Source organism: Tetrahymena thermophila (assembly GCF_000189635.1).
Source record: "Tetrahymena thermophila SB210 genomic scaffold scf_8253811, whole genome shotgun sequence".
Taxonomy (NCBI): Eukaryota; Ciliophora; class Oligohymenophorea; order Hymenostomatida; family Tetrahymenidae; genus Tetrahymena; species Tetrahymena thermophila.
This window is the reverse complement of record NW_002475923.1, coordinates 1-494,993: the sequence shown is the minus strand read 5'-3', so window position 1 is coordinate 494,993 and position 494,993 is coordinate 1. Positions and strand designations below refer to the sequence as shown.

At 22.5% G+C, this 494,993-nt stretch overlaps 129 protein-coding genes across 129 annotated transcripts; 72 read left to right on the top strand and 57 right to left on the bottom strand. All coding sequences in view use genetic code 6, as the record gives it.

Annotated features, from left to right (window-relative positions):
• Positions 1 to 376: 376 nt before the first annotated feature.
• Positions 377 to 677, top strand: TTHERM_000528460 (Tim10/DDP family zinc finger protein; the record flags this gene model as incomplete). Its single annotated transcript, XM_012801099.1, has 2 exons — positions 377 to 512; positions 595 to 677. The coding sequence occupies 2 exons, from the start codon at positions 377 to 379 to the stop codon at positions 675 to 677; spliced, it is 219 nt and encodes a 72-aa protein (XP_012656553.1).
• A 1,490-nt stretch (positions 678 to 2,167) lies between these two features.
• TTHERM_00528460 (hypothetical protein) lies at positions 2,168 to 4,297 on the top strand (the record flags this gene model as incomplete). Its single annotated transcript, XM_001028152.2, has 1 exon — positions 2,168 to 4,297. The coding sequence occupies one exon, from the start codon at positions 2,168 to 2,170 to the stop codon at positions 4,295 to 4,297; it is 2,130 nt and encodes a 709-aa protein (XP_001028152.2).
• Positions 4,298 to 4,429: 132 nt separating this feature from the next.
• On the bottom strand, positions 4,430 to 7,080 carry TTHERM_00528450 (hypothetical protein). Its single transcript, XM_001028151.2, has 8 exons — positions 6,808 to 7,080; positions 6,611 to 6,726; positions 6,306 to 6,524; positions 6,124 to 6,255; positions 6,002 to 6,065; positions 5,705 to 5,909; positions 5,275 to 5,649; positions 4,430 to 5,226 (listed from the first exon to the last, which is right to left on the bottom strand). The coding sequence occupies exons 1-8, from the start codon at positions 6,962 to 6,964 to the stop codon at positions 4,596 to 4,598; spliced, it is 1,899 nt and encodes a 632-aa protein (XP_001028151.2). The 5' UTR covers positions 6,965 to 7,080; the 3' UTR covers positions 4,430 to 4,595.
• Positions 7,081 to 7,463: 383 nt separating this feature from the next.
• TTHERM_00527447 (transmembrane protein, putative) lies at positions 7,464 to 8,340 on the bottom strand (the record flags this gene model as incomplete). The annotated part of the gene is made up of 4 exons (XM_001471025.2): positions 7,464 to 7,622; positions 7,731 to 7,904; positions 8,019 to 8,126; positions 8,182 to 8,340. The coding sequence occupies 4 exons, from the start codon at positions 8,338 to 8,340 to the stop codon at positions 7,464 to 7,466; spliced, it is 600 nt and encodes a 199-aa protein (XP_001471075.1).
• Positions 8,341 to 12,353: 4,013 nt separating this feature from the next.
• On the top strand, positions 12,354 to 12,988 carry TTHERM_00527430 (transmembrane protein, putative). The gene has a single exon (XM_001028148.2). It carries the CDS (start codon positions 12,388 to 12,390, stop codon positions 12,964 to 12,966), a length of 579 nt encoding a protein of 192 aa, XP_001028148.2. The 5' UTR covers positions 12,354 to 12,387; the 3' UTR covers positions 12,967 to 12,988.
• Positions 12,989 to 13,399: 411 nt separating this feature from the next.
• Positions 13,400 to 14,787, top strand: TTHERM_00527420 (hypothetical protein; the record flags this gene model as incomplete). Its single annotated transcript, XM_001028147.2, has 7 exons — positions 13,400 to 13,424; positions 13,477 to 13,789; positions 13,849 to 14,111; positions 14,163 to 14,207; positions 14,261 to 14,575; positions 14,653 to 14,734; position 14,787. Coding segments are annotated over 7 exons (1,044 nt in total).
• A 641-nt stretch (positions 14,788 to 15,428) lies between these two features.
• On the bottom strand, positions 15,429 to 16,656 carry TTHERM_00527410 (hypothetical protein). The gene has a single exon (XM_001028146.3). The coding sequence runs from the start codon at positions 16,637 to 16,639 to the stop codon at positions 15,629 to 15,631; it is 1,011 nt and encodes a 336-aa protein (XP_001028146.2). The 5' UTR covers positions 16,640 to 16,656; the 3' UTR covers positions 15,429 to 15,628.
• Positions 16,657 to 18,043: 1,387 nt separating this feature from the next.
• On the bottom strand, positions 18,044 to 19,057 carry TTHERM_00527400 (class I chitinase; the record flags this gene model as incomplete). The annotated part of the gene is made up of 1 exon (XM_001028145.3): positions 18,044 to 19,057. One exon carries the CDS (start codon positions 19,055 to 19,057, stop codon positions 18,044 to 18,046), a length of 1,014 nt encoding a protein of 337 aa, XP_001028145.1.
• A 714-nt stretch (positions 19,058 to 19,771) lies between these two features.
• On the bottom strand, positions 19,772 to 20,674 carry TTHERM_00527390 (hypothetical protein; the record flags this gene model as incomplete). The annotated part of the gene is made up of 1 exon (XM_001028144.2): positions 19,772 to 20,674. The coding sequence occupies one exon, from the start codon at positions 20,672 to 20,674 to the stop codon at positions 19,772 to 19,774; it is 903 nt and encodes a 300-aa protein (XP_001028144.2).
• Positions 20,675 to 21,462: 788 nt separating this feature from the next.
• Positions 21,463 to 22,123, bottom strand: TTHERM_000527389 (hypothetical protein; the record flags this gene model as incomplete). The annotated part of the gene is made up of 2 exons (XM_012801098.1): positions 21,463 to 21,656; positions 21,718 to 22,123. The coding sequence occupies 2 exons, from the start codon at positions 22,121 to 22,123 to the stop codon at positions 21,463 to 21,465; spliced, it is 600 nt and encodes a 199-aa protein (XP_012656552.1).
• Positions 22,124 to 22,724: 601 nt separating this feature from the next.
• On the top strand, positions 22,725 to 34,445 carry TTHERM_00527380 (transmembrane protein, putative; the record flags this gene model as incomplete). Its single annotated transcript, XM_001028143.2, has 7 exons — positions 22,725 to 23,465; positions 23,901 to 26,640; positions 26,803 to 26,836; positions 26,864 to 29,990; positions 30,156 to 31,430; positions 31,598 to 32,156; positions 32,215 to 34,445. 7 exons carry the CDS (start codon positions 22,725 to 22,727, stop codon positions 34,443 to 34,445), a joined length of 10,707 nt encoding a protein of 3,568 aa, XP_001028143.2.
• Positions 34,446 to 36,388: 1,943 nt separating this feature from the next.
• TTHERM_00527360 (transmembrane protein, putative) lies at positions 36,389 to 48,079 on the top strand (the record flags this gene model as incomplete). Its single annotated transcript, XM_001028141.2, has 13 exons — positions 36,389 to 36,997; positions 37,084 to 37,251; positions 37,409 to 37,565; positions 37,646 to 40,601; positions 40,716 to 41,210; positions 41,289 to 41,809; positions 42,062 to 42,364; positions 42,458 to 42,830; positions 42,979 to 43,056; positions 43,181 to 43,204; positions 43,260 to 43,293; positions 43,363 to 44,832; positions 45,026 to 48,079. 13 exons carry the CDS (start codon positions 36,389 to 36,391, stop codon positions 48,077 to 48,079), a joined length of 10,242 nt encoding a protein of 3,413 aa, XP_001028141.2.
• A 1,150-nt stretch (positions 48,080 to 49,229) lies between these two features.
• Positions 49,230 to 50,249, top strand: TTHERM_00527340 (transmembrane protein, putative; the record flags this gene model as incomplete). Its single annotated transcript, XM_001028139.1, has 1 exon — positions 49,230 to 50,249. The coding sequence occupies one exon, from the start codon at positions 49,230 to 49,232 to the stop codon at positions 50,247 to 50,249; it is 1,020 nt and encodes a 339-aa protein (XP_001028139.1).
• Positions 50,250 to 51,509: 1,260 nt separating this feature from the next.
• On the top strand, positions 51,510 to 56,196 carry TTHERM_00527330 (zinc carboxypeptidase family protein; the record flags this gene model as incomplete). Its single annotated transcript, XM_001028138.2, has 2 exons — positions 51,510 to 53,404; positions 53,895 to 56,196. 2 exons carry the CDS (start codon positions 51,510 to 51,512, stop codon positions 56,194 to 56,196), a joined length of 4,197 nt encoding a protein of 1,398 aa, XP_001028138.2.
• Positions 56,197 to 57,543: 1,347 nt separating this feature from the next.
• On the bottom strand, positions 57,544 to 58,601 carry TTHERM_00527320 (hypothetical protein; the record flags this gene model as incomplete). The annotated part of the gene is made up of 3 exons (XM_001028137.3): positions 57,544 to 57,714; positions 57,767 to 58,051; positions 58,104 to 58,601. 3 exons carry the CDS (start codon positions 58,599 to 58,601, stop codon positions 57,544 to 57,546), a joined length of 954 nt encoding a protein of 317 aa, XP_001028137.1.
• Positions 58,602 to 59,269: 668 nt separating this feature from the next.
• Positions 59,270 to 63,007, top strand: TTHERM_00527310 (hypothetical protein; the record flags this gene model as incomplete). The annotated part of the gene is made up of 1 exon (XM_001028136.2): positions 59,270 to 63,007. The coding sequence occupies one exon, from the start codon at positions 59,270 to 59,272 to the stop codon at positions 63,005 to 63,007; it is 3,738 nt and encodes a 1,245-aa protein (XP_001028136.2).
• Positions 63,008 to 63,762: 755 nt separating this feature from the next.
• Positions 63,763 to 64,452, bottom strand: TTHERM_00527300 (pyroglutamyl-peptidase I; the record flags this gene model as incomplete). Its single annotated transcript, XM_001028135.1, has 1 exon — positions 63,763 to 64,452. One exon carries the CDS (start codon positions 64,450 to 64,452, stop codon positions 63,763 to 63,765), a length of 690 nt encoding a protein of 229 aa, XP_001028135.1.
• A 375-nt stretch (positions 64,453 to 64,827) lies between these two features.
• TTHERM_00527290 (3-beta hydroxysteroid dehydrogenase/isomerase family protein) lies at positions 64,828 to 66,142 on the top strand (the record flags this gene model as incomplete). Its single annotated transcript, XM_001028134.1, has 4 exons — positions 64,828 to 64,932; positions 64,986 to 65,472; positions 65,529 to 65,676; positions 65,731 to 66,142. 4 exons carry the CDS (start codon positions 64,828 to 64,830, stop codon positions 66,140 to 66,142), a joined length of 1,152 nt encoding a protein of 383 aa, XP_001028134.1.
• A 1,353-nt stretch (positions 66,143 to 67,495) lies between these two features.
• On the bottom strand, positions 67,496 to 70,813 carry TTHERM_00527280 (hypothetical protein; the record flags this gene model as incomplete). Its single annotated transcript, XM_001028133.2, has 9 exons — positions 67,496 to 67,737; positions 67,792 to 68,208; positions 68,425 to 68,765; positions 68,826 to 69,239; positions 69,330 to 69,976; positions 70,039 to 70,185; positions 70,243 to 70,359; positions 70,416 to 70,575; positions 70,644 to 70,813. 9 exons carry the CDS (start codon positions 70,811 to 70,813, stop codon positions 67,496 to 67,498), a joined length of 2,655 nt encoding a protein of 884 aa, XP_001028133.2.
• Positions 70,814 to 72,352: 1,539 nt separating this feature from the next.
• On the bottom strand, positions 72,353 to 74,246 carry TTHERM_00527260 (hypothetical protein; the record flags this gene model as incomplete). Its single annotated transcript, XM_001028131.3, has 4 exons — positions 74,058 to 74,246; positions 73,390 to 73,973; positions 72,866 to 73,287; positions 72,353 to 72,810 (listed from the first exon to the last, which is right to left on the bottom strand). Exons 1-4 carry the CDS (start codon positions 74,145 to 74,147, stop codon positions 72,353 to 72,355), a joined length of 1,554 nt encoding a protein of 517 aa, XP_001028131.2. The 5' UTR covers positions 74,148 to 74,246.
• A 1,124-nt stretch (positions 74,247 to 75,370) lies between these two features.
• Positions 75,371 to 77,701, top strand: TTHERM_00527240 (AMP-binding enzyme family protein; the record flags this gene model as incomplete). Its single annotated transcript, XM_001028129.2, has 3 exons — positions 75,371 to 77,214; positions 77,290 to 77,534; positions 77,652 to 77,701. 3 exons carry the CDS (start codon positions 75,371 to 75,373, stop codon positions 77,699 to 77,701), a joined length of 2,139 nt encoding a protein of 712 aa, XP_001028129.2.
• Positions 77,702 to 78,538: 837 nt separating this feature from the next.
• On the top strand, positions 78,539 to 80,941 carry TTHERM_00527230 (AMP-binding enzyme family protein; the record flags this gene model as incomplete). Its single annotated transcript, XM_001028128.2, has 3 exons — positions 78,539 to 80,382; positions 80,459 to 80,703; positions 80,760 to 80,941. The coding sequence occupies 3 exons, from the start codon at positions 78,539 to 78,541 to the stop codon at positions 80,939 to 80,941; spliced, it is 2,271 nt and encodes a 756-aa protein (XP_001028128.2).
• Positions 80,942 to 83,148: 2,207 nt separating this feature from the next.
• Positions 83,149 to 89,275, top strand: TTHERM_00527220 (transmembrane protein, putative; the record flags this gene model as incomplete). The annotated part of the gene is made up of 5 exons (XM_001028127.2): positions 83,149 to 85,028; positions 85,102 to 85,346; positions 85,433 to 85,502; positions 87,162 to 88,844; positions 88,930 to 89,275. 5 exons carry the CDS (start codon positions 83,149 to 83,151, stop codon positions 89,273 to 89,275), a joined length of 4,224 nt encoding a protein of 1,407 aa, XP_001028127.2.
• A 989-nt stretch (positions 89,276 to 90,264) lies between these two features.
• Positions 90,265 to 93,761, top strand: TTHERM_00527200 (peptidase S45 penicillin amidase; the record flags this gene model as incomplete). Its single annotated transcript, XM_001028125.2, has 7 exons — positions 90,265 to 90,469; positions 90,528 to 91,012; positions 91,307 to 91,589; positions 91,644 to 92,171; positions 92,234 to 92,471; positions 92,532 to 92,877; positions 93,237 to 93,761. 7 exons carry the CDS (start codon positions 90,265 to 90,267, stop codon positions 93,759 to 93,761), a joined length of 2,610 nt encoding a protein of 869 aa, XP_001028125.2.
• Positions 93,762 to 95,054: 1,293 nt separating this feature from the next.
• On the top strand, positions 95,055 to 96,882 carry TTHERM_00527190 (transmembrane protein, putative; the record flags this gene model as incomplete). Its single annotated transcript, XM_001028124.2, has 2 exons — positions 95,055 to 95,559; positions 95,957 to 96,882. 2 exons carry the CDS (start codon positions 95,055 to 95,057, stop codon positions 96,880 to 96,882), a joined length of 1,431 nt encoding a protein of 476 aa, XP_001028124.2.
• Positions 96,883 to 98,246: 1,364 nt separating this feature from the next.
• TTHERM_00527180 (hypothetical protein) lies at positions 98,247 to 100,125 on the bottom strand (the record flags this gene model as incomplete). Its single annotated transcript, XM_001028123.4, has 2 exons — positions 99,375 to 100,125; positions 98,247 to 98,830 (listed from the first exon to the last, which is right to left on the bottom strand). Exons 1-2 carry the CDS (start codon positions 99,997 to 99,999, stop codon positions 98,247 to 98,249), a joined length of 1,209 nt encoding a protein of 402 aa, XP_001028123.3. The 5' UTR covers positions 100,000 to 100,125.
• A 940-nt stretch (positions 100,126 to 101,065) lies between these two features.
• Positions 101,066 to 102,099, top strand: TTHERM_000527179 (transmembrane protein, putative; the record flags this gene model as incomplete). Its single annotated transcript, XM_012801097.1, has 2 exons — positions 101,066 to 101,700; positions 102,069 to 102,099. The coding sequence occupies 2 exons, from the start codon at positions 101,066 to 101,068 to the stop codon at positions 102,097 to 102,099; spliced, it is 666 nt and encodes a 221-aa protein (XP_012656551.1).
• A 54-nt stretch (positions 102,100 to 102,153) lies between these two features.
• On the top strand, positions 102,154 to 102,651 carry TTHERM_000527178 (transmembrane protein, putative; the record flags this gene model as incomplete). The annotated part of the gene is made up of 2 exons (XM_012801096.1): positions 102,154 to 102,193; positions 102,260 to 102,651. The coding sequence occupies 2 exons, from the start codon at positions 102,154 to 102,156 to the stop codon at positions 102,649 to 102,651; spliced, it is 432 nt and encodes a 143-aa protein (XP_012656550.1).
• A 1,164-nt stretch (positions 102,652 to 103,815) lies between these two features.
• On the bottom strand, positions 103,816 to 106,188 carry TTHERM_00527160 (rab-GTPase-TBC domain protein; the record flags this gene model as incomplete). The annotated part of the gene is made up of 7 exons (XM_001028121.3): positions 103,816 to 104,103; positions 104,165 to 104,248; positions 104,464 to 104,543; positions 104,615 to 104,737; positions 104,898 to 105,809; positions 105,899 to 106,035; positions 106,187 to 106,188. Coding segments are annotated over 7 exons (1,626 nt in total).
• Positions 106,189 to 109,024: 2,836 nt separating this feature from the next.
• Positions 109,025 to 112,295, top strand: TTHERM_00527150 (NLI interacting factor-like phosphatase; the record flags this gene model as incomplete). Its single annotated transcript, XM_001028120.1, has 7 exons — positions 109,025 to 109,109; positions 109,231 to 109,694; positions 109,753 to 109,863; positions 109,924 to 109,974; positions 110,788 to 110,971; positions 111,161 to 111,675; positions 111,834 to 112,295. The coding sequence occupies 7 exons, from the start codon at positions 109,025 to 109,027 to the stop codon at positions 112,293 to 112,295; spliced, it is 1,872 nt and encodes a 623-aa protein (XP_001028120.1).
• A 1,845-nt stretch (positions 112,296 to 114,140) lies between these two features.
• On the bottom strand, positions 114,141 to 115,744 carry TTHERM_00527140 (hypothetical protein; the record flags this gene model as incomplete). The annotated part of the gene is made up of 4 exons (XM_001028119.2): positions 114,141 to 114,784; positions 114,903 to 115,253; positions 115,313 to 115,625; positions 115,685 to 115,744. 4 exons carry the CDS (start codon positions 115,742 to 115,744, stop codon positions 114,141 to 114,143), a joined length of 1,368 nt encoding a protein of 455 aa, XP_001028119.2.
• A 570-nt stretch (positions 115,745 to 116,314) lies between these two features.
• Positions 116,315 to 118,337, bottom strand: TTHERM_00527120 (hypothetical protein; the record flags this gene model as incomplete). The annotated part of the gene is made up of 5 exons (XM_001028117.3): positions 116,315 to 116,417; positions 116,522 to 116,692; positions 116,913 to 117,138; positions 117,420 to 117,770; positions 117,926 to 118,337. The coding sequence occupies 5 exons, from the start codon at positions 118,335 to 118,337 to the stop codon at positions 116,315 to 116,317; spliced, it is 1,263 nt and encodes a 420-aa protein (XP_001028117.2).
• Positions 118,338 to 119,931: 1,594 nt separating this feature from the next.
• On the bottom strand, positions 119,932 to 123,340 carry TTHERM_00527110 (importin-beta amine-terminal domain protein; the record flags this gene model as incomplete). Its single annotated transcript, XM_001028116.2, has 9 exons — positions 119,932 to 120,166; positions 120,224 to 120,378; positions 120,430 to 120,714; positions 120,771 to 121,036; positions 121,091 to 121,280; positions 121,334 to 121,676; positions 121,745 to 122,068; positions 122,134 to 122,866; positions 123,142 to 123,340. The coding sequence occupies 9 exons, from the start codon at positions 123,338 to 123,340 to the stop codon at positions 119,932 to 119,934; spliced, it is 2,730 nt and encodes a 909-aa protein (XP_001028116.2).
• Positions 123,341 to 124,854: 1,514 nt separating this feature from the next.
• TTHERM_00527100 (cytochrome P450 family monooxygenase) lies at positions 124,855 to 127,010 on the top strand. The gene is made up of 5 exons (XM_001028115.3): positions 124,855 to 125,209; positions 125,270 to 126,049; positions 126,151 to 126,197; positions 126,297 to 126,449; positions 126,508 to 127,010. The coding sequence occupies exons 1-5, from the start codon at positions 124,960 to 124,962 to the stop codon at positions 126,871 to 126,873; spliced, it is 1,596 nt and encodes a 531-aa protein (XP_001028115.3). The 5' UTR covers positions 124,855 to 124,959; the 3' UTR covers positions 126,874 to 127,010.
• A 649-nt stretch (positions 127,011 to 127,659) lies between these two features.
• Positions 127,660 to 132,123, top strand: TTHERM_00527090 (PBS lyase HEAT domain protein; the record flags this gene model as incomplete). Its single annotated transcript, XM_001028114.2, has 9 exons — positions 127,660 to 129,040; positions 129,321 to 129,650; positions 129,708 to 129,817; positions 129,876 to 130,337; positions 130,389 to 130,670; positions 130,910 to 131,121; positions 131,178 to 131,331; positions 131,387 to 131,568; positions 131,628 to 132,123. The coding sequence occupies exons 1-9, from the start codon at positions 127,717 to 127,719 to the stop codon at positions 132,121 to 132,123; spliced, it is 3,552 nt and encodes a 1,183-aa protein (XP_001028114.1). The 5' UTR covers positions 127,660 to 127,716.
• Positions 132,124 to 133,132: 1,009 nt separating this feature from the next.
• Positions 133,133 to 135,301, bottom strand: TTHERM_00527080 (PAP2 superfamily protein; the record flags this gene model as incomplete). Its single annotated transcript, XM_001028113.3, has 1 exon — positions 133,133 to 135,301. One exon carries the CDS (start codon positions 135,299 to 135,301, stop codon positions 133,133 to 133,135), a length of 2,169 nt encoding a protein of 722 aa, XP_001028113.1.
• A 4,222-nt stretch (positions 135,302 to 139,523) lies between these two features.
• Positions 139,524 to 144,914, top strand: TTHERM_000527079 (H-type lectin domain protein; the record flags this gene model as incomplete). The annotated part of the gene is made up of 10 exons (XM_012801095.1): positions 139,524 to 140,870; positions 141,007 to 141,097; positions 141,160 to 142,134; positions 142,195 to 142,700; positions 142,764 to 142,803; positions 142,993 to 143,412; positions 143,466 to 144,053; positions 144,114 to 144,386; positions 144,435 to 144,536; positions 144,592 to 144,914. The coding sequence occupies 10 exons, from the start codon at positions 139,524 to 139,526 to the stop codon at positions 144,912 to 144,914; spliced, it is 4,665 nt and encodes a 1,554-aa protein (XP_012656549.1).
• Positions 144,915 to 146,418: 1,504 nt separating this feature from the next.
• TTHERM_000527078 (H-type lectin domain protein) lies at positions 146,419 to 152,688 on the top strand (the record flags this gene model as incomplete). The annotated part of the gene is made up of 9 exons (XM_012801094.1): positions 146,419 to 148,082; positions 148,220 to 148,310; positions 148,373 to 149,347; positions 149,407 to 149,912; positions 149,976 to 150,015; positions 150,136 to 150,555; positions 150,611 to 151,198; positions 151,267 to 151,539; positions 151,589 to 152,688. The coding sequence occupies exons 1-9, from the start codon at positions 146,571 to 146,573 to the stop codon at positions 152,686 to 152,688; spliced, it is 5,505 nt and encodes a 1,834-aa protein (XP_012656548.1). The 5' UTR covers positions 146,419 to 146,570.
• A 977-nt stretch (positions 152,689 to 153,665) lies between these two features.
• On the top strand, positions 153,666 to 155,140 carry TTHERM_00526990 (SIR2 family histone deacetylase, putative; the record flags this gene model as incomplete). The annotated part of the gene is made up of 2 exons (XM_001028110.3): positions 153,666 to 154,845; positions 154,905 to 155,140. The coding sequence occupies 2 exons, from the start codon at positions 153,666 to 153,668 to the stop codon at positions 155,138 to 155,140; spliced, it is 1,416 nt and encodes a 471-aa protein (XP_001028110.1).
• A 1,257-nt stretch (positions 155,141 to 156,397) lies between these two features.
• Positions 156,398 to 160,270, bottom strand: TTHERM_00526980 (Serine/Threonine kinase domain protein; the record flags this gene model as incomplete). Its single annotated transcript, XM_001028109.3, has 8 exons — positions 156,398 to 156,769; positions 156,825 to 157,219; positions 157,378 to 157,975; positions 158,029 to 158,128; positions 158,191 to 158,669; positions 159,486 to 159,575; positions 159,717 to 159,992; positions 160,139 to 160,270. 8 exons carry the CDS (start codon positions 160,268 to 160,270, stop codon positions 156,398 to 156,400), a joined length of 2,442 nt encoding a protein of 813 aa, XP_001028109.2.
• A 1,115-nt stretch (positions 160,271 to 161,385) lies between these two features.
• Positions 161,386 to 167,923, bottom strand: TTHERM_00526960 (hypothetical protein; the record flags this gene model as incomplete). Its single annotated transcript, XM_001028107.2, has 16 exons — positions 161,386 to 161,550; positions 161,617 to 161,907; positions 162,101 to 162,757; positions 163,060 to 163,263; positions 163,330 to 163,519; positions 163,758 to 164,000; positions 164,060 to 164,441; positions 164,567 to 164,866; positions 164,925 to 165,071; positions 165,454 to 166,107; positions 166,443 to 166,755; positions 166,803 to 166,994; positions 167,048 to 167,326; positions 167,441 to 167,659; positions 167,726 to 167,841; positions 167,908 to 167,923. The coding sequence occupies 16 exons, from the start codon at positions 167,921 to 167,923 to the stop codon at positions 161,386 to 161,388; spliced, it is 4,368 nt and encodes a 1,455-aa protein (XP_001028107.2).
• A 398-nt stretch (positions 167,924 to 168,321) lies between these two features.
• Positions 168,322 to 169,005, top strand: TTHERM_000526959 (hypothetical protein; the record flags this gene model as incomplete). Its single annotated transcript, XM_012801093.1, has 1 exon — positions 168,322 to 169,005. One exon carries the CDS (start codon positions 168,322 to 168,324, stop codon positions 169,003 to 169,005), a length of 684 nt encoding a protein of 227 aa, XP_012656547.1.
• A 444-nt stretch (positions 169,006 to 169,449) lies between these two features.
• Positions 169,450 to 176,075, bottom strand: TTHERM_00526940 (SNF2 family amine-terminal protein; the record flags this gene model as incomplete). The annotated part of the gene is made up of 6 exons (XM_001028105.2): positions 169,450 to 170,481; positions 170,538 to 170,962; positions 171,312 to 172,285; positions 172,341 to 172,944; positions 173,154 to 174,229; positions 174,340 to 176,075. The coding sequence occupies 6 exons, from the start codon at positions 176,073 to 176,075 to the stop codon at positions 169,450 to 169,452; spliced, it is 5,847 nt and encodes a 1,948-aa protein (XP_001028105.2).
• Positions 176,076 to 177,126: 1,051 nt separating this feature from the next.
• Positions 177,127 to 178,346, top strand: TTHERM_00526930 (ETC complex I subunit motif protein; the record flags this gene model as incomplete). The annotated part of the gene is made up of 7 exons (XM_001028104.3): positions 177,127 to 177,202; positions 177,358 to 177,453; positions 177,740 to 177,853; positions 177,918 to 177,996; positions 178,053 to 178,135; positions 178,190 to 178,240; positions 178,288 to 178,346. The coding sequence occupies 7 exons, from the start codon at positions 177,127 to 177,129 to the stop codon at positions 178,344 to 178,346; spliced, it is 558 nt and encodes a 185-aa protein (XP_001028104.3).
• A 1,025-nt stretch (positions 178,347 to 179,371) lies between these two features.
• On the bottom strand, positions 179,372 to 181,045 carry TTHERM_00526920 (chromate ion transporter (CHR) family chromate transporter; the record flags this gene model as incomplete). Its single annotated transcript, XM_001028103.3, has 2 exons — positions 179,372 to 180,447; positions 180,730 to 181,045. 2 exons carry the CDS (start codon positions 181,043 to 181,045, stop codon positions 179,372 to 179,374), a joined length of 1,392 nt encoding a protein of 463 aa, XP_001028103.1.
• Positions 181,046 to 181,566: 521 nt separating this feature from the next.
• Positions 181,567 to 183,392, bottom strand: TTHERM_00526910 (hypothetical protein; the record flags this gene model as incomplete). Its single annotated transcript, XM_001028102.1, has 4 exons — positions 181,567 to 182,252; positions 182,321 to 182,740; positions 182,874 to 183,185; positions 183,260 to 183,392. The coding sequence occupies 4 exons, from the start codon at positions 183,390 to 183,392 to the stop codon at positions 181,567 to 181,569; spliced, it is 1,551 nt and encodes a 516-aa protein (XP_001028102.1).
• An 8,782-nt stretch (positions 183,393 to 192,174) lies between these two features.
• Positions 192,175 to 192,744, top strand: TTHERM_000526909 (transmembrane protein, putative; the record flags this gene model as incomplete). Its single annotated transcript, XM_012801092.1, has 1 exon — positions 192,175 to 192,744. The coding sequence occupies one exon, from the start codon at positions 192,175 to 192,177 to the stop codon at positions 192,742 to 192,744; it is 570 nt and encodes a 189-aa protein (XP_012656546.1).
• A 1,943-nt stretch (positions 192,745 to 194,687) lies between these two features.
• On the bottom strand, positions 194,688 to 195,518 carry TTHERM_000526908 (transmembrane protein, putative; the record flags this gene model as incomplete). Its single annotated transcript, XM_012801091.1, has 1 exon — positions 194,688 to 195,518. One exon carries the CDS (start codon positions 195,516 to 195,518, stop codon positions 194,688 to 194,690), a length of 831 nt encoding a protein of 276 aa, XP_012656545.1.
• Positions 195,519 to 195,786: 268 nt separating this feature from the next.
• TTHERM_000526907 (transmembrane protein, putative) lies at positions 195,787 to 196,104 on the top strand (the record flags this gene model as incomplete). Its single annotated transcript, XM_012801090.1, has 1 exon — positions 195,787 to 196,104. The coding sequence occupies one exon, from the start codon at positions 195,787 to 195,789 to the stop codon at positions 196,102 to 196,104; it is 318 nt and encodes a 105-aa protein (XP_012656544.1).
• A 5,864-nt stretch (positions 196,105 to 201,968) lies between these two features.
• Positions 201,969 to 202,895, top strand: TTHERM_00526870 (hypothetical protein; the record flags this gene model as incomplete). The annotated part of the gene is made up of 1 exon (XM_001028098.4): positions 201,969 to 202,895. Exon 1 carries the CDS (start codon positions 202,155 to 202,157, stop codon positions 202,893 to 202,895), a length of 741 nt encoding a protein of 246 aa, XP_001028098.3. The 5' UTR covers positions 201,969 to 202,154.
• Positions 202,896 to 208,052: 5,157 nt separating this feature from the next.
• On the bottom strand, positions 208,053 to 208,586 carry TTHERM_000526869 (transmembrane protein, putative; the record flags this gene model as incomplete). Its single annotated transcript, XM_012801089.1, has 1 exon — positions 208,053 to 208,586. The coding sequence occupies one exon, from the start codon at positions 208,584 to 208,586 to the stop codon at positions 208,053 to 208,055; it is 534 nt and encodes a 177-aa protein (XP_012656543.1).
• Positions 208,587 to 212,314: 3,728 nt separating this feature from the next.
• On the top strand, positions 212,315 to 213,192 carry TTHERM_00526830 (hypothetical protein; the record flags this gene model as incomplete). The annotated part of the gene is made up of 4 exons (XM_001028094.3): positions 212,315 to 212,345; positions 212,420 to 212,575; positions 212,780 to 213,006; positions 213,130 to 213,192. 4 exons carry the CDS (start codon positions 212,315 to 212,317, stop codon positions 213,190 to 213,192), a joined length of 477 nt encoding a protein of 158 aa, XP_001028094.2.
• Positions 213,193 to 216,819: 3,627 nt separating this feature from the next.
• TTHERM_00526800 (DHHC zinc finger protein) lies at positions 216,820 to 221,172 on the bottom strand. The gene is made up of 8 exons (XM_001028091.3): positions 220,939 to 221,172; positions 220,693 to 220,802; positions 220,135 to 220,422; positions 219,701 to 219,788; positions 217,993 to 218,072; positions 217,902 to 217,919; positions 217,576 to 217,686; positions 216,820 to 217,072 (listed from the first exon to the last, which is right to left on the bottom strand). The coding sequence occupies exons 1-8, from the start codon at positions 221,162 to 221,164 to the stop codon at positions 217,046 to 217,048; spliced, it is 948 nt and encodes a 315-aa protein (XP_001028091.3). The 5' UTR covers positions 221,165 to 221,172; the 3' UTR covers positions 216,820 to 217,045.
• A 584-nt stretch (positions 221,173 to 221,756) lies between these two features.
• TTHERM_000526799 (hypothetical protein) lies at positions 221,757 to 227,814 on the top strand (the record flags this gene model as incomplete). The annotated part of the gene is made up of 19 exons (XM_012801088.1): positions 221,757 to 221,795; positions 221,853 to 221,902; positions 222,382 to 222,471; positions 222,725 to 222,814; positions 223,074 to 223,163; positions 223,335 to 223,424; positions 223,700 to 223,789; positions 224,065 to 224,151; positions 224,390 to 224,479; positions 224,721 to 224,810; positions 225,129 to 225,218; positions 225,467 to 225,556; positions 225,807 to 225,896; positions 226,151 to 226,240; positions 226,433 to 226,522; positions 226,820 to 226,909; positions 227,128 to 227,217; positions 227,474 to 227,563; positions 227,724 to 227,814. 19 exons carry the CDS (start codon positions 221,757 to 221,759, stop codon positions 227,812 to 227,814), a joined length of 1,617 nt encoding a protein of 538 aa, XP_012656542.1.
• A 1,826-nt stretch (positions 227,815 to 229,640) lies between these two features.
• On the top strand, positions 229,641 to 229,937 carry TTHERM_00526780 (hypothetical protein; the record flags this gene model as incomplete). Its single annotated transcript, XM_001028089.1, has 1 exon — positions 229,641 to 229,937. The coding sequence occupies one exon, from the start codon at positions 229,641 to 229,643 to the stop codon at positions 229,935 to 229,937; it is 297 nt and encodes a 98-aa protein (XP_001028089.1).
• Positions 229,938 to 230,685: 748 nt separating this feature from the next.
• On the top strand, positions 230,686 to 236,186 carry TTHERM_00526770 (myosin heavy chain; the record flags this gene model as incomplete). Its single annotated transcript, XM_001028088.3, has 4 exons — positions 230,686 to 231,864; positions 232,667 to 235,012; positions 235,072 to 235,203; positions 235,773 to 236,186. 4 exons carry the CDS (start codon positions 230,686 to 230,688, stop codon positions 236,184 to 236,186), a joined length of 4,071 nt encoding a protein of 1,356 aa, XP_001028088.3.
• A 1,088-nt stretch (positions 236,187 to 237,274) lies between these two features.
• Positions 237,275 to 238,826, bottom strand: TTHERM_00526760 (Serine/Threonine kinase domain protein; the record flags this gene model as incomplete). The annotated part of the gene is made up of 3 exons (XM_001028087.3): positions 237,275 to 237,300; positions 237,391 to 237,965; positions 238,318 to 238,826. 3 exons carry the CDS (start codon positions 238,824 to 238,826, stop codon positions 237,275 to 237,277), a joined length of 1,110 nt encoding a protein of 369 aa, XP_001028087.1.
• Positions 238,827 to 240,839: 2,013 nt separating this feature from the next.
• Positions 240,840 to 243,231, bottom strand: TTHERM_00526750 (cyclic nucleotide-binding domain protein; the record flags this gene model as incomplete). The annotated part of the gene is made up of 5 exons (XM_001028086.2): positions 240,840 to 241,941; positions 242,183 to 242,240; positions 242,329 to 242,945; positions 242,998 to 243,169; positions 243,222 to 243,231. 5 exons carry the CDS (start codon positions 243,229 to 243,231, stop codon positions 240,840 to 240,842), a joined length of 1,959 nt encoding a protein of 652 aa, XP_001028086.2.
• A 1,607-nt stretch (positions 243,232 to 244,838) lies between these two features.
• TTHERM_00526740 (hypothetical protein) lies at positions 244,839 to 245,282 on the bottom strand (the record flags this gene model as incomplete). Its single annotated transcript, XM_001028085.1, has 1 exon — positions 244,839 to 245,282. The coding sequence occupies one exon, from the start codon at positions 245,280 to 245,282 to the stop codon at positions 244,839 to 244,841; it is 444 nt and encodes a 147-aa protein (XP_001028085.1).
• Positions 245,283 to 246,084: 802 nt separating this feature from the next.
• On the bottom strand, positions 246,085 to 247,889 carry TTHERM_00526730 (transmembrane amino acid transporter protein; the record flags this gene model as incomplete). The annotated part of the gene is made up of 3 exons (XM_001028084.3): positions 246,085 to 246,817; positions 246,885 to 247,662; positions 247,754 to 247,889. 3 exons carry the CDS (start codon positions 247,887 to 247,889, stop codon positions 246,085 to 246,087), a joined length of 1,647 nt encoding a protein of 548 aa, XP_001028084.1.
• Positions 247,890 to 248,871: 982 nt separating this feature from the next.
• TTHERM_00526720 (transmembrane protein, putative) lies at positions 248,872 to 249,518 on the top strand (the record flags this gene model as incomplete). The annotated part of the gene is made up of 4 exons (XM_001028083.2): positions 248,872 to 248,878; positions 248,943 to 248,989; positions 249,097 to 249,198; positions 249,339 to 249,518. 4 exons carry the CDS (start codon positions 248,872 to 248,874, stop codon positions 249,516 to 249,518), a joined length of 336 nt encoding a protein of 111 aa, XP_001028083.2.
• Positions 249,519 to 251,076: 1,558 nt separating this feature from the next.
• Positions 251,077 to 254,091, top strand: TTHERM_00526710 (cyclic nucleotide-binding domain protein; the record flags this gene model as incomplete). Its single annotated transcript, XM_001028082.3, has 7 exons — positions 251,077 to 251,091; positions 251,145 to 251,334; positions 251,400 to 251,643; positions 252,330 to 252,403; positions 252,452 to 252,648; positions 252,725 to 253,591; positions 253,642 to 254,091. The coding sequence occupies 7 exons, from the start codon at positions 251,077 to 251,079 to the stop codon at positions 254,089 to 254,091; spliced, it is 2,037 nt and encodes a 678-aa protein (XP_001028082.2).
• Positions 254,092 to 255,520: 1,429 nt separating this feature from the next.
• Positions 255,521 to 256,447, top strand: TTHERM_00526690 (anaphase-promoting complex, subunit 10; the record flags this gene model as incomplete). Its single annotated transcript, XM_001028080.3, has 7 exons — positions 255,521 to 255,536; positions 255,602 to 255,743; positions 255,796 to 255,856; positions 255,914 to 256,006; positions 256,070 to 256,152; positions 256,226 to 256,327; positions 256,375 to 256,447. The coding sequence occupies 7 exons, from the start codon at positions 255,521 to 255,523 to the stop codon at positions 256,445 to 256,447; spliced, it is 570 nt and encodes a 189-aa protein (XP_001028080.2).
• Positions 256,448 to 257,866: 1,419 nt separating this feature from the next.
• TTHERM_00526680 (ATP synthase subunit H) lies at positions 257,867 to 258,575 on the bottom strand (the record flags this gene model as incomplete). Its single annotated transcript, XM_001028079.2, has 2 exons — positions 257,867 to 257,978; positions 258,253 to 258,575. 2 exons carry the CDS (start codon positions 258,573 to 258,575, stop codon positions 257,867 to 257,869), a joined length of 435 nt encoding a protein of 144 aa, XP_001028079.2.
• A 1,512-nt stretch (positions 258,576 to 260,087) lies between these two features.
• Positions 260,088 to 262,570, top strand: TTHERM_000526679 (Dpy-30 motif protein; the record flags this gene model as incomplete). Its single annotated transcript, XM_012801087.1, has 11 exons — positions 260,088 to 260,210; positions 260,306 to 260,378; positions 260,443 to 260,494; positions 260,550 to 260,636; positions 260,720 to 260,855; positions 260,913 to 261,169; positions 261,233 to 261,524; positions 261,586 to 261,722; positions 261,974 to 262,142; positions 262,188 to 262,316; positions 262,370 to 262,570. 11 exons carry the CDS (start codon positions 260,088 to 260,090, stop codon positions 262,568 to 262,570), a joined length of 1,656 nt encoding a protein of 551 aa, XP_012656541.1.
• Positions 262,571 to 262,956: 386 nt separating this feature from the next.
• Positions 262,957 to 270,257, top strand: TTHERM_00526670 (Dpy-30 motif protein). The gene is made up of 15 exons (XM_001028078.2): positions 262,957 to 263,410; positions 263,512 to 263,601; positions 263,794 to 263,900; positions 263,960 to 264,293; positions 264,345 to 264,449; positions 264,529 to 264,687; positions 264,740 to 264,953; positions 265,043 to 265,554; positions 265,618 to 266,121; positions 266,300 to 266,788; positions 267,768 to 268,572; positions 268,768 to 268,924; positions 269,141 to 269,239; positions 269,702 to 269,783; positions 269,966 to 270,257. Exons 1-15 carry the CDS (start codon positions 263,087 to 263,089, stop codon positions 270,176 to 270,178), a joined length of 4,194 nt encoding a protein of 1,397 aa, XP_001028078.2. The 5' UTR covers positions 262,957 to 263,086; the 3' UTR covers positions 270,179 to 270,257.
• Positions 270,258 to 273,570: 3,313 nt separating this feature from the next.
• On the bottom strand, positions 273,571 to 274,191 carry TTHERM_000526669 (hypothetical protein; the record flags this gene model as incomplete). Its single annotated transcript, XM_012801086.1, has 1 exon — positions 273,571 to 274,191. One exon carries the CDS (start codon positions 274,189 to 274,191, stop codon positions 273,571 to 273,573), a length of 621 nt encoding a protein of 206 aa, XP_012656540.1.
• Positions 274,192 to 276,069: 1,878 nt separating this feature from the next.
• Positions 276,070 to 276,743, bottom strand: TTHERM_00526630 (hypothetical protein; the record flags this gene model as incomplete). Its single annotated transcript, XM_001028074.2, has 3 exons — positions 276,070 to 276,256; positions 276,315 to 276,546; positions 276,608 to 276,743. The coding sequence occupies 3 exons, from the start codon at positions 276,741 to 276,743 to the stop codon at positions 276,070 to 276,072; spliced, it is 555 nt and encodes a 184-aa protein (XP_001028074.2).
• Positions 276,744 to 277,263: 520 nt separating this feature from the next.
• On the top strand, positions 277,264 to 277,597 carry TTHERM_000526629 (hypothetical protein; the record flags this gene model as incomplete). The annotated part of the gene is made up of 2 exons (XM_012801085.1): positions 277,264 to 277,491; positions 277,538 to 277,597. The coding sequence occupies 2 exons, from the start codon at positions 277,264 to 277,266 to the stop codon at positions 277,595 to 277,597; spliced, it is 288 nt and encodes a 95-aa protein (XP_012656539.1).
• A 3,013-nt stretch (positions 277,598 to 280,610) lies between these two features.
• On the top strand, positions 280,611 to 282,347 carry TTHERM_00526610 (eukaryotic translation initiation factor eIF2A; the record flags this gene model as incomplete). The annotated part of the gene is made up of 1 exon (XM_001028072.3): positions 280,611 to 282,347. The coding sequence occupies one exon, from the start codon at positions 280,611 to 280,613 to the stop codon at positions 282,345 to 282,347; it is 1,737 nt and encodes a 578-aa protein (XP_001028072.1).
• Positions 282,348 to 282,367: 20 nt separating this feature from the next.
• TTHERM_000526609 (transmembrane protein, putative) lies at positions 282,368 to 283,205 on the top strand (the record flags this gene model as incomplete). The annotated part of the gene is made up of 2 exons (XM_012801084.1): positions 282,368 to 282,743; positions 282,799 to 283,205. 2 exons carry the CDS (start codon positions 282,368 to 282,370, stop codon positions 283,203 to 283,205), a joined length of 783 nt encoding a protein of 260 aa, XP_012656538.1.
• Positions 283,206 to 283,638: 433 nt separating this feature from the next.
• On the bottom strand, positions 283,639 to 283,944 carry TTHERM_000526608 (transmembrane protein, putative; the record flags this gene model as incomplete). The annotated part of the gene is made up of 1 exon (XM_012801083.1): positions 283,639 to 283,944. The coding sequence occupies one exon, from the start codon at positions 283,942 to 283,944 to the stop codon at positions 283,639 to 283,641; it is 306 nt and encodes a 101-aa protein (XP_012656537.1).
• A 3,180-nt stretch (positions 283,945 to 287,124) lies between these two features.
• On the bottom strand, positions 287,125 to 287,700 carry TTHERM_00526590 (DJ-1/PfpI family protein; the record flags this gene model as incomplete). The annotated part of the gene is made up of 1 exon (XM_001028070.3): positions 287,125 to 287,700. One exon carries the CDS (start codon positions 287,698 to 287,700, stop codon positions 287,125 to 287,127), a length of 576 nt encoding a protein of 191 aa, XP_001028070.1.
• Positions 287,701 to 288,712: 1,012 nt separating this feature from the next.
• Positions 288,713 to 289,288, bottom strand: TTHERM_00526580 (DJ-1/PfpI family protein; the record flags this gene model as incomplete). Its single annotated transcript, XM_001028069.3, has 1 exon — positions 288,713 to 289,288. The coding sequence occupies one exon, from the start codon at positions 289,286 to 289,288 to the stop codon at positions 288,713 to 288,715; it is 576 nt and encodes a 191-aa protein (XP_001028069.1).
• Positions 289,289 to 292,218: 2,930 nt separating this feature from the next.
• TTHERM_00526570 (hypothetical protein) lies at positions 292,219 to 296,122 on the bottom strand (the record flags this gene model as incomplete). The annotated part of the gene is made up of 7 exons (XM_001028068.2): positions 292,219 to 292,630; positions 293,205 to 293,736; positions 294,307 to 294,438; positions 294,758 to 294,888; positions 295,171 to 295,325; positions 295,533 to 295,726; positions 295,831 to 296,122. 7 exons carry the CDS (start codon positions 296,120 to 296,122, stop codon positions 292,219 to 292,221), a joined length of 1,848 nt encoding a protein of 615 aa, XP_001028068.2.
• A 1,539-nt stretch (positions 296,123 to 297,661) lies between these two features.
• Positions 297,662 to 298,842, bottom strand: TTHERM_00526550 (hypothetical protein; the record flags this gene model as incomplete). The annotated part of the gene is made up of 2 exons (XM_001028066.2): positions 297,662 to 298,381; positions 298,693 to 298,842. The coding sequence occupies 2 exons, from the start codon at positions 298,840 to 298,842 to the stop codon at positions 297,662 to 297,664; spliced, it is 870 nt and encodes a 289-aa protein (XP_001028066.2).
• Positions 298,843 to 302,144: 3,302 nt separating this feature from the next.
• TTHERM_000526549 (hypothetical protein) lies at positions 302,145 to 302,564 on the top strand (the record flags this gene model as incomplete). The annotated part of the gene is made up of 1 exon (XM_012801082.1): positions 302,145 to 302,564. The coding sequence occupies one exon, from the start codon at positions 302,145 to 302,147 to the stop codon at positions 302,562 to 302,564; it is 420 nt and encodes a 139-aa protein (XP_012656536.1).
• An 827-nt stretch (positions 302,565 to 303,391) lies between these two features.
• TTHERM_000526548 (transmembrane protein, putative) lies at positions 303,392 to 303,986 on the top strand (the record flags this gene model as incomplete). The annotated part of the gene is made up of 3 exons (XM_012801081.1): positions 303,392 to 303,424; positions 303,483 to 303,665; positions 303,774 to 303,986. The coding sequence occupies 3 exons, from the start codon at positions 303,392 to 303,394 to the stop codon at positions 303,984 to 303,986; spliced, it is 429 nt and encodes a 142-aa protein (XP_012656535.1).
• Positions 303,987 to 307,704: 3,718 nt separating this feature from the next.
• TTHERM_00526530 (hypothetical protein) lies at positions 307,705 to 311,512 on the bottom strand (the record flags this gene model as incomplete). The annotated part of the gene is made up of 2 exons (XM_001028064.2): positions 309,075 to 311,512; positions 307,705 to 308,329 (listed from the first exon to the last, which is right to left on the bottom strand). Exons 1-2 carry the CDS (start codon positions 311,462 to 311,464, stop codon positions 307,705 to 307,707), a joined length of 3,015 nt encoding a protein of 1,004 aa, XP_001028064.2. The 5' UTR covers positions 311,465 to 311,512.
• Positions 311,513 to 315,660: 4,148 nt separating this feature from the next.
• On the top strand, positions 315,661 to 320,566 carry TTHERM_00526520 (response regulator receiver domain protein; the record flags this gene model as incomplete). The annotated part of the gene is made up of 4 exons (XM_001028063.2): positions 315,661 to 316,736; positions 316,917 to 317,319; positions 317,922 to 318,750; positions 318,828 to 320,566. The coding sequence occupies 4 exons, from the start codon at positions 315,661 to 315,663 to the stop codon at positions 320,564 to 320,566; spliced, it is 4,047 nt and encodes a 1,348-aa protein (XP_001028063.2).
• Positions 320,567 to 321,515: 949 nt separating this feature from the next.
• Positions 321,516 to 323,550, top strand: TTHERM_00526510 (hypothetical protein; the record flags this gene model as incomplete). The annotated part of the gene is made up of 7 exons (XM_001028062.2): positions 321,516 to 321,992; positions 322,090 to 322,151; positions 322,205 to 322,459; positions 322,526 to 322,707; positions 322,757 to 323,008; positions 323,077 to 323,249; positions 323,308 to 323,550. The coding sequence occupies 7 exons, from the start codon at positions 321,516 to 321,518 to the stop codon at positions 323,548 to 323,550; spliced, it is 1,644 nt and encodes a 547-aa protein (XP_001028062.2).
• A 1,496-nt stretch (positions 323,551 to 325,046) lies between these two features.
• TTHERM_000526509 (hypothetical protein) lies at positions 325,047 to 325,486 on the top strand (the record flags this gene model as incomplete). The annotated part of the gene is made up of 2 exons (XM_012801080.1): positions 325,047 to 325,338; positions 325,413 to 325,486. The coding sequence occupies 2 exons, from the start codon at positions 325,047 to 325,049 to the stop codon at positions 325,484 to 325,486; spliced, it is 366 nt and encodes a 121-aa protein (XP_012656534.1).
• A 180-nt stretch (positions 325,487 to 325,666) lies between these two features.
• TTHERM_00526500 (hypothetical protein) lies at positions 325,667 to 326,428 on the top strand (the record flags this gene model as incomplete). Its single annotated transcript, XM_001028061.2, has 1 exon — positions 325,667 to 326,428. One exon carries the CDS (start codon positions 325,667 to 325,669, stop codon positions 326,426 to 326,428), a length of 762 nt encoding a protein of 253 aa, XP_001028061.2.
• A 6,983-nt stretch (positions 326,429 to 333,411) lies between these two features.
• On the top strand, positions 333,412 to 334,205 carry TTHERM_00526450 (40S ribosomal protein S30; the record flags this gene model as incomplete). The annotated part of the gene is made up of 3 exons (XM_001028056.3): positions 333,412 to 333,415; positions 333,511 to 333,545; positions 334,002 to 334,205. The coding sequence occupies 3 exons, from the start codon at positions 333,412 to 333,414 to the stop codon at positions 334,203 to 334,205; spliced, it is 243 nt and encodes an 80-aa protein (XP_001028056.2).
• Positions 334,206 to 335,490: 1,285 nt separating this feature from the next.
• TTHERM_00526449 (aldo/keto reductase family oxidoreductase) lies at positions 335,491 to 336,537 on the bottom strand (the record flags this gene model as incomplete). Its single annotated transcript, XM_001471023.1, has 1 exon — positions 335,491 to 336,537. The coding sequence occupies one exon, from the start codon at positions 336,535 to 336,537 to the stop codon at positions 335,491 to 335,493; it is 1,047 nt and encodes a 348-aa protein (XP_001471073.1).
• Positions 336,538 to 338,267: 1,730 nt separating this feature from the next.
• Positions 338,268 to 339,706, bottom strand: TTHERM_00526440 (aldo/keto reductase family oxidoreductase; the record flags this gene model as incomplete). Its single annotated transcript, XM_001028055.3, has 2 exons — positions 338,268 to 339,477; positions 339,534 to 339,706. 2 exons carry the CDS (start codon positions 339,704 to 339,706, stop codon positions 338,268 to 338,270), a joined length of 1,383 nt encoding a protein of 460 aa, XP_001028055.3.
• A 307-nt stretch (positions 339,707 to 340,013) lies between these two features.
• Positions 340,014 to 347,736, top strand: TTHERM_00526430 (hypothetical protein; the record flags this gene model as incomplete). Its single annotated transcript, XM_001028054.2, has 12 exons — positions 340,014 to 340,310; positions 340,377 to 341,431; positions 341,615 to 341,901; positions 341,957 to 344,507; positions 344,580 to 345,585; positions 345,662 to 345,828; positions 345,885 to 345,983; positions 346,551 to 346,809; positions 346,861 to 347,202; positions 347,409 to 347,460; positions 347,532 to 347,600; positions 347,663 to 347,736. Exons 1-12 carry the CDS (start codon positions 340,197 to 340,199, stop codon positions 347,734 to 347,736), a joined length of 6,075 nt encoding a protein of 2,024 aa, XP_001028054.2. The 5' UTR covers positions 340,014 to 340,196.
• A 767-nt stretch (positions 347,737 to 348,503) lies between these two features.
• On the top strand, positions 348,504 to 352,202 carry TTHERM_000526429 (phage head-tail family protein, putative; the record flags this gene model as incomplete). Its single annotated transcript, XM_012801079.1, has 10 exons — positions 348,504 to 348,537; positions 348,615 to 349,497; positions 349,575 to 349,706; positions 349,740 to 349,926; positions 350,914 to 351,234; positions 351,287 to 351,434; positions 351,492 to 351,590; positions 351,664 to 351,864; positions 351,930 to 352,060; positions 352,127 to 352,202. The coding sequence occupies exons 2-10, from the start codon at positions 348,945 to 348,947 to the stop codon at positions 352,200 to 352,202; spliced, it is 1,848 nt and encodes a 615-aa protein (XP_012656533.1). The 5' UTR covers positions 348,504 to 348,537; positions 348,615 to 348,944.
• Positions 352,203 to 353,487: 1,285 nt separating this feature from the next.
• TTHERM_00526420 (hypothetical protein) lies at positions 353,488 to 354,878 on the top strand (the record flags this gene model as incomplete). Its single annotated transcript, XM_001028053.2, has 4 exons — positions 353,488 to 353,737; positions 353,806 to 353,870; positions 353,957 to 354,220; positions 354,384 to 354,878. 4 exons carry the CDS (start codon positions 353,488 to 353,490, stop codon positions 354,876 to 354,878), a joined length of 1,074 nt encoding a protein of 357 aa, XP_001028053.2.
• A 130-nt stretch (positions 354,879 to 355,008) lies between these two features.
• On the top strand, positions 355,009 to 356,670 carry TTHERM_00526410 (hypothetical protein; the record flags this gene model as incomplete). The annotated part of the gene is made up of 3 exons (XM_001028052.3): positions 355,009 to 355,731; positions 355,817 to 356,147; positions 356,207 to 356,670. The coding sequence occupies 3 exons, from the start codon at positions 355,009 to 355,011 to the stop codon at positions 356,668 to 356,670; spliced, it is 1,518 nt and encodes a 505-aa protein (XP_001028052.2).
• Positions 356,671 to 358,285: 1,615 nt separating this feature from the next.
• On the bottom strand, positions 358,286 to 359,199 carry TTHERM_00526400 (60S ribosomal protein L39; the record flags this gene model as incomplete). The annotated part of the gene is made up of 3 exons (XM_001028051.3): positions 358,286 to 358,337; positions 358,813 to 358,916; positions 358,990 to 359,199. The coding sequence occupies 3 exons, from the start codon at positions 359,197 to 359,199 to the stop codon at positions 358,286 to 358,288; spliced, it is 366 nt and encodes a 121-aa protein (XP_001028051.2).
• Positions 359,200 to 360,208: 1,009 nt separating this feature from the next.
• On the top strand, positions 360,209 to 361,034 carry TTHERM_00526380 (DHHC zinc finger protein; the record flags this gene model as incomplete). Its single annotated transcript, XM_001028049.2, has 3 exons — positions 360,209 to 360,470; positions 360,528 to 360,744; positions 360,830 to 361,034. The coding sequence occupies 3 exons, from the start codon at positions 360,209 to 360,211 to the stop codon at positions 361,032 to 361,034; spliced, it is 684 nt and encodes a 227-aa protein (XP_001028049.2).
• Positions 361,035 to 362,035: 1,001 nt separating this feature from the next.
• On the top strand, positions 362,036 to 367,138 carry TTHERM_00526370 (hypothetical protein; the record flags this gene model as incomplete). Its single annotated transcript, XM_001028048.2, has 13 exons — positions 362,036 to 362,057; positions 362,113 to 362,162; positions 362,219 to 362,237; positions 362,294 to 362,395; positions 362,446 to 362,848; positions 362,899 to 363,136; positions 363,193 to 363,552; positions 363,714 to 364,109; positions 364,166 to 364,951; positions 365,003 to 365,178; positions 365,823 to 366,126; positions 366,188 to 366,511; positions 366,596 to 367,138. 13 exons carry the CDS (start codon positions 362,036 to 362,038, stop codon positions 367,136 to 367,138), a joined length of 3,723 nt encoding a protein of 1,240 aa, XP_001028048.2.
• A 1,007-nt stretch (positions 367,139 to 368,145) lies between these two features.
• TTHERM_00526360 (autophagy protein Atg8 ubiquitin-like protein) lies at positions 368,146 to 368,841 on the top strand (the record flags this gene model as incomplete). Its single annotated transcript, XM_001028047.3, has 1 exon — positions 368,146 to 368,841. One exon carries the CDS (start codon positions 368,146 to 368,148, stop codon positions 368,839 to 368,841), a length of 696 nt encoding a protein of 231 aa, XP_001028047.1.
• A 1,138-nt stretch (positions 368,842 to 369,979) lies between these two features.
• On the bottom strand, positions 369,980 to 371,483 carry TTHERM_00526350 (protein kinase; the record flags this gene model as incomplete). The annotated part of the gene is made up of 2 exons (XM_001028046.1): positions 369,980 to 370,280; positions 370,558 to 371,483. 2 exons carry the CDS (start codon positions 371,481 to 371,483, stop codon positions 369,980 to 369,982), a joined length of 1,227 nt encoding a protein of 408 aa, XP_001028046.1.
• Positions 371,484 to 372,858: 1,375 nt separating this feature from the next.
• Positions 372,859 to 373,758, bottom strand: TTHERM_00526340 (aldo/keto reductase family oxidoreductase; the record flags this gene model as incomplete). The annotated part of the gene is made up of 1 exon (XM_001028045.1): positions 372,859 to 373,758. The coding sequence occupies one exon, from the start codon at positions 373,756 to 373,758 to the stop codon at positions 372,859 to 372,861; it is 900 nt and encodes a 299-aa protein (XP_001028045.1).
• Positions 373,759 to 374,653: 895 nt separating this feature from the next.
• TTHERM_00526330 (aldo/keto reductase family oxidoreductase) lies at positions 374,654 to 375,541 on the bottom strand (the record flags this gene model as incomplete). The annotated part of the gene is made up of 1 exon (XM_001028044.2): positions 374,654 to 375,541. The coding sequence occupies one exon, from the start codon at positions 375,539 to 375,541 to the stop codon at positions 374,654 to 374,656; it is 888 nt and encodes a 295-aa protein (XP_001028044.2).
• Positions 375,542 to 377,196: 1,655 nt separating this feature from the next.
• TTHERM_00526310 (aldo/keto reductase family oxidoreductase) lies at positions 377,197 to 378,096 on the bottom strand (the record flags this gene model as incomplete). The annotated part of the gene is made up of 1 exon (XM_001028042.3): positions 377,197 to 378,096. The coding sequence occupies one exon, from the start codon at positions 378,094 to 378,096 to the stop codon at positions 377,197 to 377,199; it is 900 nt and encodes a 299-aa protein (XP_001028042.1).
• A 792-nt stretch (positions 378,097 to 378,888) lies between these two features.
• Positions 378,889 to 379,785, bottom strand: TTHERM_00526300 (aldo/keto reductase family oxidoreductase; the record flags this gene model as incomplete). The annotated part of the gene is made up of 1 exon (XM_001028041.1): positions 378,889 to 379,785. The coding sequence occupies one exon, from the start codon at positions 379,783 to 379,785 to the stop codon at positions 378,889 to 378,891; it is 897 nt and encodes a 298-aa protein (XP_001028041.1).
• Positions 379,786 to 380,374: 589 nt separating this feature from the next.
• TTHERM_00526290 (aldo/keto reductase family oxidoreductase) lies at positions 380,375 to 381,271 on the bottom strand (the record flags this gene model as incomplete). The annotated part of the gene is made up of 1 exon (XM_001028040.1): positions 380,375 to 381,271. The coding sequence occupies one exon, from the start codon at positions 381,269 to 381,271 to the stop codon at positions 380,375 to 380,377; it is 897 nt and encodes a 298-aa protein (XP_001028040.1).
• Positions 381,272 to 388,684: 7,413 nt separating this feature from the next.
• On the top strand, positions 388,685 to 389,629 carry TTHERM_00526280 (hypothetical protein; the record flags this gene model as incomplete). Its single annotated transcript, XM_001028039.3, has 1 exon — positions 388,685 to 389,629. One exon carries the CDS (start codon positions 388,685 to 388,687, stop codon positions 389,627 to 389,629), a length of 945 nt encoding a protein of 314 aa, XP_001028039.1.
• A 634-nt stretch (positions 389,630 to 390,263) lies between these two features.
• On the bottom strand, positions 390,264 to 390,821 carry TTHERM_000526279 (hypothetical protein; the record flags this gene model as incomplete). The annotated part of the gene is made up of 1 exon (XM_012801078.1): positions 390,264 to 390,821. One exon carries the CDS (start codon positions 390,819 to 390,821, stop codon positions 390,264 to 390,266), a length of 558 nt encoding a protein of 185 aa, XP_012656532.1.
• Positions 390,822 to 392,258: 1,437 nt separating this feature from the next.
• On the top strand, positions 392,259 to 395,160 carry TTHERM_00526270 (peptidase family C54 protein; the record flags this gene model as incomplete). The annotated part of the gene is made up of 8 exons (XM_001028038.2): positions 392,259 to 392,293; positions 392,346 to 392,519; positions 392,612 to 392,686; positions 392,785 to 393,341; positions 393,405 to 393,771; positions 393,897 to 393,935; positions 393,995 to 394,188; positions 394,406 to 395,160. The coding sequence occupies 8 exons, from the start codon at positions 392,259 to 392,261 to the stop codon at positions 395,158 to 395,160; spliced, it is 2,196 nt and encodes a 731-aa protein (XP_001028038.2).
• A 1,065-nt stretch (positions 395,161 to 396,225) lies between these two features.
• On the top strand, positions 396,226 to 397,892 carry TTHERM_000526269 (peptidase family C54 containing protein; the record flags this gene model as incomplete). The annotated part of the gene is made up of 2 exons (XM_012801077.1): positions 396,226 to 397,671; positions 397,728 to 397,892. Exons 1-2 carry the CDS (start codon positions 396,394 to 396,396, stop codon positions 397,890 to 397,892), a joined length of 1,443 nt encoding a protein of 480 aa, XP_012656531.1. The 5' UTR covers positions 396,226 to 396,393.
• A 1,554-nt stretch (positions 397,893 to 399,446) lies between these two features.
• TTHERM_00526260 (hypothetical protein) lies at positions 399,447 to 400,853 on the top strand (the record flags this gene model as incomplete). The annotated part of the gene is made up of 1 exon (XM_001028037.3): positions 399,447 to 400,853. One exon carries the CDS (start codon positions 399,447 to 399,449, stop codon positions 400,851 to 400,853), a length of 1,407 nt encoding a protein of 468 aa, XP_001028037.1.
• A 2,251-nt stretch (positions 400,854 to 403,104) lies between these two features.
• On the top strand, positions 403,105 to 405,676 carry TTHERM_00526250 (amine-terminal domain cyclin; the record flags this gene model as incomplete). Its single annotated transcript, XM_001028036.2, has 4 exons — positions 403,105 to 404,571; positions 404,920 to 405,015; positions 405,073 to 405,537; positions 405,602 to 405,676. The coding sequence occupies 4 exons, from the start codon at positions 403,105 to 403,107 to the stop codon at positions 405,674 to 405,676; spliced, it is 2,103 nt and encodes a 700-aa protein (XP_001028036.2).
• Positions 405,677 to 406,679: 1,003 nt separating this feature from the next.
• TTHERM_00526240 (cyclic nucleotide-binding domain protein) lies at positions 406,680 to 410,979 on the top strand (the record flags this gene model as incomplete). Its single annotated transcript, XM_001028035.2, has 8 exons — positions 406,680 to 407,099; positions 407,547 to 407,733; positions 407,786 to 407,821; positions 408,059 to 408,433; positions 408,502 to 408,760; positions 408,810 to 409,350; positions 409,418 to 410,158; positions 410,215 to 410,979. 8 exons carry the CDS (start codon positions 406,680 to 406,682, stop codon positions 410,977 to 410,979), a joined length of 3,324 nt encoding a protein of 1,107 aa, XP_001028035.2.
• Positions 410,980 to 411,896: 917 nt separating this feature from the next.
• TTHERM_00526230 (ankyrin repeat protein) lies at positions 411,897 to 414,582 on the top strand (the record flags this gene model as incomplete). Its single annotated transcript, XM_001028034.2, has 7 exons — positions 411,897 to 412,404; positions 412,542 to 413,003; positions 413,061 to 413,596; positions 413,650 to 413,793; positions 413,848 to 413,961; positions 414,011 to 414,160; positions 414,388 to 414,582. 7 exons carry the CDS (start codon positions 411,897 to 411,899, stop codon positions 414,580 to 414,582), a joined length of 2,109 nt encoding a protein of 702 aa, XP_001028034.2.
• A 387-nt stretch (positions 414,583 to 414,969) lies between these two features.
• On the bottom strand, positions 414,970 to 415,471 carry TTHERM_00526220 (chromatin-remodeling complex protein, putative; the record flags this gene model as incomplete). The annotated part of the gene is made up of 3 exons (XM_001028033.3): positions 414,970 to 415,101; positions 415,198 to 415,265; positions 415,324 to 415,471. The coding sequence occupies 3 exons, from the start codon at positions 415,469 to 415,471 to the stop codon at positions 414,970 to 414,972; spliced, it is 348 nt and encodes a 115-aa protein (XP_001028033.3).
• Positions 415,472 to 416,050: 579 nt separating this feature from the next.
• TTHERM_00526210 (Myb-like DNA-binding domain protein) lies at positions 416,051 to 417,781 on the bottom strand (the record flags this gene model as incomplete). The annotated part of the gene is made up of 3 exons (XM_001028032.2): positions 417,579 to 417,781; positions 417,451 to 417,523; positions 416,051 to 417,385 (listed from the first exon to the last, which is right to left on the bottom strand). The coding sequence occupies exons 1-3, from the start codon at positions 417,695 to 417,697 to the stop codon at positions 416,051 to 416,053; spliced, it is 1,527 nt and encodes a 508-aa protein (XP_001028032.2). The 5' UTR covers positions 417,698 to 417,781.
• A 2,145-nt stretch (positions 417,782 to 419,926) lies between these two features.
• TTHERM_00526200 (elongation factor Tu GTP-binding domain protein) lies at positions 419,927 to 423,414 on the top strand (the record flags this gene model as incomplete). Its single annotated transcript, XM_001028031.1, has 6 exons — positions 419,927 to 421,300; positions 421,369 to 421,782; positions 421,878 to 422,270; positions 422,396 to 422,929; positions 422,983 to 423,240; positions 423,304 to 423,414. The coding sequence occupies 6 exons, from the start codon at positions 419,927 to 419,929 to the stop codon at positions 423,412 to 423,414; spliced, it is 3,084 nt and encodes a 1,027-aa protein (XP_001028031.1).
• A 985-nt stretch (positions 423,415 to 424,399) lies between these two features.
• On the top strand, positions 424,400 to 435,896 carry TTHERM_00526190 (transmembrane protein, putative; the record flags this gene model as incomplete). The annotated part of the gene is made up of 10 exons (XM_001028030.2): positions 424,400 to 424,693; positions 424,813 to 425,962; positions 426,022 to 426,103; positions 426,170 to 431,172; positions 431,231 to 431,608; positions 431,660 to 432,059; positions 432,455 to 433,606; positions 433,659 to 433,789; positions 433,855 to 433,930; positions 433,985 to 435,896. 10 exons carry the CDS (start codon positions 424,400 to 424,402, stop codon positions 435,894 to 435,896), a joined length of 10,578 nt encoding a protein of 3,525 aa, XP_001028030.2.
• Positions 435,897 to 436,043: 147 nt separating this feature from the next.
• TTHERM_00526180 (ABC transporter family protein) lies at positions 436,044 to 440,480 on the bottom strand (the record flags this gene model as incomplete). Its single annotated transcript, XM_001028029.3, has 7 exons — positions 436,044 to 436,398; positions 436,458 to 437,438; positions 437,500 to 438,023; positions 438,090 to 438,844; positions 438,900 to 439,133; positions 439,182 to 439,593; positions 439,650 to 440,480. 7 exons carry the CDS (start codon positions 440,478 to 440,480, stop codon positions 436,044 to 436,046), a joined length of 4,092 nt encoding a protein of 1,363 aa, XP_001028029.3.
• A 170-nt stretch (positions 440,481 to 440,650) lies between these two features.
• On the top strand, positions 440,651 to 441,712 carry TTHERM_000525180 (MFS transporter; the record flags this gene model as incomplete). The annotated part of the gene is made up of 6 exons (XM_012801076.1): positions 440,651 to 440,679; positions 440,737 to 440,780; positions 440,868 to 440,891; positions 441,027 to 441,163; positions 441,281 to 441,416; positions 441,519 to 441,712. 6 exons carry the CDS (start codon positions 440,651 to 440,653, stop codon positions 441,710 to 441,712), a joined length of 564 nt encoding a protein of 187 aa, XP_012656530.1.
• A 642-nt stretch (positions 441,713 to 442,354) lies between these two features.
• Positions 442,355 to 447,056, top strand: TTHERM_00525170 (hypothetical protein; the record flags this gene model as incomplete). The annotated part of the gene is made up of 4 exons (XM_001028027.2): positions 442,355 to 442,817; positions 442,898 to 444,014; positions 444,071 to 446,986; positions 447,040 to 447,056. Exons 1-4 carry the CDS (start codon positions 442,395 to 442,397, stop codon positions 447,054 to 447,056), a joined length of 4,473 nt encoding a protein of 1,490 aa, XP_001028027.2. The 5' UTR covers positions 442,355 to 442,394.
• Positions 447,057 to 448,215: 1,159 nt separating this feature from the next.
• TTHERM_000525169 (transmembrane protein, putative) lies at positions 448,216 to 453,418 on the top strand. The gene is made up of 4 exons (XM_012801075.1): positions 448,216 to 449,686; positions 450,088 to 451,665; positions 451,730 to 452,123; positions 452,396 to 453,418. The coding sequence occupies exons 1-4, from the start codon at positions 448,480 to 448,482 to the stop codon at positions 453,279 to 453,281; spliced, it is 4,065 nt and encodes a 1,354-aa protein (XP_012656529.1). The 5' UTR covers positions 448,216 to 448,479; the 3' UTR covers positions 453,282 to 453,418.
• Positions 453,419 to 453,948: 530 nt separating this feature from the next.
• Positions 453,949 to 455,458, bottom strand: TTHERM_00525160 (hypothetical protein; the record flags this gene model as incomplete). The annotated part of the gene is made up of 4 exons (XM_001028026.3): positions 453,949 to 454,303; positions 454,513 to 454,756; positions 454,992 to 455,070; positions 455,378 to 455,458. 4 exons carry the CDS (start codon positions 455,456 to 455,458, stop codon positions 453,949 to 453,951), a joined length of 759 nt encoding a protein of 252 aa, XP_001028026.2.
• Positions 455,459 to 456,409: 951 nt separating this feature from the next.
• On the top strand, positions 456,410 to 458,325 carry TTHERM_00525150 (U2 snRNP auxilliary splicing factor; the record flags this gene model as incomplete). Its single annotated transcript, XM_001028025.1, has 4 exons — positions 456,410 to 457,012; positions 457,319 to 457,747; positions 457,799 to 458,079; positions 458,196 to 458,325. The coding sequence occupies 4 exons, from the start codon at positions 456,410 to 456,412 to the stop codon at positions 458,323 to 458,325; spliced, it is 1,443 nt and encodes a 480-aa protein (XP_001028025.1).
• Positions 458,326 to 459,531: 1,206 nt separating this feature from the next.
• On the top strand, positions 459,532 to 462,751 carry TTHERM_00525140 (transmembrane protein, putative; the record flags this gene model as incomplete). The annotated part of the gene is made up of 2 exons (XM_001028024.2): positions 459,532 to 462,654; positions 462,704 to 462,751. 2 exons carry the CDS (start codon positions 459,532 to 459,534, stop codon positions 462,749 to 462,751), a joined length of 3,171 nt encoding a protein of 1,056 aa, XP_001028024.2.
• An 826-nt stretch (positions 462,752 to 463,577) lies between these two features.
• Positions 463,578 to 464,684, bottom strand: TTHERM_00525130 (hypothetical protein; the record flags this gene model as incomplete). Its single annotated transcript, XM_001028023.3, has 5 exons — positions 463,578 to 463,788; positions 463,843 to 464,000; positions 464,154 to 464,280; positions 464,395 to 464,448; positions 464,506 to 464,684. 5 exons carry the CDS (start codon positions 464,682 to 464,684, stop codon positions 463,578 to 463,580), a joined length of 729 nt encoding a protein of 242 aa, XP_001028023.2.
• Positions 464,685 to 465,429: 745 nt separating this feature from the next.
• Positions 465,430 to 466,266, bottom strand: TTHERM_00525120 (hypothetical protein; the record flags this gene model as incomplete). The annotated part of the gene is made up of 2 exons (XM_001028022.1): positions 465,430 to 465,974; positions 466,035 to 466,266. 2 exons carry the CDS (start codon positions 466,264 to 466,266, stop codon positions 465,430 to 465,432), a joined length of 777 nt encoding a protein of 258 aa, XP_001028022.1.
• Positions 466,267 to 467,006: 740 nt separating this feature from the next.
• TTHERM_00525110 (calcium-activated chloride channel protein) lies at positions 467,007 to 472,052 on the top strand (the record flags this gene model as incomplete). Its single annotated transcript, XM_001028021.2, has 7 exons — positions 467,007 to 467,721; positions 468,013 to 468,975; positions 469,428 to 469,687; positions 469,741 to 470,050; positions 470,128 to 470,701; positions 470,778 to 471,433; positions 471,490 to 472,052. 7 exons carry the CDS (start codon positions 467,007 to 467,009, stop codon positions 472,050 to 472,052), a joined length of 4,041 nt encoding a protein of 1,346 aa, XP_001028021.2.
• A 1,033-nt stretch (positions 472,053 to 473,085) lies between these two features.
• On the top strand, positions 473,086 to 476,250 carry TTHERM_000525101 (plant dual-specificity MAP kinase kinase family domain protein; the record flags this gene model as incomplete). The annotated part of the gene is made up of 10 exons (XM_012801074.1): positions 473,086 to 473,119; positions 473,190 to 473,394; positions 473,479 to 473,587; positions 473,757 to 473,813; positions 473,981 to 474,096; positions 474,186 to 474,421; positions 474,574 to 474,930; positions 474,984 to 475,481; positions 475,539 to 475,614; positions 475,671 to 476,250. The coding sequence occupies 10 exons, from the start codon at positions 473,086 to 473,088 to the stop codon at positions 476,248 to 476,250; spliced, it is 2,268 nt and encodes a 755-aa protein (XP_012656528.1).
• A 3,169-nt stretch (positions 476,251 to 479,419) lies between these two features.
• TTHERM_00525100 (Serine/Threonine kinase domain protein) lies at positions 479,420 to 481,801 on the bottom strand (the record flags this gene model as incomplete). The annotated part of the gene is made up of 1 exon (XM_001028020.1): positions 479,420 to 481,801. The coding sequence occupies one exon, from the start codon at positions 481,799 to 481,801 to the stop codon at positions 479,420 to 479,422; it is 2,382 nt and encodes a 793-aa protein (XP_001028020.1).
• Positions 481,802 to 482,122: 321 nt separating this feature from the next.
• TTHERM_00525090 (protein kinase) lies at positions 482,123 to 484,897 on the bottom strand (the record flags this gene model as incomplete). Its single annotated transcript, XM_001028019.2, has 5 exons — positions 482,123 to 482,671; positions 482,725 to 483,305; positions 483,354 to 484,217; positions 484,390 to 484,614; positions 484,675 to 484,897. 5 exons carry the CDS (start codon positions 484,895 to 484,897, stop codon positions 482,123 to 482,125), a joined length of 2,442 nt encoding a protein of 813 aa, XP_001028019.2.
• A 1,699-nt stretch (positions 484,898 to 486,596) lies between these two features.
• TTHERM_00525080 (hydrolase (HAD superfamily)) lies at positions 486,597 to 487,256 on the top strand (the record flags this gene model as incomplete). Its single annotated transcript, XM_001028018.1, has 1 exon — positions 486,597 to 487,256. The coding sequence occupies one exon, from the start codon at positions 486,597 to 486,599 to the stop codon at positions 487,254 to 487,256; it is 660 nt and encodes a 219-aa protein (XP_001028018.1).
• A 507-nt stretch (positions 487,257 to 487,763) lies between these two features.
• On the bottom strand, positions 487,764 to 488,807 carry TTHERM_00525070 (papain family cysteine protease; the record flags this gene model as incomplete). The annotated part of the gene is made up of 1 exon (XM_001028017.2): positions 487,764 to 488,807. Exon 1 carries the CDS (start codon positions 488,763 to 488,765, stop codon positions 487,764 to 487,766), a length of 1,002 nt encoding a protein of 333 aa, XP_001028017.1. The 5' UTR covers positions 488,766 to 488,807.
• A 1,784-nt stretch (positions 488,808 to 490,591) lies between these two features.
• On the top strand, positions 490,592 to 492,823 carry TTHERM_00525060 (hypothetical protein; the record flags this gene model as incomplete). The annotated part of the gene is made up of 5 exons (XM_001028016.2): positions 490,592 to 491,000; positions 491,062 to 491,460; positions 491,551 to 491,602; positions 491,661 to 491,793; positions 491,840 to 492,823. The coding sequence occupies exons 1-5, from the start codon at positions 490,685 to 490,687 to the stop codon at positions 492,821 to 492,823; spliced, it is 1,884 nt and encodes a 627-aa protein (XP_001028016.2). The 5' UTR covers positions 490,592 to 490,684.
• Positions 492,824 to 493,412: 589 nt separating this feature from the next.
• Positions 493,413 to 494,522, bottom strand: TTHERM_000525059 (scavenger mRNA decapping enzyme, putative; the record flags this gene model as incomplete). The annotated part of the gene is made up of 5 exons (XM_012801073.1): positions 493,413 to 493,685; positions 493,740 to 494,009; positions 494,065 to 494,220; positions 494,273 to 494,385; positions 494,435 to 494,522. 5 exons carry the CDS (start codon positions 494,520 to 494,522, stop codon positions 493,413 to 493,415), a joined length of 900 nt encoding a protein of 299 aa, XP_012656527.1.
• Between the last annotated feature and the right edge of the window lie 471 nt (positions 494,523 to 494,993).

Sequence of the window (494,993 nt, the reverse complement as noted above, 5' to 3'; positions counted from 1 at the left end):
ACCCCAACCCCAACCCCAACCCCAAACCCCAATTTTATTATTTACTAGATTTTATATTTTAAGTTGAATTATTAAAAAATAAATTATATTATTTGATTAGGAGTTTGTTGCATTGAAGCACAAACAATTTAATCTAAATTATTGATTTTTCTAAATTATTAACAAATGATTATGCATGTTTATTTATTTATAATTTATAAGATATTTAGAGGCAAAGATAATCAAATGACAGAATGAGTTGACGAATATCTAAATAAATAAATAAAGAAAGAGGTTCTTTCAAATAAAAAGATAAATAAATCAATTAATTATTTTAGATAGAAAAGAAAAGAAAGAAAAAAGTAATTAGCAACAAGTAAATAAATAGAGAAGTAAAATGGATACTGAAGTTTCAAACCACAACTACACTCAAGCCGTTGCTTACTTGAACAGAGCTACTTCTTCCTGCGTCAAGAAGTGCGACTCTCTCAATAATAACGGAAGTCTTTCTTCCAAGCAAGAAAGCTGCCTTAGTAAATGATTGATTATTTTGAGAATTCATATAAAACATATTTAGTCATCAAAAATAATAATTATTATTTTATTTTATCTTAGAAACTTGCGCTGAAAATCACGCTATTGCAACTAAAATTCACGCTGAATATATTAGAAAGCTTGCTGAATCTAAGTACTTGTGAAATCCAAGATTATTTTAGCACACAATTCAAAATATAGTTAAAGTGTAAGCGCTTAGCGTAAAAATAAAGTAGCAATAATGGGAATAAGGAAAAGAAGCATCGATTCATTTATGAATGCACAAAAACTGGTTGATTAGAAAAGTTTTAAAATCTAGTTATAAGAAGATATAATTCTTATTATTCATATTGGATGTGATTATGCATTTTTTTCTGTTTTTTCAATAATGAATATTCCTTTTTGCGTCTTATCAATCTTACTTTAGAAGTCAAAAGGCTCTCTTCAAAAAAAATCTAATTTGATGATTTTTCTCTCATTCATTCATTATCCTTGAATATTTTAAAAGAATATTTCTGTTTATTTTTTTATAAAATAAAAATATGTAATAGAATTTAGCTAATCTATTAATGATATTAAAGCATTTATCATACAACTACATCAAAAGTACAGTTATATCAAGCAGTTTATCATATTACAACAGGAATCATAATCAAAAGAATCAATTTGTTAGAGTTAAACCCATTTTATTAGTTAAAATTTGTACAATATAAGAAGCATATCTATCCCTCATTTGGTCAGATATCTTTTTTAAGATTCACTAGCAAGAAAGGATATTTATTGCTAGTATTCAATAAATAGAGGCAAATAAATCCATAAATAAATACATTGAATAGATAAAATTATAAATTAATAATTAGAATTATTTTAAAATGATACAGCTAAATAAATTTAATTAAATTCAAGGTTTTATTTTTAAAACTTCTTTCAATTTTCAAATTAATATTTTTTGTATTAAAAGATTACCAAAAAAACACATCAAAATAAAATAAAATAATTTTCTGTCAAAAACAATTAAAAAAATATTTTTTATTTAAAAATTAAATAATTTAATGAGATATGAAATTTAATGAACAAATTTTATTTAAAAAGAATTTCATAATTTAAATTTATTTTTATTGGTTCTAAAATGAATTTTAATTTTTTAATTTTGCTGCATTTTTTTTTGGATTTCGTTTGAAAATTTTAATTTGAAATATTTTGAATGAATTAAATTGTATAAGTTAAAATAAATCTTATAACTATATATTATGAGATTAAGTAAGCTTTAATAATTCAGTAGAGAACAAATTAAATTAGCAAATAAATAAAATTATAACTTTAAAAAATATTAGCATAGACTGAATATTTTTAATATTGAAAAAAGTAGTCACCTTTTTGTTTTGAAATGTAAATAAATTAACAAAGAAAATTATTGTTTAATTTGAATACTTCCTATTAACCCTTCATATTGAAAACTTTAATCTACCATAATAAAGACTTAAATCTATTGAATGATTTTATCATAAAAATAATAAGTTTAAAATTTATTAAAAATAGAGTGTAAGCAGTAAAATTATAAAAATTCAATAGCAATTAAAATTTGTTTAATTGATTTTTTTATTAATTAGTATAGTAATTGTGTAATATTAATTTTGCAGAAATTATTTCTTAAATGATTCCGACAGATTAAGAAAGGTAGAATATGTTTCCTTAAAATTACTTGATTAACTATTCTTCTCTTGATCGAGACTAGGATAAAATTATTTAATAAGGGAGCTTTGTCCAGTGGCAAGCATAAGAGGACGATGATACTGAAAGTCCTCATTTTTTTGGTGGGAAAATAGCTGGATACAGTAATTTTAACGATAGTTCATTCGAGTTTTAGCAAGAAGAAGCAAACTAAAATAAACTTATAAAACCTATTTAAGTTAAAGATGGAAGGTAGTATACTGAAAACTATAACTTTAAAAGTGAATCAGCTGAGAGGCTTTAAAATTATGCTTAAACAAACACTTTAAAGAAACTTGGAAACCTTCTTGATAGTATTGAAAATATGAATAACAGTATGAATACTTCCAAAAGAGGTAGTAAACTATTAAGTAGAGTCACAAATAGGAGTGCTAAGTCTTAGGAAAAAGACCTTCAACTGAAGAGAGAGAGATCAAGTTATTGCGAAACAAAAAATTCTTTTTGCTAATCCGAAACTATTAAAGTTTAAGATGTGATAAATTCTTAAAAAGATGATAATTCGTTTATTAATTTCAATCATAAGTAAAAAAAAGATAATTAAAATTCACTAATAATCTCTAACATATTGTAACCTAGTAATGAAAATAATCCTACTTAAATCCAAACAGGAAAAGTTAATAAGCTTCTTAAATTACTGAGAAATGAGAAATTTAACAAAAGCAATGGAAAATAAAATATTGAAAATAAAATGAGTGACTTATAACTAGGAAATTCTGAGCTCAACTCAAAGAAAAACCATTCGTAGAAATACTTAAATAAAACCTCTTTGAAGCATATTGAATACCCTATACACTTAAATTCTGTTAATGAATAAGTTAATTAAAATACTTTAAATAACTCATAGTAAAAACTGTAAGAGTCAATGATAAGCAACGGAAGTCAAGTTAACAATTAAACATTTCAAACTAGATACCAGCTCTACAGGAATGAAATTATGGAGAAAAACCAAATGAAAAATAATATTCTTTCAAGCAAAACAGCATTTAACATATGTGAGCAATATCTAAAGAAAAGGCAGAGCTTACTATAATAAAAGATGCCTTCGGTTTCATAATGCAACAACTCAAGTGCAAATAATAATACTTAGCATGTCAGGAATAGAACTAATAGCTATTTTGAAGAAAAAATTTACAATTTTATATAAAATTATTAGAAAAAAAACAATAATAGATATTTCGAAATAATGTCATTTTTATTTGATAAATACACTTCAGAAACGAACTACAATTAAAAGCTTAAGCACAAGCAGAGCTTAATGTAATATTACAATATTCTTAAGTAGTAGAGAGATTTTGTTCCATAAATAACCAATAAGTTAACTCCTGGAGAAAGAGAACTTTCAAATCAAAATCAAATGAATGAGCATTTACAAAAAATACTTTAATAAGAAAAGTTGAAAGTTGATCTAATTAAAAAAGTGCAAAGCTAACAAATTGTTAAATTAAACATTTCAAACTAGCTTCCATCATTAACTTACCACATAAAAAGCAATCTGAACAATAGTGCAATTGTTGCTAAACCTAAAAAAAAGATTTTAATTGCTTCACAATCTTCACCAGAAAAAAAGTTTAGAAGCATAAGCCAGTATTTACAATCAAGCGAGAGTGAATAAACATTTGATACAAATCTTGCTTTAGATGCCTCTTAACATCATTATTTTCCTAAAAATATCTTGTCTAAAATACCTTCTAAGAATAATTTTGAACTAATTTATAAAACACCAAAGTCATAATCTGTTGAAAAGCTTCAGCAGATTCAATAAAACAGTCAAAACCTGATTTAAAATTCATATAAAAACCATCTTGACCAAAGAAAAATTATTTAAACTGTAAAACTTCCAGTCAATTTCTTTAAAACTAAGCAAATTATGTCTTCAAGTGATATCAAAAGCTAAAAAAATGAATATCCTAAAGATTTAATTAAGCTTTCTAGCCATGTGTTTAAGTAAATTTAATCAAAAGTCCATTAAGATTAATAAAAAACTTTATAAAATATATAACCTATAAATTAAAACTCTGCATTTATTTTGAATAATAATAATAATTATAATTGAATTATCTAATGTAAATAAACTATTTGATTTTTTCAAATTTAAAATAAAACATTTAAGCAACAAAATATACTTAAATTATGACTATAATTAATTAAAATAATTAAATTTTTATCAATACTTTTTTATCAAATATTATTGCAAAGAGACATTGAAAAATGATAAAATAAGTTATTTATGTCATTAAGATAGATAGAATGATGAATTTTATTTTTTTAAGGTTTGACTTAAAAATGTAACTTATAGCTGTTTATTTATTTATTTATTAATTTTAATTTGTTTAAAGAGGTCAACAAATATCTCATTTTTTATTTTTTTTTTCATGGAATATCATTGAGATATCAAGTTCTCTGAAGAAACTATTATTATGTACTAGTTGAGTACTAGGTCTCTTTCTATTTTTTTCATCGTTTCTATTCATAGAGTTGCAAATATCTCCATCTTCTTCACCACCTCCAGAATTTTCTGGAGAGAATAAAAATGGATCTTATTAAAAGAAGTGAGATACTTTTCTTTTTTCTAAAGACCAAAGTACACATTTTTCATTTTGCTAGGTATCTAAAACGCAATCTGAAAGACTGCGAGCTATTTTAATTTATTGTTTTGGTATTAAATTGGTATTAACATAATTAGGATCCTAAGGCATTATATTTAAAGAGAAATGATACTATTTCTTTAGCTAACCTAGCTATTACTTTATTTTGTACAAATGAGAGATGCTTTGCTTTTTTCTCTGCATTGGAGGGAAAGGTTTTTTATCATAATATTCATCATAATAAAAATCCCCATTGTTAAATTAGGAGAGTTTCTTTTAAAGTTCATTATTTTTTTAACCAATAGATTAATACTAACTAAGTGTTCTTCTTTGGCTTATATCTTCATCTATTTCTTCTTCTTCCACACTAATTAAGTCCTTCTCTTCATTCTTTTTGCTTCAATTAAAATTTAATTTAACAACTATTAATTTTCAATAATCTTACACTAATTCTTCGAATCCTACTTACTTAACTTGTGATTTTGGCGAAAGAAAATCACTTTGGCCAATAGAATTCTAATTGGAATAGGCAGTCTACTATGTATTAGTTGAGTTCATCAAAGAAGATATATTAGAGTTATGATTTCTCATCTTTTTTCGATTCATAATCTAGTAGTATGAGTCCTTATATTATTTTAAATTTTAAGTCATAGAGCTTATTTTCTATTGTAATTTATGATAGTTTTCTATAAGTTATTCATTAGATTTTTCTAATGTCTGGTTATATCTTTAAAGCTTTTTTAGTTAGCTCACCTTCCTTTTGTTTTAATCAAGCCATATCTGTGTTAAATTTTTATACTTCTCAATATCTGTTTCCATCCTAATTTGTATGTTTAGCATTTAAATAATAATTTCATTTGAAGAAATATTTTTACTGAGAAATCTTTTGATTTCTTTGAGTTCCTAGTCCATATTGAATATTTTCATTTTTCATTTTATTTTATTTTATAAAATTAGCTTTTTCAGCAAGTAATTTCATTTTCAGTTTCTCATTTTCGAATTATGATACTTTTTTTGAAAGGTGTGCACAGTTGTAATCTTCGTCATCACTGAATATATTTTACTATTCTGTAATACACTCTATTTATTATATTTAATTATTTAGGCTGAATTAAAATGATATCCTTAACAATAACTAAAACTAAAAAAATATATTTTAATTAATTAATTACTTTTTTTCTTTATATTTGACGATAGAAGAGCGTTTTTAAGCTGCTCTATTTAAAATCTTATAAGCTAATTTATAAAAATAAATAGTAAAATATCTCATTTTTTTTTAGTTTTATTAATTTACTTTTGTGTTTTATCTGCATTTTTTATTTTTTTGGTTCAAAGTTTCAATTTGTTGTACACTCTTAACTATTTCTTTCTTCAACTATTCCGTTTCTTCGTGTATGCGAAACAAAGGAACGCTTGCAGTCAGTACCTTTTTAATAAAAAATTGTTAAATTTCAATATATTTTTTTGATTATTTACATCTTTATGCACTGACATTTAATTTGTGTCATTTAATTAGGGATCACTTTCCTTTTATCCTGCATTTTAAAGACTATTTTTATCTATTTCTATTTACTAAATGACAGATTCTTTTTCAACTAAAATTTTGCGGATTTCTTTAATCCTCTCTTCTAACTCATATCTCATCATTTTTTTAAAATTCTCATTCTCCTCTGTTTGTTGCTCTATCAAAATCGACTTTATTTACATTAATAATAAAATGTATTAGCTAAATCCTTAATTAAAAATATTTTTCAAGCTATGATTTAAATTATTATACTCACCTTTGATTAAGCAACATTACGATCTTAAGTCATTTTTTCAATTAATTGTTTTAGCTATTAATTTTCTTTGCTAAAATTTTGAATAAGTGCCTCCTTCTGCTCATCTGATAGCTATTCTATTTAGCCAAATATAATAAAATACATGAATTTTGAATACTTGATAATTTCATTTTATCATTTTAAAATATTTAAATTACTGATTGATCCTTGCTAAAACATGGCCAGATTTTAAACATCTAAATTCAATGATAAATTTTTATATAAATCTTTATTTTCTTCCTAATATTCTTTGAGTTCTCTTTGAAGATCAACTATTGAAAATTTCTTCATTTGTTATTAGGTATCAGATATCATTATTATTGAACCTACAAATAAGTGCTTAATTATTTTGTCAATTTACTTAAAAAATTGTATAAAAGTAAAAAGTAAAACAAATTAAACAAACAAATTTTATATAGTATAAATAATATTTCATCTAAAATCTATCAATTTAATATATTAATAAATAAACTAAATAAACAACTAACATTTTTAAAAATCTATTATTTCAACATGACAAAAATCTTCAAACAGTTAATGCACTAACAATATTATAATCATATTGCTTAACTACTATGATACTATTTTAACCATTCAAATATTTTCATACATACATCTCATTAGCAAATTTATCAACATAAAATTATTAATTTATAAATTTGAAAATATTAAAAAATAAATATATTTTAAAAATATAAAAATCATTTCAATTTAAATTTTTATCAAAAAAAACGAAAAATAAATTCTAAACTTAATTCTCTTAAATGCAAATTCTTCAAATTATTACAAATATATAGGAAAAATAAACAAGACTTCAAAAACCAAAGTTTTATTAGGGTGGATAAGTGTTAGGGTTGGCACTAGGATTGAAAAGTTAGCCACCAACTGCTCCAGGATTAGCAGGATTGAATTAAGGATTAACCTTGGGTTATGTTGCAGAGAAAGCTTTGTATTAAAATAAGGCTAAAGCAATCTGTTGATTTAACAAAATAATATTAAAATTAATAACTAACAAAATGAATGAATACATTTTTTAACATTCAAATTTAATTTTGTGTGAATTATATATTTATTAAATTACCTTCAAAAGGATGATAATAGCACTGATTGTTAAAGTAAAAATACGGTAGAGTCTGAAACTTAACCAAACAGGGTACAAATGTTTTTCGTCTTCATATCCGCTTCCCCATGAGTTTACGTTAATTAAAAACCATAAAATGTCAAGACCAATAAAGACAGCGTTAGCTAATAAGAACTTATTATTATAGAAAAATGAATGAGATATTGTTCATTAATATGAAATATCTGCTATCTAGTGAATTATTATATTTCATTCACAACTATTATAAATTATTTAAGAAAATCTTACAGCTTTATAGTGATTTGTGCTAGTTCTTGTTACCCAAATATAGTATAAGAATAAATAAATAGCTACATTGTAGTCCATTTTCATGACGCAGTTAAAAATACTGACCCACTAATAATTTTTATAAACAAATTAATCAATTTTATCATGATAAATAAACTCATACAGTTATAACGAGAAGAAGTTTCTCAACTTTAGCTTCATCAGGAGTGTTGACTTTTTAAGTTACTCCATATTGCAAAGGAGAGTATGCGATATTCTAATGCTAATTATTATTGTTAAAACCAGCGTCGTAGGGATAATTATCTTAAGGATAATTCATCATATTATTGGTTGAATACTTATTAATTTATTTATTTACTTGATTGTCTTTTGTAAATATCTTTTTCAATATATTTATTTGTTTATTTCTTTATTATTATTCTAATTATATTTTCTATCTATCTATTAAATTAATTATTCAATTCATTGATTTCTTTTTTATTTATTTATTCAATTAATTATTGCCCTTTTTATTTTCAAATTTTTTCAAATGATTATTTTGTTGCAATTTGCAGAATAATTTTTGCTTGTATTAAAGAAAGTTTTAACTAATTTGTGTTAACAGAAGATAAAGATAAATTAATAACCAATATCAACTAAGAAATATTTAACTTTTTTTAAAAAGTATTTTTCCCTCAAGCGGCTTTAGATAGCAAAACTAGATTAAAAAACGATTAAAATAAAAAATCTTTAATAAGTAATTCTATTTAATATTATATTTATAAATTTTAAAAAATGTATTTTTTTGAATTCTTAAAATTGATTATTCTATCGTTAATATAAATGCTATTTTGAATTCATAAACAACTGATAAAAAATTAAAAGATATAAATTATGTAAAATCTAATGGATATCATTGAATTATTTAATTTTATTTTTCAATATTTAATTTAAATAAAATTATTTTTTCCTGTTTAGATCAAAATAAAATATATCAAATAAATAGCTAATACCTAACCATATCAAAATCTACCATATATGTTTCTTATTTCATAAAATTAAAATTTTGATGCATCTAAAATAATAATATTAAAAAAAAGTGGAAAAGTAAATGATGCCTTAGGCTCCTCAACTTGGGTATGTCCAAGGAATTATGGTAGTATTTTTTTTATTTAAGTTTGCACAAATTAAATTTTAAAAAATAAAATAAATAAAATATAAAAATATTATTTTATTAGGTTTGCTAAATTTAATAATAATTGTATATTAAATTTAACACTTTTCCAAATATTAAAATATTAATCCTAATTGATCGTTTGTTATCAATCAATAAGTTAAAATGAATATATTTATATCAAAATCAAATCGTAATTTTTTTTGAGATATAAAATTTTAATGTAAAATAAGATATCAATCAAATTTATATTATTTAATTCAAAAAATAAAAAGCAATAAAACAACTAAAATGGAAAACTTAAATTTAAGGTAATAAATTAATTGCAAAAGACATAATCTTGCAATTAGTTATATTAAAACTTCTTCTTATAATGATCCAGATAACTTTTTGAAATGTGGTGAATGTATAATTAAGGATAAATCTTCAGAAGATTGTCTATTTATTGAAGCGCTTATAAATAGTTAAGATAATTATATTTTTAGCTACTTGCCACCTCTGGTTGATAAAAAAATTATTGATGAGATTGAGGCTGCTTTATAAAATAAAATAGATCCTATATAACAAATAGAATAATCATTTAAAAATTTTTAAGATGAAATTATTTAAAAGATATAGGAAATTAAAAAATTAGCAATCTCATATGCCCTCAGCTAGAAAATCAATTAGGAAGATATTTTTAAAACTTATACATAAATTTCAAAAATATAAGAATTAAAATCAATTTTAACTTTCAAAGAAAGCAAAGAAGAATCAATTAATTAGCTAATAGAATTTTTTAAAAAATAATATGAATAAAAAGAAGTGAATACTATCATTATTTTAGATATTTTTGGTAGATTAAAAAAATATTAGCAATTACCTAAATAATAACTTGATCTTAGTAACATAGAAAAAAGTTTTTTACAAAAATTAGATGAGTATGATGCTCAAATTAAGATACTTAGTAATGAAAATGAAGAATATAGAAATAAAAAGCAATAAATTCATAATTTGATTGAAAAATAAGGAGAATCAAATTTTTTTTAATTTCATGATGAATTTATGAAATAATTTAAATATTTTAAAAGCAAATATAATTAAGAAGATATTTTTAATAATTGTTTGTCTTCTTGGTATAATTAAATTTGTTTAAAAAATAACAAAATATAAAACCTCTTTGGTAAATATTCATTTCAAAATCGTGAATAATCTAACTTAATAGTAGTTTAAGATGATACCATCCAAAATAAAATAAATATTTTAAAAAAAGATATTGTTATTAGAGGCTGCGTTTATTTTAAATATGAACTAAATTAAAATAAGAAGTATATTGTTAGATTTAAATTTAATGATTATGGTGGTAGCCGGATTATTTTAGGATTGATAGATGATAAAAATGTAGAAAATACTCTTAATAAAACGCATTATGGCAAAGCTTTTGGTTAAAATTTTAATACGTATGCAGGATAAGTAGTTGAGGGATTTAATTTTTATTAAATTTAAAAAAATATGATTATTGAAATGAGAATAAATATATAAGAAAAATAAATACAATATTTTAGTTTTCTTGATTTTCCAGAATTAAAATATATAAATCAATTAAATGAGGATTATCTCTTAAATCCAAATAGTTCATACTATTTAGCTATTGATTTTGGTAGTTCTAACAATATTTAATTTAATTCAAATTTAGATATAATATATTTTTAAGAAGTTGATGATTTTTGAATATAAAGATTTTTTGAGTTTCCTTAAAGGTATTAAAACTCACTCAAACAAAATGTTAGTCTGTTCATTAGATATAAAAATAATATTTATTTGTTTTTAAATATTTGTAAAAAAATATTAAGATTGAATTTTTATTTCTAATTTAAAATTATTTTTAGTTTATTAAATTGTTAAAATATAGCAAGATTCCATTCAAAAATTCCGTCGTTTGGAATTAACTTATAATGAAATAGATTTTTTAATTATTTATTAAAAAATCAGATTTTTATATTTTATAATAGAATTAAAATTAATATTTTAATTGATTATAATTTCAAAAATACATAATTTTTTTTTGATATTTACAGAATGAAGAATATTAGCCAAGAATTATTTTTAAAATTTCAGGATATAGAATATACTAAAAAAAATTTTTGATTTTTAGAAATAGAGAATATAATATAAAAAAAATATTCTTGCGACACTAAATGCAAATATAAACTTACAGACTTTAATTTAAAAAAAATTATTTTGCTAATGAAAAAATGAATACCATATTACTTACTTGTCATCACTTAATAATAGTTTTCGGAAAATAAAAATAAGCTGATTTAGATTAAATAAAATTCTTATTTTATTAAAATCTATGATTTTTTCTGTTTAGAAATTTATAATTTTGTTTTCTATTTTTTTATATATTTTATTAAAATTATGTAATTGAAAGAATGTGATCAAGAGTTTAATTACTAATATTTCAAATTATTTTGTTTGCACCTAAGTTATTTATTTTTTTACTACGATTAAAAAATTATTAGCTTTCACAACTTTTACTCTCATTAAAATGAAAATTAAATGTTAATATTATCTAAACTATTTTATTTTTTTAATAAAAATGAATGTTTAGAAATAATGGAATATATAAATTTAGGAGAGAATATCATTAATAATTGGAAAATAAAATTCATTATTACTTAATATTAGTATAAGCATATTTTTTAACTAAAATAATTATCATACTATGAATTTTTTATAATTTTTAAGCTTTTAAAAATAATACCTATTTTGATTTTATTATATATATCACTTTTATTATTTAGCTTAAAATATTGTAATTATATTTTCACTAGTTTCTAGCTTTGTTTTATTATTAGTTAGAAATAATGACTTTGATACATTTTTACATAGATTTTACTAATACTCACTTGAAAATATAAACCTATTAATTTTTGTAACAAATTTACTATAGTTAAATTTTTCTGCAAAATGTGTACTTGAACTTTAACAAATATAATTAAAATTAGCAATTCTTACTCTTAGTAACATTAAAAAAGTATCCTATTTATTTATGTAATATACTTTATTCAACTATTTTTAAAAATTTTATATTGAACTTTAAAATATTTTAAAATAAAAATTAATTTTTGATTTTATAATGTAATTTGCAAACAATAATTTCATTTTTTATCTTTGATAAAGTCATAAAATTTTTAAACGTCTTTATTAATTTAAGCAAAATGAGATAAAATCATGAAATCAATTTTTTTTTACTTAATTTTAAAAGCAAATTATAGCTGTGCCTTAAATTTTTTGATAATAAATAATTCAATACTAAAATAAAAAAATTAAAAAAACAAATTTAAAAAAATAATGAAAATAATTCTCTTCGCTATAATTGCTTTTTCTTGTGTTAAGGCATAAGATTATGATTAAAAATTTATTGATTGTCTTGAAAAAAACATTTGTTCTATGTCACCTAAATGCGATTAAAATGATTAGGAATGCTAAAAAGAAAATTAAAGAATAGAAATTTGTTCAAAAAGCTGTATTAGAAGTATAAATTCTTATAAGGATATAGCTGATTGTATTTAATCTAAGTGTAAATCTAAAGTAACTACTGAATAACTTGTAGATCTCAGAGTAAAATGCTTGTAGGAAGCTTTCACTCGTGATGAAACAGATCAAACTACTAATAAACCTTCTGATCCTTAAAATCCTTCTAAGCCATTAAATCCCTCAGATAATATTAAATAATCATAAAATAGCAGCTCAAAATTTATTACTTTAGCTATGTATCTCTTACATATTGCTTTATTTATTATGTTTTGATACATTATTATTTTTTGTTAACTACTATATTTTCAAAAAATTTTAAAGCAACCAAAAAAATTAATAAAATAAATCATAAGAACAAAAATAGTAAATTCATTCAAAATTCTAATTTTTTATCCAATAGGCCAACAGATTTTTTTTTTCATATGAAATTTAAAAAAAATTTTATTTTAAAATATTATACCAATTCCAGGTATTAAATTTTTATGGATGTGGAGAATTAAGAATTTGATTCCTGGATTTGCTATAAAATAGATTTATAAATTTAATAATTTTATTTTGCTTTTTATTAAAAAATATTTATTTTATAATACCGTGGTTTCTCATATTTTAAGGACTTTTTTCAATAAATTTTGAAAAAATTTGAATTAAGGATTCGTTGAATAAGATCATTTTTTTAAAAATAATATTTTATCTCAAATAAGATATTATGGTATATATTATTTGTTTTTAATGTCAGTTTAATATTAAAACTCTTATTTAATAGAATAAAAAAGATAGGTTGAGATTATCTCAAAAAATTCATAAATTAAACTAATCAATCTTTTACTTTTGATAATCAACATATAATTCTAATAAAGAATATCTTTTTGAAAATTAATAAAAATTTGACTTACTTGTTATTAAAGTTAATAAATAAAATGTGTATGATAAATCGATTAACTAGTCTTAGCTAGTAGTTAAAGAAATAAAATCCTGCTAAAAATTCTATATTAGAGCATCTTTATTTAAATTAGCTGTTAACTAATGATGAAGAATCAATTAGAAAAAAGATAGTAGAATTAATGGTTTAGGCAACTTAATCATCATAATTTGATATGTATTATTTAGCTAAATAATTTGAAATTAAATTGATTTCTTTTTGAATAAAATTCATAGAAATGTTTAATATGACTAAAAAGTTTAGCAGTAGTAAGAAGAAGTATTTTAAGATAAATTTAAACTTTAACTGCAAAATATTAATAATTATTCTGTTTCTTTGAAAGGATCCATATTTATGGAAATTGCAAGATATAGGTTAGAGATATCAGTTAAGCTCTATGAAAAAATTGCTCTAGGGTACACAAGTATAAATATGGTTGGTAACATTGATCAATAAAAGCAGTTTTTGCAGCAAATTTTATAAAACTAATTCAAAATTGGTAAATTATTTATTGAATATATTGTATTTAAGTAGTTTATTTTGCAAAAAGCTTATGCATTCGCAGATAGAAATAGCTATTTCGAAAACCAATAAGGTAAAAAAATTAGCTAAATTTTAGGAATAATGTAAAAATTTTAAAAATACTAGATAAATAATATTCAATATCAGGCCATATTTAAGTATATTCCATATAATAAGCTTCTCACTTAATGATTTGGTTCAGAAACAAATAAAATCTAACACAAATTAATGGATTTATTATACCGATTTCTGAAATCCCATAATAATGCATTCAATCAGTTGAAGATGATCTTATTAGCAATTAAATAATTATTTATAACATATAATTTAGTAACTTTATAATTCATAAAGAATACAAATTATATTTTTTAGAAACTGAAAGAGACTATTTTGATTACATATTTAAGTAATCCTTTTTGCTATTTTCATGGTTATTTATGGGTAAAATTATTATTATTTCTAAAATCTTTTTAAAAAAGTTTTTTTCTGATTTCAAAAAAAATTATTTTAATATAAAGGGCATATTTTAAACTATTATGAGAAAATTGATTCTTTGTTGGAGAATTAAGCAGATAAACAAAATTTAAATTAAATTAAATGGTCTCTCACTGAAATTCTTAATTTACTTTTCAGACTTAGCTTATTATCTGAGAAAAACGATGTTTAATCTAGGCAAATGATTGAATTCTCATCATACTTTAGTGATAGGATAGATTAAATTCTTTCATAAATAAAGGGAATATTGATTAGCATAAAATATCAGGGTCTAAAAGAATATGAAAACAAAACTAACTTTCTCTCTATTTTAAAAAAGTAATATTTTCCTATTTGAGAAAATAAAAATACAAATTAAATGTCACAATTAAGTTAATTTATATTTTATTTATGTAGTTTTCAAAATAACATTTTATACACTTTAAAGTTAATTTTGATTCTATCAAATTATCATCGTTGTATTCACTAATAACTAATTTAATGAATTTTAATTATTAAAAACTAATCTAAAGTTTCTTTTATCTAAAAAAAATTTTACTTTTTAATAAAGAAAAAATGTTATTATTTTTAATTGTAGGATTTGCTATTTAATTACTTTATATTCTTTTATTATTTTATTAATTAACACTATAATGTTAATTATATTAAAATAATAAACATTTATTGTTCTTTTTGTTTAATTAGCTTTAATGTTTGTATTTGAATTAATAATTTCATTGATTTTTGCTCTTAAAAATTAATTTATTGTTGATTTTATCTAAAAAGAATTTAAAAAATAATTTACTATTTTTTTGGTTTCTATTGTTACAATTTAACTTGTTTTAAATGTATTAATTATAATAAAAATTAGGAGTTCTTTTTAGTTTTAAAAATTTAATAAAAAGTAAATACATTTTTTATAAATGATTTTTTAATATAAAGTTAAAATAAATTTTATATTTATAAACAAATTTCTTTTTATTATTTCTTGTTTTTATGTGTTTTATAATTAATTATTTTTCAATTTAACACTTCTACGATTTTTGATTCAGCTATCTCTTAGAAGTAGGATATAGAAAGCATTATTTAATCACAAGCTTCAGTTATGTACTTCATTTCTTATGGGTAAAAGGCTGAGATAGATTTTTGGTGGTTAGTAATTTAGGTAATTTATTCTATTGCTGCTTTAGTCTAATTCTGAATAACCTATTTTACTCCGTTAGGGTTGTTTGTTTGTTAGCCAAAAGCTTGAAGAATAGCTCTGAATTAATTTTCAATATTACCTGATAAGTTGTTGATTTAATTAGCAGGGTTCTTTACTTTTTCTATAGTTTAGTAAGTACATATAGCATTTTAAATGCTATGGGCTTTGTTGCAAGTGCTTTTAGCAGTCTCTACTAAGTTCTCAAGGTTAAGATTCTCTAAACTTTTGGCTAAACTAAGATCGAGATTATAGTTGAGCTATTTGTAAAGTTGATTATCCTTGAATTAATCAGCAATTATTTAGGCATCTTCTATGCCTTAGTCAAGATAGCTGTTAAATACTGCATTAAGCTATTTATCAAGATTTTTTACAATCTTTTGCTGCAATTCAATATTTTCAATTATCTAGTTTAGCAACTGTTTAGACATAAGACTGTATCCTAGTTCTTTAGTATCTAGTTTAAGGTTACGCAAGAAGAAATTATTTGCCCTATAAATCGATCTTAAAATATTCTTTCCAGTTTCGGGTTTGAGTAAATTAGCAGGATTCAAGCTGATTTATACAAATTATCTAGATTAGTTTTCAACTTAGGCAGCTAATGTATCAATAGCAATAAGTTCTGGTAAATCATTTTTCTTAGTCATAGCAAAGAAATTTCTAAGCTCATGAGCTCCGTTTCCCATGATAATTGCTTGCTCACGAATAATCTAAATATCCAAAAAATCTTCCATTATTAATTATTTTATTTTTGCTACTGTGTATTTTTTGTATTTTATTAGTATTTAAGGTGTCAATTTATTAATTATTTTTGATATTATTAATTTCATTTAAAAATCAGAAAAACTAGCAATTAAATTACATTACTACTCAATAAGATAGAATAATAGATTGTGATTTACATATTCAGAAAATTTTTCAAATCAATCATACAAAATTACCATAAAAATTGTTTTTATAAAAATCAGATAGAAAAAAACATTTTTGTATTAATCTGAACAAGAAAATAAGTTAAAATAAAGATTTTACTAGTAAAAAATTATTTTATTGGATTATTTGATTAATTTTATTTCAACTTTACAGCATAAATTACAAAATAATCCTTAATAAATAATCTTAAATGTAAAATAAATTCAGGTAATAATTAATTGTTATACTTAATGGTTAGGTTTCTCTGATCTGAACAGAAAAAAAAATTTACTGAAAATCAATCATTTTAAATTAATTTCCATTAGAATTTAATAGTATTGATTTATTTTTTTACTATGATTTAAAAAAACTCAATGTATTTAAGAAATTTATAGATAAGTATTTTTTCCCCCTCTTACTTACTTTTAAATATTTATTTACAAAATATATCTCTCTAATAGCTATTTTTCCCTATCAAATAAAGTATACTATATTATGTATTTTCAAAAATAATTTTATTTAGTCCTTAAAAGAATCTTATCTAATTGTATTTTTAAAGGATTTATACCTCTTTAAAAACTACTTCTGGTGTAAATTTTTTTTTTTGTGATGAAAACTACTGTTTTTTGTTATAGTTAATTGAGAACCAATATGTTATAAAGATTTTTAATAACAATAAATAAGACAAACTAATAAAGATTTATGCTATGAATTCCGAAATAAAATTATTTATTATAGTTTCGTTGTGAGAATATTAACAATTAAAAATAATTATTATAACTTGAATTACTTATTATTGCTATGAAAAACTGTTTTATTTAAAAAATTTTAAGCTTTATTGATCATAAATATCTAGATAATTTAATTTTTAATTCAGATTTAATATTAATAAAAAGAAGGAGACGAATTACTTTAGCTTTAAAATAATTTTAATCTAAGATTTATTCTTCTTTTTATATACTTTTAAAAATTGTATGAATTCAGTAATAAAGTTGATTAATATTATTAATCATTTAAATCTCTAGCATTATTATTTGTACAATAATAATTTAATAGTACTTTAAGGTTCAATCTAATGATATGAAAGTAATTAAATATTTTTTTAAGTTTGAAATTTTATATGAAGAAATATTCTATTAAAGATATTTTAATTGAGTGATAATAAATAAAAATAAAAATTAAAACTAATTATTAACATTAAATGATTATTAATTTTTTGTGAAGAAAAAATGATTTATTTAGCAATTTTTAACAAATTATAAATATTTAATTAAAAAAATTAAAAATAATACAATTTTAATTTAATTATTAATTTGAATCATATCTCACATAGCTCTGCATGACCCAGTTTATTCAATATTTTAGCAGTTTACGTGATTAAGAGCTATAGGGCAATCATAGATAGGAGCAGGATTTAATACCTTAAATGGAATAGGCTCATTCCAATTTTCAAGAATTTAAACAAAAGATGATATTCTGTCTATTGTGTGTCCTCCTTAAGCAAAGTAAGTACTTGAGGGACAACAATCATAAAGTCCATTAATAATATTAATTACTTAGCCTATTCCATTACCTGTATGAATAGCATCATGACAACTAGCGTTTTAAAGTTCCATCCAATGATTTGAAGTACATTAGCTATTCTTACAACTAGAGGGTCCGTTAGGGCAATCTAAATCGCATTAATTTTTGCCTGGCCATGCAACTTAAGGCATACACCAACCTCCATAATTTTATTTTGTCATCCAAAACCAAATAGCACTAGCCCAGCAATAGGTTTAATTTGTTGTCAAGATATTTGGATTACTTAACAATCTATCATCTTGAAAGTAATATTGTGAGAATGGTCCATAGTTATAATTCCAAGAAAGCTGCAAAGGACCTCTGCCAAAGTATTACTTAAGGTCATCTTCTAAACACTCTTTTCCGAGTGAATTATAAGAACAAACATCACAATTAGGACAACCATTTTCAATTGTGCATGGAAAACCATTAGCAGAGTTAAATGAAGTTTCATAACCAATAATTGTTAAGAATGCTGAGAATTCTTATTTATCTTTAGCTTCATCTCCACTATTGCAAAAATCTGGGAAAGATTTTGCTGCTTCAGTAATGCTCTCAAGCCAAGAATCTTGCTATTAAACAGTAACAACACCATTAAGATTTCTAATTAATGCTCTTAAACTTGTGTCTCCCCAAGGATTAGGAGGAATTGTAGAAAGCCATGCCTTAAAATCTCTTGAAGTCTTATTTGGATGATTTGATGAAATTATAATATAAGAACCTAACAAAAGTAGGATTAGTGAAATGAAAATAAGATAAATTTAATGAGTTTTCATTTTGTTGCTTTTTGGTAATCTTTCTTTGCTTTATTTCTGATAAATAGGAAATTAAACACAAATATATTCCTCGTTAAATATATTATTTCCAATCTGAGTAAAAGAATTAAAAAAAAACCACTCAATAAAATAGAGTTACAAAGTACTGAATACATCATAATCAACCTTTAGGCTTAAGATACTTCACTAAAACATTAAGAAAGGTTAACATAAATAAGTTTATTTTTATTTTTCAGAAATAAATAGAGAAAATATTTTAAATAATTAAATTTTATGCATTAAAACTTCACTGTTTTTGTCAACTCTAACAATTTTAAAAAGTATTTTATGTTCTTTTGAATACCAACAATATGATTATAAAATAAAAAGAAAAACAATCATATTTAATTTTGATACTTTAAAAACAATTTTAAGCACTAATATTACATATTTCTATTAAAAATATAATATATAAAGTGACAGGATATTATTTTATTTTCTTTATTTGTTTCTTGAATAAAATAAAAACTTTTTACTAAAATATTTAAAAATAATATTCAATAAATCTTTTAAAATGTAAAACTGAAAGATATTCTAAATAAAAAATATTTTATGTAAATTAACTTTAAAAATAACTTATTTAACAAGATTTAAATTAATTTTATGTTTTATCAGATAAACATTTTTGTAAGTTAAATTTAAATATGAATTATTTTGAGATTTGTATAGTTATTTTCAATGCACACTTATATTTTCTAATTATTGCACCTCTGAAAAAAAGATGACAGATACTATTATTTAGTCGCAGAGGTTTTGTATCAATTGCATGTCATTTTAATATTAAACTTAAAGCTTCTTCGATAAGTTTATTATTTTTTATGATTAGTTGGAACATTTTTAAATTTCTTTTTTAATAACATCTTTTATTTTCTTTATGTCATCTTTTTCTTGTCCAAAGGAATTTAAAATACTTCTAAACGAATTTTCAAGCTTTCCTGCTAGTTAATTGATTTCTTATGCATCTTCTTTCACAGAGTTTTCTTCTAAATAAAAACAGATTGTGTTTTATATATTATGTGCTTTATTGCACGTTTATTTAGCTGCATTTATTAAGTTTGATATGCAAGGATTGGTATAGCATTGCTCGATATTAATTTATAGAGTGTAATCTAAGTTTTTGTATATTTACATTTGTTTAAAATCATCTCCTGGCTACCTTAGTTATAACACTCCTCCTATTTTTTACCTAAAAGCTTACTCAATAAAAAAATCCACAAACTCTATGATTTTTTTTTAAAGTTGAATGTTTTGTAGGATTTACTATTTGATATCATTTGGTAGAATTTTGTATCCAATTTAGCTTGCGTCTTAATCAAGACACCTTTAGAAAAAGCTTATCTGCCTTGAAATATTATTTAAATACTCTTTTCCTTTTGCATATTTTACAGGTCCAATAGGATTACTTATTTTTGCAGCATATTTGCGAAGACCTCCTTCTATTTAACCACTAATTAAGTCAATCGCAAGAAGTTCTGGAATAGATTACAATTTTTATTAAGCAAATATATTCCTCAATTCATGAAACGAGTTTCCTAGCATTATGAGCTAAGCTTTTATATCATTAATATTTTACATCATTGTTCTTTATTTTTTAATTGTATATAGCTAATTAATAATATTTATTTACTTTTTCAAATTAAAAATCGTTCCTTAGAAAAGAATTCAGGATAAAATTTAATTGTTTTAATCTGATAAAAATTTAAATATTTTTTCTATACCTGATAAGCAAAATTTTTCTGCTGAAAAAATTCTAACTTGATTAGTTTGTTTATCACCGAGTCTCTATTCTATTCTTTGTTTATTAATTTTTAATTTTGTTTGGTATTATATTTTTATAATATTTTCTTCTTAAGGTTTTAACAAAATATTTTTAATAGTTCATAGAATCTAAAAAAAGAAATAATTAAAATTGAAGTAAACTTTTAATTTTTTTTCTAAATCTTTATTATTATTATTTGTTTTACTTTATCCTTATATTTAAAATATTTTAAATAGTAAAATATAAATAATATGTCAAAGATAAAATAAAAGAATTAAAAATATTTATCAATATTATATACTCTATAAATATTTATTTTTATTATTTTTGTAATTAAATTGGCACTTTTTCAAAAATATTTTTAGAAGAATTATTATTTTTTTTAAATTACTTTTTAAAAAATAATTTTTATTTTATAATTATTTTTTTCATTAAGTATTCCCTATTTATTTATAAAACAATTATTCTTTCCTTTGTTCTATTGAAAAGACCTCATTTAGTTTATTTTAAAATAAAATTAAAATAAAAAAATTTTAATATTTTGAGTTAGTGAAGTTGTAACTATTTTAGATTACATATAAAAATAAAATAGTTATTTTTAATTTTGTCAATACAAGTAGTCTTTTTAGATTAACAGATTTTTGTATCCTTAGTAAATTTTAAGGAATTCTTCAGCATAGTGCCTATCATTATTTGTTGATTGATGATAAAACCTTGTTATATATTGATCTGCTATTGTAATTATTTATTTTATATTTATTCTAGTATCAATATCATCTTCATTGTATTTTTTATATATTTCTTTTTATTTATAATATTAAAATTTTATTTTAGAATAAAATATTAATTAATACTATTTTACCAATGAACTTTTCGACTTTCCAATTTTCTTAGGCATAAATACCTTCGATTGACGTGTAGAATTCAATATTAATATTATCAGCGCTGTAATAGCTAAGAATATAAACAGAATAATTGTTAGAAGGATTAATAAGCTAAAACATAACAGAAAATTTATCGCTTTTCTAATTCTACTCTGCATAAAACATTGTAAAATTTATAATTTAGAAATCATAATACTTATTTGTTATGTATTTCTTATAATTATCCCAATTTGTTTCAATATTTTAGTTATAATTTCTTATTCCTACTATAGACTCAGGAAATTATGGATAGTTAGGGGATTTAATGTTATCCTTGTAATTATAACAACAAAAACAATCATCTTTTAGCTCATATTCAATATATGATATGCTTACCGAACTCATTTTATGCTACCTTTTTACAAAAATAGTTATTCCTACCAAATTAAAAATAAATATTCATATATTTTTAATCAATTTATGGTGTTAATCATAAATTAGGATATAATATAAAAAAATAATTTGAGATGAATTTAATATCAATTAAAAACTTCTTAATTTCTTTAAGAAAAAAGCTTTTATGTAGAAAGTAGTATTTATTTATTAAATAAAAAATTTTAATTTTTAGATTATTAATCAATGAGTGTATTCTTCATGATTTCATGATTGAAGTAGATATTTGCTAAATATCATAAAACATTTGTGGCTTTAATAACTAAATTACTTTATTATTTGAATTATTTTCATTTAAATACTTGAATCTAGATTATTTTAGTAATTTTTGGAAAATTTAGTGTAATAATCAGATTAAAGATACTTATAATTTACATTTTAATTACTGATTTATTTAATTAAAAAAACTTTCTTAGCCTTTTAGAAATTAAAAGTTTATAAAAATTACACAACACTATCTATTGCTATGATCAGAACAATTTTATTGATATAGTTTTTATAGTATTTTCTAAAATCATTTTCAGCAGCTGGTAATATTTAATGCGAATTGTAAATGTATTAAAATATCTAAGGAGAGTGTAAGGCTTGTCCATCGAATTGCGAAATTTGCTATGGGGCACTACAAGAAATTTCTCATGATTAAAATAATGATTTATATATGTAAGGCTATTAAGTAGAATAAGTGTATTGTGTGAAGTGCAAAAACAATTTTTTCTATGATTACTTAAATTAAAAATGTGTAGGATAATGTAAAGAAGGGATGAGGCTAAATAAAATAGCAAAGATTTGTGAATTATGCAAAATTGAACATTGTTCTAATTGTAATTCTGACGTTAATTAATGTGATTTATGCAATTAATCCTACATCAAGTAAGGATCTTAATGTATACCAAATCAGGAACAACTTATCATATAAGAAAGATAGATTTTAAATTATTATGAAAACAGTCAGGAGTGCTAAGAATTTTAAGGCTAAAATTCAAATGGTAATTGCTTTTCAGAAGTTCAAAATTGTCCAATACTTTAGAACTCGCTATACAATCAAGATTAAAAATATTAAATGTACTTTTTAGATCAGGAAGGAAACTCCATTTATATATTCACAACTAATTCTGTGTAAAAATACAGCTTTCCAGAATTAGTCTTGATTAAAGAAAAATAATTTTAAAGAAGGGAAATTATTCCTTCCTGCGGAGCATTACTAGAAATCAATTAATTTTTATTCTGTACAATGAATCAAAGTAGCATTATTTAAATTGACAGAGAAACACTAGCTATAAATTTAGTTTACAAAGTATATTAATCAATTTTTATTTTTAACTATTAACATATTTTAATAATTTTCAGTAAGTAATTTTAACAAATATTTTGGTATTATACTGAACTAATTAATGCTTTAAGATATCTACACTAATTAATATTTACTTTTATGCTATTAGCTTGATAGAAAACTTTAAAGAAAATTTAAATTATGATTAGTAAACGATTTTTGAGTTTTTTCTTTTTTTAAAAAAGCTAACATTAAACTAAATAATACTTTGATAGCAAGTATTTCTTGACAAAAATATTAAAATTGCTTAACTAAAATCATTATGCCTTATTATGAATAAACTATTTCCTTATTTTAAAAAATAAAACATTTTCAATTAAAAATGAATTGTTTTATTTAAAAACAAATAAAATGATAGTAGTAAATTAAATAACAAAATTTTTTGTTTTAAAATAAAAGTTTGAAGATTCGTTTTTTTCAGGAGACTATATGTAGGATTGGGAATAAGGTAAAATTTGTGCCATTTTAGGTTCTAATAATGGAATTAGTCTATTTGACTTAAAAACTAATACAACTTTCAGTATTGTTAGGGATAATTTTATGAATGCATTTATAGGTAGAGGTAGCTATTTATTTTTATATACTGGTAGTATAGCTGTAAATAGACTTTTTATTTTCAATTACGAAGATAAAAATTAAAAGGAGGATGTACTTCTTGTTTCTTAAAATTATACGATTCAAACTTGTGGATATATTTAGAATATCTTACATGTTTAAAACGAAAAGTATATTTTAGCAGGATATTTGAAATTTTAGCTTTGTATTTGGAACTTTTAAAATATTACTTCGATATAAATTAATAGTTGTTAAGATTTGAATATACCTACTTTCTAGCAATATTCCTTTTTTTCATAGCTATTTTAATGGTAAAACTAAGCTGATTTGTATATTTTATAATCTCGCTAATCGTAGAAAATTATGATATTTAGTTTATTGGATAATTTTTAGATTGTTTATGAGTTCCCAGGAAATATTTCTGGCATACAAATATATGATAACTATCTGATTATTTTACAAAGTAATGGAGTAATATAAAAATACTAAGTTTGCAAAGTTTTCTCATCATATAATTTAAAATTAATAGAGGAATCCTACAGTATAGGTATATCTGGTTTAAATACCTAATTTTTAGGTATTAATTTTGTTGATAGAACAAATCTTTAAACATGTGTTTTAAATCCTTAAGATAAATTACACTGCAGTAGTTTAATATTAATAGTAAATGTTTAAGAAATAATCTTAATAAATATGACAAATCAAGCCTATTACATTGAAAATACAAGTTTAAATGATAACTCGATAAATAGACATGACTAAGATATTTCAAGGTTTATAAAATCTAATTTTTTTTTCATTGAAAAGTAAATTGGGTTAACAGATTATACAACTTTGGATTCCCCTTTATTTGAATATACTTTATAAAAGGAAAAAGAAACTAAGCTTGTCATTCAAAAATATTTGATACGAGCTTAATATAAATACAATATTCAAAAATAAATAATGATTAGCAGATTAGATCAATCAGGAGGTTTTGTTATTGATTGTGAGTATATTTAAGAACAAGATATGCTATTTCTGTTTCATTAAACTGGCTTAATTGCTATAGAACTTGTTTAATACATAACTATATTTAAATATGATATCCGTGATCTATATCCAAACTATACTTTTACTAAAACAAAGAAATAAAAAATAAGATAAGATACTTATGCTGTAACACTTTATGATAAGACTTAAAAGTATGCTTTCACTTTGCTATTATAAATAGACTAAAGTAGTGTTTAATAAATAGGTTTCTACAAAGATAAAGATTACATTGATTTTGTGCTGAACGAAGAAGAATTCACTATGATAAAGATGAATATTGATAATGAATACTCATACAGATGGTTAAATTTTGTTGATTTTAAAATTAAAAAAGGAATTTTCAAAGAAAAGAAACAAAGTATCAAATATGTTTAAATTGTGCCTGAATAAAAGGTGATAGCTTACACCAAATAAAATACTGTATTCTTATTTTCTTATTAAAATTAAACTTTGTTTAAAAGAGAATTAAATTACAACATTTAAGACCAAAGTATTTAATTTAGTTCTTATAGAGGTTAGCAAAATAAAGTACTTTTGTATTTATACTTTCAAGATTATGTTTTTGTCCATGATTTACTAAAGGAATAACAAAATATTCCTAAAAAATTTGCATGCGAAGGAGAAAAAAAATTAGATTCAAGCAAAAATAAAAATTAGAATTATGATTTTTTGATAACAAATCAGTAACAAATATGCATATTTGATAAATCATCAGATGCTGTCAAATTATAAAAAATATCCTTAAAATTGAATGTGTAAAACATAGATTTTTTTTATTTTAAGAAAGACTAAAATGCTTAAGGCATTGCTGTAAATCAAGACATAGATGTTATTGCAGTTATCTGTAATTTAGGAACTTATTTGTTTGAAAATATTAATAATATGTACTAACAGTTCTTTTTTACATAATATATTTGTGATAAAGTAAAGTATTTGAGTGATAGAGAACTTGTTTGCTAATAGTTTAATGGAAAAGCATATAAGTTTCCTCTCTAGAAATAAATTTTAAAGAATGAATTGAAATTTGAATAAATAATTAATGATGTAGTTCATTTGCCTGAAAATAATTTGCTGATATTTAAATTGAATGAAAAAGTAATAGTGAGAAAAGTAAATATTAATAACTAACATGATGAAATAAACTATACAAATAGTGATATAGAAAAATATTAGATAGATGTTGGTATAATTGATGATTCAGATTTACAGCATAGTGAAAGTGAATCTGAAGAAGAGGAAGAAGAAGAAGCCAAAAAGAGAGATATGAATATTCCAGATGATCAATAGAAAACTTAAAATTTTAATAGAGGTGCTTTCAATAAGAATGAAGACCATAAAATTGATTTAATCAAACAAGATAGCTTCAATGGATACTATTATGATCAAAATTTGAATAAACTCATTCTTGTAGGTAAAGACAATATCAAATTGATAATTTAATTTGATATAAATGGTGAGCCTATAGAGATTTTAGGTTTATTTAATGATAATTATAACTTAATATCAGTTTTTTAAGATCAAAATGGTATTCTATTTCATAATCCGAATAATGGTATACTTAGATATTTCGATTATAATAAATGCAAATTTGTATTTACCACTAAATTTTTTCATAAAAATGCATTGTTAAAGGAGAGTTCCTTAATTCATTAAAATAGTTAGCATTTTTACATATAGATTGGGTGGTTTGTATATAAATTTAACTATAAAACAGGGTTAGAAAATCAAATTGAATTCACACCTTCACAGTATAATCAAAATTTATTTTTTTACAGCATTTTTGTTAGAGATAATGACAAATAAATTATTCTCTTTAATCAAATGGATATAATAATACTTAATACAGATATGATTTTTTTCGATTATGTTAGATTTTAAGAATACATGGATACATTCTAAGTGTTCTTTCTGGAGTAGTATTCTACCTTTATTTTATCTCCATTGAGCTAAAGTAGCTTATATATTCTAAAATTTTGTGCTGGAGTTGATAAAATGTGGGAAACAGACAATTACACAATTTCAGTTGTAAATTTACAATATAATATTTATAACATAAAAGTAGATTACTCATTACTGAAAATTGCAGTAGTTACTCAAAATAGCATGCTGCAAATAATAAATTTTGACTTTGTGGCATCATATTGTAGTAATTAGCAATAGTATTATCAAAAGAATCTAATTTTAAGGAGTTAACAAAAACCTCCCATCAATAGTCCTCTTGAAAGACGTAATGAAAATCAAAACGACATCAACCTTGATGATGATAAAAAATAGACATTATTTTATTTACATGAAGAACATACACAAGATTAGTTTAACTTAACTGAACTTCTTGAAGATATTGTCAAGGCTCCAGAAGAAGATGATGAATAAACCCTTAGGAGCGATAAGATTATTTTAGAAATGGTTTATTCATAAGATATAATAATTATAGCTTTTTCTAATAACCTGTATGTTTATTCAATATCTAAGAAAAGATGCATATATATAGCTCGAAATTCTCCATCAAAATTAAAAAAAATAATGATTGTCAATTAATAGTTAATTGTGGGATATAATTAGCAGACTTTCTATTTTTGGAGTTTAGAAAATATCATTAAATACTGCTATCTTCAAACACGAATTGCAAGTAGAGTTATTTCAAATAACTTTATTGCATATATTAATGAAAAATAAGGAAAGGATAGCACATTTTCTTATTTTGATTACCAATCTAATTAGCTTTTTTTAGTCAACAGCTATAGTGGAGATGTGTTAAAGAGGATACAGTTAAAGCTAGATGTTTTGTTTGTAAATTATTTTTATGACACAAAATATACAAGGTAAAGATATGAAAACCCTAGTCGAAGAATTTAATTCCCTTCTTTCAATTGCAAAGGGGAACAATAAAGTTAAACATGCACATAAGGAGAGCAATTTTTATTTGTAAAACAAGGATATAGCTTACTAGTTTTTAACAGAAATCTTGAATTGATTAAAACAATTGAAGTTCCAAGTATTCTTACCCAAATGATTGCATAATATAATTAAACAGCTTACTTTCTAACTCATTTATACTCTTTTGTTTCAATCAGTATAGGATCTTCTCAATTCAAGCTAATAATTAAATTCAATCCCTAGGTTCTTCTATTAAGTAATATAAATCAAGAATACTATGAATCACATCCATTTATCAATTTTTTAGATTTTGAAAATAATAGCATTTAAACATTTGATATGATGACAAAGAAAATCTATTCAATTCCTTTAAATAACAAGATTTAGAAAGATTCTCTAATGCTTATCACTTAGAACTATTAAATAGCTCCAAATATTTATACCATTATAACAAATAAAAATGAAATTATATTTTTAAAGCAAAGCCAGTAAAATCAGACTGATTTTTTGATAAAAGTATTCTATTTAGATTTTAATTTAAAATTTGATACTTTTTATTATGATGACTATTACTAAAGAATATTCATACTCTCTTTTAGTAGCTCTTCATTTTATTTGGCTTCATATGCAAACTTAACAGAAGCATCTGCTTTTTCTATTACCTTTCCTTAATATTCTTTGCCATCTTATGTTAATAATCAATTTTATATAACTCAAGACTCATAATACTATATAGTTTTCTCAGATTGGGCAATAGATGTTTATATTGCTAAAAATATGCAGCTAAGAACAAAGATTAGATAGGTTTTAGGTTATAGTCTTATAAAGTAAGTTGATATGATAGGAAATGATCTTTTAATGATAGCCTCAGATACTGAAGTTATTATTTCAGTAATTCATCTATCATAATCGTTTGTTTTATTTAGACTTCCTTTTTCAATGCCATAAATAGTATTCTCTGAGTAAAGCTATTTATAGTAATATCCAAGAAAAATAATATCAATTAAACTTCACATCCTCTCTGGTAAAGGATATACGATTGCTCAGTTTGAAGTTGACCCCTCGAAAATAGATTGCCAAACTTTTAAAACTGGAGTTTTTAATGAAAAAAATAAGCAAAATTCTGATTGTATTCTATAGTTTGACTTATTTTATACTGCACAAAATAAGCAAATAATATAAAAATTGGTTTCATCAATTAACTTTTTCAATCAGTTAAGCTCGCTTAATTACTAAATTACCCATTTGAAAATAAACTTACCATCTGATGATCCTAATTATATAAACAAACTAAATTCTTCAAAAAAGGATGCAAATTTAATAAATTATGAGTCTGTTGTTATATCATCTAAGAATAAACAAAAAGGACAATTATTAATTGATAACAAAACAGCTCTGGGTAATTTAAATGGAATGTGCATCAGAGTACTGAATGTAACTTTTATATTTGAAGATTAGAACAACTAATCTTAATAATAACAATCAGATGATATTCTAATCTCCAACTAAATCCTTTTTGTGTATGATAAAACAACATTGTCTTTTAATGAAATACAATTTATAGGAAGTACAGAAGGATTCAGTATAGTTTATTTTAACATAACTGAAATTTTTTATGTAAACTAAGCTTAATTTATAAACTTTCATGCTCTATCTAGTAACTAGACTGAATAGCAATCAGATTAAGAATCACCTCAAACGAATTCTTTTATCTATATTAAAAAAGCTTAATTCGTATAGATTAATAACATTTCTTTCTAAAATGTAACTTGTGAAAATGATAAAATCAACTTAATAACTATTGAAGAATCTAAAGAGGCTGAAATTAAAAACTTGTAAATCAGAGAAATATATGGTTCTTATTTGCAGATTCTAGTTATTAGAGATGTTGATAAGCTTATTATTTCTGATGTTTTAATAGAAAATATCCAGCTTGAAAGTTTCAATCTTGCTGAAATAGAAAAAATAGAATATTTAGAAATTAGAAATTTAACAATAAGACATTTTATGATAAAATAACCAAGCGTAAATGCTTACATTTTTATTACTAAAGGAATATTTACTTAATTTTTTGAACAAATATTGCTAGAGTCTAATAAAAATTTGTTTTTTATTTATACAAATATGCATAAATCTTAAGATTAAACTTTAATCAAAGCTAATAAATAAATTATTTTTAATAATTTTAAGATAATTGATAATAAACAGTCATAAAAGCAAGTAAATAATAAAAATGGTGATATTGAGTTTGTTAGCTAAATGTAGAACTTGCAGATCTTCAGAATCGAATCAGAAACTATTCATTTTTTAAATATGGAAGTATAAAACAGTTTATTTTAAGGTTTTCTAATGCAATTGGGTAGCTAAAATGTTGAAATTACAGATTTGTTTATAACTTCTAATAACTGGGTTTAGCCGAAATACTTATAAATATTAATCTAAAGTTCAAATGTATATTTACAAAATTTGTAAATAATAAATAATACAAATATTTTTATTGATTTATATGGGATAAAACATTTTTAAGCTACTTAAATCATAACCAAGTATAATAAATATACTTAAGATGCATAAAGAGGTATTTTTAACATTCTAGAATCTCAATAAATTATTTTAAATGAATCTAAGTTCTATAATAACATATTATCTGATGAGCGTTCATCGCTGTTTATACTTAAAAATATATTTGAAATTATTTTCTTAAATAGTGAATTTGTAAATAATTTATCTAATTTATCATCGGGTGGTGTAATCAAAGTTACTCAATAGATTTCCTTTCTTGAATTATACAACAATTAAGAAAATTCCTTTAACATAAATAATTGCACATTTATAAATAATTAAGCTCCTTAGGGCTCAGGGGGAGCTCTCTTTATTTAAGATACAAACTTAAAAATATAAAATTCTACTTTTATTGAAAACAAAGCTTAAATTGGAGGCGCTATTAGAATTAAATCAACTGTTATCCCTCCAGAATAATATCATGATTTTATGTCTAACATTTCAAACAATACTTTTATTAATAATTAAGCATATATTTATGGTCAAAATATTGGATTTTCTCCTCAGAAACTAATATTTTTAAATAAAGAAGTTAATTAGCTTTTAGAAAATAAGGAAGTTTTTGATTTTAGAAGTGGAAGCTATTTGCCATTAATACATTTACAATACTTAGATAACGAAGGTAATGCTGTTGTCTTTCCAAACTCAAATTCCTTAATTTCTTAAGAAATTGCTTAAGAAATAAAATAATATCAAGTAATCAGCTACCAATAAGATGCTTCACCAAATACATCTGTACTGACTTTTTCGCTTCTACATCCACAAGCATAAAATTCTATTACAGTAAATGCATCTTTGGCTATAGAACCAAATTCAAGAGGAAAATTAGTTCTCTACTCATAAGCTGAATTTTATTTTGTAAAAAAATTAAATTCATCAGAACCAGCTTTTATAACAAAAGAGGTAAAGTCATATTATTATTTTAATTTTGAATGAAAAAATTTAGAAATGACATTTCGTTATTTGAAATGAAATCTAAAAATTTTTAATAGCAAAATATTTTTAAATTTATTTTTATTTAATTTTTGTAAGTTATTATTAATCATTTATTATTTTTATTTAATAAATAGATCTTAAAAGCTGAAATTACTATATTTGCTAGGTAGTGTATAAGAGGAGAGATATATTCTAAAATAAATGGTATATTCTTTTGCGAGTAGTGCCCCGAAGGAAAATATTCTTTTAATTATCCATTAAAAAATGAAAGCTAATCAAATATCTGTAAGGTTTGCCCTTAGGAAGCTGTATCATGCTAGCTAGATTAAGTAAATATAAAAAATGGTTTTTGGAAAGAAGATCAATACAGTGAAGAAATATACTAGTGCCATTATAATTCCTAAAATTGTTTGGCTGAAGACAAGCATTCCTAATAATATTGCTCTTAGGGTTATATTGGACCTCTATGTAGTTCTTGCGACAATAAAGGTATTTTATGGGGAAATAAATATGCTCGATAGTTTGAAGGTGTTTGTTCTAAATGCGATTAAGGAACATAGCATATAGTGGTTTTAGTGTTATTTGTTTTACTCTCTTTGGTTTATTTCATCTTTATTGTTAAACAAAGTTAAACTTGTACAGTAAAGAAAATAACAGTAATATTTTTGAAAAAAATGAGAATCATCAGTATGGGTAAAGTTTTAGCTTTATTTTTGCTGACTAGAATTATATTTATTGTCTTTATAAACAGGTAAAAGTTCTTAATTTGAAAGGAGTTCAGTGATTTCCAAAATTTTAATGAGCTACATTTAAATTTTACTTATAATTGTAACAAGTAGTTAACGCTTCTAGATTCCTAATGCTTTGAGAGTTTTGTAATTTAGTGGAGATCCTGTGATAAATGTTTTTTACTCTCTAGATTGTATGCTATCTATGTACAATGTTTAAATTGTATTTTTGAGGATTATTTGGGTCTTTTTTTTTACTTTTTGTATCCTAATTGCATCAAACAGTTTGTTTATCTTCTAATATTTAACAGCAAAGTCTAAGTCGAGAGAAATAAGCTAGTATATTCCTTACTTTCACATGGCTTCTAAGATAGTCCTTATATACTCATTTCCAAGTATTCTTAACTAGTTGGTGAAGGTGCTTACCTGCATCAAATATGGCACAAAGACATATTGTCTTTCAGATTTGTAATTTGATTGTAGTGAACCTCAATTTATACACTATCAAAGGGTAATGATAATACCATTACTTGCATTTATAGTAGCTTTACCTTTATTTTTCTTTTGGAGAGCTAAAAGAATTTACACAAGAATGAATTAGGATATACGGATACTAAAGTCTTTCGGATTTCTATTTTATGGTTACAAACCTAACGCTTATTACTGGGAGATTTTAAAGCTAGGATTTAAGGGGATATAAATAATTTTAATAACTATGTACCATGAACTACACTTAACTAAGTTTTTGTTAGTTTTAATTGTTTTAATTATATATATGCAGATTTAATAGAAAGTAAAGCCTTATGAGAATTAAGAATTTAATTAACTAGAATTTTAATCGCATTTAGTTTGCTCCTTAACTTTAATTTCTATCATGATAAATTTAACTACTGATGTTGAATGGCAAATATATCTCTCCATTCTGATTATTGTAATATCTAATTTATTTTTTGTTATAAGTCTCGTGTCACACTACTTTCATGGATATAAAATACCACTAAATCCTAAGAACAGAAATCTTCTTGAGCATATTTTATTTTTTACTAGCAAATACATTCCTTATTTCTTTTCTTGGGTTTAAGTCTAAAAAGAATATTCTTTTAAAATTCTTTTGTTATGGCATAAATTGTCCTTACATATTTAGCAAAAAAAGGAAGAATTAGTTTCTCATAGTGCTGCAAGTTCATATTCTGAAATAAAATAAAACTTAGATAAAATTAAAATTTAAAAATGTTAAACTTCTGATATATAAGATAATAAGTTTTTATTTTTAAAAAGTAATGAGCAGCATAGTACTCCTCATAGTTAGAAAGGTTTACTAAAAATTGGAGATAAATAAAATGGTATCAAAAAGATCAGAATCATAGAAGATATAGGTTAATAAAATAATTTCCATAATTTAAGATTGCATACTGAGACTCAATCTCGCGTTAATTTCGTTATAGATAATCAGGACCCCACATTTGAAAAATCTATTATTAAAATGAATATTGATTAAGATTCCTAAATTGATTTAACAAGTCCTAGCAAGCTATTAAGTATTGCTGCAGGAAGAAACTTGTCTGTGAATAATAGCATGCTAAGCTACAAAAGCAACATGAATTCTAACGAAACTTATAATAATAACTCTTTTAATTTTAAAATAAATCCTTCAACAAGTTATATCTAAAATCAAATAAAAATAAATAGAAAGAAAAAAAAAAATTTTTCATTAAAGTAGATGCCATCTAAATGTTTGCAAAAAGACAGTTTTTAATCTAATTCCTAATTTCAAGATAGTAGTAAAATATTAAATTTATAAAATGAACCAAATATGGTAAAGTCTTAGATATAATAATAAATTTAGTTAAAATTATTAGAATTACCATAGATTTAATAACATTTCTGGAGTAGTTTAGTTACTCCTTAAGAAAATGTTGAGTAAGACTCTAAATTATTTTTTTATAATAGTGATGCTCCTTCACCATTTTTTTAATAACAATTAAATAAAGATTAATAATTTTTATAAATCGAAACCTAACAGAATTAGTAAAAAGATTAAGAAAAAATAAATAAATAAAATTAAGGATCAGTGCAAATCGAAGATTAATATAGCTAAGAAAAAGACGAAAACGATGTAGATTTAAATAAAATCACAATGGATTCTTACACTATTGAAAGATCTACGAATATTTAGATTCATAATTTGCCTATTTCTTCAAATTAAGTTTATAGCATTCAAAAACTAAATGAAAAAGTGATAGATTAAATATGAATAATAAGCATCTATTTAAAAATTTTACATTTAGTTTCTTCTATTAAATTGAATTAAAATTTTACCTCAATTTATTGATTTTTATGATTAAAAATATATAAAATGGTTAATAAATTTATTAATTACTTTTAAATTCAATAAAACTTTCATGTTGAAATTTTAAATTTCAATTACAATATTAAAATTTATATAAATATAAAACCTTTTATTTTGTTTTTTAAGCTCAAATAGGAATGATTAACTCAGAATTTTTAATTTTAAATAAAAAGTAAACAAAAATTTTCTTTTTAATTTACTTTATTTTTGCTTGAATTAGTTATAATTTCATTTTTCTTCTTTATTAAATATATTTATTATTTAATAAATAGTAAATTAAATTATTTTATTTTAATTAATTTTAATATTTTTTGAATAAAATTTACTTTCAAAGGAAATAAAATTTTTTATTTTTTACTTGGTATTTATTGATATATAATAAATATTAATTGTAGATATATTGTTTTTCTTTTTATTTTTTAATTAATCATATTTATAAATTTTAATATTTATAAAAATGAATATTTATTATTTTTATTAAATAAGAATAAAATTTTTTTAAAATTAAAACATAAGCTATTCTCTTTTGGTAATTAATAATTATTATTTTATTTTATGTCAATTTTTCAAGTTACTAATTTTCTTAGAAGCTATTTTAGATTAAAATTATATTTTTCCTTAATTAAATTAGCAAAAGCAACAAGAAATATTAAACATATTTTTCAAAAGCACAAATTTCAAATTTTTAGTAGTATCTTAACACATTTCAATAACTAAATAATTTAAGATCTCTCTATAGATAAAAATTAATAATCAATATATTTCAAATGATTATGAGAAATTTAATTATTTTATAGTTAGAAAAAAAAATAATAATAAAAGTATATGGTTTCAATAAACAATCATGATAATTTTTTAACATTTGGTGATTTAAGTTGTTCATAAAATTAAATAAGAATATTAAAAGTATTTAATATACAATTAAAGAAATTTAACCTCAGCTCATATTAAGGCTTAAGAAAAAAATTGTTCATTGTGTTAATATTTATATACTTTTTAATTTTGATGTTAGAGGATAGAATTTTTTGAAATAGAACGAAAAATAGAACAGGCTAATGTTACTTAAGAAAAACAAGTATTACATTCATTAAAATAGTATTTATCTAAGTAAGTATGATTATTTTATGAAAGAGGGAAGTCTAATTTGTAATTTAATTAATGTAATTAATTTTTATTCTCCACATTTAATAAAATCTAAATTCTTTTACTAATTTATGATTTTATTGATCATTTTAAATAATAATTTTATTTTTTACAAATTATTTAAAATAAATTTAAAAGTAATAAAATTTGTTAAATTAGTTTTCTATTTTTACAAAAATATTTACAGTGAGAAAATATTTATTATGTAATTACTGATGACTGTATTTAAAAATGATCATCCCTTACTTTTATTTGGTAATATTATTTGTTCAGTATTAATTATTTCATTTATAATTTTCATGTTTAGTTAGCATTTATCATAAAACAAATGTTTTCTCTATTAATTATTAAAAAGCATTTTCTTGTTTTCTTTTAATTGTATAGTTTAATTAAAGTAAACTCTTTTTAGATAATTAAAAACAATCAAATAGTAAGTTAATATAAATAAGGTGATGTAAAATACAGTTTCTGCCAAGTTCATTTTTATTTTCGCTTTTTTATCTAGCAAAAATTTATTTATTAATGCCTAATCTCGCGATGACTCGCCATTTTTAGTTAAATGTGGTGACAACTAATATTTAAATTCAGATTATTAGTGTAGTTAATGTGATCAAAGTTGTTCATAATGCACATACGATTAATTTAATTTAATTAACTAGCATTGTACTAAGTGTGCTAAAAACTATTATTATGATTTAGTAAAAATGGTGTGCTCTCCTAAATGTGGAGAAGGAAAAAGAATAAATTATTTTCTGAATATTTGTGAAAAATGCTCTGTTTAAGACTGTGCGTAGTGTTAGGATGATATAGCATTATGTTCTAAATGTAATGATAACTTTTTATTAACCAATAACTAATGTATATACTAAGGACAGGAAGATTTAGTTTTTGAGAGATATCTAAGCATATTATTGAAGGACAAGGTTTGTAAAGGATAAAGCAATACCTAAAAAGGAATAAATGATGATTAAGATAATAACTAAAACAAATTAAATGAGTAACAAATTTGTTACGATGATTTAATTACATGTCCTGTTATAAATAATTAGTTAAATAACGAAGACTAATTTTACTTGAATAGCTTGGTAGATGAAGTAAATTAAAGATTATATTTATTTACTTAATACAAAATATAGACATATAACTACCCATAACTCAATTTGCTTTTTGAGGGAAAAAATATATTACCCAACATGCTAATCAATTCATGTGGTTTTGTTAATAGTGATCAAGCTTATTTCTATTGTAGCTATGGATAAAACATAATTGTAAAGTATAAAAGAGATTCTTTATTAGGTACAATATAATATTAGGTAACTTCATTCATTCATTTATTTATTTATATATTAATTAATTATTACATTATTTTTTATTAATGTTTTAACTTAATATTTATTAGTTTTAAGGGAAGGCTGTTTTTATTAATTATCTTGGCTCAATTTTACTAAATTGGTAAAGTGGAAGAATTCCAACTATAGGATAAACTTTTATTAAAGTATTGGACATCAATAATAATTCTACTTAAACTATAAGTCTTCCTGCAGGTAAGTTATACCGTTACTTGGAAGTAAAACAATTATAATTTTGTTATGAAGTAACTACTTAAGTTTTATATTTCTTAAACTCTACTTAAATAAATCAAAACAATACTGATATCTAAATTTCAAGTGATAAATTTAGTTAATTAATCCCTAATATTTCTATATTTTTTGATATTTTTGTAGTTGAAGACACCAATTTTTATATTTTTGGCAGCGAACAATATTATTGTTATTGGAGTTTATTAGATCAAAAAATTAGAAACATATCTTTCTCTTCTTGCTAAGCTCTAAATATGTCCTTACTACCATCTTAATTTTAAATAATTTCAACCAGTTCTAAGTAATATTTTAGTAAAGAAAATATATTGATAACATACAGTCAGATCTATTCCACGTTATTTGTATTTGATTTAAAATTAGGATGGAAAAATTTTAATCTTATTTTTAATAGAACTGAATATATAGTTCAGTCATACTATTTTACTGATGGATGCTTATTTTATATAGTTAGTTAAGGATTGATGTAAGTCTATTGTTTGAAACAGGCATCTTAATAATAAGATTAATAACAAGTTCCTAATTAATTTGACTTTTCAAATACTCTTATAAGCTAAAGTTTGTGGGATTTTTCTGGGATTTTCCTACATGATATTATATACAAGTTTCCTGAGCTAATTGTAGTGAATTAATAAGAAGTCTTAGTAATAAACCTCTTATCATATAATAATACATAATAAAATCAAACAATGAATAATACAATAAGCAAAGCAGATATCTTAAAAAATTTTTTGTCTTTTCCTACATATGAAATTATTAATTAAATAGGATACGTTAATGTAATCAATCAAAGTAAAGTAGTAGGTAGCCATTTTATCATAAAAGTTTAAGATTTGGAAAACACTGAAATGAAAAGAGTTTTTAAATTTTTAATTATAATTGAAAGTTTTAATATCAAAGCAATTTATTTATAAGGAAATAAAAGCTACTCTTAGTCAGTTGTAAGACTGAGAAATGATTTAGGAGCTGTATTAGACAGTAGCTACATATAATAACTCCAGATAGTTATTCTTTGGTATACTTAGATATTTTAAATAATAGATTCTATTTCATTGAACTTGATATATCAATCTTAGATGTATGATATATAGGGTATAACATAACCTAATTCTTTCAGGATTTTGTTATCTTCCAACTATAAATATCTAACAATTATAATGATTGATTAAACTAACTAAAATGCTTTATTTACTTTTCTATAATTTGATTAAAGTAACTAAGAGCCTGATGAATTAAAGTAGTTCTATATAAATTATAACTCTATTTATATTGAAAACTAGAAAATAGCTTTGATTTATAATACTAATTTGATATACACTTATGATATTGAAACCTAAACAGAAAAAACTAAGATAGTTATTCAAGATTAACTAATTTAAAATTAAACTTTATTAACACTTTCACCATCAACTTAATTAATAGGCAGTTACTTTAATTCAACTTTCTATTTTCAAAGACTAGATAACTCTAACTAAACGTTCTCTTATAAGTTAAAAAAATAATTATCTGTTTAAAATTTTATTATAATGTAAAGATATAGCTATTAAAGCCTTTTAATAGTTCTAACTGATACTGAAATCGTTCTTTTCAGTTGGTATAAAGATGATGAGCAAGATTTAATTTTGGATTTTTAGTAGGAACAAATAATGTCTTGTATAGGTAAAAAAGAAGTTATTTATCCAACAGATGATGAGCTTGCTACAGATGACTCAGGAACTATTTAAAATTTTCTTTATGTAAAATCAGATGGTTAACTTATTTGTATTGTTAATTTATAAGGAGTTGAATTTACTCTTCAAAATAGGATAGCATCAAAAGTTTATATAAATGGTATAAATATTTTAAAGAGATAAGAATCATTTGATTAAAATGAAGGAATTAAACTTCTAAAAGCTGATATAATTGCTATTAAAGGACTCAGCTCTACTTATCTTTACTCTCGAGAAGATGAATTTGACAATTTTTAACTTTATTTTTATAGTTAAATTTCCTGTATGAGCATAGGATTTTTGCTTAATGAATTAATATGTAAAAATGGTGGTTTAAAAGAATCTTACTTATTTCCTCTTTATAAATCTCCATTTTTGATAAAATATAATTTTTTAGACTAAGGTGATTTCTCATACAACAGAAAGGTAGATCATTTTACTTATCTTCCTCATAAACAATTAATAATAATGAAGTCTTCATACAAAAAATTTAAATCATTTTTTCTCAACACAAAGAAAGAAATAAATTTTTTTCAAACATATGACATCTAGTTTAGTTATTTCGGTGATTATGTATCTTAGCCTGAATAAGATCTTTTTAGTGGATATTACTACGATGAAGTGACCAGTATTTTTATTTAACTTTAACAAAACTCAATTGTCTCTGCTTACAAAGTTAGCGAGGATGGTTAGTAATTTGATTTTATGTACAGTTTCAAAAGAAGCTAAATTTTATGTATGGGATTGATTGCTAAAAAGAACTATTTACTATTTTGGCTTCCTTAAACCAAAAGCCTTATATGCTTTGATTTTGTACAAGGTAAAGTAATAATTGAGACTTAATCTTTAGCAAATTAGAATGATAAATCTAAAAAATTGATTGACTACAATGATGAATATCTTTATTTTTAAATTTATCAATCAGTATATAAATTTAGTTTCAAAACTGGTGAGATTATATCTCATATTGTAATGAACTCGATAAAATTTAATTAATTTGTTTACTTTAGCTAAATGTATGTTGACCCAAATGATAATTTTTTGATACTATTAAATTAAATGGATATAATAATACTCAAAATGAATACTCAAGAATTAGAGTACCGTAGATTCCAATCATAGCCAGAGTTTTTTAATCCAAATATCATAAGATAATTAAATCTTATTTTATTAATACCAGTTTCTTCTTCTATTACTTACTTTTTTAAGCTTCCTGTATCTGACATAAAGGCTAGTACAATTTAAATTTACAAAACAGATGTTCTGTATAGTATTTATACTTAATATGTAGATACAAAAAATTAAATCATGAGTATTTTAACTGTAGACTCAGTTATTCACTTTATAGATTTGAGTTAAATAAATGAAACAATAGCAAATGATTCATCATAAAATAAATAGAAAGTAAATTCAACAGAAGTAAATGATTTTTAATTAAATGATTAAGATGAAGAATAAAACTCAAATTAATTCAAAAATTAAAATGAGTATGATATCGATGAGGAGGATGATATCCCATAAGTAAACTCACTAAAAGAGTATTTATCATTCAGTCTTCATGAACTATTAGAAGATTTAGTCAACTCTAATGGATAAGAAAATCCTATGTTGTATGATAACTTATCACTAGTTTTATATTATCAGCAAGATATTTTTTTTATTTCTTTTTTAAACAACATATATACATATAGCATTTCAAAAAAATAAATCGTATTCATAATTAGATACCATGCGCAACCAATCATCAAGCTCTTGGTAGTTAATGATTTGTTGTTACTCTCAGGTGATAGTACAGGTGTATACCTATGGAGTATAGAAGAAATAATTAAATATAAATTTTTGGATTTAACAATGAGGAGCTTGTAAAATTTAGTTTATAATTCTAATTACGTATAATAAGAATCTTCGTTTACATTCTATAATTAAGAAAAAGGTTAGTTGTTTATTGTTGATAAACAAAAAGCAGAAATTTAAAAAAGAATATAAATTCAGTAAGAAGTTTATACACAAAACTATTATTCAAATAATAGTTGGTAGATGTTAAATGGTAAGTAAGGGTATTTCTCAAGCAATCAATAATCAGATGAAAATAATAAGGCTATATTAGTTATCTCGCTTGGAAACGATTTCTTATTTTTTAATTAAGAGGCACAAAATGTTGGAAATGCTGTAAACCTATCCTCTTTTAAATAAATATTAGGGTTTTCTAATGGGAATATGTACTTTTTATCTCAAAAAAATAATCTCTATGCCTGTTAAATAAGCACCAAAATTATTAAACCTATTTTCAAAATTAGATAAAACTTTTAAATAATTGAAAATTATCTTTATAAAAACTAGAATGAAATTATTGTCAATAAATTTTCAGCTAATATGTATACAAGTTTTAAAAATTTCTAGGGATCTGAAGTTAATTAATAAGTATTTCTTGTTCTCGAAAGTGGTTAAATAGGAGTTATAGATTACAGAGCTGATCCATTTTCAACTACAGAAAACTACGAAATTATTCAGTTCTTTGATCTCAATAACACTTCAACAAGAAACATAATTTCATGCATGCAAATCAACAGCCAATTCATAGTTTTACTAAATAATTTAAGTGAGATCTTGCTTTTATAATATACTCCATAAACAGACTCTGCTGGAGATTCAAAATTGGTGATAGTCAAAACATTTAGTCTACCTAATATTTAGTTTAATGATATTGAATTTGATGCTGAAAGATAAAGATTGCTAGTATTCAGTTCAATTAATGAATTCATTTATCTATTGAACTATTTACCATATACAGATGATATATATCCATCTCCAGAACCTAGTACACTGTTTTATAAAATTAACATGACTTAGCTATCAAATAATTTAAACAAATTTTTAATAAGCAATACAGGATAGTACTATATTATTTTTTCTTCACTATACATAAAAGTTTATTATGCCCAAGACTTCAAATTAAAAACTGAAATAATGTAAATTTATTGTTAGTCTGAAATATAATATGTTAAAATTCTCTCTTAGAATATTCTATATGTCTAGGCTCAAACAGAAATACTTATATATATTCTTTAAGATGTTTATCCTTTTTATTTTATCTCTCATAATATTTGTTTTACTTACCCTCATTTGTATCACTTCACAATTGATAGATCAAGCGAAGACTCTCCTATTTTGAATTTAGAACTATACTTATAATCTTAGTAAGGATTCACTAGACTCTAATTGCCTATTGATATAACTAAAATAGACTAATCACAACGATTAAGAAATTTGTATTTAGCATAATTTCCTGAGCCTAATTGCTAAAGATCTGAACTATATGAAATCAAGCAATAAGTGACGGCTCAAGCTACTTTATCTAATTAAGAAAAAGCAAGTATTTTAAATTTATTCCAATAAGACAATAGTTAAAGCAATAGTATAATAAGTTAATCTCGAACTTATGACTGTTTACTATCATTTAATTTAGAATATACAACTAAAAACTATAATTATATCAAAAATTTATATTTATCTATATTACAAACCAACTACAAGAGCATCCAAAAATACACTCCCATGACAATTAAAATCAAGGTTTAAGAATCAATAAAGCCTTAGAGTTTAGACATATTTTCTAGCTTAACAAATACATAAGATAATTAGATTTTGATTTATTCAGAAAACAAGATGAACTCTACAATATCACTCAACCAAAACACAAAGTTAAATTAAAGACAAGGTTCAAGCTTAGTCTTTTACAATCTAACATTTTTAATAGATAGCTAATTTTAATCATAATCTACAAATTTTAACAAAACTAACTCATTTTCTTAACAGTATGGTAATAGTTCAGTCATTAAGTAAATAACTGTTGCAAATAAAAGTCGTCTTAATTTATAGAGCATTCGATTTATCAAATCAAATTAATAATTTTAGATTAATATTTAAAATATAAGCCTATCAACTATTGATGATATATCTTTTTAAAATTATATATTTAGTTATTAGAATATTAGTACTACATAATTACCACCTAAACCAAATGGAACACTCATATTTCCATCGTTTTCTCCTTAATAAAGCTGGGTTTTATATTATAATTAAACTTAATCATTTATTTCTTTCAATCAGATAGGGATGCTAAAAATATCTAATTTATTAATTGATAATGCTACATGTATTTACCCCAGAACATTTTTATTTCACATAGAGAATATTAACCAAGTAGTGATAAGTAATATAACTGTATAGAACATCAATACAGATTTTCTAAAATTATTATCATTTAGGTAGATTAATTCACTGATTATCTAAAATATAACAGTAAGAAATATGAATTTAAGCACATTTAATCTATTCACTTTTCAGAATATATAAAATTTATCTATTAAGAATGTAAGCATTTTTAATCTCCAATAAATAGTTACTTACAAAGCATTTTTTAATAAAAACTACTTAATCTATTCGTATGGAGTTATCATAGCTAAAATTTAGGATTTTTATGTTTAAAATACCTAAAATACTTTTTTCTTGTAAGGAGATGTATTAAACCTTCCTTAAAATGAAGTGATAGTGGGAAATTAGAATTTTACTTTATAAAACTTATAAATTATTAATGCAACTTACCTAATTTTACCCAGTGTAGACATTTTAGACTATTAAATTCCATTTAGTTCCTTTTTAAAATTAGTTTGTAAAAATGTTGCACTAATTTAAATTTTATTTAAAGATACCAAATTTGATTCTTCTCTAATGAACATTTAATCTAATCTAGCAAATTTTAATAATTTGAATATAACATAATTCTAGCAGTCTCTAAGATATAGAAATCCTTAGTGTATTCAGCTATAAATATAAAATTACTTAGAAATGAAACAAATAATTTACACGAATAACACTAATTTATGCACAAACATTATCAACTCAATGCTAGTTAATATATAAAACTTTAATATTTTATAAAATAAGCTAGTGACATCATAAGCAATATATTTAAGTGTTTCTATACTTTATATCTCTAAAATAACCAATTTAAGAATTCAAAATTTAGATTTAATAGAAAATTATCCAAATTTCTCACAAAAGTCATTCTTATTACTAGATAATATCCAGTAATTTATTATAAATGAATCTGAATTTATTTCTAATAGTGCTAATAATACGTCTGGTGGAGCTATTACAATTTAAAACGATCAAGACTTTTATGATATCTTAAATTCTTAATCTTAGTCAAATATAACAAATAGTAAATTTTTAAATAATAGTTCACCAAATAACTTTGCTGGAGCTCTCTTTATAAACAATGCTGATATGGATATTAAAAGCTGCTAATTTATTAATAATTATGCTTAAATTGGAGGCGCCATTAGAATTATTTCAGCTAATGTTATTCCATTATTTTATATGAAACATTTAGTTTAAAAATCAATCCAATTTTAGAATAATACAGCTAATTTTTATGGTAATAACATAGCATTCTATCCAAAAGAAATTAGAGTATATAGAAATGAGTAATATACTCCTTAATTAACTGTAGAAAATTTCAGAAGTGGAGATAGCTTGAAGGATATCTAGATTAAATTCATAGATTATGAAGATTAAAATGTTTACCTGTAAGATTTATCAAAGAAAAGTATAGAAAGCGTAGATAAACTATTATCATATTCTTTAGAAATTTAGGCAGATAACATATTTATTCCTAATTATTAGTTATATATTAGCTAAGGCTCAAGAACATATTCCTTAAATGCAACAATTGTTTCTTAACCTTTATCAAAGGAGTAGATCACAATTAGTACCAAGCAGCTTTTTCCATTCCTTGTTTTAGACAAATAAAATTAAAAAATTAATATAACGAATAAAGTAAAATTAGTATTTTTTTATTTAACTTTTTAAAAATTAATTTCTAAATAAATTTTAAATATCTATAATAAATATTTCCCTCCCCTTTTTTACTCATTTTTTCTAAAAATCAAAAATTTGGAATAAAAGTTTTTTTTAGTTTAATTGCATAAATAAATTTTTTTATTAATATTTAAATATTTTTAACAAAAAGCAACTAAATACACAAATAACTATTATTTCTAGGCTTTGCAAGAAAGGAGAAATATATTCTAAATAGAACGAAATAAGTATATGTGAACCTTGCCCAGAAGGAAAATACTCATTTACTTAACCATAATTAGATGTACTAGAAACTAATTAGTGTAAGATATGTCCTCCTTTTGCTAAATCTTGCATTGGAGATATCATGAAATTAAAAAATGGATATTGGAGGCAAAACGATGAGTCTGATGTAGTATATTTTTGTGAATAGTATTAAGATAATTGTAGAGCAGAAGAATCTACTTCTATTAAATACTGTAAATAGGGATATGTTGGTCCTCTGTGTAGCTCCTGTGATATCGAAGGTAAAATATGGGGAAGCAGATATGCAAGAGTTTCTGGTGTTTATTGTAGTAGTTGTAAACTATACGGAATATAAATTGGAATGTTTATTGGATTTTTAATTTTAACTGTTTCATATTTATTGTTTTTAATGAAACAAAATATGAGCTGTGCAACTAAGAAAATTCAAGCACAGTATTTGAAAATTTTAGGAATTATAAGATTCGGAAAGAGTGCATAGTTTGAAAGAAACTCAATTTTGAGTAAAATCTTGATGCACTATGTTTAAATTTTTCTTATTGTGCTGAATGGTTCCCAGCTTTAAATTCCTTCTATTTTTAGCATACTATAAGTAGGTGGTGATCCTGTTCTAAATGTTTATTACTCAGTTGACTGCATCATATAACTATTTGGTATTTAGATTGTATTTGCAAGAATTATTTGGCTTATCATATTCGTTATATTTTTGGGATTAGCAGGAACATTCTTTTGTTTTTTGCATTATTTGTTAAATAAGTCTTAGCAAAAATAATTAAAGTACTATCTTTCTTTTTGTTCAATGGCTATAAAAATGGTTTTAATTTATACTTTCCCAGGCTTACTTAGTTAAATAACAAAAACAATAACTTGTGTAACTTTTGATAAAGGTTCTTACTCTTTAGCTGATTTGCAATTTTCTTGTGATGAAAGCAGCTATAAAAAGATTTCTTATTACTTTGTTCTTCCTCTATTTTTTATCCTAGTTTTAGTAATTCCTTTGGTTTACTTATTGCGTATCCGACGCATTATAAAGAATCCTTTAAGAATTTCACTGCTTAAATCCTTTAGTTTTCTGTTTTATGATTATAAATAAAATGCCTATTACTGGGAAATATTAAAGCTTCAACTTAAGGCATTAATAATAGTATCAAATACTCTACTTCACTCATACTTATTTAATAAATTATTGATATCATTAGTTTTAATCATGATCTATATTTTTATTCACTTGAGAGTAAAGCCTTACGTTATGTATGAATTTAATCAGCTTGATTTAATGGCACATCTAGTTTGCAATTTCACAATTGTTATCATTCTGATATCTATTTCAAGTCCTTTTGAATCAGTAACTTATATTTGCTTTTCCATTATTGTTATTATGAATTCCTTGTATGTTTTAAGGCTCTTTAAAACATATTTCTCAGGTATTATAGTATAGTATAGCTAAAACCATAGATCATTTATTTAGAAGCTTTTATTGGTGTTAAAAAGAATCTTCCCCAAGTTTTTTAATTGCATAAACCTACAGAAGTAAAATTCATTTAAAATATTGCTTCTATGGCAAACTCTCTCTAAGCATGTCATGAATAAAAAAGAAATGCTTAAAGATTATAAATCAATAATTTCTTCTATATCACAAAATAATTTATAAAATGAGTAAAGTTCTCTCAATAACAACCTTATTTATTATAACAATCTTAAGTAGAATATAAGCACAGCAAAAAAGCTTCATCAAATTGATTAGACAAGCAATGATTATTATTTTAATTCGTTAATTTAAGCAAGTAAAGGTAAAGGATGTGGAGTTTCGTAAAATAGCAGCTTTTCTTAAATGGAATTATCAATGCAAGAACCTTTAGATCACAACTATCCTAAATTTTAATTCAATAAATAGATGGTGAGTATTTATAATATGAATGGTCTAATTTTAAATTAAGATTCTCCAACATAAAAAATAAATAAAATGTTTAAATAAATATAACAAAACTCATAAAGTGCTAAAAATTCTGACTCTGATTCAGATATTCATTAATGTGAAAATAAAAAGCTAGCCTCAACAAATGTTTTTAGCAATAATAGTGTTTATAAAGTCCCATAAAGTGTAAATTAAAGTTCAAATAGCTTTCAAAGCTGCAGTAACTTTCTCTCTCAAAAGTCTGTTGATAAACTTAATTGTAAACAGAATCAAACCCCTAGATCTCAAAAGAAAAACTATATACAAAAAACAATTATCAATAACAGAATAAAAGGTAAAAAATTTTCTTTGAGAGAATAAGAAATACCAAAAATATTGTAAAATGAAATTTAAGAAACACCTAAAAGTGATAATAGTCAATAAGAAAAGATAAAAAGTTTTGTAAAATAAAAATCATTTTTTTCCATAGCAAATTAAGAATAAATTAAATGTAACATTCCACTATAAAATTATTGCTAAACTTAAATGTCAGTTATAATGAGCCCTGGTTAATACATAAAATCTAAAACCTTAAAAGATGATTCTTTTAGAAGGTAAAATGAGTATGATCACAATGAAAGTTTTTATACAGAAAAAACATTTTAAGATCTAAAAATAAACAACCAAATATAATAAATACCTCTATTTACTAACCTTCCTAATTAATAGAAACCTATCGAGGTTTTTAATTTTTCTAATTTAGAGAATTCTGATTTCAAATCCTCAAAAGAAGAAAAAATTATAAAATAAGATGAAAGTTTAGATTCATGTGAAATTTATTAAGTAGGTGAAGAATCTATGAAAAAGTCTTAAAATTAAATCAACAATCTTGAAAAATACGATAAAAACGAATAATAATAATAAATGTTAGATAATCTCTCATCCTAAGAAATAAACGATAATAATTTTAAAACTAGTACAACTGCAAATGCAAACATTCCAAAAGAATCAGAAAAGTTAGTAGGTATTAATTAGATAGCTAAATTGGTTAAAAGCGATTCTTAATGATTATCGCCATTTATAAATTTATTAAAATTATAGCATACTTTTAAAATATCTATTCCATATAATTAAATTTAATCTATTTCAATATAATAAAAAGTATTTTTTTTTAAGTTAATTAGTAAAAAGTATGATTTCAATTATCTTCTAAATATATAATCATAAACCTTTTCATTTTTTTATTAAATTAAAAAATTTTTGACTATTTTTGCTAAATTAAACAAATTTATCATTAAATATTTTTGTAGCTTAAAGTAAATGGAAATAAATTTTTTGTTTACTAGTCTTTTATAATTTAATATAATTCATAAAAATAATCAATCTTAAAATCTTGCTTCAAGACTTAAAGGGTGGAAAAATAAAGGTAGAAAACATAAAAGGAAATAAATAGTTATAGTGGAAAGAACAAAAGTATTTTAGATATAAATTTTATTAAATATTTTGGTAACACATAATATCACCAAATAGCTATCTTCTGGCAAAGTCACCTTTAAAAGATTAAATAAATTTTGAAAATTTAAATGAAGAAAATGAAAAAAATCTAAATTTATTATTTTATTTCAATTAGATATTTATAAAACTCCTATTTTTCTATAAAAACTCCAAATTTATTTTATAAATAGAATTGTTATTTAATCAATTTTATTCGTATGCATTGAGTAAGCTTTATTTTATTTTTCATGCTTACTAAGATTTTTTCTTTTATAATTAAAAATTTGATATTTTGATGGCAAATTTAATTAAATATGTATTTGTATGTCATTTTTTTTATTTTAAAAATTTTTAGTTTCATTAAAAATTATTGATAGCGAAAGAAAAATTCCTTGAAATAGATATTATTGTTATTCTGAAATACAATTAAAGCAAGATAAATAGAAAAATTAATGGAACAACCCCTTCCAAAATAAAAGCACAAGTTTTAAAGGAAGTAAAGTCTATGAGGAAAAGTTACAATTGTCCCCCTCACTAAATTACTATGTAATCAAAAATACTCGTGTGATAACTAACAATAACAAAAATACTAAATACTAGATCGAAAAATTCAATTATCATCATAATAAATTAAAAAATAAATAAACAAATAATCAAAAAATCAAAAAACTACTGCCTAAATTCTTCGGTATCAAACATAAATAAATAATTAGATTATGAAAAAATGAGTGTGATTTTGAACCTATGGACTTGCTCTGCTGCTGTCCTAACCTGCTCTGTAATTCTGAATTTGTATAGTGACGAAATGCCTTACTATTTGCTTGAACTTCCTTACCTATTTAACCTCTTCGCTGATAGAGCTGAAGCTAGTCTTGAGAGAAAAACTCCTTCTTCTAAAAAACTTTAATTTCTATCTGTCCTGATTTTCAGGCTAACTAAACCTATTGTCTTTTAAGTTTACTTTAAAGAATTTAATATTGTTTAATTGTATGAAAGTGTTGTAGATGTGACTATCTTCGCATCTTTTTTTTACATGATCCCCTTTAAGTATTGGTAATAATTGCGAAATCATCGTTTCAGTGGCAACATCATCAATACACTTGATGCTTTTGGTTCCGCTGAAGTTATGATATATTTGGTTTAAAGCACCTTGAAAAGTGCTTCTTTTTCCCAATATATTTTAATTGTGACGATTTCGAATTTAATCGAATCAATAATTTCATGGGTAATGTACAAAAACGAAGGTAGTGAGGAATCACTCCAGAATTTTTTGCAATCAATTTAACAGACTATTTTTATTGAGTTGAAATGTTGTTTTATGAATATTTTGTGCTTTGCTCTACTTCATTCTTCAACTCAAATTTCAAATATTATGTATAACTTAATCTACTCTAAAAGTTAGTTCAGCAGAAACATAAAATTGCTAGAGTATTTTACTAATTTTATTTATGTAGAGGATTCAATTAAGTCCTTCAATATCTCTTCTTCTACTTCTTCTATTTCTCTTAATAGTAATCTAAGTTAATAAGAATCTAAATCAACTGTATCTATTCCTTCAAACAACTTATAATAAATTGAATTAAAGTAACCTCAAAAAGATTTTTAATTAGTAGAACAATTAAATCTAAAAAATACAGAACTCTTTTTAAAACATTCTTTCAATAACTATCCATACAACAAAAGCCATGAAAGATTTAAATAAAAAGCGAAGCACCACCACCACCATCATTTTTAACACAAATGAAATAAATCATTTATTAATATAAAAAGAAATCAAGTCTATTCATTTTATTAAAATAATAGGTATTTTATCAGGTCAGGTGATTAACTCATTATTGAATTTTTTTTATTTTACTAAAATAATTTCATTCAAAAATAATTGCATTCTTAGTTTAAATAATATTTGAAAATTTTTATTAATTGGATTAAAATTTTTCAAAAAATTTTTTTTATCTATTCAAAAATGGAGTTAATCTATCTATTTTGATAGAATCTTTCTTATTTTTTAATAATTAAATAGAATTATGAACAAATTGTATATTTTGTTTTTATTTTAAGTATCTAAATTAGTTGTTTCTTTATATATCTTTTTTATTAATTATCTAATTAAGTACTTACTCAAATAAAGGTATAAATAGGCAACCCATTTAATTGTAATAAATTAAGTGGTATTTTATATTGAAATATAAAATATTTAGTGAAAAATATTTTGAATTACATTTTATATGCCATTTAAACAGTCATTTAATTGTTTGTTCAAAACTATTCAATAGCTGTTAAATAATAGACTTACATTAATATCAACTTATATTTTAATTTTATGGTTTTAACTTTTCCTAGATTACTTATAGAATTAGTTTTATTATAAAAACTAAACATTAAAATTTCAAAAAAAAAAATATTTTATTTGTTCTTCTTCTATTAATAGAAAATTGATAATTATTTTAAAGGTTAAAATTTAGTATATTTTTAGTAATTTATTAATAAATGAGATCAAATAAATATTACTAATATAAGTAAAGAATAAATCAATCAATTTTTTTGCAAGCTTAGTATTTTGAATTAAAATCTAAATAATGATTAAGAGGAATTTTATTCCCTTAATATAAAAGGATAAAGAAATAATATTCTTAAAATTTTCTATCAACTGGATACTATAGTTTTGATTCTAAAAATATAAAAATACTATTTTATAATAAATATATACCTGCTTCGATTCAACTTGTAATTGTGAAAAATTCCATGTATTTTCTTCAATTACTTAATTACTTGAATATTTAGATTTTAAATTGTTTTGGTTGTTTGTTTTTATAATTTTTTCATAGTAAGTAAGCAATACTCATTTAGTTATCTATCTATCAATCAATCTTTCTTTCTATTGGTTTTAGTATTAATCGATAATAAAATTAATAAAAATCAAAAAGTAAAAAATATTAACTAATTTCTTTGGCCATTCTTTGAAAATAATCAAAATTTTAGTAATAAGTGAAAGCTATTATTACTAATGAAAAAAGGAAGTCAGTAGGAATAGTAGAAATAAGATGCTGACGAAGAGGAAAAAGAAGAAAGGGAATTTATTGAGTACACGGAGAGACATAAAAGCGAATCATTTACATAGTAATGGAGCATAAAACAACAAAAGAAGTAGTAGTCTCTACATAACAGCATCGATATTAGTTTCTAAGATATTATTCCACCAAATAATCAAATGAAATCTTTAGTAGCGAAGGTGGGAAAAATTAAACTTCCAGAGCTTCCTTAAGCAAATGATATCCTTCCTAAATCAGCATCAAAGAAAGAAGTTCCTAATTATGTTATTGGTACTTAATATGTCAGTATTGTTAATTTAGATGGCTAACATCCTGAAGAGGAGCGGCTTTAGTCTTACTTATAAAAAGGAAATGCTAAATTAGGATTTTAAAAGTAAAATTAGGGAAATTTACAACTAGAATAAAATAGTAAAACATAGGAAAATAAAAGTTGTAATCCAATATAAATTTAATAGCAACCATATTCTTAACAACCTCTTAAAGATCTTAGCAGCCTGCTCAGAGAGTATTCAGTTGTTTACTAAAAATATCCTTAAAATATGTACACATCGTTTAATATTATACAATGTGATCTCAAAAAGATACAAGAAAATATAGGCTTAAAAAAGACTAAAATTGATTAAGATGTTTAAAAAGAATTCCGGAAAGAAGGTAAAGATGAGCATTCATTCAGTTAAGATAATAAGACGGTTTCATATTTTTAAAACGATAACTCTGCCTTAGATAATTTGCAATCTAATATTTAGAATATTAACGAAAATTAGCAGAATATAGATCTTTAATTTACTAAATCATGCCAATATGATAGTAAAAAAGGAAGATAAAAAACTGAAAGCTAATCTGTAGATGTAAGGGATAAAAAAAAGTCAATTGATGAAAATTAAAATAATGTTTATGAAAGAAAACTTACAAAATAAAAAGAAAATACTTTCTGGGTTAGCTCTTCAAATAATGGGGTTAAATCTGGAGGAGCTCTTGATGATTAAATAGATGATATCTTTGATAAAGATAGTAAAAATTTTAATGCATCTGTTAACTTGGTAAAATAAAATTAATAACTGAGTAATTCGAGCATAAAGAAGTAATAAAACAACTAATTGCTTAGTTTTGAATCTAAGTTTGAGTGTGGTAACCTTTCCTATGCTTTCATCAAAAATGAAAGATAGTACTTTTTGGTTTTGTAAAATGATATAAATACAAAAGGAAATACACAGTGGTTTTACTTTCGTGTTACAAATAAAAAAGCAATAGGCTAGGTTACTTTAAGTATTTTAAATTACTAAAAGCCATACAGCTTATTCAACTAAGGCATGAAAATACTTGTTTATAGCAAAAAAAAGAGGGAAAAATAGAATTTAGGTTGGCATAGATCTTGCTCTAACATAAATTATTACAAAAATGAATATAAAAGATAAACGTAAAATATTCCTATCTCAACATATTACACTTTAGAATTTACATATGATTTTTAAGAGGAAGAAGATGAAATATTTTTCGCTTACAACTATCCATATTCTTATTCAGATCTTTAGAATTATTTAGAATCTATTGAAAATGATACCTTCAAAAGACAATTTGTAAATAGGAAGGTGCTTTGCAGAACCTTGGCAGATAATAGAGTTGATTTGCTAACAATCACAGATGGATCCAGTAACTATCATGTTAGTAAGCAATAAATTGTCGTTTCGGCTAGAGTTCATCCTGGTGAAACAGTTTCTTCTTTTATGGTAAAGGGTCTCATTGATTATATACTTGAAGACACTCCTGAATCAAAATATTTGAGAAATAATTTTATTTTTAAAATAATTCCTATGCTAAACCCTGACGGAGTTATTCATGGAAATTACAGGTAACATTACTATTATTTTTTTATTATTTAAAATTTCAGCTTTCAAGCTTTTAAAATAAACTTCACAAACAAAAGAGAGAAAATACTACGCAAATATCGCAATTTTTTAATGCGTAAACATCAAAAACCAATATCACAAGCATAAAAATAATCAAATTTTAAACGATCAAATCTTTTATAAAGTATAGTCTTTCTTTCAAAAGCAATTAATAATTCTCTAAATAAATATTTTTAATTTTAGTATTTTTTGTGAATAAAATTAAAATTATCAATAAATAACTAATTACTAATAAAAGCAATTAATTATTTTCATTTGAAGTTTTTTAATAAAAAATTATACTTGTTAATCACTTTAGAATCTTTATTTGAAATCCTAAATAGAATTTTTTAATACAATAAGTCTACAAACAATAAAAATTAGAAATATTTTTGAATAAGTTTTTAACCACACAAATTATCTTTATTAAAAATTGAAATTTAAATAAAATAGATGCTCTCTATCAGGGAGAGACTTGAATAGATAATGGAAGAAACCAAGTAAAGGAATTTATGCTGAAATCCATTCTTTGAAAAAACTCATACTTAATACTAAGAGGTTAGTGCTTTTTTGTGACTTGCATGGACACTCAATTAAAAAAAATATATTTGTTTATGGATGCCATGACTATAGCTAGCCTTCTGCTTGCAGAGAATTACCATACATAATTTCAAAAATTTACTAGCCTTTTTCATTTAAGGATTGCAATTTTAAAGTTTAGACCTAAAAATAAGGTACTGCGAGAGTTGTGCTTTGGAAATCTCTTAGAATCCCTAATATTTTTACTTTAGAAAGCAGCTTTTGTGGTCCTTCTTATGATGATGTCCACTTTAGATTATAAGATCTTTAAAACGTTGGCAAAGCTCTCTGTTAGGCATTTATGATTTATTTTTAGCCGTCATAATTAAAGCAAGGTAATAATACCTCAAGAAGAGGTTCCAAAGAGTAAACAGAAGAAGCAGCTGATAAAAATCTATCCTCAAAAAGAAATACAATATACAAAGAGGATTTTAATTTGCTGTAAAAGTAGCAAATAAACCAAATTAGTAACTTAATGAGCTAATTTAATATCAACAAAGATTAAATATAAAAAGATCTTTTGAATGAAGATTTAATTTAAATGGGAATGAATGATTCGGATGGGTCTGATAGCTGTCCATCAGAAGATGAAATTTAAAATGTTCTTAAATAACCTGTAAATATTGAAGAGCCCAAATAAGAAACTAGTAAATCTCCTCAGCCAAAAAAATCAATTAAAAAACTTGCCAAAAAAACTAATGAAACAACAAAAACCAATCTCTTAAATTTCTTACCGCCTCAACGACCTATTGGATTTAACAGCAGTACAAGTAAAGACACTGAAAAAGAATATCTTAAGCCAGTAGCTTTAATTAAAAGACTAGAGGTGCCATGCAAAAGTCGTTTAATTTTAAATGAAGACCTTAACGCTCAAGGAAATATAAATTCTATTTCTCCAAGAAATAATCTCACATCCAAATTTAAACAAAAAGTTAACCCTTTTCCAAAAAATATTCAAAATAAGAAAGACTTAACAATACCTAATTCAATTCTTACTCATAACTACAGCAACAACATAAAAGATTAGGAAAAATCTCCTTAAAGAAAAATTGGAGACCAATAAGAAGGGTTTTAATAAGAAGAAACAGTAAATTTAAAAAGTACTTTAATATTCAAAAGAAATCCCCTTTATGATTATTATGAGAGTGTTTAGCCTAAGATAAAAATCAAAGCAAGTGAGCTTGGTAATCTCAAAAGAAACCTTGAAAACGAAATAAATAATATAATAAACAATAAGCGCAGTCTAACTCCCACTAAAATGGTTCCTACCAGATTAGATTAACTATTAAACTATAACTTAAATGGATACAATTAAAACTCTGGAAGCAGTAATAGTAATAATATTAGCAACTAAAGAAATTTAAGTAGTAATTTATCCCACAATAACAATAATTATAATGGTAGCAATAGACATTTTGCAAATTAGCAAAGACCAAACTATTTTCCATCAATAAAGAACAATAATGTTTAAAAGGAAGCAACAACACCAATAATTTAAGCTAAAACTAATCCAAATTAATAATAAGCCTAAAATTTTTAAATGCTCAATAATGGTGCTTAAATTAATAACAATTAATAATAAAGAAACTTTTCTCAAAACCTGAGACTTGAAGACGAACTTATTTATAGCCCTTAGAATTATAACAATATAACACCAATAAACCAGAATAATAAATCTCTGGAGAGCTCAGCAATCCTTTAAAATCATTAATTTAGCTCTAAATCTCCAAACAAATTAAGAAAAAAATACTCATTTAACTAGCAAAATTAAATAGTTCAACCCTTGAGTTGTAATAATATTAACAACAATAACAATAGTTATCTGAACACAGAACCAAGTGAATTAGTAACTCTCCATACTCAAAATAGAGTAGAGACAGAAACTTACATCATAGATGAAATAAATAAATAACATAAAAAACTACTTATCCGTAATAATAACCCTACAAGATCTTCATCAATAAAGAAAAAAGTATCAATAGGAGGAGATTAAAATATAAATAGTACTGAAGTTCTGAATTATCAGTCTGCATAGATAAGACAAAAAAGATAACTAAATAGAATTTCTGTAATTTCTGCTGTTTAAAATCAAAATACATCAAATCATAATAAAGTTAGACTAAATGAAGATCTATTTGATTACATTAAATTTGGAAACTAAAATTAATTCAAATGAATAATAACTAAAAAAAATTGTTCTCTCTTTTTTAAACAAAAAATATAAACCCATAAATTCAATTTTTCTATTCATCTTCAAATAAGAATAAATAATTAATTTTATCAATTAAAACAATTTATTTTTCTTGTGTTTATATATAATTTATAAGGTTCAACATCTCTTTACTGTATTAATTCTTTTCAATACTAATTCAAAATAAAATATCCCATCCCATTAATTTTTATATCTCCATTCATTCTTAATTATATTTAAAAATATTTCAAGGTTAAGGTAAATATTTTGAAGAATAATGGTGAAGAAGATTACCTCAGATAATGAGAATCGATATTATATCATATTTTTATTAATATTCATTAAATAGCAAATAATTTATCAACAAACTAAAAATTAAATAAAAACTCAACTTCTAACAAAAAAAATTTTAAAACTAAATTGATTTTAATTTTTTCAAGTAATGAAATAGTTTTTTTATAGGTTTTCTAATCACTTATACTTTCTTTTAATATCTAATATTAACTTATAATCCAAAAGTGTATTAATTAGATTTTTGAAAAATATTCAAATAGTTTGGCAAAAATTAAAATAAGATACTTATATACTTCCTATAAAATAGTCAAAACAGAAAATTTAGTTTTATAACAAAAATTGATTGTCATCTCAAATATATTTGAAATTATACAAAAAGAAAAAAAAAATATCTTAAATTTAAATAAACTATTTTTTATTTATTTTCAAAATATTTTTGAAAATGTTAAGAAATTTTTTATAACAAATAAATTCAAAATGTTCATTCATAATTTTATATTTCAATTAATTAAAATTTTAGCAGCTATGATTTAGTTCTATCTTAAAAATAATATTAGATAACAAATCAAAAAAATTTATTAAATGAAATTCATAATATTATAAATCGAAATTTATTTTAAAAAGTCATAAAATAACAAATAATTAAAAAATAGCTACCTCAAATAATTAATTATTTACTATGTGTAATGTCATAATAAAATGAAAATTAAAAATATTCATTTCAAAAATAATTTTTTTATTTTTACTTAATTTACATAAATTGGTTTGATTTGATTATTTAAAAAATTACTATTTTTTTATGATAATAAAATAATAAACTTAAAATATAAATAAATTAATTAATAATTAGTTGGTGGCTTGATTAGAATATTTTTATAAATTTATTGATAACTAATTTATTATTTTTTTGACAATATCAAATATATTTGATTGCTTTTTAAAATTAACATTCTAAATTTATTGAAGATAAAGTGTAGTTAAAATAAAGATTTTAAACGTTTGCATATTTTAATATAAATTATTATAATTTAGTTAAGCTCAATAGAAAATTGAGAGGACACGATGATGATTTTTTATAGTTTTTCTAGCTTCTTCTCCTTTTTACCATAAAATCCAATCAACTTCAATAGAGTGTAAGTTCTTGCCTTGCTCCTTCAAGTACTTTTTAAGTTCTTCAACTGAATGGACTGTAGCAGCTCTAATTTCAACCTAAATAAAATAGAATTTTTAGCTTATCAATACTAAATTTGATAAATTTTACTTCGTATTCACCTCCATGAGGTATTTCAGTCTTGGATTCAATGATTTTTGTTAACTCTTCAGAGTATTAAATAACATCATAATGGTTAAGAATTTAAGGTACTCTGTAGTCTGGGAAAGTAGTAACTTCTTCTATGTCATCAAATCTACCATAATCTTTTCCTTTAAAAGCACCATATAAATCGCCGATCATGATTTGAGATCTTTTGTAAAAACAAATCTATTCTCCTCTATAAATGGCAACATCTTAGAAATTATTGTAGAAGCTACTAAGTAAGTCAAGCATCTAATTTTATAAAATTTATCAAAATTTGTAAAAATAAAAACTTTTTAATTACTTTAACTGCTGAATGATTAGCTCTTTTAACTACATTAACGAACTCTCCATCAAAATATTCAAGAGTTCTAACACCTATTTCCTTTAAGAGTCTAACTCTTTCATCTAATAATGGAAACTCAATACCTTTAAATATTTTTTACTTCACAAAGTCTCTTTCAATATTAATAATGTTTTTAGGCTTCAAGAGTTCAGGATTTTCAATAATAATAGATTTGACACCTGCAGCTAAATCATCATATTCAAATTCTACTTCGCAAGGCCAGAAACAAAAGTTAAGAGTGTCCAAAACAAAGATATAATCAACAATTGATTCAGGACTCTTAAATTCATTGTAATGGCAGGAGTATTCGTCGAACTCAATATATTTATAGCCATTTTTAAATTCGTTGAGTAAATTATTTCCAAATTCTTTCAACTTTTCTTAATTAATTTTTGCATGTTTAGCATTTTAAAGGACTTTTGAGCAAGAATCTCTAACAAGTTTGCACTTATTCATGATTAAATTAAGTTCTATATATTTTCCTACTTATAAATTTATAAATATAATCAATTTTTAACTTTATCAATTACTTATTTATTTATTTGATTTATGCTTTAAAAAGATATGCTTCAATAAGAAGACACTTTTATTTTTATTACAACTAGATTTTTATTAATTATATTTCTATCCATAAATGTAATTTTAAAAAAATCAAATTATTTATAAAATATTATGATTGCATAGAATATAAAATTAAAATAATTAAATACCTCTTAATATTATTTAGTAATTTTATTATGATTCATAAATTTTTTTGAAATATAAAAAAACTAAAACAACTTAATATTTCAATTAAAAAAATATTGTAGCAATGTTAACAAAGATTTTTTATTTTTAGTGATCATTTTATTAAACCAATATTGACTAACTATTTTTGCTTTATGAATTGCAATTAATCAATATTAAATTTAAGATAATTATTGTTATATTTTTAATTTATTGTATATAGCATGCTTTAGTTAGTTAATAATATGAAAATAATTAGAAATTTAATAAAATTAATTAAATTTTAATTAATTTAACAAAATGAAAATAATTAGAATTTAATTTTCTATATTTTAAAATTCTCTGCTAACTTAATATTTTTAATTAATTATTGAGAAAAAAAATTAATTTGAGTTTAGATGATTTAAAAAGTTTGCTTTAGCCCTTGGTGCGAAGATACTGATAGAATTATTATAGAATAATAGATAAATCAGATTAGTTTGCATAAGCAAGATGAAAGCTACATAGTTAGATTTTCTGATATAATAGAAAAAAAATAGTCTTTTTTAGATGTTTTTAGTAAATTTAAAAAAAAATTATCAGATTTCACATATCTTTTGCTAACAACATAGAGTAGTCTTTAAAAATTTTAAATCTACTAAAAGAATTAAAATGATATTCATCATTTTATGATTAAGCAATGCTTAAAAATAAGTTAATACTATCAAAGTTTTGATAGAGATTTTATAGAAATGAAAGTTATTAATTTAATAAGATAGTATGACTCAGATAAAGAGAATAAAAAATCAATTTTAATGCAAATTAATTAAATAATTTCTATTGACCATATCTTAGAAAAAAGAGTATTTGAAAAAGTAATGGATCAATTTAAATTATATTTTAATTCAGATGAAATAAAATCATTTAATGATGAAAACATGGAATAATTCAAAATATATTTTGAATAAAAGTGCAGTTAAATCATAGAAATGAGATCAGAATTAATTAGCAATTTATTGTAAGAATACATTTAATTGAATTAAGATTCTAATACAAATTAATATTGCTTGAAATACTTACAAAAATTAACAATTATTTGTAATTAAGAGTAATAGGTTTTAAAATATTTATAGAATTTGAATTAAAAACAAAATTATAGCAGAGAATTAAAGCTTTTAGAGGATTTTAAAAGCAAATTAATAGAGTCTCTTCTTTTTCTTGTTGATTCTTTCTCTTCCTAATATGATATATAATCAACTTTTTAATGCTTTTATGAAGTTTATTCATTAGAAATTTACAATAAAGATATTTTTGATTTAATGATTAAAACTCTTAAAAAATTTGATTTAAATTATTAAGAAAGGTCAGTTTAAACTTTAGGCCTATTAACTTTTTCTAAAGATAAAGAAATTTTAGAGGAATTTATAGACAAACTCTTTCCTACATTTTAGAATAAAAATAATTTAGTTGATAAAATTTAATAATTATCAGATCAGCCTGATTAAAAGAAAATATTCTATGAACTTTAAAAAGTATTTTAAAACGAATTAAACGATTAACAATTGAGCTCTTTACTGCAACAATTATTAAACTCTAACTGTATAAATTTGTTAATTTAAACATTTTTTTTGAGCTTTTTAAGTTTATATAAAAATAATTACTTTATTAAAGGAATCCCCTCTGAAAAAATATTAAATGATTCAATAAATATAAAAGATATTTTTTCATACACATTGCAAAAATAAGCTGAGAGAAAAGAAAAAAATCTCCAAAAAGAAATTGAGAAAAAGAAATTAGAGCAAGAAAAAGCTTTAGAAAGGAAAAATAGACGTAATAATCAAGAAAAAAAATTTGAAAATTTCAGGTAATTAGCCAAATAAAGAAGAAATTTACTTGGTTTCTTATTATAAACAGATTCAACTTAGAGTAATTCTTAGCAAGAAACAATAGAATAAATATCTAAAAATAGTTAAGATGAAAAGCATTCAATTGATCATATTCTTGAAAATACTCAATAAGAGCATGAGCACTAAATAAATTGTATTCAAAATTCTCTTTTTTTAGTTAGTAAACAAATCATATCCGATTCTTAATTAATTGACCAATCCTAACAAAACTGTTAAAATGATAATAAAATTTAAGATGCCATGAATGAAGAAAATGAAAGTTAAGATATATAATATAAATAAGAAGATTTAAAGAGCTAAAATAAATAAAACAACGAACTTTGTAATGAAAATAAAAACTAGTTTAAAAAAATTAAACAATCAAAAAAAATAAAAAAATAAAAGTAAATAGTAAAAAAAGAATTTGAAATAGATTCTTTTTAAGACTCGTAGTTGGAGTAATTAAAATGTTAGTAAGAACTATAAGTTTAATTTGCTTTGCCTAAGTATCAAATAAAAAAAATTGAATTGTAACAAATAGAGGTATAGGATATTTCTAAAAATGGCAAAGTACAAGATTCTTTATAAAATTAAGTTAAAGAAGAAGATGAAACTTATTCTATGGAAAATTTATGTAAAAATTTGTGCGAAGATCCTTTTGATTAAGAGAGTTTTCTCAGACTGTTTAATAGCTTGAATGAAGAGTAATTAGTTGAGCTTTGTAAAAGATATAAGCAAATAATGACTTAGACTCTAAGCAAAAAAGAAATGAATTCTTAACTCATGAGTTTTTTTTCTGCTTCGTGTTATTTTCATCTAGATAAATTGCAGCTTTCTAAGCTATTTTTAGAAAAATAACTAAAATTCAATTTTAACGACCCTCAACGGCTTAATTAGCTAGGATTCATTCAATTCTTTAATAAACAAGCTGATTGCTCCATTTAAAATTTTATTAATTCTATTAAACTAAGCTAGAATAGAAGTTAATGGTTTATTCATGCCTAGCTAGGCTTTTTGTTTTAATATATTTTTGAGAACAATAGGAAAGCACTTTATCATTATCAAGTTTCAATGAATTTAAAATTCGTTCAATTATCATTTTTTTTACTATTTTAAGTTGGGTATATTTACTATCATAATTTAAATGATTATAATATGGCTTTAATTCTTTTCAAATAAGGCTTTTAATTCATTAAAAATAATAATTTGTTTGAATCAATTAGTAGTTAATATTTGACTTAGCTTATTTTAGATTATTCTTTGTTAAATTATAGAATTGGTAACTTAGAAATATCTAAATATCTTCTAAATAATTTCTTTGAATAAAACCCAATCGAAAATTTAGATGTAGCTTCTTATTTGAATGCCCTCATTAATTTTAAACTAGATGATTATTAATCAGCTTTAAATTAACTTTAAATTATCTCTGAGTGTTAAAATCTGTCAATCAAAATAGAATGCCATATATTAAGAGGTTTTATTTACATGTATCATGTATAGGATACTAATTAATCTAAATAGTAATATTAGTAAGCTTGGGAAATTCTCTGTAATAATTAAGTTCAAAACAAATTATAAAAATAAATTAGAGTACTTAAAAAATTAATATTCCTAAATAATGGTATAGGTTTTTATCATGAAAGAGAGTAAATTTTTGTAATAAATTTATCTAGAAATGCTTTTATTAGTTATTTGGAGTTTTTGTTTGATTTTGCAGTTTAAAAATACAACGAATATATTAATTTGATAATTTTTTATTATTAAGAGCAATAAACTGATATTTTCAACACAGACTTTATAAAAAATTAACTCGATTGCAAAAGTTTGATATAATTATTCTAAGAATGCTATAATCACAACTATCGAAAAATAGAGTGCATGTATATGATAGGGAAATGCTATTATGATTTATTAGGATAAGAATAATAATCATTGTAATGCTTTAGTTTAGTTTTAAAACTAGACCCATTCCATTGCAAGAGCATGCTATAAACTCTAAATTTGCTAGTAAACAGCTAAAATTATGAACAAGCTATTATAATTCTATAGCAAATTGAGAATCTTTAATTTTAAAGCCCATAAAAAACTTACCTCAAAGCTAAGATTTTCTAGGCATAAGGAAAATACTAATTATCGTAAAGTCTATATCTTTTACTGCTTAATAATTAAGAAACTTAACTCTCAAAAAATTTTAATAAATTAATTTAAAAGGATTACAGCTATTGCTAATACATGATACAAGAGAACTAAATATCGAAATACATTAAATGAAATTAAAAAAATTTTTTTGATGTTTAATATATTTTTATATGATTTATATTTTTGTTAACAACGTATTTTACACATTTCAAACATATATTTTAAAAGAACCTTATAAATTTTGATGAGAAAAATATTTTGATTAGCAATTAAAAATATATTTAAATTCGTTATTTTTCATTGATATTTTATTGAAAGAATTTCTAAATATTTTTTGAAATTTATTTTTCAAATTTTAAATAATAGAAAAATAAAATTGTATGAATTATAAAAAAATATTAGAGGTATTCACTTATTCAACTGTCTGAGATGTACGTCTATATTTTTAATAATTTCAGACTACGTTTTCAATAAAAATACATAAATATACAAATTTAATTTCAAAAAAGATAAATTTTCATTCAATACTCAAATTGGTAGAGTTAATCTTAATATCTATTTTATTATAATCTAATAAAAATATTTTTATTTTTAATTAATTAATTAATTAGACATAAAAAATAATTTTAAATTTAAATGTAGATAAGAATTTGAATGAATATGATCTTTTTTTAAATAAAATAATAATTTTAATCATAAATTTAAAGAAAAAAATCAAACAAAATTTTTTTTATTTTAGCAATAAAATAATAAATTAACTTGAGTAGTAAAAGAGTATTTTATTAAAATTCACAAATTTACAAAATTTAAGTAACTATTTTAAATATTTTATTATGTAGCATGTGTGTATTAGTTTTTCAGAATTTATTTATTATTGAAATTAAAGATCATTACTGTTTTTCATTTAAAAGTGATTTTTATATTGATTTTATCAGAATGAAAACAAGATCTTTTTGTGTTTCTTAATTGATTTCTTTAAAAGGAGGGCAGTGAATAAAAAGACTATATATTTAGCTTCCTGTATTTTATATTTAATGCTAGAAGCAGTGCAAACTTCTAAAGTAAATATAATTGCAAATATATCTGCCAGGATCGTTACCTAATTTAAATACATCTTTATTGGCTGTAACCTTTATCGATTCACTCAAAATTAAATTTTTAACTTCTTCTAAATCTAAATTTGTTTTTAATCCATGATCTATATTGAAGTCTTTTGATATAAGTTGTTAGCAAGGAGTGTTGTTTCTCATATCAGGACAGATAAAATGCTTTTAATTATACCCTGTTTATTCTAAAACAAAATTTTTTGAATTTGCATCAACTCCAAAGTGAAGAAGCACATAAATAGAATTATTATCATTTCTTTTTTAAATATTATCTCCAATCTAATTGATGTATTCATCAACTCCTTAGATAGAAACTTCTAAAACTTCTGCGTGAAGGACTGAAAGTTACTCTTTTTCTTCGTTTTTTAAGGATTCAATTAGAGTTTTTGTTGGATTATCTTTAACTCCATAAAACTCTCCAAATCCTGTTAAAAAAAAATATATATCTTTTTATTATTATTATTATTGCATTTCTTATATTTTGGTAAACTTTAATTTAAATTAGATAAAAACGAATAAAAATTAATACTTTTATTATCTTATTAAATACGGTAAAATATAATTAAATAGAACATTTCTATTTGTTTTACAAATTTTATAATCTGTTTTTAAAATTAAATCCTGTAAGTCTTCATATTATTTTTTAATTAAATTGAGTAAGTCTTTGCTCTTGCTTCTAATTTAATAGAATAATTATTTTTCCAGAAAATTTCTATTTAATTTTTATCTTCAACTTTTTTAGAAGTAGAATGATAAAAATAGATTTAAAAAGTCATCATAAAATTACAAAAATATGTTGTAATTAATAAATTAAAAAATAAAAATAAAACAAAAAAATAAAATAAAATGGGTTGCTCAGGTTCATCAGCTATGGCACAAGAAGTTTCTAATGTAGAAAATGTTGAAAGTTGGAAAATAGATAATTTAAATATAAGAAAATTGGCCTTAGATGTAACTTGAAATTATCATTTAAAATAATATATATTTTGAAAAAATAAATTTAGGCTCATTAATTAGCACTAAATGAGTAGTACACTGTTTTAGTAACTGGTGCTAACGGTTTCCTTAGCAGTTATATTATTAAGTATTTGCTTCAATTAAACTACAAAGTGAAAGGAACTGTAAGAAATCTTGCTGATAAATAAAAATACCAGCATATTTATGATATTATTCCATAGAAATATCGTAGTAAAATTTCTTTCGTATAAGCAGATCTAACTTCAGAAAACGGATGGGATGAGGCTGTTAAAAATTGTCAATATGTCCTTCATGTAGCATCTCCTTTTAATTACGAAGCTAAAACAGCAGATGAAATGATTACACCAGCTGTTAAAGGAACTTAATTTGTTCTAAATGCATGTGTTAAATACTCAAGAAATATCAAAAAAGTTGTTGTAACTAGCTCTGGTAAAGCTATTTTTGAAGGAAATACACAAAAAGTTCATTTTGATGAGACAAACTGGCAAAATTATTAAAACGCTGGTTTCTACGGTAATTAAAATAAGCAAATATTTAAACTTAAATATTAATCAAACATTTATTTTTAGGATAATCAAAATATTATGCCGAGAAGGAAGCTTGGAAAATTTATGAAGAAAATAAAGATAAACTAAACCTTACTGTTATAAATCCTACTTTAATTCTAGGTCCTTCTTTGTCAACAAAATTATCTGCAAGTTAAGGAATAATAACAAAGTAAAAACTTAATTAAAAAATATATATAATAATAATAATTCTAAAATAAAAAAGCTTATTAAATGGCAAGTTAGTGCCTTAACCAATTACTTTAGGAATTGTAGATGTCAGAGATGTTGCTGCAGCTCATATTATTACTATGTAAGATAAACTAAGTGAAGTAACTAGAGGTAAGAGGTACATCATTTGTAGCTAGTCTATGTGGATAAAAGATATTGCAGCCTTACTCTGTGATTATTACAAGCATAAGAGACCTGAATTAAAAATTAACACCAAAGAGCTTACTCATGAAGAATTTGAAGCAAAAGCTTAAGTTGTACCAATTTACAAAGAAACCCTAAGATAAAGTGGCTAGTACTTTGTTATGGATAATGCAACTAGTTTGTAAGAACTAGGAATGTAATATGTTGGAATCTATAACACAATCATTGAAACGGCTGAAGAAATTCTTAAAAATGGTTTATGACAAATTAATACATTATATAAATACTATTATATAACTAAAATATTATATCAAAATGTGTTTCCTATTTATTTTCGATAGTTATGTTTCTATAAATTTTGATAAAAGCTCATCCAAGTTCTTTTGAAAATCTTAAAATGTTTTGACTTTAAAAAATGTTCTAAATAAATTTTAATTTAATAGAAATGTTAAGTTTGATATATTGCTGCTGTCGACATTTAAATTTAAATATTTTTTTCTAATTCTAATGAAATTTAAGAAATAAAATATAAAATATTTTTTATTTTCTCAGCAAGCAGAAAATTTTTATTCATAATTTGCTGTATTAAAAAAATTTTTTATTTTTACCCTTTATAATTTCATAAAATTTACACTTTTAGTTTTTATTTCGATGATAAATGTTTTATCAAAAAAATAACATCTTACAATCAATAAATATCTCTTAGATTAAAGTGCAAAGTAAATTTTTTTTTTTTACAATAATCACCAATTAGATTATAAATTATTTTTTTAATGAGTAATAAAGTTGTTTTTAATATTTGAAAATTTAGTTTTTTATTAATTATAAAATAAGAAATCTCTATAAATATTTTTTTGTTGTTGTATTATTTATCTTATAAAACCATATTATTTAATTGAGTTTCGTAAATAATAATTTTTAATAAAATTTAATAATATATTAATTACATAAAAAAACAATACTTTATAATGTAACTACTCTAAAAATAAGGTTTTTCTAATCAAATAATGTTATTACTATTTAGGAGGCTGAATATTAATACATCTCAATAGTACCGAACCCCCTACCAGAAGAGTTAAATAAAGTAATTACGGTATTTTGTTCTTACTTTATTATTACAAACTTTATAATTTAAATTATTTTTGTAAATAATAAATTCTAATAACATTTAATTTTTGAATTATTAATTTTTTTAAAAATAAATCTTAACAAAATAAAACTTTGTTTTTTTTAATTTTGTTGGACTACTTTTTTATGAAAAACTTTATAACGTTAACCACTTTTATAGATAATGTTTTTAATAGCATTTTATTTTTGAATTATTAAATATTTAATAAATTTTAAGATGTAAAGTATTTTTTGCTTTCATGACTTTCTTTATTAGATTGTTAAGTATTTAAAATAATTGATTTTTATTAATTATGAATTTTGATTAGCTCAATGGGTATTTTAGTTTTTTATTTTTAGATTAAATTTTAATTTGAAAATATATTTACAAGCCAAGTAAGTATGTTTCAAAGTTATAATTACATATAAAATTTATATACAAATATTAATTCACTCACTCACTCAATTCATTTTTATTATAAAGTCTAGAAAATAAATAAATCAATCAATCAATTTTCAGTATAATTATTTTTTAATGTATCATTATTATTATTTAAAAATGTTAGATTTACTTTGTGCATTTCTTGTTAAATAGTACTACTAGATTATTTTCTAAACTGCTTTTCAACTGTTTAAGGTTTTGTAATTTACTTTTATAAGTTTATTAAATGGGCTTAGTTGAAATCTTTTAGATTTTTAAGCAATTTTCTATGGTTTAGTGAGATAGGGTTATTTTTTTTCTTTTTTCCATCTAAAAAAAATAATGAAATTATTTCAAAAAATAAAAAAATAGTTGAAATTTTACCTATTTAGTCTACATCAGAGGGCTTTACACTTGGAATACTCTAAAATTAGTTACTTGTATTTGTAATTTAAGGCGCATTAAAAGTTTTATTCATATTATGATTGTTATTGCTCTCAAGTAATAAAGACTTATTCATCATATCAGAATTATTTGCTCTGGGATTTTGTTTTCCAGAGGTTTAAGCTCTAACAGGTTTTAAATCGTATTTTATTTTAGGCATCATTTATGATTTAAATATTTTGCCTGGAGTAATATCAATAAAATCTTCACCATTATTTTGCAAAATTTATTCCCAAACATTTTATATGCATCCCATGCTATGTCTAATCAAGTCATATTTTTCCAAAGTTAATTATCTATAGTTTATCTTACATGGATGTGTCCTACTTTATTCATTCCCTATTTCAAAAATGAGTCCTTATTTTTATAAGAAAAATTTATTTAACTTTCCTGAATTTAAAATAATCATTTATTTTTTATAAAAAATATTTTTAAATTTGTTTTAACTTTAGATTGATTTATTATTTGATATATTTTACTTGAAAAATCTTTTTATAAAGAAGATTAATTAGGAGAGAATATTTATTTATTTTTTATTAGTTGTTTATTTTTGAAGATAAATTAATTATTTACCATCTACATGAGAATAATATCTTGCTGGAACAGTATTATTAAAGTTATCAAACATATCTTAAGATAACCTTTTCTCAAATTCCTATTGAAGAAAGATGGAGTTCAGGATGTTTTGATTTTCGGAGAGTGTAGAACTAAGTTGGCAAAGAGATCTTAAACTCTTAAATATGCTATCTTTGTCTTTAATGACTTTTTTAATTTATCCATTTATAAATTCATTTTCGATAGTGATATCAGACTATAAAGTTGTAAGCTTGTAAGTCATTTTTTCTACTTTTTCATTCATTTCTTCATGTTCTGTTTTCATCATATTAAATATGTTCAACATTTAACTCTTTAGGCTGTTTATATATTTTGTTTATATTATGTTATGTTATCAATTTAAATTAAACTAAATTTACTCCTCTATTTTTAGGATATCTCTTTTAATATCATTTAGAGAACTTTCAGTTACCATATTTTTTTTTATATATTGTTCAATTTAATTCATCAATAGAGCTTGTGATCTTTGTATCATTTATTCAAAATCTTTTTTTAGATTTGCATCTTTGTTAATTTCACTTTAAATCATTTAAGGCACTAATTTTTCTATTTATAATTGTGCTATTTATTCTATTTGTTCTTATGATACTGAGTGTAATTATGGCATCTCTGTATCTATTTTTTCTTTACCGCGTGCAGATTCAACTAATGTTGCTTCGTTGCTCAAATCACCATTCCCATTTTAAAATGATACATCATTCCTTTCTATTGAGTTTTAGGCAATTGTTTCCTTTTCAACTTTAACAGAATTTTTAATATCTTTCTTGATCTATCTAATATATTAATTTTAAATTAAATAAACACAAATTAGCAAATAAATCAACAAAATATAATTTGACAAATTAAATATTCAAATAACATACTTTGTTAATTCCTCAAGATCTTTATTAATCTCAGATTTAAGATTTTTGATAGAATTACTAACAGTTTCATCAATTGATTGCTGCTGGTTTCTAGATAAATCTCCCACAAGTTAGTCAAATTTAAGTAGTTCTTTTCTAATATTTTATTTAATCTCATTTGTAATGTTAGATTGTGCTACCAAAGTGGTATTAATATCTTCTATGGATTTCTATATAAATTTTTATTCATTTTTCATTTCTGTGCTCTCACATTAAATTGCATGAATAGAAGAATCTGCCTTAACTCTTGCTTCATTAATCAAATTGTGAAGATCTTTGATAGATTAGGTATAAACTTATTCGTTTTGCTTAATGCTACTAATAACTGTTTTATGACTCATAATTTAAGATTCTGTTTCTTTTTAGAATTTTTATAACTAAAGTCTTAATTCATCATTTCCATTAACCAAAGAATGCTCTATTCTTTCACAAAAATTGTTAAATTCTTCTTGTTTAACTTTATCATCAATTTAATTAATAATAGACTCTATCTTTTTCTTCAAATCAACTCTTTCTACTTTATATAAATCCAAAGTACTTTGTAATTCATCAAACACTTGTTTGTAATACTCCATGCCCCTACTTGACATAATAAACTCTTCTTTTATCTTTTAAAAAAATTGATAAAAATATATTTAAATTATTGTAAATTTCTTTAATCTTCATTTACTTTAGAAAACTCCTTTTATATGTTTGTAAATCCTGAGAAATGATTTTTGATAAACTCTCCCATTTTTTCTTAATATTCTCCTTTATTGTCTAAAATTTTGTTGTTAGCCTTGATCAATTCATCTGATAGTTTCTCATTTGCTATTTACTATTTTTTTTTACAAATTTACAATGTTAATTTTAAAGTAAAAATATAAATAAATACTAGTTATTATATTTATTCAGATTTTTAAGAAATGCTTTCTTTTAACTCTGATATTTCTTATCTTAATTCTTTTTACTCCTGCTTATTAAGGCCATTATTAATAATTTAGTCGCTATCCTATATATTAAATGTTAAATAATTTTTTCCACGTTTTACGAAGCTATAAATTTTACTATTTAAGCAACTTTTTAAGTTAATGCATCTAGTTCGTTGAATCTAATTTTTATCTTTTCATTAAGTATTTCATAAACATCATAGCAATGATCAAATTTTTTGTTGTTCTCATCTAAAACTTAGCTAAAATACTCAGTTTGTTTTACACATTCTTCAGTCCTATAAAAATAAATTATTTATTTATTTAACTTGGAATTTTTATATTGGTTTTAAAAACAATTTCATACTTCTTTAAAGCTGGATCAACGATTTCTTATATCAATAATCTAATTTTAGTTTCAAGCTAAAAGCCTTATGGAATTTGCTAATCATCAATGCGATTTTATTACTACGATTACTGTTATTGTAAATTAATAGAATGCTGTTATTATAATCTCTGCTAAGCATTAGTATTCATTTTATTATTGTTTGTAAAACTAAAAAACTAAAAATTTTGTTTTGATAAAAATTTAGTGTTGGTGCAGTAATTAATTAGATTTTAGGATCCGTTTGAAAATAAATAAAATTACAGTTTAGCTAAATAATTAAATAAATAATTATAGATATTTCAAAAGAGATTAAAAATCTAATTAGAACCTCATTCTAACATCCACTATCCCTAAATTTTGATACTTATTAACCATCCAACTTATATTTTGATTAAAAATATATTATGTGGCTTGAAATAAAAACAAAAAATTAATATTTCTAAAGAAAGAACAAATAAATTGTAATCTTATAAAATAAATATATAAATAGTAATATTATACAATATATCCATTTTTATTCAATAATATAATCTATTTATATTTTATTATTCAAGATTAAAATAATTTATAACATTTTTTAACATTGAAATTTCAATTTCAAAAGTTTTTTAAAAAAGCTAAGTTTACAGATTATTAGATTATTAGGCAAATTATCTTCTAGCTATAATTTAATTATTAAGAGCTTGATAAGAAAAATTGGATAAATAATTTTTATCTAAATTTAAATTTTATTGTTTAGTAATAAAGTAGGTCATTAACATTAGATAGAAAATGTTTTCTGAAAAAATATATAACCATAAGATGAGAATAATCTTATCTTTTTCTTGATCTTTGTAGTAATGCCGATTAGGAATATAAAATGAATATAATGTATTATATTTTTTTAACCAAATATTACACCTAATATTCTATCAGATAAACATATCTGTTAATAAAGTTTTTTAATCCAAGGTAAAAATGTAACAAGAAAATTGGTATATTATTGATATTGCTAATGAAGCATGCATGATTATAAATATCAAATGAAATAATAATTTATGGATTTAAACCATTTTTAGAAATAAATGAACGAAAAAAGAAATTAAAATAGATATTCAAAATTAATTTAATTGCTTACTGTCTATTTATTTTTTTTTTAGAGTATTTCTATTTAAACATTTAAAATATATTCTAAATAATAACTTTTTTTCAAAATAATTTAATTTTTAACATTTTCAAAGAATTTAAATTTAATGGGATGATTATTTAATTTTAAAATTTTATTATAAATAAAAACCCAAAAAGTAGTTATTTATTTAAGAAAATAGAGTAATAGAATTAAAATATAAAATAATTTCTATTTAATCACATTTTCTGATTTGAATTTAATTTTATTAATTTGCACTATTTCAAATATCTATTTTTTCAAATTATTTGAGATAGAATTAAACCTAAAATTCTAAGAAATTTATCATAAATTTCCAAGATTAAAAAAACTCAAACATTTAATAATGATTAAAATCATAATATTTGTAAGTTGCTCATATTTCATTATTTTGCCTAATTCTTATAAATTAAAAAATATAAAATAGTCTATTTATTTTATTAAAATATCGTATTAAAATATAATAAATATAATATTTATATAACTTTATTTACAATTTATTATAATTATTATAAAAAGAATATAAATAGCATCAAAATTTTTATCACTGTTTGCTTGTAGTAAAGCTATTTAAACTCTCAAGCTGCTTTAAATTTTTTTCAGAGTCTATCATACTTTATTCTATCTATGCATTAATATTAGCAGATTTTTAAAGCATTAAGTTTATTTTGGTTATAAAATCATTAATCTGTGATGCACTATTTTGGCCTAAATCTTATTCACTTTTTTTGCTAGACTATTTGACTCTTTCTTCTTTTTTTGAAGCTAAATCTTATATATTTATTTCTAAAGTGTTAGATTTATTATTAACTGCAGTTTATTAATCACTAATTTTCTTAAATTATGATGTTTTATTTTCAACGTCAGCATGAGCCATCTTTAATTTATCTCTTTCAACATTTCTTTTAGCCAAACTAAGTCTAGTTTAAGATTTTCCTTAAGATTAAATACTATTCAGTTTTTAATTTACAGGTATTGTATTAGAAACGACAGAAATATTATCTATATTTAAAAATTATTTTTGTTTAAATAAAAATTGTATTTAAAAAATAAATACCTGATTATGGATTGTTTACACTAAAACTATCTAAATTATTATAGTAAACTTATTATTCCCCTTAATTTATTGATTATCTTTAAGAATTAGTTAAATTTGATATATCTTCTCTTTGCTTATTTTGCACATGTTTGTTAGAATCTCCTCCTTAGTCTTCAATATGACTAAGTGTAGATACAAATTAAGAATGTGTTCTAGCCTGCTTATTTAAGTTAAAAGCTGGTGTATTTTCAGCATTATCATGGTTTGGGTATTAACTAGCAGACTTGTTGGACATTTTTCCTTACAGTATTGCTTATTTCATATATTCTTTCAAGTCAAACTAGTTTCCATTTGTCTATTACAGATTCAAGAAGGGGAAAACTCTTGCATTATTGCTTGTATTACTTACATCTGTTTCTACTCTTTCGCCTTGAGTGTTCCTAATTGTTAGTATTAAAAAACACATTTTAGCATTTATATTTCTTAACAAATATTAGCATTTTTATTTCTTAATTAAATAGATATTTATATTGCTTATTTACATAACTTTATTTAGAGATATTCTCTTATCAGGTGAAAATTGATTTCTACTCTTATTTAATTAGCGGATTTCATTTAATTTGGGAGACCCTCCTCTAGGTGAAAGGCGACTACTTTATGATATGTTATCATATGAATGCATGTTATTTTATTCTTCTTTTATATTTTTTTCTATCTACTTATCAATTTGTAGTATAAGCTCATTCTTTTTTTGGACATATTGATTCGTGTTATATATTTAATTATGAGAATTTGATCTTTTCAAATTAAAATCTAAACTAGAAGTGCTTGGCATTCTAGGGAAGCCAATCATGCTTCTAGATTCCAAGTTTTAGGTTAAATCATCAGTTAATTTTTATATTTCTTCACTCTATTCTTTAATAAGCTTTTATTACATTTATTGTTTTTGCTTTTGCAGAATAATTTCTTCTATTATTTTATCAGCAATCATCTCTGCTTTTTTTCTAGTTTTTTCTTGCTGTTCTATGATAAGCTATAGAGGAGACTTGTTGTTATCTAGAACCTAAAAAGGCGCAGCATTAATATTTTCTTTTTCCACAATAGCAGTATAGTAAGTATTATCAGCCTATAATAAGAATAAATAAATTTTAATTTAGTTTATTATAAATTTATTTATAAAAATGAATTCAAAAAGTTAAATATCTCTCACTTGCTTAGTCAAATAAAGAAGCCCCGTTGTTTCTTAAAACTATGACGTTTAGTTACTCCTAATTATAATAGCTATAGGCTATGGCTACATTTGCTTAATTAAAATGACTTCAGTTTGAATCTTATATTTGAAAGAATGTCTTTATATAAAAATAAATATAATAAAAACTTTTCCTTGATCTAATTTATGCAAAAAAAAAAAAAACCAGATTTTAAATATTTTATTAACTGATTCAATCAATTAATTTTACATTACTTCATTATTAATATTTATCACTGGATAGATATCTTAAAGCTGCTTGTTGTGTCATAAAAAATACTGATAATTTTTTTATTCATAATACATAAATATTTAAATATTATGTTATTATTAAAAATTTGATATTTAAAAATTAAAGAAAATAAATTCAAAATAATTTAATAATTATTTTTATATTATGTGTTAGAATAAGAAGAATATATCTGATATCAACTATATTTCCAAATAATAATTTCTTGAGTAAGAAATATTCATTTAGTAAAGTAATAAATATCTTTTAATAAAATTTAAAAAAATTAAAAATAAATAAAAAAAGGTTTCAAACCTGATAGAAGAAAAAATAAAAATGTTTAACCAAAAATTAAATTTTTTGATAAAGAAATTTAAATTTTTTTTTTTATCAAGCATTTAACCTAATTTAATTTTTTTTTACATATAAAATGAATGAAAAAAATTTTTAACTCTAAAAATTAAATGATTGATTAAAATTAAGATTTCTTCATGAATTTAAATTTTCGACTAAACATTATTTATTTTTTTGTTTTTTCAGGTTGGTTTTTAAATTTCCTTATTTTAAGCAGTAAGATTAGGCAAGTTTATGAGTGATTTAAGCTATATTTTAGAAGAAAATAATCATTACAATTGTTGGACAGAAACAAGAACTTAAATAAAATAAATATGAATAGAAAAATAAATAAATTATTTTTGCTTACAATGTGCAGCTAGAAATAAAAGCTATTTTAAAATTTATTTATTAAAATAATCTATGTAATTTTTATAAAGAAAAAAAACTGTTTGATTGGTTTTTCGAAATAAATATCAGCCAAATTATGTAAAATTTAAAATTAAGAGTTGATTAAAAACTTATTTGAATTTATTATACTAATTAAATTTTTTATGACGTACAGGATCATTAAAAACTCTACTTTTGTAAATTATTAAATTATTTTAGAAAACATTTTTGTTATAAAAGCTAAACTAAAAAATAACATAACTTGATAATTATCAAAACTTGTTTAATAATAAGAAAATAAGAAATTTTTGCTTAGCAAAACATGGATCTGAGAAAAATTGATTTATTCTCTTAGTCCTTCTAATTCAATGTTGGTGGCTAATAAATTAGATAAGGAACAAAAACAGGTGCTTTCCTTTCTCTTGTTATTTTGTTGATCACTATAGTTTATTTTATTTACCTTTCTTATCAATATTTCACTAACTAAATCGATCCAAAATTCAGAGCTTAAAGATTTATAACTGAAGATACCACTGAAATCGCATTGCGTAATGATCTTATAGGATTTAGATTTGAGTATGACGTAAATACTAGCATTGATTCTTTGTAAGCATAGCAAAATTTAACCTATTTAGTGCATTACGCTTATTTTTTGTACTAGAATTAATCTCATTTGAAACAGATTCCTGTAAAGATAATAAAATGCACTAATTAAGAATTAGAAGGGTTTAATTGTTTAGACTTTTCTTCTATATCAAACAATAATTTGATGCTAAACACAAAATAGAATATACTTTCTCAAATACTCATTTACACTTATGGTTGCTATGATATAGATTCTGTTAAGTCTACTATTCCAAATAATTGCGCTAACCAAACTGATATTGATAATATGATCAATGGAGAATAGGCTTAATTCAGTTTGAAGTTATTTACTTCATAATATAATACTACATCTTAGAAGGTCTAAGTTAATTACAGGAATGCTTAAATAATTTTATTATCGGATCAATTTGCTTTAACAATATTAAAGGCTTAAAAGTAAATAACAAACATTAAGTAGGGATTTTTAATATAGTCAGAAAAAGAATTTTCATCACCTATTGAGTATTAACTTTCAAATCAAAATTTTGATAGAAATTTTTCATTATCAAATGCATAATTTGATCCTTACATTCAAGTTAATTTGCTAATGGATGAAATTATCTAGTAGTTTTAGATTTAATATCCCACTTTTCCAGAAATTATATCTATTGTAAATGGAACATTTGCACTACTCATGACTCTAGGTCTATTAGGAAGATTTCTTTCTAAGAAATAATTAAATGAAGAGATATATTTACTGTTTTTATAAAATATGTATCATGACACTTATGAATAGCTGATTTCAGCAAATAAAATTTTTGAATAAAAAGAAAGAATTTGTTTAAATACATAGAGTAAAAATAATAATAAAAATATAGAAGAGTGCGTAGATACTATAGATTCACCAAATTTAGCAGTTCCAAATTTTTCGACAAAATTAAAATAGTGGGTAGATACTTCATCTAAAATTAATGATTTTTCAGATTAACTACTTAAAAAAACGTTAGAAACAGAATATTAAGATAATTAAATAATTTAAACAAAATTAAACAATACTAATTCTGTTTTTAGTTTTACTAATGCTGATATTGAATAAGATCAAGATAAATCAAATTTTGTTCATTAGTTTAAACTTGATTTTGTTCCTTAATCAAGTAAAAGTGATTAAATGGCAGATAAATAATTATAATAGCTAATTTTAAGCAAATTTCAAGAAGGTAATAAGTAAAAACAATAAAAAGATTAAAATTAATAAGTTTTAAGAAAATTTAGTTTATTTTCACTCAATTAAGAAGATAAAGGTATCAATAAAAGTGCTCCTAAAGCTTCGCTATTTATGGAAAAAAGTAATAAATTAGACATAAGTAGCACTTCTAATTCAATAGATAAAAAAAAAAGAGTACTTAGTATCTCAGTAAAGAAATCTTAATTTGGATAAAAATCTCTTTCGAATAGTACTAAGATATAGAGGAACAAAAACTAAGATGTCAACGAAATTGCTGAACACTTTAAACAAAAGTTAAAATTACTTTCAGATTAAAAAATTTCAGAGAAGATTAAGAATATAATATTCAGTATGAAGTAAATAAATAAATAGATATTTAACAATTTACCTCTTTTCTTCATAAAACAAATTTTTTTAACTTAATTAAAAAGAATATTGAAAAAGAAACAAAGTAACGAATTTAAAGATTTGGACTCATCTATAAAAAAGCTTATTGATTCTTAAGTGAATAAAAGCCTAGATATTTTGCAGGTGTATAAAGAGATTATATTTATAAAGAAAGCTCTAATGATTTTACTGACAAAAGATTAGTTAGCTGCTATTTCTTTAGTAGGTTGTTCACCTTATTTTTTAAGCAAAGAATTGTTTGATATAGAAAAAAAGAAGTATTAAGAATGTAAATTGGTTTATTTATTTTATTTATTTATTTAAATAACCCTTAGAAAATGAAGAGAAAAAAAATTATTTTGAATAATAACTTGCTATTTCCTTATCCGAAGAATTACAATAAAAGTATATCAAAAAATTTTTATCTAAATGCTTAAATAGCGATTCAGTAAGTGAGATTGATTATAGGATATTATCTTCTATTCTTAAAGGCTAATCTAAATAAATAAATTAATGATACAAGTTTATACTAAAATTGAAGAAGGATATAAAATACTTACATATCATAATTTATTATTATAAATTGAATAAATATATTTTTCATTTTAATAATTATTTATTATGATGTTCGAAAAAATTTTCAAAATTTTTTTTTTTCAAAAAAAATGACATGTTATAAGAATATAATGTATCTATTATTTCAAATTTTACATTTTGCTAATTTATAACTTTCTAAAAACTCAAAAATAAAGCTGTTTTAACCTTATTTAGCTGTATTTATGTTATTAAGATATATTACATTTCGCCTTTTGTAAATTAAATAGGCATTTCACTCTAGATATGATTATCAAAATAAATAAATTGTTTTTTAGCAATAAAGAGATAACGTAAGTTGAAGAAGATATAAAAAACTCTTTTTTAAAAAACTAAATTACATAAGAGTAGCTAGAGATTTATGCTATTTTAAAATTTATTTAGAAAATTTGTTTTAACATAAAATAAGCTGTGCAATTTTTATAAAGAGGAAAAACTATTTGATTGTTTTTTGAAATAAAAAGGAGCCCAATTATGTAAAACATAAATTTATGAGTTGATTAAAAACTTAATTGAATTTATTGTACAAAATAAATTTTTTTTCAACATAAGGATTATTAAAAACTCTACATTTATAAGTTATTAAGTAATTTTAGAAAGCATTATTGTTATAAAAGCTAATCTAAAAATTGTATAATTCGATAATTATTAAAAGTTTTTTAATAAAAAAGAAAATAAGAAATTTTTACTTTGCAAAACATGGATCTAAGAAAAATTGATTTATTCTCCTAGTCCTTCTAATTTAATGTTGGTGGCTAATAAGTTAAAAAAGGAACAAAAGCGGGTGCTCTTCTTACTATTGCTATTTTGTTTTCCACACTAATTTATTTTATTTACCTTTCATATCAGTATTATAGTAACTAAATTGATCCAAAATTTAGAGCTTAAAGCTTCATAACTGAAGATACCACAGAAGTCGAATTGCGTAATGATCTTGTAGGATTTAGATTTGAGTATAACGTAAATACTAGCATTGATTCTTTATAAGCATAGCAAAATTTAACATATTTAGTGTATTATGCTTATTTTTTGTACTAAAATTAATCTCAATTGTAACAGATTCCTGTAAATATAATAAAATGCACTAATTAAGAGTTAGAAGGGTATAATTGCTTAGACTTTTCTTCTATATCAAACTATACCTTGATGCTTAACACAAGATAGAACATTCTTTCTCAAATACTCATTTACACTTATGGTTGCTATGATATAGATTCTGTTAAGTCTACTGTCCCAAATAATTGCGCTAATCAAACTGATATTGATAATATGATTAATGGAGAATAGGCTTAATTTCGTGTGAAGTTATTCACTTCATAATATAATACTACATCTTAATAGGTCTAAGTTAATTACAGGAATGCTTATATAATCTTATTATCTGATCAATTTACTTTGATAACTTTAAAAGCTTAAAAGTAAATGACAAACATTAAGGAGGGATTTTTAATATAGTCAGAAAAGGAATTTTCATCACCTATTGAGTATTCGTTATCAAATCAAGGCTTTGATAGAAATTTTTCATTATCAGAAACATATTATGATCCTTACATTCAAATTACGTTGGTGATGGATGAAATTATCTAGTAGTTTTAGATTTAGTATCCCACTTTTCCAGAAATTATATCTCTTGTTAATGGAACATTTGCGCTACTCATGACTCTAGGAATAATTGGAAGATTTCTTGCTAAGAAATAATTAAAAGAAGAAATATATTTAATGTTTTTGTAAAATATGTATAATGACACTTATGAGTAGCTGATTTAAGCAAACAAAATTTTTGAATAAAAAGAAAGAATTTGTTTAGATACTTAAAGTAAGAAATATAATGAAAACGTTGAAGAGTACATAGATACTATAGATTCACCAAATTTAGCAGCTCGAAAATTTTCAACAAAATTAAAATAGAGTGTAGAGGCTTCACCTAAAATTAATGAGTTTTCAGATTAACTATTTAAAAAGAAGTTAGAAACAGAATTTTAAGAAAATTAAATATTCTAAACATAATTAAAAAAAACTAATTCTGTTTTTAGTTTTGCTAATACTGAAAATGAATAAGATCTAAATAAATAAAATTTTGTTCGTTAGTTTAAACTTGATACTGATCCTTAATCAAGTAAACGTGATTCAATTGTAGATTAATAATCATAATAGTTAATTTATAGCTAATTCCAAGAAGGTGATAAGTAAAATCAATAAAAAGATTAAAATTAATAAGTTTTAAGAAAATTTAGTTTATTTTCACTCAATTAAGAAGATAAAGGCATCAATAAAAGTGCTCCTAAAGCTTCGCTATTTATGGAAAAAAGTAATAAATTAGACATAAGTAGCACTTCTAATTCAATGGATACAAAAAAAAGAGTACTTAGCATCTCAGTAAAGAAATCTTAATTTGGATAAAAATCTCTTTCGAATAGTACTAAGATATAGAGGAACAAAAACTAAGATGTCAACGAAATTGCTGAACACTTTAAACAAAAGTTAAAATTACTTTCAGATTAAAAAATTTCAGAGAAGATTAAGAATACTATATTCAGAATGAAGTAAATAAATAAATAGATGTTTAATATTTTACCATTTTTCTTCATAAAACAAATTTTTTTAACTTAATTATAAAAGAATATTGAAAAAGAAATAAAGTAATGAATTTAAAGATTTGGATTTATCTGTAAAAAAGCTGATAGATTCTTAAGTGAATAAAAGCCTAGATATTTTGCAGGTGTATAAAGAGATTATATTTATAAAGAAAGCTATGATGATTTTACTGACAAAAGATTAGTTAGCAGCTATTTCTTTAGTAGGTTGTTCACCTTATTTCTTAAGCAAAGAATTGCTTGAAATAGAAAAAAAGAAGTATTAAGAATGTAAATTAGATAATTTATTTCATTTTAAATATTTATTTTATTTAAATAAACCTTAGAAAATGAAGAGAAAAAAAATTATTTTGAATAATAACTTGCTATTTCCTTATCCGAAGAATTACAATAAAAGTATATCAAAAAATTTTTATCTAAATGCTTAAATAGCGATTCAGTAAGTGAGATTGATTATAGGATATTATCTTCTATTCTTAAAGGCTAATCTAAATAAATAAATTAATGATACAAGTTTATACTAAAATTGAAGAAGGATATAAAATACTTACATATCATAATTTATTATTATAAATTTAATAAATATATTATTCTATTATTCATTTTAATAATTATTTATTATGATTTTTTACCTAAAAGTTTTCTATATATTGAGAAATCAAAGTTATAAGTTCTTTATTTTGAAAATTTCATGAGTTTTCTATCCTTAAAAACTAAATTTCTTTTATAAATTTATGCGTTTTATAGATAAAAATTTAATATATTACAATAAGATAATTGTTTTGATAAGTTTTTAATATTTTTGATTTTATTGAGCTAATTTCAAAAAAATTGTAAGTTGCTTATTATTTCACAAATTAATAAAATCCAGTCAAATACTTAAACAATTTAAAAACTTTTTTAATATGAAATATCTTTTAATTTTATGATTATAAATCTACTAAATTATATAAATTATAGTGCTATAAAATAACCAAAAATTCTCTAATCCAGATAATAACTGAAATCCTTACATTTTAATTAATGTATTTTAAAATATTTATATATTAGATATGAATTGTAAAATTTATAAAATATTTTTTAGCAATAAAGAAAGAATTATTAATTGAAGAAACAACAAAAACTCTTTTTTTAAAAAATTAACTTACATTTTTCAACAAGAGATAAAATCTATTTAAAATTTTATGTTAAAATTTATTTTCATTTCTAAAAATAGTCTGTGAAATTTTTATGAAGTGAAAAAACTAGTGATTGATTGCTTTTTTAAAATAAAAATCAGCCCAAATAAGTAAAATTTAAATTTATGAGTTGATTAAAAACTTAATTAAATTTATTGATTACAAATTTAAACAAGAGATAAATACCATTTAAAATTTATTTTCATTTACTAAAAATAATCTGTTAAATATTTATGAAGAGAAAAAACTACTATTTCTTTTTAGAAATAAAAATCAGCCCAATTATGTAAAATCTAAATTTATGAGTTGATCAAATACTTAATTAAATTTATTGATTTCAACTTTCAACAAGAGATAAAAACTATTTAAAATTTATTGTTAAAATTTATTTTCATTTCTAAAAATAGTCTGTGAAATTTTTATAAAGAGGAAAAACTTCTGTTTGTTTGCTTTTTTGAAATAAAAATCAGCCCAAATAAGTAAAATAAATTTAAATTTATGAGTTGATTAAAAACTTAATTAAATTTATTGAATACAAAGTTCAACAAGAGATAAATGCTATTTAAAATTTATTTTCATTTCTAAAAATAGTCTGTTAAATATTTATGAAGAGAAAAAACTACTGTTCTATTTCTTTTTTGAAATAAAAATCAGCCCAATTATGTAAAATCTAAATTTATGAGTTGATCAAATACTTAATTAAATGTATTGATTTCAACTTTCAACAAGAGATAAAAACTATTTAAAATTTATTGTTAAAATTTATTTTCATTTCTAAAAATAGTCTGTGAAATTTTTATAAAGAGGAAAAACTTCTTCAACAAGAGATAAATGCTATTTAAAATTTATTTTCATTTCTAAAAATAGTCTGTGTAATTTTTATGAAGAGTAAAATTACTGTTTGATTACTTTTTTGAAATAAAAATCTGTAAAGTTATGTAAAAGTTAAATTTATGAGTTAATTAAATACTTAATTAAATTTATTGATTTAAAAGTTCAACAAGAGATAAAAGCTATTTAAAATATATTTTCATTTCTAAAAATAATCTGTGAAATTTTTACAAAATGAAAAAACAAACTACTGTTTGATTGATTTTTTGATATAAACATCTGCCCAATTTTGAAAAATTTAAATTTATGAGTTGATTAAAAACTTAATTAATTTTATTGATTACAAAGTTCAACAAGAGATAAAAGCTATTTAAAATTTATTTTCATTCCTATAAATAGTTTGTGTAATTTTTATGAAGTGAAAAATTATTGTTTGATTGCTTTTTTGAAATAAAATCTGCCCAGTTATGTAAAATTTAAATTGATGAGTTGATTAAAAACTTTTTTAAATTTATTGCTTTTAATTAAGTTTTTTTAACATAGATGATTACTAAAACTCTACTTTGTAAATTATTAAATTAGTTGAGAAAACTTTATTGCTATAAAAGCAAACTGAAAACGAACACAATTTGATAATTATTAAAAATTATTTAATAAAAAAGAACACTAAAATTATTGAAATAAGAAATTCTTTGCTTTGTAAAACATGGATTTAAGAAAAATTGATTTATTCTCCTAGTCCTTCTAATTTAATGTTGGTGGTTAACAAATTAGAAAAGGAACAAAAACAGGTGCTTGTCTTACTATTGTTATTTTGCTGTCCACGCTAGTTTATTTTACTTACCTTTCATATCAGTATTATAGTAACTAAATTGATCCAAAATTTAGAGCTTAAAGCTTTATTACTGAAGATACCACAGAAGTCGAATTGCATAATGATCTTATAGGATTTAGATTTGAGTATGACGTAAATACTAGCATTGATTCTTTGTAGGCATAGCAGAATTTAACTTATTTAGTGCATTATGCTTATTTTTTGTACTAGAATAAATCTCATTTGAAACAGATTCCTGTAAAAATAATAAAATGCACTAATTAAGAGTTAGAAGGGTATAATTGCTTAGACTTTTCTTCTATATCAAATTATACCTTGATGCTAAACACAAAATAGGACATCCTTTCTCAAATACTCATTTACACTTATGGTTGCTATGATATAGATGCTGTTAAGGATGATGTTCCAAATAATTGCGCAAATCAAACTGATATTGATAATATGATTAATGGAGAATAGGCTTAATTTCGTGTTAAGTTATATACTTCATAATATAATACTACATCTTAGGAGGTCTAAGTTAATTACAGGAATGTTTATATAATCTTATTATCTGACCAATTTGCTTTAACAACATTAAAAGCTTAAAAGTAAATGACAAATGTTAAGTCAGGCTTTTTAGTTTAGTCAGATAGTACATTTTCGTCACCTATCTAGTATTCGTTATCAAATCAAGGCTTTGATAGAAATTTTTCATTATCAGAAACATATTTTGATCCTTATATTCAAATTACGCTGGTGATGGATGAAATTATCTAGTAGTTTTAGATTTAGTATCCCACTTTTCCAGAAATTGTATCTATTGTTAATGGAACATTTGCACTGCTCATGACCCTAGGTATAATAGCAAGATTTCTTTCTATGAAGTATATTAAAGAAGATATATATTTACTCTTTTTGTAAAATATGTATCATGACACTTACGAGCAGCTGATTTAATCAAACAAAACTTTTGAATAAAAAGAAAGAATTTGTTTAGATACTTAAAGTAAGAAATTTAATGAAAATGCAGATGAGAACTTCGAAACTTTAGACTCACCAAATTTAGCAGTTCCAAATTTTTTGACAAAATCTAAATAGTGGGTAGAGTCTTCACCTTAATATAAAGAATGTTCACATTTATAATTGAAAAATACGTTGGAAACAGAATAGTAAGATAATTAAGCATACTAAACATAATTAAAAAAATTTGATTCTGTTATTAGTTCTGTTAATAATGATACTGAGTGCGATTAAAATAAATTAAATTCTGCTCGTTAGTTTATGAAACTTGATTTAGTTCCTTAATAAAATAAACCTAATTCCGATGTTGATTAATAATTATCAAAGTTAGTTTAAAGCCAAGTTCAAGAGGATGATAAGTAAAAATAATAAGAAGTTTAAAATTAATAACTTTTTAGAAAATTTAGTTTATTTTCATTAAATTAAGAAGATAAAAACTTTAATTTATCAAAGATTCCATAATCACCTCCTCCCAATAAAAGCCTTCCTAAAGCTGCATAATTAACTGAAAAAATGAAATAATTAGACATGAAAAGTTCTTCTAATTCGATGGATATAAAAAAAAGAAAGCTTAGCGTCTCAGTAAGGAAATCTTAATTTGGATTAAAATCTCTTTCAAATAGCCCTTAGACATAGTAGAATAAAAACTAAGATGTCAACTAAATCGCTTAACATCTTAATTAAAAGTTAAAATTACTTTAAGACTAAAAAATTTCAGAGAGCATTAAGAATGCTATATTCAGAATGAAGTAATTTATAAATAGATATTTAACAATTTACCTCTTTTCTTCTTAACTAAAATTTTTAATTTAATTAAAAAAGGATATGGAAAGATAAATAAAGTAACGAATTTAAAGAGTTAGACTCATCTGTGAAAAAGCTTATAGATTCTTAAGTGAATAAAAGCCTAGATATTTTGCAGGTGTATAAAGAGATTATATTTATAAAGAAAGCTATGATGATTTTACTGACAAAAGATTAGTTAGCAGCTATTTCTTTAGTAGGTTGTTCACCTTATTTCTTAAGCAAAGAATTGTTTGAAATAGAAAAAAAGAAGTACTAAGAATGTAAATTACTTAAATTATTTAATTTATTTAAATATTTTTAATTATTTTGTTTATTTAAATGTTTTATTTATTTAAATAATCTATAGAGAATGAAGAGAAAAAAAATTATTTTGAATAATAACTTGCTATTTCCTTATCCGAAGAATTACAATAAAAGTATATCAAAAAATTTTTATCTAAATGCTTAAACAGTGATTCAGTAAGTGAGATTGATTATAGGATATTGTCTTCTATTCTTAAAGGTTAATCTAAATAAATAAATAAATGATACAAGTTTATATTAAAATTGAAGAAGGATATATAAAATACTTACATATCATAATTCATTATTATTAATTGAATAAATATATTATTCATTTTAATAATTATTTATTTATTTTGATTTTTTATCTATTGAGTTTTATATATATTGAGAAATTAAAGTTATAAGTTCTTTATTTTGAAAATGTATTTATTTTTCTATCCTTAAAAACAAACAAACAAAATTTCTTTTATAAATTTATGCGTTTTTGAGATAAAAATTTAATATATTACAATAACTTAATTGTTTTGATAAATTTTGAGTATTTTTGATAAAATTGAGCAAAAAATTTCAAAATAATTGTAAATTGCTTATTATTTCACAAATTAATAAAATACCAATCAAATACATAAACAATTTACAAACTCTTTTAATATGAAATATCTTTTAATTTTATGATAATAAATCTACTAAATTTTAGTGCTATAAAATAACCAAAAATCCTCTAATCTATATAATAACTGAAATCTTTTCATGTTAATTAAGGTATTTATTTTAAACTATTTATATATTAAATAGGAATTGTCAAATTTATAAAATGTTTTTTAGCAATAAAGAGATTAAATAAATTGAAGAACCAACAAAAACTCTTTTTTTTTTAAATAACTTGCACGTTTAAACAAGAGATAAAAACTATTTAAAATTTATTGTTAAAATTTATTTTCATTTCTAAAAATAGTCTTCTGTAAAATTTTTATGAAGAGAAAAAACTATTGTTAGATTGCTTTTTTGAAATAAAAATCAGCCCAGTTATGTAAAATTTTTATTTATGAGTGATTAAGTACTTAATTAAATTTATTGATTTCAAATTTCAGCAAGATATAAATGCTGTTTAAAAGTTATTTTCATTTCTAAAAATAGTCTTCTGTAAAATTTTAACGAAGAGAAAAAATTACTATTAGATTGCTTTTTGAAATAAAAATCAGCCAAACTATTTAAAATTTTTATTTATGAGTTGATTAAAAACTTAATTAAATTTATTGATTTCAAATTTCAAAAAGATATAAAAGGTATTTAAAATTTATTAAGTGTCTGTGTAATTTTTATGAAGAGAAAAATGACTGTTTGATTGCTATTTTGAAATAAAAATCTGTCCAGTATTGTAAATTTTAAATTTATGAATTGATTACGTACTTATTTAAATTTATTGCATTTAATTAAATTTTTTTTAACATACACGATTACTAAAATTCTACTTTTATAAATTATTAAATTAGTTTATATTTCTATAAAAGCAAACTGAAAACGAACACAATTTGATCATTATTAAAAATTCTTTAATAAAAAGAACACTAAAATCACCGAAATAAGAAATTCTTTGCTTTGTAAAACATGGATCTAAGAAAAATTGATTTATTCTCCTAGCCCTTCTAATTTAATTTTGGTGGCTAACAAATTAGAAGAGGAACAAAAACAGGTACCTGTCTTTCTTTTATTATTTTGCTGTCCACGCTAGTTTATTTTGCTTACCTTTCATATCAGTATTATAGTAACTAAATTGATCCAAAATTTAGAGCCTAAAGCTTTATAACTGAAGATACCACAGAAGTCACATTGCATAATGACCTTATAGGATTTAGATTTGAGTATGACACAAATGCTAGCATTGATTCTTTGTAAGCATAGCAAAATTTAACCTATTTAAAGTATTATGCTTATATATTCTACTAGAATTAATCTCAATATATTGAGGTTCCTATAAATATAATAAAATGCACTAATGAAGAGTTAGAAGGGTATAATTGCTTAGACTTTTCTTCTATATCAAACTATACCTTGTTGCTAAACACAAAATAGAACATTCTTTCTCAAATACTCATTTACACTTATGGTTGCTATGATATAGATGGTGTTAAGAGTGATGTCCCTAATAATTGCGCAAATCAAACTGATATTGATAATATGATAAATGGAGAATATGCTTAGTTTCGTGTTAAGTTATATACTTCATAATATAATACTACATCTTAGTAGGTCTAAGTTAATTACAGGAATGTTTATGTAATCTTATTATCTGATCAATTTACTTTAACAACATTAAAAGCTTAAAAGTAAATGACAAATGTTAAATCCGGTTTTTTAGTATAGTCAGATAGTACATTTTCGTCACCTATTGAGTATTAGTTATCAAATCAAGGCTTTGATAGAAATTTTTCATTATTATATGCAAATATTGATCCTTACATTCAAATTACGCTATAGATGGATGAAATTATCTAGTAGTTTTAGATTTAGTATCCCACTTTTCCAGAAATTGTATCTATTGTTAATGGAACATTTGCACTGCTCATGACTCTAGGTATAATAGCAAGATTTATTTCTATGAAGTATATTAAAGAAGATATATATTTACTCTTTTTGTAAAATATGTATCATGACACTTACGAGCAGCTGATTTAATCAAACAAAACTTTTGAATAAAAAATAAGAATTTGTTTAGATACTTAAAGTAAGAAATATAATGAAAATGCATATGAGTACTTTGAAGCTTAAGACTCATTAAATTTAATAGTTCCAAAATTTTAGGCAAAATCAAAATAGTTGATAGAGATTTCATCTTAAGATAATTCACATTTATAATTAAAAAGTACATTGGAAAAAAAATAGGAAGATAATTAAGCAAACTAAACATAATTAAAAAAACTTGATTCTGTTATTACTTAAGTTAATACTGATACTGATCGCGAGTAAAATAAATAAAATTCTGTTCATTAATTAACGAAAGATGATTTAGTTCTTTAATAAAATAAACTTAATTCCAATGTTGATTAATAATTATCAAAGTTAGTTTAAAACCAATTTCAAGAGGATGATAAGTAAAAATAATAAGCAAATTAACTTTTTCGTAAATTAAGTTAATTTTCATTAAATTAAGGAGATAAGCTCGTTAATTTATCAAAGATTCCATAATTGCATCCTCCCAATTAAAGCGCTCCTAAAGCATCACCATTTACTGAAAAAAGTAAATAATTAGACAAGAAAAGTTCTTCTAATTCGATGGATATAAAAAAAAGAGTACTTAGCGTCTCAGTAAGTAAATCTTAATTTGGATTAAAATCTCTTTCAAATAGCTCTTAGACATAGAAAAATAAAAATTAAGATGTCAACTAAATCGCTTAACACCTTAATTAAAAATTAAAATTACTTTAAGACTAAAAAATTTCAGAGAACATTAAGAATGCTCTTTTCAGAACGAAGTAAATAAATAAATAAATAAATAGATATTTAACAATTTACCTCTTTTCTTCTAAACCAAAATTTTTAATTTAATGAAAAAAAAAGGATGTGTAAAGGTAAATAAAGTAAGGAATTTCAAGATTTAGACTCATCTGTGAAAAAGCTTATAGCTACTTAAGTTAATAAAAGCCTAGATATTTTGCAGGTGTATAAAGAAATTATATTTATAAAGAAAGCTATGATGATTTTACTGACAAAAGATTAGTTAGCAGCTATTTCTTTAGTAGGTTGTTCACCTTACTTTTTAAGCAAAGAATTGTTTGAAATAGAAAAAAAGAAGTACTAAGAATGTAAATTACTTTAATTATTTCATTTATTTAAAAAATTTTATTTGTTTCATTAATTTAAATATTTTGTTTATTTATTTATTTAAATGACCCACAGAAAATGAAGTGAAAAAAAACTATTTTGAGTAATAACTTGCTATTTCCTTATCCGAAGAATTACAATAAAAGTATATCAAAAAATTTTTATCTAAATGCTTAAATAGTGATTCAGTAAGTGAGATTGATTATAGGATATTGTCTTCAATTCTTAAAGGCTAAGCTAAATAAGTAAATCCATGATATAAATTATACTAAAATTGAAGAAGGATACATCAAATACTTAGATACCATGGTAAATTATTATTATTTCAATAAATAAATATATTATTTTATTATTTAGTTTAATAATTATTTATTTAAATTTTTTATCTAATAGTTTTATATATCAAGGCATCATTATTTTATGTCCTCTATTTGAAAATATTTTTAATTATTATTTTTATTAAAAAAATTGATAAATTTTTTAAAATTTATATTGGTTATTTATGAAATTAGACTTTATATTTTTAATGTCATAGAATAAATAAATCTTTATTTATTTATTAAAATAATTATTATCTTGGTTAATATAGAGCCATCAATTTTATTGTGGTTAAATTTTCTTTTTATTTTTTTTATTTATTTCTTTATAAAACTCAATTTATTTTTGATAATGTAATGTTTTGGCTTTTATGAATGTAAAAAATTATTAAATGATTAATTTACTGAAATAAGAAGTAAGTAAATTATGTAGAATTAGATCAATCTAGTATTATTTCATTTATTTTTTTATGATTACTATTTTTAATTGATAAGCAAATTTTTATTTGAAGCTAGAGATGTTTTTTGTTAAAGCAAAAGAGGAATGAATATATGGTAACAAAAAAATTTTCAACTTTAATTCTGATAAAATAGATACATATCATAATAAAATCTATCTGATTGATTGCATCTTTTATTTACAATAATTAAGCAAATCACTATTAAATTAATCAATAAAATCAGAGTAAAACTTAATTGATTTATAAACAATATCAAAAATTAATAAATTGAATAATATAAAGTTTGTTAGAAAATGGGAAAAGGTTTAAAATTTTTTTCTTACGGACTGTCATTAGTAATATTTTGCACTTTTGTCTACATATATCTCTCAAGCCCAGTTTATAATGGTTATGTAACCCACAGCCATCTTAAATATGGTGCAGTTTACGTTAGAAGAGATGAATACGGAATACCTACTATTAAAGGAAATAAACTTAGAGATGCTATTTTTGGATTAGGTAAAATACGAAAAAGCTTGGACTCTTTTTAAGTTAATTAATTAAATACTATTTAAAGGTTATGCATAGTGTTAAGATAGATAATGGCATATGGATTTTTCTAGGAGATTCGCTTAGGGAAGGTTAAGTGAAATATTTGGAAATAAGACATTAGATATGGATATTTAGCAAAGAGAGTTTGGTCTTCTGAGCATAGTTAAAAGCATGAAAATAGACGAAGAAACTAGGGAGCATTTATAAGCGTTTACTGATGGTGTTAACGAGTGCAATATTAACAAAAAAGCAAGATCTTTAGAATATCTTATCACAAGATCTGAATTCCAAGAGTGGACCATTGAAGACTCAGTTTCAATCCTTATGTAGATATAGTTATTTTTGGCTTAAGATTTTCCTGCTGAGCTTATTAGAGAAAAGATAGCAAAAAAGTATACAAGCGATGTTAGCGTAAGTTCAGGAATACATTGGGAATAAGGCCATATCCCACTTGAAACAATTATGACAGAAGAAGATGTAAAAAAAATGGGGCTCTTTGAAAATTACAATGTAATAAAATTTATACTTTAAAAATCAACTTTAAAAAAGATAAGCTTAATAGTTAAGAAGCTAGCTAGATGGGGGACATTTGAATAAAAATGAATATTAAAAGAAACAATGAATAAGGAATTTAAATTTCTTTTTTCAAATGCATGACCATCCACCTTAAGCATCTTAAGCATAGAAAAATATTAATAACAATTAGAAAATTATTTAAATGTTAAGCTATTTTTAGCAAGTTTTTGCAATTGATTTTTTATTAAAGAAGATTATTTTATTGATATTAAATAAATTTTATAAAAGGCTTCTAGCTTCAATTAGCAATAAGCACCCAAAGTAGCTGAAGATTATATTGATAAAATATTACAAAGTGGATTAAGCGAATATTTGGACCATTAAAGAGGATCAAATACATGGGCAATTCATGGTAATCACACTAATACTGGAAAGCCAATTGTTGCTAATGACCCTCACTTATTTAACTAAATGCCTTCATTTTGGTATCAAGTACAACTTATTTATTAAAATGAAAGAAATATCACAATTAGTGGGTCATCAACTCCTGGTATTCCAGGTATATTCTCAGGTAAATTCATATTGCTTCATTTGATTTGTAAACTTTATATTTGTTCATTATTAGGCATAACTGATTACTTAGCATGGGGTGTTACCGCTTTAAGCAATGATATTGCTGATTTGTACTCTGAAAAGCTCAATGATAAAAATACTTAATATTTTTTCGATGGTAAATGGAGGGATTTAAAATACAGAAATGAAACTATTAAAATTAAAGGATATCCTGAGTATAAGCTTACTGTTAAGGAGACACACCACGGTCCAATACTCAGTTCTTAATATAAAGATTCTAATCTAGCTCTTTGCTGGGTTAACAGAATACACAGTTTAAATAGCTTAACTTCTATGTACAGATTTTATGAAGCAACTAACTTGCAACAAGCTTTAGAATAGTTACAAGATCTATAAGTTAACTTTGGTTTATCTTTTGCTACAAATGATAATCACATAGGTTTCTTTGCAACAGGAATAATTCCACTTAGAAATAACCCTGAAAAGTCTGCTTTTATATAAGATGGTACCGATAGAAATAACGATTGGATAGGTTATCTCCCTAAATCATAGAATCCTCATTTAATAGATCCTGAAAGAGGTATTTATTTTGTTAATATTTAAAAATGATTAGGTAAATAACGAAAATAATTTTGTTTAAAGGTTTCATAGTTGCTGCCAATAACAAAATAAGTCCTAACAGTGCAAAGGGATTTGCTTCTGTGAATATGCATCCAACTGCACGTGCTCAAAGAATCAGAGAAATGATTGAACAATACATTAAAGAAGGGAAAAAAATATCAGTTGAAGATGTTAAAAAGATGTAATATGATGCTGTAGATGTTTATGCAAGATAAGTAGCACCTTATGTGATCAATCTTTATGAAAAATAAAAATAACAGTACAAATTATTTTGTTGCTAAAATACATTTTTTTTAATTCTTTTGATATCTAACAATAGATTTTAATCTGTCAACGAAACTCAAAAAATAGATTAAATGATTATACACCTAAAGAATTGGACTTTCTCTTACGAAAAAGAATTAGTAGGTGGTACAATATTTAGTACTTTCTACTTAAAAGTTGGTGAAAAGTTATTTAACAAATACTCATCAGACAAAAAGTAAAGAAATGAAGCTGTCTTTTACTATCACATGGAACCCTTTATAATGAACTAAATTATCTAATGGTCAGAAGGCAAAGACTAAAGCTCTGCTTGGTGTGATGACTCATGCTGCTCTGAACACTAATAAAAATGTGTTAAGCTATTCTTCCAAGCTATAAAAGATACATATAATTACTTACAAGTAATTTTAATAGAATAAAATTAAAAGCAAAGTTGAAAAAATTATTGATTTCTTATTTTCCTTAGTTAAATCAAGATGAAAAGAAAATGTTTTCTTCAAATACAAAATGAAAGTTTTTACTTCATTAAAAAATTAATGAATAAAATTTTCTCTTAAATTTATTTAATTTTGCTCAAAATTTATAAAATTTGACTAAATTAAGTGCTTTTGCATGAGCAAAAAAGTTAGTTGAATTTTAATTAAAATTAAATTAAATTTTTCATAAAATTATAATTTTCATAGTATTTTTAAGAATTTTAAATTAAATTATAACTAAAGAATTGAAATTTAAACACATTTTTAAACTTTTATTTTATTAGAGAAGATTAGGTTAAAATATCTTTGAATGGTAATGGTAGAAGGTTCATGAAAAATAGATTCCTCATATTTCATTTAAGAGTTTGCCTTATTTTAGTAGTATTTTAAATAAATCTTATCCTGCTTCAGGAAATAAAAGAACAGTTGGTGCTCAAGCTGAAAATTTCAAAGAAAGTGACTTAAATAGTATCTTTTCTGCCAATATGAGAGCAGTCTACTCTCTTGATAGAAATGATAAAAGTTTTTATGTTATAGATACAGGTATATCAGAGAGTGTTCTTTCTACTCACTATAGTGACTAATTAAAGCTCTATCAACAAGGGGAATATGTTGAAATTAAAAGAGATCTAAATAAGTTAAAAGAAAACAACAAAGATATGCTTCTTTTGATTTATGATCCTAAATTAGGTAAGAAATCAAAAGAATAAAAATCTAATGATGCTCCTAAATAAGACACTAACAGCCAAACTGAAACATCACACAAATAAAATAAAAAATAAAAATCTGAAATTAAAACTGATATGTGATTCCTCATTATTAATCTTACAAACAAAAGATCCTAATTGAACTGATGAATTTACTATCAAGGATATCTTAGAAAAACTATATCTAATTTAAAAGTGACTATTCATAACATTTATTTTTTTTTTTTTTACATAAATATTGAATCTTAATAACTTATTTTTAAAAAATTAAATTTGTCTAAGATTACATATATTAAAATATTTGAGAAATTTATGTAAAAATTTATAACAATTTTATTCATATTCATTAAAAATATAAAAAAATTAAACAACTAATTCATTCATTAATTTCAATAAAGAATAGTGATTCATTAAAAAAATAAAACATAACATTCAAAAAAAAAGAAAGTTTTCTTAAAATAAATTCATCATTTAATTTAATAAATGATTGGTTGATAAATTAATCTGAGATCTTTTCTATATTTTTTATTGATTATGAATGATAGATGAATATTCATTTGTTTTTACAGAAATATTGAATCTTCATAACTTATTTTTAAAAAATAAAATTTGCTCTAAGATTATATATATTAAAATAATTGAGAAATTTATGTAAAAATTTATAATAATTTCATTCATATTCATTAAAAATATAAAAAAATTAAACAACTAATTCATTAATTAATTTCAATAAATAATAGTAATTCATTAAAAAAATAAAACATAACATTCATAAAAAAAAGAAAGTTTTCTTAAAATAAATTCATCATTTAATTTAATAAATGTTTGGTTGATAAATTAATCTGAGATCGTTTATATATTTTTTATTGATTATGAATGATAGATGAATATTCATAACATTTATTTTTTTTTGTTTTTACAGAAATATTGAATCTAAATAACTTATTTTTAAAAAATGAAATTTGCTATATCATTATACATATTAATATATTTGAGAAATTTATGTAAAAATATATTTTTTATTCATATTTATTAAAAATATAAAAAACTTAAACGACTAATTTATTAATTAATTTCAATATATGTAGAATAACGATTCATTAAAAAAATAAAAGATAACATTCAAAAAATAAAAATTTTCTTACAATAAATTCATCATTTCATTTAAAAAATGTTTGGTTGATAAATTAATCTGAGATACTTTCTATATTATTTATTGATTATGAATGATAGTAGAATTTAATTAATCTTCGAGAGATATTCATATAAAAGCTTAGATTTTCAAAGATATTGTTTAATAAATGCTTTTTATTTAGTTTGAAATATATTGAAATTATAAAAAAATTTTTGAAAATATTAATAAGAAAAAAGTTAATAAAAATATACTTTTTAGGCATGTAGTATAGTAAAAATTAATAGTAGTAAGATATTTCTATGATTTTAAATTCTCAAACTGCAGTTGATTTGCAATTGAGACATTTTAAGGGAGAAGCTTTTAGTGATAGCGAAAAGCAAACATTTCTGTCAATAGTTAAGATATTATCTGTAATTTTTTTCCTTTTTAGCATCCCAATAACAGGACTATCAGTTTATTACTTCTCTATCATCAAATCCTACTACTTTATCTTTGTAATAGTAGCTGGAGCTTGTATGATTTTATTAGGTATAGCAGTATTTGAATGGGGAAAAACAACTTCTTTGAGAATATTTAAAAACCAAAATAGCATTCAAAAATCTTAATTAGCTTCTAATAGATTCTCTTAATATGTCTTTATATCAAGCATTACTATTGCTATGCTTAACACAATAATCATTCTCTATCTCTATAACTGGGTCGTCATCAATCAAAGCATATACACTGCCTAGTTTGGGCCTTCTTAGTTTTAAAACTTCAAACAAAGTAATTTATTTTTAAAACAATTTTATATCCTTGAACTGTCAATTTCTTCATTTTTTATTTAAATTTGCAACAAAATATTCATAATAAGTCAGTGAAGATTAAATTTGCATATTTATTATTGGATTTTATGCATATAAAACTTTACCAAATAATAGAGAGATTTTTATTATTTTATAAAATAAAAAATACTCTGCTAAAATTGTTTTAAATATGATCAAGTAATAAAGAATTTATTATGAAAAAAATGCATATCTTTACAAAAAATAAAAATTTCTAATTTTTAACGAATTAAAATTAAAAAATATTTAGTTAGTATTAATTAATTAAAACTTGCAATTCAATTTTTTTACCAGATAGATAAATCAGTTATTAAATATAAATATTTTTTCATTAAAAGATTATTAGCTTTGTATGTTGGTGATATGGGCACTTGTAGTCATTAACTAAGTAATTTTACTTGCTTTCATTTACTATGAATTCATTATTACTATTGGCCTTTATGATTTAAGGCTTTTGGCTCACTATTTTAATGTCTTTCTCACAGGTTTCTCTCTTACTTGCGTACATGCATGCAAAAAGGCAGAATCTTATTTTACGCTATATGGAATGAGTGAATATGCTAATAAAAATGTCCTTAATATTGTTTATATGATAAGTTTAGGTTAATTAGCTATTTGCATTTTTAATTATATTGTGATTGTGAGGAAAAAGAGACAAGAATATATGTGGATAGGAACAGTTTTAATATTTATAAGCTGTTTCTTGAGTGCATATAATCATTTAATTTATAGAGATGCATAGAATATTTTGGAAGGATACATGAATACATGGTATTAATAAATGCCATATGTATCAAATTAATATATGCAAAATGAAATGCAATGTAATAAATATATTACAAAAGATGTAGAAGGTGAAAATGTTTACTCTCTTCACTGTGATCTAGACTACCAAACATTGGTTTGGGAAGATAATTACAACTTGAAAGTCGGAGAAAGACTTTATTAAACAGCTTGCCTTAATTAAGACTGTAAAGGAGTACTTGCCTAATCATACAGTGCCTGGTATTACAGAATTAATCTATTATTTTTTTGCTAAATACTATCATAATTTATCATAGCTTCCATTTTTTACTAAATTTCATTAGTAATGAGTCGTAAAAAGCATGGAATGGATAATGTAGATTATTTCTTTGGATTTTGCACTATTTTAGTTATTGGATCTGTCCTCACATATATTTTTAACTATGATTTTACAGAACCCCCACAACTAAATGCTGGAAACATGTTTTTTTCTCATAACCTTTATGATTAACTAAACTGAAATGAAAAACTAATTAATAAATTAATGTGCATATTATATCTTTGTTTTAATTAATGGATGGATAGATAGATAGATCGATAGAAAGATAAATACTCTTCTCAAAATTAAAAATTTATAATTTTAATTATTATAAAAAATATAATAAAATTATTTATTCAAATTTTAAAACTTTTTAATGTTGATTTTATCTATATAAATTAAAGAGAGATTCTTTTGTAATATCTTGATTTAATGTTAATACTAATTTTTATTTATTTTTTATAATTCAATTTATTTTTACTAACTTATTTTATTTTATTATTGAATTTATTTTTATTAACTTATTATTTTAACTATTAAGATAGAATTCGAATTATTAATATTTTATTTTATTAAAATTTATAAATGAATTTTCTATTTTAAAAATACTTTTTATTAATTTATTTATAAACAACTGGTTATTAATTTAAGAAAATTAAATAAAAGTTTGTTTGTTTGTGATTGTCAAATAAATTTATCTTATTTTTAGATAAACGTAAAAAATAAAAAAATTTAAAAACGCTTTTTAAATTATGTTGTTTTACATAAAAATCATTTGCTTTGTCTAAATTTAAATTTGGAAATCGAATGTAGTTTTACAATTTATCAAAAAATATATGTTAACTCAATAAAATGTTTATTATATTTTGTAAATGTTTCCTTTTTAGTTATTTAAATAATCAAAATTTTATTTTTGTTGAAATTGATATTTATTTAAAATCTAAGATAAATTTTATTATTTTTCAAACAATTTTTTACATTTATAATGAAATTTAAAACATTTTTGCATTTATCTGAAAATCTAAATCATTTTAAATAAGAAGTTTTATTTAAGATATCTTTTTTATTTTGTTGTAGCTTTGCTTTGATCAAAAGAACTTCAACAACAAATCAGGTTAGCAATATTATATTGACGAAAATTTAAATTATTATTATGAGAAAATAAATAGAATCAATTTAATTTATTTGTTTTGTTATGAATAAATAATAATTTTAACAATTTCTTTTTTATTAACATTTATTTATTTATTTATATTATTATTTAGTAGAATTAAAAAATTAACAAATTTTAACTTCACATAAATATTTATTTAAAAAAAATAAAAAAAAATAAAGATAGAAATAAATAAATAAATAATAAAAGTAAGATTTGGTCAATAAAAAATGATAACTTCCAATCACATAGAACATACAGTAATCAATTATTTGTTCACAAAGACAAATGAATTGAGGAAGAGAATTTAAGTATCTATATTTAATAAATCGTTTTATTCGATAGTAATATTTTTGGGTGTTGCAACTATTTAATCATAGTTGCAAGCAATCACCATAAATCACATCATTTTTCAGTTAATGAAGTCAATATTGGGGACTTATCTATTTTCGTAGGTGGCGGCATCATCGAAGTTACCATCACTATAATCTTCGACTCTTTCCTTTAAGTCTTCACCGGCATTTTGGACGTTATCGTCATAGTAAGCAATAACTTCAATGAAGATTTCGATTTCTTCTTGTAAGTTGGCTTGCTTGTGTTCGAAGGTAGCCTTTTCATTGGCATAGTCTTAATTAGCAGCATCGAGGTTAGCTTGGATGGCAGCTTCTTAGGAGTGACAGTTGTTAACGTTTTCGTGGTCTTAAGCAACGGTGGCAGTCAAAGCAGCAACGGTTTATTACCACTTAGCAAGTTCTCTTTCATAGACTTGGATTTCGTGTTCAAGTTTGCTCTTGAAGTCAGCAGCAGCGGAGTTGGAGTTAACTTCATCTTCTTAAGCTTATTAGATCTTGGCTTCAATAGTTTATTCTAAGTTGTGTAAGAGGTCTAATAATTCTTATTTGACTTAGTACCATCCCTTTCTTTCACCTTCTTAGAAGTCAGCAACATCGATATCACCCTTGTCGTTATCAATGTGACCAGATCCGATTTCGTCAGCTTTATTTTTGAAAAGAAAATTTTAAAATATGGATTTTAATTATAATTGATTTTCTTCATTTTTCAAATGTCATCTCATTCATTTAATAAAAATTAATTGCAAAATCATTTATTCATTATCGTTTAATCAATCAATAATTCATTCAATAAATATTTAAATTCGTCAGTCAGTATTCTTTTTATTATTTGCTTGAAGCATTTATTTATTTATATATGTTTGAGTGAATCTTAAATATTATATTCTATGTTCAATTTAATAATTTCATATGTATCATATGTATGTATCAATGTTAGTGTGCATGATGATGCAGTAACTGTTAAGAGATTTTGCTTGTTCTCAATATAAAATATTCAAATTAATTAATTGACTGATTCATTCCTTTCATTGATTTTGTAGAGAACATTTTTAATTGATAATTGAGACTGTTTATTTAGGATGTTAGATAGATATTCATTTTTAGAGAGAGCATTTGAATTAGAAAAAATAAAATTTATATCTTGGATTTATTAAAATGAGATTTAATATATAATGTAGTTTATTTACCAGTTCTGTCACCAGTAGAGTAGTCGGGATTAACTGAGTAGTCATCAGCGTTAACGTATTCCTTTTCAAGGAGAGCGAGTTATTAATAGTTACCAGTTTTGTAGATGCTCAAGAAACGGGTGAGTTTCTTCATGAAGTTCTTCTTTTGGAGGAAAGAGAAGGATTCCTTGTTTTGAATTTAGGCTTCAAGGAATTATAAGAGAGCAAGAGCGAGCTTGTCGTTCTTAAGACCTTCAATGTAGTTACCGTTTTGTTGACATCTTCTGTTGAGTAAGTCGTCAATTTGCTTATGGTTAGCAGCAATTCTGTCTTATAACCAGGCAACGTATGCTTCAGCTTCATCGAGGGAAGCTTAATCAGCATCAAGGGTACCTTAGAGATCAGCGCATTCAGCTTACTTGTTGGCAAGATCGCTTTCAAGTCCAGCAATAACACCTTGTAAAAGAGGTTCCTTATTGGCCCATGCAGCTTGGAGATCGCTCAAATTTTGTTGAGAATCTGCAAGTAAGTCATTTAAAAGATTTGCAGCTTGATCGATGGTGTAAGAACCTTCTTCTTCACTTTGGTTGGTAGCAGCAGCCAAAGCGAGGAATCCGAAAAGGACAACTAATAATTTCTTATTCATTTGTCTGGATGAATGCTTTTTCCTTTTTAATTTTTAGTTTTTATGTTTTGTATATTAATTATTATTATTTTTTTTTCGTTTTTTAATTTTTATTATCACTTTGCAAAAAGACTTTAATTGATTGTTTTTTCCTCTCCCTTTTTTTTTTCCCTATTAATTAAAGCAAAACAAAAACTCAATGCCTTTTAATTTTTCTTTTCAGAATGAATATGTTTTTGCTTTTTGATTGAAAATAGTTGTTTTTTGTAATATCCCTTCACTTATTTCTTAATGTTTTTCATTTATTTCTCATCAATACTCAACATTAAAAAACTAATTCAATTTAGGCGTTTTTAAAACGATATTTATATTGTTTTGAAATTTTTTCAATATATTTGAATGAAATGCAAAGCTCTTTGTATATTAAAAACGAATATTTCCATTCTTTCATTTTTGATTAACGTAAATTTCTTTTTTTTTGTTTCCATATAAAAATTTTTATTTCAATAATCATTCATAAATCAATATCAAATCTTTTCATTCATTTTTTCATACACTCTTTCATTTATTTTATTCCCTTTTCCATTCATTTTTGATAGCATCTTATAATGAAATCATATTAATTAAACACATTCCAAATCATTCTAAGAAATATTTTATAACTCTTCCAAAACTAATTAGCTATTCTTCATTTTGAAAGTCCTCCTTTTTGTTAATAGAACTCCAATTTCTCATTTACTTTTTATTTTCGCTTTTAGTTGGCTTATTATCCATTTCAAAAAATAAACGTTTTCATATTTAAAAAATAATGTTGTTTATTTTTACATCAAAAAAAATTCTTAAGTCTTATATATTAATTTTTTGCTGAAAAAATGGAAAAGGATATTAAAAACTTAGAATAATTATTAAAAATCTATAATAAAAAAATATTCAAAAACCAAGAAAAAACAATTTAAAATTCTCTTTTCGGATGACAGCGCAATTAACATTTTGCGGCAAAATATTTTACTCTCTAGTGTTTCTTAAAATATATATTTATTAGTTTCTTTCTTTCCTATTCATTATTATAATTACGCATTGAAATAAAATGTATGATATAAAACAAAACAGGAGTTAATGCAAAAAAACAAAAAATTCGACAGCCAAGCTTCATTTTTTTTCATCATGCCTATTCAAAGTTTGCCCATTTTTTTATAAAAAAGTAAACAGAAAATTGTTATAAATCTACTACTAAACCTTTCATCCATACTCTTTTATATATTTTAGAGTGATTAAATAATTTAAAGATACTAACTATTTCATGTATTTTTATTAACACCTAATATATTTGATCCAAGGCGCTCTCACTATTTCTAAAAGTATTGATTTTTATTTAAATCAATTACATGATTGGCAAGTATTAGTTAGATATTTCTTATTTTTACTGAAATACAAAACGTTCTTCATGATGCATATAATAATATTTTAGAAATAAATACATGAATTTATACAATAAAAATTGTATTAAATACCTATTGTTAAGCAGTATTTTTATTTCCAAATAAAAATTATTCTGATAAAAAACATTTTAATTTTTAAAAAATTGAAATAAAGATACTCAAACTAAAAGAATTTGAAGTTAATTCGTAATCTTCTCAACTTAAAAGAATCATTTAATACTTCTACTCAGAATCCATTAAATTTCCTAAAGCAATTAGTTAGAATATATTTCTTATTCTATAAGTATAAAATTTATTTTTTGCATTTAAAATACAATTTATTTTTTAATTCCTTAAAATTTTGTTGGAAATATTTTAATTTTGATAAAAAAATTAATTTAATATTTATAATAAGTTAAAATGATTTAAAACTACTAATAAAAATTGCTTTTTTTATATTCTTTAGTGAAGAAAGAAAAATAAAAAAGAGAATATTTAGAAAATAATAATTTTAATAAAATAAATTAATTAAAATTCTAAATATTATTAATTTGTTTTTCATTATTTTTAAGCAAGGTTATTTAAAAAAAAAATATAAAATATTTATCATTATACATTATTTTATTTAGATTTTAATTCTATTCTTATATTCAAAACGCTAAATACAAATAGTGAGAGAGAGTTATCTTTTTGCATATTTTGATTTATTATTTTACTTAAAAGTTGGATAAAAAATAATTCTTAGAATCAATAATAAATGCTGAGGGTAAAGCTAGAGAGATTTTCATCATAGCTTAGTATGTTATTTTTTAAATATGTTATCAGGCTACATATATAAATAAATTTAACCTAATTTAACATAGTAATGGCAAATGAATGGAAAAAGAAGTAATTTTATAGCAAATAAATAAAATTGGTGCTTGATAGATTTATTAGCAGTCAAAGAATATTTAATATAGTTAAAATAAAAATTTATTTAGTAAATAACTTCATTTATATCTTCATTAGATATTTCATTTTATAATTATAAGCTATTTAATTGTTTGATAATAGATTATATATAGATTTATTTCTGGATATGATCTCATAATATAGATCAAATAACTTTTTAAAAATCTATTTTTTTCAAATACTTAATTCTAACTCATAAGAAACAAAAATGTTTTCAAAATATCCTCTAAATTAAGAAAAATAAATCGAAATACTTTTATTTTTCATATAAATAATAAGTTTATTTTTATAAAAATAGGATTGATACGTTTTGGATTTGATTATATATAAGTATATATTTCTAATTTCTTATTTAATTCATCGCAATTAATTAATATTTAATAATAGCGCATTATTCTGTAATTTAATTGAGTGAATTTTAATATTCAGCTAATTATATTTTATCAATTGTTAAAAATATATTTTAACAAACAATAAATGTTTTATTTACAATTAAATTCTTCATATTATTACCTTAAAACAGATTAATCTTAAAATTTTAACATTAAAATATAATTAAATTTAAAATTTTGATATTGTTATTTAAATAAAAACAATAAATAAATTGTTTTTCATTTGTAAATTCTGTTAATTGATGAACAAAGTAAATTATTTTTTAATAAATAATGCATGATGAATAAAAAATAAATTTATTTTAAAATATATTTTATTTTTATTATTTGATTAAGCTAATTACTTAGATACTTTTCCAATCTCATACATTATAAGTTATTTATTTTTTATTAAATTATCTAAAAATTTAGAATTTCTTTTTCAATTTAACCGTTTTTATATGAGTTAGGTTTACCTAAAAATCATATACAAGATATATCAAAAACCATTTTTTATGTCTTTCCAATTATTTCAAATAAATTTGCTTCTTATATCTTTGATAGTAGGATTATTAAAAACACAAACTTTATTAAATTAGACTTCTTGATATTTTTTATCTTTCCAAAGAAATATTTTATTAAAAATTTAAATTAAAATTTTTTATAATTTTAATAAAAGCATTTTTATAAAAACCAAAAAAAAAATAAATATTAAACAGATAAAAACAAAAAATTTATTTTTAGAATTACTTAGAACATAATTTTTTTGAAGTTAAATAAAATATGATTTGATCTATTATAAGATTTTTTTTATTAAAAATATAAATATAAATTTTTGATGATATTAATAAATCAATTTTATACAAAGCAAATAAAATAATAATTGTAAAACAAATACTACGAAAATTGAATCAATTAATAAGAAAAAATAAATTATTTCAAAACCATTATTTATTTATTTAGTTATATATTTATATTGTTTTATTTATGGTTTTAAAATAATTCAAATAATTAAATAAATTATCAAAATAAATAATTAAATTTATTAACATCATTCATTATTATTTCATAATTTTGACCTAATTTTAGTCATTCTCTCACTCTCTCCTAAAATCTTTTAATTCGATGTCAAACTTTTCGTGCAACTCACGAATTATAGATTCATTTACCTTTATGTTTAGTGCTGATTTCATCAGCTAATCCCATTATATTCCTTCTTCTCTAGTTTAAAATTCTAGCTGATAAGATTGACTTGTTAGAAGTGCTACTACATCTTCAGGTACTTCTTACTTAAGTATATCATCTTCATGGAATAAAATATATGTTATAACAAATCTATAAAAGAAGCTCCAGCCTTCTTTCAAAAGTTTGTCTACAAATTAAGTCTATATTTTAAATTAAATGCAAATAGTTCAACTTATGAAAAAATTATTATTATTATAATACCATTTAATCTAATGGAATTAGAATTCCACATAATGAGATGATCCATGATTAACATATTTATTCTATCTTTATGTCATTATCAAACTACAATAATATATTTAAAAATATAATAAATAATTCAGTTATCATAATTTAATCTTCTATTTGTAAATTTAACTTTAACTTTGATCAATTCCCAATAAATAAATTCCAAAATTAGTATTAAATTTAATAAGTTTTCTTGGTTATTTTGAATATTTCAAATGATAAACTTTAAAAATTTTATTAAATAATTATCTTTAATTGCAATAAGGATTTACAAATATTTGATGAATGTATGGTGTATGCTTCCACATTAAAAATTCAATTAGGTAAGTATGTTTCTTGATTCCTGGTAATTCTTAATAATAAAATAATTTATATTGCCTTATAAATTCAAAAAAAATTAATTAAATGTATGAATGTATTTACATGGCAAATAAATGTCTCTCATTTCTAGGGATTCAAATATCATGCATGTTAACCAAAAAGCTATATATTCTTCAGCATGATAAAGCATAAGTCCAACAATAAAATTTATACCTTATACATAACCTATTTCAAATAATAAAAAAAGATTAAATTTTATGTTAAATCTTTTTATCAATAATTAAATTTTAGAATAAATTAAATCTTTTAAAAATAATAAATTAAATCTCATTTCTTAGTAAATTTGATAAAAAATGTATTTGTTTAAATATTATCAATTTATTACCAACTTATATATCGTAAACTGAAAAAGCGTATAATACATTTTTTAAGGATTAGCATAGTGGAGCGCCTTCATGAAATAAGCCGCTTGATGGGTAGGTCCTCACAGCATCCAAATCAATTTAATGTTTGTATTACTGATATATTTCTTTCATTTATAGCAGAGATTTATACTACTCTTTCATTTTTTAAAAATCGTTATTTCTATATTACTATTTTAGCCATGCTATCGCTTATGAGCAAGTTTCCCCTTCTGTAAGATTAATATCACACTTGCACCTCTTACGATTGTTAAATGTTTCATTATATAATTGCTTTGTATTTACAAGCCATTTTTAAGAAATTCTTTGGAAAGAATTCAAAAGTGACTTTTTTGGTCTTATATTAGAATAGCTAATATATCCTGAATGTGCATTTTCTTTATCGTATTAATTGTAAGGTTGTGTATAGCTATAATAAGAAATTTAGCTAACAAACGATCTTTCTTAAGATTAGGTGTTGAGAATTTAATCATTTCTTGGAGAGATGCTTTATAAGGTATGAAAATAGTCATCTCTATCATCAAATAAGCGAGAATTTGTTTATTTCTGTAAAGCGTGAATTCCTGGTTTTGGCTCTACATTTTCATTCAATTATATGAACTTATTTACTTTGCCTTGCTTCTTTATTTATCTAGGACTTATATTCATCTAATCATACTCATCCCCAACTTCTTTACAAAATTTCTTGCTGCTATTGCTGTTGTTACCAATATTTTTAAGCACTCCACTTTAGTCTGCAAAGCTAAATTCTTTAATTGATTTTTCTCCTATATTTATATTCAAGTTTCGTTTAATAGGACTTTTTGGGACCTATTTTGCATATGACCTCACTGTTTCTTAAATAACTTCTGACTCCTCGTAGGGTATATCTAGAACTAATTTATTAATTTATTGAATTTACTTTAATGTGATAGTTAAGATCTCATTAACGATGATAAACATACATAATTAATAGAATAAATACCTGAAACCATTTCCTCTTTATACATTGACATAGTCATCACACTTTCATTTAAGTTTTAAAAATCATTTTTTGGTTAAAGTTTTTCCATGTTTTATTTATGAGCTACCTAATTTGGTTTAGAATCAAAGTTCATCTTCCTGTATTAAAATTAAAACTAGGTAAGAAATAATGTAAAAGTTAATTATAGCAAAGGCAGTTAAAATGAAGTAAGTGTATTGAACTTATAAATAATAAGCATTAAAAAATATTCTAAGTCCATTAAAATCTAATTAAGGAACTACTAACTACATTTGCTTTTTAGGATACTAAAATTTGACCTCTGAAAATTTAGTAGTGCCCTCTTCTATTTAAAATACTCGTTTATATTATTTGATGCTTTAGTATTTTTATTGATTGTTTGATTAATTGAAGCAATCGATTAATGACTAATGACTATCTATGTATTTTTTCAACTTTTAAAATTTAATTATTTCTTGATTCTTTTAAGCAAAACTATTAATTTTTTAATATTTTCAAACATAGTTGTTAAAGATTGATAACAAACAATATATAATTCAATTAAATTATTTGGATTATCCTACTCAATCTCTTGTAAGAATTTGAAAATAATAACTAAAAAGCTATATAATGAAGAGTTAATATTATAATATCTATTTTATTATCTATTTAATGGATGTTAAAAATTATTACATGTCAAGATAATATTTGGCTTTACAAATTTATTAATAAAAAAATAAATTATTTTTTTATTATTATATAAATAACTAAGATTTTTATTTATTTTTTATATAACAATTAAGTAACCAAAATTTAAAATTTTAATTTATTATTTAAATAAAAAATTTAGCACTATTCAGATCAATGAAATGAATTATTTAAGTTTAAATAATATTTTTAAATATTAAATTATATTAATTTTATAAAATTCCCATAAGTAAATAAAAAGTTTTATTTTAACTTAGATAATTCGTTAATAGTTAATTAATTATTTATTTTGATATTATACAATTTAATTCAAGAAGAATATACTTAAATAATCTAAAAAATAATATGTCGTCTAAATTATTTGTAATTTTATTTTAAAGTTAGCATAACTCTTTTTGTATTAAAAAAATTTTAATTTAACTAAAATTATTTTAAAAATTAAAAATAATTTAGTCGATTTGAAATCTATTAAAATTATTTTAAATAATTTATTTCTAATATTTAACATTAAAAATTAAAGTAAAACTTCATAAAATTGAAATAGTTACAATTAAATAATAAAAAAATAATTTAGGTTAGTTCAAATAAACATTTCTAGAATATGGCTGAATAAATTTTTTTTGATTTTCTTATAAAAAATTATTTAAAAATTTCAATTTATTATAACCTCGTAAAAGGTAAATATTTATTTATTAAAGGATTTAGAATCAAATTATGCTATTATCTTGAATAATTTTTATTACTAAAGCATTATGAATAGATATTTATTTATTTAAATAATTATTTAAAATACTATATCGATTTAAACAAAGGAATCAATTTTATTAATAGGATTTACATATAGTTGAATCAACTTGTTGGTCTAATGTGAGAATAGTGAATGAGAAAGTTTAAATTTTATTTGAATAATAAATAATAAATAGGAAATAGGAAATATAAATAAATAACCATAAAATTAATAAATTATTTATTTTTAATAATTTTAAGATTTTATCAGTTTTTTAGTGTAAAAGAAAATTGTGATAAATCAAATCAGCTTTAGAAAGAAATCTGGATATTAATTACATACTTTTGTTACATAAAATAGATGTTTTAAACATGATTAAATGTTAACAACCACAATAATTAGAATTATTAAAGATTACTATTGTTTTTTACAACCTTCTTAAAAATATATACATAAAATGTACTTATTATTCTTGTCTTTTGCATTTGTTCTATTTCTATTGGAACTATTTTGATTTATAGATACTGAGCTAAATAAACCAAATACAAATTTAATTTTTGTGATAGCTGCTTTAATATTGAATTAAATAATATTTATTTTTGTTCTTTTTCTGCTAAAATTAATTCTATAGGATTAGTGTTAAGTCTATTTTAGGGTATATATGTTGTTTAACATTTTGAATAATTATAATTTTTATAATTTTTTTCAATTTTTCATTAATTTGCATTGTAATTCATGAAATTTTTTATAAAAAAAATAATTAATCTTTTTCATAATTGTCTTAGCACTTTAATAAAATATTTTTAATTTAGAATAAATGAAAAATAAATTTATATGAAAGATTTTTACTATTTAAAGAATTCTTTTTATGATTAATAAGAAAGAAAATTAGCAAATATAATAAATTATGTAATCAAGGTAATGCATAGATGCACTTTGCATATTATTATTATAAAGAAATAAAGCAAAGCATTTTATAAATTTAATCCTCTATAAAATACTTTGGCGGCACCAACTGACTTAAAATAGATAAGAGAGATTTATCAGAAAATAACTTATATAAAGTAGATTTGAGTAAAGTGATGAAGTAGAATGAATATTAGAATATAAAATACTGGAACTGTAATGAAATTAAATTTTAAATAACAATTTGAAATGCTTGTAGATAAGTAAATAAATAAATAAACTATATAAAGATTAATTGGTTGCTGATTTAACATTAACTTTGGGAAAAATAATAATAAAATAAAGTAACACAAGGTAGTAAATGAGCTAAAATTCACAAATTTTTATTAGATTTTTAAAAGACTAAGTTAATTTTGTTAATCTTCAGTACTTTTTTCTAACAACTAAAATAGAGGAAGTGTGTTAATATCAATCACTTGGTAAGTATTCCTTTCTCTTTATCTAATAATAGTAGTAGCAGCAGCAATTTCTTTGTTTATATTTTAATTTTTCAGTGTCGCTTTAATAAATTTATAAAGAATAAATTACATAAAAAAAACAAAGTCAAAGCAAACAAAAATTATACTTATTATCGAATTTTGCAGATTTTATATTTAAAGAAGCAACATAACTTATTAATAGAAATAGTTAATATTATTATTAAAAAGCGATAACACACTTACCGCTAATAGCACTCTCTACATCATTTCCAAATATTATCAAAGTCTTATTGAGAAACATTATTTATTATGGCATAATTATTGGTATTAAAGTCAGAAAGAAAAGAAATTAAGTTCGAAGAGTAAGATGAGATGACAAACTCTAAGTCGCAAGGTAAATTTATCTTAATTCTTGATAAAATAAATAAATGAGCTCACTAAATTGATTCTATGTTAGTTTACATCTTTTGCTTTATCGTTAGCACAAAACATATTTAAAAAATTTTTGACAATAGGAATTTGTGATGAAGATTGCCATATAGGAGATAAAATTAAGTATTTTGAATGTTATAATTCTGGTTATTTGCGTTCTCCGAGTAAAAAATATGATTAAAATCACTAAAAATAGAAACGTAATTAGTAAGAAAATGAATAAACTCTTCATGAAGATGCGAAATCTAAAGAATCTGAAAAGGAAAGCTTTGATTCTATACCATCACCTGAAATTATTAGGCAATAATCGCTTAGCCTTCCTCTCAGATAAAACAAACAGCGTTTAAATTCAATGAAAGGCCTTACAGGCGATGTTGAAAATAATATTGATGAATAACAAGAACCAAAAAATATAGAAAAGGTTCAATATGAAGAAACATCTGAGGAAAACAAAGGATCGCAAATACTAAAAGAATAAATAAAAAATGAAGACATTTAAGGCTACTAAGAAAGTGAGGATGAAGCCAACTTTTAACTAGATAAACAAGTAAAAAAAATTATTCAACTACTTTTAATATTAATAAATTATGAATAAATAATATTAGAAAAAGATTTAAAGTGCTCCTCCTATCCAAATTGTGAAATCTAAATCTCCTAGTTCTTTAACAAACATACAAAATTTTAATTAAGAATCTCCTGTCATACGAAATTCTAAAGTAAAATTACCTTTAAAAATATTTTATTGATGATTCATAATTTAAATATGAAATATTAAGGTAGAATTTTACTCAGACTGCAAGCCTAAATAGAAACAAGAACCTGTTCAAGTAATCAACTTACTTACTTACTTAATTTTTTATTTTGATCCATATTTTTATTTTTGCACACCTTTAATCTAAACAACTAAAAAAGTCAATTAACTTTATTTAAAAAATTGATGAATTCGAAAAAGAAAAATCAAGTTCAAGCAAGTTTATTTACCTTGAATTTGTGAATTAACTTAAATTATGTGAATAAATTGAATGTTATTCATTTAAATGCAAAATGATCTTTTTTAAAAAATTTCTTATGATTTAAAAATAGGATTTGTAAATTAAATTTTTTTTGAAATTCAAGATTATTGAAAATAAATTTAATTATTAAATTTGTATTTAATTAATCTTCTATGGATATTTATTTCGACAATTTGCATTTTAATATTTCAATTTTAGTTAAAATATAAGAATCAAAAATTTAATTGATTTATTATTCAGATAAGAAAATTAATTCCATCATTTAATTTTTTTTTTTTCGATAAATCTGTTAATATTAAAATTTATTATTTCATATTTTATGATTTAAAGTTTTAATAAATAATAAATTGTATTTTTTTAACATCAAATACAACAAAGATTAATTTTAAGTTAAAAAGTATTAAAAAATATGAATCTTGCTTGGTTTTTAATTAATTTGAATATTTCAATTAATATTAAGTTAGTATGAATATTTCAAAGAATGATTTGTATATTTTTGAATAATATCTTATAGATTATTTTTGAATAAATAATTACTATCAAATTACTAAAATTTATTATTAATTTAATCAAAGATTTTCTCTTTTTTTAGATAGAAAATAATAATCTATTTTATTTTTATAATAGAATACAAAATCAGCTATGAAAGAAATAACTAACTATTAGATGTAATAGAGCTCAAAAGAAGATATTTTTGTAGAATAAGAAATCAAAAGATAACCATCAAGAAAATTTTCTGTGAGATAGAAATAAGTCAGTGAAGAATTTATAAAATTTAATGTGGAATGTTAACAACTAGAAAATTTAGATCGTAATTAGTTCTTAAAATTTTATGCATGAAATAAATTATTTAAAAATTTAATATTTGCTTTTTATAACCCAAAAGCAGCTAAATTAAGTTTTCAAAAATAATATATTACCAATCAAATACAAATAAATATATAATTTATTAACTAATTAAAAAATATCTTTACGAATATAAAAATCTTTATTATAAAAGAAAAAGAATTGAAAATGATCAATCAAATGAATGGCGATGACTTACAATGTGAAATGCCAGATTCTCTGTTTGTCTCTAAGAAAATATCTGCTATTGATGAAATGATTCCTCAAGAACCTGATAAAAGCTCGAACATGGAGAAGCTTCAAACTCAGATGTCAAAAACTCAATGTAAAAAAAACATTGATGATAAATTGTAGAAGAATGTTGTCTGTCAGTACTATGTAAAACCTTTGCTAAGAGCAGTAAACCTGGCTCTGAGAGACAATATCAGCTGCTTATTCAGAGAACATTTCCTTTCTTCTTTCTAAAGCTTTCACATGATGAACACAATTCCTGTCTCAAGCTAGAAAGAAATAGATGAAAGATGTATTATTATGCCTCCCTTTGAAATCAAAAAGAAAAAAACTCTTATCTTAGATCTTGATGAGACCTTAATTCATTGCAATGAGTCTTTGGATAATTCTAGCGATTTCATTTTGGACATTTAAGCTGACTCAAAAGAAGTAGTTCAAGTAAAAAGCTTTATTATTTTGTAAACTATATCCAAGAAGCAATAAATTCTGACTAAATTAAATTTGCTATTTGAAAATTAAGATAGATAAAAAATATCTGATTAAAACTAACTTTTAATAAATCTTATTTTAAAATTTAATTTTTAAAAAATCAAAAGGCTGGAATTAATGTTAGACCATTTGCAAAATAATTCTTGGAGGAAATGTCTCACTTGTACGAAATAGTCATCTTTACAGCTAGCAGAAGCGTTTATGCAAATGAAGTTATTAACAAACTCGATCCTCAGAACAAATTCATTTTTAAAAGACTCTTTAGGGAAAATTGCATTTACAAAAATAGAATCTACATCAAAGACTTAAGAATCTTCAAGAACAGGGACATCAAAAATTTAGTAATAGTCGACAACTGCTGTCTCTCTTTTTGCCATAACATTTTAAATGGAATACCAATTGTTCCTTTTTACGATGATAAAAGAGATTAAGAACTATTAGAATTATCCCATTATTTAAGGTATTTGGCTTAAGTTGACGATGTCCGTCCAGTAATTAAAAATAGCTTTAAATTTAAGCAATATAAAAACTACTAAAGTCCCTCTGAGCTTATCAGAGAAATATACTGAATAAAATCATGCCAAAAAAACAATTTATAAAAATATTATTAATTAACTTCTTCTTCTTCTCACTTGATTAAATATTGAAAGTTTTAAACAATCAAAAATGAAAAAGCAAACAAAAAAAATGTCACAAATGTAATAACAAATAAAGAACTTTAACAATCTATTAAATAAATAAATAAACTATTTATAAATTAAAAATAAACCATTTCAAAAATTAAAATGATATAACTACTAAAAAAACACTTTATTTAATTATTTTATATAAACTACTATTTGTTTTGTAAATATTTCTATTATTATCTTAATTATTATGTCTATAATCAAAAATAAATACAAATTTGCAAATCTCTATACATACTTGTAAATTCGATGATATATTTTTAAAATATTTTTTCACTATGATAGTTTAACTTTAATAATTACCTATGCTGGTATATCAAATTAATAATTATTTATTGATAGTTTTATTTAAAATACTTAAAATTACGAAGAAAAAGAATACTATTTTATACTATTTTCCTTTAAGCTAAATATTTATAAACACTTATATTATTTTATAATATTTTTTCACTATGATAATACTTTAATAATTTCTCATTCTAGTATATCTAACTAGTAGTTATTTATTACTAGTGTTATTTACAATGTACTTAAAATTGGGAAGAAAAAGAATAGTATTTATAACTATTTTATCCTTAAGCAAATTATTTGTTTTTAGTATTTTTATTTTGTAATCAGAAATAACCATAATTTTATTTATTTTTTGTGTAGATTTGTTTATTAACATATTTAAATAAATTTTCATAGTAAAACTTTATTTTAATATGATATATTAAATAATTAATTCATAAGTAAAGTTAAAAATTATGGAATGAATAACTTAATAAATAACAAATACTAATTAAACTAAATAAATATCGTAAATAATTTAAAAAAAAAAATAGTAAATTAATCTTCAATAATCAAGTATTTTTAATATTTTGATGTATTTTTTAAGCTTTTAATTATCAATAAATATGTTAATATAATAAATAAATAAACTTTATTTTGAATAAATTTTATATTTGAAAATTTTTTAAATTATTTAACAAAAAAAATTTTTCATTTTACTTAGTAAGATGTGTAAAAACTTAAAAATAAATTAAAAAATCTACCAATAGTTATTTACTCTTGTATTTTTACAAAAAATTCAGTCATTTTAATATTATTTACTTTTTATTAAATTAAAAATCGATTAAACTTAACATAGATATAATTAATTTACGGACTTATATTAGATAGATAAATAGATATATATATAGATAGACAGACAGACTGATAGATGACAAAAATATAAAGACTATTAGATACATAGATAGGCAAAAAAATAAAAATATTAAAAAAATAATTGATAAAAAATAAAATTGAAGTTAAATGAAAAAAATTTTTTCTTTAAGTTTTTAAACTTTTGAAACTTATAAAATTTTATATATTTATATGCTTTTTTTAATAGAAAGTAATTTAGATTTTACGAATTAATTAACTAAGAATCAGACAAAACATTTTTTAGCTGGTTTTTTAAATAAATTTTATTAGTCATTTTTATATAAATTAAGTAGTTTTTTTGTAAATTAGATTAATTTTATTTGGTTTAATCAAGGAAGTATATTAAATTCTAGATTGATCAATTAATTAATTAATGCTAATTTATCTATTTTTATATTTTGTTAGATGTATTTGTTAGAGAGGTATAGATAATTATTGTGTTTTTATTATTTTTTTGGCTGCAAGGTAAAAAGCAACAGTCAAAATTTAGTAAGTAAGTAATTAATTTTTTAATTATAAATTAGTTTCTTAGCATTGTCATCATCATAATTCAGTAAATAAGCAGCGCTTTATATCTTAATTAGAATTGTTCAATTGTTGTTTGTATTCGTTTTTATAAAACTTTTCTAGTAACAAAGTGCTATTTTTTTTATTATTAAAATTTTTATAAAATTCAAAGTAAATTTTACAAAATAAAAAAATTTTAAAGATTTAAAATAATTTTTTTAATTAAACTTAATTACCTCTCCATAGTGTAAGAAAAATCTTCCCCATAACTCTTGTTATTATTTTGCATAGATCTCGATTTATTAACTAGCTAAATGTATTTATCATCAATTTAATATTTGATTACTGTTAATACTTAAGCAAAAGCTTTATAAAATGGCTATTCGCTTAATCCAGGAACTCTTTTTATAGAATTAAATTAAAAAATTGGTATAAAAAATTGTAAGAAAATATTTACTCTGATGACAAAGGTATAACTGGGCATTCTATTTTAGCCTAAACAGGTATTACTATTCCATCTAAGGTGATTATATCATATTTTATAACTCTATTAGGGTCTCTGGTTTAAGTTAAAGCAAAAATCAACTTCTAAGTAATATTAATATACCTTGTTTCTTCAGTATAAAATTCTATTTTACCAAAACGAAGTGCTATATTAACAGCTGTATTTTCATCAGTTCCTAATTTAAAGCAAATATATAAACAAATAGATAGATATATATATAAATAGATCTTTAATTTATTTGATTGAAGTTTTTAATTACCTCTAATTTTAATTAATTTAAAAAAAATATTTACCTAGTAAGTCTAGCAGTGATTTACTCACACCAAACATATATTCTTAATGTTCTAGTTTCTTAAAATCTATCCTACCTACTTCGTAGGTGTAGATATCTTCTTGTTTCATGTTTTTTTTAATCCACTTATAACAATCCTCCAACCATTTTTAAAATACTTAGTCTTGCAACTGTTAAATGTTAGGATATATTTTCAAGAAAGCCATTATATCCGCTTTTACACCTAAAATGATATCTATTACTTTTTAGTAATTTGCCAGCAAGCAAGATAAATTATATAGTTATTAATCGCCTTTTGACTAAAGCATTTTCACTACTTGTTTCATTTCACATAGACCAATTGCAGTATTTTCTTTTATTAAAGAAATTGTTAAACTCTTAATCCTAAAAAACTATAAACAATTTGTATACCATTAATAGTTTCTAAACACAATATATCCTTTCTAAATTCCACTTTTATTGCTCTTCGCCAGCACTGCCAATTTGAAGCCCTTACAATCTAACTTGGTTCTGATTTGTCTAAGAAATCTTCTACAATCATGTCACCAATAATATAAACTTCTTTTTCTGGTAAAATAAATCTCTCAATATGACTATAATCAAACTCAACTTTTTTATATTTTTCATTCCTTTGCTTGTAAAAATCCATCAAATTGTATATTCTCTACTACTTTTTCTTTAAGTCTTCTTCATCGCAACAACTACTATCATTATCCAATTAAGTCTATGGAAATACATAAAAATCACATGATCTTTCTTATCTTATACGAAAGTTTATATTACTTTTCTCGAAAGAGCCAATCCATATGTATTTGAATTGCAATTAGAGTCCTCAACTTCCATTTAATTTCTATTCCACAAAACAAATTAATCTTTTTTTATGCTTTTTTGTTTAAAGAGATAAACAACACAAGGGTATTTATAAAAATTAAAAATTAATTAATGATAAAAAATTAAGAAAATCTCTTAATAAACCTAAAATTTGAAGAATGATAAAAAATACATAAATTAATTACTAAAAAAAAATTAATTGTATGGATAGACCACTATAGCTTTGTTATTTTTATGTTTATAATAACTTTCTTTCTCTACAATTTCTAAAAGTAATTAATCAGTATTGGAGAAACCTGTTCTGAATTTAGCATTAAAAAATTGCGAAAATCTAAATATTTTCTAAATTTTGAGTAATCTAAATCTGATAAATGCGAATGAGAATACAAAAAATAATAAATATCAGGACAATTATTTTATTTGTTTATTTCAATACACAATTTATATTTTGAAACTAAAGACATATAAATATTTATTTCTTTTCCTACTATTTTAAATTTGTAAGTTAATTTAATTAATTTTTTTTGTTTAAATCATGTTGATTAATTTTAGGATTTTTCATCACAAAAAAAGTAAAATCCTTCAATTGAGAACCGTGAATCCACATATTTTTTTTTCTTACTCACTTTATATTTTTATTTGCTAAAACTGTTATTTATAATACTTGTCTATAAAAGGGTCGTTCCTAAATTAATTTTGAATTAAATAAAAATTCTTTTGGTAATAGTGATTAATAAAATAATAAAGATAATAATGTAAGTAATAGAGAAATATCTTAAATATCTTTACATGCAGCTGAAATCTTACAAAATTGCTTGGTCTAATTACTTAAGCTTTAAATTATGCTAATCCTACCTTTAATCCTATAGGAATTTCAACCAAGCAGGTTCAATTTAATACTAGAATATAGTTAAAATTTAATTAAAAGATAATTGAGGTACATTTAGCAGTTCTTTTATTCTAGTTTATATTAAAGAATTATAATGTTTAACAATTTAAAGTAAGGTTTTGTAAATATTTATTAAAATACCAATTAATTAAGTAAGAATGTATTGATTCATTTATAGATTAATGTAAATTAAGTTATGCACTTAAAAGATTATTTTGAGGAATTGATGATGCAAAATTTGTTATTTGTTTATTACTTGTAAAAAAAATATTAAATTAATTAAAATATTACGAAATATCACTCATTTATATAGGTGGATTTATAACTAACACTTTTACTGGAATCTTATAACCATCAACTGTAACTATACTAAAATTTAATTCTTCTTACTACTCTCTTTTCCGAGATATAGCAAATACCAATTTTTTGTAAAGTTTGATGAATCTCCCATATTGATCTATAAATTCTAACTTTCCTACCTTAAGTATTATCCTTGCTGCAGTCTCTACATCCAACCCTTTATTATTTATATATTTTATCATTTTAAATTAAAATATTCTCTTTAAATTTAATCTCTTTGATTTTATTATTTCTTATACGTGATAAAATTCTTTCTTTATAAATTACAATTTTGGAAGAATTGTTCAAGTAATATTAACATTGAATAAGTAAAATTAATCAAATTTTTAAATGGTTTTTAATAATAAGATCTTAGGCCATATAGAAATTAATCGGCATCATAAAAATTAAATTACTATCTAAATAAATAAATGAATAGTAAGAAAGATAGATAGATACCTAAAATCTACAAAAGCCCAGATGAAAAACCTTCTTAATAATTATAATAGCATTCTTCTTTGAAATCAATTTTACCAAAAACATAAGTATAGTACTAATTTGAATCTATATTTTCCTAAATCCATTTTAATCCTTTTTACTAAAACTCTACAAATCTATTCTCTAAATAATCCACAAGCTATGGGTTATTATTTACAAATTTAAAAATTTATTTTATCTAAGTTAAATTATTGAGGATAGCACTTCCGTAGCTTTAAATTATCTGAGATAATTCATACATTCTTTAATCTTATAAAGACTAAAGTATATTAACAATATATTAATAATCACTTAAACCACTATTATTACTTTCTATTTATATTAAAATTGAAAAAATAGTAAACAATATGTCTGTCTTAAATGTTAATCAAGAAATAAATGAAATAAATATTTTTGTTATAACAAATAGATTAAATATCAGTAAAATAAATTCATTTTAAAATTAATCATATAAATAAATTTAATACTTTGAAACAATTCTAGAAACCCATTTTAATGATTGTATTATACTTGAACGCATTGTTTCCATTAAGTCCATTATTTGGACTCCTCTAAAATAGTTTATAAATCGCTTGTTTCTTTAGAAAAGAAGTCTGCTTCGACTGGAAAGTCTCCGTAAATATAAAATTTGTTTATTGGTTCTATTAATTTGTAGATGGGCTCTATAATAAATTAAACAGATCTTTGTTAAATCACTATTTTTTCTAAGTTTTCAGTATTTTTTTGTTTAGAATTTTCAATCTATCTAGCTCTAGGATTATTGAGCTGATTAAATTTTTTTAAGTAATACTTCCCAATAACATTTTAATCTATTTCGTTAAGATAATTTAATGGCGAAGTTTCAGACGAGGAAAATGCACTGCCTTAGTATGTTTGCATGTTTAATTAATTAACTTATTTATAGCTTATTATTTTATATATAACTATGAAATACTATGTTATTTATTTTAAATTAGTTTTGCAGTATCAATTTTAGTATAAAAAAATTAAGAATTATTATTAGTGTATATGCGGTGAATATTGTCTAATCCAAAAGTTGATTTTTGTTTGATAACTGCAATTAATTATCCATGAATCTTTGAATGCTATTTAGTTTTTGGTAAATAATTTTCTGAAAATCGTATTAAAAATTAATTCATTAATTTCTATGGATTTCAAGTGGCATTAAAAAATCTTTTGTAATAGTTGATAAAACATAATTTTTACTGCTTTTCCTTAAATTCAAAATTTATTACAAAAAAACTTTGTTGTTCAAGTAAATCATAGAACTTTAAATATTTGCATTAAACAAGAATTTTGATAAATATTTTAGCATACTTAATATTCGATAAATAATTAAACATTTCGAACTCCATAAATAATTAGCTTTGCCTCAAAATAAATAAATAAACTAATTAATGAATTGAATTATTTATCACTAACTTTATTTTATTTTAAGTGTATTTATTCTGTAAAATATTTATTTGATTACAAACTATTTATTTTTCATTAAAAAAATTATTTTAAAAATTAAAATTTAATAAATAAATTATATTAAATATTAGCTCAAAAAACCAAGTTAAAATCTATTTTAAATTTATTAATCTCAAAAAATAGAATATTACTGAACTTTACTAACTCTAAAACAAACACATTTAATTGAAACTAAAAAATAAAAATAAGGTTTAATTTTTCAATTAAATAAATAGAAAAAAGTGTAAATATACTTTTATACCCTAATATTTCCTAAATCATCATAAATTTCAAAAAGATAAATCTTATTATTAAAACAATTAACAAAAATTATTTATTTTTTTGAGTTAAATTTTGTGAAATTGACTGTAAGTATGTACTGCGGTTCATTTTTAATCTGAAAAATATTTACTTAAAAGAGTTACAAATATTTTTAAAATAAATCAAAGATTATAAAAATAATCAATTATAAATGATTAAAATAAATATTCTTCTGGTTTATTTTTAAACTATGAATTAATTAATATGAATCGACTTTTAATTGAATATTTATTTAAATTTTAATAAAATTTTGAGATGTTTTTATTAAATAAATAAATAGAATTAATATAATACAAACACATATAAATACAAAGACAAGATCATATATTATATTTTATTTTATTTAGAAATAAAAATCACTTGAATTAATTTTTTATATTTCAAGCGTTGCTAGTTAGATTTAATTATTAATTTATTATTATTATTAACTTTGATTATTATTTTATTTTGATAATTATTATTGTTTTCTTTTTGGTTAATCATATTTTTATTTTGTTTTTTGTAATTAAAATACTTAAAAATAATTGAGAATGCAATTCTTTGAATTAAATTGAAATAGAATGATAACGATTTATTTTATTTATTGATTGATTGGTATATCGAAGATAGATCATATAGTTTTTTTTAATTGATATTTTGGATTGTTGATTGATTAAGTTAAATAATTTTTCATTACTCTCACTTGCTTTGGTGGTTGATTTCAAGAAAGGTATTGCTAAATTAAGTTTTTGATAACTATTTAGTCGAAATTACTGTTCAAAAGGAAGTTTTACCACTGTTCATCGTTAAGAGTTTTTTTATATTCGATCAACAGAGTCTTGAATTACAATTTCAACTCCTATGGAGGGTTTTAGTATCTTATGAAAGAATCAACAATGTAGCTCATATAATTAATGATACCATTAGGATTGTGGAATGCCATTTTGAATAAACCCCTTTTTTATATTAATTAATAAAATATATTAATGAAAACAATAAAACTAAATAAATACTCAAAAGCTCTTCTCTTTTATTATCCATTGTATTATCTCACACTAAGACAGAATTTTTAGACGAAACTAGAAAGATGTTAACTAACGTTTTAGTAATCAAGTAATGCTATGGAGCATAAAGAGCAACATACATTTCTGGCTACATCAATAACCATCTATTTTTGTAAAGAACATTAATATAAAATTCAAATTTTAAATTTAAATACTTTTTTGGTTTCTTCTAAAATTTTAATTATTTTTAAAGCTATTTGGTAAGCATAAGGTTTCATTATTTCAGGATAACTAATGCATAATTAGTTGAGACAAAGTACAGCATTATTGCAAGTATTCAAGTAATAATTACCGGGATCTAGGGAATGTGGGAAAAGAATAACATGCTAAGATATCATTTGAGTATATATCTCTACTTTTTATGCAATATAGTTTGGACAATGGATTGAAATTTCACTTATCAAGGTGAATATGAAAGATCTAACCTCACTGTCTTAAGACTTTTTTTTAAGAAAAAGAATTTTGATAAACAGAAAATAATGACTAATTTAATTACATCTATTGTATTAATAATTATAGAGTTTAAATCTGTATGTTGAGCAAGGAGAGCAAAGTTTTATTTTGTGCAATAGACTATGCTGCTCATGAGATCGGTACCCATAAGGAATATTTACTTCTTTTAATTAATATGTTTTCTATCTTTACTTTCTGTGTTTAAAGCTATGACATAATTTTGTAACATTTCAAAGCATTTAGGATAAATGTATTCGGTATAGATTAAGAAATTGGATTCTAATTCTTGAGCAAGAAGAGAGAAGCATTCTAATAATTTTATTTTAACTTAAAATGCTTGTTTGTTATTTCAATCTAATTTACCTGCAAATCCTTTTATAGCAATATCAGTTGATTTGAGTTATCCCCATTTTTCAAGGATAGGTGGAAGTAGTGTTTGGAGGACTTCTGGAGTATTCACTTCTTCTTACATGGTACTAACAATAGTGCACACAGCATCTAAAAGCATATTTAAATTGCTGTTTTAATAAACTTTAATTGCTTCAGTAACAACCTATTACAGTTAACAAAAAAAAATAATTATCCGATTCTCTTCAAATTAAATACTTTAATGAAATCGTGCAAGTATGGTCTAAGAATCATAGATCCATTATCTACAAAATCCTTTAAGCACTGGCAAGAACACTCTTACAAGTGTTGCATTTAGTGAGTGATTCCGAAAGCCATGCATTACAAATAGCTTTTGATTACATCGAAATATTAATTGTAGTTGTCAATCAACCAGCTTCTATACTAACAAATGGTCCACATAATTGAGGTTTGAAGGAGATAATTTTATCCAGGAACATTGAACAACTATATCAATGAAGGAATTATATTTCCTAAATGTACCTAAACAGAATTAATGCTTCCTTCAGAAATATCGCCTAAACAAATTATGCCAACTTCTCTGATTAATTTAAAATAAAAAAGATTTTTATAACACAATTTATATCAAAGACTTATAAAGGAAATTACTTTATTTTCCAATCGTTGCTCTAGAAGCATTGCTCAATTAAAGGTTATAAAATTTGGAAAACGTCATCTCTAAATTGCTATGAAAATTTTTATATAATTCTTCCACAAACTTTTCTCAATGTGTACTCACCATAATCGTTTGTTTCTCTCTCATTATCATTTCCTTCAAAATCATATTAATTCTCATTTTCATCAAAATCACAATCATCAATGTCACCTACTTCTGAAATTTCAGGTCTATTATTTATGTTTTATGTGCTAGGCAAAATATTCATTAAATCATCGTCAGTGTATTAAAGACCCTTCAATAAAGCAGGAAGCAAACTTTTAAATTAAAGAAAATTCTTAGTTTTAACTAAAAGTTGAATTTAAAAAAAACAATTATATACTCTTTTAAGTATGGTTAAACACATTTCATACTTTGTTATATGTCTTCTGGACTTTATTCCATACCAAGATATTCAAACCAGAAGTTGCAGGCACTTTTAGCAACATCATATTCAGCATCTTAACTACCAATAATGATTGATTGAATGACTTGATTTATTCTTTTCATTATTGCGTCTCTTCTTATTTCAGTTAATGCTGTAATTCCTTGGAAAGCTCTTTGTCTGATACTCTTTTCACTGTTTTATACGTTGCTTAGGAGGATCTATAAATATTGATCTAAATTTTCTGCCAAAGCAGCAGGCATTGGTTAAACGCATAAGTTCAATGTGTGGATAGCGTTTGATTGTATTTCTGTACCATATTTTGGATCACAGAAGGAAAAAAGTTTAGGAATCAAAACGTTGAGCTAAGATCCTCCCTTTGAAGAATCTAAAAATGCATAATTTTCAGAGTTTACTCTTAAATCTTCTACGATTTTAGAAATGCAATCTATACTGTTAATAATAGCACCTTGGTCTGTGGACTCTAAGTTTTAGATCATAAACTCAATCAATTCTGGCCATTTTTAAAATCCTCCCTTGTAAATTATAGTGGTCATCAAAGTACCTATAGCGCTTCTAATGGCTTTTTATTAATCGTTAAATGACTAGAACAAGTTTTGCTTAATGAACTAGATATTTTGTTCAGGAATATGCTCAAAATTTCTCTCTACTAACGACTTTAATGTAACACCTAACAAAATATTTTAAAATTAGAATAAATTTAAGCCTTGCTTTGAAATTCAAAATATTTTTGCATAAAATATGAATCAATTTTAGACATGCTTAAAAAATAATAAATAAAAAAATAAATTATAACTAAAACCCATTTTTTTAAAATCATAAAATAAACAATTTAGGTAAATGTTTTCTTATGTGATATGAGAAATAGCTTAATTGGGGGGCAAAAAGAAATTATTTTAGTATAAGTTATTTATTATAAAAGACTAAAAGTGAGTGAGTATTTACCAGCCATATGACGAATCTCAAGCTAAATTTGGTTGTTTTATGCAGCCAAAATGTAGGATAAGTAATTATAAAATTCAGGGGACTTAGAATATTCCTCTATTTTTTGATATACTTCTTTTTGCTATTGATTGTCAGCTAACTTGCCTTGCTATAAGAGCTAAGCAACTTATTGAAGTGTTGCAATATCAGGCTAAAACATGCTTAAACTAATAATGATTATCTTTCTAAATTTTTAAAGTGCTTTTTATTTTTTCAATGTATGATATTTATTTTAAAGATTTAAAGAATAAATTAAATAATCACGTTGAAATAATATATAAAAATTTATCTCTTTTTTTCTTTTTATTTATCTTTTTAACCTCCTTCAATCAATCACTCACTCACACACATTCTTTCTTATCTTCCAAAACCAAATATAATTCTATGAAAAATTAAGAATATTTTTCTTATAGATATGACATTACTTTCATATTAAATAAGAATTATTTAACAAATATGTCTATCTTTCTGCTTATTTTCATATACATTTTGATTAAATAAAATTTGATTCATCAAAACGCAATCAATCAATTTATTGTTTCTTTCAATATTATATGAAAAGTTTATTTTAGATTTTATGATAGTTAATTTTGATGTATTATTTAATTATTTAAATAAAAGACTTATTTTAGATTTAGCACATTTTATTACAGCTATTTTAGATTTTTTTATATTTTTCGAAAGACTAAAATTATAATGTCCAGTCAGTACATGATTTATATAACATCATAAATAATTTTAAAAAAATAAGTATAATACTTAGCACATATAAAATTCTGCTTCTTCAAAAATTAAAAATATATTTAAAATAATAAATTATTAAAAAAATAAAATAAATATTACATTTTTTTATTTATTAAATTTATCTGAAAAATAATTATCTAATATAATAGATTTAAAGATATTCCAATTATTTATGATAAAAATTTATAAATTTATTGAACAATATGAATGATCAAATTGGTTAATAAATAAGAATTTTATGCTAGCATTTGGGTGATTTGTTATTAATTTTTATTCAGTTTATATATCTAGAATTACTTATCTAAAATTAAGTTTAATTAAGAAATAAATCTCAAGCATAAATTTTTATTTTTAACAATTAAAAAAGGTTTATTTAAACTATTCCACAAATAATTTTCAAATATGTAAATATAAAAATCTAGATATTTTTTATCTGAATTAAATAGTCTCTAATTAATTAAATATTAATGTAAAGTTAAATAAATAAATTTTATTACAATCATTTATAAAATACTAAACTAAAATGAAAATACTTTTAAAATTTTTAAAAATTTCAATCCTTCTTTTTAAACTATTTAAAAATAAATAATTAATTTTATCTAAAACATTAAAAAATTCTAATAGAAATAATAAAAGATTAATTAACTTTAAGAGATATCTTTAAATAAAATATGAAGTAATACCTTTTAATAATAAAAATTTAATTAAATCATTAAAATTTCTTGTTTTTTGAAGAAAATAAAAACCAAATAAATTGTAAAATTGTAATAAAATATAAAATTTTTAAATTATTTGGATTCCACTGAAATATATCTTATTATAAGTGAATTATTTATAATATTGCTTCTTTAAAAAAATGATGAATTATTTTTTTGAAAACTAATTTTTAATTGGAGATATTATTGTATTGAAATAAAATAAAAAATTCCCCCAAAATATAGATTTGGAAAAAGAAGTTCTCAAAATGAAAAGAATATAATTAATTACTAATAAATAAAAGCTTAAATTAAATTAGAAAAGAAATAAATAAAATAGATGATATTTGTGGCAATTAAAATACTTTTTTTTCTCATTTTGTGTTTATCATTTTTTAAAATGGTAATTTACCCTGTAGCAAACTTGATAAGGTATAGAATATAAGGTGTATCAATCATAAAATACTATCCTATATCAGGTTTATGGGGTATTTTACAGAAAGATTTTAAAAAGTATGGTGACTCTCTTAGGTTCTTTAAGTAAGTAGGAATTGAGCATCCTGATGCTAAATCCTTAGCTATAAACATAGGTAAATTAATAAGTGTGGAAAAAAAGAACATATAAGAAGTAAAACTATATAAATAAATAGGAGGAAACATTGCTCTCTACTTGATAGATCCTGAAATGATAAAAGAATTTTACTCTCTAAACTGCTACTAAAAAAGTCCTTTCATAGTGAAAATGTTTAGTAGAGTATTAGGAAATGGATTTTTATTTGACGAAATTTCCCATAATAGAAAACGAAATATTTTTTCTAAGCTTTTTCATTTTGACAATTTGAAGCAAGTGGTGCCAAAGATTGAGTAGATAACTTAAAATTGGGTTATATAAAAATGTCCATTAGTTAAAAAAACAGTTTAAAGAATTGATATGATTGATTTATCTTAACACATCAGTGGAGATATTATCACATAATAGTTTTTTGGTATAAATATGAATAATTAACGTTACAAAGAGAAAACCATTCCCCAAAACCTATATCATTTAAATACAGCTACTTGCAATTAAATGAGAACAATCAGATATATTCTAACAGGAACTTACACATTTGATAAAGGTTGGTGTAGATTTGACAGAGTAGTTAATGAAGACATAAAAAATATTAAACAAATTCTAATTGATGCTTTGTACTCAAGGATAAATAAATAAAGTTAACAATAAAAATAATCTTAAAGCTAAGAAGATTTTTAAGTAGATACAGAAAATTCAATCATCGATCAGATCATCAAAAATGGTTATATATTAGATAAAAAATCCTCAGATATGAGTAAACAGGAAAAGGAAGAGCTAACTAAGTCAAACAAAATATTACCAGAAGAACTTTTAGAAGAGTACTTGACCTTTTATTTAGCTGGAATGGAAACTACTGGTGTGTATTAATTATTCATTGTTCAGAATTTATAAGTTTTAATAAAAAAAAAATGCTAAAAATATTCTCTAATTAATTGGATTTATAATTTTTAAATAAAGGTCACACGGTGGGGTTCTGCTTTTATTTTTATTGTAAATATCCTCATGTAATTTATCATTCAGACACATTTTGCTCATTTTTATTAAATCTTCATATTAATTTTACTTAAAAAATACTTATCAAAATATTCTCTAATTAACCTTAGATTGGAGAAAAGCTAAGAAAAGAAATAAATTAGCATTTCTCTCATGATCAACCAATTACTTACGAAAAGATTTCATAACTAAATTATTTGGATTGCTTCATAAAAGAAATATTTAGGTTTTATGGACCTACCTCTACCCTTATGTATAGAATAGTAAAAATAAAGCTTAATGCTATTTGTTAGTTTTTTAATAGCTTTTATAAAAATAAAGGCAACTTAAGATCATAAGATTAAAGACATAGAAATAAAAAAAGGTTCCATGGTTAATTTAGCAATTTTAACAAATTTTTATAATTCAAAGATATTTAAAAACCCAGAAGAATTCAATCCTGATAGATGGCTTGAAAAAAATTAAATCAATTCTTATGCTTATCTACCCTTTTCAGCTGGAAGAAGAAATTGCATAGGACAACATTTAGGTTTACTTACCATTAAAATTGTTTTTAGTGTTATATTAAGAGATTTTGAAGTTACTCTCACTAATCCTGATTATTAAATGGACAGACTCTAAAAGTTTGTTCATGGGCCATCTTCTCCTATATATTGCAATTTTGAAAGACTAAAATAAAAAAATTGATTTAAAGCTATAAATAGGTTATAACAAATATTTTTATACAAAATTCAAATAAATTAAATTAACATTTATTCCTGCATTTTAAAAAATTAATTTGTATGCAAAAATTTAAAATATTCAAACAAAAAAAGGATGAAAGATTTTGATTAATTAATTGAAGAAAAATAAAAAATAAAAAATAAAAATTTGATTCATTTTCTAAAATTTAACAACTAACTTTTAAATTTAAATAATAATTCAAAGTAAATCCTTTCTCAGAAAATGTAAATGTAAAATAATATTATGAAAACAGAAAATAAATAAATATGTTTATATTAAAATAAATATATTTATGTTTATAGAGACTTAAAAAGTTTTTATAATTGAACTTAATCTATTAAATTCAATTACTATTATGTAATATTGTTAGCATTTTTTTCAAAAAGTGAAAAAAATAAATATAAAATATAAAATTTATTCAATCATTTTCATATATATTTAGTTAGAATGATATTGCTTTCTTTTATAAACAGAATTTGCTTGTTATTTTATTTGTCTGTTTCATGCTATTTCGAAACGAAAAATAATTAATTAAATAAATAAATAATAAAATGAATGAATGAATAATAAGATAAATAAATAAATAAGATTGATTATTAGAAACAAACGAAGTTTTATTCAAGTATATTTATTTTGAATCAAGTTTATTATCAAGTGAATAAAAACAATTATAAAAATTGAATTAGATACGACGATATTTTCACTATATAAAAGACTAAGCAATTAAATAAATCTTAAAAGTTAGATATTCTTAATAAAGAGATAATTCAAAGAAGAATAACCATACAAACAAAATAAATTTTAAAAATGAGTTAGCAATAACAGGCACAGTTTAATTCTTAGTATGGTGGGCCACATCTAGGAAATGGAAATAATGCTGAGGAGCAACCTCAAAATGAATATGAAGAACACTATTAGCACGAAGGCGAAGAGTACGAAGAAGCAAATTAAATCCACGAATACGAGGATATCCAGTAGCATCATCTTCACGATTAATATCAGCATGAGGAATAATAAGAATAGCTTGGAGATCAGCATGATGATCATGATTAAAATCATGAAATTCAATATGAGTAGCAAAACAATGTTTAGAATATTCATGAGCTCTAATAAAAAGAGTATCTATAGCAAATGTAACAATAGCAATAATAGTTATAGTAGTAGCAGTAATAGTAGTAGTAAAATGGATTCAATAGATATTCGCAATCTTCATCTTAAGGAATTTAAAATAACTCTAGCTCTTCAGCTTAAAATATCCAATCTAGTGCCTAGCCTTAGAGACAGTTTGCTCATATTCCTCCAAACACCTAGGTCTTTTAGCCTCCATCTATGTTCCCCTAGCAATAGCAGCAATAACAACAACAGTAATAACCCCAGATGCAATAAAATCGCTTATCTGGTTCAATTGAAGAAAACAAATCATTTTAGTAGTAGTAACAGTCTTTCACTCGTGATTAAAAAATAAATTCGCCAAATAAGTCATCAAAGGAAGTCATGTAGAGAGTATTTGATGAAGAGTATTCATCTTAAAACCGCTACAGAGACTAAAGAAGCAATCATTCAGATTCTCAAAAAGAAGACCCTCTAAATGTTATGGCATATAATTTATCTAAGGTGAAAATAAATGAATCAGCTAATGAATCTAGGTTAGGAGCAAATTAAAAATAAAATATAGATAAAGCAAACAATTCTTACTAGCAAAGTAGAAATGAAGATGGTAGCAATTTAGAATACAATTAAAACTAGTAATTTAACAATTTGGAAGAGGGAGAAAAAAATAACCAAGGAGATAGTTAAATTAACATTAATAACAATATTATGCCAGAGTCTATTGATTTGAGTTTATTTGATTAATGCTACAAGGAATTCTTACAGCAAATTGCAGGCGATTAAGGTTTTGTAGATGCCTCATATGAACAAAAAATAGATATCTTAATTAACTTCTTCTTAGATCAACAACTTGAGTATAGACTAGGTTCTTTAATCTTCCTTTTTGAGCTAATTTATAATTTTAGGGAATCTCTTACTGAACAAGCTATCACTTAAATTCTTACTAAAATATACTTGAATATTCGTCATTATTATGAAACTAAAGATTTCTATATGGTATATTGTGCTCTTGAGATTATAGGTATTAAAATCTTTCAATTTTCAAATCCTTTTTTTTTACAAACAAACAAACAAAACTTAAGAATAAAATTATATAAACTAGTTTTGTATTTCCAAATTGAACAAATATTTAGTTAGTTAGCCATATATATTTATCAAAATTTTTTTAAGATAGATAGTAGATAGTCTATTAATCATACAAACATATTTTGCATAATATTTGATTAAATGATAAAAATAATTTTTCAAACAAAAAAGAATTTCAATTTATTAGTTTTTAAAATATTATTATTAATGAATAGCCTTAATTGGACCTCATAGCATCTCTTTCAATAATATCAAATTACTTGCTTCAATTTTAATTGATGAAGCTCTCCCAATTTTGCAAGATAAAGCCTTCCTTGCTTTAGTTAACTTTGACTACCCAGGATATTTTGCTTTATTAGATATTGCTAATAAAGAAATTAATGATATTCATATCTACATCATGAACAAATTCGCTCAAACCGAAGAAATATAATTATCTGTTATCATCCCTTCTCTCTAAAATGATATAAACTCTGGAGATTAAAAAAAGAGAATATCTTCTCTTTGTGCTCTTAATCGTATGCATTCGATGATTTGGAAAGCAAGTAAACATTTAATGAAATTACAAAACATAAATTTACATATTTTATAATTTAAATTAGACTCATTACCTTTATTAGTAAATCTCCTTAACGAAGGTACTATTGACCGCTAATTAATTGTCTCTACTATTAGAGCTTGTGGAGAGCTTGGTGAACATACTTTACTTAAGGTAAAATTTTATAATATAAACTAATTTATTAATAAAATAAATAATTTTATATCAATAGATCCTTAAATAAACTCCAAATCAAAAGATTAAAATGGCTATAAGCACAGTTTTAAGCTGGAGGGTTAACAAAAGTGAAAAAAATAAATTAGGTATTCGTATCGTTCCTTACAATATCGCTCAACATTACAATATCAACCCAGGCACAATGTGTATTTATTATGGAAATTAAACTCCATTGGCTTTTGTTGAAGAAGACTACGATATTGAATAGGATTATATAGAAATAAATAGTAGGGATTTCATGGCTGCTCTATAAAGACTACTAGCTGTGAAATATGACAAATTTTAGGCTACTTAAGAAGGTTACCAATAGCAGCGTCATAATTATTCAGCTTTTTTGAATGATTTTACCTTAGTTAAACTCATAGACCCCTCAGTAAATAACGAAGAAGCAAACCCTTAAATATCTCAAAATATTATTAAGGCTTTGTGTGGTATGCTCAATGATGAAAATGCATAGGTAACTATAAAAAAATAAGACTTTATTTCTAATATTTGAATAAAATAATAGGTTAGAGAAACAGCTGTAAGCACTTTAGGTTTAATAGGGTTACCTGAAGCTCAATAAGCAATAGAGCCTCTTTATGAATCTTTGAAAGACCCAGAAAGCTAAGTAAGAGCAATGGCTGCATGGTGTCTTGGAAGATTAGGTGAGGTTAATCCTCCTAAAGTAGCTAAGCGCCTTATTCAGCTATTAAAAGATAACTACTGGAAAGTAAGAACTGCTGCTTGTGTTTCTATAGGATCTCTAGGTAGTTAAATAGCTGACATCGCTTTCCCAGCTTTAACAAAAGTAATTTATTTTATTTTGAAATTAATATGAAGCTAAAAAATTTATAATAATAATACAAATAAATAATATCTTTCATTTAAAGCGCATCTATCTATATTTCATAGAATAACAATGCATAAAAAAAATAAAAAGAAGAAATTTTAAGAGCAAATAAATAATTAATAGAAATATTTTTTTTTATAACAATAAATTTAATTAAATTCATTTTGTTTAAATTTTAAAATAAATTAAAAAAAAAGATTTTAAGAGACGGGTCTATTAACAAAGTCACTGTCTGTGAAACATTGGTTAGACTTGGTGTATATGGAGAATAAATTTTAATTGACCTCCTAAAGAATGTACCTTAAAGTAACTTTAAACTTAAGACTGCTATAATTCAAGCTTTCGAATTAGCAAATGTATAAAAGCCCACTATTGATTTTATCATTGAAGAGCTTTTCAAAAATGCAAGGTAAAAATACAAATAAATGACAATGAAAATAAAATAAAATTATATTAATAAAAAAGTGATAAAATGATTGAAGTTAGAAAAGCATGTTTGCAAACTTTGGAAATACTAAGAAATAGGGCATAAGATTCAAACATTACTTATCTTAAATCTAGAAATATTCTTCCTTTATTCTATTTCTTTTTACAAGACAGCTCACCTGAAATAAGATAGGTAAAAAGATTTATAATATAACCTAAATAAATTATTAATTTAACTATTTATAAAGTTGGCTCTATAGAGTATATCAAGCTTTGGTCCTTAAGCAGAATTGATGTTCATAGAAGGTTTAACCAAGGATAAGAATCCAATAATTAGATAAGAATGTGCAAAGGGATTAGGAGCTCTTGGAGTCTAAAACTTTAGAGCTCTTTTATTTGGACTTAAGGATGTAAATGAAGGAGTGAGAAAGTAAATTAATTTTATTTATAATTATTAATTAAAAAATTTACTGATTATATAATACAAAGGTCTACAGCTTTAGCTATTAAAAGTAATTTTGTTGCAGAGTAGATTATTGAAGAATTCTCTGATAAATAAAATTAATTACCAGCATTGCTATGTAACATTAAAGATATATTCGCTTTATAATTCTACATGGATGAAGACTGTAAAGTTATTTTAGAATAAATTTTACAAGCTTTTGGAGAGACTGTATATAACATCAATAACAGTGGAAACATTAACATTATTAATGCAAACAACAATCTTTCTTAAAGTTATGGAGTTGTTGATCCTAACTAGGGTGTAAATAAATCTAAATAATAGTAGTCAAACTATTCATTTAATTATTCATTTGATAAATAAAACAACTAATTACCAGTGACTAATTAATATTAGAAAGATGCTAAATTAGGTGCCCAATAACTAAAACCTAACTACAACAACATATAACAATAATAGAAATCTCAGTCTTTGTAATATAATAACATTAAATAATTTAAACCAAATAACTTTATGAATTGATTAAAGATTAAATTTTAAGAAAAAATATTTTAAAATTTTGTAAACTATTTTTATATTTCCCAAATGCTTTTATAAATTTACTTATTATATTTTCTCTATTAAAAAAGAAGATATATTTTTTGATTGATTTCCTCTCTCAAATATAATTTAATCATTTAATCTATTTTTTGAACTATATTTATAAAAAAAAGATTTTTAATAAGCTAAATTTAATTAAATATAATTCCAAGAATTAACTTCATAATTATCACCACTAAAATATCTAAAATTTCTAGTTTTATATATATTTTCTTTTCTTTTGAATCTAATAAAAATATAATTTATATTTAATTAATTATTTTATTGAATGTCAGAATTAATTTATTATCACTTAATAAAAAATTTTTATTTATAAAGTCTCCTCAAATATTTTACTATGTCCTTCAAATTTTTACAAAAAACAACACATTAAAAATATAATAAAGAGTAAAGTATTATTCTGAATATATATTTTAACTTAATGTATACTCTAAATCCTCACCAATCAATTAAGACCAGTCAAAAATCATTATTTTTTAACAAAAATAAGCAAATAAAATAATATCTCCGCTAATAAAAATTCAATTATTTATTCGTCCCCACCACTAGTCTAAGTATTTATAAACATTAAAAATAAATAATTAAAAAACTAAAATATAAAAAGAATACTTTGATTTAATAAGACAATAAATGTATATTTTTTAAACAAGTATTTATTTTTTTTAAAGGATTACTGTAACATTAAAAGAGTATTAAAAGAGTGAACCAAAATAAAAATAAGCATTATAAAGAGAAATGTTTGTAAATACTAAAAAAGAATAAAAATCACAGTAAGCAAGAAATAGAGGTGCATAGATATAGATAAATAAATATTTGGTTTGTTTGTAATTCTAACTAAATTAAGAAGAAACATCAAATAATAAATAAGCAGTTACCATAATATTTTATATAAAAGATTAAATAAGTTTATATTTTATATAATTAAAAGTAATCAAAGTTTTTGTAGATCTTTAGTTAAAGTATTACTATATGAAGCTTCTGTTTAGAAAGAAGAGAAGCTTGGGTATGAGTTAAATGATTCATTTTTAATTTATTATTTAATGTTGTCATTTTAGCTGATATCATTAAGTTACTCTTGTAAGAGTGGAAATATAAATGTAATTAGATGATATTTTTCAAAGAGCTTTGGAACAAGTGCCACTAATAAAAATCCTGTTAAAAATATACCTAAAAAGAGGTAGATGTATTTTAAATAGGGGTTATTGAAACTAGGTAGCACATAGTAAAATATTGCTATTGTTGAGCAGCAGAGGAGTATTATAGATATTCTGTAAATAAAGTTTTTGATGCCAGGGATTTCCTTGTATTGGCCTTTTAAAAATCTTTCTCTTGATGTTAATAAAAATCCTAGAACAATAGAAAAACCTATTGCTACAACGCTTGAGTCGATAAAGCATTTATGGTGGAAGCTTTGCATCTTAGTAAAATTACTACATTTTTGTTAAATAATATTTTCCCATTCTACTAATTAATTTTAAAGGTTTTAAGAATGACTAAGAATCAACTCTTGAATAGTATATATAATTATAGGAAGAGAGAATATGGCGGAAGTAAATAAGATAACATACGAAATCTATTTAATAGCATTTGATCTCTTTAATTAAACATATTAATAGAGCATAGATGAAATTCTTCTTTCAAAAAATAATCTATAGAATACAGTTGCATAGATACCCAATACACAGCCAAATATTACTTGATTTAAAGAATGCATTCCCAAATATAATCTAGAGATAAAAATTAGATTAACTAATATGACAGCACATACTGTTACTAAAACCCTAATAAAGCGCTAATCTTTGCCTATTTTACGCAGAATATAATCTCTTACAATAAATTCATATAAGGGAACTCCCAAAAAGGCATGTCCTGAAGGATTTCCATACTCTTAATAGCATTTCCAGTCTAAGGGTAGAACACTAGGATTGATATCATTTTAAATAGAATTTAATTAGTTTATTTGTTAACTTTCTTTTTATTCTGAAATTTCTTTTTGTTACTAAATGTTTTGTTAAGTTTTATTATATCCTTTTTTATATTCATCCTGATCAACAATATTTAAGTTATCTTAACTATTTCTTTGATTATTTAAATCATTCGATAATTTATTGTGATGGCTCTCATTATATGGAATAGTAGAATTCGAGAAATATGACATATTTTAATTATCTTGGAATTTATTTGAATTATTTATTATTTGACTTTGATTTAAATAGACTTGGGTATTTGCTTACTTTTTAATTTCAGGTTCTTAGCTTGTTTCAGAAATTAAAATATTACTTAACTTATCAGTTTCTGACAATTTAATTAAATTCAATTACTACTTATTTGATAGCCTTTAAAAATTTTCCTCAAGATTATAATCATTGTCTTCAAAGTAATTCAAAGATTTGTTATTATAGTGTTATATCAGCAGTTGATTTAAATAAATGTCACTGGAATTATTATTTTAAGCACTAAGTATCCTACTTTCATTTACATAATTTTGCTAAACATTCTAAGAATAATGTTACTCGATCCAATATGGTCTTGGATCCCCAAAAAGAGATTTTAGCAGCACGCAGGTGTAAGTTAAAAATCCATAGTATAAAAGAAATGTTAATATCTTAAGCTTTTAAGTCGATAAAGCAAAAAATATTACCAACATAGATATTACAGGCTTTGGGCTGACGCAAAGAGAAATAAAGTTCATGAAAGAAACTAAAAAAAAGTTCTGGTTGGACTACATTCTTTCAATAAATTCTAAGGAAAAGACAAACATTTATTCGCGAAAGAGAATCATGTAGCCAAAGACAAAAAGAGTTAGGATTGAAGAAATTATTATAGAATAAGTTGTCACTCTAGAGTTATATCTAATGAATTTGAAGTTTGTATCTCCAAGCTAATGCTCCGATTTTTAGAATAACTCACTTAAACTTAGTTACTTGCTGCTATTATTTTCGTCTCTTGAATCTGAGATTTAACTTTCAAATGAAGAGGTTGCACCATTATTTGACTAAGCATTGCATTACGAGGCATGATAATCCGGAGAGGAATTTGATGAAGTTGTTGTCGCGAAGCTATTGCTAAGCAAATCTTCCTTAATGGAATTGTTTGTCATTTCTGCAATATAACTATCGAAATTAATAAAAACCCTAACTGAAGAAAAAGAAATAAGTCCTTTAAGTATTTATTTTTGGAGAAAATGATAGATACTTCTATAAATGGATTTATTAGAATCCTACTTCAGCTAATAGTTAATTATTTGTATATATTGAAAACTAATTAACTAACTATCTAACTTTCTTGCAAAATTTAATTTATAAGTAAATTTTTCTGATTATTGTTTTATCAATCGATTGATATCAAACCTTTTTTTATGATTTTATCAATTAACAATTTAATAAATAAGCAAATTAATTTATTAATTAATTAACTAATTAATAAATAAATGAATGAATGATGAGTGAGCAAATTTTACAAAATCTAAAATATTAATACACTTTTTTCTAAAAGTATTGTTTTGCTTTTTTTTATTTATTTGATGAATTTGTTTTCAAAAAATTTATGTGAATTTAGTTAATATTGTCTGTAGGATTATTTTGCTCATTTACAAAACAAAAATTGACTTTTTTCTTTTCTTTGGTTATGCAGTCATACAAACATATTGAAATTCGTCGGTAGATGATTAAAAAAAAGAAAGAATTTACAATATAAAGATAAAACTCTGATTAAATTCCATATATTTGTCACATATTTCTTTTACTTGGCCATCAATATTTTAAATTCATTAAATACCCAATCAAAAAAAAAAAGTCTGACTGATTCTAATTAAATATTTATTAGTATCTATTCATTTCTTTGGTTTCTTAATTAGTCTAATTTTTTCTGATACTTAATTTCTATTTCTATGTCCTATTGAGCTTTCCATAATACCTACATCGCTTGATTATAATTAATCATGTTCTCTAGTTTACCTTCAGTTCATTTGGTATACTTTTCATATATCAGCAATTTTATATTTGATTTAATAAAAACAGGTGCTAATATCCTTTAATCAAAATAAATATATACTTATTTCTTATATAAAATTCTGATGTATTTTATTTCTTATCAATTTAATTTCTTAATTTTATAGTCTGATCAATTCTTAAAAAATTTTACCCTCATATTTACAAAATATTTTTGAACAAATTCAATATTCAAATCAGTCAGTCTTCTGATTGATAATTTAAAATTAAAAATTATCAATTTTATTTTTCATTTTCGTTTTATTAATTGCTTAAAATATACTGGTTTTGTTCAATAGTTAATTTTTTATAAAATTAAATTAATTTTGAAATAAAAATTTGACTAATTTTAGAATATGAAAAAAATATTCGCTTTAAGAAATAAAAGAGAGAAAAAATGTTTTAGAAGAATATATTTAAAATCATTGGTGAATTATAAATAAAAATTTAATAAATTATTTCATAGCTAAGTAATTAATTTTACAATAAAAAACAGTATTTGTAGCTATTTGATTTTTATCTGCTATAAGTAATAATTTATTTATATTTTTAAAATAAGATTATCCATAAAAAGACCCTTCCATATCTTAGAAATAAATTAATTTGTGTTTTTCTATTTTAGAAAATTTAAAATGAAATGGATTAAATAAAGTAAATTACCTATTCATAAATCATTTTAGATTATTTGTTTTAAAATTTAAAAGTTAATAAAAAAAGAATTTTGTGTTCTAAAGAATAGAAAATAATTTCTTATTTAAATTTTTATATTGGCTTATTTTTAAAATTAAATTATCCTATTTAATATTTAAATAGAAATATTTTCATATTTTTAAAAAGGTGATAAATATTTTTATTTTCTTAATATTACATTTAAGATTAAAATCGTTTGAATAACCAGATTCATTAGGATTTTTCAATTATTTGGTAACTATTTACTATAAAAATAATATATTTCAGTTTATTTTTAAATTTAGAATTTATCATAAATCAAATAAAAAGAATTTGCTCTTTTTTATATTAACAAATAGCTCATTTTATTTAAATATCTTGTGCTATTCTTTTTAAGTAAATGGATAAATAAATCTTTTTTATTGATTTTATATTTTAAAAGCTATCTTAAATTATTTAATTTTTAGAAATAAAAATTTTATAAACAATTCAATATTTAAAAGAAATTTTATAAAAATAATTTTATAAGTAAAAATGAAAATTAAATTAGCTATATTATTATCATTAAGTTCATTTTTTTCTATTTATGAATATTCTAAAAAAATCGACTTTTCTTATAAATTAAATGTAATCAAGAATAAATTAATAATAAACTATAAATAAATATTATTTAAAAACCAATCTTTTATTTTATAGAATCCTAAATTTATATTTATTTTTAAATATTTATCTATTATCAAAAAAATTAATGTTAATAAAAAAGAAATAATTTATGAATTTATTTTTGATATTTTCAACTAAAAATATGAATAAATTTATTTATAAAAAAATGCCTTCACTCGGGATCGAACCGAGGACCGTAAGATCTTCAGTCTTACGCTCTCCCAACTGAGCTATAAAGGCTTTATATTATAAAAATTTGTTTAATAAAAGACTCAGAAAAGAAACATACTTTAATAGCCATATAATTAAATAATTGAACAAAAAAAATGCCTTCACTCGGGATCGAACCGAGGACCGTAAGATCTTCAGTCTTACGCTCTCCCAACTGAGCTATAAAGGCTTTATATTATAAATTTTTATTTTAAAAATGACACCTAAATGAAATATTTTAAAATTAACAAATAAATAAATAAAAAAAAAATAGAGATTAAAAAAGATTTTTGAAAATATCTATAATCAAATCTAAGAAGAGAGATAAATAAACATATTTTAATCAGTTTAATTAAAATTAAATAATATTTTAAAATTCAAGTTAAAATTCATTTCATAATTTAGCTGAATAAATATATTTAAGTATTAAATTTTATTTTAAAAATATTTATTGATTAAATTTAAATTAAAAAGAAACATAAAAAATAAAAACTAAATTTTTAAATTCTATAAAAATATAAAGCCTTTATAGCTCAGTTGGGAGAGCGTAAGACTGAAGATCTTACGGTCCTCGGTTCGATCCCGAGTGAAGGCATTTTTTTATTTATTTATTTGTTAATTTTAAAATATTTCATTTAGGTGTCATTTTTAAAATAAAAATTTATAATATAAAGCCTTTATAGCTCAGTTGGGAGAGCGTAAGACTGAAGATCTTACGGTCCTCGGTTCGATCCCGAGTGAAGGCATTTTTTTTATTTACTTATTTAGTTTAAATTTAAAAATATTGATTAGGTATCATTTTTAAAATAAAAAATTATTAAATACCTTTATAGTTTAATTGGGAGAGAGAGCATAGACTGATGATCTTAAAATAATTAGTTCATTACTGAAAGAGTGATAGCAATTTTTTATTTATTTATTACCAAAATAAACTTCAATGCAATTTGAATTATATTGAAGGATGAAAATTTAAAAAAATTAGTGTAGCTAAACATTTTTGAAAATAAAAAATGAATAAATAAAATATTTTAATATTAATTTTTAAAAAATTTAATTTGAGTTAAAAATAAATGATATAAAGAATTTATTTGATTAGGTATATTTTATTAAAAATTTGTTAGTATTAATTTAAATTTGTTCATGTAAACTAAAATATTCAATTAGAAATTTTGATAAAATTTTACAATTAATTGATTTATTAACCATGAATATCATTTAGAAATAAATGTATATAATATTTATTTATAAATTGAATGGTTACATTATATATATATATATGTCATACACTTAATTAATAAAATTGTTTGAATAAATTGATGGATATAATACTTTTAACATATGTAATTATTAGTTATTAATATAATAAAACTTCAAATAATTAATTTTCAACCTTATTTTTTTTATTTTTAGATAGCCCACTCACTTATTAATTAAAGTAAGCTAACTATTTAATTGCTTTTGTAGATATTAGCAGATAATAAAAAATAAAAAGATTTATATCCAGGAAAAACAGCTAATTCTTATATTTGATTAATTGAAGAAAGAAAAAATCTGAAAGCGCTTCATAAAATATTTACAAGATAAGCAAAAAAGAAGGTTTTGATATAAAGATTAATATTATCACTCATGCTTTCATAATTTTTTATTGTCTTAGGGGTTTTTTCATGTATAATTATGAAATAAATCCGTTGTGATTACCCATGTAATAATTTTGGATTAATAAATGGATAATACCAATCACCCTGCACAAATTCATAAACTTATAGTTATAACTTAAAGAAAACCTAGGATATGGGAGCAGATGTACTTTCAACTTCTTAAAAATTAACAATATCAGGATGGTGGAAACCAACAGGGAATCCAGATTTAACTAATTAGTGGCAAACTTTGATATATCTTTCTACGAATACAAATGGAGTAACATTGCCAATGAACGGTGAATCTGAATTAAATGGAGATAATACAAGAAGATTGTTGGCTTTTTTCTTTAATAATAATGGTTAAAATCAACTGTAAGCTAATTATAACTAAGCAACTCCTGTTGTGGTTCCAAATTTTTCATCATTTATGGGTTAGTGGAGTTTTTATGCGTTTTCTATAAATTTCAATACTTAAATATTTAAAATTGCTATTAATCCTATCGACTCTACTTCTTAATTAGCTTATTAAGGATCATTTACAGCAAATATTCCAACAAACTTTGGAGTCTTTCCTAATTTAGGTTTATATTTCGATGCTACTCCAGCTTATTTCCCTTCTTGTTCGCCTATGTATTCAATTTAAGTATCTGCAAATTATGATTTAGATACAACAAATCCTTAATTCTTACTTGAACTTCGTCATTCCGATTTAAATCTAATTGCTCAATATAATTTAATGGCTCCAAATACTATATCACCTTAATATGTTTCTGATACTTAATTTAATCTACCAGATATGATGTTAGGAACAACTAGAGATCCAGAACCTATTTTGGATCCAGCTTGGGTTTCTATTGGAACATATGAAGCCCTTACATTTAATTAAGGCAGTACAGCTTTAATTGCTACTAATATACAATATAATGAAGAAACATTTTCTTATTGGATGACAATTAATGGAAATCCAGCTAGCTTCAATAATATTTTAATATCAGATAACTAAGCTAATCTAATTTTAACTATAGCTTATTAAGCTGCTGGTGGCGGTTACTCGATTATAATATGTATTAGCGTTTCTTCATGTTATACTTCTCCACCCATAGCAACTATTAATGGAGGTGGAGCTGGTCATGAAGCTGTTATTAATATTTGCTAATTCCCAGGAGCTTCAAAAATATTTGTAAGAATATACATAAACGGTATTCAATAAGCTGTTGGTTATATAAGTACTACTTGGCCTTCAAAAGTACCATCAGTATATGCATTAAATAATCCTAGTGTAAACTACGCAGGTTCTTATTCAATGAGAAATTTTCGTATATACTAAGGTTCATACTTTAGGTAATACTTAAATGACCCTGGATAATTCACCTTTTGTCAGTCGAACTGCATTCTCCAATCTTCTAAATATTTAAGTGATCAAAAATGTATTTATTGTAAAAGTGGATATGTTTTAGCTAATGGAATTTGCTGGCCAAGCACAGATTACTGCCCAAAAGTAATTATTTTATAAAATGTTTAATTTTATAATGATAAAAAAATTATTAAATCACTTATACAAAAAATATTTAGAATAAAGTTAAAAAAAATAAATAATTTTATAATTAATTAATGATTTTAATAAAAATATTTAGGCTGATGCAAATACTGTTCATACTTAACCCTATCAAGAATGTACACCTTGTCTAAATACTTTTGCTTAAATTCAATAATAATGCGACTATAGTAAATAATTTTTAAAATAATCTAATTATTATTTTAATTCTATTTGAAATTTTAACTAAAAGGTATTGACTTAAATCCTCTAGTTATCAGTGGAACTACAAGATCTTTTAATGTTTATGTACCGTATCCAGATTTTTAGAATCTTGATTCAGTTTCTATTACATTTAATCCGCCTTTGCCAATAGTACCCTAAATATTTTTATGTATGAGTACACTTGATTATGATTTAGGTCATACACTTTAAAGCTTTTAATTAAGCTACAACTCTGTATCTACTACTGGATTTAAAATACAAATGTAGCGCGGTTTAGGGAGTGGAATAATTTATGAATCCTAACCTTTTTATATTGCATCAATTGATCCTGACATTGAAATAGGATAATTCAGTTTTGATAGTGTAGCTTTTCCAAATTTAGTAAATGTTGCAACTTCTGATTAATGGGTTTCGACTATTATCTAATTTAATACCCGTTAGAAGTTTGTTCCTTAAGTTACTGCAGGATATGTTGGTATTCTAATACCTGCTGCTACAGGACATTCTTTTGAAATAAAAACATAATCTATTGATGTAGATAAATTTCAGTTGAGTGTTAAAGCCTATAAAGGGGTACCCATTCAAAGGATTGATATTTTCTATATTGCCATGAATCCAAGCATCCCAGTTTATAATATCTTGAAAAATTTTATGCTTACTGACGAAAGTTAAATATTTTCAAATAAAGTTTGCCCTTCCTCAAGAAGTTGTGTGTATACTGGACCAGCAGGAAAAGTTCCACCATAAACAATTTACATGCCTGTAATTAATATTTTTAATTAGGCAGCATCTTAAAATAATATTAGAAGAAGGCTACATTACCAAGGTATAGATACAACAAAATCTACTTTTTCATTTTCATATTATACTTGGTGTGATACACAAACTAGTTAGTTTGGCATTCAATCTTTTGCATTAGTCAAACCATGTGTTAAGTTTTATTGCTTATGTGATCCTGTTCCTCCTGGGTATTTTAGCATTCCTTCTTCTTTTGCTTGCTGGTGTAATCATTATTTTAATTAATATTGATAAAATCATGACATTATTTTTTTTAACAAAATAGAATGTGATTTTAAATGCCAATATTGTACAGGAACTGCGACAAGCTGTACTAAATGCAAAGGAAATAGAGTTTTATCAACAGGTTGTACTTGCCCTCCAGGTACCTATGAATATTTTCAAAGCACTATATGCCCTAGCTGTAAAGTTGGTTGTGCCTCTTGTGTTACTTCTGCCAATAATTGCCAAGGAAATTGTTTAGGTAAAAGATAGGGTCCAGATTGTTAATGTCCACCTGGAACTGTTGATGATGGAACAAATAACTGTCCTTCTGATACAGACAAAGGATGCGATCCTAAATGTGCTAGATGTTCAATACTAGATCCAACTAAATGCAGTGCATGTTAAGCAGGTAGAGTCTAAGATCCTAAAAATCCATCGAATTGTATATGTCCTCTTGGTTAAGTAGATGTTAATAACACTTGTCAAAACTGTAATCCTAGATGTAATGGATGCACAGGTGTTTAGCCATATTAGTGTGTTGCTTGTAATGGTTCAAATAGAATAAATGTAAAAATTACATGCTGATTTTTATTTAAAATTTATTTATTTGTTTATTTATTTATTTAACAGCCTCCTGCATGCATCTGCAAAGATGGCTATTATGATGATGGTAATTTGATAAAATTATTTTATTGATTTTAAATTATATTTAAATTAAATAGAGAATTTTAGTTAAATAAATGTTTGATAACAATATTAGATATCCATTATTCTTTCTAATGCTTTCAAATATCCTTCTTTATTTTCATTTTATGAATTTTTAAATTGAGCAATAAAAATAAAAATAAATATAATTTAGGTGTGAGTCTAGATTGTATTGCTTGCAGTAACTTTTGTACTACTTGCAATGGTCCTTCAAATTAAAATTGCATAGTATGCAAACCAAACAGGACAAAGAATATATTTACTAATAACTGTGATTGTCCAACAGGCACATATGATTCAGGTTTAGCAATATGCCCAACTTGCAGTTTTTAATGTGCAACATGCACAAATGCAACTACATGCACCACTTGTAGTGGAGATAGATCAGGCCCTCCTAGTTGCTCAACATGTCCTCCTGGAAAATACAGTGGAAACTAAACAAATTGTTCAAGTTGTGGATATAAATGCAGTACTTGCAGTGGTTCAGCTCTAAATTGCTTAACCTGTTAAGGTTAAAACAGGCTTTCTAATCCTCCTAGTTGCGATTGTTAGCCAGGATTTTATGATTCAGGAAGTAAAATTTATTAAATATTATTCATTATTTTAATTTAATTTTGAAATTACTAGATGCTGATTGCCAACCATGTGATAGTAATTGTAAAACATGTAGTGGTTTATCAACTACGTGCTTGACATGTAACTCAAGCAGAGTCTTAGATCCTAATACTAACACTTGCGTGTGTCCTCAAAATTTTTACGAGGTTGCCGGCTAATAGCAATGCCTTTAATGTGATAGCAGATGCAACTCATGTAACTCTTCAGGATGTATACAATGTGCACAAAATAGAGTGAATCCACCTTCTTGTACATGTCCTTTTGGAACATTTGATAATTATCCTACTTAAGTTTAATGTCCTAGTTGTAACCCTATCTGCTCTGGATGTGCTAATAATGCAAATCAATGTATAGCTTGTTAAGGTTAGAGAACAAATCTACCTGCTTGTGATTAATGCCCTAACGGTATGTATGCTACATTAATAGCCCCTAATTACTGTGCTAAGTGTGATTCAATTTGCTCATAGTGTACCAATACTTCAAACAACTGTACATAGTGTTCTGGATATAGAGTTAAAGTTCTTGTTCCAGGTACTAGCAATTATACATGCAAGTGTCAAGATGGAACCTATGAAGATTTTACATATACATAATGCAGAGGTATTTTTATAAAAATAGGATAAATAAAATATTATATTTTATTTATATTAATAAAATTAGGTTGCTTTAATAGTTGTGTCAAATGTCAAGGAGGAAGTAGACTTGATTGCTTATAATGTAAACCAGGATTTGTTCTTTCAGTGATTGGTGGTGCTGGATCATGTGATTGCCCTTCTAATACTTTTATGACAAAAGATGGTTAATCATGTTAAGCCTGCGATTCAAAATGTTTAACCTGCAAGGGTCCTACAAGTAATGACTGTATTACTTGCAAAGTAGCTAGTGATTGTACTTCCACCCAACCAGATAACCCAAAACCTCCAGCTGTTGATTGTAATAAAATTTTTTAAAAAAATATTTACAATTTTAATATAATAAAAGTATGCAAGGCTCTTGGAATCTTAACATTACCTTAGTGTGATTGCACTGACTAATAGTATTATAGTTAGGCACTATAGAAATGTGTCCCTTGTGTTAATAATTGTAAATTTAAACAGAGTTTTATATTTACTTATTAAAAAATTATTTCTTAAATTAGGTAAGCGCTGTTATGGAAGCAGTATTTCAGAATGTGTTGAATGTCTAGATGGGTATATAACCTTAGGAAATTAGTGTGTACTAACAGTAGTATATTAAGATTCCTAATATACACTAAGTTGGCTTATAGGAATCTTTTTTGGTTTACTATGTTTGTTAGTATTCCCACTATTTTATTCTCATTTTATTGAAAAAATATAAAAATAATTTGAAGAAAGCAAAAAAAAGAGCTAAATAGAATAAAATTTAGATAAAAATAACAGGTCAATTCAATAAAATCATAACTAAAATAATTAAATTATCAGCTTATAAAATTTTTAATGAGCTATACGTTGAGCTGCATAGCTTACTCTCTTAGAAATAAATATCATTTTTGTTTATATAAAGTATTCATAATATAAGTTAAAACCAAAAAAATAGAATAATAATTCAATTATCTTTTATTTAATTTACTTTAATTCAAAATATAATATTTTATTTTGCTGTAATTCAGTTTACTCATACTCTTAAAACATTTTTTTGTTTTATTTAGGTTTTTGTTGATAAATAATCACTTACTTCAAATTTAAAAACATCCTTGTTCATTTATTTAATCTTAAATATTTAAATGATATTGATTTCAATAACATAATAGATAGTAAATTAATAAGAATATTTAGACAGTAAGATTTTTTTTATTAGGTTTTGTTTAAAGTTACTAAGTAAATTAATAACTTTAGACAAAAAAACTTTTTATTAGGCTTTCTATAAAATCAAATTAATTTAAAAAAATACTATCTTAGAAAAATGCTTACTTAATAAGTGCTTTTATAAATTTCAACCTAAAAAACTTAATATTAATTTATTTAATTTTATATTAATTAGAAAGAAAGAAAGAAAGCTTAAAATTAAAACTCAAACCAAAAAATTTTTATTTAGCTTTTTTAAATTTTAAAGAAATTAAAAAATATTAAGAAAATTTGGGTAAAAATTTAAAAACATACTAAATGCTAAAATATTTTATTCTAAAAAATATAAAGCCTTTATAGCTCAGTTGGGAGAGCGTAAGACTGAAGATCTTACGGTCCTCGGTTCGATCCCGAGTGAAGGCATTTTTTTTATTTACTTATTTAGTTTAAATTTAAAAATATTGATTAGGTATCATTTTTAAAATAAAAAATTATTAAATACCTTTATAGTTTAGTTTGGAGAGCATAGACTGAAGATCTTAAAATAATTTGTTCAATACTGAAAGAGTGATAGCAATTTTTTATTTATATATTTATTTATTTATTACCAAAATAAACTTCAATGCAATTTGAATTATACTGAAGGATGAAAATTTAAAAAAATTAGTGTAGCTACACATTTTTGAAAATAAAAAATTAATAAATAGAATATTTTAATATTAATTTTTTAAGAATATTAATTTGAGTCAAAAATAAATGATATAAAGAATTTATTTGATTAGGTATCCTTTATTAAAAATTTGTTAGTATTAATTTAAATTTGTTCATGTAAACTAAAATATTCAATTAGAAATTTTGATAAAATTTTACAATTAATTGATTTATTAACCATGAATATTATTTAGAAATAAATGTATATAATATTTATTTATAAATTGAATGGTTAAATTATATATATATATATGTCATACACTTAATTAATAAAATTTTTTGAATAAATTGATGGGTATAATACTTTGAACATATGTAATTATTAGTTATTAATATATTAAAACTTCAAATAATTAATTTTCAACCTTATTTTTTTTTTTTTTAGATAGCCCTCTCACTTTTTAATTAAAGTATGTTAACTAATTAATAGCTTTTGTAGATATTAGCAGATAATAAAAAATCAAAAGATTTATATTAAGGAAAAACAGCTAATTCTCATATTTGATTAATTGAAGAAAGAAAAATTCTGAAAGCGCTTCATAAAATATTTACAAGATAAGCAAAAAAGAAGGTTTTGATATTAAGATTAATATTATCACTCATGCTTTCATAATTTTTTATTGTCTTAGGGGTTTTTTCATGTATAATTATGAAATAAATCCGTTGTGATTACCCATGTAATAATTTTGGATTAATGAATGGATAATACCAATCACCCTGCACAAATTCATAAACTTTTAGTTATAACTTAAAGAAAATCTAGGATATGGGAGCAGATGTACTTTCAACTTCTTAAAAATTAACAATATCAGGATGGTGGAAACCAACAGGGAATCCAGATTTAACTAATTAGTGGCAAACTTTGATATATCTTTCTACGAATACAAATGGAGTAACATTGCCAATGAACGGTGAATCTGAATTAAATGGAGATAATACAAGAAGATTGTTGGCTTTTTTCTTTAATAATAATGGTTAAAATCAACTGCAAGCTAATTATAACTAAGCAACTCCTGTTGTGGTTCCAAATTTTTCATCATTAATGGGTTAGTGGAGTTTTTATGCGTTTTCTATAAATTTCAATACTTAAATATTTAAAATTGCTATTAATCCTATCGACTCTACTTCTTAATTAGCTTATTAAGGATCATTTACAGCAAATATTCCAACAAACTTTGGAGTCTTTCCTAATTTAGGTTTATATTTCGATGCTACTCCAGCTTATTTCCCTTCTTGTTCGCCTATGTATTCAATTTAAGTATCTGCAAATTATGATTTAGATACAACAAATCCTTAATTCTTACTTGAACTTCGTCATTCTGATTTAAATCTAATTGCTCAATATACTTTAATGGCTCCAAATACTATATCACCTTAATATGTTTCTGATACATAATTTAATTTACCAGATATGATGTTAGGAACAACTAGAGATCCAGAACCTATTTTGGATCCAGCTTGGGTTTCTATTGGAACATATGAAGCCCTTACATTTAATTAAGGCAGTACAGCTTTAATTGCTACTAATATACAATATAATGAAGAAACATTTTCTTATTGGATGACAATCAATGGAAATCCAGCTAGCTTCAATAATATTTTAATATCAGATAACTAAGCTAATCTAATTTTAACTATAGCTTATTAAGCTGCTGGTGGCGGTTACTCAATTATAATATGTATTAGCGTTTCTTCATGTTATACTTCTCCACCCATAACAACTATTAATGGAGGTGGGGCTGGTCATGAAGCTGTTATTAATATTTGCTAATTCCCAGGAGCTTCAAAAATATTTGTAAGAATATACATAAACGGTATGCAATAAGCTGTTGGTTATATAAGTGCTACTTGGCCTTCAAAAGTACCTGCAATTTATGCATTAAATAATCCCGGTATAAACTACTCAGGTTCTTATTCAATGAGAAATTTTCGTGTATACTAAGGTTCATACTTTAGGTAATACTTAAATGACCCTGGATAATTCACCTTTTGTATGTCAAACTGCATTCTCCAATCTTCTAAATATTTAAGTGATCAAAAATGTATTTATTGTAAAAGTGGATATGTTTTGGCTAATGGAATTTGCTGGCCGAGCACAGATTACTGCCCAAAAGTAATTATTTTATAAAATATTTAATTTTCATTCTACCTATAATAAGTAATTAAATCGCTTAAATAAAAATATATATTTAGAATAAAGTTAAAAAAAATAAATATTATGATACTAAATGATTTTAATAAAATATTTAGGCTGATGCTAATACTGTTCATACTTAACCTTATCAAGAATGCACACCTTGTTTAAATACTTTTGCTTAAATACAATAATAATGTGACTATAGTAAATAATTTTCAAAAAAATCTAATTAGTATTTTAATTCTATTTGAAATTTTAACTAAAAGGTATTGACTTAAATCCTCTAGTTATTAGTGGAACTACTAGAGTTTTAACTGTCCCTATACCTAATCCAGATACTTAGAATATAGATTCCGTTTCTATTACGTTTAATCCGCCTTTACCAATAGTACCCTAAATATTTTTATCTATGAGTACACTTGATTATGATTTAGGTTCAACACTATAAAGCTTTTAATTAAGCTACAACTCTGTGTCTACTACTGGATTTACAATATAAATGTAGCGCGGTTTAGGGAGTGGAAAAATTTATAACTCTTAACCTTTTTACATTGCATCAATTGATCCTGAAATTGAAATAGGATAATTCAGTTTTACTAGTGCAGCTTTTCCAAATTTAGCAAATGTTGCTGCTTCTGATTAATGGGTTTCCACAATAATCTCATTTAATACCCGTTAGAAGTTTGTTCCTTAAGTTACTGCTGGGTATACTGGTATCCTAATACCTCCTGGTACAGGACATTCTTTTGAAATAAAAACATTATCTATTGATGTAGATAAATTTCAGTTGAGTGTTAAAGCCTATAAAGGAATACCTATTCAAAGAATTGATATTTTCTACATTGCCATGAATCCAAGCATCCCAGTTTATAATATCTTGAAAAATTTTATGCTTACTGACGAAAGTCAAATTTATTCAAATAGAGCTTGCCCTTCCTCAAGAAGTTGTGTGTATACTGGACCAGCAGGAAAAGTTCCTCCATAAACAATTTACATGCCTGTAATTAATATTTTTAATTAGACAGCATCTTAAAATAATATTAGAAGAGTACTAACTTACCAAGGTATAGATACAACAAAATCCACCTTTTCGTTTTTATATTCTTCATGGTGTAATACACAAACTAGTTAGTTTGGCATTCAATCTTTTGCATTAGTCAAACCTTGTGTTAAGTTTTATTGTTTATGTGATCCTGTTCCTCCTGGGTATTATAGCATTCCTACTTCTTATGCTTGCTGGTGTAATCATTATTTTAATTAATATTCATAAAATGATAGAATTACTTTTTTCACAAAATAGAATGCGATTTTAAATGCCAATATTGTACAGGAACTGCAACAAGCTGTACTAAATGCAAAGGAAATAGAGTTTTATCAGCAGGTTGTACTTGCCCTCCAGGTACCTATGAAGATTATCAAAGCACCATATGCCCTAGCTGTAAAATTGGTTGTGCCTCTTGTGTTACTTCTGCCAATAATTGCCAAGGAAATTGTTTAGGTAGAAGATAAGGTCCAGATTGCTAATGTCCACCTGGAACTGTTGATGATGGAACAAATAACTGTCCTTCTGATACAGACAAAGGATGTTCTCCTAAATGTGCTAGATGTTCAATACTTGACCCGACTATTTGCAGTGCATGTTAAGCAGGTAGAGTTTAAGATCCAGCAAATCCATCAAATTGTATATGTCCTCCTGGTTAAGTAGATGTTAATAACACTTGTCAAAACTGTAATCCTAGATGTAATGGATGTACAGGCGTTTAGCCATATTAGTGTATTGCTTGTAATGGTTCAAATAGAATAAATGTAAAAAATTATATTATAATTTTAATTTATAATTTATTTATTTCTTTCTTTTTTATTTAACAGCCTCCTGCATGCATCTGCAAAGATGGTTATTATGATGATGGTAATTTAACAAAATTATTTTATTGATTTGAAATTAAATTTAAATTAAAAAGTTAATTCTAATTAAACTAAAGCATTAAGAATATTAAGAATGTTAAAAAATATAATTAAATATATTTAGGTGTGAGTCTTGATTGTATTGCTTGCAGTAGCTTTTGTACTACTTGTAATGGTCCTTCAAATTAAAATTGCATAGTTTGCAAGCCAAACAGGACAAAGAATATATTTACTAATAACTGTGATTGCCCAACAGGCACATATGATTCAGGTTTAGCTATATGCCCAGCTTGCAGCTTTTAATGTGCAACATGCACTAATGCAACTGCATGCACAACTTGTAGCGGAGATAGAACAGGCCCTCCTAGCTGTTCAACATGTCCTCCTGGAAAGTATAGTGGAAACTAAAGAAATTGCTCAAGTTGTGGATATAAATGCAGTACTTGCAGTGGTTCAGCTCTAAATTGCTTAACTTGTTAAGGCTAAAACAGGCTATCTAATCCTCCAAATTGCGACTGCTAACCAGGATTTTATGATACAGGAAGTAAAAATTTATAATACATTATTAATTATTTTAATTTAATTTTTATAATTACTAGATACTGATTGCCAACCATGTGATAGTAATTGTAAAACGTGCAGTGGTTTGTCAACTACGTGTTTGACATGTAACTCAAACAGAGTCTTAGATCCTAATACTAACACTTGCGTGTGTCCTCAAAATTTTTATGAGGTTGCCGGTTAATAGTAATGCCTTCCATGCGATAGCAGATGCAACTCATGTAACTCTTCAGGATGTATACAATGTGCACAAAATAGAGTGAATCCACCTTCTTGTACATGCCCTTTTGGAACATTTGATAATTATCCAACTTAAGTTTAATGCCCTAGTTGTAACCCTATCTGCTCTGGATGTGCTAATAATGCTAATCAATGTATAGCTTGTTAAGGTTAGAGGACAAATCTACCTGCTTGTGATTAATGCCCTAGCGGGATGTATGCTACGTTGATAGCCCCTAATTACTGTGCTAAGTGTGATTCAATTTGCTCATAATGTGCCAATACTTCAAGCAATTGTACATAGTGTTCAGGATATAGAGTTAAAGTTCTTGTACCAGGTACTAGCAATTATACATGCAAGTGCCAAAATGGAACCTATGAAGATTTTACATATACATAATGCAGAGGTATTTATAAAAAAATAGGATAAATCAATAATATATTAATTATATTTTATTTTTTTTAATAAAATTAGGTTGCTTTAATAGTTGTGCCACATGCCAAGGTGGAAGTAGACTTGATTGCTTATCTTGTAAGCCAGGATTTGCACTTTCAGTGATTGGTGGTGCTGGATCATGTGATTGCCCATCTAATACTTTTATGACAAAAGATGGCTAATCATGCTAAGCCTGTGATTCAAAATGTTTAACCTGCAAGGGTCCTACAAGTAATGACTGTATTATTTGCAAAGTAGCCAGTGATTGTACTTATGTACCACCTATAGACCCAAAACCTCCAGCTGTTGATCGTAATAAAAATTTTAAAATATTTTTTTACAATTTTTAATAAAATAAAAGTCTGCAAAGCTATAGGAATCTTAACATTACCTCAGTGTGATTGTACTGACTAATAATATTATAGTTAGACACTATAGAAATGTGTCCCTTGTGTTAATAATTGTAAATCTAAAACTGAGTTTTTTTTTTATTTATTTAAAAATTATTTCTAAAATTAGGTAAGCGCTGTTATGGAAGCAGTATTTCTGAATGCATTGAATGCCTAGATGGGTATATAACCTAAGGAAATTAGTGTGCACCACTAGTAGTATATTAAGATTCCTAATATACGCTTAGTTGGCTTATAGTAACCTTCTTTGGTTTACTATGTTTATTAGTATTCCCACTATTCTACTCTCATTTTATTGAAAAAATATAAAAATAATTTGAAGATAGCAAAAAAAAGAGCTAAATAGAATAAAATTTAGATGAAAATAACAGATCAATTAATTAAAATCATAACTAAAGTAATTAAATTATCAGCTTATAAAATTTCTAATGAGTTTTTTATTGAGCTTCATAACTTACTCTCTTAGAATAAATATTATCATTTTTATTTATATAAAGTATTCATAATATAAGTTAAAACCAAAAAAAAAGAATAATCATTCTATAATCTTTTATTTAATTTAATTCAAAATATAATATTTTATTTTGCTGTAATTCAGTTAACTCATACTCTTAAAACATTTTTTGTATTAATTAGGTTTTTGTTGATAAATAATCTCTTCAAATTTATAAATATCCTTGTTCATTTATTTAATCTTAAATATTTAAATTATATTGATTTCAATAACATAATAGATAGTAAATTAATAAGAATATTTAAACAGTAAGATTTTTTTTATTAGGCTTTGTTTAAAGTTACTAAGAAAGTTAATAACTTTAGACAAAAAATTTTTTATTAGGCTTTCTATTATATGAAATTAATTTTCTCTTAGAATAAATATTATCATTTTTATTTATATAAAGTATTCATAATATAAGTTAAAACCAAAAAAAAGAATAATCATTCTATAATCTTTTATTTAATTTAATTCAAAATATAATATTTTATTTTGCTGTAATTCAGTTAACTCATACTCTTAAAACATTTTTTGTATTAATTAGGTTTTTGTTGATAAATAATCTCTTCAAATTTATAAATATCGTTGTTCATTTATTTAATCTTAAATATTTAAATGATATTGATTTCTATAACATAATAGATAGTAAATTAATAAGAATATTTAAACAGTAAGATTTTTTTTATTAGGCTTTGTTTAAAGTTACTAAGAAAGTTAATATCTTTAGACAAAAAATTTTTTATTAGGCTTTCTATTTTATGAAATTAATTTAAAAAAATACTATCTTAGAAAAATGCTTACTTAATAAGTGCTTTTATAAATTTCAACATAAAAAACAATATATTTATTTATTTCATATAATTTATTTAGAAAGAAAGCTGAAAATTAAATCTCAAACCATAAGTAAATAAATTCTTATTGAGCTTTTTTAAATTTTAAAAAAATTAAAAAAATATTAAGAAAAGTTGGGTAAAAATTTAAAACATACTAAATGCTAAAATATTTTATTCTAAAAAATATAAAGCCTTTATAGCTCAGTTGGGAGAGCGTAAGACTGAAGATCTTACGGTCCTCGGTTCGATCCCGAGTGAAGGCAATTTTTTATTATTTATATTTTCAAGCATTTTTGAAATAAAAATTTGATAAATACCTTGATTGATTTTTAATTCATAAACCTAAGTTTAGCTAGCAGCTAAACTTTAAATTTTATTAAGATAATTGTTAAATTTTTAAAGCTAACATTTTTATGATTATTTATAAGCATTTAAAGATAATATTTTCTTAATATATCATACATACCTTAAATCCTCTTAAATTTTTAAAAAAACTAATAATATTTACTTAATTTAAAATAGTTAAATAAATTTTATACTACACCAGACAGTTTTTGCAATCATAGACATAAAACAATCAGTATTTATTAGTAGATATTCTAATTGCTATTAAATTAAAAGATACTGAGTCTGAATAAAAAAGTTTAATTCAATTAAAAAACAATAGTATTATACTTTTAGAAACAATTATTAATATTAATGAGTTCTGAAATTAGTAAAACAGATTTAAGCAATTTAGAATCAAATACAGATTCTATGAGCGAGGCTTAGAAGGAAGCTTAATTAATTGGGTTTGCTGTAGAACCTAAGCTTGACTGCCCTCATTTTGAATAGCTTAATGTTATCACTTTGACAGAAGTCTTTAATGATATGACATTAGAAACTTTAAATAAGCCTTGTAAGACTTGTAACCATATTGGAGAAAACTGGATTTGCTTACATTGTACTGACATATTTTGCTCTAGATATATAAATAAAGATATGGCTAAACACGTTGAAAGCAATTAAGAGCACTGTCTAGTATTTTCTTTTTCTGATGGTAGTTTTTGGTGCTACAAATGTGATAATTACATTTCAAATAAAACTATTAAGGATCTTTAGAAAACATTTTCAAAGGTTAAGCATGGAGGATAAGAATCAAATGAAGAAGAAGAAGAAAAAGAAGATGATATTCATGCAATAGCTGCTTAACTTCTTTAGATGCATCTAAACAAAAAAGGTTAAGATGGTATTTAAGAAGAATTTACCTACTAAAATTTAATTGATGGTTTGAGAGATATTTCTCCTGATTAAGAGAAAAATTAAGATGACAAATACAATAACAGACAGTTCAATCGAATTGTGTTTTTGACTGGAGCAGGTATTAGTGTGTCTGCTGGTATTCCAGATTTTAGAACTCCTGGATCTGGTTTATACTCCCAACTCTAGAAATACAAGTTGCCATATCCTGAAGCAATTTTTGAAATAAATTATTTCAAACATCATCCATAGCCATTCTATACTCTTTGTAAAGAATTCTCAAGTTGCGGATCTCACTTTACTTCTAGTCACTTCTTTATAGCTGAAACTAATAGAAGAAATCGTCTTTTAATTAATTTTTCTTAAAATATTGACGGATTAGAACTAGAAGCAGGACTTCCTGAATCAAAACTAGTTTAAGCTCATGGTCATTTTAGAACAGCAAAGTGTGTTAACTGTAAAAAAGTTGCAGATATTGAATTATTCAATGAAGCAGTTAAAAATGATAAAATATGTTATTGCAAAGAATGTGAGGAAGGTATTGTAAAACCTGATATTGTTTTCTTTGGTGAGAGTCTTCCATAGAGTTTCTTTTAATAAATAGACAGCTTAAATAAGGCTGATTTGGTATTCGTCATGGGTAATAAATACAATATTTTTTTTTAAAGTTATAAATCTTTTAAAATTTAATATAAATAGGAACTTCTCTCAAAGTTTTTCCATTTGCAGCTTTAGTTGATTTATTCAAAGAAGATGTCCCAATAGTATTGATTAATAGAGAAAACCCTGGAATAAAAAGAAGAAGATTCCTATTTTTAGAAGGTGAAATAGATGACAATGTAGAAAAAATTATGAAGGATATTTCTTGGGATTTTCCTGAAATTAAAAGAACATACCCTGAAGGAACTGTATTAGAGAAGAAATAAAACCTTTGAATAAGAAATAATGAATTAATAAATAAACAAATATATTACCTTTAAGCTATTATTTCACTATATAAACAAAAACAGATTACCATCTCAATCTAAATAAATAAATAATTAATTAAATTAAATTCTAATTATGTTGAGTTATTAAATTTATTTCAAATTATATATATATAAATTTAGTAAGTTTTTGTTTTAATTTTTAAAAAGCGTTTTCAATTATCAGTTAAAAATATTTTTATGTTCCTAATTTATTTATTTATTGTATTTTAGATAATATTCATTTATTTTTATGTATTTAAATAGTTTGTTTTTTTTAAATTTAAAAGAAGACTTAAAAAATAAAATAGTTTCTTTTAAATTAATACCAGAATATATGTTTTTTTAATTCTTTTATTCATTTGATGTGATAATCTGAAAGATTTTTTACAACATAAGCATAAAAGTTAATACTGTTTTATTCTATGAAAACTGGATGTTATTTTATAAAATAATCTATAAATTAGTTAATAACTTAAAAGCTTACAGAGTTAAATAGTGAAAATGAATATTTATTTGAGAAGTTTCTATAAATTAATAAAAAAAAACCCAAAATTGTTTTTATGAAATAAATTAGAAATATTTCTAATTAAAAAAATTCTTTAAAAAAAATTTATTTTAAATTTTTATTTTTTAAACTTGATTTTGAATATAAAAATTATATAAATTAAACATATTCAAAATGAGAAATTAAATCTTTTATTTAATAATAAAATAAATCAAAGCATTTAGCTTAAAAAAAATATTTAGAGTTGTTTAATGTAACCTTTAATAGCAATGAATTTAGATAATTAGGTAAATAAATGATTAAGATTAAATTAAGGATAAACTTATCTTCAAACAATATGATATTATTTAAAGGATTATTGTATTTAAAATAAAATTTTTTAATTTAGCTATTTTAATGTTTAGCTTATGCCAAATTATAAATATAAGAAACTTGATTTGATTATTGAAAGAAGAATAAAATTTTTTGATACTAGGATAAAAGATGCTATATATATATATATATTACAAACTTATAATTAAAATAATTTTGTTTAGTTAATTTTAGTTAACATTTGTCTATTTATTGATTTAGGTAATTTTTGAGAAGAAATTGAAGAAAAGGAGAAGACTAAATAATATTTTTATGTAGATAAGTAATAGTTAGTTAGTAGTTATAATTATCAGTGTTTAATTTTTTGTACTCTAAGTAAAATTAATCCAAATTGTTTTATTGATACATCAAGATATTGTTTTTATAGGATTTAAACTTTTCTAAATCATTTAGCTTAATTGTTTTATTGAAGGTCTTTGGCTTTCATTTTCTTAGAGCATAGACTTAATCATACCAATAAACCAAGGGTGGAATTTCTTTTTTTTTGTAATTTCTTCAAGCTTTTATAAAATTTATTATGGGGCTGGCTGCTTGAGAACATCTTCTCCGTACAACAAAAATAATCCTAGCTTAAAAACTCTTTTGGACATACCTTTTTCAATTTCTTCTCTGTCATGACAAAGGTAACAATTAAACATATCTTTCGGGAAAAAATCTATAAGCTGAACTATTTCTTTAGGGAATTTTATGTGTGTGCTTTATTTAAATTGTCCTTAGCTCTAATTAAGATAAAATAATTTTATAAAATTGTTAAATTAATTAAGAGAAATTTACATCTTGTTGTTGGAGTTAATGTTTTTCTATTCTAAGCTGCAACTTTGGTCTTAATTTAAAATTATTAGGAGGAGATATAGGCGAAGGCATTTCATTTAATATCATATTTTTAGGAGGATATTCAATTTTTCTGCCTATATGGTTAACTTATTCTTCATCATCTTCATTGTTCTAAGTTGGAACCTAAGAGTTCTTGTTTATATTATTATCAGTGTTAGAAATTTCTATTCCAGAACTAAATTTAGACTTTTCAGTCATTTTTGTATTAATGCACAGGTTTTTTTTCAAATCTCTAATTTTTTATCTATCTTAATCTGTAAGTTCTTCATTTTTTTGATCAGACTCTGGTTGATTCTCTACCTAATTATTTTCTTCTTCCTCTTCTTCTATCCTTTCTATTTAATTTAACAAAAAATATAAATTCATTCTTCTAAAATCTAAAAAATACTTCAAAATTAGTTTTATTTTGATTACTATTTAATCAAAAAAAAAAAAATTCCTTTTTTTTATTTTTCTTATTAACGAAGAAAATTAAAATATATTTTAGTTTTACCTGGTACTTTAATAGTATTTATTAAGGAATTTTCTTTGTTTTTTTTTATTTCTGTAATAATTTTTATCCTTTAGTTTTCTTCTTGCTCTGAAATAGGAGGATTGAAAAATTTATTTTTTTGCTAAAGCTTCATTGGGGAATCAGTGTAATCTTCCTCGACAGTTGTTGCATGTAGAAATTCTTTATTGTTTTCTATGTCTTCTAATAGGACAATAAGATCTTTAGTGAATTTATACAAAGCTTCAGTTTATAAAGAATATGAGGTTTCATTTGTGGCATCTATATCTTTCATAGATTTGAGACTATTTAGCTATTAGAATAGGTTTGCTCTAATGGTCGTTGGAGAAACACCATTAGGCTGATCATAATCCTAGAGTGATGATAATGTTTTCATGGGTCTTTTAGGTAAATTAGTAATTTCATCTTTTAATTTTGTCATTTAAACTCCTTAAACAGTCTCCATACAAGATGGCATCTTATCGAACTCAGAACCTTTTTCTGAGAAAAATGGATGTTGTAATGCATCCTTTGCGCTAATTCTTCTTCTAGGATCTTTTTGGAGTAATTTTCCAAGCAAATCCAATGCTTCTTAACTAATCTAAAATATTTAAATTATTTAAAACTTTATCTTGCTTAATTAGTTATATTTACTTATTCATATCTAGCACCAGATAGTTGTATTTAACAGAGTTTATTTTTTTCTAGAACTTAAGAAAATTTATTGCCTGGGAAAACTGTCTTGCCTGTCAGCCTGTTTAAAAAAGTATGAATTCAAAAATGAGTTTTTTATTAGCAATAAATTAAATTATTTACAGTATGTGGAATATGACTCCGATAGAAAATAGATCACATTTCTCATCATATCTATGGTTTTCTGATTCATTTGCTAATATTTCTGGAGCGACAAATCCTGGAGTACCAACATGAACATATATATATTTTTAAGACTTTATAATTTGTGCAAGTCCAAAGTCGATAAGCTTTAACTAGCTTAGCGCTCCTGATTAGCTAATTGTAAACATAATATTTTAAGGCTTTAAATCACGATGCATAATTCCTTTTGAGTGAACATATTCTAAACCTTTAATTAATTACCCTAAAATATGCTTAATCATTTTGTATGAAAATTAAGGATTTTTATATTTTGCTATTTCTTATGATAGCGACTTTGATTCATCAAGCAACTCAGTCAATATATAATATCCATTTGTATCTTAAAAGCAAGCTACTAATTTTAGACAATTTGGGTGATCTAATTACCTGAGAATATTTAATTCATTATCAAGAGCAGCCTATTTTAAATTGTATGAAAAATTAAATTTACTTACTTACTTTGAAATATTTGTGGTAAAATTTTTGTTACTCTTTGTTTATTAATAAGTCTTAAGAAAATTTATAAATAAATTTTTAAGTTTTGCCTTAAATGAAAAATTTAATTATTTTATAATGAATGGATGGATATTTTAGATAGGGAGGTAATAGTCAGACAGACGACGGTCGTATTTTCGATAAATAAGTAAGTTCCTTATTTAGAATTAATTGAAAGAATCACATGACAATCAAGAAGCAATTAATTTAGAGGGTATTGATTTTATTTTGTAATTAATTAATTGATCCATTAAAAATTTCATCATACTTAATGTAAATATTTGCTAAATTAAAGCAATTACATTAATAAATATTTCTTTAACTCCTTAATTCAGTATGTTATAATTATACTTTGTTATTTTTGTTTGTTTGTTTGTTTATTTGAGATGCCGCTCAAGTATAATAAAAGTATGCTTTTGAAGTAATCAAAAGCTTTTGTTATATTGATTATAAATTTGGTTAATTAAGATAAGAAAGGTGTGTTTTCATTCACAAAAGATTGATTTTATGTGGAAAGTAATTGCTTTTACTAATAAAGTGCTTATTTTACTTACATTAAGCTTAATATGCTTAAAAAGTATTAAAAAATAAAAATTGTTTGAGCTATCTTGAAACTATTATCCAAATATTTATTATTTTAATATGATGATTTTATTGGATTTCTGATAATTTGAAATTTTCTGTAGACTTATTTAAATATTTAAACTAAAAGTAGATAGTAAGTCATGTAGTTTTTTTACCTCGCTATCGTCTATGTCTTTCATTTTTCTCTTGTGCAAGTATTTTACAGCGAATAACTCACCTGTATCTTTTCTTTTTACCTTGTAAACCTTTTAGTTAAATAAAATATTTTTAAGTTTTAATACAAAAAATCAGCAATTTTTTTGTTTTTTTGTTTTTTTTTAGATAACTAGGCTCAAAATTATATTAAAGAACTAAATAAGTATGTATGGAGATATTTATTTTTTTACTTTTGCATATTTTCCTTTTCCTATTTTGGTGATAATTTCGTATTCATTTAAGAAATCTGCTTGAAAGATTTACTTCTACAGAAAATCCAAGAGACAAGTCATAATTATATTATCGCCGTAAAATTAAGTGATGCTTTCATCTTTATCATTCAAAATACTAAAACCAATCGCCTTTTCTTTAAAAGGACGATCAATCTTTTTAGGGTTGTAAATCCATTTTATGGTATATCTTGTGTTTAATTTAATTATTTTTTCAGGCTTTTTTTGATAAGGTTCCTATTTATAATTTAAAATAAAATATAAGATTATCACTACATACTTAGCTATTTAGAATTTTTTTTTTTGTAATAGCGAGTTATGCTACTACATTTAGATTTATTGATCTTATGAGTTTGATATGAGAAAACTTTGAAAAAATATACTTTGCAGACTACGATTTTGTCCCTGGCAAAATAAACATATCTTAGTACAGAGTGCAAAAATTTCCTTTTTGTTAGTCTAACTTCAAAGGAGCAATCTGAATAATCATATCCTCCCCTCTTTTCAATATTCATGCTTATTTGTCAAATGCCAAAATATAAAAATTTATTGTGTTTTTGAATGAATAATGATTAAATAATTAATCTTTTTGTTATTTTTTAATTAATTAGCTAATTAATTTCTAATCTTGAAATGTTAATCTACAAATTTATTAACCTAATATCTTAGTTTTTCAGTGCTAATTTTTTATTTCTTACAATATTATTTTTTTTAATTTTTATATTAACTCAACTATCCTTGATAGTAGCTATTGTTTAATGTGCAAATACACTTGATGCCAATTAATTATTAATTTAATTATTTATTTATTATGGAAGTAATTAATTCAATATTGCGCTTTTAGATCAAAAAAATTTTCAGCCAATAATTACTTATGAAGGTAAGTAAATAGAAGTATTAAATAGAACCTAATTGTGTTTTTTATTTTCAAAATATTTATAGATCACCTAACAAGCAATCAATCAATTAATACTTAACCCTTATTTATGATATCTCTCTTTTTACTTATCTTTTTAAATCAAAATTAAAAATTTTTCCTTTTCAACATACAATTTTCAGGTTTAAATATCATTCACATTATTTTTCGATTATTTTTGTTTGCATATTAACAACTATCTTTCTTTCTTTGTTTCTTTCTTTATATTTATTAATCCATCTATTTATTTAACTTTTTGATTTCCCAGCAGAAATCTCTTAATAGATTAAGATAAAATTCTACAATTTTTTTCATATTATTTTTAAATATTTTGGCTTAATTTTGTAAACATTATGTGTTAAATATATCATATAAAATAGATGCTAAAAATATTAATTCCATCTATTAATACAATACAGATTACTTTATAATATTATAAATTGAAATCTAAATAATTTCTATACAAAGTTATCAAATTTTAAATAAAATATATTTACAAAAATAAATACAAATATTTATAAATAATGTAATAAATTAAAATTGTTCAAATTAATTATTTCAAATCATATATAGATATAAAGAAAATTAGACAGGAAGGAAGGCAGGCAGGAAGACAGACAAACAGACAGATCGATAAATATCATAGTACTGTTTATTTCCTTAAAATAAATTATAGTCTAAATCGAATAATAACTATTGCGAATTTAATTAGTGTCACTAGGACTAATCGGATTTCACATATTCAACCTAATTCAAGTGAAAATGAATCTAATTGAGCTAGTCTGCTTTATTTTGTATGATTTGGTATAGATTCTTAAAATCGCTCTAGTCTTACTCATCATTGAAATCTACATTCTCTTTCATTAGTAAATTGTTATCCTTTTTAATTAAAAGTAGGTTTAAATCTTCTCAATCAAAATTTATCAATATATTTTTAAAAATTACTTGGTAAGATAAAAACACTTAGCCTATACCCTTGTAGTGTAAAAATGTATTTGGATTTGTAACATCTGGACAAAAATCATGTTCTATGATAAAATCTCTCAACTCATTCAGAATCTATGAGCTTAAAACTTTGATTGGAGTAGAGTAATCAAAGCCTAATTAATATCTAAAAATAGATTCATTTATAAACTGCATATAGTGCATTTGTAAAGAATTAGGTCTAGTCAATTAATTTATGCTCTTGATAAATTCAGAGATAATACTACTAGGAAAGCTTAACCAATAGATATGCTTTAAATTTATTTTTTAAAAAAAAATTTGAATTTTTATGTAATTTATAATAAAGATTTTTTATTAAATTTACAAATTTGATCTAAAAAAATATTGAGTTAATTGTATTTCAACTAAGCTGAAAATTATTGAATGAAAAAAAAAAACAAATCTTTTTATCTTGTTATGAAAATTAATAAATAAAATAATTTACAATTCTAAAAACACCATCAGGGATCCAGTTCTTTTGGAACTAAACTATGAAAAAATCTAAGCAATTTATGTCTTTATTAGAAAATGACTTAGCATATACAGTTTGTTCATAGTATTAATTCTTATCGAATGTGCCATAATTAATCATGTTGTTATTTATTTGTGTAGAAGTGGAAACTCCTAACTAGTCCACAGTATCTATTAAATTTAAATTGTTATTCATCTAATTAACGTTTAGCACGCTGTTGTTTGTTTAATGAGATTGCTAAGTGTTCCAATTTTAAGAATAGCTGTTTAGCATACTAAAATTAAATTTTTCATTAAAAGTCTCTTATGTTACTGCCTTCTAATCAGGATTCTTTTTAATCATCTCTAAGAGATTCTTCCTAAAAGACGTAAGGAAATTTTCAAAATTTTATTTGAGTTTTTCCATGCTATTTTAATTTTATCTGCTTTAATGTGAATCTGTTGGGGATATTTGTAAGCATATTTTCTTAGAGCATTCGTTCATTATGCTTTAAATGCTTGGTTCTTCATTTTTACCAATAAGTAAGTCATAGTTTTTCAATTTATCCTAGATACCTTCAGTTTAAATTAGTTGCTATTTCTTCAAAAGTTTACCACTCTTATCATCAATAATCAAGAATTTGTAAAGTATCTTTTTTATTTTAAAATTAAATTTAGAAGAAGAACATTGTTTGTAAATTCGATTAATGATTTGTTTTGATATTTTTATTATAATTTCTGGCACTTGTAAATAATTATTGTAAATTAGTCAGTAAAAATTATCGTAAAATAAGTAAATAATACAGTAATTAAAATTTATCTAAATTCTTTTATTATTTTAAAAAGTAGACAAATAACTTAGAGATTTTCATAAAAATGTAACAAAAGTAAATGAAATTTATTTTCTTTGTTATTTAATTTCATTTCGTAGATAGAAATAAAGAAAAAAATTACTGAAGGTATTGAGTCTGTGCTATTACTTGGTTCTTGTTTTTTTTTCTTCTTTTGCATCTTTTCGTGGTCTATGAGAGTAATATTTTGACTTGCATCATCAAACTTAATGAATTGATAATAATTTCCTCTGATTAGTTTAATCTCCTTAAGCGCTTACGGTTTATGAGGTATGTTTTCTTTGTTTTCAACTATGATTTAGAAATTCTAAGTTTATTATTTTTACAATTATAAATTTTTTCATTTTTTCAGTAAAATTAAAAAGTCAGTTACGTTTGCCAATCTATAACCAACAATAGCTTCCAAGAAATGATTCGCGTCTTAGTGAAATTTTTATAGTGGCTTACCCTTTTAATATCTGTTAGGAATATAATTTGTGAAAATAGGAGGGAGAAATGGAATAACAATGCTCTTCCAGAATCTCTCTATTTCAAATAAGAGCTGATGCTAAGAATTCTAAACTCTATTTTAATTAAAATTATAAATAATCATATAAGATTACAAATATTATCATTAAAACAAATATAAATATATATATTTAAACTCTAAAATAATTAAATTTAAATCAATTGATAATAGAATTAAACATAAATAATATTGTTTCTATTTTTAAGTTATCAAAAAATTAATTTTACAAGAAATATTCTACAATTTTCTTATCTTTAAATTATTTATTTCATACTTTAAAAATAATAAATTACTTTATCTTTTATTGAGGATTGAGATTAGTAGGTATTTATTGAAATAAACTAAGTTATCCAAATTAAGGCTTCAGATAATGAGAATCATCTATGTTCATTTATACATTTTCGAAATCTCTCTTGGTTTTTTCATCATAATTGTTTTGAAGCCAATGCATTTTACTGGATAGGTAAGCCAATTCTAATCTTGATCTGTTATGAGATTTAATTTATTATTGGTCATCTTTTTCAGGGTAATTATCTCTAAATATTAAAATAATTAATTTATTCATGTTAAAAATATTAATAAGCCATTTTATTACGCTGGTTTTTCGTATTATAAAATTGAGCTAGTATGTGATGGTGAAGAAGCTAGGTTAAGCGGTGCTTCATCTCTAAAAGTATGATTTAAATCTTTTCTAGTATACTCATATGTTGTGAAGATGTTAATTTCATTATCCAAGCCGTTATTGAATAAATCAGTTTAAAAATTACAAGATTATACATATTTAGATTACTAACTTTATATTGGATTTATTTATGGACTAAATGACATACTATTTGACACACTGCTTAATTAATCATCTTTTATTTCATCACCACTATAGTTGTAAAAAGGTGAACTTTAATTAGCTACAATAGCAAAATTATTTGACTAGTTTCTACATATCTTTATTTCATTTAATTTGTTTTCACCTCCTTGAACTATTCATAAATATTTAAAATATAAATAATAATACTCATTTATTAGTCAGATATTTATTCATAAAAATTATGTTTTATTTGAACTATTTGTAAATGATTAACTTATATAAGCTCAAAACTTTTACCTGATTGGAGTTTGAATATTTCTTCATCCTACTTTTTTACTTCTTGTAAAATCAATTGTCTTTATGATTTATTTGAAATAGTTGCATTTTCATCATTCGAATGCTTAGATTCAATCAGCCTTTTCACTAAGTTTTGTACTTTCTGATTTAGATCATTCTAAGGAGGTTCAAGCTTATTTTATTCAATAGCCTTGACTGTCATATAATTAATTTCTTTTAAACGGAAGTCTTCTTTAAAAAATTTAGTCTAAAGAGAAAATATAGGATCGATATACATTGACGAATAAACCAATTCATGGCCTTTATAGATGTTTTTAAATAAAAATTACATTAATTAAATATTCAAAATATTATCTACATTTCATTGCATCATCAGTTAAGTTACTCTTGCAAATCCAATAAGGCTGAGCCGTTTTAATAGAATTTATTTAGCTCTACCTTGACTGGTAGTGTTGGTTTAGCTCATCATTAAAAATATAATGATATTCATGGTTGCACTTCAATTCTGTTAAAAATTTTAATTTATAAATTATTTAAAATAATTTAAATTTGTTTTTATTTTTGAATAAATGAAATTTTTTTCTTATTTTTTTTAAAGAAATTTAAATTTTAAATCTCGATACAAATTTTATTTTTTAAAACCTAAATAAAATTTTAATATTTTCCATTTGGAATAAGTTTATATTTAAAATTAGTTAGCTTTAAAATACTTAATTCAAAAAAAAAAGATAGAGAAGTAAGTTTTATGATAAAATAAATTTCAAAAATTAATTTTGTTTCTTTTGATCTTGATTAAAACTTTTTGTAATGTGAATCAATCAATCAATCGATCAATAAATTTATTAAGTAAAGTCTATGATTATAAATAATAAACTATTGATAATTACTTAAGTTTGGAAACATTTGCTCTATTTTCTAGTTATCTAACTTAATAAGATTATTTAAGGTATCACTAAATTAAATAAATCCATAGTAACTCCTAAAAGACTCTGGTAATTTAGGCATTAGCTCGCTATGAAATTGTTTATCTTGAATCATAGAATTTTCAATACAATTATATAGCAAATTTTCCATATACTCTTGCTTTCTGATTATATCTTAAGATTCCTGTATTGTTTTATTTTATGGACTTACTGGAAAAATGATCTGAGTAGTAATTTGAGAGGCATAGGTTTCTCTTAGAGATACTTAGGTGCAACGAATATCATGAAGTAGAAGAAGATTCTTAAGCATTTTATATAAGCCTTAGTCTGAGTAGTATCTAGTATCACCGCAAGTGATATTAATAATATTATGACCAGTTTCTGTCAAGGATCTTGAAATATAGTGCTTTGTAAATTATAAAGAAACCACACTTAAAGCTTCTAAGAAGTTAGACTTGTAACTATATGAAAGCTCACATTCAATTGGATAGCACTCAATTTTCCTCTAATGTCTACAAGAAATTTGCCTTCTAGTAGAGTGAGTACTCTCTCTTTTTACTTACTTTGAGCTAGATTCTTAATGAACAGTGACAGTATTTATTTTTAGAGATTTTATTTCTAATTTTTTATTTAAATATTTTAATTATTTTTATTTCTGTTTCATAAAAAAATAATTCTTAAATGCTTGATTTATCATCTCGAAAATATATTTTATTTATTTTTAATTGAATTTTATAATAATAATAATACATTTAAGATTTCATCCTTCATTATTAGTTTATATTTTTAATATTAGCTTTTTTATTATTTACCATAGCAATAAATTATACTTTGTTTTTTATTTTTTAACAATAAAAGAAATATTTTTTTTAAATAGAAAATATTTGTTTGTACATTTATTTTTAAATATTTTAGTTAATTTTCTGAGATTACTTTTTAATAAATTTAATTACCATTATTCGGGTTTAATAGATTAGGAGATGAATTGCTTTGGTGAATATCAGAGTTCGAAAGATATTAATTATAGCTTTAGATTATTTTTGTTGTGATAGGGTTAACGTTTTTTTTCCAGTTAATTACACATAAAAATTCATTGAAAGCATGCCATATTTGATTTAAATTTTTTTCTATATTCTTTTAACCTAACTTGAGGACAGTTTTTCTATAAACGTCCTAAAATACCTATCTTTCATTGTTAATTTAGAAGCAACTTTAAGAATCCTGAAAACCCTATATGACTCCAGAGTCCTTCGCTTTTAGATCTATCTTTAATTAAATAAGCTATTTAATTGAAGGTCTTCAAATGAATTTACTAGTTCTTTATAAGCTTACTCCAAGCTATTAAATTAAGGATAGAAGAGTCTACCATATAAAATGATATCTAAATTATGGTTTGTGTTAAAGTATAAACATCTTGAAAAGAAAACCCTTAAAAATTTATAAACCTTTTCCCAGTATATTTCACCATAACCATCAAACTCAAATATTTCTTTATTGATTTCAATCTATTTAATTAAAATACTTTAATATTTTAAAATAATATTGTAGTATCATATACGAGAACTGAATATCTAGAGCTTTGACTTCTGTATATCTTTTTTGTTTATGAAGTAATAAAGCCTGAATAAACAATCTTATCATTCTTCATCATATTCATGGTTAAAAGACGCATGCCATTATAATTTATAATTTTGTTTGTATAAACTACCATATTATCTAAATACTAATCGATATTCCTTAAATCTCTCCTCGATATAAATTAATCCTTAAAAGATACTTCAACAAAGCTAAGAGCATAAGATTCTATTTCTTATTAGCTAATTTATTTTATAGTATCCTATATAATAATTAAAAAAATATGTTCTATTTCATATAAAATTAACCATTAAAATAAAATGAAATCTTCTAAAACAAACCAACACATTAGCGAAAAAAAATAAAAACACTTTACTTCAAATTTATGATTTTATAATTGAATTTAAAATAAATTTGTTAATCTTCTTTATATTGATATTTCGAAACCTGTATTCTATGGCTTAAAGCTTTTTTAACTAACTTCCAATATAAATTTCTTTTCTTTATCTGTTCCTATTTGCAAATAAACTTTCTTTTTATTTTTGATCTATTCTTTCAGCTACGAATAGTTCTCTTCTGAAATAAGAATGTCCTCCTATCATTTAATACCAATTTGAATTCTTTTTTTATTTTTGTTTTTTTAAAAATTATTTGAAAATACTTCTTCTTCTTGAGGATGAGTATTGATGAAGAGTTTCTTCTCAAATTGATTTTTCTCATCCTCTTTAGGTTTATTTTCTGGCTTTTTAAAAATGTTACCAAATCTGTTTTTTAAGACTATTATTTTTATGTTTGTAATATTATTAAAACTTGATACTAAATAAATCTAAGAAATATTTTTACACTACTATCTGTTCATGAATTTGATCAGCAAAAAATATAATTGTTTTTGACTTTTTAATTAAAATGTATTCTTTTTTTTGACTATATAAATTATAAAAATGGCTAATACCTATATATATTTTATCAAAAACGAATGATTGATAGATAGATATATTGATTGATCAATTATTTTATATTACTTTATTAATCAGACAGAATCAATTATGCCTAATTAATTCAATTAAGTAAATATCTTGTGAATTTATTATTCTAATTTTCAACCAGATTAAAAGCTGGGGAAATTTGTAATTTTTAATAATTATTTATTTCAAATTTTTTTCAAAAAAGGAAAAAATAAAAAGAAACAAATAAAGAAAGAGGAGCGGAGCGCCCTTCTAAAAATATATGAGTATATTTATAAAAATATGAGTTAGAATGAAAATTTTTAATACTACAATCCAGCAATATTCCCTACACAACATCTAGTTTTTAAATAAAATATTGCAAATGACCATATCCAAATCACTCTAACTTATATTCTTTATAATTAATATTCATCTGCTCTAGAAATATCAAAATCATTCATAATAAAAAAAATAATTAATACAATAATAGTGCTCTTCTCTCTTGTAATATATAAATAGTATTTTTTAAAAACAGGCAAATGATAAAGAAATAGAATGCGAACACTTTTAAGGTCTTGAGATTATGAACAGTAGATCCTAAAAAATAAATATAAATAAACATTAAAAAATATAAATAAAAACTTAAATAAAAAAATTAAATAAATAAAATTAAATAAATAAATAAATAAAAATAATAAATAAGATAAAATAAATAAATAAATATAATAATAAAAATAAAGTTCATAAATAAAAAAATAAATAATAAGTGCAAAATAAAATTAAATAACAATAATAAATTAAATATTAAATTCAAGAATGCATTTTTTTTACACTATTCATGAAAATAAACAAACATACATGTTTAACTGTTTCTTATGATTAATTCTTATAGCTAAATATTTTGAAAAATTTTAATTTTAACTTTTTTCTAAGAATATATTTTTATTTAAAAATATCGGATATTTTACTCCAGTGTGGATCAACACATTTATGAAAAAATCTTTCATTTGTGTGTAAATTAATCTTTATAACTATTATAATTTCTAATAGAACAAGTTATTTTGAGCAATATTTTATCTATTTTAATTCTTAAAGAACATTATTAGTTTAATTTGATATAATATTTGGTTGAAAGTAGATTTAACAAGATAAAAAAATAAATAAATAAGTAATTAATTAATTAATATTTATATATCATCTTTGTTATAATAAGTACAAAAATAAATTGAAAGTTGGTTACAAAATATTTAAGAATAATTTAATGTATAATATATTAGCTTGGTTAAGTCTAAATATGAGATATATGTATATATATGCATGTAAGGCAGGTAAGTTATTATAAAGCAAAAAATGGTGTTTAAAATTATGGAAAGGAATTTATTTATTTTATTAATTTGTTTTATATTAACAATTAAACTAATTTGTATGAAGTAATTAATCAATATTCTTTATTTATATCATCTGTAACCCAAATTTCATAATCAGCTATAATTTTTTTATAAGGATTATATTTAGTTTGTGCTATTGCCATTTCGTCAACAGTTTCTTTTCTTTCGTTATAACCATTTTCCGTGACCATGTTATCAAAAAGAGTAATTAAATTAGAGTCTTTTAGGTTGCGAATAGAGCTATTATCTAAGTTAATAATTGCATTAGCAATGTTTATTTTGAATCTTTAAATTCCCATAATTCTTTCTTCTAGTGTATCTTTTGTTATCATTCTATATACATTTAAAGTGTTTTTTTACCCTATTCTGTGTGCTCTGTCAATAGCTTGTAAGTCATTCATAGGGTTGTAGTTATGATCAAACATAATTACCACATTTGCAGAAGTGAGATTGAGACCTAAACCACCAACACTCGTTGTTAAAAGCATTATTTTGCATTCTGAATCTTCATTAAATTTATTTATGATAGCATAACGCTTACTAACCTAAACATTACCATCTAACTTTAAGTACTTAATATGGGAGAATTCAGTATTAAGCAGCTGATCACAAATTAATTGTAATGTCTCCTTAAAGCGACTAAAAATAAGCACTTTATTTTTATTTGTAGTTAATACTTTTTATTCTTCAGCTTCTATACTCTCTTTTTCTTCAAAGCCTAAATCAACCAAAAGTTGCTTCAAAGCAACGAATTTTCCACTTGCTGAGTATTAACTCAGTTCCTTTTACATTTCTAAGCCTCCAGCATTTCCTTTTAGTCTTTCTTACTTCTTGTATTGACAAGGATGATTTACAATTTAAATCATATGTGATAACATTCTAAGTACAGATTCTTGTATTTTACTACCCTGATCAGCATCTTCAAAGCCTTTAGTCTTGCTCCATTAGTCTATTTATTGCTCGAGATCCTGTTCACACTTGGTTATCTAACTCTTTTCAAGTTCTTCATAGAATTATTACTATTTAGGAGCCATGTAGCAATAGTAATCTTATATAATTTTAGGGGGTAATTCCTTAAGCACCTAATTTATATTAAATTTAAAACTTAAAAATAATTATAAACTTCATTTAAATTTACTAATTTTTTGTCTCTACGCAAAATAAAAGGCATAACCTTCTTGTGGAGGTCTTGCAATACTTTATTTTATTCTTCTGTGAAGAGTACTTGCTCATCAGAGAAATTTAGTACATTAGTGTGAAACAACTTTGAAAATTTTTCTCTAAAGTTCTTGGAGCTTCCTAAATATCCTGGCATTAAAAAGTCAAATATGCTCCATAGTTCTTGAAGATTATTCTAAATAGGAGTACCAGAAAGAAGGAATTTATGCTCCGACTAAATCGATCTTACAGCTTATGAGATTTTAGTATTTTAATTTTTAATTAAATGTCCTTCATCAAGAATACAAAACTAGTAAACAATAGAGTTCAAAGTCTCTATATGCTTATAAACCGTATTGTATGAAGAAATTATAATCTTATATTTATCTTTATTTTTCATAAATTCTATTTTTATTAAAATAAATTTAATTTTAAAAAAACAGAGAAGTAAATAAATAAATAGATTAGTTAAAATATTTAAATAGTTAAAGTTAACTTTTTAAAGATAATTTATTAATTTAAAGAATTTTTAAAGATAATTTATTAATTTAAAGAATTTTTAAATTATCTCTTTAACTAAAATGCATAATTAATGTGGGTAATAAAAAATTTGAAAGAAATTCTTAATTTCTACCAGAATACTTTTAATATTGAATATTTTATCTTTTAATTAAAAAAACTGTTTTTATCATTCAGAATTTTTAGTAAGATTTTATAATATAAAAAAGATTAAATTTTGTTTTAAAATAATTACCATCTATCTAGTTCTTACTATTGATGACTATTGGGTTCATGACTTATGGGTGCAAGAACTTTTGTATTTCATAATACCAGTGGTCAACAATACTTGAAGGAGCAACGATCAAGGAGATTTTAGGAGGTTTACCTTCGTTTAAGTCTTTTTATATTTCATTTTAAAGAACACAAAGGACTTGTAGAGTTTTTCCAAGACCCATATCATCGCATAGAGCACCGTTAAGGTTATATCTTGTTAAGAAGCCAAGCCATTTAATACCTTCCATTTAGTACTCTCTAAGCTAGGTTTTAGGCTAATAAAGGAGGTTGTATTGGAAATGAGAATTATTTTAAAAATCAAGAATAAACTAATTTCCTTTCAATATTTTTTTCTATAAAAATGGGTCGAGCATTTACGAGGCAACTTTATTCATATTTTACAAGAAAACACTTGTAATAATTTTGCCTAAGTTTTAAAATGCTAAATCTTTTATCACAGTGTTAGGAGAAGTTAAGCATTTAACTACTTATAAAACATATATACCACTATAATCAATAATATCTTTTGAATTATAATCGAGAATGTCAGTAAGTAGTTCAAATGCTATTTAATTTTATATTTTAAGCATAATAAAAAATCTTTTAAACATATCGTTTCTAATCGTTGTGACTTGTTGCTAATTTTGTTAAGCATTTCTGAAATCAAATCTAAAAGATCTTATCAACAAATTCTTAAATATTTTTCTAGAAACTTTATAAATTTTAGATCTTTTCTGTTCTGTTAAAACAGCAAAAGTTTTATCTGTTAATTCAATCATCTATGAGTTTAAGAAACAGATCAAATTAGACATGCTTTTTACTATATTACAAACCATATCAAAAAGCTTTAAATTCATTAAGCAATCCATCAGTTTGTAGATATTTCTAATATCAATTTCAAGTTAATCCCATAGAACTTAAGTAGTTGTATTTATATTCTTATTCTTTATCAACCTAATCAATGAAAACAAAAATAATTTTTAAAGGATAAATAGTTTAAAAAAATTACCATTTAGCATCTACCTGAATGTGATCGAACTTACTTATTTAGCTGAAAAGTATATCATTTAAAAATTAAAAATTACTGATCCCATTTTATTTCTCTACATATTTTGTAATTAAGTTATTAATTGCTGAACACTTACTGGCATATTTAACAAACTCTTTTTCGTACTTCTCAGGATCAGTTATACCATAGTGAGAAAATTTTTTACGAGAAGTTAACTTAGATATAGAATTTCTTAACAGTTTTTCTATTGTTTCGAACTTCTCTATTTTAAAAATTAAAGTAAAAAATGAAGAACTAACTAAATCGCTGATAATTTAAAACTTTTCAATCTAAACATATCTTGGAAGAGGTCTGCAAATAAGATTCATAGAAGATATCGGCAAGCCTTAGCAAACAAGGTATTGTATATATAAATAAATTGAAGCCATTTTTATCACAATAACGTAGTCTTCACTTCTCTCATTTAAATAATCAATATTTCTTATAATAGATTCCATATTTTAAATAAGCTTTTAACCCATTTCAGTCTAAACATTTAAATTGTCTATAAGTTACCTGCATTTTACAACAAGACTATCATATTATTATCTCTTTTCTCTCAAATCTATAATATTATAAAAATTTATTTTCTTAAACACAAAATCTAAATTTTCTTCTTTAAAATTAATTTATTTTTTTTGGTAAATTTTATTTAAAACAACTGAATTATTTCATTTATTTATTTAGTCGATTTTTTTAAAAAAAGCTAATATTTGGGAAAATTTAAAAAAAAATAATTTCAGATAATAGGTAAAACTCAATTTTTAAAATTACCTTTAAATGCTTAGTGATCTAGAATGTTTGTTATTTGTTATGAATTCCTAATTTTAGGAGCAGAGCTAGTAAGCTAGTCGATTGAAGATAAATATTAAAGTATAATTTGATCTTATGACTAAACTTGATCTACCCATAAGTCAAAATTTTTTTAATCCATAAACTATTCTAATTCTTGCTAAACGAAAAATTTTAATATAATTTTAGGGTCAGCATTATTTGATTCAATGAAATAAGCCATTAAGGATAATACAAAAATTATTTAAACATGATAATTAGGTTATTCCTCAACCTTTGTTTATACTTTGAGTGCTGCACATTATTTTTGTAAAAATTCTAAATTATTGACTGCTACTTTACACAAAGCAGTAATTGCTCTTTGCATACGCATAGTGTTATTATCAAAATATCCTAGATTTGAAAGTGATTTTATATAAAAATTATAATGAGGACGAAGCCCTTTTTATTTTAAAAATTCACAAAAAGATTCTATAATTTTATCACAGGATTAATTTGAAATAGCGACATTAATCAAAATAGTATGCCCTGCATTAATTTAGTCAGGTGTTAAATGCTTTTGTACAACTTTACAGAGATCAATTAATGCAAAAAAGTTAGATTCACTTTTTTCTATTACTAAACCTCTAACAACTAAATCATACAGCAACTGAATTTCTTCGTTGTTATCGATTCTCAAGTCTTAATATGTGAGTAAGCCCTCGTGCAATAAATTGTATGTTTCACGGCGAACTTCTTCTTCCCAATGAAAGAAGTATTTAAATAATTTTTTAATGTGAGGTGGAGAGAAATCTTTCTCTGTCATAAATCCCAATCTTTGACATTCTTAAAGAAGCGACATAATAGTCTTTATATTATAACTGATATCATCAAATATATCAACATAATTCCATAACTTTTCAATAATCAAAGAAATGAACTCCCCTTCATAAATTATCCAATCTCCCTCATGAACATAAATTAGAAAATTCTCAGAAAAGTGCATAATAATATCTTCATCTTAATTCTAATTGAGTATTCCTTCATAGCTTGACCTGAATAAATTAAAAATCTCCCTTCTATTAATAAAATACCAAATTTATTTAAAACAAATAAATTCAATTAAATCTTAAAAGATTCAAAAATAATTTATTTAAAAAAAAAATCAATAACTTATTAATAAAAATACCTTAGATCCTTTCGCTCATTGAGAAGTTGTGTGATTAAGACTAGAGAGGTCTGAGTAATAATGCGCTATCCTACTTAGTAAATAGATTTCTGTAAGAAATGCTAAATCTTTATGAGGATTTCATATCTAAATCTATCACTTATGTAGTTGCTATTTTTAAGAATCAAAGTTATCATGTCGCATGCAACTTTTCTGATCATAATATCACTTATCTTACCACTATAGTCTGTTAATTAATCTAATATTAAAATTATCATGTTTCTGCTTAAGTAGTTTTCTATTTTATCTTAAACATTCTATTCTGCACCTAGGAATTTTTTTAATTCAATCTAAAGTGTATTTAATATACTATGGAACAATTGATGCTAACTATTTTCTTCTAAGAGCCTTGGATCGATATCCTTTGTATAAATTTTATGTTCGAATTCAAGAAATTCTATGTTTTCTTTTAAGAAGCCTTTTAAGACCATTGCAGAATAATGACGTATTTCCCACGTTCTGCTCAGTAAATTTTTTAAACACTGTCTGAAGATGTTGTTAAATGGAACAAAAAGATTTAAACCGATACATTCTTTCATACTGATGTCATCTCCGTTTTCTTCCTACATTTATCCTTCGTTATCATTTAAATCATTCTAGCCACTCATTTATCTACTTGTACCCCCATTCGAATCTGTTTTTATTTTCTTTTTTACACTTTCTCCATATGAACTTTCTGCATTTGAGGTTCCTTACTCGTTATTAGAAGCTCCCTTTCTTTTGCCTTTCTTCTTATTGCCATTCGTAGATGATACTTAAGTAGACTGTGTGTCATCATCTAAAATTTATGATAAATTTTCCTAATCAAGCATGCTTAATTCTTTATGCTTGTCAGAAAAATTAACATTAAAGTGAGAGTTCCAAATACCTTGTAAATTAGTTGGATTTAGATCTGCAGATAAACCCATTTTAGATAAAATTTCTTCTTCTAACTCTCTAGATTCGCGCTATGACTATAACTAAACATCATAAAAACCTAATTCACGAGCTACAAGAGGATCTTCATGCTTAATCATATGATCATAATCAATATCGTTTACGGCAACATTCCATTTATTTTTTACTTCCTCAATTGTTTTCAAAAGATGAATGCCATTTTTTATTTGAGGAATTTCATTTTCAGCTTTTTATTCATTCTAGTTTGAGCTGCTTCCATTAGAATTTCCATTCTTCTTCCCTTTTTTGCTAGACTTTTCTGTTTTAGAATTTTTCTTTGTATTTTTCTTCTTGCTTGGTTTTTCTGTTTCTTCAACTTCCATTTAATTATTGGCTTTTTCTGAATCATTTTAAACAACCTATTATTCCAATTATGATAGCTGCTATTACTGCACTTTTTATTGCTATCTTAATAAATCCTTTTGCTCTTATTCAGGAGTGACTTTCTCCATGTGAAATAGACTTAATATATCTATATCTTCATCATTTGCTAGATCTGTATTGATAAACTTTTGAAGTCTTTGTGTGTAGTAACGATATGTTTTTTCGATGATACCTGCAGCTACTTACCTATGTTTTAATTACAAGTAGGAATCTTTAGTGGTAGAAAAGAGTAACCTCATAGCTTTCTTAAGCAAGTAGTAAATCGAAGAGGGTGAGTCCTTATATATTTCTACAATTTATCTCACACACAATTCGAACAAGCTCTCATTATTTTTATCTTAAAAAATATTAAAGATTTTATCAAGTTTAGCTTCCATATATAAAGCAATTAATTGAAATAAAAGAAAAGTTTTATTGAAATCAGCTATTAAGGTTCACTAAAACCTATTAAGTTAAGCTATGCTATGCTTGTATTTATATAGTATTCTCTTTTAAGTTTTATAAATAATCCTATTGGTTTATTTTTGAGAGAGATGTATTCTAATGGAGTTAGAATTTTGCCTAAGTAGTAGAGCTTTAATATATATATTTATGTATATATTTGACTTTCTTTCTCTTAAATGAATTAATAATTATAAAAATAAGTGTTTTCTAATATTTTTGTATTTTATTTATAAAGATAGAAACTACTTTCAAAATCTAATTAGATTTAAAATCCGTACCCTTTTTCTTGTCATTTTTCTCCCTTTCAATCTAATACTCTGTATACATACAATATTTTTTTTAAAGACAATATCATGCACATTCTTGTTTTATGTGTTCATATTTGAGTAATCTATTCATTTATTTATCTTTATATTTTTAAATATTTTAACATTTATAAACTAATTCTCTTTCAAAGTTGACCTGCATAAATTACTGAAAAACTGTTTATTTTTTATATATAATTTCTAATGTAAATAGATTAATTTTAAAACATTATTTATCTATATTAGAAAAATAAACTGTCTAGCAACTTTAAAACTATTTTTGCATATATTTTTACATTTATCCAAAAGCAGGTAATAAAAAAAGAGAGAATTAATTGAAATTGGATTACTTAAATAAAAATTGTTTCCAACAACTATGAATGAAATATTTTAAAAAAATAATTTTTCAATTCTTTATGAAAATATTTAGTAGTGTTTTTGAGTATACATACAAACTAGATTTTATGTATTTTATTAGATTTGATAAGGGAAGAATAAAAAAATATAAATTCAGAAAGAAATAATGAGTAAATGAATGAATTTTTGTTAATTATTAATGAAATTTAAAAGATTCTTGCTTGATTGATTAAGGAAATTTACAATAAAAGAAAGTTAAAATAAAAAATATTATCAAATATATTACATTAAATCTTTAGAATTTCTCAAAATTAAGCAAGAAATGCTTTTACCTAAAAACGCCATTTAATCAGCACGTTACTTTGAAATTTAAAAGATACCTGCTAAGATTGCTAAGAGTACTTGATTTATTTAAAAATATTTTAGGGAAAAACAAAAGCTAAATAATTTTATGTCAAGAATAAGAAATAAATACTATAGAATATATTTATAATTGATCAATTCATTACTGCAAAATATTAATAATTTTTATCAAAAATTATAAATATCATAGCTGCAAACGAAAAAATTTTGAGTGTTGGTGTTGCTTAGAAGAACAATATCTAACCTAAGACTGTTACAGCTCAAGGTTAAATTGGCTTCGTTCAACGTAATTAGTTTCTTTGATAAAATTAAAGCAGTTTAAGCTAATATAATTAAAGATGATTGCAAATAAATAAATATTATCTTTATCATAGTTTTAATTCTAGTATGCTTACTATAGTTATGATGATAGCAATATATATAGAGGCTTGATACTTTATGATAATTTAAATCTAATGAATATAAAATATATTATTTAATTCATTTTTTGCAATTATTTGAAGTGATATTAGCATCTTGAATTGCATATTTTTATATTAATTGTAATTAATCATGATACCTATTTAACATAGATCCTCAACTTGATAGCAGCTGCTAATATACTCAATTCTACACTCCTTAACGTCGTGATATCCGTGGAAGAGTTGCAAGAATCTATATTTAAGATACTAACCATATGCATGACAGTATTCATTTATTATTTACTGAAAAAACAACTAATTCAAAACTAATTATTAAATTTCTTAATAGCTCCTTAAATTCCTGAGGGATACAAGTGGACTCTTGAATTTGAAAGACAAGCCTAATATAAGACTCCTTGGATGGGATGGTAGCATTTTTTAAACTATAAACAATATAAACTCATAAACTATTATATAAATTAAGGTCTTTTAATGGTGATACTTTCTCTAAAAGAAACCACTATTTCTGTACCTTGGAAGATGCTATTTCTTACTGCAAACAAATGGGTATTTTACAATCATATTTCAAACTTTTAATGTAAATTTCGTATTTTTAAATAGGTTTCGGTTATGAAGTCTCATTCCCTCGTTCTCGTTATCACACTAGAAAGAGTAAATTTAAAATATTGAAACACTTTTTAATGAAAATTGTTAAATAGGTTATGCTGATAATATGCTCTGGCCTGGTCATGACAATGCTGTTGATGAAGACTGTTGATTTTGATTAAAAATTAGAAAGTAGTTTGTTCTTTCTATCTTTATAAAAAAGAATGCATTTGAAATGATAATTTAGAATCTTAATATCTTTAATTGTTAAATGTACAAAAGTATTTATTCACAGTTACCATTTCAAATTAATTAAAAAAGTTAAATAATGATATACTTTTAAGCATTTTTTTAGAAATTAATTATACTATACTCTACCATTAATCAATATTTATCTTCAAATTATTTTTATGTTGAATAAAATTGAGTTTATCTAAAAGGCCTAATTTACTAAATATTTAATAATTTACCTTTAAAAAAACTTGAAATTTAATAATGAATTTGTAAATAAGGAAGTAAAAAAATGTCAAATATTGATTTAAGAATTTTCTTATTAGATATAAAGATTATTTTTATGAAAAAATAGATCTATCTATTGTTACAAAAATTATTATTTAATTACCTGTGCCTCATAAACAAATAATAAAGAAATATCATTTTTTAAAAGGCAAAAAAAATTAAATTAATCTAAATTAGCAAAATTAATTTAATTTAATATTTAATAAATAAGCTTCAAAATCAAGTATCAAATTGTTAGAAACTATTAAATCAATATAAATCAATAGAAGAAGCTAAAATGAAAATAAACAAATAAATATTTTAAGCAAAATAGTTTATCAATTTAAATATATAATCAAATGAATAGATTTAATTTATCTTATAAAATTATAAAAATGAAGATGAAAATAAAATAAATTTATGCAGAATGACATGTTTGTTTGATGAGATTTTTTCTTATTTATTATTAATATATTGATCAAATAAAGTAAGACGAGGCATTTTTTAAAAAATATAGAATTTAGATTAAAATATAATCAGCTAAAGATAAATAAAACCCAATAAACCTTAGATGTATTTTTTATCAATTATTTATTATAGAAGAATCAAAAGAATTAGATTAATAAAAATTGTGATTTTTAAATTAGATTGTAGTACATGAACATAAATAATAGATTTAATTAGAGAATAATTTAAAATTCAACAAGTGCTGTAATCTTCAACACCTCTGTAATTTCTAAGAGTCATATAACGAACAACCATCAATACTCCTCCAAGCAATACTACAAACGGAGCTGGTAATTCATAAATATTTAGTAGCACGAAAGATATAACGACTAATAGAGAAGAAGTGACAACATCATCTTAACCAGCATTTCTCCAAAGAATGTATGTAGTAGCAAAAACAAAACCAATAGAAACTAAGCTAGCTCCACGAATAAAGTTGTTTATATTAGGATCCTTACGATGAGAGTGCCAATAGGGAAGAACACCCCATATAAATAAAAAGGTAGGAAGGTAAAGGAATATGTATGCAATAAAAGCTCCCTTGAACCCATCTGCAAATCCACCAACATAAACAGCTATATTCATAATTGGTCCTGGGATCATATTGTTAACTGAAAATCCATTAAAGAATATATCAGATGTTATCAAATTAAGGGCAGTAAATTCAGTAAAAAGCAAGGGAATACCAACATGACCACCTCCCATAAGGAGAGAACCAACATAATAAAATGAAATAGCAGCTTCAACATCCTTAGTTTTTAATGAAATTCTTAAAATGAGGAGTACGGCTAATATTATTATGTAAGCATACAAACTATTTTTTCCAAAAACTCCTCCTTGTTCTTACAATACTCTGCTAAAACGAGGTTCTGCAATTTAAATGGAGTCACGGCTTACAACAGATACACTTGTACGATAGTCTTCCTTTTAGGACATTTACATTATAAACCCTCCAATAATCATAAGGGCAAGCATAAAAATAGGTGATTGATATAAAATATATAAAACTAAACTTGATCCAATTATAAAAGTATCCTGCCATGAGACTTTCATTTGTGTACAAAACTTCCATGCAGCTTAAAATACAACTGAAACAGAAGCACTAGCAAATCCATGAAGAGCCAATTTTCCCAAGCATGGCACAACCAATTAATTTAACTATAAAATACGATAGATACAGCCAAATAAACCCATTATTAATGCACCAGGTAATGTAAGTCCTATAAATGCAAAAACTCCTCCCTTCCAATTATTAGTTACCAAAGAGCCTACAACAATAAAAAAAAATTAATATAAATCTTAATATTTATTAAAAAATAAATCATAATTAATTTATTAGTTTTTGTGTTTGTTTAAAATCCAAAGTCTTTTTTGTTAAGGCAAGAAAATAAATGAAACAAACTTTCTTTTTTTTCAATTTATTGATATATTTTTGCAATAGAATATAAATCTATTTATTATTGTATATTTAGTTTAGCTTGCAATAATAATATCATATTTATGATTTATATTTTTAAATAGAAGTGCTAATAATTCATTTTTATTGATACCTATTGCTATTGCAACTTATGTAATTACAGACCCAGGGATACCGCAACAAATTGTAAATATCTCAGTGAATAATTCTTCATTTACCCATTTGAGATCATCTACAAAAATTTTTTGTAAATCCTCTACTTAATTCATAGGTCCTCCAAAACTCTTACATCCTACATTTAGCATGATTTTAAGAGTTTCGAAATAACCTGCATCTGTTTTAAGATCTATTAACTCTATTTCATCTGCTTGTTCATCTATTTAATTTTCATCTGCGTTATAACGCGATTTAACAGGGTATTCAGTTGTCAATTATTCCTAAGTTGCCATAAATAATAATTTATTAAATTGTTTTTTATTTATTGCCTTAAACAAACAATTTTGAATTTATTTTAATTAGAAGATATATTGACTTTTTTTCTATCTTAGATTTCTTTATCCTACAATTAATTGAATTGAATTGAATAGCCTTTAATTAATCAATCAATCAATATCTGTAAAATTTATAAATAATATGATGAAATAAATAATTTAATTGAAAAAACTTCAATTTTCAGTAAGTAAATTAATTAAAACTAGGTTAACAGATATAATTTATTGAATTAAATATTTAGATAATTTATCAATTTACATTTTATTTTCTATCTCTACAAAAAAGTATTAGATATCACATGAAATAGAAATAAAATCATTATGTTTTTTTGTCAAATTTATTAAAAACAAACAACACCAACCAATTCCTTCCAACTTAAAATATCTAAAGTCATTTTATTTAATTTAATGGAATATTTTATAAATTTAAATTTCTATCTTTGAATAAATAAAGTAATTTGGTATTTTGCTTCTTATCATCAATACTAATAAGTTTATCTTTGTTGAGTGATAGTTTGAGAGGCATACTAGTTAGGTTATAAAGTACTTCTAAACTGAACTGGTTAGTTAGGCTGATAACTATAAGCGTTATCAATATTATTGACATTTATAACATTGCTTTAGCTTAATACATTGTTATTATTAGCACCGTTTATTCCACTATTACTACGAACACTTATCCTTTAATAAGAGTTGTTAAGTATGTTTGGGTTATACTACTGTGCTTCATACTGATTCTATTAATTTGTTACATTTTGAATTACTTCAAAATTAGTTTTTGAGTGATTAGGGTACAGTTTTTCAATTTCTTTCTTTAGAACTATAATGGTTGCTTTTAATCCTTCTATCTCCACCTCTCTTTTCTGTGAAATAGCTTCAAATTATTTAAGAGCTTGTATTTCCCTTTATTAAAGCTAAATTTTTTGGTCTTTGGCTTATATTTCTTGGCAGAATCCATCAACATCTTTTTGTATAAATTGTAATTATGAAGTTAATGCACTTATTTGGCTTTTTAATTGATCAATCTATTAATCATGACGAGACTGGTCTTATCTTCTTATATTTTGTATTTCTTCTGCAAAATGAATCTTCAAGCTCTTTAATTCATCATTTTCTAGCTTTACCTTCTCAAATCTTCTTTCTACATCAATTATTTCCTTAGTATCTGTTAGTTAATATATACAAAAATATAACTAAATTTTTTATTTATTTATTGATTATTTGTTTTATTACTTGTGGTAATTTCACTCATCTTATTACTGTGGTTTTCTAATAAAGTTAATCTATTTTCTTAGAACTAGACCTTATTATTTAACTTGATCATTTCCTCAGTTTTATTTTTCATTTCTTTTTCGAATTGCTATGATTTGTCTTTTAATAAAGTGTCATAGTTTTATTTAAATTAAAGAGATAACCTTTGCTCTATCTTAACAGCCTCAATCTTGTTAAATTCAACTAGCTCTTAAATCTTTTATTTGGAATCAAGTATTTACTTATCTTTCTAAACAATTAAATGTTGAAGATTTTGTATTTCTTAATCCATCACTTTAATTCTTGTAACAAACTCATCGTATTAATTGTCATCACCTTTAACCAATCTCTTATTTAGCTAATCTATCTCTGAATCCTTATCTCTTATGATATCCTTATACCCTGTTTAAATAGTATATATTTATTATAAATAACTTAATAAACACAAAATTATTTCTTTAAAAAAAAATATAGAATTTAATTTGCAAATTTCCGTTTTTCAAGTTTTATTCTAAACAAATCCCAATAAAATTACTTTTTTCATTTTCATCCATATTTGTTATTGCCAATTTGTATTTCTCTATCTGATAATCTCTCGCTTTATATCCCATGAATATCTCATTTAATCTCTTAATTTCTCCTCTCAAGCTATTTATTTCACTGTCTTTTTCATAAGCTTGATTGCTTAATTTCCTTCTCAATTCATCGCAAGTCTGATTTAATTAATCAAAGAGCTGTCTGTTTTCAGACTTTAATCTAGCTTCAAACTAAACCTTTTGGCTATACTCTTATTACATCTTTAGCTCCTCTTTAAGCTGCTCAATTTCTTTGTCTTTCTTAATTAATTCTTTTTATAAATTAAACAATTGTTATTATCTTCACATTATTTAGATTAAAATATTATAAACATCAATTTATTACGCTATTCATATGTTTGTAATTAAATGGAATTCTGGTTAATCTTTTACCAAGCAGCTTTCAAAATAGAATCAGGAGTGTGCTCTAAATCATTAGGGTCCTAATTCTACTACTAAAAAGGTTATTAAACTTACATTGAATTCTAATTTCTATAAGGTATATTCACTTTATTAGTCAGTAATTTATCCTAAATACCTCTAAAACTTATAAATAAATATAAAAAATCAAAAACTTGTAAGTAAGTAAATAAATTTAATAATCTAATGTATTATAAATACGAAGACAGACTAAAAAGAAATTAAAAAAATATTATCTGATTGCGTTATTAAATATAATTTTTTTTAGAATAAATATTTTGGTAGTATTTATGGTAAATTTATTTGGTAGTTAACCCTAAATTCTTGTAAAAATAAAAAATAATAAATATTTAAAATAACTTATAGATTAAATTCTATACTTTAATAAAAATAATTTAGTGATTTTAAATTATAAGCAACAATTATAAACATTATTTATGATTTTAGAATTAAATATAAAAATAACTTGTAATAAAATTAAAATTAAAATTATTAATTTTTATTAGCAGATTTTTAAATCTTGATTTATTATTATCAAAAATAAATTAATAAATAAATTTGTAATGGATCAATAAAACTTTTTTGAAACATAAAATAATATTAAGTTGATAAAAATGTTATTTACAATCAAAATCAAATAGCTAATTAGTGCTTGCTTTTACTTGAGATCTAAAATAATAAATTAAATTTCATAACTTTAAATTATAATTATTTATTTTATTAATATATTTTAACTTTCAATTATTTTTGGATGGATTTATTTAAATTTCTTATTTTTTTAGTAAATATTATCATAAAAAACTTTAATAAATATGAAATAAAACATTATTCACTTATAATTTGACATATTCAAAATAATAAAATACTTTTAAGAGTAATTAACTGTAAATTATTTTATTATTTATCCATTTTTTAATATTAAGTTAGAAATTTATTTAATTTTTAAAAAAAATTAATTTAATTAAATTTTGAATTAATATGATTTTAATCTAATTTTTTTATTATACATTCAATAATCATTTTAATAAGTGATTGTCCATTTATTTAAATTACATTTTTATTTTTAAAATCTAAATATTTATATCATCATATATATAATTTATGGATTACGTTTTTATGTAAAACATTAATAAAAATTGCTTTTATTTAAATTATGAATTGATAAAAATAGTTTTTATTTAAACAATATTCTAATTCATCTTTAATTTAAGTGAGAATCAAAAAAATTTTTCTAATTTTATTTGAAAAATAATATTTTTTTTGAATGAAAGTACAATATTTTTAATAAATGAATATTTAAAATATGAATTGGTCTTTATAAAACGATTCATTCCAAATTATTTAATATTCAATACCCTTAGATATTTTAGCCATTTTGTTTGGTTACTGAAATAAACAATTTTCAAAACATTAAATTAATTTTATTTAATATTTAAATAATTATTTAAATTAACCTATACTAATAGTCAAAATAATATTAAGATTCATCATTTTATTTTTTAAAAAGATGTTTAGAAAAAACACCTTAAATATAAATTAAATAACAAAAAATGAAAAATACAACTTAAATTTATTATAATCTATTGCAGATATCACTCATATCTTTTGTGCTGAATCAAATTAATATTTTCTATTTGATTTAATTTAAGTTTTTTTAAAATGAGTTTACAAAATGTATAAAGTAATTATGCAGGTGCTCTTCATCTGATATCAAAATAGTAAGAGCAATATTTGATTGATTTCTAGAGGCTTTTTTGATATGCATCTAGGTAACAGAATCAATAGAATTCTAAGTATTTGTGTTACAAATTTCAACTTAATCAGATTCTTGTTATTCTGTAAAATAATTATCATTTGTTAGTAAAAACACTAATCTCAATTAAAAGAAATTTAAGGGATAGGGTTAGAGCTAAATTTTCAGTCAAAATATTTAAAAGGGGAATGAATATTAGTTACTTAAATTAAAATAAATTAATGACATTACATAATCAAAATTTTTATCAAGAATTATTTGTATTTTTTTAATAAAGGAATTTAATTACTTTTATAGTTACACTTTTTTAAAATAATATTTTATTTCTTATTAAGGTGAATAAAAACAAATGACTGAATATTATTAGTATGAAATCATTTTTTTATTGTATTTAATAGTTTATAAATATCTTAAAGACATTTAAATATGAAGTTAAAAGAGCAAATAATTGAAAATAAATAACAAAATTTATTCTATACTATTTTAATTTAATTTCCATATTTTGTAAATTTTCTGAAAGATGAAAGCTGATAAAATGAATATTTAAGTTACTGTAGATAATAATTTTAATATTAAAATCAACAAATGAATGAAAATTCAACGAATTAAAAAATTATTTGTTCTTTTATTTAAAATTAATAAATAAAATTTAAAGTTTTTATTTTAAAAATAAATTTTAATTGATTAGAGGTAATTAATATTTCGTATTACAATTAAACCTATTCAATTTTTATTTGAGAATTAATAGAAAACTCATTAATATTTTAGTAATTCAATGAATTTTTTAAATATGGATTTTTAAAACTATAATTTATTATTTAAGAGGAGATATTAAAAGTTCTTTAATATTTTATATAAATATTGGTAAAAATGTTGTACATTTATTGTACCTATGAATGCATTTTAAATTAATAAAATATATAATGAGTAGGTTTTGAAGGTACTAATGAATATTTTTTCTTTAATAAATAGCATCTAACAGCTTACTATTTTTATAATTAGAAGAGTCCTCGTATTCTTTTTCTTATCGAGAGCTTATAAGAATTGTAAACCTAAATATTATTTGATATAGCTAATGATCAATAAATAGTTAATTTTCATAATTTTTTTGTTGTTTACAAATTCTTTCTTCTGTCAGATTAGGATATCCTGTAGTAACTCATTTTTTTATCAGAAATCTGAGAAAAGGGAATTAACTATTAGTTTTACTATTTCAAACTGTAAAAATAAAATGTAATCATTCATTTTCTAAAAATTTCATCAAAAAAATAATTTAAAGCAGTAACCAAGTCTCCTGCTATAAATAATATAGATAAAATTTATCTATCCTACCTCTTTAAGCAAAAATACATGTGTAAAAAATTAGAGTAATGAAAAACAAAAAACCAACTAACCAATCAGATATGTTTGTTTTTCACTAATGAGTTAGTGTAAGTTTAAATAAATTTTAAGAATAATAATGTAAAAGATTTTAATTTTAAGAAAAAGATAAAAATTAGCTAGTGTATTTGATTATCTATTTTATATGAACAGCTTGCCTTAAATGGTCAAATTCAATGCAGTAAGCTGCTCAAATAAAATAATGGTGATCAACGAGTGATGATTAATTCCAACAAATGGTACAAAAAATACCTTAATTATTTATACTAGCTTAAAAATTCCTTTTTAGAAATTGTAATCTGTATTATGTTAAAAATTATATAACAGCAAAGAGTTATTTGAGATAAACAAAATTTTATATTTTTCATGCTTACTTTTTACATTTTTATATATAAAAGTGCTTTAGATTACATTCTATTTATTTATTTATTTTTACAATTTTTGAAAATTAAAAATTTAATGGCGGGCGACTCTTTGTTTACTTAATATTCTTAGTAAAAATTCAATATTATCTTATAAAAATAAAACTTTCTAGCCTAAATATATTTAGTAATATCCTTAATTCGATAAAATGAAATATTAAAAAATAACATTTTAAGGACTAATAAAATTAATGTATGTGTTACAAAGTAAGAAACTGTTTTTTGAAAGCAACAAACATAAAAATAAATTAAAAATGGCTAGTTATTTAACTCTTGTCTAGATTAAATAAAATAGAAAATGTGAGAAATTTAAATAACGAGTCAGGAATAACAGCAATACTTTTTAAAAAATGTGTGGATAAAAGTGATATTAAAAAGAGGCTGTTTGTTGTTTTTAAATTTAAGATTATATTAACTGTTTATGTTTTATTTAAATTTTTTAAAAATAAAAGTAAATTTATTTTTTACACAACTAATAACTAATATTAATCATACAGACATTATGTTTCAACTTAAGGAAAGTGGTTGTTTTAATATTTTATTTAGTTAAACGAGATAGTTATTTAAATGCATATAAATTTTCTTTATTTATTATAAGAAATTGAAATTTTAATTGGATTAATAAAAGAATAGTTTATTTGAGAAAGAATAAGGGTAAATTATGTAAATTTCAATAAGCATTATCATAAATTGAAGGATACTGTATTTTTTTCTTTAGATTTTTCTTCAATTTGAAATCAATTAAGGAAAAAGAGTTAATTTATGTATTTTTTAACTGGCTAATTATTTATTGATTCATTTAACTTTATTTGAAATTGGGGTTTTATGATTATATTAATCAATATTTGAATAAATTCAGAAAAAAAGTTAATTTAAAGTTTTTTAAAATGATGCAGTGAATTTTGATAAATTTTTTAAAAAAGAAAATTTAAATTTTGGTAATAAAGAACTATCTATATATCTATCTATCCCGGTTGTTTCTACTTTTTAAGCGATTGCTAAAATTTAATCAACAAGGAAGCAATTACTAATAACAAATATTCTTTATTTTGTAATAATAAAAATATTATCAAGATGAAAATATTTATTTTAATCAATCATACACTTTAACAATTCAAACAAAATACTTGCACAATTTTCTAATTTTAGAATAGAATTTTCACTTTTACGTTTATGCTAATAATTTTTCGTAATAATTGATGACATATTTTTTAAAAAATATAATACAAAGGTAAGTTTTAGAGTTATAAATAATATGGTAATAAAATTTAGTTTTCATAAAATATTAAAATAAAAAGTAAGTGCCTAGTTTTAGGATAATATTTTTTTAAAACCAACTTCTTGTATATTTTAAAAAATACTCTTTTCCTTATTTTATTGAAAATAATTAAATTAAATTCTCAAAACGCCAGAATCTATCCATTAATGTTACTATTTTACCTTTGGGGTGAGGTAGAATTAACAAGCTTAAAAGTTGAAATTGTAATTAAATTTTTTTAATTCTCACCATAGTTTTATGAATAGGAATCAATTTAATTCTTTTTATGATGAAAATTTTCTAAATAAAATTTAAGTATTTTAATAAAAAATTTACCTTTGAATGCAAGTTTTAACTTTATTTTCATTGTAATAATTTAAAGTTTTAGAAAGAGAAGTTGTTCTAGATATTTTATTTTATAAAACTTTTAGCAAAAAATTGCATTTTTTTACAAGATTGTAATGACTTAGACATAAGAAAGTATAGATAAGCAAGGCTGGCAATCTTTAAATGTTAAATTATTCAGAATTAACTAATTATACTATCGTATGGTATTAATGTCGGTCATATGGTGTTAAAGAAAGTTTAATTTTTTTGAGTGAAATAAAAAGGAAATTGAAAATTAGAATTTTTTCTTATGAAAGTGTTTGATGCGAACAGTAAATATAATAAAATTATAAATCTACCCTATTTTACATTATTATCATTGTATAATAAAAATAAATTAGAGCTGATTTTAATTTCAAGTGATTTATTAGGTAGGCGATAACATTCTTTTTTACTTTCCAAAGTTTTATGCAAAAAATAAAAATGAAAAATGAAGTTCACTTTACGAAACCGTTTATTTTTGGATCAAGCACGATGATGCCTCAAATAAATGGAATTTCAGAAATTTCTTCTATTTAATTATATGATTACTTGATTTTATTGCTTTGAAGTGGTATAATTAAAAAACTGTAAAGTAAATAAATTAATCAATAAAAAAATAAATTATTCGCTGTATATTTTTTTGTTATACTAGAGTTGGCTTACCAAATTTTATTATAATTTCTAATGAAAGCATGAATATATATATAACTTTTTATGCTAAATTAGTAAATTTCTCAAGAATATTAAGAATTTACATTTTATATTAAAAATTAAAAGTGAAAAATAGCATGGAGTAGTCTCAATTTATAAATAAAAGACTTCAATCTTATTTATTAGTGCTCAAAATCTTTAATGCACTACTCATTTTTATTACATAAAAAATTTTAAAATCATAGTGTTTGTTTTGAAAATTAAAATTTATAATTTTATTTAATCATTAAAAAAAACATCTTTTAAAACTTTAAATCTTTATTTTACATAAATAAAATTTAAAGTGTTTATTTATATTCAGATTTCGAATTATTTGCTTTGAATATTTTATCATACCATGCTTTTGTTAAATTAAAATTAATTTATCATGGAATTAGAAAGCTAAATAGTAAACAAAAAAACAAACATATTTTGTAATATCTTAAAAAGTGAAAGTAAGAATAAAAAATAGCTAATTTTTACATGTATTGGATTGTAAGACAAAACACTTCATTAATTTATTTATAACAGTTGTAATGAAATCTCAAAAGTTTGAAATTTGCTTAATTAATATATTTAATGTAAGTAAGAGTAAAGCCAAAACCAAACGCTTGAAACATGTAATTAGGAAAATAAAACAGGATTTTGAGCTCTAAATAAAAAAGCAAAAGAAGACTTCATGAATATTAATATAAGTAAGCAGAGAAAATAAGGATTATAATTTAAAATAAATCTATTTGCACAGCAGATCTATTTATCTATCTATCTTTAATTTCTTTCATAGTAATTATTAATTTATTATATTATAAATAAATAAATTTTAAGATAGATTGATAAATGAATTTAAATATTCTATTAATCATTCGTTATTCATGAAGAAATAAATAGCTTCAATTTTATTTTATTTTTTTTTGTATTTTTGAAAGAATATTACATATACTAGAACAATTTATATTCTTTATCTATTATTTGTTATTTATAATATATGTAACACACCTCAACTAAAGAAAGAAATATAGAAAGTTAAAAAATTATATAATCAAAAGTTGTGTGGAAATAGACTATATATTATTAACAATATTTATTCAATTATTATTTTTTGAAATTCTGTTTGTAATCTAATTTTATTGTATTTACTTACAATTTTCATAATATTGTTAATGCATTATTTTAAAGATAATCCTTGGAGCATTTAATTAAATAAACTAAAAAATACACTTTATGAATAAGAACACTATCTTTTATTTATAGGTAGAGCATCTAGGAAAATAAATAAATGTGTTGATGGTTAACCTACAAATAATTATTATTTATTTATTTAAATTTTCAAAAAACCTTCCTAAATTAATTTGAAATTTTTTGAAAAGATTTTTATATATGTAGAAATACTAAAAATTAAAGCTCATTTGCTTGAATGGTGGTGGTAATTAATTTGTTTACAATACTTGGTTTATAGATTAGAAAAACTTGATTTTTTTTGTTACTTAAAAATATCTTTTTTTGTGAGTTTTTACAATAATACTTGTAACTTAAAATTAATAGAACATTTGTATTTTTGAAGTTACTTAAAATACAATTGCAAGTACAAGTATAGTCCAAATATACTCTTTTTAGAAATAGATGATCGTACTTACGTATATTCGATCAGAAGATATTATAATAAAAAAAGAATAGTAATTGAAGACATTGTAAACATAGCTATTAATAACTCATTTAAGGTATTTTTTTTATTAGAATTTACTTGATTAATTTATCCAGTTTGTATTCAAATTTACTGAAAAGAAAAAAGGGGGTGAATTTTTGATTTTTACTTACAAGTAACTTGATGAATAAAATAAAAAATACATAAAATTGAGGTAAATTAAATTTTCAAAAGAATATAATGGAATGTAATTATATTTCTAAAATAATTAAGTGACTAAAACGCGGTTAGTTACACATTCATACAATATATTAAAATACAAACAAACAAACTAACAATCAATCTTTTGATAAATCAATTAATCAAACAATCATCAAGATATTTAATTACATCTGATGATTATCAATTTTTTTAAATATTGAAGTTTATTGGTTTTATTATAAATTGGTATTTTTTTTTAAATTTATTACTAATTAGTATTTATAGTTTTTTGGTAGAGTGGCTATTGAGTTTATTTCTAGTGGTTTTTATTCTTTTTTGTTTTGGAGATTGTATTTATTTATTAATTCTTTATATAGTGGCATTTATTGATATTGATTGATTGATTGATCTAGTTGTTTATTGAGTTTTTTAATATTGTGGTATTTATTGAATTTTGAAATGATATCTTTATAACAATATATTCTTATATTTATCTATCTATATTAGTTTTTTATTACTTTTTTAAATTTTTATTATTTAAATCAACGATGTTAATTAATTTAAAAAAGTTTATTCAAGATTCTTACACACTTTTTTGTCAAGTTTAATTCTCTTCAAGTATAATTTTTATGACTAAACTCTTCAAATTATTTAGGGAGATTATGCTCATCTCTAGCTTTGCTAGGCGTTAAATATTAATTTATATTTATTGAATGGAAAAAAAAATAGAGTTTGATAATAAAAAGATCTATGATTGCTTAATTAAGAAAATAGGTTATTTCAATCTTAATTTAATTAAAAAAGAGTAAATATTTTGTTTTTGCATTCAGTAATATATAGTTCAAATTAAATCTTGTCCCAATCAATATTAACTGTTTGTTTGTTTCTATAGCCGTAAATAAAATTAGTCGAATATTAAAAGGAGAAGTTGCCGTTAATTAATTATTTTTATTAATTTTTCGAGAGTCTGTATATGTTTATTATAATATCGTAATGCAAATTAATTCTGATAAATGAGCAATTTAGATAAAATAACGAAAAATTGATATTTTGGCTATTCGAAAAAGATTTGGGTTGAAATGTTAAATGAAAAGGAATAAAAAAATTTTCACTTAATTTGTGATTGATGTAAATCTTGTACGAATTGAACAAGAAATAGAAAATTTAGAGCTCTTTAAATGATCAAAAATGTATTTTGATGACGTAATTTATAAATTAATATATGTAGTCGAACTATATATTTCTATGTAAGTTAATTTCAATCGTTATTTCCTTAATGCATTATTCTAGCTTGTTTGTTTTTAATATTTTCATTAAATTTTAAATTTATTTCATCTACTAAAATTTATTTTTCCAAAAATCCTTCGTAAGAACGAACTTCTAACTAAGAAAAAAAGTAAGTAAGAGAAATTAAATATTCTATGTAATTGATAACATTTTTTTAAACAGTATCTTATTATTAAGATACTTTAACAAGGTATAATTCAAAAATCTGTAAGGAGGGGTGATTAAGAGATTTTAAGGAAATAAATAAATACTATATTTTTTAAAATTGATTAAGCCTTTTAGATTAGATTATGTGTAAAGTCCTTTATAAAAAAATTTCAGGCAAGTAATTTCTTTCTTTCTTTCCCCTTCGAGAGATTAAGAGTTACTAGTGAAAGTAGCGGCTTTGAAATTAAATGAAAGTGAATGAAAGATCACTTTATTTTTACTTAACACAAGTAACAATCAAAGTGTAATTCAGAAAGGGTTAGTTCTATAATTTATTGAAATTTTTTATTATGATGAACAATATATAATAATTAATCCAATTTTAGCTGACCTTTATTTAGACAACTATCGTTCTAGTAATGTGTCAGTCGCTTGAAAAAGAGTGCAGACAATTGTAGATTATGACATGAAAACATAATCCTGTTGATTGCTCTAGAAAGAATATCTTACAGTAGTCAATGAGTCAGTCTACTTGATTCAGCAAATAATAATTAAATATTATCAAATCAGCAATCAAATTATTTTATATCTTTATTAGAATTTATCTATATAAGAAATATCCTCTTTTTTTAAAAGTAACCATCAATTCTAAATATGAATGAGTGAGTTATTAACTCAAAATAAATTTTGCTGCAAAGTGTTTTATTTATTTATTTAAAATCTTCCAATAAAGGAATAACAAAAGAATTAGAAAGTTAAATAGAAAAAAAAAAAAATTGAAGTATTAAATTAAAGCTAAATGGGTAATCAAATCAGCTCTATTAGTTTGTGTTTTTTCTTTTACATTTTACCTTGATCTTTAAACATTTGATGTTACTGAGTAATAAGAATTAATAAAACCTAGAAATTTTATTTGAATTCGGAAATTTTATTATATTTTCTTGATAAATATAATAAACTAATTAATGTGCGTAATCTCTATCAGCAAATATTCGATTTATTTTTGTATTTTCTGGTTGTGATACTAAATATTACAAAGTAAAGTATTATTTGATGTAAACAAAAAAATCAAATTAAAGATATTCTTTAATTAATTATTTTAATCTATCGTAGTTTATTTGTTTGTTTGCTTGCTTGTTTGTTTGCTTGCTTGCTTTTTGGCATCCTTGATTGTTTGTTTTAGGGGGATTTTTTTAATGTTTACATTTTTCTCTTCTTAGTAAACAATAGGTAAAATAATTAATGTATAGGTCGTCTAAATTGTGCTTACAAATATTTATTATAACTTATAACTTAACTTCAAAAAAAATAAATCCTAAAATAATAAAAAATTATTTAAAAGCAAAAAATATTAAATAACAGATTGAACGAAAATTTTAATTGAAAACTTTCAAATATTTATAAATTAATTTATTTTACTGCATTCAAAAATTTATATGTTATTTCGGTTGTAAGGTTTATTCATTGTTATGTAAATAAATTTTTCATACAAAATTTTATTATTTATTGACTGATAAATGAATGAATGGGAAAATTCTTTTTCATAATATTTTATACAATTTGATTGTGGAGCTGAATAAATATTTTTAATTATATTTAATTAAAATTTTTGTTTTGATTGATAAATCTCTATCTCACTGTAAATTAAAAGTTTAACAGATTTTGGATGACTTTTGTTGATTTTATTACTCCACACTCGAATAGTTACTTTCTTGAATATGTTTATTTTTTCGAGAATAAATTCAAAGCAAACATTTTTACCTAATTCATTCATTTTTATTGATACATTAATTAAATGCTATTACTATAAATAATAACTATTATTGATAATTTGTAGCCATCTTTTACCTTTATATGTTCATTTAAATTATTCTATAAAAAGCATTCACAAATAATAGTAAACAGTATTTAATAAAAAAGTTTTACTTTAAAGCCTAAATTATTTGCGTAGAGAAGAAATTCAAATTAAAATTTTGATTTAAATGTAATTAGGGTAAAGTCAACTTCTTTTTGGTGATAAATAATTCACTTTTGAAAAAATTATGACATATTAAAATGTTTCTAGAAAAAATTTATTTTAATTATCTTGATTTGAGCCTGAAAATGAGAATGAAATAGAAGAAAGTCATTTTATTATTTAGTAGAAAAGGAGAGGCGAAATTACAAATAATGCTTGCTAAAATGAAAAAATGATAAAGAATATTATCAAATAGATAAGCCAACAAATAAATAGATAAAATTAACAAGAAATAGTGGACATGTGTAATTTACCTTACAAATTAAAGAAATCTATAAAATATACAAAGATAATATATAGATTAATATTATCAACTGAAATTAATAGTAAATTTAAAAGCAGTATATCATATTTTACTTGACTCTTGTTACACTTTACGAAATGCTAACTTTAAGATCTAAAATAAAGACTTGACTTTGAGTTAAGTAAATCCTAATATAATCTTTTATTACTTTAAGTGGATAATATCCACACGAACTTGAAGTCCTAATATTAATTTTAAGTTTTAAGGCAATTAATAGTACTATTTATGCGCTTCTACATGTATAGAGTGCATTTACCAAATATCTAGTGTTTAGAACCTCTATTCTTTCAAATATTAGCATCTATCTACTGTAACTTGAATTTTTATGTTACTCTACTTCGCTTGCTATTGCGATTTTTTGCTTTTTTTTTTATTGCCAATCAAATATTTTAGGTTGGCAAATTAAGAAACATATTTAATTTTATAATAATAAAAACTGAAAAAGGTTAAATAAAATCTATTTCAATTCTTTCAAAAAATCAAAAATATTTAGTTCTAATCTAATGAATGTATTATAAATAATTTAAAAAGTAGAAAAGAAAGATAGATCGACCGACAATAAACTTCCTTGCTAATTTTTTAATTAGATTTTGTATTTTTAAAAATCAAAAATTTATAGCTTTTTTTAATCACTAAAAGAATAGGAAAATAAATTTGAAAACAAAGGCTGATTGATTATATGGGACTATTAATGTAAATAGTAAATTGCTATCATCTTTGCTCAGAAAAAAAAACAAAAGTGGTATCAGTAATTTATTAATCTATAATGACATTTTTTAAGGAAACAGTAAATAATTGCTTATCTATTTGATGGTTTCTGATTGACGAAATAATTTTTTTGATATTAAACGCACATAATTTAATAAATATGTAAGTCAAAAAGGAATGAATAGGATACTTCTATTTAATTTAATTTTTTATGTAACCTATCTAATTAATTGCTTTATTATCAGATAGATGAGAAAATAAATATATAATAAAAAATGAGAAAGACTATAAAGCAATTGGCAATCACCAGTTGCTTCATAATTTTTTCTCAGTAACAACCAAAAAGAAAATTTACCATAATTTTATTGTTATAAACAAATTGCCTAAACAAGTTGCATTGTGAAGGACTACTACTTTTTATCTGCTTTATATTTATTTTTTATAGATCGATTATTTAAATCTTTGTAATCTAATTCTGTCGGTCTGTCTGCCTGTCCGATTGTTTCATATTTTTATATTTTTTTCTCCATTCATTACTCACTAGTCTTAAACTAAATAGAATTATATTTTCATATAATTTATCTTCCTCTTGATTACACTTTTAAGCATCATAAAATCAAAACAACAAATGCTTGCTTAATGTGTACCTATAGACTTTAACTTAAAAATTGTTCATCATATGACTAATTTTAGGTATTAAAATCACCATAGAATATCCATTTATTTTATTGACTGTTAATTGTATTTTGCTAATTTATTTTTGGATTATTTTTACACTAAAATTTTTTCATTTTAGTATTTTCTCATTGTTAAAAAAGAAGTTATTTAAAATATTTTTTCGATAATGTGTCTAAAATTTATAAAAATAAAAAAGTAAACAAATGCAGCAATAGCAATTATATTTGAATTAAGGCAAAAAAATTGAACCCGTATTTTTTGAAGAAGATTTAATTTCTTTGTTTGTTTGTTTATTTTGCTTATTAACCATTAGGTAAATTATATTTTTAACAACCTAAAGGTTGGTAATAACTAATTAATTCTTATTCCGCTACTTCTTTAAATTATCACATATGCTTATGTTGTTACATTGTAATTAACTAACATTATTTCCTAACTTTGTAAATTAAACCCTTGAAGGAAAGCCCATTTTATCTTAATTAATTTTTTGAAAAATAAATTTGTAAAACCGTATCTTCTGTAAATTTCTTAAATCACGCAGTATTTTTAAATTCATTGAAAAAATATTTTTTGTTAAAGTATTCTATGTGCGGCTTCAAAAAAAAATATTAAAATCAATAATATTGCAAAATCTATCGTATTGCTATTTTTTTAAAAATAAAATTGAAAAAATTTACCTACTTTAATTAAATCAACAGGAATAAGTTGTTCTATTGTTGTAAATTATGTTGGGTTTTTTTACCATACATGAAATTAAGATCATCATTTTTATATATATTTCCTTAAAATGGACGATTAATTAAAGTAAAAAATGAATAGGATTAAATAAAATATAGTTCGATGTAAGTAAGTAATTAATTATTCTCCAACCAATGGTTCCACAAGTGAAATCATAAAAGGTTTCAGAGACTCTTTATGAAATTGGAATAGAAGAATTCATAACGAACAAAAGAATGAAGAGGATAAATACTCCTTTTCTTACACATTTTCAAAATTATCTATGTTATTTAAAATAATTTAAATTACAGAACAAATGTAAAGAAAGCTAAATAAAAAATTAAAATCTAAGCCTTAACAAACTCAATAATAGCTACCCAAATTACTTCTTTGTATATTTAAATGTGTATTTTTTTTACTTTACATTTTTTCATTGTGTAAAAAGTTAAATGCATTACACTATACCCATTTCTTTAATTTAAATATTTTCAAACAAACAAAATTCACAGTTTTTTCTCTCGATTTCCTATCAATTTTACAAAATAAAATAGAAAACATCGAATTCGGCTAATTAATTTTCTCTAACATGCATTTTCCATTTAAAAGGCTGGTTTACTCTTTCAAGTTAGATAAAATCCCTGGCGACTTAATAATTCAACCAAATTAGCTTTCACAGACAGACGGGTGAAAAAATAAATTACACTTCTTAGTAAAGAAATTCAGCCAAAGCAATTTTTATTTATTAAGTAAAAGACTATGTGCTGAATTAATTTACATTCTAAAAAATTAATCTTGTCAAATTCTGAATTGATTATTATTAAATTGCATCTTTCTTTTATAAAAGCGAAAATTGAAGAAATACAAAATTAGTGCACATTTTAGTTTACTAGAATTTTGAGAGTCTGGTTGGGTGCATCAATCTAAATAAAATATTGATTGATTGTTTGCTAGCTGTACTGCTTGCTATTTGAATTTTCTATTAACTTAATTATATAATTGCAAATTGCAAGGCTATAGAATGAAAGTATTCAAATTTTTAAATTGAAAATAAGTTAAAAAAGATAAATTTGTATTTTTTCTTCACAATCTATTTATCTATCTCTCTATTAATAAATTATGACAAAAAAAAAAATGATAAATTGACAAATAAAATTTATTTCTTTGCAATTAATTAATTAAATAACACCATTTATATATTTATTGATTAATTATTTATTTATTTGGATTAATATAAATAACTATTTGATTGTCAATGTACAAATTTGAAAAGCAGAAAAATTTATAATTTCATTCAATTTTAATTTCAAAAATATGTAAACTGAACTTCGCTTTCTTATTAATAATCCATCCTTTCAAATCATCAAATAAATAAATATTTATTTATTTATTCAACAAAAAGATAATCACTGCTTACCTTTTTATATATTTCATTTTGAAATAATAAAAATATATTAAAAAAGCTGAATTACTTTGATACTCTGTAGAGTTAGTTAGTTAGAGAAATCATATAAAATTTCGATGTGATGAATCCTAAAAAGTTCAAAATTTTTTTATGCCCACAAAAAAGATTAAAATTTACAAATTTGAGTATAAATAAGTTTTAAAAATGGTGATTAATTTCAATCATGAAATTTTTTAAAGCTTGAATGCTTGTAAAAGTTAGAGATAAAATTTTGTGAACGCTAATTAATTTTACATTAAAAAAAATAAATGTTCTTACTTAATTTTAAATAAGAATTTTGGCAATTTGATTTATTACAACAAGTATAAGGTTTTTTACACTAATAATTATTTGTGTATTACAAAATAAAAAGATAAATTTTAGCTTGAATCTTAATAATTTATCTATCATTCTATTAGTAGTCTTCCTTTTTCTTACTCGTTTTTACACATAGATTTTTCTTAATATAATTTATTATGTAAATTAATTTTTCCTAAAGATTTAAGAATATTTTATATTGTTTAATTTTTTGCTTCAGTATTTGGTGATTGCTATATTTAATTACGCTCTAAATAGGTATTACAGTTGTTCTGAGTAAATCAGAAGGATATTTGTTTTAAAAAATATTTAAAATGTGCTTATATTTACTGAAACAAAAGTAGCTTGTTCGAGTATTCAGTTTATATTACAATAAATTTTTATTTTATCAAAAGTGTTTCTTTTTTTCATTCATGTAAAGCATACATACATGCATGCCTGCATTCATGTGTAAAAATTTATATTATTAATTATATTACATGGTATTTTTAATCAGCTAGTAAATTTTGTGCCGTCTCATTTATAGAAAAGTTAAATTTTCTCATCATTTATTTACTCAAGGATATTTACTTTCTAATTTGTAACCAAACGAAAATATGAGCAAAAACAGAAGTATTTTACTAGATCAGTTCTTTCTCTTTTTTCAAAATTAAGCTTTATCAAAAAACTGAATCTAGTTAATTGACAATAGTACTTAATTAAATTAATTAATCAAGTAGTAAGCTGAGAGATGTGAATGATGCTATCATATTTCAATTGAGAATCAACTTATTGTATAAATACAAAAAAAGTCCAAGGAAATTAAAGATAAATGAGAAAAATTATTTGAAAAAATAACAAATTTTTGAGAATTTTTTCAATTTTTGAGAATTTTGAAACAGTAATAGTAATTGCTTTGAATAAACTAACAAAAATAGAAGAATTTATAAGAAAAAACACATTATGCGTAATTCACTATAACAACAGCTCTTTTGCATATTTAATTAATTAAATGCACTTTTAATTTTAAATTTAGTAATAGATACGAAAAAAGTATGATTTTACGCGTGTGTATGATCCTCATATGTATGTGTGTGTGCATGTGTCTATATTATAGTATTTTGTATAAAGTAAGAATATTTTCAAAAATTTATTTAACTTATATATTTAAGTTACTGGACTATTTTTTAATTAATTAATATTGATTAGATCGTAATACTGAGAGGAAGAGTATTGAATAATTTCTTTAAAGTATAAATTCGTTTACGTTTATTATCGAAGAAACCTTATGTTATTAAGAAAAATTAATGTTTAGCTAAGGGCAAAATTATATTCAGAGAAGAATGAAAAAGGGTTAATAAAAATATTATCCTTTGATTTGGCAGAAGTCCAATGAAAAAATATTTAAGCAATTCTGTAAAAAAGAAAGAAAATATTTAAATGAATGAGAGAGGAAGAGGATTTTATTTAAGATTAATTGTTAATTATAAGGTCGTTTAGAAATTAATTTTAAGAATCACTTAGAGTAACTTTAAACAGACTGATTGGTTTACATTAAGTATCAATTTATTTTTAAATTTTTAAAAAATACAATTTGTAAGAATTAAGGCTATATCTTGAGAATTAATTATTTTGATAAACCTATATCTTTTATTGGTCTATAAAATACTTTGTGGACCATATCAAAGTATTATTTCGATTTATATATTTATTTAACTATTGGTCACACACAATGCTTCCATTTTGCAGGAAGGAAAGAAAGAAAGGAAGGAAGAAAAAGAAATTATTTCGCAATCAAAATAACAAATAATCAGGAGAATTTTTTCAAGTAATTATTGACGTCTAAGGATTGATAAGAAAAATATAATCCTGCCTTTGTAAAAAGTAATATATATAACTAAGTTTGATCGAAGATCACTATTTAGCCTGAGCAAGCAGCTGATGTAATATGATGATATGTAGAATCTGAAGTAATAGAAATAAAAAAAATCTTCTTATTAAAGTATAAGTGAGTAATATTGCCATGTAATGGGATAAATTTAAATTTTATTAAAAATACTTTTCTTTATAATGTGCATGTCATAGGAAGAGGATGTAACGTAATCAGTCAAGGATTTATAACTTATTACGAAAGCCTTGGTGGAAAAACGATTATGAATCCTAGTAATTAACTAGCCAGTATTTCTGTTTATTTATTGCGCTGTTGATTTGATTGTAGAATAGAAGGTGAAATTCATTACAGTTACCTATGCACAGATGTTGATGTTACAAAGAATAGATAAATTCAAAATATAAATGTTGTAATATTAATAATAAATAATAATAATAATTATTTTAAAGTAAGATTAGGAATATTCGATCAGTCTTATAGTAAGAGCTGAACAAGAAACAAATTAGAAAGAAATAAAGCAAGCAAGAGAGCAAAAAAAACAAAGGAGCAAATTAATAGACTTGTTAATAGAGGGTGGGGAAATTAACTGTTATATAATAGAAAGAAAATCATGAAGAATAAATAAATAAAAAAATATAAAATACCCCTAAGGAGGGATATTGAGAGATATAAATAGAATTAGGGTCAAAATGGGTTCGAGATTAATCTAATATGAGTTGTTTTTGAGAGATGCTGCACTATGTCGACCAGCTAAACGAGTATGGTTTGGGAAACAAACATGAGAGAGAGTAAAAATATTGAAAGAAATATGAAAGACAGGAAGATATTTTGGAAGATTATATAATTTAAAATATGGAAGGACTAAAAGAGAGAAATAATAAACATTAGTAAAGTAATTTAAATTAAATCAAATATTATCAGAATAGATGGTAATTGAGTACTTCGTAACTAATTTTTCTCATTCTACTTCTTTGATATTAATCCTTATTTCTTTTTTAAATTTAGTTATTGATTTTTTTATTTTTCACTAAAAATAAACACTTGCATTTGCCTGCCTGCCTGCTTAACTACCCACCAGTTTCTATTCGATCTTATTTGATTTGAATTAATTAATTTTTGAGTGGGGTAAGATAGATAAGAAAAGTTAATTAAATTTTTAAATGCGAGGGGTGGGAAAAAAGGTGTAAAATGAATTATAATCATAGGAAAACTTGATTAATTTAATCCAAAATTTTTATATAAAAAAATGTAATTACAATCAAAAATTTTGTTTATGTTTACTCTTAAATTTTTTTTCTGACAAAATCAAACAATCATATAAAAAAAAATTTACAGTAGAACCTGATTATTAAAGCAAAATTTATGTAAAAACACGAATTAAAGCTATCTTTAATTTAAATCTGCTGGAATGAAGTCTTTCTTATTATTTTATAATTATTTAATTAAAAGAAGAAATATTATTAATCAAATTCACAAACTAACAAGAAAAAAGGCCTTTAAAAACCTTATTTCTCAATCATTTTCATCACTTTTTTCACTTTGACACTAACAAACTGAAAAAATACTGTCTATCTGCTACTAAACGCTCTATCTTGACACATTCTCACTTAATACTAAAAATGTTCCAATAACCTCAATACTTTGCTTATAACAATAACAATAACTACGGAAACATCGGTTATTATCAATAAGCTCAACAATAAGCTATGATGGATATTTACTTCCTCTAACAACAACAATAACTCCAATAACAATAACAATCATAGATTTAAAACTAAAAAATGGTCTAAAACAACAACATCTTTGAAGACGTTTCTGAAGAAGTTGAATAATTTAATGTTTTCGGAATTTTAGACGAAAGCATGGATTTGATAGAATTTGAATACAATCAAAAATAATCTGCTAAGGATAATTTCGAAGATGAATTCTCTGAAGGAAGCACAAACAATTCCTCTGCATCTTCCCACAACTCCTCCAAAATTCTTGAAGAAAACTTCTAAAGCGACGATTCCAGTGACAGTTGCTAATTTTCTCAAGAAGAAAATAATTTCAGTGAACATCAAATTAACCTCTACAGCGGTTAAGGCGTTCACCTCTTTTTCGATTCTAATGACAGATGTGCTCACTCCGAAGAAATAATCCTTTTCGGAGAAGAAGAAGTTGTTATTTGCATTAACTAATAATAAATTGCAAATTACTAAAATAGCAACAAAAACGTTAGAATCGTTTTCATGTGCCCTGGTAAAGAAGTCATCGTAAGAAGAGCTCTCTCTAGCTACTCTGACAGCGAAATGATGAACTCCTTGCCAATTAACATGAGCTCAGCTGCTTTAAGATTTGTCGCTAGCTCAGAATTCTGAAGATTTAAATTTAATTACTCCTAATTTTAATTTAATAATTTAATTTAATAAATTTTAAAAATTCCTTGATTACAAATAATAATCAATAACAAAACAAACAAAAAAAACCATGTAAAATAAAAACTAAATCACTCTTTGCACCCTACCTTCCTTGATGCCTACCTACATTTTCAGCCCACTTCTTTCTGTATTGAGCTGCTGAAGCAAAGCAAACCAAGTTAATAATGGGAGCAAGAGTTCATAATACAATTAATAAACTTCCCTCTAAATAAATAAATTATTGAACATATCTAAAAACCTTTTCAATCAACTAATAAGACTCTATAATAATAATAACAATCCTTTCTATAAATACACTTTCTAATCACACTTACATACATACATACCACACAACTCAACTTACCATCTCAATTAGCACTTCTTAAAACTTAATTTAATATTTATTTCTAATTTTATAAAGAAAAAAAAACCATAATTTATTTGAGTGTATATACCTATTTATTTTGTTATCTCTTAACTTAATCTATTACCAAATCAATTCATTAATCCATCAATCAATATTTCTATTATTTCCAACTTCATCTTTCAATATCTTTATTCATTTATAAGCCCATTCATAACTTTGGATGGCTCATTTTTTATTGCATTTTAACTCATCAGTTTTCCTTTAAAACCTATTTTCTTCATCTTTAAAGGCATTTATTTACACTTTACATTTATAACACTTTTTTTTACTCTTTCTTATCATCATTGTTACTCATGCCTCTCCATATCATAGATATTATGAATGTGCCTAGCCTATTTTTAGCTTTCAAAGTAATATTTTATTTAAATATAAAACTTGCTTGGAGACCTTTTGTAGGAAGATTTGACTGCTAACTAGCTTATTTTATTTAACTCACTTTTTTATAAATTGAAAGGTAGAGTAAACTGCCAATATTTACCACAAATACAAAAAAATTTATAAATTTTGAGATCTGACATAAAAATATAATTCTATTAAATGAAGCACACAAAAATATTCGAGGTGAATAGAGGTAAAAATATTAATTAAAGAATATTGCTTAGCTTAAGGTAAATTTTAGCTTTTTATTTAGTCTTTAATTTATAAGTTAAATGATATTAAAATTCATCAGATAACGTTCTGTTTCAATATTGATTTTTATTTTACATCAAAAAAACCTGAAATAATTAAATGGAATAACTAAATTTTTTTTGATATAAATATTATTACTTAAATTTCCATAAAATACTAACTGAAATAGTATTTTTTATCTGAATAATTACTAGAAAAAAAAACTTTTGTCTATATTTGTGGTCATTAATAATATTTCATCTGAATAACCAACCATTTGTTATTTATCGTTCATATATATGCAAATAAACAAACAGAAAGAAAGAAACAAAAAAAGGCAAATAGATCAATAAATCATCAAGCTTGGCAGCATTTAAAGCGAAGCCTAAATGAATGAAAAAAGAAATGTAAATAGAAAACCAGCTTATTAATTATAGCTTGAATTCCATTAAATGTTTTCTTTTACATTTGTTTTTATTTTTTCTATTTTTCCTCAATTTAAAAAAAATAATAAAAGCAATAAATTTTTTTTTACTGCTGATAAATTTAAATTTTATAATGGAAAATAAATATGTAAATATGAAGAATAATGAAATCAAAAAAATTGGTAAGTGATAGTACATAAAGTGTAATAAGTTGTCATAGCAGAGAAAGTAACGAAAAATATTTTTAGCGTTTGAATTTTGTGTCAAATTATACTTGAATTGAGTTAGAGTAATGCGTTCAAGTTAAATAAGTTGGATTACTTTTTTGATGATAATAGACAAAAAAAATATTATCTTACAGCTGTTTAGTATTAACTTAAAATTAAATTCTTCTGTAAATGAGTTTTTTTCGATTAAACCTAAACCAGTAAATATGAATTTAGTTTGGTGAAGCAGATTTAAATGGCAAACAGCTTAAGTAAACAAAATTTTTTTAAAAGTAAAGTAAATTCTTGTTATAACTGACTCTATTTCATTTATTTTTATTAGATTTTATGAAATATTAAGAACAAAAAAAACAAACAAATTAACGATGTTTGCATGCAAATGATTGCTGAGAAAAGAAAGAAAAAAAAAGTAAAATTAAAAAATACTTATTAAATTTTAGGTAATAATTGCTTGTGTAAAAATTACCACGCTTAAAGGATTTACTGAGCATTATTTAATTCTCGATGATAGAAAATAATCACTAGAAGGAAACTAAATGTTTTGCACAGTAGTTCTGTCTGTAAAAAAATAAAATTTAATGGGCGATAATCAGCAAAAATAATTAAGATTTGAATTTTTGAAATAAATTTAAGCTAAAATAAATTTTTATTTATTGTAATTTTTTTGGTATATTAATTATTGATACTCCAATAGTTTGTTTCTAAATAATATTTGAGAATTGAATTAATCAGCTCATTCATTCATTCATATATTTGTTTATTTTATTGATTAATCTAATCAATCAATATATATATCTATCTATCATTCTAGCTCTTGAATGATTGTAACTTAATTTCAGCTTTATTTATGAATTATATTTATTATTTTACATTTTTACTAATTTTGCCTTACATGATAAAATAATATCTTCAGAAATGTTGATGGTAAGTTAAATACAAATATAGATTAATACTTTCTTTCTAATTTATTTGAAGTAATTTAAAACCCATGAATAAAATTTTTTTGATGAAAGAGAAGAATATTTATTTATTTATTTATTCGTTTTTTTCTATTTGATGCTAATTTCTTTTCTTAAAATTGTAAACTTAAATGTATGTGAGTCAATTAGGTAAATGATTATCAAAATATTTATAGAACTATTACAAGCAGTGCAATGGTTCTAGAATAAATATCAAAATTACAATACCAAAGTGCGGTAATGGATAAATTACAAATTAGGGCTAATGAATCCTAAAAATATTATTTGAGTTGAATCTTTGAAACCTATAAAATTTCCTATAAAAATTTACTTAGTATAATGAATGATTGATGTAAATATGTCAAAAAAGTTATAGATCGATCGACATAGAAAATATGAAGAATATATTTTTTCTCTTTCAAGCCTTTTCACAATGATTTACGAATGCAGATATTCAAAAGTTGATAGATATGACGCATAAATTTTATAATCGTAATTGAATATAGTTAGAGTTGCAACTTATTATTATTAAACAATGATTCAAATACAAAAGAATTCTAATAATATATTAAGTTGTTTGTATACACCTATTTGATATTTTAAATAAATATTTTAGTTTATATTATCTTCTTTGTAGAAAAGTAAGAATGAGTGAATGAATGAATAAATGTTAATTTATATTCAACACGCATCCGATTTACAAAGCAGAGTAAAGTCTTATTTATAAAAACTTAATAAGATTACAGAAAAACTAAAAAAAATTTAGCCTAAAATCCGCAAATTTGAATTTTGAAAAGTTTTAAAAAGCACCGCACATTTATGTATAATGGAAATATTAAATCCTTTATTTAAAGATGGATTGACTGACGTAGAAGCAACAGAACGAAAAAATAAAAATGAAACTAATAAATAAAAAAATGCCTAACAGGAAATATGATAGAACTAGAGTGAATTTAATAGCTTTTCTTTCTTTTAATGAATCTATATTTCACATCCGCCAACAAAAATTCTTCAGAAAAGATATAAAATTTATATTTTTTTCGTTGAATATTTGGTTCTAGATAGGGTAAGGCAGTGTAACAATCAAAATAATTAACTTTAAATTTTAAGAATAATCCAAAAAATATCTTATATTTTGAAGAAGGGTCGTATTTTATAATAATAAAATTCTACAAAGAGCTAATTAAATAAGTCATAAGTATTGCATGAGCCGCATGCAGCATGCAGTCAAATTATACAATATAAAGTCTCTATAATATGCTATTGGGATAGGGATTTTTCTGGTGCATTAGGGTAAAAGGTTATGGTAAATCCTTGATAAATTAGATTAGTAACTTGTCTAATCGACGAGATTTTTTGAGGATGCACAGTTGAAACAAGGAATTAAAAAGAATCCACAAAGAATTAGGCAAAAAAGCAAATAAATAATTGGTAATAACGAAATACTTTACAGTAATTTACATTTAATAAAAATTAAATATAATTTGAAAGTTATAAAAGAATTTTTATTTACTTACATTAAATTTTGAATTCCCTAGAGTATTACTATTCTCTTCCTATGCTCGCTTACTAAATATATTTAAAGCGACATATTTTGTTAAGCAGATTTATTTATTTTTTTCATTTATTCTTCAATCTTTTCTTTCTGTAATCTCTCCCATTTCTTCCTATATTTTATTTTTTCTGTCAAATTGTTTGCTTACATATTTAATTCTTCATATAATATTTTCTTTTTATTTAATTGAATAGAGCCTTTCTTTCCTTATTTCTTTTCTTTGTGTACTTGATTTCAAATCATTTTGTTCCTGATTTATTTATTTATTTTAAAATCTTATCATGTTATGAAAACAATTTTATTCTTTCAATTTTTTTTTGAGTTGCTATCATTCGAAATATTTCAACTGATTGAATTATTTTACTATTCAATAGAATCTCATTTTATTTGAACGACTTCTAGTTATTTATATATTTTGATAGAGATTCTTTTGAAAATTTTTAATACGGATAAGTTCTCCTTCATTGATTTTCTTGCTAGAACTCTTAAATGAATTAATTGTATGATTGGAAATATTCATTCACTCAAGGAAAGCTTTTGGTTTTTGAAGATGACAAATATTATTGATTTTAACAGGGAGAAGTTTCTTTGATGACGGATAGATTTTTTATGTATCCATTTAATGTATCTTTCTGATACTAAAAAAAAAGTAATCTAAAAAGTTGACTTGAATTATGAATATTAAAATTCTACTCAAATAAATAAATGAATAATAAATATTTTTCTTATTTATTTAAAAATTGGTTTCAAAGAGAATATTTTAAATTATTTGCTAAATAGATTGCGAAAATGCAATCGATTGCTGTTATAAATTAATAAATAGAATGATTGGTGAACAGTGTAGCTGTGTAATGAGTTTGCTTAATTTAAAAAATATTTAAAAGGAATGGTAATGGGAATGTAGATATATTTTGATTCATTTTGTAAAGATAAAATTAAAGCGTATACAAATATATTAAAAAATACATTTATTATGAAAGATATAGATGAATATAAAAATAAATAAGTGTAAAGCGGTTAATAAGGGATAGCCAAACATAAAAAAAAAATGAATTAATTAATTAATTAATAATTAAACAAATAATAAATGAATTTCACAGTTTACTAATTTTTAAATATAAATTTCGAAAATTTCTTTTTTATTAAAAATTGTTTAATTTACACACCCTATACCAATCACTAATTCATTCTCTGTATGTATATATGTATATATGTATGTATGCAGGTAGGCAGAATCTTTTATATAGATTTAATAATTATTTTCAAATTTTAAAAAATAAGCTTACTCTTACAATAAACCAATTCTTTTCAAACCTTTTTTTATCATTTGCACATTTTAAACTGCAGAAATAAATATGTTGCTACTTTATTTAATTGTACTATTTCTTATTGAATTTGTGTAAGATATTCTAAATTTTTTGTAAAAATACATTTTTAACACGTCTTACATTTCTATAAATTTCAATTATAATTTTAAATTGTTTACTCAGTTTCTCTCACAAATATGTTCAATCAATTAGGCACTATAACTAGTCTCTGAACCCAGCTCTTTCTTGAAACTAGCACTTTTTTTCATATTTTAAGCTAAATTACGCAGTAATTACCCCAGTAAAAAGGCTTTTAGAGCAGTTTTTCCACAATCTTTGAAATCACAAATAAAATAATATTTTTATAATGAAATTTATTCATCTATAAAGGCAAAATCAAACATAACTTCTAACTTAACAAGTGGAAAATCGATTACTTACTCACTAGAAATCGATTTCTGAAATATTTAATATCGATGTACTCTTACTATTTGCGACAGAAAAATATTATGAAAATAGTGATAGAAATCTTTTGATTAAAAAATTAATTTTGCTCCATCACTCTATTTCAGGTGTTAACAAAAAACAAACAAAATTTCTTATGAGATTCGATTTATACAACAATGCACTTACTCACTTAATATTTCACCATTTAGTAAAACCAAATATTAAATTACTTCATAATTTTTATGGCTTAAGTCTTTTTCAAATTATAAAAATTAATCAATCAATCACATTTGTTTTCGCTTTATTTTTTCTTTCCTTTCTTAAATTTGTTTACTTAAAAATTTTTCAATGTAAAAGTTGCATGCAAATTCAATAAGAAATTTAATTTGGCATAATAAGTAAGATCTCCTAATGCTTTTTTCATAAAAATAATTGTATTAATCTATAATGATGAGCTATTCCATCCCATCTTTCTATCTTTGATCTTCCTAACCTAAGGTGTTATTTTGTATGAAAATTTTATGTAATTACAAGCCAGTCTCAAATTAAACCCTCCCACCCATAATAAAAAGTAGTCTGTCAATCAGAATAATATTATTAAATGGACATTTATTTCTTATACAAATTTTATTTTTTTCAAATAGACTTAATAGAAAAATGTTTAACCTGTTTCTGATAGAATCTTCTGATATCTACAAAGTAAAAAGCTTTTGCAAATATATCAAATTTAATAATTTTCACTGAATTGACTATGGATAAACTATTTTTTTGCAATCAAAAATGCATTACCTAACAATATTTATAAAAATAAGTGGTTATATATTGATAACTTAGAAAGAAAAAATTAGGAAAAGTTGAAGGGTTTTCCTTATTTGTAAGTTTACTATGAAATTTTTTATAAAGAATGTCTATTCTAAATATAACTAAGATTTATAATAAATATATAAATAAATTAACAATTACAAAAATACAAAATATTGATAGTAAATAGAGAGTATCATATATTATCAGAACTGCATTAAATTAATGTAATAATATCTATTTTATGGTTTCCATCATACATATGCACTGTAAATTTTACATATTTTATTAAAGAAGAATTTTATCATGTTTGGTATATTATAATTTTTGTTCTATCCTAAAATGCTATATTATATACATATATATTTATTTATTGTTAATGCACTTTTCTTAAAGTAATCTTTCTGATTAGAGACTTCTATTTATTTGATCTTATCAAATTTATTAATTGAGAAAATTATTAGAATTATTGAGTTTATTCTTTTATTGCAATCCTAAAAAAGATTTTCAAAATATTCTTCTTCTTACATTGCAAAATATTTCAATAATCTAAAAATCAATATATAGTTTATTTTCTTGCATGATCAAAATACTTTAAATAAAATTCGATTTTTTGTGTTTATCCGATCAAAAATATTTCATTAACAAAAATATTATCTAATTTTTTTAAAGAATAAAATTAAATTACACCAATAATATTCAAAACTATTTGAATCAGAATGTTTCATTGCATCCAAATATTTAGTTAGTTATAATATCTAATCACATCAAAGGAATTTAAAATCATTTAATTTAAAAATTTTTAAATGCATTAAATCTAATAAAATTAGAATAAAAGAATTCAAAAACTTTAAAAATTCTTGAATAATCTTTAAAATATCAATTAAAAAATTTATTTAAAATCTTGTAAAATTGATAAAAAATTCACAAATAGTTAAAATAATCATTTAATTTTTTATTGAAATTGATTTTTGTCTAAAATTTCCTAAAATAAATTAAAATTAAAAAAAAAAAATTATTTAATATCATTTGAGAATAAATTCAAACACTTTCGAAATTAAATCTAAAATGCTTAAAACTAAAATCAATATATTTGTCAAATCACTTCTATATTTAGTATTTGAATTTATTCTTTTTTACTGGAATCAAATTCTTAAGTTGTATTAATATTTTTTGATATTAAGCAAGAACAAATAAAAAAAAATTCAGAAATAATAAATTTTAAAATATAAAAAAATTAACTAAAATTTATAATAATTTCCTTATAAAACTGTTCCATCAAAAGCTAATTTTAGATTTGCAAACAAAATTTTATTTTTAGTTTTGATAAAGATTTTATAAAATTACCTTTAGTTATAGTTTTCAGATAGACTATACAGTTTTATTTTTAGAATTAATTTTCTTATAAAAAAATCTATAAGTTTTTCAGCAACGTTATAATGTTATGATTAAAAATTACTGAAGAAACTTTTTCTAAAACAAAAAATATAATTTATCTTTAGAGTATAAAAATATATTGCTTAAAGATTTTATATCGTAATATACTTTAAATGAATTTTTTTTCTTCATTTAATAGCTAATTAATTTAATTCTTTTATAAAAAATATATTTATTCCTTTCCATTTATTTCTAACACTAGTTGTAATCTAGCAAACTTTAAATTAAATAAATTTTAATTACATATTTATAAAATTTGTATAGAACAGACTTCCTTCCTTGTATCACCAATAAATTGAATAAAATATTAACAGATGAAATTATTTACTAATAAAATTTTAGTAATATTAGTTAAGTATTAAAAGTTAACAAATATCATACTATAGTATTTTGTTCAATTGTAATATTCTTATTGCTATTTTAAATGCTATTTAAAATCACATAACTTTACTAAAATTTTTTAAAATTTGGAGGAAGAATTCACTGTTAGCACCTTCTGAAACTTTTTTATCTTCATTTAAAATACATAATTAATATTTTAAATGTTCTATTTAGCTTTACAATTCTACTTTGCCTATTTATTGAAAATTTACAAACAAAAGGTTATGTAAATTATTGAAACTTAAAAATATTTACTTTTACTTAAATTAAAATATTTATTGAAAATATAAAACATAAAAATAAATTTTTATATTAATAATTAAAAATTAATGATATATCTAATAATTTATTATTTTATTTTTATTTACTATTTATTATTAATACATTTTAAATTCTAAGAACCCATAATTAATTTAATAAAACCTTTAATTAAAAATAAATCATCCATATAAATTTTTTGCAAAACTTAGATTAGCATTTTTAATTTATTAAGCAAATTATAATTTTTTTATTTTAGTGTTGTTTTAGAGAAATAATTTGTCTTGATAGAAAGATAATCATTTTTCTTAATCTAAAATTTCATTTATTTATAGATTTTTTTATAAATTAAATTAAAATATTTCAAATAATTATTATTTATTATGATTAAAATATTTATTTATAAAGAAAAATTTTTGATTTTGTTTTTAAAACTTTAAAATTAGATTGAAATCAAAGCACACTTTTGTTTTTCAACAATATTTTAAGCCATTTTTATACTGAAAAATAAGAAATTAATTAATTTTAGCAAACAAAGTTAGCATTCATGAAAAAAGATAACACTACCCAAAAGCTAGGTTTTATTTTTACTTTTTTCAAAGAATCTAAAAGGAAATAGTCATATTTATTTTTAATTTTTGATAATTCTTAGCTGAAATACCTTTTTAGGATGTCAAATTGGATTTACTTTATTTTGCAGCTGTACAGCAAAAACCAAGCGGAAATTCAAGAGATGCAGATGGTTTCAACGAAAATACATTTATACCTTTGTGTTTTAAATAAGATAAACTAAAGTGGGTTAACGAATGTAAGATTTTTGTTTAAAATATATGTTCTACTTTATTTTTGTTACAATGATTTTGTTTAACAAATAGTAATCAGAAATGAATAATAACTATCAATTTAAATTTTAAATGCAATTTCTAAAACTTATTGAAAACAAACAAAACTCTTTAAAGAATACTTTAATTTTTGATGTTTATTAGGCATTTTGATTTATTAAATAATTTAGGGCTTGAAGCAATTGAGTAGGAAGAAGAGGAAGAATAAGAAAACTAAAGAGTTAGCTAAGCATAAAAAGATAGAATCTTATAAGAGTAACTCAAGTAAAAGCTAGCAATTTTAAAAAAGGAGAAAGAGAAAAAGGAAATGGAAATAGATAACTTTAACCAAACTCTTAGTGATTTGAAAAAAGAAATAATGATATATGAAATAAAGAACAAATTGCTTCAAAAATTGGTAATTGATTGATTGATTAATTTAACAAAATCTTTATATTTTGAAATAATCATTCAAGATATAATTGTATTTAAGAATAATGTTGAATTATTAACACTACTTTTCTAAAAAATAAATTTATAGATTGAAGAGAAACAAAATGAGTACTAGAATTATGTTGACAGATTTTATATGAAAGAGCTGTGAACGAACAAAATATAAATTATAAATTAAATTTTACTTCTATAACGTTTTTAAACAGTTATAAATTTTTTTTTTTAAAGTTATCATCCATAAGTATTTATTTGCAGATTGGATATCGAAATATAAAAATACATAGTCGAAAACTTAAAATTTGAAGTTTTTGGAATAATTAAATAAATTTCTATGACAAAAGCTAATTATTTTTTTCATATAATAAATATTTATCTCATAATTACTCATTATTGATAGAAATTAGGCCAAGATCAAGCAATAAATTCAAATATTTTAAATATATATTTAAATTTTTTTACACAGATAAATTTTTAAATTATGTTAAATTTAACTTATTTTATCTGTATAATAAGGTTTATTAAATTAATTTATTTTAATATTTGTTTTTTTTTAATTTTTTAGCACTAAAAAAATGTTTATACAAACTAATACTGACTGCTAACTCTAATAACTATATTTTTTGCCTAAACAAAGGCTATCTCTTATAATCTAATTTTTAACTTAAGAGCTTTGCAAATAAAAAAGAAATTAATTAGATAGCTTGCTTATTATATAAAGAATATAGTTTAAGATAAATAAAAATCTATTGTAAAAGAATAAAAATAGAAAATCTTTTGAAAATCGAAAATAAAATAATTAATTAATGAATTATATTAAATGATTTAAATAAATTATTATTTGAAAATCAATTTATATACTAATTTAATATTAGTTAAAGAAGACTAAAGTTATACTTTTATCAACATCAATCACACATATTTAACTAAATGATATTATTCTATTTAAAAAATAATTTACAAAATAGATAGGTTTTTAAAATGAATTTGATATAAAGATATTTAAAATAAATACAAATGAAGGTTAAAATATATTATTGAATTAATTTATATTTAGAATTCAAATAATACTTTGTATAAACATTAGAAAACCTATTTTATATCAAAACAAACTATTTATTTATTTAGTTAAAAATTAAATGTATTATTTATTATTTATCTTAATAGTCTTAAATTGATTGTTCAATAAAAATTTAATACTGAGAATGATTGATATTTAACATTAATAAATTTGATAATTAAAATTTCACATTTACAAAAGATATTAAGAGGAAAGAATATTCGATTATTCAAAAAAAGTAAAGCATATTTTTTAAAATTTAAAAGATTACTTAGTAAAATCTATTCTAAATTAAAATCATCGCATTAGAAATCAGCAGCTTAAAGTTTAAGAAAACAACAACAATTTAGTAAAACGAATATAGAGCAATGGATTTAGTTTACTTTGATGAATAACCTAAAAAAAGAGGATTTGTTAATTATTTAAATTATTTCATCGGAAAGCCAATGCTTACTGGATTCTTATTCGGATTCGGCCACTTCATCGCTTATTTATTGTTAAATTTAAAATTCTTCTAGCCTCTTCATTTCCTTTTATTTAGAAACCCTAAAACAGGCAAGTTAAATTGATTTAATTTAAAACTATGTAAATTAAATATGCAAAAATGATAAAATGATACTTTGTGAATGAATTTGGATTTAGCTATCTTATAAGCAATAAATTATTCTTTACTCTAATTGTATTTATTCTAGCAAAGTCTAAGATGTTATCAAACATTAAAAAAAAGTAATTAAAAAATAAACCTCAACTTGCATTATACTCTTTATTGTTGTATATTTATTAATTATAAATAAGTAAAAACAATTAATTAATTTTGAATTAACAACTAAAATTTTAGTAGGTAGAATAATTTTATTTTTTTCTTTATTTTGCTTATTTGTATTCTAAATTATTTTCTTAATCTAAATTAATTGATAATAAACAATCTCTATCAAATCAGTTTATTTTTTTAAAAATAAAAGTAATAATATTATATTTATGGTAAATAAATTTTATTAATATTGATATGCTAATAACATTTTATAAATGAATTTTATAACAATTGCAATATATTTTAATAATATTTAAACCTGCTATTAAAGTTGATCACTTGTTTGTTATATGAATATTATATATTAGTTTTTTAACAACAAAGTTTTTATTATCATTAAATTTTAATTCTAATGTTACATAGGATATCTTTAATATTTAGATATTAATTTAAAACAAACAGAATTGTTATTTATAATCAAATTTCTTTTTTCTTGATTTATGAAATAAATTTTTTTATATGATTATTGCTAGGATTTTGCACTCATTTTTAATAGTCTTTGAGCTTTAAAGAAAATATTTGAAATTATATTTAAGTTAATTTTGGTAAAATCATTATTTTTTAATGATTGATTACAAAATAATAGAGTGTTTAATATCTTTCACTTACTAAAAAAATATTATATTATTTTAGAGAATAGCAGCTATATACCAAAGAATCAATAATTTAGTTGTGAATTATATCTTTAAAGTATTTTCAAGAATAATTGGATTAATTCTAATTTAATTAAAATCTTATAAATTTGTTTTAAACTTGAGTAACAATTTAAATAATCTCAAATGGAGTTCTTAATCATCTCAGATTTTAAATTTAATGTTGAGAAGCTCACATAAAAGCAATTATATTTAAAAAAGTAACTATTTTTATTAGTTTTTAAATATTATAAACCTTTTTTTATAACCTGATTATTATATCAGATATAATTTCAGTCAGTCAATTCATACTCTTTTTATTTTTTTTCTTGTTTTTTACAGCTAAGCTAGTCGTTATAGAAAACAAAAAGGAATTTTTCTGTCTTCTTAAACAGTGTTTGAAAGTTAATATATTAAGATTCATATATATTTGATCATTATTTCATTTTTGAATTCATATTTTATTTTAGGTATTTATATTATTATGTATATAGTTAAGTCTTAAAATTTTGTTTTTTATGTTTTAATAAATTATGACTATTAATTTGGAGGGAATTGAATTAAATATTTTAATATTTATTGAGAACAAACTAATATAGTGAAGTTTATTTTTTTAAAAAGATAAATTTTATTGAGTTATTTTATACAGGTAAAAATAAAAAATCATATACTAATTTACTTTTTAATGAATGAATGAAGGAATTATAAATTTACTATTTTAAAAATTATAAAAAAATCAGAGAGTTTATTTTATTAGATAAACTTTTTAAAAATTAATTTAGAGTAGAATTGATTGAAAATATTTGATTATTCAAATATTAATAATTAATTGCTTAATTTAGAAAATGATTTACAATAAATATTTATTTATTTTCTATTAATCATTATAAATTAATCTATTTAATTTTTATATGAAAATAATTATTTTAGCAAATTTAATATATATGCAATATATGCATTGTGAGTTTTCTTCTTTTTTACTTTAAATTTTACCATAACACAATTTTTATGTCAAATTTTATTGTAAATTTTGATAATAATAAATTCATTAAAATTTTTAAATATAATCGAAAAAAGAAGGTATTTAATTTTAAATTTATTTCAAGTTTATTTCTTAATAATTAGCATTATTTAATCGATCAAAATAACACCTAAACCTAGTGAGTAAAGAAATCCCTCTTCACAAAAACAAAGAGTAAATACTATTGAGGAAAACTATCCTAATTTTATGATCCCAAAGTAACTCTCAGATAGCATAAAATTAAAAATAAAGAAAAATTTATTTGATTTAGATTAAAAATAAATTTGTATTGATGAATTAAGATAAAATTTTCTAAAATATTTAAATTAATTTCTGTGAAATTACTGGTTTAGAGTTATCATACTTATTACTAACTCAATTAATTATTATTTTAATAATGTTAAAGAATTACATTTATCTGTCATATAAATGCTATTATTTGCTTAATTAAATAAAATTTAGATTACATTAATTTATATAATATCACAATTATCTCTCCTCCTCTTCATCCTATTAGTACAAAATTAAAAAATAAATAAGTAAAAATGTATTTTTGGTTCATTATGAATATTTTATTGAAATTATCTAAATGAAATAATTAAAAATTTTTGAGTGTTTAAAACGAAATTTATTAATAGAACTTGTTAGGATTTTATTTGCACTTACTTATTCTTTTGACTAGTTTTAACATAATTTTCATAAAGATTATCATGTGATTTTTAATAGAAAAATAAGAAGTTTTTGTAGTCTTTATCTAGAATTATTATATTCCTTTTAAAATGATATTTAAATATTTCTGAATGGTAATAGAAGCAATCTCCATTCCTATTTTTACTAGTTTAACTTTTTTATTGGAATGCTTGGTTTTTGGTAGGGTATTTTATTATGACTTTAAATAGCAATTTTAATTTGCCTTATGCTTGACAAATAATATTGCCTATAGTTTAGAAATTTAACTTGTCTTAAAATAAGCAGGCAAGTAATTGTAAATTTATGAAATCAAAAAAGTTTACTTGCTTATGATTTTTATTCCATCTATATCCGTCCCCTAGAGGTTTCCCAACGGGTACTAACCATAGCAAAGGATTTTTGCCAAAGTAGAATTTGTAATTTTCAATCTTACCCTAATTGAATTTAATTAAAATTACAATATCACAAATAATTAATTTTCTATATAGAATTTTTTGCTATTATAAGATAAATTTATTGTTTTGACATCAGTAAATTAAATTGTTAAAAAGCTAGCTTGTTATAGTACATAAATAGGCTAGTCTAATCAGGTTTAATAAAATTCTAAAATTAGCTAAATTAAAATTTCAAGTGCTATTGCAAATATTACGAATGAGTACTATGAAGACTATTTATTTAATTAGTAAAAAAAGCATTTAGAATATCTATCAATTATAATAAATGATTATAGAAATAATTACTTTTGATCCCTTCATACTATCTAAGGTAGTAACATTATTGAGAATATAATTTAAATGAGTCAACATGAAAATCAGCAAACCTATTTATTTATTACAAATCAAAGTTTCCAAAAATTGTTTTCAATTATATTTTTTTGATAGAAGAAAAGAGAAGATTTGAATTTGTATTTTTTACGTCTCTTTGAATGTAAAAATCCTTAAAATATTATTATTAGAACTATGAAGTAAATAAATGAAAGTGTTAATTGTTATATTTCAAAACAAATAAACACATTTAAAAATAAGTTCTTATTCTTTTTGCATACTGGTTGGTAATATTCTCTAATGAATAAAAATTAAATGATTTTTTTATGTACTACAAGCGTTGCTGAATATATATAATTTGTCTAGTTACTATAATCATTTTAAAGGATACAACTTTACTATATAAATTTGAAACGCTTACTTCTTGTTTTTTTTTTAGTATTTCAATTCTATTGACAATTCAATGAAATTTATTTGTTAAAATAAATTATTGAATATTTATTACTAGAGCTCATTTTTTATGTTCATCACCATCTTCAATGAAAGGAAGCATAAAAAAATGAGTTACTTAAAATTTTCTATCCTGAAAAAAAATAAATTATTTATTTCTCGACCTATTCGACTTTATAATTATGAAATTTTTTATACAGTATTCGCTTGTTTGATTGAGAGGCCAAATTTCGCATTAGTTTAAAATTAAACAGAAAATACATTGATTATATTTTGAAAATTTTTATAATTAGGAGAAATTAAACTCAAAATTTGTTGGGATAAAAATTAAATATGAAATTTAGATGATGTTAATACTATCTAAATTACACAGTTGCGTAAATAGATTGCAGAACTAAATTAATTATTCGCTGATCAATGTAATATGTTTAAGTGTAAACATAACAATATTAATTTTTTAAATTACTCTCCAAAGCTAATTAAATATCTCTCTTTGTTAAGACTTAATTTTCCCTTTTTGCTTACAATTTATAACTAAAGTTCTACTGAATCAAAGTAGCCGCTTTTGGTGATTAACATTACATTTATAAGTTATAGTCCGTACATTATTTTAAGTGTGTTACTATTCATACTAATCAAATGTAAATTTATTTTTTGTGTTTAGATAAAATATATCTAAAAACTATCCACAATAAGTATAAGTTTCCATATTTAGAATCTGCTTGCAGATTATTGCTGGTGTTTCATTGTAATAATGTTTTTTTAGTGATGTATTTAAATAGATTCTCCCTATTTAAATTACATTTTGCTAAGTTATAACAATTTTTTTTTATTTTATCAATAATACGCAGGCAGAGTTAATAATCGAAAGAAGGATATACAAAATAGTTCGTTCCTCCTTCGCAGATTTTAAATTATAAAAAATATAAATTTAATTGATATAAACTAATTAGTTAAATAATTAATCAATTAATTTAGATTGATTGATTGAATCACTAGTTTTTTATATCGAGTTTTTATTGTTATATAAAAAATTCATATGATTTTTATAGACTAATTTCTTCAAGTAAATTTATTGAATATGTTTGTAAGCTAAGATAAATTCTAATTTGTCAGAATGAAAAAAATACATTCTGACTGGATAACTAGTATTAAAAGGTGGAGATTTAATCAACTTCATAGTTCTAATCAAAATTTTATTCATCGATAGATAGGGTAAGGTTTAAATAATTACCGATAAAATTGGAGAATCCAGCTACTATGATCAAGAGGCAGAAGCAGTGAAACAACATCCATACCCATCTTTCATTTTCTGTCTCAAACTATATTTATTTTTACATCATTAAAAACATGTTAATTAATTTTAGCTTTTATTTTCAAAAGCAAAAATAAATAAATAAATAAATAAATCATAACAATCAATTTTATTTTTACTAAAATTAGGTATTGCTAAAACAATATATTAAAACAATGTATTATAAGTAAGTAAGCAAGTATTTTGCTTTTATAATTATTCGAAAACTAAGTAAGTAAGTAAGCAAGTATTAATTACTATGCTTAATTCAATTTTATTCAATGTTAAAAAATGACTTTCTAAAATTATTTAATCATTTCAGTATGAATAAAAATTATTTTGAAAGATCTTTTTTAATTTTTAAATAAAATTACTAATATATCTTCAATTGTTCTATAAGCATATCTTGCACCGAAAAAAGCACCAAATAATAATGATATTGTGCCCCATTATAGAACCAAGTTAAAATATTTTCTATTCATCAATCCTACACAATTAGCTGTCCAGATACAATGATGGTCCATATTCAAAACACATCTCTAGCATTAAGAGCAGTGGTGAACACGCTCAGGTTTAAAAAGCTTGCAAGTTGGACAATAGCGTCTTTCTCTTTTTTCCTGGTCGCTTAATCCTGCAAGTTACTCATCGTTAGGCTCTATATTCTATTTTGTTTGATATTTTCAATTTCAAAAATTTTTTCACTTCAATTAAATAAGATATTTTTAAAACAAACTCAACAAAATCAGCAAGGAGATATCAAAAAAATTTGCAAATCATTTTTTAAAATTGAAATTGAAAATAGTTTTTGCTTTTTATCATATCCCTGATTCTATTTGTTTGATAATTTTATTGTTTTCTATCTCCTCTTTTTGCTAAATAATTTGAGTTTTATTGATTTCATATTTAAAAATATTAAGCTATTATTAAATTACTCCTTTGGGAACATATCCTGGTTCAGTGCAAACAGCCTTTCTAAAGCTCCAAAAAAACATAAAAACACTAACAATGGCAAAATAAATGATTAGTTTATCGTTGTCCGAATCTATAAATTAAAAAATGTTTTAAATATTGATTAGATTGTCAGATAAATAAAAGTTTAAAATTGATCATAATTCAATTTTGCAATATCAAATTGCAGATTAAAAATGAATATTTAGCTTAAAATTAAAACATTTTACGATCTGCTTAGAAATAATAGATAAAAATCCAGTAAGCGATGAAAATTGCTAAAACCATAAGCCCTAAAATAAATGGTAACTAAGGCAAAAGGTCTTAAGGAACATAACCTCTCATTTTAAATCTTAATATCAAAAATATATCTTTTTCTTTCTAATTTTATAGTAATAAAATATCGATAGCAGACAAACAGATTCGCATCTCATCAAAAATACAATTTGAAACCATAAACAAATAAAGCAAACAAAAATATATTAAATTTAAAGAAAATCAATCTCAATCTATAATAAAATGATCAATTAAATAGAATTAAAAAATTATTTATTTTTTATAAAAATAAATTATTTAGTTTTTAAATTTGTAATAAAATAATTTAATTAATTGTACCTACAACTGCAATATTCAATTATTATTTCAAATTTTCATTTTTTTATTTTAAATTATTTCTATAATTTTAATATTATATATATATATATATATATATTTGTTTAGTACTCTATATTACTCCATCTTTCAATATCACATACACGAATAGTAACGATATATTATTTTAATAACAGTAATTTAATACAATTTTTTTAACATATTAATACACATCTCTGATTCCTACTATATTTATCTTTAAGTATATGTTTTAAATAGAAATATTGATATTTAATAATTAATATTAAACTAAATTTTTTGTGATTGTCTTACTAAAAGTAAATTTTTTAATTTATATTTATTTATTAATTATTATAATTTATTTTTTCTATTTATCATTCTGTAATTAATTTAATTTCCATAAATTGCTATTCAACATTTTTGAAAAAAAAAATAAATGATATAATAGATTAAATATTATGACTAATTAGAAGAAGTAATTATTTTTTTTTTTTGTTTATATTCTTTAAATTTATTTTTATTAACAAAAAAGTTTTTAAACTCTTCACTTTAATCTCATTAGGCTATCCATATTACTCTGAGGTATATTTAGTTTATAAATATTATTGTTATTAATATTTTTTTTATATTTAGAATTCAATTTAATTTTTTTTGTAAAAAAAATTCTTATCTTAATTCATTCATTTTTATTGATACAAATATTTTTAGTTATTTTAACTTAATTTTCATTTTGGATTATTCGTTATTCATTTTTCTTTATTTTTTGCTCGCTTTAACTTGATAAAAATAGTTTATTCATTTTTGATTATGATTTTTTTTAATATAAAAAATGATTTTAATATAATAAAACTCTTTTAATTTATTTAAAAATTAGCTTTTTATTTGATTTACTTTTTTTTTTTTGCTCTGCTTTTGTTTTTTTTTTCTTCTATTTTTGTTAATTTAACTCCTTTTTTTTTACTTTCAACTTTTGCTTTTATTATGAATAAATTTATTTCTTTATTTTTTCCTTCTAATTAACTTACTAATTAATTTTATATTTATTGTTTAACAATTAAAAGTTCCAATTAAATTACAGATGAAAATTCATCAGACTTGGTTTCTGCATTAGCAAATTGCACAAATCTCTCAAATTTGATACTAGATCTTCGGTAAAAATAGTTTATTTGCTTTGGATTAAGATAATTTTTAATATAAATTTCTTTTAATTTATTTTATTGATTTTATTTGATTTACTTTTCTTTTTCTTAAAATAAATTTGTTTTTTATGTCTTCAATAATTTAATTCATTTTTTTATTTTCAACTTTTATTTAATTCATTTCTTATCATTTCATATTTTTTCATCACTTTTCCTCCTAACTAATAAAAATTAATAAGATATTTTTTCTTCGAAATTTAAAAAGTTAAAATTAAATTGGTGCAATTAGTGCATTAGGCTTAGGTTCTGCTTTAGCAAATTGCAATAATCTCTCAAATTTGACACTTTATCTTGAGTAAAAAACAGTTTATTAGTTTTAGATTGTTATATTTTTTATAATAAAAATGATTTAAACAAAAAATTTGTTTTTATTTATTTGATTTATTTTTCTCCTTTTTTTTATTGTACTTTTTTTTATCTCTTTGTTAATTATACTTATTTTTTGATTTTCACCTTTTGCTTTTATAAATAGTTAATTTGTTCTTATTATTTCATATGTTTTCTTCATTTTTTCCTTCTAATTAATTGTAAATTTTTTCTTCAATAATAAAAAGTAACAATTAAATTGGTGCAAAAGGTGTATCGAGTTTAGGCTCTGCTTTAGCAAATTGTGTTAATCTCTCAAATTTGGCACTTCATCTTTAGTAAAACCAGTTTTTTGTTTTGGATTTTTTTAATCTCTATCTATGCTAATTTAACTCATTTTTTTAATTTCAACTTTTTATTTTATTATTAATTAATTCATTAATTGTTATTTCATATTTTCCTTTTAACTATTTAATTAATTATATATTTTTTCTTCAATATTTAAAAAGATAGAATTAAATTGGGAATGATGGCGCATCAGGCTTAGTTTCTGCTTTAGCAAATTGCAATAAGCTCTCAAATTTGACACTTAATCTTGGGTAAAAATAGTTTATTTGTTTTGGATTATGATATTTTTATTATAAAAATAATTTTAAAACAAAAAAATTCTATTAATTTTTTTGATAGATTTTTATTTGATTTATTTTTCATTTTTTTAAGAGTGTTTTTGCTTTTTTTCTGTTTAATTAAATTTAATTCATTTTTTATTTTCAACTTTTGCTTTTTTTATTAATTAATTCATTACTTAATATCATATTTTTTCTTCATTTTTTCCTTCTAACTAACTATTCATTTTTTCTTAAATATTTAAAAGTAGCAATTAAATAGGTGCTATTGGTGTATAAGTCTTAAGCTCTGCTTTAGCAAATTGCACTAATCTCTCAAATTTGACACTTTATCTTGAGTAAACATATTTTATTTGTTTAGGATTGTGATATTCTTAATTATAAAAATGAATTAAAAACAAAATAACAAATTTAATTTATTTGCTAGCTATTTATTTGATTTATTTTTTTGGACTTGTGTGTGTTTTTTTTTTCTTTCTTTTTTAATTTAACTCATTTTTTAATTTTCAACTTTTTATTTTATTAATTTCTTATTATTTCATATCTTTTCTTCATTTTTTCCTTCTAACTAATTAATTAATTAATTAATTATTTTTTCTTCAATATTTAAAAGTAACAATGAAATTGGAGCAAGTGCATCAGGCTTAGGTTCTGCTTTATCAAATTGCACTAATCTCTCAAATTTGACACTTTATCTTGAGTAAATTGTGATATTAATTTTTAATATTATAAATGAATATAATTCTTATAATTTATTTGATTTCATTTTCTTATTTTTGTTGCGTTTGTGCTTTTTTTTTATGTTTGTTTATTTAACTCATTTTTTATTTTCAAATTTTGTTTTTATTATTAATTAGTTCATTTCTTATTTTATATTTTTTCTCATTTTTTATTCTAACAAACTCATTAATTTTTTTTTTTCTTCAATATTTAAAAAGGAAGAATTAAATTGATGCAATTGGTGCATCAGGCTTGGGTTTTGGTTTAGAAAACTGCACTAATCTCTCAAATTTAACACTTTATCTTGGGTAAAAACAGTTTATTTGTTTTGGATTGTGATATTTTATCAGATAAAAATGAATTTAAACTAATATAACTCTTATAATCTATTTGATAGCTTTTTATTTGATGTGTTTTATTGTGCTCATTTTTTTTCTTGTATATTTGTTAATTTAACTCATTTTTTTATTTTCAAATTTTTGCTTTATTCACTTTTTCCATCTAACTAACTATCTAAATTTTTTAATTTTTTCTTCAATATTAAAAAAGCAACAATCAAATTGATGCGAATGGTGCATCAGGTTTAGGATCTGCTTTAGCGAATTGCACAAATCTCTCAAATATGGCACTTTATCTTGGGTAAAAATAGGTTATTTGTTTTGGATTGTGATACTTTTAAAATAAAAATAAATTTAAAACAATAAAATTCTTTTAAAACGTTTATTAGTTATTCTTTGATTTATTATTATTTTTTTACTTGTTTTTTTTCTCTCTCTCTCTTTGTTAATTTATCCTATTTTTTTTAATTTTTACTTTGATTTTTATTATTAATTCATTCACATTAAATTCATTTTTTTCTTCATTTTCCCACTTTAATTTATTATTAATTAAATATTTTTTCTTCTATATTTAAAAATTTATTATTAATTAAATATTTTTTCTTCTATATTTAAAAAGTAAAAATTAAATTGGTGCAATTGGTGCATCAGGTTTAGGTTTTGCTTTAGCAAGATGCACTAACCTCTCAAATTTGACACTTGTTCTATAGTAAAAACAATTTATTTGTTTTGGATTGTGATACTTAAACGGTTTTAATTTATTTGATTGATAGCTTTTTATTTGATTTATTTTTCTTTTTCTTTTTTATTGTATATTTTTTTTTAATTTCTTAATATTATTCATAGTTTTATTTTCAACTTTTAATTGCTATTAATTAATTAATTTCTAATTATTTCATATTTTTTCTACATTTTTTCCTTATAAATATCTAATTAATTGCTTCAATATTTAAAAAGTAATAATTTAATCGGCGACTAAGGAGCATCAGACTTATGTTCTTCATTTGCAAAATGCATTCATCTCTCAAATTTGACACTTATTCTTGTGTAAAAACAGTTTATTTGTTTTGGACTATGATATTTTTTAATAAAAAATGAATTTAAAACAATATAACTCTTTTAATTTCTTTGCTACTTTTTATTTGATTTATTTTTTATTTTATTGCAATTTTTTTTATTTGTTAATTTAATTTATTTTTTTATTTTCAACTTTTGCTTTTATTATTAATTCATTTCTTAATATTTTTTCCATCTAATTTACTAAATAATTATATATTTTTTGTTCAATATTTAAAAGCAAAAATTAAATTGGTGCAGTTGGTGCATCAGGTTTAGGCTCTGCTTTAGCAAATTGCACTAATCTCTCGAATTTGACACTTGTTCTTTAGTAAAAACAATTTATTTTTTTTGGATTGTGATACTTAAACTCTTTTAATTTATTTATTAGCTTTTTATTCTATTTATTTATTTTTCCTTTTATTCTGCTTTTTTTTTCTAAATATTTGTTAATTTAGCTCATTTTTGAATTTTCAACTGCTGATTTTGTAAAATTTTAATTCAAATCTTATTATTTCATATATTTTCTTCATTTTTAAATTTGATTAACGAATTAATAGTATTTTTTCTTCAATATTTAAAAAGTAGCAATAAAATTGGTGACAAAGGTGCATTAGGATTAGGTTCTGCTTTAGCAAATTGCACTAATCTCTCAAATTTAGCACTTAATATTGGGTAAAAAAGTTTATTTTTTTTGGATTGTGTTTTTTTTATTTTTGTTAATTTAACTCTATATCAAATTTTAAAATTTTTCTTTTATTATTAATTAATTCATTCCTTATCGTCATTTCATATATTTTCTTAATTTTTCCTTCTAACTAACTAATTAACTAGCTAATTAATATTTTTTCTTGAATATCTAAAAAGTAGCAATAAAATAGGTGATGCAGGTTCTTTAGGATTAGGTTCTGCTTTAGTAAATTGCACTAATCTCTCAAATTTGACATTAGATTTTACGTAAAAACAGTTTATTTGTTTTTGATTGTGATATTTTTAAATATAAAAATGAATTTAAAACAATAAACTTCTTTTAATATATTTGATCTCTTTTTATTTAATTTCTTTTTCTTTTTCTTTTTTATTGTGTTTGTGTTTTTTTCTTCTCCTTTGTTTGTTAATTTAACTCATTTTTTAATTATAAACTTTTGATTTTATTATTAATTAATTCATTTCTTACTATTTCATATTTTTTGTTAGTTTTTTCCTTCTAACTAACGAATTAATAATTTTTTATTTTTTTTAATATTTAAAAAGATAGAATTAAATTGGCGCAATTGGTGCATCAGGCTTAGCTTCTGCTTTAGCAAATTGCACTAATCTCTCTAATTTGGCACTTGCTTTTAAGTAAAAAAATCTTATTTGTTTTGGATTGTGATATTTTATTATACAATTAAATTAAAACAATATAACTCTTTAAATTTTTAGCTTTTTTTATTTTGTTTGTGAATTTTTTTTTTGCTATCTTTATTAATTTAACTCATTTATTAACTATCAAATTTTGCTAATTATTAATTAATTAATATTTCTTATTATTTCATATTTTTTCTTCAACATTTAAAAAGTAGCAATAAAATTGGTGATGAAGGTTCATAAGGTTTAGGTTCTGCTTTATAAAATTGCACTAATATCTCAAATTTGACTCTTCATCTTGTGTAATGACAGTTTATTTGTTTTGGATTATGATGTTTTTTATATTAAAAATGATATAAAACAAGAAAATTCTTTTTATTAATTTGACAGCTTTTTAATTTATTTATTTTCTTTTTTTTATTTTTCTTGCATTTTTTTTGTATTTTTTTTAACTTTTAACATTTATTATTAATTAATTAGTTTCATATTTTTTCATATTTTTCTTTATTTTTTCCCCTTAACAAATTGAATAATTATTTTTTTTTAATATTTAAAAAGTAACAATTAAATTGGTTCAGTTGGAGCATTAGACATAGGTTCTGCTTTAGCAAATTGCACTAATCTCTAAAAATTGACACTACATTTATTGTAAATACAGTTATTTTGCATTCGATTATGATACTTTTTAATATAAAAATTAAGTTAAAACAATTTAATTTTTTTAATTTATTTCTTAGCTAATTTGCTAATGTTTTTTATTTATTCTAATTAATTTTTTAGAGTAATTTAAGCTAATTTATAATAAAAGTTAAAACTAAATCGATGAATCATAATAATTGAAAGTAGAAAGCACCTGCCTTAAATCAAAAAGATTAGTTGCCTTAACAATATTTTTCTGATAATGAGAAAAAATGATGAAAAAACATGAATAAATATAAAAATATTTAAAGATTAAAATATAATAAGTTTATTTTTTAATATTTTGTAATAGGATAATTTAACCTTACTAACTAACTAAAAATAGAGAGATAGATTTATTTTTATTTTTATATTTATGAGTATAATATTTTGGTAAGTAAAGAAATAGAATATAAATCTTAAAAAAAATATTTTAATTAAATTTACTTCAATAAATTAATTCCTCTAAAATTAATTTGTTCTTATATATCCTCATTTAATTAGACTCTCTCTTAACTTAAGAAATTTTTTACCTTAATCAAATTAAAAAAAAAATTTAAGAAAAAAATGCCTTAATTAAAATATGCCTTAATTAATGAGCATTTACAGTATATTAAATACTATTATATAAATTTATTTAATATTATATTAATTTCTATTAGAAAGATAACAAATAGTTATAGGTGTAACCTATCACTATTTATCTCTCTATAACAAAAAAAAAATCTGCAATTAGCAATACTATCATCTTCTTAATATTTTCTCTTATTAGTCAGAGAAGTGTGATGTATAATGTTCAGATGATTCCACCTATCTCTTCAAAGTTTTATTGTCACTTATTTTCATATTAGAACCATTCTTTTGAGTATTTTACTATCAATCTTCTTGTAGTTCTAATAAATTATTTAGATAAATTTATGCTTTAATTAAATATTTTTAAGTAGTAAAAAGTTATTAGATGTTTATTCTTTAAAATTTGAGAAATGACAAAATCATCAAATATTAAAAAGTAAGTCACAAATATATTTAATAATGTTTTATTGTAATTTTAAATAATTATATTAATATATTAGGTATTTTACTAAAAAAAATAACTTTAATTATTTTATAGTTAAATATTTATTTCAATAAGTATTTAACCTATTAGGAATATTGCAAGGTTTTGTATTTAAAAAAAATGAAATTTTACTATAAAAAATTGATTTTGATTCATAAAAATGATATATTTCAAACAAATTCTATGGCATAAACCAAGTTTTTTCAAATTAGTTTTGTTTTACTTTATCAAAAAAAATTTAGTTTTGAATTATTCTTAAGTTTTTTCTTCTTGCAGCTTTTATATTTATTACATTATTAACTATTAAAAAATGTAATTTAAAATTTCCCTATTTAAACTTGCCGTTTACACATCAAAGCAAATATTTTTTTACAATAATTTATAAAAAAATATAAAAGAATTTAGTAAAAAATATTCATTTTATCAACTAATACTGAAAACAAAATAGTATCTGACATAAAATCTGTAATTTATTTTATTAAGAAATAAAATATCTAATTTTATATTTAATAGAGTAATTAATAATAGTAAATATTTCTCTTATTAAGATAAATATGGTATTAAAAGTTAAATACAATAAAAAAAATACTTTAACTTATTTCCGAATTACAATTTATTACATGAATTCCATTTATAAATCATGTGCTAAACGATAGAAAATAATTAGAGACTTTAAAGTATCTCTCTCTATATATATTTATTTTTAGTTATATTCTTTCACATGAAATTAATTAATTGAAGATTTTTTCATTTATTGATTTTTATTCTAAATTTGGTAGACTAATTAATTTTAATCAGAAAAAATTGTTTGGATACTACAAATTTTATGTTATAGATAATTTCTTTTATTTGATAAAGGTCTATGATACTAATACAAGGTATTTAAAAATTCAGAATCTCAAAATAGTAAATATTTAATTTTAATAATAATTAATAAATAAATAAAAATACTAAAATAAATAATAAAAAAGTAGTTCTTAAAAAAATAAAATGTTATTAGAATTCAATTTAGATTTTCCCTCAAGCAATTACTCAGTTGCCTATCACTCCAGCTATTATAATTAAAATACTAATTAATTAATTGCTATTTGGAAAGTAAGCAAGAAAGGTGATATTGGTTTATGTGTTATCTCTAGTGGCTAGGCATAAAAAGAAATTAACTTAGCAGGAAGTCCTTAAGTTAGAAACTGTGTTATTGGAAGAGATTGGAATTGGGGTGAAGACTATGAATCGATTTAAGAATAATAAATACCTCAAATTACAAATGGTTTTACTAGAGTTAATTGATAAAAAATGTATATGACAACCTCTAATAAAGTCAGATAAATAAAATTATTATCTTAATACTAACAATAAATATCTTCTTGAAATTATAAAAAGTTTGATTTAGATAAATAATAATATAATGCAGATAAATTATTATTTAAAGCCTTATCTAATTCTAAATAAATTAATAAATTAATGTTAGTTTTTTTATGATCCTTGTATTAAAGAATGTTTATAATTCATAAAATAAATGTATGCTTTTTGTTTATTTTTTGAATTTTTTTAAAAAAATATAGTGTTCGATTTGTTGAATAAATTTAAAAAATACTTCTTATTAAATTTCCATAAGACTTTATCAATCTATTTTAAAAAGTTGATTTTTGATATTATTTTGGATTGAATAGTTAATTTCCTTATCAGGATTAAGATACTATTACATCACTATAAATTATTTGTTTTGCATTCATTATCATAGGTGTAAGATAATCAAATATTTTAAGCTATGAAAAGTTAAAAATGCAATAATTTTCCATACAAAAAGTTGATGATAATCGAAAATTTTATATTGAAAAAATTCAAAAATATTTGATTGATTAGGATTTAATATTTAGTTGATTGTTCATAAATATACAAAAATTTTTGTTAAACTTTTATAAGGTTATCAATTTAATTTTTTAATCATACAAAAACATTCATATTAGGAATATTTGCTTCTTAAATTTATTAAAGGGCTGAAGATAAAAATTAAGTATATATTAGAATAGGAAAGATGCTCAATAAAAAAAAGTATTGGTTATAGGACGAACAGGAGGTATTTAGTATAGGAGAAGTTGAAAGTGTAAATGGAGATACATATACTATTAGGAGCAAGCAGAATTAATCTACTTAACAGATCAATTAGAAAGATTTAATGGAAATAGATGAATAAAGCTTGCAAGGTATAGAAGATTTATTGAATTTGCAAGAGTTAAATGAGGGAAATTTTCTTAAAAATTTGAATGAAAGATATAATAGAAATGAAATTTATACATGCATAGGCGAAAGCATCATTATTTCAATTAATCCATTTAAAAAGTTGAACATTTATGATATTCCCAAATTTAAGTAAACTATAAACGAAACCAAGGCGCATCTATACAAAATAACTGAAAATACATTAAAAAATCTTGAGAGCTTTGGCTGTTCTCAATCCATAATTATTTCTGGTGAGAGTGGTTCAGGAAAGACGGAATCCACAAAAATCATATTAAATTATCTCTCTGAGTTTGATAAAAGCAAAGAATCAAATTAATTAAATGACTAATTAGCAGGCAGCGAATAAAAAAAGAAAAGTATTCAAGAATAAATAGTTGATAATAATTATATTTTGGAAGCTTTTGGAAATGCCAAAACAGTAAGAAATGACAATAGTAGTCGCTTTGGTAAATTCATTAAAGTTTATATTGGAGATGACATGAGAATAAAGAGTGCAAATATTGTAAATTACTTACTTGAGAAATCTCGTGTAACTAAAATAGCAGCATAAGAAAGAAATTATCATATCTTTTATCAGATGTTGTAAGGAGGTTCGGCTGATTTCAAAAAAAAATACTATTTAAAAAGTATAGATAATTATGTTTATCTCAGTTAAGGAGATACATTTTCTAATTTGAATGATGATCAAAACTTTTAAAATGTTTTAAAATGTCTTGACATAATGAAATTTACTTCCGATTAGATTTAAAGCTTATTCTCTATAGTTTCTGCAATACTTCAGCTAGGTAATATCAATATTTTTAGTATAAATGACCATTAATCCTCTATTGGCGAGCACGATGAGTATCTTTAATATGCAGCTACCCTATTATAACTTCAATCAAAGGAAGAATTAAAAAAGGTTATATGTAATCCTATAATATTTGATCCAAGCTCTAAGACTAACATCGAAATAAATCAATCAGTTTAACAAGTAGATAGATAAATTTGATATTTCATTTAAATTAATTTTAAATTTCTATAAAATAATTTTAACTAAATTTGAGATATTCTAAAAATAGAATTATTATTTCTTTAGCATATTAAAATGGAGTTAGTGATTTTGATAAAAAAAATCAGATCATAAAGCTTTGTTTTCATTGGTTAATAAATCAACCAAAATTAAATTAATAAGAATTATCAAATAGCTTTCGTTTATTAATAAAATAAATCAGATAATTCCATTAGCTTTAGTTAATCAATTAATAAATTAAATATTCATAAGCTTAAATTGATTAATAAATCAATAAAAAAGTAAATTGATACAAATTTAGTGTCAATTAGCTTTTGTTTTTAACAAATTAATAATTCATCAGATACATACTTAGCTTTTGAGCAATCAACAAATTATATATTTCATTAGCTTTAGATGATTAATAAATAAATAAAAAAATAAATTAATAAAAAGTTCCATTAGATTTCGTATTTAACGAATAAATAATACATTAAATAGATACATCCGTTAGCTTTTAGCTTCTAATAAAAATAGCTTTAATAGATTGATGAATCAAATCATTAATATATTTTTTATGATTTTAATTTTGAAACAAACCATCAATTTTTTATCTATTATTAATAATAATGAGTTTTTTTATTGGAAATTTTTTTTATTTATAATTAATTTAGACTTAAAAATCAAAAATAATTTCATAAAATAATTTGAAAAACAAACAATTTGATTTAAATTAAAAACTTGTAATTTAAAGTAAGATATTAAATATTTTATTATTAATTAGGCATAGCAAAATGTGGATAGCTTATGTAAGCTGCTTTATGGGAATATGTTTGATTGGATAGTTGAATAAATAAATAAAACACTCAATGACAATAGAGAAGTAGTTTATGAATAGACCAAGTAGAGAATCAGCTTGACCTCTAAAAATTAAAACTTAAAAAAAATTGAGAGTTCTTATCCATTTTATAAGGAAAATAATGTAGGGATTTTAGATATTTTTGGATTTGAAATTTTTGAAGAAAACTCATTTGAGTAGCTGTGTATTAATTTTGCTAATGAGAAACTTTAATTCTAATTTAATGAAAATATGTTCAAGTCCGAATAAAAAGAATACGAAGAAGAAGGAATTCCTTGGGTTAAAATTGACTTTGTAGATAATAAAAACACAATTGATTTATTTGAATTAAAGACGGGCTGCATATTCAATTATTTAGATGATGAATGCAAAAGAAATGATGGAAATGATCAAAGATTTATGAATTAAGTTAGAAATAATCTCTCGAAACAACCGGCTTTGGTTTTAAGCAATTCTAAAAATCCTAGAAATGCTCAGCTTTTTTCTATAAAACACTTTGCTGGATAAGTTGAGTACGATTCTGTTGGATTCGTTGATAAAAATAGAGATTCTGCTAATTAGAATATTATAAATTTATTATCAACATCATCAAATATTATTTTATAATCTAAGTTTCCAAAAAAAGTATCAGAAACTGATAATAATATGAATGCAAATCCTAGCAACTAAAATAATTTTGGGTCTGTATAAAATGCTATTAAAAATTTTGGTATTGTTAAAAATGACACCGTTTAATAAAATAGTGCTGCTCCTGCAGTAAAAAAGACAACACTTTCAAACCAATTTAGGGTTTAACTAACAACATTGATTAGTGAACTTAGCAGTAGTACAAACTTTTATGTAAGATGCATCAAACCCAACACTGAAAAGGTAGCAAGTTTTTTTAATCACTAGGAAGTTCATAGGTAGATTAAATGTGCAGGTCTTTTAGAAGCTATCAAAATTAGAAAATGTGGGTTCTCGCTACGTTTTAAACATAGAGATTATCTTTTGAGATATAGCACCTTACTTAGTCACTAAGTAATTTCTAAATCTCCCTAAGATAAATGTCAAAAAATTATTGATTTGGTTTTAAATAATCAAGGATTAAAATAATAAAAATAAAAGTAGAAAAGTGAAGATTTGCTCTATGCAATAGGAAAGACAAAAATCTTTTTAAAAGAAATTATGAGAGATTTATTAGAAAATTAATTGAAAATATTGCATGGAGAGAAAGCTGTGATAATATAAAAAAATTACAAAGCATATTAGCAACAATAAAGATATAAATACACAAAGGTATGTGTGATAAAAATACAAAGATCTTTTAGATACAGGCTGTTTAGGTTAGAGATGCAAGAAAGGATTAGATAAAAAGAAATTAGGAGACTACAACTAGAGCAATAGAAAAGAGAAGAAGAGGAAAGACTTAGAAGATTAGCTGAAGAAGAAGAAATTAGACAGAGAGAGCTTGAGCTAATAAGATAGAGATAGTATGAAGAAGAATAAGAAAGAATTTAAAGATTGCAAAATTAAAATAATACCAATCATAATCATAATAATAATCAAGGCTTGAGTTAATATTTGCAGCAAAATAGTGATCATCTAAATTCAACTGAATATTTAAATGTATCACCTTAGAACAGAGCTAATTACTACAATGATGCTAATTCTCTTATAGCTTAGATAGAAGATTAAATTAAAAAATAAAATCCAAGCAGTATGTTTGATGAAGATGATGACCAAGAAGAATACGATGAAGTAAATGGAAACAATTAAGACTTTAAAGAAAAACATATTAAAAACCAACATGCCAATAAGCACAGTAGCGGCTCTCCTGCTTTCAAACATGAATTGAATCTTTCTACCTCAAAAAGCAATAATTCTGGAGCTAATAATATCACAAATATTAACGATGTTAGTGAGATTATATAGAACAACTTAATTTCAAGTCAAAAAGAAAATGAAATAATGGAAATTTTGAAGTAAAAAAGTAAACTATTTTGCCAACCAGATTTAATGAGCTTTTCACTTTATTAGTTTTTGTGTACTTCCCAAACTCTTAATGATTTTCTTCAAATGACATAGATTTAAATTATAGAATAATTAAAGCAAATTATATCTTTAGAGTAATAAATAGCAGCTTAAAATAAGCTACTCTAAGAAAAAGATTAAATAGAAAATTCGTTAGAGAGAAAGCTAGATTCAAATATTTTAAATAATGCCATTGAAGTAGAGATGCTAAAGCAAGAAATAGCTTAGCTTTAAAATCTTAATTTTAGCCTAGAATAAGTAAAATTATAAATATTTATATAACTAGCTAATAATAATATTTTCTTTACTTTTTAAAGGAGAACATAAAATTAGGAGAAAAAATAAAAAGCAGTAATGATTAAATGAATGGATTAAAGTTAAGTAGAGAAGAAGAATAAGCATTGATTTTCTCCAAAAATACATAGCAAAAATACGAAGACTTAGAAAGGGTAAATAAGATATTTTTAAAATTAAAAAGATAAAAAGTTAATTTAACTATCATGAAGAATATAATAAAAGTACTTTTTAAGATTAATTATAAAAGCAAATTCTTTTGAAGACTTAATTAAACAAAATAAATAAACAAACATGAATTTAAATAGTTAATTTCTATAAAAATTATTTTGAAAATTAGAATTATTCTTAATTGGAAATATTTTAAAGTTATTATTTAAAGTATTGAATGAATTTTATTATTATTTCAAGCACATTTTTTCTTTAATTAGTTCTAAACAAATGATTTTTAACCTAAAATTTATGCTAAATTATCATTCAAATTTAATTTGATATCATGAAAAAATGAAATTTTGATTGAACTAAATTTTAATTTATTGAATTTCTAAAGCTAAAAGTTAATAATAAATTTTTATTGATTAAAATTAATTTTCAATTTAAAAAGTAAAATTTTAACTTTCTTAGATTTTTTTAATTGAAAGATATTTTATTTTAGAATCAATTTTCCATTTCAAATTATTAGAATGCTATAATAAATAAATATTTAATTAATTAACCATAAAAGGAAAATTTATTCTTGAAAAAATAAGTTGACAACCTAAATGAATAACTAAAGTAGTAAGAGATTTAATTAAAAGCCATTTAAAAAATGAATGAGTAGTAAAGAGCAGAGATTTCTAAACGGGATTAGGTAAAAATGTAATTAGAAACCTCACAAAATAATGAAAGGGTGGAGTTTTAAAGGCTAAGCAAGTAATATAAAAAATTAGTTTAGAAAGATAAATATAACGAAATGGTAATAGAATCTGTTTTCTAGTTACTCAAAGATAAAAATGAAGAACTGGATCTTATAAAAAACTCTGTAAAGCTACAAAATTTATAAACAGATTAGTCTCTTTTGAATAATATAATTTAAAAATAAGAGGATTCTCTAGCAAAACTAAAATAGATATACAAGGGAGATAAGCAAATAGATTGAGGAATTTATTACTTTGAAGTCAATTTTACACAATTGTTTTTCATAAATCTAAGAAAAATTAAATAATAATTTTATTATCAAAGCATTCTGTTTAATAAATTTTAATTAAAATTAAATAAAAAAGATTAAATAATAAAATCTCTAAAAAATATAAAATTATATATAAAAAAACTCTTTATTTATCATCTTAATTATTTAACTTTTATTAATTTTTATATTGTTTCTATTAATAAATTTATAACACATTCAACTTCACTTTCAAATATTTTAATTTAAAATAAATTATTTTATATGATTTTAATTTCAATTCAAATAAAAATTGCATAAATTAATCTATTAATTTATATTTCTAAAAAATAAAAATTTATTAAAATAAAATAAAGAAATAATGAAATAATAAGCAGCTATTTAATCATCAAAGTTCCATATATTTTCTTTTAATTAAATCATCTTTTATTTTATGCACAAAAAAGTATGATTTAAAAGTAATTTTTCTAAATTGAAAATTTCACATTAATATACAACAAATAATTATAATAATTATGTGATTTATAAAAAAGTAGTATTTTGACTCAAAAAAAAAACTTTTTTAAACTTAAATAATAAAATCTTATGTATGTATGTATTTGACAATTTAAAATGTAATTTAGAGCATAAAATTGCTTAGAAAAATACTAAAGCAAAATTTAAAAATTTTTATTTTTAACATAAAAATATTAATTAATTTTTTTACAGTTAAAAGGGTAATTACATTTTGATAGATATATTTTAATGATGCATACAAAGATAGAAGATGTAAAAATTATTTATTTATTTACTACATGTAAATACCGATGAATTAATATAAAATGAAAAGTTTTTTTAATTTTATTTTATTTTAAATGAGACTTTGTGGTTGTTTATTTGTTTATGTATACTAACCAATTAGGAGATTAGTGGTTAAAAATTTATTTATTTGTTACATTTCATTATGGGATAATTAGTTGATGTTCTTTTTGGTTAATAGTTTATTTATTTCTAGAGCTTTCATTTAGATTTTTACATCTTGATATTTACTTAAAATTTTAAAGTGCTTTTATTTATTTATTTCACAAGGGTTTTTAGTAAGAGAAACCTTTTTTAAATCAAAATAATATTAAAAATGAAAGCATATAAAAGTTAAATAAATAATATTGCGCTTATAAGCAAATAAATAAATAAATACCATGATAGTTGATGTTAGAAGGTTCTGTTAATGTTCCTCCGTTTTGTAATGATGATATATCCATTTGTGTAAACTCAGGGTCTATATTTGAAGTATCTTCTTCATTTTTAACTTTAGGAATGAAAGGAGCTTTAACTTCCTTTCTGATAATTGCTTACCAATTTACATCCATAAAGAAAGGATGTTGCTTAACTTCTTAAGCTCCTAAGTGGCCTAAACGCTAATTAGGATCTTTTTCAAGTAATTTGGTAATAATATCTTTGCATTATTAAGAAATAACAATTTCTTTTGGTAATTCAGGGTATGGATTATTCTTAATTAGCTCGAATAAACTCTTTCTGTCCTCAGTGTAGAATGGAGGGAATCCTGTTAAGAATTCATACATTAAACATCCTAAAGTCCACCAATCTACAGGCTTTCCGTGTCCAACCTTTGCTAATACTTCAGGAGCTAAATATTCGGGAGTGCCACATATTGACTGGTTTTTTTAATCCTTAATATTTCTCTTAGACAAACCAAAATCTGTAATTTTCAGGTATCCTTGTCTATCAATGAGAACATTTTCTGGCTTTAAACTTTTTTAATAAAAATAAATAAGTAAATTTATAAATGAAAATAAATAAATTTTAATGTAAGTACTGGTTGAATAAAAATAATAATTTGCAGATGTTAAATTTACTTTATCAAATTTATACTGCATTTTTTTTTGTATGTATAAAATAATCTCAAGAAATCTCGAACTACTCAAAATAAGTAATGAAATGATGAGTGAAACAAAAAATCTATTGATTTCACATTCTTTGGATGTTTTATAATAGCTCAAATGATATTTATTCATGTTAGATTTTTCAATATTTGAGCATTTAATTCATTGTTTTAGTGCAATATTAAAAGAAAGATTAATTAATAAATAAATAAATAAATTACTCTCTATAAATAATATCCTTTTAGTGCAAGTACTCTAGAGCAAGGACAATTTGAGTACAGTAGAATTTTGTGTCTTGTTCACTAAATCTTCTTTTTCTGCAAAGTAAGTTGAAGAGTTCACCACCTTAACAATAGTCAAGAACAAAAAAGAGTTTTCTTTCATTCTAGAATGAGTAATGCAACTTAATAATGAATGGATGGTCTGCATCGACCAAAATATTTCTTTCTGTTTTAATATGTTCTACTTGCTTCTTTTACTCGATGTAAGATTTCTTTAATATCTTAATAGCATAAACCTTTCCGTCTTCTTTCTTCTTCACAAGGACAACTTTAGCATAAGATCCTTTGCCTATAACCTTAACTAAATTGAAGTCTTCAATTGAGATTTTTTAGTTGTATTTAGGAGGATTTTGAATCATTTATTTAACAATTTCAGGGGTGTTGTCTTCCAAATACATATCTCTTTCATCGTAGTGATATTATTCATACTATTACTAATGATTCATCATTTAATTTCAGTAAAATCCTATTTATTTTAAGTTATTTATGTGAAATAATTTCCTATTTATTTATTAATTATTCTTTTTATATATATTATTATTTGTTTTATGTTTTGATTAAAATTTTTTATCAAATTTTTTTAGATGCCAAATTTTTATGATTCTGTTTAAACCCACAAATTTTTATTAATAATACTCATAAAGATAGTAATTCTTTACAAAATGCAGCAAACAGTTCGATATTACTATTTTAGGGAAGACAATTAATTAATCATGCGTGACTCATTTTTTAGATAAATTTAATTTATTCGCATATACTTTGACTATCCATAAATAAGCAATGTATTTTTTACTAATTTTAATTAGCGTATCTCATAATTATTTAATCTAATAAGATTTAAGTATTTAGTATTAATTTGATCAGATAAATAGAGTTTATACATCTATCCACACATGCAAATGTACTTTCTAGAAACCTAAACAATTCCAAATAGAAAAATGTTATTTAGGTCTTGGATTTCTGCTTTCCTAATTACCACAATTTCTAATTTATTTTTTATATAAATTTATAAGAAAAACTAGACGATAATCTGGTAATATTACCTATTCTATTCTATCATATTTTTTGGTTTTATTTTACCTGTTACATTTTTGAGTGAAATAATATAAATTTTTACTTAAAATGTTCACATTTTAATATAAAATCAAGCAAACTATAAATGGATTTCAACTAAAAATACTATTTGATTAGCTAGAGATGTAATAAGCTAAACTAAATTTCTTAAAGTTGTTTTGATGAAAATTCTATTAATTTTTTTGATTAGAGTTATTTATTAGGCTGGCTATAATTAAAAATTAAATTTGGACTTTTTATATTTTAAAAAAAATTAAACTCAGATATAATTTTATATCTTTTGCTTTTAGAAGTCAAATTCAATTTAAATTTGTAAGAAAGAAGTTCTATATTTTCTTCATGAAATTAAATCTATTCGAACATGCTTATGGTATCTATGGTTTAGTAAACATTCTTCAATTAATTTTCAAAAACATTGCATCTAACTAATAATGAAAGCTTTTATTTACTTATAGCCAGTTTTAAGTAAGTACCTCTTTATTCCTAAATAAGATTTTTAATTTCTAAACAACAAAAATTCATAAATTAGGTAAGTAATAGAAATCTTCTACGAATAAAATTCATAATAATTATTCAAGTAAAAGCTTGAAGAATCTCAGTATTAAAAATATTTATTTAATCTTTTAATTTAACAAACCTTTTATCAAAAAATGTATTTGATTGCTACTTAATCAATATAATTTAGAATCAAATAGTTTTTCTCAAGTAAATAAAAATCTTTCCAAAATTAAAAATAAATTTCTTTTATAAATATTATAATGTAACTAAACTCAAGAATAAAAAAATTTTGACACATAATTAAATTAAAATAGGTGAATTTAATTTAAATATTTTGTCATTTTAATTAGTATTTCTCAAAATAAATTTATCTAAAAGTATTTATATTTTAAAAATATTTTTTTATCGATTTTAAGAAAATATTATTTATTTTTTTATTCAATATTATTTAAATAGTTTTTCTCAAATAAGTTATAATCTTTTCCAAAATTAAAAATAAATTTCTCTTATAAATATCATAACGTAACTAAACTTTTTGACATAATGAAATTAAAATAGGTTAATTTAATTTAAGTATTTAGTCATTTTAATTAGTATTTCTCAAATAAATTTATCTTAAAGAATTTATATGTTTTAAATATTTATTTATCATTTTTATGAAAATATTAATCATATTTTTAGAGGAAAATAATGTTTTATGCTTAATAGAAATTTTATTATGAAGAAATTTACATTAAATATTTCTATAAATGTAAAATTTATCAAAAATATTGGCAAATAAATTAATTTTTGATTAAACTTATCTATGAAAAGTTTAATTAGAAATATTTCAAATATTTATTTTTAGATATCTAGTTAAAATGTATTAATAAATTTTTATAATGCTTAATTCATGATAAGGTTGATTAAGATGCTCTCAAAGGATGTAAGGCAACATTTTTTATATAAAAACCATACGAACAGAAAGTAGGTTTTGATCTGTTCAAATACTCAATTAAATCTTGGTTTTCTATTACGATTTTAGTTTTTTTATCAAAAATCGATTACGCTAAATTTACATTTTAGCGCCTCCTTGGCTGTTAAGCATTTTTATTTTTGATATTTATATTATTTTTTTTTTATTGAGCTATTTTAACTTGTTTGAGGACTGTTCTTAAATTATTATGAGGGAAGAAATGTAAGAAATTTTTAGCTTTATCAAATTCATTTAATATGTTTTTTTAAATAGCAGCCTAAGCTTATACATTTGGATCACAGAATTAGTCTAAAACTTTTGAGCTGTTCATGCTCTTTTTTTAGTTTTATCTTTGCTAATTTAAGTTTTAGATTTGAATTTCTTGTTGCTTCACAATATTTACTAACGAAGAGCACAATAAATTCAATTGCATAGAACTCTACTGTATTGAAGCTTGCTGAGAAATCTTTCTATCAGAAATACCCTCTCTATGATTTACCACTAATTCAGTACTTTAATTTATCGAATTACTCGTAATCTTATCTTAACTTTTATTTTCTATTGAGAGTTATTAAGATTGTCTTTAATTATTTTTTTCATTATTTTAAATATTGCTTAGTTATTTTTCTATTTATATTTCGTTTAAATTGACAGAACTTTTCTAATTTTATTCAATAGGAGCAGCTACTTTACATTAATCATGATCTATTAATTTAGAATTATGGTTTTCAATAGACGGTTTTTTATCAGGTATAGATTTATTTTTCTTATTTTGTGTTTACTTTTGCTTCTTTTGTGATGTTTTAATATTATTTATGGATGTTTAAGATTGGCTTTCTCTTGAATTACTTGAGCTCTAAGAAGAGTCTGATGAAAGATCATCTAAATTTTTTTTCTTAGTAATTGTCTGTTCTCCTTCTTAATCACTTTGGCTCTCAATTGAATTTTTTTCAAACATTTTAAAAACCTTCGAACCTAAATAAACAGCCTGTTATTTTAATTTCTTAGAAATCTAAATGTTTATTTCTACTAATTAACTAAATTTTATTGTTAAATTAAAATCAATTTAATATAAATATGAGAGTAATAAAAAAACTAAATTAAAATAAGCTTTTAATTTTTTAAATAATTAATTTTTATTGAGATTTACTATTGGCTAAAAATTAATAGCCAACCCAACCCACTCATTCAAATTTTTTGTTACTTAATAAATTTCATAAAATAACAAAAATAAGAAAAAATTTACATCGAATGAATTTTTTATCGCTATCTCAATACATTAACTGAGAGATCAGAACTATTAATTTATTGAATCTTTTATCGTTGTTGAAAGATGCTATAATTATTTTTGAGAATTATTAATTGCCTATCAAAATATGGATTTATAAGAGGACACTTAACTGAAAGATGACCAATCTATTTACAATTGTAGCATTCTAATTAAATTGCTGATAAATTATCTTAACTTTTTATCTATTCCTCAATCATCTTAAACTTCTCAAAGTCTCCTAAATGATGAGAAAGGATTTTTTAAAATTTAACTCTTGATATTTTATAAAGAGTTGCTAGATTTACGCTTCTTGCTGAAGCACTTCTTGCAAATCCAGAAAAGAAAGAAATCTCTCCGAAAGTTTAATTTGCCTCTAAAGTTGTTAAGGTTTTTGAGTTATTCAACTTTTGCTTACTGATATCTGAATAAAAAATATCTACTTTTCCATTCCAAATAAAATACATGCACTGATCTTCATCTATTTCACCTTCTTTGAAAATAATCTGATTTGGCTATACTAAAATCTCTTCTATGATAAAAATTAACTCTTAAATAACCTTCTGTGAAAAGCAATTAGACAAACAACCTATTTGTTAAATCACTTTAAAATTTATTTCTTTTAGTACTTCATCCCTAAGTTTGTTTGAAAGCATTTGTAAAATGATATCTTCTTCTTGTTTATTTCTATCTTTAGATTCTTATGATAAGAAATGCAAGTAATGTTTAACTCTTCTTTGCAGTTCTAAATTGACTCCTTTCATCTCCATGAATCTAAATAAATTAAAAAATTTTTCCCACTAGAAATCCAAAAATGTTTAATTACTTATGAATTATTGAAAGTTTATCATTCAGCTCTTTAGAATCTTTTTCAATCTCCTACAGAATAAGACCAATATTATTTATAGAATAAGCAAAAACACAACTCATAAATATCATTATAACTGTAACAAATAAAGACTCAGCAGCATTAGCAGGAGTAATGTCTCCATATCCAACTATTCAAAATATTTATTAAATAATTAATAAAATGTGCATTCAAGAATTTACTTGTAGTCATTGTTGTAACAGACCAATAAAGTGAAAAAATATAAATTTGAAACCAAGGACTTCCTTGAATTTAAAATTTTTATTGCCAAGTTGTGCTAATATCTAAGCTAGTTTCTATTATTGACAATCCATTCCATAAGATACTAACTATTTTTCATGTTTTGTTTTAAAAAAAATAGACTTGAATAAAAATTATTTCATAATTAAATATTTATTAAATTTTTAAATGAAAATGATTGATGCTGTTTGATAAAGTTAAGTTTTATTTAAGTAAAATAATTAAAATGAATGAATCGTTGTTTATCAATAATAAATAGGTTGAAGTTATTCTTTTATTTTTGATTAATTTTTCTATTCTTTTAAATATCAATAGTTCTTTATTGAAAAATGAATGTTTACTAATTAAAATTAAATATTTTGAAGAATATTTATCTAAATTTAATGATTTATTATTTAAGAAAATAATTCTATCCATTTATTTTTAATTTTGTTGAAAGTAAATCCTCACTCAATTTGAAAAAATAAACTAGAATTACTTTACATTTTTAATTCTTTATTTTAATCTTTAAAATTAACTTGGTAGAGTTTTTTTTAATTCTTCTTATAAAAATAGATAATTAAATTTATTTTACAAAATAAAGTATTTAATTAAATCTCAGCGTGGTATTTGTTATTTTTGAAGTTAAATATTTATTTTTTTTAATAAAAATTTTAAAGTGTTTTTATTAAAAACGTAGAAATGGGTTACCTGTATGAGCAGCAATTACTACAAAGAGTATTTAATCAAATAACTTTAAAAGATGTTTTTAATAAGATCTTATGATTATTGAATTTTGAATATTTTGTCTTTTTTTGGGCAGACTGCATATTTTAAAGAAAACAAGCACATTTTTTAAATATTAAATGACATCATTGTTGGGATTGAATGAAATTTGTTGATCAAGAAGAACTTTTTAGGCTAGCATTCCAAATGAAAGAAAATCCCAGAAAAAATATGTTTTTAAGTATTTAACTGCAATCTTAGATTAACTTGTAATTACTTAATCTTTTTAGAAATATGCTGTGTTGAAAGATACAAGTATATCTATGCCAAATAAAATAGTAGATACTTGAAATAGCCAAAAATAATTTTCAGAATTAGGTTCTTATTAAGCAAAAAATATAAGTATTGAGTAAATATATAAAAATAAAGAGCATGTTAAAATAAATATAGAATCCCAAATCAGACAAAACTTATTAAAAGGTAGAAATACTGGAAACGCTTTCTTAAAGTTTTTCATTGTTTCTTTAATTTCTTTTTCCTAAAGGTAGAGCTTATTTTTTTTTGCATAAACTTGCTAACTGCTTATGTCATTTATCAATTTATAAAATTGAAACGGAAAAAATGCAGGTAATTTTCGGTTCACATGTCTAATTTTCAATAACTTTATAAAATTCATGCAGTGCATCTGAAGTACAGATTAACTAATTTCGCGCTTTTTAAAGTTTTATTTAACTAATTTAGAGCCTATTTCTATTTTTTAATTACTTTCCTCTTCAATTATTTAATCAGAGTGTTTACTTTAATTTAGGAAACTCAATCTTTATGAATGTCTTTTATCATTTTTAATTTTACTTTCAGCTGACTTTTGTGATTTAGTATTATTTGTATTTATGCTTTGGAAAAAAAAATGTTAATTTATGATCAAGATTGAATTTATTTTACTCATTTGAATACTGATATGAAAAATTTGTTGCGAAAGGCTTGAAGTAAATATTTTTACAATTTTCTATTTTTTATTCATGGTTTTCTTTCTAAATTATGCTCATTTAATTTTATATTTAAAGTATATCATTTTGATCTCCATTATTTTTAACATTCTATTATTCCTAAACTGCCAAATTGTCTAAAATTTCATCATCATGATCACCCACTAAACCTTCTTTTCCAAATTTAGAATCATAAAAATCAAAAATTTTTTTTTAATCTTAAAAAGATATTCTAGATGAGCTATATTCATTATCTGTGTGAATTTACTCATTATTATTTTAATTTAAATTTTATAAAATCGAGCTATTCATATTACTTATCTTATTATATTTATTTCTAGTAGAATCAAATAAACAATTTGCTTTTTTATTAATTAATATTAATTAAAAGTAAATTTTGTTTTTCTTTTCTTAACAGAAGCTTAAATTTTAAAATACAAGTTTTTTAGATAAATTTTGGAAGTAAAACTCCTAAATTGAAATTTTTATGCCAAAATATTTAGATGTTAATTTGAGAAATGTAATTTAAATTTAATATTCCTGACCTTTGCTTTAAAGTGTATTTTATAGTTAAACAACTTCAAAAAATATAGAAGAAAATATATTTAAATTAAAATTTTAAGCTATTATAATAAATTTTTTAAAAAAACTTACCTAAGCAAACAAGCAAAAAAGAGTTAATTTTAAATTCAAAATTATATACTAAAAGAAATATAAATTTTAGATGCGAGCATATCTATACAAAACATATACTCTAGATTATCATAAACTAACACTAATTTTAATAGTACAAATAACTTTCTTTGATAATATTAAATATAAAATTTATTAAATTTATTTAATTTTATTTAGTTTCATTATTTCATTAATTAAGGTAGGTAGGTAGGTAGCTCACATATAATTTTTGAAAATATTTAAATGAAATTATATTTATATATGTTGGTAGTTTAAATTTGGTAGTAATAAAAAACAAAAATAAAATATTAAGTTAATTAAGCAATAATTTATTTGAGTTATACTTTAAAATAAATATAAATGATATTAAAGACTTAGTAGATAAGTAGTAAATTATACAGGTGAATTTATTTTTAAACAGCTTCTTGATATGAAGATATCATAACGATCTATAGATATCTCTTAAACTAGAAAGAGTACCAAAGAAGGAAAAAATAACACCTAGTACAAGTAAGCCTCTGTGAAAGTATATTTTTTTTTGTGAAGCTTCTGGCATAGAATACTCATAGACAATGACTGGTAAAATAAATGCAAAAAAGCAACCACCAATAGAACCAATTAAATTTAAAAAGACAGTTAGTCTTTTAAAGACGATTGCAAAAAAGAATATGAATAAAAGAGAAGCTACTCTTAATATCATGCTTTATTAGTAAAATGAATTTTTTATTTCATCATCATATTATGTTAATAAGTTCAATGCATTTCCTTCTGATGCATCAGATTCCTAGTTATCTTATCTATCGTCTGCTTGCTGATTACCTTAATTATGATGTTGGCTTTAATCTACACCTTGCTATGACTTTTTTTAGGGCTAGCTATTTGTTTTTTATTTATTCTTTTCATTGACTATCCTTTCTAATAATTTTTATTCTAAGATATTGACTAAAGGGAACATCTGAAGAGGATAGGATAACAATATTGCTATACAGTAAAAGATTTAAATAAAAACATACAAGGGATTAGTCATAGGGAAATTAAAAAGTATGATGTCTCTAACACCTGATCCAAAAGCTAAATATCCACTCAAACCAATGCACCCATAAAGAGCAATACCAATATAAAGAGAATAATTAAGAACCTTTTTGAACTCAGTTGGTTCTTGCATAGAACTCCTATTAATTTGAAAAAAATTGTTATTTTAAAAAATTATTTAAAAAAATTTTTGTGAAATAAATTTACCTAATTTCAAAATAAAGAGTGGTTCCTTCAAATGCAAACACAAATAAACCTATTGCACTACCCATTTCTCCCCATCTGATAGCTGAAATTTTGTCACTAGTAATGTAAGAAGTGTCCATTTTAAAAAAGCAAGAAATAAATACTACAAGCATACTAATAAGAATTAAACTATTTGAAAACATGCTCCAAGTTTTAAGTTTACTCATGTGTCTGATAAATATTGTAGGAGTAACGATTATAAGTGAAATGAGTAACGAAGGAACTCTTGAACCACATACATTAGTTGTACGATCATAATCTACAAAGAAACAAAGACTCTCTTAAAAATAAGTAGTGAAGAAAATAACATAGGCAACACAAATTCCAATTTAGATTCCAAATAAAAATATATTAACTAATAATTCTTTTTCTTATCCCAAAACTTCAACACTGAATTAGGTAACACCTCTAGCTTAAGATTTTCTTTTGTTTGCTGCATCCATCATCTATAAACTTAAATAAAGAACCATTCCAGCGCAAAGCAAAAAAATTATTAATCCTCCCAACCAACCACTCTTAGCAAAACCTGAAGGTAGTGCTAAAATACCGATTCCAACAAATCCCTTAACCATATTTATAGTTGCATTCCAAACATCAGCCTTTTCTTCATGTTTCAAGTCATCAATTTAATTAGCTTCTTCTGCTGAATCATCACTCCAATTTTCTTGATCTTGAGATTATCTTTTTTATATTCTACTTCCATCACTCTAATTTGATTAGTAGCTCTTTTTTTCTTCTTCTTTGAAATTATATAAAAAAAATAAATTCCAAATAATCAAATAAAATGATTATTAACAATTCTTTAAAATATTTAAAGATCTTCTCCTTACTTTATGAACTGCGATTCTTAATTACGCCCTCATCAGTTTCTATAACTTATTCATCGTTTTTTTTGTTCAAGGGCTCTAAATCTGGGTCGTCATGCCTTTCTTATTATCTTTTCTACTACTTTTTATTGGACTTCATTGAAATATAAAATCTAATTTAAGTCTTTTTGCTATTCTTAGTACTTATAAAATTTTTAATAATAAATTAAAGAAGATTTAATCTTTATTAATTATTTCTATCTCTCAATTAATCAATTACTAAGCAGGCGTTTTTGACGTTTTTGCTTCACATCAAAATATCTACTAAGATTTAAATGTGAATAATATTATATTTATCATCAAACAAATATTGTTGTTTGTTGATAGTGAATTTACTTTTAATTGAAAAAATCAAACAAAATATTTCATAATTAAAAATTTTATTTGAAAATAAAAAATGAAAATTAATTTGTAAAAATGGTTAAAGAAAATATTAATTCATATTTGATTGTTATTTTTAACAGTATTTATTTTTTATTGAATTTATCTTAATAAAATAAAAATAAATAAAATTAATTGTTTATTTTAAGAATTTTATTTAATCAAAATAATATTTTTAAATAGAATCTTTTTCTATAAAAACTAAGATTTATTTTTTTTTTTTAAATTCTAAATAAATTTAAATTAATTTTATTCTTTTCGAATTAAAAAAATTCTAATGAGTTGTTTCTTTATTTCTTGTTTGTTTGTTTGTTTGTTTGTTTCATAATAGCTTTTATTTCATTAAATTTATTAAATTGATTTTTAAGATATTTTAATTTAATTTGTAAAATATTTTTTCGCTTTAAATTAAAATTTCCACATTGTTTGAATAGCTAATAAATACTTATAATTTTAATATATAAACGGAATATAAATTGATGCAATATTTATTTTTGAAGTAGATTGCTTTTGATATTGAAAACGAGTTATTTATTTATTAATTAAAAATAGATAAATTACAGCTCTTTATTTATTAACTACAACTTCTATTCAAAGATATGCTTTGCTTTCACTTTTTGGATAAATGCTTTTTGATGATATTTAATTAAAATTTTTGCTATTTTTGATTTATAGGAAATAAGAAATAAATAATTTGAAAAATGGGCTGTAAGTTGATTTTAAAATGACAGAGAAAGCAGTTTAATAACTATTTTTTATTTATAAAAACTAGGTGCTGAATTTTGTGCAATAATTTCCTTTGTTGGAACCATTTTCTTGGTAGAATTCTTGATATTTTAGATATTTTATTAATTATTGAAAACAGACATAGATTCATTAAAATTTATCATTTTTATAACCTTTTAACGATTCTTTTTAATGAATAGTGTATTTTAGGTATAATAGTAGCTTCAGGCACTAAATTTATTGATTGGGATTTAGGTAATCATAGAGATAGTACAAAATCATCTTTATTTATCACAGCTGCCGTAAATAAATTGATTAATTTCTTTATTAGTTAAAATCATATACCAGTTGGCACATTAGTTAGTTAGTTAACAATAATACAATATGAAAAATAGTCGAAATTCTATTAGAAATTAATTATCCATTTATAAAAAATAAATAGCTATATTTCGTCTTCTTCTTGCTCTCTATGATTTATAAGTGGAGAAAAGATAAGAGATTGGCTGAAGAAGCTGCTTCAAAAGCTGTTGGCAGAAGAAGACTTATTTCTGGTGATGACGATGGTGATTCACAAAACAATCAACCTAATTAAATTAGATCTAATAATTATGCAATTAATTGAAATTAAGCACTTTAATAGTATTTTCGATATTATTTTGACTACTCTAACTAAAGAGAGATAATTAAATTCTATTCTTACTAGCTAAAATAACTATCACTTAAATAAAATATCTCTGTACATATTAGATAGAGATTATCAAAATAAATTATTTTTTATTTGAACTAATTAGTATAAAGTGTGTGTATGTGTAAATATTCGAGGTATAGATAAAATACTATCCAATAATTCATTCTTGCACCAATAAATTTTATTTATAGCTCCAAATTATGTTGAATTAATTGCTTATCTATTTATCTTATAAAATATTTATTTGTGATGAATTGATTAATTATTAGTCAATTTGTATGGAGAAAACCAAATAACATAATAAAATAAATATTTAGCAGAGTAAATATTTTTTGGTGTTTGTTTAATCATCTAAAATTTTTTATGAAATATTTCTTTCTATTTTAATTCTTTTAAAAAACTAAAAATAGAAAGTTTGATAAGATTATTTTATTCATATATCAAATAAAGGAGTAAAATAAATTAGTTATTTCGCTAAAAAGCAATATAGAAAAATTATTTGTCTTATTTAGATGGATAGATATGATATAAGCATGAATGGTATGATTTAAATTCAAAATTAAATTATTTAGTTTATAAAAAGCATTCTTATTTAAGTAATATTTTTAACTCATTTTTTTTTCATACTAAAATAAATATTTAAAATATTACTTAAAAAGAAGATTTGATTGTGATTTAAAAATTTATTAAATAAAAATTTGTATTCAAAAAAAATAGAAAAAATACTCAAAACAAAGAGAATACTTTCAATAAATATCTTCAAAATTAATGTTATAATGGATAAATTAATTTTAAAGGTGAATTATGTTCTTCATGCTAATAAATAAATACAAATAAAATATGTAAAGCATGATAAGAATATTACTAATTATAGTTTTTATAACTGCATATGATTTTATAGATAATAATTTATGCTGTAATAAAAACTAAAAATATTTATTCAGTATATTACTAGTATAAATTAAATGGACAAATAGTACCAAATATTATTAAATATTCTAAATTAATTTACTTCTAAATATCATAATTTATATATAAATAATACTTTATCAATATGTAATAAAAATATGTATGAAATAGAATTAATTATTTATTATATTAAAGTAATATTTATGTTATTATATTACATTATTTATTTATTATCAAGGTGAAATAACTGTCTGTTTACCAAAGATGATCCAGATATAATACAGAGAGACAATACCTTAAATTAAAATTGTATATGGTGTTTAAATTTTATTATAAGAATTGTAAAAGTAAACACAAATTAGCAAGTTTGTTTTTTTGAAATTTTTTTGGATGATTATTGATATCTACTTACTTATTTATTCTTTACAAACTAGAATCAAGCTATCAATAGAACATAAATCAATTTCAAAATATTTCAAGCTTATCGTTTTATAGAATAATAATTTTGTTATATTTATTAAAAGATTGAAAGGTAAAAAACAAGCAAATAAGTAAATAAATCAAAAAGTGAAATACAATTCAAATGTCAATAGATTTAGTAAATATATTTAACATTCCTAACCGAAGCCATAACATTTTTTTAAATATAAGAACAAACTGAAAAGGCTATTTAAAAAATCTTAAAATGGGAAGAGTGGCTGCTCTAAGATCAAAGAGATGCTTGAGCAGTTTACATTTTTCAAAAACATTTAAAAAAAGATTAACCCATAGAAATATGATGAGTTGATTAATGAATTAAGTTTGGTAGAATATAAAAAATATTAGAAAGTGTTTAGCTATGGTAAAATAAATATTATTAGATTAAGCACAAAACTAATGCTTAAAAACAAATTATATTTAAATAAGGCGATATGGGCAGAAAATTTTATGTTATTTTGCAAGGTAGCGTATTCATCATCACGCCAGATAATACATCGTTTTCATTTGATAAATAAGAATAAAAAGAAATAGATTACTCTTTCTTGGAAAATCAAGATGACAAGGAAATCTACGAATAAATGATAAAATTATACAGCAATATGAAAATAGTTTCAGTTTTAAAGCAAGATAGCACATTTGGAGAAGTTGCACTTCGCTCTAATGTCCCAAGGTAGGCTTAACCTAAATCTGTTGAACTTTTTATATATAGACTTTCTTGTTAAATTTAAAATAGAAAATTTCTATACAACAAGTTTATTTAGTTTTTAAGATACACAAAAAGACATTTAACAATAAAAAGAACTCTACTTCCAAGCAATTCTGTTAGCTGAATAATTAAATACTTAAGAGTCTCAAATGTTTAAAATAAAAAATCTTTTGGCAATATTTTAACTTAAATATTTAAATAATATTGAATGAAAAATGGAAATTTTTAGAACTACATTAAAGCTTTTTACAGTAAATATCATAGAGAGTTTACTTTAAAAAGAGGATTGATTTTAACTACAGTTTATTATCCTTGAATTGAAGAATAAAAAATTATATAATTTTATAAACAAAAAGTTATTTAAATAATGTAAAAATTTTAAATAATGAAAAAGCATACACATTCAAAAACCAAAAATTGATAATTGATAATTCAATAAGTTTCTTTAAGTAATTAAAAATAATTTAAAGCCATAATAAACAATTAAATTGCTATTTTTACAAAAAGGAATAATTTTATTTAAAGAAATGGAATATTTTATTGAAATATTAAAATATTTAAAAATAAAAAATAATGAGAAAGTTTAATTTCAAAAATTTTTTAGTTAATATTTTGGCTAAATAAATTATTTGTTTTTTTATTTGCTAAAGAACTGCTACTGTCATATGTAGAGAAGAATGCACTTTGATTGCTATAAATGTTGATGTGTATAACTCAATAGTTGGTAAGATAACATTATTAATATAAATTATCTTTAATTTTACTTTTAAAGAGGAATATTACTCCGCTCTGTATGAAGAAGATATTTCTTTCCTTTAGAGGTTTCCTTTTTTGTAAGGGTGGGAAAAAGCTCACATTACAAATCTTATCAGGTATGTCAGAAGGGTTTAGTGTTTTGGCAATCAAGTTATTTACAATATTGGAGATCCTGTTGAGAAAATTTATCTTATTAAACACGGAGAGTTCGAAGTAATTTGCATCTACTAATTAATTATCTTAATTCCTGTTAAATTATCTATTATAACTATTTTTAAATATTATAAAGATTTACTAGACAGATAAAACCTTACTCAATAAAACAGAAGATTATTAAGAACCAGATGAATTGGATGATTTAAATATGCTGAGGAGAAAACAAAAGAAAGAATAGTTGTGCAGATCAGCTATATTGAGCGATTATTGCTCGTTTGGTATTGAAGAAATAGGTTCTTAATAAACTAAGAGACTTAATAAAGTTGTTTGTACTTCATCGGAAGCGCTTCTATATGTTATTGATAAAAATTCTTACTTTAATGTTATGTAAGATAGAAAGCTTATCAAAGACCTTGCAACAGAAAATAACACAAAATAAATTTGGAGAGAAAAACATGGAGAAGAGAGAAAAGTACTACTTAAAGGCTTTTATTCACCAAAAATGTCATTATAGCAAGAAAGTTTAAGCTTCAACCACTTAGCAAATTAAGAACTCTCTCACAAAAATGAAAATGACAACACTTTTGCAGGAAAAGCTAAACCACCAAAGTAAAGATATAGCTTATAATTAACAAACAGAGCGTCTATTTAGCACTTCTAGATGTAAATGTAAAAAAACTAGACAAGTGAATTTAATTTTTCTTCTTAAGCTTCAACTAATCATCTATAAAATGAGAATCATTCAGAAAACAAATAAAATTCCCTTCATAAATTACCTTAATTTTAAAATAAATCTAAGCAATAACTCTCTACTTCAAAGCTTCCTTAAATAAACTCAATTAAAGAAATCGATATTAATAATATTTAAGACAATTATTTCTTACCTTAAACCACTTCTAATATAAGCTAATCAAAACTAAACCTCAAACCAAGAGGTTCTGCTTTTGTTTCATCATCTAATTCTAAAATTATTGAAACAAATAATAACAATAACTCACAAGTAAATTTTTATTTAATTGGTTCTATTTCACACTTTTAATTTTTAAAAAGAGGAGCTTAACAGTAAATCATAGACCTAGATTTTCAAATGAAGATGCACAACTTAATGAAAGACCTTTACTAGACTGCTATGTGAATGCCATGTTAAAAAAGACAATGATAAGCTCAAATTAAAAGAGCCACAAGGTTTTTACTTAGAAAGAATTTTTTGCAACAATTAGAAAAACATAAGAAAAGAAAAGATTCTGCACTCCCAATTAAGAGGGGAAAAACTATATTTATTCTTTGCATAAATAAAAAGACAATCCAAGTGAAATAAAACCTCATTCAAATATGAAAGAGCTACATGGTGGAATAGAGGGTGTTTTAGGTGATCTTTTGAATGACCAAAAAGTAAAATAAGACCTGAATAATATTAAAGCTACTTTTTTACATGAATAGCGTATGAGTTAAAATAATAATCAACTATTAAGAAAATTTACAGCAAACTATAATCTCTGACAATTGATTTAGTCTTTTTTTCTTTCTTTACTTATTTCTTTCCAATTGCTATTTTAAAAATATAATTTGGCCAATCAATAACAATTATTACTTATAATATCGTTATATAAAAAATTAATTAAAAATATTAACTGTATACTTATTATTCATCTTCTTATATATTTATTTATTTGTAAATGATAAATACTTATTTGTCTAAGTCTTGCTGACTGGTTCATCTCTCTATTCTTTTTTTGACTGATTTATTATCTAACTGATTATATATACCTCTCTCTTTTTCCAAGTTTTTTTATAAAAATGTAATTTTTCCAATAATCAATAATGGCTATTACCTTAAAATTTCCTATAACTAGTAAATTTATAACAAGAAAATTTTACTAGTTGTTTCTTATTCAAGCCTTTTAAATTTGGAAATTTTCTAGAAAACGGGAGGAATAAAATTAAAATAATTAAGGTAAATAGTAAATAATTGTATATATATTTACTTACTTACTATACATTTATCATTCTTTTATTTTATTGAGAAGCAGCTATGCTTTAAAATTATTTTTATCTTTTCTTTAATCTTTTAGAAGAAATTTTTTGAAAATTTTTTAAATAAATATAAAAATGAAGAGTGTAAAGCGCAATTTTGATAAAACTTGGCTTTTTTGATAAATAAATATTATCTGTTTGATTTTATTTTAGCTTTTTAAAAGTAAAAATAAATAAAATTTCTTGTTTGAATATAAAATAATTTTTGTATTTTTAAGCATTTCATTTGGATAATTAAAATTAATAAACAAACAACAAACATTTGAATATCTTTATGAATTAAATTATTTTCATGTTTATATCTTTTATTTTAATTTTGAGAATTAAATTTTAAAGAATATTTGAATAAAATAAATAATTAAAAAGTTATTTTACTTAATTATCAATCAATCAATAGAGTATTCTTTCTTAAAATTGCTTCTTTTCTAAACCATAAATTAATTTAAATAAAAAAATATGAGATAACAAACTACTTTTTTTAATTTAAAATTAAAAATGTAATCGTTAATTTATTTTAATTTTTAACAATTTTTTCTCTGTTATCAAATAAATTTTTTTTTTTACTCTCAAAACTATTTTCAAACTTTTGTTTTAAAAAATATTATTTTTTGTATGCTATCTATAATTCATAATTGAAATAAAGATAAATAATTTGTTTTACTTGTAGGCCTTGTTTTTATTATTAACATCATTCCTATTCAAAAATTTATTTGACACTCTAATAATCTTATGTTTATCTAATTTTTTGCGCTCATAATCTTCAGTCGTTCGTTTAATATTTAATTTAAAATTTTAAGAATCATAAATTAAAGTTGTATTAAAAGTTTAAATAATAAATTCAAATAGTAATATTTTCTCAAATTTTAGCTTAAATATAAACAAATTTATTAGAATAATGAACGAAGGAAAAGGTTAGTAGTTATTTAAAAGTTATACTTGAATGCATTAATCAATAAAATATTATTTTTAAATTTAGAATACGTACAGATTTAGGGAAAGCCATAACCAAATAATTAAAGGAGAGAAATAGGCGATGATGCTGTTTGGACTTTAAGTTCTGCAAAACCAGGAAATGGCGTAGATTAGTTAAGAGATGGGGATGAAAAAACATTTTGGTAGTAATATTGTTTATTTATTGGCATGTTTAAGTTAAATTTTCGCTAAAATTAGATCAGACGGTAATTAGCCTCATTTGATTAACATATAATTCCTTAAAAAAATGAGAGTTCAAGTAAATTATAAAGTTTAGCAGTTTAGAGTTTAGGAAATTAAATTACATAAATTATAGGAAGTCGCAATGTATCTAGATTTTAAAACTGATGAGAGTTATACTCCAAGCAAGATATCTATAAGAGCAGGAACAAATTTATAAGATTTAAAGGTAAAGCGACATTAAAGTTAAAAATTTGAAAATAAATAAAATAATCATCATCAAAATTAAAAGGAAAATGTATATGTTGAATTGGTAGAGCCTTCAGGATGGTATATTTTCCCTTTAAAGACTAAATTACTTGATGAATCAGAAAAGTAAATAAATAAATAAAATGATCTTTGAAATACTCTTATTTCTAAATTTATTTTAAATTTATTAAATAAATAGGCCATATATACTGACTATGAACCTATAAATTGCTATTTTGCAAAACTAGCACAGCGGTAAAGATACTCACATAAGGCAAGTTTTAGTGTTTGGCCCGAGAGAGTAAAATAAAAATATTTCGAATTTGAAATTATATAATTTTTTTAAAGAAAGTAGAACCAAGGTTTAGGTTTTCCTGATTTTAAAAGCCCAGAAATTACTTAATACTACTCAATTAGATGAAGAAATGTAGTTTAAATATATGCTTAATAGTAAAAATTATATAATATATTCTGTTATTATAATATTAATAATAAAAGTTATATAATTATTTATTTTCAAAATATTTAAGCCAGCCACAACATAATTAATATTTATTATCAAAAATTCAAATAAATTATAAATAATAATTTATCAAAATCAAATATTATGGAAGTTAATATTGTATTTTAGTATTATATTAATTAAATTTGTATTCTGTTTTTTCACAATTAATTACTTTCTTCTTCCCATATCTATAATAATTTTTAAAGACTAGTAAAATAATTATTATTAAATCTAATCAAATAATAAAATAATCAAAAATTCAAATATTTATTTAGATATTTCAATTAAAAATAGTCTTTTATATAATATCTAAGAAATAATAAATATATTTTATTTCTATTCACTTAATATATAATAAAGCTACTTGTTAATTTTATGTAACATGAGAAATTTAATATAAGTAAAACTTAATTAGAATGTTTTATCACTTTAATTTTAATTAAATAGAGCTTGTTTACTTGTAGAATTCTATTAAAATATTTATAAGTCATTTCAAAAAATTGATTTAGTAAACAGGAAGAGTCATAAATAAAGTTTTAAACCCTACTTAACTCTTTTACTGCTTTTTAAATCTCTCATTTATTTTTTATTTATCTTAAATTTCCATTAACAATTTTTGTTTAAAATAGATTATGAAATTAGAATAATTTTCTTTATAAATAAACAAGGAATAGTATTTGAGTAGTATTTATTTATTAAATTTAAGTAATTCTTTATAAAGGTTTGATTTTAGAACTTATCATAAATAAATAAGAGCTACCTAATGTTACATCAAAATAATATAAATATTTCTTAAATAAATTAGCAACAAAAATAGCTTTTTCACTTGATATATAGTTTGATTTTAAAATAGCTTTTGTTTCATAGCTAGGTTTTTATTAGTTAATTTCTTCTTCTGTAAACTTTTTTCTTAGAGTAAAGCCATATTTAATATTCAATCACAATAAAGTATTGTTGAACAAAACAAAACACAGATATTTATTACTTAAACATTCTATCAACAAAATTTTTATTTATTGCTGAATTTAAAGTTTTATTTCATAGATTTTTATACTTTTATACTCAATTTTTTTTTTTGATTTCTATTATGAAATCTCATTAAAAATTTATTATAAACAATACTTAGTAAAGAAGATTCTATGGTGAAAGCTAAAAAATATTTTTAAATTATTTTATAGACAATATTAAACTAGTGATATATAAAAATTATATTGAATAACCACAAAGAAAAAATAATATATAGACATTAAGTAAGTAAATGATGTTATTCATACTACTAAACTAAACTGACTGACTTTTGCTCAAATTTTTGTGGCTAAATTTTATTTAGTTAATTCAATGGCTATGAGGAACAGGGGTGATTAAAGGATACATTTGATGCATGTAGCAACAAACCCATAATAACCACATACCAATAACAGAGATAATCACTGAAACAATAACAGTTCTAATTTATTTATTTATAAAATTTTTGTTAATATTTAAATCGCATCAACTCAATAAATTTGCAAATATTCAATCGAACAAAACTATCTTAAAATTATTTGTTTTGAAAACCTATTTCTAAATGAAAATAATCTAAATGCTGCTAAATTATATCGGAAAATCTAATTTTTGCTAACAAAATTATTTAGCTTAATTAGCTATTGAGTTAGAGTAAATATTTGCATTAATTATCGATATTTGAAGTAAGCTAAATAGAAAATAAAAAATGTATTTACCCTCTATTTTCATAGTATAAAGTTCTTTCAGAGTTTAATTTGGGAGCATTAGAGTGGAAAGACTTTTTAACATAATTATCTATAACACAGTAAGCTACTATACCAAGGAATATGAAAATGCAAGAACCAACGATGATACCTGTAACTGGATCGGCCATTTCTTTCTTTATTAATTTTGTATGCTATAATAATTAATTATATTTACTTTTGATTTGATTAAAAGTTAGTTGTTTATTCAAGATATTTTAATTATTAATTTATTTATTATATTTGATTTTAGTTTCTCCTTTTGAAATTCTATCTTATTTTATTTACCAAACCATTTTAATTAATTAATTTTTATAAAGAATAAATCAAACCAACATTTAAACCTACCTCATTCATTTTAAAACTCACCTTTTAATTTTATTGTTATTATCTATCTATCAATCAATCAATCAATCAATCTATCTTTATTTCTTTTCATCTATTTCTACTCAATCTTACCTTTTATTTCGTCTGATTTCTTCCTTTCTTTTAACATTTTATTGTTTATTTTTTTTTATTTACATTTTATTAAGCTTAGTTCTATTGCTTTTTCCTGAAAATTTCTAATAAATAAAAATTATCTACAATTATTTAGCTTATTAAAGTAATGTAGATATTTAATTCATACTATTATTCTAGTAATTTTACAACACAATTTTTAAGTCCATTTTAAATTTAAGATCATGATAAATATCTTTTAAAATTTATCTTTTTTCTATTTTATATTAAAGATTGCAATAGGTAATGGAAAGAGTTAATTATTATTTGATATTAAGATAATTATTTGAATCCTTAAGGTATAAATTATACTAGAAACTTAATAAATATCATCTATTTTATTTTTTATAAAAGCAAATTAACAACATTCTGAATTAGAAAAATCATATCTAATTTTTGAAATAAATTGATATATATTGAAAGATATAATTTTTCTTTTTAAAAATAATTTGATAGATATTTAGTCAAGTATTTTTAATAGATTTTAGATTCATGTAAATTTATGTAATAAATAAGGTTTATTTTATCAGCCAATAAAAAACTTTTTTGTTTTTATTTTTTTAAAATTAATGAAAACCTTTTAAATATTCTAAATTTAAAATCTTAAAAAAACAGAGAGTTACAATTTCCTTAAGTTAAAATATACTTTAAATTAGTTTAATAATATTTGTTATAAGCAATTATTGTCTCTTAATATTTTACTTGTGATTTAATTATTACTCTTTATCAAGTTTTAATATTTATTTATTTTTGTTTGTTGAAATATTTATTTTTTTTCTTAATTAAAAAAAAATCAAGTTAAATAAAATATTCTTTTGAAGTATAAAATTATTTCGGTTTAATTGGTATTAATTGAACTTAGACAATTAAAGATATTTTAAAGTTAAATTAACATATTAATTAATTAAATATATTTGCTTTAAATAGTAAAATATTTGTAAATTAATTATTTGATTTGAATTATTTTATTAATTTTAATTTTAGATTTAATTATTTATTTAATATATATATAAATATTACTTCTGCTTATTATAACATTTTTTAAGAATTAAATAATGCTTGGTTAATTATATTAAATTTAATTTAGAAAAATGTTTTTTATTTTAGATAAATAATATTAGATTTTTGTAGTTTGTTTTAACAGTTTTGAAAAGAAAGATACTCACATTTTTAAAATTTTATATTTGCAACTTAAATTGGAATTAATTAATTATCAGTGATAATTTTACTTTATCATATATTTCATTGATTAAGTATTTAAAATTTTTAAGAAGGGAATTAGATTAGATTTTATAAAATAGCTAACTTAAATGGACACAACTACTATAGAGTCGTTAGCTAATAGCTAATAAAAAAAGCTCATTTTGCATTTTGATATAAATAAAACACTTGTTTTAGCAGATACTAGGTTGAGACACTCTAAAGAAGATTCAGTATAATATATAAATATATTGATATTATTAAATAGTATCATTAAAATCAGCAAATTTGCTGAAGGGGTTAAAAAAGATACATTTTTATAAAATAGCTAAACTTATTGTTGAGCAAATATGCTTGGGGTAGAATAGAGTAAAAGGATTCTGAATCATATTGGAAATTGGGTAACAAATAAAAGAAGAATAAGTTCGCATAAATTACAAAATAATTTATTATTATATAAATTAGTTACAAATCACTTCTCCTTTACGAAGCCAGAAGAAGATCTTATCTCCTACAAGTAAAATAAATTGATAAAGTAGCAACTTAAATGTAATATAAATATATGAAATAAGTTAATATATTAGCTCTTTGCTTCCTGAAATAACAGCAGAGCAAGAACCTACATAGGAAAAGCGAGACGAAGAAAATAAGAAAATAAAGTAACTAAAAATTTTAACTCTCAAATCAATAAATTAATTTTATGAAAGCAATTCAATCATAATTTGTAAATTTATGATAAAAGCATGTAGAGATAGTAATATTATAATACATTTTGCAGATCGAGCAGCCCAGGCATGAAACTAAAGCCTGAATATGATAGAATTTTGAAAAATATATGCATTCCTGCTAATGTGCAAGAAGATATAAAACAATAGATAGTAAGTAGTATATATTACTTTAGTAGATATTAGTTCTAATTAGTATTTAAAAATAAGGAAAAATTATCTTAGTAGCAGGGAAAGCAGCAACTTCCTGATGCCAATTAGAATACTTAGAGGATATTTAAGTCAGATTAAGAATGTGTTTATCCTACACCTAGCAAATACCTTTAGTTTTTTTAAGATGGAAAATATTAAATACTTCCTGGGTTTTATAGAATGATCATATAGCTTTTAAGACTTAAAAGAGATTTCACTATTGTTTTTCATTCATTTGCTGATAACCTCTATGATATAATTGCAGAATTTAATTTGTACAATCAATCTCTTTAATTACAAAATATTTGATAAAATCATTTATTAACTCTAATAAAAAGATTTTGTAGAGGTGAGCATCCATGCTACAATGGTAAAAATAACACTCCTTAAGTTAGATTAGACGGAGTGAGATCACAAAAGAACTTTATAATTAATGAAAGAAGTATGGGATTAATATATCGTTATAATGAAGATGTAAATGAATCTGCTTTGGTTATGGGTACTCTAAAAAGAGTTCCTAAAATAAAAAATTTAGAAGATGAATATGAGAAGGAGTTAGAAGAAGATTCTATTAGCATACATAAAGGAGTTCATACAATTTACAGTTATTTGAAATAAATGAGTTTAGAGGTAGCATTTATTTGAAAATGATCTTCTTCAACTATTATAAAATTTGTCAAAAATAATATAGAGAGGAGCATTTGCACTTAACCATGACTATCAGTTTTGGGTTAATAATGGATAAAAAAATTAATTCAGCAAACCTCTTTTAATAGACTAATAAAATTTAGATGCCTTACATATATTCTTTGACGACAATGTTACAGAGTAAGCAATTATTATTTTTATAGAAAAAATTACTTTATTAAATGAAAATAAACACAAATTTTGTCTAAACATACTTTAATTCATCATAAATAAAAAGCATTTCATCTTCTAAATCTAAGTTGTGGTATTTAATTCAAGCTTATTATCATTTTGTTTTATTATACAACTTAAAACATAAATTTTTATGAGAAATTAGAGTATATTCTTTGAAAAATTTTTAACAAAATATTTTTTTTATTTAAATTTTGTAGAGGCGATGATTGCATTATAGATTTGAGAGATGCAGTCACAGGATAGCAAATACCAATAAAGAAATCAATTGATAAGTACTTAGTAACTATTTCGATGCTGGATTTACTGAGGGATCCTGACTATTTGTTAAAGTGTATAGACACTTGTGAAAAGAAAAGAGATGAAGAAGTAAAAAATATGCATTTTAAGTTTTTTCTTGAATTATTTTTTTAGATTTATAGGATTATTAATGGTATTTCAGAAGAAGAAGTAAAAAAGCCTGAAAAATCTAAATTTTAACTGCTCTAAGAGTCAAATAAATCCGAATATTTAAGACACACTGTGTTACCACTTTTATATCCAGTATATTTAAATATTTAATTAGTAACTACTATAAATATTTTATTTTTATTAAGGCATTCTAGCTAGTTGATAAGGAAAGACCTCATGATCCTATAAGTTTTATAGCCCTTTATTGCTTAAAAAATTAAGATAAAGTAAAAGTTCCAACTCCAAACGAAGAATATTTATAAGAACACCAATAAAAGTATAAATCTTTGGAAAAAATAGTTTAAAGTAGTTAGCAAGAAGGATAATAGAGTTTAAATAAATTATGAAGATAGATAGAGTGAGTATTTTTATTTATTTATTTATAATGCATATTAAATTATCTATTTCAAATAAAAAGAATGCACTCATTTAATTTATTTAAACATTAAATTAAAATATATTTTTATTATTTTGTGTTTATTTTTAAATAAAATCTGGTCAGAAAAACGAATTTCATTCAAAAAAGTGTTGCTGAAATTATTTGAGGTTTAATAAAATATGTTTTTTTATTAATAAATAAATATATGCAAGCAATAGTATACATGCATGCAATTCATTTAATCAATCAAAATATTTTGTTAATTCTATTAAAATTTCTTTTGAAAAGAAACAAGCAAGATTGATAATCAATTTTGATATTAACTTTTTTAATATAATGTAAAATAAAATCAATATTTTAATTACTATAAATATTAAGAAGAATTTTAGATTTATTTCTTTAAAGAAAAAATATCAAAAAGTAAGTTGATAGGTAGGTCAGTGCAACAAATTTAAAGGGTTAGAGAAAATATTCAAAGTTTAGCATGGAATTAAACTCGTAGTATTTTGATACATTATTCAATGTAAATAGAATTTCGCATGGGATGAAGTGCTTTGTTAGAAGCACAGATAAATGCAAAAAAGCCTTCGAAACCATTGGCTTAACGCCAGCAGAATTTCTTAGACCGTTTGGTAGAATGGCTAACAAAGTTGATTTTAATTCAATAAATGGCAAAAAGAAATTAGTTTAAAATTTTTGCTTGAATTTTATTGATGAGAAGGAGTACAGAATTCCAAATAAACAAGATATGGAACTACAAATGCAAAAAGTGTTAGAAAAATATATTCCTAATTTGAACAACATAAGCGTAATATTTTTAAATTATATAATTAAAAATCAAAGAATGATAATAAAAAGTAAGGAAGCAAATGAATTTTACAAATAATATTGTATAATTAAATAAATTAGGTAAATTACAAAACTTAAAAGGGACTTGATGAGCATATAGAAAGTCAAAGGACTGTATGGTTTGAAAAATGTAGCGAATGTATTTTAGATGTAATGTATATATTTATGTTTAAAGACAGCAAGCAACAAATAGAAAGCGTATCAAAAAACAAAACAAAATGAGCTTATGTCCACAAATTTTTAAAAGAATTTTAAAATAAATTTTAAAATTGTTTTTAGTTGCTGTTTTTATTAGAGAAAAAATATTTATTTAATATTTTTAATAATTTAATAAATAAATAGTATTGTAAATTCGCGCATCCATTTACATTTACAGATTAGCCTTTCTATTTGATTAACTTTATTAGTGTGGACGAATAAGATCCTTTCAAAGCTATTTAAGCCCTTGAGTAACTTAATAGAATAATTTTAGATTGTTAAATAAAAAGAATCTTAATTTTTAAAAAAGGCAAGAAACTGCTCCTTAGTTAAAAGATATTTTTAAAAATAATCCTTAGGAAATATAAAATGGAAATATTCCAAAAGCTAACTTTATTGTTTATGATTCATCCAATCCAAAATAATTTGAAGCAGCTCAAAATATTTTAACTGCATTTAGATAGCGCTTAGATCAGTATTTAAATAGAATCATTCCAATTAATTCAGCATAGGCTATTTTCGATTTATAACCATAGGAAAATTATCTAGAAGCAAGATATTTTATAAAGCTTGCCACCCCTTTTAACAAGACTAAAGCAGTCCTTTCTCAAGACGATTTCAATAAAATATAGCTTACTATCAACGTAATTTAATCAAATTAAAATATAAATTTTTAAACCTTTAATTTATTTTAGGAATTTGTGATATCTTTCTTAGTTCCTAATATAGAAGCTAAACTAAAACAATATCATATTTAGTATATTTAGTAAAAGAAAACATCTTTCTGGTCAGTGATTAAGGTAAAAATTAAAAAATAAATAAATAAATATATCTTGTTTGTTGGAGTATAATGAATGATTCTTATCTGTTTTATTTTAGAAAATAGGTAAGGGAGATGATGCAAGGCCTGAAGTAGGTGGTGCATATCAGATGTCACCTTATGAAAGCATAGTGAGATACATAGGTGATGTCCTTTATCTAATGCATGATTATGAATAATGTTAAGAATTTTATAAATACTGTCAGGAAGCATTTAAAGTAAAATTAGTAAAATTATTAACTAAATTAAGTAAAATGTAAAAAAAATTAGAGCAAATCTTTTAGACATTATGCAAGTGCAACTGAAATGCTTGTATACAGCTAAGTTATGTGTCACATTGAGCTAAGAAACCCAATTAATAAAAATGATGTATAGTAGATAGTAAATTAACTTACAGAAGCTATTACTTACTACACTTACTAGCTTAACCACACCCAATTTGCAATAAGGGGAATAATATTCAAAATATACATTCAATTCATATGTAAGAATTTCGCTTTTAACTCATTTAAAATAAATAAATAAAGGAATTTAATGCTTTATTTGATAAAACTTACTTTTAAATTAAAATAGATGATAAATTCGATACCATTGTAAATTAACATGTTTATGATATTGGCTATTTGATAAAAGAAAGAAATGATACCTAAAAAATTTAGTAATATCCATTATTTAATTGCTTAATACAAGAACAATATGCGATTTTGCTCCTAAAGTAGAAACCTAGCAGGTTCAGAAAGTATTGCTAAAATCTCTTGTATGCTGGTTATTAGTTTGGAAAATATAAATTTAGACATCATGCTCTAAGGTGCTTCTTAATTATTTATAAGGAGTATGAGTCTAGCAAATGGACTTGGTTATAAGATTTTTTGTATAAGTAGCTAGCTAAATACTTCATAGAAATTTCTGACTATAAAAACAGTTATAAATATGTTAAGTTGTTGTTGAAAAACGTAGAGAGAAGAGATTCATTAGAAAAACATTAACAAACAATTACAGATACCGAAACATTTTTGGGTGCATTAGAGAAAACTTCAAATTTCCCTTTTAAAGATGACGATCAAAGCTATATTCCTTTGCCAGAAGTAAATTGAATAAATAAATAAAAGTTATGAAAAAAAACAATTTAAAATTTTGAAATTTAAAAGGTGTCATAAAAAAGTTTAGATATAATTTTGTCTGATGAAATGTTATTTGACCGTTCTAATCAAAAGCTATCAACATTGCAAAGTATGAGTATGCCAGGTGTTCTGAGCTATATGCTATTTAGTGAGAGAGAAAAATCAGTTATGCATTGGGATGAAATGGGTTTAAAGCTTTTAAACAATAGCTAATATAAAGACAATATGAGTAGATAAGAGATTGAAAGAGAAAATTGTATATTAAAGAGTTTCTCTGCTCTCTGTACAGAAGATAAATAAAGTTCTTTTGATGTTAGAGGAGACCCAAAATAGCAATTCAGAATAGCCTACATAGATGAAATGATAATGATCAAATTTGAGTTAAGCAATCCTTTGAGAAAAAATTTTAAAATTGAAGAATTCTCATTGTATTACGACTTTGAACCAGAGACAGGAGATGATGCTGCTGTAAATCCTCCAATTTAAGAATTAAAATAACCATTAGAAATCGGAGAGTTGAAAAAGCTTCAAGTAAAACAAATAAAAATCAATATATATTTGATACTTTTTAACAATAAAATTAAAATTAATTTATTTGATAAATATAATTTTGCATAAATAAACTTCTTCAATAAAATAATATTTAGTTTTTTTTAAATAAGTTTAGAATTATTTGTTAAATAAATTTATATAATGAAAAATTTAATAGGTTGGTATAAAAATTATTCCAAAGTGCAGAGGTATACTGACAATCAAAGGGTTTAAATGGAAAGTATTCAAAATCCCAGTTATATTCTAATTTGATATTAAAGGAAAACTTCAAAAAGATGGAATAACTAGATTCAATAATTTTTCTAATAGAATTAAAATATTCCCATCAACAGGCAAGCTGATATTAAGAGCTATAAACTTTGAAAGCAAAATATACTTTGGAGAAGTAAAACCATTAGTTCTAGAGCTTAAAAACGAAGGCTGTTTTCCTATTAAAGATATCAGAGTTATTTTTTCTGAGCCTTATACATATGGAAAGAGCCACTTAAATCTACCAAACCTAGTTATTCAACCAGGAGCTACTCATGTTGAGAAAATCTTCATTCGTTCAAGCAGTAGCAAAGAGTGCTTGATCAAGTTTTTGATAGCATATAGATCCGAAAACAACCCTTACTTCCGTTATGCTAGATTTTAACAAATAGTCTAGGTAATTAATTAAAAATAAAGTTTGTTTTAATAATTTTTAGAGAAATAATTTTAATAATAAAAGTTTTTTTGAAAAATCTATTTTGATATAAAACAAATTTTATTAGAAAAAATTTTGATTTAATTTTTAGTTGAATGAATTTTTAGAAAGAATGCCAAAGCTAAAAATTTAATTTTTTATTACAAAGCTAATTTCATTTTTTACACAAATCGCAATAAAACACTCTGAATAATAAAATGAATACAGCTTCATTATTTAAGAGTTAGTAAAAATTATTTTGTTAACAATAATTTAATCGCTAAATCAAAATTTTCGATGCTTTGTCAAATATAAAATCATTTATTTGACTTTAATTGATTTAAAATATAAAATTTTTATGGTTAAAGTTATTTTGAATTAAAATTATCATATTAAAATTTGAATATAAATAAATGAATGATGTAATCAATAGTCGTAAATGAAAAAATAGATTATAACTCCAATCTATATTACTTAAGTGTGAATTATATTATCAAGAAAGTATATTTTTTTAAGAAAATTAGCAATCGATAATTCGAGCTTGTAAATAAATATGTAAATCAATCAATAAATAAGTAAATAAATAAGCTAACAAATACTTACGAATAGTCATATGCTTAACGCATACACTGTAACTAAATTTAATAGCAAGCTTCTAAATTTATAATTGGAAATTTAATAGAAAATTTTAGGATGAAAAACTAATATTTTGAAAAAAAAACCTGATAATTAATTAATTAAATATATATGGTAATTATAAAATCTAATTTTGATGAAGGGACGTCAATTAATTATAATTAAATCATACAATTTAATAAAAATTCATCAGTAAAAACATACGCTACAAAATTTACTAACTTTTAATAGAAAATACCCATTTCTAACGACATAAAATTTTACACTTTATAATAAGCTATCAAATTAAATACTCCAAAATTAACAATGATATTTTTATAAACAGGTCACTCAATCTTTCATGATTGTTTAGTCTCCTTTTTATATTTACGATTAATACAGTTTACACCTTCTAATAGATGATTAATTCCACCATAACTTTATCAAAGCAAAGCCAGAAGAACCTAAGCTACAAATGTAGATAAGCAAAGGCCCTAACATCATGGTGCAATCATAAAATTTAACTAATCTCCTTGACTTAGACCTTACTTCATCTGACTCCACTGCTATGGATTCAAGCTTATTTAACAAGGAAACAGATGAAAATTATTCTTTGAAAATCCATCAGCTAATTTTGATTGATAATAATTGGAGATTTATTTCTTAACCCTTTTTTGCTAAGAGTTAAGAAAAATCTTACTATTTTAATATAGGTCTTGGACGTCTTTCGCTGAATAGAAGAAAGACTTCTCATTATCATAGCTAAGAAAAAAATGAATTCATTGACTTATTAGGAGATGAAGATGAAGGAACTAATTAAAAACAACTTGATTTACTTGATGATGATAATTTAACATAAAATACAGTCTAATAAGTAGCTAAAAAACCTTAAAATAATGAAAAAATACAATCACAATAATCAATATTAAGCGACGTAGACGAAGGAGACATGCATTTTTTGAATTTTGATCAGAATTAAATTTTGAATCAATTTAGTGATATTTCAAATTTCGCATGTGATTTTGATACAATCAAGAATTATATAAATAGCGATCGCCAACTTCTCTATAACAAGTATTGGGATAAAAGCTAAGACTTTGATCATCCTGATTTTGTTTCAATCACAATTGCTTGGACTTACAAAACTCCAGGTAAATATGTTAATTAAAAATAATTTAAAGTAAATTAAAAGCATATCATCAGTAATTTTAAAGTAATATTAAAAAGAGTTTAAAGAAAAACTGCATCTTATAATTTCTTATAATTAGAGATAATAGCATTTATTTGAATTCATTGCTAAATAAAATGTATGTTTAATGATTTATTTATTATCAATTTTTAAATAGAAAAAACATATTCTGGTTTGCACAGCTTGCCAAAAGTTAAGATGAACCGTGCTCTCATTCATAATAAATCTATAAAAACAAGTCCCTTTGATTCGTTTTGCCTAAATATAAACTTAGATTATTAATAGCAAGTTAAGCACAACTTCACCCTTGAACCGTAAATAAATAAATAAATAAATTAATAAGAAAAATTCATATCATTTATTTAATTGGGGTTTATTAATTTATTTATTCATATTCCCTTTTTCAAAACAGTTTTTAGAATGAATTAAAAAATATTTAGAAAATTTACTTTTTTCTTGAAATATTTATTTTTTTATTACTATTAGTTGCTTTAATACGATATAATAAATAATTTAATTTAATTAAATAGCGTTTGTAGCGTTAACGTGTAAGTGAAGATAAAGAATTAGTACTGTAAAGATCCAGTATCATTTAACTTTATTTGTATAAATGGAGACGAATCGCTTACGTAAATATTTAAATTTGAATTATAAAATCAAAGATTACATTTAATGAAAAAAAATAATTAATTAATTTTGGCTTTGATTATAAATAAATCAATGACACTAAGATATCGATTGATATCAATACATACACAAATACATGCATGCATGTGTACACTCATAATAGATAAATATATTAATTATATTAGTTTTTAGCATAGATTGATTAATTAAATAAATTTTCATGAAAATCACCATAAAAATTTAAATATTATTCAAAAATACGAAATTTAAGAATGGGTATAATATATCTTACCCTTACTACTAGTTAATTAATTGAATTTGAATAGATACCACAAATACTTTTAAACGCATCACTAATATAATAAAATTATTAGCTTTTTAAAGACTTTTTGTTATCTATTTTAGCTTATTTTAGAATGTACATAAGCATGATTTTTAATTTTTAAAACTTTTTATTACATTAGGTCCAATTAGAACGATGAATCGTATCCTTTCTTTATTTGGGAAGGGCAAACTGAGCAAATAATTAGCAACTTAGATTACTAAGTAATAGTTATTTAAATATTTAATTTCTTAATTTATTAAAAATAATTCCTATCAATTTAAATAAAATTCAACATATTTAAAATTTTGTATTTTTGCAAAACAATCAATATTATATGAATTCATATACGTATATAACTCTATCTTATCATTAACTTATTTGTAAATCTCATAAAAATAAACAGGCAGAAGAAGTCATTAATTTAAGGGCAATTTTTACAAGCGAGGGCTTTTACAATATTAACAGATTTAAATATTTCTTTTACAGAAATAAAGACACTAAACAGTTGGTAGAACCTTTAACTTAGAGTGAGCTTAGCTAGAACAAGAAAATAGAATACATAAGCTTTGTCCCCCTCGATAAAGAACAATTCTTTATAAATATTGTTAACTCTTGATAAAAAAATTATTAGAAGAATATATTTTTTCTTGTTTTATGTTCATTAAATTGTCTTTAAAATCTAATCTATGCATTTTAAAAAAATTAAACATTATTCATAGTAAAATATGACTGTAAATAGGGTCATCTGATAATTTACTAAAATACTTACAAACTTTCATAAATTTTCTCTCTTTCCTGCAATTAAGCAAATATAGTATTTTGAATAATGATGTTTTATCTTCAAATTGACTTACATACTCAATTTTATTCTTATTTTTGGATGGTAAATTAAGTATTTAAATGCCACCACCACCCTCATATCAATTCATTTAATTTGATACAATCATTAGAAATAATTCAAAGCTATTCACAGTAACCTATTCCTCTCTGTGAATCAATCAATCAAATAATCTATTCTTTATTAAATAAATTTATGGCATTAGCTATTTAATTTTTCAAATTCTTATGGTATTAACAAAAAATCTATATTGTAAATAATTTATGCATCTTTTATTATTTATAAGGTATTTTCATTTAAGCAATATTTTACCATTAAAATAAGTTCATCTTTTAAAATAAAATCTTCATAAAATAAATTCATAGAAGGTTATATTGTTTTTTATTAGAGTTTTATAGAATTCATTTTTTAAATTGAAAATATTGTGAGGATTTTTTTTAAATTTAAAATCTTTTTTTGTTTGGGAAATAAATAAATGAAATGAGAAAATATTCCATCAAGAACATTTAGAAATGTAACATATAAATTTTCAATGATAAGAAATATTGTAAATTAATATCTAAGCATCTAAAATACATTTTATATATTTAATTAAGTTAGATACTGTTAGCCTTTTTAATTTACAACTGTATTTAACGGGGTTACTCACAAAATGAAAATGAAAATTTCAATTGATTTAGATTACTCATTTGGAAGTCTCAGCAATCCTTAAAACAAATGGTTTAATAATAATCAAACTAAATAACCTAAATTTTATATTTTACTAAATACAAATTAAAACAAGTGATAAAAATAAAATAAATAGATACACTATGTTCGATTTAGTTTTTTCGATAAATACTATAGTTCGGGTATTGAAAATACGCAACTACAATTAAATTATGTGATATTCTATTATTTAATAAAGAAAGAAATAATATTTGAAATAACTTAATATCTGTAAAGTAAAAATTATAGATGTCCTTCCCACCTTTTAAATAAATATATATATATAAAAATGAGAAAAAAAAAGATGTAAATAAGATTTAATTTACTATATGAGCACAAGTTTAAGAGTAAAATACACCAAAAAAATTAAACTTGCTTGTAATAAGCTGATTGTAAAATGAAAATGACTTAGAAGAAACAAATTTTTTTTAATTTTAGATGAATGAGAAAAGGGAGGAAGGTTCGAAGGACAGCGAATCTGGCTTAGCTAAATTTTAGAGGCTTTAAGTAAATGGGTTTGATAAATAAATAAATAGATAAATATCAAAAGAGAAATTTAATTAAATAAAATATCATAAATATTGATTGAATTTGAGCAATATCAAAGAAATATTATTAATTATTTTTCTTGGTTTTCGCTGATTTCAGTTTTAATCAAGCAATTACAAATATTTTAGCTCGAACTCGTGAAATTAGCTGCTGGTTTTATATCTTTTTGTAAAATTATCTAAAAATATCCAAAAATTTCTTATTATTTTATTTTATCTCTGAGTCATTACTAAATTCTTTTTTGATGAACAAGAGGAGAGTATTTATTTCAATAAACGACACTAATTTACAATTTGGAAATTTATTAATTTTTGTTTTGTTTTGTTAAGGCTATCTATAAAATTCCTACAAATTTAAATCTTATTACCCTAATATTTATTTTAATTTACCTAAAAACTTTATTTCAAATAATATTTTAATTCACAGATTAGCTCGCTGTTTTTTTAAACAAAATAAGAATTAATAGTTCTTTTTAGGAATGTTAAATAGGAATTCATTTCTTTTGGTTCATGAACTTACAAATGTATATTTGATAAATAAATTTATATTATTATTTTAGATTTCATTCCTTTTTTAGACTTTCTTAGAATTTGTTTACAATTTGATTTAATATGGTTGCAATCTATTGTGCATTTTGATAATATCTCTCTTTAAGTATATTTATTTCTCGTTTGTTTCATCATTTATTTAGCTTAATATTTAACAATACCCAATATCAGGAAAGGCAGATAGGCAGACAGATATATAGATATCTTGTATACAGAGAAAAGAGAAAAACAAATAGTATGCAAAATAAGAAGGTAACTAAGTCACATAAAAAAATAAGAAAGATAAATTGCATAGAAATAAGAAAGTAAATTGCATGCCGAGTAAAGTAATACGAAGAATAAGAAAGAGCATACAAAATAATATAAAAATGTAAATATTAATTTCAAAATGATTCTAATCAAAAATATCAAACAAAACTAAATAAAAAAGTCAATCAATAAGTTGAGAAATAGTATTTAAAAATAATACAAATTGAGTGAAATTTAATATTTGCTTTTTTACCTTATATTTTTCATTCACAAATAATTAATTGGATTTGGCAGAAATTAAGTCTATTAGAACTGTAATATAAATAAATTATTTATCGTTTAGTGGGAAAAACAATCAAAATCAAAGAGATAATTGGTTGATTTATACATTCATATATACATACATACATTCATTCATTTATTTAATCAATAATTCAAATATTACTTAATTAAATGATTGATTTGACTCAATGAATTAGCTTATTAATTAATTAAATAATGATTGATTGAATGAATGAATGATAATCAGCTTAGGACTAAAGCAAATTGTAATAAACATTAATTAAAAAATAAAATATACATTTGTGTATTTAGAAGCAGCTAAGAAAATAGTCGTACCTAATACGCAGCTCAATCTGCCTAAAAACTACTTTTACTACTACCAAGCTCAACTAATAAAATAAAGAATAAACAAAAATAAAACTAACAAACATTTTAATCATCGATCGCATAATTCGCTAGATTCTATTGAAAGTTAACATTTTGTGAAGTAATAATCTTCCACTTCCAAAAGATATTTTCTACAATCTACATCAAATTCGTTCATACTCACTAACTCACTCTTTACTAATTAAACATCAGCCTAACAATCTAATTTCCCACATCCTTTTATTCTTCTCTTTTATTTCTTACTCTCAAAATACTAATCGATATACTTAAGATTTCGCGCTTAATAAAGATTACGGCTATTTTCTTTAATAAAGCAAATAAGCAAACAAACAAACAAACAAACAAACAAGATAGGATCTTTTTAATTATCATCAAAATTATCAAATTAAAGGGATAAGAATCAAATCTTTAATCTATTGTTTATTGTATTTTAAAAAGACTGATCAATCATATTTATTAGATATTTTATACTGAACCCAAAGTAAATAAATACTTAACGCTTATTTAAAAAAGACCTTTTTTGTACTTAGATTATTAAAATATACAAAAACTTATTTTTCTTACTTACTTACTTCTCTCAAAAACCAAATATATTTTGTATTTGAATGGGATCTTGTGTAGTAACTGAATTGAGATCTAAAGAAGATAGAGAAATTACCATATCTGCTGATCCAAAAGTAAGCTGCAATAAGGGGTTCTGCATATCCTAAGAATAAGTAGAATTAGGAGGACTTTTAGATTAATCTGGATTGGCTTCAGTTCAAAATAAAGTTTCAGAAGCCAAGTTAGTTTCAGCAGAGGCAGAGGTTAAATAAAGGGGTTAAGCGATTTAAATTAATGCAAAAAATTTAAAAGAAAATCCAAAATAATACATGAGATAATCTTGCAAAGAAGACATTATTATGTTAACAGATGATGGTTGCTAAATTGCTAGTAACGGCAGTTTATAGAATTTAAATTAAATTACTTATCAGTCAACAAGAAATAATACTTTAAGTATGGGAAATAATTCATAAACATCCATTCCATTTACATCAGCAGGTATGGCTACTTCTTAGTCATCATCATCGCTTACCTGCATCAATCCTCATTTTAAGAATAGTAATAGCTTAATATCTTCTAATTACAATAATGGGATTAATTAAAACGCTAACATTTGCATAAATGGAATTCCTCAAACTGGAAGGAGAGGAAGTATACTATTTAGATAAAAATCTTAATCTCCATCCAAACAGAGACGTAACAGTTCTTCCACCAGAAGAACCTCTATGACTACTATAGAACAGTCTAGAGCACCAATAATATTGCTAAACAGTGAATAAAATTTGTGTTATCCCCAAACAAATATCGATGAAATAATTTAACTGGTAAACAGCAAAAATATAAATGCAAATACAATTAAGGAAGTTTGTGACTAGTACATAGACAGGAAAAAAGCTGAATACACGATAAATGATTATATTTCAGAAGAGTATTAAAACTGCATCTAAGATCTAGCAGTTGTTTTATTTAAATCTTAGCTTCAAGAACTCGGAAAATACTATTTAGATAAATTAGTTCAGCACAAAAAAAATATCACTCAAAAAAATTTGATGAAAAATTTAATTGAATACCAAAATAAATAATGAAAAATCCTTCTAATTTTTAACCTTTCAATTAAATTAAGAATTTTCTTTATAAAATTGTTAAAAAATAAATGTAAAATAAAACTCAAATTCTAAAAAATAAATACTAAAATAATATTTAAAACAAATAAATAAATAATTGCTAACATAAAATAATTAATTTAACAAATAAATAAATCAATAAATTAATAATTAACTAATAAATCAATAATAACAATTAACAAAAACAACCAACCTAAAAACTGTCCTGCCTACCTACTAAATTAAATTAATAAATTAAAAATGTTTCTCATCCATTTTCTTAATAAAACTTCAAATGTATGAAAAGGCGTTTGCATTCATTCATTATTGAAGTTTTTATCTTTCTATACTATTTATCTCCATCTAAAAATTTAATTTATTCATCCATCCATCCATTCATGCATAAATTTAGACTATACATACAAACAACAGACTCATACATAAATTCATAATATCAATAGAAACTATAATTAATTTATAAATTGAAAGATCATCACCACTCGTCTGTCTATCAAGTTCAGCTAATATTACTAATAAATTATTAAATTCACAATTTATCATATTTATAAAGATTAATAAATTATTTTGATTTATTTACCTAAAAATACTGAACTGTTGGCAATCATAGTTGAGACATATCAGAGTTAAAAGAACATCATACATTTGATTCAAAATTGTGATTGATTGACATTCTAAATAATAATTATTTATTAATAATCAATCTTTAGAAATAAAACGATTTACATATCACCTTACTAACATGAATAACTAAATATTCTCCGTTTATTTTACAATTTTAATAAATTATATTTTATATTTCAAATTTAAATTATTAGCATTCATTCAAAAAATCATTTAACCACCTATCAAATCGCATCCAATATATTAATTCCTTTATTCATTGATTGATACATACAATCAATCATTCACTAACTAATTATCTCATTTATTAACAAAAATTTATTTGTAGATTTTTACTGTATTATTTCTTATTACTCGTTATTATGAAAATTTAAAGAATTAAATATGCCATTTACTAGTAAAGTAATTTATTAATTTGTTTTATAATTAATATTTTTTATTAAAATTGCTAAATAAATAGACAGATATATAGATAAATAAATAAGTGCTTCTTTATTTACATAGACTTGCTTGCTTATTCTCTTTTTAATAATTTATGATGTAATTTTAAAAGCATTTTTTAAAATATGCGTAGCATAATTTCATTTTATTTTTCTTAGGTCTTTTCCTAATTTTTAAGTTGAATTTTAAAATTTATCTTATTTATCATCCATTATTTTCAATTTCTATTCTTAATTTTTTAATTCTTCTCCTATTACAATTTGTTTTTATAAAAGCAATTCAACCTTTTATTAACAATAATATTAAATAACTTAAAATATTTTTAGTATTTGCTTACATTGCTATTTATCTCATCTAAGAGGTCATTTTACTGCTCTATTTGCGATTTACTAATTTGACTTTTTCTATTATAAAAAATTATATTTTTTTTCTAGATTTTCTTAAAATTTTTAATAGATTTACTCTTATTATTGACTTTTAGTAGACCCTACATTATTACTTTCAGTATTCTATGCAGATTACTATTATTTTTAACGAATTTTTTCTAAATCAGCATCTTATTCAACTGCTTTAGGTTTGGTAAACAGATTTACTAATTGTCCCCAAAATGATTTCATGCCTCTGGCAATATATTATGAATTATTTATTGATTATTATGACTTATCTATGTTATCTATTGCTTTATCTAATTTTTCTAAAATTTAATAAATACAATTACTAAAATTTATTTATTAAAATGCAAATACTAACTTTACCATTTTATTCGTATAGTTTTTTCTATGTTTAATCTGTGATTTCGTTTGCTTAATTCATGTCCCTCAACCCTTGCTTAAGGAGATCATTTGTTTTCTCAATACTTGTATCTGAACTCTTTTGTTAACTAAAGCTCATTTTTTGTGTAATTAAATTTTTCTGACAATTTAATATATAGATATAGTCTAGTAAAACACTAATTAAAAGATGATATCAAGTAATAGAAAACATTTCTATTTAAAATAGATAAAATTTTAAATTCTTATCTGTTAAATTCATCAGAAATATATATCATTAAAATTGAAAGAGCCACTCATAGAAAAAAAATCAAATATTCTAAAAAAACTAGATGTCAAATTCTATAATGTTTAGTATAAGATAACAATAATTAGTTCTTTATACAAGTTTCTCATCAAAAATGGAGATATGATATACTCATTAATATGAAAGAAGTAGTCCTTGAAAGTTAAGTAAATAGAAATATTTTCTTTAATAAAAAAAAATTAAAAAGAAAAATGTTTCAGTAAAAAATAAAAAAATCTAATTTTTATAATTGAGGTTGAATGAAAAATAAAATGAATGAAATTGAACCTACCTTATTAAAATTAAATTAAATCTTAAAAAATATAATTTATTATTAAAATATTATATAAATTCCATGAAATAGAAGATATTAAAAAGGAATTAGAATTAGATACGAAGAAAATTTATCTATTTAGTTAGAAGACAAAATAATGATTAAGTAAAAGAAACTTCAAAATTTAATAGATAAAACAAGAGATCAAACTAAATAATATATTTTAAACTAATAAAATTTTTAATTTATTGTTATAAGAAATGCAAAAGTTTAGATAAAGGAATCTAGCAAACAACCACTTCAAAAAAAGTAAATAAGATAAAAAATACTAAATTTAATTTCAAATAAAATATAGAGTGTAGGTTAGAAAAATGTGATATTTAAAATAAGTAAGTTAACTCTTTAAATAAGTTGAAAAAAAATTACATTAAATGATATATCAATTTATAATTTATTTTAACAATGCATAATATATGTATTTCTTAGGTTACAAATATTAATTTTATTCAATGTTAACATAGAAAATTTGGAAAGTTTTAAATTATTTTTAAAAACCTTTCAATACATTTTTTACATAGATTTGAAAATAATGTTTTAAATAGAACATTTTTGATAAATAAAATATTCTAATGCATTTTTAAATTTATTTTGGTATAAATTAGTAAAATATTCAATCAAAACTGTTTAATACTACCATCAGTTTAATTTTTAAATAGAATTTTGTTCAAATTTGTTTTTAACTATAATTTAAATATTTTTGATATAAAATAATATTAAAATATTTAAATTTTTTGTAATATATATAACTTGACTAACTTAATATATTTTTAAAAGTACATTTTATCTACTACTTTTTATATTTAGTTATGCATATTTGTTGGAGAAGCAAAAAAAATACAAAGTTTATATCTTTACAAATCAAAAATATGATTTTATTATCATTTTACTTCATCAAATTATTTGAAAAGTCTAAATACCTATTTATTTTTTGAAGATTTATAAAATACTTTTATTATAAATCTGAATTTTAAAAATTGTTAAATAAGATATAAAGATATTTATTTATTTAATTTACTAGCAAAAAAAGAATCAATAATAAAACTTTATTAATTTATTTATTTATGTTTGGATAAAAGTAATCTTGGCAAATGTGAATAAAAATGATTAAGATTTATAAATAAAAAATTAAGCTAGAAATATCACAAAATTTTTAGTTTTAAAAATCTTTATTTTTTAATATTTTTTAGATAAAATGATGAAGAAAATTTTAATAGTGTTTGTGTTTTAATTTAAAATTTTAGCAAGTAATTCTAATAAATCGCTAAATGAAAATGCTTTTAGCAGGAATAAATATACGTTTTAAATATGATTATGAAATTATAACTTTAAATTTTATTGAATTTTGTAATTTAGAGATTCGAAGTTCATTTAGACTATTTGTTTTTTGGTAATGTTAAAAATTGCATGTGGTTATCATCAGAATTAAAAACCATCATTAAATAAGAAAATATCAAAAATAAAAATTATCCAGAACTGGAATAATTAATTTATTGGAAGTAAAATTTTTAAAAATAAATAAATAAATTAATAATCAATATTGATAGATAGATAGATAGATTTTGGATGAAAATTAGAAATTTATAAATTTTTTAAATTTTATATTCAGTTAGCTCAATAAAAAATTTAAATTTTAAAAAAGGAAAACGAAAGGTTGGAGAAAGAATTGTGAAGTGATAATTTATTAGAAAAAATGAAATAAAGAATAAAATAAAATTACATAAAAAATCAAATAAAAAACCAGGTTAAAATTTATTTAAGTGGAAATCTAGTAATTAATTAAAGACAAAAGTATTTATAAATGAAATATTCTGCTTATTTATTTGTTTTAACGCGGGAAAACCAAATTTAATTTTAATTAAATTTTATTAGTCATATTAATAGCAATAAATTTGCACTATTAAAAGGTGCTTTTTAAATAAATTATGGATCGATGGATATTTTTCAAAATAAAAATTAAGAATAAGTTTTACTTTTTAGATTTATTTCAATATGGATAGCATAAATTTTTATTAAAAAATTTGGATTTGTTTTAGGATTTAAAAAGTAATCGGAATTTATTTCTTTTCCCAACCAATTTCTGTGTTTAATTTAATAATTATTTCTTTCTCCTTCTCTTAGAAATTATTGGACTTAAGAAATAAAAGGAAGACATAGAAATTAAATAATTCAAATGGAAGAAATAAATTTTAAAAAACCTAAGATTTAAAAATTAATATTTTGGAAACATGTAAAAATATATAGAAATCCCTCAGAAACTAGATTTGAATAAGATTTACTGCCTGGCTCCTTTATTTGATTGATAAAACTAACATAGGAGAAGTAGCATTTACAAATAATATGTGAATGATGTGTTTCTTTAGTTTGGAGTAAGGCAAATCTGTTCGTATCGATTATAAAAGAAATGATCAAAATAAATTTCATTTGATCAATAAATAGCTGAAAATTTATTTTATGATTTTAGGTAGAGTCAAATAAAATTTAGAGATATGTAGATATATCAATTTTTATTTACTTAATTAATTTAAATTTTAAGATATAAAGATACAACATCACCAATTCTAAATTTGAAATAACTCCAAAAATTTATTCATAGAAAAAATAGAAAGATTTCAACATTAATCAATGATATGCATTTACCAGCTGAGATAACTATTTAATAGTATGCTATCGTCAAAAACACAATTTTATTGCTGGCATTAAACTAATAAAATTTTGGATCAGATGATGATAATAGAATTTTGAAAATTGGCCTAGTATTTACCTTTTTTATTTATTTTAAATACATTAAATTAGCAAAAAAAAATAACAAGGAAATATTAATTATTTAAATAGTGAAATATAATGAATGACAAATAAAATGAGTAAATTGAAGAATCAATTAAAAAAAATAAATTAATAATTTGCATAGAAATAATTAATGAATGAATGAATGCATGCATGCATATTTTGGACATTTAAAATTCTTATTAATTGCATATACTGTATCTTATCATCAATTAATTGGCAAATTAAAAGGAAGAAAGAAACCTTAGAAATAAATAATTCATCTCGAGGAGGAATGTTTTTATTATTTTATTTTAATGAAATAGGCTCAGTTCATCCAAATAATTTAATTGCGGACCATTCTTTCTACTAAGATATTAAATTTATTGATCAATAAATCTTTATATCTACCGCGAATATTAAAAAAAATAAAAATAATTACTAATCACAAAAAAATCAAATAATAAATTGTCAAAAACAAAAAGATAGATAAATAGATAGATAGAGAGTCAGTCAATCAGTCTTCTATTAGCCAATCCTTTCTATTTAAATACAACCTATATTTAAATTTTCATTCATTTTTAGCGAAAAAATTACTCATTATTATGGATATCGAAAGCCTCCTTTCCTCTCTCTCCTTCGAAGAGAGCCAATAGCAATAGCACTAGTTTGATGCTCTTGACTTCTAATTACAGCCATAGCTCAGCTCCTAAAGCAGCACTTCTATTTCCTCTTCTTACTCACTATCTTCTCCTAGCTATTAGTAGCACTATCAATAATAAATACCTTCCTAGTAGGATTGCTTCAGCAGCATGCATCTTGCCAAACAAAGCAGTAGCATTTCCAGTTGCAGCACTAGCAGCAGTGCTTGGAGTGACTCCCGCTTCATTCCATCTAGAAAACAGTCTAAGTATAATGTCATGCTTAGCAGCGCACATGAAGTTAAGATGTAGAAGAGCACAAAAGGGTAATTTTTACATGATGAAAACGACATCAGTATAGCCCAGCTTTATAAGAAACATGTCCTTGAGTTGAATAATAGCAAAAATGAAAATAAATTGCATTTTTGTGATTCTAAAGTAAGCAATAAATAATTTGGTCGCAAAGGAAACAAAGCCAGTGCTGCTTCCTCTAATTCATTATCTGCTGCTTTGCCTTATGGACCAGATTCTAACATGCTTCTAAACAATGAAAATAGCTGCAATGGATTAGAATCTATGATTTTGAGCATGCAAAAAACCTAGGCACAGCACCGTATTAATGAATAACTCTCTGCTAGCAATTCTTCATCGTTCTCTCGTAAGTAAAACCAGATCAGCTATAGCCAAATTAAAGTTTTAGATGCACCAGGATTAATCGATGACTTCTACTTGAACCTTTTAGATTGGAGTTAGCGCAATTTGCTAGCTGTTGCTTTAGGAAGCACTGTTTATGTTTGGAATGGTTAAAATAACTAAGTTCTTAAAATGTGTGACGTTACTAAAATCCCTAATCCCCTTATACAAGACTAAAGTCCTCACGTCCTTGAGTAGAACAAAGTTCAATCAATTTAATGGAGTTAAAGTGGTAATTTGCTTGGTGTTGGAGATGCAAATGGTATTATTTCTATTTATGACTTGCATACTCAAAAGCGTCTTAACTCTTTGCCTCTCCATACAGACAGAATAGGAAGTCTTGCCTGGAGAGATGATTTCATCGTTGCTAGTGGTAGTAGGGATAAATCAATATTCTGCACAGATATTAGAATTTCCACTCCTTCTAACAAGAGATGTATCTAAAGGTTTACAGGACATAAACAAGAAGTCTGCGGTTTAAAATGGTCATTTGACCACTAAATGCTAGCTAGTGGAGGCAACGATAACAAACTTTTTGTATGGTCTTTACGTACTTCTACACATATAAATAAATTTTAGGAACACAAGGCCGGAGTAAAAGCTATAGCATGGTCTCCTCATTAGCATGGATTGCTGGTTTCTGGTGGTGGTACTGCTGATAGAACTATTCGTTTCTGGAACACTTAGCTTGGCGAGCAAGTAGACTGCATTGAAGTCAACAGCTAAGTCTGTAATTTAGTTTTTTCAAAAAATGAAAACGAATTTGTTAGCACTCATGGATTCCAAGATAATGATATTATAGTATGGAAATATCCTACTCTATAAAAAATAGCTTGCCTTACAGGTCATACATGTCGTGTGCTCTAGCTCGGACTCAGTCCTTGTAGCACTAAAATTGTCACAGGAGCAGGAGATGAAACATTAAGATTTTGGGATGTATTTAAGTCTAACAAGAACGTCCCTAACAAGTAAGGTTCTCTCCTAGACACAAAGGTTGATCTCCGCTGAAAACTGATAAATATAAATAAATGATATTTGTTACAAAAAACATCTAAAGAGAAAATTTAAATTCTAGTTCAAAAATTATTATTTTTATTCATTTTTCAAAAAATTATAATAAATTATATAAAATTATACAAAAATCTTCAATCAAAGATTAAAAATATAAAATCTATTTCAAGTCATCTCATAAAGTCTTCATCCTCACAGATTTTTATCTCATTACTCAAACCTACTAACCCAAAATAACTAACCTCCTTATTACTTAACTACTTGGCTTAACAAACCTATTTTCTTACTATTAAATCGAACTAGAAACTAATCATTAAATATATCGCATAAGAATTCTATTAACAATAAACAGTGAGTCAGTAAGTCAATCACATAACATACATTCGATTAAAAGTAATTAATTTATTTCAAATTAAATATATATTTGATTTGATTTTCAATTAAATAGAAAATATCAGTTTAGTTCGTCCTCCCTCTAAAATATTAAAAGAAGAAGAAAATATTATTATTTTCTTTTTTTATTTTATTATATAAACTCTTCTTCTGCTTCAACTTACTTAGAATTTACTTATGTTTAAGATCTCAACTAAATCAATTTATTTTTAATTTTATATTAATATATTTATATTCACTATCATTTATTTTAAAATTTATTTCAAGTTTTATAATTTTATATCGGTTAAACTACTTTAAACTATGTTTTAATACATCATATCATCATTACTTAAAGGTCTAATTTTAATATTTAACTCATTTATATTGTCTTTAATAATTACATTTATTTTTTAAAATTCCTTATTTCAAATAAACAAACAAATAAAGAAGCAAGCTCCTTAATCAAGTATTTTAATTTGAAAATAAAATAAATTTAAAATTTACTTATTTTAAGTATTCAGATAAATTATGTATTTTTAAGAAAAGTATTATTAAGCCAGTTAATTTTTTATCCTTCCATCCAATATACTCATTCTGGCCAATGGTGATTTTTATAATTAATGTAATTTCATATTATTAAAATTTAGAATCCTAAATTGTTGTAAAGGTGGGGTAGTCTGAAAACAGGAAAATGAATATAAAATCAATTATTATTTGATAAAAAACTAATGGAATTAGACAATATTTAAAAATATTTTATATATTCCCCTCGTTACTCAACTAAAACAGAAAAGTGTACTTAATTAAAATTATTTTTATTTGACTACGCATCTCTAATTTCTACTATATTTTTAAGTACATATATATTTTATAGAAATATTAATTTATAATATAATTTTTCTCTTCGAAATTTTCATATAAATTTACTCTTATTCAAAAAATAATTTTTTAGTTATTTTAACTTTTAATTTAATTTTATCTATTATTCTTTTTTTGTGAATTGATATTTTTCATCCATTTTTGCTTCAAACACTTTTACTTGATAAAAACAGTTTATTTGTTTTGGATTGTGATAAATAATTAAAAAAATGAATTTAAAACAATAAAACACTTTAAATTTATTTAATTTCTTTTTCTTTTTCATTTTATTGTGTTAGTGTTTTTTTTTCTTTTTTAACTTAACTAATTTTTTATTTTCACCTTTGATTCTATAATTCATTAACTCATTTCATATTCTTTCTTCATTTTTTTCTGCTAACTAACTTATTAATTATATATTTTCTATTCAATATTTAAAAGTTAGAAAAAAATAGGTGCAACTGGTGTATCGAACTTAAGTTCAGCTTTAGCAAATTGCACTAATCTCTCAAAGTTGACACTTGAACTTGGGTAAAATAGTTTTTTTATTTTAGATTGTGATACTTTTAATTTTAAAAATGGATTGAAAATAATTTTGACTTTTAATTTATTTGATAGCTATTTATTTGATTTATTTTTAATTTGTGCTTGAGTTTTTTTTTCATTTTTCTTTGTTAATTTAACTCATTTTTATAATATCAACTTTTGGTTTTATTTTTAATTTATTAATTCATTTCATTTTTTTCTTCATTTTGTTTATAGTAACTAACTTATTAATTTTATATTTTTTCTTGAATATTAAGAAGTAATAGTTAAATCGGTGAAATTGATGCATCATTCATATGTTCTGCTTTAGCTAATTGCCCTAATCTCTCAAATTTTAAGCTTTACCTTCAGTAAAAACAGTTTATTTACTTTATATTGTGATATATTTAATTTTAAAAATGAATTAAAAACAATAAAGCTCATTTAATTTATTTATTTTTTACGGTGTTTGTGTTTTTTTTCTTCAAAATTTTTTATATATTATTAATTAATTGATTTAATATTTTTTCTTCATTTTATCCTTGTAAATAATATATTTTTTCTTCGATATTTTAAAAAGTAATAATTAAATTGGTACAATTAGTATCACAAGCTTAGGTACTGCTTTAGCAAATTTGACTAATCTCTCAAATTTGACACTTTAACTTGAGTAAAAACAATTTATTTACTTTATATTGTGATATTTTTAATTTTAAAACAATAAAATTCTTTTAATTTATTTGATAGCTTTTTTTTGATTTATTTTTCTTTTTTATTATGCTTGTTTTTTTTTTCTTTCTTTTGTTAATTTAACTGATTTTTTTATTTTCAACTTTTGATTTAATTATTAATTTCATATTTTTTCTTCATTTTTTTATAGTAACCAACTAATTAATTTTATTTTAAAAATGAATTTATTTGATAGCTTTTTATTTGATTTATTTTTTTTTTTTATTGTGCTTTAGGTTTTTTCTTTTTTCTTTGTTAGTTTAAATATTATTTTTATTTTCAACTTTTGATTTTATTATTAATAAATTCATTTCATATTTTTTCATCATTTTTACCTTTTAACGAACTAGTTAATTTTATATTTTTTCTTAAATTATTAAAAGCTGAAATTAAATCAGTGAAATTGGCATATCAGACTTAGGTCCTGGTTTATCAAATTGTCTAATCTCTCAAATTTGACACTTAGCCTATAGTAGAAACAGTTTATTTATTTTACTATGTGATAATTTTAAAAATAAATTTAAAACAACATCTTTTAATTTGTTTTATTTATTTTTCTTTTTTATTGTGCATAATTTTTTCTCCTTCTTTCTTTTATAATTTAACTCGTTTTTTATTTTAAACTTTTGATTTTATTATTAATTAATTTATTTCATATATTTTATTCATTTTTCTATTAACTAACTAATTTATTATATATTTTTTCTTTAATATTTAAAAAGTTGGAATTAAATTAATAAAGTAGGTGCATCAAGCTTAGGCTTTGCTTTAGCAAATTGTACTAATCTCTCAAATTTGAAACTTGACCTTGGGTAAAAACAGTTTATTTATTTTAGATTGTGATATTTTTAATTTTAAAAATGAGTTTTAAAATAATAAAGCTCTTTTAATTTTGATATTTTTTTATTTGATTTATTTTTCTTTTCTTTTTTTTCATATTTTTTTCATTTTTTCCTTGTAATTAACAAATTAATTTTATATTTTTTCTTCAATATTCAAAAAGTAAGAATCCTATAGGTGAAATTGGTGCTTCAGACTTAGTCTCTGGTTTAGTAAATTGTGCTAATCTATCAAATTTGGCACTTCACCTTTGGTAAAAAATAATTTATTTATTTTAGAATAAATCTCTTTTAGTTTGTTTGATAGCTTTCCATTAAATTTATTTTTCTTTTTTATAGTACTTTTGTTTTTTTTATTTAATTATTTTTAGTAATTTATGCTATTTTATAATAAAGTAAAAACTATGTCAATGAATAATAATTATAATTGAAATTATAAAACAAGTGCCTTAAATCAAAAAGATTAGTTCAATTTATAATTTTATTTTGAGAATTATAAAAAAGTGGAGAAAAAATATATAATAAATATAAAAATATTTGAAGATTAAAATACAATATGTTTTATTTTATAATATATATTTAGTAATAGGATAATTTAACCTAAATTTTGGTTGATTTATTATTGTTTGTTTTTATATTTGCGAATATTATAAAATATTTTTTAATTAATTAATAGCCTATTAAATATAAAAAACATTAAAAATTAAAGTCCTCTCTTCACCAAGAACGATCTAAGCTTTTTATAATTTTATTGTCATATTATGTATTATTAAATTATATATATTCGAAGCTTTACATATATGCAACAGTAAGATTTTCATCTTAAATATTATCCATATTATTTAGAAATATCTAAAATTTCAGAGTATAGCTTTGAAAAAGGCTGTTTCATAGGGTACTATAAATATATATAATTAGTAATAATAATTTATTTTTTTTATCAATCATTTATCAATTTTAATAAAAAGACAAAATTCGATCCAAGTGTTTATAGTAATTCGTAAAAACTCATTATAGATTTTATATAAAATAGGCAATAATCCCTAATAAGAAGATAGCTAGTCATAAAAAAAAAATAAAGAAATATTAATTTGTATTTAAAATATTACTCTGGAATTTTTTGAAAGAAATTGTTAAGTAAAGATTTAGAATAATTAACATTTTCACAAAAAAAATATTTTTAAAAATTTTGATTCTATCTATTTATCTATCTGTCTGATCATTTAAAATTAAATTTTTTATGCAAAAAATAAATAATCTTTTTGATAACTTATATTATTAGAAATCTATATGAATAGTTAATATTGAATGTATTTAAGTATTTTTATTAAGATTAAATTGTATAAAAAATAGAAAAATGTTTTTAATAACAAACTAAATACATTTATTTTGTTTTAGATTTATTCTCTGATTTGTTAAAATGCTATTGTCAATCAAAGACTCTTTCATCATTTTCTATATGCTAATCTTTTTAATACCTCAAGAACTTTTTATTCAGAATAGAGTAATCTAAGAAGCTAAAGTCCAAAATCCATAGCAGTTCCTGCACTTTTAGAAGTTATGCATTTACCTGTAACAACAACATCTTAGTCAATTTTAGATTTATTGGAAAGTTTATCAGCAAATCCAGGATGGCAAGTTCCAGCAATTTAACTATTCAAAAATCCGTGCTTCTCAAATATGACATATGGAGCGGCACAAATTGCAGCATAATATTTATCTTATTCTCTCTATTTCTTTAATCTTTCAATGAGAATTTAGCAATCACTTAAATGTTATGCCCCTGGCATACCTCCTGGACATGCAATCATATCAAAATCTTAATTAACTACTTCATCTAAATGTTTATCGCATAAAACTTGCACTCCATTAGCGCCTTTCACTACTAATCCTTCACTTTTGTTTAAAATTGATGCAACTGTAACATCTGCTCCTATACGACGAAATAAATCAATTACAGTAATAGCTTCTATTTCTTCAAAGCTTGGAGCTAAGGGAACTAAAATTCTTTTTTGATCTTCCATTTTTAACTTTCCTTATTTCTAGATCAGATATTATGTTTGTTTATTTTAATTCTTTAAAATCTTTAACTTTATAAATAATAATAAATTGTTTGCATTTGATTAATAAGATATTATTTATTTGATGATCAGATTTTTTCAATTTTTATATTATTTTTTATAGTTTATTTTAATTTTCTATTCTATAGATATTTTTTATTTACTTAATTAACTTGCTTGATAAAGGTACATATTCTATTTTTAGTTAATGACGAGCTTATTCCAACTTTTAAGTAGTTATTTCCTATTTTATTATTATCTCTCTTTTAATAACAATTATAATTATCTGTCTTTTAATAACAATTATTATTATCTGTCTTTTAATGATAATTATAATTATCAGCATTTTAATAATAATTATAATTACCAGTCTTTTAGTAATAATTATAATTATAGGTCTTTTAATAGCAATTATTATTATCTGTCTTTTAAAAGCAGTTATTATTATCTGTCTTTTAATAATAATTATTGTTACCTTGCCTTTTAATAATATTCATTATTATTTATTAAAAATAACAGGATTATTACTAGATTTATTTTAAAAACATGAGACAATGTTTAAAAATAAAATATTTTAAAATGGTTCGTTATTTTTAAATATATTTAATAAGAGTTTTTAAACAATTTTAAAAATGTTTATTAATTTTCAATTAAAAATTTATAAACGAAATTAACTATTACAAATACTTTAGAAGTGAAATAAATTGCCTATAAAAAGTTAGACTCCGATCATACATAATAGCTTTAAAAATAATTTTTTATTTTAATTTGTTTGAAAGTTTTTCTAACAATATAATAAAAATTTAAATATAATTATTTCAAATTATTCCTAATATTTCATATTTAACTTATAAATAAAACAAAACAGAAAAATAGAAATATAAAATAATATTATAAAAATAGCCTAGATATATAGCAATTTAAATAGCAAAAACAAAAGTAGTTTTATCTGTATTTAATTAATTAATTAATTAATTCATTTAGTATATACTAGCTTTTTTAAAACATCAAGAACTTATTGTTCTGGATACAGTAATCTGAGAAGTTAAAGTCCAAAATCCATCGCGGTTCCTGCACTTTTAGAAGTGACACACTTTCCAGAAACAACTACATCTAGATTTACCTTAGTTTGATTTGCTAACTTGTCAGCAAATCCAGGATGGCAAGTTCCTGCAACCTAGCTATTTAAGAATCCATGTTTTTCAAAGATAACAAAAGGCGCAGCACAAATAGCTGCATAATACTTGTCTTATTCTTTCTATTTCTTTAATCTCTAAATTAGGATTTAGCAATCACTTAAATACTAAGCGCCAGGCATACCACCAGGACAGACTATCATATCGAAATCTTAATCAATCACCTCTTCTAAGTTTTTGTCACATATTATTTATATTCCATTAGCACCTTTAACAACTAATCCTTCAGATTTATTCAAGATAGATGCTACTATAATATCTGCTCCTATACGGCGGAATAAATCTATAACAGTAATTGCTTCTATTTCCTCAAAGCATGGAGCAATAGGTACTAAAATCTTTTTTTAATTATCCATTATAATTAATTTAGCTTTTCTAAACAAAAATGTAAATTGTGATTATTTTATTTTAATTTTTTATGATTTATAATATTAATTATGGCCAAGTCTTTTTTCTACTTATATTCACTCGATTAAAATTCAGTTTAAATGTCTACTTCCAAATTAAATTAATAAACAAATAAATAAATAACTAAAGTTATTTTACAGAATAATTTTTCTTGTTAAATATGTAACACATTTAAAGTAAAACATGAATAATTTCTGATTAAGATGATAAATTCGATATTTAATTAATAAAATTTCTTACATTAACTGTAAATCTTGCATCGTATTTTATTAGTTCTTTATAATTTATCATTTACATTTTTTACAAGGATCTCATTATTTAAAAGTCTAATTTACTTTTGTCTTTTTTTAAAAAATAAATAAATAAATAAATAGAATTTTACTTAAACGAGATTATTTGAAATAAAATATTTTATAATAAAAAGTATAGAATATGCATGTATTATATTAATAAGAGAGATTTTATAAAATTGCAATAAATCTAATCATTTAAAAATTAAATATATCTTTAATCCTTATCTAATAAATAAATAAATTAATACATCTAACAATAAAGAATCGTTTGAAATAGAATATTTTACAATTAAAAGTATCAAAAGTGTATTTATTTCACAAGATTAATTATAGAAATCTTCTCCAAATATAAGTCTACATCATATATTATTAGTTATTAATAAATTTAATTATAAATCTTTTAAATGATTTAAAAATCAGATTTTTCTTAAATCCTTTTCTAATAAATTTATTTAGACATAAAACATCATTTGAAATAAAATATATTTAAATAAAATTATCATATTATATCACAAGAAATAATAAAAAATTTTCAAGTTTAAATATAATTTCAAACTATTGCATAATAGTTCTTTTTAATTTACTATTTAAATTTTTTTCAAGGAAACTAATCATTAAAAATAAAAACATTTTTTAAATTCTTTTTGAATAAATAAGTATGTTTGTTTAACTAATAAAGATATTATTATAAATAAAGTATTTTATAATTAAAAGTATCAAGTATATATAAAGGGTAAATTAATTTCTCAGCTAAATAATAAAATTTATTACTAAATGTTGCTAAATTTAATTTTAAGTTGGTTAATTCTTTCTTTATACATTTGATTTTCTTCATATAGGTTTGAGACGAATTTATATTCTCATCTCTATATCTATTGTTCTGTAAGTAATAAACATCTGCATTTAAGTGTTTGCCCTTGAAATTAGAGGATTAGTAAGATTTTTTCAATTAAATATATTTTATATTTATAAAATTATTCTATTTTGATTCTAATTTTTTAATTCTAAAACTATAAATCATTATTTAAAAATATAATAAAGTAACTAATAAATAAATAATCTTCTTAATAAAATATACCAAATTATAATTGTTCATTTTTTAAAATATAAAAATATTTTTCCTTTAATTTTCAATTCAATATATTTTTTGTGGATTTAAATGAATTTTTTGAATAATTATTTGTTTGATTTATTTTTGATATTCATAAAATAATTTAATTTAATAAATAAAGAAGAAATTATACGAAAAACAATATTTTTTCATAATATTTATTTTAAATTATATAATATTTTTTAAAAACAATATTTAAAGATTATTTTGGAGAATATTTTATATTTTGTTTGATACATATTTTTAAATTGTATTCTAATTTATTCAATAAAATATTAATAATTTAAATTTAATTTATAATTGTAATATTTTAATTGCTTTGATTTTGTAAAGCCTATAATTTAAAATTCAATATTAATTGTTTTTGAACTGAAAATTAAGATAGTAGATTTTATTTAATTTAAGCAACTTGAAAGATATTTTAATTAAAATATTTATTTAATTAAACTGAACGAAATAAGATGAAAAAGTTTAGAAAATATTTTTTATATTAAAAAGTTAAATAATAATAAGTAAGTTTTTGTAAATAAATATTTTATTATTAAAGATAATAAAATTGATTTATTTAGAATAATAATCCTAACTAAAATTTTTCAAATTATTGTGATATTACAAAAAATAGAATAAATAAATTAAAATTTTTGAATTAAAAATTTCTTTTAATATTTATTAAAAATTAGTGTTAAAGTATTTAATAAAAAATTTAAGATTTCTAATTTAAAAAAAATAAATTAAAATAATAAAAATGAAATAAGTTGAAAAATTTAAATATTTGATCAACTTTTTTATAATAAAGAATAGAAATCTATTAAAATTCAAAAATAGTGTTCTTTTACACTTAATTTATTGATGATTGAATTTAAAATGTGAAATGGTTTTAAGAATTTTGAACTGGTATATATAAAAATTATAATCTTTTTTCTAAAATACATGAGTAATGATTTTATTTAATTAGTAAAAATAATTATTATGAACAGTAAATAACATCAACAATTATAAAAATGTAGAAATTAAAATATTTATTGTACATACAAACTTTTGAGATTAACTTTATTATTTATTATTTTTTAATTTACATTTAATTTTTCAGAATAAATTTATAAAGTTGATATGATTTGTTTTTGGTGAATATTTAGAAGGTATTTGAACAAGTTGATGATATTGTTTTTTTTATGTTTGTTAGCTATATATAATTTTTTTATAAAGAAGTAAAAACTGAAATGGCTAGTAAATAGATGCTTATTTAAAGGTGTTGCAGGTAGGTTTTCATTTTTATTAAAAGGATAATATGATCTAATATTATGTTAATTCCGTCAATAAATAAAAAAAATTAACGTCATAGATTGAGAAAATTTTGAATTTAAGAGGTTGATATTTACTCAATAATTTGAATAATTGCATAAAAATTAAGTACTATTTATTTGCTTACAACGTTAATCTGTCACACTATTGCTTTTCAGTATATTAAATACTATCAGTTATTAGTGTATTATCTCAAAAGTATTTATTTCAGCTAAAATAGAACCAAATTTTGTTATTATTCTATTCTTTTTCTCTCTATCAATTCTTAGTTATGTTAGAACTATCTTTCGCTCTCCTTATCTTTAGGATACTATTACATATTTTTAGCTATCTTTTAAGAGCCATGAATGTTATTCAAACTCTGTGAGGTAGAAGAAATTTTATTATTTTAACTTTAGGCTATATGTTATAGACTAGAAGGATTCTAATAGCAATTATTCTAAAAAGATAAATTTTTGTCAAAATCTGAATTGCTCATTATAACGTTCATTAAGTCAGCTTTCCACTCCAGCAGACTAGAAAAATACTATACAAGTTTCTTTAGTAAGTCCTTACTTGACATGGTGTAGACATTATGAACATCCCTAGATTATTTTAATATATTAAAATTAAGTAAATAGTACAAAAGGGATTTATATTAATTCATTTCACATATAAATAGAGCAATTTGCTAGTTTTTTATTGACTTAGTTTAGTTATTTTTATAAAATGAATTAAATATATGCTGATGATGGTAGGTATCGAACTGGAAAAAAAGTAGATCTAATAATTGTGAAGACCAAAAGTAATTAAAAGAGAGTAATGTGTATATAGAGATTAATTAAATTAAATTTAATTAATTATCTAAAAAATAATAATTGTTTGTATTTGTCTGTTTTGTCCTTATTTATTTATAAATTAATTATTAACTAATTTATTGATTTCAGTGTAAAATTTTATTAAATATTTAAAAGTAATAGATGAGCTTTAAAAATAGCTTTACATTAAGCAGTTAAGCAAATCTCTACAAATTAATTTGGTTGATTCTATCAATCAAATCTTATTAAAATGGAATTATATAAATATACCATTAAAAATAAATAGGTCAGATTTAAATGAAAAACTTTATTTAGCTAGTACTTTTCAAGCTATTTTTAAATAGAAGTTTTAATGCTTTACCTATAAACATCTTCAAAATTGAGATTGTGTGTTATAAATATCTTTCTAAAAAACTCCATTTATGGAGTATCCTTTAGTTTTAAGGAGTCTTAACTGAATTCATCTTTTATTTCCTAAAATAGTTCGTCGATATTGTCAGAAAATTGATTTAAATCGTTCAATAATTTAGCTTTTTCTTGCAATAGAAATTTTTATCTCTCAGCATTATTTTTTTCCTTGGCTTATATTTATTCTTCTAAATTCTTTACATTTCGTTTCAAAATCTCAATTTAGGTTTCTTATCTTTTAATTTTGTTATCTTTAGAGAGTATGTCTTCCTTCAATTAAAATATTTCTTCGTTTAGTGTATTGATGTGCTTCTCTAATTTGAGTTAGACACTCTTCAGCTGATTGATCTCTTCCTCATAAGCATCATATTTAAATAAAGTAGAGGTATCACCTTAAATAGTAATTCCCTTCTCCTTGTGATAAATAATATTCTTTTTTATTAATTCTAATTTCTACTTCATTCCATTCCCTACTTCGTTCAGCTCTTTTGATGAATAAGAAATTAACTATTTAAAAAATAGCAGTAGCTAGCAAGTCATAGCGAATAAATTTTTATCCGTGCTTGCTGTTTTGCGTACTCAAAAAAAAATAAAGAAAAAGAAATAACTATTTTTAGCAATACAAAATAAGTAAAGTTTGCGATGTAAGCAAAATTATGATAGGACAAAGTATTGAAAATAATAATAATAATTAAAAAGGATTTATGTATGAAATAAAAATTGCTTATTAGTTTTTTGATGATAAAGCAACCAAAAAAATGTTATTAGAATGCCTGATTTAACACAGTGATCAAACAAATTCGATTTACAAAAACTCTTTTAAATTGATATAGATGATTTATATCACGCAATGTCCAATAAATTTTTTTTTAGATATTATGCATGTTTATTTGTCTTGCAACAAAATCCTATTTATCTCTTTAAAAAAATCGTCACCAGATTCGTCATCAGATTCAATAATTATTGAACCAGTGTATGTCACATTCAGAATGAAAAATCATATAGATAAACAGTTTGAATTTTGAAAGCTAAATAAATAAATAAATTTTTATTACCTTTGATTTTATCTTTGAGTAATTCTACTTAATTTTGATGTTCTGCATTCAGAGATATTATTTCTTCTAAAAGCTTTCTACACACTTCGTTGTATGGAAAATGATAGGGTTGAACCCACAGAAAGAAATTCTCTTTTGATTTTAAATTTTTAAAATAGAAATTATTAATTAAAATAACACCTAAATTGCTACAAATTTAAAAGGCAAATAAATAAATTTTAGGATAGAATTTTGTTGCAATAATTAATACTCTTCCATACTTATTAAGAAACTATTTATTTATTTATGGAGTAATTTATATATTTTGGTAACAAATTATTTAAAATTTTACTTAAAGTATTTTAAAGTAGAAAGTGTGTTGGATGAACATAAATTATATTTATTCTATTTATTTATTGATATATCCTTTGGAATATATTATAACGTTTTTAAGCAAAAAAAAAAGGTATACTTATATGTTTATTAGTTGTGATTTGTAATATATCCTCTTTTAAATCTAATGACGACTTCCAGTGGAAAAAAATATAGCTCTTTAGCTTATCTAATACATACAGCATTTCTTAAGGATAAGAACAATCAACCCTATAAAATAAAAAAATAATTTTAAAAATGTAAATAACAACAAAGAATATTTTTTTTCTTTTTGAAATAATTAAGCATGAAAAAGCGCTCTTTTAAGCTTGAAGAATCATTTTTGAAAACTTGAATTTTGGCACAATTTTTTTTGTTTGTTTGTTGGCTGGGGTGAATTCAATTAGCGTTTTTACTTATTTGTTAATATGCTAATTTTGTAGGTTTCAAATAAAAAAGTGATGACAAATAGAAAGCTTTTTGATTTAATTATTGCATTTTTGAAAGGTCTACTTGCAGCTCAATCTGAATGTTTCAATATAGAGTTTTAGCTGTTCGATTGATTGCTTTTGATCCATCATAGAGTTGCTTTTGCAGTCACTTTCGTCTTGATTTTCATCATCTCTTATTTCTTACTAAATTCGAGTAATGTTTTCTCTCAATTTGGTCTAAAATTAATTCAAAATAAATGTTAAATAAATTTGTAAAATAATTATGTTTGTTTGTTTGTTAACGAATAAATTATTGATTTAGAAAACTTCTTTAGATTAATATTCCTACTTTATTTACCTACTACCTAAACGGGAAATAAGTTAGCAAGTAATTAAGTAGTCTTTCTTAAATTTGATAACTTGTATAAAAAAAGTTTTAATTACTTTTTGTTTATCAAAATCCTTTTTTTATTATCCAGATAATCGCAAATGAGCAGTTTGTGCTCTTTCTTCTTATTCATCAAAAGTTTTAGACTAAGCAAGAACTTCTCTGTTTGTATTAAGTGTGTTTTTTTACCAGTAATTAGTTTCAAATCCCTGCAAAGTTTGCCTTTCTTTTTATGTTGAGGCAGCTCTAACTAGTTAAAATTGATATAATAAATAATAATAATCTATCTATGTGTGAATAATTCTAGTATTTAATTTCTATTTTAAATAAACATATTATTTATGTGTTGTATACTTGCAGTTAGACTAGGGTATTTTCCTTTAAAGCGAAATTTCTAACTTTTTATAGCATCAATGTCCGTAACTTTAGAAGCAGCTTTGAGCTGCGCAAAAGATTAAATAACTTTAGGATCATTATAATCTAAAACTTAAGAAATCGATTATTTGAGTTTATCTGCATTTTATGCCTATGCCTCTAAATATTTTTTACGAAGAGATGTTGTCTCTTTGAAATAATCTAAATTGTCTTTTTAAGCAGAGCCAGGCTAATTAGATATGTTATAGCTTTGTGAATGAGAGCGTTTCATTAGAGTCAAAAGTTAATATCACAAAGAAATAATATTGATTGGTGTAAGTGTGATAAAATAGTAAAAATAAGACTTATATATTATCAAAATTAATAACTATTTACCAGAAATATAATTTTCGAATAGAAGATTTACATAGGAAAGAAAGCAAATTAAGATTAAAAGATAATTATTAGAAAAAAAAGTTTGTGCAGATAGATAGATTGATAAGTGCATCAAAATATTAAATAAAATAGGGATTAAGAAGAAAGTTAGATTTAGAAATATTTTCATATTTAGAGAAGAGAAATTAATAATGAGACATTTGAGCTTTTTTTAGAGGAAGATATAATAACTTAAAAATTGTAAGAAATCAAAATCAATTGTTATAAGTTTATAGTGATATAATAATTAGTGTGTCAATTGTGTATAATAAGCTGGATAAAATGATACAATATAAATTTAATTTCACTATTTTATTACTAACTCAGCAATAATTTATAATTTCTCTTTCTTTCTTGTGAATTATCTTAACAACTTTTAATTAACTTTTCATTTGGGTAACTAACTAAATAAATATTCATTTAGCGGTCTCAGTTTTTAAATTAATTGGGGACATTTCATATCATAAACCATTTAAAAGAGATCAATCTAATTTTAGATATAGAAAAATTTGTAACTCAGCAAAGCTGTGACATCTATCAATTTTTATCAATTGATGATTTTCCAAAAACATTATAAAGTTTACTCACCTTACTAAGAATATAAATAAATATAAATAAAGAGCGGAAGAAACGAAAGACAAATCTTTCTAACACTGCCAGAAAATTGAATTTCCAGCTTGAAAGCTAAAATTAATTGAAAATTATGTTAAACCTATTTTACAAACAGATTTTCTTTGTGAAAAAAGTAAAAGAATTGAAAAGGAATTTGGACTTTTTTTCTGGAATTTTATAAAATTAGATTTACACAAAAAGATGAATTAAAATATTTAGATAAATTATGATACAATTATTAATTTATTTATTTATTTAGTTGTTAATAAGAATATTTAATATGGTTGGTTGGTTGGTTGGTCGTTATCCCGTTATTCAATATATTAATTTTATATTATTTATATAAAGTATTCTAATTATAAAGTGATTAGAAGGAAAATGGTTTAAAATTCCTTCCTGCTTTTAAATAATTTAAGAGGAAAGAAATTTAAAAGATGAGAGACTAGTTTTTTTTAATAGAAGCTCTTTGTTAATATTGAGGAATTTTATTTGTCTATCAATTTAAAGTTAAATTAGTTTTAGATGGTTAGTATTAATAAGTATTTGGCTAAATTGAATGTAGACATCGATTGACTGTTTTACTTACTTCCTTAGGTAAGATTTTGTTTGTGTTGGTAGTTTAGTTTAGAAGTTGTTTTACATCTAGTCAGGGTATTAGAAAGGTATAAATTATTTTGTTGAAAGGATAGAAATTATTAGTTAGATATGACTCAGTTTTATATAAGATTATGGTGATTAAAATAAACTAATAAGTTGATAGTAATGTGATTCAAACTTTCACCATTCAAAAGAATTTTTATTGCATGGGAGCAGCGGCTGATGGTAATTGGCCTAACAATTATTGCTATAAGAGGAGAGTTGCCAAGGGATTTAAGGTAGCAGCTGGTTAGACAGGTTATTATTGGGCTTGTTGAGTCTAAGCAAGTTACAATAACAATAATTATTGTAAAGTATTTTGTAATTATTATTACTATTATTGTTATTATTGCTATTGAACTTAGAATTATTGTTAGAGCTACAATAATATATTTTGAGAAATAGCTGTGGGGATTTAAGCAGATTATTGTAAAGCAGGTTATTATTGTTGGGGAGGAGGGATGATGATTGATGTGTTCTTTTATTAAATCTAGCTCAAAGGGTTAACTTGGATGTTATTAGGAGCTTAGGGAGCTACTAAAACAAGGTTTCTATTTTGGATGAGTTACTTCTTCATGATATTGTTATTTCCCTTTAATTCATCGTGATTATCGGAACAAGAATCTTCGAAATCCTTTTATTCCGATAAATTGCTGGCTGTAGACATGAAAGATTATTTAATAAGGTGCTTAGGAGGGAGAGCACGAGCCATAGCCTATTGAGAAGCTGTAGCAAAATCTTGGCTAAGTGCAGCAGGGTTGGTTAAGTCAGCACAGCTTGGAGAACTTCCACCGTTTTTGGATTTCTTTCTGTGCATGGTAAGAATGGTTTTGGCAGAACTGTAATTGATGTTCAATTCTTCAGCAGCCTTTAATTTAATTAAAAAGAAAATTTAGTAAATCGTGCGTAAAAATTGTTTAATTAATAATTAGAAATGATTTAATTAAAAACTTTTAGTTCAAAGAAGCTAACTAACTAAGTAATTAACTAATAAAAATAGCTAGCAAAATGACAATAAAAAGGGAATAGAAAGAAATGAATCTCTCTATATCTTTTTTATGAAATGTATTTAGGGAGAATGATTTTAGAGTGAACTACCCACTTTCAAAAGTGAATAAATTATCCTCTTTTTTGATGTGATTTCTAATCATAAAATTAATAAATTAATTAATAAATTACCTTTTTAATTGATTTATTTTCTTAAAAGATCTTATTGAGGAATTTGACTCTCAATGTTTCAGTGATCTTGTTGTATTTACGTTGGGCATGGGGAGCCTTACGAAGGACTTCTTAGTCGACTTCTTTGAGGATGTCTTCGATTACTTTCATTTTTTTTTGATCAATGTAAATGTTAATGATTGAGTGTAAGTAAGGTTAGGAATTGTGTTAAATGGGGGTTATTGATTTGAATTTATTTAATTAAGCCTTTGATTTTTGCTCAGGTAAATTAAGATTGTTTTTTTTTTGAGTTTTTTTTAATTTGATTTTGTTTTTGACTATTTTTTTATTAGATTTCAAGATAGATTGTTTTGAATTACTTCTATGAGTGGTTATTTAAATTAATTATCAAATTTATTTTTAGAAATCAAGGAATAATGTGACGTAAATTAATACCTTTTCTTTACGTCTATAAAATTAGTTAATACTGCGCCATTGTAAATCGTAATATTAAATACACTTTTTATTAATTCGTCATCTCCATTATAATTTGCGACTTGCACAAAGCACAATTCAAACCCCTTAGACAAAACCCATTATTATGTATTATTTTTAAAAACTTAATGCAAGTTAGCGCAAATATTAAATAATTGATCAAGGCCATTAAGCTTATCATTGCAAATGATTTACTGATGCTTTTTAAATCTAAAAGTATAAAACATTATTTCTATGCGTACCTTGCATCACTTTGCTCCTTCAATACATTATTTCTATCTTCATTTCTTTCCCCTATTTCTACGAATTTAAGTTTAAAAAAATGGCTCTTTTTTGTTCTCAACATACCATTTATCTCCTCAAAAATTGTATCTCAGTGCTCTGAGATCACTAGTTTCCTGTTTAAATATTTTAGAAAAAGCCTTTTAGCCATCAGACAGAGATAGAATTTAATGCTAGCACTATATTTTATTTTTTCTCAAATTTACCTCACCCCCCACTCTCCAAATACTGCCTTTAGCACTTTAATAAAAGTGTAAAAAAAAATTTATCTTCGTTTATAAAATACATTTAGTAGCGAAAATTAGATTTCCTACTTAATTTAAGTAGAATTTCTTTCTAGTATTCTTCTCTTTCTTCATGCAAGTCTTTCATAATTTATGTTTTTGATCTTAAACCCTTCAACTTCTAGTAATCTAGTCTTGTTATTCCCTTTTTGCTAATTTCTATCTATTCTACTTGTTTATTATAAAGAGTTAACCCGAAATTCTTCTTTTAGATTATTACATTAATTAAAGCTAAAATGGTAGTAATCTCGTCTTTATTTATTGACAAAAGCAGCTAGACTTGATTAGTTCAAGCAATGCCTTCTTTTAAGCAGGAAATTACATTTAAAGAATTCATTTTGAATATTTTTTTAGCTTAACTCTGAAATAATATTAAGGTCTATATTATGTCATATTAAATTATCACTTAAGTCTTGAAAATTATGACAAATTTTTAAGAAATCTAATTATTACTGTCTTTAATCACTGGTATAAAACTATAACATTACATTCTCGTTGATAGTAATAGAAAAAATGACACACTAAATTTTGTAAAAGTATGCAATAATACAGTAAAATTAATAGCTATAAAACGATAACAATAACATGGAAATAAAAATATCAACTTTACAATCTAGAATATACAATGCAAATAAAAATTAATGAAAACAGTATTTCTATAAAAAAAAGGCACTTTCTCTTCCTATATTGAAAACCAGAATAGCTAGCTATCTAAAAATCTTTGAGTTTGGTTATAGTTGCTACAATAATTTACTCATTAATTCATTTATTGATTGATAGATAGATTTATTAATTCATATCTAGAGCTTTAAAGACAATATTAGATATGGATTATGAAGATGATTATAATTGTAAGGAATTATATAAAAATTAATAAGTGTGTTTTAATGTATTTTCAAAAAAAAGCTAAGAAACTCTATTCTTATTAAGTTAATTTCAAATTAGACAGAGATATAACTTGGAATAACTGAATTAATCTAATTATGGTATTGGATGTTCAAATACATTCAAGCAAAAAATTTAAATTACGTAAATTTTAAATGCTCAGACATTAAGCATGCCATCATAATACAAAGCTAAAAGCTAATAAATTGAAATAATTCGGTTATTTATCACTTCAAAAAAAATTATAAAAAATTATTATTATCATCAATTATTGATTCTACCTTAATAATATCGTATTAATTCTATTTACGTCTTACTTTATATGAGATCATTGATTTATTTTTATTTTTTTTGTCACCTTAAGTGCTCTATAAAATTTGTATACAAAATAAAACTGAATAATCAAATCTCTTTTGGAGCAACATTTTGCTAAAATTTTCAAATAAATTTAAATATAAAAAAATTCACTTTCTATCTTTTGTACCCAATCAATCAATCAACTAACAAAGCAAGAGCCTTTGGTTAATTTATTTTGATTGCATTAAAATAATTCATATCGCAGTTCATCATGCCAAAAAATTAGACTATGAAAAATACTTCAATTTGAAAAACTTAAGCAGTTGAAAAATTATTTGATTTAATCATATGTAGGGTTGTCATAAAAAAAATACACTTTCTAAAAATTTTACATCTAATTTTAAATATAGAGTTTTTTAAATGAATTTCTATTAATATATTTCAAAAAAAAAAAATTTAAAAGTTAGAATTATTTAGAGATATTTAAAACTGGTGATTTCTTTTATTTTTATGACGTAAGGTTGAACCTCCTTTTTCTGAAATAAAAATTGAAGCTTTTCAGATTTATTAATATTTCTAATGTATACACTGATCAATCAAAAAATTATATCTAATCTTCAATCGATAACTTCAAAATATAATTCAAGTAAAGAGATCAAAATCAACTTGGAAATTAATAAAGCAAGCATGCAAGCAACAAGTAATTAATCATTTTTACTAAATTTTAATTAAGCTCTTTTAAGAAAAAAAAAAGGAATTTATCTCTTTAATAAAAGTAATTAAACTATTGAAAAAAAACTCAATAAATATATAGTTTCATTATGTCAGAGATCAAACATAAAAAATTTTAACTAAAATACCAAAATTGATATTGATTAGTCTGTTTTATTTAAGCACCTTAGGTCAAATACATCAATTTACTTTCTTTTTCTGTTTTCCGGTGATAAAAATATGATAACTTTACTCATAAAACTTTATTCAATAATTGATATTCTAATTATATATTTGAATACAACCAAATTATTTATTTATTTTTCTGATTATAAAAATTGAGTTTTGAGAGCAAGCTTTAGATGTTAATCTAAAATTAGCTTGTAGGGTGAAATCGATTCAATTTTTACTTTTCTATTACAAAATTTGCGCAATTATTTAAATGGAAAGATTTCTAAGAATTGCCCTGTAGTTATTTTATTACAAAAATTGTTAAATTTTGTAGGATTGTAATAGAAGATGGTATATAAATATTTGATGTTAAGCTATGAAGATTGTCAAAGCTATTTGTTACTGAAAAATAAATGTTTTAAGGATAAAATTAATAATGAAAGATAGATATATTTATTTGGCTTAGAAATGCATAGTGCGCAACTTTTAGTAAAGATAAATGTGAAATAAATTTAAGAATTAAACCCCCAAAAAAATATAATATTAATGAGTTTACTTAAAGCAAGTAATGATTATTCTACTGAGTAAAATCTTAATTATAACTAAAAAGAGAGATCGTTTAGGAGTAGTATATATCATCAATTATTAAAATGGGATTTAGAATTAGCAGATTTGGGTGGGATAAAAGATTTACAAAAAAATTAAAGGTTTTAAAAAAAGTATTGCCATTTCTGGGCCAAAAGAATGGTCTACTATAATTTGTCATGATCTCATTAATTCTGAGGAGTAGTGACGGAACAAATTTAAAAATGACTCAATATAAAATTATTTGATGCAAATTATATTTTCCATGTAACTAATTTTGATAAATACTCTGCATTATTTAACCTGTTAAGGTATTTTACTCAAAGCTACCAATTAAATCTAAAGGGTTTTAAATTTAGAATAACTTTTTGAATCTCAATTTTTACTAAGGTTTTTTTAATATTAAAAGTAATCCAAATCTTATTTTTTGGATGATATTCAAACAGAAAAATCCATGCTTTCATTACTCATTGTTTATTATAATTTATCTTGTTTTAGATAATCAACAAATCTTACCTTAAACGGCTGTTTTATCCGTACGTCAAAAAAGAGTGATGACGCAACTTTCGTTTTTAATTCAAGTTAAGCTAATGCATTATGAAATATTTACATTATGTAATGCTAACATTCTTGCTTTTTTCAAATAATAACTACGTTCTAATACTATAAGCAGGATAATAGAAAAAAGATAGAATTTGCCTTTACTTAATTCAAAAGTTATTACATAAATCCCTTCACAAAGGTGCACTCAAAGATAAGAGTGACTCGCTGCTATTAAATGGATATTTAGATATCAGTAAACTCAAATGACAAGTTAAGGAGATTCTATTATAAGGTTAGAATTAATTTAATGCTAAAGATATTTATTTGGAGATAGATAGTCAGATAAATAGTCTAGAACTTTTTAGAAAGTATAGTTTTGATGCATCATAAATTTTTAATTTAGATATATAGCGCAGATTTTAACAAAATGGAGATAAAGCTGACTGTAAAATAATTACAAATTCGTTATGAAGAGGGAGAAGAAGCAGGCAAGCTAATTAGTATCTATATTTATATTGCTTTTTAAAGTAATCTCAGAAATTAATATTTTTTTTATAGCTTTCTAATAAGGAGAAATCAAAATTTAGGCTTACGAGCTCTTGTGGTTGGGATGAGATAATTTTGAAGATAGTTAATTTATTATTTCGTCATTTTTTGTCACTTTTTTTGAATTTACCAGCTCATTTGAATTATTAATCTATTCTTCTGCTAAGTCGCTTAATGTTAAGAGATTGGCTTAAGGTATAAAGGTTATATTTAAATTTTTTAACTATCTAGCAATTTCTATTAAAAGTTAAATTCTAATCAAAATTATTCGAGTACAATTTTTTTTTTATTTGTATATCAAAGAAAGTCCTACCACCTCCTTTACTTATTAAATCTTCAATAAAGACGCATTATTCAACTACTCTATATTGCAAAAGTTTTGGCAGTGGTTATTTCTAGTATTTTGATCTTATTTTTCCTCTTCTTTTCACGATTTTTAAATTGGTTTTATAAATGCAAATTACTGCTTTATACATTTCATTTTTATCTCTAATACAAAATAATCCCTTGTAATGATTTAAAGCTTTAAATATAACTTTTTTATGGCTGATATAATTACATCGATTAATCATGAAAGAATCCAAATTTATTCATTTTCTTAATAAGATAAAGAATTAACTAACTAAATAAATATAATTATCATACAAAAACGCAATCATAATTCAAAGAATGTCTTATTAATCTCTTTATGTTTATTTTATAAAATAGTATTTAATATTACTTATTATTCTTATGGAGTTCGCTCATAAATAAAGATAACCTTTTAAAAAAGAAAATTAAAAAGTAATAGTTAAACATGTAATTGTTAAGGCAGTATATTTAATACTTAAAGTTATGAATAAATTTGTGATTGTAAATAAACATTTGTATAAAGAACTAATTAGAACTGCTTACCATAAGCAAACAAACAAAAAACAAGATAAAAAAACAAAACAAAAAAACTTTATTCTTTTATTAATAAATAAGAAATGAGCCAGTTTACCTCTTATTAATAATATTTGTTTGTTAATATCTAAGATTGTTTATCAAAACTATATTTTTTAGTTAGTTTGTTAGTCATTAATTAACCTTTTACTCTTATTTCTTCTATTCAAATTTAAAATAAATATATAATATTAGAATAAATCTACTCAAATTCTAGCAATAAGCGTTACAAAATATTATTCGCTAGCTCTTCCAAAATTTTTGAACTACCAAATTTAGTGTATCATTATCAATTTTAGCCTCTTAAAGATGGGGTGATGCGAGTGTAAATTTAATATAACATATATCGATTCACTTCTTAAATTAAGTAAGGGATGAAAAAGAAATTTATTGGTTCTTCCTAATTTTATGTAAAAATTATATTTTTTTATTGGCATAGTATGCAATTTGCTCTAATTAAGGCGTGAATAATTAAATTACGATTTCATTGAATTCTAAAGCATTTCGCATCTAAAAAGACTATGAAGAGGTGATTGTTGACGTATTTTACAAATATTCTCATCATAAACCTATGCATAAATAATTCATACATTTTTAAAAGAGAGTCAGTTTTCATTTTATTTATTTAGATTAATATGAGATTTTGTGGTGGACTCTATAATTTTGTACGCAAATATAGCTAAAGTGATGAAGATATTTTAGTAATAGTTATTTTTATAGGACATAATATATGCTTTGAAGCCATGACAAGATAATATAAAAAAAAAATCAAAGATTTTGACGCATGTACAGTAAAGGGTGTAAATTAATCAAATTTTAATTTCAAATTTAGCATATTATTAAGCTAATTACATTTAAGAATGGAAAATTTAAAAAGTATATGAATATCAGCGTCATACATATTTATTGCATCTTTAAAAAAATTATACTTATAAAAATACACAAGAATTGTTTCATTTTAAAATGGCTAATTTACATGAAAATCTGTAAAAAAACAATATTCTTACTCTAATATGTGCATAAAGTTAATCATGACGGCATATGCGGAATTAATAATTTAATTGCATGTTATCAATCTAATTCGTCAGTTAAATGCAAGTAAGATTAAAATTTTACGAACGAACTTCTTTCTATTAGTAAATAAATTGCCTTCTTATCAGTAATTCATATATCGTATTCTGCATAACAAAAGCAACAGATAGTGCAAGCTCATATGACTCTTTCTAATAATGAATCAATTAAAGTATAAATATAGGTCTTATTTTATTAATTCAAGTGCATAATGAAACTCATTCTTTATCATCTTCAGTTCTTTTGATATAAATAAATATCTAATATTATCATCTTGTCTTTTTTTTGATTATGTCATTTACTTATATTACGTAATAAACCAGCTGCCTTTAAAATATAAAAGCTTTAATATAATTTTCAATAATTAGACTTGATATAGGTAATCACCTTTTGTATCTATTTAAAGGATTTTGATTTAAAATTCTATTTTCTTTCTTACTTTCAACCTGCTTATCTTGCAATATAATATTTTTCTATAAGCATTTAAATATGGATGAAGTCTTTTCAAACGTTCAAATGGATCCTTTATTTTTTCAACAATTCTCAATTTTGTTACAAAAAAAAGTCTAATTTTGTCCCTCTAATTAATTATGAAAAAAATATATTTTGTTTATTCCCCACTTAATAAAATACATTAAAATGTATTAGTCGCTCTCTTTTATTTTGAATTGATGCAGTTTAAAATATTTTAGACTAGAATGATAAATTTTTAATATCAAATATATAATGAATACAAAAAGCTTGTACTGTTCATTCATTTATTTGGTTTTCTTTATATTAACTAAAAAATTAATTTTTTTGTGTTGATTAGGAGAGATGTTGAAAGTCTAGCTATTTAAGAAATAAGTAAAAGATATAAAAGCAAAGATGCTTAAAGCCAATATATTTTTTTAAATTTTAAAGGTATCCTAACGAGTAAGTTTAAATATTTTAAAAACAATTTATTTAATACTTGCATTATAAAAACTAAAAATGAAACAATAAATGTAATTTTATTAGATTTAATCAATAAAAAAATTTGATATAGATATAATGAATGAAATTTGCATTGCAAAATCTACTTGTAATATTGTTAAGATTTATGAGTAAAAAATCTAGCAAAATTCAAATATGATATTCTTATTGAGAAAGTAATTTGGAACAAAATAAATGAGGAAATATGATGGAAAGATAAAAACTTAAATTAATATTATGACGACTACTATTAAAAATAAAATACTATTTTTAATACGCCATCAATGTATCATTAAATTATTTAACACTCACTTAAAATCTGTAAAGTCCAAAAATAAATCAAATAACAAAGTTAATCTTTGGACCTAAATTTTAAGTCTTACAGATAGATTTAAGTTAAGCTATAATCTCTAAATTCATTAAATTTTACATTATATATTCTATTCTATTTATTTAAAAAATAATTCTGTCCGTCCTTAAACAGTATTAATAAATATTTAAAAGTTTTATTTAATATTGGAATTTTATATTTCAAAATATAATTTTACAAAAAATAAAATGTTTAATTAATTAACAATTTAAAATTATTATTGAGAAAATTTACACTAATTAATTTTAAAATAATTTTATTTAAAAAAAAAATACAAATAAATTTATACAAAATATTTATTTGATTCTAAATTATTTTTATCTTCTTGAAAAATTTAAGAAATGCTAAAGACAGATAATTTGCATGAAATTAGTTCAATTTAATTATCTAAAAAGTTGGTTTGTGTTGATTAAATTACACACATAAAAAATAAGATTTCTACAATTAGTAAGTATTTAATTAGAAAAAAATTTGATTGGTGGATAATACTTACTTAGCTAGCTAGCTATCTATCTATCTAACTAACTAGCAAGAAGTAAAGAGATGGATTTAATTAGGAAATATTTTTAAAATAATTTATACTATTTCTAATATAATTAATTATTAAGTTTTAAAATGTATTACAATTAATATAAATCATTATGGTATCAACTATCTACAAAATTTATAATTAGTAAAATTTTAATATAAAAGATGGAGATGTAATTAATAATATAGCGAGTTAAAAATTACAGAAATCAAAAAGATGATTGATCTATTGATTGATTGATTTTTGATAAATAATTGATTATTATTGCTTTGTTAATGTATATTATTTATATATAGTTGAATCAGTTTAGTTAATTTAATTATTATATTAAGCAGTATGCTTGGCGTTTATAAAAAGGAATTAATATGAACTATGAACATATTTCGTCACTAATTCGCATTATCATTACGTACTTCAAACTCGTTAAGCAATTTTTCATAGATATTCTTTATTTTATTGAATGTAATTTTTGGAAAACTTTTATAATTGGCTGCACACCTGTTTGGAGTGTTCTAATTCACTCGAATCCTGTCATTGAGCTGCTGGTTAAATCTTTATGAAGATGCCACTGCCCTGTTAATGCGGTGCCAAACCTGATTTAAATCAAAATTTTAACTCTTCAGTATTTCTATTTTTTTTTCAAGAGGAAATTTGTAAAGTGTTATATCATCAAATTTTCTTTAGCTTTGGCTGTTGCTGATAACTCCAAAGCTCTTAAAATCATAATTAACCTTGTTCAAGTTGCTATTCTCGTACTTTTCTCGGTGAATACGGAATTTGCTATTTTCTTATTATTATGAGTTTTCTAATTTTGCAGAGTGCTTCGGAGTAGACATTTAGAATATGAAGTCATTTTCTTTCAGGAGGTTTTCTATGATGCTATCAACAGTAGCTTTATCGTAGAGTTGTTTTTTCATTCTAGCAGTTCCTTCGTGTTGAAGCCAATCCTCCTCCTCGTCTTTTTATCTAGGCGTATCGTATTGGTATTCTTCCTCATCAAGAAAAGATTGCCTTTATAATAAATAAATATATATAAAGCTTTAAAAAACCAAAATCAATATTTAGTCAATTTATGTTGATCATAATTAAGCTAAATTACTCAAATTCACTAATTCATAGTATGCAATTAAATATATTATTTAATAATCGAAAAAAAGTCAATAAATTTATTAGCTATGGGGCTTGATTATTTATAATTGATCTACGACCCCTCACTAAATAAACAAAAACACTGTTCATATCTTTTTAAATTGCACATTTTACAATCAATCAATAAATTCTTTATTTTATTTTAACTAACTTTTATTTCAAAGTTATAGTTGATAAAGTATTGAAGGAGTATGTGATTTTTTATTTGAATGGTATCCACTTGAAAGTTAAAATTATTTCGAAAGAAATATGTCATCATTATAACTGTATTTTATATACAAAGGTGTCGTAATGATTCTCTCTCTCTTTTTTAAAAATTGTGTGAAGGGGTATTAAAGTACACAAAATTTAATAAATTTAGAATTTTGATGGAGAGGTAAACTAATCAAATATTTTCTGTTTAAATTTAATGAATTATTTTTGGATGTTTACAGTTAAATTTATAATTACTGCTGTAAATAAAATTGAATTATTCTTTAAAAGGGCAAACATTTTAAAAAATTAATATTTTATCATATCAGTATGCATTCTTCTTTTTAATATAGAAATATTATAGTTTAAGAAGTAACTGAAAAATTTATAAAATTAAAAAAAATGAATAATTTACTTCTGTTAATAATGAGGCGTTTGCTTTGTTTGCTTAATTGAAGTAGAAGGGCGACGAGATGAATGAGAATGATGTTGCGACTTGTAATTGACGGAATCTATAATCATTGATGTATTAGAAATGAGTGTGACGTCATTGTTGACTAATCCAACATTTGTATTATTTGCTGAAGATTTTTTATTCAGTGATGTGAACAGCAGTTTCTATTCTTTTTTATAGCCTAAATCACTTCTATACTACTCATTTTACAATTGATAATTGTTTGAACTTATTAAGCCATTATTAGCATGTTTCGGTGACTGATAAAAGTCCATTTGTGCTAAATTTAATGGCAAAGAAAGGTGAGCAAAAATAACATAGTTAATTTGCTGTTGATCTTCCTTTTGATTTTTACGTATCTCGTGTGTAACTTCATATGATATTCTTCTTAAATGAGAATCAATGTCTTCATAATCAGCAACCATAGATCTTTGATGAAAAACTGAACTTTTTTTTAGTTCTTGCAGGTAATAGTAAGCAATGCCTAGCTTATCATAGAGATCTATTTCTTGATCTCTTGCATTACAATACCATGCATATTATAGAGATTTTTTATAAAAAAGGAGGGATTCACTGTATTTCGTTTAATAGATACAAATATCTCCAATTAGTTAATATGCTTATGATTTTAAGTAATCTGAACCTTTGTTCATCTCGCAACAAATTCTTGCTTAATTTAAGAAATATGCAGCCTTGTCTAAATTTCCTACTGCTATTTCAATCTCTCCCACAAAAATGAGTATTTTAGCTAGAATCTTTAGTTAGGTTGTTTCTACCGCCTTCGTAATAATTTCCCACACAGCATCTTCTAATTACACGGAATATTCAGCAAAATTATAAATCATATTCAATATTTCATTCTTATTTAAATATAAGTACATATGTAAATATTTAAGACTTTAATCACCTTTGTAGTCTAAAAATGGTAAAATATCTGACTGTTTCTTCCTCTTTAGCTTATACTATTCTTGCTTTTCCTCTAGTGTCAGCTTACTATTAAGAGATATGCTTTTTACATTCAACTGCTAATTAGGTTTTTGCTATGTATTATTAATATCCTTTTTATCTTATTCTAGATTTAGAGTAGTAAATGACTAAGAATTGTTATTCCTCAAGTTATTTTAACTTCTCCTACTTAAATTAGCTGACTTTAGGTTATTCCTAGAGTGCAACTATGTTTGTTTCTCTTCTTAATTTTATTGATTCCCACTTTAACTATTACTGTGCTCTTCTTCTTCTTTAACGTAATTGTTCTTTTTGTACATTTATTCGTTAAAAGTTTAAATTTAAGAGCTGTTGAAAATTAAGGATCTATTTTAAGAAAAAGAAGACTGTGGTCTCGTTTCCTGCTAAGAAATTCTAGTTTTTTGAGAATGAGTTCTTATTTATTGCTCTCGGTTTAAATTATTTTATAAATTTATTGAATGAGCAGATGATGCTCTTGATAAAGGTTTTTCATTGAATATTCTTTCTTCAAGAAAAGGTGTAATCTTAATTTATTCCTGTTCTGAATTTTCTTTAAAAATATTTCCTTTTAATTTTGTTTGGCTCTAAGCAAGGAGAACTAATTAGCTTTATTTTTCCAAATCCTCTTGATGCATAATTAATGTTTATTCTTTTTTCTAAATATTCATAGCTGGTGTCGCCAAAGACCGAGCTGAAGATACAATGCTGTTATTTTCTTTTACAATCCTAGGAGAACAATAGCTAAAATTATTATTTGATTCTTAAATATTATTATTAATATTGTTATTAGCGGCTGCAAGAGACTAAGTCCTAGTATGTAAGTTTGTTCTTGCAGAGCATGGCTTAGTTGAAAAAAAACTTTATCCTGTTTATGTGCTATTACAATTCTAATTTCTATTTGTTTTCTATTTTAATTATCTGTCATACTTGCTAAGCATTTATATGCTTTGCTACACAGTATAATTGTATTAATCTAATATCTATTATTAATTATATTAACCACTTTGCTTTAGAATTTATGTACTCTAATTCCCTATTGAATTTGCATTTTTTAATATTGAATTTGTTTATGTTTGCTGTTATTGTTAAGGCATCCCTTAATAATATTCATTTTAATGAATAAGATTTGATTTTTTACACGAAACTGAATTTTGTTAAAGCTATTTTTGTTAATGTAGCTGCTGCTGCTACTGCCTTGAATTAATATTAGTATAATTACTTAAATAAACTATATTGTTCTGCTTTATCTTATTTTGAAGTCTATCATATATTTTTTTTGTGATAAGCTGCTAGTGTTATGCTTCTTTGCCTTTATCTTAATACTCCCTTCCTGTGTAAGTACTTTAACCAAACTATTTCTATATTATTTGCTAGATATTAGACATATTTACTTCGAAACAAATTATTTTGATTGCTTATTTATAAAAATTAAGCTTAAATATATAATTAAATATTAACCAGATATTTTTTCTTATCTTTAATAAAAAGTATAAATTTTTCCTTTTACTCTATATCTCATCTATTTATCTATTTGTCAATTTATCTATCTTTAAATAATAAGATGTGAATTTTTTTTATAGTTTTCTAAAAATATAACTTAGTAAAATAAAATAGAATAAATAAATAAAAATATATTTTTAGGTGTTTAAATTCTTTCAAATGAAAATCAAAAAATAAAAAACAATTTTAATGTTTCCTCATTTAATTTAAGGTATCAATAAAGCTATAAACAAATATTTTTTTTAATTTAATCTTTTAATAGAAGCAATTTTATTTTTTTAAAACAATTTTAGCTTTTATAATTATGTTAAATTTATGAATTTAATTTATTAGAATTATTACAATTAAATTTTAAAGAATATTTTTAAAAATAAATTTAAATCGTATTAATAAAATTATAATTTAAAAATTTTTTAAATGAGAAAATAAATTAAATAATTTTTTTTTGCTCAATATCAACTAAATAAAATAAACATTACTACTAGCTTATAATTTTAATTTTATGTTTTTTCACTGATAAAATTCGTAGAAATTTGAGCATTTTAAAGAATATTAAATTTTGAAAGATGCATAAAAATTATTTTGAATTTTTCTTTATTATTTAAAACTTAATTCAAGAAAAATAGAATTAAGATTTATTTATTAAATACAAGAAAAATAACTATAGCATAATTTAGAAACTTGATAAAAAAGAGTGATAAAATGATATTTTCCTACATTATTCATAAATAAAATATTAACATTAGAAAATTTTGAATTAAAAAATATTTTGAAAAATATGAATTATATTTAAGTTTCAAACTTTAATTAATAAGAAATGTAAAATATTTAAATAATATTTAAGAAATAAAAACACATCAATTTTTAATGTAAATTTAAATTATAAATTTAATTTATGGTTGAATTTATAAGTTTTGTATATAATAAAATGACCTTAATAAATATTATTATATAATTTATTTAAGTTAAATCAGTGAGTAATGCTATTATTTTTTCATGTGATCAGCTTTTCCTTTTGCAAATATTAAAGGTTTAACATCTTTAATTTATAAAAAATTCATTTTTAAATTCTTTAGACAAATAAAAAATTAAAGAATAATTAAAATTTTTTAAATTGCTTTTTAATTCTACAATTTTTTAAAAATAAGAGTGATTAGTTTAATTTAAAGCTTGTTTTAATTAAATTTTAGTTCTAAATATTATTTTTTTATCCATCAATAATGTTTATGATTTACATTTTTAAAATATAGTTGTATATTAGATTTTAAAAATATTAAAGATCTAATTTATAAAATTTAGATGTAATTAAATATCTTTCTTTTAGGTGAGAAAGAAATTAATTAAATATAAAAAACTAAATAAACTATAAAAAATTTTAAAATAAAATTATTAAATAAAATCTATATAATCTAAATATATCACCAAGTAAGTTTAAATTATAAATTAATTTATAATTTGCATAAATTACTTACTAAATCCTTATTAAACTAAATCTTAGCTAGATGAACTGAAATGAATTAAAATAAAAATTAATGTAATTAGTAATTATTCATAGTCAAGCTACTAATACCAATATCTTCTGTCCCTGGTTATCCTAATTAAAGCTTTATTGTTATAAGGATTAAAAATCCTATAAAATAATTGATGTAATTTTGTATTTTAAATTTCCTTGATTAGATTTTATAGTAATCTAATTTTTAATTTCAATTGATAGTATTTTGTTAAGAAAAAATAATTGCACCATTAAAATAGTTTGATCAAATTCAATTATCATGTAAGAATTAAAAAATAACAAATTGAAATAAATAATATATTATGAGTAAGTAAGGTAAGATTTCACAATTTAAAAGTAAACTAATATAAAAATAAAATATTTAAATAAATCATATTTATGATAAATATTTAATTAAAATAAATGATAAAAATATTAAATTTTTTGCTCTATTATTTAATAATTTATATTAGCTATTCGATAGTATTTGCATAAATAATTAAAATAATTGTAAAATATAAGCATCATAAAATATAAATAGCATAAAAATTTTATTTTCATTTTCTAATTTAAATATTAAAACAATTATTTTTACAACAAATTTGATTAGTTTGTTCAATATTTTTTATTTTTTATAAAATATCATATTTATATAATAAAAAACATGAAAATTAAAGCACACTAAACTTTATAATTTTAGATTAAGGCAAAAATTTTTTTCATTAACGAAAGATATTTGTTTATCTTTTTAATTTAACACAAATTGAGCTTTTACTATTTACATTATTTTTTTCATTTAATTATTTGTGAAATACTAAAATGAAATTTTGTAATTTTTTCGTTTGAGTAATAAAGACAAAAACTTATTGAATGCAATTTCAAGTTATTACTCTAGGATAATATATTATTTAACAATTAATTATTTACTGTCTAAAAAGAAAATTTTTATAGTATAAAAGTAATCTAAACATTGACTTACTAAAATAAATGTAAGTTAAAGTTTCAAAAAATTTAACAAAAATAGAGTATTAAAAAAAATTAACACACAGGAAGAGAGTTTAATGTAAACAAAATAGTTTCAGAAGTAAATTAAGATAAGAATTTTGTAGGTGATATTATTTATAAAAATAAGTCAAATTAATACTTAAAAATAATATTTTTTTCATGAGAATTATTAATGCTTTTTTAAATTAAATTTTTTCTGTCAATCTAAATTAATAATTAATGAAATTATTATCATTTTTTATTGGTAAGCATGGCTTTTTGCAAAATTTTAATTTGTTTTAAATAAATACTTTGCATAAAAAATTGTTTTGTAATTAAAACCTTAGTAATATTCTTGCCAATTACTTAATTTGAAGGGAAAATAGTATTTGAATTGACTTAATATTCATAAAGTTATACTTTTTAATTTTTAATTAATTAATAATGATTGATATTTATCTTAATTTACTCACTGAATTAAAATCTATTTAAATATTAATACCACTAGCCGCTAATTTATCAACAGTAATAAAATCATAAAGGAAAGCTAAGTTATTAAATAGTTTTTATGCAGGATATGAGCTACAGCTAGTACTAGAAGTATTCCATTTTAACATAGTTTTTAGTTAACTTTGATGGTAAATGATCATTTTAAATATTTACTGGTTAGTTTATTAATTATAGTTTTTATTACATATATATATTTAGTAAAGATAAATTATTAATGTACATTTCAATTTTCTTATTTCATATTAAAAATGATATAAATTAGATTTTTGAGCAAATTAATTTTTTTCTTCACAGTCTTTATTATCTTGCAGTAAATCACAGTTCTTGCTATGTTTAAACATGTATGAGTGCTATTTTATTTAGATTTTTTGCCTAATAAACTTTGGGAAAACGAATTCATACAAGATAAGCTGTGATTATGAATAACTTTTTTTTGATAGGCTTAAAAAGTAAATTAAAAATAAATTTAGTAAATTAAATTTATTCATAAATTCATGTTATGAAAAATTTAGGTATTTTATTAATTATATATGATTGAATATTCTGATAGATAAATATAAGAATACAAATTTTATATTTTTACTTGCTAGTTTTTTTAGCAAAATAGATAAATTGCTTGATTAATAAAAATTCAAAATACTTGAAAAGTGCATTGTTTGCTTGATTTATTCATTGATTAATTTATTGATCGCTTTTTTTCATGTAAATTGAATTTGGTATTTTATAGTTTAGGATAGATAAATTAAATATAAAATCAGAAAGAAAGAAATAAATCAATCTTTTTTTTTAAAAAAAGAATCATTAAGCAGCAATATTTAACAAATCAGTAGCAAAAAATTAATTTATTTAGTAATTCTTATAATTTAAGAAGATATTATTAAGCATAGCAAATAGAAGTAATAAATCTAATTTTATTAATTTGGTTGATAGAAAAAGGGAAAATAATATTAATAACTATCATATTCTCTACAAAGCCTGTGATAGTTAGTCAATAAAAATAGATAATTCAACTCAATAGCATTCGAATTAGAGAAAAAATAGCAACTTAAAGAATCGTTTTGCAAGAGTTTAATATTTTTTGAAGGTCTTTTAATTATGCAAGAGGCATAATAAAGCATAGTACATAATGAAAACGATTAACAATCATTATCTTGGCTACTAAGCAGCAGCAATTATTTGAAGTTATTCAAATTGGAGTTTAAAAAAGAAAAGGTAGAAAAGTCTTATTAAGTTAACTCAATTGATCAAAATAAGAAGTTTTCTATTTTAGTAAGCTTTGCTGTCATTTTGTACTAAATTGTAATTGGCTTGATATAATACTTTTTTTTCAAAGATCTTAGTGGCGCTATAATCGAATTCGTTTACTCGTTTGTCAATTGTTTGTTATTAATAAAGCTAAGAAAGCATTTTTACATTGTGTAAATATTATAGTGCATATGCTTTCTCTCCTTCGAAGTAATTTTTATGGAAACATTTGTAATGACCCGTATATATTAAAATGATAGATCCGATGACCTTCAAGGTTACTTTTTTACCTTAGGATTACTATCAATGTGTTTAATTTATATTTTAGCCTGCGCTTTGCACAAATGGTATTACAAAGCACTCCTTGTAGAAACAGCCATTATTCATTATACTTTAAGAGCAAATTCTTCCATAGTTAAAGCATTTACATATTATCCTATATTCTATGTGAGTATAGTACTATTTTTTATATTGTTCTACATGAAAGAAAAATTCGAAAGAGACCTTTTTTACAAGCTATATCTAAAGAGGGAAGAAAACAAAGCCTTTAAAGATTTACTAGAAAATACAGTTCCTTCTTCAATTTTCGTGGCAAAACTCAGAGAAAATAATTTCTCACAACCACACCAAGGATCTTCCATCAAAAAAAGTGTTAAATAAAAAATAAACTCATTGTTTTCTTTCTTTAAAAGAAATTCTTAGAAAAAGTAGACTAAATTAAATGAAGAATAGAATAATAACACTCCAAATTAATACGATAATGCTACTTTTCCTTATCCAAACAACTCAAAAATGAAAATAGTTTTTGCTAATTCCCATTGCAAGCGCAAGTTTGCTACAGAAAATCTTGAATTTTTATAAAAAAACATGAATTATCTCTTCTCCTAAGGCTCTCTAGCTGCTGTTAGAGATAACTCATAAGGGAGGTAATTGATTTATTAATTAATTAATCAAATCATCAATTGATTTGAAAGACTATGTGCTAGCCATAGAATTAAATGTTATTAAAATAACAATTTTTTCATTAATTTTCAACCAAGTTTTCCCACTTTGTCAGTTTTTAACAGAGGAAAGTTAAATTAATTTTTTTTTTTTTTGAATTACAGTAGTGAAGAATTTAGAAGTAAAAGGAAACTTTCTAGTTAAACAAAAAGATAAACAAGCATAAATTAAGAGTTTTAAACATGCATTCTTTAGTTTATTTGGGACTAATTTTAAAAAATAAAAGTGTGTAAATAAGACTAACCTAAGAGACACAACGACGAATACTTTAACCAAAATGAAGAAGTTCATTTAAACTGCATATACAAGAAAAATAAAGTTCTCATACAGGAGTACGAAAATCTATAAAAGCAAAATATCTTGGAAGCTGACAAAGCTATCAAAAAGGATAGCTCATATAAAAGTAATCTCTGCTAAAATTACATAAATATTAATGATGAAAAAAAGGAAACTAAAGTACAAGATATTAGAAGTAAAGCGGGAAGTATAATGCAATTTCACAATTTAGTAATTAATTGTCTTAAAATATATTTAATTCTTATAAATTAGCTTTCAAAAACAAACTCCTTATTATTAAAGCATTAAATGTAAAAAGATTCAAAAATCTTTATTAATTTTTTAGAAATAGATAAAAAATATAATTTATAATAGTTATCTATAAAATACTAAGCATAGCATGATTTAAAAATATTTATAAACAAATTTTAAGATAAAAAAATTGATGAAACAAAACAAACAAACAAACAAACAAACAAACAAACAAACAAAAAAGCATTTGATAAATTAGAAAATTATAAATTTGCATACCCCATATTATAATAAAATTAAAAAAGTATATTTTCAAAAAAATTTTTTGAAAATTTAATTAATACCTAAATTTTTTGGAAAAGTTTTAAAACCCTGGGTCTTAATTAAGGAGAATGTACAATATATACATACATAAAAATGATCAATAAATCATTTTTTAGAGATCTAAATTTAATAATCATTCATTCTTATATTTAATTTTAATTGGTTTCAATTAAATTTTACTTTTAATTCTATTTTATCTTATTTTTAATGAGAATTACTAGCTTATAAAAACTAATTTAATTATTTTATATTTAAAGAAAGTTGCTTAGAGACTTGGTAAAGATGTCAATCATTCTTAGAATACTGTAAATGCTAATTCAGATCCGAATATGCAATTCGAATCTATCACAAAAGTAAGGAGAGATTTTGACAAAAAAAATTTTCTTTTTATTCCTGATGAAATGCACTTCGACATCAAGATTGTTAAGTGCAAGTGGGAAGATGAAGTAGCCGTTATGGTTTTATTGAGTGATATTAGCTAAAAGGTTGTTAATGAAAGAATGAGGCAAGTTAATAATTATAAAAATGAAATGCTTTCTTCTATTACACACAATTTAAAAACTCCTTTAAATGCTGTAATGATTATGATTGAATCAGCTATATTGTCCAATTCTCTTTAGTAGGCATAAAAGTAGCTTCAACTTGCTCAAAATAGTGGCAGACTTTTACTATATATGATAAATGATTTGCTAGATTACTCAAGACTTAGCAGTAGCAGACCTTTTCATCTTTCATTTTAATCTTTTTATTTATAAGATTTATTATTAAACATTAAATCTCTCTTGTATTAGCAGTTTTAATCTAAAAACATCGATCTTCAATTCCACATTTTTATCAAGGATGTAAACTAAATTCTCATTAATGATAAGCAAAGAATTGAATAAGTTTTACTAAACTTGTGTTAGAATGCCTTGAAATTTACTTTTTAAGGGTTTGTAAAGATTAATGTATTTGAAGATGAAACAAGGCCAAACGATCTATTTTTTTAGGTCCAAGATTCTGGTCTTGGAATATCAGATGAGGCAAAAAAAAATCTTTTCAAAATATACGGTAACATGATTATAAACAGCTAAAACAAAAGACATGGTAATAAATATTTATTTATTTATATTTATTTTTTTTTTCGGAAAAATAATAATTAAACTTATTAAATATAAATAAAGGTGTTGGACTCGGTCTTGCTGTTTGTAGAAAATTAGTCAGCTAGCTAGGGAGTGAAAAGGTTATTCAAATTGAAAGTTTTAAAGGTAAAGGAAGTAGCTTCACTTTTAGCATTTACAAGAAGCACCCTTTTAATTAAGAGGATGATATTTTACTCCCAAAGTTCAGGTCTTTAAAATACATTCAAATGAAAAAGAATGTTTCAGAAAAAGAGTTGGTTATGAATTCTAATTAAAATGTCCAATTAATTGAGAATTAGAGACTAAGAAGAAACTCATTGACTAATATGAAAAAATCAATTCATTTTGAAGAAAATAATCCTCTCACTAAAATATCTAGTCAGAATATGGAAGAAACGTTAAACGGTAAATCTCAGTTCAACTTATAAAACTAGGTCAAAAATAAAGAAAAAAATAGCAGCTAATCAAGTAGCAGCATGGAAACATCAAAAAAGGATATTTTCAATGAGAAATAAAATAATCAAAGTATTAATTTTTTGAATTTAAGCAAATAGAAAATACTTTTAAACAATGAAATACCACAAAATAATAAATTCAAATTGAATGCTAAAGATCAAAAGCCAAAGAGCATTTATAACAGATAATGTTCTTTAGAGTTTCAGTAGCTATGCAATAATTTGACTAGTACTGAAGAAGACTGCTCTGAGAAGAAATAAGCAATTTCTATTCCTTTGATGTCTACAAAAATCCTAGAGGAAAAAAACTTGTCAGCCAATAATTGTGGGTCAAACTAACAATTTATACATCATACATAAAGCGATACACATCTAAATTTAAAAGAAGATAATGCCAACGAGTTAAAAAAGAAGAGCAAAACCCTTGTTTAGCATTAAAAAATTTTATATTAAAATAACCAATTCAATTTCAATCATAACTTTAATTTAATGTAGACAAGTGAGTAATCTTCAACTCCTATAAGCAGTAATAAAACAATCGTTCAAGCTTAAATTTTCCAAGAATATTAACTAAGAGATTAGTTTATTAAATAAAGCTAAGCTTCGACGTCATAAAATTTAAATTTTAACACCTTATAAAACTAGAGAGAAGATTCATAATAATATAATAGGATATGCAAGAATAGCATAAGTCAGCCAAGGCTATCTATTTTGTAAGAGTTAGATGCATCAACTTAGAATGAGTCTAGTGTGTTGAAAAATGCAATTTTTAGAGCTGCTCATTTAAAAGCAGAAAATTAATTTGATAGTATCTAACCTTATTCTTGCTTAAAATATAATGAAATGGCTGATTTTGGCAACACCAGCACTCCTAAATCTAGTCCAACAACTAATTACTAATTAGATATGCTAAACTAGCTAATCTGGAAGAAAACCAACTTGCTGATCGTTGACGATACAATATTTAACATAATGGCTTTAAAAACTATTCTTAAAAATGTGAACAATTTGGTATTTGATGAGGCTTACAATGGGCAACAAGCTATCGAAAAAGTGCTTTAAAAAAAAAATTATGATCTCATTTTTATGGATATAAACATGCCTGTACTGGATGGTTTTGAGGCAACACAATCAATAACAAGGTTAATTGAACAAAAAAAAATACCATATACAACAATTATCATAGTATCCGCTTTTAATGATGAATCAGATAGGCAAAGAAGCTTTTAGTCAGGAGCTAAAGCCCACATAGATAAACCTGTCACTTTGGATAACATTTATAAAGCCATTAAGACTGTTAAGCTTCCTCACTTATAAGTATCCTGAAAAAAATTGTGTTGTAGTAGTCCAATTTTCCAACCTAATTATAAAAAAAGTCATTAAAAAATAATAAAAAGTTTTTAAAATCAGTCACAATAAAACATCAATAAAAAACATCTAAATTTCTTATTCTTTTAATTCTAATTGTACATTATTATTATAATTATTGTTATTGCATGTAAATAAATAAATAAATTAATTAATAAATCAATGAGGAAACATTAACTAAATTTTAATTAAATTTCTTAAAAATCACAATAATTGTTTTTAATTTTCACTTTTACTATTTTATATCATAAGATTTTCCAATAATTAGTTGGAGTCATAAAAAAATTAAATAATTTTTAGGAAAATAGAAGAGGTAAATAAGCAAATAAAACCAAGAAAATTTAAATATCATGAATAAACTGTTCAAAAAAATTTCAAAATAATTGACTAAAATTCTATTTAATTTCTTAAAATTATATTTTTTACTGCCATTTGCTTTTTTCTTTTTTACTAATAATAGATAGATTTTCCAGCTTTCTTTGTGAAGTGTTTTATGTTGGAAATCAAAGATAAATATAATTTGTCTTGAAAGATAATGTAAATTCAATAAAAAATATTTCAAATATTAAAGATATTTTAAAATCATAATATGCTTTAATACATTTGCCATTTGCTTGTTATTAAAAAATATAAATTATTTAAATTTGCTTTTCATAAATTGATATCTATCTATATAGGCAGGTAGGTTAAAGAAAACTCAATTTAAATTTAAATATTGGAATCTAAAATAATAAAAAATGTAATAGACATTTTTAATTTTACTTGCTAGATTTTCGATTATAAATAGTTTTTAGATTTATTTAATTAATTCACGTTGTAAATTGCATTTTACTTTCTTTAGTTTTGTGAAATTATAATACCAACACTTTAAAGACTTCTTTTTCAAATAATTTATTAAAAATTATACATGAAATCGCTTTTTATCAGCCTTTTTTTATTTGCGTTTGTTTTCAGCGATGTTAATAAAGAATAGCAATAAAAATAGCCAGCAGCAGAAAATGATGAAAAAGAGCTAGTTGAAAAGCTCAAAAATAATGAAATACTCTATATTCAATAGGTTTGCATGACTTTCTCAGAATCATAGTGCAAATAATTTAATTATGATTAATATCTATCTCGCGGCAATCTAACTCAAAGAGCGGAATAATTGAATGAAATGGCTTAAAGGCTTAAGCATATAAACCCCGCTTTTGAATTTAGAGTATTTGACAATTAGACTATCTCTTTGGTGCCAAAAAAGAATCTAACTGATGACAATTTTATATTTAGAAGCAATAAACAAAATAGTTTGACTAACGAATTAAACCCAAAGACATTCTACAATTATAAAGATATGAAGAATAATTTCGAAGAGTTTAAAAATATTTTAAAGAAATTTGAGCATGTAATTATATTAAAATAATGTTTAATTTTTATAAATGTATTAAATTTTTTAGCATTTCATTTTGGATTTGTGCTTTGACATATTTTAAATTTAAAAGGAAAGGGAAATATAGCTAGTTCTTAATCTTCTGTTACATATAGAGAATATTAATCATTCAATGTAATACTAATTATATAATTAAGTTTACTTTATATTTAATTTAATTTATGCAGATTCTCACTTTATTTGCCACATATTCCAAGCACCATGAACGTACCTATTTTAACGTTTGGTCTAACAGAAATGTAAGTGCTGGCTTCAATAGATAAAAACATGCTCCATAAATTCATGGAAAAGAAAATGGAAATACAACAATATTGGTACAAATTTAAAAATTTAACTAGTAATTACACAGAAAAACAAATGAAATAAATATTTGGATTTAAAGAAGAGAGACTGGTTGATTTTGCAGATTTTTCTTGGGCATTGTATGAATTTTTTTCATTTTTTTAAAAATTTTTATTATTTAAAAACTCATTTTTTTAAAATCGTAGATTACACGTTTACAAATATTCAATAGATTATGAGGGAGTTTATTATATTATACCCGGTTTTGAGTTTGTTCGTTAAACAAACAATTATTTGAAGAAGATATACTTCTAAACGGAAGAAAATTCTGATTTGACTGTCTTTATCCCTGGTTATCAGAAAGGCAGACCTCTTGTCTATCATTATAGTATTAACTATTACTTTTTAAGCTAATATTAATTGTCTTTAAAAATTAGATAAAGACCCTGAACACTATTTCATTTTCAACAGAGAAATCAACCATAATCATCCAAAAGATTGTGTTTAACTTAAGATCATTAACGAAAAAGAAATAAGCTAGTGCATGGAAGATATTCTTTTTTATGCAAACATTAATAAAGGGAATTTATGTGTAAGAAAAGACAAAGAATTTCTACACTAAATAGATGTATTTATATAGGTGATAAATCTTAAAAGAAGTTTTTCATGCAAGTGCAGAGACGACATAAGTACATAATTTTTTAAATATCATAGTAACATTAATGCAAATTTTCCTTTAATATTTAAAATTAATTAGGAGAAGTTATATACAAAAACCCCGATATTAATTTGATTGATTCTATCAATATAATCAAAGAAAAATGCTTGTAAGGAAAATATAACGATCCAAAGTATTATTAGAAAGATATTAGACCGTAATTCCAACCCGTTTTAGAAGCCTAAAAATAAGAATATGATAGTTTTTTAAAAGTAGTTTTTTATATGCAAACAATATATTTACATCCATGTTTTTTATATTTATTTTTAGAAACTATCTAACGAGGAGTTTGTTCTGAAAAATTTATAAGGTATCTATGTTGAAAATCTTGAGTTGTTGTACAATCTAGCTAATTACAAAAAAAAAGCATTACAAATCTTGGAGAGAGCCATAAAGAGAGCTTATGCAGCAGTCGATTAGCATAAACTTAGTGAAAATAGCTTTAAGAGAGAATAAAAAAATTCAAAAGAAGAAGAAAATATTGTCATTGACTTAGAAAAAGAGGATCTTTGAATAAATATAAAGAAAGCCATAATATATTAAAGCTATTATTTTTATTACTATGATTAAAAATATGTTGCAAGTAAAATATGAAAATATATAGAATTACTTACTTATTTATAAAGATCAAATTTATTTTAAATACTTTATCTGTTATTTATATGTCCGCAAAATTACTTTATTAAGATTTATTGTTAATCAAAGGATTTTTTATATTAATTATTCATTTTTTTTTTTCGGTAAATTTTACTATTGTAAAATCAGTAAAATAAAATGACTATTTTTGCCTGAATTTTGAATTTCAACAAACCAGAAACAAATAGAAAGGATAAGAGAATAGATTAAATACATAAATATTATTCTAAATAATTAAAATTCCTAGGATCCTTATTAATTTTAAATAATATACTAAATAATAGTAATTGATAAAGTTTTCATTTACTAAGCGTAAAATCAAAGTATAAAAATATTTAAATAATATGTATTTGATATTGATTATCAAATATTACAAAAAATAGATAAATGGATTGGAATGTTCATCAAAAATATAATTTAAAATAAAATTGAGGATTGAAATAAATTTTGTAAATTTATTAACTGTACAGGAATAATAATGATCCAGTATTTTTAAATAGCATATTATAAAACCTTTCAACTTAGAAAATCAAGGAAAACTAAAATTGTGTTTTTATTTATTTCAATTTTAATTTTAAGCTGGATAAATTTAATTTTAAAACAAATAAAATTTAAATCACCAATAATTACTATTTTTTTAAAAATGATTTTTATTCCATATAAAAAATAAAAATTATTTATCTTACTTAAACAATCAAAATATTTTTTATAGCTTCTGATTGATTTAAAAATTTCTTTGTGCAAATTTAAATGCTTTCTAAATTTAAAAGTATAACTTTTATTAAGTGACAGAACTAATGATTTATTTGAATTTTTTGGCTTTTTCCTCAAGAAACTTGACACTAGTTTGTATTCTATTTAAATCTTGATATATAAGGGATTATTATATTAAGTTTGATTTTTGTAAGCTAAAAAAAAGTATTTAGTGAATAATATTCTGTCTTACTAAGCAGTTTATAAATTCAGGCTATTTTTAAAAACTGCGTTATTAAAAATTAACAGTTAAATACAGAACAAAATTATTAAATTGCAATAGTTTTCAAGTATAATGTTATCAATAGCAGACATTTAAAAACCCATCTTTAGTTATTTCACAGTAAACTCGAAAAAAAAATTTAATGCAAGAAAATTATTGCTAAATTCTTTCTTGAAATATTAAAACTCAGCTTGGAATTACAACAATTTAAATGATATTATTGAAGTGAGTACAACTTTTCTATTTAAATAAGGAGATCAATTAAATAGGTGCAAGGATTATTTAAAGAGTTGGAAAAAAAAAATTTAATTAAAACTAAGTTTAATAAATTGCAAAAACTGGTAAAACATAATTGTTTTCTCAAAAACTTAGTGAATTTCCTGATTTAAATATTTTCATGAATTATTATTAAACTGACTTATATAATGCTGAATGCAGGGAGAGTGAATCCAGTAAGCAATACTTTGACTAGACAACCGAATAGTATCAGTACGGCTTATAATTCTGTGAATAGTTTCCTTCTTAATAATCTCTATATCATATCTAAGAAGATATAATCTATAATCCTTAGACAACTGCTCAATTACATGACACACGCTGTGAATAATATATGAAAGATGACAATTGTGAGTCACTTGTTGAGGAGAATCTGTTCAACTTAAATTATAATATGAATAACGACAACCAAAGTACTGTTTTTTCACATTTTTATTGAATTATAATTGATAATTATTAAATTAATTATATTATTTATTTATTATAGATTTGATGTTTTAGCCTAATATATAAGATTTCTAAGCTACATACATTTCATAACTATGCTAGCAGCAGAACTGAATATTTGAATAAGAACATACAGAAATTGAAAACCAAAACATTAATCAATAAAACTAATCATCTAATATTTTCTCTGAACCCTAAGACTGTGCAGAGTAAAATAATATTTAGTCATTTGATGTAAAATCTAAACTAGTAAATACCTAATCTCCGCCGCTGGCCATATTAATTGACAGAGAAATGAAGGTAGAATAGCATTCTGATTGCTATATATCCCCAAACTCCTCATCTTCATAAGAAAGAGCTCCAAAGAAAAAGAAGGAAGTTCCTTTGTAGGAAAGAATTATGCACATGAAAAAGCTTAATGTATTTCCTCTTGTCAAAGTATCTCATCTTTACTATCACTAATTGCTAAAACTAGCAAGGTTATAAAGGCTATCATCTCAGCAGTTGTAGGACATTAATTAGTCTATTCAAAATTTATTTGAAAATAACTAATAGCCTAAGAATACTGCTACAAAGACTTAGCTCTAGCTATGTATTATGAGCATTTTGAATCCTCAAACAATCTTAGACAAATTTAATGATTATAGTGATCCCAAAAGAAAAAAAGACGATAATTGGTAAGAAATTTGTCAAACAATAGGCTTATTATTCAAAAAAGTGAATTCGCAAGAAGTGAAAACATGCGTGTAATTAAAGTTGCTTCTCTCACTTTAAATCATGGGACTGTACATCTTGGGTGTAGAAGATGCTATTTCGTTTAAATTAAATGCCAATATTTCATAAAAGTCTTACAAAAATGATATATTCCTTGATAATATACTAAATGATTAAGAAAAATATACTCATCTCAATTAAAAAATATATGCAATACAATAAGAATTTTAAAATAGCAAATAACAACTTTTAGAAAAAATGCGCTAAAATATCAAACAACTAACTAATGAAGAAAATAAGTAAATCAATGACTTTATGGAATCTATTTTCTTTTAAATTTGAGTAAGTCACTCTAAAAAAGGAATGCTAAATTATAAATTTGCCTACAAATATTACTTTTTCTTGATAGATCGATAAATGTTTCTTATAAAAAAAACTATATTGAATGAATATGCAAGAAATATCAAATTTTTTTAATACAATTTAATGGGTCCTACCTACTAATTAATAACTGATTTAACCACTTTTTCTTTAATTTGCTAAAGAATAAAAATGAAATAAAAATAATCAATATAATTTTAAAAATTTAATTTAGCTAAAATTAGTAAGCAGTAAACTATTATAAAACTTCTCGTTCGCCAAATCACTTTACAACAGCACTTGTAAGAACAAATATTGACTCTTTCTAGCAAAACCTCATTTACTTTTCAAACAAAAATTATTAACCAATCAAAAAGTCTAAATTCTTAAAATATTTCAATCGATAATTTGACTTTAATAACATAAGTTAAAGTTTATGAATAAATAACAAACAAAACCATAAATAAATTTATCATAACTTCTTAAAAATATTGATAAATAATAAATCTGTAGATGTAAATTAATTAACAAATAATGATTTTGTCTATAAGCTGGAATTACTTTACTTTCCCTTATTTTCTTATTCCATTAATATATAAAATTATGTCTTTTTTAATCAAGAAAGAGAGGGGAGAAAAAATTAAGGTTATAAAAAAAAGTTAAATTAATAATAAACCTCATTTTTAAATCAGAGAATAACAGAATTTAAAAGACTTTATTCTCACTTTAGAATGAGGTTAATTTTGCTACTTCCAATCTCGCAAATCATCCCCAGCTTTAACTGATCACTGTTATTACCTGAAATCTAAATAAATCAAGTAAAAAATAAAAATTATATAAAAACAAAGGATCTAAGCTTTAAGTAATCTTTATCAAATTGATTTTAAATCAAAATACAAATCAAAAACAATCTTTTATTTCTTCTTAAATTAGTAATAATAATATTTCCTTTATGTTATCTTATTTCTTATAAAATTTTAGTTCAAAAAATTAAAGTTAGCTCTTTCTTCAAAATTCTTACTTTCTGCTTTATTATATTGTCAAAAATTCTTTAAAAAGATTTAGTATGACTGACATAAAACTACATTTAAATTAACTTAAATGTCTATATAATAATAAAAATAATTTATATCAAAAATTTATTAACCAAATTAAGAAATTATTTTATTTAAAATTAATATTAAACTTAACAAACAATGTTTAATAAATAAATAAACAAAGCAATTTTTATTTCAAATTTAAAAAAAAAATTTTATTTGATAATAGTTTGCTTTTACTGTTATGAATATAAGCAAAGACTAAAATTAGAATGACAGATAATTTTTTTATTTTATTTACTTATTTATTTGTAAATGCAGAAAACTATTTATGTATGTATGTACTGGCTATGATTTTTAAAAATAAAAACGTTGATTAATAGTAGTTAAAAAATAAATTTTACCAAAATAATGAATATAAAGTTTATTTATATCTCAGTTAGGTTTTTAATTAACAAATTTTAAAATAAACACATACAAACTAGTTAAATTTTTAGTATAAAAATAAATGTTTATTTATAATGAAAAAAACTATTTTTCACACTTGTTAATTGATTGGTATATTGGTATTTAGAATAATGTGATAGCTTTCTTTTATTAAAATAATTTTTGAAACCATAGCATATCAATATAATTTTTTAGTAAAAATTGCTGCTTAAAATCAAAAGGATAAGATACAAAATTTATTTGGCGTGTTTTTAAGACATTTTTTAATAAAAAGTTTTCTTCGCTTCGAAATGATTTAGTTTAAATAAAGCAGAGAATAAATATTAATATTTTAAAGTATTTAACTATTTTTAATTAGTCTCTATAAATTTTAATACTCTTCTACAAAATTATTTTTTTGTTAATAGTAATCCATAACAATCTAAAATAGTTTCTTCTATAAAAATATATAAAGATCGATTGAGGGTGCAGCGAGCTTCAAATTTTAAACTTTTTTATGCTTAAAATACTATCTTTATACCATTAAAACTATTTAATCATAAAATTTCTTTTAAATTTTTATTTTATAACATTTTAAGTATTTTTCGTATTTAATTTTGAGATGAGAAATATTATTTATTACTATACTTTTAGTATAAATATTAACATAGAAAAATATCACACCTTTTTATTTATTTTTAAAGGATAAATATTTATAAATATTAAATGGTATTTTAAAAGGCCATTAATTTTCATTAATTAGAAAGAATTAATCATTAAATAAATTATTTATTAATATTTTAGCTTTTAAATATTATCATAATTTTTGATAGAATTAAGTAAAAAAAATATTTGTTTTTGAAGTTAACTGTGTAGTTGATTAAAAAATTTCTAAAAATAATAAATATACAGACCAGAGCATCTATAATTTTCCCTCTATTTTTATCAAAAATATTTATTTTCATAGAATTAAATCAAAGTAATTTTCATACTTTTAAATATTTTATTTCAATTTACAATAGCAATATCTAAGTTCAATCTATTTTCTATCAATTTTTTATTATAAAAAAAAGTTTATCATTTTTTTATTGGATATAAATGATTTCAGATTATAAAGAAAGAAAGAAAGAAAGAAAGAAAGAAAGAAAGAAAGAAAGAAAGAAAGAAAGAAAGAAAGAATGAATCATCCTTTTTTAAAAAAATTAAATTGCTATTTAATCTGAATCAATATTACTTAAAAAGTAAAATGGCTTCTCTCTGATAATAGTTTATTAATAAAACGTAAATAGAGAATATTTAACAAAAATTATATTAAATAAAAAAAGCTTTAATAAACCTGAGATAATTTTGAATAATTCACAAATATTTTAACTTAAAAAATTATAGAATTGAATAACTAAATTTATAGTATTTCTTATTTAAGTTTAATATGGTTAATCATTTTTGATTTAAATAATTACACTAATTTTTTTTAATGAAAAAAAAAGTTGTAGAATTACAGTTAAATTCATAAATATCTCCAAATTTATTCAAAAGAGAAATTTAATTAATTAAATGAAATATCATAAATATTAATTTGATTAACTTTGATCAATATTAAGTATAATTACTCTGTTCTCTTGAATAATACCCTCCCTTTGGGCTTTATTTGTGAATAAATTTTAAATTTAAATAATCGCCCCATGAAAATAAAATCGTTTGAAAATATTTAATATAAAAATATTTTTGAATAAAAAGTTATTATTTTGAATAAAAATTATAAATTTAATTTAATTTCTAAAAAATTAAAAATTTTAAAATAGTACTTACCCTACACAGTACAGATTAGATAATGAATGAGCAATTAAATCAATTTTCAATATCTATTACTAATTTTTCTTTTGTGGTTGATTTATTTCTTAAATTGGTTTAAATCCATTTATTATCGTTTCCTTTGATATTGATAATCATGCTTCATTAACAATATCAATAAATGATTATCTATCCATTTTTATGTGATATCCTTAATTTGTTTAATTTTAAATTTAAGTTACCAACCTTCTTTTAGCTTTTTTACTATAGATTTAAATGCTTTATTAACTGAAATACCAACAGGTTAGAAAAACGGTGTGGTGTGGTGTTGTATTTGATTTAAAACTATGTAATCCACTACATCCTTTTTATTTATTTATACTATGAGCACTATGAAGGTGTAAAGAAATAGAATATGATTTTTCTCAACTTATGGTTATTCATTTTTTAAGAAAACATTATCTATGCAATATTGATGACCTAATTTATGATTATATGCAGAAGTTTAATTTTAATTAAACTGTATTATACTATCCTTCTTATCAAGCTATTTAATCATTCGATTACTTTTTCCATTATTAATAATCACAGGTGTTAGTTTTCTACCATCATTGAAACTTAATATGATAACTTTTCTCCATCCGAGCTTTTGTTTATGGTTACTGATTTTGATCCAAATTTTAGAAATAGTTTACATTCCTCTAAGATCTAACTCAACACCAGTTTCATCAAAATTGATCCATTTTTTCACTTTGATTTTAAAGTAAAATTAAATTTCATTTTTGAATTGATTGAAATTTTCTTATATTACTTTTTTAGAAACATAAAATATCTTATTTCCTTATCTTAAAGACAAATTGAATCTCCTTAAGAAATTATTAAAAAAACCATCTAAGAATTAGCTTATCGTATTTGGAAATATAATTTTGGCTTTTAAATTGAGAATTGAGAATGATATTATTCTTTTTATTTTTAAATCGTACAAATATCTCTCAATATCCTCAAACTGAGGTTTTAATTTGCCTCCTGATAATCATAAGGTAGTATTTAGTTCTTATTTTGTTAATTCAAGCATTTAATCTTCTATTTCTTATGTTTATTCATGCTAACTCCTAGCAATTTTTGCTTTAAATTTATTATTTATATCAACTATTATGCTTCCAATAATTATGGAAACCAATTTTATAAATTAAAAGGACATTGAATTTAATAAAATTAGTGAGCTATCCTTATAGAAGAAATTCTCAGCTACAAGAATCATATACTTATAAAAAAACAAAACAAAGTATTGGTTTATTAAAATGAAGAACATCAATAAGCAAAAATAGAAAAAATTGAAATTTATTATTTTTTTAAATATTATAAAAAATAAATAATCGCCTTCTTTTTGAATAATCTATTTCATTAGATTTTTTAATGCTAATACTTTAATCTATAACTTCCTAGATAATATCATTCCATATTTGTTATTTTTTCTAACATAAATTATCTTTCAATCTCATGGTTTTCCCCAAATTTTTCTATTAAGTTTTATCTATTAAATTATCTAGCTTAAGCCAGGTTAATTATCATCTTCATTTTCTTCTATTTCTTCTCTGCCTTCCTCTTAATTCTCTTCAATTTCGTTTCTTATTTATTACCTATCTTCTTTATTAGTTTTTTAATTATTCCTTTTCTTAATTAAATAATATGCAGAAAATTATATTAAGCTTCCAAATGAAAAAAACGAAAAAGAAAATCACAAAAAACAGATCATAAAATATAGCTTCTCTTTTTTAAAAAAATAAAAAAATTAATTTTGCAATTTTGTCAATATTTTTTTTATGAATTTTGAATCTTTAATTGGCATAAACAGAGAGTTGTAGAATAAAGAGGGTATCAATTTAATCATTGAAATGAGTTCTATAATAATATATAAAAATTTTAAAGAGAGTCATTGAATTTCCATAATTTTTGTATGGGTAATAGATAAGCTATAACATTATTTCTAACTTTTTAGATGATAATATTTATATTTTATAGAAAAATTTCTTTTTTATATTAATATTTCCTACTATCCTATCTTCAAGCTCATTATTCTCTTATTTTTCTTCTTCAATCAAATTATCCTATTACTAACCTATTTTTCTTTTATAATTCTATAAATTCTGATTTCTTATTAATCTCTATCTACATTTATATATTTTATAGCTTTAATTGAGTGTTTTATGATATTATTCTTTCAATATTTGTTATATGTTAGAAAAACTTTTTTATTTGAGCTATTTAGTATATTTAATCCTTTTTCCATTTTTTTAATTGATATTATTTATCTTTTAAAATCAAAAATTTGATTATTTTAAGGAGGGATTTTGTTACTTTTATATTGGGTTTTTCTTAATTTTGTAATTAAAAAATCAATTTTTTTAGTTTCAATCATGTTAATGTAACTAGCATGCTTATATTTTTATTGGGGCTGTAAAAAAATGGGGCTACTATTAAAAAGGAGTTCTTATTAAAGGGAGTAGTGTAATTATTTTTCTTGACTTTTGCTTATATCAGTTTTTATAAAGCAATTACATAAATATTAGCTTTTAATAAATATATTTTTTAACTAAATTATGTCTCTTTATAAATATATGGTCTAAAAAAAATTTCTTTAAATGAAAGTTATTTTGAAACTTTTCTTTAATAAAAATTAATACTTTAGAAATTAAATAATCCTCAAAGATATTTTATTTTTTCTAATATTTTTAATTATGTATAATTTTTCATTTAAAAATAAATTAATTATTTAAATAAATAAATAATTTAAACAATTTATATAAATTAATCTTATTTTATATTTATAGGAAGTATTAAGACTTAATTAGTAATTTTATTTTAATTAAAAAGTTAAAATCTATTTAAACTCAAATATATCATTCATTAATTAATTATGAAAATGTTTTAAAATGTAATTTAATATAATAATTTACATTCAATATTTAAATAAATAATTTATCTTTTGATTTTAGCTTTACAGTTATTATTTAGATATTTAAAAATCAGTAATAGCCAATTAGGTGATAGATGCATTAACAATAAGATAATCAAATTACTAATAAGTTTATTAGATTAAAATTCTAATATCTTATTTTAAATATAATTATTCTTTCAAAAATAAGAGCTTAAAATAGATAAAATCCCATAAATTAGAAATAAAATAAATAATGTAAAATAAGTTTTACTTTGTACTTTAATATTTATTTTATAAGAAAATTAAAAATTTTTTAAATTTAATTCTAATTTAAAAAAACTTTTTTTGTGCAAATTTAAGTATTTTGAGATACTTGGTGAGAGAAAAAAGATTTTCAGTGCAAAAGAATTTTGTATTAGAATTAAATAGAGAAAGAAATATAATAAGTGTACTACTAATTAAATATAATAAAAAAGCAATGAAAGATTTACTATAAGCTCAAAAAAACTTTGAAAATATGAATGAAAGTGAAAGGAGACAATTGAAGATACGAAAATGAAAGGAGAAGAAAAATGTTTTTTCATTCATTTTTGAAGAGGATATAAAAAGTAATTAAGTTGCTTTGATAGAATCAAAATTAATTGGCTTGATATAAAAATTAGAGGGGATATAAACAAAAGATAAAGACTGTGACTAAAAAAAACAAAAATTATTCGAAAGAAGAAAAAAGTAAATTAATCTAAAAATAAAAAGACAATCAAAACTTAATAAAAATGGGTAAGCCTTTTTTTTATTGAATATGCTGAACTTTCAAAATGCAAAATTTTTTCAAATGAACACCACTAAATTATTTTATCTTATTATAAAAACAGGTCGTATGCACGGTACTCTCGCTAAGGCCGGTAAGGTAGGATATTCGCTTTATTCATTTTAAGCATCATCATGATGATATATTTTAATGATTTTTCTCTCCTTTCTTTAACGATTTGTATTAAGTTGAATTGGCAAATAGATAAATAAATATATTATTACCTTAAAAAGTAGAACAACATCTAATAGATTTTAAAATAAATTAAGGGAAAAAATGATATTTGATTCTTTGAAAATTATTTTAAGAATTCATTACACATTTAGGCAAACAATACAAACAAATTTAGGGATATAAATATATAGATATGACAAATATTTTAATGTATAAATTTCAAAGCTTTAAACAGCAAAAATTAATTGCTAATTTACTAAAAAAAGCTAAAAGCGCTACTTAATTTGTTAAGAAATGAGAGAATTTCGTTAAAATATATTTTATTTTGCAAATTTCAAGCTATCAGAATCTAAATTTACTTATTTCTATTGAAAAAAATAGGTCAGAAAATAAACCCCCAAGGTTGAAAAGAAGGACAAGCCCAGAAAGACTCCTAAGGGTAGATCTTACAAGAGAATCCTCTACAACAGAAGATATGCTCCTCACATCTTGGCCACTGATCCCAAGAAGAGAAAGTCTCCCAACTGGCACGCTGGTAAGAAGGAAAAGATGGACGCTGCTGCCAATCCCGTCAAGAAGGATTGAACAAAAAAGCCTCTTTTACTTTTCTTATAGATAGCTAAACACTCAATAATACATATATAGCAATAATCTTATAAACAAAAGCAACATGTTTTAAAGCAAATATTCAATATGTGTAATATATTTGTTGTTTTTTCTCATCTGCTTTTTATTTAATAATGTACACTCTCCTTCATTCACTATTTCAAAACCATCAAAAAACTCTCCATTTTAATTATATAAATAAATATCAACATTATATTTCTCATTCATTTATTCTCTCAATCTTTAACTTAAATTCAAATTTCTTTTCAAATCACGTTTGTTTACTGACTGACTGGCAAGCAAGACTAAATTGCAATCCATCCATCAATCAACTTAAATCTTATTCATTTGCTATGACCAAAAAAGGCGTCAAATTTAAAATTTATAACTTTTAAACAAACCTTTTCATAGAATTTTGAAAAAATGAAAAAAGCAGCTAAAACAAAACAACATAAACTTAGATTAATTTTATACAAATATCAATACATTTGCCTTTCTAGCCTTAATTAATTAGTGAAATTGGTTTGTTATTATATTATTATGGGACTTAACTTTAATTATTAAATTGACTTATTAAAAACTTCTACTAATATTGAATACAGTTTTTATTTAAGAGCATACAAAATCATATTATTTTTATTTAAATCTTAATGTTTTTTCAATTTACAATTTTATCTATTATCTTTCAAATTAAATAAAATACAATCTATTTTTTTTAATAATTATAAATTATTTGATATTGAGAGTAATAAAAAATAATTAAAATTAATCAATTAAAGTATTTTAACAAGTATTGAAAAATAAATTTTATGATTACTTCTTTATTTATAATTTACATAAAAAATTAATTTTAATTTTTTAGAATATTTTTTTTTTGAAAATATTTATTTATAAAAATTTTAATAAAAATATTTTCTTCAGCATCCCCAGAAAATTAATTAAAAAGGATTTAATTGAATCTTCCAATTATTTTAAAGGCAAATCATAAATTAAAAAATATCTAATATATTGACATACTATTCCCAAATGTTATTTATTTACTTAATTAATTGTTTATTTATGGTAATTTATTAATAATAAAACCATTAAAATGTTTATTTACTATACATAGAAATCAAACATCTATAACACCAACTAATTATAACTATAGCAGTATCTCTCTATAAATTTATATACCTATCTGCATTTCTTATCAATTATTATTTTTATTTCTTAAATAAATTAATCATTTAGAATAAATGTTTGAATAAATAAATAAATTAAATCATCTTCTACGTATGAATTACTTTTCATTTTTTTCATTGATAGCCTAATCAGGAACATTTCCTAATATCTTATCTATTCTGTCATTTACTTCTCTTGTTATTTTATTAACGTGCTTAACAGATTCTACTATTTCATCAAGTTATGATGGCTTAGAGCACCCAGTTATAGCTGTTGATACATCCTTATTAGCTATTGTCCAAGCCATTGCCAATTGAGCTTATGTCATTCCTAATTCTTTTGCTAAATCTTCTAATCCTTTCAAAGTTTAGGTTCTCTACTACTTCTACTGTTCAGAAAAGAATGATTCCCATCTAGCTCTCTATAATCTGTTATTGAATACATCAAATCTAGCACCCTATGGAACTACACCATCATTGTATTTACCAGTTAATATACCTCCACAAAGGGGACTCCAGATAGTAGATCCCATTTTATGGACATCAAAAAGTCTAGCATATTCAGATTCAAATCTTTCCCTAACAAACATGTTATATTAAGGCTATTCAACAACAGGCTTTATTAAACCCTTTTCAGCACAAACTTCCCTCAGTTCGAAGATGTTTGCAGCACTCCATTCTGATGTACCCCAATAATTAATATAGCCTTACTTGATTAGTTCAGTAAAGGTCGTAGCCACTTCTTCCAAAGTAGTTTCGTGATCAAATCTATGAGCAAATACAACGTCTGCATAATCTAATTATAATCTTTACAAGCTTCTTTTTAAGCCATCTCTTATATGTTTTCTGCTCAATCCAGTGTTATTAACACCGATTGGTTTTCTGTTATCTCCAAAAAATAGTTTAGTAGAAACTATGTAGTCTTCTCTACTCGTATTAAGGGCTTTTAAAGCATTACCTAATTATCTTTCTGCCTCTCCATTACCATAGTTCTCTCCTGTGTCAAAAAAGTTAATACCATGACCAAATGCTTTCTTAACACTTTCTTAAGTAGTTAATTCTTAAGCAGCACGGGTGCTATTTAGTGATGTACCAAAACCAATAACTGATACTTTCATACCAGTGTTTCCAAGTAATCTATAAATCATTTGCAAAGTATTTATCTGTATATATCTTTCTATCTTTTAATAAATGAATAATCAATATTTATAATTTATCTGATTTCAATGTGTAATTAATAAATGATATATCATCTATCTTTTTTTATTATCTAATCTTATAGATCCTGAAGATAATCTTCACACAAATAAAGACAAATACAGATATTTATAAATCTTTTTTAGTATGATAAAATGTTAAAATGCATTTTATAAGGTATATAAGTATGAATCAATCTATAAAAAATCAATACTATTTAAATTCTCTTTTCCATAGTTTCATGGTTAAAATTGATTAAGGATTTGCTAGATTTTATCAAATACTTTTCTATTCAAACGCATTTAAAATCAATTCAAAATAATTATTTTATGTAAATTCTTTTAAAAATTAAATTTTTTATAAACATTAATCAGCCATTTTTAATGAATGAAAATTTTTGAAAAAGAAAATTATTATAAAAAATTTAGAATAGAAAATGTTTGAAATATATATGATAAATATTAATAATATATTTGTTAGGATAAATAAATAAAATATTACTTTTAGATAAAATGAACAAAAATAGTTTCAAAAAGGGGAAATAATTTTAACAAGTTTTCTGGATTTGAATTGATATTTTTTTAAAATTTATTCTGCTTTTTGACTGATTTCATTCAATCCAAAAAAACCAAAGAAAGATAACGCAACATATATTAAATTTGAGCACTTAGAAATACCACGTCCTAGCAATGAAACTCCTTCATCTTCTATATAGGTCCATACTAAATTAATTTCTAAGATTTAAAGATTAGCCATTTTAGCAATTCCTTCACCAATATATTTGCCTCCATCAATTCCTAGTCTGTTTCCTGAAAGGTCTAAAAAGAGATTTTTTAGTTGATTACAAGAAGATATCCCTTCAAAAAATGATTAAATACTAATAATTTTGATTGAATAAACATAAAGTTTAAGAGTTTCTATATTTTATAATTTAGAAATGCCTTAGCCCAAATATTACATACCCTAATCGCTAATATCATTAGAACTAAGATTAAGTTATAAAGAATTAAGTGATGAACATAATGATATTCCATCAGCCAACTTTTAAATACCATCATCGTTGATATCACTAGATTTTAAAAAGAGGTTTAAGCAATTAATCTTTAAGAGCTTAGAAATACCTTAACCAAGATATTGTAAATTATCTTAGCAAATAGTATTATAATTAAGTCCAAGAGTTAAATTAGTTATATTTAAATTATTAGATATCTCCTATGCAGTGATCCTTATCGAATTAATCGATAATTATCGAATAATATCTCAAAAAAATTTTTATAATCGATAAGTAAATAATTAAAATGTATTATAAAATTCTTGTTCGATAAAATCATGAAAAAAATTTAAAATATCGATAATTTATCGGTAAAAATCAAGATATCGATAAAATTATCGAATTTATCGAATAAAAAAAATATTTTAAAATTTAAACATTTATTTTTAAAAATATATAATAAGAAAATAAATTATTTAATCATTTCTGATAAACATTTTTCATAAACAAATTTTATAATTGATAAAAATTATAAAAAAACTAAATGTTATCGATAAACCGATAATTTTTTATTTTTTAAAAATATTTTATCGATAAACTGAAAAAAAAAATTTTTTTCTAAATAGATTATCGATAAACTGATAACAATTTTATCGATAAAATTTATCGATAAATAGTATTTTTTTAGGATCACTGCTCCTATGATAGTACTTTAATATCATCCTTGCTATCTAAACTTTATGAAAGTTCTAAGCTTAAATGAGTTAATTATTAGCATAGTGAAAAAGTTTCTTTAAACTTTTAAATTTCATTTTCTGTATCTTTATAATCACTAAAATAAAATTCTAGTTGAGTCAGCTTTTTACATTGTGAAACTGAATGAAGTAGCTTTTAGCATCCAATATTAGTAATTTTATTTAAAGAAGCTGAAATAATTAAAGAAGTCAGATTATCAAATGATAAAATAACTTCTCCAAATTTTTGAATTCCGACGTCACCAACATTATTATTTTTTAGATTAATACCTAAAAAATTCAATTCTTTTAATTTAGAAATCTCTCCTCCTAAGTTTAAAAATCCTTCATCCCCAATACTATTTTCGGTTAGATCAATTTCTAAAGAGGTTAATTTTTAACATTTAGAAATTCCTTTAGCTAAATTTGAAGTACCAATATCTGATAGATTATTTTTGAATAGATAAAGATTTAAATATGTGAGATTACCACATTTAGAAATTCCATTACCTAATTCAAAATCATCATTCTCGCCTATATTATTATTCTGAAGATCAATAGTAAGTGAATCTAAATTTGTGCATTATGAAATTCCTAAAAATAATTTTTATATTCCATTCTTATTTATAATATTACTTAATAAACATAAACTTAATGTTTTAAGTCTTTCTAATTTGGATATTTCTTTTCCTAATGAGTTTAATCCAATTTCACCAATTTAATTTTACTATAAATGAAGTGATAAGGATATTAAATTGGTACAATTTGATATTCCTTGTGTTAATATTTCGCAATCTTTATCTGAAATATCATTAGAATTAAGTCTTATATTTAATTTATCTATACCTACACATCTACGTATTATTTACGAAAGCTCATATATATTTTTTATATGATTTTTTTCCATAATATAATTTGATATTTCAATTTAACCTTATACTAATTTATCTATTAAACATTAGATCTTAGTTTCATTATTATTGACCTCGAATTCGCTATTTTAGTTATTATCATCATCTTCTTGATCATTATTACTATTATTATTATCATTATCCTCATAATGATTATCATCATCATCATTGTTTTGATTATCGTTATCATTATCATCATTGTCATTATCATGATTATCATCACCATCAAAATGACTAATATTTTTCCTATTATTACTAATATTTAGATTATTAATTAAGGGATCATTAGATTAATCTTTCAAAATATTTACTGATTGAACGTGTTATGATTATAATTCTGATTTGATTAGTTGTTTTGTTGAGATTCTAAATCAATCTAAATTTATTTCTATTAATTAGTTTGATTATTTAAGGAGTTTAGAGCAACATAATTCTACTTTGCTTATTACTTAGTAAAATAGAATATTTTTAAACAACAACCCATTTTATAATTTAGAATAATTGATTGATTTGATTGTCTTTTTTGTTTTTGTTTTATTTTAAAAATAGAACATATAATTTAATAATCATAAATAAATAATATATTTAATTTTTTCTTTGAAGATTAGTTTAAAATAATATGATTTGTTGATTCTTAATTTAAAGATAACAAATTTAAAGATATTAGTTAGATAGATGACAAGATAAATGGGATGTTTAATTTAAAAAGATCCTTTCTTTATATTTTCTATTAAACCGATTTAAAATATATCAATCAATCAATCAGCCCTTTGTTTAAATTAGTAGTTTCTTTCGATGCTTAAGTTGATATTTTTTATTTAAGAATATTTCAAATAATTTCAAGAAATTAAAAATAATAATTGTTTTAGTAGTATCTTATATATTTATTAATTAATTAAGTTCAGTGTGAGAAAACAATCAAGTTAAAATCTACAAATTTCATCCTAAATATTTAGTCAGTTAGTTATTTAGAAATGTAGTAACAATTGTCTACAAGACCCCCAATATAGCCTCTTGGATATCACTAAGCTAGTAGCCTTAAACAGCAAAACCAGCAAATAATTAAGGGCTTTCCTCATCAAAATATTGTATTGATTAACAAAATTTTAAATATTTAAACTTTTTTAACATGATTAATATAATAAAATTATTAGGGCATCAACAACACCTTACAGCAATAGCAGTAAAAAGTATCAAGTTTATCATAGCAAATACAAAATCAGCTCACGATGCAAGCCCATAATTCCTAATAAATGTCCAAAATAAATCAACCTTATGTTAATTAGCAATAAAATTATCTTCAAAAGTCAAATAGCCAAGGATTCATTTAAGGCGGATAGTATGGATAACCAGCATTAGCTAGCAATTTTATTCAAGGTACGAGTAACGCAATAAACCAGCAATTTATTAACAATCAATACAGCCAGCAAGCTAGCATGCAAAATTAAAAAATAATCCAAAGTAATAATAACAGTAATGGAAATATTTATTAGGCATCATAGCAATAATAACAATAAAATTAGTATCATGCAAGTTAGGTGACTAAGTAATTAGATAAAAAGTTAAATTTACAATAGGGTTCAGGTCAACATGCAGGTATTCAAACTATGAATTAATAAGTTTTACCAATAACTCATTAGAATCCTGCAGTAATCTCACAGTAATAACTATTAGAATAAAATAAAGTATAGTAAAACAAAGTAAATAATTAAGTCATTACAGTCAACACTAATTCTTCTTTAAACGCTGGTTCATCATTTTATTCTAACTATGTTCAAGATTAGTAAAATTACTAAATTCCTTAATATAATTAGTATACCGGATAATATTTAATCAAAGATCCTGTTGAAAGTTAAGCTATTAAAAGTTCCTCTTCTCTCAGTTCTCAGTAACTACCCTATGAAAATTTACCAACTGCAGTATTTCCTGTCATATCCAAGAATTCAAATTAGCAAATAGTGAGTCGTATACAATCTGGTACTTTGAATGATAGTTAATTTAGTCATAATATGCAAAATAGTGTTTCAATATTTTAAGATCAGTAAATTAAAGCTAATTTGTAACAAGTTATTAATGATTCTAATCAAGGCAAAGAGTGTATAGCAGTAATTTCAAATCCTTAGAGCATGAATTTAAACGATTTTAAAGCTGCTAGTTTATCTAGTCTGCCTAGGGTTAACTCTGCTGTAAATAGTATGACAGAAATACAGTAATAAATTAAAAAATATTTAATATTTATTTTTTCCAAATTTATTGTCAAATATTTACAATTAAATGTCAAATTTTCTAAATTTAAGCTTATTTATTATTCAATTTTGTAGCTTATTATTTTTATGAGTTTTAAATATTGTAAATTAATTAATTAAAGTATTATTTATATAAAAATTAATAGGAGAGTGGAGGAGATTTTTAATAACCAAAAACAATTAATTAATGAAATCATTTCAAATACTTAAAATTAAAATAATTCTTAACAAAATGAAGGCTAATTTTCTTTTCATTAAAACAAAACAGCTGAGATCAATCAAAAAATTTCAGCAGATCCACTAGATTACTTATCTCCAGCTGTTAGAGAGTTGATGGAGAATATGAAATAGTACAATTAATAAATTCAATAAAATGCAACTAATAACATTGAGAAAACTTAAATTGAAATGGATTCATCTCAAAAAATTAATGGTAGATTTTATTAATATTTAAAAATTATAAAGTTTACTTTAAAATAAATAATTAGAATAAAGCTAAAGAGACTCTATTTTTAGTCCAATCAATATTATCTATCAGAATTAAAATGGCCATCAAATAAGCGAACAGGGAAAATATGATACTGATTAGATTAAACTTGATAAACAATAAAATAAACTATTAGAAAAAATAGATGAAGAAAAATCAAATTTAAACAGCCATAGAGATTATCACTAAGGTTCAATGTTACAAAACCTAACAGATCAAACTTCTTATTTCAATAGCAGAAGTTAAAGTTAGCCAAGCGCCATTCCTAGCAATCAACATATTTAAATAAACTCAAATAATTTTATTTAAGAAAATCAAAATTAAACAGAAGTAGTAAAGTCTGAGGAGTACTAACAAAATAATGTTCTAATTTAAGATAACATTTAATAAATGAAAATTTAAGATATTCCTGATCAATCAAAAAATAGTTATAATGATACTTAAAAAAATGTTGATGTCTAAAAAATCATTGAGTATTATAAAAATCAAAATGTAAAGTTAGAAACTATAAACGAAGAAAATAATACAGATATTTTTTAAAGCTATTACAGTTAGAATTAATTTAAAAGTCCTCATTCTCAGTTATCATCTGAAAAGCCTAAATTAAATGAAATTTAGACTACTTTAATTAGTCAGAAAGATGGCATTCCACCATATATTGAGAGTGTCGAAGTAGAAAAAGAAAGCTTAAATGAAATGATTCAAAGATACCAAAATAGATTAGATAGTAAGCTTAATCAGCTTAGCTCACATTAAAATTTAATAAAAGCTGAGAAAAATGAAGATTAAATAACAAACAACTAATTTATCTAGGGTGCTTATCAAAACAATATTTATTACCAAGACCATAATTAGTAAACTTCAGATTCTCAAAATAATTTAAATACTGGTTTAAAAGCATAGTATTATGATAATGATTTGAAAAATTTTGAAATTAGACAAAAGTAAGAAGAGTATGATAACTAATAATAAGAAACTCAACAATTCAATTAAAAAAGTTAAAGTTAATAGCAATTAATTCAAGATAATTACACCTCTAATATTTAGCAGCTGATTTATCAAAAAACTGATGAAATAAAAAATTAAATTGATAGTTTGTCAATGAACACACTGAATGCATTAGTATAAAAAGAATAGAATTCTTAGATTAGCTAATAACATGCTATTTAAGATAGCTAAGATTTAAAAAATAAAGATTTTATATCTGCAAATGATTATTCCATTTAATAAAACACTAAATTTGGTAAAGTTAGCCATACAAAAATTTAATTTGAAGATGGCTTAGCTATTTCTACTATTAATCCTACAGAATCATATATTAATGATACAAAATATTTTAACTAAAATTTGACTGATGCTTAAGAAGAATTGCTAAAAACCTAACAAACTTAGGAATCTAATGTTTAAAATACTGATACTTATATGATAACAAGAACTGAAGAAAACGAATCAGTAAAAAAATCTATGAAGAAGGTTGAATAAATAGTTGGATCAATGCAAAATACCAACTCAATGCAAGGTGATAATGTTGCCTATAACTTTTAGAGAGAATAAGATTATATAAAAATAAATGATTTTAATGATTTAATCAAGTAGAATGAGAGCCCAGCCAGAGAAAAATAAGAAGAAAAAGTATTAGATAGAATTAATTAACTTTTAAAGCAACATAAAGAAAGATCTAGCAGTGTAGCCAGTTCAGTTTCATCAACCCCTCAACAGAAAGTTATAGAAGGCGTAACATTGGAAGATATCGAAAATTTAATTGATAAAAAGATGGGTCAACTGGTTGAGAAGTTGAGAATAAAAAAATTTAAAAGAAAAACCTCAGATGTTCAAGAAAAAATTAAAAAAAAAGAGGGAGAGGGCTCATTTAAGAATAGAAAAAGTTAAGATATAAGTGAAATTAATGTGAGAAAATCTTCAGCTAACAGCAGTACTGCAAGACAAAATGCTGAGGAAATTGAAGATTCTAATAATGAAAATTTCACTTAGTTAAATGAGAAACAATAAAAATAAATAAAGAAGTCAGCTCCTAGAAACATCAACACATCTCAAGAGCAGTTAGTGATTACTATTAGCACTCAATAGTAGCAATCATAATAATAGCTTAAGAATAAACCAATATCTCTAAGTGAAATCGAAATCAATAAATTTGGATCCAATTAGGATATGCACAGATTGCCAACTGAAGAGGAAGAATTAATAAATTTGTATTCTTAAAAAACTGTTTACACTTCATAAATAGATTAATAAGAATTAAAAAATAACAACAACAGTGATTTATATTAGAATCCAGCTTCAAACAATACAAATAAAATAGATTTGAACACTGTTATGGATAATCATAATGAAGATGAATAAGAAGAAGTTACAGTTAATGATGCTTCTCCCACAAAAACTATAAACAGCTCACCAAGAAATAATACACAGTCTTCTTCTGAGTAATTTGCATCTCAATAAGATGAATTTTACATAACTGTAGAGACTGAGGAGAACCAAGACGACTTTTCTAAACAGAATCAACAAATAAATTAGCAAGAGGATCAAAAATTGTAAATTTATTAATTTTTTTTTTTAAATTGAATTTAATGATTTTACTTATTTTATTTTAATGCAAACATTAGAAAAGCTTAAAAAGTTTTAAATAACTATGTGATAGAAGAAAAAGAGGAAGATGAAACACCTCAAAATAGTGGACAAAAGGATTCTAAGCTCACTTTTAATTTGAAAAGCAGTTTTAATGAGATAAATTTATAAAATAACTCAAATTCATAGTCTCAACATCCTCAATAATAAGTTTAGCTTGAAAATCAATAATAACTTGGATAGTAATAATAGTCATAACAGTAATAGCTATAATAGTAGGGTGCAGAAATGAAAATTAATAAGTAGATTTAAAAAATTTTAAAGGTAGAAAAATAGAACAGTCCATCTAAGTTTTAAAATATGGGATTTGGTGAAAAAGCTTAAAAAATAATATAAAGAGGAAATAAATCTGCTAGAGCATAGTTAAGCAGTAGTAGCAATAACAACAATAATCAAAAAAGTGAGAAGAATTTGAATGTTATTACTATTTCTTCGGAAGAGCTCAAAACACCTAAATCCTAAGGTGAAAAAGTCAGTTAAACAGTAAGATCACTACAAACAGAAGGAAACCAGTAAGAAAAAAAAGTAAAAATATAAGAGCAATAAGCAAGAATAATTGTTGAAGATAGAATACCACCCAAAGAGAAAAAGGAACTAAAAGTTACTAAAATGAGTAGCAGCTAAAAGTAATTGGCATAAATACCTTAAAAGACTTAAGTAGGAAAGATTTAAATTATTTAAATTTAACAATAGCAGCAGTAGTAATAAAATAAACTCCAAAAGACTAACAGTGCTTAGAGTTTGCATTAGAAAGATTAACTTTAGAAAATTCTGAATTAAAAAAAATCTTTACTCTAATAACAAATAAATGAGATAGAAAATTAAATTTAAAATCTTTAAGAGGAAGAAGACAACAAATAAGTTGATAGAAAAATATAATAAGTCTAATCTGCAAATAAAATAAATGCTAATAAAACTCCTTTATTGATTTCTCCAGTTTAAAATAAATAATAAAGATATCATTCTCCTTAAGCATAATATAATGTAAATTTTAATATTTAGAGAACTATTAAATTATTTAATGTTTCTTTAATAAATAAATAAATTAAATACTCTTTAGGCAAGATCTAAATCATAAGAAAAGCTTCACATTGATATCTAATAAATAAGCAAATCTAAACAATAAGGTAAGTAGATGGATAATGATTCAAAAGTTAGTAAATCATCTAAAAGCAAGACAAGGGGAGAGTATCTCTATGAAATTGCCATTCTCCAAAATGAAAGAAAGTAAATTATTAAAATTAATATCCTTTAAAAAGAAATTAATTAATTAATTCTAACAGGAAAATATTATAAGAAATTTCCAAAAAAAGTGAAACCTAAAGACAATATTCTGAATGTACCTTTTCTCCTAAAATAAAGCAAACGCACAATCAATTCCAGTAAAAAATATATTCAATACTAGAGAAAAATCTATCAAAAACTTTATTTGATACAAGCTTATTGATATTTTTGAGCTATTTAAATGAACCATTTTTAAAAAATAATTATTCAATGATTATAAATAAGAATAAGTATTTATTACTTTAATATTTTTAAAATATAGTAAAATTTATTTTATTAAAATTAACCTTTTATTTTAAGCTACATTAAAAAAAGATAGAAAATACATTTCTTTAAATAAAAAATAAAATATTTTATAATTTGGCAAAAATAAAATAATAATAAATAAATGAATCTGATGAAATAAATATCACTTTTATTAAAATCAATCAAAATTAGTCATTAAAAATAATTAATTAAATTCAGCAATCTTAAATAAATAAATGAGTCAGTAAATTAATTTAAGATGTAAATTCCCACAAGAATGCTTTTTAAGAAAAATTATTAATACAAATAGATAATTTAGTGTTAATTTTTAAGTAAAATAAGAGAGATTTAAATATATGGAAATTTTAAACGAATAACAAATATTATTAAAATTAATTATAAAAATATCTTTAAAATAGTTAACTTTCATTCACAGAAAGACAATAGATATGGTAGAAAAAAAAATTGGAAAAAACTAAATCTTTAGTCAGTAATTTTTCGAGCGATGATATCAAAGATTGCACATTTAGACCAGAGCTTTTGAAAAGGTTAGATACAAATAAAGATGAATATTTTATCTAGGAGTTCTAAAAGTAAATTTAAAAGCTTAATGCTAAAAAATTGATTCGATAAATGAATAGTTCAAGTCCGAAATCAAGAATTTCAAACAAAAATCTAGTAAAAATATTTTTTAATTTATAACAAAATTTTTATTAAGCTTTTTATTAGAGCGGATCAAAAATAAGTGGATCATAAATGATGAATAATTCAAGTTAAAGTAGTACTATATTCTAGTAAATGATTAATAGTAAAGGTTCCTCTCAATAAAAATTCCATAAAATTTCATAAGATTCAGTTATAAACTCTGCTAAATAATCGAATTCAAAGTATTACTAACAATAAACTGGGTACCAAATATCTAATTCTTACAAAAGAAATTAGTACTCTCATAAGAGCTAAAAGGTGAATAAGACATAAGAAACTATTAGCTCAAATAAAACAGAACTTGAGCTCATACAAGAATATTAAAGATTAATCTCTAATCTTTAATCAAAGGCTCCCGTTCCTATCGTAATAAATATACAAATAAGACTAACTTTTTAATTTAATTAAAATTTTTATTATTTTATTTACGAAATTTATTTAGATATTGATATCAATAATTTCTGCATTATTTCAAGCTTATAAATAAAAGAAAATATCTAATATAAAATAAAAAAATTCATATGTAAAATATTTTTCGATTCCTAAAAATTTTGATAAATTAAAAAAATTAGCAATTATAGAAGAAAGATGAAATTTTCACGCTTGAATAATTTTAAATAAGAAGTAAATTATTTATTATTATGAGTTGATTGATTAATTGAGTGATATGACTATTTTTAAATTATTAATAAAAGATAACTAGTTTACTAACAGTTAAGATGAATTTTAAGATGAAGATTATTAATAATTCAATTACGCAGAGCGTATAATTACATTTATTTGGATTCAATTATTCTAATAAATATTTTTTTGTTTATTTATTTAGCGGAGTAGATAGCTAAAAGCAATAGAACTTAGTAGAGTTTTAATAAAACGCATCTAAACCCATAATTTAATTGAATTTTTACTTCAATAAGAATTAATAATAAAACTTTAATTATGACACTTAATTAAAAATATGAGCATATTGCAAATTACGTATTATCAACTAATTGATTAGTTAAATAAAATTTAAAATTCTTTATAATAACTTTTACGTTAATTATTTATGTTGAGTTTTTTGATTAATTTAAAATGCCTTTTAACATTATCGAGTAGACTTAATTATGGTTTGGAAATATTTTTTCTTTTTTTTAAAAGAATTAATTAAATAGATTATTGTATGTTTGTTTGTTCTAAGTTAAAAATATAAATAATAAATAAATAATCATTAAACTATTTCCTTTTTTGTAAAAAGCAAGATGAAAAAGAATAAAGTTGGTAATCATTCATTCTTTCTTTAAAATATAATTAATTCCAATTTATTATGAAAATAATTGTATAGTACCATTCAATTTCACGAGCGAGCACAACGGGTTAATCCTATAAAGAAGCAATAGCTATTAATCAAGCGATGATTAAACATAATCTATTGATAGCTACTAAGTAAAAAACGATGATGACATAGAAAAGTAGTAATAAGTTGGACCTCAAAAAATTAAATCTGCCTTTGCGCCTCCTCAAACTCCGAAAGTAAACTTGACTGCATAAGATGAATTTGATAAGGACTAAATACCACCAAATTTAGATATTGCCTTGAAACACTAAGTAATTAATTTTCATAAATTCTTAACATTTATTTTATGATAAGGCAGCTAAGTGTGTTGTATTTAATCAAAAGTTTTTAAAAAATATTGTGATTAATAATCATAATAATAGTAGGTAAAATAATTTATGAAATTAAAAAAAAATAAAAATCTTGGAATTTTAAGTTTTCATTAACTTTTAAACTAAATTAGAAAGCAAGTTAAGTAGGCCCAATTGATTTTTAACAATTGAACTTTTAAAACGAAAAAGAAGGCATCTGCCCTTGCTGTTCAAGGACTATTTACAGGTCAAAATTAAGTTTAAGCAGTAATAATGCTTAATTATCCCATTTAGGAGTAGGAATTACTCTTTATTTTAACTTTACGAAATTCACAATATTTCTCACTTTAATTATATTCTTAACATCTGGTTTGTATAATTTAATTACAAATATATATCGTGGGGAGAACTGCTCTAGTAGTTTCTAAGCTAAGTAAACAATTTGTTATAGATACATTTGCCAAAGCAATTGGATAACTATCATGACAGCTGGTAATAAGAAAAATGAAGCAAGTTTATTATAAAATTAAGAATTATTCAATATTTTTACTGTTTGTGTTGCTGTATTATGTTTTTAATACTTCAGATACTACATTAGAAAAGCTGACGCTATCACTTATAAAGTTGATAATTCTGCAGAAGACTATACTTTGCTAGTTAAAGAAATTCCAGTAATTAAAAATCCTAATTATGAGAGCTACCTTTAAGATTTAAAAATTTATTTGTAACAATGTTTGATAGAAGATTTATACACCTCAATATCTAAGATAAACTTTTGTTATAATTTAGTTGAATTACAGGCAATTTAAAAAAAAAAGGAAGATATCTTAAAATAAAAAAGAGCAGCAACTAAATAGAGATACATTCATGGTAAATATTAACCAGGATTCAGTATTTCTTTACTTGATTAAGAGTTAGAAATAGTTGAATCCTAACTAACTTCCCTAAGTAAAAAATTTTATGACTCCAATGATGAATAAACATTCTCTAGTAAATTTACAGGATGGGCGTTTGTTTCTATTGAATTTGCGAAATGTAATTTATAAAATTTTAAAATTAAATTTTTGAAAAAGAGTTTTAATATTTTAAAACCGAAAGAAACTAAATTATAGATCTTTACAAACCCTCTGATCTGATTTTGGGTACTTCTAAAAAGTTGAATTACAGCGGAAAGAAGTTATAAATTCAAAAGCCACCTGCTCCCACTGATGTATTTTGGGAAAATCTTCATATTCATAACCAAAGTATGCGACAGTTATCTATCTATATAATTCTAGTATGTTTACTGTTTGGTTGTTTCTTACTAGTGAATTACATTTTAAAGCAATAATAAACAGTTAAAAACAGTAAAAAAGTTTTTTTCTATAATAATGAGGTCACTCTTCAAATATTTGGAGTTTTAATATCTGTAATCATCAACGTTATGAACATGATCTTAGAAGAGCTTTGCATCTTTTTTACGCAGTAATTACTATAATTAATTTTATATTTTTAAAACTACTTAATTGATTTGGTAATTAATTACAAATCCATTTTTTAATTAAAATAAATTTTTTTTAATATAAAATTTACTCAACAGCTTTTTTCTAATGTTCATTTTTCCTTATTTTAATATAAAATTCATTCAACAGTTTTTTTCAAAAAATGCTTTATTTTTACAAATAAATTTATTGAATACTTTTTTATTATTAAATTTATTTTCAAATAAAAAATTTATTTTTATTTCAAATAAAATGTTACCTTATTTTAATATAAAATTCATTTAACAGCTTTTTTCTAATGCTTTATTTTTACAAATATATTTATTGAATACTTTTTTATTATTAAATTTATTTTCAAATGAAAAATTTAATTTTTATTTCAAATAAAATGTTACCTTATTTTAATATAAAATTCATTTAACAGCTTTTTTCTAATGCTTTATTTTTACAAATAAATTTATTGAATACTTTTTTATTATTAAATTTATTTTCAAATGAAAAATTTATTTTTTATTTCCAATAACTTATTTTAATATAAAATTCATTAAACAGCCATTTTCTAATGCTTAATTCTTACAAATAAATTTATTGAATAATTTTTTATTTTTAAATTTATTTTAAAACAAATAATTTATTTTTTATTTCTAATATTACCTTATTTTTATATGAAATTCATTCTACAGATATTTATATGATGGTGAGTGAATTTTTTAAAATAAATTTTTTATTCAATTTGAGAAATTATTTTAAATTATTCTTTTCTGTTAAATTTTAAAAATAAAAATGATAAAAAAGTAAATAAAAATAACAACTCTCAAATTCTAAAATTAATTTAATTCATTTCCTTAAACTGTTGAATAATTTTAAGAAAAATCAATTAAGTTCTATTAAATTTATTGATTTTATTTAATATTTACAAAATAACAAAGTTAAAAGGTAAATAAATTTATTATTTAAAATACTTTAATAGTTTTGAGAAATAAAAAACAAGGACTGAATATTACACAAGTGCTATTTATAAGATATCTTTGGCCTAATTTATAGTCTCTGCGTTGATTATTTTTGTAAGTTAGATGTTTTACTTAGGTTAAGGTGGAAGCTATTTTTAAAAGATATTTGATAAAGGTGGCTTAGTATATAATATTTAATACTTGTTTATCACAAGTACAATCATGGGATCTTTCTTACAGTTTTTGAACATCCCTGGTGTTTTTAAAGCTATTAAAAGATATTTTGCAGTGATTTCTTGTAAGAATGAAACTAATTTTTCGACTTAAGAATAACTCCATTAGTATTTAATTAAAGTTTTTTAATAGGTAAATATATTTAAATTATAATTTTAGATTATTCGAAAATCCTGAATTTGATATCATTGGTAAGTACAGCAGACAACTAAAAACAATCTTTTTAATGGCTTTCTATGCTCCAATAATACCTGCTTGCTTGCCATGGGTAGCATTTACTCTTTTACTCAACTATTTTTTAGATAAAGTAAAATAATTTTTAAAAATACCAAAATATTCTTAACTTTAAATAAAATTAATAAAGTATGAACTAATATATAGAAGAATAGTGAAGTATAATATTAGTAATGAAATTACTATAGAAATGACTGAATTATTAGAACTTACAATTATCATTTTTTGTGTAATTAATTAATTAATCAATTAAATTTTGTCTAATTTTAAACTAAAAAATATTTAAATTCTAAATTAATTAGGTTGGTAATGTATTCTTTTCTGTCTTCGTATGTGATAACAATATGCTAAGCTTACAAGGTATTTATCAATTTATTTCATGTGGAATTGGCTTAGTAAATGCAATTTTACCTATGCAATTAATAAATAAAAAACTATTTGATGTAGCAAAGGCAACTCCTAATGAATAATCTTACTATTAAATCGAAGATAAATTTATCACTGTAAATTACATAAAAAATTATTAGAAATTTATTAATAGTTAATTAAATAAATACCAATTAAAAAGGACTATGAGAGAGAAAACCCAGCAACAAAATTAATAGCCAAATAAATAATCAAAGATAGAATAAAAGAGAAAAAAAATAAATAAAGTGGAAATGAAGATCCAAATACTCCTTTATCAAGATTTCTTAATATGTAAATAATTAACTTATTTTGGTTTAATTAAAAATATTACAATTTTAAACTTCAAACTAAATATAGAAAAGATGATTAAACTTTTGAACAAACGCCATCAACAAGAAAAAGAAAAAGATAAAATAAAATGGGTAGTCCTTGATATTTTTTTCATATTCAAAAAATAAATAAATCTGAAATTTATTTGTTAAATTGAATAAACAAATATTATTGATAAAATTACTATTATTAAACTCGATTACTTTTTTTAAAAATACATTTGTTTAATATATCTTTTTATTTTAGAAAATAAACATTTTCCAATAAATACACTTACTTACTTACTTACTTACTTTATTTAAAATTTTACAATATTTTCATTTAAAAATATTTTATTTCTTTTCTACTTTTTTTTAATTATTAAATTTTTTATTTTTTCATTTAAGCCTTACTTATTATTGAACATTATATATCTATCTATATACTCTAAGAAGTTTGTTAAAAACTAAAATTGAGCTTTCAAATAAGTTTTAATTTTATTATTAGAAAAAACATTTACAAAAAAACGCACTTTCTTTTCTCAAAATTTTACTAGATTTTCATTTTAAAAAAATAATTTATTTGTATTTACTATTTTTTTTGTTATTTATTTAATATTTTTTTCATTTAAACACTTCCTACTTTCAAACATTATCTATGTATCTATCTGTATATTTATATACCTATTTAATATTTAGCTGTTCCTGCATTTGAAAAATTACTAACGAATTTTTTTTTTTTCTAATATAAAATTATCCTTTTATACCTATAATGTATTAAATTCTTTTTGATAGGTTTTAGATGATATGAGTAATTGCTTGTTTTACTCTTTTATTAGTATAAAATATATTTATTATTCCTTTTAATAATAAACTTATCTACATTTTTACATAATTTAAAAAAATATCTATATAAAAAATTTGCTCATACAAATTCTTACCTAATCTTAATTTTATTTTTTATCTAGTAATTAGAGATTAAGTTAATTGAAATAATAAACTGTATTTGATACATTCAATACATTTAATTTATAGTTTATTAAATATTGTATTTTTTTAAAACTATACTTGATATGAATTAAAATTAAAAAATAATCTTATAATCAACCTCATTTTTGCAATATTTTAAGTTCATAGATTTAAAAATTTCTTATAAAATATTTTTTTAGAATAAAGAGCAGCTAATTTAGGATAGATAAGAAAAATAAATAAATAGTTGTAGGCTTGGTAGTTAGTAAATTGTAATGTTAATAAATATATTAAATAAAGATTAATTACTATTAGATATTATAAGGCTTACTAGATGCAATCATTATTTAATAAAAAAATTATTGATAAAATAATATCTTTCAGCTAAAGCTTTGCACAAATATTTTGTTTTATTAAATTTAAATATATTTCAAAAAAAAAATGAGTACAGAAAGTGATACACAAAAGCAAAACGAAGAGATTAAAGCGAGTGAGGATTAGACATAAATGGAGTTAGAGACATCAGATGTTAAATAGGATGGCGATAAACAAAAAGATAATGAGAGTGAGCAGACAAAAGCAAATGATAATCCAGATGAAATGACATTAGAAGATTTAATAAAAACAGAAAAGAAATCACTTAGAGATAGAATTATAAAGCAGAAACAGAAAGTGAAAGTCATCGAAGGAAGTACAAGATCTTTTTCTGAACAGTTTTAATTGTTAGCCTAATGACTTAGAATAATATTATACTAATAGAAAATTTCAATGAGAGGTAGAACATCAATTTTGAAGACGAGACTTTGGAACTTAGATCAGAAGTGGTAATTATGCAATTTAAAAAACAAAAAAAAATCCTTTTTATATGTTTAAGAGAGCGATTTCTGTAAAAGTTTTTTATAAATTTAAGTTGCATGTTTATGGAGTTGATTTTTTGAGTACACAAGACATTATGAGCTATTTTAGTAGATTTAATCCAGAAAAAATTGAATGGTTGAATGATTCTTCTTGCAATGTAGTTTTTCCAAGCGAGGAATTAGTTGAGCAGGCAGTTTAATCTCTTTCTTTGACAATTCAGAACGATCCAAATCTTTCTGATGAGTGGAAAAAAGGTATACCATATAAAGAAAGAAATATTGAGTTTTCATTATACTTCAGAATTGCTACAACAAAAGTATATTTAAAATTCTAACTATTTCTTTCATGATAGCATGCATATTGCTTGCTTGCTTTCTTTCTTTCTTTTTCAAAAAAGTGGAAAAATGAGTTTGATACAATTATTTATTAGCTTAATTATTATACGATAAAAAAGCAATAAAAAATCAATATTTAACTAGGATGTCAAAGGATAGTAAATCTCTGGAAAAGAATCCCAGTACTACAAGTATATTAGACAAAAGACTTAAGATTAAAGGTTGTAAAGGTAGAAGAGATATGAAGAGAGAAATAGCTATAGAGGAAACAGCAAAAGCTACAATGACAGAGGTAGAAGTTAATAGCAAAGTAAAAGACATAGCAGATCAAATAGAGCTGATACAAAGGATTGGAGAAGAGATAAGCTCAATAAGGACAGTAAAAGAAACAAAAAAAATCGTACTTCTTCTTCTCGCTCATAAGACGGTGAAAGTAATTCAGATAAAAAAAATCAAAGTAAGAGTAGGAGTAGAAGTCGTTCACAAAAAGATTAATACTCAAATAAATCTTCTTCTCCAGCTTCAAAATCACCAAAAGAAGAGAAAAGAAGTCAATCAAAAGAAACTTAAAACAAAAAAAATAATGAAGAAGCAGCAGCAGTACTGGACTAACAAGAAAATGATAATGATGATTTATGAGTGTTAGTTAAAAAATAAATGTTTAATATAAATTTAATTAAATTGTATTGTTTGTTTATTTTAAATATTTAAAAATATAAATAATTCTACTTTATTTAGTACTAGAATATATCTAAATTAGGTATTAAGCATGACTCACTCATTCACAGTTTCTTTCTTTTTGAAAACATCAATCAAAATACAAAAGATTCACTCAGAAAATTTCACATATTTTATAAATTTTAACAATCAGTTGTTTTTAAAATCCAATCGTTTGTTTCTTTGTTTTTTTATCTTTAAAACAAAATTTTCAAATCAAAAACAAATTAATTTATTTAATTAATTACATTAAAAAAGGATAAAAAAATATGAGTTAGCAAAGCGGTAGAAATACTGCTAATTCTAAAACAGTTTTGAGAAAGCCATCAACTAGCGAAAAATCGTCCAAGTTGCAAATAAACTCGGTTCCTACTTCATAAGAAAAGATAAATTCTACTTAAAGCACAAGTTCTAATAACTTTAAGCTTCCCCCAACAAATAATTAAAATAACAAAAATGTAGTGTTAATTTAAAATGTAGCTGGAGTAATATTTTTATTAGGAATAATTTTAAGAAGCAGAAATATAATATAAGCATTTAAAATTAGGATGGTTTATGGTGCACAGTAAAGGAAGATAAGTATGCTCAATAAGCTGAGAGGTTTATTGAGAAAAAAACTAAATAAGCAGAATCTAAAATAGAAAGTGAATTAGTAAGCACATTAGAAAAACAATGTTCAGATTTAGGAAAAGAGCTTGAAGTAGAAAAGATTAAAGTGCAAAATAAAAACATAGAAATAGTTTAAATGAAGAAAATTATAGATTAGCAAAGTGTGGTAAATAGCAAACAAAATTTACTTATCATTTCAAGCAAAATGAAATTTTTTTAGCATTGTTTAATTATTATTTTTTAATACTTAGCAATTGCAAGAACAATCAACAGAAATTATGCATTTAAGAAATTCTAAAAAAAACTTAGAAGAATAGTTGGAGAAAACAAGAGATGGATTCAACCAGTTAAAAAGAGATATGAATAGAGTTTAATCTGACTCTACTTCAGAATCTTAAAAATCTAGCGATTTAAAAAATATATATCTAGAACTTAAAAAGTAATTTGAGGAATACAAATTAGTCATGAAATAAAGAATAGATGAGACTGAGTAAAAACTAGAAGAAACATTAGAGGAAAATGAAGATTTAAGAAGAGATTTACAAATAAAATCTGAAATATCTCAAAGAATTGAACTTGAAAGTAACATGAAATTGTAAGCAAAGTATTTAAAAAGATTTTTTTATTTATAAAATAATTAGGATTAAAAATGTATGAACAAAAGGAGCAATAAAGCATTAATGAAAATGAAAAAAGAATTGAAAAACTTACAAAATTATTAGAAGAAAATGCTGTTCTTAGCGAAAAACTTTCTGAGTCCGAAACATATAAAAGGAAATTCAAAGAAAAAAATATTTAATTGGAGAAATCACTAAAAGAAATACAGTAATAAAGAGATAAGATAGAATAGGCATATGTTTAAATGAAAAAAAGAGTTAATGATTTAAGTGTTTTAAAAACTACAAATAATAAAATCTTAGAAGAGAAGATCAAATCTCTCTCTAAGGAAAACGAAGATTTAACTGAAGAAAATAAAAAACTTAAAAAGTAGCTTTAAAGAAAACCAGCTGTAGTTTAAGATTATGAAGAAGAGGAATAGGAAGAGTTAGAAGAAGTTTAAGCAAAGCCATTCCTCTTTGGGCCAATAGATAATGGAAAATTCTGAATAGATTTAATTAATTAATTAACAAATAAAATAAATTTAAATTTTTTATATTTATTTATTTCAATGTAATTCAATAAAATGATTGTTGCTTAATATTACCTTTTATAAACATTCTACTTTATTTGCAAAATAAAAATACAATTTTTCATATTTTCAAGAAACAAACTTGCAATTTTTAATTTAATACAATCTAATCTAATCTTTAATATTTTTCTATTATAAAGTTTAAAATATCTTAAAATTTGATCATTTATTTTTTTCATATTATATAATTAATCAATAAATGAATAATAATTGTGGATTTTTTTTCATAATTTAGATCATGCATGGTTTGAATTTAGTATCAGTAAAGTAAATAGGTATTGATTGATATTTTCAATTTATTTTTTAACATAAATATATAAGGCTTTATTCATTATTAATAATTCATATTTACATTAAATCAAAAATTAAACAATTTGCTTAATAATAAATTCTTTTTAAAAGGGTATGCTATAAAAAAAATCTTATTATTGAAATCATACAAAAATAATATTAATAATAATAAAACACAAAATCTGATTAAATTTTGATTCATAATAAATTAAATGAAATAAAATAATATTAGATTTTGAAAAATTAAAAAATTTAAAAAGCCAATAATTTTATTTTAATAATGTATATTTATTCACATACACAACAACTACACCGTACTTTAAGTACTAATTTAAAATATCTATATGAGTTAATTTTAAATAATTGCTTTTATTAAAGATTTAATATTTAAATTAAAATTCTTGTTTTCATTTTATTATTTCTAAATATCATAATCAAAAAATGTTTGTTTTTATCATAATTTAAAATAATCTATTTTTTACAACTATATTAAATATTTTCCTACACTACTTTATTTGTTGTGAATTGATAATAAAATTTTTAAAAATTTAATAGATTTTTTTAATTTTTACAATTATAAAAGATTCTTATTTAAAATAAATAAATAAAATATGTTGCTTGATTGATTGAAGAGATAAAAAAGGATAAATTGAATTTTTTGTTTATTTTTAAGACATTTTTTTTGAGAATAATATTAAAGTTAAAAAAATCCAAGAATTCGTTTATAGATATATAGATAGATATATTTATCTTAATAGAAAATATTTGGATAAAGAGAATATTTTGAAATTTGAATAAAATATTATTAATTATTTATTGATGAAAAAATCATTTTAAAATATTAATTTTTTATGTATGCTAATTGGAATTTAAAAGAAATACTGCAAATAGAGTGAATGTTAACAATTAAGATATAAAAATAAATGAATTTGTTGTGGAGTAAATAAAGTAAATATTGAATGATTTAAGGGATTTAAATAATTTATTTTAAAGACTACTACCCATTTTATGAACATGTAAGTAACAGTTTTTAATATAAATAGTAAATCGGTGAATTATTAGATACTTTTGACATTTAAATAGCTTGATAAATCTATAATAACTTAAGTGAATATTTTGTTGATATATATTTATTCTCTGGCCGCTAGTATAAATTGTCTTTTAACCAAGCTTATTAATTGCTTATCAAACAAAGAAAATATCTCCTAATTCTGAACGACCATCTTCTTGAACAGTTCGCTCAGTAGATTTTTAGTTTTGTTCTTCTCCAGTTTCTTCTCTTGGAGTTGTATCTATTGCATAATAATATTAATATTAGTATGATTTTATATTAAATAAATATTGCTAAGTCATTTCTCATTATTCAAAGTGCGCTTTCTTTCATAAACATAACAAACACTCTTTGCAAGAATTATAAATATCATTAACTATCTCAATTTTAAACTATCTAAATAAGTTAACTTCCTTAAGCCATATTTCATAAATTGTAAATCTACTTCAATAATATGGCGACTTGCTTTATAAATTCCCAAATATTTATTATCAATACTAACTTTAAATATAAGCAGTCCTGCTTTAAATCAGATTAAATATGGTAATATGGGATGACATTTATTTTAATTGTAGCATTAAACTATTTGCTTTGAGCATTCTAGAAAGAGCTATATAGTTGAAAGAAAGAATGTGCATTTGTATGCACATGAGCGACGACTTTGTGAAAAAAGCTTTAGCTTTAATTTGTAATGATGTAAATTGAAGATAGATTACCTAATGTTGGTGTCAGACTTATATCTGTACCAGTTAGGAAGAGGTCTGTTTTACTTGATCTTTCTTCCGAATCTCTTTTTCATATTAAGAGTCTTGTTAGCTCCCTTTTTTAATACATTAAATGAAAATTCATTAGTTATGAATGCCTTTGTGTCTATTAAATTTGCAAAATTTTACCATTTCTTTAATTTGCTCTTGCTTTTACTTTTTTTTATATTTTTCTTACAAATATTAATTTAATTCTTTTGTTTCCTTCTTGAAAGATTTTTAGCTTTTTTATTTTTCCCTTTGTGAACAGTCTCTCATTCTATTTAAGCATATTAAAATTAAACAATCCTTAAACCATTGCTTGCCTAACTATCTTACTAAAAACTAACTTTCAGCCATTTTGATCCTTTCTTTATTATTTTTCTTCAGCCATATTATTTTTGCTACTTATGAAGCTGAGTTTTTTATAATATCTCATTAAATTGCCATTATTTTCTATTATAATTATTTTTTCGCGGAAATTGAATATTTATTTGTTTTTTTCAAATAAAATATTTTCTAGAACAATAAATTAATTTCCAATTAATAATTTTGAATAAATATATTTAAAAAGGTTTAATATTTAAGAGATTACAAATAGAAGATGTAAACCATATTTCGTAATTTATTTGCAAATTTGTTTAAATTAAAATTGGGTTTTTTTAAAAAAATAAAGAAATATTATGGAATTCTATTTTAAAAATATATTTATATAAAAATAAAATGGAGTTAATTAATTAAATGTTTAAGAATCACTTTTATTAAGATTAATTAGGTATTTAATTTGCAGCATAATATTATCATGTTCTTTTGCAATTTTTTATTATACATTTTAGATGTAATTTAAATAAATAAATATACTAAATAATTTCTATTTTGTCTTTATTAAAAAAATAAATTTAATTATTGATAATATCATGGAACAAATTAAAGATGTGCTTATTTTTAAAAGTTGAACACCATTTTATTTTTTACGTTTGAAGAAATTAAATTTGAAATAAAATGTATTTGGAAATAGAAAGCTAACTAGAATCGTAAATTTAAGTGCAATCTATTTAAATTGAGTAAATTAATCTTTAATTCTAAAAAATATTTAATCAAATTTATGATTAATCAAGTATTAATTAATTATACACTTTTATAGATTGTTTAATGTATTGTAATTTAATATTTGTCTGATAGGCAAATAACACATAAGCTAAGGATTTTTAGTTTTCTATTTTAGTTTTTGATATGCTCAAAAAAAAGAAGTAAATTAAATTCATTAATAATTTCTTAATTTATTTATTTATTTGTAATTTAACAAATTCAAAACTTCAACTATATAGTCAAATATTGTTTATTATAGGCTCTAAATATAAATATAGATATGAGTAGTTAGCTTCCACCTCACGTTTAACTGCAAGAACCATTAGAAATAGAAACCCAAACTAAAGAAGATGATAATAGAGTGGAAATTATATAAAAATAATAAGAGGATATTGAAAATAATTTAAGTGCACCGTCAAATAAAGAAAATGATTGCATCAGAATTATGAGGAATTATGGTTAAAACTACCCAAGAAATTTCGGAAAATATTGTGTGTTTAGATTTAGAGACAACGAACCCACTATCACGATAGGTCCTCATTGTAATATATTTGAATTATTATATATTAATAGTTATTAATAATATTTTTTTAAAATAGGGCCATTGTTTTTATTTACATACATCATTTTATCATTAGCCAGTTATAAGTTGATAGAATACACAATTGAGTTCTTCTCTTTCATATACTGCTTTTTTTCAATATTAATTTCAGCTACTCTTCTTATATCCTATATGATAACAGCATTAAAAAATCCAGGCATAAGCTCTGCAAAATATCAAATACTTAACGAATAAGACATACTTGGTATAAAGAGGTATCAAATAGATTAATTAATTTCTAATATTTAATCATACGCTAACTAATAATTTAAAGTTAAATATTTTTTATTGACTAAATAGATATTGCAAACCCTGTTAAATTCTAAGGCCTAAAGGAACTACTCACTGCTATGATTGTGATGTATGTATTTAAGAATACGATCATCATTGTCCATGGACTGGTAAATGCATAGGACATGGAAATTTACAAGTTTTCTATATATTTGTTATGTCTGTAATGACATTTATGATTTATTCAATTTTACTGGTATTCAGTAAATTATGAAAATAATATTTATTTATATTTAGTTAATTTATTTACTAATTAATCTTATAATAATTATTCAATACTAAAATTGTTTACTTTAGATTTTAATAAAATACTATAAAAAGAAAATATTTAAATTAAACAAATTTTTTTATAAAATTTATATTTATCTTAAAAAAATGATTGTCATACAATTAAATTATTTGGTTAGTTTCAGCCAATTAATAAATTTGAAAAAACTAAATTGTTTGATTTAAATTGTGTGGTTTTCCTAAAGGGATCATTGATTAAAAATTGATTTATTTGATTGAAAAACAAGAATAATTAATTAATTGATTGCTAAAATAATTATTTATAATTGATAACAGGGAGATATTTTTGTAAATATATTCAAACAATAATGACAGAGGTTGTATTTTTATTACTATAGATAGATTGAAAAACAAGAATAATTAAATTGATTGCTCAAATAATTATTTATTATTATAAACAGAGATATTAGTAAATATATTAAAATAATAATTAATGGAGTTATTTATCGTTTTGTTATTATAGAAATAAATTTTTGCTGACTAATTTATATATTCATTTTTTTTTATTTTGAATTTGAAAACGTTTTGATGATCAAATAAATTCTTAAAAATTTCAATTTATCACATATTATTTTAGTAATTCTTAAATTTTTAGGAGCTGCTATTGGGGATTGATAATATTTCAATAAAACTTAATAAAATGTATCCAAATTTTAATAAAATCTTCTAATCTGGATAGAAAATGTGTGATTTACTATGATTAAGGATATGGATTACAATATTTTGATGTATGTTGGTTATTAGCTTATTTATTCAGTATAAATATTTTTAATTTATTTTTTTTACTTTTTTAATCGTTGATAAGTGTCAAATATCCAGCGAATTATATATACATACATTTATAGATATAAAGAATAAGCTAATAAAATTAATCACAATTGATCTCCTTTAAAAAACTTAATTTTATAAAAATAGCAAAAACTATTAATGAATAGTTCAAGCGTTAACGGTAATTCATTCTTAGTCAGAGATTCTCTGTACAAATAATTTTTTATGAAATATAGATCTTGATAGAGTGCCATTCAGCAAAATCGGCTAGAGAATTATTGAATCTGTAAATGTTTTAATATTAACTATCATTTTATAAACAAAATTTTCAAATTTAATTAGCCACAAATTACTCCTCGATGTATAAATAAATACAATTTTAAACTGAAGAAAAATAAATTTATTTTGTTTCAACAGATTCTAAACAAGACGATTATATTTTACATGGATAAGTTGTTGGAAATAAAGATGATCAACTTAAATAGATATCAGATTTTAGGAACAATTTATAGAACTATGGTATTATTTGCTAATTTATTAATTTATCTAATTTTGCTTTTGTAAATAAGGCAAAGCTTATAAAAATGAAAACGGTTTACAAGTGCAATCGGTAAACGATTATTATAAAAAAAGAGAAGAATATTTAAATCAATCAAGTTTGCACGATGTTTCATAGTTGCGGTCAGAATATGTGAAAAGGGGAGGGTAGAATCCTGAATTTCTATAGAATCTTCAAAATATAGAGAAGTATTTTGATGGAAAAAAGAATTACTCAAAGTACATAAATAACCCTAATGCATTATAAATACAAAGAAACTAGTCTCTACTTTCAAATTCATACTCACTTCCTATGTTAAACCAATCAAATATGATTGATTCTTTCTCAAACGAACTGTAAAATTTTAGCATTTTAACAAATAAAAACTAACTTACACTACCTCCATAGTTAAGAGCAAGCTTAAGAAACCCAAAGTAGATTTTGAATTATTCTAATAAATTTTGATATTAATCATTTTTAAAAGTCTAGTTGCTGGAAATAAATCTGATTAAGAATAAGCATATGACTACCTTAATGTATAAGAAAGTGAGTGTCTACTGGATATGTCTAGAATGCATCCTAATTCTTATATGTATTAAAATAAAAAAGAGTAATACCAAAAAATTAGATAGTTAAAAAACGAAATAGAGAAATCGATGATCTTTAGCAAAGTCAATCAAAATATGGGAAGCATGCCAAATTTTTCCCAATCAGCTGTTATGGTAAAAATATTTATTTGTTTCCTAAATAAAATGAATGCTCATTTTTTAAAACTAAGCCTTCATCACTTCCCTCTAAGCTAATCGATTATTCTGCATAAAAAGACTACTTTCCTTAAAGAAATGGTGTATACTTTCCTGATGAAGGGTTCATAATCAGATTCGATTATGCAGCCCTCTTACCTCCCTCCTTTGATCAAGTCTTTGTTAACTTTGGTATCTTTAAAAAAGGATAAAGTCTTGATCCCTTTTTAAAAACAGCTATTTATAACTCAGAACCTGATACACTATTATCTCAAAAGTGCATTTTTACAGAAAAAAGGAACATTCATGAGGTTAAACCTCATTAAGACACTATTCTTTATTTTGAATTATTTGCTAATGAAAGGGATCCACTCAAAAGAACTTTAACTAAAAGAGTAAAACTTATTTAAGCTATTTCAAATAATTTTAAAAACGTTTAAAGAATTAAGATTTAGTTCAATCAAAAATTTTGTGCTACATAAATCATAAAATGATATTTTAAATTACTATTTTGTTGATTCAAATAAATATTTTGATTATTATTAAAATTAAATAGGCATGGACTATGCATGAAGTTTTTGATTCATAAAATATTCTTAACTGCGGAAGATTTAAATTACCTTTTTACAGTAAGAATTTAAATCCATAATTGTTAATATAAACTGGGTTACAGTAAATGGCTGATAGCAATTTATTTATTAGGATATGCTTTCCTAATGATCCTTACTTAGATAATAACACCTATGTTTTTATAGAAAATGAATATAAAACTCCTTTTTTCCATATGAGAAACTATTCATAAGCTTCTCCTTAAAAAATTAATTCTGTTTTTGCTCCTTAAGTGTAAATTATTAGAGATGATTATTAGTAAATAAAACATGCATAGGAATAAGCAGAGTAGCTCCGTTTACTATAGCTGCAACAACAATTCGATTCTTCATATGTTCCTAATGTAAAATATAATTTAAATAAATAAAGGAATTTAAAAAACTATTTTCAAACTAAAAGGAATAGCTTTTTGAAAGACCAAATCAAAACAATCATGATTCATACGAAAATTAATAGCAATACGATCAAGCAAACCCTCAGTAAAGGTAATCATAGTAAATACCTTAAAACTAATAATTACCATAAAACTAATAATTACCACAAAACTAGTAATAAGCTTAAGAGCAATAAATTGCACCAAATAAAAATTAATTAAGCGTAAACACAAATTTAAAAAAAGATAGCAATTTAGAACCATCATAGAAAAAACCACAATAAACTGATTCGTAGCGTAGCGTTTAAATAAATTAAAATAATCAAAAGCCACAATAGACTGAATAAAGTGATCCAATTGTTGAGGAGCAGCCATAAAATAGGTAAACTTCTCAAAGCTTTTATAACTAGCCTTTCATATAATAAAATGATATTGATTCTTCAAGTGTAATGAATTCATCAAATCCTTATCAAAACCCTTAATAAAACGATAATAATCTGACGGATGGAGTAGTAATTAAGTTAGTTAGTTTAGATGGATTTAAAATAGATGAATTAAAAGGATAAATAAACATCAAAATATTTGATGGTGAAAATCCAATGTTAGACTTTGGTAAACAAGAGTGTAACGAATTTTACAACGTAACATATGTTTCTGGTTTTAACCAATTAGATTTAGAGAGGGTATTTCAAATAAAGATTAAGGATATGTTGAAAAGTTATAAGAAAATCTAATTAGATAAGATCTATTTATATATAAGCATTTTATCTGGAAATCAATCACTTGGATGGCTAGCAACACCTCTTTTCAAGGTATTTATCCATTAAAAATTTATTCAGCATCATATTATTTTAACAAATTAGACCTCTTATAAGTCATCTTCTTTAAATAATGGAAAATTCAAAGAAAATTTAAATAAGCCTCCTGCTAAAAAACCTCCTTTTTTACGTATTAACCCTAAATCAGATATGATCATTGAATACATAATTCATGATCCAGATTTATTAGAGAACGAAGTAAATGAATTCGATACAATAGAGTAATCAAAATTTATTTTTATTTTTTTCATTTTATCAAAGAGTAATTTTTCAAATCCTTAATATAATTTTGCTATTTTACCAAAAAAAATCTAGCTCATTTTAATTTAAAAAAAATATTTTATTCTTGCAAAAAAAATTTTGATTGAATAAATGTATGTAAAAATATTATCTAAATTTAAAAAGGAGTTAAGAAAAAAACAAGCATAAAAAAAAGCAAATAATTAATCTACTAATTAAAGAATTACTTTTATTTAAAAAAACCAAAATATTTAGCCAATTTACAAATTTTATATCTTCAATTATAATATAAAAGCATATTTTTTAGTAAAAATAAGCTAAATTTTTTTGTATTTTGACAATAACTTAATAAAAAAATCTAAGAAACATTTTTTTTGAAGATTTAATAATTTTTTCAATCTTAATTAAATGTTCTTCATATTTTTTAATCATTTTAATCAAAGTAATTTATAGTTTTATACTTAGTAATATCTTATTTAAAGCCAACATAATAAAGTTTAAAAAATTTTTTATTTAAAAAATACTGAAATTTCCTTTACTTTTATTTTAAATAAAATACTTTTATGAGGTTTTTGTAATTTCGTTTTTAATTTTGACTAACACTTTTATAAATATAAATATTTAGGAAATAATAATAATCATAATAATAAAATTAATTACCTGTAGCTGCAAATTCAAATTCACCTTCCAACAAAAATGATATGACTACTGGTTTAAGGATAGCATAAGTTGAAAAAAAAGATAAAGTAGATGGTCCAAGAAATGTACTTCTAATAGAAATGGATTCTATTTAAAATTATACTAATGATCTAAGTATTTCTTATGATTTAGTCATACTTAAACCTTAGGAAATAGTAAATGATGAATTCGGTAACCCAGCAGTCTATCACTTTGATGAATTAATTCCATGTACAGAAAACACAGATTTGGTAAATAAATTTAAATAAAAGTTATAATTAATTAATTAATTAATGTAATTAAATTGCAAAGGTTGAATTCAACACTACAATTAAAGTACCTCTTGATGTAGAACTTGCTATGAAAAATAAGTAGTCTAATTGGGAGCAATATCATATTATTATAAAATTTGTTGAAGTTGATGATAACGATATTGAGGTAACGTTAGGATGGTATGCTCACCCAATTTTTAAGAATAAGAAAGTCAATTAAGGGAGTTTTTCAGTTAATATTTATGATACACCATTATAAGTAAACGTGCCATTAAACAACTCTTTAATTAAAAAAAGATTAGAAAAACTCAATTATAAAATTTCTTATAAAAAAATTCCTGCTTAAGAATACAACCTTCTTTAAGTAATTTATTATAAAAATTATTTAAATTATTCATTGCATATAATTTTTTTATTGAGATATTATTTAATTAATTTTACTTATTAGGTTAATGAACATTAAGATCAAACTCTTGGAGCCTCTTCAAAGCAAGCCACTCAATAAAAATGCATCTTTACTGTAGTTATACATCACCTAAAAAATTTGGAAAAAGATGTTGATTTATAAGTTAATATTGCTCTTTTCTTTAAGGATGATTTTATGCAAGATGACTTAAAGAATAATTGCACTTTCTAGGGTGATATAAAAAAATGTACCAAAAAGTTAATACAATTCTTAGAAGAATATAACTTCGAATTAGATATAAGAAAAATGGCAGAAACATATAGAAACTAATTGGAAAATATAAATCTTGTTTTTTACTTGCTAGACAAAGGTAAAAATCCTAAGTACTGGTTTTACTGTAGATTGTTTGATAATCAAGGTAATCCAAGGTTAGGAACATTCGAAGAGAATGTATTTAATATTCCTGTACAGAGAATGACATAAGTAGATCCTAAGAAGCTTAAATAAAGTAAAGCAACCATAAAGTATAGTTTTATGGAAGGTACTTAGGACGAAGAACTAGAAAGTCAGTATTCTCCAGATTGACTAATAGTAACAAATATTTAAAAGAGACAAATAAATATTCAAAACTTTAAAAGAAATAATTTTCAAAAAAAATTTTAAATTAAAGAAAGTTATCTCAAAAATTTCAGAGCACAATTAAAATAGCTAATATAATAAGAAACTGTATTAAACTACAAAAACTAGCTAGTCAGTCAGTCATTCACAACTTAATTTATTTTTTATACAAATATGCTTTTATTTACTTAAAATTATATACTGTTTATATACTTTCCAAAAAAGCTATGGGCTTCAATTTATTTTTTAATAAACTACCATTTATTTTATATTATTTAATAATTAATAAAATAGGATTTGGCTAAAAGTTAATATAATCCTATACATAAATGAATAATAAACAAACAAATAAATAAATCAAACTTATTTTTATACTTTTGTAAAAATGAATAAAATTGATAACATAAAATTATACAATATATCTGCAATGATGCTTAAATAAAAGATATTAATATTTTATCTTTTATAGTTGAAGCAATATTTAGAAAGTTGACTCTTATATTTGGTATTTAAATGTCAATTAATTATTAATCTTAATTTCAATTGATTCCAATAACAAATAATTTTCTAAATACTTTTCAAATTTTAAATGAAATTTAATTTAGCAAAAAAAAATATTTAATTATTTGTATTATAAAAGCATTAGTTATTAGGTTGCATAGTCTTTAAAATAATGAATTTATATCGAAATATATTACTCAAAACATTAAACTTTAAGAGGAGATTAAAAATAATTTTAACACAACTCATAAAAAAGTTTTTTAGATTTATTTTGGATTATCTAATTTAAAAAAATAAAAGAATTCAAATTAATTAATAAATTTTTGAAATTGATTGTATTATAGATTCATAATATCAAATTTATTTAATTTCTGTCAGTGTCAATCATATTTATTATATATCAAGCACCACAAAATTGCATTAATATTTAATTAATAAAAATTTAAATTAAAAAGATACATTTAGTTTTTAAAATGTTTAAAATTTGCAAAAAGAGAAAGACAAAAAAGTCTAGCAAGTCATTACTTGAGAGCATGTAGCCAAAAACAATTGAAGAGCTAAAAGCTGAAGAAGTGATTATTGCTTAGTATTAAAAAGAATTCACATTTGAAGAAAGATATAATGACTCATAGGAATGCAAAAAAAAACATCCAGAATGTGTTCCTTTGATTATTGAAAGACATCCAGATCATAAAGATATAAAAGAAATGCAAACACCTAAATTCCTTTTCCATTGTCAATCATAAACTGCTAATGCAATGGTGAGAACACAGAAAGATGTTCAAGCGAAAAAAATGTGGTTCTTTGTTCATATGCCTGATAATCAATTAAAATTGATATACCCTCAATCAAAATTAGGTGTCTTGTATTAGAGATATAAAAGATCTGATGGAAATTTGTACATATTTTATTCTGATAAAAATCTTGTTTAGCAAACAAGCACATTCATGAATGTCATGCAAATAATATGTGTTATTTTACTGATTTTCTATGGCTATGTTTATTTCTTTGGCGTTAAAGATATCCTTTGGTTATTTGGTTATGACCTAGCTAAATTATAGTAAGAATACATTTAAAGCTAAACAAATTCCACTCTAACCAATTCCACGCATGTAAATTCTACTTTTAGCAATACAACTAATTCGAATGCTGAAAAAATAGAATTATGAGAAAGTTTATATTAAAAGACATGTTAAATAAATAAGTAAAACGTTAAATTGTTAAAAAAATGAAAATTTTTAGGATATATAGATAGATATTTATTTAATATCATCAAAATAAGATTAATTATAAAATTAAGAATTCTTGTTAAATATTTAAATAAAATTAATTATATATTTTTAATTATTAAAAGTAATTCAATAAAATATTTTATAATTCTTATTAGTTTTTTATTTTTATAAATTCTTAAAATTTTATAAATTAATTCTAGTTTATTTTATAACATTTGATTCTAGATAATTATTAATTAACTGTCAAAATAATTTACAAAATCTTAATAATATTTTCAATTTGTTATTCCAAAATTTTAAGTGAGTATTGAATTAATAAAAATATTTTTGAATTTATGATTAAATTACATTTTAAGAGTAAAATATTATCAAAAAAAAAGATCAATTTTAAATTAAGAATTCTTGTTAATATTTAAATAAATATTTTTATGTCTTAAATATTAAAAAAATTCAATAAAATATTTATTTATTAATCTTATTTATTTTTTTATTTGATATAATTTTATTAATTAAATCTTATTTTAAACGTTTTGATATTTATTAATTAAATAGGTTTTCAAATTAATTTATAATGGATTATTTAACAAAGAGAAAAAATATAAAAATAATTATTATTTTTTTTAAATAATTCAATAAATATTTTGAAATTGAATTTTACAAATTTTTAGACTATTTTGTAGCTTTTACAAAGAAAATAGAAAAAATTTTAAGGTAGGTTATTGATGTAATTTGAAAAAAATTAAACATTTATCTTGTTAATTTTTAATGGTGAATATAAGTATTTTTCAGTTTTTTTTCTATACCATTATTTTTAATGATAAAGAACTTAAAGAAAGTTAAATATTTTATCTGTTCAAACAGATAGATTAAGAAATAAATTATAAATAAGAAATTAAGAAGTGTTTTTGGTTGAATAAAAATCTCAATAAATGCTTCTAAGTGATTTAATATACTTTTAATACAAAAACATGTTTATTTTTATTTACAAAATAATTTTTTAAAGGTTTTTTATAATTTTATTTTGTTTGAGTTTGTTTTTTATAATTTTTAATGTTTAGAATTAATTAAATAATTTTCATGAACTTGTGGATAGAATTAAAACTTTTTATTATTTTATAAATTCATCATAGTTTTCTAGCTCTCCCTAATATTCTTATCTTTATTGAGGGTCACATGCGCACAAAATTTCTATTAATTTTGATTCATGTTAATAATTTTCTCTAAAGCCTTGTGGGAATTTTTATTCATCCTGTTTATAAGTTGCATTGTAGTGATCAGTTTTTCTATTTTCCATATTGTTGCACATATCTAATAAAATTAAACCAAGATTGTATAAATCTCCACAACTGTCGAACTAACTTCTCAACTCTGGTGGTCTATTTAAAAAGTATATTTATTAATTGTTAATTAAAATTATCTGCTAATTAGAAAAATAGAGATTTTTAAAGTTATTTGTTTGTTTGTTTTTTTTTTAATTTTACAAATCAAAAGTTACACTTAGAATTAATTTAATATTGAAAATATGCTGATCGAAATTTGATCGATCTCTTTATTATTTAAAATTATTATTTTCGCAAGAAAGATTTTTATTGTTTGTCTTATTAACTACTTAATTTGTTTAAAATTGTTTAAATAAAAAAATATTTTAATTACTAATAACAAACGGTTCCATATGTTGAAGAAGGCACTTTTCTAAACTAGAGTTCACCTACTTTATTCTCAATTTAGATTTATTTGCTGAAACCAAAATCTCCTATTTTGCAGATTTATCTTACAGGGTCAACAAATATATTCTCAGGTTTTAAATCACGATGGACATAGCCGTTTTCATGAATATAAAGCAAACCACTTAGTATCTGTTTGAAAAAGTGATGAATAATTATTCTTTTATTAGGTAAATCTGTCATATTTTTAAGAATTTATTTTGTGAATGAAAATAAATTATGGGCTTTGTTTATTTCACCTACATACTCCATTTAAATATAGAGATTGAATTGATTGCAAGAGTTATCAGACTTTTCCAACCACCAATCATATGCTCTAACAATATTAGGATGAGATAAACGCATCATATTAGCAGCTTCCCTCATATATTTCAAATTTTAGATAGTTTTTAATGTTGCTTTTTTTGGTACATTATCTTCCTTACGCTTCTTAATAACATAAATATTCCCGTCTACCTTATTTTGAACTAAAAATATCTCACCAAAAGCACCCTTCATTTCACGCTCTTGAGGTATCATCAGCTTATAAAACTATCTTTGCATCTTTCCGCACTAAAAAATATGATCATTAGACTCCTCAAGCTGATTTTCATAAAAATTAAAAATGTAATCGTTCATTTTGTTCTCCAATTTATTTTAAATTTCTGCTAATTGTTTGAACTAATCCATTTTCATAGTAATCAAGCAGTTGGCACGTCCTTCCTTAGTAAATTTTTACATGCTTGTAATCATATCACTAAAATCTTCATTGAAAATTTTTTTTAAATACTCTAGAAGATTGTCCTCAAATGTATTTAAGTTATCCTGCGAAGGCCCTATAATTAAGCAGATCACCTACTAATTTACTTACTCCATTTCTAAATATTTCTAATTATTTATCTATTATTTAATTGGTTTTCACCTTTGGTAATTGATCTTTAAGTTCTTACTAATGTTTTACCTTTAAAAATAAGTGTAAAAATAATTATTTTCTAAAAATTCAATGATCCAAATTAAAACAAATACTTTTTTTCTAATTTTTAAGCACAGCTTTCTTTAAATTGAAGATTTATCTCAAAAACTAAAATTCTGAAATAATCTGATATGAAAGAACTATCCAAATAGACTATATAAACTCCAAAAACTTAAGTGGTCTCATTCAATGTTTATTTCTACTAAATTTTCATTTTAAAAGTGTTTTCAAAAATAACTTTATTTTTGTCTATACGATTGATAGATAGCTGTCAATAGGAAACTTTGATTTATCTCACATTCAAACAATTATAAATATTGATTTTAGTGAATTTTAGCTAATAAGCAAACATTCTTTCATTATTATTATTAATAGCATATAAATATTAATGTAACATATTTAAAACAATATAAATCTATCATTAAAAATTATATGAGTGGATGGATAATAAATGTTTCCTAATTTATTCGAAATAATTTTAAATAATAAATAAATAAAAATTAAAGCCTTTTACCTAGATATTGAATGTTGATTATGCTTTATCTATTTTTCTATTAATCTTTCTATTTCAATAAATTGCAGCTATTTGATCTTTTAAAAGATAAATTAAATATTTATTTAGTTATACTTTTAACTAATCTCATAAATTTGCCTTATTTTATTTTGGAACTTAAGTTGATCAATTATTGAATCTATTTCATAAAAAGTTACAAAAATAATTCTTCTATTTTAAAAACTCAAAGAACAAAATAAACACATTTATTTTAATAATTTAGAATAAATTTTTATCATATGTTATTATTTATTTATTTATTTTAAAGTAGATTAAATTTAAATATTTTCTAAATTTTCATAAAAATTAAATAAGGATTAATTCATTTTAGCTTTTATGAAATTAAATGTAAAATTCCAATTAATCAATAATCTTTATTAAGTAATCCCAATAAGATGGTTCATTAGATATTTAACTTTTCATGTTAGATAATATCTTAGAAGAATTTAAGAATATAATGTGAAATAAAATTTAATTTAAAAATATATCTATATTTATATATATAAATAATTTTTTTGCATAGCTTATATTTTTCTGTGTCCAGTATTAATAATAATAATATTAAGTAGAGTAGTAATATTTTTTAAATTTAATAAAAACAATAAAATTAATTTATTTTGAAAAAAATAATTCCTTCTTCTTTACAAAAAAGATTACAAAAATAATAATATGATTTAATTAATTTTATTGAATTTATGAAAATATTTTATTTTTTATGTTGCACTTCATTCATAGAAAGGAATTCCTTTAAAAAGAGCAGGGTAAGAATAGTAATTAACAACTCTTGTGTTAGAATTTAGATTTCTCAAGGTTTGAATATCTTCTTCACTGAATTGCAATTTTTAGGCATCAAAGTTATGTTAGAGACGCTCAATTTTGGCAGTTCTTGGGATGACTACAACATCTTAATGATACATAAAAGCTATCATTACTTAAGCAACTGAGGCATTTTACTTCTAAGCAATTTAGTTTAATGTTTCGTTTTTTACTACTTCATTGTATTTGGCCATTGGACTAAAGGCAACTGGATAAATATTTACTTTTTTCAAAAATTCAACTAAATTCTTTTATTAATTAAACACATGAAGTTCTATCTAGTTTACTAATGGTTTTATTTTACAATATGCTAACAAATCAATAATCATTTAACAGTTGAAATTAGACACACCTAATCCTTTAGCTAAGCCCAAACTATGAATCTCTTCAAATTCAGCCCAGATTTAATGAACAGGCTTATGATTCCACTATTAATAGTCATCACTAGGAGCTGCTAAAGGAACATGAATTAAAAGCAAATCTACATAATCTACCTATAATTTCTAGAGCTATTCTTTCATTATTTCTAAACATGAAACACCTTTGATAGAAGCCTATTTAGTCACTAAAAATATATCTTCTCTTTTATATTTACCTTCACCAAAGATTGTTTTTAGAGCAGCTCCTATAAACTGCTCATTTTCATACATTTAAGCTGTATCAATGTGCCTATAACCAACATCTAGAGCTTTACGAATTAAATTAGTCACTTCTTCTACTGATTAAACTCTAGAACTACCTAAGCCAAAGGCAGGCATTTTTTATCCATTTGAAAGAGTAATTACTTTTTGGATTTCTTGAGAGCTCATTTTGAATAATTAATTTTTAAAATAAAATTTTTAATTAGTTTTAATAATTATTTAATTCTAAGTTTATTATGGTGACCTAAAAAGCTAAATTTAAAATACAATAAAAGATATTCTGCATACATATTTCATTAAAGAAACTCTAATTAATTTATATTTCTTTCATAATTGTTATATAAGAATTAAATAAATTCTTTAATTACATATTTAAATCTTTTTTACTAATTTAACAAATTTGATAAAAAAAATGTAAGGATAATCATAAATTAATCTTGATAAAATTTAATTAAATTTGAACAAAAATCACAATTTATTTAAAATAAAATTAAAGTAATTATTATTGTAAAATTTTATCAATCTCTTCAAAAATAAAATAATTTAATACTTAAAAATGAAAAATATTTCAATATTTTAATTAAAAATGATAGATAAAAGATATTTCTGAAACTATAGACTTAGCTACTTAACAAAAAAAATAATTAAATAAATAAAAATATTAAAATTTGTTTGAAATTTTAAATTCTACCAACTTTATTTTAGCATTTTATGGATAAATTTAATGTCTTTTTCAGACTATAAGTATTTAATTGACTTAAGATTATTATTCATTTTTTAAAATGTTCTTTTAATTTTTTAAATTTTATAAATTAATCACATTATTAAAGATAATTTTAAAAATTTTTAGTAAATTTAAGCAGCAAAGTTCAAAAATTTTTATTAAAAAAATAATTAATTTTATTTAAACAACTAAATAAGCTATTAAAATGTAAATAAAAAGAAAAGAAATTTACAAATAGTTAAGTAAATTCATTAGAAAAAAATATTTATCTAAACATTAACAAAAAAATATTTTATATTTAAGTATTTTATAAGAAATGAATTTGAGAATGAGTTATTATCATTCATAGAAAGGGATTCCTTTAAAGAATTCAGGGTAGAGCTAGAAATCAACAATCCTAGTGTTTGTATTCAAATTTTTAAGAGTAATCAAATCCTCGTTACTAAAAACTAGCTTTTGTGATTCAAAGTTAGGCTTTAAACGTTCTGGTTTTTCAGTTTTAGGAATAACAACTACTCCTTGTTGAACCATGAAAGAAATTAAAACTTGAGCTACTGTAGCATTATACTTTTTAGCTATATTCTACACAGTCTAGTTATTAATAACCTCATTGTACTTAGCCATAGGACTATATCCGACAGGGTATACGTTAATTTTCTTTAAAAATTCAACGAAATTTGTTTGTTAATTGAATATGTGAAGCTCTATTTAGTTCACAACAGGTCTAACTTTACAATATACTAATAGATCAATGACCATTTGGCAATTGAAATTAGAAACCCCTAAGCCTTTGACTAAGCCTAAACGATGTATTTCTTCAAATTCAGCCCATATTTAGTGCACAGGTTTATGATTCCATTGTTTATAATCATCACTAGGGGGATTGAAAGGAAAATGAATTAATAGTAAATCTACATAATCTACTTACAGATCCTTTAGCTATTATTTAAACACTTCTGAGCATTTAACTCCTTTATCAGGGAATTATTTAGTCACTAAGAAAATATCTTCTCTTTTGTATTTTCCTTCTTTAAAGATAGTCTATAAAGCAGCACCAATCATGTGCTCATTTTCATAGTATCTAGCAGTGTCTATGTATCTATAACCAATATCTAAAGCAGTACGAATTAGGTTAGTCATTTCTTGCTCATTTTATGTTTTGTAAGTACCTAAACCAAAAGTTGGCATTTTATTGCCATTAGAAAGGACTATTTCATTTTATCCCATAAAAGAGTTCATAGTTTTTTATGCAAGTTTTCTATTTTTATTTTTTACTACTTTGACTCTAAACTTATAAAACTCAATATTTAAACTCAAAATATTTTAATTTCTAGAACAATTTATGATATTTTTTATGGCTTTAATTTAATTGGTCATTCAAAAGAAGAAATTAAAAATGAAAAAAGTAATGGCCAATAATATAGCAAAATAATTAAAAACCACTAATATTAATTATCGAATTTAATTAGCTATTTTCAATTTTTATTTGAGTAAAATTTGTTCTGGAATAATTGATTACTTTTTTAAAACTTTTTTAATAACTAAAACAAAATTTAAGGTTATTACAGGTGTAACAAAAATATAGAAAATAAAATTCTTATAAAACCTTGATATTTTTTCGAAATTTATAACATAGAAAAAGGATTCTTATCAAATCTTATTCAAATTTTAAAAGAAATTTTTTGAATACAATTCGAAACAATAAATTCATATAATAAGCATTTATAATGAAAATTCTTTCTACAGCAAATTTATACTTGAGTTAAAGATCTCAAAAATATATTTAAGTGATAAAAAAAATTATTATTATAAATTGAATTTAAAATTGATAGTTAACAATATTTCGATATTTTAATACATAGATTCAAAGAAAAAAATAACTGGGAAATGCTAAATATTTTTTTAATAAATAAAACTTTAAAAATAATTTTCTCTAATTTTTAGTTAGAACTTTCTTCAATATCTTAAAATAAAATGATAAAATTTAGTTAATTAGCAAAAGTTAAAAAGTAGTCTTCATAAATTGTTAACTTTAACTCTAAAATAATTCCAATAACTTTAAAAAATTATTATTAAAATGTTTAAATTGAAAAAAAGAAAATATTTTTTAGACAACAAATGAAATAAAAATTAATTGAGTAAAAATTACAAAATAAATAAAATAGTTTTGTTTTTATTTTAATAAAGACATTTTTAAAAAAATAAAATCAATCTACTTTTAATTAAAAAATTTAAATTGATTTGTCAAAAAATTCATAAAAAATTTTTGACAATTAATAAAAAGTAGAATGTATGTTTGAAATATAAAATTAGTAGATTATTTAGATAATAAAATACATAATCTTTATAAAATTGAAAACTATTGATTTTTAATAATATCCATCCTGAATTGTTTGTTGATTAGTTTGATTATTTTAAATATCTTTGATACATTTAAAAAACTTAATTTAAATCTAAATATACAAAAAAAATATTAAGACAAAAAACGAATTTATTTAATTATTAGATATCTTTGGAAATATTTATATTGATATATTTTACATTAAAACTTTAAAAAAATTATATATACTAATTGTGACGTAAAACTAATTAAGATAATTAATAAATAATATCTTTGAAAGATTAAAATTGATGTTTTTTACATTAAAATTAATAAAAATAAAATAAAAATGTTGAAACAAAAACGAATTCAATTAATCATTAGATATCAAATTTAAAATTTATATATTTATTTTATATTAAAATAAAAATAAAAAAATGTTGAGAGAAAAAAAGTGAAATCAGTGAATTAAAAATAATTTTCTTGAAATAAATACAAAAGATACTATGTAGATAGTTTTTTAGTTATTTAATAATATTTTAATTTGTTGAATAAAGTATTTTCAGTCAAACAGAGGGACTCCTTTAAAGAAAACTGGATTAGAATAGTAATTAACAACTCTTGTATTGCTATTTAGATTTTTAAGAGTTTCTAAATCTTCTTCACTAAATATTAATTTTTGTGCATCAAAATTATGTTGTAAACGCTCAGGCTTTTCAGTTTTAGGAATAACTACTACTCCTTGCTAAAACATAAAAGAAATTAATACTTGTGCAACTGATGCATTATACTTCTAAGCTATTGCTTTGACAGTCTCATTATTGATAACTTCATTGTACTTTGCCATTGGACTATAACCTACAGGATAAACTTTAGCTTTCTTCAAAAATTCTACTAAATTTCTTTATTGATTAAACACATGAAGCTCGATTTAGTTGACTACAGGTCTAACTTTACAGTAAGATAATAGATCTATGACCATTTAGCAATTAAAATTAGAAATTCCTAAACCTTTAGCTAAACCTAATCCGTGTATTTCTTCTAACTCAGCCCAAACTTAGTGTACAGGTTTTTGGTTCCATTACTGATAGTCATCGCTAGGAGGAGCATAAGGAAAATGAATTAAGAGTAAGTCTACATAATCCACTTATAAATCCTTTAGCTACTAATTAAAGACATCTATGCATTTGACTCCTTTATTTGGGAACAATTTAGTAACTAAAAAGATGTCTTCTCTTTTGTATTTTCCTTCACTGAAAATAGTCTTCAAAGCTGCACCAATCATGTGCTCGTTTTCATAGAATTTAGCAGTATCTATGTGTCTGTATCCAACATCTAAAGCAGTACGAATGAGGTTTGTCATTTCTTATTCGTTCTTTGTTCTGAAAGTTCCTAAGCCAAAGGCTGGCATCTTTTAACCATTAGAAAGGACTATTTCTTTTTATCCGTGAATAGAGCTCATTTTATATATGAATTAAATTTTGTTTTATATTGTTTTTATTGTTTATTTATTTAATTAATATAATAAAGAACTCATTTGAATTGATATTTAAACTAAAAATCTTTTTTATTTCCAGAACAATTTTTAAATAGATTACTGATTTTAATTTAAAAGGAAAATTAAAAGAATGAATCTTAAAAATTAAAAAAAGGAAATTATCAATTAATCTAACAAAATCTAATAATAAAAATCAAATAATAATAAAAATTTTAAATCAGCTAAAGTAAAAAAAAATGTTTAAATCATTCTCCAAATATAAATTTTTCTAGAAGCAGTTCTTACATAAAAAAATACAAGCACTTTTAGAAATATAAAATTAATTTTTTAAATTGCATAAATTTCATTTATTTCTATATGTAACTAACTATAAACTCAAAGAATAATAAAATTCTTTTTAATTTGATAATTATAAATTAATATAATAGATAAATATGTAATATAGGCAAGTATAATCTTTTTATTTATCTTCATATCAAACAATAATTATCTTTTATTTTAAATTGCTTTACTAAAAAAATATTTTGTTAAAAAAATTATAATTTTAAAACTATATTTTATTGTTTATTTTTTTAAATTTTTTCTAAAATAAATATTTATTTTTATCTTGAAATTTATTTTAAATACTTTAAAGTCTACAATGATTTATCACTGGCTGAACTAAAATATGATTTAATTTACATATTTTATTAAATTTAAAAAAAATTAAATAGCTTTTAAAATTAAGAAACAACAGCAAATAGATATAAATTTTAATCAATCAAATAAAGGCACTCCTTTAAAACTCGGAATAGTATCAACATTAACAGTTCTCATATTTATATTTAAATTTCTCAATATTTACATTTCTTCTTCACTAAATTTTAATTTTTAAGCATCAAAATTATGCTACAAACGCTCCAGCTTCTCAGTTTTAGGAATTACTATAATATCTTATTGCTATAGCAAAAATGCTATCATAACTTATGCCACTGAAACATTATTTTTCTAAGCTATTGAAACCACAGTTTGATTATTAATTATTTCTGTATATTTTGCTATTGGACTGTATGCTATAGGATACACTTTTATTTTCTTCAAAAACTCAACAAATCTTGTTTACTAATTAAATACATGCAACTCAATTTCATTAACAACAGGCCTAACTTTACAATAAGATAATAAATCAACTATCATCTAGCAATTAAAATTTGAGACACCTAGTCCTTTAGCTAATCCTAGATTGTACAATTCTTCAAGTTCTGCCCATATTTAATGAGCAGGTTTATGATTCCATTACTATAGATCATCGCTTGGGGGAACTAAAGGAAAATGTATTAAAAGGATGTCAATATAATCTACTTATAAATCTTTTAACTATTGCATTACCACTTCTAGAGTTGATTAACCCTTAAATGGAAATAATTTAGTAATTATGACAATATCTTCCCGTTTATATTTTCCTTCACTAAAGATTATCTTTAATGAATTTCCAATCAAATGCTCATTTTCGTAGAATTTAGCTGTATCAAACAGTCTATAGCCAACGTCTAAAGATGTACGAATAATGTTAGTCATTTCTTATTCGTTTTTTATCTAAAAAGTTCCTAAACCAAATGAAGGAATCTATTGGCCGTTTGTTAGAGTGATGAAATTTTAACTATGAGTCTGCATCATATAAAAATTATTGAATAGTGGCTATTTATTTTTTTGTTCTTAGTATATTTTTAGATACAAAATCTATATTTAGGCTATTAATAAATACAAAACTTTGTAATAAAATACTGAAATAATTTATATAATATTTTATACTCACACATTATTAAAAGAAAGTGATTGAGTATCCTTTAAAACTAATAAATCGATCTATAAAAATATAATATGAAATTAAAAAGTAAAAACATTTCAACAATAATCTAAGTAATTAATTATATTATTATTCAAATAAATCATAATAAAATTTAAAAAAATCTAATCTAATATGATATGAATTTTTAAAATTACATTTGGTAAAATTAAAAACTAATAGTAAGTGTTATAAAAAAATATTTATAAACTTAAATCATGTAAAATAAAATTAATTTAAAAATTTTAACAGAATTTTAATTAAAAAAATTTCGAAATAATTCTTTAAAACATTTTATATCAATTCTGGTAGAACTTCAATAAATATTTTAGTAAATACAGTATATATAAATAAATCTAAAATTTTGTTAAATTTAATGCATTCATTTTTAAATCTAGAATTTATTTAATCAATCAATCAATCAAATATTGGAACTCCTTTAAATAATGGTGCAGTGTCAACATTGACAATTCTCTTGTTTATATTTAAATTTTTCAAAATTTGCATATCTTCTTCACATAATTTCAATTTTTGTGCATCAAAATTTTATTATAAACGCTCTGACTTCTCAGTCTTAGGAATAACAATAATATCTTCTTGCTAAAGCAGGAATGCTATCATAACTTAGGCCACAGAAGCATTATTTTTCTATGCAATTTTAGTAACAGTTTCGTTTTTAACAACCTCTGTATATTTTGCCATAGGACTGTATGCTATGGGATAAACTTTAATTTTCTTTAAGAACTCTATAAATCTTGTTTGTTGATTAAAAATATGTAACTCAATTTCATTAACAACTGGTCTTACTTTACAGTATTATAATAGATCAATTACCATCTGGCAATTAAAATTTGAGATACCTAGTCCTTTGGCTAATCCTAGGCTATGTACTTCTTCAAACTCTGCCCATTATTAGTAAATAGGTTTTTAATACCACTGTTATAAATCATCACTTGGAGGGACAAAAGGAAAATGTATCAAAAGAAGATCAATATAGTCTACATGTAAATCTTTTAGCTGTTACTTTACAACATCTAGAGTTGACTATCCCTTAAATGGGAACAATTTCGTAATTATGAAGATATCTTCTCTTTTATACTTTCCCTCACTAAAGATTGTCTTTAATGAATTTCCAATCAAATGTTCATTTTCATAAAATTTAGCTGTGTCAATAAGTCTATATCCAACATCTAAAGCTGTACTGATAAGGTTAGTCATTTCTGATTCGTTTTAAGTTTTAAAAGTACCTAAACCAAAAATAGGTATCTATTATCCATTAGAAAGAAATATACTAGTTTTACTGTTGATTGACATTTTTTTATTATTTATATCCAGAATTTATTTAATTATTTACTTTTTTATTATCTAATAAAAAAGCTAATTTTATTTAAACTGATAAATAATTTGAAAGAATTTTTATAAAAAAGTAAGTGATGAACATTTAATTGAAAAATCTGATCAATTCTATGCAAAATAAAAAATCTATAATATAATATTAATTAACTAATTAAAGTTATATTCAAAAAATGTAAATAAAGAGAAGTAAATTTGGAAAAAATAATAAATTTTGATAGAATTTAACTTCATATTGATAATTTATTTCTTACTTTATTTTATTTATTTATCTTATTTTCAAACATAAAAAATATAGAAGCAGAAATAATTTATTTAATATAGTATGAGTTCTCATTAATTAAGAAAAAATTGTATTAAAGTACTTTTTTTGTTTCGAAAAATTTGAATATGAATAAGGTAAAATATATTGTAAATGATTTTATCATTAATTAAAATGAGGATAGAAAAATAAGATTATTGTAAATTTTATAATTTTTAAATAATAATAAAAATAATAATTAATTTACGAAAAAGCATGAAGGAAAAATAAAAAAAAATTTTTCAAAATGAATTGATCATTTTAGAATTTTAATTATTTATTCTTAATATTTCATTCGAATAAAACTGAAATGTTTTTTTTATATAATAATTTTTAAGAAAAAGATATAAAAATAAAAGAATTACCATTGTATTTTATTATTTATAACATTTATAACTCCAATTAAAAACTTTGTGTTTGTGGTAATTTTGATACTAAAACATAATTTAAAATAATTAAAATAGATTAAAATGAAAGCAGATTGATTTGATTTCTAACCAAATATTTGTTTTGTTTATATATTTTGTAAATATTACAAATTAATTTATTTCAGCAATTTAGGAGGTTTTACCAAAATAATGTAAACACGAAGATCAGCAAATTTAATTAAAATATATGGTAATCAATCAAAACTAAAACTTAATATATTTTTAAAGGAAGTGGTTTTAAGTGAATTGTAATATTTATCAATTAAGTAATATTGATGTGATGGTATTATTTTTTGTCAAAAATTCAAATCAAATAAGCTCTTAATTATTTATAAATCAATGATGACAAAAAACACTAGTATCTTTCGATCTAATAAAACTATTGCTATAAACAATATATTTTATTAAAATTATAAGAAGCAATTAGCTTTCTTAAACACTATGAGGTCAGGTCACCTTTATATTTCTACAAATTTGATTGATATCATTCTGAATTTAAATTATCTGGAATTTCCTTTATATAACTTTAAAGCTTCAAAAAAGTAAACAACTTCAATAAAAGATAAATTAAAATTTAATAAATACTTGGCAAAGATTCATTTTTAGAATTTGGAAAATAAAAACAGTTTTTCTCGTTTATAATTTTTATAGTAAAGTTAGTTAGTTAGTTATCATATCTTTTTATTTAAAAAATCTTACTCACTTGGAAATCAAGGATTACAATATTTGATAATTTTTTTATGGCTATCAAGATAAGTAATAGTTAATTTTGCTAAGTAGAAAACAGATAAAGTAATTTACAAAAACAAGCTCAAAAATATCTGATGTTAAGTGAAATATTTTCTTTCTATCATTAAAGCTTTATGAAATTTTTTAATTTTTAATGGATTATGATAAGTATACATCAATTTTAGATATATAACAAAAATATTTTAATAATCAGGTAAAATTCACTTACTCAAGATTTTATTAAATAATAAACTAAACTTTATTTTTAAAAAAGATATTATTTAACCATAAATTTAAATTAAATAAATAACTTATGACTATATCAATCTTATCAATTTTTTTCTGATTAATTAAAAAAAAATTTTACCATCCGATTTACTTTTATTGCTTAATTTATACACAAAATAATTGGTGACTTTACTCTATAAGTTTAAAATATATTTTGCTTTCTTTTATTTAAGGAATGCTTGTTTTCTTCAAATTAGATGATTTAAACACTTTAAAACTTTATGCCCTTTATTTAATTTATTTTTATTTAAAGAAAATATGTTTTTATTCGTTTATTTAAGCATATGTAAAATTTTGTCAAATTTTATTTGTTAAAGCTAGATGATTTTTCTGTTTAAAACATTTTTATTAATGAATAAATTGCTAAATTAACTATCAATTAATTACTATCATTTTGTTAATTATTTGTAGGATTAGTAGGTAATACATAATTTAACTATGAGATAAAAATAATCAAAAAGGAATCATTTATTTCATCTTTTTAAATTATTTACACAGTCATTAATTAGATAAATCAAATATATTCATATGAAAAATAGTTTTTATTAAATGAAAAATCATCAAAATATTAAAGACAGTTATTGATTCATTAGCTCATTTTTTTATTAATTAAATGATTTCTAATTTTGACCAAGCTATTGAGAAAGTATTTTTACTTGTTATGGTAACTATCAATAAAAAGAGACAATTCAAAAATATAAGCTATAATTACTTAACACCTTCAAATAAAGTACAAAATAATGTTTATCAAGAATAAATTTATTGGAATATTTTAAAAGCAGAGCAATAAATTTTATCAAGATCTTTTAAATAAAATCTAAAGTTTATTTTCTTTATTTGGAAATTACTTAATGAAAATCTTAAATAAAAACTTTTGTAATCTTTAGGAAAAATATTTTTTGAGTGAAAATAAATAATAATTGTTTTAAAAAAATTAGAACTAATTTGAAAAAAGCTAAAAATGGCTACTTTTATTAAGCTATTGTTTAAGTTACAATTATTATAATGCACTTGACAAATAAAATTTTTAATTAGTTTTACTTAGATATTTTATTCTTTCAGTAATGCTATTGTTATTTGTAAAAGCTTTTTACAATCATAGATTGAAATTTAAAAGCTACAATTAACACAAAAGCTTTTGACCTTAAAATAGGATATTTAATTGAAAGAAATTTAAGCATTAATATAAAATACTTGAATGAAATTAAAACCACAATTAAATTAATTTGAGTGGTAAATATTTTTGGTTGGGATTAAGATAAAAATAAAGAAATTTTATATTCTACCAAACAATCAATCTAAGTAAAAATATTTGTTTAGCAAGTTGATTAGAACTTTATATAAAGAAGTATTTGGTGAATTTTATTAATAAATTATTTTATTTAATCATGAAACAATATATAAGATCTCAATATTATGAAATAAGAAATAAATTATAAGTTATCAATATTTAATAACTTTAATTGTTTGAATTATTTTTATTAAAAATACTTCTAATTTCAACTGTAAAACAAAGACCTATAATCGATAAATAAAATCTATTAGTAAATTAAAAGGTGAATTTGTTTTTTTCTTAAAAATATTTTTAATATATTTTCCTAAGATAGAATTTAATAATGAAAGCACATTTGATATTTCAATAAATAAAAAACCATTTTTGAATACAGTTAAAATATTAATAAAATGTAAAATTCAGAAAATTAGCTTAATTTATAAGCTTAAAAAATAAATTTAAGGTGGGTGACTCAGAAGATTTTTATTGATTATCAATAAACCCAATAGATAAAATTTCTATCATTTTTTTGAATTTATATTCTTAATTGGGCTGTTAATTTCGTTCAAATATATTAATAACAATATAGGTAGGTAGGTATATTACAGGTGCATATTTATATTTTTTGTTATTATAAATTAAAATTTGAATGATATTTCTTACTTACAGTAAGTTAGAAATAAATTTAAATGAATTTTGAAGATATAATTTTATTTTTAAATATTTATTTGTTTTTTAATAACAGATGGATTATAAATAATCTATTTATAAGAACTTACTTCATAACGCATTTGATAAATTAATAATTAGAATTGAATAGTGAAAATTTTATGTGTCTTTAATTAATTCCAATTTTTGAATATATTAATCAATAGATAAATAAATAATAAAATAAATAAAGGAATGAAAATTTGAAAATTATGTAAGTTATTGCATAGTAAGAATTTATTAAGTTCTGGTATAAGCATTATTGATGATATTACTTTCACAAACAAGCATTTATGCATTTTATAATAAAGTATCATAAAAAGAATACTTCTCACACTTTCAAATTTATTTTTTGTCAAATTTATCAAAAATTGCAATATCATTGAGAGCTTAAAGTATTTATTTATTTTCTCGAGCTTAACAAACAATAAATTTAATCTCTTCAAAATAATAGAAAGTATTTATTTAGTTTTGACTTTTTTGCAGATAAAATTATAAAAAGCACCTCATAATTTAATTTTTATTGAGTTGTGAAATGCTATTAAAATATTTGAAAGAGTGATAATTATCAATACAGTAGCTGAATATTAAAAATATAAGTGCTTAGTTTAATAAATAAAGGAATCAACTTATTTATTTATTTATTTATTGCTTTGGTATTTGTTTGTGCTTTTAAATTTAAATAACCTAAAGTTAGATTCTTAATTAATTTCAAACAAATTTTTTTAATGAAGTAATATTAAAAGTGACTGACTATTTTTAAGAATAAAAATAAATTAATCTATTTGCTATGAAAGTTAATTTCAACTTAATGAAACAAATAAGAAAATTTAGGGGATCTTTCTGGATAATTTCATATTTATTTTTACTGAATAGAAACAGGTAAGCATTTTTTATGTGATTGTTTATAAAATGAGAAAAGGTGAGAGAGAGAATAAGTTCTATAATAAATTTTATAAGATAATTTAAATTTATATTTTATTTATGTTTGAGAGGGAAGTTTGCTGATAATATTCAAATATTAGATCATTAACCTAAGAAATAACAATATTTCTAATGCAATGTATTCTTTATCTTGTTAGTGGAAATGATCAAATTGTTACAATCAAAACTTAATTTTGTCTTTATCTTTCTATGTATTTGTTTTTTTGTTTTGATTCTTTTCTTTTATTAAATCTCAAATTAATTTAATTAATTTTCAACTATAATCAAAATAATCGTTATTGATTCATATGCATACATGAGTGAGTGAGTCTCTTTATCAATTTACTTTGAATCAAATTGTTTTACTCCAAAAGCAGTTCTTAAATACAAAAGTTAATTATTTAAATTTTTGTTTGGATTACATATGAAGTTGATTGCATAACTCTTAATTTATTGCTCTGTATTTTTGCTAGTTTAGCTTACACATGCAAAAAATTTTGATTCTTTATGTTGTAAACTACATAAATAAATAAATTTATTTCTTTTATCTTGAAATTAAATATTGGGATGTGTAAGGAATTTTAGTTAAGAATTTTACAATACCTGTTAACAAACAGTGTAAGCAAGAACAAAATATCCAATGAGCAGTTTATATGTACTTCGAAAATAAACCTAACTTATAAAATTCTATCTAAATATTAATTTTTTACTAATTTAGCACTATTAATTGAATTACTACAGTTTTACAGATAATTTATAAGCGCGCAGTTTAAAAAAAGAAGACTGTATCAGATTTTATTCTAACATACTTCTACTGCTTTTAAAATTTTAAATTTAATTTGAAAGCAGGAGATCTTTATTTATTGAAAGGGATAGAACTAATTGAATTAGCTAGGCGCAAAAATAAAAATTTAAAGCAATGTAGAACAAGAACGATAGAAAGAAAGAAATAAAAATGAATTCTAAATATCTTTTAATTTAGATATTTTTGTTAATAAATTATTAAAAAATTCTAATTTTTAGAACATCAGATGAAAATTTCGAGAAAATATGTAAAATGCAGAAAATTAATCATGTATGTCATCAATTTTAGAACAAACATAAATTATTCTAAAATAATTAAATAATAATGACAACACTGCTTTTATATTGATTTTTGATATATCTAGAATACAACAGAGTCTGTCTCTTCTTAACCACTTAATTTGTTTCTTATTTTAGAAAAAAAATAATTAAGAAATTAATATTTATATTCATTTAAGTCTAATTTATTTATTCACTTTTTTTCTCTACTTGAAGTTTTATGAGAAAATACTCACCCATTCACTCCCTTCTTTTATATTTTGATTATTGATTTGTTTATTTCTAAATATCTATTTAGTTTATCTTAGAAAATATCTTTGAAAGAGCTGATGAATTTATTTAAAAATTTAAAGCTAAATATTAATTTCAAATCAAATTTGCTAATTGTAAAAATAAATTAATTTTTGATGACGAAATAGAGATTATTCTTATTGAAAGAGATCATCAAGTAATTTACACATTTCTAGTTAATTAGCTTTACTTTGATTGATTTGATGCTGACTAACTAAATAACAAATAAATATAAAATTACAAAAGTATAAAAAGAGTGGGAAGCTTTAATTTTAGTAAAGTATTAATATAATAAGAGGCTAATAATATAATAAAAGCTAAGCATTATGTGATCATTTATAATTTATTTTTAGACATTTCTGCTTTAACAGTTTACGCAACAAAAAGGACAAAAGAAAGAGATATCGTCAGTCTTTAAGATCCGTAATCTAATTTAGACGATCAATTAGTCGTATGTTAACTGGTGCGTCGGTTTAAATCAAATATATAATTCTAGCAAAAATAGCCAGCGCGATTAATTAAGTAAATTTATTTGAATTAAAATTTAGTTTCATAGAATAATGAAATATTAGAGGTGTCTGCTGTATTCTGACGCCAATTATCTTAAGAAAAAAATTAATTAATTAAATATTTTGATCAAAAAATAATAAGCTATTTAGCTTGCTTGCTTCTCGTTTTTTCCTTTGCATCTTCATAAATTCCCATGGAATAAAAATATTTAATTACTAAAAACTTAATTATTATTATAAAACACAAATTGTATCTAAAAAAATTAGAAAAGCAACGTAGATACTCGTTGTAATTAAAAAAACAAAAAAAAAGATATAAAAGGAAAGATACCATCAAAAAAACAAATTAATAAGAAATAATCTAATTAAAAAAATTAGCACTTACACTCACTCTCTCAATCTATCAATAAATCAAAATATATATATTTTTATATATTTCTAAATATTAAATACAAACAAAAAATCAAAAAAAAAATTATAATATTAAATACCAGCTATATTTTTAATATTATCCGTATTTATTAAAAAATAACAAGTAGGCTTGCTTGCCTTTCTATTAAAAGGCTAATCAAATCAAATTTTAAACAAATTACAAATTTCACCTTCCTTTCATCTTTTGAATTGGATACATACATAAATACATACATACATAACATACAAATATTCACAGACAGCCTGCTCGCTCATAAACTAACTATCTCCAAAATATTTATCTTCCATACAACTATAAATCTAACTGCGCTATTCAAAAACGATCTCTAAATTTACTTTTTTTGGATAGTATTTATCTCAAACTAAGCCCTACAAACACTTATTTCATTTGAATCCATCATTATTACAATGGGTCAATGCACTTCTGGTGGTAAAAAGATATCTATTAAAAAGGTGATGAAAAATACTCTCACTCAATTTATTGATAAGACTGAATACCTTGTATAATCTTTTGAACTCCTCACTGATGCTTATGGAAAATTAAAAGAAGACATTTTTGAAATTATCCATCTTGGAAGCAACAATAACAACGAATATTAAAATTATCATTATATAGAAGAAAATATATTAGATTTGTACTAATAATAACACTAATAAAAAAGCCAGATTTATGGGGCCACTGAAAAATCAACTATTGTTGTCATCATGAGTCTAAGCTCTTTACCTGATCTCGTCAATAATGCTTAACTAGATGAGAAGCAATAGCTTGAACTTATTCGTCTCATTGAACGCTTCTAAGAATGCGTGAAGTGTCTACGCGCATTAAGAAGCAGCTGCTGTAAAGCTCTTTAGAGATAAGAAATTGGTTGGTAGAATTATTAAATTGTTTAATAGCCCTGCGCATCTCCTAAGAAATGCTCGAACCTCAATGAAACAAAGAGCGAAAGAGTAAGCACAGGCTCTCCTGTCAAACTAATGGGGTCTCCTTAAAAGCACTGCAAGAGCAGTCCATTAGAAAATTAATACAATTATCCCTGCCATAACAACTATTCTCATTAAAAAAAAGACAACTATATTATCAAAAGAGAAATCTGTGCACGCAAGTTACTTCTAATAATAGAAAGCATAGATAAACTCCAACAGTCTTATGATTTCGACTACATCATAAGCATGGTTAAGGAAATTATTTTCAAAAAGTATGGCTTTAATTGCAAATTTAACGATGTTTTCAAGAATTTAGATGAAGGGGAAATCGAAAAACAATTTGCAGCAGCCATAGCTTCAGAACAACAAAAAAAGCAAGAGCTTTTGAAGACAATTGTTAAAGATCTTTCAGAAAGTGAAATACTTTGAAGTTTTCAACCAAAATGATAATGATTCTTCCAAGGAATAATACTCCTTCGAATAAACATCATTTCATTAATTGATTTAAAAAGCCCATGAATATAATAATTCCTACAATTAAAAATATTCCCTCCAAAACATTTATCAAATAAACAAAGAAAACATTTCGATACTATTTATTCGCTCGCTCCTTAAATTTTTTCAAATTAAAAATCAAAAAAAACTATCTCTTCACAAACAAGCAAACACAAACAACAAATAAATCTCTTTAATATAAATATAAAAATGCATATCAACACTTTTTTGAAATTAAATTGCCAAAATCATAATAATGATAAGTCTAATAATTATCATCAGTAAATATGAAAATATTAATTACTAACTTACAGAGAAATATGCGTTATTCATACTAATTAGCCAATTGAATAATAAATAAATTACTAACAACTCACATAAAAAGTCAAAACGTGTTTTAAAAAGATTAATGAAGTAATAATAAACTTCAAAATCTTTTGTAAAAAACTACTCATTCATTATTACATACATTACTAATCACCACACTAATAAATATTTATTAATTTCTTTCAATTTAAATACAAAATTTACTAACTTTTGTTATTCATCCACTAAATAAATAAATAACTCACTAACTAACTAACTAAATAAAGAAATAAACAACTAAAAATTTCATTGCAAATTTAATTTATTCAGAATAAGTGTTATCTAAAATTATTTATTAATTTTGAGATTAACTGTTAGAAACGAAGTGAACATTAAACATTTACTACATCGAATTATCTTAAATTTAAATTTGGGAGTCGACCTATTATTTATTATAATTTGTATTTATTACTTTTTCCTTGTATTATACCTTCATAATTATATTTTGCACCTTTAATATAAGATAAACTAATTTAAAAATCCTTTTTCTATTACTTTATTTTGGAGTTTTCACTCTTTTATAATTAAATGCACGTAACATTATTACATTTGAAGTATTTTTACAAACACTTCCTGTAACATTTTTATTTAAGAAAAAAAATATTTCTATAAATTTTAATTGTAATTATAGCTAAGCAACAGTCACAGAGCCTTGAATCCTTACACCTACTAACTAAATTTGTTTTTTATATTGCTCGATTTGAGATGGTAACTGATTAAAACTATCGATGCAATAGAATTTATCATAAAGAAGCAACATATGCCTTAGAATTTTCAAAATTTTACGTTATAAACGATTATAAATGTAAATCGATTTATTTAATTAGTCATTAACTGACTATATTTTGTAATTATGATCTGTATTTCTCCTAGTTGAGTCTCACTCACTCATTTATTTATTTAAAAATTATAACAAATATAAAATGACATTTTTGAAAACTAGATAGTTAATTATTGCTCCTTTCTTTAAATTATTAAATATAACATGGATCATTTTGATGCTCTAAATAAGAGGAAAAACAATAAGAGGAAAAAATGTAGCTAATAAATGTGCAATATCTCTAAAATTAAATGAGAAGTTTCGTTCTTATGCAAGAACTAGGACTTGTTTTTGCAAATAGATATTTATTGGAACTAGTAAGTAATTAAAGTTAATAGAATACAAAAAATATTCGCTTTTCATTTTAATTACTTCTCTGTTAAAATAAATACTACTTAACAAGCAACTAGTTAAGATTAAAAAATATCTTTTAAAAAGCAAATATGAAATGGTTACAATATTTTAAAAGCTCTTCTTTTTCAAAAATTTATCTGCAAATTAAATTTATGAAACCCAATATAATTTTGTGTAAATTTATTTTGGTAAATTTATTAATTTATTCATTATAAACTTTCTTCTAGTATTTTATTAATTAATTTAAAATTTTGCTGAAATAAATCGATTAATTTAAATGCTGAGGTTTATTTTTGAAATTTAATACTAAATCAACAACCAATTAGAAGTAAATTCATTTTAATAGAGACAAAATTATAAAAAATTTGTGTTTTTTAATTTTTTTATGATTTGTTTTTATTTTTTTTTAGAGAAGCAAATTCTTTTTATTTATGTTAATGTAAAAATAAATTTTGCTAATTAATTAGTGATAATGAGTAAGAGCATTTTATAGTTTAATAGTTATTCATATTAATTAGTTTCTATACTTATCAAAAATAATTATTGATTTAGATAATTATTAGAAAGATTAATATCATTCATGCATACATGTTTGTGTAAATCTAAAAAGATTCATGGACGACAAATCAATGATAAAAGTAATTAAAAAGTTTTAAATTTAAATTAATTCATAAGAAATTTTAGTACTACAAAGCCATATTGTCTGTTCTAATGCTTGAAAGTTTACAAATTTATTGAATATCTTTTTCTAATTAATTCTTAATTTTTTTAATTTCTAAGTTTTAAAAAATGTTTTAAAAAATTTGAATAAAAATTAAAATAAACACAAAAAAATTAAAAAAAATGTTAAAAAAATAGAAAATTAAACTTGTTAAAAAATATAATTTTATTGAATTAAAATTTTTAAATTTTCAAAATTTCTAAAAATACTTCAAAATTCTATTTTAATTTTTAGAAATTTAAAAATTTACATCAATATTAATTAATTAATTATTTAATTGGTAGCAAAAATTTTCATTTTAAATGGTCTTAATTGCAGTATCTTATTTGCTTTGCAGGTAAAGTAAATTAACACACTTTGTTTATTTATTTATAAGTATAAATTATTAGAAGTACTCAAATTTATAGATAGTTATTAGAATTTAGAGATATATATATACTTTGTAAAACTTGGATTATTTATAAAATCTAATTTAATAAATCTACTAATTCAGTCGCATTAGCAAATATTTTAGAGATGTCTTAGTCTAAAGAAATTGATTATTTCAAATCCATAAAGCTATCGTAAAAATTTTGAAATTTATTTTTACACTATTCAATCTCCAAATCATTATTCAATTAAAATCATATTTTTTTCTATCTATCTTTATTTTTAGAATGTCCAAAGCTTTTTCTGAAGATGGAAGACGTGTTTCTACTAATAATATTACTGAAGGTATTATGAGCTACGGGTAATCCATAAATCATTATATTAAACAGCCATATTTTATATTTATATCACTTAATAGAAAAGCATTATATGAATTCAATTTTTAAAAACATTTATTAGGATGTAGCAGATATACAGATTTAATAAATGGGGAACTTCATGTAAAACAATAGATCTTAAGGTTGATATCCCATCTTTCATATTAGGAAATGATTTAACACCGCAAAGAGTAAAGTTAGTTTAGGATAAAAGTAGAGTTTTACAAGATGATGGCAATTAGAATAAATACAGAATGCTTATGTTGTCTAATTCAAGTGATATTAGAGTAGACACAGAACCAAAATAAGAAGAAATAATATCTAAAGAAACATACTAAACATAAGAGACTTCTGGATAAGACTATGATGATGAAGATTATCAAGAAACAGAAAAATAAATGAAAGAAAAATCAAAATAAATACTTTAAATTTACTAAAACACAATCCTTTTTACATATAGAAAAAACTTCTATCCTTTACTAAAAGACAAAATAAATGACCCACAAAAGAATTAAACTTCAGATGCGGGATGGGGCTGTATGATTCGAGCTGGATAAATGATTTTTGCTTAGACTATAAAGAGACATTTAAAAAAAACAGACTATATAGAATAGCATTAGCTAATAAACATTATAATAGGTTAAATACATTAATTATTATTATTATTATCTAAAAAACTAATTTGATACATCAAAAATTTAGGCTTTTTAGAAGAAGAGGAAGTACAAGAAGGAGGAAAAGGATATATTTTTAATTAATAAAGTTATATATAAGATAGAATTCGTCCTTATAGCATACATCAAATTACTAATAGAGCATTTTGTAAATATAAAATACAACCAGGGTAATGGTACACTCCAAATTAAATCGCCATCATATTAAAGGAGCTCCATAAAAAAAATAAAATTAAAGGAACTGAAAATTTAAAAATAGATGTTCATAGTAGTGATAAACCAATTATATTTGAAAAAATCTTGTAAACACTTTTGGGGCGTTAAGGCAAAATTAATTTAAACTGCAACCATGAAAATTAGTAATCAAGAAACTCAATAAATCAAGATTAAGATGAGTAAAATATTAAAGCCAATATTTAGAGTGCTAAAATATTCTAATTAATTTATAAAAAATATTAATTAGAATATTTTAATTTGATAAAAATCAATATATTGATTTAATTTTATTATTAATTAACAGTTCGTTTGAAAAAATCATGCCTCCTAACTAGCAAGAAATGTAAATAAATAAATATTTTATATTATCAAGTTAAATAAAATGTTTTGTATACAATAAAGAGAAGAGTTTTCAAGCTAGTATGAAGAAAGCAAGGAAGATTAGACAGATAATTTATGTTGTAAAGACTGCTTTAAAACAGACAACAAGCTGTTTCTCCTTCTACCATGCAGACTAGGATTAGATGAAATCAGCCCAATTCATATAGAAATCCTTAAAAAATTATTGTCTCTCAAACAATCTGTTGGAATGATAGGTAAGAAAATAAATTGCATTTATTGGATATAAATTATTTTATTAAATATACTTGATAATTTAATAGAATTTTAATAAAAATTTTTGAATTTACTTTTCCAAAAACCATTTTAAATAAAGATTATTTATTTGAAAAAATATTTTTAAATTTTTCTAAATGTAAAAAATAAGGTTTATGATTATATTAACTCATTTTTTTAATTTCTTAATTAATTAAGGAGGTAAACCAAACAAAGCTCACTACTTTTTAGGATTTGTAGGAGATGATTTATTATATTTAGATCCTCATTATATCAAAGAATGTGTTAGAAAAGAAGATCTAATGGAAAATATTTCTTCTTATTTCGAAGAAGATGTTTTTAAAATGCCAATAAATAAAATTAGTACCTCATTGGTGTTTGGATTTTATTTTAGTGGCGTTGATGAGCTAAATAAATTCTATAAATTTTTAAGATAACTAGAAAAAGAATATAAAGATGATTTTTTCCTTGTAATTGAAAAATAAACTCCTTCTTATGCAATGTCGAATATCTCTGAGATAAAAAAGTTGACTAAGTAAATAAAGATTACTTAAAAAGATAATTAAAATCTTTTGGAATAATAATTTGAGAATTATGATGGATCAGTAGGTGATGACTTTGATGAAGATGATGATACAAGCTATGATGAATAAGAATGCTATGAAGACAAATTAGATGAATTCGATTAATATAATAACTTAGAAGAATCAGACTATTCTTAAAAGCTTAAACAATAAACTAATTTAAAAAACTACAGTGACCCATTTGGTACTGAAAGCCATTCCGAAAACCAATTAAAATATGGAAAATTGGCTAATCATGAGCTACCAATAAGAAACCAGATCTAAAAAAAATAAAGTGAAGAGGAATTAAAAAATCTTGTAAATTTAATTTAATTATAGTAACAAAATCAGCAGATAAGTAACTTATTATAAAATCAGAATTGTATTTGAATAATTATCTAAAAGAAATACAATCAATCAACTTACCAAATAGATAAATATATTTCTAAGATCTACTTAAAAATTATTAATTAATTTATAATATTAAATCATATAAATAAATTATAAAAGTAATATAAAAGATAGTTATAAATATTGTGATTTGCTCAATAAATTGTCAGTGTAATTCTATTTATGATTATGCTGATTTTTCTCGAAACTTTTAATGTTTCGTATATAAAGATAGAGTAGGTCAAATTAAAAACACAAAAAATAAAAAAATAAATAAGCAGTTTTTAAATACAAAAGAAAGTATTTTAAATATGTTAATTAAAGCTACTTACTTATTTTTTTTGTAATTTAATATTAAGCATTATATTTTATTGTTATATATATACTTTTATTTTAATTTCATCTTTTTAAAAGATATTTTAATCATTTTAATTTTTTATTTTTTGAATTAATATAAAGAATATAATTGATTGCTTCTCTATTAAATCCTATATATAGATGAGATATATTTTTTAGAAAAATTTATTTAAGATTTAATTAGAATATAATTTTATTAGATTCATAAAATAACATTAAAAATTAAATAAATTTGACATCAAAAAAAATTTTATTTTTATATTTTAATCATTTATTGAAATTGGACAAGTCTGGAATTTTTTTATTCTGCAAGAGGTGATTTTAAAATATTTTATTAAAATTAAATACAGTTAAAATCCTTAAATTCTTGTAGATTAATCTTTTTTCTTTTTTGTTTAATTTTTAACTCAATTTTCATTTAAGTTAATAATGAAAAATATTTTATTTTATTAAATTTCAACAACATTAAATTTTAAATTAGATTTTATTTAATATTTTTTTTATTTTTAAATTATTTTAAAAAACCCTTTATTTCTTACGATAATTAAAATGATATTTAACACAATATTAATCCTAATTTTCCCTTGTTTAGGCTTAAATAATTATACTTAGCTTGATTTTATTCTAATAATTTAGTGTTTTATTTAAATTAATACATTTTGATGAATAAATTGTATACAGGGTATAAATAAATAGTCCCTCTAACTTTTAATTTAATTCAATCTTTCTAATTATTTTCTGAAACGGAGAGAGAGAGTATTAAATATTTAGAATGTTAAATTATAAATTAAATAATTTTATTTAATTGCAAATAAATTAAACTCAAAAATAATAAAAATTTACTTACTATTTATTTCTTCTTCTCAAAAATTAAAAATGAATTTTAGCTAGTTTGCAGGATTTTATAAAGAAAGTTTGATTTAAATGATTTATGAAAATTGTTAATAGAAAAATTAACTATACAACACTATAGCTAAATTATCCGAGGCTATTTATAAAAAATGCTAAAAAAATGCTTCTGATAGCTAAATTGAAGACTTACTAGGTTAGCTCAAAGTTATGGTGTAATATGCAAATCAAGATATATCGGCTCATATTGACCTTGCTTTGCAACAAGTTTCCATAGCTAAAAGAGTACAATTGAGAATACATCCATAAATAAAAGATAAAAATTCCTCAATTGAGGAAGAAGATTAAGACTCAAAACCTTAAAATTAACAATAAAGATCTAAAACAGTAGAGAATGAGTATGAGGGCGAAGATTTGTAAAAAGAAAAAAATTCTGTTGTAAAATTTTAAGAGTAAGTTTAAGAAGAAAAAGAATCAACTTAAGATGAAGACGAATCATACTCAAATGATAATTAATAGGAAAAACTTGAAAGTTTCAAAAAAATGCAAAAAATATTTGATACTGTAGAGTCTTAGAATGGATTAAAAATACCTCTACATTTTAGAGATAAATTGTTCTACTTGTAGTACTAAACAAAAGGTGTTTCGTTTTGTAAGATGCTAAACAAAGAAGACATCAAGTTTATTTATGAATTAGTTTAAATTTACGAAACACAAAAAAAAGTATCTCTAATTTTCGGAGTTGATAACAGACTAATAAGCAAAATTGTCTTACAATATAAAAGAGAATCAGGAATTGAGATTAAAAAAATCCATAGAAATTACCCAGGCAATAAGTAAAAAAAGTGTAAAACAACTTCAGCCAATCAGCACTTCTCAATTAATAACGATGATGATGAAGAATTAGATGATGATGATGATTCAAGTGATTCTTAAGAGCAAGTTAATAAAGAAAAGGTATTTAATCCTTTTGATAAGGATACTTCAAAAGATAACACAACAATTAGAAAAGTAAGATTTTAGGATTTATAGTAATCTAAATAAGACATTTCATCTAAGCCTGTTAACAAACCTACTGTAAAGCAAGAATAAGAAAAAGAAAAATTTAAATCCCAAAAGAATTAGTAAACTGAAAATAACTCTAATGATTCAACTCAGAAACCTTCCAAATTAATTACAGTAAAGTTAGAGGATAACCAGAATGAACATACTTCAAGTGAAGAATAAGAAAAGTAAGCCAAGAAGTAACTCATAAAGTAGCCTCATAAGATTACCAATAATAAAGATAAGCAGAAAGTAGTTCAAGTAAATTACACACTTAATTCAATTTCTAATTATTTATTCTAACTATTTAAATAAAGGAAAAAGATATTTAATCAGCTTCAAAAACTCATTTACCACATAAAAGTGTCAAAGAGGGAGATAAGTAGGAATATCAGAAGACCATTTCAAATCAAGGATAAAAGAGATTAGTCCAAGTAAGCTAGCAACAATAAAAAAAATAAAACTTACTGTAGAAGAAGTGAATTAATTTAAGATAATTTATAGATTGTTTTTTATTGTTTTTATGTTAAAGTAATTCATTTTTTTATTCAAAACAATTTATCATATTCATAATAAAATCTTTTTTTCTAATAAAAACTAATTTAAATTTTTTAATATTTCAATAAATTAAATTATACTCAAAAGTTTAATAAATTTTATTCATTAATTTTATTTTAAAGTGATTAGTTTTTGCAAAAAAAAAATAAATAGATTGTTTTAAATTAAAATTTTTAATAATATTAAAAAAAATAAATTTTCAAATTTATTAATTAATTTTTAAATATGAACATTTTGAATAATTTCTTCAAAAAAAATGATCTATAAATAAATAGATTCCCTTATTTTTATTTTTTCATTAGCTAAATATTAAAAAATAGAATAAAATTTATGTTTTAAATTTATTTGATTTGTTTAAAATATATTAGTAAATAATATTATATGTTTAAAAATAGAAAAACGAATTTTAGAATATTTTAATTTATTTTTTATAAGATTTGTTATTTTTTAAGAATGATTCAATAAGAACAACACTTAAACAGATTTCTTAGCTAATATTTTTAGTTTGAATTGAATGTTTATAAAATAATATCATTCAAATAAACACTCTTTGATTAGAGAAAAATAACTGAACAATTCTTCATTAATTTTTTGACACCTTTATTTAAATTGAATTTGTTTAAAACACCATTTTATAAATTTAAAAAGTGTTTAATTTTTATTTTAATGATGATAAAATTAATAATAAAAAATATAAATTACTTAATTAAAAATATTATTTAATATTAATTGGAGTCTCCCTAAGAGTTTACTTTATGATTTATTTTTTTTTCAAATTTGAATCTCAATTATAAATAAGTAAAACAACCTATATTAATTTATCAACTCATTTAAGTAAAATTGTTTTTGATATATATTTTATAAATTAAAATGAGAAAGTATTAATAATAAATCAATTAAAATAAACTAACATTTGAAAATAAATATAATAATATCATTAAAAACTAAATAATGACTACAAAAAATAAACTATCAGATTAAAAATTAATTTCAATATAGAAAATAGAAGATTAATTATTTTGTGGTATAGATTTAAAAGAATTTTGTTTATTAAACATTTTTTATAAAAATTTTAGTTTTTTAGCAAATATAAGTGAAAAGAGAGTTTATATTTAGTATTGAGAATCATGAATTAAAAGAACATTTTAAATTCCACTAATAGAATATGCAAGTAATATCACGAAAATTATTAAAACATAGACAGAATTGACATATCAATCTACCTAATCTAATCTAAATTCAAAAGACTGATAAACAAAATATTTCTTATAAAAGAAATTGAATTAGAATAATAACAAGGCGAATCGACAACCATATAAATATTAGAAAAATTACTATTCAAAAAATAGAAACTACCCTTTTGATATAATCCCTTTTATAATATTAAATTTTCAAAAAATAATTAAGACTCAAGTAGAGAGTCAGCTCAAAAAGTTTTGTAATATAAATTAAGCAAACAAATACGAATTAAGAAAAAAATGAAAACTTTGTAAAGTGATGACAAGATAGTCTTTAAATAAAAGGCTTTATGTCAATAGTCATAGGCTCATCAAAAGAAGGAGGCTGTCTATGTTTGTATTGAAAAGAACTGTGCTAAGGTGGCTTTATGTTAGACTTGTGTACAGGAAAAACACAAAGGACATTCTGTAGAACAAATCGAAGATATCAAGCTGAGAGCTATAAAGTTTATTGAGTCTCAAGGTAAGCTCTAGCAGAACAAGGAGATTATTTTACTTGAATAGGTGGAATAGACAATCAATGAGCGCTTTTTAAGCATGTAAGTTGCTTTAGGGAGAGCTTTAAAAAATTTCAACGAGAGAATTCATATGTATAAAGAGTGTATTAAAAGAGAATAACTTGATATTCTTTATTAAATAGAATATGCTTGTGAGGCTATAAAAGGAGGTAAGAATATAAACAATGATCAATTTAATAAACACCTAAGCTTACTTAACGCAAGTATCATAGATGCTGGATGTGCCGCTGGGTTAGTCAAGCCAGCAGAAAACTTTCTCATGATTAAAAAAGTTGACGTTATAAGAGCTGAACTCTAAACCATGAGCGAGAAATTGTTTAAGTACTACTAGAATTTCTAAGAAACATTTAGCAAATATAATGAGTAGTTCAATAAAATATTTGCAGAAGGAGTTGAAGAAGATGATTAGGCTGACTTAAAGTTAAAGCTGTTTAAAAATATCCCAAGTGCTCGTTAAAGTATAAGCATTCATGGAGATGTGAAGAGTAAATCAGGCAATGAAGACTCTTTTGATTTAATAGATTCACTTTAATTTTTAGTCAATGAGATTTCTGATGACGAAGACAATGCAAGCGCTTAAGGAGCAAACCATTCTTCAGCTGAAGCAGAGATTAGTAATGATAACAGGAGCATTAGTAGCGCTCCAAGAAAGAGCCTGAGGAAATAGAATAACCGAAGCCAAAGACCTTCAATAAGAAAAGTCCCAAGTAGCAATGAAAAAAACAACATCCTAATTTAAATAGATGATGACTCATTTGCTCAGTTAGAAGAACAAGAAAATCAAGACAATAACATCGGGGAAATCACATGTGAAATCCCAAAACAAGACGATAAAGAGAAATGCGTTGATAAAGTGCTTGGAATATATGAATAAGTTGAATAGATAGACGATGACTGTCCCAGCAAAGCATAGTTTAATTTAATGTAGGATTATTCAAAGTGTTATCCTATAACCAAATTCGTGATTTAAATTGTTTGCAGCTAGAACGACTAGTACTTTGTTTTTTATAAACTTGCTAATGGAACAACTAGTATGAGAGGTCCATTCGAAAATGAAGAAGGAGCAATTAAATATTACGAATAAAAAATAGAAGAGTAAAGGTAATCAGTTCTTAAAAGTATCTGTTGAGATTTAAATTTGAGAGATTATCTGAATTTCTTGCTTGATCAGAAAGCTTGAAAAGAGAACAAATAATACAATCATTGATTACAAACCACCTTTTTAAATAAAAAAAGCATATTTTCAGAAAAATCATAATACTATTTTTTAAAAATTTCAAAAATTTACTATAGTTCTTTACTTACAAAAGGAATACATTTCCAAAAATATTATGTTAATTAAATAAACAAATAAGCTATATTATAAATAAATTTTACTTTAAATAACAACACTTATTTAAAAATAAATACCACTCTGATACACTCTGATGTCGAACAACTAACTAACTAGCTAAATAACTAAACTAAATTTATAAACAATAAACTTTTATATATTAATTTGATACTTATATATAATATATATAAATAATTTTAATGAACTATCTATCTACTTTTTTAAATATTAATTATTTTTACTACCTTATTGATAATTTTTAAAAATAATTTAAATAATGTATTTATAATTTTTTCTTATCATAATTCCACTTATAATTTATAATTTTTTCTGTATAAATCAGTCAAAATAGCTTAATTCCTTTAATTATAAATTTTACTACTTCAATTTATTTAGAGTTTTAAGATTAACTATTTAAATGATATTTTTTATGCATAATTGTATCAAAATTTCTAATAGAATAAAGAGCTTTTTTATAAAAATAAATCAAGTTAAATTTACAAAAATTATTATTTAAAATAAATTATTTTATTTTTAGAGATTTTAATTTTTTTGATGTAGGAGTATTTTATGAATGTAAAAAGAAATATCTTTCTCTTATAAGCATAATACATAAAATAAAAATAGGCAACAAACATATTTATTTATAATTTATAAATAATTAAAATATTTAGGAAAAGTAGTTAGTTGAAATCGTTCAAACAGATTTTATAAAATATTTTTAAAAAACTAAGCAAATAAAAAATTTTAATTTATCAAACAAATATTTTAAAATATTTATTTTTAATTAAAATTTTAAATAGTTAATAATAATAATTTCAGTTTTATAATATTTAGATCAGTTATTAAATTAGCATTTTAATAAATTAAAAAAAATAAAAAATTTTAAAAATTAAATATTAGAATAAATCAACTAAAAGTATAAAAGATAAGTGTTTAATTTTAAATAGAAATAAAGAATATCTTATTTTTAAAGAAAGATATTTTCAATAAATATAGCTATGATTGCTTATTTTAAGCAAAAAGAATCCAAAGAATATTGGAATAAATTTATTGAGTTTATTTTAAGAAAGAACTCTTTTCGCTGAAATATAATTTTTAGTATTTTAGCGGGTTATTAATTGTGGTAATTTTATTTGCTATATTAAAAATAAAAATTAACGATAAATATTAATTTTTGAATGTAAAAAAGCTATTTTTTTTAAGTTTTGGATTATTTTATTATATTACTTAAAGTATATTATTATCACAATAAATCAGAGATAAATTATTTTATGTTATTTTTTCATCTTAAAGAAAGATTATTGTGTTGTAAAAATTAACTCTTTTTATGATTTCTCTAATTATTAGTTTTGGTAAAGATTTAAATAAAATAAACCGGTGAAAATAAGCAACTAAAATATTCAACAAACAAGTAGAGCAATTTTTTAATGAAATCAAAAATAGCAAAAATTTTTATATTCTTTTTTAGCTTATAATTTAATATTTACTCTAATTATTAGATAAAATGTTTAATAAATAAAACTTCAAACAACGGATAATGTAGGCGATTTATTTAAAAATGAGAGAAGGAGGAGTTTAGATAAAATTTAAAAAATAAATAATATTTTAGAAAATTTATTTAAAAAGAAACAAACAAAAAATGAATGTTAAAATGATTAATGAGCTATTAAATTGAAATAAGATGAATAAAATTATTTATTTGGTAAATATGTGGAGAGATTATATCATGTTATTTGGTAATAAAATTTAAAATATCTTTCTGGCGCCTTTATTTAGAGAGACCTACAAATTACTTAGTGATTGCAAATTAATTGATAAAGATTTATTACAAAAAAAAGAAAAATAAAGATAACTATAGATATTTTGATATTAATTTGATTGAATATAAATCAAAAAATTAAAGATTAAGCACACAAAATATCTATCAATTTATTTATTTATTGATTGATTTATTTATCTTTGTACTTATATTTATTCATAATAACACTACAATCAATTACTACTAATTAACACTCTAATATAATTACTCTATAAAAAAAAAATTATGAAATTAGACTCTAAAAATATAATTAGCTAATAGTCACAGAGTGAACAATTCCCAATCATTTCTTCATAGGAAACTCAGTCATCCAGCTATAAAACAATCAAAAAGAAAATCGTAACCAAATTGAAACTTTCTGCTAGCGGATCTACCTAGTACACTGACTCTTCTTAATATAAGAGAAGCGCCAAATTAAGCAAAGCAAAAGATCTCAATAAAAAGATTATTTTTGACGATTATCCATCTCAGTCATTGGAATTGACTAGGACTCAAATGGATGCGTTTTCTTAAGAAAGTCACATTCCTTCTTAGTTGAGGATATTAGACACTCAATCATAGAACTTTGGATACTGTCATTCTTAGCTTGATGATGATAATGAAATGAAAGTCAATAATTAATATCAAGCTATTTTAGAAAATGAAAATTAATATCAAATGCATCAACATATTTATTAAAACGACGATAATTCTAACAGCTGCGTATTTCAATAGACAAACTATGATTCAATTAACATACAATAATACAATTAGAATCTCAATAAAGTAAGTAGAAAGCTTTAAAATGTATAAGACTAGCCAAAAAATATTTCTTAAAGAGAGATGATTGCTGAGAGTGTCAGCATTTAGTCTCATAACCAATCCAATAACAATGAAAATAATCAAAATTAATTAACTGTTTAGAAAAATGAGAGCCATAGCAACGAATGCATGGAATATAATGATGAAAATTAAATGAAAACGAGCTAATAACAAATAAAAAACAATATAAACAGGTCTGAAAGGGTATTACTTGGAGAAATTACTTAGTAATTAAAGCCTCTTTAAAGTCCATAATTGGAAGAAGAATTTTAATTTAACAATAATAACTACTTTTAAAATTAAGAAGAAGAGTAAGGCTTAGCTAATTTCAGAACTTAGTAGAATTAATTTATCTAAGAAGATAATCATGGAAGTTTATTTTATCCTTGCGATGATGTTAACTTTATTGAAAATGATGAATTTAATTATGATCAATACAACAACCCCTCTTTAATTTATAATCCTATGGACGACTTAAATAGAAATTGTTTTTAATTCTTCGAAGCTAGCAACAGCTAACAGTTTTAAAAGGAGCAGGCTTAACCTTAGAGGAAGCTTACAATGAGAGAAATGCTTGATTAATTTAATCAAGAAGACACATTTAGCTTCGATGATTAAGACCTATAGAATTTTGAAATCAGATAGAGCGATTACATCGTTGATCCTTAAAGTCTTTAAAACTACAACAGTAATTTCACTAACTTTGCTAAAAAAAGAGCAATCCTCATTGACTGGATGCAAGAAGTTAGCACTGGCTTCTCTTTCAAAAGGGAGACTTATTAGTAGTCGATTTCGATTATTGATAGATACTTTGAAAGGGTTCAATAAGTTCCTAAAAACCAGCTTTAATTAGTAGGAGCAACTGCGCTTTTGATCGCTCATAAAATAGAAGTAAATAATTTAAGAAAATATTAATTCGCTAATTCATTCAATAAGATTTTATAATTGAATTTGCATTTTACAAATTTAAAAATTAAATCTAAATATAAATTTAATAACAAACAAGCAAACAAACAAACAAATAATGTGTTTGTTTATTTATTTAATTGATTTGATTGCTTCAAAAATTTAATTTAATTTTAGAAATTAAAAATTTAATATTCAAAAATCTCTTTTTAATATTGATTTGATTTTTACCCACTTTACTAACGTAAACTGATAAATTTGATAATCCCAAATTACATTTTAAGGAAAATTTGGTAAGATATTTATTTAATGTAAATCTTTGATTAAATTAAGGAAGTAATATGTAAGAAGAACGAAGAGTTCATCACTATATGCAATGGTGGATATACAAACAGCTAATTTATATAGATGGAAATTGACATTTGCTTAGTAAGTTACCAACTAAAATAATAAATAAATATTAAGTTATTCATTTTTATAAAATAGAAATTGAAATTCGAATTAAATACTCCTACCCCTTACTTTATAATGAATTAGTTAATGCTGAGGTGGGATGGGCTTGTGGAGTAGTACAAAGAATTATTTGACAACGACATAATATTCTTTAAAAAAAATAACTAAAAGTCTTTCCTTCTCTTCTCTAAGGTGTGCTAATATATTGACTGTTCTTACTATAACATATACATCTACAATTATCCTATAAAATACGTTATAGCCTTATTCATGTATTCAACCTTATGTGGAAGCCTTATACAAAATAGAGATATTGATGTCAAATTAAGCCACCTAAATTAATTATTCGATCATTTTATTTAAAACACTTTAAACTTAGAGTCTTGCAGTGACTTATAAAACGTAAAATTATTTACAGACTAATTCATGGACCTAAATATTTGCGATAAGGTACCCATAACAAATTAATATATCAACAGGCAGGATGATAAAATATATGTAATTTTATTCTTGAAATGATAAAAAATCTAAATTTTCTAATCAATATTTTAAACAAAAATAGGAAAGCTATGAAAATGTTTGCAGTCAACAATTATATAATAGAGATTTTAAAAGACTCTTCGGTATTGGAGATTGATAGCAACAGAAAATAATAATAAAATTAATAAATAAAATACTAACAACAACAATCACAACAAACATAAACACCCTATAATTTATTTTTAACCCTTAATAATTAAATGTAACCTGATCATAATTAATTAATTAACTAATTTTTTAATGAAATAAATAATTAAATAATCTCAATAAAACACAAAATTCATTATTCTTAATAATAATAATCGATTTTTATTCTAATTCTTTTAACAAAAATGAAAGATATTCAAATGACTCAAATCAATAAATAAATAAATCAATTAAAAATATAAACAAAACAATCAATTAAAAATAATAATAAAAGATAGAAAGAGCTTGCTCAAAGCATTATTTGCACTATTTATTTAAGTAATAGTAAAAATGTGGTTTGAATTTATCTTTTCATACTTAAAACTAATAAATTAAATAAATACTTTTCAATGTGTTTATCACCCAAGTTAGATATATATTAATGAATTAATTTATCTTATTACCACCAAATTCTTTTAAAGAAAAAGCTGATCATTTAATTTGTTTATTCTACTTTGTATTTCAATCAGATCGATTATAATTAATTACTCTTCTTTCACAATTCCAAAAAAATTATCATGTTTATTTCTTTGCATTTACAAAAATTTTATTTTAATCTAAAATAAAAATAATATTTTATAATTTCGACTAATTAAAACAAACCGCTAAGATTATTTATTTTTTATTAATTTATTCAAAATGATGCCAATTGCTATTACATCTTTTATGAAATTTTTATATCTTTATTAAGTAATTAGATCATTTATTTATTTTTAAAAATAGAAAACTAGTTTTGCTATTTTACAAAATTTTGATTTTAATAAACAAATCTTAAAATATCCTTCTAAAAATATATCACGCCTGAACTCAATTTTTAAAATTACCATTTTGTAGCAGAGCGAGAGCAATAGTATTTACTCATAGAAGAAAAACAACAGGAATATTTTACCAAAGAGAAGTGAATTTCAAAACAAATGGATTCTTCTTCAAATCCTTAAGAAAAACAAAATCAACTTAGAGAATTGCTTATGTAGACTTCATTAAATGATAACTTAAAAATAAATTTAGTGTAAAGCGAAACAAATATTTTACAAAAAATTGAAGAGTAATTAGACTCTCAAGACAATACAAAAAGAAATGTAGAGAAATTATCTCTAAAGAGACTATCCTTACTTCATAAAGATGGTTTCACTCCAAAAAGATAAAGCATTGTTAAATCTCAAACACTAGCAATAGAGCAATCGGAAAAATAAAAAACTATTCCTCTTAAAAAATTTAGAAAAGCTGCACTTGGAATTCAATTTGCTAATGCCTTAGGATCAGAATTATATGATACAAATAAAAGACTACTATAAAAAACTATTGTTGATATTTCCGATCCTATTCATTGTCAAGTAAATTATACAAAACGTTTAACTCTTTAAGTCTATTAAAAGAATTATTTAATGAATTTGTTATGCTATTTTAATTGCCTTTTTAACCACTGAATTTCAATACATTAATCAAATATTCAAGCTAATTAATAATTATAATTTACTATTTTTTGTTTACTACTGGGTATTTATTTTTACTGATTGAAAACAAATAACTCAAAGACCATATCAAATTAAATCATAAATAATAAAATGTTTTTAGAAACTTAAAGAATAAAATAGATTTAAATAAGACAGCAAACTATTTTAATTAGAATTAAAGTTTAAATAGCTTTATTCTAAATAATATTCTTAATAAGATTTAAAAAGATCGCTTTAAAAATTAACAAAATATTGCCAAATTCTTTGTTTCTTTTGTATTTATTAAGTTTTATAATTTATAAAATATTTTTTAAATTATAACTTTAGCTTGTTATAGATGTATTAAAGAAGAAACAAAGAACTAAAAAAGAAATTGACTTTATCTCAAAAGCTGTCTCTAACTTAAATTTCTTTGAAACTAAAAAATAAGAGCTAGACCAAAAATTGTATGAATAACTTTTTGCAAGCTTGAGTTATGAGTTCTTTTAAAAGGAAGAAGTAATCTATCACCATGGTATATTTTAAATTTTATTTTTTAAATAAATAATTTACATTTATCTTAATAGGTGATCAAGGAAAGAAATATTATATCATCCTTAAAGGTATTATTTATATTAAAAAAATTATTAAAAAGTTTTAGTTGAAAAGTTAAAAAGGTAAACTAAGCCTAAAACATTCGATAAAAATTCATTTTGGATTATACAAAATGAATAAATATAAATAATTTTAATAATAATTAATCAGTTTTAATATTTGTGTAACTAGAAAAGATTTTATGAATATCATATAATTTAATCTTTTTAACTAAATACATTATTTAATAATTGATATTATTATAGGTTCATGTTCTTTATTAGTTCCAAATACACAGAATGAAAATTTTAAAAGTAGTAATTTGGTGAACTTCTAAGAAGAGTTTTAAAAGCTAAAAGAAAAATATGATCAATGCAGAAATAATAGTCTTTTAATGTGCTCTCCTCAACTCAAATCTATTAATTTCTCTCCAAAGATTAAGGCATTAAATTTATCTCCTAATTAGAAATAGCATATTCCAAGAGTTATTCAATCAATTTAAGAAATATAAGAAGGAGATTTACATGGTAATGATTTTCACTAAGTATAACAAAACAGATAAAATTAAATGCTTTATTCTTAGCCTTTATCAAAAAAATAATTTAATGAGAGCTCTTCTTTTGTTCAGCAAAGAAAATAAGGTTTAAATACTTAATTAACTTTATTCTTACATAATTAATAAAATACATATTAAATTATTATCAAATAGAAAACAATATCTCTGTGGCAATATAAAACAGTGCAATTAATGGAGATTTTAAAAAGAGTGAACAGTCTTCTCCATTGCAGCCTCTTTAAAAAACTCTTTCTACTAAAAATATTCCAAAGCTAGATCATAGTTTGATGTCAAATAATACTGATAACATTGCTAATTTCATCAATTACTGTTTTCCTGATTTTAATTTAACTTGCAATTTCAAGTAAGGAGACTCATTCGGTGATGTGGCCTTGCTAACTAGATCTAAATAGTAATAATTATTTTATTTCAAATCATTTTTTGATAAAATTTAATAATAGATAGGGGACAGTTGTTTGCTAAGAAGATACTCATATAATGAGTTTAAGTAAAGAAGCTTTTGATAGAATTTTGGGAGAACAATAAAAGCAAATAGTAAAAAATAACATAAGATACTTGAAATAATTTAGCTTCTTAGAAAATATTCCAGATTCTACACTAATGAATCTAATGAACTACTTGAAGTAAGTTCACTATTAAAAAGGCGAAATAATTTATGATCAATTTGATCCAAGCAGTTATCTGTATTTCATAAAAAGTGGAGAAATAGAGCTTTCATAAATTGTTGAATTCCCAGACAATCACAAAGAAGAAGTTCATTCTTCTTAAAATGTTGATGAAAAAACACAAAAATAAAAATTTCCTACATTTAATCACATATAAGAAGAAAAATTAAAACAAAAAAATCTAAAGAGAGTTAAATTTGCTTTGATTGGTGCAAATAATTGCTTTGGAGAAAAAGAAATAATACAAAACACTCCTAGGACATAGATGGCTAAGTGTATATCATAGGTTGCAGATATCTATTGCTTATCTAGAGAAGTAAAATATTCATTTCTTAAATTTTGTTAAATGTATTAATTTTTATTATTTAACTCAAAAAAAAAAGCTACTAATTAGTTACCTTAAATTATATGACGGAATTAAATTATTTAACAAATTTAATGCATAAAAAGAAAATGAAAGGTAAAAAAGAATAGATCAAGTTGTCAAAGTGTAAAGCAATATAAAAAAGAAATTAGAAAAAGAATACCAACTAATAGATTACAAGGCTAAATAGATACAAAGCCGTTTGCCATCTCTTCCTGATTTAGTTTCTCCAAAATACTCTGTAAATGATTTGTCCTAAATTGAAGCTTGTATTAACAACTAAAATAAAAAATAAAATCTAATTCAATCAAGCTTACATTAGACTGTTGGAGAAAGTGAATTAACTCATTTTTAACCATATTTAAATTAAAATGAAAACACGTCAATTTAAAAGCTGAATTAAGGATTATTGTAGTAGTCTTTCCCATCAATAAATAATCTTCCTTAGATACAATTAAAGGATTTATCAAAGTAAAAATTATTTATGGATATCAAAAAAATTTCTAAGAAGAAGAGAAACATTTATAATTAGCTTGCAAACTCTTAGAGTTCAAGTTCATTAGAAAATCAGCTTAATTCAAATGAGTAACCAAAACACTAAAAAGCTAAAAAAAAAGTTGATAAGCTAGAAATAATTTTTGATTATTTTTTTGAACAAACACCATTGTTAAATAAAGTATTTTCATAAAGAGACCACCTTAAACCTAAACCTATATTAAGTAAATCAATAGAGAGCAACAACAGGATCACAAATTAAATAGTAAAAACAAACTATTTTTATATTATTTTTATTAGTTTTAACTTATTAAATAAAAGATCAGTTCATTTACATCAAAAGGAGATTAGTCTAACTAAAATGTGAATATTTCCTCTTTTAATTAGGAATATATCATTCCAACTATATCTAATTAGGCCATTACTTCTAGAAAAGATTTAGGCTATTCAAATATTCTAAACAATCAATCTAATATATAATCACTTTCAACAAATAATGAGTTATCTAGCTACCCATAAAAAGAAATCATCCCAACAATAAATAACATAAATGATGAGTAAACTCCTTATTTAAAAGTTTTATTGTATGGAAACTAAAATTTAGTCAAAGATGATAACTTATTAAAAAAATAAAGCTAAAATTAAGAGCAATAATATCATGCACACTAAAACTAAGAAAGGAAGAGCTAGTCAAAGGAAAAAAATATTCATGTCGAAAAGTTAAAGAAATAAAATGCCAACAAATCTTTAAATGTAAAATAGTAACAAGAAATTTCTTCTAAAAGTGATCTTCAGCAATCAGGTGAAATAAAATCGTTTGAAAATATAAATAGGTCTAGAAATACATCTTTATAAAAATAAAATCTACCTCCATTTTTATCTGCAAGAAACAGTCTTGGTTAAGTAAAGCAAAACATTTTGTCTGCTTTTACTTCTTTGGCACCTCAGAATTAATAGATTAATAAAATTTTGAACTTAGAAATATCACCTTCGTGCTAATCCCCTATCAATCTATAAAATGGCCTCAATCATTTCGTATCTCCAAGAGGTTTTGCAGCTCAACACAAAATATTTAAAAAATAATGAATTATAACAACAAATAAATCTTAGATTTAACATAATAAAAGTTATCATTAAAATTTTATAAGTATTAAATTATGTTTTTAAATAAATAAATAAAATTATTTATTTTAATTTAATCAAAATAATTTGAAAAATATTAAATGTTTAAATTTATTAAACTATTTTTTTTAATTTATTTAATAATTATTAAATTTCCTGAAGTCAGAGTATAAAATATACTAATAATTCAATACAACAAAACCTATTTGGCTCTATCATTTTTTTGATTTGTAATAATTTTAAATAATAAATATATTTAGAGATAATAAGGTAGAAGTATTGTCCAAGATAAATCAAAATTACCAATCATAACTTAGAGTTATAACAATTTTTTTTAATTCTTATTATCCACCTGTCTTCAATTCAGCATATAATACATAATAATATAATCTATTTTACATTTTCAATTTTTTAATAGTAAATTTAGAGGTAATAACTTGGTAGTATAGATAGTAAATCATATTTACTTATTAAATATTTTTAAACTAAAAATATAAAAAAATGTTAAAAATTCTTATTAAATTAAATAATTAGAATTATCATAAAATTTAATCTTGAAATTTAATTAAAATGAATTTTTAAGGATTTTCTTTGTATTTTTTAAAGGTTTAAATTTATTTTATTTTTTAAATGATGTTTTTTAAATTAAAAGAAGAAAATACTCTTTAAGACAAAAAACTAGCTATTATTGTAGAATAATTAATTGTTAAATAGTTATTTTTATGTTTTGATCAATAAATTTATATTTTTTTATAAATATATCTTTATAAAGTAATTAAATCTGATTGAAAATTCGTGGTTGTTATCAATAATTCATAAGCAAATAATTAAGAGATATCACGCTAAATAAATTTCGTTATAAAAAGAATAATATACTCACTATGATTAATAATATTAAAGAAATCCCTCAAATAAAAAAGTTATAATTTCGACCTATTTCTGCTTATCATAATAGTAAATTTTAACCTGAAAATCCCTTAAGCCTTAGGACAGGGAGGGTTTAAGATAGTTACTCAACAGAAAGAGAAACTAATAGAAAAAGAAGCAGCTTTGCTCAAACTTTATCAACAGATAGGCATGAATAGATAATTGTTAATAAGCTGTTAAATAACAGTGGAGCTAATATATTAGATAATTCTTAAACTTAAAATTATTATGGAACAGATAGCTTTGTACCAAATAGGAAAATATAGCTCAGAAAAGTAGTATCAATAACAAATAACTCTGATAATGAAGAACAACAAAATTATAATGTTAATAAAAAAGAATACAAAAAATCATATTTAAATAACACTGAAAGTTATTAGATAAAAACTTTCACACCAAGAAATAAGAAATTTATGCTTTTATATGGAAAGGAAATGCCAAATGAACGTACTTCTAAATCTTGTAACTAAATGCTTTAACATTTATTCTTTAATAAGATTTAAATTTTTTTATCAAAAAAAAATCTACTTACTAAAGAAACCTTTAAACATTAAATATTATGTAAAAGTTATTAAAAATATTGTTTAAATATATTGTAGGTATTAGAAGGAGCGAATCTCCTAACAGATCATTCTAGTTAGGCAATACCGTAGGTCAATAATTTATAATTAAAAAGAAAAAAAAGCCTATAATAGAGCAAGCCTAGTCTGCTTATCAATAGCATGTTACTAAAGAAGAAAAAATATAATTCAAGGAAATCCTTGTTAAGCTATTAAATTATGAGAAAGATATGACGGATGATAAGACAAAGATTGATTAAATTAATGAAATAATTTAGGAGAAAATAAAATCCAAAACAAATTTAGAAGCTTTTACATTCTAAGAAGATGAGAATTTAAAGAATAAAATAAGAAGCTTAATTGAGGAAAAACACATGAAAATGAGTTCAGTAGTAGAAAATTTAAATTAATTCCAAGATTCATACAGATAGCTTTAATATGGATTAATAACAGAAGATAAATTTTTAAATACAATTGAAAAAATGTCATCATAATAATAAAGTAAATTTTAAAATAAATTTTATTAATTATTAATTCGATCAATTTATTATTAATTAGACTAAGGTCTTAAGGGATAGCAGCTACTCAAAAACATTATAAGAAAGGTTTAGTTTGCATAAAGAATATAATTTGTAAATAAAAATAAAATGACAAAACAAGACTCTTTTGTCTCATCAGGCTCTTCTCCTAGGATTCAAAATGACAGCATTTTTCAGAATTCTCCTCTAAATAGCATAAATTCTCCCATAGCAAGTCCATACATGAGTAAAAATTAAAGATCGGATTTTTACTAAGCAGTTGGAATTGAAGACTAGAAAGCATACATGAGAAATAAAATAAGCATGCTTTAAACTCTTTACAAAAAAAAGCTGTAAAGTGATTAAGAAGATGACAGAGATTTAATAGAAGGAATGAAAAAATGCTGGAAATTTGATAAGCATGGAAGAATAAAAGTAAAAGGATTTTAAAAGTAAAAATCAAAAAAGTAAGACATCTATTCTGCTGATAGAATGTCCAGAAAGTATGCTTATTTGAGACAAACAATAAGAGATTTTTTTAATAAATGCGATAAAATTGGAGTCAATCCAGTATTGGTAAAAACTTTTTTAGAAATGTTTTTTTTTTTAATTTTATTTAACATAAAAAGGCTTTAGAAAATAAATATTTTACATCTCTACCTTTTACTCGACCAGGAAGCTTTGTATTATTTAAATCTTTAAAAGAAGGAAATTTAGAAATAGTAAATAAAATGCTTAGAAATAACATAGAATATTTATATGAAAGAGATCATGTAATTTAATAAATTATTTTTGGTTTGAATACTGATAAGTTTTTTTAATAAAAGCTTTTGCAAAATGTTCTACATATAGCAATATAAAAAAAATACAGAAGTCTTTCAATATGGCTTATCCATAATGGTATTGACTTTGATTAAAAGGATGTCGCAAACAAAACTCCAGTAATTTTTAAAAAATAACTTAAACTAAAAAAAACTTATAATTAATCAGATATACTATGCAATTAAATAAAAAATGTTCGACGTTGCCAAGTATCTCCTATTTAAAAGAGCATCTCCTTGGTCAAATAATTCCAAATATAGATATGATCAGATGACAACAAACTCAGCATTAATAAGATGCATTAAAAAGGCTAAAATGGTAATGCTATTTATTTTATTTGCATTTTATCTAAAGTTAAATAATATATTCATTTTCAAGTTAAATGTTATTATAAAACTCATTATGCTTACTTTTATTTAACATTTTATTATCAACTTATAAATATACATTATTAATATGAAAACAAGTTATTTTTTATTTATATAGAAATCAAAAAAACTATCTTGAATAAAAAATTAATTAATATTTTAAATTTTTTTAAAAAGATCGATTTATGTGGTAAATTATAGAGAGGAATAACTTTAAAGTAAAACTGGTTGAATTAAAGGAAAATATTTTATTTAGATTAATACTGCAAGATTCCTGGAGAACTTGACTGCTTGAATAATGAAGAAAGGCTTTTTATAGAATAAGAAAGGAAAAAAGAAGAAGAAATAAATTCTATGCTTTTAGTGAATTGAATAATAAAATATTAATAAAAGGATCCTTTCTTATACTAATAAATGCATCAATTACTTCAATTAAAATAGTTTATTATATAAATTAATTTATGCTTTAAAATGAGAAATACAAATTATAGAAAGTAATCATTTAAATTGATGTAAAATATTTTGTTAGATTAATTAAACTCCAAGCTTTATCAACCAATGAAATTCCATAGAAAAAAAAATATATATTATAGAGCAAGATAAGCAAAAATAAATATAAAGACTTATTAAATATTTAAATTTAATTAATTAAAAATGAAATGGATTTATCAAACAAACATATTTATAATTAACAAACATGAGTACTTCTAATAATGAGTTTATTTGTACTATTAAGTGTTTCTGAATATTTATTAACTTTCAATTATTGACATTTATTTTTCTTAATGATAAAAATTATTCAACCATAGGCCTACTTACACTAGTATTTATATATTCGTAAACATATTTATCGTGGTATTATAAACCAGAAGACTTGTCTTTGTATTTTGACTATTTTTATTATTAAAATTAGAATTATAAAAATTTTTTATGTGAAATGTTTTATTCAATTAAAATAAATTATTAGGCGAAAACTAATAAATCTACTTCAAATCCTGTTATATCGCAGTATTTCTTTTGAGGCTTCAAAGGAGGAGGACCTTCAATAGACATATCTAAAATTATAAAAAATGATAATATAAATGAATATATTATTTATCAAAAATGATTTACAATTAAATTTATTTCTTGAAGTCAGCTCAGAAGCACATATTTATTTTAAATTTTTATTTTATCTTTGATTTTTAGAAACTTTCAACTATTTCTTTCTTTAGTGCCAATTTTGGTTTTTGAAAGGGAAAACAACTTTCTCAATTTCCATTTTTGCTTATTACTTTACTTTTAATAATTAGAAAAAATTAATTGATTATTTTTCTTTTGGATTGTGTAAAAATTTCGCGCAATGAAATAAAGTAAATAAATTGAATTAAATTGTATTTAAAATAAAAAGAGTTGATTATATATCATACGAATGTCTAACTAATAAATCTTATCTAATAAATAAATTAAATATCAATTTTGCTATTAAATTAATTTATAAATTATATTAAACATAATTTGTTTTTTTTATATTATTTATAATAAAACCCTTTCAAACTAAATAAACAATAAATTTGATATATTTTTATGTATAACAAATAAATAAAATAATAAATAATGATTTTACTGTAGATTAAATATTTTACTTTATTTCAATAAATTAATAAGAAATAAAACTTTTAAATTGCCTCATAAATATTTTTTTAGATTTATTTTAATCAATTCTTTTTAAACTATTTTTTTTGATTCAAATAAATAATTAGTTAAATGGACTTTTATTATTATATATATATATTTTTTAACTATAGTTAGTTAATAATTCTCTATTCCTACTTATGGAATATTTCTAAGGATAGATTTTTCATAAAGAATTTAGTTTTTCATACATTTTTTTGCATTATTCAGCAGTTTTATTAGGCATATGTTAAGCTAATTCTTGCCAGTTGTTATTTCCATAGACCTCTACTAATTTTTTAAGAACATCTTTATCTTTCTGTTCCCATTTTTTGTGTTCTTTATCGAATAATTAACTCTTTGGCCTACTAGCATGATCTTCTTATTTATGATCGATACTTTCTTATTGCTTAATTTATTTACTAATAATTTCAGCAATCAATGCCTTTTTTAAGTCAATATTTATAGGAAGTTATTTGGGAGGAGAGTTAACCAAAATTTTTTCTTTTTAATTGTTCTTATCAATGACATTTTATTCGCTTTTGGACTTTTTTTAGAGGTTAATTACTTAATTCTACTAAATCAGTTGATTTACTAATTCCTTATCAACATACCTTTTTTCTAGTTAATTTTATTTATTATTTATCACTATGTTCTATATTTCATAGGGCTTTTCTATCTAATTTTTTTATATTTTAGTTCTTTTAAATCCTCCATTAACTACAACAACCTTCTTCTGGTCTTTAAATATCTATTACTAAGGTTACTATTAAAATTATTATGAAGGCTACTTTTCTATTTATTATAAATTAATATTCTATTATTAATTATAGTTTTTGTTTTCATCCCTATTCTAAGTATTTTCTTTTTTCAAGTTTACTTATTGAATTTCTTTTTAAATGTCTTTTACTATCTTTTCTTGCTAGATATCATTCTAACATTCATTGTTTTTTTTCTGCTAATATTTTTGAAGATATCCCTACTTAATTTATTTTTCTGGAGATCCAATCAAAGGACCTGCTTTTTAAACTTTCTCAGGAGATTCAATATTTTTTTATAATTGAGGACTTTTTTTGATAGCTTTCTAAGGCGAAATTTCCTATTTTATAATCTTATTATCTTATTAAGGAGAGCCATTTTAGTTTTTTTTCTATAATTGAAAAGTAAATTCGTTAGCCGATGGGATATTTTGATTGTCATTTTATTATTCTTATTTAATTTTTTTAATTGTGTGGTACTTAGCTTTCCATAACTTTTAAATTTTTATAGTAGCTCTCTTTATCTATTCTTCTTGTTATTCAGCAAGTAATATCAAAGGACCATTAAATCTGATTATATCCTTTGATAAACTCAACTAATCGATTTCGGCTGGTTATTCTTCCAGATTTATCTTTTAATCAGCTTAATAAATATGACCATTAAATTTAATCATATCTTTGGATAAACCATCCTGATCATTTTAAACAGGTCCATAAAATCCTTAAATCTACTTTTCATCGGCTTTATTCAGATGTTTTTTTTGCTTTTATACAAAAAAAATAAAAATAACCCATTAATGTGATTATAGTCTTAAAGATTTTAAATTACGTTATTCTGATTTGGGCTCTAGTCTTTTTATTAATTCCTGCATTTTTGATTCTAACTTTTGGGTTTCTATTTACTGTAAATAAAATGAAATATTTTTATTTTGTAGCTATAATTATTTAATTAATTACTCTTTGTCTTAAATTTATTTCATTACACTTTGTAGATCTTAGGCTTACTAGTATAAAGCATCATTTTCTTTTATATTTAAGTAAAAAGGGTCTTTTATATTGTTTTTTTTCTAATACATTTGTTGTAATTTTTAAACAATTTGATGAAAATTAAAATTTATAAATAGATGAGATGATGTATAAACAACTTTTTTTATTATTTTATGTGTTTTACTTATAATTAATTCAATTTGTTATCAGAAAATATTAAAAATTTAAATTGGGTAAATCAATCTTAGAATTTCAGTCTTTTCTTAAATTACATAAATAAAACATATCTAGTGAAAAGTTTTCATTCCTTTTAATGTTTTAAAATCTTAAACGACTATTGAATTTTTTCATTTTTAAATATTATTAATTTAAATTTCTAGTTCCTTAACATATGTTTATCAAAAATCTCATTTTTAAATATCTTTTTGTATTTTTTTGTTGTTATTTTAGAAAAGATGTTTTTTTATAAAGCAAAAATTTAATTTGTTAGAAATAAAGCTAAATTTTTAGAATTATTTTAATAAGAAATGATTTAAAAAACATTCTAATGTTATAATTTTTAAAAAAATTATGAAATTATACTTTTTTAGAACAATAAAAATATCTAAAACTATATAAAATAAATATGAAAAAAGTAGTGAAATATAAAGTTAATCTTATTAATAAAATGAAAAGTAAGTTAATTAATTATAAGAAATAATTGATAAAGAATTAAACCATAGCGCATCAGATATTAGATATTGAAAGTCCTATTAACAGCTGTGAGCTTTTAAATTAGATACATGAATAATAATCACTAATTAAAAAATGTAATTATTTAGAATTAATGGAAAAAGTAGATACAGATGCTGAATACAGGCAAATCACCTTAAAAATATTTTTAATAGAAATCTAACAGACATCGAATATTAAGATTACCAAAATAATTGTTATTATTTAACTTTGTGATTATTTATTTTATATTTTTAATTTAGAAAATTAAATAAAATATTTGTTTTGATTTATAATTTTTTAGTATTTTTATTAATTCCAAAATAATAAAAAGAAAGATTTCATCATGAATTTAAATTAAGATAAATTAGGTTTTATTACATTTATATATTCAAAGTTAAAAAATATTTGAAAAAAAATTCTTTAAAGTAGTGCTATAAGTAACTAAAATTAAAAAATATTCATTATTAGTTCATTAATTTAAAGATAATAATTTTAATGAAATTAAACTAAAATAGTAATTTTATAAAAATTCTTGAAAAATTGATATATAAAATAATATTTTAGAAAAATATAATTAATTTAACTTATATCCTTTTATTGTTTATTTACTTAATTTAAAAATTTGTTCAAAAATACTTAAATTTAACTTATCCATTTTTATTAATATGTTCTACTTCCTAATCTTATATTATTGCTTTATTCTTTATTATTTTTTATAATTATTTAAATTTTAATAAAAATAATTTCTAACTTTTATTTGTTACTAAAAAAAGGATATAATAAATGACATTACTTTAGAAATTTTATTTATTATATTTAAGATTTATATATTTAAACATGGATTAAGCTACATATCTTAATATTGATAATTTTTTTCTACAATAATAAACAATTATTTTTTAATACTTCTTAATATGATTTAATATAAATAATTTTATTATAAAGTGGATGATTATAAATTAATTAAAAATTATTTTTAACTTTTAATATATTACCTCCAAAAAGACTGAGAAGCCAAAGGAAACCAAATTTTTATAATTTTTAATATAATTTCACGAAAAGCATTTTTATTTTCCTTTATTTTTGAATGAAATTTTATTTGAAATTAAAAATGCTTTTTTTCATAAATAAATTCTTTTAAAATTTCTGTTTTTAATTTGTTATATAAATTTGATTTTCTATAAAGTAATTAGTTAAATAAATATTTTAGAAATTATTTAATCATTACTTATCCAATAATATTTATTGAAATTAGTTAAGAAATAATGTTAAAACATTATTTTAATAATTTATTGATATTTTTTAAAATGAATGAATGATTCACTCTATACTTATTCCAAAATTTTAGAACTCAAATATCCAACAAATTTAAGATTTTCTTGGTTGGTTTTTGTGAAACCGAGTTCCGAGATAAAAGGGAATACATTAATTAAATAAAGTAGATAGATTAGTATAAAATCCTTGCTTTTAATTTCTGCCTTCAGAATATAATAGTAGAGAAAAGAATTTATTATTAAATGATAGGTTAATTATTTAAAATCAAAATTGAAGGAGAATAATAAATAAAGTGATGCATTCATTATTTTGACTCAAAAAAGATATAAATGAGTAGCGACAATGAAAAATAAGCTGCAAATAGGTCAGCCAATCAAGGAAATAAAAAACAGCCTCCTAAAAAATAAGAAACTCCAAAGAAAGAAAAAAAGTAGCTTGATGAGAGCAATAATGAAGAAGCTCAATTTTCCTTATTGTAAAAGAAAAATACATTTGCTTTCTCAATTTCTGTACCAGAATTAGAAGAAGCTAAAGCTGATGAAGTAGAAATTGAAAGATAAATATTTAGATAGGTATAAGAAGAAATTATGAAAGAAAAATTTGAAAGAAAATAAAAAAACGAAGAAGAAAAGATGAAGGATGTGGCTGAGAAAAAAAGAGTCTAATAGGAGGTAAACAAAAAGCTAGATGAAGAAGAACTTTTTGCTGTAAATACTAACAAAATGTAATAATATAAACCTAAGGATGAGGATGACTATACAACTAATGCAGATGTTTAATAAAAAAAAGAAGGTGAAGGCTAAGAAGGTGTTGAAAAGAAGCTTTCTAAAGCATAGAAAAAGAAGATTAAGGAAAAATAAAAGAAAGAAATTGTTGGTACATGTTAAGATACTAATAAGAAAAAAAAGACTACAGCTCTAAGCAAAGCTGCACAAGCTGCTCTTGAAAATTAAGCTAAAATTCAAAAAGAAAAGAAAGAAAAGGAAAGACTCGAAGCTGCATAAAAATTAATTGAAGAAGAATAAAGAAGAAGAATAGTAGAAGAAAAGTAAGAGAAATTTAAATTGAAATAGTTAAAGAAAGAATTGAAAAATAAAGGTTTGATCAAGACCAAGGAACAATTAGAAAAGGAAGAGGTTGATAGAATCAAAAATTAAGCATTCCTGAAATCTTTGGGAGTAAGTGTTTCAAAAGTAGAAGTATTAAAGTAAGTAGTTTAAGCTGAAATAAATTTATCAGTACCAAAAAAGAAGAAGGTTGAAAAAGACCCTTTCGGATTTGTAATCAAAAAAGAAGAAAAGGTTAATGAAAATGTCTAATAATTTGAAGGTGATGTTTTGGAAACTATGAAGAACCTTGTAGTACCAGAACTTTAAAAATATGACTCTAAACTTAAATAAGATTCTAATTTAGTAGAAAATGAATTAACACAATCTAACAACACTTACTTAACTTAAAACTCCAAATATATTTTTAGAAATTAATTTTCCAAGTAGGAGGATACCGAATTAGAAAAGGCTGAAAAAGAAACTAAGAAGGCTGCTAGAGATGAAAAAATTTTACAAGGATAAAATAAATCAATTAAGGTAGAAGATAAGGAAAATAAAAAATAGAGGGAAATTCTCAGGTCTCCTATTGTTTGTATCTTAGGTCATGTCGATACTGGTAAAACTACTCTCCTTGATAAGCTCCGTGGTACTAATGTAAAATATTAAAACTAACTTGTTTATGTTTGATAATAAAAATAAATATGTTCATATCTAAAATTAAGGTTTAAGGTGGTGAAGCTGGAGGTATTACTTAATAAATAGGTGCTACTTATTTCCCTAGTCAAAATATTGCAGTTGAAATTGAAAAATGCAATTAACATTACCCTGCTGAACTCAAAGCTCCTGGTTTACTTGTTATTGATACTCCTGGTCACGAAAGTTTTTCAAATCTCAGAACTAGAGGCTCATCACTTTGTGATTTCGCTATTTTGGTTATTGATCTTATGCATGGTCTTGAACAATAAACTTTGGAATCTTTGAATCTCTTGAAAATGAGAAAGACTCCATTTGTGATTGCCTTGAACAAAATCGATAGAACATACGACTGGAAAACAGAAGAATTTGCTTCTTCTTACATTAGCTTTAAAAACCAATCTAAAGAAAACAAAAATGATTTCAATCATCGTTACAATTAGGTAAATAAATAAATATTTAACTAAAGTTAAATCAAAAAAAGATTGATTAAAATATTATATATTTTAAATTATTTTTTTAATAAAATTTAATTAAGATTATCACTCAATTAGCTGAAAACTCCTTCAATGCAGCTTTGTATTGGGATAACCCTGACCCTAAAACTTATTTTCCTATTGTACCCACATCTGGTGTTACTGGTGAAGGTATCCCTGATCTCTTATCAGTTGTCATCAAGTACACAAGTATGTATATGAAATCAAGAATGGTTGTCAAGTAAGATGCCTTCAACTGTACAGTTATGGAAGTTAAAAAGATAGATGGTTTGGGAGTAACAATCGATGCTATTCTCGTTGATGGCACTATCAGATAGGATGATAAAATAGTTCTTTTAGGCTTTAATGGGCCAATAAAAACTAAGATTAGAGCACTACTAACTCCATATCCTATGAAAGAAATAAGAGTAAAAGCTGAATATGAGCATCACAATGTAATTAATTAATTCGCTAATTATTACTTAATTTTAAAGTTATTTTATTTTTTAGGAATTATTAAAATGATTTTTTTTATTAATTTTAATTTAATTAATTAATTATATCTAATATTAATAAATAGTTTATTCATGCTTCTATGGGTATTAAAATATCTGCTCCAGATCTTGAAGAAGCTGTCGCTGGTTCTCAATTATATTTGGCTAATACTAACGATGAGGAACAAACTGCTATTGATTTAGTTATGAGTGACTATAATTAAGTTAAAAAGAAAGTGAAACTTGTTAATATAGGCGTTGGTGTTGCAGCCTCTACTTTGGGATCTTTAGAAGCATTGTTAGACTTCTTGGAAAAGAAAAAAATTCCTGTTTCTTATGTATCTGTTGGTCCTGTATCAAAGGATAGCATTACAAAGGCTCTTAAGTCTGTCTTAGCCGATGACCCAAAAAAAAGAAAATAGGAGTATGCCTGTATGCTTGTCTTTGATGTTAAGATTCTTCCTGATGCCTAGAAGTATGCTGAAGAAAATGGTGTTAAAATACTAACTGCTAATATTATTTATCACTTGTAAGACTAGTATGTTAAATATGTTTAGGAATGTGAAGAAGAGAGAAAAAAAGAAGAAGGTAAATTCGCTGTTTTCCCATGTCTTATCAAAGTAAATTTGATTTTATAATTTTATAGAAATTAATTTTGCTTATTTTTAAATAGCCATTACAGTTCTTTAACAAATCAGAACCTATTATTATGGGTGTTGACATAGAAAGAGGTACATTGAAACCAGGTACATAAGTTTGTCTTTTCAATCACACAAAGTTGAAGATTGGTGTTGTCGAATCAATTGAAATTAATAAAAAATCTATTCCTTTTGCCAAAAAGGAAACAGGTAGTGTAGCTATCAGAATCGGTTGTACTAGTAACATATTAGCTGGCAGACATTTTACCTAAAAAGACTATTTAGTATCTATAGTAAAATACTATTTTGATAATATTATTGTAAGAACTTAATCATTCTTTTTTTTAATAATTTAGATAAACAGAAGATCAATCGATGCTTTAGAGGAGCACTACAAAGATGAAGTTACTAAAGATGAATGGCTCTTTATTAAGGAAAAGCTAAAACCTTTCTTCAAGATTCTTTGATTAAATCATTTAAATAATATAAAATAATATTACTAAATATAGTTTTATATAAGTATATCAAGCAAGTATAACATTCTAATTAAAAAAAATTATTATCAATATAAATTAATTATTTAGTTAGTAATTAAATTTCCCCCTCCTTATTCTGTAATAATATTGTAATTTATTATTTAATTGAATTTTTTATAGGGAAGAGAGACTTTAATTTTTTATTTATTTATTTATAATAAAATATGAAGAACATAAACTAATTAAATAAATTAATCACTTTATTCTTATAATTCTTGGAATTTTGAAAGTATTTAATTTTGTTATTTTGTTAAGCTTTATCATATTATTGATATAATATATTCAATAATGATAATAAGAAAAAGATCACTGTTAAATGAATTTTTTTGTAAGAATATATTTTTAATTAGAATAAAAATATAATATATTTATATGATTAAATAAAAATTTTTAACAATAAAATTACTGTTTACTATATTTTTCTTCTTGAAATTTATTATATAGTTTGCTTTAAATAGATTACAATTTTCATTTTTACCTTTTTTAAATATGTAAAAAAAGTCTTTTATATCAAAAACCTACCTATAAAAAGCATTGGGCAAAAATAAATACTTATTTTATTATTCAGCTACTACAAAATTGTCAAAAGATTTTTAATTTATTTTGATTTAATTAATAAGTATATTTGGAATTGCTTTGTTCTAAACAATTAATAAAATCTTAACTAATTGTAATAATAGTTTTTGTAAAAAAATCTATATTTAATAAATCCTTCTGCTCTTGAATGCTTGCCATAAATTTATAATTTTGCTTGAATTTATCAATTTTCTTATTATATCTCATTAATTTATCTTAAGGATAAGACAGTATAAGATCTTACGATGATATATAGTCATGCCCTGCTGCTTAGATAGAGTCTTCAACTTAAAACTTAAAGTTAATTGTAGATTCTGCATTAGATCAAGATCTAGGAATAATGTATACAGTTCACAAAGATGAACAAGTTATGGTTTGGGATTTTTAAAACTAAAAAGTACTAAACTCTCAATAATACAGCATAAGTTACTAATTTGAGAGAATTATTCTATTTTAAGCTGAGAGTTACTTGTTAGTTGTCTCAAGTGATGGATCATTTCTTAGGTTAGATCCTCAAACTCTAAGTATCATAACTACAAATCAAATATAGTAAACATAGGCTTACTAATAGTTGTCAACATATTGGATAGATGAACAAAGAAAATAAATTCTATAACTAACTTTTAAAAATTAGGTAAATTTAAAATAATTCTATAAATTTAAAGAAAATTAAATGTCATAATAATAACTTCTAGACTTAAAAAAGAATTAATTCTTTTATCAAATTTACTTTAACTTCTTTTTATTATTTAGCTTATAATAATTAACTTTGAAAGTGGTTCTATTTTAACTTACTCAGACTTTGTAAATGAAAATCTAAGTTACTTAAATTACTTCAAAGAAACTGGAGAGATTTTGGTTCAAAGCACAAATATGACTTTTTATAACTTTGATTGTTTCCATTCTGGCATTAACACTTTTAAATTATAAAACTTAAGCAATGTGAATATTGTCAAAATAGGTAAAATAGGCGAGTATTTCGTATCAATTAAAAATTAAAATTCTGTTTCTTAAATATTCAGATTTATTAATAGAAATTAATAAGCAAGTCCTTACATCATTTTTAAAAACCAAAATAAATACGAAATCAATTCGATTTTATATATTTCTTAAGATATTAAGAATAATTAATCTCCTTCTCTGTATTTAATTTGCAGTTATTAAATTGTACAATTAGACTTAAACGAGGGGAAAGAAAGCGTGATTACTGAATTCACTTCAGTATAATACATTCAAATGGCATAATATAATACTAATTTTTAAGGATTGCTTTACATTGATTTTCAAAATAAAATTTAAATTTTTCAGTCATAAAGTTAAGCTCAAATTCCTATTATCAAATAAGACATTCTATTTTAATATACACCATAACTGAGCTACAGAAAATTATTATTGGTTAAATCAATTTTATTTCTATCTTAGAAGATGTTTATCATCACAAATTAACCATAGCTTAATTTACTTGTATACGATTAAAATCTTCAGATAAAAAAAATGTTTTCTTTCAACCCTACAAATGAATATATGAATAAAAATAATTTCAATGTGATACCGGACGACTCGTCATATGAATCTACTTATCTCACTCAAGATGCTAAGGTTTTGGTTAAAGAAAACTTTTTAGTGAAATATGCCTTCAATATCATTGAAGTTTACTATTTATAAGACCTAATTTATGAAATTAGCGAAGACAGTTATATTATAGGAGCTTATATTTAGTACACGGAAGTTACTTAATATTTACTTGTTATAAAGCAGAATTCCTAATTTTACATGAGACATCTAAAAACTGGAGTGGTTATAAACACTTAAGTTTTTCCTAATATTCAAATTTATAATTATTAAATTTCTAGCGATGCTAAAATTATTATCTTATTTGGCTATTAGTCTGATAATTATTCAGGTAATTTATCTTTAAATTTAGATTTTTAAGTGTTTATAAAATTACATATTTCTTAATAGTTATAAGTATTTCTGCATGGAGTTTAGATGATAATATGCTATAAATAGGGGCATCTAATGGAGTTGCAATTTGTAAAGGATCGTAAATAAATAACATAATTATATAAATTGAAATCTTTAATTGAATATTCTTTCTTTATATAATTAGATTTTTAAAAATGGACATCTCTGCTTCAAATAAGTATTTGCTTGTTGTCTGCAGCTTTTCATTTAGCTTTATGAAAATATCAAACAAAATGGATTTACTCAATAATAAATCATATAGTAAAAATTTATAATCAGGGTTTATTGATGAGGATCCAATGTATATTTGTGTTTTTGGAAACCAAGATACTGCATTCGCAGAAACATACAGCTATACTCTACCTAAAGTAGATGGAAATCTAGCTACACTTACTTTATATGATAGTAGAAAATTCTTTGCAATGTACACTTAAGCAGTCATAGTCTTGCAAAAAGAATAAAAGAGAATGACCTTGTTTAATCCAGCAAGGACAGATGTATTGCATTATTTCTACATAAGAAAGTTAAGTAAAACTCAGGAATTATACTTTCAATATTCCACATTAAAAGTGACTAGTACGAATTACATGACGGCTTACAATAATAATGAGTATAGAGTATTCTTTTCTTACTTCAATAATAATAATTATTCTGATGGTAGAACAAAGTATGGTTATTTTGACATAATATCAGGAATATCAAAATTGAATATATTTGGTGTATACTTTGATCCTCTGACAAAATATTTTTATTGTAGCGCTGATGGTAATCTAATATTTTACTTTGATTAGTAGTTTACTGCTCCTGGAAGTTTCGAAGGGATGCTTACTACTGATAAATAATTTTATGATCTAATCGTTGATAAAAATCAGGTGTATTCAATTTCAAATACAGACTTCACAAATAATATTCTTTCAGTTGGACTCAACAGCACTTATAATTAACTTGTTTAGTATAATAATGCTAATTACCAATAATAAAACTACTTAGATATATGCTTTAATACTAACAGAACATATGCCTTAATTATAACTAACACAACGGCAGTTATATCAAATGTAGTAAATTTGATTATTGCAAAGAAACTAGGAGATAGCACTTATTCAAATGTAGTTTAGTGCTTCTCTACAAATAATTACTTCGGAGTACTCTATTAATAAAACATGGTAAACTCTTAGATTGCTATTTATTCATAGGATCGACAATTCACATTTATAGGTATGATAAATCCTACGAATAACTAAATAATCAGTTCTTTCATTATGGTTTCAGTTTAAATAATATATATTTCGAAAGGCTCTATATTCACTGCAAACTTACCAGACAAGTAAAGCTAAGATTAAACAACCATTTCTAGTGATCCTAACTTTGATGGTATGCCAATAAATTTAATAGCACTTGAAAATAAATTTTATATACTCTATTAGTAATCATTGATTTTATATTAGACTGATAAAACAGTAGTGTCGATTTTAAGAATAAGTAAGCTCAACTAGCAAGAATCCACTTTATCACGTCAGTTTTTAGTTTAGACACCTGTGCTAATCAGTCTCTAAAATAATTTCTCTAAGCTAAATCTAGATAAAGAACATTAATTTGTCTGGATTGAAAGCTAAATAGGAGAAGTTTTGGTACACGACTCAATAAGCTTCAAATAAATAATGTATTTAAAAAATCCTAAAAAATACAGTTTCATCTCTCATTCTATGGTTTTTACAAAAAATGAAGCATTTATTTGCTGGCTTGCAAAATGTATTCGCTTTGAATATACTCAAAGTATTATAAATGGAACAATAAGTTATAGTTTATCTAAAGATACTTAATTTATTGAGTTAAATACATAACTTAGTGTCTTTTAAATATCATATGATGAAATGAGCTAGTAATTAATATTATGCTCGAACGATCAAAAAAATTTGTTTCTCCATTCGAAATAAGGGTTATTGATAAAATAAATTTAAAATATATAATCCAATAATACGAATAATACGTGCTAAGGCCTAATTGTAGATAAAATGTACAATAGAATTTATTCTTTGGGTAAAATGAATATGACTATATATGATCTATCATTTCTATTATAATCAAGTACTTCATTTATTTATTAGGATTAATAATATTATAAAAATCCTTTTCTAAATAACTTCAGTTATTAGAATTAACTTGACAAATTGATATTATATATTCCAAATAGAGATGAAGTGGTTAAAGTGTATGACATTAATTAATAAATTTACCAAGAGCCAATTTACATTCCTGGCTTAAAACAAATAATTCCTTTTAAAAATAACTTATTAGCAGCTAAAACAGATAATGAACTTATTTTGATTGATATGCTTACAAAATAAGTTAAAAATAAATCAACATTTAATGGAATTTAATAATTTGAGATAGTCAACTTTAATTAAGATAAAAATATACTTATTGTATTTGATAAAGATAAAATAAGGTTAATTGACTATGACAGTAACTATCAAATTTAGTTCTCTTTTATGATTAATTTAGGTAGCTTAATCAATCTAGTTTAAACTGATGGAGTGATGATGATAGCAGCTGATTCATAAAATAATATTTATGATATTAATATTACAAACTAAACTTTTACAATGAAAAATAAGTCTGTGTTAAGCAATTTACCTGTATCTACTTTAATAATAAATAGTAAACATTAAATTTTAGTAGTATTCTATGATGGATAAAAAGCTGAATTTTTTTCAAGAAAAGGTAATACATAATAACCTTTGTAAAAGATTTATGGCTTAAATATCAGTGAAAAATTTAATATAACTAACAATACTACTAACCCAATTACCAATATTGTTAGCAATATTACTAATACAGTCAATGGAACATTAAGATCTTGTATCTATGAAGAAGCAAGGTAGCTAGTGTTTATTTTAACTTAAAATTTAGGAAGACTCTTTGTATTTTAGTACTAATCTGATTTCTCAAAAATAGCACCGTTCAAGCTCATTAATGTCCCAACTAGATAAACTAAAACTATGTTTCTAAAAATGTTTGTAGAAATAAAAACTTTAGCCATAATCACAAGCTATTAAATAGACTTGCTTGACTAAGACTCTCTTTATCCTTATCAAATATTAAGAGACCAAGAGTTTATTTCAATTAGTAATTTTCATTTCAGGATTACCAATAATAAAGACTATTTAGGAATATTAACAACTACTTCAAATTTGTTTATTTTCTATTTTGATTAGGTTGCCAATAAATTTGTGAAAATAAAAATTTTCCCTATAGATAATCCGAAATTTGTAAATATTTAGTAGAAATCTTAGATGAGAGACATTTAAACATTTTAAATCATTGGTTTTAGCAATTTAGGAACAGTTTTTAGTATTTCAACTAATTTAAATATATCATAATAAACTGGTAGTCAGTAACCCACTAATTAAATTAATGAATGTATGGTATAGATTTTAAATCCTTCCTATGGATACATTTAATACACTTTTAACTCTCTCAAAGCTGGTAGATTATTATTGGACAATTAGAGTGATATTACGAAGTACAGGATTATTTTTAAGGATGGTCTATTTAGTAAATTGAATTTTTAACTCCCTGACTTTAGTTAAGATTATTCACTAGATTTTATTGGTAACTCATCTTAGCCTATTTTAAACATTACAAATGAATTCTTGAACTTCCTCAATCCTGTTGAATTATACCTGGAAAATTTACAAATAGTTTCAGGTAATTCTCAAATAGTTTTTAACAATAAATTAAGAAATACAGATTATTTGTAAAAATAAATTGCTAATATAGTGTTCCAATCGGTTACATTTAACACATAAAACTCAATTTCATAATTTGTTTTCTAGGAATTCCAATCTATTTCATTCAACAACACTCAATTCAATTTAGCACCATCTATCAAAAATATGAGTTTCATTTTAATAAATAACAGTTAAATTATAAAAATTCAAAACACAAATATAAAAGATATTAGCTTGATTGGCTCTAATTTGATTCATATTATTGGAGCAGATATAGAAAATCAGAGAGATGAATTCGAAAAAACCATAGTTGAAATATAAAACTTAAAATTTGAAAATATGAAATTGATTGATTCAAATATAATTAATTTTGAGATGATTCATCAAACTAATATGAACTAAATTTATTTTGTAAATAGCAGAGCTATTTAAGATCTACAATAAATCCATTAATCAATCTTAGTGAAAATGTGTGGACTGTAATTAATTTAAATGACTTAAGTAAATTTTACAAATAACATTGATGTCCAATTAATTTAATATTCTCCAACTTATCAGGATTAAAAATTTGAGAATATATATGTAGAAAAAACTCTAAAATCTTAAAATATTAGCATCATTTAAAGCAATTTAACTTAGAATATCATTTAAACCATACCATATAGCCTAATTTATATTAATGCTAGATATTTCTAATTAAATAATATGAACTTTAACTAAAATTAAGTCAACTAAGTGCAAAGTTATTAACTAAATTAAATTCAATAAAATTAACTCGGTTCAGATTTAAAATAAAATCAATATGATGGTGAAACTAGTGTTGTTTCTGTATTTGGTTCAGAAAATTTTATTGTTAGTAAATGCAATTTCATTTAAAATAAAGCTACAAATGGAGGAAGTCTGAATATTCAAAATACTTAGAATTTTATTATAGAAGATTCTACATTTTAAAATAATGAAGCTTTGATAAATGGAGGTGCCTTATACATATAAAATGATGAATAGTTTAAATTTTATTAATAAATATTTTAAAATTAAATCATAAGAAGCTTATTTTAAGGTAATTCTGCAAAAGTTGGTGGAGGTGCAATATATTCAAAAAGAACCAATTATACTTTATATGATAGCATCATCAAAGATAACTACTCAAGTATTGGAGGTGCTATCAGGTGTTTGGATCGTACACCTCCTTATCCAGATGCTTTTATAAGTTCTATTTAATCTGATTTAAGGAAATTAACTTCTGACTAATATAACAATACAGTCTAAAATAATAAAGCTACAATATTTGGACAAAATTTTGGTTCGTTTCCTTTAGCTATAAAATCTGACAATTAAATAATTGGCTCAGATTTAGTTTATGATAACTTTAGAAGCGGAGATATAATAACTAATCTATCTTTGCAATTATTAGGTATATAATTTAAATAAAAAATAAATAAATTTAATTTATATAATATTTTTATAAAAAGATGAGGAATTTAATCCTGTAAAACTTTAGCAAAAAGGCTATGGAATCACTTCAAATAGCGATTAAATCATAATTTAGCTGTAAAATGGAAATGCCAAAGCATTTTCAGATGAAATTTTTTTGAAAGATTAAATTACTGCTAAGTACGATTATGATAAATTTTTATTCACAAACTTGCAAATTATAGGTGTCCCAGGGAAAGAGTAACAACTCTATATTTAGATACCCTCATTAAAGGTGTTTAATAATAGCTAGGATTAATTTTTATAATCTCCGCCTTTGAAAATTAAAATATAATTTAGAAAATGCATAGTAGGAGAAATACTTGAAAGTGTTTGCCCTAGTTGTTAATAATTTTCTTGTAGAGTGTGCGAAGAAGGTAAATTTCGTTAAATAGATAAAAAATTTAAATAATTTTAATTTAAAATAGGCACCTATTCACTATTAGATCCAAATTTATAATAAGTTAATACCTGTAAGCTATGTCCATTTGAGCAAGCATCATTTTGTAAGTTAAACTAAATTATTTTAAAATCTGGATATTGGCGTAAAAACTCATTAACAGATGAAATTTTTTATTGTGAAAACTCTCCTTAAAATTGTTATGGATTAGAAGAAAATAATTACTGTGTTGAGGGATTCACAGGTCCTCTATGTGAAACTTGTGATATTGAAAAAAAAGTTTGGAACTAGAGGTACGGAAAGGTTTCAAATAAGGTTAATTAATGTTATAAATGCTCAGAGATAGAATAGGGTATTTCTTCAATAATACTTCCATTTATAGGAGTGTTAGCATATATCATATTTTCTATCAATAGAATTAGCTCAATGTAATTTTTTTTATCAAATTAAAAAGAAAAATTGTAAATAAATATTTAAATAAAAAGTTTAAAAATAATAAAAAATTAAAAAAAGCAAAATTATTCAAATCAAACTAAGAATTCAATTATAAATTTTGAATTGTTTTCAAATAATTAAAATTTTAATTTTTTTTAGAATAAATACATCCTTAAAAATAAAGAATAAATAAAATAAAAAAATTAATTTTACTAAATTCCATTAAATTTAGATTATAAAATTTCGATAAAACAAATTTTTTAATTCAAATTCTTAAATAAGTTAAAAATAATAAAAGATTTAGGACATATATTTCTTTGTTTACTTTTTTTAATAATTTAATTAATTTATTTGAATTAAATTAAACTAAATTTAATATTCATTATAGGGCTTAACAATATTTATATGCTACTTATTTACGTAAATGCCACATTTTAGCTGTAGGTTCTAGTGGACAGGCTGATAAATTTAGTTTGTATAGTAAAATCTTTATGAATTTTTTGTAAATTTCGATGAGTATTCTTTAAATGAAAATATCTATTCCTACATAAATATTCACTTTGTTTAATATTATTGGAGATCCTATTTCTACAAGCTAATTTTCTCTTGATTGTTATTTAGATAGCCTTCCTTTTTCTATTCCTGTTGCTTATTATCGTATTTTATGGAGTTAAATTATACCTATATCACTTTTTATTTTATTGGTGATTGGATATTTAGTTTTGGTTTTATTCAGATGCTTTAAATTCGAAAAGAAATTCATTTACTCAATGCTTCTTATGCTCTTAATTTTTATGCAAACTGGAATTGCTTAAATTTTATTCAAATCTATTTCTTGTCGTTAGTTTGGTAACTCTGGAAGTTACATGCTTAGTCAATTGACAGAAGAATGTTGGACCTCAACACACATATTATTCACTTTATCTTTAACTATCCCAGCAATTATAATATGGATTCTTTTAGTTCCTCTAATATTTTTTTATAGAATTTTTGTGGCTTCTAAGAATAAAAAGCTTGACAGGTTCTAGACTATTCAAAGATACGGATATCTTTATTAGGAGTATCGTTAAAATAAATTTTATTGGGAATTTATTAAAATGTATGAAAGAGTTTTTATAACTCTTTCCTTGGTTTACTTTAACAATTACCCTATAGAATAAGGATTTTGTATTTCTTTTATCATATTACTCTATATCTACTTGTCATACACTCACAGGCCTTATTTAAACTAATAGATAAACTTAATAGACTAAAGAAGCTCACTTGCATAAATATTAATTGCCTTATTAGCAACTTTGTACAATTCTAGTAATTAACAAATTAATAAATAATGGATACTCTTTACACTATTTGGAATATAAATCATATTTATTATTTATATGATTATTCTTCTTGCTAAAGATTGTATTTAGACTAATAATTCTTACTTTATCACTCAGCTTAAGCTCAAAACAGTACAAAAGTTCCCATATCTTTCAAAGCACTTCAGATAACTCAGTGAAAACCCATGGAAAAAACTCGCTAATTGGTAGTTGCTAAGGTAACTTTTAGATCACCATTAAAATAATTAATTTTTTACTTATGTTTAATAGATTAAATACCCATTTATGGCTTGTCAGTAGAAGATAAAATAGTTAAATATTATGGGAAGATTTTGCTGAAAAGAAATCTAGAGACGTAAAGAGTATTTGCTAATAAATCAGCTAACTTTCTAAGAATAAAGGTTTAAATCATTTTTATACAAATCATTTTATTAAATAAGTTAATTAATTATTTAATTATTTTTAGGAGCTTCAAATGAATTGCTTAAGAATTCAAGCTTGAAAATAAAATCAGAAAATTAAGATTTATAATCAAATTCTGTGTAAAATTAATTTTTTATTAATTTTTTAAAATAAACATTTTTTTCATAAATTAGGAATTAAAAAATATCTCTTTACACAATTAAAAACGAACCTAATTAAGAATCAAACAATTTAATCAATCAGTTAAGTTTTATTTAAAATTAAAACAATGCTTTAGTGTCTCTCTAAAAAGATTCTAACCAATAACCTGATAACTTAGACTATATCTCTCATTATTCTTTAGCTTCTTAGAAAATTCCATCAGAAATGAAAATAAACTCAGAAGTATGTAATACTGAAAAATAAATTTACAAAACTGAATATTTTAATGATTAAAATGATGAGTTTGCTTTACCTGTGTTGAGGGAATCAGATGTTTTTCCCTCTTACATAAATAAAGTATATTAATAAAAATTAAATTCTAACATCATATCTAATTAATAATCAAATATCGATTAATATAAGTAAATCTAAAAATATTCTAATCAGTAAGTAGAAAACAATTTAGAAAATATTTCTCATTATTCAGCATCTTAGATAATTCCTTCTGAAATGAAAATAAATTCTGACCGCTCTAATACATAATAATAAATATACAAAGTTGAGTATTTTAATGATTAAAATGATGAGTTTGCTCTACCTGTGTTGAGGGAATCAGATGTTTTTCCCTCTTATATAAATAAAATATATTAATAAAAATTAAATTCTAACATTATATCAAATTAATAATCAAATATTGATTAATATAAGTAAATCTAAAAATATTCTAAACAGTAAGTAGAAAACAATTTAGAAAATATTTCTCATAATTCCTTAGCATCTTAGATAATTCCTTCTGAAATGAAAATAAATTCTGACCGCTCTAATGCATAATAATAAATATACAAAGATGAGTATTTTAATAATCAAAATAATGAATTTGCTCTACCTATGCTAAATGAAAAAGATGTTTTCCCATCATACATAAATCTAGCATAAAATTAAATGAACTCTAATATATAAGAGCTAAATGTAATAGCAAAACAACAAACAATTGTCAACTAAGATAAATTTATTTAAAAAGATTCTTATCAGTAAGCTAATAATAATTTAGACTAAGTTGCTACGAATAAGCTAAATAAATAAGATGTTTTTCCTACATAAATAAATAGAGAATAGGAAAAAATAATTTTGAGTATAGAAGATAATAAAGAAAAATAGGAAGCAAATACCGATTAAGATAATTAAATAGATCAAATTTAAAGTAACTAAGATAATAATTAATTTGATGAATTTAAAAATACTGAAAATAATGAAAACTAAATTATTAAAAACTTTATAAAAAATTAAAACATAATTAAAAGAAACACTTCTAATGTACCAGTAATACCTTTGTAATTAATAGTATCTGAAGAAGATGATGATTAACTTGACTTTAACTAAATTAATATTGCAAATTTAATTGAATTACAAAAGATAAGTTTGAATGATGATAATTATATTACGTAAAAGGGTAAATAAAATAGAGTAAAATAAAATAATGAAACCTCAGAAGTATTAGATTTAAACGAGCAAGATAATCAAAAAAAATAAAATTTTAATAAATAAAAAGAATTAGAAAAGTCAGATTCTGAGGATAATAATTAAAAAATAAGATATTTAGATCAAAGCTCAAAATCAGAAAAAAGCGATGATTAAACACTTGATTTTATCTTTTTGTCAGATGAAGTTAATGATATGTTAAAAAACAAGATTAAAATTAAATAGTATCAACATAATAATCAATAGTTAGAAAAATAAGAATTCTAAGCAAAAGAATAAACAAAATAAAAAGATTCACTACAAGACCTAGACGTTTTCATAGATTTAGAAAATTTAAGTAAAAATATTATTGATTATAGGAATTAAATTAAAATCTAAGATTTGTTTAACAATTTAAGTTCCTCAAAATAATCAGATATTAATGAAAATTAAAGTCAATCATTTGATTAACAAATAAATAAATGAATTACATATATTCTTATGTATTTTTAAATCATTTTAATGTTATCTCTTCTTAAATATTGTTACAAACTTATAAAAAATTTATTAAAGAGGTGTCATCAACTCTAAAAGTTTCAATTAATCAAAATAATTTAGATTATATTTTATTTTTCAAAATTCTTTATTTTATTTAAGTTTGTTAAAAAAACCTCCTTCAATGGATAATAGTTATTAGTAATTTCCACTCTCAACTATTTAACCATTATCCATTACAATTATTCTGTCATATTTCTCAATGTTTTCAAGCCTATGAGTAATAACAAGCAAAGTTTTTCCCTAACTTAATTCAAATATTTTATCAGAAATTAAAGAATTTGTTTAAGGGTCCATATTCGAAGTTGCTTCATCTAGGCAAATCAGTTCTCTGTTGTTGATAGCAACCCTCAAAAAGTTGAGGACTTGCTTTTAGCCATTAGAAAGATTTTTTCCACTTTATTCAATTTCAAAATTTAAATCTAAAGGTGACCTTATTTAATTAAAATAAATGCTTAAATATTATATGATAATATTATTTTTTTTAAATACTTATTTTGTACATCTAAAGACAGTTCATATGATTTAGCAATTTTACTTATTTCTTCTGTGGAATGAATTTACAGAGGATCTAAGTTGTCTCTCAGAGAGGCATTAAAAAGGAAACCAAATTAAGGAATTATTGAAATTTTATCTCTTAATTGCTTAAGACTTAAATTCTAAATATTTTATCCTTCTATAAATATATCGCCTTTTGATATGGAATAAAGTCTGAACAAGCAATTAAATATAGAAGTTTTTCCTGACCCAGTCCTTCCACAGAAAGCTACTTTTTCTCCTTTCTTAATCTGCAAGGAAAAGTTTTTCAAGGCGTATTAAATATTTTGTTCATTTAAGCTTTCTTCAGTAGATGACTCTACTTCATAGCTCAATGAAATATTTTCAAATTAAACCTATAACTAACTGTTACTTTATATGTCTTTATGCTTTGATTTTGGTTATTAATTAATTTTCTCTAAATCATTTGAAAAAAATTATTTCACTCTTTCAAAGCTAATCATTTCTATTTCAAATTAGTTAAAAGCAACTGCAGTTTCGGCTACACTACTGCTAAATAGTATTGAATATTATAAAGTAAGAACTATAATATCTTTATTGATCGATGGATCCATGATAATCAGAATTATTCCAGTTAAAGCTATTATAAATTGAATACCGTTAGCAAGTAAAAGTGACCTAGAATAAACCCAACAATGTAGAGATAAGCTAATAACAAAGGAATTGATATTATTTCTGAGCTTTTCAAGATACTAATCAATCATATAAGCCTATTTATTAAAAGCTCTAACTGTTGAAAATCCTTTGCATGATTCATTAATATGATTTAGTAAAGCTCCTTGATTGATAGTATCAAGTCTGGTGACCTCTCTGCTGATAGGTCTATAGGTATTTGAAAATGCAGCAGCTAGTAGAAATACAAAGATGAAAAAAAATATCATCCATGGATACTGTATACAAATTCCAGTTATATAACTAAATTAATAAAAAGTATTTTTAAAATATTTAAATTAGCAAAGATAAAATAAATAAATACCCAACTACATAAGCAACTTATTCTAAACAGTATTTATATTAATTTTACAATGATTCATCTATTGAATTGATATCGTCTGAGAGTCTATTTAATATTCTTCCGATAGGATTTCTATCGAAAAACGGCATTTTACTATTTATTATGCAATTCATCAATTTATTGTAGATCCTATTACTGCTTAAAGATGATGTTATTATAAATGTAGTATAAGATAAAAGTGCAATTAAAAGTTGCAAGCTAGTTAAAAACAAGAAACCAGATTCAAATTTTTTGAATTGCTGATTAATTAATAGCAAAATAGTTCCTTAATCTTCATTTTAATTAATCTAGTTTTTTAGCCAATAATCTATTAATGTACAAGCTCCTTAAATCATGAAGAAAAGTAAAGCCTATATTCCAACTAAAAATAGAGTCATACTTGAAAAGAAATCTAAGTATGTGTTAATCTTTATTTTCCCTTATTCTCTGTATTCAATTTATTAATCTTCTTCATTATTATCACTTTCAGTAATTAAAGACTTTGTCTTAAATAAAAAAATAAATTAAAATAAAATTATTTTGATAAAAAAAACGAATTTTTGTTTATTTACTTCGTCCTTTTTTAATAGTTCAACCTAACTTGAAATTTCTTATTCTTTTTGCTTCTAAATCTTTATGTCTTTCTGATTATTTTCTAGTAACTATTGATAATCCTAATTTGAATAAAATTTTTAATTTACTTTTAAAGGATTTTTTTAATCTTCTTCATTTTCTTTTTGTAATGAATCTTCAATATATTTCTTTAATATATTTTTATCATTTACAATAACTCCATTTTCAATATAAATTATGTTTGATTGTTATTCTGTTAGCAAGAATGAATAATGACTGGTAGCTAAAATTACGGTTTTTTACTTTTCTTTAATTAAATACTTAATAACAACATTTTAAAAGATTCTTTCAGCAACATGAGCATCTAAACTACTAAAAATATCATCAAGTAAATAAATATCTTTATTTGCATATAAACTTCTACATAATGCCATTCTTTATTTCTATCCACCACTTAAATTGCTTCCTTCTGAAGATAGAATTTTTAAATCACCTTTTGAAAATTATTCTAAATCCTATTGTAATTCACATAATTCTATACATTTGTTATACAATAATTTATTATAATCTTATCCAAACAAAATATTTTCTTTAATAGTCTTAGATTATAACCAATGATTTTATGCTACATATGCCAAAGACCCATTAATAAAAAATTATTCATTTGATTTATTTTGATCTTATTATTGAGCTAATTCTAATTTTTGTTCCATTTCCCTCAAAATTGACAGAAGAAGAGCGGTCTTACCAGAACCTAAAAAAATAATAATAATATTTAAATTATAAAATTAGAAACAAGTAAAAAATACCTATTTTTCCAATAACAAAATTAAGTGAGCCTTTTTCTATTTGGAAATTTTCTACACATAATTAAAATTAATCGTCATTTTTTTGAAGATTTTGTTGTTTTCTTTGATTTGAATTATAATTTTTTTCTTATCTTTAAATTTAATTACTTGGCCAAATAAATTTCATACTTTTTATTAAAATAGCTGTTTAATTTAATAACTATGAATTGCTTGCTTCATTTTAAATTAAACAATCTAATATAAAAATAAATTAATTATCAGTTTTTGATTTAATTAAATTACTTTAATCTATTTCTTTCATATTCAAATAGCTTTAGATTCTTCTGTAAGAAATAAAGCATTTCAATATTGACTAAATAGATTCAGGAACTGCTGTAAGAGTGAAAGTAAAATAGCTGAACGTAGCAATAATTGTAAAAACATTTGAATCTTACAATTTATTTCCATTGTTTACAAAAGTAGAGATAAAAGTGTAAGAAAGAAAACATGTCACAGAGGAGAACATTACACTCAATGACTATTCACAGATCTTAGCAATCTAAAAATATTTAAATTCTCTTTTTCTTATTTCATTAATCTTTTCTAAGAATATTTCCTCCCATCCTAAATATTTAATACTTTTTATTCCTTCAATAACATCTTTACTTAATGAAACTCTTTGATCTTTTGCAGTGTACATTTTTTCGAAGCAAATCTATTAAAATAAAAATATAATTAAAGCATTAAATTAAATTATAAAAAAATATTTACTTTCACGAAGTAGTTTACTATGAAATTAAAGCAAACAATAAAAATAAACAGACCTGATCCACCTAAAATAGAGGATCCGATTTTGTAATAAATTAAGCAGGTAGCTGCTATCAGCATTGATAAATTCACACCAAACCTACTAAATCTTTCAAACATAAAGGCTTGATCTTCTGTATCAGATGTTAGCAAGTTGTTGATGTTAGGTAATTCCATAGGAGAAGAATTTATATTTTCTTAATTTTATTCTTCTGATTAGGGTTTTTAATCATTTACTGAAAGATTTTATTCGGATGTTTAAATTTATGAGAAATCTTTAACCAAAAGAGATTTTTTATAAATCAGATATTATAAAGTGCTTTTCATTTGTGCCTGCTGTTTAGAAGATAGCCAATCTGACCAGCAGGTAAATTAGTTTCTGATAGTAAAATTAAAAACTAATCCAATCATTAACAGGACAATGTATTTTAGTTGTTATTAACTTTCACTGTTGTAACTTTTTAGTTCTTCTGTAATTAAATCTAGAATTAAGATTCCTAAAGCTGTCATTCCATCTCCTACTAACCTAACTATGAAGCCCAATAAATGTGATTAACCTAGCAAGTGTAAATAAATTCTAAAAAGGCTAAAGTTATTGGCCTTAAAGTATTACTTATTTTAGTTAATATATCTCTCTAATTTCTTTATTTATATATCACTGCATGTAGACTGAGTAATGAAAGGTGCTATGTCTTCATTTTAAATTTATGAACTTTTTAGTTTTTTCTTAGAAAAAGAGATAAACTAAGATATTTTTTAAAATAATAGATCGTAGTTTTTATCTAAATTAGACATTACTTTTTTCAATTAATTATTTGATGATTTTATTATACTTATTATATGTATTCAAAAAGTACAATCTTATATTAGTATTATTCTTATAAAACCTGATAATTTATATCTGAAAGAATTTATTTATTTATTACCATTCGGATACTTCTTTAATGATAAGTTCCTAATTAAATATGTTTTTAATCAGCAAATGTTTAGACTCGTAATTAGCTAGACATTTAATTAATTAGAAGAAATAAGTATACATTTTTAATAATAGAGTTGAAAGCCATTAACAAAAATAATGTTTTGATGATGCTGAAAGTAAAAACACCAATAACTTCTTTACAAAATTATTCGTATAGATAATTTTTAATAAAATCTAAATTTTAATTAATCAAAAAAATTAAGCTCTGATTATTCGTAACTCTTACAGTACATTCATTTTAATAATCCATATTAAAGCAAATTTTTAATTAAAGATATTTTAAATTTAAAAACTTATTTCTAAATATCTTTTAATTTGTATTAAAATTGTTAAAAAGTAACTTTATTTAAATTAAAAAAAAGGTTGTCGACACTGGGACTTCCCAAGCGGTCCCCCACCTTAGTACTAACCCAGCCTTAAGGCGCTTAACTTCGGAGTTCGAATGGGATCCGGTGTTTTCACCTTAGTATGGCCGACAACAAAATTAATTAAGTTGATTGTGTATTTATATTTACTATAATAATTAAAATAAATTAAAAAGTTTTAATCTATTAATAGTTAATTATTTAAAAATAAATAATCTCTAATAGATTTAACTTAATTTTTTTAAAAAAAGGTTGTCGACACTGGGACTTCCCAAGCGGTCCCCCACCTTAGTACTAACCCAGCCTTAAGGCGCTTAACTTCGGAGTTCGAATGGGATCCGGTGTTTTCACCTTAGTATGGCCGACAACAAAATTATTACGTTGATTGTGTTTTTATATTTACTATAATAATTAAATTTTATTATTTTAATCTAGTTTATTATTCAAAAAATAACATATAATAGATTTAACTAATTTTTTTAAAAAAAGGTTGTCGACACTGGGACTTCCCAAGCGGTCCCCCACCTTAGTACTAACCCAGCCTTAAGGCGCTTAACTTCGGAGTTCGAATGGGATCCGGTGTTTTCACCTTAGTATGGCCGACAACAAAAGATATATTTATTTATTAATATTTAAATGCTAATGTTTTTTATTTATTTTATAAATTTTAATTCTTAATATGAAGAAATTAGTTTGGTTTTATTTTAATAATTTTTTTTTCAAAATATTATTTGTATTTTAGATATTCAATTTTTTAATTTGTTTGATAAATCTTTTTATTTAAAATATCAATTATATTTTAAAAAAAATAAAATAAATTGATTCATTAAAATTTACTCAACATTTAAAAAAATAAATATTTTAATATATTATTTATTTTTATTATTGATATTAAGAAAATTTAAGCACATTAAAATTAATAAATTCAACTTTTAATCTTGGAAGCTTAGAAATGAATCTGAATATTATTTTTAATTTATTATGTCCATACTCTTGCTAAATAATACTTAGAGTTAAATATAAAGTAACTTAAAATTTTTTGTTAAAGAAATAACACTTTGAGATATTTAAAAATTTTTTTATTCAAGCAAATATAAAAGCCTACCTTTAATTTAAACAAATGTAAGATAAAATTTTAGTTAGTATTAGGTATTAAATATATTTTGTCAGAATTATTGAATTGAGATGACATGTAAATAAATATAAGGTTTTTTTTAAAATATAAATTTAAGTTCAACCTATTGAAATTAGAATACCATATAAATTAACAATTCTTAATGTTTATTGTATTAAAAACAATTCTTTGAATATTTAATTAAATATATCTATAATTAAGAAACACATTTTTAAGATTAAGCTCTATATATGATCATTTAAATATTTTTTATTTTAGCGCTCTTGCTTCGCTTCTTGAATGCACAGTAATGCTCTTTACTAAATGAGCATAATATGTATTGCCATTAGAATCCTATTATTGGATATCAGATAAGCCAGAAATATAACTACTATATTACCTACGAATAGCAAGGAATAATAATTGCCTGGGATTATAATTAAAATTATCCTCTCAAATAACAAGATATTAATGTTAAAAACATAAAATACGCTAAAATTACTGATAGTGACAATTCCTTTATGGTTTACTCTTCTGATGGGATTGTTTCTTTTTTTAATTTATGGGACTTTTCCTTCAAAAACAGCACTTAAATACCAAACCAAAATTAACTTCCATTAATATATTTAGAATCAATTGGTTACTTGGTTCATCTAAATGTTCTTAATTATTAGGTAATTTAAAATGCATACCTATAATAATATATTTTATTTATCAATATTATATTTTAATTTTAATAATAATAACTATTTAGCTTACTTTGCTCAGCACTTGGAAACAATAATAAGTAGAATAAATAATACTAGATTTATCAAATATATTAGGTTCGAACAATAAAATTTTGATTTTTGATTCTCTGAGGTAACAATTTAAACCAGCTTTTATAGTTAGTACAGGGGAAATTTATTTGATTGATTTAAAATCACAAAGTTACAGTCTACTAACAAAAATCATTTTTTCAAAAGGAGATAACATAAAGGACGCCAAATAAGTTAATAGCAAATTGCTTTTTGTTTTGAGCAGCTTAGGCAACATCTATTTTTTTAATATAGAGTAATCTCAAAATATAATTTAATTGAATTCAAGTTTAGATCAAAATTAAATTATACAGCAAATAAAATTGAGTTATTTAGATGATAATTTAAATTCAGTATATTTTATAGGAAAAACTTAAGTTTTTTATTTCGATAGCAAATCCCCAACCTAAATACTTAGTTTCGAAGTATTTAATAACCAAAACAAAGATAATATTAAATAAATAGATATTTATTAATAACAATTAGTATTTATTAATGAAGACTATGAAGTTTTTCTGTTTTCAAATAATATTTTGAGAAAAAATAATAATTTTATCTATTCCAAAAAGAACAAAATACATTTTACCTCTATTAATGCTCTAAATTATGCTCTTTATTTTGATGATCCTTCTGTTGGATTAATTATTTTTGATATTACTGATTCAATTCGTCAGATTTACCAATGCTATAACACTACAGAGGTTGATAAAGATGTTTATGGAGTTACAATACCAACTCTGACATAATAGTATTAATTTTAATACGGACCATATTTAAATTTAGATAGCAAAAACTAGTTATTACTTAAATATTATCAAAATAGTCTTTCTCTATTTAATTTAATTACAAAATCATTCTTATATGTGAAAAAAAATTAAGAGCTAGTTAATATTTAAATAAATCAATTCAATATTATATCTGCTGTTATACTATCTTAGAATACAGTTTTGTCGTTTAATTATTTCACAGGATAAATAATTACTAAATACAAATTTATGTGCAGTATATAAGAGATGATTACTTTATCTACAAGACCATCTATTATTGTAACAAATTCATTTCAAAAATAAACAGGTATTAGTTTTAATAAATAATAGATTTTTCATTTTAATTTATTATATAATAAACAGATTCTAGCTGTGATTCTTAAGTAGCAATTATAGACTTGAGTACTTAAAACTATTAATAATTAGATGGCATGCTTCCAGAAATTAAATCCTAAAGCCTGTTAAGAGTAGGAATATCTGAATAGTAGAATGTTGTAGTTAATTAGATAAATGTGAAAAGAGATATTTTATTTGCAGGCATAAATTCTTCCATCATAATATATTATTGTTAGTGGACATCAAGCTAAACAGGTTCCAACAACTAGTATTCTTGCTAATTTGCTTAAAGTATTAACTTTAATAGTGTTTATTAAGCACTACAAATTGAGTATGATATGAATTATAATCTCTCTTTTGTTTTATTTAGAGATTAAAAATCTCTTTCAGTGTTCAGCTTGAACTCAACATCTGGGAATTTAATAAAGTAAAGCTAATACGAGTTTTAGATTTAGTCATTTACTATAATTCAGCAATCTACTGGTCTTATTTTTTTTACTTAATCTCCAAGAAGCTAAATATTTTCAACCCAAAATTCCTATACACAATTCTATTCATAAATAATAAAAAATAAAGATTTTGATAACTTTCCAATAATTCATCCTCTTGATAATAATTATAAAAAGACGTCTTAATTTTCATGTCTTAAATATAGTAATGTTTGCCTTAAAGCAAGCTTAATTGTTTAAAGTGATGGGATGTTTACTTCTTCAAACGATCCTTATGCAGTTTCTTTGTTTGGAGCTCTTAGTCCATAAAAAGATGATGATTCGATTACAGAATTGTTTTCAAGCTTTTTAAATAATATTTTGTTTTATTCTTAAAGGTCTAATAAGCTAAATATAATATTTGATACTTAGTCTTATAGTAAAATCATTAATTATAACATTCCTTCAAATTTTATTAAAATTGTTGAGTTAGACAACTCTCATATTTTAGCACTCACCTAAGATAATTAGGAAATAAATATTTCTTACAAGTAAAACAGAAATATATTAACACTAAGTTATACTCCTGATTTTGCTATAGATCAATTCTCTATTGATCAGTTTAATGCCTTTATCTTTGATGAAGAATTGTAAACAGTATCAAAAGACTACTAAAATTGTTGGATAGTTGGATCTTCAAGCGATGGTGCCTAATAGATAGCTTATGTAGAAAATTTTTAGATCTAAATTAACAGTGGATTTACTTTTGATGGAAAATTACAGAAAGTTATGAAGTTCAATAATTTCTTTCTTCTAATAACATACACCTCTACTGATACTTCATTTTAGACTTAGGTTTACATTCTTAAAATAAGTATTGATAGCCAAACATAATAAACTATCCTTTAAAATGTAGCTGAAATAGATAATTTACCATTCGTGATTAATGTGATTTATGATAGGCTAACACAGAGAATATATTTTTATGGGACTTCGGCTAGCAAATAATCTAACTACATCTATTATATCTTATATCAAGATATCTAAAATGTATTAAAAGGATAGCTAGATTAATCTAAACTGTAATATTATTATGTTTAACCTGATATTATGTAATAAATCAAACTAAATATTGTTAATTTATTTATTTATGAGTATGCTGATGATGAGAGAAATATTTATTAGTTAAATGACTAGGAAAGTTCTTCAGTTCTAATTATTGTCACAACAAGAGAGATTATAACTATAGCTTAAAAATTAGATCCTACTTCACCATAAATATATAGAATCTTAAATTATTTAAACTCGTAATATTAAATATTAAAGGCGAATATTTCAATTCCTCTAAAATCTTTAATTATTTTTCCTTCATTTCAAAGGACTTTAGAAATTAGAAGTGTAATTAAATAAAATCAAGCAATTAATTTAATTTCTAAAAACAATCTTTTCTACTAAAACATTTTTTTTGTTGATGAAGAAATGCACTCTAGATTTATTCTATGCGGTAATACAAGTTGTCAGTACTTTAAAATAGAAAAAATAAAAAATAGCCAACAATAACAATAACAAACAAATGATCAATCAGCAGCATATGGTAATTCTGGCTCATAAGAAAATAATAATTCACTAAATTAATAGAATTTACCAATAGGATCTATTGATTAAATAAGTAGATAATAATAATTAACGCAGCAGGAGAGAATTGATATTGGTCCAAATTATTAGATCGTTTAAATTTTAACATATACTTAATAAATAACTCTCACAGATGTTTAAAATATTGCTATTTATAGCTAATTCATTGAAACTATGGGTAATTCTTATCAATAAATAAATATCAAAGATTATGAAACTGGTAAATTAGTAAATTCGATTATAATCAATTCATACGCTATTGATCTTATCTATAATAAATATTTAAATAATTTACATATCCTGAATAAAGACTCAGTTATGTTCTTCGATATTTCTGAAATGATGACTTAAAGCTCCCAAACAATAACAGATTCAATTGCACCTAATTTTAATATTATTAAATACTATCATAAAATGAAATAGACAACTAATTCTTTAACTGATTAAAATTTTTATTATTTAATTGGAAGCTAAAATGGTCTCATATTAAAGTAAGATTTTGAAAAAGATATTTTCTAAATTGAATTTTCACTAGGATCAGAAATTTTAGGAGGTTTTACATTTAAAGAATATAACTATTTTTATTCCTTTGGAGCTATATTAAAAGTTACTTAAACAGACAGTAATAAGAACACATATTAGAAATATTTAAACTTTAATAATTAAGGATACAAGATATTATAATAAAAATAAGATAATAACATAGTAGTTTTGAATGAATATTTAATTGGAGTTTCGTATCCTCAAACATTAAAAGTATATTCAGAGTAAAATGGTGATATTATTTAAGTGAAGGAATTAAAGTTGTAGAGTAATATTCTGAATATTTGTCAAGATAACTAAACTTATGAGCAGTAATTTTTTATAGCAGATAATATTGGTAATTTATACGTAATTTATCTTGATAGCTAATATGCTGTATAATTATCATAGACTTCTGTGCTAACTGATTAAAACACATTTATTTAATAAATAATTTACGATTATTAATTCAAACTAGTAATAGTTTATGATAGTAAGAATATAATATCTTTCTTCTCTCTATAAAATGATTTTAGCTTATCAAAAATAACTAAATTTTCTTACTAATAAAATTTATTTAATAAAAATATATTTTATGATTATTAAAATCATATTCTAATTTATAGATCAAATTAATATCCAACATTTATTGTTGTTAAAATCGAATCATAGGTTTCTTAATAAATAGTTTCTAAAATCTAGATGGTAAACTTTTCAAGAGACACACCAGAATTGAAAATAAATAAATTGAGTAATAACAAGTAATATCTAATTATCATTCAACAGAATTTTGTATAAGTGCATGAATATTACACAATTTAAGATGGAAAAATACTATTCCCAATGATTGTCTCTATTTAAAATTTTTTACACATTCTATAATCTGCTTAAATCATAGAATAGAAGCTATCTGAGTAGCTTCTGATCGTTCTAACTTATGAAAATTCCCTACAAATATATCAATTTAGCAAAACACTATCTAATTTTATTCACTCTAATGACTTTATTAGAGATAAATCTCCATAAATTATTTTTTATAGAGAATTCAAAAATCCTATTTTGCTTGCGTTTTATCTTGAAAAAAGTAGCATTACAGGTAAAAATTAACAAATTTAAGATATTGAAAATCTAATTATTCATGGATATTCATAAAGTAGCTTCTTTATATTAGACTTAATACTTGAAAGCAAAGCTTAACCAAACAAATAATGTTCGATTGACATTTACCAAACAAGTTATTTGTCTCTTTCAAATATTTTTAATATGTATTAAGCTTGTCTTTCATCGATCATCAATTCCGCTTCTACTAAGTACTTAGTTACAATATATCTTTAGTATTCAAACCAACTTTCTATTATCCCTTAATTTCCTTAGTTCTAAAATTATAGCTTTCTCATAAAAGGAGTATACAATAATAACTAATATGATATTTCAAATCCTCCTTAGATAAATCTTTTATTAACACCAAAACTAATTGAATCTATTTCAAAGTTAACCAATATAAAATTTTAATAGCTTTTCTTACAAATCAATTAATCTGAAACAGAAATATTACTATTCTAAGATAAATTAAAGTATGTTGAATTTTCTTAATGTTACTGGTAATTTATAGTTTAAAATACTGATTAGGTGTAGAACCTTTTATTCAACAAATAATCATTTTTATAAACTTAGTAATCTGAATTTACCTTTAACAATATTCAGTTCCTCATCAACTTCTACAATGTTACAAACATAGTCTTCAGTAATAATATTTTTATTAAATCTTAAATTTAGCAACACCTATTCTAAGTAGAAGGAAAAGATACTTTACTTTAAATTTAAGATACTAAATTTTATAATAATACAATTATGGGTATTAATATTTTTAATGTAAGGGAAAATGCAAAAGTTGTAATGACAAACTTTGATTTTCAGTATAACCAAATAATAATAAAAGATATTGATATAATAAATAATTAATTATCGCCAATTTTTTTATTTTTAGGTATCTTCTAATTAAATTCAACAAATTTGGCGATTAAAAATAATAATCTTACATAACAAAACAAACTAGAGTTTATAACGAGCAATACGTTCCCTTCATTTATTTATGCAATACAATGCTTTGCATGCCAAACCGTCAACTTAAACATTACAAATTTTATTAATAACTAAAATATTCTCTTTTATTACTAAAAACTATTTTATCAAATATATAACTAAGAATAAGATATTATAGTGAATATTAAAACTGATATGCCAAAATTTAAATCTATCATGATGAACTTAATTAATAATAAGATATCTACTTAGTTTTCTAGTATAGTGAATTAGGAATATGCAGGATATATAAATTTAGAATAATCTGTAGTAGTTATATAAGCATCCCTCTTCTCAGAAAACTAATATACAATTAAATTTGCTCCAAGTGTGTTATCACTTTATGCTAAGAAAATGTTTTCAGTGCTCACATTAAAGCAATCCTATTCATTATTAATAGAAAATTCAGAATTTTTGAGAAATTAGATGATAAATGGTGGAGCTATGTTTATTGAGGGATGTTCAACTAAATTAGCTATAAATAATAATAAATTCATAGAAAATTATGCATAAATAAATGGAGGAGCTATTTTATTTACAAACTATATCAACACAATAGATTTTTCACTAACTCTAAACACAATTATTAGAAACTCTGCATAAATTTCAGGTGGAGCTATGCACTTAGACTCAACTAGCATTAATATGAAAGACAACTACATTTTAAATAATACTGCGTTAATAGCTGGAGGAGGAATCAGGTATTTAAATGTTGTACCTAATTTCATTAAAGAACAAAACTAATTTTATTTTAGAAATCTAGAGTTCGCAAGTATCGAATATGGAAAAGATAGATACAACAACACAATCTTAAATAACAAAGCAAAAATATTTGGAAATAATATCGCATCATATTCAAAATACATATCTTTATTATACAATTATACAATAATAAATCCAAGCTAATAAGTTAATTACAAAATTTTTTAAATCTAAAGTGGTCATAGCATTCCTGGTTTAAACATATTTCTGCATGGTAACTTATAAATTTAAATTTTTTGTTTTTAAATTTCTTGCTTAACCAAAGCAAACTTTCTATTTCGCCAAACCTTTTTATCAAAAAAATATTATTTTACATCAAATTTTCAAATACCTAAAAATCATTATTATACCAAAGAATTAAAATAGAATAAATAAAGAAATCTTTAAGAAAATAATTATCCATTTTTTTAAAAGTGTTGAATCAAATAAAAATATTAACAAATAATTAAGAAATTATAGGCCATTTACTTCTTTGTTTATTATTTAAAATGGTATTAAATATCATCAATAAATGATCAATTTTTAAATTTTAAATTTTGAATATCTGATAAGATTAACTAAAAATAATTTTTTCAAAAGTTATTTATAATATTGATTTTATTTCACAAAAAAAAGATGAGGAAGGCAACATGATAGATTTATCTGAAGTATCTGAACAAGATTTAATCATAGCACAAGTTGATGAAGTTGTAAACGAGATAATAAATTCAAAGGCTTCAGCTATAATTGCTAGTAATTCAACAAATTTGCTATAATTAGATGAAGTTACAGAATTTTCATACTCTAAAAAATGCTATAATTTTAGTAGTATGCAGGTTATTGGTATACCTGGAAATAGATAATCTAGCTTCCTTTAAATATAGGATATACCTATTTATACTAGTTATTCAGACGGAAATAAAAATTTCATTAATATTTCTTCTTCTTTAATTTAGATTGAATTAAACTTTAGATAGTGCTAAAAAGGAGAAATTCAAACAGATTCTACAAAATCCTCTTTATTTAAATGCAGTGTATGCCCAAAAGGTAAATATCAGCTAAAAGACCCTTAAACACTATCTCCTTCTGAATAGGTTTGCCTTCCATGCCCCTAAGAAAAAGCAAGTTAATGCTTTGCTAATTAAATATAAATAAAACCAGGTTATTGGAGAAAAAATAACGAAACTGATGAAATTATTTAATGCTAGGTAAATAGCTTGTTTTGTAATGGTGACCCTTCAACTAACTACTGTAGTGAAGGTAGGATTGGACCTCTGTGTGAAACATGCGACATTTATGGAGAAGTTTGGAAAGATTCTTATTTTCATTCATCTCTTAAGACATGCTCTAAATGCCATTCATTCGATGTTCATGCCTATATAAACGTATTTCTGATCATTTTGATTTTTATCTACATTATATTAGTTGTCAGGGGAATTATCCTTAAAGCAGAATCTCAAATTTATTCAACTTATTTGCGTAAAACTGGTTTGTTTATAGCTGGAACAAGTGCAGAAGCTGACAAGTCTACAATATATATAAAAATGCTAATCACTTATCTTTTTATTTCTACATCTTTTTTTAGTTTTAATCTATTATTCCCATTGGAAGTTATTAATTTAACTACGTCTATAAGTAATCCTATTAAAGTATCTTATTTCAGTGTTGATTGCTTGATTAAAAATTTAAGACAATCTTCTCCTTTGCCTTATGCAAGACTAATAATTCTTTAGCTAGCTCCGATAATATACTTCTGCCTTATTACAATTTTCTTTTATTTAGTGTAAAGATGTTTATTTAATTAAAAATTTCATAAAAAGTTCTTGTTTGCTTCTATTTCTACCATTTTTATCTTATTTCACGGTAGCATCTCCTAATCGCTATTTGAACTTATTTCTTGCAGGACCATAGGTTCAGACAAATATGTTTAAATCTATTTAACAAGATAATGCTATGATAAAGACCACATTCTTTACTCAGTATCTTTAGGCATACCTCTAATCTTTATATGGGTTTTTGTCATACCACTTTCGATATTATTTTACATGAGAAGCCAGAAATCAAAGCTTGATTCTTTTCAAAATTTATATCGTTTTGGAAGTATTACACAGGAATACAAAAAGTAAACATATTACTGGGAAATAGTAAGAGTCTACCTTAGAGTTATAATTTCTTTTTTCATATCTTTCTTTTTAAGCAATTCTATGTTTAAAGGTAATTAAATATTAAAAAACGAAAACATTAAAAAAATATTAATTATTATTTTATTTACTAAAAGGTATAAGTGTATTAATTACTATTCTCATTTACTGGATTATGTTAAATAAATACCAGCCTTACATATAACATTCTTTAAATAAAACTGATAAAAATATATGTATGGTTGAAATGATTATTGTTATAAGCTGCACTTTTATAGATAATACAGCCTTTGATACACTAAAAATAATATTCAGTTTAATTGTTTACGTACTCCATGCTTATTAGACCATTTACCTAATCTATAATATCATTTATTCTTACTACCATAAAAATTTAACCAAATTAATTCTGGTCATTCATAAAATTATTAGTAAAATTAATTGCTTCTTCTCTAAAGAATTAAGAGAATCAATTAAGTATTCATCCCAAGTTCACAAATATAGCAGATTTAAACACTGGTAATTTTTGAGGTAATATTAGATTAACTTCTTTAATTTTTTTGATAATAAATATATTGAACATAAAATAGTAAAATTTTAATTGATAAAAAAATTAAATACAATAATTCCTTGTTAATTAGCACATTCATTTCTCCCTAAATAACCCAATAAATGACCTAAATTTTTTTTTTTTAGGTATTAATTAAATTAGGTGTAAATTTATTAATGAGGAATCATATTAAATTTTAACTTTATTAAATAATAATTTATCAGATTCCTAAATTTTAAACTAATTAATATAGATTAAATGTTCACCAGGCTATTCTTTTAAGGAAAGTTAATCCAAAGCATAAAATGCTTTCTGCTTAAACTGTTAGAATTTCCTAAGTTAATCATGTAAGAAAAATAAGAAGTTAGCTAAAATTTATTCTATCTAATTAAGATAACTCTAGAAGTTTTAGAAGTTAAGTAAATATTGATACTCTATTTTAAAGAGACATTAGTATTTCTAATCAAATTTAAAATTTTGATGATATGAAAATCAAAAAAATGCAAAGTATTTTACAAGATAAACAAGGTTTGGGTTTGCCTAACCCTTAAACTAAGGATTAAAATTAAAGATTAATTTAGCCAAGGATACCTCTTTAAAGTTAATTTAGTAAGTTAAACTAGCCTCTTAGAAATATTACAGATGTTTCTTCTTCAAATGTATCTAATAACTACCATAATGCTAATAGTGATAAATCTTGTTTTGTTTAAGATTCTTAGCTTATTCTAGATAATTATACTTATAGAGTTTATTAAACAAAAGATATTAATAATAACTTCCCATAAACAATAACATCTTATTTAGCTACTCTTCTTCCGACAGTAAGACCCTTAAATGATAATACGAAATCATAAATATATGAAGATAATAACTCTCATCTTAATTTTTCATTCACAGAAAACCCAGAGTAAGGATAATGCACACCAATAAGATTACCAACTGGATATATTCAAACTGCAGGTAATTTATAGACTAATCCAAATTTTAATTACTCAATTAAAACTCTTGAGGATTAAGTTTTTATTAGTTAAGATGACGTTGAAGGTAAGGCAAATCCTTCTTAAATTTAATAAGGTATTGATTAAGTTATTTCAAACAAAAAGAACCAATATATAAAAAACAAAGAAAAATAAGAATGAATAAATTATATAATTAATTACATGTAATGTGTTCAAATATTTTGTATTAAATTTAATAAATAAATAAATAAATAAAACAACTTTCTAATGATCGATCAATAAGTAATTATTGCAAACTTATAACTTGTGATAAGCACCAAATATATTTTAAAAAGTATATTTTATTTTTAATAAAGTTCAAATAACTTTCTAATAATCATTGATTGATAAGCAATTATTACTAATTTATAACTTGTGATAAGCACCAAATATATTTTAAAATGTATATTTTATTTTTCATAAAGTTTTAAAAATAGTTAATTTAATAAAACCAAATTTATTGCTTTTCACTAATTTTATAGTTATTTCAAATTAAATATAAACTCATTATAAAATATCATTCATTTTATACTTATTTCAAATTAAATATGAACAACTCATTATAAAATATCACTATTAAAATAGAGTTAAAATCAAAAATAAATATTATAAATTGCATTAAAATGAATTATGATAAAACTAGAATAATTAATAAATAAATAAATTTAGCTTTAACTGAACTTTTTATTGCAAGGAAAATATTTCATGCATACAAGTTAACTATGGAGTTATAAAGCAAGCATGAAGTATATAATAAAATAAATTTGAAATGCATTTATTATTAATCTTATCTAATCTTTGATTTTTCTCAACCCAAAAGAGTCCAGTTATTAGTCCAAATGAAGGGGTGAAGTCTGTGGAGGAGACCAGTTTTATCTAAGTGATTAAGAGTTTTGAAGGGCTTGAGTTGAATTTCTTCTCCAGCATCGATTTTAGCCTTATTAGTTTCCAAAATCTTAGCTTTAACATGTTCTCTTTCCCAAGGGGCCTTACCACTATCGAATTTTTCGTGGATGTCAGCCTTCCATTCACCTTCGGTAGAACCATGGATGTGAGGATTGTAGATCCAGTTTCTCTTTTCTTCTTGAGATCTACCTTCATTTCTTAAGAATTATTCAACTTCTTCTTCAGTGAACTTTCTGTTCAAGGGTTCAAAGTTTTAGCTATTTTAAAAAATGATTTAAATTATCATGTTTGGATATAAGTGATAAAAAAGTCATTAATTTTATAAAGAAGTGTTCGTTTATTATCTTATTGTTTCATTGTTTATTTTATGAATTTTATAGGATATTTATCTTATTTTATTAAAAGATACGAATAGGCAGATTTTAATTATGCTTTTTATAATTCAAATATTTTATTAATTAATTACATTAAAGCTTCCTTGTTAGTGCTGTAGTAGGTATTAGAGTACATTAATCCGTTCATTCTGGCATCATTAGAACCGTATCTTCTAGAAGTGAAGTAGTAGTCACCAATCTTGAAGAAAAAGTAAACAGTGGCAGCTTATGCGAGGAACTTAGTGAAAGGTTGGTATCTAAGTCTAGGGAAATATCTTTCAAAATAGTGGAAATAGTTATTGCAGCAGTAAAGAGCAAAACCACCAGTAAAAAGACCTGTAAAATATTACAAAAAAGTATGTTGATGTTTAAGCTATAAAAATTTTGTTAATTAAAGGTATTTATAAAACTATTTGCCATAATAAAAGCTATTTATTTTAATACTTTAATTTATTAATCATTCATTATTAGTAACTCATTTTAATCTAATTTATTAAGAAAAGGCAGGGATAGACTGCCATAGCCCATAAAGATATTTTTAAATTTATATTGATATAAAGTAATTGCTCACCTAAGATTTTACCGTTGACCTAATGATTTTGTAACCAAGCTACTTACTCAGCTTCTTCTTTAGAAAAACCTGCAGCAATCTAAATATTATTTAGAGAACAAATTAATATTTTAATTGTATAAAATGATTATTGAAAATTTCTCAAATCATAAAGTAGATATTCAATAATTGATTTGCTGCATTTATTTATCTCCCATAATATATCATTTTTTATAACTTAATATGCTAATTTCATTTTTAAAATATCTAATTAATAGCTATTAATTTAAACGTAGCTATTTTTGATAAATTTCATTCCCTATTTAGAGTAATGCAATCTAAAATCGAAGTATCGCTAACTTTGATGAAATGGCTATTCAATTTAATAATTATTTATAAATCCATACAAGAGTTCTAACACGAGCAGCCTCGCCAGAAAGCTTAAAGTTATCAGGATTACAAATTCTTTCAAATAAGTGATAGACCATTTTGACTCCTTTTTTTAAGATTTATTAAAAGTCTCTTTTCTATTTAATTAATTTATATTTTATCTTCCTTTTTATTATTCAGAATATACATTAAAAATATTAATCTTAACAGCATACATTAGATATATCTATCTATACAAATAATCAATTCAATTAATACAATTATTTATTTATTAATTAAGTGAGAAAGCAAGCAAGCAAAAAGAAGAAAGCAAGTAAAAAGGATAGATAGATAGATACAATCAATCTATCAATGATTTCTTCCTTCATTCTCTTCTTTTTCTCTCTTTTTAATCTTTCCTATTCATTTTCCCTTCCTTTATGAAAATAAAATAAATTAATCTTTAAATATTATTCAAAGCTTGATAATTAATTAATTAAAAAGTTAAATTATTAATTGAAATTCTAAAAAAAATGAAGAAATATTTAATTTACAAATAAAAATTTTCATTTTATCAATAATAAAATGGCTATTAAAAGCTAATTGACTAATATTTTGTTTGTTTTAAATAACATTTTAATTTGTAAAAGCTCCTATTTAATTTTTTTTTTTAATTTAATTTTCAAAAAAATAATAAAATTTTCAAAAATAAGATTTATTTTTAAATAAAAAAATTTTTTAATTTATTGTTAATTGAATAAAAAAATGTATTTATTTTTCTTTTGATTTGAAATAATTTTAGAAACATTATAAATAGATTTAAATTTTGATAAGAAAGAATTATTTCAAATACCTTAAAATAAAATAAATAATGACATTTTTTAAGTTAATTGTTTGTAATTATAATAAGTGTCTATGATTTGATTAAAATTTTGATTTATAAAAAAGCTTCTTGGTGAATACTATTGTCATCAAATTAATACTGATTTAGTAGTGCATAAATATTATATCTAATTAATTTCATAATTTAGAAGTTTAAAGAATTATTCAATATTATTAAAGAGAGAAAAATGGATATCGAAATTAATTAACTATAATATAATAATCAATAAGGAGAGGAGTTTAAGTAAGCTGAAGAATAAATAATTGAATAGGATCATAGAAAATATTCTAGTGATGAAGAAGAGGAAGATGATGAAGATATCATATAAAAATAAAAAAACGAATCTATCAAAGATGAGAATACTACATAAATAAGCAATTAAGATGGAGGAGATGGCTAAAAATAAAAGAAGAAGAAGAAAAAGAAAAGAAAAAGAGACTTACCTGAAGAGGAGGAAACTGATTATGAAGTAGATATTGTCAAAAAAGCTAAAACATCAAAATTATTACTTTGTGAAGCAATTCAAGATCATTTAAGATAAAGATATGCATTAATAGAAGCCAACCCTTGGTTATTAATTGTATCTGATATACCAAGAATGATTACAGATATTGAAATTAAGGAGTTCTTCAATATTCTAATTTCTAAATTAAGACCAGAACTAGCTGAACCCTCACCTGTTGTAAAAGTAGATGTTATGACCAATGGATAATTTGCTACTATGCATATGAGTTGTAAATTGGCCAAAAGCTTTGCTCTTACTTTAAGGGGTGTTGAATTCTAAAAATGCGTAAAAATTATGATTAAAAGAAAATTTTAGAAATAAAAGAGAGAATTTATAATAAAATCAAGCAAAAATAAATCTTTTCAATAAAAAATATTTTTTCAAATCTAAAAAAGTGATAGAAACACATAAATTTATAATTATAATTAATTTTATAAATAACTTCTTTTAGTTAAAAATATTAGCTTGATTTTGTTAACTTTTTCTTCAAAAAATCTACATTTTCTTTTGAAAATGATATTATTTTCAAGATAAAGATTGAAATTTATTTTTAAAACATTTATTTAATTTCATATATTTTTTATAATATAGAAATTGATGATAGAAAAACCCAAGCAATACTTTTTTAGGATGTATATGGAGAAATAATAAAATGATGATGTTATGGTAGATGTAGATGATGGTGCTTTGTAGCAAATGCAAATGAATAAAATTTATATGGGTGGTTTGCCTACTTATTTAAAAGACATAGATGTTAGAAAATTATGTGAAACCTTTGGCAAATTAAAATACTTTAATGTAGCAAAACAATAAAATGAAAATAAAGAGCAAGTTTCTAAAGGTTACTGTTTTTTTGAATACGAAGATCCAAATATCACTGAGAAAGCTATTAAAGCACTTAATGGTCTACCTTGTGGTGATAGAAAGTTAAAAGTTTCTAGAGTCACAAAAGATCAAAATAAACTTGCAAATACACAATAAATTTAAAGTGAAAAAAACAAATTAGCTCCTTCTAATAATGTAAATTGAATTCAAACATATTTTTTTATTTTAAAAACTCGTATAAAATAGAGTGGTAGTTTTCTAGGAGGTTCTGATTTAATTAGAAAAGACGAATTTTAAAAGTTATTAACTATTCCGGAATTTACTTCTCTTCCAAGTAGAGTTATTCAATTATTAAATATGGTGTCAATTGAAGATCTATTTGAAGATGACATTGTAGATGATTTATATTAAGATGTTATGACAGAATGCGAGAAAATAGGACCAGTTGAGAAAATAGAAATCCCAAAGCCATGCAAAACTACAGGCATATGCCCTCCATGCATAGGAAAAGTTTTTGTTAAATTTAAGTAAATTTTTATATCATTAAAATTATAAATTTCTAAATATCATTTGAGGTTTTTAAAGGAAATTTCTAAGAACTTTTTATAAATAAAAAATTAAAATATATTTTTTATTTACAAAGATATATGTTGAAGGCAAAGAAGGCAAGATATAGTTTGAATGGAAGAACATATAATCGTAGAACAGTAATAGCTTCATTTTATCCTGAGGATAAGTTTGATCGCAAAGATTTTCTTGTTTCTATTTTGTGAACAAAAATAAAAATAAAATAAATAAGTTTTCAATATATAAAATTGTTAATAAATTAGTTTTATTAATAATCAATATTACTAAGAGTATATAAATGCTAATTAATTAATACTAATCAAAAGTACATTTTTTAAAGATTTTTTTTTATTTTTTTGGAAAATGATTTATATAAAAGATAAAAATAAATAAACATCTTTATTAACTATTTTTATAACATATTGTCTATTTTATTAAAAATAAAATTTATTAAAGAAAAATAGACATAATGATATCTAGAATTTACGGTTTAAAAGTGTTTAAAATGGATTTTACTCACATTAACTGATCATAAATATTCATCTATTCTTTACTATTTTAAAAAATGTGAAATATTTGGCATGAAATTTCTATAAAAAAAATTAAATTTGAAGAAGTTTTTATGTTGAAAGTAGATTAAACATTTAAAAAGTTTAAAATTCCTTAATTTTTATGTGATTAAGTATTTTTCCATACTTATCATTGTGATATTTTGTTTATAAATACCGTATTTGATGATAATTTTCTTAGAACCATTTTATATTTATTGCTTTTTTAAAATGTTTATTTTATTTAAAAAAAAATAAATTAAAACTTCTGAAAAGAAATAAAGAAAAACACCAAGTAAAAAAATAAAAAATGTTGTTAAATGAAAAAAAAGATGATTTTATTTAAAAAACATTTTATTTTTAGTTATTTATTTTTGTTGTTTCAATTAAAAATAAAACTTTTAACTTTTATATGTTTATATTTAAACATCTATTCTAGATTAATTTTTATTCTAAAATTTGCTAGAATGTTCTAATGGATATTGATGTTAATTTACATTGATTTTATTCATGACTTTTCTAATTTTTAAAGAAATTTAATAGTGTATTCATATCAAATAACCAAGCAAATCAACCTCAAATAAAAATTAATTAAAATAGAGAAACATAAAGATAGAAAAAATTTAAAAAGAAAGGAAAGAATAATTAATTGATCAAAAAAAAGTTAATTAAAATTTCTTAATAACAAACAAAAAAATATTATTATCTATAAAAATATAAAATTGCAAACAAGTTTTATAGGTACTTAGAACAATCATTTGAAAGATTAAAAATTTATATAATTAGAAACACTTCTAGTCATTCTTCGATTGCCTCTATCCTACTTAACTCATAAATCCCTATTTTATTATCTAACTAATCAAAATGCTAAAAAATAATAATTTACCCTTGATAGCAGCTGGCGCATCTCTCACTTCTTTAGGTATTGGCTACTTACTAGTTAAGCAATATTTAAGCAGTAAAAAACTATCTCCCTATGTAGAAGCTTTGGATAACGTATTAAATAAAAGTAATTTAATGAAGAGAAAGAATAAAAAAGGCAAGAACGCTAATAAGAAAGCTCAATTTGATGATAACCAATTAATTCATAAAAATAGCTTTTAAAATGCTGAAGACGATGTAAAAAATACTTTGATTGAGTCAAGGAATAAAAAAAATTAAAGAATTCTTGAAAACGAAAATTTCTTTGAAGAGCTAAATGAAGAAGAAGAGTTAAAGAAATCTCTTGATGATTTTGAGCAAGTCATTAATTCAAAAATTAAAATTAGCTCTGCTCACTTCGATGCTCTGGGAAGAAGTAAAGATATAAGAAGACGCAAAGAAAGCGCTAAGAATGAATTTTCAGAAATGATTTCTGAAGAACTCTAATGCTCTGCTGGAGTTAGCAATTCAGTGTGCCTAGCAAGAGTTGATAATGAAGCCTACATTTGTCTAACATGTGATAAAATAAATGAAAAAAAAAAGAACAATAATTTGAATCAAAACAATTTATCCACTGAAGATGATGATGGTGAAGATATTGATTATTTTTAAGATAAAGATGAATGTGATGAAATGGATGAAGATTCAGATAGATATATAAATTAATAGCTTGATATATTGGGTGTACAAAAAGGAATATCTCAAGTTTAAATTAAAAAAGATCCTAAGAAAAAGAAATAGAGAAAAAATACATATCCAAGTTTAAATTAGTGCTAATTTTATTGTTGGAAGTGCATTTAAGAGCACCATTAAAATCATATAGTATGCTAGATTTCTTCTTAATCTTGTTATATCAATACTAATCCAAATTTGAAATAGAGTGTAAGCTTATTAAGATCAGACTAAAATAGTGCTTAAATTTATTCACCTAAGTTAAATGCAGAATAGTAAATTTATCTTTCTGTAATTAGGGAACAGATGGAGATGTAATAGTTAAACAGTTAAGCTATTGGATTGTATTGCTGTTCTATTGAGTAAATTTTAGTCACTGAAGAAAGCATTCCTCTTTAAATTGAAAACCATCTTTCATAAGAACTCAATTTAATTTTCGACTCACTTTTTGACAGAGTTAAACAAACTTAAACAGATGAATTCAATAATCTCCTTCATATTATACTCAAAAGAATCGATGATATCATGCTTGATAACAATATTCTAATTTACATAATGGGAAGAATTTTAATTAAAAAGAATATCATAGACCGCATTCTACGTTGCGATAGTCTTGAATCTCATAACTAAAAAAAATTCAGTGAGATTCTTATGAAGATGGCTAAAATTGATATTTCTCTCCGCTCAGAAATTGCAGTTATTTTGCTTTAAGATTTTAAGTATGTTTTTGTATCACATATTCTCAGCTCTGCTTTACTTTTTATGCTCAAATCATCTCAAGTTCGCCTATATGCAACTCAAAAGTTAAATAAAACTTCCTAATTTTGTGCAGGTTTGTTAAATATGAAAAGTATATTTGAAAAATTTAAAGATTCTTATAAATACCGCAACAAGCTTATGCGTTGCTTATACATTACGCGTGCTCTCTGTGAAGATAAAATCTTTGTGGTTGAAGGAATATTAAACAAATCCACCAAATAATTCTCTGAACTTTTATGCGATGTAGCACGTTATCTGGAGAAAAAGTCAATCATCCACCGTAAAGATTTAATGAAAAACATAATCCACACAAATATTGCAGAAGAAATATTTTATTTAAAAAACCTTGACTTTTCCTTCCGTCAACTTTTTAGTGATGTTATCTAAAATGCTCACTTCGCTCCTGAAAAATACCGTTAATAGCTTTGGTAAAAGCTAAGCTTTTACTTAAAGCAAAACATAGAAAACTTTGCTTATGATGTAAATTAAATCGAATCAAACAATTAAGAAGTAAATTCTCACAAAGATAACTATTCAAAAGATTATATTTATCTTAATATAACATCCTTAAATATGATGACAATTATGAAAAGAGACATTAGATGCAATAGAATTTGTTTAAACTTTGAAGATTTCTCTTAAGAGTCAAAGATCATTACAAAAAAATACATTTTTGCTGAGTAAGAAGGCTACTAAATTCTATTACTTCACCATTACGGTAGTGTTGTTAATAATCCTTAAAATAGATGCTTGTTTGAGCATGTTAAAAATATTTACGGATTTCCTGAGTTAGGTGATTTTGATTTGATAACATACCTTTAATAATCTATTAGTGATAGTAAATTTATCAACGAAATATTCACTAAAAGTAATTTTCCATGCTATGATCTTTATTAAAATTTAAGAATACTCTTCACTGATTTCCCTAATTAGTTAGGCTAGCTTTTAATTAACTTATTTTAGATCAATCATTAATAAATGCCTTTAAGTGTTTTGATTGAAGAACTTTTAAGATATATTCATATCGATAATTTGTCTAGCCTTAATTTAGACGTTTTCTGTGAAAAGGTAATAGATAAATAAATACTGAATCAATATGAAAGCAAATACCGTAATTAACCTATATACAAACTAAAAGAACTTTATTACAGTGAATTCTTCCCTTTGATATTTAGCAAATACCCTGAGGATTACGAAAAATTAGTGAAACAATAATAATTGACATTTAAATTAAAACAATTCGACAACCATTTAACTAAGCAAATTGGTAATTAAATACTCTCTGGTAGTTCTGATTCTTCTGAAGAATAAATTCTTAATGGACCTAAAATATTAAATGCTAATTTCTTCAGCTCAAAATCCAACAACAATGATATATTTGGCAGCGATTATGATTTTATTTTACTTAAAGACAGACTTATTACTTTCCATTCTTCAGTTATGGATAAAATTATACCAACAACAAAGGCCTTTTTCATGATAGATAGAGAAGATCCTATATTGTGCACTATCATATAAATTTATATTAGAATCATATTATTTTAAACCGAAGCTGCACCTAATTAATTCATGAAATCAACTCCTGTTCCCTCATAAAAATCTCCTTTAAACATTTCAAACTTAATACCTGAAAATGTACTTTAAAAAATGAAAAATTTCAAATCACTAAATAAATACTTATTAGATGATGTTGAGTATTTAAAATCTCATTTTCAAAACCAACCAACTATGAAATTGAAAAGATACTCTTCATCTAACCAATGATAATTTTCAAAATATATTTTCTAATTTATAATAAAATGTTTTCAATTTAAAAAAGTTTAATCTTCAGATTAAACAAAAAATCTTAAAACTCTAATTAAAATAATATATAAAATCATATATATGAACTTATAATAAAAATATAAAATAAATATATAGATTATAATTTAATGTTAATAAATTATTAGCACGTACTTATTTATATTCAATTCTATATAATAATAAACAAATTTCATTTTATCTAAAATAATTTTCATTTTTATTAAAATTAAACACTTTTACTCCTATGTAAATCAACATTTTAATTAAAAAATTTTATATTAATTTAGCTTTTTCTAATATTTTACTTAAAAATATATAAATTATTTATTTATTTACTGCAAGATCAATAAAATAATATAAAGTAAATAACTAACTATCTAATAGAAGTTTTATCTTATTTAAAATAATAAATTTTGGTATAATTTTTTAGTTAGCAAAACCCTAGAGCATTATTTAAAATTTAAACAAAGTTATCTATTATAAAATTGAAGAAATTAATTTTTTTAGTATTATCTTTTAAAATTTTATTTTAGATTAAATTAAAAATTAATTGTTTATAAAATATTCTTACCAGATTAATTAATTAATCAAATTGAAATTTTATTAATTAATATTGACAGTAAGTAAATTATATTTTATTATTAAAGTGATAAATAATTTTTTATTGAATATTTTATAATTTGCAATAATTTATTATTATAAAGCAAAAACAAACAGTGATGTTATTACATTAATAAACACTTTAGTAACTTATTTCAATTAATCTTAAAAGGCTTGAATATTTTAAGCTACTTTGCAAAATCTGAGTTATCTAATTATTTAAGTTATTCGTTTATGTGTTCTTATTTTAGTCTTTATTTGAATATTGCATTGTAATTTGTTTTATAGGCTTTAAGATCACTACCAGCCTTATCGATTCTGATAGGCTTAGATAAATTCCAATCTTCCTTCCATTCATACTTAGTTCTTTTTATTTTTTATAAAAATAATTTAAAATAAATATGTTAAATATTTCATTACTTCATTTCAGTTTTAGGAACTTCTTGAGCTATGCATCTCGAATGGAGAGAACGTAAACAGGCTAGAACAAGCTCTTAAAATTCTAATTCATCATTTAATTCAATCCAATTGTCAATAAATAATTTTGCTAAATCACTCAAAGGCTTTGCAAATGGTAACTAATAAATTAATGAATTAATATTTATATAAAGTATGCTAAATTATTAATAATTTTGTTAAAATTTATATTCTGTTATTGAACGCAAGCAATAATTTAATTGCTTAATATATCTAAAGGTTATTGTTATTTTTTTAATAAAGTAATTAATTACATCAGAACATTTTTTATATTTAAAGACATTTTAGGTTGGTTTTAAATCCTTTTACAAATAACCAAATTCTTGACCATAGCTACTTGTTATTTGACTTTTTCTATACATTTCTTCTGCCTTTTGGAAGCTGATTTAAATTTAAATTATAAAAAATTGAATTATATGTACGGGAATGTTATTCAAATGTTTCAAATCTAAAATATGTAAATTTGAAATTTTGAATATTCATGTAATTTTATACTCGAATTCTTATTGGGCATGAAGCTGTTATAGTTGAACACTTGGAGGTTTTGCTCTATTTTATTTTTTATAAGATATTAATAAATATATATGAAATAAAAATTAACTTTACCTAAATTTTTTACTTCCTTTATGCTTATAAATAGCACCTAAAAGTTGTAATCCTCTTGCCTCTTTTTCATTTGCAGTATGAATCCAATCACTGTAATATTTTATATATTCAGGCTTTATAATTTAGTTTAATATCTGCTAAGGTGTTAATGAAGTAGTGCTTGTTATTGTTGATTGCATTCTTAATATTAATAATTTATAATGTATTTCTTCTATTATCTTTTAGTTTATTAAAAATTATAAAATAAATGCAGATTCATAAGTTTTATAACTATTTTTTATTAAGTTAAAGCCAATTAATAAAAGAGTTGCAATTTCATTGGCACAATAAACACAAAATTCCATCTATTTAATCCAAATAACAAGAGTATTAATAAAATAAATCCTATCTCTTAGCCATTATTAAAATAAGTAGTGGCTCTTAACTCATTTTCTTAAAAATGATTTATTAAAAAAATAAAAAATTTATAAAGCTAATTCAGTAAATACGTAAATTAAAAATACATTCCCTTTGAATGTTATCCTTAGCATTTATAAATATGTATGTAATTCATTTTTATGATTTTAACTTTTATTAAAATAATATTTTTTTAATTTATTAATGTATATGTTCACTTTATAACAATATAACAAAAAATATTCTATTTTATTTTTACCTTTATAAATCTTCACATATGTTTTATATATTAACTAAAATAATCTATCTAAGATAAATAAATTTTACAAAATATAAACAAATAAAATAAATATTTTGTTTGTTAATAAAATATTTATTATTTATAAAATTAAAATTTGTAAATATAAAATAAAAAATAAGATATAAATAAATTAATTAATTGATTAATTAGTATTATAATTTTAGTTTATTTTATAATTATTTAAAATGTTGTTAGCTAGTTTTAATTATTTTTTTTAGATCGTACATTCATTTCTAATCTTATTCTTCATTTTTATTTTATTGTTGAATTTTATAAATTTTATTACAACCAGAGAATACTTCTTTTAAGTCTTCTTAGGTAATTTTACCATCTTAATCTATGTCTAAGATATCTTTTAAAATATTCATTTCTTTTGTGTCAATTTAACCATAACCTAAATATTTCATCATTATGTTTAATTTTCCTTTATTTAATTCCCCATTTTAATCTAAAAAAAGCTTTAAAGCTTCAGTAAGAGGGTCTTTTTGTATTTAGTTTACTCTTAGCAGCTCAAATAATTCTTTGCTATTTACTTCTTTTCTAGGTGGAAACATAAATTAAATTTCTTCTTGAGGGAAATCTGGGTTTATTATGTTCATTCTTTGTTTCACTTCATTTATACCTATTGATGCACAAGGACTTTCTTTATAAGTTTCTTTTCTTTTAGTATCTTTTTTTGCTGATTTTATTGTGTTTATGGCTGTATTAATTTGATCATATTCAACTTATAACTTATTTTAATCCTACGGATTAGTTTGGAAAAATTCTACTCCTATTAAATAAATTTTATAATAAATAACCTTGACTCATTTATTTAAATAAAGATATTTACCTAAATTAGTTTCGCCTAAGATATCTTATAAATAAGCAAATCTTTCTTCTTTAGTTTTTGTTCCTTAATCTAATTAATTTTGCAAAGCTTCTATGATATTTCTCTACTATTAAACTATATTATCTTTTTTTTGCTATTCAAATGTGCTTAAAATTTGTTATTTTTAAGAGTCAGCTAAGTTTGTAGACTGCTTCTTTGAGCTATTCATTGAAGAAGTGCTAGATTTTCTCATTTTTTTTGATTTATCTTTTTTCAGTGCTACTTTAAAATAAGTGAATCAAATTAATTTAAAAAATTATAATTAATCTCTACAAATTTCTTAATTTTTGCGCAATTAATTTTGAAGTTGCAAATTATTTTAATTAAATTTTTCAGTTAAAATATTTAATAAAAATAATTGATTATTGTAAAGATATTTTTATTTAAAACTCAATTATCCTACAATAAGAATTTTCTTATTAGTTTATTATTAAATTATTTTTTAAACTATTTTTTAAAAAATGTAAAACATATGAATCATTTATAGAATGATAAAAATGAAACAATATATTTTGCTTGATTTCATATATAGAAAGATAAAAATGAAACAATATATTTTGCTTGATTTCATATATAGATAAAAATAAAAGTAAGTTATTCATACAATAAATAAATAAATGAGTTGATTTAAATTTCTATCTTGTAAGACGTTTTGTAAAAAAGATAATTTATTTAGTTGTTATACTAATAATTAAAATAGTAAGCAATCACAAAGATATACTATTCAAGTGTATTCAATTTATTTCACAAATTTATTTGAAGTTTAAAATCAATTTTATAACTCATTGAAAATATCAATCATAATTAATTAATAAATTCATATAAAAATCCAATAAGATAGTTAAGTTTAATTGATTAAAAGAAAGAAATTCATAAAATATAAAGAGTAGAAAATAATATATTTAATCGTTAAATAATAGCTTAAATTAGGAAATGGCTGATAAGAACATAGTCAATGATGCTGTTAATCAACAAACTGTGATACAACCGAATGAATAGCCTGATGTTTAAAATTAGCAAACATTCACCACAAAGAAAAAGGATAATAAAGATAAGGGTTATCCACCAGATTATAGAAGGAGAAGAATCAATAAAATGAAATAGATAGAAAAGTTTTTGATAGAAGAAGAGATATATTAGCATGTTGATACAAGTTTTTAGGCAGATGTTAAATATTTAGATGAACTTGATTACCACTTGGGTGATTTTGTTTTTAAATTAAGAAACCCAGATCATCCTAATTTTGAATATAACAAAGAATCCTAGTTACAAATATAAAAATTAATTGATAACTCTTTATAGAAAAAAAAACCTTCTTAAATGAAGTTCAGTCAATTATCAAAAATGGCTGATTTAATTCTGCATGCAGACACTCCATTTGAAACAGTTAGGTCAGAAAACCACTTAATTAATTTAGCTTTATTTAGAGTATTCAAAAGAATTTATGACTATGTCAAACTTCGTGATGATCCAAATCAAGAAGAATATAATTTACTTAAAGAGAAATATTAAGAATAAAATGAAAAATAATTTATGATTAAGTACACTCTTGATAATCTTGGTGTTTTCGAAACAATACCCAAGCCTCCAAAAGATAGAAAAAAAAATAGGCAATATAAAAAAGCGAATATGATAGTAGACGATGAAGGTAATAAATTAACTATTTTTTTGTATATTTATCTACCCAAAGTTATTAATAAATAGAATTTAAAATTTATATTAATTATTTGCGGCTAAGTAAAGTATTTAAAATAATATTTAAATCTATTTATTTAGTTTTTTAATATTTTATTTTATTTCGGAATGATACAAATTAGCTTTAAAAATTTGAAATTCAAAAAAAAAAAGTTTTAAGCAAGAAACAAATCTAAAAATAAAAAAATAATATTTAATAAGAATTTTATCATGCTTTATAATTTTATTAAATAATAATACTTAGGTTATGCAAACACTTTGAAAAACGATATAAAAATACCTATTGCCAATATGGCTGGAGAGGGTAAAGTTGATTAGAGAGTCCCTTATTTAAGAAAAGATTAAAGTGGAAAGTGGGTTAGAACTGATAATCCTGTTTCTGATTTTACTACACTTTTCAGGAATTATTTGATTTATAAATTAGCAGTTTAGGGTGGATTTAAATTGAGATAGTTTATTTCTTAAAGTGGAGAGTTTTTTTATATTGTTCTTTATACATCTTTCGAAAATTTAAAAGCCCAAGCCTCAATTATGAGTTTGAATAAAACATTTTCTTTAACTCAGACAGATATTTTCTCTTTAGAGCCAGTTGACTCTAGAATGAGACCTCTTCGTTTGAATCATCAATTAAGACTCCTTACTCCCCAAGTTAAAGACGGAGATCCTGCAAAGCTATAACTAGTTAGGGAAGAAAGAGAGTAAAGAGAAAAATTGAAAGATGATTTAGTAAAAGGAAGATACAAGAAGGAGTTAGAAAAGCAAATGTTAAAATATAAAGGCCATAGATTTATTTCAGATGAAGACTATTCAAAATTAATTGATATTAGTGTTAAAACAATAGTACTTTCTGAAATTCAAATAGATAAATACATTGACATTAAAATGGAAAAAAATAAATTAAACGTTTTTTATGAAGATGATAGAAAAATTTTATTGTAAAAATAAAAAGTTTTAGGAGAAACCATTACAAATGAAAGAATTAAAATTAAAAAATAAATTGTTAAGGATATTGAAAATATTCCTCTACTTTAACACTCTGCATTCGCTCGTAAATATATTAATAATAAGGGACCAAGCATAAGCAAATTCAGCAAATAATTCTTTGAAACAAAGCTAAAAATTCTAGAACTTCTCTTTCATATTGATTTTAAATTGCTTTAATTTGAGTGTGGCTCTTCTTAACTTCAAACAAAAGAAGAAATTCAAGGTAAATTTTGAATAAAAAATAACATTTTAAATTACTATGACAGATTGCTTTTAATGTAATCAATAAATAGAAATTAAATTTTACAGCAGTTTTTTCATAACTATTTTTAAAATATAAAAAACCATCTAATTTCTGAATATTTAAATTCAAGTTACTTTCTTTTATTTTTAAAATTAAAATTTTCTCTCTAAACTTACAAATGAAGTTATGCTTCAAAACAAAGCTATTTTGGTTTATAAACATTTTATAGTTAGATCTAAATCGTATATATATTATTTATTTTAGTGGAAAGATGTAGATTGATAGATACTATTTTTCTTAGATAAAATAATTTTATTTTATTTTTTAATGCTATAAAAATGTTAAAAATTAATAAAACATCTAAAATAGCAATTTATTTATCATGATTTTAATTTGATAGAAGTTTGAATTAAAAAATAATTTTATAATAGAAAATAATGAAGAATCATACAATACTTACTTAGGATATCTAAGCTATCTTGAGAAACTTAATGAACTCATTTAAAAAGTAAGAGAAAAGTATAGAGACAAAGAGGAGTATGAAATCGATTCATACACACTTAAATAGATTTTAGATACAAAGAGACCTATTGAATTAAAGTCGTTGTTAGGTAGAAATAAGAAAAAACAAAAAACATATGTTGTGAAGAAGATTAAGACTACTCCAAATGAATAAGCACTAGAAATACATGTAAAAAATAAAATAAAATTATTATTTTTAAGATTATTAATGAAATAAATTAGATTCCTGCAGCTAATTGGAAAAAGTACATTTATGGAAATATGCAGCAAGAGATTTATGAAGCATTTACTTTAGCTCTTAGAAGAGCTCAGAAAGGCCCAAATGGTAGGAATATTAAGACTATTTGGGATTATTAAGGATAATCAGTTTAGCAAATATTTTCTGATTATATTTACGTACCAAGCTCTAAAAGAATTCGCAATAAAATTCTTCTAGAAAATTGCTGGCAAAGATAGCCAATAAACTTAAATGAAAAAATGGAAATATTCAACAAGATGGAAAGAATAAAGATTACTACTTCTTTATTAGTTAGTATTAAATTAATTTTAATATATATTTTATTTCTATCAGTCTTCCTTGAATTCTAAACTTTTATTATAATAAAAAAGGCTTGCTTGATTTTTCAAAGCTCAAAACTCAAGAAGACCTCATTTACGATTACTTCCCATTGCATGATAAATACTTGCTTTTTGGGTAACGTGAACACTCTGATATTTTTAGGAGGATTATATAAGAAAAGATAAAATAAGATTACCCAAACGAAGAGGATTATAAATTTTAGATAATTAATTCTGATAAACATTATGAGTTATAAATAAAAAATTACTAAATGATTACAGATTTATGCTTATTACCAAATTGGAATCCTTTGTTGATATATAATGTTCCTGAATAAGAAATTTGTGAATATTTTGGAGAAAGAATTGCTCTTTATTTTACTTTCCAAAGCTTTTATTTCAAAGCTCAGTTTTCTGTTGCTTTATTAAGTACTCCAATTTTCATCGTTTATGAGTATTTTGGTCAAACAGATAAAGGATTAGGTGCTCAAATAGCTGGTTTGATCCATATATTTATTGTTGTTATATGGTCAAATGTATTTTATGGACAATGGACTTATAGAGAAGCAGAATTTTCTTTAAAGTACAACCAATCTCAAAGTGGTGAAGATGAAGAAGATATAAGGTTTTAACTTATTTCTAATAAATCTAAAATATTTTTGATCACTAAATAATTATTTATTTAATTAATTAATTAACAGACCTGGTTTTAGAGGCGAATACGAACGTTCAATTACATCAAACAAGTTGAATGATTACAGTTATGACAGAAGATTAACTGAAAAATCTGAAAGAAACTATTGGATTTTAATATTTTTTATACTAATAGTAAACATAGTTATTATTTACGCTCTTATATACTTGTAATCTTACTTTGACGATCACAACACAATAGACTCTGGAAAAACTTTTATGGGATTGAACATATTTATTCCTACAATAATTCTTGAGTTCATCTTCTGGGTTGAAGAATTCCTCTTTAAGAAATTTGCCTTATTCACCTGCAGAGAAGCTAATTTCAAAACAACAAAGGAATTTGAATAAAGCTATTCAACCAAATTGTTTACTTTTATATTCTTTAACCACTTAGTCCCTCCTACTTTGATTTCGTTTATCATAGATCAAAACATAGGTTGTGTGTAGGATGATTGCTCTTATCATCTCTCTGTTTATATTAGATCATATTAGTACATCATAGTATTTAAAAGTATAGTTGAAATAATTTATCCTTTACTTAGAAGCTCTCTTAATAATGTCACTCAGTTAGTTAAATAGCTAGTTAACAAAGATGTAGATCAAAAGTAGTAATATCTCTTCGATCATGTTAATATAGAAATCGAGAACCAATCAGGATTAAGTAAAATAAATAAATAACTTAAAAATTGCTTTTAAAATAATTATATTTTTAAATAGTGGACAGTGTGATAGATGAAATAGATCAGCCAACAAGAGATTATATTGAAATGTTTACCTATTATTGCTTTAATGTTACTTATGGATTTGGTTTTCCTCTTGTTTTTGCTATAACTTTTGGAATCACATTTATTAAAATGATTGTCACTAGAAGACTTTTTACAAGAAGAATCAAGAGACCTAATCCATAAAATGCTTCTACAATAGGTATTTTCAGGCAATTTATGAATTTAGGTTCTTCGTTATCTATTCTTACATACACTGGTATATTCTGCTTCACAAGAAGCCAAAAGCCTGACTGGGGTCCTTTCACTCAACTTAATGCATTTATGTTTATTTCATTTTTCTTCTTTGTCGTGAAATTCTTTATTGATAGATATTACTCTGAACTCGATTCCAAGACTATGGATATTTTAAAAAGACAGGCATTTATCAGAGACAATTACAACCTTAAAAATAATCTATCTGGACCATCTACAAAGGTAGTAGAGTCTAATCCTTTCTTTAAAGTATATGGTACATATCTAGAAGATAAAACAGAGCAATTAAAGAAAAATAATTGAAATATATTCAAGATAGATTTTTTTATATATATTTATTATTTGATTTATTTTAAATTTATATTATTACTTACTTAGATTTTTTTGTATTTTTATAATATTTGTTTTAAATTTTGCTAAATTATACAATTTATTAATGTAATTTTTTATTATAAAATTAAAACCATTTTTTAAGATTCTTTTTATCCAAAAAAGTTTTTTGAGTTTTTTTCTTATAAAAAAAATGTTTATGGATTAAAAGTATTCTTTCAAAATTTAATAGCTGTATATATATTTAATTGTTTTTTTTAAAAACTAGCTAAATTTAAATTTAAAAAAATAAATAAAAATTATTTTATGAAGGCTGAAATTATTATTCTAAAAGTCAATCTCTCTAAAAAACTTGAAAAAATTAAATTTTACATATTTCTTAAGAATATTTGAATTGTTTTATAATGAAAATAAAATAACTAGTGAAATTAAACATTTATTTATAGCTGAGCATATAAATTATTATTAAATTTATATTTTTTTGAATTTGTAAAATAATTGCTGAATATTGATGCATAAAAAATTAAAAGGCTACTTAAAGTTACTTTTAGGATTGAAAAACTAATTTTATTAAATAGATATTTGCAAAGCATATTTCCAATTTTATTCTTTAGCAGAAAAATCTGCTTATTTTTATAATTTTTGATGCAATTGCTGATAGATTAAATTAAAAAGAAATGTATGAATAAATATATGTATTAATAGTATATTTGACAATTTAGTAATTTCGCAAAATAAAATAATGTAAAATGTTAATTTGGATTATTCATTCATTGATTTCTATTAGCAGTTTTTAACAAGATTTTGCATTCTATGAGATTAGATTATTTATTTATTTTAATAGTATCATTAAGTAATAGTTTGATTAAGTTAAAATACCACAAAATTTTTTTTACTATTTTATCTAAGTTAAACTATTAAAGAAATCTTGTTTATTTCCTACAAATATTGATATAAGCAAACTAATTACACCTAGTTACAAAAAAACAAATCTCCTTTTTCAGATATGTTAAAAGGGTTTGACTTTCAAAAAAAGTTAGGTAAATTTAACGAATTTAAGCAAGGCTCTTTTGAAAAAGATGAGAACTTACAATTATTTTATTATATTAGGAGAAGGAGCATACAGTTCAGTGTATCGTGTAAAAAGGTTAGAAGATAATTAAATATATGCCTTGAAAATGGTAAAGTTAAAGGAATTAAATGAAGTAGAAAAGCAAAATGCATTAAATGAAGTCAGAATTATAGCTTCTGTGCGTAGCCCAAATGTTGTAAATTATAAAGAGTGTTTTATAGACAAGCAATTAGACGTTCTCTGGTAATAATTTACATCAATTTCTAGCTAATTAATTTTTGATGGGAGTTTATAAGACTAAAAAATTTTAATTTGTAAAATGAACAGTATAGTGATGGATTATGCAAGTGAAGGCGATCTTCTTCAAAAGATACAAGAACACCAGAAGAAAGGATCCTACATGAAAGAAGAAGATATTTGGAATATATTTATACAGGTAAATACATAGTTTAAATTTAAAGAATGAATGTAGGTGCTAGTTACTTTAAGTATTGTCAATAATATAGTATATGCAATCAATACTAATATTAGAAATTAAGAATAACATTTGAAGCAATAATTAAAATTAGATGTTCAAAAAAATTAACTATTTTTTATCAATTTAGATGTTAAAAGGTCTTAAGTCTATGCATGACATGAATATAATGCATCGTGATTTGAAGGTAAATTTCTTAAAGATTTATATCCATTTTACATATAACATGTATTTTGTTGTTACAAATTTAATTTAATTAATATAATCAATAAGAATGTGTGGTCTTAAATTAAACAATTATAATCAATAAAATAAAATATTCCATCAATTAATAATTCATAATTTTATTTACAGAGTGCGAATGTATTTCTGTATGAAGACAGGATAGCTAAGCTTGGCGATTTTAATGTTTCTAAATTGTAAAAGAAAAATCTTTTATACACCTAAACAGGTACTCCATACTATGCAAGGTATTAAATAATCCAAGTTTATTTTAATTATTTTGCTTTTTAACATTTAGTAATATTTCAATAAATAAATATTATTTGTATATTTTTAGCCCTGAAGTTTGGAAGGATATGCCTTATGATAAGAAAGCAGATATATGGTCTTTAGGGTGTGTTCTTTATGAAATGGCAGCGTTGAGACCACCTTTCAAAGCTGAAGATATGCAACAATTGTATAAAAAAATTACAAGTGGTAAATTTGCTCGAATTCCTGATTTCTACTCGAATGACCTTATGTATATAATAAACCAACTTATATAAGTTTAACCATATTACAGGCCATCTTGCAGTATTAATTAATATTTTATTTATCTAATATTATAAAATAAAAAATTTTCTGATTAAAAATATCTATTTTTCTAAAACATTAAATGACTAAATTAAAAAATGAATTTATTTTCTTCAAGATTTAATCCTATTTTATTTTATTTTTAATAACAGATTAAATTCTTAAAAATAATATTGTGAAAAAATACATTCTTGACAAACACTTGTTTGAAGTTGAGGAGAAAAGCATACTTTTGAACACTATTAAGTTCCCAAAAGATTTTAAAAATTTAGATTTACCCAAGTCAAATTATACTCCTATGAAACTTAAAAAAGTATCGTAGCAAGTTAAGACTTTAGAGAATGATAATTCATTAGAAAGTGCAGAAGAACTAAAAAGTCAAAGACTTTTAACAGAAACAGAAAATAATAATGACGATACATAATAGAAGAAGAAAAATTTGCCACAAGTGGCAGAAAATAGCTAAAGCAACAGATAAAAAAAAGAAAACCCATTAAATGAATATAGAGGTATTTCCTTTTCACCACAATATTATTATTTTTAAAAGTCTCTAAAAATTTAGTGGAGAATATTTACCACAAAGGAATCAGGCACAGAAATTCTTCTATTAAAAAGAGTGCATAATAGCTAAGTAACGAAAGTAGCCCTCTTCCTGTTATATAAAACTAAAGAAAACTCAGTCTTAGTATCAGTAAAAACAATTAATGCTCTCTAATCAGCAATTAGAAAGATTCAGAAGTTCATAGATAAATCCTTAAATCAAACACAAATGGAACTTCAAATATTTCTTAAATGAGCTATAATGTTTAGGAAGATAAATAAAATTATCTAGCATTGAAATAATTTATAATAAAATAAAAGATGAGAGGGAATAGAAATTTAAGTCCATTATAGAGCAACTCACAAACACCTGACAAAAAAGATAAACTGAATAATAATAGCATTAACTACTCAAACAACAACATAATAAAAAACATCAATCAAAGTTCAAATTTAAGAATACTTCCTTCAAATATAAATAAAGACTCAGAGCCTCAAAAACCTACTTTAAAAATTAATTGTAACATAAAATAATTAGAAAGCTTTATCGATTCTCATAATTTGCAATAAATATTAGATAGACAACAAACGCTTTCACCAAACATGAGTGCAAACAAACCAACTACAGAGAGACCGAATATGAATATTTAAAAGTAATTGACATATAAAATTCCTTTTAGATATTTTTAAAATATATTTATTTAAATAGTCCTCCTGAAGTTGTTTCTCCATATAAACTGTTACCTAAAATATACTCTTCATCTATAAATTAACAAATGAATTCTAACTAAAATGGAATAGACATATATATCAGAGGATCTTATCAAAATAAAATAAAAAAGAGAGTTTACAGCAATTAAGCAACTCTTAATTATGAGGGCTCTTAAGACTTATCTCAGGAAGAGCCAAGTTATTATAAATTAAATTAAACAAAAGACGTAAGTGAATTACCATATTAAGACTAAGATATCACACTTCGAACTCCATCTCAAAATAAAAAGAAAATTAAATATTAAAGTGTAGATGTTAATAGTAATAACAACAACAGCTTCTTAAAAAAAATAAAAGATTAATCAATATTTAAGTCAAAAGAATTAGCTAATAATTTGAGTATAATATCTGCTGATGACTTAAGTTAAAAATCAAAAAGGAGAAATTCAAATAAATTATAAAAAAGTATTGAAAAAAGATAATCACGGTAAAATAATTTTAAAGATAAAGATTAAAATAATTCAAATATAAATAATAATTCAAATATTCTCGTCAAAGTTGATGATTAGCAATAATGATTGTATTTAATTCCTATAAATTAATTAATAAAATACTTCTATATATTTCTTTCTTTCTATTGCAAATAACTAAATTTACTCCTTAAAAAATTAAAGTTTACTTAATTTATCAATAAATAAATATATATAAAGTATGATCACTTTTTGTTTGCATAAAATATGTGTTGTAAAAGATAAGATATGAAGGATATAAGTCAATAAATTTGAGACTTACCTCGCAATTCGCAAAAATTTCTTATCGAGGGATTACGGTAAATAACCATAAAAAAATGAAATAATAATTCTTTGTTCCTTATTTTTTTTTACAATTCTTGATTAGTAAGTTAATGAAATTTATAATAAATTTATTTAAATTATTTTATTTTAGAACTATAGCTATAAAAATGCTAAAATTTTTTCTAATAAGATCATTATGATAATGTTCCTTTTGACATATTAAAACTTAGAAATCTTCAGATAGTTGATGATTAGTAACCTCTACATTAATAATTAATAACAATAATTATTCTTTTTTTAAAAAGGGCAAACTGTTTAGAACCAGCTAATACTAAAGATGGTTGTACAAAATGTTCTATGTAAGATAGAATAACAAAATAAGGTAATAAGTGTTTTTCTTGCAAAAATAATTACTAATATATAACCTTTGATGATGGAGTTAAAAAGTGTTGCCCAATTGGCTGCAAAAATTGTACTGAACAAACAAGACGTAATAATAGTAAATGTGCAGATTGTGAAACAGAATAAGTCTATGATTAAGATAAAAATACATGCATTTCTTCATCTTCTTGCTCAGGAGTAATTAAATATGGAATATGCTATAAATTATTACCAAATTAATAAAGTGATGGTAATATTAAATTTTTGTTTATATAAAATTTTTTACAAAATTTTATAACTTATAGATTTAGTTTATGATCCAATTAGAGGAGAACTTGTAAAACTTGAATGTGATCCTACATGTTAATCTTGTTCAAACTAACCCAATATTTGTAAATAATGTTCTACAGGTAATTTTTTTATAGGAGACTCTCAGAATTGTGGGAAGTGTGAAACTTCAAATGGATACTATGTTGAAAATGATCGATGCAAAAAATGTGATTCTATTTGTAAAACGTGTAAAGATTCTTCTTAAAAATGTGATAATTGTATTGATGGTAAATTTAAAGACTCTTCTACTTAATTATGTGGTGATTGCGATTTAAATTAATAAAAATTCATTGATGGAGATTAATGTAAATAATGTGATTCTACCTGTCAAACTTGTGAAAAATCTTCAAAAAATTGTACAAAATGTTCAATTGGAAATTATTTTATAGGAGACTCACAAAATTGTGGGAAATGCGAAACTTCAAATGGATACTATGTTGATAATGGTAGATGCAAAAAATGTGATTCTATTTGCAAAACTTGTGTTGATTCAACTTAAAAATGTGACAAATGTATTGATGGTAAATTTAAAGACTCATCTACTTAAATATGTGGTGATTGTGATTTGAATTCATAAAAATTTATTGATGGAGATTAATGTAAATAATGTGATTCTACCTGCCTAACTTGTGAAAAGTCTTCATAAAATTGTACAAATTGTTCTATTGGAAATTATTTTATAGGAGAAACTTAAAATTGTGGGAAGTGTGAAACTTCAAATGGATACTATGTTGAAAATGATCGATGCAAAAAATGTGATTCTATTTGTAAAACATGTAAAGATTCTTCTTAAAAATGTGATAATTGTATTGATGGTAAATTTAAAGACTCTTCTACTTAATTATGTGGTGATTGCGATTTAAATTAATAAAAATTCATTGACGGAGATTAATGTAAATAATGTGATTCTACCTGTCAAACTTGTGAAAAATCTTCAAAAAATTGTACAAAATGTTCAATTGGAAATTATTTTATAGGAGACTCACAAAATTGTGGAAAATGTGATACTGCAAATGGATACTACATTGAAAAGGATAGATGCAAAAAATGTGATTCTATTTGCAAAACTTGTGTTGATTCAACTTAAAAATGTGACAAATGTATTGATGGTAAATTTAAAGACTCATCTACTTAAATATGCGGTGATTGTGATTTGAATTCATAAAAATTTATTGATGGAGATTAATGTAAATAATGTGATTCTACCTGTTAAACTTGTGAAAAATCATTTTAAAATTGCATAAGATGCTCTTATGGATACTATTTCATAGATAACTCACAAATATGTGGTAAATGTGATACTTCTAATGGATGGTATATAGATAGTGATAGATGCAAAAAATGTGATTCTATGTGCTTTTCTTGTGAAGGAACTAGTAAAAATTGTACTAAATGTACACATGGATATTATTACTATTCTAAAAAATGAACTTAAGATAAAACTAAATTAATATTAAAGAAAGTAGATTGTTTTAATTAAATAATAGGTATAAAAGTTGTGATTTAGATATTTTAAATCAAGTAAACTGTAAAAATGTGTTAAAATTATGTTATATTATTATCACTTAGATCTTAAAGATTTTTATATTCAGAATTTTCTAATAAAACTTTAGTAATCTACTATAAAGTATATAAATAAAATATATAAATACTTACTAAAAAACTTTATTGAAAATCATTAAATCATACTTACAATGATTTTTGATTAAAATTTGTTTTTATTTGTTACACAAGGAAATAAACTTCTTAAGTTTTTCTGATGATGAATTGAGAAAAATAAAATTAAGCCTTTAAAATAAAATAATTAATAAAATTAGTGGTCATACAGGCTGATAAAAATTTAATTGAATTAAATATTTTTTAAAATTTAATAGCTGCTGAATTAAATAGTAAATTTAATGAACCAGTGAGCTCTTTTTATATATAAAACCTCCTATAATTTTCAGTTATATTTTAATATATATTGATATTTTATTTTTAAATAATTAATTCTATAGTATGTTAATTCTTATCATTTTTTATTAAATTTAAAAAGTAAAAGCACATGTTAATTTACATTTTTTGACCTAAAATATTGTTATTTTAAAAAATATCATAACCTTGCTTTGTTTATCCGAAATCGGAGGGTAAAGTGAAAAGGTAATACAATAAATATATATCGAAGCTTTTAATAGATTTTTATAAGTATTTAATAATTTATAATTATTTTTAAATGAAGGATAATTGATTGATTAACAAAATTTCATGATTTTATATTAATTTTTTCATAGTTTGTATTTAACTCTTTTAAAATTTACATTTTAATATTTATATCTTTTGTTTGGTCGAACTCTGACTTTTTTAGTGCTAACTCCTATTTGACTTAGGAGTAATAGATGCAAAGCTCAAAATTGAGACTTTATTTAGCTTTTTCAATCAATATTTTAATGTTATCATTAAATTAAATAAATTTTAAATCCTCCTCATACAAATTAATTTGATTTTTCTTTTATTATTTCTCTAAGAATTCCTCAATATTTTTTTATTGACTATTTATTGCTTTTATGCAATAAGTAGAATTCTCGTTAATTTTAAGGTCATCTGGAAAATTTGAATCTTTATCTATAAATAACTATGCGTATTTATTATATTTAAATTTAAATCTTTTAAAATAGTTGATTTCTGGTGCATTTGAAAGACAAATTTTTTCTTAAGAAAACTCAAATTTACTTTGAAGTAAAGATTAAAAACTAGATTCGCTAACATATTTACTAACCTAGAATTAATATTTTGAGGATTATTATTGGTAAAAATTTTGTATATCTAAAGCTATATCTTTTTTTTTATTAAGATATTTAATAATTAAATCTTAACTCCATAGTTATTCAAAATTAATTCTTTATTTTGGGTCTGGTATAATCATTTTTTCAATAAGTTCCAATAATTCTTTACTAAAACCTTCAACTTCAGTGTCATGATTTTTTCTTTGATTGTAAATATTATCTATCAGCTCTTATTTGGTGTTTCCTATGTATGGAACATATCCATACACAAGCTCATGTAAAACCACACCCAAAGAATAAATATCTACAGTCTATGTGTATATTTTATCACTTAATATTTCTGGAGCTGTATAAAAATTCATTCCCTTGTATTTGCTTTTAGCATAAGAGGACCTTTGCTCAAATTTATAGCAATTTTTAAAGCCTCCTAACTTAAATTAAGTTATAAAATTGATTGATTCATTAAGCTTAGCTATGTAAATTGACTTTAGATTGATATTTCTATGTATAATCCCATTTTCATGAAGCCATTTTAAAGAAATAAGAATATTTATAAGTAAAAGCAATATTTCTTGTTAGAGAAACTTTTTATTTGTAGAGTTAATTGTTTATAAATTTCCATATTTTAAATACTCTGAGACTATATAAAATTTATTCTTACTCATGGTAATTAAATTAATCTTTAAAATATTTTCCTAATTAATCTTTTAAATAATTTTAAAAACTTGCTTAATTTAATCAGCAGTTTAATTGTATTCTTTCAAAGTGTAGTAATCTGAAATAACTTGCTTTACTATGACAAGTTTATTAGAATTATCAGTATCTATAGCTAAATAGTTATTAACGAAGTTATTTTAAGTTATTGGAATCAGTTTTTGTTTGCATTGGTATTGAGGAAGCTTATTTTAAATTTCATATAAATCAGATATCTTTTCAAAACCCACTTTAGAACTGCTAATTTCTTCATTTTAACATTTGTCGAACCTCTAGCTCACAGTTAATTAATTTTCAGGCTATATAGCTTTATGATTGATTATGCCACTCCATGTAATTCTTTGTTTTTTATTGTATTTAAGCATTTACTTTATCAAATCCTAAAATTCTAAAGACACAGGATTTTCATCTTTAAATTAAATATTTTATTCCTTTATTTTTTGAAGCAATTTTGTATCATTATTTTCATAAAATGGGTACTTGCCTTACACCATATAATATAAAATAACTCCCAGAGAGTAGACATCTACTTCAAACCCATATGATTTTTATTTTAAAATTTCTGGTGCCATAGTTAGAACTGTTCCAGCATAGGTATGAGCAATCATTTCATCTTTCATTTCTTTCGCAAGTCCTAAATCAGCTATTTTTAAAACTACATTTTTATTATCATATGTATCATTCCCAGTTTATCCATTCGGAAAATGTCTCATTATATTTTCTAATTTTATATCTCTGTGAATGACTAAGTGAGAATGTAAATCTTTAAATCCGCTTAAAAGTTGAATTAAATATCCTTTAGCTTCCTTTTCAGAAATAAGCTTCTTTTATTAAATGTACTTTTCTAATGTTCCTCCGTTACAATACTCCATTGCAAGAAAGCAATTTTTATCAGTTTCGAAAAATTCAAAGAGCTTAGTTATATGATTGCTCTTAATAGTGCTTAATAACTACTTTTCCGAATCTAATAATTCTGTCAGCTTTTGGCTTCTTTGTATTTTATCCTTTTTTATTGTTTTAATAGCAAGCTCCTCTCCTTACTTAATGCCTAAATAAACTACTCCAAAAGATCCTCTACCTAACTCTTTAATTACTTCATATCCAAACTGAGTTATTTCTATTATATCTTCATTAACCATAAGGTTCATTTTTGCATAATATATTCCTATGTTAATTTCTAAATTAATTAATAATAAATGACTAAATAATCTTTTTTTGCTGAATTTTTTAAATATCTTCACATCATCAATAAATATCAAAATTAATAAAAAATCAATAATGATTAAATGAATAATTGCTTATGTGGCCAGAAAAAATTAAAAAAGAGTAAGCATATTTTAAATGGTATTAATTTCCATAAATTAAGTAAATAAAACTATAAAATTTTCAATTAGAATATTACTATAATCATAAATACAAATATATTTTTATTAACAATAGTTGTTATATATTACTTACTTACTTATTTATCAATAATTATTTTTAATTTGAAGTTGATTAGTCTCATTATTTTTGTTGCTATTTTAAATTAAACTTGATGAGTTTTATATAATATATTATGTTTATTTATTCTCATATTAGCTTTAGAACGTAGGTAATTTTTCATATCTATCAGTTTAAAATCCTTAGAAATTCATGCTCTTATTGCTTTAAATGTTAGCTGGTGTATTAAATCTAGGAGAAATAGTTTCAGCTGGAAGAGAAAGATTATTAACATATTCAGGCTTGTATATTTATTTTAACTTTGTATCGTTGATAGCTTGTTCGTTCAACTTAGTTTAGGTTGTCTGAACACTACTTCCATTTATAATTGGTGTTATTGCCTTCTTTTAGGAATTCGTAGATTAAGGAGTGACTATAATATATTATTAGTTTGAAATTGTAGATCTCACATTTGGAGTTATTGATCTTTGCTGCATCATGAAATGGGAGGGTGAAGATGATCTTTAACTATGAGGGTAAGGACTGATTATCATATTTCTGTTTGTTCTATGAACTGGAATATTTATTTAAACCTGCTTTTTTGTTTGATAAAAAATTAATACTAAAATAAAAAAGTGTTTAATATTACCATTGGTTCTTTTACTTTTTTAGATACTAAATTACTTTCAAATGCTTAAACTTGGTTGAGTTTTCCATTATAAATATTTTCTTAACTTATGTTTTTCAAAATGACGTTTTGAGTTTAAATTTTGCCAGGCTAGGTTATAATACTATTTGCGCTCACATTTTAATTTAAAATGTTATTCAGAGTAATTGTTTTGATAGGCACTGGTGTTTTTTTATAATCATTAATGTTTATTTAATTCTTTTAAACTATTCCTATTCTATCTGTAGCACTTCCTTGTTCTTTTACAAAAGGTGTCATTTTAAAAACTTCCTATTCTGCTTTGCTTGATATCGGAGTTGTCTAATGAATAAATTTTAAATTATTTCCTAATTGCATATGAAGAACAGGTGATGGTGAAAGAGATCTTTAATCTGGATTCATTGGTCTATAAACATTAGACACTTTATATTTTAGAATGTTTTCCCTATTCGGATTAAAACCTTCTAAGCTTTGAATAAACGGCTATGGCTTACTTTCGATGTTATTTGTATTATTTACAATTGTTACATTCTGGTTAGCACTCCCATATGCTTAATTAATATCTAAAAAATACATTTTTAAAAATTCAAATTTGTTAAATAAAAATTTACTTTGAGGATGCACATAAGTAGGTTCATAAATATATTACTTATTTTTGATACTGCTTTCAGATTCTTCTGTTTTAAACTTTATTGATTCATTAGGAATAACCTAAGCTGGTTGTTTTAGTTAGTAGGTATAGGGTTTTGGTGTATTTAAAGTCGGTGATAGATTAATTTATACTTACTATGGATAAAGATTGTTTGTATTTAATTGCTAATTCATAGTTGAAGAAATTCTACTCTATTCAGAACTTGAATAGATTGAGGGTAAATTTGAAATCTTTGTTGTGACTTAACCTTGAATCTATCCTTGATTTAAAGAGTCTTACTTCAAATGCATGTTATAACCTTCTAGCTTTTTTATAATTGAATCAAAGCCACTTAAACTTAAACTAGGCTTAAATATTTCTATATCTGAAAACCCTACTCCTGTTATAATTTACTATTGATATGGCAGCAATTCAGTAAATAACTAACTGAATGTTGATCTCTAATAGGGATCTTTCTAAAGCAGTTTCTAAGCAAATTAGTACAAATAATCTCCGTATCTTTTTCTTGCTTCTTCTAGACGGTCTTCTAAAATTTCAAACTTAATTTCATACTTATCCCAATCATATAAAGAAGATGATCCCTATAAAGTGGCCATTTCTAAAATAGACATTCCTAACCCAAATATATCATTTTTGATGTAGTTTATCTAACACAAAATATCTCTCTATTTGAATTTTTCCATGCATTCAGGCGATAGGAATCCATATTCATTAAAGAATCCTGCCCTCTTAAAACTATCAATATCTGTTTATGACTACATATAAGGAGCTATTTTGACTATTCCTTTCTTATTTATAAATATCTTCTTTGTATTTACATCTCCTAATATTATTTCATTAATAAAGCTTTAATTAACTCATTTTATATCAACTAAAATATTTTTTTATAAGATTTCTAGAGTAGTTTTATAATTACTATTTTACTATTAATTCAACATATTTTTTTTGTTTTATAAGCTATTTTATATAATTTTTTTTAACAAGTGTTTGTTTACCTATATGTCTGCTTTGAGTTTCTAAAAAATAACCTGCCATGACTACACTTAAGATAGTTCTCCATAGTTCTTCTGAGGAGAAGTTAAACTGGTGTGCAGCCCTCATATCAATTTACTCCTTCAAATTAGTGTAGCAGTATTCATAATAGAGAGTTAATTCTTCATCTGCACTCAATTTAAATGCATATAACTTAATTAAATTTGGATGCTCATTAATATTAGTGCCTAAATAGATAATTAAATGCTAATTAGTTTAAAAAAAGAAGAATTTCAAAAAATATTTACCAATATAATTTCCATTATGATTCAAAAAAGCAGCATATGTATTTAACTAATTAACTTTCTACAAACGTGGATATACCTTTATAGCTACTTAGTCCTTTTCTTCGAATATCCTATTATATACTTTTATGTCTCCAAGACGCTGATCAATAGTTTCCTTTTCAAATTTGTAATTTCTAGTAAACTATTCAATGAATTCTTATCCTCTTGATTCTTGATTTCCCATTCCTATTATAAAATATGTTGCTTTACAAGTAAGTAATCGATATAATTTTTATTAAAAGATATCTTCAATTTTCAAAATTTTTCTTAATTTGATTTATTATCTTACAAATAACGCTTAATCAATATTTTTATAAAAAAAAAAGAAAAATACTTATAATAAATAACAATCTATTTTACATTTCAATGGTGGGAAGGAATTTAAAAACTTAAATAAAAATCTTTTAAAGCAGAAATTTTAATATTATTTTTGATAATTCTAAAATTAAATCCTTTATTAGTTTAATATTTTCTAATTACAATACAAGTCTTTTAAAAGCAACTTCATTTATATAAATATTTTCTTAATAATTTTTAATCATAATTATGTTTAGTCGTCATATATTTATTTGTAAATATAGAAAAAATCTAATAAAATAAAAATCACATATAATTTTTCTATTTTAAATTTGAATTTTAATAATTAATATTTAGTTTATTTTATTAATTTAAATTAATTAATTTGTTAATGCTTGATTTTCTATTATTTATTTGCTTTATTCAAGAAATAAATTTTAACATCCATAAATAAAATAGTCCATGTTTTTGATGCACTACTGTATAAAGATATAAATTACAATCAATGATTAAAAATGAGAAGTATTTTTTTTTTGCATTAATAAAAAAATTGTGAATGCAATTAATGATTTCATTTATATTATTATAAATAAATATATGATACCTTTCTATTTTATTTCAAATGAGTTTCAAGGTTAAAGAGTTCCTATTTGTTTTAAAAATAACTGATTAATTAATCTAATAATATATAAAATATTTTATTTATTTTTAACATTTAAATAAACAATTCGATAGAATGATTCAAACATTAATTATTCAGAGTAAAATACATTTATAAATATAAATAAAATATTAGATGGATTATTGTTTTAATGTAAAATAAAACATAGTAAAATAGTATTCTTATCAAAGAGTAACTATTCTTTTGTTTTAATTTTTCTTTTTTTAAAAGACAAAAAATAATTTTGAAAGAAAAATTAAAAAAAACTTTTTATGTGAAATGAAAAAAGTCTATTAGGTTTTTGAAAAAATTAAAAAGAATGTAAATAAAAAGCATAAATGATAATTTATAATAAACATAAAAAATTTTTAAATTAAAAATATCTACTTAATTATAATTAAAATTAATATTTTTAGTAAATATTTTAAGAAAATAAATAAATAACTTATTGTTATAAAATAATATTTTAATAATTAATATAAATATATATGTTTTTCAGTAAACCACTAAATTAAATCTACTTGGTTTCAAAAAGAATAGGCAAACCATATATATAATATCCTAAAGAAATATTTAAAATTTTTTATAAAATTATTAAATTTGTTAAATTTTTATTTAGCAATTAATTTTAAATGAGTATTTTAATTTTATTTTTGCTTAAATTTAATTTTATATGAATGTTTTTTGGTAGAAAAAATTGGAAAATCTATGAAAAAAATAAAGATATGGTTATTCCAAATAATTTATGCTAATTTTAGAAATAATCTGGAAAAAACCAGAGACACTTTATGTCAAGAAAATAGCAAAATAGTAGATATATCTTATTTAAAATTATGATTAGACTAAATTTTAAAATATAAATAATAAAAAAAATACTTCTTATATTCTAAGATTAATCTTAAAAAATTAATAAATAATTAATCATATGAATACTGCTCAGTAATAAAATATGTATTTAGAATTTCTAAGTTTGGCAGCAAAATTAAAGACTACTGTTAGACATAGTTGGCCCTTAGGTAAAAATGAAAGAAGGGAAAGTGTTGGCGATCATTCTTGGAGATTAGTTCTAATGAGTTTGCTTTATGCTGATAAATTAAGTTAACCTGTTGATCCTTTAAAATGCGTTTTAATGGCTTCAATTCATGATCTTCCTGAAGCATTATGTGGTGATATTCCTATAATCAATTAAGATAAAAATGTTAAAAAGTAAAAAGACATTTTAGAACACTAAGCTCTAATAAAAATGACTGAGAGTTTAGATGAAGATATAAAAAATAAATTAAGAAATGCTTATGATGAGTACGAAGCTTAATAAACAGTAGAGTCTAAATATGTGAAAGCTTTGGATAAGATAGAAGCATTCTAGTAACACAATTTAGATCCTCTAGATACATGGGAGTAAAAAGAAAAAGAAATGCTTTTTTAGGATCGTTATTTAATGAAACATTGTCAATTCGATCCCTTTTTAAAGTAACTAGCTTAAAAAGTAATTGATGATGGTATTTAAAAGTTGAAAGATGCAGGAGAAGATGTAGAAAAAATAAAAGAAGAGGCTATTTAAAAAGATAAATTGATAGACTTTTGATTAAATTTTTTTACTGCTTATTTTTAAAGATTTTTCAGAGAAATTCATATCTAAGTTATCTAATTACATGAAATTTTAAGAATATTTTTATTTATTTAGTTATTAGCTTTTAATGTATTGCTTGTATAATTATTACTGAAGCAGATAAACAAACATAAATGTTATACACAGAATATAAAAGTATCATATCTATTTAATAATATATATGTTAGTAATTATAATTTTAATATTTTATAATAAATATCTATTCTTCAATTCATAAGGGGTTAGACTAGAGATTTAACCTACAAACAAATAAATCTGCTTAGTTTTTAAATTACCTAGTCTTTGATTTTTTAATAAAAATTGTGAAAATGATAAATTAAATTTATTTTAAAAAACAATTTTTATTTTATCTTTCCAATTATGTTTGATTTTATAACAAACATTTAATAAAAAAAAACATTTTAATTTTATTCTATAATTTTATTTATATATATTAACTTATAATTAAGCTTTTAATTTAGGTCATGCTCTGTAAACAAACCAGTTGGAGGTTAAGATTCCACAGTTGTTACCAGCAGCTAAGGTCATGTAACCTTACTAACCCCAATAAGTTCCCCATGAGTTTTTAATTATCCAGTTGCCTTATTTATCATATCCTACTGCAAGAACAGCGTGATTGATTCTAACATAAGAATCACAGTTGTTGAAAACACCTGAACCGTAAGAACCCCAATTAGTAGCATCAACAAGAACTGAGACAGGAGAAAATGAAATACCCCATTTCAAATTATCAACAGTATTTGTAAGTTAACCGAATTCTTTAGGATAGTAACCGCTTGTAGGTTATTAAACTCTACAATTACCTTAAAATCCGACATATGGATATTCATGAGATTGCAAAACACCATAGTTTTTAGAATAAGACAAAGCTTCTTCAGGATATCCTCCTTAACAACCATAGGAGTTGTAACCTCTGCTTGTAGTAACACAGTCAACTAACTGTTATTCAGAAAAGCTTTTCAATTATCTATTTTGAATATAGTTAAACGATTCCATAACACCAGTAGCTGCAAAAGCCCAACAAGAACCACATTAGCCTTAGTTTTTCACTGATGTGACTGCACCATAAGCTCTCCAATCAAAAGAGTCAGGAATCTAAAAGTTCTAAGGAGCTTCATAGAGAGTAGCTGAGTATGCTGTGGGGGTATTTTTAGGTGCAGAAAGAACTGGATTTAGAATTTTTTAAGCAAATTCATCCTAAGTCATGTCTGAAAATTAGTTCAAAGTTTGTTCATAAGTTTTGTTGCCGTCTTGGTTGAACTCTTGGATCTTTGCAAAATTTTCTAAGAAAATTGCTTATCTAAAGATTTCTTCTTCTTCATTTAAATAGAGTCTTTAATTTGAAAATCTCCATTTGTTATAAGCAGTCAAAGATTAAACAGAAACAGTATTTTTTGCATCTTAGCAATTAAATTTAGCCAAGAAAAGCAAAATAAGTGTAACACACCAAATTTTTTTATTCATTTTTTTGAACTTATTTATTGCTTATGAATTTTTATTTTTTTTGAATTGATTATAGGTTGATATACCATTTACGAACTAATATTTAAAGTAAATATTTATTTAGCTTTCCTTTTAATGTTTCGAATTGGTGACATAAGTTTATAGAAAATCGTGTTTATTCTAGAAAACAAAATTAATATTTTGAAAAAATAAATTTAAAAAATACAAATAAATTAGATTTTCAAATATTAAAATTCCATTAAATAATGGTTTCAAATGTGTTCGCTTATATTAAAAGCCTTTCAAAATCCAATAAAATCAATATTTTCTTAGAAATTTTATTTTGGATGATTTCTAAATTTAAATATTTTTTATCTTTATCATTTTATTTAAGATTAAATAAAATACTACTTCGTGAATGATGATGTTCGATAGATTAATTTAATACCAAGTTTAATTTTAGAATTAATTTCAATAAGATTACTAGCAATGAAAACAATTTGTGAATGATATATTTATGAAAAATGATTTTTAAAAACTTAACGCAAATTTAATTAATTAATTATAATTACAATTTAATCAAATGAATAGTACATTATTTAACACATGTACAGTAAAATATTAGGTACATAAGTATTTTTTTTAAGATTATTTTTTAAATATAATTTAATTTATAGATAGAAAATAGAGATAAATTATGCTTAAAAAATAAATTTTAGAATATAATTGTTAAACTTAAATAATAATTAGTTAAATAACATCTTTTAAAAATATTTCAATTTAAATTACAGTTAACAATAAATACATTTTATTTAAAGTTATTTTATTCTATTTTTAGAATAAACTTTGGGTTTTTCAATATAAATAAAATATTTAAAAGGCTATTTTATGATAGAATTTATTTCTTTATATTAATAATAGTAAACAGATAAAATTAAACTTCCAAAATAGAATTATATTTGAAAATATTTGAGTTAATATCAATCTAATTATCAATTGACTAAAAAGGTTTATAAAAAACAAGATAAAATTTTATATTATTAGCAGTGGTGGAGTTTGAGAGGAAAAAACCATCATGAAATCAATGAAATTATATTAATGACTAATACTTTATTTAAATTTCTAATTTTTTTTTTCATTTTTTGAGTAAAAAAGAAATTGAAATAATAAAATTTAAATTCACCTTATTTTTGACATAAAAAATAATTTTAATTTTCTCTAGTATCAAATAATCGGTATAAGTTTTACTCTTTTAAATTTATTATTTTTTATTTAATTGAAATATATATTTTTTGAATAATATAGGTATATAGAGTTCATATAACATTTTATTAAGTATTTCAAAATTTATATGAAAACATAAAATTATTTTTAATTTGTATTGAAAAAAAATTTTTTTAAATAAATTATATAAATCTATCTTTTTAGAAAAGTATATTAATAATTGCTTAAGTTTGTTTGAAAAATGAATGAATCATAAAATTTGATTAAATTATTTATTTTTATCAAAATAATAAAATTTTTATTATTTTATTATACTTTAATAATAAAAAAAAAAAAATAATTCTTTGATAATATAATAAGTTCAGTTGAAAAACAATTATACTTATACGTTACTAAGAAATAGAGTTTAGCACTATTATGATTAAGTAGAGTAGTGAGTTATTATAGTGAAGGTAATGGGTATAAGTTAATATAAATAACAATAAATCAAATATATTTTAATTTAATAAATTTATTAAGCTGATAAATGTATATATGTATATATGTAAGTATGTATGTACATATGGTATTTAGTATTTTAATGATTATTAATAAAAAGTTATTAACAATAATCAAATATTATTTTTTTAGATGTGTAATTTTTGATTGATTAGAAAATATTACATTGTAATTATTTATAAGCTAAAATATTTATTATTAATAGAAGACTTTTTAATATGGATAGATGTATGTTTAGAAATAACATTCATCGTTTATCAGAGATTTAAGAAGAAAGTCAGTTTACTCTACAAAACTCTTACGAGAATACTTAAAATAATTTTCACAATATACACAGCAAATTTAGGATCAAATCCAATCATAGAAATAAGAGTAGCAGGATAGTTTAAAATTAGCAGATATAAGAAGATGATGACGAAAAATTTAGAATATTAGAAATTGGATTACCTAATTAAAATGCATTAAAAAGACCTAATTTGAAAAGAAATAAGTAGCAAACCTACGATGAAGTTAAAAATGCTATCATTAGAAACAGTAAAATTGAAATATACTCAAAGAAAGCAATATTTATTCACATTTATTAATTTTATAATAGTCTATTGTTCTAATAAATCAGAAAATTTCTTTAAGCAATACATTTAAGCTTAGTAGTAATAGTAAATGGGTATAAACTAAATATAAAATTAGGCTAATAATAATGTGTAAAGCAATTCTCCAGTTTAGATTTAAATAACAAATCCATAAGAGAGGTAGACTAGTCTTTCTTCTTATTAATACACTGCATCTACTTCTGCTTCAACTACTTAAAATTCGTATAGCTCTAAAAAATAATAGATGTTGCAAAACTATTACACCCCTTCTTATAACACTATTTTAAACACTAAAAATGGTTATTCTGATTGTCTGAATAACTCTTCATTTAATAACAATAAGGGTAACATATCTAACAACCGCAATTCCCCTGGATAATCTTACCTAAATTCTCAAAAAATAAGTAATTCATACCAAATAATTTATATTTCACTTACAGATTGGTTATAGAACAAAAACAAAAGCAAAATTATTTTTTTGATAAAAATAATAGTTAAATTAATATAAAATGATGGCTAAGAAATTAGTGGAATTCCAAAAAGAATGTAAATATATTTGTTTATTTATTAGCTTAAAATTAACAGATATATTATGATTGAAAAGTGAAAGGAAAATAAAATACATTGAGAAATTCTCAAGCGCGACAGTTTATATGGGAAAGCAAGGAACAAAATAAAATAATATTGCTAATTCTTAATTCTCAACAAAGCAAATAGGGTATCTTCCTCCAGTTAAAGTAAATAGTTTTTGGTGTTTATTTTACTTAAAAAAATTTTATACAGAATATTGTAAATAGATCTATTGACAATTTAGAAAGCATAAAAGGGAATACATAGCCAAACTTGAATTAATCTCTCCTTAATAACATTCAAAATTAATAAATTAATACTGAAATTCCAATATAAATAGAATTGAATAAGCAAATAGACAGATTTCCTAGTACTGGAAAATCTAAAAATGGTACAAAACTCGATAAACCTTTGTTAGACTATAAAGAAGATGAACTTAATGAGTTCTTGAGTAAATCTTAGAAGAAAAAATCAATATTTAAAAAGTAGTAGTAATAGCTAGAATAATACAATATTTTACAAAGATAGATTTTATAGCTTAGTCCTGTAGGGAAAGAAAATAGAAGCTAATACATCAGTCCTAAAAATAAGTGCCTGGTAAATATGAATAAAACATTAAGTAGTAATATGAATCAATTAGATAAATCTGCTTTCAATAGAACTTCAACAAATTTAGATTAAATTGAAATAAAAAATTCTAAATTGAATAAAGACTTGCAGTTGGAAAGAGAAAATAATTAGTATATATGCTAGCCACCGCTTTCTAAACAATAATTTATATAGTTTTTACAAGATAAGTAACAAAAAATTGATGAAAAAATAAATAGCTTGCAACACACTGATGAGCAAAAAATAAAAGAATTAAAATATCTCCTTGAAAAACAAAAAGGAAATCAACAACAAAGTTAAACTTCATTATCTTTTTACAAGTAGAAAGAGAAAAGAAGTGAAATTCAGAGAACTCACTCCTCTAATGAACATCATAAAAGAAGCAGAACAGAAAATCTTAGTTTCATAAACTAAAAAAATGCATAAAACTAAAGTTTTTCATCTAATGTTTCATACATCAATAACACATAAGCCTTTCCATAAATACAAAGTAACAACTCAAACTTGAGCGATTTTATAAATAAAAACCTTACAGATTTATAAGAAAAAAAGTTAATCAATTCACCCGAAACAGAAAATATTCAATGAGTAAAAGTAAATTATAAATATTTAAATAAACACCATAAAATTTTTCTCCAAGCTAAAATATAAATAAACACACAGCAACAGCAACAAAAACAATAATTTAATATAATAAAATCTTATTTATAATAAATAAATTTCTTTTAAAAATACTTTTTTTGGTTTTAGGTTACTAAATAACTAACAAAAAAACAAACTTAGTTAGTAATTATCTTTGTAAATATACATTTTTGCATTAATTCTTATCAATTATATAAATATTAAATTTAAACGTTTGTTTTTATTCTTGCAAGTATCATTGTAATTTAATCTATGCATAACTCTTTTTAATTTTTAAATATCTTGTTTTATTCAAATATTAAAAAAAGTAATGTTATTTTATACTTTACAAAACAATTACTATTTGGAAACATTAAATTTTTTTAAATTAAAAGTATTAAAATTAATTTTTTCTATCTAATATCCACAAATATATTTTAATAATACTTATTAATGAGATAATATTTTAGATTCTACTTACATAAAAATATATATTAAAAATATAACATTTTTATTGTTTATGATAATTATTAAAACATATAATAAAATTAAATATTCACTATTATTCTGTGATTTGTTTGAGCTAACTGTATAGAGGATTATTGCTCTATAAGCTGTACATTAAAACAGTATTTTTGTAGTATTAGGGATCCTTTTTTAAATTAAAAATAACTTGGTGGAGAGGATGAGAACGATCGCAGTTCATTGAGGATTCTTAGACTTCTATATGAGTAAAATGAATATGCAGATGGTAGTAAGTAGGGTGATAGTGTATGTAAGCTCTAATTTTATTTTTGTGGATTTTAAACTTCTCTTAAATAGTTTATTCCTTTTGTTAAAATAATTTTAAAAAACTTTATATAAATTGTTTTGTAGAATTTACTGTAATTTTCAAAATATTCTCTAATAGCTCTATATGAGTTCCATCTAAATCTCTCAAAGATTGAATATCTCTCCTCTAGGTTATAGCTAATAAATATAGCTGTTGAGTATTTGTAAAATCATTAAACTTATAATCTGGAAGTATAATAAATCCTGTATGTAGATCTTAATTTTAGTATAAAATTCTTTCTTATTCTGCTTTTCCTTCTAAGATATTATAAAGCCACTACAAACTATTCAGTTTAACTTCATCAATATATTTCTTTACAATCTAAATTTAATAAAACCTAATAAATTAAAGTTAAATTTTGTTATAATATACATACACTGTTGTATATCTCAGGTGTTTCAACTACTATTATTGAATCACATTTTGTATATTTATTTATTAATTTTTATGTGGCAGGATAGATTGTTTACAAATCTACCTCATTCCATTCATCATTTTGCAGTTCAATATTATACCTTGTAAAAATATCATTCTATTAAAAAGTAAAATTAATACACTTTAGTTAGATTATTGTAAAATTCTACTTCAAAGTACTTATTTTAATTTATGATTTTATTCAAATTATTTTTATACTCATCTAAAAATGGCTTCTTCTTAAAAATCAAAATGGCTTCTTTAGTTTCATCTTCAAAGTAACCTTTTTCAATTTTATTTGTTTATAAAACTTCTTCAATTATTTTAAATACCTAAAAGTACTAAAGTCTAGGTTTCTGCAGAGTTTTAAAGTACTTTCTTAAATTTAAAGTCTTTTAGTTATTATTATTATTACTACATCAAAATTTAATTAGTTTATTTAACAAAAAAAGATATTTAGTAATTTGTTTAAATTTTTTATAAACTTATTTTAAATTAAAAAATCTTATCTACTTATTTAAAATATAAATTAAAAAATGGGGTTGGGGTTGGGGTTGGGGTTGGGGTTGGGGTTGGGGTTGGGGTTGGGGTTGGGGTTGGGGTTGGGGTTGGGGTTGGGGTTGGGGTTGGGGTTGGGGTTGGGGTTGGGGTTGGGGTTGGGGTTGGGGTTGGGGTTGGGGTTGGGGTTGGGGTTGGGGTTGGGGTTGGGGTTGGGGTTGGGGTTGGGGTTGGGGTTGGGGTTGGGGTTGGGGTTGGGGTTGGGGTTGGGGTTGGGGTTGGGGTTGGGGTTGGGGTTGGGGTTGGGGTTGGGGTTGGGGTTGGGGTTGGGGTTGGGGTTGGGGTTGGGGTTGGGGTTGGGGTTGGGGTTGGGGTTGGGGTTGGGGTTGGGGT